The following is a 576,716-nucleotide window of genomic DNA, read 5'->3' as shown; positions in this document are numbered from 1 at the left end:
CAATGCCTGGTAGAACTTCAGATACCTTCTTCAGAGGTCAGGGAATGAGAGCTCCTATAACATCAACCTAGTAGGATCCCGTCCCCCTTCCATAGCTCCTCCCCTCCAGCTGCAAATTGTCTCTTACAGAAACAAGGAACTCTGGAGTGAGTCTGGTAGCTATGGTCACATGCTACAATTTAAATTCCCTTGCTTGCCTCTCATCTTTGCCCTTGTCCTTGGTAAATAACTTTACGTTTCCTTACTAATCAATTCTTATGCTGAAGGCCTCACCAGTCTCTTCTGTGCCTTTGTTTCCCAGCTGTTTAAACCCACATCCCTGCCCTTCCCTCCCCCTTTTTTGCCCAGGAATTTAAGTACAGAATAAATAACATCCAACTTGATTTCTTCTCTCCCTCTGCCCCCTTCTTCTTTCCACTTCTTCACCCTTCTTCCCTTCAAACTCTGAAGTCTCCTACTTTATGCCCCTGACCCTTCAGGCTGGCACCAAGATCCATCCAGAAGCTGGGAATGGGTGGCTGGGAATGGATCACTTGATTATTACCTGTTCTGTTCATTCCCTCTGGGGCACCTGGGATTGGCCACTGTCGGGAGACAGGATACTGGGCTAGATAGACCTTTTGATCTGACCCAGTATGGCCGTTCTTATGTTCTTATCCCTTTTCATCTCCAGTCATCCCTGGTTCCGTGTCTAGTTCCATTCTTTTCACTTATTAAGCACTCTTTTTTCCTCAGAATGACATCTCTGTGTCACCAGCTTCAAAGCATTGACCATACATAATTTTAACATCCATTCCCTTCTGTCAGATGAAAATACATTTTAGTACCTATTACTGTTTTGAGAATACTTTTTAGTGACAGACTTTCATAGCTCTTCTATCAAAATAATCATCTTGCTTCATGTGAGTTAAAATTCTTTTATACATTTTTGTTGAAACTAGATTAGTGTTTTAGAAACCTAAAATATTGTAGCTAGAATAGTGAGGGTTCCTTTATCAAGTGTTTCAGCCTGTTTCTCCTTTGTCTATTCAAACCTTATAGTAGCTCTATTGAAACTCTGAAAAAGGAAAAGGACAAAAAATCTTCTCTGGGAAATTAATAAAGCAACATATTTAAGTATTTTTTCCTTTTAAAAAAAATTCAAAACAAACAGAGCAATTTTGTGATGAATATTTTCCTTTTTGTAAATTCCAGTCCCTGGTGATATCATTGAAGAACAAGGTGAACTTTCAGTGAAAAACCCAGCTTGTTCCTGATGAGGGACAGTTGGGAAACCTGATAAAGACAGATGGCAAGCTATTTTGTTACACCTATAATCTGCAATAGCCTGAGCAAAAACTAAGTGAAGAATATTTTTATAATTGACCTTCCAGTGAACTTGCGTAAACATTTTTTTCACATACTCCGAGGATGGTGATGACCATATGATGTTATTTTGTTCACTGCTAGAATACTATGTATTGAAATATGTTATATTATCAATTATAGGGTTAATCCGTTTTAGACTGGCATAAACAGGATTTTTTTTTTCCATTTTTGACACTACGGTGAAGCATTTGGAATTGAAATAGTCCATAATGGTTTTTTTTTCACTTTTCCATAACAACGTGAACACTAAATTATAGCTGTGCAATTATGTAAACAATGGAAATGCTTCCAGAATGAATACTTCATTTTAGATTTTCATTTTGTGTAATTGTTGAAAGGTTTGGAGCCATAATAAACCAAAATTATTTTACACATTTATCCTTCTAAAGGTCAATTATGAAAGAAGTAAAGAAACAACACTGTACAAAATGAGTAAACCAATTTCTATTGCCATCACCGTATGTTTTTCTTATTGCTTGTGTTTTTCCAGTTACTGTGTACATAGCATTCAATTAAAGTGATTCATTTACTAGGCTGTAAGCTGCTGAATACAGTTTACTTTTATAGAACCGTGCTTGGAAGGGAAGGAAGCAACTTGCCTCTGTTTGAATTACCTGATTTTTGCAAGATCACGAATAAAGGACAGATGTTCTCACTTGGTTGCTTTCTCATAAATCTGAATCTTTTGATAAGCTGCAAACCTACTGTATTACTACATAAAATCTAGCTTTTATCACTAGATGTGTATAATGCACAAAAGTGTGTTAATCAGGAAATAAGAGATAAAATTTGACAAACTTTGTCATTAAACTTCTCATTTTTAAGGTTATATTATTTGTATTAATTTTAAGTAAAGCAGAAGCCTTTTTCCTATTTTTTTTTTCAGATTCTGATTTTATTTATAGTGGTATAAAACAGGATTAATGTTAAACAAGTCAATAGAACCATCATGGATTTATACTGGTATCACTGAGATCAGAATTTGACTGTGGAAACTGATATAAAGTCAAAGACTGAGTGTAAACTGACTTTTACTCAATTATACATCGATAACTTTGGTGCCAATAGCTGTGAGCCTGCCACGTCACCCAGTAGCATGACGTGTGTAAAATTGCAAATCCTGAGTGTGAATAGTGAAAAAGAGAAGCTGAGGGTCACTCCACTGTAATAGCAGTCTTTTCAAAACAATTTTATAGAAGTTTTCTGACTTACTTCAGGGGAAAAAATCTTTTTTTTTAAATTTGTAAAAGATACTTTACTATGGTTCTTCAGCAGCAAATGTGGCATCTGTAACTAAATTCTTGCATTGTTTAGAAAAATGCAGTGTAAAAACATATCTGGTGCTAAAGTTGCATCATCTTGTTTTATATTGCAACTGTATTCTCACTCCTACAGCTTTGTCTTCCATTTATATTCGTTTCTTCCTTTGCTTATTTACAGAAGGTGATGTAAAAAGGATGAAAGTTAAAGCTTCATAATCATGTGTGCAGTGCTGTCTTAACCTAATCAACACCGTGCTAGCAGTAGACATTAGTAAAGGGTGATCGTCCTAAAGGTTCAGGTTCAGCTTGGATAAATACCCAAAAGACTGGGTGTTTATTGAATCTTTGAAGCCTCGTCAGGAGGCTCACAGACCTTTTGTCTATACAGAGCCCTGCCCTCTGTAGTTTCCACAGCCAACTTTTGAAGATTTCAAAACAAAAATTGAAGATTTGGTTTAATATCTAACTTGACAGATGGAATTAATGAAAGCAGGACGAAGTTAATGCAGTTGTTTGTGGTGTTCATCATCAAATATGCTACATTCTCCCACCTTTTAAGCCAGGTTTGCATGCATTTTTTTTATTGTAGCATATGTCAGCAGAAGTGTACTCCCATCTGCTGCTGTATAGTGTGATGCCTGATATTCAGAGCACAGTACAATACCTACCTCTGTTAGTAATTACAGGTGTGTTGTGAGGAGCCCAATGCATTAATCAGCTCCTTAATTATGAAAAAAAGGGTGGATCTTTTGTTCTGCCCTCAGAGCATGAATTTACCACCCACTTTATGAGCTGCAACATCCATCTGCTCAGTCTTTTAGAATGTTTGCATTGACTGATATTGACTTTTAAAATGTATCAAAGGAAGTGATTAAAACTAGTTTAAACATTAACTTGAGTGGCATTGTGGTCATTCAGAGAGGTGAAAACACTATCTTCTGCAATGCCAAAATTAAAAATTATCTCTTAATTTTATAATAGACAAGCTGGTTTATCATTTCACAGTATGCTAATGTAAATATTTTAGAGGAGAAATAATAAGTAGTTTTTGCTCAGACTTCTATGTTTTACAAATTACTGATGTAATTTAAAAGAATGGTCTGCAAGTTGGAAAAAGACTGAGTTTATGCTTTTTTGCTTATTTATGATGTGTATGAAGAAGACTTGCTTTTTTAACGACCAGTTTTCTCAGAAATGTCAAATCTGGTCTTCATTGTTGAGGATAACTGGAGGTTTCAGAATTAATGTAGATTGATAACTTTCTCAGATCTTAATTGAAAGGATGGAAATGTTGAATCCTTAACAAAGGGAGTTTTTCTCAGGTGTTTTTGTTTAAATAAGTGATTTTAAAAAAACAAACAAACAGTGTTTTAAGCCGTTTGAATAAAATTATTTGTATTATCAATCAAGTTTCACTGCCTTGATACCTGTGATGTCAAATTCTTGCTAATTTTTTAGCTACTGATGGACTATTCCAAGGTAGACAAATCTTTATTTCTAATTTAAAAATCAAGCAGGAAGAATATTTTGCGATTTAAAATAAGGTCAGGCCTTCTTTAGTGCATTAAAAAAGTTGTGGGGAAGGGAGGGAGCCTAATCATTTTCTTGAATAAGTTTTCTTTTTTAGTAGGAATGAGAATTTAAACCGAGGTTTTGAACTTCAATGGAAATCAACTACCTCATTCTTCTGAAAAAATAATAATTGCAGTCAGGGTTTATGCAAACTTTGTGTCTAATTTTGAACCCACTCAAGTTTTGTAGATGTGGAACTTCAACTCGGACATTGTTGGGATCATTTCTCGATAAGGACAGCCAGTGAAAAAATTGAGCAGAAGGCAAAGGAATGAAAAAATTCTCACTCCAAGAAAGTGTGTGCGCGCGCAATACGTATATGTGTGGCAGCAATGCTTTTGATGGTGTTCTACTCCTTAAAATTAATGCAGACTTCCTTTTAGCATATGAAATAATTAATGAAAAAATTATGTTTCCCCCTATCTAGTTTATTATGGTAATAGGTAGGTGTGACTTCTGGTAAAAGTTAAACAAAGATTTCTCGGTTACTGTCTTTCTCTTTGCTATGCCCAGGTACTTTTTGTGTTGACATTTGAGCGTTCCTATGAAGCAGTCATACTAAAGTTTTAATAATGGCTGTAAGTTATTGTCATGAATTACTCAGAAACAAGGACAGTAGCTAGTGTAATTTCATTAATGTTACATAGCCATGGAAGCCTGAATAAAATGATTTTGTGGCCCATTTCTGATGGTATATCAGTTTATCATAAACTTACAAACCAGCTGAATGTTTTAGTACATCTAATAAACATAAAACACATCATCTTATAAACAATTGTTTCCTTTTCAGTGTGTTTCTAAATAAAGAAATCTATGAATTTTTCTCAAAGGGAGTAAGAATTGGAAACCATTCTAGGAGGTGTGCACCTCGAGGACAGAATAGTAAACCATATCAATGTTTTGGGGTGCTCCATTATATGTATATTTATGTTTTATATTATCAAGTATTAGCACTTAATTTCTGTTACCAGTAACATCATTATAAAATACAACGATAAATATTCTCAAATATTTTTTTTCTATAAAAATTGAGAGAGCGTTTCCTTCTTTTCAGGATATTTTAAATACCGTCATAAAACACTGCCCATCTTGCTTTTTCTTCTTGGGTTTACCTGGTTTTACAATGCTGATAGGAGACTTCATCACAGCTGCAGCCAGAATCCTTAGTACAGACATGTTGGAGGTGAGTATGACAATGCTCAACATCCAAGTTCCCAGGAGAGTGCACAGTCGCTAACAAGGTTCAGATTTCTCTACTCTAACAGGTGTTGACTCATTAGTGCAATGTGAAACTGGGCTCTCAGGGCAGATACCATGGCAGCTGATGTGTGAAATTGTAGGATAAGGTGACACTAGTATTGCAAAGGTGTTTCATCAAAAGGCCAAAGTGTGAGAAATCATATCCTCACTAATATTGCAGCACATTTACACACTAAAAGCAAGACTTGGGTTTCAGAATCTCATTAGCTTTCTACAAGAAATGAATATTGAAAACACAAAGCTTTCTCATAACAAATGCAGATTTTCCTACATTTTATAAGGGTTAATAGCAATGTGAACCAGATACCATCAAATCTAATTTAAAAAATTTAATAAAATACAAAACTATTACTGGTAGGCTAAAATAAGTTTAAAGGTCTGACAAGCCTGCAAAAGCAAGGAGAACTTGTGCGTAAGAATGGGACATCAGAACAAGGGTGTTCTTTCTCTGTGTTTGTGAGTAGTGTAATTATTGATGTTTTTATGCACAGTAACTTTAGATTGTTGTGTAGAGGTATGTTAGCTGCATAGGCACAGAATATGAGTTAAGGAAGAAGAAAGATCACCTGCTCTTTTTTTCAGCAGAATTCAAATGGTGAAACATTTTGCCCCTAGCTATCCATAAACTGAGTTTTTTGGTGATCCTTGGATTTACAGCCATCAGTTTTAGTTTACTTTTTGTCAATTTTGTACAGTTCTCACAAAAATTAACCAACCTGATTATTGATCAAAAGCTTGCAGAGCTAGTAAGTACTGCAGAACACCTTGTAAATATGTAAAAGAATTTTTTTTAAAAAATCCTTCCTCTGACAAAACACTTGTAGGGCACAAACCATTTTATATTTGCTATGCGATATTTTTATTTGAAAGATTACTAAATATGCAGAATTAATTGATATACTTAAGGCACAAATATCTATTTGCCCTTCGTTTTCTTGGACAGTTTAATTGGAATAGAGCTTTACATAAGAAACATTTTGTGGTATACCTGGTCTATTTATATGGTCTACTCTAGTGTATGCTCTATGCTCTCCTTCTAGTGTCATGCTATCAGTGTTACTGTAAATGCTGAATTTCCATTCAAGACCCATGCACACCTCTTGTGTGAGTATGTGGGGAGGTTGGTTGGTTTGGTTGATTGGTTTTGCAGCCATAACTATGACACTTGGATATTGCAACAATGGGCATGTTATAAAAACACATAGCTCTTGGTGCTGAAAGCTCATATATGAGGTTGGAGCCATCTGCACATGGGTGCAGGATTATACCCACGCATATGAACTTTCTCGATCAGGCCACAGATGGAAATATTAGATTAGAGAGCAAAATTAATACCTAAAATGTAGGCTGACATTTTCCATGCTTGACCCTGACCTAAGAGCAATTTTTGTTAACCTGTACCAAATTTGATTTAAATTTGGTTCTGTAACACTGCAGTTCAAATGCAAAGAAAGTTTATGTAAAGAATATTTACATTAAATTATTTTGCATAAAAAACCCCATAACAAATAGAAGCATTACTGTTTTCTATATTATTAAAATTGTTTTATAGTGTGCCATAAATATCTACACTACTGTACAAAATACATTACACCAGAAACGCTGACTATCAAAGACATAGCAAAAATTGCGAATAAATTGAACAGAAGTGAGGATGGATGTGAAGAGGCTGGAGAGCAGAAACAAGATAGGAAGGATTTCTAGAAGAAACTGATTTTAAGGAAGCACTCGGAGGAGGAAGGGAGAGGATGCATTTGTTAGGCAAGACATTCCAAGCATGAAAGAGTGCAAAGCAGAGTGGAAAAATTAGGGGAGCATTTGGAGGACACTAGAGAGTAGAGATGGGGTGTAGAAAGAAACTTGGAGCAAGGTAGCACAGGCCCTTTCCAAGTAAAGTACTTAAATTTATAATAGTGGAGTGCTTCAGGGAGAATTTGGTTGGTCATAGGCGCATGAGAGTAACCTAAATTAAGCACCTGAAAAGGGAGGAATGCAGAGAGGTAGTAAGTGGGGAGTTGCTGGAGAAGAGAGAGGTTATAGTAACCAAAATAAGAGGTCCAAGGCACAGACTTCTTAATTAAGTTACAGTTAGGGCACTGAGATACCATGTTGATGAGAACTGCCTAAAAACTACAGTCAGATAGGTGGGTAGGTATAGCTAGATTTAGAGATTGTAAATATGTATCAATTTATAGGTTGAGCTCAAATTATAAACATCAGTAACTACCAACATATATGCCAAATGTGTCAGATAACTAGGTTAAGAGAAACGTTTAGTAAATAATTTTCCCCCCTTATCCTAGAGAGAGAGAAAATAAGAATATTTAAAAATTTCAAACTCAAATATTTAAAGATAAATCTGATATTTATCTTTCTCTGTTTACCTGGGCATTCCAAGTATATCAATAGGCTTCTAATTTTTAATTGTATAGTCACTTTTAGCATCCAGTGCATGTGAGTCTAATTTTCAAACATTGGATCCAAATTCTACAATTAGATGCTCAAATCGGCACATAGGCACATAAAACAGACATTTATATGTTTAGCTGTGTGTTTTAAGCTTCCAAATATGGGATTTGAACAGCCTATTTAGGCATTTATGTATGAAAATTAGGCTCCCCAAATCATAGAAAAGATCTCATTTGAGATCAGTATGTTAATGTCCATTTTTAAAAGGAGAGGCTCATGTTTTGGAGTTAATGGAGTAAAACTAAATGCAGTATTTTATTTGTAATGCATGCAGCGTAATAATTTATGCACAATTTGCTATTGATATGATACTGCATGAAAGTATCTAGCATTTTGAGCACTTCCATATCACTTGGTTGAGAGAAATAATTAAAGCTAGCAAAGGTTTTAATGACTCTATCGTTGGTTCAGCAAGCACAATACACATCTTGTAGTTTCTGATTACAGTGTAACCTCAGAGTTACGAACACCTCAGGAGTGGAGGTTGTTCGTAACTCTGAACAAAACATTCTAGTTCTTTCAAAAGTGTACCACTGAACATTGACTTCGTTCAGCTTTGAAATTTTACTATGCAGAAGAAAAATGCTGCTTTCTCTTTATTTTTTTAGTAGTTTACTTTTAACACAGTACTGTAATGTATTTGCTTTTTTTTGGCGGGGGGGGGGGGCTCTGCTGCTGCTTCATTGTGTATTTCCAGTTCCAAATGAGGTGTGTGGTTGTTGCCTGGTCAGTTCGTAACTCTGGTGTTCGTAACTCTGAGGTTCTACTGTATTACACGTATATTTGAATTGATTCCAAGTAGCACAGATAGCCCCAGAATGGTGAAGCTACAGAATTATCCAGAAGAGTTGGCAATAAAGCATTGTGCATGAACAACAGATGAGGATCAATGAAAATTTAACCCTGAGGTGGGATGTAATGGCCTAATTTCCAAGAGTGGTCAGTGCAGTCAGTTGGAGAGCTAGATCCTACAGAAGCAGTTGCTTGCCTCTTCTTGCCAAACTACTGACCCTAAAGACCATCTGAAAATGGAAATAGGAGGAAACAATGGGAGGAACAATATGTATCCTAATGAAACCAAAACTTTATGCTGAGTATGCAAAGGTAATGCCTGATTACTATTGAGGGTATAGTTTATTGTACAAATTCAGCAAAAAAAAGAGCAGAAGAGAAATGTGATCAAGTACAAAGAACTTTGAGTCTCTTTGATGATGTTACACAGTATCACCATTCTTTAAAATGTCCTTTTTATAGCTTATTGGAAAAAATAACATATATTATGTTTGTATTTTTTCATTTAGGCCCCTCGGTCAGAAGCTCATACCATTCTTGGTTCTCTTGTTTGCTTTCCAAATATCTACCAAGAAATCCCTCTATTACAACCCATCAGTGAAGCTGATGAAATCATCGCAGGAGCTGCAGATGTCAAAGTAAAGTAAAATTATATTAGTTAATTCTTATCTAATCTAGTGAAGTTTTACATTTGGTTAAATAATTTGATTATTTTTATCATGCATTAAAGAAATGATCATACATTAATTGATAAGTGGTACTTTCTTAATTTTACAGACCATTTTTAGCAATGAACTAAAAATATAGTGTAAATGTTTCAACTTGTGAAGTTAATTTTTTCATTTAAAGGAGAGAGAACTAGCTAAAATCAGGTGCTGTTCATTTGTGTCAGTCAAATCATTTAAATCTCAAATTATAAAAAAGCTATTTATTTTTATTATGATGTAGTGCATCTGTTCCTTAGATATAAATACATCATTGACAGACGGGGCTATGCACAATATTTGTTTTTCATGTTATATTAAAGTATGAAACAATGTACATTTACTGGAGAGAGAAATCAGTTTTGCTCTGATTTGTTTTCTTAGAGCATTAATTTCAATGGGACTCCATAGGAGAGTAACTGTACACATGGGTATAATGTTTTTCAGTATGGGGGCCTTGTTTTAAACAAGTGATAAAATGTTTAATTTACACTGAAGTCAGCCCTAGTGGTAAAGATTGCACAAAAGCCATGAGATACAGTGCCACAGTAATATACTGGGGAATTTGGGTAAAGATGTAGGAGAATCTTCAAATGCCAAGTAGGGAACTTCAGGTGGTGGGAAGAGGAGAAAGACCACCCTCCCACACACCCCCTCCTTGACACCTGGTATGATATTCTTGCATTCTCCACCGGATATGAATTGGGCTTGATAGAGTTATGAGAAATATTAAAATGAACCAAGTTAGGGTTCAGAGTAGCAGCCGTGTTAGTCTGTATTCGCAAAAAGAAAAGGAGTACTTGTGGCACCTGAGAGACTAACCAATTTATTTAAGCATAAGCTTTTGTGAGCTACAGCTCACTTCATCGGATGCATTCTGTGGAAAATACAGTGAGGAGATTTATATACACACAGAACATGAAAAAATGGGTGTTATCATACACACTGTAAGGAAAGTGATCACTTAAGATGAGCTATTACCCGCAGGAGAGTGGGGGGCTTGGGCGGGGAGAAGAAAACCTTTTGTAGTGATACTCAACGTGGGTCATTTCCAGCATCTACTTGCGCTATATTGATGACATCTTCATCATCTGGACCCATGGAAAAGAAGCCCTTGAGGAATTCCACCATGATTTGAACAGTTTCCATCCCACCATCAACCTCAGCCTGGGCCAGTCCACAAAAGAGATCCACTTCCTGGACACTACAGTGCTAATAAGTGATAGTCACATAAACACCACCCTATACCAGAAACCTACTGACCGCTGTTCCTACCTACATGCCTCCAGCTTTCACCCAGACCACACCACATGATCCATCGTCTACAGCCAAGCTCTACAATGCAACCGCGTTTGCTCCAACCCCTCAGACAGAGACAAACACCTACAAGATCTCTATCAGGCATTCTTACAACTACAGTTGAAGTGAAGAAACAAATTGACAGAGCCAGAAGAGTACCCAGAAGTCACCTACTACAGGACAGACCCAACAAAGAAAATAACAGAACGCCACTAGCAGTCACCTTCAGCCCCCAACTAAAACCTCTCCAACGCATCATCAAGGATCTACAACCTATCCTGAAGGACGACCAATCACTCTCACAAATCTTGGGAGACAGGCCAGTCCTTGCCTACAGACAGCCCCCCAACCTGAAGCAAATACTCACGAGCAACCACACACCACACAACAGAACCACTAACCCAGGAACGTATCCTTGTAACAAAGCCCGTTGCCAACTGTGTCCACATATCTATTCAGGGGACACCATCATAGGGCCTAATCACATCAGCCACACTATCAGAGGCTCCTTCACCTGCACATCTACCAATGTGATATATGCCATCATATGCCAGCAATGCCCCTCTGTCATGTACATTGGTCAAACTGGACAGTCTCTATGTAAAAGAATAAATGGACACAAATCAGACGTCAAGAATTATAACATTCATAAACCAATCGGAGAACACTTCAGTCTCTCTGGTCACTCGATTACAGACCTAAAAGTGGCAATTCTTGAACAAAAAGACTTCAAAAACAGACTCCAATGAGAGACTGCTGAATTGGAATTAATTTGCAAACTGGATACAATTAACTTAGGCTTGAATAGAGACTGGGAGTGGATGGGTCATTACACAAAGTAAAACTATTTCCCCATGTTTATTTCCCACCCCCAACTGTTCCTCAGAAGTTCTTGTGAACTGCTGGAAATGGCCCACCTTGGTTATCACTACAAAAGGTCCCCCCCCACACACACACACTCTCCTGCTGGTAATAGCTCATCTTAAGTGATCACTCTCCTTACAGTGTGTATGATAACACCCATTTTTTCATGTTCTGTGTGTATATAAATCTCCTCATTGTATTTTCCACAGAATGCATCCGATGAAGTGAGCTGTAGCTCACGAAAGCTTATGCTCAAATAAATTGGTTAGTCTCTCAGGTGCCACAAGTACTCCTTTTCTTTTTGCAAATTAGGGTTGAGTCCTTTTCTGAACTAAATAAAGTAGGCCAAAATTTTCAGACTTGTCTGCTTAGAACTGAGACACCCTAGGGCTGGATTCACAAAAGGGCTTAGGTGCCTAACTGCTAAGTCTGACAAAACTGGGTTTCACAAACCCCGCTGCTCAGCTGCCTCCGAACACTGTATAGACACCTAAACTCACTCTGCGCCTAAATTTTTTCAGCAAAAGTTCCTGTGCGCCTATAGAAAAGGAGTATTTGTGGCACCTTAGAGACTAACCAATTTATTTGAGCATGAGCTTTCGTGAGCTACAGCTCCGATGAAGTGAGCTGTAGCTCACGAAAGCTCATGCTCAAATAAATTGGTTAGTCTCTAAGGTGCCACAAATACTCCTTTTCTTTTTGCGAATACAGACTAACACGGCTGTTACTCTGAAACCTGTCATTGTGCACCTATGTTTCTGCCTCTGCTCATGCACACTGCCGCCCCATGCCAGGCATCTGGATGCCTAGTCCCAGAGCAATGTACCAACAGTGAGAAGATAGGCATTTCTCTGCCTAATTAACTTGCAAGGCCCAGTGCGGAAGGGGGTCTCTGAGCGTACTTACCAGAATGAGCCCCCATGGACAGACTTATACAAAGTGGCTGGGGGAGGGAGGACCCTCCTCATAACATTGAGCCCAGTGTTTAGAGTACTCACCTGTGTTGTGGGAGACCTCTGGTTCAAATCCCCTACATCTGAGGTAGAGAAGGGATTTAACAGGTACCTGTAACCTCTCAGGTGAGTGCTCTAGGCTATGGGATATTCTAATGTGGGGCTACCTCAGTCTTTCCTCTTGAAGATGTTCCACTGTGAATAAATAGTGAAAGAATAGTTGGGCCAGAGGGAGAGCGAGAGAAAATATGAGAATGACTCTGTAGCCTGGGGATTAGCAACCGGAGGTGGGAGACCCAGGATCTAGTACCCCTGCTCCAATGACTTCTTAAAATTATTTATCCACAGTGGAACAGCTCCAACAGGAGAGACTGAGGGAGCACCACATAAGAATATCCCAGATCTCTCGCCTGAGAGATGGCAGATCCCTGTTCAAATTCCATCTACTCTTCAGGTGGAGTGGGGCTTGAACCGGGATTACCCTAAGCACTGGGCTAAAAGTTAGGAGGGAGCGTCTCCTCTGAACCTCCCTTCATCCCCCTCTTATTGCAATAACAGCATAGGTGCCTAATGCCAAGAGAGGGTTTGCTTCTGATAATCCCAAGAAGATGGGAAGGTGCCTCCCTCCAGACTGGGTTTATGCACCAAACTCCCTCAGCAGGAGGGGCTTAGGACTCATCCCTCATCTTGGCATCTCCCATTGGGTAGCTTGGGTGGGGAACTGCCTAGCATGCTGGCTTTTGTGAACCCCATTCTGAGTCACCTGTCTCTCCCTATTCATTGTATAGGGAGTCTAGGCCTGAACTCAGGCTGTGTGAATCCCAGCAATTTTCTAGGCACCTAGAGGTTAGGCGTGGAGACGCTTAGCATCACCACATCTACATTTCTTTGTGTATCTATCCCATAAATCCCTAGTTAGGCTATTAAAAGTGACTTTGACTTTTCAGACATGCTGAGCACTCCCAATGAGACCAGTGGGTGCTCAGCAATTCTGAAAATCAGCTGACTTCAGTTTGGATGCCGATGTTTAATTGTAGGTACTTAGAGTCATCCACCCAATTTTATAAATGTTGGCTGTAACCAATATGGCTCTCACTTTTTCTAAGGGATATTTGTTTCATATCATATTTTGACAAGAGTGTACCGAGACTACTAAATTTATTTCACTTGTGACTCAGTCCAAATTAAATGTCTAACACACTTGAATTAATAGAGAAGTAATCTGTTTGTGGAAAAAAGTGTTTATTCTAATGAATTTTATTGTTTTAGTGTTACCTCATAAATATTCTGTTGAAGAATGCCACAGATGAGCCCAGTGAAACTGCAAGGTAAAATCCTGAATGAAAGAGAAAATACTGTGGAGTCTTAAGATGGCAAATTGAAACAGAAATAAGTTGATGTGAAAGGGCTGTACTTTTTGGAGACCATTCAACTTGAACAGTATTAAAAATAATAGGTTGGATGACAATGTTTTGGGGGATAGTTGAAACTGAGTGTGTTGTAAAGTTTTTTAAACGGATTAGACTGAAACTTCTTGTAAAAGAATATTATATTCTTGTGGGTGCTTTTTATTACTATTATTTCATCTATCTGTAAACAGGTAACTATGTCTATGGTTCCCTTTTTGAACTTTTGTTTTGTAGCACAGACAGTGGAGCCAAATTTTGCTCTCAGTCGCAGTGTAAGGAAGACCAGAATTTGGACTGTTAGCCCACATACATACCTTGAAGCTTTGTCTTTTTTGATTTTGTATTCATTCATAGATTCCAAGGCCAGAAGGGACCATTTTGATCATCTGGTCTGACCTCCTGTATAACATAGGCCATAGAACTTCCCCAAAATAATTCCTAGAGCATATCAGAAAAACATCCAATCTTGATTTTAAAATATCCACTGATGGAGAATCCCCTATGACACTTGATAAATTGTTCCGATCATTTAGTACTCTCACCGATAAAAATTTACTCCTTATTTCCACACTGAATGTGTCTGTCTAACTTCAACTTTCAGTTGTTGGATTGTGTTACTCCGTTCTGTACTAGATTTAAGAGTCCATTATTTAATATTTGTTCTGCATATAGATACATATAGACTGTAATCAAGTCACCCCTTAACCTTCTCGTTGTTAAGCTAAATAAATTGAGTCTATCACTACAACTCATGTTTTCAAATCCTTACTTTAAAAAAAAAACATATATGTAAAAGAAAACCAAAAGTTTCTTTTTAACCTTTATTTTCCCTTTTCAACTATTAGTTTTAATAAAATCTGTCCTATGCATTTTCTTACTAAAAAGGTTAATCTGATAGACAAAGCACATCATCCTGAATAATGTAAAAAGCAGGTAAACAGTATGGCATCCACTCTAAGATATTTTCATCGTCTCTTGCTGGATGTCAAATGTATTTACATGTGTCTTGACAACTTTGAAGGATACAAGGCAGGGGTAATCAATTGTTTTTTGTCAAGGTTCAGACTTCTTGCTCAAGGTATATTCAAGGTCTAGACTCCAGAGAAAATAATACAATAATAAAAACAATGATGATAATAATAAGTAAATAAAAAGGTTTTGTGGTCCATTCAAAAGTATTTGACCATCTGGATTTGGCCTGCGGTCCACCTGTTGACTGCCCATGTTACAAGGTATGCAGTTTTCAGAGTGGTAGCCGTGTTAGTCTGTATCAGCAAAAAGAACGAGGAGGACTTGTGGCACCTTAAAGACTAAATTGATTTGGGCATAAGCCTTTGTGGGCTAAAACCCACTTCATCAGATGCATGCAGTGGAAAATACAGTAGGAGGATATATATATTCGGAGAACATGAAAAAATGGGGGTTGCCGTACCAGCCCTAACGAGACTAATCAATTAAGGTGGACTATCATCAGGAGAGAAAACCTTTTGTAGTGATAATCAGGATGGCCCATTTCAAACAGTTGACAAAAAGGTGTGAGTAACAGTGGGGGGGAAAATAGCATGGGGAAGTAGGTTTTAGTTTGTGTAATGGCCCATCCATTCCCAGTCTTTATTCAAGCCTAATTTAATGGTGTCCAGTTACCCAGGTTATTAAAGAGACAAGGTGGGGGACCATTCAGGGTAAAATGGCCCGTTAACATCCGTCCAGTCATAGGGGGTAAAGGAAGGGGGTGAGGAAGTCAGTTGTGGGAGTGGTGGTGTTAGCTGCTTTCTTTCCCCCCTATGACTGGAAGGGTGTTCATGAGCCACTTCACCTTGAAGGTCCATTTGAAATATGTACTAACTACTTATGCTAAACAATCAGTGCCACCTTCTATTTAGCTGTGACACTGAATACCTTTCCCAGCCCTGAAGAAGAGCTCTGTGTAAGCTTGTCTCTCTCACCAACAGAAGTTGGTCCAACAAGAGATGTTACCTCACCCACTTTGTCTCTCTAATATCCTGGGACCAACATGGCTACAGCAACATTGTATACAGTTTTGAAGGAGGCATTTGAATCCATCAGATCTATTTCTAGATATTCAAAATCTGCATATTTTTAACATGCTATTAGTTACGTGCAACATTTAATTAAAAGTCAGAAAATACACGGAGTAGATCATAGCTATAAACAAGAGCTTGCCACCTGTTTTGGGAGAAGGTTCTTTTAAGGATTCTAAATTAAAAGAAATGCTAAACTTTACATTTAAACAATTAAAACTGTGATACCAGACAAAGAAAGAAGTTTAAAAAAAAATTCCTGTGGGTGCTGTTTTTTTGCCACTGAAGTCAATGGGAGTTTTATCCTGGACTTCAGTGGCAGCAGGATCAGACCTAATATATTTTAATGCAATATACAGTTCTTTTACAAATAATTTTTGTAATCACAAGGGCCCAATCTTGCAAGCATGAGCACACTACACCCTTGATGATTTGTCCTAAGAAGGCAAGGTTGAACATGGGGTGAGAGTTGGAAAGGTCTTTCTCACTCAATGTTGGGTTTTTCAAGAATGAGCTTTTTTCAGGTAAGTTGGCAGGGTTGCTATCTGAAGGGGAGACTTAGTCACCAAGATGAATAAAAAGATGTTTTCCATTGATGAAGACATCCTTTTAGGAGTTGATTTTTTTGAATGGGTGAGTCATATGCCATGATATAAATAGATCTATATTCACTATATAATAATGTGAAAGAGAAGTGTGTGTGTCTCATTTAGGAAATGTTTATTTGGTTAATGTATTACTAGGGTTTTATTGGAGGAGTCTTTACTGGAGCAATATTTCCATTATTAGTGAGAACATTGGTTTTCCCCAACCAGGAAGTTCGTGGATCAGTTTTGTAGACAGTGGTTTATATATTCCTAAGGGCTTCCAAAGGTTACTCTTGCACAGTCAGATGGGTTGGCTGGAAAGTTGGAAAAAATAGCAAACAACTTGATTTTAAAAATAAAACAACTCCAAGCCAACTCAAAGGTTCAATACTTAGCAATGTTAAAATAGTGCAACACAACTCATAATACTTTAGGAGGATCACCAGTTTAGAAAGTTGTGGATAAAAGTCTCACAGCATCTAACAAGCTTCTTGAGCCAAAGACAGTTAATCCTGGGGTAGTTACAGAAGAGCTATATTTCAAGAGGCTAGGGGCATGGCTACACTTGCAGATGTAGAGCACTTTGAGTTAAACCCGCCTTTGGAGAGTGCAGTAGGGAAAGCGCTGCAGTCTGTCCACACTGACAGGAACAAGCATACTGGCATGGCCACATCTGCGGCTCTTGCAGTGGCCTTGGGAGTGGTGCATTATGGGCAGCTATCCCACAGAGCACCTCTTCCCATTCTGGCGCTGTGGCTTATGGGAAGGGGGCGGGGGGGGGCGGGGCATTCTGTGTCCTGTCCCAACACCCCATGATGCATCGGTTCACATCCCAGCAATCTCTGTGCTTCTGTCCACATTTGGTGCCATCTTTCAACATTTTTTGTACTGCGTGCTCTGTCTTCCCTTTCGGTCTGCGGGAATGGAGCCCGAACTGCTGAGGAGTATGCTAACGAGTCTCGCTAGCACGTCACGTTTGGCAGTCGAGTTATTCCTTATGATCCAAAATGACAGTGAGGGATCCAATGATGATATTGACTTGAGTAATGCATATGACATGAGATTGCTTGTGGCATTCACAGACATGCTCACCGCTTTTGAGCTCGGGAAACAAGCACTGAGTGGTGGGATCACATCGTCATGCATGTCTGGGATGATGAGCAGTGGCTGCAGAACTTTCAGATGAGAAAAGCCACTTTCATGGGACTGTGTGAGGAACTCGCCCCCACCCTGCGGCACAAGGACATGAGATTGAGAGCTGCCCTGACGTTGGAGAAGCAGGTGGCTATTGCAATCTGGAAGCTGGCAACTCCAGACAGCTACCGATCGGTCGCTAACCAGTTTGGAGTGGGGAAGTTGACTGTTGGAATCGTGTTGATGCAAGTTTGCAGGGCCATTAATTGCATCCTGCTCAGAAGAACTGTGACTCTGGGTATCGTGCAGGACATTGTGGATGGCTTTGCACAAATGGGTTTCCCTAACTGCGGAGGGGCGATAGATGGCACACACATTCCAATTCTGGCACCAGCCCACCTAGCCTCCGAGTATGTTAATTGGAAGGGGTATTTCTCTATGGTTCTCTAGGTGCTTGTGGATCACCGTGGGCGTTTCATTGACATTAATGCAGGCTGGCCTGGAAAGGTGCATGACGCATGCATCTTTCGGAACACTGGCCTGTTCAGGAAGCTGCAAGCCAGGACTTTTTTCCCAGACCAGAAGATCACCGTAAGGGAAGTTGAAATGCCCATTGTGATCCTTGGAGACCCCGCTTACCCTTTAATGCCGTGGCTCATGAAACCCTACACAGAGAGCCTTGACAGCAGCAAGGAGTGGTTCAACAACAGGCTGAGCCGGTGCAAAATGACTGTGGAGTGTGCTTTTGGCCATTTAACGGACTGCTGGCGCTCTCTGTATGGGAAGCTGGACCCAGCCAATGACAGCATCCCCGCGGTTATATCCATGTGCTATACCCTCCATAATGTTTGTGAAGGGAAGGGTGAACAATTCACTCAGGCATGGAACTTGGAGGTTCAACACCTGGAGGCTGAATTTGAACAGGCAGAGAGCAGGGCTATTAGAGGGGCCCAGCGCGAGGCTGCAAGGATTAGGGATGCCTTGAGGGAACAATTTGAGGCTGAAAGCCACCAGTAATGTCTGGTGCCCTGCACGGGTGTGAAGTGCAATGGTTCCAATGTTAGTAGGAATCTGTGTTGGCTACGCTGACTTGCAGTGCCTGTTCCTTTCCTGGACTAAAGTATCTTTTACTTTATGCAATAATAAAGAATGTTTTCAAAGCCAAAAAATCCACTTATTGAAAAGAAAATTCATTTACTAAAAAGAAACACAACTGCCTGGGAAACAGAAAGGGCAAAGGGGTGGGGACTGGTACAATCACAGATTTGCATATGTCCTGTTATCGTACTCAGCCTTCCTGTCTGGAGTGCTGTGCAATGAGTGCTGCAGTTCAGGGTGGCTATACTGCATGGTGATGGGGGTTGAGTGCAGAGGGTGAGGGTCGTAGTTTTCAGGGCTGGGTGGTGAAGCTACAGGTGTTGGAGGCAGCTGGTGGCGGTGAGAACCCAGATGCTGGGGAAAGTGGGTTGGAGATGACATGGGGATACAAGGGAAAGAATTTTGGGACAAGGGCTGCAGGGGGGGTTGGGCACAGTAATGGCTACGAGCACCTGGATCGAGTCCGCTTGGTGCTCCATTATGCTTATCAGCTGATCCGTGCTTTGCTGCCGGAGCACCATGCTTTTGTGCCAATGCTTCTCATTCTGCTGGCGGATCTTCCTTTCACTGTCCCGCCACTCCTGCACTTTGTGATTTTCATTACTTGAATGCTGCATTACTTCACGCAACATATCTTCCTTGCTTCTACGTGGCCTCTTTCTGATTCTTTGGAGTCTTTCTGCTGGTGATAACACAGACGGCTGAGATCTCAAGGTTGCCTGTAAAGGGAAAATGCAACACTTAACAGAGGCAGCATTATTCACACCAGACAGAGCAATGATTCCCCCGTACTTAAGGGCAAGCACAGTCTACACAACAGCATAATTTGCCCGTCCCAAAGCGAGCGCACATAACCCACAGGAGCCCCAAAATGGTGAGTAAGCACAGGGTCAAGTGTGACTGATTGTTTGACGGCTGTACTGTTCTCTGGGTTTCTGTGCCTTGGGGAGAGCCAACAGCAGCAGGGAGCTCCTACACTGAACACTGTCCCCACATTTTCCACAGGAGTTCATCCTGGAAGATATCTCGCTGCTGAGGGTGACCTGGGAAGCAAGGGAGGGTCTTCTACTGCAATGCGAATTCCGCCCTGGCCCATATGCAGCTTGCCAGTGTGCAGCAATGGTCCCCGTGCCCCTCACAGCACAGTGGCGTGGACAAGTTAGCCTTACTCAGACAAGGAACACAGTGGCTCTCCTGAGAAACCTGTGCAAACGCATTGCCCAAGTTCTGGATGAGACCTTTGAAGAGATCACTGAGGCCGATTACCATGATGTGAGAGAGCACATCAACGCCCTATTCCGCATCTAGGCATGCATGCAGCCCTAACCCTTCCCCCCACCAAGAGCCTGCACTGAATAACTTCCTTCCCAAAATAAAAGCCACTTACCAGGAACCTCCTCTGTTTGTCCTTCCCGAAGCACCGGCCGCTGCGACTGGCTACCTTCCTCTTGGCTTGAGAACAGCTTCTGGCTGCATGCATCTGGGGATTCTGGGATGTCTTCCTCCGCCTCAGCACCCTTGCTCCTGCTTTGCTCCTCCTCCCGCCTTGTTGAACTGGGCTCTGAAGTGTCCATGGTGGTACTCGGAGTGGAGGTGGGGTCTGGCCCAAGTATCGCATCCAGCTCTTTGTAGAAACGGCAGGTCACGGGCAGCACCGGAGTGGCTGTTTGCCTCATGGGCTTTGTGGTAGGCATTCCGCAGCTCCTTCACTTAACCCTGTACTGCAGTGCATCCCGCTCATAGCCCCTTTCCATCATGTCCCTTGCTATCTGCATGAAGGTATCGTAATTCCTATGGTTGGAGCGCAGCTGGGACTGGACAGCTTCCTTTCCCCAGACACTGATGAGGTCCAGCACCTTGTCGCTGCTCCATACTGGGGATCGCCTGGTGCATGGAGGCATGGTCACCTGGAAAGATTCGCTGAGAGCACTCCACGCCTGGCTGAGCAAACAGTAAGGGGATTTTCAAAATTCCCAGAGAATTTAAAGGGCGGGGTCTGACGGTTGGTCACCTGAGGGCAGGGCAGTAGAGTTCAAAGTGATGACGAGAGTGGCTAGCACGGGCATTGTGGGACACTTCTGGAGGCCGATCAGAGCGCGCTATAGGACGAGGGCGTCCACACTGGTGCAATGGCTCTCCAGCAGGGGCACAGCAAACGTTATTCCGCTCACTGAGGTGGAGTACCAGCAGCGCTGTTGCTGCAGAGTCAGAGCGCTCTACGTGCCTTGCCAGTGTGGATGGATAGTGAGCTAGTGTGCCCAGGCTCCTTTATTGTGCTGTAACTCGCAAGTGTAGCCAAGCCCTAGAACTAGAGGAAGGCTACAACAAGAATGCCAAACAGTTATCTCCATTGTAAATGAGAGTGACTGTAAGGTTTCAAACATAAAGTGACTGTCAACTTGTAGAAGTAAGAGCAATACCTTCCTCACCAAGGTGTTACTTCTTAGTGACCCATGAAGTCCATTCTTACAGGAGGAACAGAAGACATTCAAACAAAACCAAGCACATGGTGTCTCTGTCTCTCAAGAGCATTTAGAATGCTACTGATCATGCTTGTGACCTTATGGATGTAAAGAATGCTCTCTCAGTCTCTGATGATGAAAAATACCAGGAGCAGCAAGCACAGGCTCCAGGAGGTGGAGACACCTCATGGTTGTATGGGTTATTGCAGAAGAATGGTTTTGAGTACTGAACAGACAGCTAAAGTTAAATTAACAGAGAAGAAGTGGCCATGTGGTCTGAAAAAAGGTTCAGAGACAGTAGTTAACAAATGATTGCTAAGAACCAGAATAGTTCTGCCATCTGTTGGAGGGGCTTATGGTTGTCTAGCCTGACCTCCATCCTAAATATCAGTTAGTTTGTTTGGATTTGGGTTTGTTTTCTTTCTTTTACTCTTGCATTAATTTGTTGTTTTGATGTTTTTGGCTGATGTTTTATTTACAGTTGATTATTTTTTAATGGGAAGATGGAGTAGCCATTGGAGTCCTGCCTTATGACAGGAGTATAGCCTTTTGTAACAAAACTGACCTCAGTTATGTGGATGGGGACAGAAAACAGAGCCCAGTCTGTTATCAACATTTATGTGTGTGCTGCACCTTTAATACACCATCTGTCATTTATAAAATAATAGAAAATCTATCGGGGCTTTTTGTTAGGAAGGGAATTTTCCTACCCACCCACAGTCATTAGAGGTTTCGCTGGCAGCTCTGTTGCTTGCAAGAATCATCCCTGAATGTTTAAGGAGCCTTCTTTCTTTCTTCCCTGTTCCAAAAATCATTGGTTTGTGCCAAGAGGTAGGAAAGAGAGATGTGGCTTGATGGGCCCTTTCTCTTCTCCTTGGCTGAAAGGGAAACTTAAGGTGGGTTTTTAGAAGTGCTCATCATTCCCTAATTCTGCTTCCTTTAAAGTTATTCCTGTTTACTTCAGTGGGGAGCAGAGTTAGGCCACTTCTGAGTACTTTTTTTAAAAAAATCACACCCTCAGGGTACAGACAGCCTGAATTTCATTTAAAATTTATCCCAGGTTGACTGACAATGTCAATGTCAAACTCTCTATTTGATTCTGTAGCTTTCTGTAATTAGCCGTAAAATCTTATGTCAGTAAAAAAGATCTGTACTGTGTCATTGAGAAATCATTATGAAATCTTCCAAAATATATTTTTCAGAAAGTGAGAAATATTGAGGAAGGAGGATATTCTTTTTAAGCTTATAACTGAATCATTGTTTCCCTTTTTTTTTTTTAAAAGGTGTATAGCTGTTTGCTGCCTTGGAGTTTGGATATGTGAAGAACTAGTACAGTGCACAAACCATCCTCAAGTGAGGGATGCAATAAATGTTATAGGTGTAACACTAAAGGTATTAGTATGAATTGTGTTTGTGTGATTAACAAAGGGAACATTTGTATGGACAAGGTATTCTAGATATTTGAAATATTCATCAAGCATATGTTTAAAGTTAAGCATGTGCTTAAATACTTTTCTGACTTAGGATCAAGGTGAGCTAGTGTGCCCGGGCTCCTTTGTGTATTCTGATTATTTGGTTCTTTATGCTTACAATATTATCTGCCTGCAAGCTTGTTTTTTGAATGCTTTGGGCATTATCAGGAATTTGCTGACCATGGAACTGCTCAGTGAATTTATTTTTTTGCTTGATTGAAATTTTCTTCAGGATCTTCCATATGTTCTCCAGCTGCTCCACAGACTTGGTGAACCTGGCTTGTCTTTCACTCAATGACTATCTAAAATAGCACTGTTAGCACAGGCACCGATTTTTCAAAGAACTCTAGAGCATCTAATTGGAGTACCAATGACCAGAGTGCCGGATCAGCCACAGTTTCCTAACACTCTGTCACAGGTTGCTTGATGCTGTCTTTAATATCAGTTGAGATGGAATGAATGAAACAGTTTTACTTTAATGTATTAGCAGGGGGAATGAAAGAATCATGTAAAGATTATCTTATTTTTGTGTGGTACAGTTGCTTTCTGGATACAGCCTCTTCAGCTGTATTGAAGACACGTAGTGGCAAAGAAGTAGAGTTTTGTTACAGGGTGATAAGTTCCTGCAGCTGTATAAATACTGTCTAAGACAAGGCATTCATTTGAAAATAAATTTTGATGAGAGGTGGGAGACACTTGCCTAGAGATGGTGTTAAATGACTTTTCTGTCAAATAAAATGATTGGTAATTTGGTTGATGCAGGGGAGTGACGGTTATTCATTGTATCAAACTTAGGTGCAGTTATTGGAAAGTTATATTTTCTTTCGGCTTATAGAGAACAGAATGAACCTGCAGTTCTTTTAAAATAGTAAATATTTTCATTTAGTAAATATTATTAATAATTTTTCAAAATCTAACAGGTAAGGCTCAGCCATCTAAGGAAGAAGTGGAAGAAATATATTTTATTTTTAATCTTCAAATAATTCACTCATTTTTATTCAACTAGTGAGCATTTTTGAAATAATCACAGTGTGATCATCTTTGTTAGCATGTGCCTTTAATTTTCATAAACATATGTGTGTTTGAAATTTCATTATGTGCGTAGAGATATATTGGTCAAACAACAGAAACTTGAAAGCCTCACACAAATATTGGCTCAGTGGTTTGAGCATTGGCCTGCTAAACCCAGGGTTGCGAGTTCAATCCTTGAGGGGCCATTTAGGGATCTGGGGCGAAAATCAGGGATTGGTCCTGCTTTGAGCAGGGGGTTGGACTAGATGATCTCCTGAGGGTCCGTTCCAGCCCTGATATTCTATGATTCTATGATTTAGTGCCTGTGCAGGAGACATTCTACCTGGTGTTTTCATTTTTGGGGCTACCTCCAAGAATAGGATGTTGTTACCAATCCTTGACAGTTTGCTGCAGCCTGCTAAGGCTGCTTGGTCCACTCCTGCCTCTTGCCAACCTATTTCCAAGAAAGCAGAGAAATTATATCAGCACAGGGGTTTTCATATTTGTATTCACACTTTGTACCAACTACACTGGTGGTGACTGCTGCCAGTAGTAGATTGAGGTTTGGACCCCTGTAGGTAGAGAAGGGAAAAAGATTGATTCCCTAGGGAGAACAATGTTCTCTTGGTAATAGGGTGGCAAATTACCAAACTGTTATAGCTCGATATCGGTTTCACCTGTGGGAAAAGAAGGCACTGTTTGTGCAGGATTTCCCAAATGACAAAAAGAGATTGGGAAATGCAATCCTAATGGAGGGTCAAAATGTAGCAAAGCACTCTCTCAAGACTTTATTTGATCCTTCAGATTCTTCTGCTGGATCACTGACTTCTGCAGTTACTTAGAAGAGACATGTTTGGCTTCTTTCCTCTTCTCTGACTCATCATACTACAATTAAAGTGGAGGATTTCCCCTTCAGAGGAGATGGTCTTTTCTGTGAAAAGACAGATGAGTTGCTGGAGAAGCTGAAGAAGACAAGATCTTTGTGCTTTATTACTTCTACTAGGAGACTGCCACGGGGCGACTACTCACCGCTGTGGTGCCTCCTGCTGGTTGTACAGGGAGTTAGCTCTTTTCAACCGGGAGTGCCCTCTGCCGGTCGGTGTCTCGCCTGCCACTGACCCCGTGCCCTTCCTGGACCCCGGTGCCCTTCTAGACTAGGGTTCTGCCCCCTGGCAGTATCCCCCACAGTCTGGGTCTCCCCTCCCAGGGGAACCCCGAACCCCCTATCCCTTCCTTGCCTCAGTGGCTACTGTCAGTCATCGTCTAGCCCCCGCTCCCTGGGGCAGACTGCAGTATTACTACTCATTATCGGCAAGGGGGATCGGACTAGCTGCCTCTGTCTAGGTCTGGGCTGCTCCTCTGCAGCCTATGTACCCTTTCGTGGGCCTTTACCTCGGCCTGCAGCCTGGGGCTCTGCTAGGCTGGAGCTCCCCAGCTCCCTCTGCCCTTCCCCAGCATTGCTTTGCCCTGGGTACCCTCCTCAGCTTCCTAGGCAGCCAGGTCCTCCTCTCTCCATGTAGATAGAGTGTCTGTCTCAGCTCCTGGCTAACAGCCCCCTTATAGGGCCAGCTGTGGCCTGATTGGGACGTGGCCCCACCTGTGGCTACTTCCCCCAATCAGCCTAGCTTTCCTCCGGCTACAGCCCTCTCTTAGGGCTGTTTTAAGCCCTTCAAGGCATGGTAGGGTGACCACCCTGCCACAGAGACCTTCTATTTTTTTATTTCCATTGTCAGAGACAGTATTATCCACAGTTATCTTCAGCTTATTTCTTATCAAATCAAAGACATTGACAACAGCACCAGAAGGCTATGTATTTCCAGAGCCACCTTAAGAAAAGGTCTTTTAAATCGAGGCCCAACTCTAAGCAATCTGCAACCTTTCTGTCATCTTCATTGCACATTAGCCCTGAAATTTGATATGAGGATTGAAAGTCTAGAACCAATCAGTGAGGACCCTTCCCTTCCTGTGTTTGGAGACGTGCTAGCCCATTTTATCGTCAGATGCAGGCTTATTACACCTAAACTACCCCTTTCAATTTCCCTTGCCTTTCTCTTTTTAGAGAACCTTCTCACAAGCTAGTCTACTTTCAGACATACAGAAATTTCTTCTCATGGGGGCTGTTAATGAGGTATCAGAGCACCTCCAAGATCAGGGATTTTATTCAAGGTACTTTCTGGTGCTGACAAATGATGAGGTGGAAGGAGGGTCATTCCATTTTAGATTTAAGAGGTATAACGAGTATATTCTGAAGTTTTGGTTTCATATGTTAACTCTGGCTTCCAGAATCCCTTTGCTTTCAATTATGGATTGGGTTTGTGACTCTTGATTTAAGAGACACATTTTCATATCTCTGTTTGACACAGTCATCGACAGTACCTTAATTTTGTGGTGGTGGGACACCATTTCCAATACAAAGGGCTGTTGTTTGACCTGTCTACAGCACCAAGGGTTCTTACAAAGTACTTCTCTGTCATAGAGGCTCAATTGAGAAAGCAGGGTATTTTTTTTTTTTTGCCCTATTCTGATTATTGTCTGTTAAAGGCTTTTTGTGATGATTTATTAAGCCCCATTGCTTTTTTTCAGACCTGGGATTTCTCCTGAATGTCAAAAAAGTCAAATCACTGTCCAACTCAGAAATTTTATTCATAGACTCCATATTGGATTTGGTAGTAGGGAAAGCCATTTTACCAGAGGACAGATTTTCAAAAATAGTTCAATATGTTTTATACATTCAAATATGTCAAAAAACAGAAAGTAACCACCTTTGTGGGTCTTATGGCAGCTACTACATATGTGACTCCATTTGCACAACTCACAATGAGGCCAATGCAGCTTTGGCTATCTCAGGTCTACAGACCAAATCTGGACAATCTCCAGATGTCAGTCAGCATGCCTCAAAACATTCTGGAATTATTGATGTGATGGTCAATCAGAGAAAACGTTCTCAGGGTGTCCAGTTCAATCCCCCTTCACTTTCATTGAAGATAACTTGAGATGTGTCAAACAGTGGTTTGGGTAGGGCAACATCTGAGTCATCCTATAGTTCAGGGTCCCTGGACTTTTCAGAAGAGAGCTTTGCACATCAGCATGTTCTCAATTTATTTTGGACTCTGTTCCCTCCTCCAGGTTATTTTCAGTACTGCTTATCAAACTACCAATAAGTGGCCATACGCAGAGCCATTCAAAAAAAGAAATGAAGGTTGATTACTTGTAACCAGAGTTCCTCAAGAGGGCTCTGCATATTCACACTTCCCACCCAGCTTCCCCTTTTTTTTCAGAGTTATTTTCGTTCTCTCCCTCTGGGTTGGCGAAAGGAACTGAGTTGGTAGAGGGCACTCCCCCTTATATAGTCTCACCTTCAGAACATTCGGTGGCACTAGGGAGTGGGCTAGGAGGGGGCACATGAGCACTTTAATAGACACAGCTTGGAGAAGGTTCTCTTGTTAAGCGCCACTAGGCAGTGCAAAACCCATAAATGTGAATATGCAGAGCCATCTCGAAGAACTCCAGTTGCAAGTAACCTTCATTTTCCTTTAATGTAGTTTTTATGGATGTAGTACCATTTAAAATAGTAGAAACTCTGACATTACTGTTTATTATATGTGAATATTTTTTTCTGGCATGATACTACCTTGTTTAATTTAATTTTTTCTCTTACAGTTTTCTAATAAACTGGTAGCCCAGATAGCCTGTGATGTTCTTCAACTACTAGTTTCTTATTGGGAAAAGCTTCAGAAGTATGAATCCTCTCTATCCAGGAAAATTACTGAGGTATGTCTTATCTCTTCAAATACTCATGTATGGGAATTGAAAATGACACATCTGATGTTCTGTGTTGATTGTTCGTAGAATTGAAAAAGCTTCAAAGTTAACAGAATGTCCAACTGATGCTATTTTTCACAATTGAAAGAATTGTTGCTTATCATAAATTACAGTCTTAGAATTCTAACTTTCTTTGCTTCCTTCTGCAATCATTATTAGGAGAGTTCTTTGCTTTAGTTTGCTGGAGCCAGTGTGATTTTTTTTCCAATTTGCTCTAATTTATTTCTAGAATCTGCTAACAATGTGGAACTCTCAGTTTGGTTCAGATGCTATTTACAAAAATGGCTGCTAACCGCTCTTTATAGTCTTCATCCAAAGCCTATTGAAGGTCAATGGTTCAGGCCTTGTGTTTATTAAAGATACAAAATGTCTTTTTGTAATTTTGTTTGCCTTGGGTTTGGTTTTTGCGCAGATTCTTGTGGCCACCATTGCATTTCTTTTGCCAAGTGCTGAATACTCCTCTGTAGAAACAGATAAAAAGGTATGTGGCATAAAACACAAACTCCATCATTGTTTTTGCTTCTTGAACTACATATTAAAGGAAATTTATTCCTAAATCTTATTTTAAAATATTAAGCTAATATTTAAACATTTTGATGAATTTGATGAGTATTGCTTATGTGTTCATTTGCATGTTTCTGTTTAGTTTATAGTTTCATTATTACTTTGCTTGTTGGATTGGTGCATGGCACTACCAATGAAAACCTTACTAGAGCCAGTATCTACTGTTCTGGAAGATCAACATTCCTCCAAAGCTCCCTTACTGGATTACGTATATAGGGTGAGTATGAAGAATCGATTCAGTATGAATTGTTTTTAACAAAGTTTTTAAATGTGTAAAGATGTGTCTATTCTGGATCATTGAGGCACAGATGCATTATGGAAGCATAACTGATGATTCCATCATTTGAATTACATTGAAGTTTTTCAGTTACTGTTGTTTAAATCCATGGGTTAGTTATGAAAACAAATTAAAATTTCACCCCTAACATTTAGGGGGTAGATTTGATTTTCTGGAAAGTTACAAGTAAGTCTGCTCAGTAGCTTTGGAGCTTAAAGGAGTTAAAATGGCTCCTTTTTGAAATTTCGGGGCTGGTTTGTAGTGTTTGGGGGATCATGTTGACTTACAAATGATTATTTAAATGCTTCAATCATTGGGTGGATAAATAACTAAACAAAATAGTATGTATAAGTTAGTTTAAAAAATTAAAAAGTACAACATATTCTGAGCATTGGTTGTCATGACTCTTTCTATTACATTATAAATACCAATTTTAAAAAAAAAAGTCATTTGATGCCAAGATCTGAAATGTTACACACACAAACTCTGGAGTATAAAATTTTAAACGTTGGCAGTTTTGAGAGAAAAAAGAAAGTGCCTTGGCCAATAGATCTTAAAACACTACAGAAGCAGAGTCCTGGCTCCCAAGGAGCTTAGGAGTCCTGTCAGGGGAAGCACCTACAGTAACTCCCCACTTAACGTCCTGTCGCTTAACGTTGTTTTGATGTTGCGTCCCTGCTCCATTACAGAACATGCTCCTTTAAAGTTGTGCAGTGCTCCCCTATAATGTCGTTTGGCCTCTTGCGTTGTCCATGGCTGGCAGCCCCCCCATCAGCTCCCCTGCGCCCCCCCCGAGCCTCCCGCCGGCCGGCAGACCCCACAAATCAACGCCTTCCCCCTACTCCCCCCGCCTCCTGCCTGCAGCAATCAGCTGTCTTGCGGTGTTCAAGAGGCTGGGGGGAGACGTGAGGAAGCAGCACGCCATGTCCTCGCTCCTCGCCCTGGCCTCCTAACGCCACAAACCAGCTGATTGCCGCAGGCTGGAGGTAGGGGAGGGAGGGGGGAGGAGCAAGGACGTGGTGTGCGGAGTAAGGGGGGGATGAGGTGGAGGGGGTGAAAAGAGGCAGGTTAAGGGTGGGGTTTGGCGGAAGGGGTGGAGTGGACGGGCTCAGGGTTGAGCCCCCCGCCCCTGGCAAAGTCTGTGCGTGTGCTTGCAAGAACAGCAAGAGGAGCAGCCGGACAATCCACCCTCTTCCACTCTCTAACTCTACCACATCAACTGAGCTTCATACTCAGCAATGATGATCGTAGTATTAAATTGTTTCTTTAAAATTGTTTAAAACTTATACCTGTATTAAATTTCTAGTTTAAAATTGTTTAAAATGTATATGATGCCTTTTGTCTGTCAAAAAAAAATGTCCCTGAAACCTAACCCCCTATTTACATTAATTCTTCTGGGGAAATTGGATTCGCTTAAAGTCGCATTTTTCAGGACTATAACTACAACATTAAGTGAGGAGTTACTGTATTCTAATGGCATGACTAGTAAACGTCACAAAGAAAGGAGTTCCTGTCCTGAGGACCTTAGGAGATCCATGGCAATGTTTATGTCTTTCTTTCACGCGTGTTTATGAGGACTGCTGGATCTGGATGAAAACTATATGCACCTCCTGCTGTCAAAGCTGTGACTGTTGAATGAGGTCCCCCTAGAGGAGGACTGTAGAATCACACACTTTTAATACTCAAGGCCAACACTGGGGAGATAGAAGTCTACAGTTGTGTAAAGCCAGTTTCAGCTTTGTGGCCATTTCCCAATGGACAAGCACCCACTCAAAATAAAGAGCAGTCTCCATGACTGCTCGTCCTAAGACATTTGTAGAACTTATTCATTTAATGCAAATGCTAATAATAATCAAATGAAGACAAGAAGTACAGTACAACTACATATAATTAGCAACATTTTCCATAAGTAAGTTAAACATGTTTTATGAAATATCAGTACATCTTTCAAGTAAATAAAATAATCTAGTTTATAACTGATGTAATACACTTTTGAATACGTCTGCAAATGCCTGAGGGATGATATTCTATAATGACATTCCAATTGATAACAATATACCACAATAGATCTTGTCCTAATTGTGAAATTGTACTTAACAAGCATGAAGTCAGTCTTCCTTTAAAATATGCATAAACACATTTTCCAAATATAAAAATAGCATGTTGATATTGCTTTTATTTAAAATCAAGATCTGTGATGATAAATAGTTTTGTTTTCATGGCTAATATAGTAGTTTACTGATAAAAAGATAATTTGATAAGAAAAAGCATTTTCTTTCATTCTTAAAGAATCGGTGAGAATTTAACAATGGGCATCATTATTATATCAATAATATATAGTATTATTATTAATAATAATTTGCATTGTACTAGCCCAGAGGAGCCCCAGTCTTGGATCAGGGTCCCATTGTGCTATGTGCTGTACAAACACCCAAAAATGATGGTCCATGCTCCACAGAACTTACAATCTAAATATAAGACGAGAGAACAGGTAGATTCAAGAGACCGATTGGGAGAGCACCAGGAGACAAAGAGACAATACTGGTCAGCATAATGGGCAGCATTCTCAGCACACCAGATGTATATGTGTTGTCAAGTTTTTAGTAGACATCACAGCAAAGAAGAGTTTTATGGAGAAGTTTACAATGTTTATGAAGGGCAGAAACACAAAGTTGCTTGTGTGAAAATTTAGCAAGTGGATGATAAAGGCGGGTGTCATTGTCATAGTGGAGGCAGGAGTTAACATTTTGATAGTTTGAGAGGTAGGATAAGGTTAAGCAATGAAGAACCTTAAAAGGGATGACAAGTAGAATAGTAATGGAGAAGCAAAAGCCAGTGGAGAAATGCAAAGAGAAGGGTGACTTAGTCAAAGCAATGAGCTGTGATGATAATCTTTGCAGCATTGATTTGAATTGATGCAAACAGGGTGAGATTTAATTGGTCAAGGCCAGATGGGAGAATGGTGTAAACAGAGGTTGTTGCGCTAGTTACGATACAAAATGGGGGCCTGGACTAGGGTTTTATTTTAGCAAAGTGGTGTAGGAAGAAGCAGCAAGATTTAGGGTGTGTCTAGACAGCCGACATTAAAGCTCATGGCTGTATGGTTGCAGCTCCAGCGGTGGGAGAGAGCTCTCCTAGTGTTGTAATAAAACCACCTCCACACGGGGAATAGCTACCGTCTACACTGCCACACCCCTGAGTGAAGAACGTTTCAGAACTGTAAGTGGCAGTGTAGACAAGGCCTTAGACATAGCCTATATTGTAGAATATACTACAATGTGTCAGAATTTAATAGCATAGTAAATTTATCTCATCACTTTGTCACTTGACTTGATTTTTTTTTGTACAATTTATTTCTAGTACAATTTTCATTTCTTTTCTTCTTGCAGGTGTTGCACTGTTGCGTTTATGGTTCAAGCACATATACGCAGCAAAGCCATTACATATTGAGCCTTGCAGATCTCTCATCTAATGACTATGATCCATTTTTGCCATTGGGAAATGTCAAGAATTCTGAGCCAGCACACTCCCATTCCACTCCAGATTTGGGAAATCTACTCACTGTTGTTGAAGGTAAGTAACTCCAGAGAAAATAACTTGAATATTGCTAGGATTTCAACATTAACAATATGAGGATTTAATAACCTACTAGGTGGCATTTCTTCGTTGAAAAACATGCTTGCACAGGTAACGCTGAATAATTCTACAGGTGTTTTACAGGGAAAGCCATGTGGTTCAACGCATTCATAGTCTGGAGTTCACTTACGTTAGCGTGTTCAGTATATTAGGAGAATACCAGTGAGGAACCAGAAAATTTCAGACACTTCTTGATGCTTACTAAAATGTGTCAAAACCAGAATTTCTTTGTAGAAAAGATAACAGACTTGCATAAATTATGACTGCAAATACGTCAAAAGAAAACATAAAGACATCTTCAATACGACTCCAAACGTTAAATGTTTACCTCAAGAGCCCTCTTTTGGAAGGGAAAACCATCAACTAGTTAACCACATAGGGAAGTTGATATACTGTTTTGAAAAGAGAGAGAGCTGGGAACTCCTAACACATTTGAGCTAGAATGGCAAGAGAGTAAATATTTGTCCCAGTTAAGAAGTCTAATTGAAATTCTCATTTGGAGTCTAGAAGGATAGTAGTATTGAGGTAACATATATAAAAAATGTTAATTGTGCATATGCTTTCTATGTTAATTTTAGTTGTTTAGTGATGTATGACAGAGAAGATGACCTTATCTATTGATTCAAATGTAATTTACATAAAAATTCTGAGTTTAGATTGAATTCAAATCCTCAGATATAAAAGAGTTCGTAATAATAAAAGCAGGGTTCTGATGTACAACAGTTTGGGGCTAAATTCAAGACAGCTCTGTTTCTGCTGCTTGTCAGAGCATCTTGAAAACTTCCCAAAGCCATTAATAGTCTGCAGATATGTGGTATGGAATTCTTAGGATCTCGCAACCTCACAAGATCATTGGAGGAGATGGTGTGATGGGATAGCATGATTTTGGTAATTAATTGATCTTTAAATATTCATGGTAAATAGGCCTAATGGCCTGTGATGGGATGTTAGATGGGGTGGGATCTGAGTTACTACAGAAAATTCTTTCCTGGGTATCTGGCTGGTGAATCTTGCCCATACGCTCAGGGTTTAGCTGATTGCCATATTTGGGGTCGGGAAGGAATTTTTCTCCAGGGCAGATTGGAAGAAGCCCTGGAGGTTTTTCGCCTTCCTCTGTAGCATGGGGCATGGGTCACTTGCTGGAGGATTCTCTGCACCTTGAAGTCGTTAAACCACGATTTGAGGACTTCAATAGCTCACACATAGGTGAGAGGTTTTTCGCGGGAGTGGGTAGGTGAGATTCTGTGGCCTGCGTTGTGCAGGAGGTCAGACTAGATGATCATAATGGTCCCTTCTGACCTTAGTATCTATGAACAAAGAAGAAAATGTCACTTCTCCCATGTGCCTTTTCTATAGTGAGAAAGTCATAGATATGATGGTATTGGGTAATCACTTTTGCTTGTGGTTACATATACAGAATTAAAACTATGAATAAAGTTAACTCCAAATCAAATCCTTTTGAGAACTGTGTGGCTAGTCCATTGTGTACCTTGTTTGAACACCTTTTTTGCTTTATGGGAAGCTAAACAAGTACGTAGTCATGAGTGATCTGATGTTGATGGAATAATATGAAAACTCTCCAAACAGCAGTGGCTCTTCACTTTTTACTAAGAATGACTTTAACTTTGTAAATATTGGTTTCAAGGAGAGTCTCACTAGGAACTTTTGAGAGCAGTACTTGGACCTTATCTGATTGGACCTGATCTGATTTATTGAAAACCAAAACATGTCATCCATAGACTCTGGCAGGCTCAATGGTATAAAATTCTAGTAAAAAACTGTAAACATGCAAAAACAACAAGGAGTCCTTGTGGCAACTTAAGAGACTAACAAATTTATTTGGGCATAAGCTTTCATGGGCTAAAACCCACTTCATCAGGTGCATAGAGTTGAAAATACAGTAAAGAGCTATAAATACACAGCATATGAAAAGATGGGAGTTGCCTTACCAAGTGAGGGGTCAGTGCTAATGAGCCAATTCAGTTAAGGTGGAAGTGGGCTATTCTCAACAGGAAGGGGTGGAAATCACTTTTGTCGTGCTAATGAGGCCAGTGTAATCAGGGTGGCCCATTTCAATCATGCAGTATTTCTTGGGGATTGTTGCAAGAAAAACTCCTGTGATTGTAATACATAAAATGGCCAAATAACATTTTGTAGATGAGAGAGAGAAAGACACATCTCTCACAATATTTTATAGTGAATTCAGTTCTATGTATGTCACATGATTTGATTCACCCATTACAAAAAAAATCAACTGCTAGAAGGATGTATTCACTAAGGGAAAACATCTATTTATGTATCTTGGTCAATATCATTAATTCAAGCATTAGATTAAGAATAACTTCCAGAGTACAATATTGTTCTAAAAACTTTATGTAAATCATTTCACAGAAATATTTTTTTACACAGGATTCAGAAACAGATGCAGTATAAGGATGAGCAAAATAATGCTAGACTTTCTATGCTACTTTGAAATACAGTTCTTTCTGTATTTCATGCTGGAACAAATTTTCATCACGACAGCATGTTTTCTTTTTACTTCCCTTGTACCTGCATTTTTAGTTTAACGAAAAGGTTAGAGGCATTAAAACCAATTGCTCTGCACACACTTCTTTCTGAGTGGGTACATTTTGTGAAGAGCAGAAAGATAAAAATAGACGTGAGAGAGATTTGTCATTTTAGGTAGAACAAAATGTTTTTCATCTTGGATATGTTTGTGCCTTGTACACTCTTCTATTTTACTGTCATGCTATTTTCAGACTAATGTTAAAAAAGGATTCTTCCTGCTTTTTTTATTTTTGTTATTTACATATGCCTTTTACCTATCACATTATTTATCACTCATTATAGCTAGCTACAACAATACAATAGGTTTAATCAGGTCAGAGAAAAGAGGAAACACATTACAGTAACAGGTTTCAGTAACAGCTGCTATAGTAGCAACAGGCATTGTAGAAGCAATACTGAGTGTGTATTTTAATTCAAAATATCATAATAGTGTAGGCAAAAAGCAGATTATTAATTTTGCAAGGTAACTATCCAGGATAATTAAAATAAGTTAAATAGAAAAAGTTAATTGTTACAAGATCAATTAAAATTAATAAAGCTTTCTGCTGTTTGCTTCTCCCACTTCTTTAATATTCTCAGCATCCACAAGAAAATTAGACATACTCCCCAACAATATGGAAATCTGACAGCTTGAAATCACTGTCACTATTTTTATATTAATGAAAACTTCAACATTAGGAATGTTAAACATATTTATTCTAAAAACCAAAGGTTATGCAGTAAACTGGACATTTTTTTCTCCCTTTTGATTGGATCTTCTGGGCGCTTTTTTGTGTTTGTTGTATAACCAGCAAGCACTGGAGTAATGCCCACCCCCTTCAGCTTTCTTCTGCTTGGCCCTTCAGCTTCTAACCTCGTGTTTACCCACTATAGCATAATGACAACACACCTCGCTGGGATAGAATACCTTTGTTCATACTCCTTGCCTGAGACTGAGAGGGGAGTGTGTAGGTTCCAGAGCCTCTTTACCCTTCAGCACTTCTTCTTGGAGGTGGTAAGGGTTTTCTTCTCTTTGAGGGCAGACTGCATGAAACTACCCATACAACAATAATCATAACAAAAACAAGGTTTATTAAAAACAGAGAGAAATAGAATTGCAGCAAGAGAAATAGTTTGCTTAACATATCTAGATTTTTAATTCTCATAAACTAGGTAAGGCATTTTCAGCTTAGTTACAGCTCGTGAAAGCAGTCCTCTGTATCTAACCACTTTGGTCCTTGTCTCAGCACTGCTCTGCTCACTGTCAGTACCAAGATCCTTGATCCAGGGCAGATATCTCCACTTTTCAAACCAGTTTTCTCTGCCTCAGTCACACACACAGTAGGGTACCAGATTCATGGTTCATCTTGCAGGAAGTAGCCCACTGAGGAGAGGATGACTATTGAACAATAAAAGCTTAATGACCTAGCTCAGATGCCAACTTTCACAGACCTGGTTGTATCTTGTTTTGGTTGGGGCCCTTAGACAAGTTTTTTGTTCTTTTGTCGTGAACTATGAATTATGGACAGAGGCCTGGACACTATTTCACAGCCTGATTCAGCTGACTTTTACAGACACTGATATCCTGTTGCAGTGTTGGGATGAACTTGAAGCCTGTTAGGTGATTGATTATGCCCCAGCGAAAGAAATGCTGAATATCTGAATAAGAAGTTGGAGATAGTCATCTTTCTTTGTAGAGAATGAGGGAGTTAAAAATACACTTAATGTCTTATGCACCTCAGTATATCAGTTTGATAGTATCCTGTTTGAATGCAAGTTAAATCAAAGGATGCTGTAAGGGCAAAACCAACGGGGAAACTGCAAGGAATAGCAAGGGTCCTTTGGGAAACTGTAGGGAAATGGGAAATAACCCCTGGCTTAGTGCCCACTAGGTTGGCAAAGTTTACTCTTCCAAGGCCAAACTTAGGATCAAAGCGTACACTAAAACCTTAAATATGCTGGCCTAGACTGGAAGGGGAGTGCAGGTTTGAGTGGGGTGTCCGTAGCAGCTGGAGTTATGTTCATGACACATACACATACACACAGAGAGAGAGAGAGAGTGAGCATGCTTCTGCAGCAATGCAGACTGTCTCTGCCAGCCCAGAGATGGGCGTAACTGGGCTGACTGGAACTTATTACAACCTGCAAGGAAAGATCAGGGTTTAGATAACGGGAAATATGCATATAGACCTTTATCATTTTAAACTTTGATTCTTGTTGCTAGGTACCTCTGGCTGAAAGAATAAATAATGCTTTGTTCTGAAGAAGCTATTTCTGTGTCACTTCAAACTTATTTTGTCACAGTTTTCCAGAGGAAATGGTCTTGCAGGTGCCAAACCCGCATGCCAAGTTGGGCCTGTCAGGTTAACACAGTTGGTAAGGGAGCTGTAACTCAGAATCTAGTCCAAGAATGCTAGGATGATGTGGTTCCACCCAAAGTGACTTGCAGGAATCCAGGCTGGTCACCTGGGAGATGCACTGAAGAGGGACTGAAAGGGGTCTAAATCACAGCTCGCCCTGTAATGGTGATGATGATGATCTAGATTATGAACTTGTTTGGACCATAAATTCATTCTAAAGAGTATGTAACACAGCTAAGAAGTCATGATAAGATGTCAAATAACATGAAAGTAAGCTGTTGCTAGTACGCTATGGCTGGGTTCATTGCTCTGTGACCCCCTTCTGACAACAAAAATCACGACACAACCCCAGGAGCGGGGACTGAAGCCAGAGCCCCCCCAAACCCCACCAAAGCCTGAGCCCCACCACCTCAGGCGGGAGGGACCAAAGCCCAAGGGCCCCAGCCCCAGGCTGGGGGTTGGGGCCTGTAACCTGAGCCCCACCACCGGGGGCTGAAGCCCTTGGGCTTGGGCCCTGGGCGGTGGGGCTCAGGCTTCAGCTTCTACCCCAGCAAGTCTAATGCCACCCCTGGCAACCCCATTAAAATGGGGTTGTGACCCACTTTGGGGTCCCAACCCACAGTTTGAGAACTATGGTATTCAAGATTTAATGAGACTTTAGACTGGAGTAGCAGCAAAGAACATCTGAAAACAATCATCTGTGTGTTGTGTGTCTGTCTTTGCAGATGTAAAGCACGGTATACATGTTAAGTATTGTTTATTAAGAGGCTTGTCAGTGCTCAGCCCGTAGGAAGGAGGAAACACCTGACAACACTTGTGTAACCTCTTTTTGCAGATGAATGGAATATCATTGATTAGGTCCAGAAAGAGCTGTTTCCAGCCCATTGTGACAGAATGCAGGCAGCTGTTTTCTGTCTTTGATGGTAGACAGGGGCAGTAAAATTAAGTGTTCTTGAAGATTCCACTCTTTCTTTCAAAAAAAAAAAAAAAAAAAAAAAAAAAGAGGAGGGGGAAATCAGGGGGTTTGTGAAATACAGCTTACACAGACATGAAGAAAAGCTGTGTGTAAGCTGAAAAGCTTGTCTCTCTCACCGAAAGAAGTTGGTCTAATAAAAGATATTTCCTCACCCACCTTGTCTCTCTAGTATCCTGGGACCAGCACGACCACACCAATATTTCATCAGTGTTGTTTTACATCAAATTTGGCAGTATACAGAGAGAATTCATGATTGCGACTCACCTAGCAAGGAAAACTAGTGCTGTCATGGCAAATAGACAAATGCCTTATGATTGATCAGGAAGTGATACAGCAGCTCTGCCTCATTAGATTACAACAATTATTATGTTATAACAATCCATATCCCACTAACCCCTCTTTTTGTCCAATGATAGTGGTGGTTATTAACAGGCCACTTTACCTTGAATGGGGCCTTAGAATATATGTTAACTGCTTATGTTAAACAATCTGTTTCACCTTCTATTCAGCTGTGACACTCTGAGTAACTTTCCAAGACCTGAAGAAGTGCTCTTTGTAGCTCGAAAGCTTCTCTCTCTCTCACCCACAGAAGTTGGTCCAATAATAAATGTAACCACTTTCACAGGATGTCATTGTAGTCTTATACCCAGATAACTACATTTTGAGGGAGATGTGAATTAGAATAACTGTAAAATACCCAAAAGAGAATTTTGAAATCTAAAGATTATTTGAAAAGGAATATAAAGTGGTTTTTTTATTATTATTATTATTATTTAAAAATGTTTCTTTAATGGAAAAATAGATGGCTTAAAAGAAAAAAAAATCAAAACAGCCTTATAACCTGCCATGGACTATATATTGATTGAAATGTGTGGGTGTTCATTTTAATTACTCTTTGCTGCTGTGGTTGATTATTATCTTTGTATTGATTGATTTTTAGAAAAAAAAAGAAGAAGCTTGGAATTAATACCTCTAACTGCACGGATGGTTATGACACATCTAGTAAACCACTTAAGTCACTATCCCCTCAGTGGAGGACCTGCCATTCTTCACAGCCTTATTAGTGAGAATCATGACAACTTTTATGTGGAATCTTCTGAGCTGTCTTCAGAAGTCTTCAGAAGTCCAAACTTGCAATTATTTGTATTTAATGACAGTACTCTTATATCTTACCTTCAAATTCCTGCAGAAATGACTGTGGATACTGAGCCAGCAGGAGTCCTCTCAGATGTAAGAGTAATTGTCAGAGATATCTCAGGGAAATATTCTTGGGATGGCACGATATTATACGGACCTTTGGAAGGCTGTCTAGCACGTCAGACTGGAAATAATTCATTTGTGGTTTTGGGCAGTCATGAAGGGCAATTTGAGGCCCAGACAGACTTTTCTCAAACAGAAGAAGGAGAGGATGCTCTTAACGAATTGCTAGAAAAGATTGGTAACACTAGTCCTGAATGCCTTTTACATCCACAGCTAAAATTAAATGAGCCATCACCACCACCATTTGGTATGAGCCATGTTCAAGAGAATGAGATCATAGAAGCCATAATAAGGCAGAGTGCCCAAGAAAAAGAGCATGTACGTAAATGCAGTTCTGATCTTGATATGAACATAGCGAGTGAAGAAGAACCAAGTTCTGCTGAACCACAAGCACCATTTTATTTCTGTAGGCTGTTGCTAAACGACTTAGGAATGAATTCTTGGGATAGAAGGTAAGCGTGTATCTATGAATATATGTTTGTAATGCTGCTGCTATCTCACAAAGCTGAAGAAGTCTTCAGTTTCCCTGTGCTATACTGCCACAATTGTGATTTACAAAGATGCTCATGCTGGTGTCCCCTTGTACTAATCAGATGGAGCCACTGGCATAGCATTCTCGAAGAGAAGGGTCCCTGGGTCTGAAATGGCCCACTTTGATTAGCTTCAGGATAGGCTGAAAAATACCTTTGTTTCCTCAAATATTGAAAAAAAAAGAGAGAACTGTAAGGTTGATTAGTAGTTGGGGAAAGAGCATTTTTCAGTGTTTTGCTGGTTGGGGGTATAAAGGACAGAACTGATGCAGTTTAGTCATAATGCATGGAATTTTTTAATGTATATTTTAAGTCATCCTTTTATTTAGCTGTGTGAATTATGAAACTCATGACATATATTCTATGATGCATTTTCCCTTAAATCTTTGTTTTATGTATCTATAGAAAAAGCTTTCATCTACTTAAGAAAAATTCTAAATTATTGAGAGAGTTGAAAAATCTGGACTCCCGTCAATGGTAAGTGAAACTTACTCAACAGTTCTAATGTTAAAGGCCACATTTTCAAGGGAGGGCACCACAACAGCATTCCCAAAACTAATCATTCCCAGAAGAAGTTGCCTGTGTTAGCAATGTAAATACCTGTTGTTGTGTATTCAATTCAATATATTGAGTTTTTGGTGAGAGAACCAGTAAATCAGCCTATTACTGTTTTCCCCATGCTTTCAGTCCATTTGGGTGACACCCTCTTCACAAGTGTGAAATGAAAAGGTTTCTTGGTTGTTGTTTTTTAGCTGGAGTGAGCAAATTACTTTTGGTGCCACTATGTATGAGACTGAATATAAGTAGCAGGATTTTTGTTTAAGGAGTCATATATATTTCTGTTTTCATGTCAGTGTCCATAATGACGTAGGTGAAAGTAGCTATTCTGAATGTATATTAACCAAGGAATATTTTCCCAAAGAAGAATTTTCTTCAAAATGATTCATATGACAATAGCAGTCCTCTAAAGAGCAAGCTCAAATCCATCTCTTTAGAACTAGGCAATGGCAGAATAGAGTTCTGAATGTTGTGTACTATTTGCCATTACTTAAAATGTGATTTTTTTCTTTGAAAAATGACTGTAAAGATAGCATTGTGGGGCATTATTGTGTCCCAATAATTTTCATAACAAATATGCTCAGTTTACCCCCCAAAAAACCCTTTTTTACACACCTGGGTTTGTCAGACTCAGCTTGGGTTCTGAAAGTCCATGAATGTTTTTTCCTTCTTCTACATCAGTAATTAAGATTCTACAGGCCAAATTATGCCCTCATTAATACCTGGGCAACTCTTCAGTGAGGTTGCACAGATGTGAGTGTTTAATCCTGTAATTGTAATTAGGTAATCAATTTTTTGCTGATGCACAAAAAGAATAGAATCCAGTTCACTCTCCCCTATGGTGTTGACTCTTTAGTGTAATCAGAAGTAAAACATGATAAAAATTAGTTTTTGTCACTTAAGTAGGACATGACTGTATTCCTACAAGGATCAGATCTGTTGCGTAAAATGGTGTGATTTTTATATAGTCACATTTCAGAGTACACTGCTCTTAATTTGAAGAAAAATTAATTGAACTAACAAGTTGTTCTTCAAGTTATGGTCCCTATGTATATTCCACATGTGGGGTACACATGCTTGCCATGCGCCCAAGTTCGGAAGTTCTTCAAAGCAGTGTCCATTGGTCCATACAAGTGCAGGAGCTCTCCTTGTGTTCTTGACCAGTGTTATAAAAGACAGTGAGGGTTGACGTCTCTCCAGTTCCCTCTTACCACCGCATGGCCTGAGTCGGACTCTTGTCCTCCTTCACTTCTTTGTATAATCTATTTGTATATAGTTATATTCTTAGGTTAGTAGTTAAAAAGTTATAATATAGTATCGAGTATTTCTTTTTCTCCAGTTGGGGATCCCCTCTGCCAGCTCTGGGACTGTGCCCCAAAGTCCTGCAATTCAAAAATCGTATCTCCTGCCCTTAATCCTTCTCCATCTGTTATGAACATCAACTATGCTTGTACTCTTTGGGTGAGGCGCATATCTCTGCAAAATGCAATATTTGCTGCTTCTTCCCACCCAGAACTCAAGAAGCCTGGGAGCTTCTCCTACAGAAGCACCTGATGGAGAAAGTTATGGGGCCCCTCTCCGATCCAGACCAGGGAGACCATCCTCACCTACCTAGCATGTGCCTTGGAGTGGTGCCGTCAACATCGAAACCCAAGGACGACTCTTCTCGGGCTCCTCATGAGCGTAGAGGGCACTCTCATGAGTGCAAGGACAGATCCCTGTTGAGGACTGTCTGTAAGAAACGCATTTCCTCACCAAGCCAGTCTGGGTTGTGTGAGATGTCGCAAACGGAACCTAAGGAGCCAGCTCCAATGAAGTCCCCCAGATCTGAGGGCAAGATACATAAAAAGAAAGGTCCGCCAATTCTGTCAGTCACCCTGGTACCAAAGCATAAGAACGGACACTTGCCAGTTCTGTCTGAGTTCTGCTCCAAATGCATCATTGGTACCACTTTGTCCATCTAAAGACTATCCAGTTGTTGTTGATGTGTTGGATCCATCAGACTTAACTGCAGGAACCCATCAGACATCGGGGCATACCAAGACTTATATAATATCAGAGGATATATTCCTCCTTATCCTCAGTCTCCACTTCTTTCTGGCCCAGCCCTCCTGAAGCAGGGGTTCTCAATCTTTTTCTTTCTGAGCGCCCCCCGCCACCAACATGCAATAAAAACTCCACAACCCACCAGTGCCACAACTGCTTTTCTGCATACAAAAGCCAGGGCCAGCCCGGCATTATGGGATAGCAAGCAGGGCAGTTGCCTGGGGCCCCATGCCACAGGGGCCCCAACAAAGCTACATTGCTCAGGCTTCAGCTTCAGCCCCGGGTGGCAGGGTTCAGGGCCCCAGGCTTCAGCCTCAGGTGGTGGGGCTTCGGCTTTCTGCCCTGGGCTCCAGCGAGTCTAATTCTGGCCCGGCTTCACAGACCCCCTGAAATCTGCTCACGGCCCCCTAGTTGAGAACCACTGTCCTAAAAGATATCCTTACTCGGGAGGAGGACCTTACATCGCTGTCCCAGGAGCTGTCTCACCTCCAACCATCAGGAATGCCCTGGTACTGATGGCACTGCCACTACCAATGCAGCTGTTCTTGGACTTGGATGAATCAGAGGAGATGGCCATACCATTGTCTCCATAGAGGCACTCAAGCCCGATAGACAGTCAAGAGGTTACACTCACCATTCTCCCTTGTACAACTTCCCCAGGGACTGCTGAAACTGATTTCCTTGGGGTCCCCTGCAACCAACTGATCCCTCTTTCTAGCCTCATTGGAGTCCATTGAATCTTTATGGAAGGTATCCTAGCCCCTCTCAGGAGTTGTACTGTTTCTCTCCCTCTCTCCAGCCAGTTCTGTCAGTGTAAGAGGAGGAAGAGGTGGAACCAAATCAGCAGGTACCAACAGTTCCAATGGGTACCTCTTCGTCATTCCCATATGAAGCAGTCACTCCTTCTCCGCCAAATGACGATTGCCATTACCAGGAGCTGTTACAAAGAGTGGCCAGTTACTACAAATCCCTTTAGAGGAGGTCCAGGACCCTCAACACCAAAAGACCTGTACTGCTCTTGGACATCTTAGAGTCTCAAGGACCAAGTAAGGTGACTTTACCCATCAATGAGGCCATATTAGAACCAGGTAGTGCAGCAGGTACTGCTGGATTGAAGTAAGAGGAGGAACTGGAGAAGCGTCAATATTCACTGCCTCACATCTTCCATTGGGAGCATGAGAGCTACTGTGCACGTGCAGGCCAACAGGCATTGCTCTGAGGAACTTCTAGACTTGGGCATATGGTGCACATGTGTGCCCCATGTGTGGACTATGGTTAGGGACCACACATCTCAAAGAACCTCCAGTTACAGTAAGTAACCTCCACATTTTAAAATGAACTTAGATTTCTTGTTACCTCTAATTGCAGCCGTGAAACTCACAAGATTGCAGTGTTTTACATTGCAGAAGGACAAGAGGACAAATGCTCAATATTGTCCAATGCAAGAGGAAGCCAACCATATGAAGATTTTGTTGCTGGATTGGGCTGGGAGGTAATAGTAGCAAACTTAAAATGTTTTTGTAGGGTTGTTGAAATCAACATTTTTAAAATGGGTAAATTGTATATTAGCTACGCATATTTTAATTTTCAAAACCAGAGAAATAATTTTAACTTACTGCATGATATTTGGTAGAAGTTCATTTAAAAAAATGCTGAGCAACATACAAAGCAGAATCCTGACAGTCCATATGTTAAGCACTCCCTGCCACATGTAAACTGTGAAATATTTTACAAAATAGTTTCTAAAAAAAGGAGGCTAAAAGTACTAATTTCAATTGTTTATTTTTATATATTTGTATTTTAATAGTTTATTCAATTGTGAAATATTTCTTACCATCAGGTGTTTCAGGGAGCTGCGCTCAGGGGAGCAACCTAAATGCAACTTTCCATTAACTTTTTTTTTTTTTTTTTAAAAAAGAGAGAGAAATTTGCTTTAAATTATTAGAGGAATTACTGTAGGAGCAGCTTGTGTTACATGTGACATGTTTCAGAACAAAACAAGTTTTCTCCTGTTTCCCGTAGGTCAGGCCAGACAGTGGTTTGTTGTTACAAAGCCCTAGAGTTTGGTCTTGCCATTGACCCCCAGATTTCCATCAAAGTGATGGTGATGTTAACTGTTACTCATTAGTGGGAGAACCTCTTTACACATCTTTCTGTGGAAGACCTACTCATCTGAGCCACATTCTGAGACCAGATATTCCAAGAGGTATTGTCCGATCCTTACTATAATCCCAGAGCAAAGTTATAGTCCAAGAAATCCTTTACCCCTACCCTGACTCAGTATTTACTGAGGCAAGCTGTTCTTCCTAGAGCCTTGAGTCACTAGGCTTTCAGGGATCAGATCTCTGCTCTTGCAGAGGCCTACCTCGAAGTTCATGTTGCTCTGCCTAGAAAGCTTGCATACTACAAAGACTAGCACTCAATAAACAACTTCAATAAATAGATCCATCTATTTATGGGCTCACTTCCACAAGTACTCTCTTCAGCTCTGACTCATGAGATTTCTGTACCCATTAGAGCTACTCTCTCTTTCACTAGACCTGAACTTATCCCTGGGCTGTTGACTGTGAAAGGATATTCTCTACTATGGGTCATCTGTAGCTTCTTGACCTGTACTGCTCACTTTTGTCACAAAGTAGCATAAGGCTGCTAGATTAAATCAGAGAGCTCCTAACTGCTTGGGAACTAAGGACCTGATTTTCAGAGGTGTTGAGAACCCACTGTTCCAGTGGAATTGAATGAGAGCTGTAGATGCTTAGCACCTCTGAAACTAAGGCCACTGGCCAGTGTAGTTTGTCCTTCATTTCAGCTGTGATCTAAAGGGCAAAGTGATGAAGATGAACTTAACCATGGTCACTTGCATAGTCAGCCTTCATGGCATTAAAAAAACCTGGAAAATAATGAAAAGCATGTTATGTCTTTCTGTGGGTAGAGAGAAATCTAATCACCCTCTTTGCCATTCACATAGTCTCAAAAAAGGAATTGCAGAACAGACTGGCCAATCCTCCATCAGATCCATTAAGGGGAACCACAGCTCTAGGTATTCTCCTTATATGACAGCTATGGGCATTTACCCCACAGGGACATAAACATTATACCAGGAAATGGGAAGGTACAGAAGCTCCTCTTCTGCTGTCCACCTTTTGAATGAGGATGATGCTCTTGAGGTTGATGCCTTGTACCACCTATACGCTAGAGGTAGTACATCTTTTCTCTTTCCCTGCTAATGGAAAAGTTACATTAGAAGGTATTGAGATCTTAAGCTAGTGGCATCCCAGTATTCTTCATTTGATCCAGGGCACCTTGGTGCAGTATATCACCTCATCCATTCAGGGTATGTGTCTGCTGCAGCTGGAAGTGTGCCTTCCAGCTCAAATAGACAGACGTGTGTTAGCACAGGTGAGCTAGAGTGCTAAAACTAGCAACGAGAAAGGCCAGTGGAATCTCAACCCAGAAGTGGCCCTATTCCAAAGAAAATTATGGTCAGAAAATGACTCCAAAAATGGAATCCTCTTCTTCAACAGAGCTGCTCCATGTCTTTCCTCTTACTCTCCTTGCGTCAGTGAGAAAAGTACATGTTTACAGCTGTTTACTCTTGTTAGCCCTGCAGAGCCACTGCAGCAAGGGGAAGAGTGAGCTGGATTCTGTTCTGGATCACATACCATCAAGAGGATTGTTAATTAAGGTCCAACTGCATGGCCATATTCTGTCCTCATGTACGCTGTGCAATCCTACTGAGGTGCAACTGAAGGCAGAATTTGACCTCGGGGATCCATAATGCTAGTGATAATGCATGAAACAGTAAAAAGAACCTAGTTTAGCTTTCAGCTCGGAGGCTGAGTCTGCATGGCTTACAGAAAAAAACAACTTTTGACATGTAAGGTAAGCAAATTTGAACCATTTCTTTTTCGGTCAGAACCAAAGGCAGTAAGGCAATAAACAAGCCAAGGCTCTGGTCCCTTCCCATCTGTTTATACTCCCTTTCGATCTGAACCTGGTCTCGTATGTCCTCCTGTGTTTTCTCTTCAAGCCTGTAAGACAAGTCTCCAAAAGATTCTCCACCCTTCAGACAATTTTTCTAGAGGCCATCAGTTCAGCTAAGAGAATGGAAGATTTTCAGGCCCTTCCCTTCAAAGATCTTTACTGAATCTTTAATCAAAATGCAATGATAACCAAATTGGCCGCTCACTAATTCCTTTCCCATGATCCTTTCCCTGACAGATTGGCTGAAGAGTCCTTCCTTTTCTCTGTTCCTCTCTAAATAATGAGAATTACTGCATACCTTTAATGTAAAGAAGAAACTGGGGGTCATGCTTAAAAAAGCCCTAGAAGCAGTCATCTGACATTTTGTTCATCTTACAGCAGTAGAGGGAGTTGAAGGACTTAATTGCCAGATACACCTATGAGTCATTCTCTCACCTCTGTGGTCTAAAGCAGATATCCCCTTCCAACCATCAGAGCCCACTTTAACAGGGTTTTAGCCATCTTACAGGCAGAAAGAGAGATGCCTTCCTTCTAGAACTCTGCAGGGCTGTAACCTAGGCATTCCTACATCATTTCTCTTGCCACTGCTACTTTGGCATGCCTGCAAGGAAGCCCTTTATAATGTGGTCTGTTGATTGTTGTTACAGTAATGCCTATAGTGATATTGCCATTAAAGTTCCCACTGTCTGCACTGATCCATAGGATATAAGAGAAAACAGATAGTTCTCTTGCTCTAATTTTAGCTTCTCTTACTTTTTAATGGGTCAGCCCAGATTGCTGAACTGTGGAGTGGAAACTTTGACTTCCCTTTGCCTAAAAGTGGGGTTTTACAGTTATAAAGGTTTTATAAGACTGAAGCAGTAGTGAGCATGTGTCCTTTTAGATATTCATATTTTTTACTGACTTGTAATGGTAACTGCACTTAGCGAGAGAGGCTCTTCATTTCACCTATGTTTCCCTGTTCGTGTTTTCTCTATATTTGACACTGATTTTTAATTAAGGGTGCATAGGTGTGGTTCGTTACTCTGAGGTTTCTTGAACTGATTTGCTCAAACAGAATTAGTCAGAATAAAGGAGCGTAGTGTTACAGAATTATTTTGATCCCTCTTGTCATTTGGTAGTAGAAACATAGAATACCACTTGTCTGTAATGACCCACTAAAGACTAAAAGAAACTATATTAACAGGTAAGCAAATCACCTTGTCTCCATTATGACTGTCTAGTTATTAGTTTTAGAGATATTTCTTTTTAGCAGCTTACAGAAACGGAAAGCTGGCGTATCCTAAAATGTTGTGCAAAGACCCCCCCCCCCCACACACACACACGCAGAAAATTAAAGCCTTAACACTTTAAATATACATACACACACAGAGTTGATTGTCTATGCTATAATATCCTTTAAATGTGGCTCAGTAAGGAGAAGGTTTTTTCCTTGTTGTTTCCCCTTTTATATCAATAAGGTTGATCTTTCAACACATTGTGGATTTATGGGTGGTCTGCAACGTAATGGCAGCACAGGACAAACAGCACCGTATTACGCTACCTCTACTGTGGAAGTCATTTTTCATGTGTCCACAAGAATGCCGTCAGATTCTGATGATTCACTGACCAAAAAGGTAACTCATTTATATCATTTACTATGATAGAAAGTTCTAAGATATTATTAGTACATTATTTTGAAATATAGGAGTTAATCTTCATATGCTCAAATCAAAATTTGTATGGAACATAAATTGTACTATGTATGCAAGCCCCTCTTTATTCTGCAGCACATGGGAGTTAAATTCTGCAGCTAGATTCCCCGAATGCAGTGCCTTGTGAACATTGGATTCTGCATTTCCATGGCAGCATCAAATACCATTATTAGTAATAATAATAACAATCATTTTATTTCATTTGCCTCACTGTCAAAACCTTCAGAGTTCAGTACAATAGAATAAAAACACATGCAATATAATGTGATAAAATATCATTCTCTTAAAGTACAAACATGGATGAATAAATGAGCAATTGAGTCTAATAAAGGAAAAGAAAGGGAGTGAAAGAAAAGTGATGAGTTATAGTAGCAAAAATCACCAACCGACTTCAATTTAAAACCATAATTTGATCATTCACAATCCTGACAAGTAGTCTCAGCTTCAAAGGATGGCCAGAACGCAGACGGAAACCAGCTCAGAATTTTGTTGATATCCAGCTACTTATTTGTTTAAGATTGAGCAGTAACTGGTGGGCACTCCAGAAGATCAGAGATATTTTGGACAGTTGGCAAACTTCTGCATGGTTTAAGGATGGTCAGCACCCTACCCTCGTAAAGTGAATTGTTAAGATCTATCAGTAATGGAACCATAGCTACCTCATTTGCTTTAAAATACGGTTGTACCCTGAGAAATAACTGTAAAATGTCATTGTGAGGTGCCATATTCATTGTCATGTTGATTTCCATATCACATTTGCTTAGTTAACATTAGAAAGATGGAATTTCTGACTACTCGCCCTGCAAACTCACCCTATTTTTTGATAGTCAAGCTGTGTCTTTTCCTTTTCCCATAATATTTGTAATAAAAATCCTGTGGGTGTTCATTCACACCTATGCAATCTCATTGCCTTCAGATCATATCTTCACTGGGGTCTGTGAGATTTGGTTCTAGCAATGATAATACATATGAAATAAGGTTCACAGTGAAACCAGTGAGCTGATGGTTTGAGCCTGAGTATTTGTGATATCCAAACCAGCTCCAAAGACAAGGATGAATATACAGCAAGCCCTATGGGAGCCTTCCTCATCCTTACAGTAAAATCCAAGATGTCCGTTTCTTCGAATCTTACTTGCTGATCCAAAAGAGCTGATATCAGTATAAATGTTGAAATCCCCAAAAACAATAATCCACTGGGACTCCAACAGCAGTATGCAGACCAGTTCAGAGAACTAAGCTGTGAAATCCCACGTTTAGAGGTCTATATACCAATAGAACCAGATAGGACTATGTGCTTGAATAAACATGTCCATGTGACTCTCCCGTGCAGCTCAATTTGAAGAAAAATGTCCTAGTTGCCCTCATGCACACCTTTTTTTTTTTTTTTTTGGCACATGAGTCAATACCTGACCAGAACAAGTCATGAAAAGATTGGGTTTGTCATGTCACTCGTCCAGGAGTGAGAAAGAGAGAGAGATGCGAGATCTTGGTGAGAGTATCTGCCATATTCACAACAGGACTGATGTTATTTGAGAGTATCAAATGTTCACGTAGGAGGAATCCATGTTTCCATCTTAAATCAGTGGAGAAGAATGTCAAGAGGAGTTTTCTACTCCTTCCCTTCCCTGTCATAACTTCCTAACAGGAGTAGAGAAAGAGAATTATATATTGTTGCATTAAAACCTCATGTTTTTGAGTAGTTTTCATTCATTTGCTGCTGCCACAGAAATATCCAATGCTATTTAAAAAAAAACAAACTTGTATTACTGAGAGGTGAGAATCCTAGTGTGCTGCCACTCAAGGATGGGAGAAGGGTAGCATTCTCTTCCTCTCTTTCCCTCTGCTTCCACCGGGCAGATTCTAAATAACACTTTATCCTGCGTGAAACCTGGTGGCTCCTAGGCCAGTAGCTCTATTTTCATATCTCTGTTCTTTGCTCTATCCTTTCTGCCTGTCTCCAGGCAGAAGAATCAGAGTGCTGATCATCTTACTGAGGTTGTAAACCCAAGAGTATAACAGAAAGTCTTACCTCTGCTAGCCAAGGAAGCATCCTGTAAATACTGCAGTTGTACAGCGGGCTATATATTCTATGGGTTGTGGAATTATAGTCTGATGCAGTAACTCCACCTAAATATTTTGTTATGGTGTTTTGTTTTGTTTTTTAGGCACAAGGGGATGCATTCACTTCTGGTTTAAAATTCACTAAAAGTAGTGCACATCCATGAGGGATGAATTTGGCCCAGTAATTCTGTAGACAACAACAATACAAATATTTTTTCCTTTACATATTTGAAAATCAGGTTTCCATATTAAAAATGTTGTTGCTCTTTTTAAAATAAATACTACAACTCCAAATAATATTAAAAGACTTGGCCCTGAACAAAAACTTTCCTACTGACATAATCAAAATTCAACTGGTACCTTTTCCAGCTGTAAGATTTAGCATCATTAGTGTTAAAACTTTTATCAGATATCTCACAGCTAGAATAAAAATCAATCTCAGTAACAGCATCCTACAGTTCCTTGTCTTAGTCTAACTAAATTATACCTAACAGTTTAAAAATGAGCTGCAAAATTTCAAAGTGATTTATTCCATCTTCTCCTTTGTCATAGTAGAACGTTTTCAATTCAGAAATCTGGTTGCAACCCTATACTGAACTCTTGCTCCTTCGCTTCAGAAATTTGTTAGCTATCGCTAGATTAGATTTTTAGCAGCTAATCTAACAGCTGTAGGGGTTTGCAAAGTGGGGACAGAGCTGTGCTATTGGATTTGTCCAATTCATTTGACTCCAGGACTATAATTGCACTTATGTCTTACAAGGCTTTTATAGCCTAAGGCTGGCCAGCAGCAGAAAAACAAATTGGCAGTGATACAGTAAGAGTGAAAGGGAATGAAAGGCACACATTATCAGTCTCCAGGCAGCGCTGTTCTGGCAGGAAGTTTCTTGGTTAATTTACAAATAAAACTTAGATTTTAGGATGGGCTCACTGTCAGACAAACAATGGGGATGTCAGGCCTCACTGTTACTTAGTAAAAGTAGCAGCCATGCCTACCCAAAAGCAGGAATTCTTCAATCAAACAGACGACTCCTTTCTGGAGCCAGCTGGCTAAGTAATGCAATTAGTAGGAAAAGGAGGTCAGACTATTAGGTGTGTACCATGACCAGTGTCAGCAGTGGCGTGTTGCCTGGCAGGCAGCATGCAGACTAGCTAAAGCAGAGTGCCTTTAAAACTATTTACTCAAGTGAGTGCGTGGAAGTGGCGCACGACTAGCCTCAGAACATGGAGTTGTTTTTGTAAGGCTTGAAAAATGAGCATTTGTGCTGTAACTGACAAGTACATTCTGAAGCACATATTCTAGCTGAGGGAGTGCAGCTGAGACATGATTAATGATGGCATAATTCAAATTAGAGGCTATAAATTGACCAAAGTTATATGTATATTCATGGTTTGATCTAATTGAGACATTAAGGAAACTACTGTACTTGAACAAATGTGTGGTTAAAAATGTGTGTAAATCTTATTCACATTATTAAAGTTGTCTTTATGTGCAGTTTATAAATTAATACTAATCTATTAAGTTTTGAGAAGGAAAATGCAAACAACTGCAAGAGCTTCCTTCCTTGAGTATTTGCTAATGTACATCTCCGGTATCTTTCAGAGCAGGGCTCAATTTAAAACGACAATCTACTTCTTTGTCTTATTTTCCAGTTTCATCCTTTTCGTGGTCAGTTGGTTGGTTTTTTCAAACTACGTATATTGGAGGAGAGAAAACTCATCACTTTTGCTCTGGATTATTCATTTATTTGCTTATTTGACTATAGCCAAAACTGTTCCTTTTGTGTTTAGTTTGTGCTCAGAAGCTTTAGATATATATCACACAAAATCCAAAACATTATTTTTTTTCAGTGATCCAAGTAAGAAGTCTACAGTTAGTGTGTTATGGTTTTACTGTTCTGTGTCACTGGCAATATAATGATGTTTTAGCAAAACACAAAAGCTGATAAGTACAGTATTATAACAATATAATCAATATTGTCAGAGTTAACTGAAAATTCAGTGAAATCTTTTCCTCCATTGGTTTACAAGACTAAGTCCTCTCCTGGTTCCCCTCCTAACTCTCTAAGCTCTCCTTCAGCATATCCTTCTTCATCTGCCCTCTAATTTTCTGTGGGGCTTCCACAGGCTTTTGTTCTAGGTCCCCTTCTCTTCTGCCTATACATTTAATCTCTGGGTAATCTCATCTGCGAACGCAAATTTAACAACCATGCCAGCAACTCACAGATTTATGTCTCTACACCATGTTGTCTTCTGTTCAAAGTAAAGCCTCAGTCTGCCTCTCTGACATCTTGTGAATTCTAGCTAAACATGGCTAAAACAGAGCTCCTAATCTTTCCCCTCCGACATCTTCCCTACTATCTCCTTTCTCTATTGCTGTGGACAGTGCCACCATCATGCCTGTCAGACAGGCCATAACCTGAGTGTCACCTTCAACTCCAGTATCTCTGGGTCCTCATAGCCAGGCTATATCTAAATCTCTAAGACATGGCCTTTGTACATCCACTAAAGCTCTCACCCAAGCTCTCATCATCTTGCGCCTTGATTAATGCAACATTCTTTTTTCTGGCCTTGAGAAATGCGATCTTTTGGCATTCATATCCATTCAGAATGCTACTGCTAAATTTTTCCTAGCCCATCACTTTGACAATGTCACCTCTCTCTTTGAATCCCACCGTAGGCTCCCCCTTCTCTGTTGAATCAAACATAAACTGCTTGTGTTCACTTTCAAGGCCCTTCATAGTAAATCCCCACCCTACTTATCTCTCATTCACTACTGAGCTGTCGATGTTTGCCTCTGTATGACCCATGATGCCAGCCTCTACTGCCCACTTGTTAAATTTTCAAACAGGCACCTTGTGCTATTGCCCTTGTTGCCCCATGTGTTTGGAAGGCATTTGGCATAAACATCCACAAAGCTACCTTATTACCCACCTTCAGATCCCCCCTCAAAATTCTCCTTTGCAATGATATCGACAAAAAACCTGACAATGGTTAAGCTGTTGGTGTGGAGAAACCACTGCCTGTCATGCTGACCAATATTGTCTCGTTGTTTCCTTGTACTCCCGTCTGTCTGTATCGATCGGTTGGTTTTCGTCTTGTACGCTAGACTGTAAGTTTCTGGAGGTAGGAACTGTCTTTTTGTTCTGTGTTTGTACAGTGCCTAACACAATGTGGTCTATGGCTAGGGCTCCTAGGCACTATTGTAGTACAAATAATAATAATACTGATCAAGGAGATATGTCCTTTTAGAAATATTATGATAAAATGGTCTTTTATGCTTTAAAGGCAATTATCATTCTAATATAAAGCAAATGAATGTTTCTGGCACATTACTTTGGGCTGTGATTGTGTTATATCTCATAGATGAAGCAGAATGTAGCCTTGCGAGTACTTGGATGGGTAACGTCTCAGAGAACCCTAGGAGCTATAGGAAGTAAGGGTCATGATTCAGTAGGTGTCTGTCTGTCTTCTAAGTGAGTATTAAACTGATGCCAGAAGTGTTGTACTAAGGAGCACTGTGCTGCTGAAGGGAGATATCTTTGAGAAAAGATAAAACCAAGGCACCAATCGTGTGATGATTAAGTATGTCATTGTGGTTTTTACAAGAGGTAGAGGCGTAAGCCATTGTTTCCTGGCTAAATGACAACTAGCGAAATTACATTCTTTTGGCCTAATTTCTTCCTATTTTGGATGTTTTCTTGCATCTAAGTCCTACTACAAAATATGGCGTTGCTGATTTAGAACGGCTGCTATGTTAACGCTCTAGACGTGGCTGTATTTCAGACATAGGTGGAGCAATCACTGTAATGTTTGTAAAGTATTTTGGGATTCTTCAGAATGAAAAGTGCTGATAAATTTAAGAAATCATTGGTTGAAGAATTCATATGATTAAAAAAGATGTTCCTTTTTTAAAAGGATTTGGTCCTATGTTTTGCTCACTGCTTTCTATACATCTGTATATATTAATCCTCATTTACATTGCATAGCACTTCCAAAAATAATCCCATTGAACTGTTTTCAAAAATTCTACTCAGTGAATACAGGTGGCCTGATTTGAGCCCTTACTGTTGTTCAGCTAGTAAACTAATATATTAACACACCACATTCCCTTCCACATTCCTTTTACCTTTTGTTAGATTAATACAGACTATTTCTGAATAGGTGAAATGTATGTATTAGTGTAGCCCAGGTAGTTTCTTTTTTCAGTAGCAAATTTGCTTCACATCTTGTTTGTGGTCACTCTTATGTTTTATAGTTGAATCTATTTGCTCACTATGGGTGAAATCGTGGGAGTTTTGCTATTCTTCAGTGGAACCAAGATTTCACCGTATATTCTCACAGTACCACCGCTTAATATTGCTAAATATATATATATATATACACACACACACACACACACACACACACACACAATATTCACACATTATGGTTATTTTATCTCAATCATCAGATATCATTACAAAATAATGAAATGCTCGTAGCCATGGTCATGATAGTGAGAAAGTTAATTTACGCTAATCTGTATTGGTCCAGGAAAAAAATACTTTGTGTAGTGTTTACACATTTCAAACTGAGGAATGAGGGACTGATGATTACTTGTTTTGTAGATAGGATTGAAATGGATTTTTCATTTGTACATATAAATCAGAGAAATAAATTCAGCAACTTTTCTGTGTCAAGTAAAATCAAATAAAGAGCTGTGAACTTGAGGTATTGTATGAACAGGTCTTATTTTGCTTTTCCCAAGTATAAATCCCAGGTATTATTAACCTATAATGTCCTAAGCAAAGGTACTGTTAGCATTCTGATCCTCGCAATGTTTTGCAACTTTGATAGAAATCCTTTACTGTTAAAAATTACCATCCAATTCTAGTAGAGTGAAATTCATCACTATACAGAAGGCCAGAACAAGGCCTATGCTTCACTTTAATCACCAGCTTTATCTATTTTAAGGTTTAAATGGAACTTAAGTATTGCACAGGTCTTGTGCTAGCCCACTGCATAGTGGTAAATTTCACCTTTAATAATAGATATAATGTCAAGGTAAAGTGTATAGCAGAAACAGTCTACTGTGGATGCTCAATATGTAATTTTCAAATGACTTTACCTTTGTTAAATCACAAACATTTTTTTCTTCACAAAGAAAAGGCACTACTACTTAATAAGGACTATTTCTATGCTACATTTCAACTTTAAACTTCAGACATATTTTACGTTTTTTTTAAAAAGGTACTTTTCTCCCATTCTGTCATAACTCAAAAACTACTTCAGAGATTTTGCTCACATTTTCAAAACACAGTTTGCCTTCTGACAGATATAGCACAGTAAGTGTCAGACCCAAAAGTGAATCTTTCAGGTGTCTGAGAAAATAGGATATGGGAAATCACAATGGAAAGTGTGTTTGCAACCTGAATCATAGTAATTACTATCACTGTGAAAACTATAATATTTTAATTAAATTAAAATGTTCTGCTAATAAACATTTTGATCTAGTAATCCAGATTAGCACAGAAATCTGTATATATACTGTGCATGTACACCTCATGCAAGTTGATAGTTTGATAATTACTTAATTAAACCATTAAATAACAATGTGTTTTGAATGAGGCAAGTTATTTATTTGCTTTTAATTCCAACAAGCAGAGAAAAAGCAATATTTTAACCTTTTCTGTAATGAAATATTTCTACTGTCAAGCATTGTAATTCAATTTGTAAGCCATGACCCCTCATAAACTGTTGTTATCACTCTGATTAATAAAGAGCCAATTTGCTGTTGCAGCTTCGTCACTTGGGAAATGATGAGGTTCACATCGTCTGGTCTGAGCACACCAGGAACTACCGCAGGGGTATTATACCAACAGATTTTGGAGATGTTTTAATTATTATTTATCCAATGAAGAATCGCATGTTTTTCGTAGAGATAATGAAGAAACCAGAGGTATGTTTTAAGCTACTTTTTTGTGTCCATCATAAACATTGTTCAAATGGCCAACAATTCTTGTGTAGCTTAAAGGAAACTTTATTCCGAGAATTTAATATGAGTAGAGATTTAAATGGTCAGATATGAAATGAAGAACATATTAATATTACATTAATGCTTAGCATTTGGGGCAACCTTTCAAATTTCTAAAACTGTGGGAGATGAAATATGAAAAAAGATATTTAAAACAATGGCAAAGATCTATTTAAACTAATAAAAGCAAGGGAATTTAGAGTTCAGGCTTTCACTAGGCATTAATTCACCCCATCATGCTTAGCTACTGCGGCACATATGGTATTGTATGTACCCTCAAACAATGTTTGAGACCGCTGCAATAATCTGACTCACTGGGATGATTTAAGGATTGAGTGTGATTCCTCTCACTCGGCATCCTTGTTTTTGTGTGAAATGTCAAACAATTTATATTTGTAAGACTTAATTTAATTTCTTTTCTGTTTTTGTCAACAATTTAAAATAGTATAACTTTTTTCAACTTCCTTATAAATGTGGGTTTAAATCTCAAAGCAAAAGCAACCAGTGTCTAAAAAGTTGTGTAGATAAAGATGGAATATTTATATTTGAAATGCAGAAATTGAGTGTGAGTGAGTGTGTGTGAGTGTAAATTTTGGTTCTAATATATTTGATATGTTAACTTTTCAAGGCAAAATTTATTTTATAAAAGTAATTATAGTCCACAATATCATCTCCTTCATACATAAAGGATGATATTTATCTTGGAGTACAGCCAAGTGCAGAAATGATGCATAAATCCAGTGACACATTTTTCAAGTTGAATATGATGCATCTTTCAGAACTGTGAAAGATACAAGAATTGTACAGTTTAACAATTAGTAATTTGTGAGTATACATTTACAAAAATAAACCTTAGAATTTGCAACTTTTTAAATTATGACCTTTTATTGCTGTTAAACTTTATTTTGGGTATATAAAGAATCTGCAATCCACTTGTCAGGGACTTAAAAGTAGTGAAAATGACATCTTAGAATGCTGAAGTATTATAAATCATATAGCCAACAGTATCTTGTCACGAGTTTCATAAACATTTTTTAGAATTTAGCATTATAAGCTGGTTTGAAAATTGTGTGAATCGATCCAAGAAAAGCTGTCTCTTTTACATATTACTTAAAAAACACCCAAAGGCATAAAGAATAATAGCCAAATGGAAATTTAGTGTTATCCCTACATTTAAAGTACAAACCATTACAATGTAATAAAATTAATCCAGACATTTCCAGGGCAAGTGTGGCTGACCTTTTGTTCACCAGCTACTGACCCCAGGGTGAATGAAAGAGGCTTGCAGAGAGAAATGTCTGTTGTTTGGCTTCAGTCCCTGGTATTTAAATTGCATTCCCTAATCAAATGAAAAGGCTGTCCTCTCTATCAGGTTACAGAATCCATGGTAACATTTGGCCTTTTATATACATAATGTTAGCCTTTTTGTTTGCATCTAAGTAGAGACACCTGGAGCAATGTTAACATTAACCGATTTAGCATTAATAGCTTCATTATATAAGAATTTCTGATCAGCTAGCTGTTACTTTTGTTATATTGCTTCAGCTTGTATTGTTTTCATTTTTATCTCCCTGCTTGGCAACCAGGCAATGATTTGCAAATTTTTTTTGTCTTGATTAATTAAGCAATATAATTATCAGGAACTGTGATGCAGTCTTTGCTCAACAAAGCTTCTGAGAGAAAACAATAGTAAGTCTGTTAGTATGAATGCATTCCACGCGTCACAGATGCATGAGGATATTCTAAACAATGAGACGAAAAGCCGCCTGCAAAAGAGGACAAAGAATGCCATGCAGACTCTACACACTACACATACCGCCAGGGACATACTGTGGGTTCCCTGGGACACAGATGCCTCGTTAGATTGCAGCTAGTCGTCAGAGATTAATTCTCAGCCATTTGGTACTATAATTTGCCCATTCCCGAGTCTTTTAACTAGTGCTGCTTACTATAGAACTGAGGTAGTTATACTCAAAAGGTTTCTTTAACCTTGCCTTCTTTTAGTGTGTACAACAACAAAAAAAAACCCTATTTTTTCTTAGGTTAGTGATTGTAACGAAGCAGGTGTTTGCAATGTGGGGAATATTAATTTTTGTGTTTCTTGGATAACTTACTTCAGAATTAGTAGTGGTCAAAGAAGGGGTACATTTCTCTCCACATCTGTAAATTTTATCCGACTATAGTTTATTTCTATTATTATATTTATCTTTCATCCCTCTGACACTTAGGATTCTTTAAGAGGTAATCTTGTTTTGGCTCCTTAAAATAATATCAACTCACATAAAGTACTGAACAGAGAACATTGTAATATATATTCAATTTACTTATTCAACCAAACTCCCTCATTAAGGCAAAAAGATCCACATGGGTGAAAGCTTATGACTGCATGGAGTCCCATTGATTTTAATGGGCCTCAGCATGGGCATTGCGAGTGCACAGAAATTGATAATTCTAGTCTTTTTCTTCATATGGATTTATGGCCCAGTCGTGTATTCCTTGTGCAGCTAACACTCCCATAGAATCAGAGTCCACAATTGGGGATTTATACACCAGTCCTGAAATGTACAGAACACCCTCAACATCCACTGAATTCAGATGGAATTAAGCATTCTCAACAATTCAGAGGTTTGGACCCTAAAACTGAAAGCACTTTATATTATGGATTTAACACATTTTGAGAAGTGCTATAAGTATACCTGGCAATCGATACATACATATTTTTATTAATAATAAAATACTATTAACTCCATATTTTACTGTTTGACCCAGTCTTCCTCACCAAGAAACTCCTCACTTTTGATGAGGCAGAGCGGTAACACAGGCTCACAGCTCTGGATGCCACAGCACCAGTTACACATTGGCATTCTGAATATTTGTCTTTCATAGCATGCATTCATTAACTGTCATGCAAAGTCAATTCTGTACCTCCCTGTGTTCACATTCTCTGAGTCCATACTGCATTGAAAAAGAGATGTGTGCATAAAGGGTGTTTGTGTATACATGTTGACAGCACCTGTCATCTTTTGTTTATTGTATAAAACCCAGGAATTAAATACTTTTCATACAAACCTTTGCCAGGAACTTCCCTTGACCTCGTCCAAAATTTGTCTACCCCCTTCTTTCTTCTTCAAGGTCCTCCTGAAAATATGCTTCTTTAAAGAGGCCTGTAAACCATAGGCCACCCTTCCACCTGATGTACTGAAAGATATTCAGATAAAAAGGAATCCATACAAAACTATGGAACTGACAGGACAACTTTTTGTTGCTCCCCTTCCTACCACATCCTTGTTTGCATATCATATGTTCATTGAGTGCTTGCTCATGTCGATTCCATTCTAGGTGTGTGCACGCTCAAGTGCACAGTTGTCGGAGACTTTTGCCTTAGCGGTATCCGTATGGCTGGCTGTGGCGCCCCCTTTAGTGCTACGCTCATGCCTCAGTATGTCAGGCGCTGCCAGCCCGACACCCTCTCAGTTCCTTCTCACCACTTGTGGTGGTTGGTCAGAGCACCTCTTTCCCTTGCTTCGCAAGTGATCCGTTTTCTTTTTTTGTCCCGACTCTTTGAACCTCATGTTCCAGCTTTAAATAGTTTGTTTTTTGTAGTAGATTAGTTAGTAAGTAGCTGTTAAGTACTATAGCTAGTCAGTTATGGTCCTGGCGGAGACTTTGCCCCAGGCAGGGCATATCTCAGTCTCCGGGTTTTAAGCCCTGCTCTGACTGCAACAGGCCTATGCCTGTTAGTGACCCGCATGTCAGCTGTCTGAAGTACCTGGTGGAATCCCACATTAAAGAAAAGTGTCACATCTGTAAGAACTTTCATCCCAGGACACAGAAAGAGTGTGACATTCGCTTGTGGCCCCCTTATGGAGGCCGCTCTTCGCCCAGCCTTGGAATGCCCAGCACTTCAGCCTCAGTGCGTAGCGCACCCCTGGCACTGGGCTCTTCCCAACTCCGATTCCCTTCGCCGTTACTCAAGAAGAAGACCAAGAAGAGGGACCCAGTACCGAGCAAGTCGGACCAAGACACATTGGGCAAAGGACCCTGCTTGGTCTGCCTGCCCACACGAGAGCCGCAAGCCACCACCGACTCCAGGGAGCGATAGGGGACCCAGACTGATGGCCCAGTGAACGCCTTCTCAGCTCCCAGCGCAAAGAGAGCAAAGAACTCTCCCACTGTGTGCTGCGATAGACCCAGCAAAGGCTCCCTACGAGGGCAAGCCAGCCGTGAAGGCCTCCCAGAAGGCGAGTGAGCGCCACCGGTCTCTGGAGCCAAGGCAGAGCCCTTTGTCATTGTGCCCTTGGTCTCTGCATCAGCCCAGGTCACCAGTTTGCCGCTACTGATCACTGGCACCACGCTCCGGGTCTCCACCTTCATGCCAGGCTTTGGCCCGAGGGAGGCACTGGTTACCTTACAGTTGGCACTGGTCAACTTTGCGCCGACACTAATCGTCACCGAGGTGTTGGAGATGCTCCCCAACATGGCGCCGCTCCCACTACTCCTGCTACCAGTCTGACTATTCAAGACACTGGTCACACAGGCCCTACCCTGGTCACCAGAGGAGGATTTCTCTGGCATGGAGAGGGAGTTTTATGGTGGGCCAGCGTCATTTCCAGTTCACGGTGCTCCCCGTTGGCTGTTGCGACTGGGCTCCAGAGGTTTCATCCACCGCAGTGATGCTGACCTGGCAGCAGGGCTACTGGCCAGCGCAGTGGCCTTACTGGAATAGCTGAGGCATGCTGGTTATGCCGATGCTCCCATCTCACCAGTCCTCGGTCGCCACATCGGACAAACGCCAATCGGCACTGACAGCACCAGTGGCACTATCATGGTGCAGGAAGTGCCAGCAGGAGCTGAGGTGGAAGGACAGATGCCCACCACGAGACCCACTTCCCAGTGGGAGATGATGCCCTGGGCCCTCCCTGGTGGTTCAGTCGTCATCGTCCTCTCCAGAGGAGGCGGTGGCGGGGCCCTCCTGTGCTAGCCCACCGGACGATTTTAAGGAGCACCAAGCCCTGCTCCGACGGGCGGCCACTAACTTAGATCTTGAGGCACAAGCGATGTCAGAGCAATCAGATACTTTGCTCAGCGTGCTCTCCACGTCCACCCCTGCATGTGTCATGCTCCCAGTGCACGAAGGGGTCTTGAACATTGCCAAAGCCGTCCTCCATCCCACCCACTTCCACGAGGGCTCAGAAAAAGTATTTTGTCCCTGACAAGGGGTTCGAATACTTAGGTTCCCACCCACCCCGGGGTTGTTGGTCGTGTTGGCGGCCAACAAAAAGGACAAGCAGGGGAATGCTAGTTCCACCCCCAAAAATAAGGAGGCCAAGAGACTAGACCTTTTTGGAAGAAAAATTTATTCCACAGCCAGTCTACAATTCTAGGTCGCAAATGACCAGGCACTTTTGGGACGTTATAATTTTAACCTGTGGGACTCTCTCCACAAGTTTAAGGACTCCATGCCTCAGGAGGTGGCCCAAGAGTTCAGGGCCCTTGTGGAATAAGGTACTGCAGCAGCTTTGTGCTCCCTGTAGATGGCCTGGGATGCGGCCGATTCGGCAGCCAGGGTGGTCACCTCAGCAGTTCTCATGAGGCGCAGATCCTGGCTTCAGACCACCGGCCTATCCCAGGAGATGAAGTCCTCCATTCAAGATCTCCCTTTTGAAGGAGTTAGGCTGTTTTCAGATCAGATGGGTGCAAGGCTGCACGATCTGAAGGACACTCGGGCCACCCTCCGCTCCCTGGGGATGCATACACCTCAGTCTGCAAGGAAGCCATTCCAGCCACCCCTGCCGCCAAGGCCTTGGCAGCCTTGGCAGGGATCTATGAGGGGAAGGGACACTGGGTTCAGTTGCCGCAGCCCTTCCTCCTCCTGTTCACCTGTGCAACCTGGCCTGGTGAAATACCATGGGGGCCAGAAGCAGGTGTTTTGAGGGTGCGCTTGAGAGCAACACCTCAGTCACCTCCCCAGATCTTCCTCACCCTTTCCTCAACGTCTCCATCCCTACCGTTTGGCCTGGTTGCTGGGCTACAGTTTTCAGCAACCCCCTTTCCCAGTCCCTCTTCAGGGACCCTTCTCACAAGCAATTCCTTGTTCAGGAGGTGAACCACCTCCTACAACTATGCGGGAGGAGGTCCCTCAGGAAATGAAGGGAAAGGGTTTCTACTCCCTCTATTTCCTGATCTCAAAAGCAAAAGGGGATCTCTGACCAATTCTGGGTCTGCGACAACTCAACAAGTACCTCAAGAAGTTGAAGTTTTGCATGGTATCCCTGGCCTCCAACATCCCCTCCCTGGATTCAGCAGACTGATATGCCGCTCTTGACTTGAAAGTCGTTTATTTCCATATCTCTATCTTCCAAGGATGCAGACGGTTCCTCTGTTTTATGGTGGGCCAGCACCATTTCCAGTTCACAGTGCTCCCCATTGGCTTCTCCTTGGCCCGCAGGCCTTTACAAAATGTATGGTCCCCCTAACCACTTACCTGAGGCATTGGGGGCAGAGCGTGGTCCAGATCTATCCTTATCTTGACAATTGGCTCATCAAGGGCAGATTGTGAGATCAAGTGCAGAGCAGTCTCAGTCTGGTGGGGTCCACATGCCGTGACCTGGGTCTGTTAGCGAACAAAAAGAAATCAACCCTCGTACCAGTGAAGCGGATAGAGTTTATCAGGGTGGTTCTCAATTCCACGCGGGCCAGGGCTTTCCTTCCGGAGACCTGTTTCTGAGCCATGTCCGATGTAATTTCCCGTGTGAGAGGCCTACCCGCTCACCACCGCCCGCACTTGCCTAAAACTGCTAGGCCACATGGTTGCTTGTATTTGTGGTCCGTCATGCCCAGCTTCACCTCCGGCCACTACAGGCATGGTTGGAGTCAGTCTACATCCCCAGAAAATTTCATCTTGGATCACTGCCTGCATCCAATTCTGCTATGATCAGGCAAAGGTGCCTCTACCAGCGATCGTAACCGCCCACTCATCTAGAGCACAAGCCTCGGCAGTGGCCTTCCTGGCCCATGTGCCAGTTTCTGATATCTGCAGGGCTGCCACCTGGTCATCCGTCCATACATTCATGCCTCACTATGCACTTACCCAGCAATCCTGAGACAACGCTGGCTTAGGTAGAGCAGTGCTGCAAGACTGTGAACTCTGAGCCCACCTCTGTTTCTTCTACTTGTGAGTCACCTAGAATGGAATCAACATGAGCAAGCACTTGAAGAAAAAAAAACACGGTTATCTACCTTTTGAGATGTGTTGCTCATGTCCATTGCATTACCCATCCTCCTGCCCCTCTGTCGGAGTTGCTGGCAAGAGGGAACTGAGAGGGTGTAGGGCCAGCGACGCCTGACATACGGATGCATGAGCATGGCACTCAGGAGGGTGCCGCAGTCAGCCCTATGGATGCCGCTAAGGCAAAAGTCTCTGACAACTGTGCACGTGGGTGCGCGCACACCTAGAATGGAATGGACATGAGCAACACATCTTGAAGAAAAACAGTTACAAAAAGTAGGTAACCGTTTTTTATGGAATCTATCCTTATGCAGATGAGTAGATTTATGGTAATACTTACATGAGTAAAATTACTTGCACATGTTGGCAGGATTGAGCCCTTACTTTGTAAGCTGTTCAGGGCAGGAACCTTATCCTCACATTTATCCATAAATATCTATGATACTGCTAGAGTTATACAAATAATAATAAAAATCTCTTCTGTGGTACAAAGTAAGAATAGTTGCGGTTTTCAGAATTCTGCTTTCCTTCTAAATTGTGTATTGTTCGGAAAAACATTTTACATTAGCTCAGAAGGTGATTTGATGGCATACTTCTCTTGAATACTAAGAAAATACAATCATGAATGGAAAAATACATGCTTTTTTCTCTTTAGGTATATAATATTGAAATAGATTTGTGTGTCAGAATCTAGCATTTCTGATGAAAATGGCTCAGTTTTGAAACATTTAATGTTTTGACATTTGTTAATGATTACCTATTGAATTTCAGAAAATGGCATGATAAATTTAGTAACTTGTTGTATGATGCTGCCTTAAGACAACCCAACACATTTCCAAGATTTTAAATCTTTTTCTTTAACCTTACCAGCAATGACTGATAGTCAATAAGAATATTTGACTATTACTTTCATTTTATAATTCCAGTGATTTACATTATGAACTTTTTTGTTTGTTTATGTGGATATTAAAACCTCTGTAAAATTAACTGTTAATACATTGACTAATACATATCAGTTTCTGGGCATTTACGTTCATAACTCACCAAAATATCAAATTGAAAATGTGTGTGTGGTCTACATATGTTGTTTATAAGTGTGTACCCTCGTTATTCACACCTGGCATACAAAATTAACAGGTCTGACTCGCTGCTCCCTGTCTCAGTACTTTTAAAAATGTTCTTCCTTTCATAGATCTTCAAATGAATTTATATTTACAAATGTTTTGGTCTTAGCAATTCTTAATTTAAAAACAAAGTCAGCACAAAACTTGATGCTGTAGAACGTCTGTGGCATAGATGGTTTGTTTTGTTTTTTCCAGCTGGGAATCTACTAAATCTTGCATATAGAAATAGATGAAGGCTCCAAATGTTAAACTGCATGTTCTGAAAATGATCCAAAATTAGTCAAATTATGGAAATATTTTATATTAATTTTTTTCTGGTTTTAATAATTATTTTAAGTAAAGGAATGACATTAACAAGAACTGTGTGAAAAGACAGCTGTCATTTGCAGATGTTATATTAAAATCAAATTTCTTCTGTGATTCATTGCCACTTCTAATTAGAGGGATTCCCCTGATGCAGGGGATTTATATTATTCCTTTTGTCCATTTATTGAATGACTGTCACAGTCACCCACAAAGCGGTTACAGAAGAATAATAGAGGGTATTTATTTATGTGATAAGCCCCAGTACAGATGGAAAAAATCCATAGATTAAATTTTGATAATTACTACTAGTTCCATTTAGTTTCTTTTTCATTTAGATTTTTGTGGTCGAGAAATTAGTTCATGGTTGACTTATTCTGAAAATCAGTATCTATTATACATTTTTAATATTCTTAAGATTTTTCATTTTTCTTTTAACCATCCATATTCATTTTACTTATGTGTATTTCCACACATTTTTCCACTTTATAAATAATTTGGGCTTCTCCGTGTGTTGTGCTTATTCTAGCATTTACTTGTGATGGTCAGAGGTACTGAGAGTACTGCAAGTTGTCGACCTACATTTACGTGATCAGTTCCTTAGGTAGAGATTCTAAACCAATGAGAGGTGTCGCAGTTCTAACTCATGTAACAGGGCAAGCCTGTCAGCATCTTGCCTAGATGTATCTATAAGATAATGTTTTTAAGATGGGGTTTTTTGGTTTGTTTTTGCTATTAACTGGCCCTTTGCTTAGAAGCTAATTACCTTGGGCCAGATCATTCTTTTCCCTTATTTAACTCCGAGGGGGGGGCTGTTCAGGGGAAGGGAACCCTATGTGGGATTCCACTTGTAAGATTCAGCATAGATAGATATCTAGCTTGAATATCATAAAGTAATATCTACCAGAAGCACACTGCCGCCTTCAAGTTCATAGGTGAACTCTGTAGTGATACAGAATATAAAAACTAAGCACATTTTAAGTCTTAAAAAGCTTATGAAAATATTTGTTTACATATTAGATTTGCTGAGGATAGCTATGTAGAGTTTAACTGCTAAGCTAAATGTATCTATCTTACATGCATTGAATTATATCTAATACTGTCTTGGTTTCTATATTGAAGCTATCACAGTAGTATCTGCATGGTGAGAATAGGGGCTAAGTTAGGGTCGGTTGGTTGGGTGCTCTTGATTGAATTTGTGGTGTCTATCTAGTGGCTGAGAGCTGGGGTGGTTGTTTGTTTGTTTTTTTTAAGATGTAAATTATTTTAAAGCATCTTTGAAGATACAGCTACATATTTTCAATATCATTCAGTTGTCATAGGCTTTTTAGTAATGTATTTTCCTTACATTTTTATGAATTAATTTAAAACAGCCCTGGCCTTGAAGAACTAACAATCATCACATCAGACTTTGCAGAGCTAATGTTTCTAAGCTTTGCAGAATTTAGAAGCTCTACAACAATGGCCATGTGGGTCTATGGCCCTTTCCTGATGTGGCTCGGTCTCTCTCCATTCATCTGCACACTAGACCCCCTTGGGGCTCCATGTCTCTCATTTTTCCTCTTCTGCCTTCCTGGACCCCTTGTCCCTACTCCATTCCTGAGCTTAGGAAGCCCACAACCTGTGGGCAACGAGCACCATGTTCCAGAGCTGGTAGACCTTGTAAGGACTTCAATGTTTATGAACACTGCATGCAATAACTAGGGTCCCAATGTGCAGTTGAGGGTGCAGGATTGTGGCCTAGATATGAACCCAGAAATCTACCCTAATGTATTTTTAAATACCAATCCTCATTTAGGCCAACAGAATAAAACAAATTTGGAGATTCTAGTTCAAATCATTTTTTTAAAAATAACAAGCCAGCCCCCCCTGCCCCCCACCTCCCAAACGGTAGAAAGTTTCCAAGTAGAAACTCAATTTCTAAGCTCTCATGACAACACTGTCTGGTTTGCCTGCTCCCCACTACACCCCACAGCTTTCCAGAAAATGTCTTGACTGGCATCAGATCATAGGTGGATAATATCTAATGAATTTATTCAGTTTTAATAAATGTAAGGACCTGTTAAAATTTGGCTTAATAGAAGCTAACTCCTACCTTATAGAAAAAATCATGTATATACTACCCTAAATAGCAGAGATGTTCCCTGCCATGAAGAATTTACAGTCTAAAAGAGACATAATATGTACAGTATTTATTATTAGTATATTGCCTTTGGAACCTGACCCTCCATCCATATCTTAAATCCCTAAATTAGACAGTAAGGCTCTTGAGGACATCGTCACCTAAAGTCTCCAGCACAAAACTCTTTAAGGAAGTAATTACAGTTATGTCTTTAGAATCCCTTTGAGAGATATACTGGATTACTTCACTTTTTATTAGGGCTGTTGATTAATTGCAGTTAACTCACGCAATTAACTCAAAAAATTAATCATGATTAATTGCACTGTTAAACAATAGAATACCAACTGAAATTTATTAAATATTTTGGATGTTTTTCTACATTTTCAAATATATCTATTTCAATTACAATACAGAATACAAAGTGTACAGTGCTCACTTTATATTATTTTTTATTACAAAAATTTGCACTGTAAAAATGATAAAAAGAAATAGTATTTTTCAATTCACCTCATATAAGTACTGTAGTGCAATCTCTTTATCAGGAAAGTGCAACTTACATATGGAGGGTTTTTTTGTTACATAACTGCACTCAAAAACAAAACAACGTAAAACTTTAGAGCATACAAGTCCACTCAGTCCTACTTCTTGTTCAGCCAATTGGTAAGAGAAATAAGTTTGTTTACATTTACGGGAGATAATGCTGCCTACTTCTTAATTACAATGTCACCTGAAAGTGAGAATAGGTGTTCGCATGGCATTGTTGTAGCTGATGTTTCAAGATATTTACATGCCGGATGTGCTAAAGATTCATATGCCTCTTCATGCTTTGGCCATCGTTCCAGAGGACATGCTTCCATGCTGATGATGCTTGTTAAAAAAATAATGCGTTAATTAAATTAGTGACTGAACTCCTTGGGGGGAGAATTGCATGTCTCCTGCTCAGTTTTACCCACATTCTGCCATATATTTCATGTTATAGCAGTCTTGGATGATGACCAGCACATGTTGTTCGTTTTTAAGAATACTTTCACTGCAAATTTGACAAAATGCAAAGAAGATACCAATGTGAAATTTCTAAAGATAGCTACAGTGCTGGACCCAAGATTTAAGAATCTGAAGTGCCTTCCAAAATCTGAGAAGGATGAGGTGTGGAGCGTGCTTTCAGAAGTCTTAAAAGATCAACACTGTCATGCAGAAACTACAGAACCCAAACCACCAAAAAAAGAAAATCAACCTTCTGCTGGTGGCATTTGGCTCATGATGATGAAAATGAACATGCATCTTTCTACATTGCTTTGGATGGTTATCAAGCAGAACCTGTCTTCAGCATGGATGCATGTCCCCTGGAATGGTGGTTGAAGCATGAACGGACATATGAATCTTTAGTGCATCTGGCATGTAAATATCTTGTGACACTAACTACAACAGTGTCATGCAAACACCTGTTCTCACTTTCAGGTGACATTGTAAACAAGAAGTAGGCAGCATTATCTTTTGCAAATGTAAACAAACTTGTATGAGTAATTGGCTGAACAAGAAGTAGGACTGATTGGACTTGTAGGCTCTAAAGTTTTATGCTATTTTATTTTTAAATGCAGGGGTTTTTTTGTACATAATTCTACATTTGTAAGTTCAACTTTCATGATAAAGAGATTGCACTACAGTATTTGTATTAGGTAAATTGAAAAATACTATTTCTTTTGTTTTTTACAGTGCAAATATTTGTAATAAAAAATAAAGTGAGCACTGTACACTTTGTATTTTGTGTTGTAATTGAAATCATTATATTTGACAATGTGGAAAACGTCCAAAAGTATTTAAATAAACGGTGTTCTGTTATTGTTTAACAGTGCGATTAATCGTGTGATTAATCGTGATTAATTTTTTTAATCCCTTGACAGCCCTATTTTTTATACTTAGCTCAATCCAGTCTTTCACTCAAGTTTACCTACCACCGGTACCAGATTCTTGACCTCTTTGGGGATTTTCTCTTTTCTTGCATCCCATGGAGACTTCAGTTTTACTTGTTACCTTTTCGTTAAGCTATACTTTTCCTTGTGTGACTGTTCTTCAGGGTGCTAGACAGGAAGCCATTCCAAACTCATGACTACACCCCAATGCTATGGTTTATGAGAATACACCTAAAGACTCACTTTATTCAAAACAGGTTATGGATGTCTAAGTATCTAAGTTACTTCCACATTATATCTTAATGCTACTTTTATATATAAATGCAAATACTGACAGCTGCCAACAAATGTTTCTGTTCTTACTTTAATCTGTGCTACAGTTTAAGCTATAGCTTTGTGCTCAAGCAAAAATTACAATCTGAGGAGAAAAATCTGTGACCAAAAAACCTGCTTTGCAGTACTTACCAAAGCTAAATTCTACTGAGTATGATTGACTTACCTTTCTTCTGATTGTAGCCCAAGTGATGGGATGGAGGAGAGACTACATCCCTAATATGCATGCAGTAGGAGCTAATCAATTTTTTTATGTCTGCAATCAGCCTGTGAAAAACTATTTAGCAGTATCTTCCTGGTCTCCAAGAGAGATGGGAACTGATGGTATTTGTGAAGAATATCCAGTGGCAAAACTTTAAGTATACAAATATTTAGCTGAGAGCACAATGCCAGATCTGAACAAATGTATGTTTTCTTGAAAACAAAATATCGCCATGAATGTCTTACTAGAAGATTATTTGGTACATATAATAACATGCTTATTTTGTTTCTGTCAGAAATAGTGGAGCAGGCTCATTATAAAGAGATAATGTGTTGGATATTTTTCATTTTTGTAATCTTCCCTTCCAAAACCTCATTGATCCCTATTTGTGTATAGCAGAATTTAATATAATGTCCTCAGAATAGATTTTCAAAGGCACAAAGGTAAGTTAGGTGCCCTACTCCTTTGGAAAGTCAATGGGGATTGAGTACCTAGTTTCTATTTGTGCCTTTGAAAATCTCCCTCCACCCCCAGTTATACCATCAATTTAAGACTGGAGAATGCTGTATCTGAAAATACTATTACTTCTATTTTTTGGATTGCAGGTGCCATTTTTTGGTCCTCTGTTTGATGGAGCAATAGTGACTGCAAAACTGCTGCCAAGCCTTATATGTGCCACATGCATCAATGCCAGCAGGGCTGTGAAATCTCTCATACCCCTCTACCAGAGCTTGTATCCTTTCCTTCTGTGCATTTTATGCAATTTGAATGTAGGAATCATAAGTACAAATATTCTTCTGGTGGAGGTAAGTGCGAATGAGATCTCTTCACTTGGACTTATACTAAGAACTGTGCATCGGGAAAATGTCAAAGCTTTCTTCATATCAAGCAGCATGTTTTTAGACTCATTCTTGCTGAGCTTTAATCTGATATGGTATGCTTTAAAAATAAAGGATAACAGTACAAGCATTTTTGGACTTTCCTGTTAATTGCAGAGTCAACAGGTATACTGTTAGATGTAATGGTGCTTTAAAATTTAAGAGGGATTATTTGCAAATTTCTGAAGCACAGAGAAAATAGTTGTTTATATTAGCTTAATATTTACAAAAGGAGCCCAGTTCTACTCCCTTATGTAATAATGCAAGTAATTCCACAGTCTTCTTTGGGAATCTTCACATCACTAAGATAGGTAGCATTTGGCCAATGGTATTGATATTTATCAGTCTTTATCTCCATTTTTCATTTTACCCACATTGCATCATAGAATTTTGAGAACACATTCTTCCAGCAGTAGTTATAGGTAACTGGAAGGCATGCTTCAATATTGTAGAATTGTGTAGTGTGAATTATTATTCTTGCGTGGTATGCAGGCTAATCGCATAAAATCACTCATTACTTGACATTCTGGTTTTCTTTTCTCTTAATGCCACTAATGTTATAAAATTACTCTAGCGTGCTTCATTAACCACATTGCTAACAGTCCCATATGTTTCTATGGATCAGCACTCATCTTATTTCAGTTTATTTTGGAGGCTTTTAATTTGGGGGCTTTTGAATTATGTAATGAGAGATGCCTCGCTTGATTTTTCTGAGATGAAACAACTGGAATGCTCAATCTTTGTGATGAAGGAAAGATGGCTTTGTTAGAGTTTATCAGAGGCATGCACATTTTAGGTTCGATTTTTCTAGTTACTATGGCTATGTAAGAAATTGTAATTTTTGTAGAAGAGCTAAATTTGATTAATTGTGTTGGTGGAAAGCTTCAGAAATGAAGATTTGTATAAGAATCAAAGACACTAAATAACATTTTATTATCTTTTTTGTTTTTCCTCTTCAGTTTAAACCAGGTGAAGTTGTTTGGAGTTGCACAGGCAAGCCCACACGCTACCTTAGTTATAAGATTATGTCAGTACTTAAAAGCAGACTCAAAACTCGCTAGCTTTTTCACTTTTGTGTCATGAGTGGGTAATTCACCTAAGTACTACTGTCAAAGTAGTTCCCTCTGTCTGTAACCTTGACTGTATGAGCAGATGTGTTAAGCTGTGTTTGACAATAAAACAATCAGTCTAGTATTGCTGGTAACCGGAATACAGTAACAGAGATTATAAGAGTGAAAAACATGCCATTACCTCTAAGGGAAAAATGATCTTTGACACAGTAGGAAAACAGAAGATATGATTTGATGTAATGTTCATCCTTGCCCTTTGTTCCTCCTAGATTTTCCTGTAATAACTTCCTCAGCAGGCTAAGTAGAATCTGTCAAGTTTAGCCTTTATCTAGTGGTCACTGTTCTTTCTCAGTGGCGAGGGCTAGCTCAACTGCCATCTGCTTATTTTTTTCCCTAGTGGGCAATCAGTGGACTTTTTTCAACGTCTAGAGTGCTGAAAACTGGAAGTTTGCCACTTGCTATGGTTACAATTCCCAAGTTAACCAATGATTTTAAAATCAAATCATGGTCATTGGATATCAAGTCCAAAACCTATTTCTCTAAAGCTGAGCTCCTTCACCTAAAACAATGATACATAGCAAGTATAAATACTGTAGCATTTTCTAGCTTCAGAGCACTGTATACATATTAAAACACATATCTTAACAGTTTATGCTTGTGTGTCAGTCTGTGGCATAGGTAGTGATATACATATATGTGTGCATGCGTGCACCCAGAGGCTTGGATTAGTTTTAAAGAAAGAGCTCAGGTCTGATACAGTTACCTGATGAGAACCACTTGACTAATCCCTAGCACTCGAGCATATATATATTTGTGTGTGTATCTAACTGTGTGTGTGTGTGTGTGTGTAATAGCATTTGAGGGTGATATGCTGGAGCCTGAGGGTGACTGTGTTAAGAAGAAAAGTTTTATTTTATATAAATGAATATATCCATACAAGAATACTAGGGATAAATAAACTGGTTTTCATAAGGAACTATATCATTCAGATGTTTTCTCCAAAACAAACCATATTTAAGGTTCCTATTAAGGTAACAGTACCCCATAAACAGGTCCCCAGTTCCTTCACTGTCACAGCTCCATCCACTTAATGTACAGAGAGATCATAGTGACTTTCATCTCCCATAGGCCGTAAGGCTCTCTAGAGTCTCTCCACACACCATAGGCATTTGGTTTTCACCAGCCTGCTATGACCCAACATTCGCCAGGCCTCTTTCTCTCTCTACTTAAATGCAACACACACACAGACTAGGTATGATGCATGCCGCTGTACCCTTCTGGGGCCATTGTGAGGTCTAGCAGCATCATTACTTTGCACATGTGCACTTTGGCATCAAACCATACTGTGCATATGGTAATGTGATGTGAATGGAAAGTAGAAATACTGGAGCCTGACAAAGGCAGCTGGACCTCACAACAGGTAATGTAGTGGGGAGGTGACATCAGAGAAGGGAAAAAGCTGGAGTAGGGTGGAAAGTCCTAAGCAACTTTTATTGGATGTGAGAGAGAATAAAGATTCACCTTTAAGCACAAAGTAAAGGTTTGGTAACTTTCTTAAAGGGACAGAACATTTTGTTGGAAACCCCTGCCAGAGGGAGTTTGTTGAAGCAGGTGATTGCTGGTGGGGAAAACAAGATAGAACAGAGCACTCTAGGGACCTGAGGATCTGTCATGGGATGAGAAGGCAGGTGTTTGGCTTCAGCCTGTTAGGTGGAGGAATCTGTCAGGCTATTGTTTGGAAATAGGAAAGGAATGGAGGGGGATTGACAGGATAGGCTCAATAAGTTCATATATACAACTATAATTTTCCATGCACATATATGCTCATAAAATGCTTAAACCAAAAGGGAGAAACTTCAGGAAAAATTGGTTAGTCTCTAAGGTGCCACAAGTACTCCTTTTCTTTTTGCGAATACAGACTAACACGGCTGTTACTCTGAAACCTATGTTAAGAAGAAAATTTTTATTTGATTACTAACTAAACATGTTCCTTGAGCAGCGCCCTGTGATTTTTAAACAGAAGTACTTGAATAAGGTAGTGATTGAGTTATAAGATCTGAGAAGATCAATGTCCTCTTTTCTTCTAAAAAGGGAAAGGATAATTATCCTGGTAATTATCTCCCAGCGATTCCTTGTGAAAAAAGAATTGCTCCAAACCCCAGTAAAATAATAGGAGAAATACTGAGAAAAAGTTTCTAAGCATCTACAGGTTAATAGAATCATGAGTTAGTCATGAACACATCTTGCCAGGTACATTTATTTCCATTTTTGACAAAATTACAAAAAACAGTAGTTTCAATAAGTGTACAGTGTTAAAATATTATTGAAGCTTTTCTGAGGTCTCAGGAAAGCTTACTCTCAGCATTTAATGAGATTTTCCTAGGTATGGACAGCGCCACATAGACTGGAAATGAGCTGAAGAACCATAACCAAATTGTAATGATAAACAGAAATGTGTTGAGTTTCAGGGACGATGTCTAGCAGGTGCTGAAGTTTATGTCCCGTCTCACTTACATCCTTGTTTAGGGCCTGATTTTTACAATGCTTATGCATGCTGAGTAACTAGTCCCACTTAATGGGACTCCGATCATGAGTAAGTGCTACTTGGCGTGAGTTGCAGAATTAGGCCCTAAGATCATAAATTCTTAGGGGTTCAGTTTTTTAAAATGACAAAAAGAAAATGGGTTAGTTAGCATTTAATAAAATTTTTCAGATGATAAAAACTGCACAAGTTCTAAACTTAAATGAGGAAAAAGAAAACTGAAAAAACACTTGTTAGGAAATCTGGAGTGAACGTAGGCACGGAAAGAAGGGATGTAGGGGGTGCCTCAGCACCCCAGGTTCTGTGCCTGGCGTCCTGGCCACCAGCCCCGCTACAGCCTGGGGGGTCCACTGCAGGCCACAGGGTCCCATCTGACCGCCGATCCCATACCCGGGGGATCCACTGGCCGCCAGATTGCATGCAGGGTCTTGCCTTGCTGCCGGGGCTCTGCTGCCAGCCCTATGCCTGGGACTCTGACCTGCCCCCAGCTGTGGCCCCATCCCCCTTCCCAGAGCCATGGCCCTGCTCTAGGGGCTGGAGCTAGAGGGGTGCAGTTCAGCACTCCCACTCCAAAAACTGTTCCAGCGCCACTGGGAGTGAAATAATTAAAAAAGAAATATTCAATGGAAATGGTAAACCCAGAAAGCAATAACGCTGAAAGGATTAAGATTGAGACTGGACAGCAAAATAAACATGACTTTGCACTGGGGATATGATACCAAAAAAGTTGTTGCAGCTTTAGGGTACGTATGTATAAAAGAAGTGCATCTCACGGATAGGATTGCCAACCTTCTAATTTCTAAAAACTGAACACCGCAGCAGGAGAGCTGGAACCTCCTCTCGCCCTACCTCTTCCCCCGAGGCCCTGCCCTCATCCCGCCTGGCTCTCCCCCCCCAACCCCTTCCTCCTTACTTGGTCCTGTCCACTTATCTCCTCTCCCCCATCCACCACCACCACCAGCAGCGCTCCCTCTGCTTCGGGGCTAGGACTGGGCAGGCAGGCTCCCGAGCTGCAGGTAGGAGGCAGCCCCCACTGAGCAGGGGTTGGCATGGGTTGATGACCCAGAGCCTCGTCCCTTGGCCCCCCCACCCATGGCAACTGGACTTCTGGTATCCGGTCAGTACATGTGACTGGCCACTGTACAGGTCTCCTTTCAACCGGACTTTCCGGCTGAAAACCAGAGACCTGGCGTTCCCATTCTCTTTAAAGTACAAGCCATTAAAAAGTCAACATTTGTCAACCATTACCACAAAATTACCAAAGATACTTTTTATTCTGTGTATAGGTGGAAACTGGTAATCTGACACTATATGGTGTGGTAAACAATAGTGATGCAGAGCATTGTATCTCCGCTAAGTCCATACCTGGAATATTCCAGTTAGTTCTGGACATCTCAGTAGCAGTAAAATATTGACAAAGCAGAAGGCTTTCCAAGAACAGCAACAAAAACAATTAGGGGGCTTCAGAAATGTGTTTATGACCTAGACTTGAGAATAAAGTAAAAAACTGCATTACAGCAAATGATAGTGTAGTCAGAAACATGGTGCAAAGAGCAAAATAATTTTGGGGACAGTACAATAATTGTAAAACATTTATTTCAAATAGCAGAGTTTGCTTTCATTTTCACTTTAAATTTAAACAACATACAGTGAATAAAATGCTGGCACTGCCGAAGGGGAAGTGATCTACATCTCCTAGATAGTGGGCTGTAAAGTCCTGGCAGTCTCATGCAAATAATGGCAACTGAAGTCACTTGTTGGAAAGTCTGTAAACTCTGGTTACAGCTGCACTTATCAGTAGCTTTAAGGGAAGTTTCAGAGTAACAGCTGTGTTAGTCTGTATTTGCAAAAAGAAAAGGAGTACTTGTGGCACCTTAGAGACTAACCAATTTATTTGAGCATAAGCTTTTGTGAGCTACAGCTCACTTCAGCTCACGAAAGCTTATGCTCAAATAAATTGGTTAGTCTCTAAGGTGCCACAAGTACTCCTTTTCTTTTTAAGGGAAGTGTAATCAGCCACAGAGATTAATTTGCATCTCAATTAGAAAAGAGTCAGGAGGAAGCACTAGGGTCTGTTGCTAGAAGGTTGTGGAAGAAATCTCATCAGACACAAAAGCCTCCCAATACTTTGTACTCCAGCTGAGTGGAGGACAATATCTGAGGTTTAGTTACCATGGGGACCAGAAGCCTGCAGAGCCACAGAAGAATCTGGGGTTTGCACTGTAATCATTTGGCCACGATGACTCAAATTCCACTGTTGTACCGAAATATATTTTTTGCTATTAGAAAGCTGTTAAAAAGTGGAAAAGGTAAAAACTTCAGAGTGTATGAGTGTTTTTTCTTGTTCTTAAATACTTTTCATGTTGCTGCAGCGATTTCTGTGTGTTAAAGCATTTATTAGAGCACGGAAGGTATTCAAAAATGTGTCAGTTAACTGACGTATTCAAATTTTCTGTCAAGTATCGGAGTAGCTGCTGTCTTGTATCTCAAAGCCACTCGTGAAACTGGTTCATTTACACAATTCAGACCGAGTGAGATGGCATCATGCAAAATCAAAGTATACAGTTGTACTCAAGTTAAGTTTAAATAACAAAACAGAGAATAGAATAGTATTCTTTTGAAAGATCTGAACTCAACTTCTCTTGAAGTGTTATAGAGTTCACGTGCCAGGTATTAGCATACATTTAAATGTACTCCTGAAAATGAGAGGATTATTCGAAAAGCTTCTAGAAACGTCTGGACTCCTGGCTTTATCCCACGCTAAGGAGTGCTCTCACAAACATAAAGATGCTACTGAGTGCTAGCTGATATGCTTCAGGGAGTAGCCTCACTATCATGCTCTTTGAGGCAAGAATTTTATTTTATATGTGTTTTAATGACTAACCATAAGCATTCAGATGACATAACATCATAATAAGAATATAGCATACTAATATGCAAAGCTACTAGAAATTGCTGTATACTAACATAGTAAGTATTACATGCGAGTTTGAGGGTTTCAAAACCATCTTCTGTTTCCTGGAGAGCGGAAGGAACCAGTAATCTTCAAGAGATATCATTCTCTCTCAGACTAAAACAATTGACTGCAGATAAACAAAAGATCTTCCTAATCAAATGGCAATTAAATCTGAGGTTGCTAATTGTCAGTACCATCTTGAAAAGAACATAATGCTATAAGCAGCATGTCCTAGGCATTTATTAGGAGTAGGGTTGATAAACAATGTATGTGTAAAACTAGACTTTAAATCAGTTTAATTACACACAGAGAAAAAGGCAGGGCACAGCAAAGAGCACGTAAAAGCTATGATGCAATGAAAAAAGCATCCATGTGAAAAGAATCTTCCTTCTGTGTGGTCTCTTCTTCAGGGTTAGCCAATAGTTTTTTGGTCAATTTAGGATTCCCTAAGTGTATTTTCTTGATAAAATTTACTTATAAGCATTTTCTGTTGACAGTAATGCATATGTTTGCTAAATATTGTACACAGAGCTCAGCAAAATATGCTATATTTTATACTGTCAGATTCAGAGGATTCAAACTGCTTCTTGTTTTAGCACATGATGTAGCTTCTGACTAGAACAGCTACATAGACACAGTGTCAGATATAGATACATTCTTGTAATTCAAGACTGCAGGTCAAGTTGCTGCTGTACATCTAACTTGTCTTTGGTTCTATGTGAAGCAGGTGTGAAAGTAGCACATCTCCCAGGTTGGCCTGAACCTTCTAGATCAGGATTGAGGCAAATTGGTCATAGAGATTAAGGCCAGAAGGAACCAGCAGATTATCTAGTCTGACCTCTGTATCACAGGCCACCAACAGCACCGCCACACTGAAGCCAATAACTGAACTTAGACCAAAGTATTACAGCTCACAAGAGACTAAACTATTATGTGCCAGAGGCAGAGAACAAGAGGGACTGAGGTGCACCACTGCCAAATGCCCCTTGTATGGCAGGGAGTTGATTAAGTGAAATATATCCAGATAATCCCAGAAAGTGGCCTGCACCCTATAGAATCATAGAACAGGTAGGGATCTCGAGAGATTGTTTAGTCCAGTCCCCTGCACTCAAGACAGGACTAGGTATTATCTAGACCATTCCTGACAGGTGTTTGTCCAACCTGCTCTTAAAAATCCCCAATGATGGAGATTCCACAACCTCCCTTGGCAATTTATTCCAGTGCTTCACCACTTTGACAGGAAGTTTTTCCTAATGTCCAACCTAAACCGCTCTTGCGGCAGTTTAAGCCCATTGCTGCTTGTCTTGTCATCAGAGGTTAAGAACAACAGTTTTTCTCCCTCCTCCTTGTAACAACCTTTTATGTACTTTAAAATTGTTATCATGTCCCCTCTCAGTCTTCTCTTCTTCAGATTAAACAAACCCAGATTTTTCAATCTTCCCTCATCGGTCTTGTTTTCTAGATCTTTAATCATTTTTGTTGCTCTTCTCTGGATTTTCTCCAATTTGTCCACATCTTTCCTGAAATGTGGCGCCCAGAACTGGACACAATACTCCAGTTGAGGCCTAATCAATGTGGAGTAGAGCAGAAGAATTACTTCTCGTGTCTTGCTTACAATACTCCTGCTAATACATCCCAGAATTTTTTTGCAACAGGGTTACACTGTTGACTCATATTTAGCTTGTGATCCACTATGACCCCTAGATCCCTTTCTGCAGTACTCCTTCTTAGGCAGTCATTTCCCATTTTGTACGTGTGCAGCTGATTGTTCCTTCCTAAGTGGAGTACTTTGCATTTTCCCTTATTGAATTTCATCCTATTTACTTCAGACCATTTCTCCAGTTTGTCCAGACCATTTTGAATTTTAATCCTATCCTCCAAAGCACTTGCAACCCCTCCCAGCTTGGTATCATCTGCAAACTTTATAAGTGTACTCTCTATGCCATTATCTATGCTGAAGAAGAAGGCAAAAAACTCCCAACGTCACTGCCAATCTAACCTAGGGAAAAATTTCTTCCTGACCGCACAAATGGTGATCACTTTCCTGGGCATATGAGCAAGAACCAGTTAGCTAAGCATCTGAGAGAGAATGGTTGGTGCTTGGTGAAGTGGTATGTAGAATGGCCACCACATTAAATCATATATCTCACAAATCATGGTATAAACTTTCAAACTACTATTAAAATGACTTTATATTGTACTTGTGGACAGCAGTAAATTCCTCCCCTTTTTCTCCTCTTCTCCTTCCCTGCCCCAAATAACAATTGCATCAGTTATACTTTGGGGCAGAGGGAATGGAAGGGAGTCTAAAAATCTAATATAAACAAAATATGATCGTGTGGAGCTGTTGTAAAGTTTTCATAGACAACTGTTTGAGAAAGACCTTCATAAGTCACTCACAACTCCTCTGCATATGTGTGACTCAGCCATCCCAAACTCATGGCAGTAAAAATTTGAGACAGCAAGTCCTTCTCTAGATTTACCCTTGTGTAAGAAGATTGTTTTGGAGCCTAATCAAGTAATGTAATAAGAAAAAAAAACATGAATTTTTTTGATAGATAAGTACTTTATAATAAGCTATTGAGGCCTTATTTGGAATATTGTAAGATTAAATTGCTGTTTCTGCTAACTCTGCTTGGTTTCCTTGTGAGAAACCAGGCAATATCTAGATAAGCTACATGATCATATTCTTCACTACCAAGTCCTGTGTTCTTTGGATAGGAGTCCACCCCATGGAATAATTTGAGAAATGACTACCAAAAGTGGGGGAAAAAAAGATAAATAATGGTATTTTATGTTCAAGACAATTTCAAGAAGCTGGTTTTGTTGGTTAGAGAAATATCTGAGCATGTGGTAATGATACGAAGTGATGCTTGTGAGGATCAAGAATTGGTTCAGACAGATTGTATGAAGCTGCAAGTTTCTCAGTCCCTTGTATTATGGAAAATACTTATTTTTGGTATGTGTAGGAGAGACATCACCTAAAACAAAAGCAAGAGGTTCACTAGGGCTAATTGAAAACAATCAGAATGTCAGAAAAAAATATTATGGGCTACACTAGTGTTTGTATGTGTAAATTTAATAAAGCAATTAATAAAACCCAAACTGGCCTGTTGCTGACTTCAAGGCATATGCTGATGAAATTATGTAAGGTACTTTGAGAGATCAGGTTTGTTGGAACCCTGAGTGCATATAAAAATCTGATTTAGTCAACAATGGATTCTTCTGAGTTATTGATTGCTTGTATTTAGCCCAGTGAATTTCAGGCTGGTTCCTTTTGTTTTTTTTCTTAAACAATACATCTTCTGAATTATATATAAAAATACAATAACTGAAATATATAAAATTGGAATTTGCTGTTGCTGGAACACCTAGAAGAAATATATACCTTTAAAGTCCATAATGAAATATATTTATGTACTTCGCTTTTGATGGAATCCAGATCTCATACAGTATGGAGAAAGGTTAAACATGGTTATGTATTTGTAATTTAAGTAAGTATAACTTCTGACAATGGCACATGTACAATGTATTTTTGTGCTTTCCTCCAGATTCTCCTAAATGAAGTGTACATTAGGAAGGTATTTTTGAGTATCCAGGTACTGTTTCCTAAGTTGTCTTGCAGTCATTTACAATGCATCGAAAGCTCAGTTTATCTGTAAAGATTAAAAAAGAAACAAAACAAGGTTGTATCTTAACATGCACTCATACTGTTCTAAATCTAAATTGCTTTGTTCTTTTGAATCTTAGGTACTAGTTTTATCCTCTGGAGTTGAAGGTGCAATTCAGTCTGCAGGTTTCAGGGACTTAAGCAATATTTGTTTCATAATTTCACATTGACTGCCACAAGGATTTTGAAGTTTCAGTGACTTCACATTGTGCACATATTCTCAGAATGCAACTGAAAAATACTGCTTTGAGTTAGCATGACTTCAAATCCAATCTGTCTAAGTAGATTAATTTCCTAGCTTCCTAAATCTAAGTTAGTTCTGGTCGTCTATGGTTTACAATTGGGCCGCTCGGCAGGAAATTTTATACCCAGGATACTTTGTCCCTCCAGGAGCACATGTTACATGTCAGCATCCTAGAAATGGAACCATTCCTGGATTGTCTATGGATCACAAAAAGCTGGTGTTATGCAAAATTGTCTTTGTACAATCAGTCAGTGCTGCTTTACATTGATTAATGAGAAAGGATAAACTCAGCCCACTTGCGCTGGGAAACTCATACAGTTTGAAATAGGACAGAATCTATTAGGACAGTGAGGCCTTTCTGCCTGCTTCTAAACTTGAGAGAAGCGTATCTCATATCTTGCCTCTGAAGAATGGCCACACTGATCTATGGTGAACTGGATCTTTGAGGGAGATCACCTGCCTTAAGAGGTGCACATAGCTAATTGGAGCATTCACTTCTTTGATGGAAATGCCTGCATGCTTATCCTCTGATAGTTCTGGTGAGTACGGTCCTTTCTAACTTCAGAAGAGACTGTGGTGCTAAAATCTGCTAGTCTTCTATTGACTTTGGGTATTGACTAGGTGTCTTCATTGGGTGGATGTGACCATAGTAATTCCCATCCAATTTACTATTTCACTAACTCTCACTGCTTAGAACAATGTGAAGAAATCAAATGTTTGGGTACACATCTGAAGTTCTGTCCCAGGTTTTGAAAGGCATCCATTGAAGAGCATAAGATTTACAGTCTGTCTTCCTGGGACACACACTGCTTGATATGCTTTCTACGATCTATGATAATCTGACTCTGGTCTCCTAACTACTTCCTTAATAGTTTAACTACAGTTTCTGTTTTCAAGAACCATTAGATGTTAAATTAATATCTGCTCTGGATTAATAAATACATGGTCAATCTAAAGACATCTTTTTAAAAGCCTCATTTTAGAGGACTTGCTATTTTCTTTTATTTTCGAGCCCCTTGAGTCCTGCAAATTCAGATTCCTGCATATCTTTATCATTTCATTTTGTAAGATCTCCATTACTGTGCTGTACTGAGTTGTCTCCTGTCTTCAGCAGAAATGGAGATAGCCCAAGCACTAACTCTACCACACCTCTTCCTCTTGCTTGCTAGGCTCATTGCTTCTAGTAGCAGAGCAAAAAGGTTCCAAAAGTTTGAAAATATTAACTGTATCATTTATTGGTTTGTTTTTGTTTGTTTTTGTTTTTGTTTTCTCTTCTATAAATAAAAAGTAAAGCTGAACCACATTTCATTGGGTTAGCAAAAAAATCACTCCCAGTGTGACAGTTTGTGGTGTCCCACCCCAGGGTTCGGATTTTTTCGTCCAGTTATAAACCCCTCAAGTTTATCTTGAATTTTCATACTATTCCACTGCAAAATTATATGTTTGTGTATATGTCTGTATATACGTACATACACAATAAGAACACACACTTGATTTATGTAATAGCTGAGCATTGAATGTCATCATTTCTCTCCTCAGATATGTTAGAGAGAGTTGGTAATCCTGCAGATTAGTAGGAAAGTGTGATAATTAATCATAGAAGATTAGGGTTGGAAGAGACCTCAGGAAGTCATCTAGTCCAACCCCCTGCTCAAAGCAGGACCAACCCCAACTCATTCATCCCAGCCAGGTCTTTGTCAAGCCGAGCCTTAAAAACTTTGAAGGATGGAGATTCAACCACCTCCCTAAGTAACCCATTCTAGTGCTTCACCACCCTCCTAGTGAAATAGTGTTTCCTAATAACCAACCTAGACCGCTCCCACTAGCAACTTGAGACCATTGCTCCTTGTTCTGTCATAGAATCATAGAATATCAGGGTTGGAAGGGACCTCAGGAGGTCATCTAGTCCAACCCCCTGCTCAAAGCAGGACCAATCCCCAACTAAATCATCCCAGCCAGGCCTTTGTCAAGCCTGACCTTAAAAATATCTAAGGAAGGAGATTCCACCACCTCCCTAGGTAACGCATTCCAGTGTTTCACCACCCTCGTAGTGAAAAAGTTTTTCCTAATATCCAACCTAAACCTCCCCCACTGCAACTTGAGACCATTACTCCTTGTTCTGTCATCAGCTACCACTGAGAACAGTCTAGATCCATCCTCTTTAGAACCCCCTTTCAGGTAGTTGAAAGCAGCTATCAAATCCCCCCTCATGCTTCTCTTCCGCAGACTAAACAATCCCAGGTCCCTCAGCCTCTCCTCATAAATCATGTGTTCCAGTCCCCTAATCCTTTTTGTTGCCCTCCACAGGACTCTTTCCAATTTTTCGACATCCTTCTTGTAGTGTGGGGCCCAAAACTGGACACAGTACTTCAGATGAGGCCTCACCAATGTCAAATAGAGGGGAACGATCACGTCCCTCGATCTGCTGGCAATGCCCCTACTTATACATCCCAAAATGCCATTGGCCTTCTTGGCAACAAGGGCACACTGTTGACTCATATTCAGCTTCTCGTCCATTGTGACCCCTAGGTCCTTTTCTGCAGAACTGCTGCCAAGCCATTCAGTCCCTAGTCTATAGCGGTGCAGGACTCTGCACTTGTCCTTGTTGAACCTCATCAGATTTCTTTTGGCCCAATCCTCTAATTTGTCTAGGTCCCTCTGTATTCTATCCCTACCCTCCAGCGTATCTACCTCTCCTCCCAATTTAGTGTCATCTGCAAACTTGCTGAGGGTGCAATCCACACCATCCTCCAGATCATTTATGAAGATATTGAATGAAACCGGCCCCAGGACCGACCCTTGGGGCACTCCACTTGATACGGGTTGCCAACTAGACATGGAGCCATTGATCACTACCCGTTGAGCCCGACAATCTAGCCAACTTTCTATCCACCTTATAGTCCATTCATCCAGCCCATACTTCTTTAACTTGCTGGCAAGAATACTGTGGGAGACCATGTCAAAAGCTTTGCTAAAGTCAAGGAACAACACGTCCACCGCTTTCCCCTCATCCACAGAGCCAGTTATCTCATCATAGAAGGCAATTAGATTAGTCAGGCATGGCTTGCCCTTGGTGAATCCATGCTGACTGTTCCTGATCACTTTCCTCTCCTCTAAGTGCTTCAGAATTGATTCCTTGAGGACCTGCTCCATGATTTTTCCAGGGACTGAGGTGAGGCTGACTGGCCTGTAGTTCCCAGGATCCTCCTTCTTCCCTTTTTTAAAGATGGACACTACATTAGCCTTTTTCCAGTCGTCCTGGACTTCCCCCAATCGCCATGAGTTTTCAAAGATAATGGCCAATGGCTCTGCAATCACATCCGCCAACTCCTTTAGCACTCTTGGATGCAGCGCATCCGGCCCCATGGACTTGTGCTCGTCCAGCTTCTAAGTAGTCCCGAACCACTTCTTTCTCCACAGAGGGCTGGTCACCTCCTCCCCATGCTGTGCTGCCCAGTGCAGTAGTCTGGGAGCTGACCTTGTTTGTGAAGACAGAGGCAAAAAAAGCATTGAGTACATTAGCTTTTTCCACATCCTCTGTCACTAGGTTGCCTCCTTCATTCAGTAAGGGGCCCACACTTTCCTTGACTTTCTTCTTGTTGCCAACATACCTGAAGAAACCCTTCTTGTTACTCTTAACATCTCTTGCTAGCTGCAACTCCAGTTGTGATTTGGCCTTCCTGATTTCACTCCTGCATGCCCGAGCAATATTTTTATACTCTTCCCTGGTCATTTGTCCAATCTTCCACTTCTTGTAAGCTTTTTTTTTTGTGTTTTAAGATCAGGAAGGATTTCACTTAAGCCAAGCTGGTCGCCTGCCATATTTACTATTCTTTCTATGCATCGGGATGGTTTGTCCCTGTAACCTCAATAAGGATTCTTTAAAATACAGCCAGCTCTCCTGGACTCCTTTCCCCCTCATGTTATTCTCCCAGGGGATCCTGCCTATCTGTTCCCTGAGGGAGTCAAAGTCTGTTTTTCTGAAGTGGTCATCTGCCGCCACTGAGAACAGCCTAGCTCCATCCTCTTTGGAAACCCACCTTCAGGTAGTTGAAGGCTGCGATCAAATCCCCCCTCACTCTTCTCTTCTCCAGATTAAATAAGCCCAGTTTCCTTAGCCTCCCCTCGTAAATTGTATGCCCCAGTCCCCTAATCATTTTTGTTGCCCTCCACTGGGCTCGCTCCAATTTGTCCACATCCTTCTTGTAGTGGGGGGCCCAAAACTGGATACAGTACTCCAGATGTGGCCTCACCAGTGCCAAATAGAGGGGAATAATCACTTCCCTTGATCTGCTGGCAGTGTTCCTACTAATGCATCCCAATGTGCTGTTAGCCTTCTTGTCAACAAGGGCACACTGTTGACTCATATCCAGCTTCTTGTCCACTGTAATCCCCTTCTTTCCTTACTTCCAGTACAGTAGTTGGGCACATGAGGAATTCTTAAAGATTTATGTGCTATAGTGAATACAGTACATAGAACCTCAGAGTGACGAACATCAAAGTTATGAACTGACCGGTCAACCACACACGTCATTTGGAACCAGAAGTATGCAATCAGGCAGCAGGAGAGGCCAAATAAAAAAAAAGAAAATGCAGTAGAGTACTGTGTTAAACATAAACTACTAAAAAAATAAAGGGAAGGTTTCAAAAGGAAAGATTTGACAAGGTAAGAAAACTGTTACTATGCTTGTTTCATTTAAACTAGAGATAGTTAAAAGCAGAATTTTTCTTCTGCATAGTAAAGTTTCAAAGCTGTATTAAGTCTACGTTCAGTTGTAATCTTTTGAAAGAACAACCATAATGTTTTGTTCAACATTTCATAGTTACAAACAACCTCCATTCCTGAGGTGTTCGTAACTCTGAGGTTCTACTGTACATGTACTTAGCTATATTAAAACAGGTAGCTACGTTAGCTTAAGTATAAAAGTCTAACCTATAGAACCACAAAAGCAAGGATGTTCAAAGTCTTCAGCTCACCATATTGTGCTAAGATATTGAAGTATCTACCTTATATGATGTCCAGAATAGGGTAGGTTAAGAACAGATTTTCAACTTTAATTCTGAATAAATTTCCTTCTGTTGGTTTAGGTCAAGCCCTTAATATTAATTTTTCATACAATGATTAATTCTGATTACACCTCCTTATTTTTAATAGTTTTCCTTAGAGAGTAAATAGTCACTGTGCTTGATTTAAACATTTGTGTGTAAAATATATTTCTAAGTACATAGATTATCTGGTGGATTAAAACATTTTTTGTATGCCAGATGCAGTTTTTTGAAATGTGTGTTACTTGCTTTGTTGGTCTGTAAGAAGAATACCATTCTGATCCATTTGATTCTGATGGTGATTTGAAAATCAAGGAAGAAGTCTAAGGATCTTTTCAGAAAAGGTTTGTTTTTTTTTAATCCAGTGAAGCTTGTGCCTTCAAGTTATATAGATCATGTTAGAAATTAGTATGAAATTCTTAAGAATGTATCGCTGTAGCTTTGGCAATTTATTTGACATGGCACCTGACAGTTTTCTGTTGAAATGATCAGTTCTGACTCTCAGGAGTATCTATAGTCAGTCTCTGATACCTTATCTACAGGAAAGCAACAGATTTAACTTGCCATGTTTAGCTTCTCTGCCAGCTATCACAAGACAGGTTGGAGTTTGAGTCCGGAGTAGTGGTCCAGTCACACCAATTTCTGAAGTATCCTGATGAACGCTACAGTTGCTCCAATAGGTGGTGTAAAGGAGTACTGACCTTCATTTTGAAGTGCAGTTTCCCTGCTGAAGTAGATCAATAGTTTAGCTGTCTGTCTCTGCTGTTTGCCTTCCGTTCTCACAGTGAGAACCTTCTCCAGGCAGCAATCGATAGCTCTAATCTGTTCCAGCCTGTAATAAGTCACGCGAGGCAAAGCGTTTAGGTGGCATTACATGGGATTGTAGAGGCAGCTCTTCAGCTCTTATTCATAGTGTACTACTTAGACTTGGAGAGAAATACATTGCATTCCAGTGGTACTGTATAGTTCTATATATATTCGCTTCCACAGATTCACACTGAAGTATTCATAAAAATCTAAACCTTTACATTTCAGATAAATTTTTGCTTCCTCTCATGTACTAATGACTGCTCATCTTCTCTCTTCACATTATCTTGGATGTAAATTCCTTTTCACTTCTGAGGGTGATCAACATCCCAAAAAACCGATGCCATTTCTACCTTTCTGTATCTCATGTATACAGTGTTAAAGAGGATTAAGAACAGAATTGAGAACCAGAGCAATAGCCCTGGAAAGCAAAGTCCTCTTTATTCATAGAACAGGTACAACAATTATAGTTCACACTTTCAACATCTCTCAGCCTTGTGATAGGAGGGATTGTCTCTGGTAGTGAATAGTGTAGTCCTCCTGCCAATTCATTCTTGTTTTAATTTGAAATCTCTCATCATAACAGGAGCATTGCTCCTCTTCATTGATTTCAAGACTCCATTCGAGTCCTTAAAATCATTGCTGACACTATAGTCAGGGTTACCGAATAAAGACTTGCAGGTTATATATATCCAGCTTGCACTGTGAGTGTACCACCCTGAAGAAGGTTATTGGCACAGAGGCCTTTGTTGTTGTCCCCCTCCCCCCAGTTTTCATATGCCTTATAACACGGGGTTGGGGGGACTTGTTGGCCTACATCTGGGAATAGAAATTGTATGGCGGGCCATGAATGCTCACAAAATTGGGCTTGGGGGTGCAGAAGGGGGTGAGGGCTCTGGTTGGGGGTGCAGGCTCTGGGGTGGGGCCAGAAATGAGGAGTTCAGGGTGCGGGAGCGGGGCTCTGGGATGGGGCAGGGGGATGCAGTACGGCAGTGGTGAGGGCTCCGGCTGGGGGTGCAGGCTCTGGGGTAGGGCTGGGGATGAGGAGTTTGGGGTGTAGGAAGGTGCTCCGGGCTGGGACCGAGGGGTTCGGAGAGTAGGAGGGGGATCAGGGCTGGGGCAGAGGGTTGGGGCACGGGGGGAGGCTCAGGGGTGCAGGCTCTGGGCTGTGCATACCTCAAGTGGCTCCTGGAAGCAGCGGTTCAGCGTGCTGCCCCACCTGCAGGTGCCACACCTGCAGCTCCCAGAAGCAGCAGCATGCCCCCATACAGCTCCTAGCAAGAGGCATGGCACGAGCCATGCAGCTCTGCACACCATCCCATCCGCAGGCACCGCCCGCACAGCTCCTGTTGGTCACGGTTCCCAGCCAGTGGGAGCTGCGGGGGCGGCACTTGGGGTGGGAGCAGCGAGCACAGTGGAGCCCTCTGTCCGCCCCTATGCATAGGAGCCAGAGGAGGGCCATGCCGCTGCTTCCAGGAGCTGCGTGGAGCAGCCCCCGACCCTGCTCTCCGACTGGAGCGCCGGAGCAAGGCAAGCCACAGACCTCACTCCCAGCAGGAACTCAAGGGCCAGATTAAAACAGCTGACCTGCCGGATCCAGCCCATGGGCTGTAGTTTACCCACCCCTGCCTTAGAATTAGCCCAAAACAATCTAGTTAATCTTTCCACCCTGACTTTGAACTTCATTACCCTTCACCCCATTTAGGTGATGTGAGCTTTGCCAGATAACTGAGCCCGGTCCCTTTATTGGTATAGGCCATAGTCTCAGTATGAGAGTGCTTATTTTTTGCATCTCCATGTTTTTGATGTAGTTATTAGTGATGTGACTCTTAACAGTGATGTCACTGATATAGTTCCAATCCACTGGTAGAAGTTTCAACTGCTCTGACTGCCTCCTCTCTTGATGATGATCACCATACATGCAAAAACCGTAGTCTCTCCAGTAAATAAAAGCAATTTTAAAAATGTGGTTATTTGTTATATTGGTTTAGTAACACAGTTCATAAAACAGAATTTGTGGTTAAATAATGTCCTAGGGTAAATAATTTTAAAAACCAATAATAAAGTAACTGTGTGAGATACCAAGTCATTCTGTGAAACTGGTATACATGTGGAGTAATTCCACTAAATTAAAACTTTTGGCCTAAATATACAGTAAAACCTCTATCATTCACACTGAGGACTGGAAGGTCCATTGTGATTTTAGAAGCAGTATAGTCTACAGAAGTGAGCACAGGGTTTGGATTTTGGAATTATGAATTCTAATCCTAGCTCTGTCATGGAAAACGCTGTTGTTTTATACAGATCACTTTCCCTTCCTGACTTTTTTTCCCACCTGTAACGATTTTATTTATACAGCACCATTCACTTTGCAGGATTTTGTTAGTTGTTGTGTGTATAGTTCTTTGAACACGCAGGTCCTAGTCCTTGGATCAGATTGAGTTGCACGTAAGTGACAGTACACCACCTTTGTTCTCCTTGGGTTGCTTGAGATTGGTTTAACCAATAACCGAGTAAAGGGAACTTCACTGTACTCTAATTTTTACTTGCTGGTAATAGCACTCCTGGGGTAATTATAACATGGGATTGTCAGAGCTCAAAGGTGACCTATCCCCTATCCCAGCCATAGCCTGCAAAGGGGGATTGTGTAAGGCCCACCACGAGAATATCCTCAGTTGCATTTAAGGTAGCTTTATAGTCTTCACGACTCAGGCCAGGATCCAGTCTGTAAAGAGCTATAGAAATACTGAACAGTAATCCTGAATTTTGAAATGTCCATTGCTCATTCAGAGCCACTCGCTGTTTGTTGAGTAGTGATTTCTTCGGTGAGTAATTACACTGATTTCAGTAGTGTTACTCACAGAGCACAATGTTACTCCGTGTAAATTACAGTAGCAAAATTGGGCACTCTTCAAGAGAAATATAGTTTTATTTTTAACATTAATTTCATACTACATAGTAAATGTACTGCAATATATTTTCTTAAAATAATGAAATATTTATATTATGAGCCCTCACTACACATAGTTCTTAGTATTAGATCTGTGTTTGAAACTATGGTGAAACACCAGAAGTGTGTTTACAATATCAGGTTTGCCGATTAGCAAACAGAGAATTAGGTTCCATCATAAACAGATTTTTAAAACAAAATGGTTGATAGTCACTTCCTCCCTTGAGTGTAGGGCTCTTTCCTCTCCAAGAAAGAGCTGAATACAGCTCCCTACACCTGGGTTATCAGGAAAAACAAAGAACCTCTAACTCAGATACTCCCAGGTAAAATATATTTTAAAGTTATGACATAAAAGAAAATTAACCATCGTTGCCTATGTTTGGACTAACACTGAATTGATAGCTCTAAACAGTTGTGGCTTTTTTTTTTAAACCCCGCACTAGCACAAAGTAAGGACCTTACTCTGACATTTCCAAAGCAATCCTTAGGGAATTTGTTGTGCAGCTCCTCTGTAATCCCTTCTAAGACAAAACATTCATTGGCTTTACCACAAGTTTTGCCTGACTAAAGATTGCCAAGTTGGCCATTTACTATGTTATTGGCCTGAAATAAAGATCATTGTTTTAAAAATAATAAAATTAAATAGCAAAATCCAAAAGCCCTTACTCAGATTTTACTCAGACCTTACTCAGGCAAATTCCCATACTTTAGTGGGAGTTTGCCTAAATAAAGATCACAGGATTCAGCCTTAAGATCTCAAAAATGAATTAAAATTTACACATTTTGAGATGCAGAAACTGACAAAATTCAAATTGATATTTTCTCTTTTGAGGTTTGTGCTGTGAGCTCATGCAGTCTCATTAACATTCTAGGTCTGTATTGCCGTTGCTTCTTGCTTGCTTACCAGCTGTTCCTGCTGCTAGTTACAATGTCTGATGTGTTCAGATCACTGGGTTCCTGTACTCACCACGGAGAGGAGACAGCCTTTCCACTGGGGATACCCACGTGTCTGCCTGTCAGCAATGGCACCGAATAAAGTAATAGGTCCTCGCATGGCATATGGTGTCTGGATTCATACAAGATGCAAAACTATTCTGCCACTAATGCACAATGACTCATAGCATTGCTAATTTTTCAAACAAAAGCCCACTTCCACACCCACACTTTTAACCCCTCAGGCTAAAAAGCTTCTTCTTTAGTTTCAAAGCTTTGGAAATGTAAGTAGGTGGCTTCTGGATCAATATATGAAACCTTATATTTATTAATGCAAGTTCTTGTCTTTTTTTAAAACTAAGAATAATAGAAAAATTCCAGCTTCATTTTCTAACAAGTTAAACCAGACATTTTTCTATTCTAAATCTGAGGTTTCTAATTTTCCCAATAGTTCTGTTTCAGAAAGCTAATCAGTCACCCTGTACAAACACAGAACATTTTAAATTGTACTTCAGAAGGAAGAGAACTAGTCAATATATTAATATAACTACTGGGTGTGCAACTATCATATTTGAATGTCATAGTATTCAGAGGCCACCAATTTATAATGGGAAGGTTGAAACGTCTATTTATCTCCCCAGAATACCATGTTCTTCTTAGTGGGGGGCGGGGGGGGACAAAAACAAATTTTCCAACTAGAGGGAGCTACTGATGTTGCTTATAGTATTCTCAAACCATCCAATATAATCACAATCTGCAGAACATACAGTGATCACTTCTGTATTTTAACTACGTTAAATTACTTTGAGTACTTAATTTAATTTATATTTAAGAGGATGTAACCAAATTTTTACAATGTAACGTGGGCAATTTAAATTGCACAAATCAAAGAGATTCAGAGTAAAAACAATAAAACAAAGAGATTGGAAAATGAGTGTGTGGGTACAAGAATGGTATTGGACATGAAAAAACTCAAGAAGAGAGATTAGGATTGCTTACTTTAGAGACAAGTCAAAGAAGAGAGGGCATGAGATAAGTATATAAAATAAGAAATAGAATAGGGAAGATAGATCAGGAGTTCCTATTCTCCCTATTACATAAGAACAAAGGGACAGTCAATGAGACTAAAAGAAAATACTTTTTCACACATCTTATCATTGGACTGTGGAACTCATTGTCACAGGATATCCCTGAGGCCAAGAGTTTAGCAAGATTCAAGAATATACAGAGTTCTTATCATTAATGCTAACAGTTTGGAAGAGAAATAAAATGCCATGCTTCAGGGTTAAAGCCTATCTCTAAGTATCAAGGAGTTGAATGAGATCTTTTCAGGATAATCTGCCCCAAACTCTGCCGACTGCTAGGTTCTTGCACCTTCCTCTGAAGGATAATGGCCATACTGGCTCAGACCAAAGGTCCATCCAGCCCAGTATCCTGTCTACCGACAGTGGCCAATGCTAGGTGCCCCAGAGGGAGTGAACCTAACAGGCCCTGACAGGCCGGGAGCCAAAGTTTGCTGACCCATTTATTGATGTCAATACTGCAGCCTTTTAAAGTTGCAAAGGCTTTGTTTAGTGGACTAGATTGGCTTGAAAGGAATACTAAAAGAGCAGTGCTGCAGATCTTCATGACATTTGACCCATGCATTTCACAAAATGCTCTGCCTTACAAGCCAATCAGAAAAATACAATGAACGATAGTACTATAGCACTGGTGTCAGTCCGCTACTGTGTAATTTGATCTCTTCATGCATTTCTACCAATGGACCTCATAAATCTCAAGCCAATATGAAAATATAATGTGCATAATCAATAGAATCTCTAATAAAATTGAAATAGCCCGTTATCCCCACAGACACGTCAATCTACAGGGCTGCTTTGAAATAACCAAAGAACAATAATAATTTGACAGTGATAAAGCAGGTGACATTCCTATATAAAATCCTACAAAATCTATAATTACAATAATAATCTATTTTCATACTAGTATTTAAAATGAACAACAGTGAAATCAAAAGAAAAAGGTCTGCTTATCACGCAGCGTTCAGACTTAAAGTTGTTGGATATGCAGAAGCAAACAATAATTGTGCCACTGCTCGTGAATTCTGTATCAATGAGACGCAAGTAAGAGAATGGTGAAAAAATAAAATAACACTAAAAGACCGGCCAAGAAGCAAGAAAAAATGTCCAACGAGGTGCGCTTCATTTCCTGAGCTGGAGAAAGATCTCAATAATTGGGTTGTTGAATGTCGACAAAATGGGTACATTGTTACTAGAACTGGAATTCGTCTGCATGCTCTGCAAATGTCGAAAGATGACAAATTCAAGTCAGTAAAGCCATCAATGTTTGTCGCATCAGTAGGTTGGTGTACTCGCTTCATGAACCGTCATAGTCTCTGTCTTCCTCAGCGAACAAAGCGCAAAAACTGCCGAGAGATCTGGAAGAAAAAATCCAATCTTTCCAAAGTTTTATTATAAAATATCAAAAGGAATATGCATTTGAACAGTCACAAATAGGAAATATGGACAAAACACCGATGACATTCGATCTCCTCAACAACAGAACAGTAACCGGTGTTGGTGAAAAAACAGTTTTAATTAAAACCACTGGCCACGAAAAAATCCATTTTATGGTGGTTTTATCGCGTTTGGCAAATGGATCAAAGCTCCCTCCTGTTATTTTTAAAAGAAAAACCTTGCCTAAAAACATGAAATTTCTTGCTGGTGTCATCGTGCATGCACACGAAAAGGAATGGATGGATGAAAGTGGAAATATTGAGTGGATGGAAAAAGTGTGGAATAAGAGACCAGGAGCACTTTTCAAGAAACTTGCTATACTCGTTTGGGACATGTTCAGGGCACACAAGACGGATGAGGTGAAAAATGTGGCCAAAAATATGAAAACTACTTTGACTGTAATACCTGGAGGCTTAACTTCAGTTCTACAACCGCTTGATGTCTGCCTGAACAAACCTTTTAAAGACAGGCTACGCAAAATGTGGTCTGAATGGATGTGCTCAGTTATGGCGAAGTTGACAAAAGGTGGGAATCTTATGAAGCCCGAAATCAATCTAGTTTCCCAGTGGATCAAGGACATGTGGGTGTCCATTCTCTCGGAAGTGATAGAAAAATCATTTAGGAAATGTGGTATCAGCAATGCACTCGACGGGTCAGAAGATGATGCCATATTTGATGATGACACAAAAGAAGCTGATGAGAAGGAATCTGAGTGTGAAGACGACACTGCCGACATCTACAATGACATTGCAGGTGCAGCTGTGACTGAAGCGGAGTTTAATGAACTGTTTGGTGAATCAGAAACTGATTCAGACTTTGAAGGATTTTAAGACTGTTTAAAGTCTCATATTGTTCTAAATTACTTGTTTTAAATATCCATTTACTGATTTTAAATATTGACTGTAATTTTGAAGGTGAATACATATTTGTTCAGTTATTATAACAACAACAACAGGTTTTTCGTTAGATTACATAATTCTAGCAAAACTTTTGAGTGTTTCTTGTGACGCCAGCTTTTAAAATATAGCAGAGGTTGGCAAACTTTGGCTTCCGGCCTGTCAGGGTAAGCCGCTGGCGGGTCGGGACGTTTTGTTTATTTGGAGCATCTGCAGGCACTGTAAACACTCCAGGGAAACAAAATGTCCCGACCCGCCAGTGGCTTACCCTGACAGGCCAGGAGCCAAAGTCTGCCAACCCCTGAAATATAGGGTCAGCTTATGAAAGGGTCATACAGTTTTTACTATTTTTACCCATCCATCTTGGGGGGGGGGGTCAACTTATAAACGAACAGGCTAATGAATGAGGATATACGGTAATTATTTAGGGCTTTTATACTACACGTCATTATGGTTTTTTTGTCTCCGCTCTTAAGCACATCATGACATTTTTCTCTATAAGCTCTTGAAAAAGGCAACTTTCAGCTTATTTATCTGATAGGGCTTCTGTAGAAGGTTGAAGCTATGGTCTTGGAGACAGTAGTAATGAGGGCTGATGGAAAGGTACTTTTCCGCAACTGATTTCCTGCCTGCTGACTTGAGTTAATTTCTGTGTAAATGTTTATTTTTTAATGCTTGTGGGTGTGTTACACTGTTGCAAGATGACTGTCAGAGTGGCTAGAGCTCTTGTTTCAGTGGTCCTTTTTTATGATTACTTAAATCTAAACATAAATAAGATTCCAATGGATAAGTAATGTTTTCTTATAATTACTAACTTGGAAAACCTTTTTCAGTTTCCCCGATACACTATGATGGCTCCTTTTGAAGACCTGGTAGGTAAATATTATTTTACTTGTTTATTTGAAAAAATATAATTTTCCTCAGAATCCATAATGGTATCTTCTGGAAAGTTATGGGCTGTGTTATAAATCTGGTAGGTTGTACACCTAAGCAGTAACAGTTACTAGGGAGATGATCTTATAACGATTCTTAGGGCAGGTCTATGTTTAAAATGCCGCATCGGCACAGCTGCACTGATTCAGCTGCGCCTCTGTAGTGCTTTAATGAAGATACTTTTAGCCAACTGGAGAGAGCTCTCCCGTCGGCATAGTTAATCCACCTTCCCAAGAGGCGGTAGCTATGTGGATTTTTCTCACCGCTGAGCAACGTAGTTATACCAATATAGGTCTGTAGTGTAGTCCAGACCTTAGCTTGCAAATCGCTAACTTCATGAAGCAAAATGGATCAGTCACTCATACACATCTTAGCTGGATTAGATAGTATGTCTCTCCATTTTAAATCAAAAGTCATGACTCCACCATGCAAACATAGTCATAGCTCGTACTGCAAAGTACTGACATCAAAAATGCTGAATTATGAAACTGAGGTTGTAGAAAACTATACATGTGACCTTGAGATTCCTTTCTTTTTCTCCTCTTATTTTTGGAGGTTCACATTTTGGCTCATTGCAGGGGTGTAAGCGGGCCGGTACAGTGTACCGGTAAGAAGTGGCTGCCGGTACAGGAACACACGCAGCTGACATTAAAGCGCTGCTGCAGCAGCGCTTGAATGTCGCTGCCCCTTCCTCCCCCACTACCGCTGACATGAGGGTGTGTGTGTAAAAGGGGCAGCTTGCCCCGGGGCCCCTGTGATTTGCAGCAGCCGGAGCCCCAAGCCCTTTTAAATCGCCACCGGAGCCCTGGGAGGCACAGGCCAGGCAGCACGGATGGGCTAGCTGGGGGAGGCCGACCCCACAGCCCCTCCCCTTCCACCCAAGGCCCTGCCCCTTCTGGGGGCCTAGAGCCAGACCCCCATACCGGTAAGTTATCTGGGTTACTTTCACCTCTGACTCATTGCTACATATTTTAGGACCCTATTTAGTCTTCATTATATAGAATGTTGATTTCTGGAGTACATAAGCAGTCTGTGCACCAGAACATCTTCCAAAGCAGATAGGTACAGAAGCCAAACTCACCCAGTGCCCAGGGCACAGCACTGAAACTGCTTGGAATGCTAAGAACTCGAACTGTAAATAAGCCCAGCCCCTCCACGAGTAGCCCTACTACTTATTTCCATTCCCCACTGTGAGCGTCCTCTCCATTTTTCTGGAGCTACTGAGTTTTACTACTGGCCTAAAAATTCTGGGCTCTAATAAAACCTTTCCCACTAAGCAGTTCCAATGTCAGAGAGAGGAAGGGACTGAAACTAAGTTCTTGTCCTTTTATTTAAAGAAAACAAACCAACATGTTAACTTGAGGGTTGGGGATGATGTGAATCACTCTCATACTGACTGGTGGTATGTCAGGCTGAGGGAGTTTCTGCCTCTGATAAGGGGCAGGTCTTCTGTATCTCTGAGTTGTGACTGTGGCCCCTTTCACCTTCACTTAATTGCAGTGAGGGTGATCTCCTTCCTCACCTCCAATTGCCAGAGGGCCCCCCAACCTATCTTCTCATTGGCCAAGTTCATGTTCTTTGCTGTCACTCAGAGAAAAATTCCACCTGTTGAGCATACCCACTGCCTGCTTGTACTTCATTCCCTGGAACCCAGTGCCATATATGACAAAAAGGGCTAGGCAATAAGTCACAGATTCCACCCCAGGAAGGCGACAGGACTTGCATGGCTGCTTTAGCTTTACATAGAGAGTGCTTCCCATTTAGAATATGGACAGTACTCCATGGATGCAGAGTCCTGGCACAGCAAATATATGTCCTAAAGTTGAATTTTATATTGATAACCATATAAATATATGAAAATTTTTATGCTAAATTAAATTTTCAATGGATTAAAATTTTGCATGCTATGTTTAACCTCAGTGCATGTTGATTTTTCATCCAAGTTGTAAATGCCTTTAAAATAAACAATAATATAGAGAGTCTGACAGAATTTCAGTTAAAGTGATTTAAATAGATTACTTTTAAATTTTATAATTTTAGTTTTAAAATGTCACTTTTACCAGTTAAGTACAAATGTGTCTAAAGTATTTTACAGGATTGTAATTGATTTGTGATGATTGTATTGTTGTACATTCTTCTAAGCATTTTCTCTGTACTTAATGCAGCCACCTTTAATTACATCATCATAACTGGTCTTCTAAATGGGCAACAGTGACAATTTATGCTGATGAAATATGTGCTTGATTCATAAAAACATTAAGAAAAATGTTCTATTAAAGTGAAAACATAGTCAAAGGTTTTCATCAAATTGCTTTTACTGTATTTAATGAATAAAATATTTTCTCATCCTTCATGACAACTGTCTCCTCAGTATTACATGAAACAAAAATCAGCTATGAAATAAATAAGGTTAAGGACTTATTATATCTATATAAGTAAGGGTCTAATTAGAGCTACTGAAAAAAACATAAATTTTAAGTAATCTTAATAATCCAATTTTCTGGATAGCTGCATTTACTAATCATACTGGTTTAAACAGCCTCAGTGCCTGACATATTACATCTCCATTTTCCTGTAAAGATAAAAGGAAACTTCAGTGTCTCATTTTCAATAATGTATTTAATGTGTGACAAAAAGATTCCTGTTCTGTTCATTTCTGTAGCTAGTTATTTTTCAGATCATTGCCCTGTTGGCTTTCATTTGGTTAACCCTTTAGGTGCTACATTTCCTGGATACTTTGCTACAACTAATTGATTCTACAACATGTATAAAGATGGTAAACAGTTACTTTAAATCCTGATGATTTTTTCCATGGAGTTGGATGTGAGAATGTATTGTTTGAATCCAAAAGCATTTTCTTTATTAGGTTTTGGAGTGCCTTTTGGTCTTTGTGTTACCATGTTTTATGACTTGTTGTCATGATAATTCAGCTCATCTTGCAGGTTTCTGTAATTGTGACTAATGTGTAATTATTCATTTTATTGAACCTCGTTAAGGTCTGCAAACCTCTGTACCAACGTACAGTAATTAGAGTCCAGATAGCCATTCCATCTGTTCCACAAGCACTGTTTAATTAATGAACTTTTAATGTGTTCTTTGCCTTGTAAAAGCTCTTAGTATTCTCAAGCTGTTGAATAGGATATGCATGCCAGCATTTCCACCTTATTTTTTAAAAAAAACCTACAGTAGTGTTAATTATGAAATTCCAAAAGTCACATTCAAAGTATTCATAATTCTTGATCCAAATTGGAGAGATTTAACTTGTATAAAGACTACTTGATTAATTAAAATTTGTGTAAGATGGGGCTACAAATAAAATTCTCACATGAATTTTATTACTGTTTTTGATGTCTAAAGGTTTTAGCATTTTTTTAAATCTTTCTGATCTTTTTTCCTGTGTATGCCAGTGTCACCGTGCTTCAGTGGTTCATAGATGAGAATACCAGATTTCAGACAAACTGCTGAGAAATAGGGTAGACTCACCCCAAACTGGTGGTTATTCTGTCATGAGATATACCAAGTCAGTAACAAACTGTCTCACCACTTTGGATATCAAGAAGTCAAAAATGCAGTCTCCTTAGGCATTCCAGTCCTTATTTCAGCACCCAGACACTAGACTTTATGATGAGGGGTTACTGAAAACCAGTTTAATCAAACAAAGTGTTTTGCGGAGCTCAAGCGATCAGCCACGTAGCCAGGTCAGTGTATAACTCAGATTTTACCCAATAATCACACTGCTGCCAATCCTTTAATAACTAAAATCTAAAGGTTTATTTGTAAGAAAGAAGAAGAGAGTTAAATTGGTTAATAAATCATATACATACAATCATTGCAAAGTTCTTATATCAGGTTTGTAGCGGTGAACTGCTGGCTTGTAAAGTCTCTGGTAACTTCCAAAAGACTGGAAGGTCCTCAGTTCTGTGTGCTCCTTTTATTTGTAAATCCCCAATCCAGAGAATTGGAGCAGGAAAGAGGCAACATGGAGATTTTCAAGGGTCTTTTATACCCTCTGCCAGGTCCAAACACAGGTCACAGCCCCTGTCTGTGGAAAGTTACTGGCATAAGATGGAGTCCAGGGTCACATGAGCATGTCACATGTCCTTACATGGCTTGCTGATTCAAAGTGGCAGCCGTAGGCTGTGATAAGGTGTCCACAGGTAGACTTGCTGGGCGGAAAGAGTCTCTTCTGTGGCCCATTGTGAGAGTTAAATGTCTTTAATAGGCCATGAACACCTACCTGTCTGGCTTCAATGTAGAGTTTAGTTAGTGTGTGTTACCCCAGGAACAAACACATTTGGGGTACAGATATATAGCCAATATTCATAACTTCAGATACATTTATTAATTTATTAATTCAGATGGATTTAAATGGGATAATCTTATTTAGCAAATCATAACTTTTTCCGTAATATGTTTTGTACAAGATTTGTTGCAATTGTCTAACGGTAGCAATATTAATGTTCTACATGGTCATATTTCAATCACACAGCATCACAGCTGGTGAGAAGGATATATGGATAATTGCAGTCAAAACATGTTTCAGTATGCGTGTCTTTAGTGTTTTCTGAAAGGAAGGCAATGAAAGTCAAGATATGGCAGATAAACCCATATTTTTTCCCCTTGTTTTTCATCTGCCTTAAAATGTAAGCTCCAGGATAGGGCCTGTCTTTTTACTCTGTATTTCTGTTTGAACCCAGCACAATGAGATTCCGATCCTGATTGAGGCTTTGGGATGCTATTGTAATATAAATAATAATAATGCTTTTACTTCTCTACCTTTTCTCTTTCTTTGTCCTCCCACGTTCTCAGGTGCACAGGGCATCCCTCAGTTTCCACCATTTATTTTGGTCTTGTGCTGGTTTGTTCCAGCTTCTTAATGTCATGTTGATGGATTTGGCTTCTTTTTCTGTTGTTCTGTGTAATGTTTCTAGATTTCCCTCTTTTTCTCTTTCCATGTGCTGTCCATAGTATCACTCGCCATGGAAGTTGTGTTGGTGGCATCCTGAAATTGTGTCCCAAATAAGTTCATTGTCATGTTATATTAGAGGCAAACAAATCTAAAGCATCAAATTAGAATTTCTGATGTTGAAAGAAACTCTTTCCAATAGACTCTGAAGATCTTCCACAGGCATTTATTTTGGAATGAGTTGATCTTCTTATCAATTTCTATTATAGGTTTCCGTAACTCTGTTCTATAAAGGAGAACAGACATGATGCCAGTGTTAGGCATTCAAAAATATGAATTTTTATCATGCCACTTTCCCAGATCTTCTCAAGTTTATGTCTGTTGTTTGCTGCTTTTCATATTTGTTGCTTAGCATATAGCATGTTGTCACCATCATTGCACAACTCACTCCGTGCATAGGTAAAACGATGTACTTCTTCTAGTGTTTCTTTGTCCTTTCTAATGGTTAGCTTTGGGACATTGATAGCCATACAGCTTATCTTCCCCTTGTGGATGAACAAACCAACTTATTTTTCTGTATGTGTCAAAAGCTGCGGGTTTTGTTCCTTTTAGCGATGTGTTGAACTAGGCAAGACAATATCATCAGCAAAACCAGGTTATCCAATTGGACTTCATACTTTGTCCATAAAATTACTCGTTGTCTTCTGCAATTACTTTCCTCGGGACATAGTCAGTGACCAATGTAAACAACAAGTGGGGACATAATACATCCTTGTCTCTCCAGTTGTCAGTGCAAACCATTAGCCAATGTTATCACTATCTCCGACTGCACATTTGGCATTATGATACAGATTATTTTAATTGTTTTTGCAGTTTTCCATAGTTTGCTATAATTTTCATAGATTCCAAGGCCAGAAGGGACTACTGTGATCATCTAATCTGATTTCCTGTATAGCAGGCCATAGAGCTTCCTCAAAATAATTCCTAGAGTGTATCTTTTAGAAAAACATACAGTATTGATTTTAAAATTGTCAATGTTGGAGAGTTCACCATGACCCTTGGTGAATTGTTACAGTGGTTAATTATTCTAACCATTAAAATATTATGCCACATTTCGAATCTGAATGTGTCTAGCTTCAATTTCCAGCAGTTGGATCGCGGTATACTTTTTCTGCTAGACTGAAGAGCCTACTATTAAATATTTGTTCCCCCATTTGTACACTGTAATCGGGTCTCCCCTTAACAGTCTCTTTGTTAAATTAAATAGATTAAGCTCTTTAAGGCATGTTTTCTAATCCTTTAATCATTCTTGTGGCTCTTCTCTGATCCCTGTATAATTTATCAACATCCTTCTGAAATTATGGCACCAGAAGTGGACACAGTCACTGTTCCCTCTAAGCTGTGAGCATGTGCGCGCGAACACAGATCTTAAATCCTGTGCACACGGCGAAATACCACACGCACTCTGGCTTTGGCGGTGGCTTTTTTTTTTTTTGCTTCGGTGGCAGCACAGAAGAAATGTTTTGCGCACACAGCCTGTTAAAAATTAGAGGGAACATTGGACGCAGTATTCCAACAGCAGTCAAACCAGTGCCAAATATAGAGGTAAAATAACCTCTCTACTCTTGCTCGATATTCCCCTGTTTATAGGTCCAAGGATAGCAATAGCTCTTTTGGCCACAGTGTTGCACTGGAAGTGCATGTTCAGCTGATTATCCACCACAACCCTCAAATCTTTTTCGCAGTCACTGCTTCCTAGGATAGAGTCCCCCATCCTGTAAGTATGGCCTAAATTCTTTGTTCCTAGATGTACACACTTAATTTAGCTGTATTAAAAAGCCTGTTGTTTACTAGCATCCAGTTTACTACATGATGGGGGGGGGAGGGATAGCTCAGTGGTTTGAGCATTGGCCTGCTAAACCCAGGGTTATGAGTTCAATCCTTGAGGGGGCTATTTAGGGATCGGGCAAAAATTGGGGATTGGTCCTGCTTTGAGCAGGGGGTTGGACTAGATGACCTCCTGAGGTCCCTTCCAACCCTGATATTCTATGATTCTATGATCCAGGTCACTCTCAATTAGTGACCTGTCCTCTTCATTGTTTACCACTCCCCAATCTTTGTGTCGTCTGCAAACTTTATCATCTGGTTGATTTTAAATTTTCTTCCAGGTCATTGATAAAAGTGTTAGTTACTGTAGGGCCAAGAATGATCCCTGCAAGACGCCCCTGGAAACATACCCACTCAGTGACTATTCCCCATTTGCAATTACATGTTGAGATCTATCACTTAGCCAGTTTTTCATCAGCTTAATGTGTGCCGTGTTAATCTTCTATCATTCTGTTTTTTTAATCAAAATGTCATGTGGTACCAACTAAAACACGTTGTAGTCTATTATGTCATACACTGTTACCTTTATCAACCAAACTTGTAATCTCATCAAAAAAAGATATCAAGTTAATTTGATGGGATCTATTTTCCATAAAACTGTGTTGATTTGCATTAATTATATTACCCTCCTTTAATTCTTAATCGAGTCCCATATCAGCTGCTCTGTTTTCTTGCCCGGGATCACAGTCAGGCTGACAGGCCTATAATGACTTAATTGGCATCACAGAGACTTGATGGGATAAGTGTCATGACTGAAATGTTTGTTTAGCTTGTTCAGGAAAGACAGGCAGGGTAAAAGGGAGGAATTGTTGCATTATATATCAGGAATATATACACTTTTTCTGAGATCCAGAATGAGGTGGGAGGCAGACCAACTGAGAGTCTTGAGGTAAAAATATGGATGACATCATATGAGGGGCCAAATCAGGAAGAGAAGGTAGATGAGGAATTTCTAGACCAAATAACAGAAATGTCCAGCATACAAGACCTGGTAGTTATGGGGCACGTTTACTACCCAGACATCGCTTGGAAAAGAAGTATGGCAAAACACAAAATTTCCAGTAAATCCTGGGAATGTATTGGGTCGACATTTTGTCCCAGAAAGTGGAGGATGTATACAGGGAGACAGTCATTTTAGACTTGATTCTGATCAACAGGGAGGAATTAGTAGAGAATCTGTGGAAGGCAATTTGGGTGAAAGTGATCATGAAATGATAGATTTTGTGATTCTAAGGAAAGGAAGGAATGAAAGCAGCAGAGAAAGGACAATGGAGTTCAAAAAAGCATACAATACTTTAACAACTCAGAAAACTGGTAAGCAAGATCCCAGGGGAATAAAATCTAAGGGAAAAGGGAGTTCAGGAGAGTTGGCATTTTCTCAAGGAGACAGTATTAAAGGCACTACTGCAGACTATCCCGATTCAAAGGAAAGATTGGAAGAGTAATAAGAGGTCAATCAGGAACTCTTTAATAACCTGAAAATCAAGAAGGAATCCTAAAAAAAAAAGTGGAAACATGGACAGATTGCTGTAGAAGAGTGCAAAACCATAACACAAGCATATAGGGACAAAAACAAAAAGGTGAAGTCACAAAATGAGGTACACCTTGCAAGGGACATAAAAGGCAATAAGAAGAGGTTCTTTAAATACATTTAGGAGCAAGAGAAAGATGAAGGGAAGTTTATGTCCTCTATTTATCAGGGAAGGACAGCTAAGAACTGATGACATCAAGAAAAGTGAGATGTTTAAATGTCACTTTTGCTTCAGTCTTTACTACAACAATTAATGGTGACCAGATACTCAATGCAATTAATATTAACAAGGGGGAAGGAATGCAAGCCAAATAGGGAAAGAACCGGCTAAGGGATATTTAGATAAGTTAGATATATTCGAGTTAGCAGGGCCTGATGAAATTCATTCTAGAGTACTTAAGGAATTAGCTGAAGCAGTTATTTTCAAGACGAGAGAAGGGCAAACATAGTACTTATCTTTTAAAAGGGGAACAAAGAGTGCCCAGGAAATTATAGACCAGTCAGCCTAACTTGGATACCTGTATGGAAACAAATTATAAACAATCAATTTGTAAGCACCTGAAGGATAATAGGGTTATAAGGAATAGCCAGAATGGATTTATCAATAACAAATCATTCCAAACCAGCCTGATTTCATTCTTTGACAGGTTACTGGCCTAGTAGATAGGGGAGAAGCAGAAGAGGTGATATACCTGGATGTCAGTAAGGCTTTTGACACAGTCCCATGTGACATTCTCATAAGCAAAGTAGGGAAATGTGGTCTAGATGCAATTACTATAAGGTGGGTGCACAATTTGTTGAAATACTATATTCAAAGAGTAGTTATCAAGGGTCTGCAGTGAAACTGGAAGGGCATATCTATTAGGGTCTCACAGGGGTCAATTCTGGGTCCACTGCTAGTCAATAGCTTCATTAATGACATGGATAATGGAGTGGGGGGAGTATGCTTATAAAATTTGCAGATGACACCAAGCTCTGAGGGATTACAAGCACTTTGGAAGGCAGGATTAACTCAAGGATGGTTGGTTTCAGAGTAACAGCCATGTTAGTCTGTATTCGCAAAAAGAAAAGGAGTACTTGTGGCATCTTAGAGACTAACCAATTTATTTGAGCATGAGCTTTCATGAGCTCATCCGATGAAGTGAGCTGTAGCTCATGAAAGCTCATGCTCAAATAAATTGGTTAGTCTCTAAGGTGCCACAAGTACTCCTTTTCTTTTTTCAAGGATGGTTATCAATTGTTCTCCATGCCCACTGAAGATAGCACAAGAAATAATGGTCTTAATTTACAGCAAGGGAGATTTGTTAGCTTTTAGGAAAACATTTCTTTCTCATATTTTATTTCTCTGTACATATGTTTTAACCGATAGTCCAATAACTTTGAGTACCTGATTTCTTAGGAGTGGATGAGTAGTTTATATTTTGTTTTAATCCAAGTAAACTGTTGTTTCTTACCAATATAGAGAGGACAAAATTTCAAGAGTGACAGGATTTCAGAATTAGAGCCAGTTGAATTTGGACCCTACGATAACTCTACAGTCAGATACAGCCTTTATCATTTCTGTAATTATCAAGACAGGATTTCAAACCACTGACATTTTTGTAATAACTCCTGCATTCAGGAAGACTTCATATTATGAAATTGATATGTCAAATCCATATATCAAATTGCTGTCACTAGTGGTTTCAGGGCTAAAGAGGCTAGTAGAGTAGAGAAAGGTCATGCTTTCCTGGTGTCCTACTTTGGGTTTGTGATCTGCAGATAATTCGTTTATACTGAGGTAGTGTGGCTGTAGCATGGTGTTATTTTATTTACCTTACTATGACATTTTTTTCAAAAATCCAAATATATATATTTAGGACAAAATCCCACTCAACCCTGTCAAATTACTTTTCAGCATCCAAAGTTAGGACAGCTGGGTGGGTTCGGGTATGTCTTTTTTCCCTAGGTCAGGGAGATTGGAATGCATTTTGGTGGCAGGTGTGCAGAACTACTAACTCTGGTATGTAACCCTAGCATTTAAATCAGTTTCTGTACCATAGGACTGGAGGATCGCTAATGTGACGCCAATTTTTTTAAAAGGCTCCAGAGTCAATCCTGACAATTACAAGGACAGTAATTCTAACTTCAGTACCCAGTTGAAATTGGTTGAAACTATAGTAAAGAGCAGAATTATCCGACACATAGATGAACACAAGTTGTCAGAGAAGAGTCAACGTGGCTTTTGTAAAGAGAAATCTTGCCTCACCAATCTACTAAAATTCTTTGATGGGTTCAATAAGTATGTGGACAAGGGTGACCCTGTGGATGTAGTGTAATTAGATTTTCAGGAAGCCTTTGACAAGGTCCCTCATCAAAGGCTCTTAAGCAAAGTAAGCAGTCATGGGATAAGAGGGAAGGTCCTCTCATTGATCAGTAACTGGTTAAAAGATAGGAAACAAAGGGTAGGAATAAATGGTCAATTTTCAGAATGGAGAGAGCTAAATAGTGGAGTACCCCTGGGGTCTATACCAGGACCTGTTCTGTTTAACATATTCATAATGATCTGGGAAAGGGGGAAAACAGTGAGGTGGAATAACTCAAGATAGTTAACTCCAAACCAGACTACAAAAAGTTATAAAGGGATCTCACAAAACTGGGTGACAGGGCAACAAAATGGCAGATGAAATTCAATGTTGATAAATGCAAAGTAATGCACGTTGGAAAACATAATCCCAACTATACATGATGGGGTCCAAATTAGCTTTTACCACTCAAGAGATCTTGAAGTCATTGTGGATAGTTCTGAAAACATCCACTCAGTGTGCAGCAGCAGCCAAAAAAAAGCTAACAATGTTAGAAACCATTAGGAAAGGGATCAATAAGAAGACAGAAAATATCATAATGCCTCTATATAAATCCATGATATGCCCACATCTTGAATACTGCATGCAGATCTGGTCTTCCCATCTCAAAAATGATATATTAGAATTAGAAAAGGTACAGAGAAGGACAACAAAAATAATTTGGGATATAGAACAGCTTCTGTATGAGGCGATATTAATAAGATTTAAACTTTTCAACTTGGAAAAGAGACAACTAAGAGGGAATATGATAGTGTCTATAAAATCTTGCTTGGTGTGGAGAAAATGAATAAGGAAATGTTATTCACTCCTTCACATAATACAAGAACTAAGGATTTATAACTCATTGCCAAGGGATGTTGTGAAGGCCAAAACTATAACAGGGTTCAAAAAAGAACTAGATAAGTTCATAGAGCATAGGTCCGTCAATGGATTTTAGCCAAGATGGTCAGGAATGCCACCACATGCTAAGTGTCCTTAGCCTCCGTTTGCCAGAAGCTCGGCGTGAACGACACAGGACGGATCACTCGATGACTGCCTGTTCTGTTCATTCTCTCTGAAGCACCTGGCATTGGCCACTGTTGGAAAGATACTGGGCTAGATAATCCATTGTTCTGACCCAGTATGGTAATTCTTATGTTAATAGGGATTGGACTGCATCCAGGATAAGGGAGGAATCTTGATTCCTTGGTATAGAGGTTGGGTCAAAACTTTGATGCTTATGATTCCTTTCAAGAGTGAAGCACAGGAGCCTGTCTTTCAAATTTTCAGAGGCTGTGTGCGAATTGTTTAGAGGGAGCACCAGTTATCTGCCTTTATTCCATCATGAGTCTCCTTCCAGCACCATGACTGCCCCAATTCTAACTGACTCAAGCCTCTTTCTAAGGTATTAGTATCTCCCAGCAGTATCCGTTCTCCTTCTCATGAGGCTTCCTGGCCCCCCATCTCCCTCCAAAGTTATAATTATGGGAATGCATTTTCATTTCAATGGAAGTACACACTAATAGATTCCCTATTTCCCTCATCCCTGCTCTCTGAAGGCATGTCAGCCCACAGTGCACAGGGTTTAACATAGTGTAACGGGGAAGGTTTGAGTGGAAGCCCCTGATAAAATGTTGGCAGCACATCACTGGAGCAGCTGGAGCATCCTTGTGGGGGAATGGGAAGAGAAGTGTTGAAGAATCTGACACCCTTCACCCCAAGCTATTCTTGCCTTTCCTCTCAAAATATACAATTCTGACCCCATCTGTCAGAATATTTGTGGCTAGGGGTTGATCTGCGTGCATGACCCTTAATGAAAAACAGTTTGTAATAGTTCTGGGACTCAGAAAGCACTGTACACTATTGCGGCAATATAGTTAGAATATTCTAGTTACTGATAAATAATCTTCCTTTAACTTCCCCTACTCAAAATAAATAAATAGAATGGAACATGAGGTTTTACTCATCAAGGCAAAACAGGGGTTAATCGAAGTTGTTAATAAGTATTGTACTGTAAGAAATAATCATTCGATCTAGGGTAGATAGAGAAACTAATCAACTACACATCCCAGAAGTAATAAATACTTTTGGCTTACAGGCATGTCATTTTATTTTCTGAAAGTATCTGCTCTCCAGATCTGGTTGAGAAAGAGTTCTCCAAGTCCAAGGATTTAGCTCTTTAAAATGTATTTTTCTCAGAATTGTTATGAAGAATGATTAGTGCAAAATTAGAAGATCAAAACAGGTAAGCCAGTTAGGCCTACAAAGCCATGCGTTGAGATATAAATTTCAAATTTATTTTTAACATTGTTCCTTTAAAACTGAGTCTGAGCCCAGTTTGTCTCTTACCCAGGTGAAAGTTCAATTGATATCTATGAAACTTCAGACTGTTATATTAAGAATAGTTAGTTTAATGGAGTAAAAAGATATACTTTAATACTTCGCATGTTGGCTCTCCTCTAATCATGATTTAACAGATTTTTAAACCATTGTCAGTTGATCAAAGGTACTAAAAAGGGTTTGTTTGTGTTTTTACTTTAAGGTTATAATATCTGTTTAGAAGCTTTCCTTATATTACATGTAATCATTATTTTGTTTTTCTAATGAAACAACCGAAAATTGTATATTACTAATCACTAGTTAAATATTATTGTCTAATGATAAAGATTTTAAAAGTTCAAAGGCTGCACTAGCTTATCTTTTTGTGTTCTTTTTTACTTTTGGTAAAGATGTCCTTGTTACCAAGCATTCACATTTGTATGAAAAATGGACTTCAATTCAATCCATGCATAGATTGTCAGAAAGATTAAAGTGTGCATCATGCAATTTTTTTTCTTTACAGAAAGGGCCTTTTGATGTGCTAATGTTCACTTTCTCTGTATTTATTCAGAAGTGCTGGTTATTGTTTTGAGCTGTAGAAGAGTATCTGCTTCAAATAGGCACATTCTAATACCTTTGTAGTCAAACCTTGTCCAAGGTAGGGTAATAGAAAACAAACAACAACGTTAATGGCATTATACATTGGCACCAGATAGTAGTCTGCCCCAGAAGATAAATGCCATCGAATTTATTGAAAATACATGTTAAAGAAAAACTGAAACATTTATTTTCAAAGAATCTGATCGTGGTCTAGTAACTACATGTAGTTCCATTAGCATTACTGCTATTACACCAAATAATGTAATTCATTTTTAAAATAAAAAGAATGTGAGATGATATAGAAGGCGATTACACTAGCCTTTTACGGGTTTCAGAGTAGCAGCCATGTTAGTCTGTATCCGCAAAAAGAAAAGGTGTACTTGTGGCACCTCAGAGACTAACAAATTCAACAAATTTGTTAGTCTCTGAGGTGCCACAAGTACGCCTTTTCTTTTAGCCTTTTACAGTAACTCTTGAGAACTGGTTTGTAATCTATTTGAAAAGTTAATTAGGAAGTTAAATTAATTGGGCAGCCTCATTTTAGCCCCTGGTGGATGTTTTCTGGAAAACAGACGCAGTTTTGCAGTTTCTGCACCCAGGACTTGAATAGCAGGGGATTGATGCCTGTCAAGAGTAAAATTGGGAAATCTGCACAGGTAAATTTTTCACAATGTTTATTTATAGATCTAGCCAATGCTAGGTGTTCCTTTTATTTGTTAGCACCAAGCAATAGTTGTCTGAATTCATAATAAATAAAGATAAAAATTGAAAATGTCAGGATGATAGGATATGAGTAACCCCGCAATATTTAAGTCTACTCAACCCTAATAGTATTCTGTGGAGGACAAAGTAATTTACAATGAACTTAGACTTTTCCTTTAGAAAGCAATGTTTGTTTACCAAAAAAAAAAAAAAAAAGGAAGAAAAGACAAGAGCAACATTTGGAGGGTTAATCACTCAGTTATAAACCAGCTTATTATGGTAGATACTGTAAGGATTTCCTCCTTGGCACCCTGAGTTCCAAACAAGGGATGTGAGGCAGAATTGGGTTGACTGGCAGGATTGCATGTACCACCTTGAATGCCTGGGCCATATTGGCCAACTCCTACTTACCACTATCACTCCAGGAAGCATGACTCCTCAGTGCCATTACCCCTTTCACCGGAACAAATAGATCCGAAGGGTCAAAATCTAAGGGTTGCAGATCCGACATCTAGAGACTGTTCCCCCATCTTTACCAGAGGACACATCAGAGAACATCTCCATTACAGGAATTTCAACAAGAAGTTATGGAGCAGGACAGAGGCTCATCTCCTGGTGAAAATGTGGGTGCAGCTACAGCATTGTCTCCTTTTAAGGATGCAATTCAGTTTCATGAGCTAGTGGATAGGATGGCATCAAATTTAAAATTACCATCAGTCACTTTAGAAGAATCCACACCTTCAGTTTTTGACATTTTGGTTCTTCCACATTCAGTTAGGTCTTTTTTTTGTTCATGTTGGAAGGTCTCTGGCAACAGCAAAATCTCTGTACTCCAATCCATCTTCATGTCAATCAATTACAAAAAGGCAGAAAAATTAGATCAGGTCCCGCATGAAAGGTTCTCCTATTTTCATGTGCACCCTCAACCTAATACTCTTGTCGCAGCAATAATAATTTAGAGATCCAGGTCAGGTCTTAAGCACTCAACTTATGACAAAGAGGGGGAAAAAATGGGCTCTCTAGGAAAAAGATTATTCTTGCTGGCTTTAAATATGTGTGTGGACAATTATCAAACAATAATGACAAGATATTAATTTCACTTGCAGGAGAAGATCTCATTCTTAACCAAGAACCTCCCAGACAATCAGAGGAAATTAACAACAGCTCTTATTACAGAGGGCCAGAATGTGGCAAAACATGACTTTCGGGCTTCATTCAACATTTCTGAAACTGCATTAAGATCTGTGGCATCACTCATGTTTTCCACAGACATAACGACTACGATCAGCATCATTGCCTTTGGAAACAAAGACAAATTAGAGGATTTACTTTTTGAGGAGATTTACCTTTTGAAAACTGATGAAGTGCTGGAGAAAGTGAAGGACATACACTACACTGTGAGATCTTTGGGGTTACTACTTCCTCATTGTAGAAAAACATCTGCATCTGTGGGCACGTCTTCACTACGGAGCTAAATCAGCACTGCTGCAATCAATGCAGCATCGATTTAGCGTGTCTGGTGAAGATGTGCTAAATTGACAGGAGAGCGCTCTCCCGTCAATTTCTGTAGTTCATCTCCCCAAGAAGCATAAGGTAAGTCAGTGGGAGAGCATCTCCCCTCAACACCTTGCGGGGTAGACACAGCGGTAATTGGATCTAGCTACGTTGACTTCAGTTACGTTATTCACATAATGGAAGTAGCATAGCCTGGATTGATTTACTGCTGTAGTGTAGACCAGGCCTATGTCCTGATTTCACAGACAAAACTTTTATTTTCTTCTTCTTATACCCAGAAGAGGCAGCCTTATTGTGAACACCACCAACTGACATACTCTCAAATGCAAAGAGGAAAAAAAGTTCTACTAGCCCAGGATGAGGACAAAGAACTCCTTGACTACATCTTCCTTGCCTAATGTCAGATTGTAGGTCTGAGGTGACATCTACAGCTTTTAATAAACACATTCCCCTGCTTGAAATATGCAAAGCCACTATGGAGAAGTCTCTTCTCACTTTCCTGAAGCATTATGCATTGGATATGGCATCTAAGTTGGATACCCAACTGAGTAGAACAGTACTTCAATCTTTGTTTAATTAGAACTCCACAGCTCTCCAATTTACTCAACTGCTTGCCATGCTTTCCCAAGAGTAGGAATATGCAGAGGACACTTGAAGAAGAAATGAAGTTTACTTACTTGTAACTGGAGTTCTTTTGAGATGGACTCTGCATATTCACACTTCCTGCCCACCTTCCCCGCTCCTGCAGAGTCCAAATTAAAATCTCTGTGTTTTTTCCATTTTGGTGGTGGAAGGAACTGAGATGGCAACGATGCCATGCCCCCTTTTATTCACACCCTCAGAACATACTCAAGTACTCAACAGGGAGGGTGGGAAAGCATGAGTGCTTAATAGACACTACTTCTAGAAGGTTCCACCATCCTGCTGCATCGGTCCTTGCACGTCCCCAAGAGTGTGAATATGCAGAGTCCATCTCAAAGAACTCAGTTTACAGGTAAATAACTCTCATTTCAGAAAATTTATGAATGTTCTTCTTCAGGCTATAGGAAAGGAGATGATTCATAAAAGTCAAGTTTAAAAAGAAAATGTATTGTAAATTAAACAGCGAACAAAAGAAAAGACTCGTGAATTTAACTGGTATCACATTATTTGATTATTTTTCATTCTTGTGCCAATAAAAAAAGATGATGGTCTAGCAAACTGATGGGTTGACACACCTAATTAATATAGTATTACTGATATTTAAAGGAAATCCTACTAAACTTTAGTGTAGAAAGAAGCACATACAAATTAGAATAATAAATCTTTATTTTTATCATTGTTAAATATGCACATAAAATAATTTGTGATTGAGGTGTAGTAGCACCTAGGACCACTGCTCTGTAGAATTCCAAAAAACATTTTTTCTTGATATCCGCTTCTTTCTATACCTTCTATCCTCTATTCACCAACATCCAGTTGGACAAATCATTTCAAAATTCAACTCCAGCAATCCCTCAGTCATCTCACTGTTTCATTCATTTTCCTTCTCAAATCTGATCTCATTTTCACCTCATGTTGTCGTTAAACCTTGAGCTGTCTTTTCACAAGTCAGTCTAATATCACAACAGCAATAGCATACTCCACAGCAGCCCAGATACTGCAGTGATGAGCAGCAATATAAAACCCTTAGCCCCTGCAGCCCAGATCCACATACAAATTTAGGTACCTAAACTCCTCCTCCTTTAGGTGCCACCTAACTCTGTAGGTGCCTAAAATCCCTCAGTGCCTAAACTTTCACTGTAAAAGTCCCCTATGTGCTTAAGTTTCTGCCTCTGGGCATGCACCTCTTTCACCCCTAAGCTCCAACATGATACTCAAACCAGGTGAAAATGTGTGTTCCCCATCTCCTGCAGGGCCCAGTCTAGTAGGCATGCTGCAAGCTCACGTAACTCCACACAAAATGGCCAGCTGGGGTGTGGAAAAGGAGGAGGCCTCCCTTTACATCCTCTAGCCCAGTCGATGGAATATTTACATGGGATATGGGAGACCCAGGCTCAATTTCCCCTTCTGTGGCGAAAATGGGATTTGAGCTTGGGTTTCCCACTTCTCCGGTGAGTGCCTTAACCTCTGAACTATGGGATACTCTTTCTCAGTCTCTCCTGTTGAAGCTGTTCCACTGCATATAAAGAATTAAAAAACTAAATATGCATTTGGCCAGAGAGTATGAGTGACCCTGTAGTCAAGTGGTTAGGGCACTCACTGACACGTTGGAAGCCTATGTTCAAATCTCTTCTTATTAGGTCGGCGTGGGGGGAATTAAACAAGGGTCTCCCACTTCCCAGATGAGTTCCCTAACCACTAAGCCTCCTCCTTCTCCTGACCCCCACAAGTCATTTTGTGTGCAGTTAGGCAGGCACTGCTGCTATTATCAAGAAACGGCGAAGGTGCCTGACTCCAGGAGAAGGTTCCTGGTTGTGGATCCCAAGCAAAGATAGGCATCTTGCTCCAGCCCAGATATAGACACCTAAATGCAAGAGAGAGACAGGGCTTAGGACACACTCTTCTCATTGCCTCCCTAGCATGTTGGCTTTTGTAGTTCTAGCACCTTCTCAGGCACCTATTTTTCCGCATGCATTTTTTAGGAAGTCTAGGCAGCTAATCCAGGATTTATGGATTCCATTAGGTGGGTAGAAGCAACATCTAAGTGCCATTATGAATTTGAACTTATCTCACCACTTACACTACAGAAGTTCTCACTGATGCTTTCTATCCGTCTTTCTAGCTAAATACTTGTGTAGCCTCATCACCATTGTATTTGAATGGTTTTTGCTTCACACATTGATTATTACAACTCTTTTCTTCAGATGTCTGTCAGTCTTTTATATCCAGACTCCACCTTGTATGCAATGTAGTTGTAACTGTATCAGTCCCAGACTATTAGAGAGACAAGGTGGGTGAGGATTACCAACTTCTATTGGTGAGAGAGACAAACTTTCGTGCCACACTCAGCTATTCAGATGGTCTCTCTCACTAACAAAAGTTGGTCTAGTAAAAGATATTACCTCACCCACCTTGTCTCCCCAAACTCGACTTTGTTTATTATGCTGCAGCATGCCTTCAAATGTTTATACAGAAACACATTACCATCACCATTATCTTTAACAAACTCCACTGGTTTTCCATCTTCTTCTCTATCCATTACAAAATCCTATTCTTCAAAACCCTTCATGGCCACCCACTTCAAGGTATTTCTCTAAACTAATCTCTTCCTATATACACTGATATATTCTTCTCTGCCATCTCTGGCCCTCTTCTCTGCTCTGTAGTCTCCATTCTTGTCTGTCAGAAGTCACATCATCTACCTGGAACAGCCTGTTGCCTTCATGTGTCGTAGCCTTACATCCCTTTTATAGATGTAGCTCAAAACTGATGTGTTCTCTGCTCCCTTCAGTGACCTGTCAATCAGTTCTGCACACCAGGACTATTACCAGCCTTTTACACCCATCCCTGCACTTCTGTGTCTCGTGTCGCCACCCATTCTCCCACCTTCTTACTGTGACCATTACTTTGGTATAGTACTGAGAGAGTTCTTCGTGTGAACAGCATGTTCTAAACCTGTACTGAATCATTCCCTCTACTTCATACTCCACGATTCAGTGCATGATTGTAAGACCATACAGCAAACCTGTGCCTCTTTCTTACCCACCCCCCTTAGAACTAAACAAAATTCTTCCTTTTTCAAATTTTTAAATGTCATTGCTTTGAAAAAAAATCATGATATAGGAACAAAGCTTAGAAGAAATCAACAAAAGTGGGCAAACTTTCACATATAACTTTGTTGCAAAGGAGTTGCTAACACTTTCAGTTTTGCGTCATTACCATACTTCCGAAGTGAAAACCAGAGGTTTCACCAAGGTGCACTAGTGTTTTAATTTACTCCTTTGGGGAAACTGAAAAACATCAATACATGTATTTTGGGTTGAGATGGATAGTGAGAGGGAATTTCCTCTACCTATGGACAGGTCACATCAAGAAAAATTGCTGTTTCAAATTTTGACCTAATCATTTATCTTTGGGGATTAAATCATCATGAAACTGGTAGGAACCATTACAATACTTTGCGAACTGAACACATTGGAAACTTATTGCTGTACTTATACCACTACAATCTGCATGTTTGCAATATTTTAATTTAATGGATTTTAAGCAACATTGTTCAGTGATCAACAAAGGATGCTGTGTTATATGAATAAAAGGTTGCCATTTGGTACTTGTTAACCCTACAATGACTAGCTAATTTAATTGAAGTGCAACCACCTGCTAGGGAGATTTTGCTTGCAACTGCCAAGGAAGGCCAAATATTGAGAGTACCAGGTGTTCTGCTCTGTCTGTCTGATTGTTACAATGGAATAAACAGCATGATTTCACAGTATGGCTGGGAGGCTAGAATCTGCAGATTGTTGCCAACTATCTTTTTAGTTTTTGACGCTGGAGTATGCAAGTGTTTCTGATGAGCTCAGGTAGAGCTAATGCTGAATCTGTTTGCTGAAATTAGACTCTTCTGCACCAAATAAAAGGAAACAACACTGGAATATCTGCTTTGATATTAGTCAAAGCTGAGGCTTTCCAAGGGATGCAACATGGAAAGCTGAAAAACTGTGTTTCAGAAGGTGATATTCATATTACAGAGAGCTCTGTGTCCAAGAGGCTAGCCAGCGTGATATATGGCTGGAAATTGAAGCTAGGCAAATTCAGACAGGAAGTAAGGTGCAGATTTTTAAGTGAGAGTAATTAATCATTTGAACCATTTACCAAGGATTATGGAGGATTCTCCATCACTGGGCATTTTTAAATCAAGGTTGGGTGCTTTTTAAAAGATATGCTCCAGATCAAACAGGAATTAATTCAGGGAAGTGTTATGCAGAAGGCTGAACTTGATCATAATGGCCCCTTCTGGCCTTACTTTATGAAGATAGGAATTCCAAGTTCCAGTATAGTTTTGGTTACTGATAGCAGTTGTGAGTATTTGTCAGATTCTGATTTTCATCTGTTTTTTAATGCAAGTTAGGACAGCATGTTTTTGAGTGTTCGTTTGTTCTTCCTCCATAAGCTGTACTGTAGAACTTTGTTTGGGGCAACAATTCCCTGTGGTCTAGTACCACAACAGTAAAATACATTTAGTATCCAGCATCTGTAGAGGGTACCACTGGCAAGGTACTAAGTGATAAGCCCCCTGGTAACGTATCTCTGTTTTGCAATTAAATTATCAACTGTAATAGACCTAAAACTTTGGTATTTAGTATTTTTCTCAAAATAATTAAAAGCTCTGTAATAAATTATCTGGGGATTATTTTGTATAGTTACATTTTGTTCTGATTACAGCTGCCTGAGCATCATTTTCTGTTATCAACTGGCAGTTATGGTATATCTTCAATAGGGAAAAATATACTGATTTTGAAATACAGTTGAAAAAGCCATCCCTGCAAAGAGATGTATTGTTAAATAGACATTGGCAGGGAACAAATTTTGTCAGGTTACAAATTTTGGTCCAAATTTCCAAGTGTGGACTTCATTTGTGTGTGTGGAAACCCCTTTACCTATGCTTTTGGAGTATTTACAAATGTGCAGATGTGTGGTAGAACATGTACATACAAATCACATGTGTAGGTGTGTTAGTGCTCAAAAGTCTATCTCAATGTTGTGAAAGCCACTTTGAGGCCCTTTGGAAATAAGGCTCCATACACTTTTAGAAACTCATTTCCTTATATTGATTTCCGATAAAACCTCAGATTATTAAGACTGAAGGAAATTTTATGTACTTTTCACTATTAAACTGTTTACTTTTTGCTGTTCTCTTATCTTGAACAGAAATGTTGAATGCATGCAAATATTTCTGTATATTTTAGGTTTTTTTAAAACTGACTTTTACAAAACATACATTCTCATTCAAATTAAATCCTCTTCTTTAGGCCTACTCAAATGTTATTCAGATGTAAATAGGTGTTAACTGTGAATAACTAAAAGCTCCATTATAGAACATCAGAAATCAAATAGGGTTTTGTTCAAATGATAGAGTGAGCATTGCAGTCTCAATTACATTAGATTAGTTCATTTGTTACTTCGTAGCTACCTTGTAATGCTTCTTACTCCTCAGTATATTAAGGACCAGATTCTCTGGTCTAGCTAAGGAATGCTTGGTGCAACCCTAGGGAGTAGGGTTCGAAGGTGGCTTTTAGCCTTCATCTTTTCCCCAGGCTCTGGAAGGAAGTAGGCTGATTTTTGAGCCAATTTGAAAAGACAATTTTTGTTTCAAATCACATTTTGAAGCAAAACATTTTAAGTCAAAACTAAATAAAAATTGTTACTTCAACTAAACATTTGGACATACAATGTCATTTCACTTATTTTTTCAACTAAAAGCCAAAACAAAATGATACTTTTTCCCAGGCACACTTTCTATGCTGTTTGTCAGTGGAGTAACATAAGATCTAGGAATACTCTGAAAATTTTCCAGTGGCCAGGTACACCAGCTGTAGGACTCCTTTGTGCCCCTGGAATGGCACAGAGCTGCCCTAATCAAGGGAAGAATTGGGGCATAAATATGGGTAGAACCAAATCTTTTGTCATCTTGTCTACTGTATATATTTCAATAGGCTGGGGACAAAATGCATTATTTAAGACCCTACTGCATTCTAAAATGGCATATCTTATTTAACTGTGAAGACAAATGCACCATGATACCAATAATATACCTGAGATACATCAATGATATTTTCATCCTCTGGACAGGTGATCTAAAATCTCTCATAAACTTCCATCACAACTTCAGCAATCACCACCCATCCGTTAAACTTTCTCTAGAACACTCCCATGCTAGCATCAACATCCTGGATACAATGACCAGCTTCAACAATGGAACCCTACAGACACTATATACAAGAAACCCACCAATCACTACACTTACCTTCACAGATCCAGATACCACCCCAAACACACCAAGAAATCTGTTATCTACAGCCAGGCACTCAGATACCACAGAATATGCGTTGAGGAGAAAGTTCATGATATACACCTTAACACACTTAAAACCGACTTCACTAAACAAGGATGCTCCACCAGAGAAGTAGATTGCATCATGGAATGGGCCATCCAAATATCCCGAGAGAACCTGCTTCAATACAGAAATAAAACCACCTCTAGTTGTCCCCTATCACCCCACACTGGAACCCAAACAAGGTATCTTCAGTTTCAACCCATACTCAATGGGGACCACATCCTGAAAGAAATCTTTCCTGAACTCCCTCTTCTGGCCTTCAGACAACCTTCCAACCTGCTCCTCAGCAAGCTCCCCCAAAACCAGGTCCCACCAACTCAAAGCAGCACCAGTCCCTGAGATGGAAAACCTCTTGACATATTCCCACTGCTACAGTAATCAACACCCTCCCCCACAACACCTTTCAAGATCAATGGATCCTTCATGTGCCTATCACAACATGTGGTGTACCTCGTCCACTAAATGCACCAATAACAACCAGTCAATCACTACACTCTCAAATGAACTCACACTCAGAAAAATGATAAAAGATAAAAACACTATATCACCAGTGGGTGAACACTTTTTTTTCACAAAGTTATCGCTCTGTATCTCACTTCTGAGTCCCCATTCTCAAATGAAACCTGCCACAACACTTTCAAAAGATGAACTGGGGAGTGTAAATTCATAACTTTGCTAGATACTAAATTTCATGGACTGAATAGAGACACTGATTAGAGACATTTATGACTTATTACAACAATCTGTAGCCCACTTACCCCTCCCACCCAGCTTTCCCCTCCTGTCCCTTGAAATATCTGTGAACTACTTATGCTAAACAATATGTTCCACTTTGTACCTAGCTAAGACATTCTGAGTACATTTCCAGACCTGAAGAGCGCTGTGTATGCTTGAAAGCTTGTCTCTTTCACCAGCAGAAGTTGGTCCAATAACATATATTACCTCATCCGCTTTGTCTAAGTGGAACAGTATGTCAGATAAGGTAGCTTTTCCTCCATCATTAGATGTCTTCAAGGAAAGGTTAGATAAGTTTATGGGGGAAGGTATAGGTTATTTTCTGTTTCAAGAAAAGGTTTTGGACTACATTATTCAAGAAATCATTTCAAATTGCATCATAGTTGTGATTTTTAGCAATTATAAAACTATTTATGCAGTTTTTGAACCCATAATGCTATTTTTCTTTCTGAGAAAACCACAGGGAGCTGTTTTCAGCACCCAGCAGGAAAAAAACCCTGTCATCTACTGTTGTCTTGTTACTATGGATAATTTTTGTCTGTACAAGTTTATAGATTAAGGAATCTGCTGTGCTTTAAAAATGTAAAGTAGCATGTAAGTGCTAAGTATTATGTTCTTAGATAGAGCTATATATCAAAGTAGACAGGATTATTTATTTCATTATTTACAGATGTAGGTACAGACTTTTTATTTTGCTGCTGAATTGTTCCAAACATATCTAGTGTATCAAGTTGGGTGAAATCACATCCTGAGTTTCCTAAGTACCAAAGTTACCATAAGTCTAAAATATACATGGAAAAATATTTTTGATAGTTTTATGTTTGGTTTCCTTGAAATTTGGATACAGTGTTCAGACAATCAAAGATTTAAAATTAATCTTTACTTTAAAATATTGAATTATTCTATCATAATTACTTGATAATTACATTCATAATTACAAAGACAGTCTTTGGGAAATTATGACATACTATGGAGTGCCAGCCAAATAGAATTAGAATCATCAAGGATCTATATGATAATGCTGAATATGCAGTCAGAAATGGTGACAATATCCGCCAAAGGTTTGCAGTGACTACTGGAGTAAGATATGGGTGTATTATGTCCCCGCTATTGTTTGCCACTATGTCATGAGGAAAGTAACCACAGAAGGCAACTGAGGAATTGTATGGACAAATGATAAAGCAAACTTGGATTACCTCATTTTTGCTGATGACATTGTCCTACTTAGTTCTGTACATTGCTTAATGGAAGAAAAGACACAGCTTTTGGCACATATAGCAAAACAAGTTGGTTTGTTCATCAACATGGGGAAGATAAACTATATGGCTATCAATGTCCCAAATGTTAACCATTAGAAAGGACAAAGAAACACTAGAAAAAGTCATTTTACCTACCTGGGGAATGAGATGTGCAGTGATGGTGACACCACGCTAGATACTAATTAACAAATTTTGAAAGCAGCAGACAACTTTCATAAACTTGAAAATATTTGGAGAAGTAGCAAGATTGGCATTAACACAAAAATATTAATTTTTAATGCCAGCATAATGACTGTGCTCCTCTATGGAGCAGAGTCACAAAAACCTACAACAGAAATTGATCAGATCAACTCATTCCAAAGTAAATGTCGATGGAACATCTTCAGATCCATTGGAAACAGTTTCTTGCAGCATCAGAATTTCTAAGTGGAGTAAAACAATCTAAAGCATCAAATATGGTAAGAAGACGATGGACATATTTAGGACACACTTTAAGGTTGCCACCATCATGATTTCCATGGCAAGTGATAATATGAACAGCCCATGGAAAGAGAAAAAATGAGCCTTTAGAGAAACTATGCAAAATAGAGAAAACCAAAACCATGAACATGACTCAGAAACCTAAACAGACAAACACAAGATCAAAATAAATGTCGGAAACTGGTAAATGATGAAGATGCAGGAGGATAAAGAAAAAAATGAAAGAATTACTTACTTAAATAGTATTCCAGTTAGTTTGTGGGTGGAGTTCCCAAAGCATTGGTTTTAAACTATGAAGCTCTATTGTTTAGGTCCTGTTTATCTTAGCAGTACCCTTATCTCTCTCCCCCTCTCCATTTGTTCCATCCCTAAAGTTAAAGACAGCTGTGATCATTGCCAGCTGCAAGATTTGTATGGCTGCAAGGCAAGTCATTCTCAGTAGAGGGCCCTCTTCTTTGGTACTCATTTCCATATTGATTTGATAGACCTTTGGGGTATGCTGCAAGGCCTGGTCGTGGGCAGAGGGGCAGAGTGTGAGTTTCTTTTGCTGTAGAATTTGAGTTCTCTAACTGACATTGTGCTGATTTTGTTAAGTGTTTACGTATTTAATTTTAATAATATGCCTATGCTTGGAAAATGTGATAGGCACATATATAAATTAAATAATAAATATATAACATATATATATATGTGGACACATGTCCAGATGTGATAACATTTGTTTACATCTATAAAGACCTGTATAAGCCCCCATCTTATGGTCTGGGGCCCCAATACACAATACTGCTCATCCCACTCTATGAGGGTAATATAATACACCCTAACCTTTGCAGCCCTGAGCCTATAACTTCTACAAAAGCCTTGGGAAAAGATGGACATTAGCAGTGTGCCATGAAGTTTAAGAAATTTGGGTTCTGGCATACCAAGTGGGGGAACAATTTCTAAAGTCTCAGACACAATGCAGTGCTAGCAGCTCCTTTGGGTTTATAGCAAGGGAGCTCCAGTTCAGATGTCTCCACTGATCTGAACTGTCTCAATAAGTCCCAGGGAGGAAGATGATCTCCTCAGTGACCATGTCACAAACCAATTTGTAGGTTAACACCATCAGTTCGAACTCCACCTGGAAACATTTTGGGAGCCAATGCAGATCCTGACAGTCTGGCGTAATGTGTTCCTAATATGTAATTCTGTTTAATCATTGGACTGCTACATTCTATACTAGCTTTACTGTCTGAGTGGCCTGAGGATGTAGGCCCATGTATAGCACATCACAGCAATGTAATCAGGAGGTGACTAAGGCATAGAGCATGGAGGCACTGACCACATCAAAGAGAAAAGATCATGCTCTTCTTCCATGGGCGCATGAAACAAGTGATCTTGGTCACAGACCCTATATGGACATCCGAAAGTTTCCCTGGATCAAATAATAAACATAAATTTGGCATTTGTGTTAGCACTGCTGCACTTTTTCAATCAGGAGGACAAAATATAAATTCCACCACCTCTTTTGAGTGCCTATCATGACCAAGCCATATTATCAATCTTGTCTAGGTGAAGTTGCATCCATGTAACAGAGCCATGTGTTAAACTGCATTTATCATTCATCTTTGGCTTACTCACCTGTATGGTGCCCTTTAATCCATCTTCATAAGAATGACTACGAATGTTCCGACCAGCAGCTTCCAACAGCTGTCAATGAAGATAACAACAATAATAATAAACTACCAGAAAAATGTTTTCAACTCTGCTCTATTAGCAGAATTGTCCTCTTCCTCTGAGACCTATGCTTTTGGATTCCTGGTAAATCGGGGAGCCTGGTTTTGCAGAGTGACAGAAATGAAAATAGTACCAGTTACATTTGTAAAACTCATCAAAACAGCTCTGAAATAGATTTTTCTCTATAATACACATTACATGCTAGTGTGGTATGGTACAAATGTTTTATTTTGAAGGAGAAGATATTCTTGTGGTTAAGGGACTGTATTGTAACTCAGGAGTTCAACGGTTGTCTTCTCCCCAAATATACTATGTGACCTCTCTGGGCTTCAGTTCTCTGGGATAATAATGGGGGATAATATTACTTTACTTTATCTGTTTTGTCTGTTTAGATTGTCCCTGTCAGAATATTTTACAGTCTCTGACTATATGTTCTTACATTGCCTTTTATAATGGAGCCCCTTTCTTAGCTGAAACCTCTGGCACTGCTGTAATTCAATAATTAATACCACTTATTTGGGATGATGTGCATAACACTCATCTGGCTTCACCATTTGTCCATAAGGTTAAGATTTTGGCATGGGGATTTTTATTAAAATTCACAGGTAGGACACAGGCAATAAACCATAAATTGTGGATGCTTGTCCCCAGTGATGCGGGGCTGAAGTCGAAGCCCTATACGGAGGGAGGGAGGGCTGACTGCCCAGGGCCGAAGCTGAAGTGGAAGTCACGGAGGTCTGTTAAAGTCACGGAATCTGTGAGGTAATCATATCCTTACTCATAAGTAATGCAGCCAGGACTTAAATTCTCATAGATTATTTCCTGAAGCCATCCATACACCCCATTTGGCGCTCCTGGCTTTAGCTGCGGTGGGGGGGTTCTCGGGGCTTTAGCCCATGGTGCGGGTGTCTGTGGGGGGGCACCTTGCGGCTTTTGCGCATGCAGGGTGGTAGGTGCCATGAGGCTTGGGGCCAAGGGTTTGAAAATATTTGCTGGAGCTCCGCTCTGGACAGCTTCAGCTGAATTTAAGCCCCAAATGCAACTATCCTAGAGTCATGCAGATAATATCTTTGTCACACCTTCATGTATTTTGTGTTGTGAGAGTATGGATTAGGTTTTGAGTTTAATTGAATATGCAGTCCCGAAATACTGTACAAATAAATGAATTAAGAATTTCCTTTCAATCTGACAACCAGGATGCAACTTGCACATGCTGAGAAATCAAGCATACTAAGCAGAAGGCTGGCACAGTATGCGTATGCTCAGCTAGAGTGCTCTTTTTTGACAGTCAGACTCTTTTATAACTCAAAAGAAATATTTTCGCTTTTAAAATTTACATCTGGCAGTTGAATGGTCTCTTAGGTGGTACAGCTGTTTAGTGTTTAATCACTTTCGCTAAATTGAAAAAAATGAAAGGCAATGAAAATATTTGTGTGTCACCTAATGTGACTGTACAGTGTTTTTTCCATCAACTTTTTAAAGGTTCTTAGCTTGCTTCATTGTCTAAACCAAGGCCTTGATCCTGCAAACATTTAAACATGCAAATAGGCCCATGTCAAGTAAATACACATATGGGAATGACATAGGTTCAAAATGTCACGTCTTATGTCCGTTTGAATTATTATATGAGCAATAGCGCAGATGTGCAATTGATGTAGGGTTGGGATTTTTCAAAAGAGCGCTCAGGGTTAGCCCACCTTGTGTCCAGTTGAGGCCAATGGGTGTTTTGGGATTGACTACAATGGGAGCTGAGTTGGGCATTGCTGAGCACTTTTGGAAAACCCCCTGTAGTTTTTACAAATAAATAAATGGCTTAGAATGTTGTTGTAAGGGGGAAAAAAATCTCATTCTTGGAAAAGAAATATCTCATCCTCCCTAAGCATATATATAAAGTAGCAGAGACAATCCTGACACAACGTTGGCTTTTCACTTTCAGTTTTATCAGCTCTTCAATAATTAGCTGTATGTAAAAAGAAAAGGAGTACTTGTGGCACCTTAGAGACTAACCAATTTATTTGAGCATAAGCTTTCGTGAGCTACAGCTCACTTCATCGGATGCATACTGTGGAAACTGCAGAAGACATTATATACACAGAGACCATGAAACAATATCTCCTCCCACCCCACTCTCCTGCTGGTAATAGCTTATCTAAAGTGATCACTCTCCTTACAATGTGTATGATAATCAAGTTGGGCCATTTCCAGCACAAATCCAGGTTTTCTCACCCTCCGCCCCCCCCCCCCCCACACACACACAAACTCACTCTCCTGCTGGTAATAGCCCATCCAAAGTGACCACTCTCTTTACAATGTGTATGATAATCAAGGTGGGCCATTTCCAGCACAAATCCAGGTTTTCTCACACCCCCCCTTCCAAAAACCACACACACAAACTCACTCTCCTGCTGGTAATAGCTTATCCAAAGCGACCACTCTCCTTACAATGTGTATGATAATCAAGGTGGGCCATTTCCAGCATAAATCCAAGTTTAACCAGAACGTCTGTGGGGGGGATAGGCTACCTTGCATAATGACTTAGCCACTCCCAGTCTCTATTTAAGCCTAAATTAATACTATCGAATTTGCAAATGAATTCCAATTCAGCAGTTTCTCGCTGGAGTCTGGATTTGAAGTTTTTTTGTTGTAAGATAGCGACCTTTATGTCTGTAATTGCGTGACCAGAGAGATTGAAGTGTTCTCGGACTGGTTTATGAATGTTATAATTCTTGACATCTGAAACCTAGCTGTATGTAGTTCTTGATAGTAGCCCACTAAAGATGGCATGCCATTTCTGTCAGTTAGAATGTCCTAGTTCAGGGAACTGGAAGGGCTTAGTAAATGACTAATAAATAAAAAGTAGGTTTCAATTAACGTTGTCCCCTTTCTTAAAGTCCAAAAGTAACAGCTCATTAGTGGACTTGTTGAAATGGGTGTATTTTGCCAGTATTTTGAATAAGATTAACACGTTAACAAAGCACTGGGGAAGCATTGCTTAGGAACATGTGACCTTTCCTCCAGTTATTTATCCCTCTATGATCACCTAGTTTGTGGAACAAGCTAGATAATTAGAGAACATGACCATCGGCAGCTGTACATACATCGATAAAATGGTACAGTCACATTGTTATAATGATCTCTGTAGAAAAATGACATAGGGATTTGTCTTCTGTAATCATCAGGCTTCTTTCATCCTGGATCTTTGCAGTGAAATGAGTGTTGCATAAAGCCTCTGCATGACAACAGGTCCCTTTCACACTTGCCTAAGAATCAACACCTGCTGTCTGCACTGGCAAAGATCACAGGTGCCCAAGTCCTGTTTGTAATTAGGTTTCTCTGAATATACCTTCTCACTCCTGGGTTTTGTGCTCCCTTAAGTGAGACAGGCAGTTCACTTCAAGCTCTCAGCTTTTTGGTTCTTGAGGGCAGCAGTACTGTGTTGATATGAGCCACCATCACCGCTCTGCCCAACTGGTAATTCTTTAGATATAAAGGTCTTGAGCATTATAAACCTGACCTAACAACCATACTGAACAAAAAGCCCTCTGATGGAAGCAGCCAGCACAGGGTCTTTCAGATTGCACTGGTGATAAATGATCTCTGGCCCAGTGGCAGTCCATAGACAATCTTCAGTGAGGACAGGGCCTTCATTATGCCCCCTATTCAAACTGCAGTCACTACAGATATGTCCATCCTGGGATGAGGAGCCTCTGCGTAGGAACTCGATACCCAAGCAGCTTGGTCTCTCCAGGAATAACTTCTGCATCATCAGTATTCTGGATATTAGTGGCCTTGAACTCCCTAAGGATCTTTAAGGTATATCTATACTGCAATTAAGAACCCATGGCTGGCCTGTACCAGCTGACTCAGGCTAGCATGGCTCAAGCTGCAGGGCATGCCTTCCCTTAGTTGAGAAGCTTTTTCCCATGCAGTTATAGAACTTTGCTCCTCATTTGCAATGGTGTGTGCTTTATTTTGGAATCAAACACATTTTAAAAACAAAATCTCCAACCTCCTTTTCATTCTGGTTATTCAATATTGGACTTGATTTGAAAGCTCTGTAATGATATAAGACCCTTCTCAGTTTTGATTCATGCATAATATCTTTTTAAATGACTCAGAACAATTTGCATAGACATTTTATATGTACAAAGGTAAGTTGTCCACTGTTTTCACTGATGTAAACAGTAGCAGAGATCCCTGGTAGTGGAAGGTGCCGGGGCCAGATTGCAGCCATGCAAAGCAGCACCAACGTCTGTTTTGGGGGTTCAGCAGAGTTGAATCTTCTGGGAGTGCAGTGAGTTACGCTAGTGTAGGCAAGTGTATTTACACCTCCCTGAGCAAGCTTTGCTGAATATGGTTCATTTATTATAGTGGTGTGTGTCATTTCATCATACAATATTGTAATAAACATTTTCTGTCAGGTAACCAGAATTTTAGCACTATAGTTTCATCAGTTTTTTCCACTGTGTTCTCTCCCATTAAAAAAAAAGCACAAGATCAAATCCGCACAGACACACCCCTGGAACCCCGACCTGGGATATTCTATCTACTACCCAAGATCCATAAACCTGGAAATCCTGGGCACCCCATCATTTCAGGCATTGGCACCCTGACAGCAGGATTGTCTGGCTATGTAGACTCCCTCCTCAGGCCCTACGCTACCAGCACTCCCAGCTACCTTTGAGACACCACTGACTTCCTGAGGAAACTTCAATCCATCGGTGATCTTCCTGATAATACCATCCTGGCCACTATGGATGTAGAAGCCCTCTACACCAACATTCCACACAAAGATGGACTACAAGCCGTCAGGAACACTATCCCCGATAATGTCACGGCTAACCTGGTGGCTGAACTTTGTGACTTTGTCCTTACCCATAACTATTTCACATTTGGGGACAATGTATACCTTCAGATCAGCGGCACTGCTATGGGTACCCGCATGGCCCCACAGTATGCCAACATTTTTATGGCTGATTTAGAACAACGCTTCCTCAGCTCTCGTCCCCTAAAGCCCCTACTCTACTTGTGCTATATTGATGACATCTTCATCATCTGGACCCATGGAAAAGAAGCCCTTGAGGAATTCCACCATGATTTCAACAATTTCCATCCCACCACCAACCTCAGCCTGGTCCAGTCCACACAAGAGATCCACTTCCTGGACACTACAGTGCTAATAAACAATGGTCACATAAACACCACCCTATACCGGAAACCTACCGACCGCTATTCCTACCTGCATGCCTCCAGCTTTCACCCTGACCACACCACACGATCCATCGTCTACAGCCAAGCTCTGCAATACAACCGCATTTGCTCCAACCCCTCAGACAGAGACAAACACCTACAAGATCTCTGTCAAGCTTTGTTACAACTACAATACCCACCTGCAGAAGTAAAGAAACAGATTGATAGAGCCAGAAGAGTTCCCAGAAGTTACCTACTACAGGACAGGCCTAACAAAGAAAAGAACAGAACGCCACTAGCCGTCACCTTCAGCCCCCAACTAAAACCTCTCCAACGCATTATTAAGGATCTACAACCTATCCTAAAGGATGACCCAACACTCTCACAAATCTTGGGAGACAGGCCAGTCCTTGCCTACAGACAGCCCCGCAACCTGAAGCAAATACTCACCAACAACCACATACCACACAACAGAACCACTAACCCAGGAACTTATCCTTGCAACAAAGCCCGTTGCCAATTGTGCCCACATATCTATTCAGGGGACACCATCACAGGGCCTAATAACATCAGCCACACTATCAGAGGCTCGTTCACCTGCACATCCACCAATGTGATATATGCCATCATGTGCCAGCAATGCCCCTCTGCCATGTACATTGGTCAAACTGGACAGTCTCTACGTAAAAGAATAAATGGACACAAATCAGATGTCAAGAATTATAACATTCATAAACCAGTCGGAGAACACTTCAATCTCTCTGGTCACGCAATCACAGACATGAAGGTCGCTATCTTAAAACAAAAAACCTTCAAATCCAGACTCCAGCGAGAAACTGCTGAATTGGAATTCATTTGCAAACTGGATACTATTAATTTATGCTTAAATAGAGACTGGGAGTGGCTAAGTCATTATGCAAGGTAGCCTATTTCCTCTTGTTTTTTCCTACCCCCCCCCCCCCAGATGTTCTGGTTTAACTTGGATTTAAACTTGGAGAGTGGTCAGTTTGGATGAGCTATTACCAGCAGGAGAGTGAGTCTGTGTGTGTATGGGGGTGGGTTTTTGGAGGGGGGTGAGGGAGTGAGAGAACCTGGATTTGTGCAGGAAATGGCCTAACTTGATTATCATGCACATTGTGTAAAGAGTTGTCACTTTGGATGGGCTATCACCAGCAGGAGAGTGAATTTGTGTGGGGGGGTGGAGGGTGAGAAAACCTGGATTTGTGCTGGAAATGGCCTAACCTGTTGATCACTTTAGATAAGCTATTACCAGCAGGACAGTGGGGTGGGAGGAGGTATTGTTTCATGGTCTCTGTGTATATAATGTCTTCCTCAGTTTCCACAGTATTCATCCGATGAAGTGAGCTGTAGCTCACGAAAGCTCATGCTCAAATAAATTGGTTAGTCTCTAAGGTGCCACAAGTACTCCTTTTCTTTTTGCGAATACAGACTAACACGGCTGTTACTCTGAAATCTCCCATTAAGGTTGGTTTAAATTGATCATTTATACCTTACAAGTGGCTGAAGTGAGATGGTTTCAGGATTGAATAATTGGGAAATGCTGGGCCATCCTCCATTCAAGATGCATGAGTGTCTTGATTATGTTTGACACTTTTGATTGTTTGTTCACAAGTTCTTTATTTTGAATCCTTTATTTTCTGCAACGGAAAAGTCATACTTTCTCAAACAGGTGATGAACTCATTTTTTTTAAAGCAAACAGGACAACTCATTAAATTTTTAAGATTATTTATGTTGATAGATATCAAAATATAGTGAAGAAAGTATGTCCTTTAGTGGAATGTAACAACAGTTTCTTATGCATAACAGCAAGCTTAGTTGTCTGAATTATTGTTCTCAAAGTAGGTATCAAGTATCTTATAACCATGTGAGGCTGAAATATGGAAAGTCCCCTAGGCATGAATGAATTGGTCTGGACTTCTTTATTTTAATTCTAGAGTTCCTAGTCCTTTTTGCTGTTACTATGACATTTATCTGTCAGAATGAGAAATGGTGGCTTTAGTCTCTCAACATCATATGACTAGACATAAAATATTAAACCAGAGGGTATCCATATTCTGAAATATACATGGGGTGAAATCATGGCACCACTTAAGTCAATGACAGAACTCCTGTTGATTTCAGTGGGGCCAGGATTTCACCCCGGAGTAGAGAGCTCTTTTGAAAGTACATATCTATGCCTTAGCATTTGAACGCTTTGATGTTCTGAGAACTTAGCTAGTATTAAAGACATTTGTAGGACTGCTGTGCATGGTACATAGTTATTTCATTAGCTTAGTAGGAGTGTTTATGGTTTAAAAATGAATTTACAAGTGAGAGGCATTGAACATCTTTTAATTTTAGGATTCTGCTTTGCATTCCATTATAGAACTCTTCTTTAGTTATCAGTGTAAATGTTTGTGTTTTATTCAGATTTGTCAAATTTAGAGGCAAAATAGGGTTTTTTGGGTCTACGTAACAGAATTATAAAGGCACACAGAAGCCAGGAGGGGAAACCCAGGACAAAAATGCACTGGCAGTCACTAAGGCACAGGAGACTGTGGAGGTCAGCGCCCACAGTTTCCACTGACTTCTGTTGAAATTTTGCATCAGACTCTGTGAACTTAAGTCTCCTACACTGCAACTAAATGCATTGCCAACAAGCCGCAGCACTTGTGTTTTGTCAAGCTTGCTTTTTAATATACTAGCTTTGTACACTGATAAATACTGAAATCTTTAGAAAAGCACATAATATGCCTATAATAGGGGCTAACTTTATTCCTTAGGCAGATTTGGCTTCTTAACTATGGTGATTAAAAGCTCACCAGTGGGGTGCAGAGGGACCATAGTACTAAGTGGAATATGGAGCTTGTAGAGGACTGAGTCTGCCATTTGCAATGCCTTGTGTGAACAAATTCCCTCTTTATAGCTCAGGTGTAAAAGTTCCATTTTGTTGTGCAGCTTTTGGCTTGTTTTCTTAATGCATTATCTTTATGTAGCACAGGTATTATTATGATTTGTCTATCTGTCTTGTGCACAGCTACAATTATGTATTTTTCTTTCTGATGCATTAGCATGGGATTTCTTTAAAGTTTTCCTTTCTTCTCATAAGACTGCCATTCTTAGACCGCTGACAACCAGGTTGATGGCCCTGACAGAAAGGGTCCAAATAGCTACCACCACACAGCTCTCAGGTGGGTGGGAGCGATCTCTCAACTGCATAGTGGTTGGAAGACTGGGGATATATTACTTTTTCTGTAACGTCGTCCAGATCACTTAAATTGATGGGGGTTCAACTGTTTTGTGGTGGACTCCATTTCTTGAAGTGAGGGGTAGGTAACATTACTGGTGCCTTGATCACATACAGTTTTTGACCATCTGATGAGACTGGGAAGAATCTGACCAAGGACTTTGTCCCTGTGAGCAAACCAGGCACTCGCCCATTCCCCACCTACAGCACTTCCAGCCCTTAGTTTCAAAAAGTTTTCTTGTCTTTAATTGAGTAAGATATTGTTGCCTTTTTCCAGCTGCTTCCATTCTGTTTCATCACCTAGTGCCTTTGACAATTAGCAATCTCTATTCAGCAAAGCTCAGGCCTGGAGAAGAGATGTATTGGGTTATGAGCTCTGCTTTTGAATAGCAGGGGGAAATCAGTGGGACAGAAGCGCATTTGGTGTAAATTGTCAGAGCCCATTGAAGTCCTTGGAGCAATGACAATATTTTGGTGTGCCAGTTTATATGGGAGTGTATTTGTAGGTACGGGTTGTTAGCTAGGATTGTTCCATATTATTCTTTCTGATTTTTAATAGTACAAGTTATTTGAATAAGCTTTTTATTTGTCAAATTGACAAATACTTTTTGTATGGAGAATTATACAGAGAAGTTAAAAGTAAGGAATTAGTATCTTTTTCTCAGAATTACAGTATTTTATTCTTGTCTGTCACACAGCTTGACAACTTTGTATTAGAGGTCTGAATATAAAATCATAAGTATTAATAGTTTGGATTTCTTTCTACTGTTTCCTACATAATATTTTTAAAATGAAAAATACAGTCTATCTAACATATAGTTTTCTTGTTAAGGTAAATTTAATGAGTCTCATGAGATCTCAGTCTTTTTATTCCTTAGATTTGTTGATTTGACCACAATTTTTTTTGACAGATTTTTTTCTTTTTTCAATCCTTCTAAATGCTGCAGTGGAAAATCGTTTCCAAAGTATGTGGGAGTTTTATATTAAGAATGATCTGTAATAAGAGAAGTAACTTATAATGAAGATAAATTGCATTTGTGATGGTTTTCTGCAGAACAGATAGCAGTACAAATAAAAGTGGCCTATTACAAAGGCAATTAAAAGAACGAGAACAAAAACCACACCTAAAGGTGGTGGATATGCGTCAATGCAATGAAAATGCAGAACTGTTGGATGGTACCAGGAAAGTAACCCATTGCTCTTTCAATGCTATCATGAAATGAATCATCTAGATGATATCATGCATCTGCTCCCAGGAGGTCTCCTTCAAGGAAGGAATAGTAGTAAACAAATTATAACGCTTTACTCCCTTTTTCATAACAAATGAAACATTTCCCCCCGAAGCACTTGAGACGACTAATTTATCACATATTCTTGACATCCTAGAGAAGGGCAGAAGCATCCCCTACTAAACTGGTAGTCCTTAGCACATCTTGGGCTACCACAGATTGAACCAGAGCCAGGAGCAGATGGCACAGAGCATTTCAGCACATAAGCGCAGACCCCTTAGTTTTTCACCTAAGGGCAGCCACGATATGTTTTTGTTATTACATTATTCCTTTTCCAAGGTGTTAGACTTCTAATATAAAATTGTCTTATTTTCATTTTAAAGCCAGTGTAATTAATCATCATTGAGAAACATGCAGTATCCCTTCAGGTTACATTTTACAGACTACTGCTGAACAGTTCAACACATTCCCATATATAATTACTTTTATTATTTATATTATGATAGTGTCTGGAGACCCCAGTTGGGCATGGGGTCCCATTGTATTTAGGGGTTGTATAGATATATAGGAATTTACAGTTGAAAAGGTACAGCAGAGTTCTCACTGTTCACAGCATTATCTACAGGTACAACAGACAAATGGTTCAGGTGTTAGCTGCTGAAAATATTAAAGGGGAGATTTCCAAAGGCACAAAGTTTCCTAACTCCCATTGAAAGCCCATGTGTGCTGGACACCTGACTGCCCTTTGTGCCTTTGAAAACCTCCTTCTAAGTTTGCTGCTTTGTCTAGTTTTTCTAAAGCATGTGCTCCTCATGGGCAGGAGAAACATAGTATGGAGTGGCAGCACAAGGCCCTCTGTCCAACGTAAGTCCGTGTGTGGGGGGCGGGGGTGTGCAGTCAAGGTGGCTGCACCTCCCAATTTCTGCAGAGGAGGACTCTGTGCTTGCTCTGAATAAGGGAAAGACTAGGGAGGAGCAACAGTATTTGTTCTAAGCCAGTCCAATTCCACTGTGGACAGCAGCAACTATTACATCCCAAAGGCTGGAGTAGCTGCCACAGAGGGGCTGCATTACATTCTTGTGGCCTGGCTGTGGGTTGAAGCAGTGCGTTTCATCCTCAGCTCCCACCTAGTCCCTCACATAAAGCCATTGACTCAGGGAGTTGTGCAGGGCTGATAGGATGTTTAAGAATATGGGGTGAAATTCAATCAGTGAGAAACTCTTGTTCATTTTACAAGGTCTAGCATCTGATATTTTTATAATATGGAAAGCATTGCTTTATTTACCCAAAATATAATTTTAAAAATGTGTAACTGTTAACAAATGTGGTTTAATTGCACCTGTTCTGTGAAGGGTGTATGCAAGCAGAATTCCCCCAAAAGTTTTCAGTTAAATTTATGCAGTAGTGGCAGTAACTGGACCATAACTGATAGCAAGCCTATCAAGCGTATTGAGTTTCAGACATAAATCGACCATCAGACATTGTATTTTAAAGTATGACATGATATGTTTTTACAGTGCTTAGAGCAGTAGGCTGATTAGGTATATAAGGGTTGTGTACTAACACTTTATGTTGAAATATTTTTTTATAGTCCCTACATTGTTCCCTTTTGGTAACCCCCTAACATTTATATCCATATTAGTTTTCCTACATTAATTTGGTGTTATGGTTAATAGCTCTTCAGAGAACCATTTCTGCCATTTGCAAGACAGTGTAAGGTGGTTGTTGAATAAAATGTAAAGCTACATTCATATTTCGGACCTGCAATTCCGAAGTGTTCCAGTCCCCATTTTTTTAATAAGGTACCATATTTGCTCGTATTTTATTTTTATTGTGCAATTTCTTTATTTAATAAGGATGTTTTAGCTTCACAATATTCAATGAAAAGGACAACTAAAATACACATCCATATTCCAGCTCTTGGGTGGGACTTAACTGGCTGTTAACCGCATTTTTATCTAGTGCATATTTTAGATATGAGTGTGGTGATTCCCCTTCTGGTGATTTTACATGGGAACTGAGGCTGAACACTTCAGAGTATTCAGGAACAAAGGGTCAGCTTCCTTTAGCATATGTGGCTTGATTCTGCACTACTAGAGTCAATGGGAGTTTTGCCATTGATTTTATTGAGAACAGGATCACAGTGCCTAGGATGGAAATTGGATGGCAAAACTTTAACAAACCATGTTTGTCCTGCTGTTGCTATTTCCAGTAATATAAGAACTTGCCTCTTTTATTTTTACCACGACTAATTCTAAAGCTGCACATCAAGAGGCATGTTGTGGACACTCCTACACTTAACTGAGAAAGTAAATTTAATGCCCAAAAGATATAATTGTTAATGTGGATGGGTGGTAGATATTACCAGTCAGTTGTTCTTTGGCACTGGAGTCTTGAAGGAGCAATCAACAAAACAAATAAAAGCTCAGTAAGCTCTCGTACTCTTTCTGTATCCTGTAAACTGAAAAACCGACAGAAGGAAATCTGTCATCACGAACGAGAGTTTCCCTGGTCTTGTCTACAATAATTGTTGGCCAGATAATCAACTGTGTGGGTTATTCCTATGTCGGAAGCTGGAAACTCCAAGTTTGGACTGTTGAAATGTCCTCCTAATTTCTTGCAGTTGGCAAAGCTTGCCTGCTCACTGAATGAATAAGAGTGAGTTAAACAAATTGGCTTATCCCCTAGAGAGCACGGCCATCTACGTGAGGGGAGCCCTCTGCCTCCACATTACCTCTCAGCTTGTCCACTTGCCACATACTCGGAAGTCCCCTCTCAGGGTGGAATTCATACCAGTGATGGGAACCCTAATAGGTTAATACTAATAGTTAGCATTAGCTTGCTTGGCAAAGCCCACAGGGCTGGTTGGAGAACAGTCTTTTGTTTTGTGTTTGGACTGAGTCCAGCACAATAAGGTCCTCGTCCGTCACTGGGGCTCCTGCGCACTACCCCAGTACAAATAATTATATTGTGGTCAGTCAGTCCCTCCTCTCCCTATGCACAGACCTTCATAGAGTTTAACTCTGTTTTCCTAAAAATAATGGCATGTCAGCTATATGCATGTGTGATGGTGTTCACGCTCCATATGTTGGTGAAAGTATTTAAATGTTACCCTGAACTGCTGTCTAGAATCCCTTTATTTCTAAGATGAGACTTAAAAGTATGATGATCTCCAAATGTAAGGAATGCAGAGCCAATGGGAGTTTGTGAGAGCAGAATGTTCAGCTTCTGCTTTGGGCAACTATGTTCTGCCTACCTCAGTTCCCACAGCAGTTTCATTTCTAATTACAGTAGAATCTCCATTTTCTGAATGCCAGTCTTACAAATGACCAGTTATACGAATCGTTTTTCCTGACCGGGGGAAGGGGGAAATCATACAACAAAAGTGCTGTTGAGGAAGAACAAGTCAACATCTCTTCACATCCAATAACTTTAGTGCATTGGAAATCGCTTTGCAGTGGTTTGAACGACAGGAAGATAGCAGTGCAGTACATCCTACCGAAGTTTATGCACCAGATCTACTATAATTTTGAGATAAGAACAACAGAATTTACAGTGATGAGAAGGTATCGATACACCAGAAGGATTCATCTGGTCCTCCACATGATGGTTCTTTATATGATGAAGCTTTCTCATCCACTTAGTTCTTCACCCAAATCCAGCATTGCTACATCTCACAGCTTGGATGGATTCTGTATGTCTACATTAGACACAGAATGTTCTTCAGAAGAACAGAATATCTTACTTTAGAGCAGGAAATTTTCTAAAGGAATTATGCATTCTGCAAAATAAAAGTATTTCTTATTATGGACAGTATCAAAGGGTCACATTTCTTCTTAGTGGTTTATTTCAATAATCTTGGATTATTTATTATATTTAAAGTACTCGAGTCTATCTGTTGCTTTAACTAAGGTTTATTTGGCCGTGATATCAGCATTTCATCTGCCTGTAAAAGGAGGTTCTGTTTTCTCTCATCAATCAGTGAGCAGACTTCTGGGAGGCTTGATTTGAGTTTTTCCTCGTGTAAGAAAGAATACTCAAACATGGGATTTAAATCTAGTGCTTTCTCCTCTAATGGAACCCCCCTTTGAAACCTTACCAAGCTGTCCAGTTCACCTTTTATCATTGATAAATGAGTCAGACCAAAGGTCCATCTAGCCCAGTATCCTGTCTTCTGATAGTGAGCAGTGCCAGATGCTTCAGAGGGAATAAACAGAACAGGACAATTTATCAAGTGATACATCACCTGTTGTCCAGTCCCAGCTTCTGGCAATCAGAGGATTAGGGATACTGAAAGAATGGGTGCATCTCTGATCATCTTGGCTAATTGCCATTGGTGGGCCTATCCTCCATGAACTTATCTAATACTTTTTGAACCCAGTTATACCTTTGGCCTTCATGATATCCCTTGGCAACGAGTTCCACAGGTTGACTCTGTGGTGCGTGAAGAAGTACTCCCTTATGTTTGTTTAAAACCTGTTGCCTATTAATTTCATTGGGTGATTCCTGGTTCTTGTGTTATGCGAAGGGGTAAATAATATTTCCCTATTCACTTTCTCCACACCATTTATGATTGTATAGACCTCTATCTTATCCCCCCCCTCCCCTTTGTTGTCTCTTTTCTAAAATGAACAATCTGTCTTTTTAATCTCTGCTCATATGGAAGCTGTTCCATACCCCTAATCATTTTTCTTGCCCTTTTCTATACCTCTTTCAGTTCCCACACATCTTTTCTGAGAGGGGATGACTGGAACTGCATGCAGTATTCAAGGTGTGGGACTACCATGGATTTATATAGTGGCATTAAGATATTTTCTGTTTTATAACCTAGCCAGTTCCTAACATTCTGTTGACATTTTTGACTACTGGTGCACATTGAGCAGATGTTTTCAGAGACCTATCCACCATGACATCAAGATCTCTTTCTTGAGTGGTAACAGCTAACATAGATTCCATCATTTTTTATGTTCACTTAAGATTGTGTTTTCCAGTGTGCTTTTTTTCACTTTGCACTTATCATTGAATTTCATTTACTATTTTGTTGCCCAGACACCCAGTTTTTTTGAGATCCCATTGTAACACTTCACAGTCAGCTTTGGACTTAACTATCTTGAGTAATTTTGTATCATCTGCAAACTTTGTCACCTCATTGTTGACCCCCCACTTTTCCCCATCATTTATGAATATGTTGAACAGCATAGGTCCCAGTACAGATCGCTGGGGGATCCCACTATTTACCTCTTTCCATTGGTAAAACTGACCATTTATTTCTATCCTTTATTTCCTGTCTTTTAACTAGTTACAGATCCATGAGAAGACTTTCCCTCTTATCCCATGAGTGCTTACTTTGCTTAAGAGCTTTTGGTGAGGGACCTTATCAAAGGCTTTCTGAAAGGCCAAGTACCCTATATCAACTGGATCACCCTTGTCTACATTTTTGTTGACACCCTCAAGAATTCCAGTGGATTGGTGAGGTGTGATTTCCCTGTCTCAAAGCCATGTTGATTCTTCCCCAACATATTCATCTATGTGTCTGATAGTTCTATTCCGTACTATTTTTTCAACCAATTTGCCTGGTACTGAAGTTAGGCTCACTGTCCTGTAATTGCCAGGATCACCTCTGGAGCCTTTTTTAAAAGTCTTACATAAACTTTCCTCCATGTGTCATACACAAAGAAGAAAGAGTGGTTACTGTCTTAGAGTAACTGTGCACATGTGGATCCCACAACCTGCCCTCCTTCCCCACAACTCAGAGTCTTATATATTTTGGGGATGTCATGCTTTTTTGCCTTCGGTAGGGGAGCACAAGAGAATGAAGAGTGCAAGCATGACCCCTACAGGACACTGTCAGTGAAACTATTCCAAGCTATTGTGCTGGGGTGCCCATACACCATGAGTAGGATCCACATGTGCAGACATCTCGAAAAACTACACTTACCATAAGGTAAATAATGGCTCTGTCTACTGTATATGTTTCTATTTTACAGTTATTTTTGTGTGCCGCTCTTGCATACACATTATATATATAATATGTATGCAAGAGCGGTACACCAAAATAACTGTAAAATAGAAACATACACATATACCTATGTATGTGTGTATATATATAATATAAATAAAATATTGGAGAGGGGTCTGCATCCAAGTTCTCTACAACTAGCCTAATCCAAGTACTAAAACCAAACGTTCAGGACTTTTGGAAAGTTCAGGCCTGGTTTTTAAATGTCCAAGTTTAGAAATGTCTATCAGGGAGTCTGTTTCTGTCTGTTGCAGCAGTTCAATCTAGAGCTGAGGTATGGAGTTAATGCTCATTTCGTGTATGTGTGTGAGAGAGAGAGAGAGATTATTTATTATTTGTATTATTGTGCTGCCTTAATAACCTTAGTCATGGACCAGGAACCATTGTGCCAGGTGCTGTACACACAGAACAAAAAATACAGTCCCTACCCCCAAAGAGTGTACTCTGTGTGTGTGTGTGTGTGTGTGTGTGTGTGTGTGTGTGTAAATAGAATGTATGTGTTTATATAGATAAAGTATATGTATAAAAATGTGTGTGTATGAGTTGATAAGGCACTCCAAAATCATTTGGGATGAAACACACTATATATAAATATGAACTGCTGTTGATATCAACTATTTTCTAAAGGAAATAGTCTGAAAGCTTTAATAATATTCCCCATTCCTGCAGGCAGGTGTTAACAGTAGATAGTAAACCTTCCAATCTGTGGAGTTAAGTGAACACATTTTTCATTGTGATACTCAAGTCTCTCCCTAGATTCCTTTATTTGCCACTTGTATCATGTTTTGGAATACCTTCTATCTTCAGGCCTCAGGTTGCTGCAGTATATAGCCATCTAGCTGTTGTCTGCTTTTCATCACTCCTATTATTCGCAGAGTATTCTTTTTTTCTCATCATGTTGTATCCCATTCTGAACTGATCTTTCATTACTAGTGAAGTAGACCTGTTGATTTTTTTCTGTGCTGGCTTTCTGAATGATTGTTCCATGTCTCCACCCTTTCTAGTCCCACATAACCCAAACATATCTGCAGAGGGACTTTCAGGTGGAGAGGGGAGCACGCCTTGTAGCTACTTTCCCCTTCTCTCCAGCTCCACCTGACATTGTTCCCTTTACCAACAGAAACAATCCTGATAAGCGTGTGGTTATGACAAGGGAGCTATGACAGATTACTCCAGCTGATAAATTAAACAGTAGTAAATCACCAGAGTACCTGTAGCAGTACAAAAGTTCTTGAAATGATCCTTCCGTTCTCCTTTTTTCCTTTGGTAAATACTCATTTGGACAATTATAGGTCTTTTTAAGGACAGGTCTACTCTACAAACTTTTGCTGGCATAGCATTACCAGTGAGATATATGAGGAGGTGTGATCCCTGACTGACAACGCTGTGCCAGCAAAAACCCCTAGTGTCGACTCAGAGTGGCAAAACTGTGCTTTTGCCGGCATAACTTATTTTTCTGGGAGGGCTGAAATAAGCTATGCCAGAAAAAATATAGCCAACCTGTGTAGTTTTGCCAGTACAAACTGTGTCCACGGTTGGAGCACTTTGCCAGCGTAGTATATACCAATATAGCTCTTCCGGCAAAGCTCTCCTTGTGTAGACCTGGCCTGAGTGATTAACAGGCATTCAGGATGAAGTCATGCTGTTTGTTGTTTAAATTCAATGGGATTTGGACACCTGATTCCATTAGGCACCTTTTAAAAATCCTAGCCTACGTGCTTAGATATTTAGCTTTGGAGAAAATTTCTCTGAAAATGGCCCATTTATATATTTGTTAGGATTACCTTTATTTAAAAAATATATTACTGTCAAAGGGCTCTATTTATTACTGTACTATACTATATACTATAATTAATAATCCTTCTATAGTCTCCCTGAAAATAATTAGGGTTTTTACCTCCCATCTAAGCTATCATTTTTACGTGTCCTTGATAAAACCGTTTTTTGTTCTTAGACTGCCTTTACAAATATTTTTGCACATTTAAAATAGGTAACAGTGAATTTAGTTCATTTTCATTTAATCATTTAATATTTCCTGGCTTAGGCTACAAGTGAAAATGAGTTTGATCACTGTCTAGTCCCTAGTGGATTTCTGCCTACAACACAAAAATCACTGCAACTTGGCCCTCTTGGGAGTCTTAAACTGGAATAAAAAATATGTTAAATTCAAGAATAAAATGCATGAGAACAGTCGTGTGGGGAAATTTGCACAAAACCTGCCCACGCTGTGCATGCATTGAGCTACAGGTAGTGTTTTTAATCTTTCACACGCAAGAAATTCAAGTGCAAATTGTTTGGTTTTGGTTTTTTGAACTGAAATATTCTTTTAGGCCGTTCAAGCATGTTAAATCTTTGTAGATTTCTGAATGTTTGCTTAGCCTGCATATATGTATTATTTTGTTAATGTTATTGTAAGATAATGGACATATTTCCTCTGCCTTTTTCTATATTAGGGACATCTTCAGCATCCTAAATAAGAATTCATTTTTTTATGAATTAACATAGCAAGGGCCCCATCTTGCTATCTTTCCATGCAATATTTAGGAAAATACATAGGAACTTCTGTTTTGTTAGCAGTGGTTTATTGCATTGTATGCTTATGTGTTAGATGTGCAAGGCCTTTCATTAAACAGCAGGATATTATTAGGCATAGCATGAAAAGCCTTTATAGTGTATCTGCCTTGTTTAAACTTGGCCCACAAGCATACTGCAGACTAAAAGGGTGAGCAATGAATTGAGAGTTGATGGCAGGCCCATAGAGGTCCTAAGGCTCAGGTGGTTGTCAGCCATAAGTTTAGCTTGGCTCTTTCAGTAATTTGTCACGCCTTGGTCTGCTCCTGCTGCGCCAGCACGTGCCAGCTTAGTGTCAGAGTGCCTGTTCGCCAGACGGCCACTCAGGCCTAACATCCTGCTGTTAATAGGACCAGCGGCTTGCTGTGGCAGTATGGAATACAGAGCCTTGGCAACAGCCAAGTGCTGTGCAGAATAAGCATGTTCATAATGAGATGTGAATGGCATCAGTCAGTCCCTTTAGAATAGCGTCTAGGCGTGTGCCTCCTCTCTTAGGAAGTTTGGCAGCCTATTCATTAACAAGAGTCATCAGGAGTTCAGCCTATAATAGTGAAGCAGCCCCAAATACACTCAGCCTAATACTTGTGCTATCAGGAATGTGTTCTGCTGGGCTTTAAAAGAAAATAAGTAAATAAAATTGTCAGCAGGTGCAATCTCTGAAATGCTTAGTATTCATTTTCTTTCTTCGGTTTCCCAAAGGAAGTTTATAGAAGGATTTATCATATGTGTATCTGTCTCCATTAGCATGAAAATCTTCCTAAAATGTCTTTTAACCCCAGTGACTACATTAACTTGCATATGATTAAGACATAAACACATTGATTATCCCCTCTGAGATGGAGCACTAGAAATCTAATGCTGCATTATTTTACTCTGAATTGAAAAGAATGTTCAGTCATTTTTAAAGTATCATATTAATGTAGCGGAAACTACAAACTTGCACCTTGGAATAATTCTAATGAGTAATGTAGGCTTTTCAATTAAAAAAAATCCAATCACCTACATTATATTGAGTCACTGGTGTTATTTCATCTTCTCATAATTTGGTAATTATGAATTGGCACTTTCTCCTACTTAATGCGATGTCGTAGAATTAGAATGCTTTTCCACATGACAAAAACGCAATGAAGATCTGAAAACTTTTTTTTTTTAAATGAGGAAATGGGGAATGAGATGTCATACTGGCTTCTTCAAGTGTTAATTCATAAAGTCATATGTGAGGTTCTTCAGTCCATTGTAGATTTGTTTCAGACGTTATCCTGTTATTGGAAATGCATGATTCACCTTCTGAGAAAACAGAAGCTGCACACAAAAGGAAAAGATTTGCTTTCTCCACTGTGGAAAGCTGCCGCAAGCAGGGGTCCTATTAAGACAGCTGGAAAGTTGCTTCAGCTTGTTACGCTTGTAAGTTTTATTGGTGACTGGTTTTTGATTACACATTTGAATGCTGCATGTTCCAGGTTGCCGAATTTTAATTAAAAGACAATAGTCTTGGTTTAGATTGCTTTGTTGTCTGTATTATGTAGACTGTACTGAATACAAGGTCTTATTTTATTAATATGTATAATTTATTAGTACATCCAATGATATCTTCTACAGTATAACTTTAATGTAAACTTCGTATGCTGAGGAATCTTATTCAATGCTGTATACTTCCTTATTTTAAGTAGCACAATGATCAGTTGCATCTATTCTTTTCCTTTGCCTATAACCTGTACTCCCAATTCAATTATTTTTGGTAGGATGAAAAGAATAATTGTAATGCAAATATTATCTATCAGGAGCGTGCTAAACATGAAATACATTTCTGTAGACATTATGGTTTTTCACCTTAAAAATATAACATTTTTTTTCCCCAGGAATATACTTCTAGGGTCTTTGTTTTCATCCCCACTAACTTCAGAGATCTCTTGGATTCAGTCACTAAGCCATGCCTTTTTCAATAATATTTGTGTTGAAGGTAAAAAAAAGTATTGATATTATAAATAATTTCAAAAAGTACAGTGTTATTACAGTTCAGTGCTTATGTTTAGAAATCTTAAATATTTTAAAGAAATTTTGAAAGGCATATTTTTCACACCAGTGATGTAGTTCTCTAAATGTGTTTGTATGGATTGAACTGTTAGCATTCTAGGACATTGTGTAACAGCATTTAATTTTGCATGTGCATTTCCTTAACCTGAGTATTGCAGTTATGAGGAAAGAGCTCTGTATCTTGAAGCAATAATCCAGAATCACAAAGAAGTAATGACATTTGAGGATTTTGCAGCTCAGGTCTTTTCTCCCTCTCCTAGCTACTCTCTCAGTGGAACTGGTGAGTCTCTGTACGTTATTCTTCTGTTTAGCACTAAGAAGCACTTGAGCAGCAGATGTACACCTGTTTTTCGTAGATAAATGCTTGCAAATTTAAGAAGAGCATTCTCCCTCTGAATCAACTAATGAATATCAAAAGGAATGATGACATTCATTTTAATTTGTTTTGCATCAGAGCTATTCACTCAGTTCCTTTCTTCAGCTATCCTGTTAACCCCCGAATCTAGCAAGGTTAATGAACTTTCTCTCAGTAATGTGCTCTGGTTCATTCAGGAGTGTGGGTTTCTTGCTGAGCTGGGAATATGCTGTTCAAAAGCAATGCCTGAATCAGTGCTTACTTATCGAAAAATAGTTCCTCACAGTAGAAGCCGTTGCTACTAATGCTAAATGGGGATTATGCTGCTGAGATACCAGGGTCAGGGATTAATGCAAAAGAAATGTAAGGATAGCATTCGGTTAGAATATTATAACAGTAATACAGTATGCTAACATTTTCCTTTTAATATTTGATATATGGATGGACAAATTTCAAACTTCCTACCAGTGCCTGGATAGGAATCTCATTTTTAAACTCTATTTCAACAATTATTTCATTAATCTTGTTGAAAGATGGAAATCTATGTAAAACTCAGTGAATATATTCTTAACATCATAACAAGATTTTAAGTTAACTTCTAAGGTCAGTAAGATACCAGTTGCTACTTTGTCATTTTAATAATTCTTGATAAATCGGTTTTAAAAGGAAACATTAATTCTGAAGAGTAGGTTTCTAGTACCCTAAGGATTAATTTTCCTCTCTTGCAGAAAAGTATACAGTCAGTGCCTGATGAATTCCTTAATCCCTTCTTTGCACCCATTGGGTGTACACTTTCTAATTATTTCAACCCTGTATAAATGTTTCAACACATCTGCTTTATTCCCTATATTCTGACATCTAAACTGAAAAATTGAAGGAAGAAATTACGTTTACTGAAATAAATCACTTACAAATAAAATCAGCCATGCATCATTGTTTAACATTACTGGCTCCAATCCTTGAGCTTTCAGAGCTTTGTTAGGAGATAAGAGGTATATGCATGTACTTGTATTGGTCGCCAGTAGCAGCAGGCAGAAGGCTTTGGAGATAAGCAAGCTGGCAGAAGTAAAGGGGAACCAGTGCTATTTACATAATCGCGCCTCTGCTTCCTGGAGAGGCGTCAAGAAACACAGGGATGGCCTCTATTGATCTTTGTTGAACTGGAATACTAAACAACATTAGAAAAGCTTATAACTTAAAGCTTTGATTAATGTTTTCTACATTAAAAAAGTAGAACAGCTGTGAATTAAATTCTTTTATATACCCTGCCAAAACTCTGAGACAAAAAAATTATCAATTTCATTAGAAGTGTAGATTTCATACCCAGTTTTGTTAGAAACTTTGAGTCATGTATCTGTTTAGATATCAGCAAATAAAAATACAGGCATCTTGGCAGAATTTTAAAATACTTTAAGCATATTTTATTGTCTTCATCAGTCTTCCATACTTCTGTTCCACCACATTTGCATATGTTATTTGGTCATCTTATTCTGATCAAATTAAGCATAATTAGAAAAGACATTATTTTCTAAATTCTATAATATCTGTTATGCAAAAAAAATACTTAGTTAAGATCTATTTAAATGGTTCAGAAGAACTGTTAAATAATCATTAAGTACTAGAATAATTTTTTATGTGATTTAATTTTTCTTGATCAGAACTTGTCACAAAATTCAGATCCTGGTTTTCAGCCTTCCAAAGTTTGGGTATGTTTGGAAGCATATTTTTAGTTCAGCCTGTTATAATACTAGGGCCAGTCATGAGTCAGATACCAAAACTCAAGTCTCCAAAGTTCAGGGGTGTTCAGATGTGGGATTTCAGTTTGCCCAGCTATAGTCAGAGGCACAAAATCCAGATCCAGGCTTGAATTTAGAAGCATCCCCTGCCAGTCTCCCTTATTCCCCTCCAAGGTTTCAAGTTGTTCTGACTGAGCAAATCCTTAGTCTACTCAGTGTTATAAGACAGCTAATACCTGATTTAAAAGATCTGTTGTAATTAGAGAATGTTGGAAGAACAACACAGCAAACTATATACTCGAGAAATTCATTTCATTTATGGGCTTTAGAAAATTCTATATCGTAAGGTTTCAAGCTGTGTATTAGAAGAGAATAATTTATTTATTATTTTTAAAATAGAATTTTCTAGATTAGACAACTCCCTAAATCATGAAAATTACTTGTCATATTAGCCTTTACAAAGACATGTAAATCCGTGACTCAAGACAGGTTTCAGAGTAGCAGCCGTGTTAGTCTGTATTCGCAAAAAGAAAAGGAGGACTTGTGGCACCTTAGAGATTAACCAATTTATTTGAGCATAAGCTTTCGTGAGCTACAGCTCACTTCATCGGATGCATGCATCCGATAAAGTGAGCTGTAGCTCACAAAAGCTTATGCTCAAATAAATTGGTTAGTCTCTAAGGTGCCACAAGTCCTCCTTTTCTTTTCGTGACTCAAGAATTTCCCTATTCCAGGATTAAAAGAAAATCTATCCATACTTTTACCTGTTACTGCTTAGTTGCTAAATTGTTTAGTGTCAGGATTACTGAGTCCTATTATAATCAGATTTCAGGATTGTGAACTCTTAGGCTCTAAATCAATACTGAAACCAGATATAACTGATGTAATTCCACAATCGTTGTTAATGCTGAATAGTCCCAGGGCTTAAGCACTAATATAGGCCCTGATGCTGCAAAAAGAGCCAACAGAGCCCCATTGAAGTGAGTGGAGCTCAGGATGGGCACAGTGGTCTGCCCACACACATCCACCTGTAAGATCAGGGACATCTGTATTCATATAATATTTCCATTATCATCACATTTTAGGTTAGTACTTTGCAGTAGATCTTCCATTTACTAACTCAATATATAAAACTATGAATCAGGACATTGTGTATTTGTATCTCTATGAGCAGATATGGAATATTGTGATCCTTCATGAGACGGTAATGCGATTCCTTTAAAATAAAAAGCAAGCTACTGTTAAATTCATTTTAATTAGGTCACATCCATTTATTTATTCACATCAATGCCCAGAAAAGGGGGGTGGGTTTATTTTGAAGTGAACTATTCCCAGAGCAAGTTTGAGTGCAAGCAAACACAAATTGTGATAATTTCAGCTAGTAAGTATTACCAGTGCTGTATTTGTAGATACACATTATATCATCCATCATGTCTCATGTAGTTCAGAATTTTACCTTATTTACATGTGTATGTAGCACAGGTTGGCTGTGCAATTTGTGTGGAAGTGGCATTCTTCCATTTAAGAAATTTGACACATGTTGGTAAGATCTCAGGTTACTCCAAGGGGAATGCTCATCCCAAAACAGAGAAATGAAACCTGCAAAGAAAAGTGGAACTGCCCAAGGCAGGCCCATCTATCTATGTTTTTATCCTCTTCCAAGTAGCAAACCAACTGAAAAAATTGACCCTGAACAGCTTAAGCCTTCATGGTGAAATTAGGGCCCATTCTTCCACCCATGCTATCCTCAACATCACCTCATCGTAATCCATGATCACTGCATATACAGATACACAATCCCAGGGATCAATTTGCCCTGTACACAATCCCAGTAGTACAGTTTTATTTTATCTAGGATTTTTTAAGCAGTTAATGCAACATAGGATTCAAAAAGCATCCTGTGATATACTATAAATTAGTGCAGTGAAAATATAGCCATTAACATATGCAATTTGTATATTATTATTAATTACCTTTTCTATGCTTTTATGTTCTGTTACACAACCTCAGACTACTAGCAAATAACAAGATGCTACAGAATGGATGTTGCCCCCAGACTCGCATGTGACATGGATTATAAAGTGTGCACTGATTTAGGCTCCCATTCTGCAGACGTTTATGTAGGTGCTTACCTTTATGCATGGGAGTAGTCCAATTGTTTTTGTGTAACTCTTTATAGGACCAGGGCCTTTAACTCTTTATATGTAGTGTTAGATCTCCATGCATCTTAGACATTGAAAATACAGAATACTAGGCAGAATGAACACCCCATAACTCATTTATGGGAAGTGCAGATTTAGGATCAAAAGATCAGAATAAGATCCTTTGTTGCTAAACTGGTAGGTTACATGCCTTATTTTAATTAGGCTGTGTATAATAGTCAACCCAAGAAGTCCTTAGTAGTCCTATAGTATTTAATTATTCTCATCCTGTCCCTCTGCAGATTTTCCTACTTTAAAGGGTGTTCTTAGCTACAATCCTTTCCTCTTCTTCGTCCTGCCTCCCCTGGTCAAAAAACCAAAAACAACTTTATTGGACAAAATACTGGTACTCCACACAAACTTCAGAAAGTGCAACTTGATGGTGCATTCTTTCAAAAAAGCAATCCTAAACGGTCAATACATATGTACAAACAGGTGCATAAAATATGTTTCCAAGTCTAATTGCCCTTATTGATGAAACAGAGTAGCAGTATAAGATTAGAAGCCCGACAGTGGTTTTAACTGCTAAGAGATGTAAACACTTGAAAGTTCTAGAAAAGGGAATCAATATTCAGACTTTAAATAACAGTTCCTTCAGAAAGAGCTTTGTGCTGCACATTTGGATACTCCGTCATGGTCGCTTTCTGCTGACCATGAGAATCCAGAAATTGTATCTGCAAGCATTCTTTTAATATTGTAGACTTGCAGTTGATTCTTCAAAGGGTTAATTGGAACGGGCACACTTGACTGCTGAGAGGACTGATCTAATCACTGCCATATCCAAGTGCATCTGTTCACCATGAGGTCATTCTTGTGCATGCTAATGATTTGGAAAATAAAGCATAATGCTTGACATTATCAGAAAGCATATAAATAGTGTAAATCTTTACTTTTTAGTAGCCGATGGCTATTGCAGAATGAAAAGAAAGCCAAATGAATCTCAGATTGCACTTTTTTTTTTCTTTTAGGCAGCCTTTATTTATTGTCACTGGACTAACAGGAAAACTATATAGGAAAACTGTGGCACCCAATAATATATGTTGATAAAGGGATTCTTTAATGAGTATTGTAGCATTGCCCAGGAGCAACACTTCAGTTAAGGAACTGTAGCTGTTTCCAGCATTCCCAGGTTTTTAAGGCTGTGGAAATCTTGCATGCTCATTTACATAAGATTGAAACTTAGCAGCCTCGTTGCTCCATTTTTTGTTTTGTTTGTTTTGCTTTTGTTTTAAAAAAAATATATAAAGAATTAATCTCTTTTATTTCTAGAATGTATAATAAAAATGTTTTCTCTGCCCAAGACATATTTACTATTTTTTAAAATACCTTTTGCTGAGTGTTTAGCTTTCATTGATCCCTTTTGCTATTTAAAGGGAAAGAAACATTCAGTGCAGCCATGTTATTTAAAAAGACACTTTTCCTAGTTTTGATTTTCTTTGTACTCCTCGCTGTTCATTGTGAACACGTTAAAAACCCGCAGCTGGCCTGGGTCAGGTGATTCAGACTCGCGGTGCTCAGGCTGTGGGGCTGTAAAATTGCAGTGTAGACGTTTGGGTTCAGGCTGGTTCCTGGGCTCTGGGACCCTCCCCCCTCCCGGGGTGATGGTGGCTTCCTATTCTGCGGAGGAGATAGGTCCATTTCACAACACCAGGTGGCAGTTTGACATTTTCTGATCAGGAAAGAGGCAAAACTAGAATTGCCTCGGGGGTGTTGCATGTCCAGCCTGGAGTGCTGTAGCTGAAGAATCATATATAGCCCATGCCTGCATTGTGCTTGGATCGCTCCTGTTATCAATTCTTCCATTTCAAAAACAATTTTTATCTCCAAATGTAGAGGAAACGTAATAGATTATGATTAGCACGGAGTCTGTTGCAAAGTCTGATTGAACTCAATATGACTTTGCATTCTAAAAATTGTTAGGTGCCAGGAGATAGATCAGTGATAGGAGGGAGATTCACAAGACCCTCAGGATAGATTCTTGAAGCCTTGATAATAGATAAGAGAAAGTTACTGTCTAAGCCCAGACAGAGTTTTCCAAATTCACGTAGATATTTAAAAGTTAATCGCTGAGTCCTGTAAGAAACCTTATGTCATGCTTAGCCTTAGGTAAGGCTAAGCATAACTTTTATAGATTACCAAAAAGGTGTGTCATCTTCTGGGATACTCTGCCCTGTATAGACCCTCCAGTTGCATCCTCAGTAAAGTCATCGTCTCTCACTATGTAAGGTACTGCATGCCTAAAGGACCCTTTTGACTCCAAATTTGGATTCAATAACTAGAAACCACAATTTAGTAACTATCTCCATTGCTGCTAGTTCCATTGTGTCTTCATACCTCTCCCTTCAAGTGTGTAGTGTTGGGACCCTTATTTTGGCTCAATAAAAGTGACCTTCCTGTTAGCCATTTCCTTCCCGTGGAGAGTGGGTGAGCTGGCAGCCCTCTTCTGCAATGCCAGTTCCTCTTTCAGGTATCCCATAAAGTAAACCTTCATCTGCTTCCCAGATCTATTCACAAGATTAATTCTGAGCTCCATGGGGATCTGGACATTGATTTTCTTACCATTTTGTCCTCAGATGACTCTGTGTAGGGAAACCGATGAAGTGAGCTGTAGCTCAGGAAAGCCTATGCTCAAATAAATTGGTTAGTCTCTAAGGTGCCACAAGTCCTCCTTTTCTTTCTGTGTAGGGAAAGGGTTTGGCATTCTGTAGGTGGTGGTGGGGCCTTGAAGTTTTACCTACAGGGAATTTAGGGTTTCTTCTGTTTCCTTGCCCTCCCTCCCTCCCTCCCACAAAAGAGGAAGATCATTCCCATTCAGATTCAATCATTGCTACATGGGTTTGTGTATGTATTAAGGAAGCATACACAGCAGTCTCCCTATTCCATAGGCATTAGAGCTCCCTCCTCTGATAATGTAGTCTCCTCCTAGGCCAAGAGAGAATCTGTGTCAGTACAGGAAACCTGTCAAATGGACTCTTGGCATTCCATCCATGCCATTACCATCTGCATCAAAGCTTCCACTGATGCAGCTTTTGGGCCTGTGATCCTGAGTGTTGTAGTACAAGGAACCTATGGAAAATTCCCTAGATAAGTCCTCCCAGTCTGGGTTTGGGTTTTGCTAGGCCAGGCCCAGCAACCCAGTTGTCAGAGCCTCCTAAGCAGAGAGGGAGATTTTGGTCCTTCCATCTTGGGAAGCTATCAACAGGCCAGAGAGTGTGCTTTGGTAGCTGAGGATGAAGAAGTGCCAAAGTTTCTGTCAGCTGGTTGGTGGAGCTAACTGATTTAACAAAAGAGGAAAAGTTCTGTAGTTTTCAGATTGTTGGAGTCCCCCATAGAAACACATTTTACAGGGAGGAGCAAAATTTACCCTTTCATCTTGGGGAAATCTTAGATCTGACTGAAACATAAATCCATTTCACATTTTCCATAATTTTGTGTGGCTCATTATAGTAAATTTAGAATCAATGTGTTCAGACAACATAGCACAGAAATTCTGGTCCATCTTCTGGATGCTAAATAGTGAATTTGTGAGATCAGAGCCATTTCCTTGGCAACAAACTGATATAAGCAAAATTGTAACTTCACTGAAGAAGCTTGGCAGTAATGAAGAAATCTCATTCAAACACAAATGCCTGCCATGGTCACAGGGACAACACTGAAAATTACAGCCAAAGTCATTTCTCCTTTTCCAGTAATGAAATTTCTTCTTTCAGGCTGCTGTACCCTCGTTAATTCAGTGATCTGCTAATGGGTATGATGAGTCTCAGAATTCTGAGACTCCTCCACTAGCTATGTGCAATGGAATGTGAGAAGAAGACACTCACGCTAAACTCACTGTTTTCTCCTGATTTTTGTAGGTTGATCACACGCTTAACATTTTAAAAATTATTTAATATTGCGTATGTTGGCAGATGATTTGCATATTTTTCAGGAAAAAGAAATACTGGAGTTAAGTAGTAAAATGTGTAAGTTGTGTCAGGAATGTTCTATTAAATCAGTGACTAAAAAGCTGTAGTAAATGCCAATGGCCAGATCCTGAGATAGTGTCAATCAGTGTAGGTTGGTGAACTCCACTGAAGGCATGCTGATTCACACCAACTGAGGATCTAGGCCCTGCTCTTTTAGGGATCTAGGCAGGCAAAATTGTGAGGCTTAAGAAGGTTGCATACAATAGCTATGCAGCAGGCTTGACCTGCCATGTGGAAAGGCCGTCCTGCTCTACAAAGGGAAGAAAAAACAGTGCATGGCTGGAAGTTGTTTAGGGGATCAGGGCGGGAGTTCTCCCTGCCCGTTGCATACCATTGCTCACAATTTGTATCTGTCCCCCTAGGGCTGCTTAGGCTACAGAGCTACTCCCGGCCTCAACTGTTGTAACTACTATGCGTGGAGTGGCTATGATCTGCAAAGAGCAATCAGTCTCTCTGCCTGGTCCCATTTCTTTAAATTGTTGGTTGGGTTGGGGAAACTCTCCCCTCCATGATCTCTGGAAGAGACAATAGATTGGTGGGGGGAGCGTCCTCCCTAGCAATCAATTTGTAGAGGAAGAAATATTAACTTGATGGGCCTCTCTCTTGTTTAGAGCTGACAGCTCCAGCTGCTTGACCTGTCAGCCAGCAAGAGCACTCCAGGCAGTATGGCCCCTTTAAAATTTCTTCCCTGGCTGACAAATGCCAGCCAGCCAGCCAGCCATGAGCTAGCCCCCCGTGTGATGGTGTCATTCCCATTCACCAACTCCACCCCGAGAAGGAGGCAGGGTTGGCTGACATTTTAAGGTGATCTCCAGCATTCTATGGCCTCATTCAAGAGGGACATACCTCCTTGAGATCGATTGTAGCTCCTCTGACTGTGGAGCTTAGGAAGCTTGTGGAGTTTTTGATGGCTGGGGAGAAATTGCAGAAGTGATGTCAGGCTAATCAGAGCCCTCTCTGCTTTAATTATTTCTTTACTGCAGAGCATTGCTTTTGATTTTAACTTCTCTAATATAACAAAGGGCCTGATACTGAGGGGTGTTGAGCACCCATTGCCATCAGTGGGAGTCATGGGTGATTAGCTTCTCTTAGGATAAGTTCACATCCCTGGAAATATTTCAAGGGGCTCTTAGCATCAGGTGATTGTCTTTTTCTGAACCACAGATGGCCCAGAGGTTAGGGCACTAGTCTAGACCCCTGTTTGGTTTCCTGCTCCGCCACAGACTTCCTGTGTGACCTTGGCAAGTCGCTTAGCCCCTCTGTCGCTCAGATCCCCTTCTGTACATTGAGGAGAGTAACACAGCCCTACCTCACAGGGGCGTTGTGAGGGTAAATGCATTTAAAGACTGAAGCACTTTGATATCTACTGATGAAACGCTCTGTATAAAAGCTAGGTATTATTACCTTAACCCTTCTTGTACAGTAGTTTTACATCCTCCTCTGGACATTTTATCAATGGCCTGATCCAAAGCCAACTGAAGTCACTGGAAAGAGTCCCATTGACTTCAGTCGGCTTTGCATCTGAACCTAAAAATAAAGGCTGGGTCCTATCGTATTTCAGTCTCCAGCAGAGTCAGGGCTGAGCTGGCCTTTGCATTGACATCCTCCATATGCTTTGTGTGTTCTGCGGGCCCAAAGAAATGTGCTGCATAACAGCTGTCATAGCTATGGCATGGGGAACGGTAGATCACATGCAGCATTTTCATGTACATTCTTTTCAGTTTAAATTCAACTATTGTAAAAAAAGAATCTCCAAATATAACTAAAAGTTAGATTATGTAGTGAATGTGGTTTAAAAAAATTTTTGAGCAAAAAGATACAAATGAGAGAGATCCACATAAAGATTGAAATAAGTGGTTATGTATAAACAAAGATTATCAAATCCTTTAATAGATTACACCAGACACGACATTCTTAACACATTGTGCAAATGGAATTCTAGTGTTTTCCTTTCCCACACTCCTGGAGCTTGTTACTGTAGATCTTCATTTCTGATCATAATGTGTTTAAAACATGTTTATTTCTGAGTGAATGTAGCCACAATTGTCTGTTAAATTGATGGTTTCTTCAAAATATACTGAATTGAACACGTAGGCTAAAGGTTTCCAGTTACATTGTGATTATAACTGCAGTAACCAGTGTCCATGCAGGTTTAGAAATAGAGGATATGGAAGTGCTAAGCAGAGTTACTAGGGAGTTTCTTTGTGGCTGTTTGTTTGAAGAGTAGACATGACAGTAATATCCTGAAACCAAAGACTTTCATAGACCTGCCATGGCTTATAGGTTAATTACCTGTTGTTTTGTGCACACCAGGGCCAGCACTAAAACTCTAGGAATTCATATCTAGGCTATAGCTAATTCATGCCAATTCTTTCTGTATAAGATCTTTAAGATACAGTCTTTCCTGTGTATTCACACAGTAAAACTCTCATCTGCTACTTGTCTTCACTCTCAAGGCCCCTCACAGTCAATCCCCACTCTACTTATCATCTCTCATTTGCTATCAAACTATTTATACTCACCTCTGATCGGTCCATGATGCTGGACTCCTTTGTCCACCTGTTAAAATTTCAAACAAGCACCTTTGTGCTTTCTCTCATGCTGCCCAAAGCACATGGGAGGCACTTCCCATAAAAATCTGCAAAGTTACCTCATTATCCACCTTCAGATCCTTCCTTAGCACTCTCCTTTGCCCTGATATCCTACAAAAAACTAGACAATGGTTAAGCTCTTGATGTGCAGAGACCACTGACTGCCACCCAGACCAGTGTTCTCACATTGTTTACTTGTACTCCCCTGTCTGTCTGTATCAATCTGTTGTCTCTTATCTTATACTTAGATTGGAAGCTACTTGGGCCAGGGACTGGCTTTTTGTACAGCACCTAGCACAGTGATGTCCTGGTCCGTGACGACGGTAACACAAATAATGGGTAATAGAATAGTTTAAGGTTCTTTCTCATAGTCTAAGGCTTTAAACTCTTTAGTAACTGCTGTAGCAAATTGCCGGCATTACTCACACTTTCACTTTTTGGGAAGGGTTCAGGGCACCGTTTCTCGCCCCTGAACTGGGGTATTAACTGCCCCACTAGTGTCCTAGAGGAGGGGAGTGGAGAGGGAGGGACCCGGGCCAGCCCTCTACTCCGGGTCCCAGCCCAGGGGCCCTAGGGATAGCGGTAAACCGCTTGAACTAGTGGTTCCTTCTCCTGGACTACTTCCCTCTCCTGCCCTTCAGCTTGTGGGGCTTCCTACCCTCCCTCTGCACAAACCAGGCATCCCTTTACCTAGGGTCTTGGTCTTCTTACCCCCCCGCAGCACTTCTCCAAACTCTCCTCTGCTTCCCTCCAACCCACTCTGCTTCAACTCCTTCCCCTGTCTGAATGAAGCAGGAAGGTTTTATCAGGTGACTGGCTTCAGGTGCTTTAATTGGCTTCAGGTGTTTTAATTAATCTATAGCAAACTTTCTTCCCTCTACAGGGAATAAGGCTTCCTGCTGCCCTCTGGCCATGTTGTATCACACCGCCCCGATGCTAATCCTTGTGTCTTTATTTACTTAAGCATTGCATGTTATAAACCCAGCTTTTCTTTCTCAATCTTTTCATTAAATGAAGGAAATGTTTACCCAGTTACAACCAAAACACTCTGATGTTAGTTTTGCCAATCAGTTTCCCCAGCCAAACTTGGACAACAGAGAAAGGAAAAGGAAAACATTTAAATATGTACTCCTTTTTATGGTCCAGCTGAAGTAGATAAGTAGTGACTGTTGTCAAGTTCAGGTAGGAGTTGTGCTTTTCTCTGGCAGGCAGGCTCCCTGGTACATCTTAGGTCAATCTGGATGGCTGGATTGGAGGCAAAGTCCAGTTGTTAGAGTAAGTTTTCTCCTCTTTCCCAGTAGCAGGATACAGTGGGGATGGTGTCAGATAAGCAGATAAAGACCAAATCCAGAACTCTCTAGGATCCATTCTTAAACCTACAAGACATCATGGCCTCAGGTTCATTGGACATGACAACCATTAGACTGATAGCTTGAGAGAAGGAAATAAAGGAAGGCAAAGAAAAGGAAAGACAGAATCGATACAGATCCCAACTATGGGTTATTCCTGATTTACACTCTCTTAGGCACTAGTCCATAGCAGTCTTTTTTCCAGAGATTTTTCAGTATTCTTGTTACCCAAGCAATCTTACCTCATAAACAATGCAGCTTTGATCAATCTTAGAACCTATTGACAAAAGGCCAGCTCTCAAAACAAAGTGCACTGGAGTCTCCTTAGCATAGTTTCGGGTAAGTGATTTTAGTTCTTTCCCAGAGTACCAGGGAATAGTTCATAGGCCTTAAATATCTTAGGCCATTTATATGTTAGTGGCTTTTGTTGGCACAGCTATGTCAGTTATATCACACATCATCACCTCTGACTAACATAGCTAATACTGCAAAAGTCTGTAGTTTAGACCTGGCCCTAGTCTTTCTCCTGTAGAGAAAGCAGATATCTCAGTTCCATTGTCCCAATATACTCTATAATTAGAAGTGTCAGAATCATTATAACAATTTTATTTGTAAACGTTTGAATCACTGGATAAATCTGATCATCATAAAAAATGTTTATATTCTTGCATAATTCCAATCTCAAATGGAAATTAAAGCAAGGCACATTTACAACTGTATTTTAATAATTACCCCAGATATGTGACAGATTACATTTAAACTGTGAATAATCCATATTTGGTTAGAATTAAATGTTGAGACAGATAAGAATTCTATGAGCTTTGTCTCTCTAAACTTTAGATGTAAGACAGACAGTATGCTGGGATTAGGTTAACAGGTCCAGCAAGGACAATCATCATGTGAAATCATGGTTATTGGTCCAGAAGAAAGACCAGAAGGCCCTTGGAGGGAGGGACACCTTTTTGGGTAATAAGGTGAGAGGGTCAACTGAGAAACAATTACAGCGCAGAAACTCCTACAAAGAAACTTCAATTTATGAACAGGCTTGTCTACAAAACATTTAGTATGTGGCAGTTGGGGTGTCAGTCTGCCCTACACTAGCGTGCCGTGCAGTATGTGCCTCTGGACCCTGCTGCTGTGCGCTAACCATTCCCTAGTGTGCTTTGATCTCCTCCCATTTCAAAGTGGGGTATATCAAAGCACACTAGTGAACGGTTAGCATGTGGCAGCAGGGTCCATACTGACCCTTACTGCTTGGCAGGCTAGTGCAGGGTATATTTGCACCCCAGCTTGCCGCAAACACAGTGTTTTTGTAGGCAAGCCCAAAGATGTTCTGAAAAATAGGAACCTAAATTGTTAATCCCTTACATTACGGAGAGACTAAAATCTCCCTCTTTAGAGATACCATAAGCCAGTACAATTAGGGGAAGAGGGTGTCAAGTCTGAAAAGTCAGGCATATCAAAGAATCCTGAACAGTGTAACAGAGCTGTGAGTCAGGGAGGGAGGGGGCCATGACACAAGACATCTGAAAGGAGAAGATCTGCCTGACATGCCACATGTTGAAAGGGTCAGAAGGGAAAAAAGATACACACACTGGAAATATATGGTGTATATAAGGGCTATTCATCTTAGAAAAGGAACAACTAAGGGGGTGGGTATTATAGTGATTTATAAAATCATGAATGATGTGGAAAAAGTGAATAGAGAACTGATACTTACCATTTCATGCAATACAAAAAGCAGGGGCACTTGGCTAAATTTATAGGCAGCAGGTTTAATACAAACAAGAGCAAGTACTTTATCACAAATCGTACAACTAAACTGTGGAACTCATTGCTATGGCATGTTGTGAAGGCCAAAAGTATAACTTGGGTTCTAAAAAGAACTGGGTAAGTTCATGGAGGATAGGTCCATCAATGGCTATCAGCCAAGATGGTCAGGAATGCAACCCCCTCCTCAGAATGACCTAAAACTCTGACTACCAGAAGCCAGGAGTGAAAGACAGGTGGATTGCTTCATAATTGCCCTGTTTTGCACACTCCCCTGAAGGTTGGGTACAAGCTACTGTCCGAGATAGGATACTGGGCTAGATAAATCGTGGTCTGACCCAGTCTGGCAGCTGTTATATTCTTATGAGTCTTGAATTGTTTTGAGTTAAAGTCACTGCATTATAACCTTGAAGGGAAGACAATCTTCTTCTAATCTGGGCAGGGATATTTGGGTAGATAACCGTTCCTAACCTGGAACACACTTCTGAGGCAGCCACCTATGAAATACCACCACCATGGAATAACTTATGAGGAAGGCTAGCCCAGTGGTCAGGGTGTTTGTCTCAGACTTCGGAGTCCTCGGTTCAGTTTTCTGCTCTGCTATGGGTTTCCTGTGTGACCTTGGGTGGGTCACTTAGTCTCTCTGTGCCTCAGCGCCCCCTCCCCCGTGTTTACATAGAGGTAATAGTATTTTCCTACTTCACAGGAGTGTTGTGATTATTAATGTGTTAAGGGTGGATACCACAGTAATGGGAGCCATATAAGTATGATGGAAAGTGAGGAGTGGCAGGAATAAGGGACTAAGGTTGAATTTACAGATGAGATATTGTTGTTCTCTATCTTTTTGTTCATTCTTAACACACACACAGCCACACTCCAAACTCCCTCAGATGCTGCTGTGAAAAGGGACAGACAGACAGAGAGAGAACATGTCCGCAGCTTATTCCTTTCAGTACCAAACACACGTGCCTGTTGTTTCCCAGCGATGAACCCTTTTGGGAAACTCCTGCCTTCCCTCCCCAAGGAAATGTATCTTCAATACTTTTAGCATTTAATATTTTAAAACTAAGGTTTTCAATGTCAAGTGAAAGAGGTTTGAGGCAAAGTTGCAGTCCATCTATATTCTTAGAGCATTCTTTCCTTGGTTACTGTATTTTTTTCTTTGATTCAGGCATTGCGCCTATAAAATGACGTGCTTTATTTCAAGCATGTGTTTGATTTAAAAATTATTTGGGGGAAGAGACACTATCATGCACTAAATGGACAGATGATAATGTCAGTATTATTGGTATAAGAAGAATCCTTTTACCCCCCAAAATCACACACTTATACCAAAGTGAGAAAAGAGAAGGAAAGAAGAGTTCACAAGAAAGTTTCAGAACCAAGACTCAAGAGTCGGTTGAGAATGGCAGATAGCTAACCTATTTCTATTGGTTTGACGTGAATAAAGATGTAATAAAATGAAAAAAGATGACTTGGGGTATGTCTTCATTCCAAACAATGAGTGTTTAACTCAGGTTAGCTAACTCAGGTTAAAATAGCAGTGAAGACAACGGCAGCTGGCTTTTAAACTTGGGTTAACAGTTTGAATTGAAGCCTATAGAGGAGCCTGGATTGAACTAGAGCTGCTAATCCGAGTTGAAAGCAGAGTTGCCTTGTCTTCACTGTTATTGTAACCCAAGTTAAGAACACACTTTTTGCACTGAAGAGAGACTCTACGGATATATCTACACTGCAGTTAGACACCCTATGGCTGGCTGGTGCCAGCTGGCTCAGGATTGGTCTACGGGGCTATTTAATTGTGGAGTAGACATTCAGGCTCAGACTACAGCCTGAGGTCTGGGACCCTCCCACCTCACAGGGTCATAGAGCCCGAGCTCCAACCTGAGCCCAAACATCTACACCACAGTTAAACAGCCCCTTAGTCTGAGTCAGCTGGCATAGGCAAGCCATGGGTTTTTAATTGCAGTATAGACATACCCTTAGATACCTAAACATCAGGTGCAAAATACTGCAACACCGTGGAACTACTGGTTTGCAGGACTAGAGTTAGACAATCAAGGATCCTAGGCACTTCCCTAAATGAGGCCCCCTCATGGCTCTGGCCTTCCTTGGAACGGGGCAAGAGCAATCCAATAAACTTATGTGATGGGGAGCTCTCCACCACTTCTCTTCAGGTAGGCCTGGCCCTGCTCTCACCACCTGTCCCTATGTTGGCAGGTTGAGTTCCATCCGAGAGCTAGGGAGAATTCAACCGCTACCCACCAAAGCAGAGACTGCTTTGCCAACACCACCTCAGCAGAGCTATGATCAAGTAACTGCTGAGAGGGTGTTGTCAGGGCTGCCCACAGCGCAACAGGTGTCAGAGTTAACAACCCATTAGACACCTGAACTATTGTTCCAGGCTTTCCGCAGACTCAGGCAGGTATTGCTCTATCAGTTACACTCAGATGAAGTCTGCAAGCTTTTCTTGTGAAAAAAGAGATTTGTCAACTTGGTCAAAATTTCCCCATTTTGTACTGTGCTGTCTGATTGTCCATCTTCTGCTTCCTTTTACCCTCCCACCCGTGAGATATTAGTGATAAAGCAATTGCCAGTTTTGCCAAACACCCCTCCCCCCTGTGTTCAAACATAATGAGTCAGGCCTCAAAAAATCTTGAGATTTGCTTAAAAATCAGAATTTTTTAAAATAAAAATGTGGGGGTTCTCTTCATTTGTTTTTCTGGTATTTGAGCCTTTAGGGTTCACATTTTCCAAGTTTTCTTAGCACCAATGAGGGCTAGAAACTATTTTTAAATGAAAGATGAGATTCTCATCTAATAACATGAGATGAGTTGGGGCTTTCAGAAAAAACACCAAATACTGCAAGACTCATGATAAAAATGTTGATGGTTGGCAGCACTGAATTTCTTGTGTGTATACCATTTATCAAACTCTTTGAGATGACATGCACTATATTCATCTAAAATGTAGTTGTTGAAGATACTATTAAAAGGATGCTATCAACTTGAAAACCACATTTTTCCACTGAATAACATGCATCTGTTTTTACACTAACACCTAAAATTATTGGAATGGAGAGAGATCACAGAGAAAACAGTATTTTTCAGTTTATTTATTTTGTACGTTTAACATCCCTTCCAGTCAGTTTCACTGTTCTGGTGTTGGTCAGTTGCACTTCCTGTCTCATATTCTAGGGGGATGAAATCACCTTCATGAACTAGGAGAGCTCATATGTATGTTCTTCCACAGCAAATGCAAGAGGGTGTTAGCAGAAAAGCTGAAACTGAGGCAGCAGGCCGTCATATAGACAGGAGGGAGAGGGGTAAAAAGGAATGGGACAGAGCGTATTTATTGGTATTGCTTTCAGGACTGCCCTTCCTCCCCAGATGGAAAGAGCCTTATAAATATCAGCAGAGAAGAAAAATCTCTTATTTTTTTTTTAAGGATTTAAAAAAAAATCTACATGCAGTTTAAAGGGTGCTCTATCAGAAACTTGAATTATTTTAAACTGACTTCCTTTAATTTTCCAGGGATCACAAACCATTCATTAGAAGTATAATTTTCCTCTTTATTACAAACTGATTGTTGTAATCCCCTTTTAGACATAAAGCAACAGAAATATAAAGCCTGAGATCCATGCACAAAAACTATGTGCAATTGCACAATACAATTATCATAATTTTTCACACAAATCAAGTATTTGCTTATGCAAATGATCACAGAATCATCTGAATCATCATTTGTTCATGCAAATATCTTATTGTCCATGTGGTTGTACAAATTGTATGCACACCCATGCACACAATTGTACATGCATTTTTGCATGCACAAGTGGGCTTCTACATTATAAAAATGTAGTCCAAAGAGCTTAACATTATATAATCACTTGCTGATTTTAACTTGACCAGCAGGTAAAAGCTATTTAAATCTTCATGAAACTTCAGAGTTTACCACTCTTGGAAATTATACAGCCACTAATTGACTGACAGGAACAGAGCACTAGAATGTCTATAATTTCATAGTAATGTGCATGTAATATGTCCTTAAACTGGGTGGAAATAATTGTGTGCTCAAATTTTTTCTCCATATTTCAACCGATATTGGAGAGAAGTGTGGGTCCGCTCCTCCCACTTACACCTCGCCAGATAACAGCACTAATGTGAACTTTAAAGAATATCATTATTTTCCACTTATGAATGATATCTTAGTTACTTTCTGAATGTTTAGTTTGCTTTAAGATGCACAGTGTTCTTGCACAACTAAATGGGTGTAAGCAATGTCTATGAGCCTCATAACAGAGCAGTAGGTGTGCTGTTCCTTTATTTATATGATTTTGTTTTTTCCCTTTAGATTAAAATATGTAAAGGTCTCATTACGGTAATTGACAAAGGTAAGAGTGACACCTCGAGCAGGCTACCGCACTGGCATCACGCTAGATTTACTAACCAGCTTCCTTCCTTCCTTCCTTCTGTTGCTAATATAAAGCTGAAACAACTCTTGGTTTGTGTGGTTCATTCTCTCTCTCTCTCTCTCTCTCTCTCACTGCAGTCCCACCTCATCTTCAGGCCGGGTCTCTTTTTCTTCCCCCAAAACATGAGTTCCAAGCTCTGTGCTGGAAAAGAGCGACCCTGACTATGCTCACCTCTGAGTAACAGCTCTAAGAGCCCGGCTGCCTGCCCTGTTAGCATCCCCCTGCATGTCTGAGAAGCGCATACTTTTTTTTCATTCTTTCTTCTGCTCCTGTTTGCTGCAGGCGGAATCTGACACCAACACCTGCCATAGTGGAAAATGTCTTTGTTGCTTTGCACTTTTGTTTGAATTGCTGCAGGGGAGCCAATGGGAGTTAAGTCCATTTACTTTTTTGTTGGCTAAGCACCATGGAATAGGATCTTGAGATGGGGCCGATAAGGAGTGGCACGTGCTGTGCTGGCCCTTTGAGTTAGCTCAGCTTAATAAGGGCCTCCCTTTCTGGGGAGGGCAGATTGCTGAACTTGGGCCTCTGAATGGAACAGCTGGGGGAGGAAAAGAAAACAAAAGAGGGGAAACACAGAGTGCCCTGAACCTGGTGATTGGGGGTGCGGTTTAGGACCCGGAGAGCAGGCAGGCCGGCCGGCCACACGCCAGGTGTGACCTTTGCAGGCTCCTCGGTTCTGTTTGTTTGTCTGGGCAATTTCCAATGCACTGATCGAATGGAAGGAAGCAGCCTGACAGCAGCATGCTGGCTGGATACGCTCAGCGGTAGCCTGGGTTTAGGCAAAGAGGGCTTGAAACACTGAATTAACTCCTTGAATCCTGATTCACAGATGGATGCAACCCCAGAGCCTTTAAATAATAACCTGTCAAACTAGAAGCTCAGTGGATTGATGAATGGTTATTTATAACCCACATTGTATCATCTAAAAAGTGTTCCATGCTTATAAATGATTGATTGTTTTACATTACCTGAAATGAGGATTTTAGGCTTAGAGTATCTTTTAGTAGGTGTTTGTGTTTGAATTGTGTATTTCAGAGGGCGAAAATGGAGCCATCTATGAATCAGAATCTCAGACGCTAATGTTCATTATTTAGTGATGGACTTTTTTACTAGGCCATTTTTATAATTGCTTTGATGAGTTAGAACTTTTGTGCTGCCTATTCCCCCCCCCAAAAAATTAGAATATAAATTTAGATAAACCTCCTTTGGACTGTTGGAAAATCTTGAAATCTCATTGTAACCTTTACATTAATGTATTGTTTATTTTTACATATGTGGGTATTGTCCTGTTTCCTGTCACTAAACTGGTGCATAGTTAAGTGGGCTAGAGTGTGTTATCTGAATAAAGTTCCAAGCTTCCATTGCTAGAAGAAGGCCAAGTAATTTGAGTTCATGCCAGACAGCTTGCAAGTGGAATTACAATATTTGTATGAAAGCCTTTATCTTTTGTGGTTATTACTTGCTCATTCTGCAGCTGCTGTCTACCTATCAATCAAGATGGTTTAGAGGGACCTTCAAGGTTGATTGCATAGTTAAGGACTTGCCAGAAGAAAGTTTTGACTGATGGAATGTACAAACTCCAAAGGCTAAAGGAATGTTGGGGATGATTCTAAATACTTAGGTGTGGCTATGCCTTCTTACACACTGTTTGAACTGCCCTGCTTTTCATATGTGCAGGACCTGTATTGTTGAGAGCTTGCATGACTATTGCTTCAGCTTGCCCGTTTGGTGAAAATTGTATTATTTTGACCATCTGCCATTCTGCTTAGCTGTAGGAATGTAAAATACAGCACATCCCCCCATCCCATCCTCCCCACCCACACACACACTTTCTTTCTTAGGGAAAACACAGCAATTTTCCAGTTCTAAGCCAAAACTAATAGGTCCACATTTTTCATAGAAAATGTCTTTGCATATTAAATCACATTTTTCACTTATTTGGAAGTGCTTTTTTTCTGCTCGAAATAGTTAACTGACTTTTTACTTACCAGTTTTATATTTTATCATATGAAATGTGAGTATCGGGTTTGTTAATTAGTTTAAGAATTTCAAATGACCAGTAAATGCTTTCAGATTAACAGCAACTGAATTGTCCTCTCTTTTGTTTTTTCATGCATTAGAATGATATTTAGTAACATAGTTGCATTTAATGATTACAAGCTTCACTCTTGTCATAAGTGCTGTGTTTTAAACCTTACAGTAAGGAAACAAACTGAGACACTGACTGTGCTGTTGCATTTCCAGACTTTGCTTCTGAGAGGAAGTAAGATTAATACAGGCATCTAGCTCACAGTGGTGCAGCTGAATTTCTAGAAGCACTCAGAAGACAACCCAGGATTGCTTGCAGCTACACCACTGGGAGTTGCTTTTTGTGTAATTGATTTGTGAGAATCTGTCTGCTAAACTTATAATTTATGAAATATTCTTTCTGTAAAATATCTTAACCCCTTCAGGGAGAAATTAAAGCCATGGAGTCATGGTTAAAATGCTAGCTGCAATCATTAGAATGGGTCCCTTCTGTCAAGCATAAGGAAAGAATGATTCAAATGAAAATGCTTTAGTTTAGAAACATACTGGGCTAGGTTCACCAGTGCGCTGAGGCTGCTTTCCACTGCTTCAGCAAAGCAAAACACCCGTTAGACTGGGTTTACAGCTCCTTTACACATCCATAGTATGCAAGGGAGTCTGGCTCATTAGTTTTATGGTCACTACAAGAAGGGATGGGATGAGGTAGTTTAGTGGCCCTTAGCATCAGGTTTAAAATACCTAGAACCATATGTTCAAATCCCAGCAGACTCAAGTTAGTCCTTTGTCTTTCCAAGGTAAATGGAATATCATGCAGTTTAGTACAGGGGTATCTTTCAGTTAAGACCTTACAAACTGATGTCCTGTCATCTTTTCTTGGACATGAAGGATTTCCTGATAGCTTTCATAAGGGCATGATTTACCCTATGGTTTCTGGGCCAATTATTTCCCTCCTCCCGCTGTTGTATAGTGTGCTATTCAACCAGTTGGTTGCCAACTTCCACTGCAGATGTAATTCAGTAGCAGATGCATTTCAGTGGTGGGGTTTGTGCACAGTATCTGCAACATTTTGGGATCATTCGGGATGCAAGGTTCTATAAACATGTAAAACGTTATCTTAACACAAGTAAATTAAATCCAGGTACAGGAGCAATCTGAAAATATAAAATGTAGATAAATTAGAGATGGGCTTACGCTGAAAAATGTAGCTCTAGGTCTGAAGTTTGTGGATGCTTAGCCCTTTATAGACATAGAGGCCAACTGTGAAGTTTAGATCCAGATTTGAGTTTGGATTCTGACTCTTCCTCCTCCATCCCCAGAGGTTTGGAGGTGTTTGGATAAGGGGCTTTGCTTCAGTCCCATCTCTAATAAAAATATTTGTATTGAGGATTTACAGGGAGAACTATACCATTGTTTAAAAATATTGCACCAGGAGAGAGCTGATGAAATGGCATTCACGCTTACAGAAATGTCCTGGGACAAGTCAAAACGACAGTAGCAACAACAGAACTGTGTTGCAGCATGCATTTTTGTATTCCTCAGAGCATGATTATAATTGCACTGGGGAAAGACAAGAGTTGCACACATGCTTTAATATTATTCATTTACTTTTGAGTTTAATGGCTGTGTCCTCATCTGTTCTCATTCAGACAAGCTATTTGGTCCTGACCTCTAGTTGTAATCACCTTTTGGGAATGAATGAGTTGTAACTTAAATGTGTAAAATAACAATGTGTAAATACATGTGGACTATATGGTAGCCAACAGAGATTTGCTAAGCTTTGCATAAAGTTCTTAAATAGCCTTCTTGAATACAACAGAAATTATGGTGATTTCGTTTACGGCTTCCTTAATGGAATTGTTTAAAAATACGTTGCTTTTTTCTCTTCAGCATTAGCAGTTAAGGCACCTTACTGTTGTAGTATGATCAGAAATAGTAATAGTAAGGAAACTAATTTTCAGTCCTCAGAAACAGAGAAATTAAATACTGCAGAGCCATTCAGTGAAACACAAAACAAAAACTAGCACTTTTAATAATACGTGTGCAAGAGGGAGATTTAGTGCTATATTGTACCTTGAAGCACCAACCTAGGAGTAGACCCGAGAGACACTGTGACCCAGAAACACTCCTCTGAGTCCCACACAATTCCTTCCTTGCTTCAGGGGGCAGCAGTAAATTATATAGCCTCTGTGCCAGCTCAGCTGAACTGGCCAGCGCTTTGAGAGAGTGGAGCCAAGACTCTACCCACTCCTCCACCCGTCCCCACACACCTGCTCTGGGGTGGGGGAGGAGCTGGCGCAGGCAGCATCTGCTCATTCCTGCACTCTCAGTCTCAAGGTCTGGGTAGCCAGCAGAGGGGTGTAAAGAAGGTTCAACCTCCCCTGCCTGGGCACTTAGTTCAAGTCACAACCTAGTCTTTTGTTACCTTCTCTGGAAGCAGCCAATACTAGCCTCCTTACCATGTATGAGAAGCTCATTCTTCTTAACCGTTAGGTTCCTTGGGCCAAACATATTCCTAGTGCAACTCTGGTCAATTCAGTGGAGTCATACGGGATGAATTTTGGTTTCTTTTTTGTATCTTAGGAAGCACTTTTGTCATTGGACACATTCTATTGTTCTAATAATACTTTTTTATTTTCTTTGCCCACTTGCTTTTCAGGCTGTCTCACTATGAGTGCAAGTGCTGATCTTACTGTAACCACAGGAATAGAGTTAGCAGAGCAGACCTCTCCAACACTACCCAATGCCACGAAAAACAAAGCCTCTGGGAAACTTCGGCGCTCTGCTAGTGCTCTCAGCAAATCTTCAAATTAAAGCACTTTGGAAAGGGAAGCCTATTCAAGGGAATTTGAAAAAAAAATCGGAATAAAATAATTTACTGTATCACTAGAACATTGCTACATGCTTTGGATGAGCATATAAGGAAGTGTACAGTTCCCTTATGTGGCAAAACTTAAATTATTGATGGACAGCTATCACTTGATTTACCTGTCATGCATTACACTTGATTATTGTTGTCACCAAAATAACTATGTCAAAACTGGATCTTTTTCAGTGTGTGAGGCATTTAACTGATGTGGGGTAACTCACTTATTTTCCCTTAGAATCTGTAGATGCAAGTACAGCTGTCACAGGAAGAGGATGCAAAGCAAGTATTGAAACCAGTTATTTAATTTACTTTCATTGTGTTGATCGTTTAATCATTCCAATGATAGTTTAACACCTGTGTGTATATTAGCAAATTTTGTCTAAATGGAAAACAAGTTTTCATTTAATTAAACATGATGGACTTTTTCCCTTAAGTGTGGGTGAATGACTTGGGTGCTTTTCAGTATGTCATCAAGTGCTCCCTTCCTTTTCTGTTTTGAATTGATACCCCAGTACAGTTTTTGTGCATAAAAACCATAAGTATCAGATAGCTGTTTTAAGTAATTTATTTGTAATCTAGGAAAGTGCTGCTAATTGCATAAATCACCAGACCTGGATTAAAGTCACTTGGCTTAATCTTGCCCTTTTATTCAAGGGTGCATGTCCCCATTCATTTAGTAAAATCCTGAAATTGAGCTTGCGCTGACCCTCGCAGGATTGGGCCCTTTGTGGGATGCTGCATATTAACATACCAGAGAGCAGAATTAGGACCCCTGCATTCTCTCTCTTATTGTTGGTTATAACCATCACATGCCAATGCTGGTAAATTTAAGGGTTTGCGGTTTTGGCTTTTTTGGTATCTTAACAAAGATTCATACTTATACCGTAAAATGTAATACAGGTTAGAGATGTTAACCTGTACAGTTTGGTTCAGACCATTTAGTTTATGTCTGTCCATTTATTTTTTGATAGAAATCTTCTTTTGCAGCACTATCTTTGGACATAGGGTCATTTTGTCATATGAAATGTTGCATGTGATTAATGCATAATGTGAGCTAATCACTTTTTTCTGTTTGTGTGAAAAAAATAAAATGACCAGTGATTTCATTTAGAAAAGCAAATATTGCACATTTGCAATAACTACTTTTCAACCAGATTTGTGCAACTGGGAGCCAGTACACATCCTCAGTAGCCACACTGACATAGCACATCAACAGCGCAATAATCTGCAAATTAAAGTATCCCTAGTTAGTCCTAGATATTGTAATAACCTTCCCAGGATACATTACATTGTGTTCTTTTGGTGATCTGCATATTGTGCAAATGTTTTGGATATAAAAAAACCTCAGTACAATTTCAGTGAATAGTGGTTTTGAGGAGTTAAGGGGAAATTTTTGTACTTTTAGAAAATTAATATTACCATAAAAGCAAGGAAAATAAGAGACACACACTGTAACCACTTAAACACTTAATAGAAGGTAGGGAATTCAGATTTAAGGCTGAAATTCTGTCATCCATTATGACTTTGTATTGCAAAGGTCTCTAAACAGAAGTTGATTTTCCATATAATAATGCTGTAATACCTAGGAACAACAGGGTATGAAATGGCGGAGTTTCAAAACTGAATTTCCTGACCCTTTTTTTGTTTGATGGAGAGACAGGGGGCAGTTGTCAGACACCTAACGTTACCGTAAGTTTGTTTTTTGACATTTTGGCTACTAGTGTTAGTATATATGTCTGATTTTTGTGTCATACCCCTGTAATCTTCCTAATCTTCCTCAGGTCTAGTTAACATAGTCTCTGTTTGTTTGTGTTTATTAAGCTGGATGCACACCTGAAAAACTTAATGTGACTTCTTACCTGAACTGAAGGGGAGCTACTTTAAGTAAAGCTAAATGCACCATTGGGTCGCCATTTTTATTTGGGCTTTTTGTTTTTGCACTCAGTTTCTGTGTATACATTAAGTGAATGTTTATTTTCACGTTCACAGTGATCTGTGCTTATTCTCTGTAAATAATGAATGCTATTTGATAAATCTTTACAGTAATAAGTTATAGCTTGGCATTTTGTTATTGACTTTTTGTATTAGTTTATTTGGTTCTAGTGGTAACCAGTTTATCAGGAAAAATTAAAATGGGATGCACTCATTATCCAGAGCAGAAACTAGAAATTGTTACTTGTGATGTTAGTACATAGTCTACACTAGCTAGCATGTACAGGTAAATGCAGCCAGCCTCCTGGCACAGAGCATAATTGAATTGCTGACATTTCTGATTGCCATTTGACTTTCTGTTCAAACCTTGTTCTTTGCAACTTTCTGATTGTGTGTCTATAAAATAAGTTAGAAAAAAATGTGTACTGCATTATCTAATGTGTTTTCATTTTAATCATTGTTGGGTAAGGAGTTACTGTGCTTAGTTACCCAGTAAAATGTGTGTCAAATACACACCAGGTGGAGTAGCTCAAAGAGCATTTTTCTGAATGAGACAAAATATTTCCTTCTAAAACGACACCAATCTCTAATGCAAGGAAGAATGAAAGCGCAGAATTATTATTTCCCTGTTATAAAAAAGTGTATTTTCTTCTTTAAAAAATGAAAATTAGAATCCGAGGGTTTTGGTAGTATAAAACAAACAAGTACACCCTTTTCTTAACTCCTCAGAAATCTATTAAATCTCAGTTCACTGCATAATTCTGATTTAAAATATGTTAAATGTAAAAAATGTATCTTTGTGATATATACAGCTACTCTGGTCCTTTGTTTAGATGCCAAGTTAAAACAAGGTACATTGATCCTGTGGCAATGGATTTTATTTCCAGTATTGCAGTAATAAATGTAGATTTGAATGCATTGGATGAATATGGATACAATAGAGTGTCATTTGCTTACCTGCACCATTTTTGACCACCTGCATTTTGGCTAAGAGAACAGAGCTATTGGCCAAAATTCAGACTTGGTATAAATAAATGCAATTCTCATGGAAAGCTCCGAACAATTTCATTAGTGACTTCCATGGTGAAATAAGTTACATATCTGGTGTAAGTGGTAAAACAATGTAACTGATGCAGATCTGGCATTCCTGTAACTGAAGCTGAGTAGCAGAATGGGCTGTATAGCAGGAAGAACTGCTAACATGAGGATGTTAGGTAGGATGTGGGAGGGTAAATTGGACTCCTGCTGAATACCAAAGAGTTGTACCTTTTTTCTGTCCTGCTTACACCATTCTTAAGCCACTGGTGAATTTGGCCTATTGTAGACTTGACAGACAGACAAGTACACTGCTAATCCATAAAAGTACAGGGGACCAGACTGTTCCATCACATCTGCACATGCAGGTCCTTGAGAAGTCACCTGACAGGATGATCAGACCCATTTTGTAAGAGTGTATTATACTTTACAAATGAGCTGGCTTCTGACAGATGGAAGTTTTTGTTTAGCTTTTATCAGTGAAAACTGTTCAGCTACCCGGCAACATACTTGCCTAGTCCAGGTTCCATTTGGCATAATTAAACACCAACAACTAGATTTCATGTAATCTAAGGACAGTTCACTCCCTGCCCCCATCATAACAATATTTGTATTTCCATAAGGTTTCCTAGAAATTTGAAAACTAATATTACAAATATGCTCATTTCAATATTCAAGGGAAATCTCCAGAACATCTTCAGTATCTGATGACATGAGAAGACCTCCAATTAACCCTTGCATACAGTGACAATAATACTAGTGTCTAAAAATAGTTGGTAAAACTTTGGGGTGAGGGGGTCACCTTTTATAAATCATGAGACTAAAGATATTTTTCAGTTTGTGTTGGACCAAACTCTACAACAGCTGTGGCTGAAAATTCTCTCCAACTCCAGTTCTCTTGACAGTTTGCTTCATAGTACCCTTAACTGGGGAAATAAAACACTCCAGAAGTGTGTGCTGTTGTGATGCAAGACCTTATTACCATAGTGCAACTCCATTTGTCATTTGGCTAAGGTGCTGTAGTGGATATATTTTTACCATTCAGTTGTCAGTAAGATAATTTACAAAAACAAGACATCCAGGAATTTTATATATAACCTAGATATACCTTCATGTGTGTTGGGTAGATACCTTTCCCAAAGTGTAAGGGTAGTCATATAATATAAGTGAATTGTGCTTATGCAATATTTCTTTTGTAAATGCTTGTATTCTAACAACGGAGGGAACAATCATGGTATCTTTAGAAAACTCAGGAAGCTTCCCTCCTTCAAAATGCCGCAATCTTCAGCGTGAAGGGGCAATTTTGCATCCTCTAGTAAAGCAGGAGAATTGTGAGTCTTTTAAAAATGCCTCCAGGAACCAATAAGATACAACACTTGAACGTCTCCGCTCATTAGGAAGGGAGTCTGTTTTCCTAATATACAACTGGTTACATGGATATTTCCACAACAGTGGCTTTGCTTTTATCACAAGTTATAAAGTCAGGGCTCCTGTTGCTTTTACTAGAAAAGGATGCTTGAAGAGCCTCAATCTTTTATATGTTCTCCTATTGGGCCCATTTGTAATGTCCAGTATATGGAACTGTGCAGAAGCAGGTGAAGTGGAAATGGCTGTGCTTTGTAATTTTCTTGTCTCTGAACATACCAAACAATCTTCCCAGTTCATTATCCTCACGAAAGTCAAACAGTGGAATTTCAGAAAATAAACTGTCCCCTCTGAGACTGGATTCCAACGTGTCACGTACCACACTAATCCTTTACTAGTCTACGGTCTAGGTGATGATCAGACCTAAGGGCCAGTGCCCAAAGATGCCCAAAGATGTGATGATGCAGAGAGCCTTGCCTTCCCTTACACTCCTGGGCAGGGGCCAAGAACAATCCCAGTGGAGAGCATAGGCACTGTGCCCAGCTCATGCTGACAGCAATACTAACTTCCCAAAAGGGTGAAGGGTAAGAGCATCCCACTCCCGGCAACCATGCTGGCCTGGCATGGAGCACAGTACATGCTGCACCTTTAAACAGAGTGGCAATGTGTCATTGCAGCATGTGCTTCTCCAGAGCCCCAGTTGAATTTCCATCTGGGGTTCGTGCTATGCTGGAGCCTTTCCTCAGTCCCCCAGTGTGGCTAATGGCTTAGAAAGCACAGTCCAGCCCTTAAAAGGCTTTGAAATGTTATCACATCTGCATTTGTGCTTTTAGTTTGAGATTGAATGAAAGAAGAAGGTACAAACTCCACAATGCACACTTGTGTAATCCCGTGCACAAATGATGCACTCATGTCGCATCCTGTGATTGTTCAGAAACCATGTCCCAGATTATTTAGCTTCTTAGGCACTGCCTTGCTTGAAGCCATTTAATACGTGCTAGGATGATTTCTGGGAGAAAGTGAAAACAGCCCTATTGGTGACTTTCACTGGATAGGGCAGTTACAACTTTTGCTCCTCTTAGAACTTGATTGAGAAAGTTGGTTTCTCAGATTGTTTTGGGCCTGAGTCATGCAACTCTCACACAAGGAAGGTCAGAGTCATCCCTCGTGTGACCGTATCAAAATCAAAGAGAGTCCCCAGGGGTGAATTCACCCTATCAGACTTGATAAGAACTCCTCATGGGAGCAAGGTGTATTCACTAGGAATACAGGGTCTGATCCTTATCATCAACTAATAATGTTTGACATAATGCTTTAAAGTCCAAAATGCAATCTGCTGCAATTAGCAAAGCCTCTCTCCCCTTTTGGGCAAAGCTGTATAGCTCTTGGATTGCCTTCAAGTGAAATGTTCAGCAAGGCCCCTAACCATCCATATGTCAGAGAGAGATTTGCCTGAGTGAGGAGTTCCAAACTGGGCCCAGACAGGGTACTCAAGGTAATCAAAATGATTCTTCATTGGAATGTTACATATTTTATTCACACAGATGGCTGTCCTTGATGCACATAGGCAATTCAGACTGAAATTTGCTCCTTTTTCATCCCCTGCCCCTCCCCCCGCTGTCTGTAAGCCTCGCCTCCTCCAAAGGATCTTTGACTACTGAACTTAGAGCCAGCATTGCCACTGATACCCTTTCTCTGGATGATATTTAGGAGCATTCATTGCAGCACTCAGCTGCCAGTAGTAAGTACATTTGATCAATATTTTCAAAGAAATGGCCCTTTGGATAAGTGCAGAAGTGAGGCCCTCATGAGAGCACTCTCACTGTATTGAACCTGGCAAGCATTCTCAGCCGTAGCCTCTGGCATGGTTTGAACCAGCAGAGGCTGTGCAACAATGGCATTATCTTCAGCTTCCTCTGAAGGGGGTTTTGCAGCATTTTGCTAATAATAATTACAGACCATTACCAACCCCCAAAGACGTTATTTATGTACCATTCAGTGTAAGAAATGCTTAATGAGAGTTCCTCCTCTTCTAAGCCTCATAACACCTTGTTGCAGAGTGATTTACATGAACATTCAAAATGATCTCTTTCTACTGTTGATTTTTTACTCTACAGAGAGTTTACATAGGAAAATGAAGGGGATCAGTTCTCTCAGTCATAATGGGAATGCTATGGGGGTATTTGTTTGTTGGTGGGGAAAAGGACCCCCTAGTGTCTATATTGGAGAGATTAGGGGGTGAGAGAGTTCTCTTTTAAATAGCCTTTGGGTGAACTTTTGATACTGAAATGGAAAGTTAATCCTACACAGCAGGAGATGAATTCTAAAGTCATTTTGTTTGTAAAATTGTTAGTGAGACTGTGTAAAACATTTGTTTTCTCCAGTACTGATGGGGATGAAGGCCCTGATGCTGTGCACACTTTTTTCACATGTGAGTGACTACACACGAGTAGTCCCACTGAGTTCAGTGGGGCTATTCACACACGAGTGTTTGCAGGTCAGGGACCTTAATTTGTTTAAAAAAAATATTTGATATGTTTTAAGAAATAAGAGGGAAATTTTCAAAGGGCAGTTAGCAAACCACCTCCTCAATGGAATTTGAGCATTTAAGTTCTCTTTGTGCTTTTGAAAATCTCACCTTTCCTTTCCCTATATACATGTAACATGCATGAGATTTAGTTGATCAAAAGGGAGAGACCCCCCAGCCCTACAAAAACTTGCACACCTGTTTAAGTCAAAAGTTAGCACCTATTAAGTCTTTGCAGGATCAGGGTCTTAACATTGTTACTACTGTCTTGGTATATGTCAACGTTCCCATCAGAAACACGCCTATTATCAGGAGGTTGTTGCCCGCCATTCATTCAGGAGTATCTTGCTCTTGTATGGCTCCAAAATATCTTTGATGTTTACATTTGGGTGGGTTAATGTTAGATATATAAGAATTGGCAAAAGTACAGCGAAGGGCAGCAAAAATGATTAGGTGTACAAAAAAGATTCCATATGAGGAGAGATTAAAAAGACTGAGACTATTCATCTTAGAAAAGAAACAACTGAGGGGGAATATGGTAGAGGTTTATAAAATTATGAATAATATGGAGAAAGTGAATAAGGAAGTGTTATTTATTCCTTCACAAAACACAAGAACCAGGGGTCACCCAATGAAATTAATAGGCAGCAGGTTTAAAACAAACATAAGGAAATACATCTTCACACAATGTCCAGTCAACTTGTGGAACTCATTGCCAGGGAATGTTGTGAAGGCCAAAATTATAATTGGGTTCAAAAAAGAATTAGATAAGTTCCTGGAGGATAGGTCCATCAATGGCTATTAGCCAAGATCCAGGACACAATGCCATGCTCTGGGTGTCCCTAAACCTCTGACTGCCAGAAGCTGGGACTGGATAGCAGGGGATAGATAACTCGAAATTGCCCTTTTCTGTTCATTCCCTCTGAAGCATTTTGCAACCGTCACTGGAAGACAGGATACAGGGCTAGATGGACCATTGGTTTGACCCACTATGGCCATTCTTAACTAATCCATTTGAGTAGTCAAAAGACATGAACAGCTGAAGAATGGTTTCAGATACTCTAGTCCACATTGCCATATGCCTGAGCTAGTGCACTTGCACAGAGGTGAGCAGTCGCTAATTCTGTAAGATGAACAGTACTGTAATGTGAATGCAGTGCTGGCTAATTTACAGGGCATTAATTGTATGTTCCAATTGAAACTGTATCATTATTTGATCCATAACAAGTCTCTCCACCCATGAGATTTTTCTTTTCTTTTTCAGCATGCAAAATAGCAATAAGTTTGATGCTCAGGTTTAATGATCACCTAGGGTCTCTTAACTGTCCTTCAGGCCATTAACTTCTCCCATTTACATCACTCCCTGAGAAATGACCCACATCATGATCCTTATTGCTTAAACGATCACCCAGATAGTGAAGATCAGTACTGAGTCCTCTAATGATTATGGACCTGATCCTACAAACACTTGCCACCAGACAGAGGACCTGAGCTAAAGCCCATTCAAGTTGATGCAGATTCTTTCCATAGACTTGAATTGGCTTTGGATCGGGCATGTGAAGTTCCGTTGAAGTCAGTGGGGCTACTTGTGCTTTAAATGTTTCACAGAGTAAAGGTGAACATAAGCACTTAAGTATGTGCTTGTCTTGAACATTTGTGTACCCTGAATCAGGGCCTGTATGATTAATGATAATAGCATAAATGTCCCTAAATAGAAATGTATACAATAGACCAAACCTCTTAAGTCTGCCAAGTAAATAGCATTGTTAAAAAGAATCTCAGTACCCACCAGATGGAGGTGCCAGACATTTTGAGGTTTTTTTTCTTTTGAACTAATATTTAATTTACAAATGAAAAACTATAGAAAAGGGCAGTAAAATGCTGGCTTAACCCAACAACGTATGAACTGTCGCTGATGTATGCCGTTAACCTACTCTGCTATACCTTGGTGTTACAGCAGATATGTCATCAGTTACTACAGTGATCCAAACTTCTAGTGGACTTTCAGCTTTAAACTGACAAAAGCCAGGCAATTAAGAGATAGGAGAGAAGCTTTGCTTTGCTTTGAAATAGTTTTGTGTGTAGATTAAGGAAAAAGAAGTCAACTTTCTAACTTAAGAAGAAAGGTGATGTAAAATTAACATTTTGCACTAATCCATTTAAATTCCCAGGGCATTGTGAAAAATATTGAATATGTGTTTATTTATACTAGACTATGCTAGCTTCAAAGTAGTTTTCTCTTTTCTAGAAATAGTAACTGATCCTTTTCTAAAAGTAATGTTAGGCAAAGGTGTATTACGCTGGAGAGTAGGCACTTACTGTTACAGGAGAACCATTTAAAATCAAGTTTCATAACTGAAGGGTGCATTCTGAAAACTTTTCCAATGTTACCTTACCTCACCTGACATGTCACTAGGCAAAATGTATTGATTATGAGAGTGCTGTATTCTGCAGTGGGGTTACATGGAAGATGTGGAACTCCTTTCTGCATGGTTTTAGTCTTGACTTGGCTTCAATGCTGAACAATAATGGAAAAATCAGAATCCAGAAGTACAGTCACATTGGGATGTCTATACATATCTTAGACTGCATAAGATCATCTGTTCAGTTATAAAAAGCAGGTGCTACAATGTCCTGTTTTGGTGCATTTACCTGTATTATAACATCTGTAAGATGAAAACCCATGCTTGAAGTGCCCATCCTTCTTGTTAACATATCAAAAATTTTTATGATGCAAATCTGAAATCTTTGTTATGTGAGTTTTACAGTGAACTAAGTTTCATTAAAATTATTTAAAACTGTAATCTGACTTTGTGTGTGTGTGTAGGTTTGAGATGCTTGGATGAAATGCGCTAGATGCATCAAGTCCAAATGTGCTGATACTTTACCAAAACTAGCCTTAAGAAAACCAGTGATATTCCAAGTAATGAAATACAATTTAAATTATACTGTAAACTCTATAGTAAAACACTTAAGTCTTAATTCTCAGTTACCCTAAGGCCCCTTTACACTGTTCTGGCGCACTAACTAATTTATTGGTCCCATTTGACTGCAGTGGAAGCAAAGTTAGGACACCACTGAGCACTTCTGAAAATCCCACCCTTGGATTTTTTTTTTAAACCTGTACATAGTACCTGAGAGAGAGGATGCTGCAGAAGACTGTACTTTATCAGTGGATATGTGCCTAAATATCATCCTGGTGTGCATTCTCACTAGACCAGATTGGCTTGTCACCATGGGCACGTGCACCTAACAACAAGGAAAGGCAGTTACTGATAGGTTGCATGGAAATCTCAATAATCAAACAACACTATGTACAAATCATAAAACAAGAAGATGCATGTCAACACTCACCCTCAGGCCCATCTGCTCACCATTTATAGATGCCAGAAGAAAACATTTATGGCTTGAATATGCAATTTTCCAGATGCAACAGATCACGCCCCCAAAATGCTATCTGAGACTGATTACAATGTGGCAATAGAAGCATGGAGATGAGAAAAGCACTTTCTAGGGGCGTGTGTTAGGGTTGCCAAGTGTCTGGTTTTCTACCAGAATGCCCCCTCACTCCCTGCCTGCCATGGCTCTGCACAGCTCCCAGAAGTGGAAACATGTCCCTGCAGTCCCTCATCCCCAACCCCACCCCAGAGCCTGCACCCCCAGCAACTGAGGTCTGGTCTACCTTACTATGGAAGTGTCTACACTTAGATTTGGTTCTTGCCGACATAACTGCCCTGCTATGTATAACTTCACCTCCATGAGCAACATACGGTTGAAGTAGTTACAGCGACTCAGTGTCAGTGTAGACACTGTCCTGCTTACTGGCTTTCAGAAGTCAGCCTACAATGCCCATACTGACAGTGTAATCCAGGGGTGGGCAAAGTTTTTGGGCCGAGAAATTGTATGCAGGGCTGGGGCAGGGGGTTGGGAGTACGTGTGCAATCTAGGCTGCTCTGCGCCAGGGCTAGTCTGTGAATGCAGCTCCCCTGGAGGGTGGGTCTCCACTGCAAGGCCCCTTGCAGATCAGGACTCAAGGCGGTCGCCTTTGTGGGGGTGATGCTATTTTCTCCGTGCTTCACTCCTGGGTGTTTGAATCCGCTTGGGGGGGGGGCGCTAGGTTAATGGCAGGTGGGCGAGCCGCGAAAAGGGACATGAAGGAGGGAGCCGCGTGTTTGCTTGTGGTGCGCTCTGGACTGTAACAGAAACGCAGCTAAAAGGACTAGCCCTGACGAGAATCAATTCCAGCCAGGGTTAAGGGCAGTCGCTCTGCTGGTGGCGGGGGAAAACAAAACAAGTGAGATTTACCCTGAGAGTGTCTCCACCGTGATTTCCCGCTGTTTCTGTTCGGCTCCAAACCCTTCGGCCAGTGGTTTCAAGGTGGTGGGCAGTGCATGTATCTAGCTCCCCCCGCCCCCCGCGAGGCGAGAATAGGAAGTGCTTTAGAGTAAACTTTCTCACCTGGGGCCCCGAAGCCGAGCGGGTGAAGGTTCCTGCAATGGGGCTATGCTGGTGGTTAGACCCTGGCACTAGTGAAATGAAAGTTGAGATGGCTGAAGTCTGGAGCGCTCACTTTCACCTTCGCCACGGATCAGCTGAGCGCGCTCACAAGCCATATGCTAGCGCTGATCGTTACAACAGAGGGCTGTTGGTTTTTTTAATAAAAAAACATTAGCTCTACTGTGTTTGTGATTTGGGGCTGGAGCTAACGTATTGGTTGATTCAGGCCCAGGCCATGAGGCAGCCCTCGGTGAGGAACTGTCAATTAGCAAGAGAAAGGGGATCAGCCAGCCTGACCTCATCTTTAGCCCTTCCCCTTTGTAAGGCGTTGGTTTACAGTAATTTGCTTCCTGGTAATTTTACCAAACGATAGACAAACTCCTCTGGTCTCCCAAGCTGCGCGCTCAAAGAAATAATGATTTAGCAAATGCCTAAAGAGCTTCGTTCTTCTTGGTGGGTTTAAAGCTGTAGGGGAAGGTGTAACTAGGCTGCCTAGGTTTTAGCTTGCTAAGTCACTCAGAGCGCCTTCAAAGGAGGGTGTGTGAAAAATAATCACCAGAGTGATATTTTATATACCACAGCGGGCTCTGTTAAGCTCTTCCTTCTTTTAAGCTTAAATGAATAGATTAGTCTTCGTTAAAGAAAAGTAGGAAGGCTTTGATTAATGAGAAATATGAGACGTGAAAGGATGTGTACTTGAATTTGAAAATATTTTATTTGAATAGTAAATAGTTATACAGTTGAAACAGTTCTATTGAAGCATTCTATAAATAGCTAACAGTTAAGAAAATAATGTGTGTAGAAAAGAGATTGCATCTAAAAGTAAGAGCTGTCGGTTGCACAAGAGCTGTCTGCGCCCTTGGAGCAGGATAAAATGGTCAAGATTGTGTGTTATTCTAGGTAGAAAAGTTAAAACCTTTTAGCAGATCCCTTTAGAACAAGATCTTCTTCTAAAATGCACAGTGAAATGGCAGGACGGGGAAGGGGAAAAGCGCATCAAAATATTCACGATCAAATAATATCAATCTTCATAATATAAATAAATAAAGAATAAATAACAATTACTCAAATCAACATATACATATAGTCAGCTCGTGATTCTACCTCGCTAAGGACAAACAATCGAAAAAAGAAAGTTGGCAGGTAATATTTAAGGCAGTTTCTACAGCATATTCTGGAGACCATCAACAGTAGAGTCAAGGCATTTGTGGCTATACTAAAGAAAACAAAATGAAGCAGTTTTATTTGTTCACATAAAAGGGGGTGGGGGTGTAAAGCCAGCTTCCAGCAGTTCACAAGCCATAATAAAGCTAATCATGTGGTAAATTCAGTTTACAGCCTGTGAAATATAAAGGCATTATTCTTCGAGATTGACTTTAAAAAATAAAAATAAAACCAACAACCAACCCAACCCCTAGGCTACGTACACAGAGAGATGGGGGCAGAGGAAAACCAGAGAGACTTCCTAAGGGGACCTGGATCCCGCTAGCGATCAAAGAGGGGCTGCTTTTCAGAGACTGAGCTACAGTAGCAAGGACGGAGGAATCACCACCAAGGAGACACTGGCACAAGTGGATTTTATTATTACTCCCCCCCCCCCAGCCCCTTTGTTTTCATCTATAAATAAACCAGGCGCTGGAGGAGGGGCGGGGGGATCAGCCGGGGTCCTGGAGAGCTCGGCTCTGCAGGGCGAAGCCGGTCCGAGGCAGCTGCCAGGCTGCAGCCCGGGGGCAGGAGGGGCGAAGGCACGGCCTAGCAGGCGGGGCGCACGGGCAGCTGCAGGAGGATGACCTGCCGGTTCTCCGAGGGGTGGCACTTGTTGATGTGGCGGGTGAGGCCGGGCGAGCTGTAGAAGGTGGCCGGGCAGTACTTGCAGGGGAAGACCTGCGCCGAGTGCAGCAGGCGCAGGTGCCGCTCCTGGCCGCCCTTGCTGGGGAAGGTTTCCCCGCACACCGGGCACAGGTGGCACTCGCTGGCAGCCGGCGCGCCGGGGCCGGCGCCGGGGCCGGGGCTGGGGCTTTCCTCCGGGCCGGGCCTCTCCGGGCCGGGCCCCGGCTCGTGGCCCAGCAGGTGCTTGCGGAGGTAGGCCTGGCGGCGGAACCGGCGGGCGCAGGTGGGGCACTCGTACAGCCCCTCCTCGGAGCCGGACTCCGAGCCGCCGCCGCCGCCGCCGCTCCCGGGGCTGGGCGTGTCCCGCTCGCTGCCGCTGCCTCCGGCCTCCTTGGGCGGCGGCCGCTCCTCGGGCGCCTTGGCGGCCGGCGGCGGCGGCGGCGGCGGGGCGCTGGGGGCCGGCCGCGGCTTGTGCCAGCGGCGGTGCGAGGCCAGGTTGGCCGGGCAGCTGAAGACCTTGTCGCACTCCGGGCAGCGGTACTCCACGCGCACGATGCGCGAGCACTTGTGCTGCGCCAGGGCGAAGGGGTCGGCGTACTCCTCCTTGCACAGCTGGCAGATGAACTCGCCCAGCGGCCGCGGGCCCGGCCCGCCCGCCCCCCGCGCCCGGGGCGGCTCCACCGGCCCCTCCTTGATCTTCAGCCCCAGCACCGGCGACGTGGTCACCTCGTCCTCGAAGTTCAGCTTGCGGATGGCTTTGGCTTTCTTAGCGGCCGGGGGCTTGTGCTTGCCGGGCTCCGAGCCGGCGGGGGGCCGCTTGGGCTGGGGGCGGCCCGAGGAGGCGGAGGGGGGCAGCAGGGCGGACAGGCTGCGGGTGCCGGCGCTCGCCTGGCCGTTGCAGTGGGTGTCACTGTGGGTGCTGCTGGGCATGCCCTGGGCGCTGCAGTGGGTGTCCCTGTGGGGGTCGCTCGGGGTGCTGCGCTGGGGGCCGCTGGTCTCCGCGGGGCTGGAGGAGGAGACCCACAGTTTGAGCTCGGCCGGGGCGAAGAGCAGCGAGTCCATGGTGCTGGGCACCGCCGGGGCCGGGAAGGACTCTGCGGAGACCGGCGAGCCCAGGTTGAAGCTGCGCTCCAAGGATTTCTTCTCGTGCTCCTTGCTGACCGGCCGGGTGGGGCTGTACAGCGCCTGGCACGCGGCCTCGGGGGTGCCGAACTGCACGGGTTTCGGGGGCGGCGGCGGCTCCCGGGGCGCTGCGGGGGCCGCCGGATCCAGGCCGGCGCAGGGGAGGGGCTGGGAGCAGCGCTGCTGGCCGCCGGCGAACAGCAGCAGCTCAGGCTCACCCTCCTGGCCGCAACGGACCCGGTAGGAGATCGGCGTGGCCCTCCGGTTCCTTTTCACCAGGAACCCCCGGGGCATCTTTGGCGGTTGGGCCGGCGGGGAAGGCACTTGAGGCGACGGCGACAGGGGCGCGGATCTGCAGCAAAAGGCTTGTGCGTCTGGCTCCAGCCGGCTGCCTCGCTCAGGCTTTGCTGCCTGCTCCTGCCATCCAGTCCGGGCTCAGCAGCAGAGGGACAGACCCCCGACGTGCCGCTGCTGCTGGTCCCCCTTTGCACTTGTTGTCTGGTGGGCGCCCCGCAAATGGGTCCCGTCTGCCCTTGCCCGGATCGCTGCACTCTTTTTAAGGGGAGAGGATGCCATTGTTCGAGCCTCCTGCTCCATCCCCGAGCCAATCAGCGCTTCCTGCGGCTCCTATGGATTGGAGGAGTGTGGGAGGGTGCAGGCTCGCAGAAAGGGGCAGGGACAGCGGGGTCGCTTGCTAGGTACAGCAGATGTACCTGAGGGGTTTCTCTCGTTCGCTTTCCTTTCTCTCCCCCCCTCCTCCTTTCCCCCCATTTACTTCTGGCCCCTCCCGGCTAAAGGCACACGCCTGGCCCCTCCTCTTTTCACGGTCTGATGGTTTTCTATAGGAAGGCACACGTGCCTGGCCTTTGTGTGTCTCCTCCGGGGGGCACAGATCTGCCAAATGGAAATGTCCATCAGCATGACAATGAGCAGCATCTCAAATCGGGGGGATTACCCGCGGTTCTGGAGCAAAATAGCAACAAAGGAGAAGAATGGTCAGAAATATGTCAGGAGGGTTCAATATGCAAACTGGAGAAGTGGGGGAGAAGAGAAAGAAAATGTAGGTTCTGAATTGTTTAAAAGCTCTCACCCCTAAGGAAATGCTGGGATGGGGGGGGGCGTATAATTGCAAACAACACATTTTAGGAGATTGCCACTGGAGTCTGAAAATCAGGACGTTAAATATACTGGCAAGGAAGTGTCCTCAGGAACTGATGGGAAGCCATTTCGAGAAGAAACATACATGCTGGTATACTGGTTATTCTAGTCTGAAGCGCTCATAAAATCCAGCACTGCTGTTCCTGTCCAGAATCTCTTCGAAAAGTTCTGACCGTAAATAAACACTTTATCAGCAAAGCAAATTGTTGAATTGGTACACTTTGGAGTTGAAGAGATTGGGCGCTGGTGAGGGGGGGGGGTGTAAGACTTGCGGGGAGGCTTTAATTACAAAAGAAAAAAAACTTTTGTTAAATTACTGAAAATTCAATTACTCATTCTGGTAAATGAAGCCTCTACCACTTAGCACAGTGTGTCAACCTCAGTGTTATTTATTATTACAATGCATCTCTAGTTTATCATTATATATATCTGACAAACTTCTTGTACACGATCCTCTGCGGCCTCATGCATTTTAATTCAGTTGGTGCATTTTGTCTGCTGTTTGACATCAGATGCTAAATCAAGGGGTCTAATCAAGTAGCTAAAAAATAAAGAAAGGGTCTGTCTGTCTCTGCACAGTAGCTTCCCAAAGCCTCACCCCCTTCACCTTTGTGAAGGAAATTAACCTCTTTCTATTGAATGCGACCCGCGGCCAATCTGGACGAGAAAGAGACGCGTGCTGCTGGGCTGGGGCAGGGGGAGAAAGACGGGAGGGCGGTGGGGAGAAGAGAAATCTGTCCACCAAGACAAGGCAGCGGCTGCAATAGCACAAGACACACACACACACACAGCCGCCAGCCAGCAGAAGTCATAAGAGCGAAAAAACAAACAAAACCCCAATACCCCGCCTCCCTCCCTGCTACATTTGGGACGCAAAAGGCGTTATCCTTCTAAAGGCTCTCTCTGTCACTCCACAGATTGCTCAAGGAAAAGCATGGACAAAAGTCTCAGGCAATAATACCTGTTACACGGGTATGGGATAAAACCTTCCCAGAGCTGCTTGTCCTATAATCTTGTCTAGAGAAAGAAGTAGGAGAGGGATAAGAAAAAGTGGCAATGATTTTCTCTGTTCCTGTCCCCCCCAGCCCTTAGAAGAACTGGATCGAAAGCCAGCTAGCCTGCTCAGGCTTCCCGTGTGAGTCTTGTGTCTGCTCCTAATCGAAGGGAATGTATTAGCCCCCCCTCCCCCCCACCCCAGTGCCCTAACGCTGAAGTTTGCTAGCTGAGCTACATGGTGGTATTTTTTGCTTGTAGGTTACTCATTGCCCTTAGTTGCGCAGTGCCAGGGTTGGGCATGGACCACCAAAATAAATGGTCTGATGTTGAGGATGCTTGAACGCTTTTGCCAAAGCTTTATTGTCACGGCAATAAAGTTAAGTGAAGCACGTGCGTGTCTGCAGGATTGGGAATTTCAGGTAGCTCTCAGATAATAATCATGTAAGCTAGACCCTAGTGTAATAATTCATATGTTGCCTGCCATTCGTTATCGGGCAAATAGTCAGTTAATGACAGACCATTGGGGAAAACGAGAAAAATGTTTATGTGCCCATAGCTCTCGTTCCCTTCCCCACCACATCAGCCTCGTACTGGATCTCATCAAACATTTCTTTTTCCTGCCTATATTGCAAACATCCAGAAATGCCTGCTAATCCAAATGCAACTGATGTTAGCCGTTTTAATCCTGATTTATATTGCGTCTATAACGACAGAGAAGAAGCGGTACTGCCCCCGCCCCAATTACTTTCTCCCATTTTTATTACTCTGTAGGTTCCAGTTTGGCTAGTTTTGTAGTTGCTCAGACTCTTCTCCTGCTCTATAATATGTGAGGAATATAGGAACTCTTTTTCATTAAAAGAGAGAAGTCAAAATACCTAACCTTAAAAAGCTGAATGCAAAGAAAAAAACCGACAAAAACCCGTTGCAGCACAGCGAATTCAAACAGTGCTATGAATTAACCAAAGGGAATCTATTGAAACCTATTGAGATACTTCGAGTCAAAGGATCCGTTTCTTTTTGTTGTTTTGCTAGCCCCAGCCAGCTGAAAAAAAAAAACAAAACAAAACAAAAAAACCCCTCCTTGCTTTCAGTCGTGTACTACGGTAAAGATTAATTGCAACTTGAAAGGTACAAGTATTCTAAACTAATTTTCACAACAACAGAGTGGAAAAAATGTTGGGGAGGGGGAGACACCCGTCTTCAAAAGCAGGTGCAGCAGTGTGCATCATCTGACAGTTGGAGCTGCTGCTGGGCTGTGCAGTACTTCTCGCACGGCCGCTATGGCTCACCAGACAACACGGCTTGCGTTGAACCCTAAAGCCGTTTTTGATTGGGGAGTCTTCGGGGCAAGGACTGGGCCTTCCTTTCCATTTGGGCAGCTTCCGACCTGAGCACCCGGCGGGCACTACTGCACGCTGCATGAAGCGGCACAACATACCAGTAATAATGACTTTAGCACCGATCTGGGGAAAGGCGCTGTCCAGTCAGTTGTAATAAACAGAGCCTTTTAAAAAATCAAATAGTATCAGTGTCTGAAACTCAAGACGTGACTGTTATTTTTGAAGCGTTTGAACTGAATGAGTCCCTCTAAAACTACAAAGCAGCTTCTCTTCCAACCCTATTTAACTCTTTGTCTTCAGCAGAAAACTTCCACGTTTCCCCCAGGGGATTCCCAGCTGAGTCCACCCCGCCCCCTTCCCTTACAAACCACTTTGTTTGCGCCAAGTTCCCTTCACAAGCAAGACGAGACCAACGGCATATGTGGGAATTTGCACAGGGAATATTTCATAGCTCCTCAGGCCAGGAGAGACCGCTGTCATCTTCTAGTCTGACCTCCTGTGTGACACAGGCCATAGGCCTCCTCTGAATGAATTCCTGTTCGAAACAGAGCCCAGCTTTCACAAAGAGATCCAGTCTTGAGTCAGTTCAGCGCCACGTTTTGCAACTTTTTTTTTTTTAAGGGAATAAGGCATGTTGTGTTTTTCTCGCTCGGTTTCGTTTGTATTCTGCCAAGATGGAAAATCAGTGGCAGCAAAGCTCAATTGCATGGCGTTTTCCTTTTGGCGAGGCTTGCTGGGGAGACGCGTTTCTACAAGATCCCCTATTACCCTGTCCTGTGACAACTCATTGCGGGGGCGGGGGGGGGGGAGCACAGCCAGTTTGGGTCAAGGAGTTTGCTATTTTGAATGTTCCTGCAAGCGCATCGGAGCGAGCGGCTAAACGGTTTGTCCACCCCTCAGCTTTATTGATTTGCCTACTTTACTCCAGATTTTAAGCATGCCTCCCTGTATCAGCCGACAGGCGCAGAGCGGTTTTGATTACTCAACATAGCACCAGCCTCATGCGTTTGGCGGAACAAACCCAGAATTGGGCTGAAGTGTGACCTGCAAAGAGCAGAGCCCTGCCTCCGATTAGATGTTTTTTTAAATCGACCTTTCCCCCTTCCTGGTGTAAGTATCAAGTGGATTACAGATTTTTACTTCCACACACCCACACCCCCTTTGTCAGACCGTTTCATCAGATCCACAAACCCCATTTTTGTACGTATCAAGCTGACCAGAGATTGTTTTACACACACACACCTTGTAGGTTGCAATCAGAAAGGTTCATCAGGTTTCTAACCCCCATTGTTGCATGACGCATAAACAATTGCTGGGTTGCTACTGTTTGACCTAGGGCTCGGGAGCGAGCGCAGCGCGTTTGCAGGAATTAGCGATTGTTGTGTCTGTCTGCGGGCCACGCGAGAGACACGCGAATCCCTCAACCGCTCCCTCCCCCCCGCGCCTTCTATTCACCTTCCCCTCTCCCCCGCCCCGCTCCCTTTGTTCAGCAGATTAGCATAAAGCTGCTATGGATCTCCCGTTTAAATAATTACACACAAAAGAATACTACATGAAAGCGAGAGAAAACAAGAGAGAGCCCACGAGTCTGTTCCATTTCACCCAGCTACCAGAAGAAAAAGACCTGAAGTATTTTCTACTGCTTAAGTTTCAAGTATCCCCCAATGGCAATCTGCTCTGCTCCCATTATTCAGCTTGGGGGGGGGGGAGGCTGTATGTGGGGGAAGAGAGCAGTTCTTTTATTACGCAAAGTATACTGGGTAGAGGAGCTTTCTCTTTAAGTGGCGTATTTATGGCGATTTGTTTATGCTATTCAGGCATAGCTGCCCAAAGGCCTAAATGAACTGAAAGTTTTGTTTTTTTTCAGCCCAGGATGGGTAAATTGATCACCGTTTCTGGAAAGAGAGGGAAAAAGTAAATACCCGAGTGTGAGAGAACAGGACTCGATGGCATTTGTTGCAGGACCAGCATGACAAACACCCTAAAGACTGTTACCTTTCAGTCGTGTCACACAGCAATCCAGCATTGATTTCCTTAGCCTCCCCAATAAGCATGTCCTAAAACTGAGTGATCAGGCAATACCCTGTAAAGAGAAGTAGGAGAGAATAACTGAGATTCACATCGAGCCACATGCTGGTGAGTGGGTTGCCCCTTTCTTGTTTCTTTCTCTCTTGGTTTTGGTGTGTGTGTATGTGTATTTTATTTGTCTAGTGCGAGTGTATTTGTTCAGTGATGTGTGCGTCCCTGCCTCCTCGCTGTTTAATGGGGGAGGCAGCGGATTTGTTTCTATTATCATTAGCATACAGCTGCAGGTTACACGAGCAATCCCCACACGAGCAACGTACACTTTAGCCCAGGCTTATCATCACTTCTCTCAACCAGAAAACAATCAACAGCTACTCACACATGGCTTCGTCCCCCCCGCCCCGGTTCCTAGCCCCTCCCCCCCCGCTATGTCTGAATAGTGATAGACGTGTTCTACATCTTCCGCTGCAAAGAATATTTTAACTTTTTCATCTCCCTTTTTGGGGCTGTATTCGTTGTACAGAGAAAACCAGGCGTGCTGGGATTACGGCAGCATCTTTTTTTCACTTACATTCGTCAATCATTGTTGCGATGCAAAAGCTCATTTAGCGTCACGCTTTTTAAGATTGGAAACATGGGACAGCAGAGCGACTAGTTTCATGTGCCGCATAGGATTTTTTTTTTTTTTAATTAATCCGTGTAGCTGTCTCCCTGTGCTGCCAGAGTTTATGCCGCTTGGGGGGGGGGGGGGGAGTTTCAACAGCTCTGTGTATGGGGCAGAAACACGCTTGTCCTCTGCGGGTGCTGGGAGGCTACTGCCCCTGCCCAAAGGAGCGTATGCCCCACGCAGCAGCGTCCATGGGCAGTAGCTGGCCCGCTCCTTGACGGCCGGGGCCTCCTCTTTGTTCCTGCGGCTGCACTTCGGTCCAGGTTGTGCTCGCGGCCGCTCGGCCCTCTGCAGCGTGGGTGCATTTTAAACAACGGCCGGGAAGCGAGTCCCTCCAAGCCCACCCTGCCAGCTCCCTTTCGGGGGTGCCTGGTGACTCTCGCCCGAAATCAGCATCCGCTAGGGCCCGCTCCCTGCGTAACTCGCAACGGGCGCCGGCCCCGTGCTCGCCCAGGCGCGGACATGTTTTTTCCTGAGGAGTGACGCAGTGAGGCGGTGACAGCGGACAAGCACCCCGCTGAGAAGGGCGTCGCGGCGGCTGCCCCGGCTCGTTAAACAGGCCCGGGGGGCGGCGTGTGAAGAAGGGATGCCGCTGAGCGGCGAGAGGAGCGCCGCCCGCGGTCACGGTTCCCCTTCTCGCCCCCCCGCGGCCATCGCAGGATGCCGGGCAGCGCCCGCGAGCCCGGCGCCGGCCCGTCCCAGGCCCGGGCGCGAGACGACACCTGGCCGGAGCGCCTCAGCCCGGCTCCGTGCCTGGCTTCAGCTTTCCCGCCTTGGGCGCTCGCCTGCCGATTGGCTGGCTGCGCAGCCCAGCGCCGGCGGCCATTGGTCAGCTGGTTGCCGAGGCGCCTCCAGCCAGGGAGTTAACCCCGCAGCTGCTGGGTCACGAGGCTGCCCACTGGCGCGCCCCCCTCCCCCCGCCACAATGCACCTTCTGGCCGGCCGCGCGGGCCATGAACAATTCAGCAGCCACACGGCGATCTCCAGCCCCCACCGGCCATCTGCCAGCGGGGCGGGGGCTGCCGGCCCAGCCCCCCCGGCCCGCAAGGGAGCCGGCCTCCAACCCCTGCCCCCGCGCAACCAAACTGCGGCTGCTCCTGGCGAAGCCACCAGGAGCCCGGCCAGGCCCGGATCAAATCAACACGAACTAGGCATGGCTGATAGGAGCGGGCTTTTATTGTTGAAAAGCCAGGCCAGCTTTGCATAGGAATGGCTGGGCCTGGACCTGATGGTTCCTACTGAATGGAGAATCCGAGGCCCGCTCCACCTACTGGAGAACTGAAAGAGAACATTTCATGGTGCTTGCTGAATGCAGCCTCAGGCTAGAAGCCATCTCAGTGCTCCCTAAGAGAGGGGCTGGGAGTCAGGGGCCCTATGGATCAAGAGTGAAAAGCAAGCCTCATTTAGCCAATCATAACTAAACAATCCCTGGCCATGCATACATAGGCAGGTGGTAATTATTGTAGTTCAGATAACTGAGGATGCTTCCCTCCACCAGTCTCTTGTAGATATTTTGCTGAAAGAACCTTTTGAGGTATTGCTTTGGTTTTTCAGAAAGAATGAGTTCGCCATCCACTATCTGGTGAACAAGCTGGTCCAGTGATGGAAGGCCATCCAGCTGTAAAAGACAGGAATAAGCTGAAAAAGCAGCATTGACTTGACAAAACATTGTGGGCAGGTATAGCTACACTAGCTTCTACTACAATAAAACAGGCAGGCTGGATATGCACACACATTTCCAAACAGCACTAGAGAAACAAATACATGTAACAGAACTCAATGGTTTGTACAACTGGATGGACTTAGTTCAGCAACAGTCTTCAAGGCTCAGGCACCAGATACATTAGGATTTGTTGATATTAGGCCGCTCGTTTGAGGCAGACATTGAAGCCTGCCTTTCACCCTTCATTCTCCCTGGCAACAAATATAGAGACAGCTGGTCGCCACATTCCTTGGATGAGGAAGGGGGTGTTTGGTGGCAATAGCTATCAGGAATGCAGTGGAAGGATTATCACACTGTGGCAGTGCGGTGACACTAATGGCTCAAAGGACACTTTGATAAGACCATAAATTTAGGTGTTAATTTAATCTTTTGGTCTGAAAATTCTCACCTATTTACAGTTCAAAAGGCTTCTGTGTGTGTATAGACAGATATACATATAATGTGTGTACGAAGACTGAAAAATGTCTTGAGCAAGAAACAACAATTTCAGTATTTGAACTTCTTAGAAATTGAATTTCCAGACACAGTTCTGGTGCTCAGATAGTTCAGAACGGTTTATGTTTTTAAATGTCGAATTTGCAAGCAACGTGTGGCCTGATTTTCCAATCAACCCCAGCTGCCATGTGAAAACCAGGTTAGTGGTTCTTATTGAAGACAAGTGCCTTTGCTTGGAAAGCTCATACTGCACATGTGTACTATACCATTTTCTATTAATACTTTAACAGCTGGGGCTAGATTCACAAAAGGACTCAGGTACCTAGCTGCCACTTTAGGTGCCTAAAACCCAGAATATGGCCTGAGTGGGATTCACAAAATCCCTGCTCAACTACCACTGCACCTTGTAGGAGCCTAAACTCACTTGGCACCTAAAGTTTCGTGATAAACATTCCTAGGCACCTATTTTGCTCCGTCTGTGCATGCACACTACAGCTCTGCTCTAGATGTCTGGACGCTTCAGCCCCAAAGCAACGCATGAATTGGGGGGAAGGTAAGTGTTCCTCTGCTTACCTCCTCTGTGGGACCCCATCTGTAAAGCAGACTAAGAACTTGCCTACCAGATCAGGCCTCTATATGCGAGCTTACATAAAATGGCTTGGGGAGGACCTCCCTCATAACTTTTAGCCCCATGGCTGAAGTACTCATCTGGGAGTTGACTCTTCGTCTAAGGGGGAAAGATGGCATTTGAACAGGTATCCACAACCTCTTAGGTGAGTACCCTAACTATGGGGCTAGAGGATATTGTGATGTGAGACTCCCTGAGTCTCTCCTGTTGAAGTTGTTCTTATGGAGAAATAATAAAAGAATCACTGGACCAGAGCGAGAGCGTATACAAGAACGAAGAATAACTCTGGAGCCTGGTGGTCAGAGCACACACCTGACAGCTGGAAGACTTAGGATCAAGTCTCCCACCTCCAATTACTTTTAAAATTATTTATTCACAGTGCAGCAGCTTCAACAGGAGAGACTGAGGGAACCCAACACCAGAATATCCCATAACCCAGTGGTAAGGGCTTGCACCTGAGATGTGGGGAATCCCTTTGAAGTGGGAGATTTACACATCTCAGGTGAGTACCCTGACCTCTGGGCTTAAAGTTATGAGAGATGTTCTCTATTCTCCCGTCCCCTTCCAGCTTCTTGTACAATCAGCATAGGTGCCTAACTCCAGGACAGGGTGTGTAGCTGAGAAACCCAAGCAGAAGGAGGTGCCTCTTTAGATTTAGGTGCCAAATTTGCTGAGAAGGGAGGGGCTGAGGACACACCCCTCTCCCTGGCATCTCCCATTGGCTAGTTTAGGCAAGAGACACCCAGCATGCTGGCTTTTGTGAATCCATTCTGAGGCACCTTCTCCCTCCTTTCACGGGAAGCCTAGGTGCCAAACCCAGGTTTGTGAATCCCAGCAATTTTCTAGCTGCCCTTCAGGTTAAATGTGGTAATACTCAGCATCACCATGCCTCAGTTTTTTTGTGAATCTAGCCCTGGATGGAGGTGCAAAACCTCAGCTCTATCATCTGCAAGTCTATGTAGCTGGAGCCCTGCATGTTGAAATAAATACATGTTTGGGATCCTACAAAATGGGTAAATATTCAAAGCATGATTGGCTTTTGAGGATGAAGAACATCCTGTGCAAGACACTCAAATAAATACAATGTTATGGTTGAGAATTTAAACACGCAAGTTCACAGACATGGTCCACACAATGATTCTAACTTGGCTCTTATGCATGTCTTAGTTTCTCTTACTGTATGTCTTGTTACATTTTAATTGAGTTCCATTTCCTATGGTAATCAGAACTTAAAATTCCTGACTTTTGTAGTTTACAATCTCAACTATAACAATGCTAGTTAAACATTTTTACTTATTATGTTACTTATTTTTGCATTTGACTGAACATTTATTTGAATGCCTTGGTCAACTGGAATATGAGCAACAGGTAGTAAAGGTCCTGGTCCTCCTGCTCCCAAATTATATAATGACAATTTAAAAGACACTTGATATATTCCAACGGTGCAGTATGTATTTATTAAGCACTTGACAGCGTGCTCAGTATTGTACAAACAGACATAGGAGATACATATTTACTAAACTTAGTGTTTCTAAATATCAGAATCTGTGTGAAGGGAATTAGAATAAAAACAGACAAAGGGAATGACAAATGTGCATTCACCCTGTCAGATATAGGACCTGATCTTGTAAACCCTCTCTCATGTGAGTAATCCTGATTCATAGGAGTAGTCCCAGTGATCTCAACAGGACTACTTGCGTGTGTGTGTCATGACTAACTCACAAGAGACAGTTTGCATGACGGATTCAGTAATCCTGAAATACGTAAGACACCATTTCCAGGCTGTCCATAGACAATAAAACAGATAGCACATAAGAGATAAGCTGTTCACATTACAATACAGGAAGCACTGCTGAAACAGGGCAGAAAATCACTACCTTCAGGCACAATTTTTTCCTTAGAATTTAATTTTCTGTTCTTTGTAAGTTGTTTTCAAGAAAATCTAAAAATAGTACTTCACTTAAGTACTCTTCATATTATGACAACAGAAGAGACAATACTATCTAGCACCTTTGTATTTTATTTTAACCTTTCCTAGAGACTAGTGTGATGTTACCTCAATACACAGTTAACAATTTTGTATGGTAATTGCAGCAATCCATTAAAAAGTAGTGCAGGAATATAGAATTTCGATATGTAAAACAGAAGCGAAGGGGGTATGTGGAGGGATACGGTAGAATGGCACTAAACCACCCACTAGGCAGCAGCAAGCTTTAGATTGTAGAGAAAAAATTCTGTTTAGAGACAATTATATGTTTACAACTTTGTCTTTAGGGACTGATCCAAAGTCCACTGAATCAAGTGGCAGCCTGTCCATTGGCTTCAATGGGTTTTGAGTCAGACACTTGGAGAGGAAAAAATGGAGAAATTACTATGAATTTATGCTCAGGTCAACAGTGCAAATGACATTAGCAAATGTCTTAATTTCTCCCCATCCCTATATTTGGGAATTTCATCTATCACTGACAAGCCATTCTGTGTTACTTTATCAGCTACGTAGCTTGTGGCCATAGGTACTTATAGAAAGATTTACATCTCACAGGATCTGAAATTTTAGGATGGTTCGTACGGTGCTTTTATATCATTATGCAAAAAAATGAACAAAACTGTATGGAAAGCAGTGTTAACTAAAGAAATGGGAATTCCAAGTCTCAGTGGCAAGTTTGCAGTAGAAAACATATAAGGGGTATAAAAATGCTGCATAAGAAAATGGAGCAAGGTAAACGATGAAAAAAACATTACCAGCAACTTTGAGATTTGTAAAAATAATTAAAATGAGCAATTTCCAGTATTTACTGAATCTTCCTTATGCTGCATAGACTATGTCTATTTAGGCTTTCCAAAGTGAGTAATTAAACAGAAAAAAGTGAAATTTAAGGCAGAATATGGGAGCAAAAAAAAAAAAAAAAAGAAGTGCTCAACAATAACGAATTACTCCAATAATAAAATGCAATTGCTAGTCATTTTTCTTACCTGGCTGGATATTAGGATTTGGCGCAGTTCTTTCTTAAGATCAATAAACCGATCGTGATAGATGGCCATGGACCAAGGTTCCCTGAAATAGCTGGTTGAAAAAGAAGAAATTTAGTTATCCAGTGAACCTCTCATTAACCACTAATAAAGTATTTACCTGCTTTTTTGCTTTTATAAATTACAGTTCTGGACCCATCATGATCGTTTGTTCATAAAATGCCTCCCGTAACAGCATGGTCAATCAATTCTTTTAATGGATGTTCCTGATGTACAGCCAGCTTCAGTAATTACATTTAAAGTGGCTTAATTCAGAGCTGTGGCAAGACCCAGTGAAGAATCCTGATTTTATCAGAATTTAAAAGCCTGAAGACCTGTAAAGAACGGTGTCTCCATTATCTGTCCTCATTTGAGAAAAGCAGATTGCAGGATTAACTGAACTCCTGCATAAACAAATTAAATTTGTGTAGACAATGACACAAATGTTGTTCATCATTAAGGTTTCTGGATTAATAAAGGCCAGAAAAACAGGCCACCACAGTGTTGCAATATGTTCTTTCCACTAGTGCACTAAAGCTAAATTGAATCTATCTTAAGAGGAACTATCTTAACATTTATATTATATCTATTGACAGAAAGCATTCATTACACTTTTTCTGTGAAAAGTTAGAAAACTGTAAGTATTTATTTATCGTTAAGGCCATAACAAGATATATAAGTAGATACTGTAAATGCAGCTAGAGGCAACTGGATGACACAGAAAATGGCTGTTTATTTCTATTTCCTATATAACGAAAAATAATTGTGGTGGTGTCAATAATCTGTAGATTACATGAGGTATATTCTCTGCTTGATGTGTGCATGCAATTCTCATTAATGTTAATGGAAGTTAAAAGGACCCACTGAAGAAAGAATAGGACCAAAAGAATCAGTGTAACTTATTATTAAACTGGGTACCAGATAAATAGGGCCTGATCCTGCAAACACTTACGCAAATCCTTAACTTTGCTCATTTCAGTCATCTCACTGATGTTAAGCATGTGCATGTTTGCAAAATTATGACCACAGTCCTTAGACGTGAACAGTGTCATTGGAAGCGTGTAGTCTATTCACATCAGTGGGATTGCTCTCATGAATAAGCAATATTGCATGTGTAACTCTGATGGGATTTGGCCTAATGTCCTTACAATAAATATATTAATTTCTAAAATAAAAACTCAAATTACATAATTTTAATGACAATTTCCACAGAAAACCAGCATTCAGTTGCTTTCTAAAAGGAAGCCAACCTTTTATAAATGTTGAATTGTGATATTTCCTATCAGCAACTTTTCTATAAATAAAAGCTTCATTGGACTTCAGATATTAATGACTCAATCAACACCACAGTATGTAACTAACAGGGCTGTTCTAATTCTTCACCACACCCATCCACTTGGGTGTTATACCCCCATCTCCTTCCCTCCGGGTGTTTCTTTAGATGGTAAGCCCTCTGGATAAGGGCTTGTCTCTTTTCTGTGTTTGTACAGCACCCAGCACAATAGGGCCTCAAACAGAATGAAGGACATTTCCACAGTATAAATATTTACTGCCACTGCTATTCATCTTTACCTTTCCATTTTGACGGACATAGGAGCATCTTGCAGCACACTGCTAGCACATTACCAAGACTGATTTCATCTCTGTATTTGGGGCTGAAATCTTACAAAAGCTGAACTCAGCTCTAAGAGCCGCTTTTAAAAATGTACTTTAAAATGTATTTATCATATCTCTATAAGATACATACATAGACATGAAGAGTTTCCCAAAACATTTAAACAACTAACTCATCTCAAAACATTTTCCATTTAATGTCAACAGTTAGATGGCAAAGCAAGATAGGAGGGGCACAAGAAAAGATATACCAAGATAATTAAAGATGCTCACATTACACTGGCATGCATGGCCCTGTAGCCAAATATTTTTCCTGTATTTTCACCTGGCATCTTAGTTTTAGTTATGCAATTATTACTGGTAAATCTGTTTTAACAGAGAAATAGCCATTGAGCAGGAAATAGTGATCTGAGCACAGACCTGGGAGCCTGGAATTCCCACGTTTTAATTCTGGCCCTGACATGGATTTCATCTTGTGATTGAGGCTAGTCTTTTAAACACCCTGCCTTTATGAAACTGCTTACATACCTCACTGAGATGTTATGAGGATTAAATGATGTGTGTACAATGCTTTGAGGATACTGAGTATTATTGTTCTTACCAGTTCAGGTGATAACTACATCTTCAGGTACTCATACTTGTACAGTTCATCACAGCATTTCCAAATTTCGGAGCTTAAGGCCTGAAATTTTTCACCAACCTGCAGTATTTGGCTCAAATAAAAATGTGTTTACTCTGGAAGTGGACAATTTCTTGTCTATGTTTTCAAGCCTGGTTGTACAGGGGTTACTAATAGCCAGCTATTTAATACAAAATTTCCTTTACCTTATTTCAAATGGAGAAATGCAACCATTACAGAGTGTTTTAATATATAAGCAATTCTCTTCCTTTTCTGGCAGTGCATATTTATCCTTAAGACAGAATCACCTTTCTAACAACCATATTTAGATTTACTCTCTCAGAATACAACACATGTTCCATTAAATTGAAGTTTAATAATGAAAACGATTCACTTGAAGCCAAACCAACAAGTTGACTTTCTTTGGCTCATTTTAAATTTTATTACCACTTCAACAGTAGTCCCTAAGGGCAAGCTGTAGAAAGCTTGAAAGTATAATGCTCTTCAGTGTACAAGATGAACCTGGCATGCTACCAACAGAAGCTCAGAGGCTCCTCAACTATCATGAGAACAGCATCTGCCACATGTGTTTGCACCATTTAGTCTTTCATAACCTGCCAAAATGATCAAGCTAAATATGTACAAGATGACTGTTTGCCAGGGGCATAACCGATTTTAAAACATGGTCACTTCTTAAGAGGGGATCCCCTGCTGGTAGGCTTTTATATCTATAGAAGCTATCATTGGAAGGCATTTGTAACTAGATGGGGTGAAATGGTCTCCTTTTGAAGACAATATGTGACATCCTTTTTGTTGCTAGGAAGCTGTTCTCTCCTTTCATTGACAAACAATACATAAAGTCTGTTCTGCCTCATCTGTGATGTGTAACCTATATTAGATGAAGGGGAGAAAAAAGAAAATTATCTACTGGCATCCTATGCAATAGGAGTTGAATCTTTTTAATTTAAAGGGAGGGGGGACACATGATAAAAACGAGCAGATAAAGTTGGCCAATCTTGGGAAATAAAAATGTGGTATTTCTGAAATCTGCATGTAAATGGATTCCCTTCCAAAACCCATCTATTTTTAGTCTCCAGACTCTTATTTAATGTACTGCTATACACCACTTTCATATGACAATGTTTTTTTCAAGAATTCTGAAGCAGCAGTAGCTCTCTGATGCTTACTGGTACTTTAAAAAAAAAGAAATGAGGACAGCACACTGACCCTTGTCCGCACTTGCACCACTTAAGTCATCCACACCATCCAAGACATTAGATCTTTCCTTGGATGTGAACATGTAAAAAAAAAAAATATCTAAAGACTTTGAAAGTTGTGAGGTACTTTTACACTGAGAATGCCAAGCTCAGCATCCACAACAAGAAACCATGACAGAAATAATTAAAGGGTTAATAAGAACTTTATCACATCAAAAAAGTCCCATGACATCTGAGTAATGGGCAACTGTAGTGAATGATAAAAAAAGAGAATAGGAACTACAGATCTCTCAACAGAGCCCATACTCTGCCAGGCACAGGTTATTAGCCATTTAGGCATACTCTGAAAAAGGAATATAGACATGACACTCATTTTTACCACCCACTGCTGCACTGAAAGATGAGCCCCTCTTTCAGGAAAATTAAACCAATCACATCCCCACCTCAAACCCACCATAAGTTGTTAAAGATCTGTCCAAAATGAGCAATCATGCAGAGTAGATAGTATAATGTTGTGAAGTCTTGTGATTTTCACCATGAATTTTGTGATAGTTTGTGTTTCTCTTCGTCTCAGCTGCTGGACTTCCATGAGTGTGGAAGAATTTTAGCTTTCATTAAATAAGTAAATAAAAAAAGGAAAATAGCCATCATAGTTGTAGAGAAAAGCTTGAAAATATGACTCAAGTGTATTATAAAGACACACACACACAAAAGGTAAATAAAAAGAACCCAATATTCATTACATTTTAAAATCTCATGATTTTTAAGCCAGTCTGTGTGTGTGTGTATGTGTCTGTGTCCCAACTTATAGTTTTTTAACACTGATGTTGTAAGGCTATGTAGATTTTCTTAATATGATATAGCCCCTCCTTTTTCACATACTTCAATGAACAGTAGTATATTTAACAATGTTGGCATTTAAAGTGTCATCAGTGGCATCTGAGTTAGCACCAACTGTAATGAATATGGCAGTTCGTACTTCAGCGCTATAGTTTCAGACTCCCTGGCAAACACTGCTGCACACTTAGGTCATGCTTTCAAGGTTTTCTTCACAACCAGAACAGACAAAAATGTACCTAAAAAAAAGCAAGCAAGCAAGCAGGGATTCTGGAGGACAGCTGAGGGACCCTTTTGTCCCCCAAGCTGGCTTGTCTTTCAGGTACACCCTACACTTTGGGAATGGCTGACTTACTGACCCATTAAACTACCCAGGAAAAACCTCTTCCTTCTGGTGAGTTTATTAAATGATCTGAATTTTGTGTCTGTTGAGACAGTTTTTTTTCTAGAATAGAATCATGTTAATATAATTTAAACAAATGTAGAAAACAACCTGTATAGATAAATACTATAAGATTTCTACCATTGCTGTATTGCCTTATGCTACCAATTTTTTGGCTCTGCTCTCAGATGAGACCAAGGAGAGTGTGTGGTGATGGCTGGTGGCTTTTCAAAGGCACAAAGGGTAGTTAGGCACCCAGTTCCTGCCAAGAATCAATTGGATCTGGGTACGTAACTGCCGTTTGAAAATATTGGCACAAGTTACCACTATGCTTGCAGCTAGAGTTATTTATCCATGGTGACAGAGAGTCCCCGCTTGGTGTTCAGTTGTCCACTTAAAAAAACCTTTTATAATAGCAGCAATAATAAAACCAAATTAAAGTAAAAAGCAAGGGTCTGTTATTTTCTTATTCCTACTCCCGCTCTCCCCACTCTTCCCTCCAGCTTCCACACACCCAATTCTCTTTATTTCAGAATCCTAACAAATTTATCACTCAGGACAAATTTGTCTGGGTGTGTTTGGGTGTCATAATTCACTGTCTAAAACAGCAGGATTAGTTTGGATTTCTTGACGTTGACTTTCATATCTTTATAAAAGGCAGTCTCATTGGAAGAATCTCATGTTTAAGCTGTGAATCGACCATTAATACAATAAAATGCCCCCCTTTTAGGGTCAGCCACAACAGTATGGTTCACTAAGGACCTGACCAAACTCCACTGAACTCTATGGGAGTCTTTCCACTGATTTCAGTGGGATGTGGATCAGGCCCTAAATATTCTCAACTTCCTCACTTAGCACTCCAAGTATGCCAATAGATGACTGGCACATCAGAGCCCCAAACTCTGAGGTTGTTAATGTACTTAGGAGTACTTTTCCTCTGTTTTAAATTGGGATTAAGGAGGAACACGGAAAAATCCATATTTCAACCAACTCAGGTGTTGCTCTTCAAAGGAGCCATACTAGATTTGCACTTTAGATCAGCTCAGCTTCCAGGCTGCTATAGTTTACATCAGCCACTCACACCAACTTTATGCAGTTAGTCAGATAGAGAGTACGTGCAGGGTAGACTGTTGTTCCGTTTTGGAGCATAACACTCAGCTCACAGAACCAGCTAGCATAACTGAAATAGAAGTTTATAGTGGGTGTAGTTCCTGGGTGGTAAAGTTTAACGCCCACACCACTGGGCATGGCTGCCTATACAGAGTGCAATTCAGTGGACAGCCAAGCAAGATTTTTTTAAAAAGTTTTAACCATATTTTTGACAAAAATTGGATTTTTAAAATACAGTAAATATGCAAAACCTGGCTGATCAGGTACATCTTGGAGATACTATATCAGTTCTCAAATGTTCAGAATTTGAAATAACCCAAAATATTCCAAGCAATTTTCCTCACCTGTTTATACGCCGTAAGCCTATAATTATGCGGTACCATTTATGGAAACCATCGTTGTTCTGACATGCAGCCTTTCAAGATTGGCAAGGCTTGATCTAGGAGGTGGGATGTAGCCAGGTGAATAGTAGTGGGTCTGCCAGACCCTTCTCACTGGTGGAAAGTAAAACCCCACAAATGTTGGAGTGTGCCATCACTCTTATACACTCTGCTTCCCCCACTTCCCAGTGTTATCACTGGACATTTGGTATGACAAACACCTGTGCTGTTGCAACAAATCGTGGCCTGAATTGACTGACACATGTGGCCGTTATTCATATAGGCTGGCCAGCTCATATTGGCTCAAATGTAATTTGTGATTATTCAGTAAAAAATAGCTCGACTTGCACATGGAAATAGCAAATTTCACTTGAGAGCACTGCAGGGGAAATTTTATTGTGTTCAAAATCATTTGGTTGCCTTTGTAGTGAATGATATTTTCCATTTTTTTATGCTAGTGACCACTCAAAGTATTCATCACTACTGCAATGTGTTTAAAGATAACAAGCACATTTCGAGCTACCGCAGGTGCTACAGCAATTTGTACAGTGGGGGTGCTGAGAGCTGTTGAACCAAACTGTAAACCCTGTATATGATGAAAACCACTTCCAGCCAGGGGGTGTGGTAGCACCCCCAGCACTTCTAGTTTCAGCACCTATGGAAGCTACGTGGTAAACTTTTGCATGGGGGCTTTTGTTAGTCTCATCAAGACATTACTTAGAACATCTACAGTTGAGCTATAGGGTTGGCAAAGTTTTAGGCTTGGGAGTCATTGGCACTTAGCTGAAGAACAGCTGCATGGAAAGATGGAAGTTAGCTGGTGCAGAGAAGGAAGTGTTTCAAAGCACTCACAATGTCCATAACTTCGCCCTTTATCAAGGTGACTGCCTTACAATCATCAAGATGGATCATAATCATAGTGTCTTTCTGCATTCCTTGTAGTTATCCAAATAGCTACAGCTGCTAAAAATGCCCACCTAGAGCTGGTCAGAAGACTGTGTCCTATCCCATCAGACTCTAGGCTTAAATATTGTAGCTGATTTCTAGGAAGGACATTTCTGACCCTTCAAGAATTTCAAGTTTAGAATGCAGCAGCTCAGCTATTCAGCAACACACCACTGGTTATTATCTTTTGGATGACATATACAGCTCTATTTAATCTGAAGCATTCATTGTATTAGACCCATAGGTTATCATTAGGTTGCCCCCCAGCTATGTATGTTTTCGCATTGACACTAAGTGCCATATTTAAATAGTTAAAGCCTTTGCTCAGTTGCAAGGACATTTAAGAAGCACAAGAGGAAAATTCTTATTCTGTCACAGAAAACATGGGCAAGTTTTATATGACATTTAGGCATGTACAACTATGTGCCTAACTTGAACATGTAATTGCCATAACTGCAGATGCACACAGAACATATGTGTATGCAAATGGCCATTTCTGGTAATTTCTGCACACAACTGTGTGTTATGAAGGTGCAGACACATTCATTAAGAGTGCAGGATATGTGTGCAATTTTGAAAATCTGGTCCTATAAATCTACTGAAAATCACATCTTCAGCAGCCGGTGCTGATCAGAATTATGGAAATGGGGTTACAACAAGTAGTGACATCAAAGATGGCTGAAAATAAAAAACTCTGATCAAGATCTAGACTCAGAGACAGTCTGCATGAATAGAAAATAATGGAAGCTTGTAATGGTGACACATTAGATAACGATTTTTGATCTGTGAAAAATGACAAGTGACAATCACGAAAAAAATTCACGTTCCCTATATGCTGAGAACCAGCCTCTCCACACAGTAAAGGTTGGTTAAGTCTATGGTAGAGTATTATTTATGACTATACAAACAAAGAATTTAGCAACTACCTTCCAAAAGATGTCTTATTTTCAATGGAAGACGACTTTTTAAAAAACTTGCTAACAAACACCACATCCCGAAAAGTAAAAAAAGACAATTGTAAAAAGTACTCAAAAAGTCAACCCTGCTGGAAATAAATAGCAGGGTTACTGACCCCGATGTTGCTGGGCTTGTGGCATTGCGACTACAATTTAATTGACTGAAACTGAAGTTATTCAGTGAATCATATATGTGGAAGAAAGAGAGAGAGACTGACTTGTGAGATGCTGAATTACAATGAGATTATGATGAGACCAGAAAATGAAATTTACAGTGAAGAAAATAATACTGAAAATTTGCTACCAACCCCACCTGATTTAAATGAGATAAAAAGCTATATTGCATGGCTAAGCAAACAATAATATTAAATTGTCTATATACAAATTTTTAACTGGTTTTGTAATTTTTTTTTTTACAGGGCTTGTAACTTATTTACAATCGTGGAACAAGAAAACAGAAGTACATTACAGCAGAACTACTGCAGGAGTACTGTTTAATTCCTTGCACAAAAACACTACTCATTGAACATTTATTTATCCATGTATTTCAGGTATTCCGTGGATAATTCAGAGATTTGGGACTCTGCTAGGGTGACCAGGTGTCCGGTTTTGGCATTGCTGAGCAGGCCCTGTCCGTTTTGTGGCGCTGTGCAGTAGGGCTGGCAGGCTCTCTGCTAGCCACCGTGACGTGCGGCTCCCGGGTCAGGAAGCAGACAGCATGTCCAGCTCCGAGCCTTAGGGGCTGCCACGGTGGGTGTGCATGCTGCCCGGCGCAGCTCCCATTGGCTGGGTCACGAGCAGGGGAGGAACTGTTGTGAGCGCTCAGCAGACAGCTGTTGAGGGGTCGCCTGGTGTGTGCCTCTCCCGCAGCTGCCCAGCCCTCTTCTCCTCGCGCTCCTCTTGTGGCTGGGCTTGAGCTGCAGCACGTGCTCTGCAGCAAACCACGGTTTGTCACCCCATCACCAGCCCCCGGGAATTGGAGGTATGTGTATCCCTGTCTCCGAGTGCTGGGAATGGGGCTGCACCCCAATCCCCACCGACTGCATCCCTCCCCGTCCCAATCCCACCGCACCCGCATCCCCCGTCGCTGCATCCCTCCTGTCCCACCCCGACACACACACCCATCAAGGCATCCCTCCCTGTCCCAACCCCCCATCCCGTCCTGCTCCCCACACCTACCCATCCCAGCACCCCTTTCCCACCCATCCTCTCCACCTCCCAGAGCCGCCCTCACCTCCCACAGCCCTGCACCTCATTCACCTCCATACACTGCTGCACTCCCATTATGTCCCTATACACCCCTGTGTCCCCCACATCCTCATGCACCTGTATCCTTCTGCCTCCGTCTGCATCCCCACTCACCCCACATACCCCCCCACACCCACTCATCTCTCCTTCACTGCCTCCTCTCACCCCACCCTGCTCTCGTCTTTTGCCTCTTTCCCTCCCCATCCTCTTCTCTCCTCTCCCCCACCAACATCTTTTCCTCTCCAGTCCACCCTCCTCCCTTCCTGGCTGAGTGATTTAGGCAGCCCCTGGAAAAGTGTATGAAAAAGCATCACTGTGTAAGCAAGCGTATGCATGCATGCATTGTATGTGTGTAAGAGATGGTCTCTGTGTAGGGAGGTGTGTGTATTGCCGCATGTGTGTATACCTGCGTGAATAAAACTTGCAGCCTAACTCTTTGACTTTTATTCCTTTTGCTGGCTTGCACACAAAAAAATTGATGACATAAAATATGTGTGTATTCATTTCATAACACGTTTTTAAAAGAGAAGGGAAATCTAAAAGAAATGTATTATTTCTTAAAAACTGAATGTTGTTGACTAGTAATTGCAGAAGAGCCAATGTATCGTACTTTTCTCCCCATCTTTGTCTAGCTACATTATAAACTCTTTGTTGCAGACTCTCTCTTTTTATGTCCAGCACCTGCCACACTGGAGCCCTGATTTTAGTTGGGGTCTCTAGGCATTAAACAATCATTGTAATAATAAATAATGTGGAAGTACATGTGTTAGTGCATGCTAGATGTGTACATATGAACGCATGTGTATATCTGCATGTAGGTGGGGGAGTCAGTTTCTACAGATTTATTTATATAGGTATCTGGACAGGTGTCCATTTCTGTGGTTGTGCTCTATGGGGGCCAATCAGGGCAGGGGTATCACATAGGGAGGGGGGAGAACCAGTCTGGAGGCAGGACAGGGAACCAAGGGGCTAACTGCAGAGGCAAGGGCGGGGCAAACAAAGGGTGCAGAGGGAAAAGGGCAGGGCAGGCAAACAAGCTGAAGCCAGCGAGGTGCTGGGGTAAGGAGGAGGGCAAAAAGGCTGCAAGGGGCAAAATGGGGCAGGGAGCCAGGGACAAAGCTGGGGGTTGCTGAAGGGGGTCAGTCCAGGATGGGGCGGGGGGGGGGCACATGCGCCCACGTGCGCTCGCAGAAGAGTCAGTGCGGGCTGGCTGCTGCTGCAGGCCCAAAAGGTGGTGAAAGGGCGCGTCAGGCCAAGCGAGCAGCAGAGTCCCAGAAGCAGGAGCTTGAGGCAGCTGGTAAGTGTCCACTGGAGGTGGTGGAGGGGGCAGCGCCGACAGTGGTAGTGGTGGGGGTTGGGGGGGACACACTGATGAACTAGGGGGCAGGCTCCACGCCACACCCCTTGTGTCCCCACAAACACAGTCAGAACCCCCACCACAAGAGCACAGTCCAAAAGTTACTCAGCCTTCAGGCCCCCTCCATAGTGGTCTGCAGAGTCCCTGTGTGCTCCCCTAGCAGCAGATGGCCTTGTCCCCTCCTCCTTCGGGGTCCAGCAGCTCCCAGGCAGCCCCAGGCGGCAGCCCGGTGGCTGGGCAGGCAGAGAGGACCCCTCACAGGTAGTGGTGGTGGTGTCTACAGCAGTAGCAATGGCTGGGGTCCCTCACCCCCCCACTCTGGGGAGCGGGCAAGCAGCCGCCCCCCCCCAGTGGCTGAAGTTGGAGCAGTAACAGCAGCACCCAAGGGCAGGTGGGGGAGTCCAGCAGCCGGCCAGCTACCAGGTAGCAGAGAAATAGAAAGTTGGCTACATTGTCGGGCTCAACGGGTAGTGATCAATGGCTCCATGTCTAGTTGGCAGCCGGTGTCAAGTGGAGTGCCCCAGGGGTCGGTTCTGGGGCCGGTTTTGTTCAATATCTTCATAAATGATCTGGAGGATGGTGTGGATTGCACTCTCAGCAAATCTGCGGATGATACTAAACTGGGAGGAGTGGTAGATACGCTGGAGGACAGGGATAGGATACCGAGGGACCTAGACAAATTGGAGGATTGGGCCAAAAGAAATCTGATGAGGTTCAATAAGGATAAGTGCAGGGTCCTGCACTTAGGACGGAAGAACCCAATGCACAGTTACAGACTAGGGACCGAATGGCTAGGCAGCAGTTCTGCGGAAAAGGACCTAGGGGTGACAGTGGATGAGAAGCTGGATATGAGTCAGCAGTGTGCCCTTGTTGCCAAGAAGGCCAATGGCATTTTGGGATGTATAATGCGAGCAGAGGGGCATAGCGAGCAGATCGAGGGATGTGGTCGTTCCCCTCTATTAGACATTGGTGAGGCCTCATCTGGAGAACTGTGTCCAGTTTTGGGTCCCACACCACAAGAAGGATGTGGATAAATTGGAGAGAGCCCAGCGAAGGGCAACAAAAATGATTAGGGGTCTAGAACACATGACTTATGAGGAGAGGCTGAGGGAACTGGGATTGTTTAGTCTGCAGAAGAGAAGAACGAGGGGGGATTTGATAGCTGCTTTCAACTACCTGAGAGGTGGTTCCAGAGAGGATGGTTCTAGACTATTCTCAGTGGGAGAAGAGGACAGGACAAGGAGTAATGGTCTCAAGTTGCAGTGGGGGAGATTTAGGATGGATATTAGGAAAAACTTTTTCACTAGGAGGGTGGTGAAACACTGGAATGCGTTATCTAGGGAGGTGGTAGAACCTCCTTCCTTAGAAGTTTTTAAGGTCAGGCTTGACAAAGCCCTGGCTGGGATGATTTAATTGGGGATTGGTCCTGCTGTGAGCAGGGGGTTGGACTAGATGACCTCCTGAGGTCCCTTCCAACCCTGATACTCTATGATTTGTATTTGGGCTTCAGGAGTGGGCCACCCATTGCTGCTGTGATAATGTGTGGTCCTAATTCCACACATACAATTACAATAACTTTAGTGAAAAAAAACCATGGAGCTGGTTATGAAAAATGGGAAGAGGGGAGGGAAAGAATCATGAAAATCTTTGTGAAATTTCATTTTTTAAAAAATTATCCTTTTTGACTATTTTGCTGACAGCTCTGGTGTCCTTTAACAAATAAAACCTGAAATTAGCATAATATATCTGTCAAAACAATAAATATGTCTGTTTGGGCCTTGCAGTGAAAATGACCCTGTGAGCGAGGGTGGGGGAGAGCAAGCGACGGGGGGGGGGGGGGAATGGAGTGAGTGGGCGGCGGTGCCTCTGGAAGAGGTGGGGCCTCGGGGAAGGGGCGGAGCAGTGTGCGGGGGAAGGGGCAGGGCAGTGCAATGGTGTTCAGTTTTCTGGAATTAGAAAATTGACAACCCTACATTCTGCTACTGTTGTCCTGATCCAAAGCCTAGTGAAATCAACAGAGATTACAATTGACTTCAAGGGATATTCAACCAGGCCCTATGATTTACTTTATTGAAGCAGGATTACAAAATGATACAATTCACCAGTTGAGAGGAAGACATTTATTTCAAGCTTCTTTCAATGGGAATATAAAAATCAGAGAAGGAAATTTGCAGATATTTATAATTTTTTAAAAGAACACTGGGATTATTGTTAAACTGGCAATAATTCTGCTAAGAAATAGTTAAACATTTGATTTCAAATCCAACATGGATTTATTCGCATTTAAAATACTGTTATAATTTAATAATAGTACATAAGTACACTGCACTATAAGCCCAATCTTGTGATCCTCATTCAGGAAAAACAACCATTGAATTGGATAGGGGTTTTTCCTATTGATCAAAATAACACTCCCAATGGATGTGATCAAAACCCCACGGCAGTCAATGAAGAGACCGTCACTGTCTTCAATGGGCTTTGAATCAGGGGTTATACTTGTACCTATTTATGTTTGCCAGCATCTTCACATTGTAAAAAATATTCATCCATCTCATACTGATTTCTCATTTTTATTTTCTGTATTTTTAATATCAAAGGAATATTATGTTATATTATCATAGACAGTGGTCACCATTAAAAAGTAAACATTTACTAACAATTACTTCACCCCAGTAACTGGGGTACTGCAGTTATTTCCTATTCTAAGTACACTATACAGATATTCTGTATTACCTCAGTACTACAGATTGAACTGTTAGTAAATGTTCACTTTTTAATGGTGGCTACTGCACAATAGAGCCTTGCTAAACTGCAGTGTGCTAAACCAAACATATTACAGCTGGCAACCAAAATGGCAGTCTCTCCCCTATTCTCTCTCTCAAAAAAAATTAATAGCAGATGTTTTAAGGTTTTGTGTATTTCTACACAACATAATGCATGATGTATATTCAATATATTATGAAAAATAATTAAAAGGAAACTAAACTGTCAAACCAAATCAATAAAATACACTTTGTGGTGCAGTATGATTACTTATCTAAAATTATTTGTTCATTTACAGAGTCAGAACATTCAGTAATTCACAATGGTCTGTCTAATTATTAATATGAATTAGCAAGGTTCTACCATAAGTAAACTATGTTAAGATTATGTGACTAGCCTTTCCCTATTAATTCTGGCCTTGGAGTTTCTTAGTAACCTAGCTGTTCATTAGAAGCTTAGTTGCTCATTAAAAATAATATTAATTAAATATATAAAATAAATTTAAGCCACCTAAAGATGTCAGGCTATTTATATTGATTTGTTATGTAAGTACAGCTTTAATAGTGTGAATCATGGCTAGCATTTAATTCCAGTAAAAAAGAAAAGCTGTTAGGGCTTCAGTATCCATCCCTCATGAGCTCCTCTTATTCTGGTTCTCTCTTCATAAAAAGCACACCTATTTACCTCTAATTAGACTGGAAAGGGTACTGAGTAGCATTAGTCCCACTCAACCATGCTCACAGCCTTTCCCATTTCCGTTCGTTCTTTTTTTTCCCTGCAGGGAAAAAATATCTCATACAGGTCTGCGGAGTTAACAAAAGAGTAAGGTGGAATCCCTTTTATGTAACTGAGGCACACTAATGCGACAGGATCCAGTGAATTCCAGAAAGCAATGCATTCTAATATTTCTTTTAATAAACAAATGCTCTTAACTTTTTGAAAGGCTGATCTAAATCTTTATATGCAGCGCCTATACCATGTTTAATATAATTCCTGATGTGCAATGATTATCCTGTCCACAAGTCCTTTTTAATGAATATCTTTCACCAGTCCTATTAAAGATAAAATTAAAAACATTAAATATTTTTCTCCTCGCTAATGTCTCTATTATGTTTTGAGATTTATTAGAATTGGGCCATTAAACATTCTATTGTAGTGTTTCTGCTCAGAAATCTCATAAAAATTACACTAATTCATTAATTCTAGCCTACTGCAAAACATATTGTGTGCAAAGTGAATCTGAGAAGAGAAGGCCAAATGGTTACATTTTGTAAATGTCAGTATAATTTATATCATTTTGAAATATTTTTGAACATTTAGGATCATAGACTTGGGGACAAGTAGACAAGACTGAAGAGAACAGCTACCGGAACATCCAGTGATGTTCTCCACTTGTTTGGTCTTTGCAACCTTAATGTCATTTTATTGTAGCTTTTTAGGATGGAATTATAGCATTATTTCTGATAGCAAATGTTACAAAAATACAAAATCGTTCCCATTATAACTTCCTGTTTTCACATGGCTATAACATTACCTTTGGGGCTGAAAATTTGCATGCTTTGTCTTTGGAAAAGACTTGTGTCATGGCATGTCATGAAAGTCACCACTGCTCTGCAGAACAAAGCGGGGACAGTGGATTCCAAAGTCAAGGGCACATCATCAAGAATCCCCTAACTCCTATCCCGCTTCCATTTAAACCAGGAGGATGTTCGTCGGAGCACTTGAGCTGAACACAACTGCCACTGTACAACACAGAGAGGTCTCTAAAATAACCAAGGCTTTATAGGTCAAAAACAACATTTTAAATTTCACCTAGAAAGGAATCGATAGCCAGTGCACATCTTAATACGCAAACAGAGCATTCTGAACTGTCTACTATTTCTAATTTCTACAGAGGGGGTAACTTAAGAGATTAAAGAAAAGGAGTACTTGTGGCACCTTAGAGACTAACCAATTTATTTGAGCATGAGCTTTCGTGAGCTACAGCTCACTTCATCGGATGCATACCGTGGAAACTGCAGCAGACTTTATATATACACACAGAGAATATGAAACAATACCTCCTCCCACCCCACTGTCCTGCTGGTAATAGCTTATCTAAAGTGATCATCAGGTTAGGCCATTTCCAGCACAAATCCAGGTTTTCTCACCCTCCACCCCCCCACACAAATTCACTCTCCTGCTGGTGATAGCCCATCCAAAGTGACAACTCTTTACACAATGTGCATGATAATCAAGTTGGGCCATTTCCTGCACAAATCCAGGTTCTCTCACTCCCTCACCCCCCTCCAAAAACCCACTCCCATACACACACAAACTCACTCTCCTGCTGGTAATAGCTCATCCAAACTGACCACTCTCCAAGTTTAAATCCAAGTTAAACCAGAACATCTGGGGGGGGGGGGAGGGGTAGGAAAAAACAAGAGGAAATAGGCTACCTTGCATAATGACTTAGCCACTCCCAGTCTCTATTTAAGCCTAAATTAATAGTATCCAATTTGCAAATGAATTCCAATTCAGCAGTTTCTCGCTGGAGTCTGGATTTGAAGTTTTTTTGTTTTAAGATAGCGACCTTCATGTCTGTGATTGCGTGACCAGAGAGATTGAAGTGTTCTCCGACTGGTTTATGAATGTTATAATTCTTGACATCTGATTTGTGTCCATTTATTCTTTTACGTAGAGACTGTCCAGTTTGACCAATGTACATGGCAGAGGGGCATTGCTGGCACATGATGGCATATATCACATTGGTGGATGTGCAGGTGAACGAGCCTCTGATAGTGTGGCTGATGTCATTAGGCCCTGTGATGGTGTCCCCTGAATAGATATGTGGGCACAATTGGCAACGGGCTTTGTTGCAAGGATAAGTTCCTGGGTTAGTGGTTCTGTTGTGTGGTATGTGGTTGTTGGTGAGTATTTGCTTCAGGTTGCGGGGCTGTCTGTAGGCAAGGACTGGCCTGTCTCCCAAGATTTGTGAGAGTGTTGGGTCATCCTTTAGGATAGGTTGTAGATCCTTAATAATGCACAGCAATGGTTCCCTCAACCCACCTAGCAATATTGTTAACCTATCCAACTATACTCTCAGCCCAGCAGAAGCAGCTGTTCTATCTCGGGGCCTCTCCTTCTGCCCCTCCACCCCCACGAACATGATACAGTTCTGTGGTGACCTAGAATCCTATTTTCAACGTCTCCGACTCAAGGAATATTTCCAAAATACCTCTGAACAACATACTAATCCACAGAGGTCTCCCTACCAACACTACAGAAAGAAGGATTCTAGGTGGACTCCTCCTGAAGGTCGAAACAGCAGACTGGACTTCTACATAGAGTGCTTCCGCCGACGTGCACGGGCTGAAATTGTGGAAAAGCAGCATCACTTGCCCCATAACCTCAGCCATGCGGAACGCAATGCCATCCACAGCCTCAGAAACAACTCTGACATCATAATCAAAAAGGCTGACAAAGGAGGTGCTGTTGTCATCATGAATAGGTCGGAATATGAACAAGAGGCTGCTCGGCAGCTCTCCAACACGAGTTTCTACAAGCCATTACCCTATGATCCCACTGAGAGTTACCAAAAGCAACTACAGCATTTGCTCAAGAAACTTCCTGAAAAAGCACAAGATCAAATCCGCACAGACACACCCCTGGAACCCCGACCTGGGATATTCTATCTACTACCCAAGATCCATAAACCTGGAAATCCTGGGCGCCCCATCATTTCAGGCATTGGCACCCTGACAGCAGGATTGTCTGGCTATGTAGACTCCCTCCTCAGGCCCTACGCTACCAGCACCCGCAGCTACCTTCGAGACACCACTGACTTCCTGAGGAAACTTCAATCCATCGGTGATCTTCCTGATAACACCATCCTGGCCACTATGGATGTAGAAGCCCTCTACACCAACATTCCACACAAAGATGGACTACAAGCCGTCAGGAACACTATCCCCGATAATGTCACGGCTAACCTGGTGGCTGAACTTTGTGACTTTGTCCTTACCCATAACTATTTCACATTTGGGGACAATGTATACCTTCAGATCAGCGGCACTGCTATGGGTACCCGCATGGCCCCACAGTATGCCAACATTTTTATGGCTGATTTAGAACAACGCTTCCTCAGTAGCTCACGAAAGCTCATGCTCAAATAAATTGGTTAGTCTCTAAGGTGCCACAAGTACTCCTTTTCTTTTTGCGAATACAGACTAACACGGCTGTTACTCTGAAACCTGTCATTAAGAGATTAAGTGACTTGGCAATAGTTGCACAGAAAGTCTGTGGAAGGACTAGGATTTAAACTCAAATCTCAGATCTGCTCAAAGGCTTCCTAATCCACTAGAGTCCTACACAAACTTTAAACTAAACAGTAGTAATGTACAAAAAGAGGTTGGTGGCAGGAATACAGTGTAATGTGACCACCTTCAAAGTATGAAAGTCAATATTATAAGAAGACGCAGGAATTCACCCTTAACCTTGATGACTGTAAACACTAAAAATAAGGGTAATAAACATTGTCTGTTGTCATTACATTTTTAAAAAAACCCTCCATTTTGGCTTTTGAAGAAAGACTGGCATGATGCAGCTTCCCACACAGTATTTCCAGTAACATCACCCCCTAGATATGTTCTTTTATAATGTAACATGGACATGGAGAACAAAGGCAGTCACACTTCTCATCGTTGTCCTATGTTATCTTATTCTTTCCACTTATGACATATACACTGGTACTTAGGCTGAATCTCAGGAGCAGTCGTGCCTTGCCTTGGCATCAACATTACTGCATCATATCATGGTAATCAACTTCTACATAGTATGATTGAAAGCAAACTCACTCATCTGATACTTTACAGATTTCACGTATGAAAACGGCTCACACATAATTCATTAAATAAGCAACTTAAGTATTTTAGAAACTAGCTGGTAAGGAGAGATTTTGTGCATTGTATTAACAAATGTGATTTTCATTAATGCAAAATGAAGCTTATCTGAATCACTTTCATATCAGATTAATGCCCTGATACCACAGAATATCCAATTGGTTGCCAGGTTATCAGGAGGATCCTCTAATTATCTATTTTGTACTTAAGATGCAGCAGCGGGAGATGCCAATGAACATAAGAACTGACATACTGGGTCAAACCAAAGGTCCATCTAGCCCAGTATCCTGTCTTCTGACAGTGGCCAGTGCCAGGTGCTCCAGAAGGAATTAACAGAACAGGTAATTATCACGTGATCCATCCCCTGTTGCCCATTCCCAGCTTCTGGCAAACAGAGGCCAGGGAAACCATCCCTGCCCATCCTGGCTAATAGCCATTGCTCTAAGGTTATGGTCCATAATTTGGCCACGGTCTCTTATGGCTTCCACAGTGGTTGTTTTATTGCAGGAGAACAAAGGGGAGGAACTAAGGAACAAGTGATTTAATTTGCCAGTCAAAACTCACCCCACTCCTCTTTTGGGAATTATTGTAAATATCTAGGGCTTGAGTCACAAAGGACCTTAGATGGGGTGACTCACAGCATTGCCACACCCAACTTTTTGGCACCTAGAAAATCACTGGGATTCACAAACCTGAGCTAGGCATCTAGGCTCCCTATACAATGAATGGGGAGAGATAGGTGCCTCAGAATGGGATTCACAAAGCCAGCATGCTGGGTGGCTCCTTGCCTAAACTAGCCAATGTGAGGTATTTGGCCAAGGGGTGTGTCCTAATCCCTACCACTCTCACTGAGATAGGCGCCCTCTGCTCATAACTTTTAGCCCAGTGGTTACGGTACTCATCTGGGATGTGGGAGACCTCTGGTTCAAGTCCCCTCACCAACTGAGGGGCAGATGGGATCTGAACAAGTAATCTGCCCCCTCAATAGTGAGGACCCTCTTGCTACTGGGCTACGGTATATTCTGCTGTAGGGCTTCCTCAGCCTCTCCTCGTGAAGCTGTTCCACTGTGGATAAATAAAAAAGTAATTGGAGCATGGGGGACTGGATCCTGGGTTTCTCACCTACCAGGTGAGTGCTCTCTCTGGCCCAATGACTTTTACAATTATTTATCCTCAGTGGAGCAGCTTCAACCCATTAAGGCTGAGCAGCGAAAAATAATTAAATAAAGACTGCAGCACCTCCTTCCTGACATGGGCATCAGACCTAGCCCATACATTAAGAAACTAATTTTGTAAAAATATGAATAAATCTCCAAGTAGAAGCCCTATACGTTTCTCTGCCTGCTTATACCTTGTGAAGTGTGTCCTTAGACCCTGGGGTACAGCAGTATAACAGGTTTGTATACAAAGTCTTCAGCTTCAGTGTTTCCTCTTCTGGGTTCTCCAGCTCTTCACTGCCCTGATATTATGCAAGCCTGTTAGACCCATTTCCACTTGTGCCACAGAATATAGGGGGTTTTGCAACCGAATTTAGGGCATCTGATAGAGCCTATCATCTCTTTTACAACTGGAGGGAATGAGACGGGTTAGCGACCGACCTGGAGGCCAGAGAGGAAAAAAAAAATCCTCCAAAAAATTTCAGTTCAAAAAAACGAAAACTGTTTTTTAATTTTTTTTTTCACCACATCAAAGCAACCAACATTTTTTGGGGTTGACCGGAAACTTTTTGGTCAACCCAAAACTAAACAATTTTTTTTCCAAGTTTTTTGGTTTGGTTTGGTTGTTTTTAGGTATTTTTCACCCTTGTTTTGTTTAAATTGGCCAAATTCAAAACAAAATGCTGTTTCAAAACAAAAGGTCAAAACAAAATGTTTCAAAATGAAAATGTTGAAACCAAACATTTCCAAATGGTCAAAACATTTAATTCTCCCCCCACAAACAGGTTGTGAAATTAACGAATAGTTCTGGTACCCCCAAAACGTATTTTTCAGCAAAATCACTATAATGTCACCCAGCTCTACTTGAGCTGGATTAAGTAAACCATCTTTGACGGGAACCATTACTTTTCTTTTTAGAGAGAGCACAGTAACAGATCTGCAATTTCCCCCCAGTAGATTTTGGAATTTTCTAAAACCATCAGGAGGAGAAGGTGATGAGACTGTCACTGCTGACTAGTTATAAAAGGGGCAGCAGTCTGATCATGGGGGCACTCATCTTCTACCTTAATAGTATGCTCCCCCAAGAATTTGTACCATGACTGGTTTTACAGCCAAAAGTCAAAAATGGGCTTTATACTCATATTTAGGTACTGACTAAATGGGCTCACTAAGGTGCTACACTCAAGTCAAAGGAGCTGCTGGATGCTCAGTACTTTTGAAAACTGGCCTTTTATTCAGGTGCTCCAATATGGATTTAGGAGCCTAATTTTAGGCAGCCACTTTTGAAAACCTTGGCCAGACCATGTAATATTGATTATAACCTTTCCACATGTCTCATGCACCCTCTTAGAGCTGTGCCCAAACCCTAGATCTCATTGCCATCGGGGGAGCAGTGTGGATGCAGCAAGCTCTTGTGGCCAGCCACCGGAATAAAGATCTTTTTGTGGACATTGTTAAGCAGATGTCCATGAGAGGCCACAACCGGGACGCCTACCAGTGCAGGATAAAGAGCAAACAGCTCAGGAGAATGTACACAAACCAATGATGCCAGGAAAAGGTCTGGCAGCAGAAATGTGACCTGTCCATTTTTTGAGGAACTGGGCAAGATTTTGATCAGTTACTCCACTACTGAACCCAAGAAGGTTGTGGACCCTGCTGCTGCCTCTGCTGCCCCCCTCCTCTCCCGTCCCATGCCCAAGACCGAGCAGCAAGAGACATCTGAGGATGAACACGGGGTGGCCAGTGAAGAGCTGTTCCCGGAAAGCCATGGTCTCTTCAGGCTCAGGACCCTGATGCCCTCTCAGCCAGAAACCCATGCCAGGACTGAGGAGGCAGATCCTATTGCAGGCAGCTCGTTTAAATCTATCTTTAAAATTTGTTATGCTAATTGGCATGCTAGCTTCTATTCCTGATGCCTCATGCCTGTGGTCATTTTAGGCAGATGTTAGCTAGGTGCCCTTCTGAGTCTCCAGCCCTGCCCCATCCCTCGGCCCACAGTGTTCCTTTGCCCCTCCCGCAAACACATTTTCAAAATGTGGCTGCTCCAGCTCGGCAATTGGCTCTCATGCTAAAGCCTCGATTATCGAACGTTCTCAAGACCGCACCACGGCAGGCGCATGCCTACCTCCCTATTTTCCCTCCCAGTATCTGTTCTGCCTGCTCAGAATCCATCCAACCTGCACCAGGGATTAACAGCTGAATATACAACTGCACATTTTCAAGCCTGAGACTCAAAGTAAGAGCTATAAGCATCTCTGAGAGTATTGCCTTTGTGGTTTCCATTTTCTATTGGATGCCTTGCTGGCTGCTCAAACCACTGATCAAGTGTCTGCACCTCAGCCCCCCTTACTCTCACAAATATTGTGCAAAGTACAACATGCAGCTATAATTGTGGGCACATTTTTTTTCTGCAGCTTCCAACCTATTCCACAACCTTCCTTTCAAATGGCCAAATACACACTCCACTCTCTCACATATGGTATCTGCACAGCAACATCCTATAGATGCAGTTGAAGGTCCATAAGCTATTTCAAGGCCTCCTTTGTGACGCCGTGGATATCACCCAGTTCACCTTTGAATCCATTTTTGGGACACTGCATTATGCTGTGTTTGATGATTCAGATGTTATCACTGCAAGTTGGGGGGATCTTTGATTTTCCACTCGTTATCAAGTAGCTGCATCTTACATGGTTTGTTCTGATGTGGTTCACTGTGGTCCAAAGTCTGCACGGCAGGTTGAAACCGGGAGGACAGTTTGTTGGGTCAGTAATAATGTGCTTCTTTGGAATGGAAGAGAAGGTCCAGACATTTTGCCATTCTATGGCTGGATCCAGAGACAAGAGGTGGTCACATGTGGTCCACAGTGGCTTTGGCAATTTCTGGAATTGTTGGGGTATATTATTCATAATCTGCCAGAGGGGAAGTTCTGGGTAGTCTTCAGTGCGTTTAAGTTCTCATGCTATGGTTATATCTTGGACAGCTGTAGGGTCAATATTTGCTAATACAGAAAGTCACAGTACAGGCGTTGATTTTAAAGTTCCAGTGATGAGTTATATGGCCTGATTTAGCGGTCTATCCACAAATTGGGTATGGCAGCTTCTTGTCCACACTGCTGCACAGTACTCTGCAACTGAGTACACCAGGGCCAAGCCCAATGTTCATAGCACCAGGGCAGTTGATCCCCAGCTTGTTCCCACTAACTTTTGAATAATGGGAACATGAGTCTTCGCGTTAGAGGCTACTTTTTTGAGGTGGTCATTAAAAGTCAGAGTGTGGTCAGGAATGACACTGAGATATGTTGTATTTGGGTCATAATGCACAGTTTCACCACAAAACTCATAAGTTAAAGTGTTTTGTGCGATTCTATTGTCAATGTGAAAAGTAGAGACTACTGATTTGCTCAGATTTGGCTTCACCTGCCACTTTTGAAAGTCCTCCTCCATGATCTTAAGGTCAGGTGTAAGGGTCACTTCAAGTTTGTTAAAGCTACAGGCCTGAGTTGTGAGTGCCAAATCATCAGGATACACAAACTTCTGCACTATCGTTTCATGCATGTCACTCGTGTATACATTGAAGAGTGTTGGAGCAAGTACAGAGCCTGTGACAGCCCATTATTCAAAATGCACAGCTTGCTGGTTTGATCTCCAAAGTATATGCACATCCTTCGGTTGCTAAGCATGGGGTTCAGCCACCTGAGGATCAGCACACAGGAATCATTTTGCTCATTTTCAGTAGCAAACCATCCTTCCAAACTATGTCATATTGATGAAAGTGGTACTGGTCTTGAGTTTTCGTTGGAATCCAGCCTCAACGTTTGTAGTGAGGGCCAGGACCTGGTTGCAGCCACTTCTGTGCAGTCGAAAACCAGTTTGTTCCTTGGACAGGCTGATGTCCACAGTGGGCTTGATTCAGTTCAGAATCATGTGCTTCCTCACCTGGTAGGTGGTGCTCAAGAGGGAGGGAGACCTATAACTAGAAGAGTGAGCTGCAGATTTTCCAGGCTTTTGGAGTGCAAAGACCTTGGCTTCTCTCCATACGCAGGGGATTTCACTGGTCTCCAGGATGCTGGTGAGAAGCTGCATCATCCATTTACATGCCAGAAGACACAGCTTATATAGGAACTCAGGATAGATACCATCTTTTCCCACTGTTTTCCCCAATTTTGTGGCTGCATCAATTTTCTTCCTTGTGAATGCTCCAGACCATAGAGATGATGGAGGGCATCTGGACGTCACCTGCCAAAGCTGATACTGGACTTGTCTGTGATGCTGTTTGTCCACTGGCTGTTCTGATGTCCCTAAAATTTAGAAACAAGGCTATCTACTTTCACCTGCAGCCTAATGGCATGTGTGGGATTTGCAGCCCCCAGGTATCTCTGCAGGTTCTAGAATCTGCTTGAGAGTGTGAAGTTTAGACCTGTTTCCGCCTTGCTGCATCCAGTGATACCAAGAAGGCTTTTCCAATTTCTGGGTCTCTACACCCATCATATTTGTGGAGGAGCTCTTGGCTCTCTGCAGTCCAGCAAGGAGTGTACGATGACCTGAATCCCCAGGGGATATTCTTCTTTGTGGTGGAGATTAGGAGCACAGTAAAGTAGTCAGAAGTCTTCAGCATTGGGAGAATATTATCCCCAGTCATGGAGAAAGTGGCCCAGTCTGCTTTTTTGAAGTTTCAGTGCAGTGCCAGTTTTGAATAGAAAACTGGGATTTAAACGCCAATATGCGGCAGTACTGGTCTCTGCTGGCTGTTCAGGAAATCATCGAGGTATCGGTATGCTGGTATCCTCTTTAGAGATGAGTGTCAGGTCATGGCAGTATTCTCCGCTCCGTTTCGCAGAGTGGAAAGTGGCATGCCAATTCACATCAAAAAGGAGTAGCATATCATTTTCTAATGCCTACTGTGTCAGTTCTTTGCCTGCAATGTTGTTTGCTGCATAGTTTCATTGTTTGTGGTGATTATTAAGGTCACCCACAAATACAGCAGGGTCCTGTGCATTCTGCAGAGCTGGCTGAAGCCACTGTGCACACGGTGGTTTGTATACATTAATGATGTTTAGCTTGCCGATGTGCATGGAGGCTATAGTTGTTTCTTTGTGCGCTATAGGAGGAAGGACCACATATTTGTTGATTTGCCACTTTATGTAAATTGCAAGCCCATATTTTGGGTGGTAATTGCTGGCTATGAATTTATAGCCATTGATTTTGTACAATATGCTTTTTCTTCATTTGCAACACGGGTCTCCTGGAGGGTGAGAGCAGTGATGTTGGTCGTCTTTTGCTAGGTAGTCACATTTGGACTGTGAGAGGCCTTCAACATTCAACGGGCAGATCTTTACCCCAAGTCCGATCTGCCTAGTATGTTGGCCCTGAAAGGGGAGGCTTATCCTGTGGTTCTTTCGACTGGGAGGTCCACAGTTGACATTCGGTCAATGGTTTGATGACATTAGTCATGGTTTCAAACTTAACAGGGTGGACTGTGTGAAGGTTGTTATCTTCCACCCCGTCATCTTCCACATTCCACTGAGGTGACACTGAATTGATAAACAGTTCCTTTCTTCTGTCCAAATGGCCCGTGAATAGCTTCATGTCTCCCAGGACAACTGGAGCAATCTCCAGACCATTAATGTCCGTAGTGCTCTTCAAGGCAAACCATCCTTTATCCAATAAGATAACTAGAGCTGAATTCTCTAAGATCCAAGCATCATAGACCTTTCCAGACCACCCTTGCATTGTCCACCACATATGTCTGTAAACCTGTCATGGTGGTTGGCAAGCCCTTGGCGAACCATGGAGAAATACCCCTTGTGGTTTATACATTCTGAGTCCTGGTTGGGGGGGAAATAATGGGCACATGGTCCCATCAGTTGCCCCCACACAGTTTGGAAACCCCATATGTACAGAGATTTCAATAATCTTCTGAGCATTAGTAACTTTATAACCTAGTGCAACAAGACCTTATGCATGGTATCACACATCTGTATGACAATGGCTCCAACAGTCAATCTCCCTACATCGAATTGGTTGGCTGTGGACCAGTAGCATTAGGGGGTGGCTAGCTTCCAAATGGCAATGGCGACCAGCTTCTCCACAGTTATGGGGCACCATATGTTGGCACGCTGCCTTTGTAGCTCTGGGGCTAATTCAGCACATATCTCAAAAAAGGCTGCCGTTGCCATCCTCAAATTCTCACACCACTGCTGCTCATTCCAGGTCTGCAGAATGATCCTTTCTCACCAGTCGAAACTGGTTTCCCAATTCCAGAAATGGTGCTGCACACTCTGAAGCTGCTCAAGGAATAGCTCCTGTAAGATCAGTTGCTTGGTGATGTCCTCTTCTTCCTCCTCCTTGTCCCACTTTCTCTGTCACCACCACTAAAACTCCTGCTGCTGCTGGAGGAACTGGTTGTTGTTGCCAGATCATCTGGTTGGTGGTGTGGTGGGCAAAGTCCAAAAAGGCACATCAGAAAAAAATAATTCCAACTATACATATAAAATGATGGGGTCTAAATTAGCTGTTACCACTCAAGAAAGATCTGGGAGCCATGGTGGATAGTTCCCTGAAAATATCCAGTCAATATGCAGCAGCAGTCAAAAAAGCTAACAGAATGTTAGGAACCATTAGGAAAGGGATAGATAATAAAACAGAAAATATCCTAATGCCAGTATACAGATCCATGGTACGCCCAAACACTGAATACTTCATGCAGTTCTGGTCACTCCATCTCAAAAAAAGATATATTAGAATTGGAATAAGTGAAGAGAAGGGCAACAAAAATGAGTATGGAACAGCTTCCATATGAGAAAAGATTAAAAAGACTGGGACTGTTCAGCTTAGGAAAGAGACGACTAAGGAGGGATATAAGAGAGGTCTATAAAATCATGACTGGTGCGGAGACAGTGAATAGAGAAGTGTTATTTACCCTTTCACGTGACAAGAGCTAGGGGGTCACCCAATGAAATTAATAAGCAGCAGGTTTAAAACAAACAAAAGGAAATACTTCTTCATACAATGCAGTCAACCTACAATTGAACTCATTGTCAGGGGATGCTGTGAAGGCCAAAATTATAACTGGGTTAAAAAAAAAGAATTAGATAAGTTCATGGAGGACAGGTCCATCAATGGCCATTAGACAAGATGATCAAGGGTGCAACCCCATGCTCCGGGTGTCTCTAAACCTCCAACTGCCAGAAGCTGGGACTGGTCGACAGGGGATGGATCACCCGATAATTGCCCTGTTCTGTTCATTCCCTCTGAAGCATCTAGTGCTGGCCACTGTCAGAAACAGGATACTGGCCTACATGGACCATTAGTCTGTCCCAATATGTCCGTAGTTATGGTCTTATGTGCATCTACCACACTACGCTGATGCACCCTTGCAAAACATCCATACTAGCTGTCTGTTAATAGAAAGAAAAAAGGAAAAAATCTTAAACTCTGAAACTGCATAGCTCTGTCAGATCTAGTGCTGGCTGGTTTAACCATGAAAACTAAAAGCATTATTCCCTTGAAAAAAATGTAGTTCAAAGGTATTGGAAGCTTTTACTGAGCTGTGGAAGTACTATACCCTACAGTATCTTTAATTCAATAAAAGTTTCCAGTGCTTTTAACCTACAGTATTCTAAAGCAGCTTCTAATCAAGTGACTATGGAAATGCAGCCAGATGATCGTATGCTGTTTTGCAATTACTGCTTAGACAGTTCATGAATTTAAAGTCTTAAGAACATCAGTCTTTTAATACATACAGCCAATACCAGAAGAGAAATTGCAAGAAATATTTGCTACTTCTCTGTCATTTAGCTGTGCAAATCCACTGGGCCAGGCAACTCAGATCTGGGGACTGATTCAAAGCCCACTGAAATCAATGGAAAGACTCCCGTATATTTCAGTAGGCTTTGGTTGTGGAAGGGATAGACAACCACCTTACCAGAATAGGGTATGTAGCCCCTCAAAGACTGGCGGACAGATCTCAAGTCAATGGCAAGGCTCCACGCTCAAGCATGTCTTCATTGCTCATCAGGCCCATCTTTACCCATGCAAGAGCCACTGGGGCTTGAGTCTCTTCTTGGCTGACAACTCTGAAACAGTTAGTTGTCACTCAGGGAGACTGATGTAGCCCCTTTAGGGTCCCCCAGACTGCCTGCAATCAGGAGAACCAACCCCACCATCTGGACTTTGAAGAGACACTGCACATGTTCAGGGCCTCCCTAACACCACTCCGAAGTGCCCAGTAGGGAAAGAGTCCATGACTTCCCGTGCAGAACAGGCCAATATGGACAGCCAGAGCCAGACTACACAGCATGGATGAGAAGTGTCACAACTCTCAGGAACTGTAGAGGCTTCTGTGGGCGCAGGGCCATGAGCTTTGCCTGCTCTGTGTTGTGGAAGCTGCTAGGTTCAAGATTTAACCAAATTTACTTAGGTTTGACATGGTAAATAAACTTAAGAGATCAGAATTCTTAGTAGATTGTAAAGCCACAAAAGAGTTCTTTTGGGATGAAATGCATCTGCCAGTGAAAGGCCACACAAGCCCTCTGTGCTGATCCAGAGCTGTCATGCCTGTTCGGGAAAGGGGATGTGGATACAGCAGCTATACAAAGGAGACCTCTCTCCCCGTCTTCACTGAGGAAGTGGGCTCCGTGTTAGCGCTGAATAGGCCAGCATGGAGGGAAGTGTTGGGTGTGGGGTAGTTTTGTAGTCCTGGATTGCTGAATCTGTTGATCTAGTGCTGGAAACCCCATCTGGGGCTTGGAGGGACAGCAGCTGCTTTTCCAGTCTCTAGATTGGAAGAGCATTCATGGAAACGCTGCACTTGGTGTCCCATGACCTGCCCCTGGGCTAAAGGATGGACTCACCACAACCCCACTTAGTTTCCTGCACAAAGCAAATTTACTCATGCTTGTGTGTGTGTGGAGGGGGGATTTCATCCTTGATTTGTATGTGCAACTGTCAGTTGTCACTCAGGCAGAACTCCTGTTGAAATCAATTGGAGTCTTGCCTGGATGCAGAGTACAAGATTTATCCTGTTATTAGCATTAGTGGCAGTTTCATGCACACATCAGAAAGAGGCTACTTCTTAGAGCTAGCAGGATCCTGAGGGCCTGTTGTTAATGTTAATTTGAAAACCGCGCTGGCACATTATGTTCAGGAAATCCAGTACCACAGGGTTAACCATCCGCCTTTTTACTGAATGCGAGGCAGTGAGGAAATTCATTGCTAGGTGCTGCCTCTAATTATTTAAAAGATCATTTGCATGTTACACAGAGACAAATTATCTCCCAGGTGACAGCTGTTTCACTGTGTCCATTCCTGGCAATGGATGTCATGCCGGGAAAATCTGAATAGACACAAAGGGATTAAAACAGAGCTAGGATTTTCTTGCCTTACAGTAAGGGACTTCCCCAAGTCAGAGCTGTCATGAAAAAACAGAGAGAGAAAATACATATTGCAAAATTACAGTAAGTATGAGAAATGTAACTGATTAGACTGTGAGCACTTCTGTAGGCCTACTTCTCATCCACTAGGGTCCCTTTACACCACTCTGACCATGTAAAGGGGCCTTAAAATGGGTGTAAATGTAATTTACTCAATGAAAATGAGACTCTTGTGCTTTCTGACTGCAGTAACGTAAAGTTATTATTTTTTCCTCTCTCTCTCTCACACACACACACAGAATTTTTTCTTTGGATCAAAGCCTCAAGACTTGAGAATCTCACAAGAGATGCAGAAACATAACGTTTTATGTTTTATTTCTTTCTAATGGGTAGGTTTTAAAAAGATATATATTAAGGAATACTTTCAGAGTTCTATGCAAGTGACGTACTCTAAGGGAAGATGCGTGACAGGGATATCGGGGACAGTTGCAGATTGCCCTGTCTCAACAGAATGATTTATTATAGGCAAAGCAGGTAGCACCAGCTATTACTGAAGTTGCCCGACACTTCCCATTGTAAGATCCTCTTTTTAGTTGCTTATAATTTTGCCAAACTTTCAACATTTGTGCTGAATTCTTCTATATCCGTTGTCGGTTAGGACTGAAGTTTTTGGAAAATTTCAGCCAAAACAGTTCAGCCATTTCCTAGAATGAGACGAAGGAAAAATACTTGTTTTGCCCATGTTAAACATTTCTGGCAACCTTTTCTTGAGACGCTTCAGTGCCTCATGCTTTGGGGCAGAGCCTTGAAATTTGGCAGAGGCGTGATGCCGAGGATAATACTACCACCACCCGCACTGGGGTGTTGTAAAAATAAATTAATGTTTATGAAGCACTCCGATACTCTAGTGATGAGTACCACAGAAAAGCCCATGACAAAATTAATAATTCTGTCTTCAGAGCAAGGTTTGAACAGTGTGAAGTAAATAAGGCCTGGGGCCACACAATGAACAATGAGGGGAAAACAAAATATTGAAAAGCTGCTCATTAAGGGAGCAATGTCTATCCTTTCCATGGAATGAGGTGGGGTCCTGTGGAAAAAATAGTAAGTCATCATGTGTTTAAAGACTGTACCATAATGCTTACACAAGAGGCTGAATTAAGGTTGCACAAGGAACCTGAATACGGCATATTCTAATTCTGGAGTTCTTAACTTTGCAACCTTAATGATGTTCTTCGAATGAAATTTTTTATGTGAGCGTGTATGGTGTGATTTATAAAATATCTAAAAGAATATAATTATGGAGACTTTGTGCTCCTAATTTTGTCCTCATTCACTAAGTGTCATCAGGCATGAATTCACTGGTACATGTATAGATTAGGAAAGTGAACTACCACCACCAATTACTTCTCCTCTTGATTAAACTTTATGTTCACCTTCTGCAACAAGTCAACAGCACTGAACTTGATAGAAGATTAAGATATTTTCAAACTTTTCAAAAAATAAACAAAAGGATTACTCAGAAGATGTAGCAGTACTTCCTGGAACAAAAGTGACCTTAGACTGTGTTCTGTGGCTGGATAGCTCCGTTATAAAATGTCAATAGTATATCATAATCTATGTTATACATTCTCATACACAAGGAATCCACCAATATGGAAACAGGCTACTGGATAACCATGCCCAGCAGCACTTATGTAGGCAACTCACCAAATAGAAATTTTGGCACCTAAGAGTTCCCGCTATATATAGCCAGGATCTGCCCTGCAAGACGGTTGTTCTACCTCCATCTGACAGAAGTAGCTGCCTGTGCCATATTGCTTTGAGGAAGGCCTGCCACTTTGGTTTTTGCAGACAATTTGTTTCCATCTTTTTCTCTCTTGTTATATCTTCTCTATTGCCTCAGACCTCCCTCTTCCCTGGCAGGCCGTACAGGAATAGACTACAGTGGGAGGAGGCAAGAGCAGCTGAGTTCTGTCTGCTAGTGTCTCATTCCCCCTGCTGCAGTAGACTGTCTTGCCCTTGGCTCCTCAACAAGTAATTTGAGCATGTGGCTTAGATCCTGGTGTGAATGAGTTTCAGCCACCAGATAATCCATGGTTACATGGAGAAAGGCAAGACCTGTGGGACATGTAGCCAAACCTTGACTGAAGCTGGGGATTCTTCCTGCATGTGTGACTCTCCTGGGATAAGATAAGGTAACCTTGTCTGATCCAGTCACCCCTGTTACCTCTATGATACTGGCTGCCCCAAATCCTCCCATTAATGTGTCCACTCAAGGGGTCTTCATCTATCCAGCAATTGAAAATGTATGTCTTATGAAATGTTTGTGCCTTGTCCTTATTTGCAACCCTGACAACCGGCTTGTGGTTTCTATGGAGATTCTTTCTGGAGGGATCCCAGCATGAAGATAAGGACACAGGTGCTTTATAAGCAAGGGAGACCTATAGGTTGGTGGGTGTAATTACAAAGAAATGACCTACATATTCAGAAAGTTAATGTCTCATCTACCCCAACTATATCTGGAATACTGTGTGCAATGTTGTTTGCACAGTATGTTCAAGGGTTTGCCAAACTGTGGAGTAAGACAGCAAAGTTAATTGGATGGAGCAGGGGGAGGATCTGCCTTCTGGGCATAGACTTCAAGAGTCAAATTTGTTAAGCCTTGAAAAAGGGTGATTGAGAGGGGACTTAAGCCTTGTGTAGAAGTACTTGATGTGCTTGTACAAAGAATCTAGGGCAAGACCTGTTCACACTACAGGCTAAAGGTACAATACAAGACCAAGAATTAAAGCTCAAAGAAGTTTAGACCAGATACCCATTAAGGCTTATTTCAAAAGGTTATTAGCGTGTGCCTGTGGGTGTGGGGGTGGGGAAGGCTGCCAGGGTGATCTGTGCAAGAACAAAGTAAACAATGCTGTTCTCTGATGACAGTTGAGAGCCTTTGCTATGATGAATAATTAGCCATCTCTTGCTCTCTCTCTCTCACTTCCTTTTACTGGTAATTCCTTCTAAGCAGTAGGCTACAATTACTGTTTTTCTCAGTCACAGATTTTCCTAAGTGAAGTTTCAACCACTGCATTTTGGACCAGGGGTAGGAAGCCCTGACTGGAGCATGCTGGGCCAGTGCCATCTTCTTCCTGTTACTACTTTTACATTCATAGAATGCCTCCATCACCCCCAAAGGATTCAACAGTGCTGAGATACCTGGGGGGTGGAGACACAAAGGTACGCAATAAGGACGCCTTTACTTCAACAAAGGCAAACACCAGCCCCTATGTCATTCCCCTGGGCTTCCCAATGTGAAATCCTGATGCTATGTACAGTGAGAATCCTTTAATTTTTAGGAAGCAAAAACAATTCAACTGGCGTTAGCTGTTGGAATCTATCATAGTGATTTCATTTTGCCCAGCTGTCTGAACACAAGTATACTGTAAACAGTAAGTGTATAGAGACTAGAGCTGGTTGAAAATTTTCTGCTGGAAAAATTTTCTTCTGGAAAATGCTGATTCACTGGAACTGAAATGTGCCACAGGAACATGTTGATGCTTGCCAAAAGCTTTGATGGAAACCAGGCAGGAAGTCCAGCGGCCTGGGTTCCCTAGTTAACCAGGCTCCCCAGTTTGCTGGCTGGCTACCTGGCAAGCCTGGATACACAAGCAAGGTGGGCAGCCGGAGAGCCTGCCCTTCCACAAGGTGAGCAGGAGTTGTTCAGGGACTGGGCAGCAGGCAAGCCTGCCAGATTTCCAGCTGCCCGGTTGCGGTCTGCCTGGCTGCCTTCCTGGATCCTGGTTGGTGACTGGGCTCCCTGGCCAGCTTGCTGAGAAGCTGGCTAGCAGACAAGCTTTCCAGGTCACCTAATGGTTAAACAATTTTGATCTTATCAAAAGTAAACATTTTGATGAGGTCAAAACAAAATTTAATTTTTTTAAAAAATGAAATTTTGGAATTTTGTTCAGTGGAAAAACATCACAATTTTGAAGTTTTGACATTTTGGAATTTCGCATGGAATGGGAATTCTGGGATCTGAACAGCTCTAATTGAGACATTTTATTGCTTTGTTTTGTTTTTTGATACATGGTGAGAGTTCTCTCCCTCACATGTCCCAGAGTAAATCCAAAAATATGCAGTCAGGAGTGATTCATGCGCTCAATACAGTACGATTTATTCATCTGGTTGTGGATTTTGGCATCCAGAAGATGACATGTCCTTGGAAAGCTCATCAGTAGCAATTACAAGTTTGATAAAAACTGTAGGTGTAGCATTTCTGCCACTAATATAAATGCTGCTGAACCTGTTGTCTGCCTCCTCTCATACAGAAAGCCTGAGCGACCATGTTGCTATTGAAATCATGATTCTGCCATCCACTGCCACTTCTGAGATTACTGCCTTATGATCTCAGCATCACCACTAATACTGCTCGATCTTTACAAGAGAGAGAATGAATCAGTGGATGGAGAAACAGAGGAACCAGAAGGGGTCCTGAACTTGGTTGAGTGGTATATATGAAACCATGTCTAACATGAAAGAATGAAAGACAATAAAACAAGCTAACGATCAGTCCTGAATTGCGGCAGAGCTGTATAGGCACTTTAGACAGCAGCAGAGGAAAAGGGAACAACTGTTGCTTTTGCCAAGGTCAATTGCTAACCATTCATCTTTCCGTTTGCTGCCACTGGTGTGAACCTTGCTAGCATGTCTAACAACAAGCGACACTGTAACCATGTCTGGGCCATAACAAAGGCAAAAGTGTCGGGAACAATTCGTGGTTCATGATAAAGATGTGGCCACAGACGCGTGCACACACACTAACACAAATATAAGCAATTAAAAAAAGACGGATGACATCTAACTACAACCAGATTATGGAGTCATTTTCATGGTAAATCTAAAAATGTATTAACTGAGCAGTATCAGTGAAAATGTAAAGAAACGTTGCCATCTTAGTCCATCCCTACTATAGTGATCTTATTCTCCCTCAGTATCTTATTCTTTAGCTGCTATTGGTAATGCACTCTTTATTTTAACTTCACATTTTCTATGTGCCATACCTTTTCCGTAAATCAAAATTAACCTTTCCTGTAAATCAAAACCAATCTCTGATATATTAATAAATCAGAAACTTCACAATCCTCTATGTAGATTGCCATAGGAAAGACTTACCTAGAGAAAAATGTGTCGTACTTGGAACATAGAAACATTGACCTGGAAACTTAAAAAATGTACGAGTTCAAGTAATACATTACTGAGGGGTTTTTTCATCTGGTTCAACCCTATCTTCCTGCACAGGATAGGGAGAATAGACCAGCCAAATAGATAAATGCCAGAATATTTACATGGAAGAGAGATATCAGGAGGAGAAATCAAACGCCACACAACTGAGGGTCCTTGACAAGATGTAGGTCCAGTCCTTGCTAAGGGAGTGTGAATCCTTTTCAAAGGACTTCACTATTTAAGGAGACACTTAGTAACATGTTCCTCCCCAAAATGAACACAAAAAAACCTTCCACCATTAACTGAAGAGGATGATGTATGCCAGCTAACAAATGTACATGGCATTATGTGGCTCAGTATTCTCATGCAAAACAGCACCTAGCACGGTGGGGTTCTATTCCGTGACTAGACCTTCTAGCCACTACAGTAATACAAATAACAACAACATTAATTGTAATAATAATAAAGCGGGCTGGTATCAGACAGCTTGGGAAAAACAACATACTGCCTGAACAAGAGGCAAAAACCTGACTACTGGCAGACATGAAACTGCCCTGACTGCTTGTAGAAATGTAACTTCAAGACCCACAGGGTGGCAATACCAGATTAGTTCACTGGTCCATCTAATCTGATTCTGCCCCTGAAGTGGCCAGTATCTAACGTTTAATAGGCAGGATAGCCTTGTCCTTAATGCATCTCCGCAACTGTGCAATGCTTAATATGTGCAATAAAGTACTTCCTGAAAGAGGGAATCAGTCTTACGCTCTGAAGTATCTGATCTGGTTACTCTCTTATCATTGTTTCAGGCTGCACAACTGAAATTATTATCCATCTTCAAAGACAACATATTTTCTTAAAATAATTTAAGGCTGTAAATGCTCATTTGTTCTTTAGTAAAAAGCCTTATTGGAACCTTGCAATTATATTAAAAACAAATAAAACAAAACAAAACTGGAAGCCAGGAAATTCTAAGTGAGGGTTATATTTACATTTTTGAAAGTCTGGTTCCTGTGATTTTCAGGAAGCATTCCCACATCCCCATGTTTATCTGTGCACAACTGCTTTGGTACATTAAGGAAGAGGGCTTTCAAAGTCTTTGAAATCAGCTGGAGTGCAGAAGTTGGGAAATACACATGATGATTGCGAAATTTCTAAAATTTGTAAAGAGCTCACAAGTGTCTGAGAAGTTCAAAAGATTTTGAGTATCTCCAACATGAACCATGCAACAATCCAAAAATAAGCACACAGAACCATATGAATTACCAGACTGGATCAGACATGCGGTCCTTCTAGACTAGTGACTCAGACAGTGGCCAGCACCAGATGCTTCAGAGGAATATGTAAAAATCTGGAATAACCTGCCCATAGGGAAAGTTTCTTCCTAACCCTCAATAGTCAGGATTTGTTTCTGCCCTGAAACAGGGAGGTTTATATCCCTTCCAAACTCTTGGTTTTTAATTCTTATTATTGTATCTCTGGATATTCTTGCTATCAATATAAATGTCCAATTCTTTTTTGAATCTTGCTAAGCTTTTGGCCTCAGTGTTATCTTGTGGCAGTGATTTCTACAAGTGAATTGTGTGCAGTGTGAAAAAATATTTCCTTTTTCACTTTTCAATTTCATTGAACACCCCCTTTGTTCTTGTGTTTGGAGAAAAGGCGAACAGAAGTTTCCAATCAACTTTCTAAATACCATTTTTTATATCTTTATCCCTCTTATTCATCTCCTCTCCAAAGTACACAGTTCCAGTCTTTTCACTCTCCCTTTGTAAGAATTTTCCCATGCCTCTAATGATTTTCCCTGCCCATATCCGAAGCCCTCCCTTTCTGACAGATACTGAAGATTGAAGATATTGAATCAGGGTGACTAGAACTGAATACAGCTATCCTGATAAGGGCTCACCTTTGATTTACATAATGGCATTGTAATATATACAGTATCATGCTTTATCCCATTTTGCTTTTTCAACTGCTACTGCATATTGAGTGGAGATTTTTCACTGAACAGTCTTCTGTCAAGACCTGGTCTTTTTCTTGAGTTGTTGCAGCTAATTTAGCATCCGTTAAGGTGTATGAGTAGTTCAGATTATTCTTTCCTATGTTAATTATTTTACAGTTGTCAACATTAAATTTCATCTGCCACCATACTGCCAGTTCACAAGCTTGGATACATCCTGTGAAATTACTCTCTGTCTTGTCTAGTCTTGACTCACCTAAATAATTTTATCTGCAAATTTTGCCACCATCTGCAAATCATTTATAAATATACTAAACAAGACCGGATCGACTTTGGAACCTGTTGGCACCCCACTGTTAACCTTTTACCATAATGAAAATTTATCATCCACTCCTACTCTTTCTTTTTTGTCTCTTACTCAGTTTCTGTTCCAGGACAGTATTTGGTGCCTCTCATTCCATGACTACTTAGGTTCTTTAGTAGACTTGTGAGGCATTTTATCAAAGACTTTTAAAAAGTCCAAATAAATGATGTCAACTAGTTCTCTTTTATCCACTATTTTATTGACATCATCAAAGAATTCTAATAAAGTCCTGATGCATAACTTTCCTTTGCAGAAGCTGTCTTCAAAAGCACTGGCTCTGACTGAGGACTGCTAAATAAAATAAATTTGCAGTGTCTGTAGGCCAAGGCACTTCTGAAATATGACACTGCAAAAAAGCATCAGAAGACTTCAAAAACACTTTCTCTCATTTTTCAGACACTCATATCCCTGAAATACCTTGTTCAATAAAAGAAAAATTTCCAAAAGCCACACAAAATTCTCTGGAAGAAGACATAAGAAACGGAAATAACCAGGCCTCTTTTCCAAAACAGGGTTTACTGTCTTTTATCATTTGAGAGAAGAATTTTGGAACTGGGCTCTGCCTCAAATTCTTAGTCCAAACGACTTCCTCATACCTAACCACAGATGGCACAAGCAGATCAGCTTTATAGAGAATCTCTATAACCATCCCCCTGCTGAGAACTGGTACGGGAATCTCTGTTGTGCGTCCAGGTAGAGTCCAGGCACAGTTTGCCACACAGGACATGGAAAGTCTAGAGGGGAAAGTCCAGAGAGTCTGTTACATTGCCAGGTAAGCAGCCACAAACTAATCAGCGCAGGAATGTCATGACTAGACCCAATTCCACACATAACACATTACTTCAAATATTTGTAATGACATATGACTAAAAACTGTTTCATGAAATTCAACCACACTTTACATAAACATTCTCCTTTGCCTTCCAAGTAAGTTAGGTAATTTTGAGGCCAAATTAATTTTCCAAGTCCAGGTTTCAGGGGTGCTAAAATTAGGCTTTTTAAATAAAAGCTGGTTGCAACCTTCATAACACAGCGGCTATCACTCATCTATAATAAAATTTTGGGAGCAGAAAGAAAGTCTCTGAAATACTTTTGCTGTTAGACAGCAATGAATGACTTAGCCAACTTACTGAAAGATTTATATACATACATGTGTGTTAAAGAGCCTTAGTTTTCCAGGTATTCCAGGGCAGCAAATAGAGTAGTTAGGCATAGAATGCATACTGTGATAAAAGGAAACAATTTTATTCAGAAAGCAGAATTTGCTCTCATCTTACCTATAAAGATCTTTGATCAATCCCTCCTTCCAGCGAGAACAAAGATTGTTAAGGACCCGCTCATGCTGGCCAAACAAACAAATGTAGTTGGAGACAGGGAAGGGCTCCTTTGAAAGGCAGGTAATGGTTTCTACCATACTGTACTGGTTCACATGTATCCTGAAGTAATTCCCCTTTGTTGCATCTCCTGTTATGATTTCCATCCCCTGGAACAAAAATAGTATGAATATTAAGAAAACTATTTAGACTGAGGGGACATTCTAATTGGCACATGTATCGCATCAGCTAACACTGTTGTTACACATCCTGATAGTTACACTAGCTCTTTCTGAAACTAAGAAGATTTTAGTAGCAAATAGCAGCTATAGGAAATGTAGTTTATAAAGCAAGGTGCCTTAGTAAAGCTGATGGCACAATAATAGAAATATACGACTGGAAGGGATCTTGAGAGGTCATCTAGTCCAGCCCCCTGATCTGAGGCAAGACCAAGTAAACGAAGACCATTTCTGACAGATGTTTGTGTAATCTATTCTTAAAAACTTCTGACAGAGATTCCTTTGGAAGCCTATTCCAGTGCTAAACTACCCTTATAATTAGAAAGTTTTTTCCTAATATCTAATTTTAATCTCCTTTACTGCAGCTTAAGTCCACTACTTCTTGTTCTACCTTCAGTAGACATGGAGAACAATTGATCACTATCCTCTTTAGAGCAGCCCTTACCATATTTGGACACTGTTATCAGATCTCCATTACGCCTTCTTTTCTCAAGACTAAACATGCCCAGGTTTTTTAACCTTTCCTCATTGGTCAGGTTTTTTAAACCTTTGATCATTTTTGTTTTCCTCCGCACTCTCTCCAGTTTGTTAATATCTTTCTTAAAGTGCGGAGACTAGACCTCGACACAATGCTCCAGCTGAGGACTCACCAGTGTCCAGCAGAGTGGGACAATTACCTCCCAGATCTTACATTCAACACTCATGTTATTACACTCCAGAAAGATATTAGCCTTTTTGCAACTGCATCACATTGTTCACTCATATTCAATTTGAGATCCACTATAACCCCTAGACCATTTTTCAGCAGTACTATTGCCTAGCCTGTTATTCCCTATTTTGTAGTTGTGCATTTCATTTTTCCTTCCTGAGTGTAGTACTTTGCACCTGTCTTTACTGAATTTCATCTTGTTGATTCAGACCAATTCTCCAAATTATCAAGGTCATTTTGAATTCTAATCCTGTCCTCCAAAGTGCTAGCAACCCCTCCAAACATGGTGTCAGTCATAAATTTTATAACCACTCTCTCTAATTCATTATCCATGTCATTAAAAAATATTGACTGTATTAGACCTCAAGACAGACCACTGCAAGATCCAATAGACACATTCCCCCAGATTGACAGCACCCACTGATAACTACTCTTTGAGTATGTGCTTTCAATCAGTTATGCATCCACTTTATAATAATTTCATCTAGACCACGTTTCCCTAATTTGCTTATGAGAAAGTCATGTGGGAATGAGTCAATCATCATGATATATCACGTCTGTAGCTTCCCATCTATCCACTAGGCCAGTATCCCTGTCAAAGAAGGGAATTAGGCTGGTTTGGCATGATTTGTTCTTGACAAATCCATGTTGCCTATTACTTACACCCTATTATCCCTTAAGTACGTACAAACTGATTGTTTAATAATTTGTTCCAGAAACTTTCCATTATTGAAGTTAGTCTATAATTTCCCAGGCTCTCTTTGTTGGTACTATATTTTCCCTTCTCCAGTTCTCTGGGATCTCAACCATTCTCTATGAGTTCTCAAAGATAATCCAAAGTTGCTTCAGCTAGTTCCTTAAGTATCCTAAGATCAATGTCATTAGGCCCTGTTGACTTGAATACCTCTAACCTATCTAAATGTTCTTTAACCTGTTCTTTCCCTATTTTGGCTTTTGTTCCTTCCCCCTTGTTAATATGAATTGTGTTGAATATTTGGTCACTATTAACCTTTTTAGTGAAGACTGGAGCAAAATAGGCATTAAACAATGTAGCCTGCTTGATGGCATCAATTATTAGCTCTCCTTCCCCACGAAGCAGAGTACTTACACTTTCCTTCATCTTTTTCTTGCTCCTAATGTATTAATAGAATGTCATCTTATTACCTTTTATATGCCTCTTGCTAGGTGTACCTGAGGCCTTCTGATTTCGTGAATTAGCCTTTTTGATTTTGTCCCTGCTAATCCTTTGTACTCCTCTTCAGCAGTCTATCCATGTTTCCACTTTTTGTAGGACTCCCTTTTGATTTTCAGGTCATTAAAGACTTCCTGATGGAGCCACGCTGGCTTCTGACTACTCATCCTATCTTTCCTTTGCCTCAAGATAGCTTGCTGTTGCTTCTTTAATATTGTTGCTTTAAGAAACTACCAGCTCTTCTGAACTCCTTTCTCCCTTAGATTTTCTTTCCATGGGACCTCACCTACCAGGTCTCTGAATCTGTTAAAGTCTGCTTTTTGATGCCCATTGTCCTTAATCTGCTGCACTCACTTCTTCCTTTCCTTAATATCATGAGATCTATCATTTCATGCTCACTTTCACCGAAACTGCCTTCAACTTTTCAGACTCTCAACCATTTCCTCCCTGTTAGTCAGAATGAAGTCTAAAAATGGCCATTTGCCTGCTGTGGCACCTCTTTGAAGTCAGTGGGGACCTATATGGTATAGAAGTCTGCCTGCATGCGATCAATCGGAAGATCCGGACTTAAGCTCTTTTATTTACTTTTATTATCAAAAATAGCTTACAGTAACAAGGGACAGTGGATTAAAAAAACTACTATTATGATGCAAGAATAGCCAAGTCAGTAACCAGACAGAAATAAAAGGAAACTCATTTAGCATTGCTAACAGTATAAGAAAAGACACAAAGTCCAGTATTTTAGCATAATTAAATTGCACAAAAATTTAGTGAATTACAAAAGAATGTAAAGGTTAAAACAGGTGCATTGAGCAAATATCTCTTAACCAAGCATTTTGGTTTTCTGCAGCGATTTTGTTGAGCAAGGACCTTTTTTTTCCTGGAGTTGATTTGGAATTGCTATTATCCAAAGATAACAGTGACCTCACATAGATGTTAAACCACATTAGTAAATATTCTCTTTGGTAAATCACTGTTTATTATTACTTTAATATAGTTGTACTAACTTTAGAAATGCATATTACACTTTTAGCCATCCCAGCCTTTAGGGTAAACTGTATTTATCAACTACAGTATCTAAAAATGATACTTTCGTCTTGACAAGCTGCAAGAGCAGTTATCATCTAGTCATGCAATTCTTTCACCATATTCATCTGTTCAGGTGCTACATCTATGTAGGTTTTCTATGACCTCCATCACTGCAGTACTAGAGCACCTCCTAAAATTACAGAGCCAAATCCTCAACTTGTGTAAATCAACATAGTTCTGTCGAAAATAATGATGCTATGTAGATTTACACCAGCTGAGGATCTGGCCCAAAAAGCGTACAAATGAAGGTATACTTATTGAACTCGCTTTTCCTTCTACTCAGCAGAGGATGCTTATTGTTTCTATTTTGCTTGAATTTTGTGAGAAATAACCCCGCAGAGCAGCCTTTTAAACTGCCAAAAGGTAGTGTGGTCTAGTGGATGGGGCACTATATTGGGACTAGGAAACCTGGTTCTACTCCCAGTTCTACCGTAGACATGCCACGTGACCTTGGATAAATCACTTACCCACTCTCTTTCGGAGATGCAGTCTGTTTGATCTATTTAAATGGTAAATTCTTCATAGCAGGGACTGTTTCTTACTATATTTTTCTAAAATTCCCAGCACTATGTGACCCCAATCCTCGCTGGAGACTCTAGGCTTTACTGTAAGACCACTACAACTGAAATACTAATGGTGTTGGAGGTTAATTCTGGTGTGACTGTGCTTTCTTTCACTTAGCCAAAATCAATCAGCTACCGAATGAATGGACAAAAGATAATCATGCATTTTAAACCTCATATATCAGTGTTGTGGCCAAATATTTCACAGGTATATTTTGAGCTGTGCTCATGTTCTAGTTTTGTAAAATTAGTTGCTAGGTTACAGCAAGCTCTCTTACTCCCACAGCGTTTTGCTAGTTCTTCTCATTTCTTTCTGCAGTATGTTCTTTGATGATGTACATGAAGTGTTTGGAATGTTTTAAAAGATGTTATCTGTTAAGAGGACTGTGAACAAGTCAAAAGGTGCAGTGAAAGAGTTCTAATAATGCTTTTGGTATTTAGAGTAGAGGAGACACTCCTTGTGAGGCCTCCCCCAAAAGGGCTGTTGTAAGGTTCCTTCTGGATCCATGACACAGAACCCAAAAGAGAGGGGGACCAATGATTTGATTTTCATAGCTTCTTCTAAGTCAGTGGCTCCCAAACTTTAACAGCCTGCGAACCCCTTTCACTAAATTATGAAATCTCGTGAACCCCCTCCTAAAAATGAACATTTCCAGAGATTTAAGTTTAAATTTCTTCCGCATTCCGTGTGGCTCCTGCTGCTGGACCCCACTGACCGCCCTGGTCAACTGAGCTCAACTGAGCTCGGGCTGCAGGTCCCGCTGACCACCGGGGCTTGGGCTGCCAGCCCTGCATGGAACGCTGGGGTTCAGGCTGCCGACTCCCCCACTCACGGGGGCAGGGCTCAGGCTGCCAGCCCCAACTGCCCGTCCCCACTCTCCCTGGGGTTCGGGCTGCCAGCTCCGCCACTGACGGGGGCAGGGCTCGGGCTGCCAGCCCCAACTGCCCAACCCCGCTCTTTCTGGGGCTTGGGCTGCCAGCCCTGTGCGGAGCGCTGGGGTTCGGGCTGCCAGCTCCCCCGCTGACAGGGGCAGGGCTCGGGCTGCCAGCCCCAACTGCCCAGCCCTGCTCTTTCTGGGGCTCGGGCTGCTAGCCCCGCGCTGAGCTCTGGGGCTTAGGCTGCCAGCCCCAACTGCCCTGCCCCGCTCTCCCTGGGGCTCGGGCTGTCTGCCCTGCAACTGGATCTCACCTGTTGCCTCCAATGCCTGGGGTCCTCTGGCCGCCATTAGTGAAATTTTTCTGGCAAACCCCCCTGTAACGTTCTGCAAACCCCAGTTTGGGAACCACCGTTCTAAGTCTATCTCTCCCCTTTAAACTCTCTGTTCTTACTAAGGATCTCTGAACTTAGGGAACCAAAAACCCCTGAAAAGCTATGACGGTTCTGTTGGCCTCATGCCATGAGTGAAGGTGTTGCAAAGATGGTATCTTAGAGAATCAGTCCTTTTAGGTTGTTTGTGTGTATATTGTATTTGTAGTATGCCTGTGAATTTAGGTTTCTGGTAAATGAAAAGCTAAAAATGCTTTAAAGACACTGGTAATAAAGAATCACAGTTCATGGATCTATTGATAAAAGCCCTGATTCAGGAAAGCTTTTAAGCATATACTTAAGTCCATCATTATTCAGGCCATTACTCAAGCACATGGTACTTAAGTAATGTCCTGAATAAGAATGCGTTCCTGAATCAAGGGCAAAGCAAAGAAAAAATCCGTAATAATACTTACATAATTAGGCTGTGCAATTTGTACATCCAAGCGTGTAGGGATTCCTGGTTTGGAAATATGCAAGTAATTATAACCTCCGGGAAGAACACCTCCTACCACAGAGGAAACAGCTAAGATTAATATCTTTGTTAATGTTGTAAATCACAATTTATTTATTCAGCCATAAAACAAAACAAGCAAGTTTGACCCAAGACATATGTTATTTACTAAAGAACTCCTCAGAGAAAAGGAAAATGTTGCTTTTTGATGGCATTCATATTGTGTATGTTTTTGTATTTTTGTGTATTTCAGTGCAATAGTCACACTGGGCCAGATTCTGATCCCAGTTATATTGGTGTTAAAATGGAATATAGCCACTGATTTCAGTGGAATTATTCCAGATTTACAACTGTGTAAATGACATCATAATCTGGTCCATTATTAGTAAATAATATATTATTTATATTTCTTTTGGTAACTGGTAATATGTAGTACGCAACTAAAGACAAACTACGGACAGTGCATCTCAAAGGACACATTTTCAAAGATATGTGCAGCATGTAACTCTTGCAAATAACATACACAGTTATGCACAAATATACATCAACAAAGCAATGGATTTGTGCATATATATTGCGATATCCTGTCCCTTTAAATGTTTGGACACACTACACTTCCCCCTTCCCAGTGGCCTCACTTTTGTGTTGGTTTTAGTTTTGCTGCCAGAATGATAAAGCTACCATTATAGCAGACAGCTGTGTTTCTATCCGTGCCTTCTGTGTCTATCTCCTTCTCTGCTGGGTCCAAATATAACATATTGGTTATAAGGACCTTCTATCCCACGAGTGTCCAGTGCTGCCATTTTCTTAACAAGAAGAAGAAAAAGTAAACAGATAATATTTTAAGAAAGGAAAAAACTTCTAGAAACAAGGTGGCAGACTGCTGCTGCATTGTGCTTCAGGCATAGCTGGAACCAGCCAGCTAGAGAGGAGGAAGTAGGCAATTAGAAGTAGAACAAAGGAAGAGGTTTCTGCCATTGCTGCTGAGCTGCCAGAATTGTTTAAACAGAGCAGTGATGAGTAGGGTTGCCAACCCTCCAGGATTGGTCTGGAGTCTCTGGGATTAAAGATGAATCTGTAATTAAAGATTATGCCATGTGATGAAATCTCCAGGAATACATCCAACCAACACTGGCAACCCTAGTGATGGGGAAACAAGCAGCCATCTTGGCTGAACCATATGCAAGCAGGCAGGGAGACAGATTTATCCTGTACTGAGGGCTTCACCCAGCAGAGGGTGCCCAACTGCAGCCAAAGGAAGAATTCTGCATTCTGCAGTGTAGGCACTCAGCAAGCAGAAGTTGATCAAGCACAGATAGCACTCTCGTCAACCCAAAGAAACTTCCAATGAAGTGTTTTATCTCAGTTTGATGTATTGGTTACCCATTACTAGCACAGACTTCAACAAAGAAAGTGCTAAGGTTGATGCTTTCTCTTGTGAAGGGAATGTTAATAAAAGGTACAGTGTTAGGACATAAGAATCCCCAGTTTACACAGTTCGTGTCAGGTCAATGTGAATTATCTGTGAATCATGGTTGCATCTTACGGGGAATGCGAGTGATCTTTCCAGAATCACTTCAACCTCTGGTTTTAGAAGGTCATCACAAAGATCATTGTGGCATTGTTTGGATGAAGACAATAGCCTAGAGTCATGTCTGCTGGCCAAGGATCAACAAAGACGTTGAGAGGAAGATCAAGTGCTATGCTATGTGTTAGCAAATTCAGCATGATCCTGGCCCAGTTCATCTATATCCTTGGTCTTGGCCTCAGACTCCTTGGACACGTATTCACATGGACTTTGCTGGACCATGAGAAGGTTACATGCTTTTGGTTGTAGTTGATGCCCATTTGAAATGGCCATAAGTTTTCAGAATGACTTCTACTACAGCTACCAAGACCATTGGACACCTTTGTACCTTGTTTAATCAATTTGGTTTATTGTTACAGTTGGTGAGTGACAACTGACCTCAACTGTGTTCTGGAGAATTTCAGAGGTCCCTAGCTTCAAATGGAATGATCATATATGCTCTGTTCCATACCATCCTGCAACAAATGGACTACCAGAACATTTTGTACAGACACTTAACCATGCCTTAAGAGCTAACAAATGTATTTTGAGTCATCAGCAGAAATTAGACAATTTCTTGCTTGTCTACAGAAATGCCCCACATGCCACTATCCAGGAGTCACCTGCAACTCTTTTCTTGAAGCGATCTTTGCATACCTGTTGGGACCTGCTACATCCTGATGGTGCCTCTGGTGCAGCCAAATCCCAAGCTGTGCATATTGATCAATGATGTGAGATTTGTCAGAATTCTTTTGAAGCAGGAGACTTAGTGTGGACTTGCAAATATGGTTGTGGAATTAAATGGGTACCTGGAGATCTTGTAAAATTCATGGGATCTGTTTTGTCTGTGGTGAAACTATCCAGTGGTACTCTATGGATTGACATATGGATCAATTGCAGTCTCAGCAAGTACCAAAATCCAAGGATGTTCCAGTAGGATTTTCTGTTCCTCTGATTGAATCATCTCCAGTTAAAACTACTAATTTTGATGGCTTGGTGAAAAAAACTTTGGTATCTGGTCTAGTTGATTCCTTACCAGGTCCAACTGATTCCTTATCATCAGCTGTTCCTGTTGTTCAGCACACTGCCCCACCACCATCACCATGTTATCACAAAAGAGTGTGAACATCGGTGGTGCATATGAATTTATAAATTGTTTAGTTAGTGATTTGCTATTCCAGGGCAGAATAATCCCATGCAATTTAAGAATCTGCGGTAGGCCACCTGTAACCTCTAACTGGGTTATAGAGTGTTTTTTGTTAGTCATGTAAATGATAATGTATATATGTTTGTGAAGTTCTTTAAAGTAGGGTGGAGGAATGTGATGTCCTGTCCCTTTAAACATTTGGGTGCTCTGCAGTCCCCTTGCCTCACTTTCCCATTGGTTTCAGTTTTGCTGCCAGAACAATAAATCTACCACCACAGCAGACAGCTGTTTTTCTATCTGCTCCCTCTGTGACTATCTCCTTCTCTGCCGGTCCAATTATAACATATATCAGACATACTACATGTGCAAATAGATCAGAGGACACATTTTACTTGCAGTTACCCCATTTGCATACACTACTGTGATTTTTAAGGGGCCCAAAGGCCTGCATGCATTGGCTGAAATCATACCTGCACACAGGGCCAACTCCACAGGCTCTGTGAACCAGTCAACTCAGCCTTGAGCACTAGTGTTGGCTCTCTGTGTAGGGGTGAATTTCACACAATGTGGTTGATCCATTGCAAAGGATTTTGAAAGTTTGGCCCCCAAAATGTCAGCTACCCAGTTTGTTTCAGATTAACTATATTTTGGAAATCTCACAAGTCTAAGCGTTTTTTTACAAAATTTCTGTTACCACCAGGATTTGGCTCGATGTGAAATAACAAGAGAATAGAATTTCTTGGTATATTCTGAACCTTCTGTTTTGGGACTAAACCAGGAAGTGCAGAGACACACTAAAATGTAACCTTCTATGTGTTACTAGGAATCATTTACCAGCAGATTTCAGCATCAAAACTGATTCCTTTGGGGCAAGATTAGAGAAAAAGTTATTTTATTGAACTTGTTGGCTCAGTCCCTAATAAGAACAAGGATAAATCACAGATAGAAAGAAACTGAGTTGTTTCATAAGAGTTTGTTGCTGACAATTAGATCATGAATATGAAATTCTCAGAAAATTCAATCAGTCAAAGGCAGTGGTGAGCTGGAGCCGGTTTGCACCGGTTCGCTAGAACCGGTTGTTAAATTTAGAAGGCCTTTTAGAACCGGTTGTTCTGCGAGGGACAACCGGTTCTAAAAGGGCTTCTAAATTTAACTTGGCAAAAGTGGCACCTTAGGTGCCGACTCCATGGGTGCTCCACACCTGGAGCCCCCACGGGGAAAATTTGGTGGGTGCAGAGCACCCACCGGCAGCTCCCCACCCCACCTCACCTCTGCTGTGCCTCTGCCTCCTCCCCTGAATGCGCCGCCCCACTCTGCTTCCCCGCCCCCCCCGGCTTCCCGCGAATCAGCTGTTCATGCAGGAAGCCGGGGCAGGCTGAGAAGCAAGCTGCAGCTTCCCGCTCAGGCCCAGGGAGGCAGATCAGAGGTGAGCTCGGGCGGGGGTGGGGGCGCGAGGAAGGCCGTCCGCGCCACAGCAGGTAAGCTGGGGCGGGGGGGGGGGGCGCAGGGGAACCGCTCCCCACCCCAGCTCACCTCCACCACCCTCGGCCTGAAGAGGAAGCCGCGGCCTGCTTCTCAGCCCTCCCTGGCTTCCCGCCGAACAGCTGATTCGCGGGAAGCTGGGGGGGGGATGCCGCGGAGAAGCAGAGCAGGGTGGTGGGTTCAGGGGAGGAGGCGGAGCGGAGGTGAGGTGGGGCTGGGTGCGGGGTGGGGAGCTGCCAGTGGGTGCTCTGCACCCACCAATTTTTCCCCGTGTGTGCTCCAGCCCCAGAGCACCCAGGGAGTCGGCGCCTAAGGCGCCACTTTTGATGTGATCAGTAGGGGGAGTGGCTGCTCCCCCTGCTCCCCCCCAGCTACGCTCCCCCACTCCTAGGAGCCAGAGGGACCTGCCGGATGCTTCCTGGGAGCTGCCCCAGGTAAGCACCGCCGGGACTCCCCACCTTGCCCACCGGCAGGTGCCTCTGGCTCTTAGGGGTGGGGTGGGCACCCACTACGGTGGCCCACGAGACCCTCCTGCCTGGTTCTGGGGGCAGTCAGGGGACAGGGGTTGATGGGGCAGGGGCGTCAAGGAATGTGGGGGGGTTGGATGGGGCAGGAGTCCCGGGGGCAGGGGTGGGCAACGACTCCCTCGTGGGGTGAGGAGGGAACCCGTTGTTAAGATTTTGGCAGCTCATCACTGGTCAAAGGTGTAAACTGCAAGGTTGGGAGAGGCAAATCTGAAAGATTTCAAGTACTGTAGGCTAAAAACTTGTAGGTGTTGTTACAAGCTAAGTATAAGTGGTCTAATTAGCTGCACTACATGTTCTCATCAAACAGTGTTAAGCTAGACACACCTTTATCATCAAGAAGTGAGTCTAAGGATAGAGATGAAGAATTAACAGCAAACAAATGGAACAGAGAACTAGTTTGATGGTAGTAAAAGTGTGAGGACATGGAGTCTTCCTTCACTAGCATGGTTAACTATAAATAAAGTAACATTACTCCTGCTGCAGGTACCCATCAGCTCAGGTGTACAGCATAAAATTTACTACAGTTCAACAATTTGTTACTTAATATTTACTTATACAAAAATACCAACAATAATAATATAATTCATGCCATACTATGGCATTTTGTACTACAGAAGAAAGTACTGAAGAAAACATAGAAGTGTAACAGACTGAAGAATTTGTTTTTGACACACCTTGAATTTTACATCCCTTGTACATAGGGATGAGTCTATCCAGATCTTCTGGTGGCTCAGAAACTGGCTCAAGAGTTGGATCAAAGAGATTCAGCATAGCTGCAGCAAGCTGGAAACCGATCTCTTTCGAACTGAAATTGCTGTGTGTCCATTCATTTGCATAATATATATTGGAGAACTTGGTTAAAGGACCTGCTGCTCTGATACTAACGTCATTAGTATGGAAGTTGGCATCAATAACAAGTCTTCCATCATAAACAAGGCATGCGTCATTAATCGCCTTGAAGGTTTCATAATCCACTCCCTTGTTGGAAAAGTTAAAGAATGCCTAAAAAGATGTAATAAGTGTAGGTCATACTACATTAGTCATTGTCTCATACAATAAATGAGGTTGTGTGACTCATTATTTCATGTGATTTATTTATTTTACAAACTACAGCACAAAATACAACATGACTTTGTATACCCTAATGTGGCCTATTGACCAAATTTTGAGATTAATTAAAAGTAAAAGGGACGCAAAGAGCTGAGATTTATTGAGCTAAGAGTATTCATAATTTCTTAGTTTCCGGTTAAAGAGATGTACTGTATTTTAATAGCTATATATTATTTAGTACTTTAAATATCCTGAACTTAAGTACTTATTTTATCTTTGTCATTACAAGTATATGATAAAGAACACAAGGCTTTACAAAACTCTCCCCCACACAACATACAAGCCAAATTTAAAAACAGTGTACTTGAAAATAACACAATTTCATGTCTTTGAAAAGGTATTTGTTCATTACACATATTTTTGTACGCTAAAGCTATAATATTTATGAGAAACCAAAACTATCATGTTTGTCAGATTAGTTTGTATACTCTGTAGAGATATGATGATATTCTATTTTTCAACTAACAAATGTTTGGGTTAATTTCAAACATTTATTAGTACATGAAGATGAATGATAAAATATAAACTAGTTAAGTAAAAGATTTTTCCATCAGAATTATGAGGTGCTAGCTTTCTATTTAAGTTTTCTTGATTATATGTCATGTTCTTTCTTCAACAAGGTTTGCATCTCTTTCTAACTTAACATTTTTTTTACTATTATTTACAGCACAAAAACAAAAGGGATACAATGAAAAAAACAGTTACCTACCTTTCATAACTGTTGTTTTTTGAGATGTGTCACTCATGTCCATTCCATTCTAGGTGGGTGCACTGTCATGTGCACAGTCATTGGAGATTTTTGTCTTAGCAGTATCCGTAGGTTCGGCTGTGGCACCCTCTGGAGTGCCGCACTCATGTGTCGCTATATTAGGCACCACCAGCCCTATGCCCTTTCAGGTCCTTCTTGCCAGCAACTCCGACAGAGGGGCAGGAGGGCAGGTAATGGAATGGACATGAGCAACACATCTTGAAGAACAACAGTCACAAAAGGTAGGTAACTGTTTTTTCTTCGAGTGCTCGCTCGTGTCGATTCCATTCTAGGTGACTCACAAACAGTATCCCTAGAGGCAGGCTCAGAGTTCATGGCCGTGCAGCTTGCAACACTGCTCTACCAAAGCCAGCATCGTCTTGGGCCTGCTGGGTAAATGCGTATTGAGCCGTAAATGTCTGGAAGCTTTGTTGTGTAGACATAGCCTAACTTACTAACTACACTACTTAACAGGTACTTACTAACTAACTACTGTGAACAAACTGTTTACAAGACGCTAAGAGCTGGAAGAAAGAAGAGAACCGCTAACCACTTGCTAGGCAAGGGAAAGGCCTCCAACCAACCGCCACAGGTGGTAAGAAGGTACGGAGAGGGCGTAGGGCCAGCAGCGCCTAATATACCAACGCATGAGCGCAGCACTCCCAAGGGTGCCACAGCTGACCCTACGGATACCATTAAGGCAAACATCTCTGACAACTGTGTACTTGGGCGCGTACACATCTAGAATGGAATCGACATGAGCAAGCACTTGAAGAAGAATAAAAAGTTAGTAAATTCAAAACTGATAAAAGGAAATGTTATAACACAATGTCTACTTAGACTGTTTTCAGAGTGGTAGTCATGTTAGTCTGTATCAGCAAAAAAAAAAAAAAAACGAGGAGTACTTGTGGCACCTTAGAGACTAACAAATTTATTTGGGCATAAGCTTTCGTGGGCTAAAATCAGATGCATCTAATGAAGTGGGTTTTAGCCCACAAAAGCTTATGCCCAAATAAATTTGTTAGTCTCTAAGGTGCCACAAGTACTCCTCGTTTTTTTTCTTTTACTTAGACTGTGGAACTCATAGCCACTGAAAGCTATTGAGGCCAAGAATTTAGCAAGATTGATAGAGGTATTAGATATTTATATGCATAGCAAGAATATCCAGATTATAATTAATTATGATGAAAATTTTGGAAGGGTTATTAAACCTCATGCTTCAAAGCTTAAGAAAATCTCTAATAATTAGGGATCAGGATGAGACCTACGAGGGGTGTCAGATTATCCCACATCTGCCAACTGTGGGGTTCTTGCTCCTTCCTTTGAAGCATCTGGTGGAATATAACACCCCTGGTGTCAAGCTGCAGGATTTTTCTAGTCAGCAGTCCCATTGGGGCCAATTGCCCCCAGGGCCCTGCGGAGAATTTTAAGGGTATAAAAGGGATGTGTGTGGCCCCATCTGCCCTTCAGTTCCTTCCCTAATTTTGAAATTCTTTATCTGAGACTGTGAAGAAAGGGGAGGCTGGGCAGGTAGTATGACTATTCAGAGAATACTCTCAAGGAACAAGTTACTGGTAAGCAACCTCTCTTCTTCAAGTGCCCTCTGCATATGCCCCACTTTTGGGGAAATTAGTAAGCAGTTCAGCTCCCTAGGAGACATTCTAGGCAAATGAGGACTTTAAACCTGCCCAAACTAGCATCAGCTGTAGATGGCAGTCCAAGAGCGTATTGGAAGTGGCCACTGTTTCACACTCCCACATCAGACTGCAGTGAGGGACATTTCCCTCCCTGCAAAATATGTACATTTACAGCTTCAAGCAAGAACTTAACAAATTCTACAAAAAATAGGAGAGCTGCAATGGATGCTGTCTTCAAATTAGTTGAATACTTTTGATATAACTGGGTGAATGAACTCTTGGCATATTTTAATAGGGATGTAAAAGAGACTTTGGGAAATGCAGACAGATTAGAGGCCTATTCGCGGTAGAAATGGAGATGACTTTAGACTGACAATGGGAATTTGAGGGTACCAACTGTCACAATCACATTTCACATATAGACTACAGTTTCCAGAGGACTGGTCATGTGGTTTGTGCCTCAGTAAGTCTGGTCAGTAGCTATGACTATGAGTAAAAGTCTTTTCCTCAAGTGCATGGTGCGAACAATACTCTGACAACTAGCAGAGCAAGAGCTTCGACACACAAGGCTTCATCCCAAATCAAATGAGACACTGGCACAAGAGGACATATCCCCTGGGCAGGTAAATGTATTCATCCACCTTGGGGTACTCACAACACAAGAATCCTGCTACAAAGAAATCCAGAGTCATTTGGAGCAGCCATGAAGGTAAGGCAGCTACCTCAAGTAACCCCTGTGGTACATGGACCAATCCTTCCAAAACCTAGGATATTGCCAAGTGAGTGAGGACCTGTTGACCCAAGCATATGAGCGTAAAAGCTGAAATCACAACCCATGCAGTCTGGATGAACTCATATCACAGTTCTGAATGTTTGAAGTGCAATAGATTGTTTGGTCAAAAATTACTTTTTTGATAAAAAGAAAAAAGAAAAACCACACTAGACATCTGAAAAATGCTCTCATCAATCATGTCAGCAATCTAGATCTCAGGGTGTTCACCCAAGATGATTCAGGATCAGTGGAAATTTGGATCAGGCCTTGAATGCAAACATATTACAAGTAGACTTGGAAGGATTAGATTTTTTTTTTTATCAGTAAATGCTGATTAATGTCCATTTCACCAGACACACACAAACAGAGAAAAAAATTTCCATCAATAATAAAAATTTACTGATAGTCAAAGAAAGAACATTTTTGCTAGAGAGCTTATTAGAGTTTAAATCTAAAAACTTTACATTGATGTTGATGGTTTGTGTATTAATGATTAAAAAGCTTTATCTTTTTGAATCTTAGTCTCTGCTGTCATTAAATAATTATTGTCTGACTCCAAACCCCATTGTCTGACCTCCCATAATTTTCCACAACTGTGAAATTTAAAAGTGATAAAAAAAAGTGATAAAAATCAGATAAAAATAAAAACCAGGGAAGAGTATAAAAATATTGCTCGGGCATGTAGGAATGAAATCAGGAGGGCCAAATCGCACCTGGAGCTGCAGCTAGCGAGAGATGTCAAGAGTAACAAGAAGGGTTTCTTCAGGTATGTTGGCAACAAGAAGAAAGCCAAGGAAAGTTTGGGCCCCTTACTGAATGAGGGAGGCAACCTAGTGACAGAGGATGTGGAAAAAGCTAATGTACTCAATGCTTTTTTTGCCTCTGTTTTCACTAACAAGGTCAGCTCCCAGACTGCTGCGCTGGGCATCACAAAATGGGGAAGAGATGGCCAGCCCTCTGTGGAGATAGAGGTGGTTAGGGACTATTTAGAAAAGCTGGACGTGCACAAGTCCATGGGGCCGGACGAGTTGCATCCGAGAGTGCTGAAGGAATTGGCGGCTGTGATTGCAGAGCCATTGGCCATTATCTTTGAAAACTCGTGGCGAACCGGGGAAGTCCCGGATGACTGGAAAAAGGCTAATGTAGTGCCAATCTTTAAAAAAGGGAAGAAGGAGGATCCTGGGAACTACAGGCCAGTCAGCCTCACCTCAGTCCCTGGAAAAATCATGGAGCAGGTCCTCAAAGAATCAATCTTGAAGTACTTGCATGAGAGGAAAGTGATCAGGAACAGCCAGCATGGATTCACCAAGGGAAGGTCATGCCTGACTAATCTAATCGCCTTTTATGATGAGATTACTGGTTCTGTGGATGAAGGGAAAGCAGTGGATGTATTGTTTCTTGACTTTAGCAAAGCTTTTGACACGGTCTCCCACAGTATTCTTGTCAGCAAGTTAAGGAAGTATGGGCTGGATGAATGCACTATAAGGTGGGTAGAAAGCTGGCTAGATTGTCGGGCTCAACGGGTAGTGATCAATGGCTCCATGTCTAGTTGGCAGCCGGTATCAAGTGGAGTGCCCCAAGGGTCGGTCCTGGGGCCGGTTTTGTTCAATATCTTCATAAATGATCTGGAGGATGCTGTGGATTGCACTCTCAGCAAATTTGCGGACGATACTAAACTGGGAGGAGTGGTAGATACGCTGGAGGGGAGGGATAGGATACAGAAGGACCTAGACAAATTGGAGGATTGGGCCAAAAGAAATCTGATGAGGTTCAATAAGGATAAGTGCAGAGTCCTGCACTTAGGACGGAAGAATCCAATGCACCGCTACAGACTAGGGACCGAATGGCTAGGCAGCAGTTCTGCGGAAAAGGACCTAGGGATGACAGTGGACGAGAAGCTGGATATGAGTCAGCAGTGTGCCCTTGTTGCCAAGAAGGCCAATGGCATTTTGGGATGTATAAGTAGGGGCATAGCGAGCAGATCGAGGGACGTGATCGTCCCCCTCTATTCGACATTGGTGAGGCCTCATCTGGAGTACTGTGTCCAGTTTTGGGCCCCACACTACAAGAAGGATGTGGATAAATTGGAGAGAGTCCAGTGAAGGGCAACAAAAATGATTAGGGGTCTAGAACACATGACTTATGAGGAGAGGCTGAGGGAACTGGGATTGTTTAGCCTGCAGAAGAGAAGAATGAGGGGGGATTTGATAGCTGCTTTCAACTACCTGAAAGGGGGCTCCAAAGAGGATGGCTCTAGACTGTTCTCAATGGTAGCAGATGACAGAACGAGGAGTAATGGTCTCAAGTTGCAGTGGGGGAGGTTTAGATTGGATATTAGGAAAAACTTTTTCACTAAGAGGGTGGTGAAACACTGGAATGCGTTACCTAGGGAGGTGGTAGAATCTCCTTCCTTAGAGGTTTTTAAGGTCAGGCTTGACAAAGCCCTGGCTGGGATGATTTAACTGGGAATTGGTCCTGCTTCGAGCAGGGGGTTGGACTAGATGACCTTCAGGGGTCCCTTCCAACCCTGATATTCTATGATTCTATGATTCTATGATCAGCAAAAAAATTCTTAACCCATAATTTTGCACAACCATGAAAATTTAAATTGATAAAAATAGTAAAAAATGCTTAAAAATAAGCTTTGACATTATCCATCAAAATTATTTAAACAAATCAAATGCTGCCAAGTCTAATAATAAGTGAGGAAAAGAAACAAATTAAAAAAGGCATGGAAGGGGCTGGGTGAAACAAGGATTGATCAATAATGAGAGCAGTTACACAGTTAAGATATGAACATGCCTTGATTGTCCCACAGAGTTTTTAACGTAGGTGACATGGCAGAAGCGAGACTTTTGGAAGAATGTTATTGAGGAGAGACTTGTGACTTGGCATTAAGATTTGGAGAAAGCATTCCATCCACATGGGGCGGCATGGAAGAGAACATAGAGGCTGCAATGGGAGAGGGAAACGAAGGGCGCATGGAGTTTGGCACCCCGGCATAGCAGAGGCACTGCAGAAGGAGATAAGCGTTCCTATGATGTATGTATGCTTCTTCATACATTAAAACATTTAATCAATACAGTATTATTAAAGGAATACTAACAATGGTAGGTCTAAAATTAGACTTACCAGCTGTATAATATCCGTCAAGAGGGGACAAGAAAATTGTACGTTTTGGTATGCTGCCTGCTACCATGCATGACACTCTATGAGCCACTTTGTCCCCTGGCTGGGAAGGCAGGCGGTTGCAATGAGACAGTTCTCTGGAACAGGCTCTGATTCTCAGTGTCTGGGCTTCTCTCACCCAGATGACTGAGTGCAGAGCAGAGCAGAGCAGAGCCTCGCCAAACAGGGATGGGGCGGGGCCAGGAGGAGAGGAGATACAGTCCCTGACATCAGCAGCAACTAAAGCAGTACTCTTTCTCCCATCTTTGGGGTGAGAAAAGCATGGAGTTGGGAAGTGACTATGGCAGACTCATCACAGGGGGAGAGCTGGGAAAGGCAATAAAGTTGGAGGGGCAAACAGAAAGGGAGAGACAAAAGAGTAGGTGAGAGGGGCGAATGATGGAACAATAGGGGCACTTTGAGGAGACGAAGGGGGAAAGAATGAGGGAGTGTGGGGGAGATGGAGGGGAAATGAGGGAGTTGGTGGCAGAGCAGACTAATGGTTCTGTGTGGGAGGGAGGGAGAAGGATAGGTTGAAGGGAGGGAGGAAGGAAGGGAGGGATGGGGTAAGGGAAGGAAAAATGAAGTGTTTATAGGGAGGAGGAGGAGGAGGAGAAACTGGAAAGTTGCTAAGAGGAGGGAGGAAGGGCGAGACGAGAGGAAATGTTTGGGGAGAAGAAAGGGTTTATAGATTCCAGGAGTAGAGAATTGGGAGGGAACTTTATTGCTGGGAGTCTCATGAGAGGAATTCCCCTCCAACTTGGTGGGCAAACTTACTACACAAATGGGGAATGCATGCAAAGCAAAGACATGTCAAGATGGTCATGTGGGTGCCTGAAACTTAGATTCATACAAACAGTTCTTAGTCAGACAACTAAGCCAACTGATGTTAAGTGTTAAAGGATTGGCCCAAATAGTGCAGTGCCGATATTGTATTTTAATTGCAATCCTGAATTTAGAGGGCTGATACATATTTCCTTCTGGTAAAGAAAATCTATTTAAAATAGTTAGAATAAGTGTAGGTTAAATTTCATGCATATCAGTATCAACATTGTGATCTTACAATTTGACTTGAATTCAGTTCCCTAAACAAATTTAGATCACTATAGGTAGGAGTACTGTAAGTAAATATTTTAAGAATGATTTTGAAAAAATAATTAAAACTACCTGTCATTCAACAGTGAATAGCAATTTGTATGTCCGTTGATTTAAACACTTCTTTAATCCAGATCTGTTTGGAAATCTAAAATGGTTTTATTTTTTTAAAAAAATCCCTCAGATTAATAAATGAATGTTAAATCTTCCAGATACACTGAAACCTAGATAAACCAACCAGGATTAGCTTGGTCTGATTATCTTTGCAGGCTGAACAAAAGGAATACAAAGCATATACTTACTGTACATTGCAGTTTAAATGGTCTTGTATTAGTTGTGAAAGAAGCACATTTTATAGGATCTGGGTGGTCACCTTCATTCCACTGTGCCAGTATACTGTCATAATAGACACACACATCATTCTTTGACAATGCCTCTTTAACAGCTTTTTCGATTGCATTGTTGTTAAGGCAAGTTACATTTGAGCTAAGTGGTGGCTGCACGAGGTGTATGCGAGAACCATGAATTCCAAGAGATAGGAGGGTTTGTGCTGTGGAGTAAATGTCAATGGTATTCCCATAGACAATGACATTCCCTGAGGGAAAAGGGAAAAAAATTCTAAGACACACAACAACAACTCTATCAGTGTAACTCAGACGATGATAATACAGAATTGCTCTCTTTGACCTTATTGCTCTGATGCGATGAAGCAAACAATGCTACATAGCAACAGTAACTAAGATAATTTAGTGAAGAATTTGTGCAAAACATCCTACAAAGTAGGCAAATACTTACTGCAGAAGTATGACATGGATTATGACCCCAGAACTTGAAACTATGTTGATGGAAAACCTCTAAAATAAAAATTTTGTTCCTTACCCTTCCTTCCCCCTCTGTCCCCTTCCCCCATTTTGCTTAGTTAAAGCACGTATTAGAGACACAGGATAGAAATCACAACATATGTTTTTTCTCTACGAAATATAGAAATATCACCTTAACAGGAAAACACTTTTTTTTTTTTTAAGTTTTGAAAATTACATAGAAATGGATCTGGATTGTCCCCTCTTGCAGTAAGACAGCTGCAGCGGCACAGGAGACAGCAAACAGAGCTGTAAACAGGACTGAGGTGGGAAGGCGATGACAGATACAGAGGCAGCAGTAGTAGTAACCCAAGCAGTGGAAGACACAATGAAGATGACTGGATATAGAAGCTGCGGCATGTACATGGTCATGGAGGGGGGACCTGAAAAGAGTTTTGTCTGCATGAAGTGCCGCCTGATAGAGCTGAAGGAAGAAAAGATCTGAGGATTGGAGATGCAGGTGGAGACTCTGCTTGAGTTTAGAAGGGGGCTCGAGCGGATGATGGAGCAAAGACATGAGGTGGCTGAAGAGAAAAGCTCAGACTTGCAGATGGAAGCAGAACCAAAGAACTCTGAGGGGATACTGCTGGGTGAGGAAAGTGGACAGTAGAAGCATGTGACTAAGAGAACCAGCCAGAGGAAAAGGTGAGCTAGTGAAGGAGAAACAGAGCTCAGGACCAGGTTTGCGGAGTTCAAAAATGAAGAAGGGGCACAGCAGGTGGTCACTGAAGGTGAGAGGGCAAGGAAGAAGAGAAGAGCAGATAGTCCTATAGGAAGAGGTTAAGAGTCAATGGAGCCAAATATGGAACCAAATATGGAACCAAATATGAGCCCCAAGAGAATACGGGATGGGTTGCAGAGGACAATAAGAATCGAGAGGACTTGCAGGCAGAGGGAACAGGGGATAGACTGCAGAATCGCACCATCACCAGGAAAAGGCAGGTCTATGTGACTGAGAAGAATAGACAGGCCTGTAACAAAAGCTGATCCAGAGAACAGAAGGGTGTGCTGTCTGCCGGGTGGATAGAGGATCCTAACAGGAGCGGGAAAGAATCCATTGATTATCCTTCATGTGGGAACAAATGATACGGCTACATTCTCATTGGAACATATCAAGGGAGACTATTCCAGACTGGGGAAGACGCTTAAGGAAATCGAGACTCAAGTGATCTTCCGTGGGATTCTGCCTGTTCCTAGAGAAGGGCAACAAAGGTGTGACAAGATTATGATGCTCAACAGATGGCTCAGGCAGTGGTGCTATAAGGAGGGCTTTGGGATGTATGGTCACTGGGAAGCATTCATGGACAGAGGACTGTTCTCTCGGGATGGCCTTCACCTGAGTAAGGAGGGAAATAGACTTCTAGGATGGAGGATGGCACAACTGATCAAGAGAGCTTTAAACTAGAAATCTGGGGGAGATGGTTGGGAGATGTCCAGATAATCTCCATGGCGGATTTTAACATTGAGCAAGAAGAAAACAAAGTAAGAAAGGATACAGCTGTGGGTAGGAGAATGGACATAAGGAGGAAGGGTAGTGTACATACCAGTCTAATAGGTGATACTGGTGGTAGAATATCTGTGCCCAATTGGGTAAAGAATGTGAGCGGGCCAAACAGCAAAAATTAAGATGTTTGTACACTAATGCGAGGAGCCTAGGTAACAAAATGGAGGAACTAGAGCTACTGGTGCAGGAAGTGAAACCAGATATTATCGGGATAACAGAAACATGGTGGAATAGCAGTCATGACTGGACTACAGGTATTGAAGGGTATGTGCTGTTTAGGAAAGACAGAAATAAAGGCAAAAGGTGGTGGAGTAGCACCGTATATCAATGATGACGTAGACTGTAAAGAAATAAGAAGTGATGGAATGGATAAGACAGAGTCTGTCTGGGCAAAATTCACACTGAGGAAGAAAGCTACTAGAGCCTCCCCTGGGATAATGCTTGGGGAGTGCTATAGACCGCCGGGATCCAATCTGGATATGGATAGAGACCTCTTTAATGTTTTTAATGAAGTAAATACTAATGGGAATTGTGTGATCATAGGAGACTTTAACTTCCCAGATATAGACTGGAGGAGAAGTGCTCAGATTTTCCTGGATACGATAGCTGATGGATTCCTTCACCAAGTAGTTGCTGAACCGATAAGAGGGGATGCCATTTTAGATTTGGTTTTGGTGAGCAGTGAGGACCTCATAAAAGAAATGGTTGTAGGGGTCAACCTTGGTTTGAGCGATCGTGAGTTAATTCAGTTCAAACTGAATGGAAGGATAAACAAAAATAGATTTGTGACTAGGGTTTTTGATTTTAAAAGAGCTAATTTAAAAAAATTAAGGAAATTAGTTATGGAAGTGGATTGGACTGAAGAACTTGTGGATCTAAAGGCAGAGGAGGCCTGGAATTACTTCAAGTCAAAGTTACAGAAACAATCAGAAGCCTGCATCCCAAGAAAGGGGAAAAAATTCATAGGCAGGAGTTGTAGACCAAAATGGACAAGCAAGCATCTCAGAGAGGTGATTAAGAAAAAGCAGAAAGCCTACAAGGAGTGGAAGATGGGAGGGATTAGCAAGGAAAACTACCTTATTGAGGTCAGAACATGAGGGAAAAAGTGAGAAAGGCCAAAAGCCATGTAGAGTTGGACCTTGCAAAGGGAATTAAAACCAATAGTAAAAGGTTTTATAGCCATATAAATAAGAAGAAAACAAAGAAAGAAGAAGGGGGACTGCTAAACATTGAGGATGGAGTGGAGGTTAAGGATAATCTAGGCATGGCCCAGTATCGAAACAAATCCTTTGCCTCAGTCTTTAATGAGGCTAATGAGGAGCTTAGGGCTAATGGTAGGACAGCAAACGGGAAGGAAGATATGGAAGTAGATATAACCACATCCGAGGTAGAAGCCAAACTCCAACAGTTTAATGGGACTAAATCTGGAGGCCTAGATAATCTTCATCCAAGAATATTAAAGGAACTGGCACATGAAATTGCAAGCCCATTAACAAAAATTTTTAATGAATCTGTAAACTCAGGGGTTGTACCGTATGACTGGAGAATTGCTAACATAGTTCCTATTTTAAGAAAGGAAAAAAAGTGATCTGGGTAACTACCGGCCTGTTAGTTGACATCTGTAGTTAGCAAGGTCTTGGAAAATTTTTTGAAGGAGACAGTAGTTAAGGACATTGAGGTCAATAGTAATTGGGACAAAATACAACATGGTTTTACAGAAGGTAGATCGTGTCAAACCAACCTGATCTCCTTCTTTGAGAAGGTAACAGATTTTTTAGACAAAGAAAATGTAGTGGATCTAATTTACCTCAATTTCAGTAGGCATTTGATACGGTTCCACATGGGGAATTATTAGCTAAATTGGAAAAGATGGGGATTAATATGAAAATGGAAAGGTGGATAAGGAACTGGTTAAAGGGGAAACTACAACAGGTCACACTGAAAGGTAAACTGTCAGGCTGGAAGGAGGTTACTAGTGGAGTTCCTCAGGGATCGGTTTTGGGACCAATCTTATTTCATCTTTTTATTACTGACCTTGGCACAAAAAGCAGGAATATCCTAATAAAGTTTGCGGATGACACAAAGCTGGGAGGTATTGTCAATACAGAGAAGGACCGGGATATCATACAGGAAGATCTGGATGACCTTGTAAACTGGAGTAATAGTAATAGGATGAAATTTAATAGTGAAAAGTGCAACGTCATACATTTAGGGATTAATAACAAGAATTTTTAGTTATAAACTGGGGACGCATCACTTGGAAGTAACAGAGGAGGAGAAGGACCTCGGAGTGTTGGTTGATCACAGGGTGACTATGAGCCGCCAAAGTGATATGGCCATGAAAAAAACTAATGCGGTCTTGGGATGCATCAGGTGAGGTATTTCCAGTAGAGATAAGGAGGTGTTAGTACCGTTATACAAGGCATTGGTGAGACCTCATCTGGAATACTGTGTGCAGTTCTGGTCTCCCATGTTTAGGAAAGATGAATTCAAACTGGAACAAGTACAGAGAAGGGCTACCAGGATGATCCGAGGAATGGAAAACCTGTCTTATGAAAGGAGACTCAAAGAGCTTGGCTTGTTTAGCCTAACCAAAAGAAAGCTGAAGGGAGATAGGTTTGCTCTCTATAAATATATCAGAGGGATAAATACTACGGAGGGAGAAGAATTATTTAAGCTCAGTACCAACGTGGACACAAGAACAAATGGATATAAACTGGCCATCAGGAAGTTTAGATTTGAAATTAGACAAAGATTTCTAACCATCTGAGGAGTGAAGTTCTGGAACAGCCTTCAAGGGAAACAGTGAGGGCAATAGACATATATGGCTTCAAGACTAAGCTTGATAAGTTTATGGAAGGGATGATATGTGGGACAGCCTAATTTTGGTAATTAATTGATCTTCAACTATTAGTGGTAGATATGCCCAATGGCCTGTGATGGTATGTTTGATGGGGTGGGATCTGAGTTACTACAGAGAATTATTTCCTGGGTATCTGGCTGGTGAACCTTGCCCACATGCTCAGGGTTTAGCTGATTGCCATATTTGGGGTCGGGAAGGAATTTTCCTCCAGGACAGATTGGCAGAGGCCCTGGGGGGGTTTCGCCTTCCTCTGCAACGTGGGGTACGCGTCACTTGCTGGAGGATTCTCTGCACCTTGAAGTCTTTAAACCACAATTTGAGGACTTCAATAGCTCAGACATAGGTTAGAGGTTTGTTACAGGAGTGGGTGGGTGAGATTCTGTGGCCTACGTTGTGCAGGAGATCAGACTAGACGATCATAATGGTCCCTTCTGACCTTAAAGTCTAGGATTCTATGATTCTAAGAGCCGCAGGAGTGGACTTCAGGGGAAAAAATCATCATGCGTAATCCTTCACAGAGATTTCCCCTCATTGTCCCATCAGTGGGAGAAGGGTGGAGGCCTCTTCCCTTGTGGGAAAGGGTGTATGACCCACCTCCAAATCTGGCAGATCTCTGGTGAGCTGCAAGAGGTCTGGGCAATCATTGGGAGGTCCTGAGCCTCTGTACCAGCTCTGGCTCCTGGTGCCTATCCCTTTGCCAGCTCTCTGACAGCACAGCTCCATTTGAGCCATGCTAACAGAGGGAACCAATGGGTTGCAGGGGACCTCAGAAGCTCCAGAACAGCAATTTGAAGAGAAGGTACTATAGCTTGAGGATGTAATTTTTCAGGTACGGTTCATAGAACTGGAATGAGTAGGATGTGCACACTGCAGCCTTCCACAGCATGTCCAGTCTCCATGTCTTCCCTCAGAGTGAGGATTCCGGACACCATAGTGGGGGTTCTGCCTGATATGGGAAGAGGGGGAATGGTGTGGCAGAGGAGTCTTGAGTCCTCCCTGCACACACAGAACTGGCCCATGGTTTGGTGTTCAACAAAAATCTGTCGGGAAAACATGTGCTTCAAAGGATATCAGAGGGTTGAAACAGTGCAGCCACTCCAACAAGGCAGTGGTTTTCAACCTTTTTCATTCTCAGCCCCCTAAAACATTTCAAATGGAGGTGCGGACCCCTTCAGAAATCTTGGACATAGTCTACAGGCCCCCCAGAAGTCTGTGGACCACAGGTTGAAAACCACTGTTATATGGTAATGACAACTTTTTGTGGACACCTTACACATAGTCTGCGGACCTCCAGAGGTCCGTATACCACAGGTTAAAAACCACTGCAATAAGGGATGATATTTGAAATATACAGAGAGGATGGAATTGGCTATATTGGAGTTGCATAGCTGTGAGAATAGAGTTTGGCCCCATAACTTTATTTTCTATACACAGTTGGCTAGACATTACTTTCTGGTAGGATTTATTTTTTTGCATTTCAGTGCATTGGCCAGTGCGCTGGTTTTGCACTGAGCACTGTGCTCATGTGAAGAGGTGAGTGAATGACTGGAACAGACAAACTCTCTCCTGTACAGGTAACTGGTACATTCATATTGACATTTAGGTATCACTGCAAGCAAGAAAATCCCTACAACCTAAATCTTATTATTCCATAAACTAAACTGTTTTTACTGGAAGCATGTGATGCTGACACTTCCACAGTGCTGTAGTGGAGGCTAAGAAGGTGTTATTATACAAAGCCCTAGCTCTGAAGAATGCTGATGTCAAAATGGCTAACGAATAATGGATTTTAATGTTATCTTACATTGTTTATATTAGTTTCTTGTCGATGCCAAATAAACATATTTCTTCATAGTTTTATGAGAATGCAAAAGTATTTCACCATCAATATAGATTCTCATGAGTGGTGGGAAACATTTTTTGCTGATCACATGAATGACGACTGGAAAGGAACAAGTTTATTTGCCATTCTGGGATTATGACAATAACTGGCAATAGACTGTTACCTTTCTAAGTTTAACATAGAACCTTAATTTGCCCACTACAGATAATGGGAAATTTTACTCCTGGTGTACATTGTAAAATACTCTTGTTGAGCCATGATAGCACTTTTATTTTCTCATCTTTTTTGCCATAACACCTAGTCGTGGACCTGACACAGCAATATTGTGCTAGTATACAAGACCCGGAATGGGAAATTAAGAAGTGAGACTGAACCATCTTTTTCACTGTCCAAGCTAAGTGCCATGGAAAACGAAAATAAAGAACAATGATGAAATGTGAGTTTTGATATTTTCGTTTCTAATAAATCTGAAGCATTATTAGTAATGCAGGTAAAGAATGTGGGTTTGCTGACGCTGACAGTGTCTCACATTTCATTTAGAAATTTTTTAATTTGTGGGGTGGTGAAAAAAGCTGATGAGGATGCAGTGACTATAAAACAAGAGTGAGCAATACTCACTGACGACCAATCCAGCAAAATATTCATTCTCGCTATAAGGCATACAAGTCTGAGAAACCCACAGATCCTAGGAATTTGGTAGGCCAACATTTTCAGTGGAAAGGTCAGCTGCTGTAATATATGTTGGCATTTCTATATATGCAAGATCAGAATTAAGCACTGAGTTACTCAAGGAAAATTAAAAAGCTGTTTTATATAGTAACATTAAATGCAATACATTTGATTAAGGAAAATATTGTTCCTTTACTGACCTCTGTTAAATCAACAATTTATGGTTTCTGCTTATTACAATATTAGTGAATTTAGATTACAGTGCTTGTACTGTAGGAACTACAGATATTCATTATAGACTAAAATTATGTCCATCAGACAGACAGTAATTCCTCAAGATGTTTTTATTATTTAACTGCATGAAAATGCATCTGTGAGTAAACATAATAATATTCAGCGGAAAAACAGGAATCATAAATAAAGACCATCACAGTACTTTATCATTTAATATTACATGACCATGTTCCACGACAGAGCATTCTCATCATTTCCTATAAGTGGAAACACAAGATTTCTATGACCCCAGCATGACCTAAATCCTTTCAGCTTGGAAAAATAAAGACCCAACCACATTAGACAGAACAACAGAAGCTCTGCTCGGTAATTCGTGCACTGGAATTTTAATGCTACAGCATTTCTACAAACATGCTTTTAATAAGGCAGTAAACTGTCTTTACCTAAAGAGGAAAATAATTGATCCATTTTGGGTCATTAGAGAAGTTTTGTTCTTTACTTTACAACCATCCCACCTTTTTATTTTCATGGAAAATGGAGAGGTAATAGCAGATAAATTTCAATTAGTTTCAATTAGAGTTATAATAGGCTACAGTGCATTAGGTTGCTGGATTTTATCACAGAAAGAACGTTTACTTACTTTATAGTAACTGTGATTCTTCAAGATGTTCTGCACATGTGGATCCTACTTATGTAGATGTGGTAGATGTGGTATATCCAGACTTTGGTAAAGCTTTTGATACTGTCTTGCATGACCTTCTCATAAACAAACTAGGGAAATGCAACCTAGATGGAGCTACTATAAGGTGAGTGAATACTAGTTGGAAAACCATTCTTAGAGAGTAGTCATCAGTAGTTCACAGTCATGCTGAAAGGGCTTAATGAGTGGGGTCCCGTAGGGATCAGTTCTGTGTCCAGTTGTGTTCAATATCTTCATCAATGATTTAGATAATGGCATAGAAAGTACACTTATAAAGTTTGCGGATGATACCAAGCTGGGAGGGGTTGCAAGTGCTTTGGAGGGTAGGATTAAAATTCAAAATGATCTGGACAAACTGGAGAAATGGTCTGAAGTGTGTGTGTGTAGTCCGTCAGTTCAACGACATTTTCATGCTCTCTCTTTTTGTGGATTCTGGAGTGACTCTGAAGTCCAAAGCGTAACTCTCATGCTCGTGAACAGATTGGGCAGACAAAGTCATTGGTGAGCATCTTGGTAGCTATAGCAGTAGTATGACACTTTTCCCTTGCAGCTAACCACTGATTATTTCTGTCCTCTTCAAAGGCTTGGAAAGCTCTGAGTATTGTGTGTCACCAGGCTGATCTATTTAACACAGCCTTCTTAAGATCATCCAGTTTTATTGTACCAAAGTGTGTGCTACTCTTGATGCTGTCCTTGTAGCGCTTTCTGGGGAGGCCTTGATTCTGATGTCCTTGTGCCAATTCTCCATAGAAAATTTTTCTGGGGAGTCAATATTCTGGCATCCTAATGATGTGTCCAACCCAGCGTAGTTGGGCTTTTATCAGCATGGCCTCGATGCTTATGGCATTTGACTTTTGGAGAACCTACAGGTTGGTAATTTTGTTCTGCCAGTGGATCCTCATAATGGTGTGCAGACACTGCATATTGAAGGCCTCTAGCTGTTTCATATGCCATTTGTATGGTATCTAGGTCTCACAGCCATAGCAGAGAGATGTGAGCACAAAAGCATTATAAAGTTTTAACTTTTGTTGAGAGGGTTATGTTGTGGGATTTCAGGACTTTGCTACATAATTTTCCTAATAACTGAGAAGTTTCTGGTTTCAGAGTGGTAGCCGTGTCAGTCTGTATCAGCAAAAACAATGAGGAGTCCTTTAGGCACTTTAGAGACTAACAAATATATTTTGGCAAAAGCTTTCATGGGCTAAAACCCACTTCATCAGATGCATGGAGTAGAAAATACAGTAGCAGGTATATATACACAGCGTATGAACAGATGGGAGTTGCCTTACCAAGTGGGAGGTCAGTGCTAAAGAGCCAATTCAATTAAGGTGACAGTGGGCTATTCTCAACAGTTGACAAGAAGGGAGGAAAAAGCACTTTTGTAGTGCTAATGAATTCAATGTAACCAAAGTGGCCCATTTCAAACAGTTGACAAGAAGGTGTGAGTATCAGCAGAGGAAAAATTAGTTTTTGTAGTGACCCATCCACTCCCAGTCTTTATTCAGGCCTAATTTGATGGTGTCCAGTTTGCAAATTAATTCCAGTTCTGCAGTTTCTCGCTGGAGTCTGTTTCTGAAGTTTTGTTGTTGAAGAATTGCCACTTTTAAGTCTGTTATTGAGTGTCCAGGGAGACTGAAATGTTCTCCTACTGGTTTTTGAATGTTACAGTTCTTGATGTCAGATGTGTGTCCATTTATTCTTTTGCGTAGAGATTGTCCAGTTTGGTCAATGTACATGGCAGAGGGGCACTACTGGCACATGATGGCATATATCTCATTGGTAGATGTGCAGGTGAACAAGCCCCTGATGGTGTGGCTGATGTGGTTAGGTCCTATGATGGTGTCCCTTGAATAGATATGTGGACAGAGTTGGCACCGGGGATTTTTGCAGGGTTTGGTTCCTGGGTTAGTGTTTTTGTTGTGTGGTGTGTAGTTGCTGATGAGTATTTGCTTCAGGTTGGGGAGCTTTCTGTTAGCAAGGAGACAGGCCAGTACTTTTTCAAACAGCACTATATTAAAGCACACCAGTAGGGTCTACATAGACCAAAAAGACTTCTTCGCTCCTGGCTCGTCCTTCCAGCGCTCCAGTCACTAGAGACATGATATTGAGCTCAGGACCAATAAAGAAATAGAAAGAGACTCTACAAAAATCCATCAGAGCAGTCAGGGATTCCTGCTGTCTGAGAACTGAGAAATTTAGACTCCAAGCTGGCTTCTCAACGCCAAGCTTGTCCCCACTGCCAGGTAAGAGGAGGGGCTCCTCAAAGGAGCCACTGCTATCAGCACAGGAAAAAGTGGGACTGGAACTCTCAGTGCTGCACCGTAATAAAAAGTCAGCACTGAGATCTTCATCAATAACGAGGGCTCTAGGGCATAGGCATGCAAAGATACATTTATTACACCGCACCATGGCACCAGGTTTATTGGCACTGTCCCCCATTGTACCAGAGTGCTCAGCATGATCTATTCCTCTTCTTTGTTGGCATCCTCATTATTCATTTAATCCAGCTTGGCACCAGTGGTCCCAGCCTCTGAAGATTCTTCAACAGAAAGGAAGACAGCACTAGCACCCTCAGCACAGATGTCTCTTCCAAACAATTTCTCAGCAGGGAGAGAAACATTAGCTTTCTTCTAGTCTTCTTGAACTTCCTCAGTGTTCCAAGACTTATTGAAAATCAACATTAACGGTCCAGTGAGCTCCACAGCCAACTTTCTGAAAAATCTTGGGTGCAAGTTACATGGACCTGCTGATTTAAAAATGTCTGACTTTAGCAGGTGCTGTTTAGAATCCTTCTGAGATACTAGTGGAATGCAAAGAGTGTTGTTATCATTGTCACATGGTATGACTACATTATCTGTTTTGTCCCAAATATAAAACAGAAATATTTATTGAATACTTCTGGCTTTTCTGCATTATTACTGATAATTCTACCATTTCCATCTCATAATGGATGATTTAAAAACCTTTCAAGAATTATTGAAATGCATGATGAAAATACTGGAAGTTCCATTGGAGACTGTTCAGAAAAAGCTTATAAGCTGTTTGATATTTTACAACCAACTTCTCAAAGCAGAGTTGCACTACTTATTAATGAAGGGATATTGAATCTGATGAAAGGTCTTTGACTAACTCACCTTGATTTCAATTATCCCACCTTGATTTTAGCTACTTCAAAGCCTGTCGATCATAGATATTAAGTACCATCGGAAAGTTTCAATTTTTTTATACTCATCCGGCTCCATCTTAACTGGTTGTTGCTGCTGCCAATGAGAAGTTAAAACATTCAGGGAAATCAGCTTCCAAGGAGAAAGAACCCAAAAGACAATCTCTTTGGGAAGAAAATCTACTCATTGGCCTGTTTACAGGTCAGGATAGCTAGCTATCAGGCCGTGCTATGTAAATATGATTATATCTTATGGGATAGACTGTCAGACTTCAAGGACAGATTACCTTCAAAATTTAGAGATAAGTTGAAATTGATCTGTGAAGAAGGCCAACTGATTTCTAAAACTTCACTTCAAGCTGCTGTAACCCTTCTACCCGTCAGAGTTGGCAGCAACAAGGGCCGGGTTCAGTATCTAGGGGTTCCATTCCAATAACACAATGCAAAACCAGCTCGAGCCCCCACCCAGTGACCTGGAACAAATATATACTACCCCCGCTGGGCACCTCCAAGAGGCAATACTTCCCTTCTCGCAAGCACAGAGTCTGAGTGTAGTAAAAGCCTTTTAATAACAGAGAGAAACAATGTGGCATTATGTTGGGGAAACACCACCAACAGGATTCATAACACAACCCATGAGCAAAAACCCACCCCAAGCAAATCAGGGCGTGTCCTTTCCCTTTGGTTCTTTAGTCCAGCAACCCAAAGTCACCCAAAGTCCCAAAAGTCCAACAACCCAAAAGTCTCTGTCCCTGGTCAGTGCAGTGTCAGAGTTCAAAAGTTTATCTGCAGTTTTACCTCCCAACCTGGGTGGAGGGGGGGAGGTTAAGGGGGCACCTTACGTGGTTCAAAGCCGATTGCCCCGCCTCTCCATGGGGCTCCGCTCCGCCAGCCATCCCACGAATCGCTCCGCTCTGCCAGGCACCCCCATGAGCCGCTCCAGCTGTCCCACGAACTGCTCCGCAATATATCTTCAGGCCCCCCCACTACTTAACACAACACTCAGTGATTTCAGCTCTTAGTAAGTTTAGCTCTTCTGTGATTTCAGCTTGTAGTAGGGGAGTCTCAGTGCTGGTGCGCCATTGGCCCAAAGTGAATTCAGCTCAACAGCGTGTAACTAGACTCCTAATGGAATCAAAATTAGCTCTGATATTCCACAGTGGAGAGAGGAGTCAGTGCAAATAGCATGTAAGGCCCTCACCAGGGGGCCCATACCACCAGGTATTAATACCTGTCCCCAGCCTCTCTCAATTCACTGAGTTTTGGAACCCATGTCCCTTGCTTAGCGAGTGCTACTTAGTTGATGGCGAGTCCCTCCATCATAACAAAAGGCCAAGTACAGTTCCACTGTCCTTGATTCACATAATCAGGATAACAACAATTTATTCTTCCTGCCCGAATAACAGAGAAACTGGGGATCCCACAGCAGCCAAAGTGACCATTTGGGCAGCTATGGGCTCATGCTAGGTGGGCTGGGTGTGCCTACACAAATGAGATCAGCCCCTGAAGTTCTTTTCCACAACTTGCCACAACTCACCACCAGATCTCAGGGTGGAGCTCATCCTGACTCTGCTTACATCCTCCCCTAGCTGAGAATCTGTCGTCCCGACAAATCACACTCCCTTTATACCAACTCATTGGTTTCCTCCAAAGGGCCTCAGGAAGCCCACTTTAGCTTCCACAAGCCTGTGTGCTAAATGTATTGGCTCCTCACTAGTCACCCCAGGTGCATCATAAGTTAACCGTTTTACTGGTCTTATCACCCTGTCTTGTCTATTGAGAAACTCTGTTGCCATGGTGGGGGGACATCCTCTTGAGCAACAGATGGAGAGGTTTCCTTTGAGGGTCCCTCGGCTACTGGCGTAGGCCCCTGCACTTCTAGTTCTAACATTCGGGGGGTCCAAGGTGCCCAGGACATCCTCTATCTGTGTGTTTCCACTATCCAATAACCTGTCTGTGTCGTCACACGGCGGTCCCATCAGCAGCACAGGGGTGTCAGAAATGGGCCTAAATAATTCCGCCATGGGGTTTAGGGTGGAAGAGGGGGAACTCTCTTTTGGTTCAGCTGATCGAGACTGAAATCCTGTCTCCATTCCAGGATTCACCATGGTTGTGTCTTCCTCCTCAGACTCACTCACAGATGTGCTGCATAGGGGTACGTTAGCTGCAGGGGCCTGGCTATCCATGTTGGATGGTGGCTTTGGTCTAGCGCCTTTATCCTGCCCGGTTGCGGCCCATCTCGTAAGGGGTGCCTACCAATTCCCCCACAGGGAGCAAAAGGTTTCTATGCACTGTCTTTATTTGACCTGGACCCTCTTCAGGTTTGATCCTGTAGACCGGCAGGTCTCCCAGCTTTTCCATCACCAAGTAAGGTATTGCCTTCCATCTGTCAGCTATCTTGTGTTTGCCAGCAATACCCAAATTTTGCAGCAGAACTCTGTCCCCCTACTGGAGCTCCTGCAAACGTACCCTAGCATCATATCGATGTTTGTTGCAGTCTGCGTTCTTCCGAGTGCAGATGAAGCTAAGTGATAAGCATCCCGCAGCTTTTCCCTTAGTCGGGATACATATTGCTGATGAGTTTCATAGCTATCTCCATCCTCTGATACACCAAAGCACAAGTCTATAGGTAATCTTGGTTCTCGCCCAAACATCAAGAGATATGGGGTGACTCCTGTAGCATTGTTCTTTGTGGCGTTGTAGGTATGCACCAGAAATGCGACATGTTGGCTCCAGGTTGCCTTCTGCTCCGGTCGCAAAGTCCCCAACATATCTAATAGGGTTCGGTTGAACCTCTCTGGCTGAGGATCACCTTGTGGGTGATAAGGCGTTGTCCTAGACTTTTTAATTCCTGCTATCCTCAGCACCTCCTTCAGAAGGTGACTCTCAAAGTCCCGCCCCTGATCCGAGTGTATCCGGGCTGGGAATCCATAGACTGAGAAATATTTGTCCCACAATACTCGAGCGACGGTGGTGGCCCTCTCATCATGTGTGGGATATGCCTGTGCATAACTCTGTAAAATGGTCAGTCACTACTAGAATGTTCCCAACATTCCTCCTGTCTACCTCTAAAGACAAGAAATCAATGCATACCAGTTCCAAAGGTTTGTTGCTGGTGATGTTCTTGAGATATGCAGCCCCCGTGGGCAGAGTTTTCCTTTGAACACATCGAGCGCAAGTCTCACAATTCTTGCGAACATCTTCAGCCATCCGGGGCCAATAGAACCTACTACGAATAAGTTCCAAGGTCCTCTCCATCCCTAAATGTCCAAAGTCATCATGCAGGGCCCTCATGGCCAGCGCTCTGTACTCTTTTGGCAACACTAGTTGTGCTCGTTGCTTTTGTAAAGGGTCGGTGGTCATTCGGTGTAGTACTCCCTGAATCAGTTTTAGTTTGGCCCATTCTCTCAATAGTAGTTTACCCTCCGGGTTAGGTGGGAAAACCGCAGCTGGGCTTCGCCCCTCCCTTTTGGCAAGTAGTGTATCACGAATGTCAATATCTTGCAGCTGGGCTTCTTGCCAGTCAGCCGCATTGAGCATGGGCAAGGGAGATTGGTCTAATGCAATATAGTTCACTGAAGCAGAATGCATGCATTCAGGGGGCAGGCCCAAAGCTTCTGCAACACATCCATGAAGGCTCTCAGGGGCCTCTGACTCTCGGCGACTCACACTGCAAATAGCTCTCACTCCATCCGTGGGTATCACAGCAACTTCTGGTGCCTGACGTCTGGACAATGCATCTGCATCTACATCGCTTCTCCCTGATCGGTACTGAATGCTGAACTCATAGCTAGCCAAGGCAGCCACCCATCTCAGCCCTGTAGCATCCAGCTTAGCACTTGTTAACACATAAGTCAGTGGATTGTTGTCTGTCCACACCTGGGACTGAGCACCATATAAATAGTCTCGAAATTTCTCAGTGATGGCCCATTTCAAGGCCAAGAATTCCAGCTTGTGGGTGGGAAAGCAAGTTTCACTATCAGACAGTCCTCTCTCCTTGATCCCAAATAGACTAGACTGGTTGACCTTCAGGACACATTGCAAAAGCCATCTATTTTCTCAAGTGTTTTCTTAGGAGTACTGGAGGATGATGTGCTTGAAGGTAAGATGAGGGATTGATTTCCTCTGTTGTCCTGCTTACAAGGGATAATTTGTATTATGGGGAAGGGATGCGTTTCTCTATTTGTTGTGGTGTGTTTAATAAAGTAATTGTGATCTTTTAGCTGATGAGGAGCAAAGAGCACCATGAGTAAATGTTCTTTGTAACTGCTAACTGAAATATATTTTTTGTTATTATTTTTTGGGTTACTAGAATCTCTTAAGATCCAGCAATAAATTATGGGAATAGATTCAGACCCAGTTAAAGCTAACAATTACTAATTCATAGGGCTAATCACTTGAGAGACACAACACACTAGCAATTTGATATGGTCCTGTTACCATATATACATTGTCAGCCTCACAACACCCCTCTGAAATAGCAAGTATTATCCCCATTTTACACATGGGGAACTGAGCCACAGAGAAACTAAGTGAATTGCACAGTTATGTAGCACAGCCAGGAACTGAACCTGGGAAGCACAAGTTGCTGGCTAGAACCCTAGACTACGGGCTATCTTTCCTTTCCTACTACACTGAATAGTACTACACCAAACATCCACAACTGATAGTTACCATCGGAGGAAGTTTGATAAAGAGGTGTGTGAAGGAGGCTGCGTTGAGGGGGAAAAAGTTAAGGCTGTGGTACATGGTCTGTGATATGAAGTTGTGGTACTAGTAAGGTGTGTGATTGTGAGAAAAGGAGGAGTAGTTACTAGATGGCTGAACTTTTTATTTCCTTGCTTTTGTGGGTTTGTGTCAGGTATGTTGTGTGTGCTGGAATCCTAACTGCATAAGAACAAAGCTCTTTGTATATTAGCTACAATTATAATTGTGACAAAATTCTTGTCATAAATATAAAGGGAAGGCTAACCACCTTTAAATCCCTCCTGGCCAGAGGAAAAACCCTTTCACCTGTAAAGGGTTAAGAAGCTAAGATAACCTCACTGGCACCTGACCAGAATGACCTATGAGGAGACAAGATACTTTCAAAGCTGGGGTGGGGAGGGGACAAAGGGTCTCTCTGCCTGTGTGTTGCTTTTGCCGGGACCAGAGCAGGAATGCAGGTCAGAACTCCTGTAAAGCAGCATCATTTGCCCCATAACCTCAGCCGTGCGGAACACAATGTCATCCACAGCCTCAGAAACAACTCTGACATCATAATCAAAAAGGCTGACAAAGGAGGTGCTGTCGTCATCATGAATAGGTCTCCAACACCACTTTCTACAAGCCATTACCCTCTGATCCCACTGAGGGTTACCAAAAAAAACCTACACCATTTGCTCAAGAAACTCCCTGAAAAAGCACAAGAACAAATCCGCACAGACACACCCCTGGAACGCCGACCTGGGGAATTCTATCTGCTACCCAAGATCCATAAACCTGGAAATCCTGGACGCCCCATCATCTCAGGCATTGGCACCCTGACAACAGGACTGTCTGGCTATGTAGACGCCCTCCTCAGGCCCTACACTACCAGCACTACCAGCTATCTTCGAGACACCACTGACTTCCTGAGGAAACTACAATCCATCAGTGATCTTCCTGAAAACACCATCCTGGCCACTATGGATGTAGAAGCCCTCTACACCAACATTCCACACAAAGATGGACTACAAGCCGTCAGGAACAGTATCCCCGATAATGTCATGGCAAACCTGGTGGCTGAACTTTGTGACTTTGTCCTCACCCATAACTATTTCACATTTGAGGACAATGTATACCTTCAAATCAGCGGCACTGCTATGGGTACCCGCATGGCCCCACAGTATGCCAACATTTTTATGGCTGACTTAGAACAACGCTTCCTCAGCTCTCGTCCCCTAATGCCCCTACTCTACTTGCGCTACACTGATGACATCTTCATCATCTGGATCCATGGAAAAGAAGCCCTTGAGGAATTCCACCATGATTTCAACAATTTCCATCCCACCATCAACCTCAGCCTGGACCAGTCCACACAAGAGATCCACTTCCTGGACACTACGGTGCTAATAAGCGATGGTCACATAAACACCACCCTATACCGGAAACCTACTGACCGCTATTCCTACCTACTTGCCTCCAGCTTTCATCCAGACCACACCTTACGATCCATTGTCTACAGCCAAGCTCTACGATACAACCGCATTTGCTCCTACCCCTCAGACAGAGACAAACACCTACAAGATCTCTATCAAGCATTCTTACAACTACAATACCCACCTGCTGAAGTGAAGAAACAGATTGACAGAACCAGAAGAGTACCCAGAAGTCACCTACTACAGGACAGGCCCAACAAAGAAAATAACAGAACGCCACTAGCCGTCACCTTCAGCCCCCAACTAAAACCTCTCCAACGCATCATCAAGGATCTACAACCTATCCTAAAGGATGACCCCTCGCTCTCACAGATCTTGGGAGACAGACCAGTCCTTGCTTACAGACAGCCCCCCAACCTGAAGCAAATACTCACCAGCAGCCACACAACAGAACCACTAATTCAGGAACCTATCCTTGCAACAAAGCCCGTTGCCAACTGTGTCCACATATCTATCCAGGGGACACCATCATAGGGCCTAATCACATCAGCCACACTATCAGAGGCTCGTTCACCTGCATATCTACCAATGTGATATATGCCATCATGTGCCAGCAATGCCCTTCTGCCATGTACATTGGTCAAACTGGACAGTCTCTACGTAAAAGAATAAATGGACACAAATCAGACGTCAAGAATTATAACATTCAAAAACCAGTTGGAGAACACTTCAATCTCTTTGGCCACTTGATTACAGACCTAAAAGTTGCAATTCTTCAACAAAAAAACTTCAAAAACAGACTCCAACAAGAGACTGCTGAATTGGAATTAATTTGAAAACTGGATACAATTAACTTAGGCTTGAATAGAGACTGGGAGTGGATAGGTCATTACACAAAGTAAAACTATTTCCCCATGTTTATTCCCCTACCCCCCACTGTTCCTCAGACGTTCTTGTGAACTGCTGGAAATGGCCCACCTTGATTATCACTACAAAAGTCCCCCCCACCCCGCCACTCTTCTGCTGGTAATAGCTCACCTTAAGTGATCACTCTGGTTACAGTGTGTATGATAACACCCACTGTTTCATGTTCTCTATGTATATTAATCTCCTCACTGTATTTTCCATTGAATGCATCCGATGAAGTGAGCTGTAGCTCACGAAAGCTTATGCTCAAATAAATTTGTTAGTCTCTAAGGTGCCACAAAGTACTCCTTTTCTTTTTGTGAATACAGACTAACACGGCTGCTACTCTGAAACCTGTAAAGAGTTAGTAAGCAATCTAGTTAGATATGCGTTAGATTCTGTTTTGTTTAAATGGCTGATAAAATAAGTTGTGCTGAATGGGATGTATATTCCTGTTTTTGTGTCTTTTTGTAACTTAAGGTTTTGCTTAGAGGGATTCTCTATGTTTTGAATCTGATTACCCTGTAAGGTATTTACCATCCTGATTTTACAGAGGTGATTCTTTTACTTTTTCTTTAATTAAAATTCTCTTTTAAGAACCTGATTACTTTTTCATTGTTCGTAAGATCCAAGGGTTTGGGTCTGTGTTCACCTATGCAAATTGGTGAGGATTTTTATCAAGCCTTCCCCAGGAAAGGGGGTGTAGTGCTTGGGGGATATTTTGGGTGGGGAGACATTTCCAAGTGGGCACTTCCCCTGTTATTTTTGTTAGACACTTTGGTGGTGGCAGCATAAAGGTTCAAGGACAAAAGGTAAAAGTTTGTACCTTGGGGAAGTTTTAACCTAAGCTGGTAAGAATAAGCTTAGGGGGTCTTTCATGCAGGTCCCCACATCTGTACCCTAGAGTTCAGAGTGGGGAAGGAACCTTGACAATTCTAAAGTGAGGTTCTACAGTAAAAAGTTACATATTTATTGCATCTCCCTGGGCTCTATAGCAAACTGAGAATATTTGAAAGTACAAGGATGTTTCCCCACTCCACAAATTGCCAGTCCTGCAAACTCAGAATGCATCTGAGAGTCAATATGGGCTTTTTTTCATCACCAATAATAGGGGAATGGAAGGGCAAAATTAGTTCCTCTCATAAAGTTGTATAACCTCACTACATACCCTCTATAAGGGTGAGTTAATATCTTATGCTTTCAAATGAAGCATATTTGATAATAGAAACCAGAGGGATGCAATGAATATAGAATTCCACACTGGCATTATTACAAAGCTACCTGTTAGGATAGAAACACACTTTAAAGCAGAATGGAACTTGATGACAGTCTTCCGTTGTGCTCTTATAATGTTAATATTATGGATGGTACCATTTTGTGAATAAGACAAAGCCCCCCATCAGTAACAGGTTCAGAGAGAGACAACTGTGGGCCACACTTGCAAAAGTATTTAGGCACCTAAAGGTGCAGATAGGTGCCTAGAATGATTTTCTCAAAAGACACGAGTCTAAATCCCATTAATTTAAATTGGAGTTGGTGTCTGACATGGTTAGGAACTTTCAAATGTCCCATGAGGCATGTATCTGATTTTTAGGCACCTAAATGCCTTTTAAATCTGTCCCCCATGACCTCACATACTCTTAAAGGAAAACTATTCATTTTGCTCAACCTAGCAGTCTAAGAGTTCAAAAAATAAGAAGCAATTTTCTTCATGAACCAAGAATGGAATTTATTTGAAAACAAAACTTTTTGTTATATTTGGTTAGTAATTTCATAATCACTGCCAGTGCAACCTACTGTGAAGTCACAAGCTGAAGATCTGGGGCTCAATCCTCCAACTCCCACTTCTAGTTATAGGATCGAGGCCTGGGATTTTAAGTCAGGAACAAATGTCAGCTGGTTTAGATTCTCATCTAATGTAAATTGGCATAGCATTGATTTCGGTGGAGCTACAATGATTTACTCCAGATGAGAAGCAACAAAGCATCTGTCTGGTACAGTAGGCTGGAAACCACAAAAGGAACCTCATTAGATGAAGTTAGTGGACAGCTAAAATATGAGTAGTACAATGCATTAGTTAGAAAGAAGCATGAAAATAACTGGAATTAGAAGGATGCATCATATAATTTGTATAATACAAAGAAATAAGAATCATTTTTCTGAACTGGAAAAATGAAGTGCATATGCTATAGGTTGGAAATAAAAATCAGTGTAGCATGTCACTGGTAATCCATTTTTCCCCACTGTAGTATCTTAATACGAATTTTTTTTAACTTCCAGCATTATCTGAAAAGCTCTGAATTCCAAAAAAAGTTTAAAATGAATTAATGGTTTCGATTGGAAATCTGATGAAGAACAGTTTATAGTAATCAAGTCTGAATAAAGGAAATGTATCACCTACTGTATTACTCTCTCTTAAAGATGACAAAGTTCTAGAAAGGTTCCCAAGTTGAAAAGTAAAAGTTAAAAATAAGATTAAACTAGAGGTGCCCACAAGCTGCAGTCAGCCAGGTGGAAGTGACAGTATGGCCTGAAGACAGCTGATAAATGTCCAAATCAATTGCTGAATCTTTGCAAGCTCTCTGCTCCCAAATCTACCCTGACCCAGTCACTTACCAGACTGTCTCCCAAATAGGTTAGCTGGTGAAAAATTGATTTTTTTTCCCCAGAGAGCAGGTATCTTGTATACTGCTGAGATGAGGTATGAAACAAGATCTATAAGGAATATAAATGGAGAGGGGACAGAACAAGGGCAGTGAAAGGGAGATGGCAGAGGGGACAGGAACATAGGGGAAGTATATGTAGAAGCAAGAAGAGGGACACAAAACAAAGGAGGAAGATGGAAGATGGAGAAAGGGAAGGAGGAGCCAAAGAGGTAGTGTGAGGGGAAAAAGCACCATGTGTCCTGCTCACTATGGCTCTGCTAAGAAAGAAACTTTAACTGATGTAACTGTGCACTTTTGGATTAAACTTATAATTAAAGATGAGATCAGTATCTCATTAAGATATCCATCCTGTCATCAGAACAAAACACCACAGCCATCAAACTAAAATAAAAGGCAGGAGTAATCACAAAATAAATCAGCACTCAAACTTACCTGATATAAAATTTTATACTTAAGAAGCATATATTGTCAAGGTATTTAAACCCAAATATCCTAAAGCCTTCAGTTGGTGTATACACAACATTACTGCGCCATTTACACATTTACTGTATGGGTAAATTCAGCAACTGTGTGTATGCATAGTGTGTAGACAGAAAGCTAACACCCCAATTTACATACAAATGCAGGTGTGTATATCAACTGGAAACCAGACAAAAACGTGTACCTTAGGGTTTAGTATTGACGAAACATAGATGCAAAGATATTTTATTTACACATTTTGGGCCAAGCTGCTGCGAGTGGAAAATTTATTTGTGAGACTATATGAATGATAGCATAGATCAGATCCAGGACCTACACTTTTAGATCATAGGGCAGGAGTTGGAGGAGGAATAAAAAGTTCTAGCACTCTGACAATCTCCTTAAAGGCCTATTAAGTAGGACGTGCACTTTTGTAGACCATACACTGTCACCATCATTTTTTAATTATGCTCTCAATTGAAAGTGAGTAGATGAACGCTAGACCAGGCGTTCGCGACCTTTTTCTTTCTGAGGCCCCCCAGCATGCTATAAAGCCTCCACGGCCCACCTGTGCCACAATAACTGATTTTCTGCATATAAAAGCCAGGGTCGGCATTAGGAGGTAGCAAACAGGGCAATTGCTTGGGGCCACAAGTCACAGGGAGCCCCATGAAGCTAAGCTGCTCAAGCTTTGGCTTCAGCCCCGGGTGGTGGGGCTTCAGCTTTCTGCCCTGGGTCCCAGTGCGTCTGATGCTGGCCCTGCTTGATGGACCCCCTGAAACCTTTTGATGGCCCCCTAGGGCCCCCCGAACCTCTCGTTGAGAACCACTGGGCTAGACTACACCTTTATGGAAATCCAGTTGTAACCATCAGCTAGAATACCTATCTCTAAAGATACATTTCCTCCTCCTAGCTCTATATTAGTTCTGATCAGAAACTCGGAAGAGCTATAATGTGAGCCCATTTTATTTCTTTTTCTGTAGAGTAAGGTGTGAGGATCCCATATATTTTCTGTTGCATACACAAACTGAACTCAGCACCATGTATGTGAAATGTAAGAGGCTCTCAAAGAAGATATAAGGTGTATTTTAGTCTAATTTTAATAGCTTGTGAGCAGTAAATGGAGGATCTACTGAAGATAGTTTGAGACAACAGAAATATGATGATGGATATAGAGATTCACACAAATGTGTGACTTGTATAGTTTAACAGAAAATATAGTACACAGGCAATTCTGTCTGAGGGGCTGTAACTAACAATGATATTCAACACAGAGACAATAGTGTTTGAAAAAATATCCATGCTAATTTTTTTCTCTATAGCGCTTTCCAGATCTACATATTTTCCTATATAATTGCAAAACATGTTTACTAATTAAATTATTCTTTAATTAGTTAATTATTCTAGCCAGGCTTTGCTTTTAGGACATTCATTTTGTGTCATATAATAATTATAGATAATTAAGTAATCTCAAGCCATTTTTCCTAGGAAAATATGCTGGATACCCAAAAATAACAACAAATTGTAAATTAATATGGAAAACAAAGCGTGGCAGATGAAAGATTTTGTTAGAATTAATTAGGCACTAATTATACATTGGAAAAGGAGAAACAATAAGCCTAAATTCATTTCTGAAAATGTACATGTTTACACTAAAATCCTTACCGTGTGAATTGATAAAGTTTTCTTTTAACCAATGCCCTGCCTTTAAGCACTCTTGATCATCAGAGAGATTAAAGAGATTGGTCGGAACTTCACCAGTATATCTTTGTTTACAGCGGTGTATGATTTCCTTGTTAGTCCAAAGTTTACTGATCTCTGCTCCAGTGGGACATGGAACCTGACATAAATATAATGCACATATAACTGTTAACTGAGACTTTGAATAGCAATGACACAAAGTATCTGACCATATAAAAAATGCTAGCCCTGTAAAAGTTTGATTCTTTTTGGACATATAATTTGTAATCAACAAGTCACTGGTCATAAAGAGAACAGATGAGTGTTACTATATCTAATTTTCTGTTCCTTGCAGGATCTGTGAAGCAATGCAGGATTTTGAAGAACCTACAAGGATTAACCATTTTTTTTGCTATGTGTATATGCAAGTGCACACACAAAATGCAGCACACATCATATGCTTAAATTTATCTTCAAACAGTCAATTAAAAACGGAAATGACAAAAACCCCTCAATTCTCCATTTTACAGGAATTGTCCTTTACCACAATTGTTATTGGCTCCCATCTCGGGGCATGCTCTTCATGCTTTGCCCTGCTCTGGCTGTGCAGAGTAGCTGGACAGCCTGTGAGTTCAGCTATCAGAGGATTCTCCCACTGTAGGAGAAAACTGGGGTGGCAGAGGAATATTAGTTCCACGCCACCACTCCTGATCTCCAGCATAGGGAGTGTAGCTGAAAGAAGATGTATCTTGGATTTTCTCTATAACCTGATTATCCCAGAATGCCAAAACACCCTCTTGACACTGAGGACAGCAGGGCATAAATTAGAACCAGAGTCTAGGTCAGTCCCAGTATGAAGAATGCTAAAAGCTACCTTTGATCCCCCTTCCTTTGCTCTTGTACAAGAACAGCTCGGGTAAACAACAGGATCTGGGCCATTGTTTATAACAATATTTTCAAAAATACCTCTTGAAACACTGAAAGGGTTTCACCAAAAAAATGACATGAATTATTTATGACTATCACTTTTGTGGAAACATTCTGCTAAACAGCAAAATTGCTGGCAATGGTATTAAACTATGTTCCATTTCATGGTTATTGCTTTTTGTAATGAGTTATATACAATGATCAGTATGCAAAGCATCACAGCCAGTTTTCATAAATGAGAGGAAGATGAATGTTAAAAAGTTCCACAAGAATCTTGCAATTGCAACTGAACAGCCTTAGGGGTTTAAAAGTAAAGAAGATGATCAAGAATGGCATGGGAAAAAATAGAATTTGAATCTCATGTCACCCTGTTCAAGCCAGGTGTGCTCTGATGATCCAGAAACAGATACTGACAGGAACTGGCTGTAGGGGAAATCCATAGTTGTTGAACTCCCGCAACTCTTAATAAGCCCTGGTCTACACTAGGACTTTAGGTCGAATTTAGCAGCTTTAAATCGATGTAAACCTGCACCTGTCCACATGATGAAGCCCTTTATTTCGACTTAAAGGGCTCTTAAAATCGATTTCCTTACTCCACCCCTGACAAGTGGATTAGCGCTTAAATCGGCCTTGCCGGGTCGAATTTGGGGTACTGTGGACACAATTGGACGGTATTGGCCTCTGGGAGCTATCCCAGAGTGCTCCATTGTGACTGTTCTGGACAGCACTCTCAACTAAGATGCACGATTGTTTGCCGTTGCTCTGACGCAGGGAGGGGCGACTGACGACACGGCTTACAGGGTTGGCTTACAGGGAGCTAAAATCAGCAAAGGGGGTGGCTTTACATCAAGGAGTATTTCAGGCAGGACTTCATGGAGGGTTCCAATAAGAAATGGTGCACCTAAGTTATTCTTCTTATTGGAACAAGGAGGTTAGTCTGGCCTCTGATTGATACATGGCTAGATTTACCTTGCTGCACCTTCTCTGTGAGTGACTGAAGTGTGACCTAGAGGAATGAGTCCCCTAGACAGGGGGGCAGAGGGGGGGTTTGCAAATGAGTACAAAACAAATCTGATCTATTTCTTGTTTTGATACACTCCATCTATCTTTTACATCTTTGGCTGGCAGCAGACGGTGCAGAAGGACTGCATGCCATCCACATCTCATGGCTGCTGGGCAGAAGATGGTACAATAGGACTGCTAGCCTCCTCATCTCTTGCCTGCCCAGCAGAAGATGATGCAATAGGACTGCTAGCAATCCGTATCACCTGCCTGCTCACCATAAGATGGTTCAATAGGACTGACTGCAGGACTAAAGAGAATGACTTGATCAAGTCACTCCAAATTTAGTCCCTGCGCCCATGTCTGCCCAGGCGCTCCTGATCGACCTCACACAGGTGACCAGGAGCACCTCGGACATGACGATGACAGCTACCAGTCCTATTGCACCGTCTGCTGCCACAAGGCAATGGGTTGCTGCTGCTGTGTAGCAATGCAGTACCGCGTCTGCCAGCACCCAGGAGACATACGGTGACAGTGAGCTGAGCGGGCTCCATGCTTGCCGTGGTATGGCATCTGCACAGGTAACTCAGGAAAAAAGGCGCGAAACGATTGTCTGCCCTTGCTTTCACGGAGGGAGGGAGGGAACGGGGGCCTGATGATATGTACCCAGAACCACCCGCGACAATGTTTTAGCCCCATCAGGCATTGGGAGCTCAACCCAGAATTCCAATGAGCAGCGGAGACTGCGGGAACTGTGGGATAGCTACCCACAGTGCAATGCTCCGGAAGTCGACTCTAGCCTCGGTACTGTGGAAGCACTCCGCCGAGTTAATGCACTTAATGCACTTAGAGCATTTTCTGTGGGGACACACACACTCCAATATATAAAACCGATTTCTAAAAAACCGACTTCTATAAATTCGACCTAATTTCGTAGTGTAGACATACCCTAAGTGTCCATTTAAAATAGTGGTGTTAAGAAGTGAACATAAGAAAAATGAACAACAAAAATGTGAATAATGTACAGACTAAAAGGGACTTCACAACAATTGGCTACCAGAATTGTATAAATATGCAGATAAAGCATCTTGGTAACTATTTGTTTAACGTACAGTTAGCAATTTTAACATGCAAAATTTTAACTACAACGAGCTCTTTTTTCCTTTTCATAACAAAACTAAAATTTCTAAAATTGGAGCAATTCTGTGTGAGAGAGGAGGCTATAATTTTTTTGAATGTGTAAGATAAAAATTACATGAACATTTGAATGGTTTAACATTACTAGTACAGTAAGCAATTAAACCATGATTTTATTGAAGAATCAACTATGATTTTGAAGCATTGGGCAAGAACTGTTCAGAGCAATGCTCTCATTGGCCACTGGGCTTCATGTGATCTACCCACATGAAACACCGATGTGGCATCTCCATATCTTATTTATCTAATAAGGAAACATTCTGCCACTCCCATTCATAGTGAATAGGATCTTAAGTCAGCAGACCTATTGAAATCAATGCCACTACTTGCCAAGGTACAACTCGCAAGTGTGGCAAAAGCTAGCCCTACGTAAATAAAATAGAAATTGGATGATAAAATACTTCTTCCTAGCATCTGAACTTTTAAAAAATCTTGCGCTTTTTAACAGCAAAGGCAGATAAATTCTGCATTTCCCCTTCCCCTCCTTATTTTTCTCTCTCTCTCTCCTCCAGCTTAGCTACTGTCCCCAACACGTTTGCAGGTGGTAGGGTGCTTCCAAAAGATTTCTTTCACGCTGTAGAAGCTATATAGGGAGATCCAAACAAGTTCAGGATGCATTTTGGTTTAACTTTTTAGTCCATCTGTCGAACTGTGAACATATTTAGCTGTTCAAAGCGACGTTCTACTCTGAAAAGCAACTATGTAAAAATGGTACTTTTTTACTTAAGAGCTCTGTTCGTGGTGTCCATTCCTGACCTCACTTGGGGGCTGAAGATTAACATTAAAGTTTGTGACTACGGGGACAAGTGCTATAAAAAAGGCTAAAAAACATATTCAGTCACATCTGCTGATTTTAGTGACAAAAATAGGTTTTTGATGGGTTTTACATAAAAGCCAATTAGTTACTGGTGTAAACTCATTGAAGGCAATGCAGCTGCACATGTGTCACAGAGGACACAACTTGGTTTTAGAATCTTATTGCCCTGTGATGATACACAAGAAAAAGAACCCAATGTGGCTGTCTGAGTCCAAGCTGTGTATGCAGGGCTGACAGATAGCATCATTTTATTTATATCTGAGCACATTTAATATGGAAGTCATAGGCACAATAAACATGGAACTCCACAATGCCCTTTCTAGAGTCACTGTTGAGAGCAGAACCCCACTAACGGTACAAAACTGAAAGCAGCCCAGCCACCCACAAAGTGGCATGTGTCAGGGAGAGAGCAGAGCTCAGCCTCATTCTGCAATTCTCCCCATTAGGGACCACAGCCAGGTGTAGTAATTTAGAGCTGCCCCAGCACTGCTTCAGCTTACACTGAGGCCAAAACCACTGCAGCTTGAGAAATGGCCCCGGACGGCTCCCCTTCTCTCCTATGCTAAGGCTCTGGCCAGTAAAGTAAATGCTGTATGACTTCACTGCATAACAAACAGAATCTACATTTCCAATAGAAATATATTTCATTTTATGCTTAAAGAAAATATTTGTTACTGTAATATATGCCTGTGTGGATTTAGGAATATTATTATGTTCAGCTGAAATTCTCTCAAGCCTTGTGTATGCTGGTGGTTTTTACAAAAAAATTCCTACCAGCGCTACCAGGGGTTTAGCGGGGCATAGCCCTAATACAGATAAGGTTTCCATGGCTGGACCTACTTTTACTGTTGTATTAACTACACCTGCTTTGCAGCAGGCTTGATTGTCACGGTAGCAAAAAGGCTGCGAGCTGCCAGAACCTTGTTCATCTGACTGTTCCCACTCATGCGATCACTGGTGGAAGGTTTTGGTAATATTGATACAATTTTTTGCTGTAGGCAAGACACTTTAACTATATTGGTACAGTTAAAGCAATACAACCCCCCAGTGATGATGCAGTTACATGGATATAAATGTGCTTATACCAGTATAGCTTATTCCCATGCAGGAGGTGGAATAAACTATACTGGAATAAAGTACCTTTATAGCTATGTAAATATGTCCCCATTAGAGGTTGTATCAATTTAACTATTTTAGTCAAAAATCTTACCCCTTACCAAAAGTCATGGTAGTAATACCTAATTCTGCAGGCCTTATTCAAGCACAATTCCCAGGGAATTCAACAACAGTTTTCCATTAAGGACTGTTGGATGAAACCTAAGTCCTTTTATAGGGTGACAGACCTGCAGCTGTTGGCCTTTGGTAACAGACTTGCTGTGGACTTCTCTGCTCCTGTCCTCACTGTGACAGATAAGACAATTTCCTGCATTACCCTGTGATAAACCTTCCTGAATAAAGTTTAACCATCTTTGGAGTCTATTGTACTAAATGCAAAGGCTATGTATCATTGCAGGGCCTGGATGACCAAAGGATTATATTGGACAATGCAGCAAACAAGAATGATCTTTTGGGACAATATATGTAAAGTGGATTTCCTGGGAGATATCTAGGGGGAAATGCAAATTCCATCCTCACCCCCACCTCCAGTTTTGCAAAAGCCCAGCCCATTGAAGGTATACCACGAGGACAAGGCAGTTGTCTGCTGATTACCTGTTCCCAGGATCCCAAGATCAAAGGCCCAAACTGTATAAAGGAGGAACTCACAGACTCATGAGGGTGATTGTTCCGAGCTGAAGCTGTTATGAATTTGTAACCACTGCTTTGTGGGGTTTAATGGACTGATCATCTGCCAGAGCCCTTGTTGGTGTTGGAGGTGATCTGATGTAAGCTTAGTAGCGTGCCTGTAGGTTGTTTTATTATTTTAATATGTTTTCTCTGTAATGCTTTCCTCATAAGAATAAATGTCCTTGCTTAGAAAGAGCTGGGTGATACCTGACAGTGGGCAATTATGCTGTTTATAGTCCCTCAGGAGAAAGCAACATAGAGACACTGGCCGTTTAAACCACCTGGCTTGCAACTCACAGTGTAGCCAGGGAACTATGCAGCCTGGAAAAACCCCAGACAAGGAGAGAGATGTGGGTCCCCACACAAGAGAGGTGACTGCTGAAAAGCTGAGAGTCTAAAGCGACCATCCTTGCTGAACCATCAGGGGGGAAAATACGGGTGCAGCTGCCCTGAACTGTGACGCTCTCCACAAACATATTAATTGTTAATCACTGTAAACATCAAATGTTCATTTATTCACTATGTGCACAATCTTACCTGGCATTGCTGCCCAGTACAGAGAACAAGGTGGTCGTATGGCACTTTTTTTCCTTTGGAAACCACTACATGTTTGGCAGCTCGGTCTATGCCAGTCATTTTATCAACCACAACATTAACCCAGGAACAAAGTGACATCAATGCATAATCTTTATCATTAAAACAGTGGCTGTGAAGAAAGAATATCTATAAGTGACATTTTAGCAGCTGACAGCAGGCATTAATTAGACATCTGGTGAGTTGGTTGAAGTCCCCTAGTGGTTCAAGTGGTTGTCTTGCTGTGAGCTTACTAAGGCCTATAGTGAGAGATTATTCATTATGAAACTCTCAGGTACAAACTGACAAGTTCCTGTTAAAACCAAATAATTTCTCCCAATGTCAGGCCATACTACAATAGAGTTTAAAAACAAGTCAAATATATACTTTACCATGGTTCAAATTTGCAGTCTGATGCACAGTGCAGTTTTGCACCTGTAAAAGAAACTGTTTTTCTTACCTGATAATTTCCTCTCTTTGGCTCTCTCTACGAAATGCTCTTTTGCTAAAATAGTCCCACTTCTGCTACCACTAGTTCAGCTCCACCAGTAATAGCTATGGTGAGACCACTAACCACTAGTATAACTACTGTCTTACCGAGCCCTGCTCGGAAAGTGTTTACAACTACAAAGACGGCTACAACAGCAGAAATGCCAGTAAAGGGCAGAGATATCATCAGATCTGCTCTTCTGCTTTCCCTCTCCAGATGAGCTCCTACAAAACGGTAAGGATGAAAAACATTGTAATGACATTAAAGAAACCTTCAAAATGCTGTATGAAGCAAGCAAAGAGATGCCATTCACAGGAGGGAGAGGGAGATTATCATATGCACTAAGAGGAAGAAATTAGCAGGCAAATGAAAATCTCTCTCTCTCTCTCGTAAGGGTATGTCTGATAATCCTCATAAACACAGGGACTGACTGACAAGCAATTCATTCCCAACCCTTAAGGAGAGAGGAATTTTGAAACCAATTAATTTATATACAGTGCAACAAAGAACAGTTTATGTGCAATTCTTCTATAAACAAAGCCCTCTTCCAATTAGCAATTGCAGCCACAGAGCCGTTTTTTACCCTGGCATGTTTGGTGGTAAGTGAGGAAAGAGGCCTCGGATTACTCAGTTGTTTTGTTCAGACAGACTCACTTCTTCTATCCTAACTCTTAGCAAGTGTCATATTTATTAATTTTGTTCAAGGTTTTCATAAAGACTGATGGCCCAATTACACTGTGAATGCTAAAACCTATGCTTTAGATACAATTTTTAAAAGTACCAGTTATGTAGGAGCCTTAATCCCATTTTCAAAAGTGAATGAGGCACTCAGGGACAGATTTTTAAAGGTGTGTAGGCAGCTAAAGATGTAGATAAATGCCTAATGGGATTTTCAATAGCACCTAAGCAGGTTAGGCACCTAATTCCCTTTGAAAATCTGGCCCTTAGGAGCCTAAGTCTCAATGAAAGTGAATGCGACAACCTCCTGAAACTCTTTTGGAAACAGGACTTTGGTGCCACAGATGACATTTGTATATAGAAATTCATCTATTTTGGAAGATGGGAGACTACCAACAGACATTCATCTTAGTGCTGAGATCTTAAAAGGTGGTTCTCCTCTCGGGATGCCCCATTTATTTTGTCTCAATGACTCCATATCAAATTTGCTAATTTTACTATTCCCCCACCCCTAACAGTCAGGCACGCAAACTCAGTCTGGATTCTGAAAGCAAAGCTGGTTCTTTCTGGCTCACACACTATCTCAGTAATTAAAATTTTGTAGGTCAACTTCTGCCCTCAGTTAAACCTGTGTAACACCATTGCCTTTAGTACTGTTACAAAAGTCTGACGGAAGGTATAAACTGAAGATAATGGTGATAAGCTTGATCAAGATATTCAAAAGTGACCAGTGATTTTCATTGCCTCAATTTTTGATGTCCAGCTGAGACATCTTAAAGGATTCTGATTTTCAGTGAGTGGGTGCTGTGTATTTTCTGAAAATAAGACCTTTTTAAGGTGTTTCAAGGTAGGCACCCCAAATCACTGGTTGCTTTTGAAAATATTGGCCAAGATCTATTTTTGCTGCACCAAAGTCCATGGGGGAGGGGGATTATTGCCTGTTTTAAATCTAGCCTCCTTAAATAGGTATGTGATTGTCCAGTATTTTCTAGAGAGGGTATCAAAAATTTAGAAGCTGTTGTTTACAAAGGGATCTTTCTAGCAAAACCAGAAAGAAACAGAGCCTCTTTAGCACCCTTATGCATTCAAATTATAAGCAATCCCAAAATTCATTTAAAACTCAACTATATTACACTAACAGTGTGCTCACCGCTTTACAGACTGGTGTGAAGAAAAACACTCTGCCCCAAATTGTTTTTCTCTCTCATATATGACGATAAAATACCTAAACAACAGATAATCTATAGACCTATTCCCACAAAATATCTAGGAGACCAGGGAGAAAGCATTTTAAACCTGGAAACTATAATAATCTGAATTATTGCACAGAGCTGAGTCTTTGCAATAGTGCTTTGTGGAAGTATGTAGAGAACTCCACATGGCTGGCTGCTCTTCAAATCCTCTGAGTCTTGATACTTCCCTTACAAAAACCCAGATGTGACCCTAAGAGCACCACAATGCCAGTTGTCATGATATTTACTCAAAAGGTGGCATGTAATACATAATTGGAAAACTAATAACTCTCTGATTATTCGCAAAAAGAAAAGGAGTACTTGTGGCACCTTAGAGACTAACAAATTTATTTGAGCATAAGCTTTCGTGAGCTACAGCTCACTTCACTGGATGCATTCAGTGGATTATTTATATTCTTGTGTGAGGTCTGTATGGTTAACCCACAAAAAACTTTACAGATATGCTGGAAATATGTGACTAAAATGTGTTTAAACCAGGCATGTTAGCAGGAGTTCATAAACAGGTTTTCTCCAGACAAAGGAAAGAGGTCAACACTTCAAACCAGGCATGGTCAAATTCAGTGGGCTATTCATTTGTATCGGAAGTTGCAGGAAGAGATCATTTGCATTGTAAAAATCAACAGGGGGAGGAACCAGCATGGAGTCTGCATCAGACAGCATGGCGTCCACACCCAGCAGGGGAAAGGAACTTTATATGGGGAGACGCTATAGAAGAATACATTTCAGAGGTTTGCGGGACTACAAAGAGAGGGAGATTGAACCTCTAAGTTATCCATCTCTAGGGAACAAAGAAGCCAGCTCTTTGAATCTGTAAGGGTTGATCCTGGCTGGAAAAACCAGTCATGCTGGAGAATTTCCTTTAAGTAGGGAAAGTATCTTGAACAAGAACTATAACGAATTAAGTTAAGTTTCAGTCTTAAAAATGCATTTTACTTTGTTGATAACTATTTTTATCGTTATTCTTTCTGCTTGGTATCACTTAAACCTATGTCGTTTTGTTAATAAACTTGTTTTACTTTACCTATAAACCAACTCAGTGCTTTGTTTGAAGTGGAAAGTTTGTCAAACCCAGGTAAGTTAATAAACTGCGGTGTACTGTCTCTTTAAAGGAGCAGTGAACTTGTTAAGATTTTGTGAGTGCTACAGTCAGAGAGGCTGAGCACTGTAGAGAAAGACGTTGTTTGGGGAGAACTTGGGACTGGAAGGGTGTTGGTGTTACCATGCAAGGAGCAACCAAGTTGGTGGAAGCCAGGGTGAGATCAGTGTGGTAATGATCAGACTGTTGGTATCAGGGCTCTGAACCAAAGCTGTACGGTACAAAGGCACCCAGGGCTACAGGTCAGGTGGTGACAGAACACCTTACTGGTCTGGATTGAACCCAGATCCTCACACCAGAAGAGGGAAAATCATCTATTAAAAACTCCACAAGGTTCTTCTAGAGGTTTGTGCTACTCGTAAAGACAAGCTGTTTACAGGTCCATGGAGGGACGGACCCTGAAGATTCAAATTACAGTGGCTTTTGAATGAAACAGAAAGCTGAATAGATGTTCTAGATAGAAGTCATAGACCTTTTACCATCAAGTTTGTGAAGTAAGGTCTTTATGGGGAAATATACATCAGAAAATGTTGGCAAGGTAACTGACTGATTAAGATGGAATGCAGATGCCACATTTAAAAAGAATCTAGGACCAATCTGCAGCACTCCTTTATCCTTGTAAAGCAATATGCAAAGCCTGGAACTCACTCATTCTGTGAGCTGGAGTCACTGCCGCCAGGAATAAAATATTCCATTTAGCAAACCAAGCTCATCAGCAGTGAGTGGCTCAAGCACCACTTTATTTCTTATTTGGTGGATAGTGGTAAGAGGCCCAATATAAATCCAATGAGAGTTATTCCACTGCAGTGAGCTATGGAGCACGTCCCAAACACAGCTTGACTAAAAAATATGGGATCCTGATCAAGTTTGAACCCCTAAGTTCTTTGGCATTATAAACAATAACAGAGAAAATTGAAAAGGAACAAAGTAGTAACAATGATTATTGTTTGTACCAATACTGTCATATTTTATATTCATATTAAAGATGAATATTAAATATAAACATTCATATTTATAAATATTCATATTCAAAACACAGGGCTGATTGCTAATGATTATTAATTATTATTGTTATTAGAGTACCCAGAAATGGGATACATGCTTCACAGAAACAAGTAAAAGTGCTTCCATGCCCTGACAAGCTCTGTGATCCAACGTCCAGATTTTCAGAGATGCTCAGCATCCACATCTGCCATTTACTTTGATGAGAGTTTTGGACAATCAATGCTCTTGAAAATCTGGCCATAAGTTCAGACAGGACACAAATAAGAGACAGAAATAAACAAACAGGATGAAGGGAAGAGGAAGGACTTTCCATAAAGTGAATAATAAAGAGAAGTAGGATTTGGAAAAGCACATGTGTGATTTAGAAGCACAAATATCATTGGCAGTCAGTGAGACTTGTGTTCCAAAATCACTTAGAAGCTTCTGAAAATCCCACCAAAGATCGTTTTAATTTTCAGCTGCTCCTTAATTAAATTAATTCATATCCATTATCTATCTATTTTCAAATTAAACAACTAGCTCTGGTTAGACAGTTATGAACTACAATTTTCTATAAATGTAGGTATTTTGTAAATGTCACTGGAAATATTTGTTTACGTATGAAACATATATATAGGGATGTGGTTTATCTATTAAATTCAAATCTTCTTTGCCTTTGTCTTGTCCTATTAGTTGGGCTGGCACCTAGCATTAGACTGACATACTCCCTGAAGACAAAGACCTAAAGTGTTGCCTACACTTATGGGGGTGTGTAGGGTACATGTAGCCACATGCCCTAGTGAAAGGTAGGCTGCGTCCACACTGCAGTGTGTCACTATACATGGCACTGAAAGGCTCTGGCAGTGGGTGGTAGCAGGGAAAGGCTCTGGCAGTGGAATTTCTTCTGGCAAGAGGTAAAAATGATCAATACTTCATGATGTTCTGAACTCCATGCAAAATTAATCTCTGTGACATGGCTTTCCATCATTTGTAGGTACAGATACATACATCCACAAGGCGTGGTTGCTCGGGAGACAGGAGACGTGGAGAATGCCTTTGAGAAAGCACATCTAGATTGAGACTCATAACAGAACAGGACCTGGACCTGGAGAGTTTTTCTGATTATGTTTGTATTTTAGTTTCTTATTATGAGCACTAAGACTTGAGGAAAATACACATTTCTGTACATATGTATGCTGAATTGTACTACAAATTCACAAAAAAAAATCACGTTTTATATTTTCCTTTGAAACTATCACAAATATTTAGAAATTAAATCAAACCTGTCAATTAAAAATCCTCTGTTCGTAGAGCCTGGTGGATTTTTTCCTGGAAGCCCATGAGTTGAAATCAGGGTCAGATTGTTAAATTTCAGGTGCGGACTAAAGAAGTAAAAACAAAATGCAAAACATAGATCAACATGAGTTTGCTGAAGTTCAGTTAGGTATACTTGTAATTTGATTTTGCTAAAACATACTGTTATAATTAGTGTTTACATTCAACAGGGTTTCCCAGTCTATTCCTGAGAAGTTTGGTTTAGCTGTACAGAATCCAGCACAATGGGGCCCTGAATCTGATTGGGAATCTCTGGGCTACATGATAATACAGATAAGAAATAAAATAAAAATCATTATGATCTGTCCCCGTAGAGCTATATGGCATAAATTACCTCAGTCACCACTTAACTTGAAAGTCATCCTAGAGCTAGACTGAGCCTTTGCTCAATTACTTGAGTATCAAGAAGTATGGCAGGAATTGACTCAGGCCTTGCCTTCACTTGCAAATTAGGTTGTGTTAGAAAATGGCCTTGAGGAGTCATAGTAATGAACAGTGTTAAACATGACTTAGCACTCTGAGTAGAGAAGGACTGTTGTGTTAATAGCAGTGTGTTAAATGTTCATAGCAGGCCAGTCGCTGCAGCTTCTCTAGTTAGTGCTCCCACCCCCATCACCTAATTTTCTGGGGAAAACAAAGCTCTGTAGAGTTAGAATTCCTTCTCTGATCCTCCCTTCCCTTGGAAAGTTATACATGTCACTAGGTGCAGATTGCTTTCACTCATGCCAGTTCAGCTTTACCTGCTGGCACTGTGGAGGGGATGGAGCTGTGTCCACTCCCTGCTCCTCTCCACCCCTTCCTTGCCCACCTTCTCAGGGGTGCAGTTCCTGTTCTTCCCCTCACATCTGAACCCAAGTTTTGGGGAGGCCATGTTGGTAAGTGAAGATGATCTTACTCCCCCTTTAATCCCTGCAGAGCTGCATTAGTGCCAGCCACAATCTGGATCGCTAATTCAAATTCTTTGATAAGGTTAAGATTCAGCAGATGTTTTCGTAAGCAGGGCCTGGCTGACATTCCTGCATCAGACCCTCAAGTGGAACCCAGTAGCGTAGCTATGGGTCAGGCGGCGCTCCGGGTCCTTCACTCTCTCCGGTCTTCGGCAGCTTTTCGGCATTTCGACCTGCCCCTGAAGACCCAGAGCGCCGCTGCGTGAGTACAAGCGGGTGGCGCCTTTTTTTTTATCTCCGCTCCCCCTGTTTTCTCCACCTGGCTATGCCACTGGTGGAACCCTTCAGAGGCTTCACTTCTGGGAATAACACGAAAAATAAAGTTGTTCATTGCTGACAGACAGCAACAGTAGAAGGAAGACCCTTGTGTTATCTTCATGTGGGAGTTTAAACATGGCTATATCTTTCTGTCTCTCTAGTAAACATATGGCTCACCACATCCATGCAAAGTTAAGATAATGAAAGTGAAGAGAAGGCAAAGCAGAAATAAAGCCTTTGTTTAAGCAAAGCAACGTTAACTTTAAGCACACATTCGACTTCCATTGATTTCAAATGCTTTGCTGAATAGGAATGGATTTAGACATGTGCTTCAGTGGTTTGCAGAATTGGGGCCAAAGCGCATGTTCAGACAGACACAATGCATGCTGGAAATGTGCAGTTATTCAGACAGCTGATGAATATCAGTGGACAGCTACAATTACTGCTTTCACTTGGCTTGTTGGGTACATGCTAGGAAAATGACAGAGCCTTAGCAACAGTGTGCAGGTTATGCTTAGACCAGAGTCACATGCCTGCTGAGCACTGCCCAAAGCAGGATATAGTGTTTTCCTGAGTAACCGGTTCCTCCCAACGTGCCATCACATGACATGTGACAAAGGTAGGAAGCAGTCCTGCTGGTGGGACCGTTGAAATAAGGCTATAGCCCGACTTTGTCAGTGCTGTTTGTGGCTCAGCCACCAAAGGAAGATAGCTGGACAGTGAGGCCACTGTGGCATGAGAGAGCCCCGTGGCCTGCAATACTCTAGCCACTTCCTGTAATGGATTCCTGACAACAAGGAGACTATATCCACTGCCTGTAATGGATTTCTTGGAACTAGGAGGGTTCGTCAATGGAACAGCAGATTTTTCAATGCCATCCGCAGCAGGTTCCACAGAGCAATTCATTTGAGTGGGCCAGAATCTAAGCACCAGGAGATTCTGCCATTTTCTCAATTGCATGTGCTTTTTGGCACATATCAAGAGAACTTGTCCAACTGCATTTTAATTAACAACGTGGGCTCTGACAATATATTAAAGTAACCTAGATCTGACATTTAAAAACAAATAAATATTATGAATGATTAAGCCTTATAATCTTCAAGGCTTTGTACAACTTAAATATGGATAGATATAAGTGCTACAAGGAAATGGTATGCTTTTTATCTACTAATGTTAATTTGTTATTCATACATTTAAAAAAATATATTCAAACAAAGTGAAAGGTCATACTTAAACCAAAGAATTTCAAGGTTATGGCTGCCACTCTATAAATGCATATTAATAGTTTAATTCTGGATTATGGATCATCTACTATAAATCTCCATGCATACTTTGGGCACAATGTAATAAATAACCTGAATGTAACAGAGTGCATATATTTATACAGATTATAGACCTGATTTTCATTTACACAAAAGTAATTTTACACAGAAGTGCAAAAGATCCTTAAAGTGGGTATAAATGTAATTTTCTCCCACTTTAAGGCCGCTTTATACTCACAGTGTGTTCTAAAGTGGCTTTAGTGTAAATGAAAATCAGACCCAATCCATTCATCTGCATTTTAAAACATACAGTACGCCATATGCATTTGGAGCTGCTACTGTGGGTGTGAGTGTGAATGAATACCATTAATCGTAAAGATCCATAATATTCAGATACTTAACAATTTACATACAGTTATCAGGACAATAACTGGAAACTGATATACAAATTTCTGATGTTTCAGTGTATAAATCTGTCCCTCTGCCCCCTTCATACATCACTTGTTATCTCTGATTGTAAGCACTTTGGGGGAGGGACCATTTCTTCATGGATGCTGTACAGCACCTAGCACAATAGGGGCTCCAATCTTGAGTGCTACTCAATGTACATACTAAATTACACTAAAAGAAGTCAGGCACTCAATAGTCAGGAAATGACAATTTTAAGGTTGCTTGTGAAACTTAACTTTCCCTCTCACTCTGATACAGTCTTTAATTACATGATCCCATATTATTTTTTCTACAGGAAACCCAGCTCATCAGTAAATGCGTAGTTATTTAATATTTCTTTTTATCCTCACTGTGTGGCCCAAGGCCTTATTATCCATTCCAACACGGCACTGAATAAAATATTATTAATTTCCTCCTCAACATTTCTAGGATGTTCTAACCATAACATCCAAGTGCTTCACAAACATTACATAATTTATCTTTACAACACCTTTGTAAGATTGGGTGGTATTTTTATCCCCATTTTAGAGACTGGGAACTGAAGCAGAGAGAGATTAAAGCCGAAATTGTCAAAAAAGTTCACCAATTTTGGTGCCCAATTGGAGATACTTGGGACCTGAATTTTCAGAATACTTTTACACCATTTTTATAGCACTTAATATGTTAAAAGCACAGTTCTAATTGAGTCTGGCTGCAGGTGTCAGAGCTCAGCACTTCTGCAAATCTTCCCCCAGCTGTCTAATGTTGGGCAACTTTGAACATTTCGGTTTAAGTGACTTGCCTAGCATCACACAGGAACTCTGTGGCAGAGGTCAAGATAGTATCCAATTCTCCAGGGTAGCATTCAACTTAATCATGAAATCGTCATCTTCGTCCTATAGTTGGGGCCCTACCAAATTCATGGCCCTGAAAAATGCATCATGGATCGTGAAATCTGGTTTCTCCCCTGTGAAATCTGGTCTTTTGTGTGCTTTTACTCTATACTATACAGATTTCACAGGGGGGAAACCATGCGTTTCTCAAATTGGGAGTCCTGACCCAAAAGGGAATTGCAGGGGGGTTGCAAGGTTATTTTAGGGGGTTTGCAGTATTGCCATCCTTACTTCTGAGCTGCCTTCAGAGCTGGGTGGCCGGAGAGTGGCAGCTGTCTGCTGGGAGCCCAGCTCTGAAGGCAGCACCCTGCCAGCAGCAGCGCAGAAGTGAGGGTGCTAATACTATACCATGCCACCCTTACTTCTGCGCTGCTGCCTTCAGAGCTGGGTGGCTGGAGAGTGGTGGCTGCTGACTGAGGGCTCAACTTTGCAGGCAGCAGCACAGAACTAAGGGTGCCAGTACCATACCGTGCCATCCTTACTTCTGCGCTACTGTTGGCAGCGACCGGGGATCCCGACCAGCAGCCGTCGCTCTCCAGCTGCCCAGCTCTGAAGGCAGCACCACTGCCAGCAGCAGCTCAGAAGTAAGGGTAGCCGTACTACAACACTGCCCCACCCAATAACCTTGCGACCCCCCCCCCCAACTCCTTTTTGGGTCAGGACCCTACAATTACAACGCTGTGAAACTTCAGATTGAAATAGCTGAAATCATGAAACTTACGATTTTTTAAATCCTATGACCATGAAATTGACCAGAATGGACCATACTATAGTCCAGTCACACTTAGAAGATATGAAGGGCTGGAGCATGCTCAGTACAGATGGAAACTTCAGAGATTCTAGCCTCCATATTCTAACAAGCATGTGCAAACTGAGATTTTACAAAGCCTGATAATCTGGTCAAATTTGGGCATTTTTTCTCAAGAACAATGAAAGGCACATCCCTGACACTAGGAAGGCTCCCTGCCAAATTGGAAAACCCTTCTCCCAGGCATGAAGACACTAGAGGATCTACAATAATTTCTTACAACTACTTCATTAACATGAGAAAACAAAGTATTTTTCTATAACCTCGTACTAAGAAAAGGTTGAACTCTTTTTGTAGAAACTTTCTAGAACAATTCAGCCTGAGGCAGAGAAAATGAACAAAAAATCTCAACACAGATGGTTAAAGTTTTGCAAAGTTATAAGTAAGGCTACAATTTAGTCATGGGTATTTTAAATAAAAGATATGGACAGGTCATGGGCAATAAACAAAAAATCACGGCCTGAGACCTGCCCATGATTTGTACTATAAATACCCCAGAGTAAATTTTAGCCAGGAGGCTGTTGTTCTGGGGACCCTCTGCTGGGGGAAGACCCGGTGGGGGCCACTGCTCTGGGGGATTGCCCCAGGGAGCGGGGCCAATGGCACCAGCTGCCGGGGGCCATCCTAGCAGCGGTTGCACCGCCCGCCTCCCCGCTGCTGCTCCGGCCGTCCATGGGACCGCTGCCGGGGGCCACCAAGCTGTGACTGCTCCCTCCATCCCTGGGGCCAGCCACACCGGCAGCTGCTTGTACAGTCCCTGCCCAGGGACCGCCCGAGTAGCAGCCAGTGCGGCTGCTGTCAGAGCAGCTCCAGCACTGTCCGGTGCGGTCAGCTGTGGGGCTCCCCGAGCAGCCGGCTGTGGAGCCACTCCAGTAGCAGCCGGTGTGGCTGTAACCAAGCCGCTGGAGTAGCTGGCCCCGGGGCTAGCTGCTTGGGCGGCCCTGGGGTCAGCCATGCTGGTTACTGCAGATGTCACGCTGCAGAATCCGTGACTTCCGCAACCTCCATGACAGACACGGAGCCCTAATTATAAGCAACAGAAAACCAGGTCTTATGATGGGGTGTGTTGGGCAGTCTTAATGTTAGGTGTCGCTTCCTGTGCATATAATAAAACATAATTGCACAGTGAAAGCCCTTACAATAAGTAGTTGACATGTTGTCCCATGTTTAGAACTTCATATTCTTTGATATTTTAATTATTTTTTAAATACAAAAATAGGAATTGGAGACCAGTCAGCGTTACCCCATTATCAGATAATTTGGTTGAAAGAATAATTACAAGTAGAATTCTAAAACACCTAGAAAAAGAAGATACAACAAGGGGTAAAGCAGCCTGCATTCTGTAAAGGAAAATTGTGCCTCTTGAATTTATTAGAAATTTTTGAGCATGTCAGCAAAAAGATAAGGGAGAACCACTTGAAATTATTTTGGTTGGCATTTTCAAAAGTGCTCAAGCATTGGCTTAACTCTGCTCTCATTTATGTCAATGTACTCCACTGACTTTCATGGGAGCAAAGTTAATGCTGAGTGCTTTTGAAAATACCACCCTTAGTTTATCAAAACAACTTTTTACAAAATCCCTCACAAACAGAAATCAAAGGAAGTATTCATAGCGGTAAGGTACTTCCTTAGATGAGAAACTGGCTAAGAGACAGAAAACAGAGTAGAAATTAATGGCCAGTTTTCAACATGTTAAAGGGTTAGCAGTGGAGTGTCACAAGATTCACTACTAGGACTGGTGTAGTTTAACATATTCATAATTATCTCAAAAAGGAGGTGAAGAATGAGATATCAAAATTAGCAGAAGACACAAAAACATTTAAGTTGGGCAATACTAGAGAAGACGGTGAGGAACATCACAGGGGTGTAACTGTTACACTGGCAGACCAGATGCCAGCTCTTGTCCACGCTGCAGGCATTAGCTAAGAACTGACAAATTCATAGCTGGAGACCAGACCAGGAGGTCGGACTAGACTGACCGCTACAGAGATCCAACATGGCAATTTCTGTGTTCCAAAAGGAGTTTATTTATCACACTAATAATATGAACAATGCCATTTTAAATAGAAGGCTATTTTTAAATTATAGGGTCATATAGAAAGCATGAAAACTCAGTGAACATTTTTGTACTACTTGCCCTTCTTTAACACTGAATAGTAAAATACATCTTTTTAAATATCTAAAATAAGATTTTGTATGTCAAGAGTCCAAAGTATCTCTTCTAGCCAAATTATGAACCCCCCCAATAATGGAAATTATGTCATTTTCATAAATTTAGTGGCCAAAATGTTCAAGTCTGTGGGTGACATTTCCAAAAGAGCCAAAGGGCCAGATTTTTAAAGGTATTTAGGCACCTAAAGATGCAGATAGATGTTTGTGAAAATCCTGTTAGGCCCTTATTTGCAGCTATAAGGACCTAAATAGCGTTAAAAAACTGGCTCTCAGTAACGTAGGTGCATAAATCCCATTTTCAAAAATGCCTAAGTGACAAAGGTGCTTTGGAAAATTTTACCCAGTGCACCAAAAGTTGGGCTCTTAAATCCATATATAGGCACCTAAATATAATTAGCCTGACAAGTCAATGCAGGCTGCAGGTGCTCAACATCTATGAAAATCAGGAGCTTGGATACAGATTTATGCATAAGCAGCCAGGTTTGAAAATTCTGGCCAATGACACTGCTGAGTATCATTATACTTTCCATCAATACATTTGGGGTTCTTTTTATATAGTTTTATTTATATGCCGATAAAAGAATGGTTCATACATTCTGGCTCTAGTTCCTCACTGCCGGTCTAAAAGCAAGCTCCTGATAACTGAAAAACAATAGACACTGACAAACAGTTACCGTATATTAGGAAACAGAGTGGCTTATATGCTTTTAATGTATATAAAAAATGCCCAACATCAAGTGCTGTAAAAGGAGAGGTCACCATTTTGTGAAAAAGTCTTCAAAAGCTGAAACCAATGAAACATTACACAAGTGCACCTGCAATTTAGAAGCAAATAATTCCTGTGGGGATTCATGTTGCTGTGGATACAAAAGGGAAGAACAGCCAAAGATACTCGTAAAGCGGGGAGGGATTAGAGTATCTAGGGAAATAAGTAAAAGGTATTGAGTTTCATTGCACGGTTCTAGAGGACATCTACAAAAGAAGGCCTAAACATCCTTGTTCTTGAAATAAAAAAGGCTCCCATTGCCAATTTATTGTCAGCATAATAAAAGCAGCAAGCAAAAAAAAATTAGTATATTACTTACAGGGATCTTGGCAAGAGCCATTTGCAAATCTACCAGATTATTCTTCTTTAGCTTTTGCTGTTTTTAGCAAAAATCTGTCTAAGCAAGCCGTTTAATTAACTGCTTTCATTAAACCTCTCATTTGAACACATAAATAGCCAAATAGTCTTTTAACACAAAGTAAAGAGCAGTAGCCCACATGGATCTAAATGTTTCCATTTCATTTACTTGAACCTAAATATTACACACCTGTGCATCTTTTCCAGTAGTTTAAAGTAAATGACAAAATTGTATGAGGAAGTAATACAGTCTCTGAATAACAAAAAAAGGTTATCCGATATGCTGGTCTCCTGTAAGCACAGTATTTAAATAACCATGTTAATATTTGGTGTTATATGATGTACTAAGTCAAAGGCACAGACAACTTGAATTCCATTGTACTCTAACCTTGTCACATAAAAGTGCTTCTAAATATGAAAGCTCAAGATAGTTCTAAAAAAATTGTAACAAATTGCCAGTTTTGAGCAGTAAATCAAACTAGAGAAGCAAATGCTACACAGCTACATTATAACAAGGGTAGCTGATAATAATCATAGAACCACAGAACTGGAAGGGACCTCAAAAGGTCACCTAGTCCAGCCCCCTGCACTCAAGGCAGGACTAAGTATTATCTAGACCAGTGGTTCTCAAAGCCAAGTCCGCTGCTTGTTCAGGGAAAGCCCCTCTTGGGGCGGGCCAGTTTGTTTACCTGCTGCATCCACAGGTTCAGCTGATCGCAGCTCCCACTGGCCACGGTTTGCCACTCCAGGCCAATGGGGGCTGTGGGAAGCGGTGCGGGCCGAGGGATGTGCTGGCCGCCCTTCCCGCAGCCCACATTGGCCTGGAGCGGTGAACCGCAGCCAGTGGGAGCCACGATCGGCCAAACCTGCAGATGCGGCAGATAAACAAACTGGCCCAGCCCACCAGGGGCTTTCCCTGAACAAGCAGAAGACCGGCTTTGAGAACCACTGATCTAGACCACCCCTGACAGGTGTTTGTCCAACCTGCTCTTAAAAATCCCCAGTGATGGAGATTCCATAACCTCCCTAGGTTGGGGAAATGGGGAAAATCAAATTAGTACATACATTATATGACAGATAAATGAAATCACTTTAATTTTCAATTAAAGTCTGGCACAGTGGCCTTCATTCAGTGCACCTTTCTCAACATGTTAACTATGTTATGATACTATAAATGATTTTAACCACTTTCTTGGCCACTTGCTGCCTTGTGACTTGTTGCTTTGCCAGCCAGAGCTGAAGTCAGTTACACGCCTTTCTTTTTCCCCCATTGTTCAAGGTACCAGCATTCTTTTCTGGCATATAAGAATCAACATAAGATCGTGTTCTCATTACCAGAACATTGGTATACAGGGGATCAGGAAGGATGGACAGGGGAAAAAGTGAGGAAGTATCGCAGTATACATCAAGAATATATGCACTTGTTCTGAGGTCCAGAAGGAGGTGAGAGGCAGACCAGTTGAAAGTCTTTGGGTAAAGATAAAAGGGGAAAAATTGGATTGATGTCATGATATGGGTCTATTTCAGATCAATAAATCAGGAAGAGAAGGTGGATGAGGCATTTCTAGATCAAACAATAGAAATATACCAAACACAAGAGTGGTAGTAATGGGGGACTTTCATGACTCAGACATCTGTTGGAAAAGTAATATGGCAGAATGCAAAATTTCTTAGAATATATAGAGGACAACTTCTTTTTTCTTCTTCTTCTTCTTCCAGAATATGGAGGAAGGAACCAGGGGGACAGCCATTTTAGACTTCATTCTGACAAACAGGGAGGAATTGGTTGCAAATCTGATGGTGAAAAGCAATTTGTGTGAAAATGATCATGATATGATAGATGTCATGATTCTAAGGAAAGGAAGGAAGGAATAAGAGCAGCAGAATAAGACAAAGGACTTGAAAAAGCAGACTTTAACAAATTCAGAGAACAGGTAAATAAGGTCTTATGGGAAGAAAATCTGAGAGACAAAGGAGTTCAGGAGACCTGGTGGTTTCTCAAGGAGACAATATTAAAGGCACAGTGTAAAACTATCCAGATGCAAAGGAAAGCTATTAAGAGGACAATATGGCTTCATCAGAAGCTCTTTAATAGCCTGATAAATCAAAAGGGAATCCTAAAAAAAGTGGAAACATGGACAAATTGTTAGGAAGGAGAACAAAAGAATAACACAAGCATGTGGGGACAAAATCAGAAAGCCTAAGTCACAAAATGAGTTACACCTGGCAAGGGACATAAAAGGCAAGAAGAAGTAGTTCTTTAAATTCATTAGGAACAAAAAAAGGATGAAGAAAAGTGTCGGTCCACTACTTATAGGGGAAGGAGAGGTAATAACTGATCACATCAAGAAGGCTGAGGTGTTTAATGCCAGTTTTGCTTCAGTCTTTACTAAAAATGTTAATGATGACCAGACATACAACACAAATAATATTAACAACATGGGGAAAGAAATGAAAGCCAAATAGGGTAAGAACAGGTTAAAGACTATTTGGATAAGTTAGATGTATTCAAGTCAGCAGGGCCTGATGAAGTTCATCCTAGGACTAGTTGAACCAATCTCTGAACTGTTAGCAATTATCTTTGAGAACTCATGGAGGACAGCTGAGGCCTCAGAGGAGTGAAGAAGGGAAAAAATAGTACCTACCTTTAAAAAAGGGGACAAAGAGGACCAGAGAAATTATAGATCAGTCAGCCTAACTTCAGTAAATGTTACTGGAACAAATTAAACCATCAACTCGTAAGCACCTAGATGATAATAGGGTTATAAGGAATAGCCAACACGGATTTGTCAAGAACAAATCATGACAAACAACCTAATTTTCTTCTTTGACAGGGTTCCTGGCCTAGTGGATAGGGAGGGAATCAACAGATGTGACATATCTCAATTTTTGTAAGGCTTTTGACACAATCCCACTTGATATTGTCACAAGCAAATTACAGAAACGTGGGCTAGATGAAATTACTATAAGGTGAGTACAAAACTGACTGAAAGACCCATACTCACAGAATAGTTACCAGTGCTTCGTAGTCAAGCTGGGAGAGCACATATAGTGGGGTCCCGCAGGGGTCAGTCCTGGGTACCTGCTACTATTCCATATTTTCATTAATGACTTGGATAATTAAGTGCAGAGTGTGCTTATAAAATTTGTAGATGACAACAAGCTGTGAGGGATTACAAGCACTTTGAAGAACAGGATAAGAACTCAAAATAACCTTGACAAATTTGAGAATTGATTTGAAATCAACAAGATGAAATTCATTAAAGATAATCTCAAAGTATTTAGGAAGGAAACATCAAATGCACAACTACAAAATGTGATAGTACGGCTGAAAAGGATCTGGAAGTTCTAGTGGATCTAGTTCTAGTTGAATATGAGTCAACAATGTGATGCAGTAGCGAAAAAGGCTAATATCATTCTGGTTTGTGCGTAAGACATGAGAGGTAACTGTCCCACTCTACTCGGCACAGGTGAAGCTTCAGCTGGATTACTGTATCCAATTCTGGGTACCACACTTAGGTAAGATGTGGATAAACTGGGGAGAGTATAGAGGAGAGAAACAAAAGTAATAAAGAAGTTTAGAAAATCTGACCTATGAGGAAAGGTTAAAAAACTGGGCATATTTAGTCTTGAGAAAGGAAGATTGATGGGGCATCTGATAACAATCTTCAAATATGTTAAGGGCGGTTATAAAGAGTGATCAACTGTTCTCCATGTCCACTGAAGGTAGGACAAGAAGGAATGGGTTTATTCTGCAGCAAGGGAGATTTAAGTTAGATATTAGGAAAAAAATTTCTTGCTATAAGAGTAGTTAAGCTCTGGAATAGGCTTCCAAGGGAGGCTGTGGAATACTTACCATTGGAGGTTCTTAAGAACAGGTTAGACAAACACCTATCAGGGATGGTCTAAGCTTGCTTGGTCCTGCCTCAGCGCAGTGGGATGTACTTGATGACCTCTTGAAGTCCTTTCCAACCCTATATTTCTATGATTTTATAAGTATGAGTCATTATGGGAAAACAAAGCAGCAATATTATCGCTCTGTGGAAAGGATGTCATACCAAACATCATGAAGGCCCCACACCTGGGGTCATACTTTCTTGTTTACTATGCTATAAGTGACAGTGCCAACCAAGAAGGAAGCAGAAGAGATCATTGTGTGAACAATGACTTCCAAAGAATGTATTGGCAGACAAGAAACTACCTATGTGCATCAGCTTAAGGATTCAAAACAGGATTCCTACTTAAGAACTGATACACAGATATTCATCAAAAAGTTATACAGTTTTAATTAAGAGTTCTCCAAGATAAACCAGTTCTCCATGGGACCAACACTGGAGAAAAAATGCCAAGGCATTTGAAATGGCTTTGGTGAAGAGAGGCATTGTAGTGGAGTTTTTATCAGGACCCTTTCAAGACAGGACTCCAGGAAGTGACCTTAAATACTTTTTTTTGTCCTAGTGGAATTTTTAATTAATAGGATTCCCGGGTATAGAATTATGCTTCATTGGGTCAAGCATACAGAATGGTTCTCAAAGATTTTGTCTGAATAATTCAAAACCAGAATTTGCTGCATTCTCTGTAAAACTTCTCAGCAATCATTAGTGGCTTTTCCTCGACAGTCCCTTCTCCATCTGAGTTGCAGCACCAGAGCTAAAAATGACTCTAGTTGTCAGTTGCTCCATAGGGCTTCTCAGTAGCAGACACTTTAGATAAAATCCTGGCCCCACTGACATCAACGAGAGTTTCAGTGGGGCTAGGTTTTCACCCCTTATCTTTCCCAGGCTTCCCAAAACCATCATCCAATGTAGGCTCTCTCAGCACAGGAACATACCTTCCCAGCTCTGGTGGCTAGAGGTGGTCAAAACTTTTTCTGTTCTGTGAGAAAATCCAACATTTCAAAATTTGTTTTTGTTCCAAATTGAACCAAATTTTCAAAATTTCCGACAAAACGATATTTTTAAAAATTTCATTTTGAGTTGGTCGAACTTTTGTTCCAATTCTGACTTAAAAATCTTTTATAACAAAGTCTTTTGAAACAAAAAATAAAAATGTTTTGTTCCAACAACACCAAAATGGATCAAACATCAAAACAAAATTTAATCAAAAAAGTGGCATTTACGGACAGAAAAACTTTAAGTTGGAAAATTTTCACACCAGCTCTACTAATGACATTCTTCCTCAACCCTCTGGCAGTGCTATACCTCACAGACAGAATAAGGAAAGCACCATGCAGCACCAGCCCATTAAGCAGTCACTGTCTCCTTTATCTTATTGGCAATTCTTCCAAAAAGTCAAGGAATTTTTACTTTGACCTATGACTGACTCTCCTCAAGGAAGCTACAAGGGTTCCTCTCTCTCCCTGTCTTGCAGCTTTGCCTCCCTGAATGCCAGTGGAGCAATAGAATGACCCCTCACTCCAGACTTCATACATGCCCCACAGATTCTCTCTCTGCTAGGATTATTCCTATAATCTGTGCTCCCCTTCTCTCCTCCTGATACCCCTGGAACTCCTGCTACATCTCCAGTAAATTCATTTTGACCCACAAATTATTTCCTGCTTCCTTTCCTGGATTTCTTCACACACACTCTGCTCCAATCTCCATCTTTGACTATCTTCCCCATAATTAAATTAATTCTCTTTTTATTCTGTTTTGTCTTCTTCATTTCCAAACATGACATCTAACCCCTGATCAACCCACGTGTCTTCAACCCCCAACCCTTCTGCCCCTTGGCTCTCCTGAAACCCTCTTCTCAACATCATCATTTTGCCTAGCATCTTGTTGGTATTGTTTCTCCATGCATACCAATAAAACCCCCACAGCATACGTATAAAGTGAAAAACACAGTCAACAGTAGAGGCAAGCTGAGGGACCACACATTACTAAAACCAACTTACACACTAATCTTGACTAACAGCACTTTCTCTTCCTTTATAGATTCATAGATTCATAGATATTTAGGTCAGAAGGGACCATTATGATCATCTAGTCTGACCTCCTGCACAACGCAGGCCACAGAATTTCACCCACCACTCCTACAAAAAAAACCTCACACCTATATCTGTGCTATTGAAGTCCTCAAATTGTAGTTTAAAGACCTCAAGGAGCAGAGAATCCTCCAGCAAGTGACCCGTGCCCCATGCTACAGAGGAAGGCGAAAAACCTCCAGGGCCTCTTCCAATCTGCCCTGGAGGAAAATTCCTTCCCGACCCCAAATATGGCGATCAGCTAAACCCTGAGCATATGGGCAAGATTCATCAGCCAGATACTACAGAAAATTCTTTCCCAGGTAACTTGGATCTTACCCCATCTAAAACCCATCACAGGCCATTGGGCCTATTTACCATGAATATTTAATTACCAAAACCATGTTATCCCATCATACCATCTCCTCCATAAACTTATCGAGTTTAATCTTAAAGCAAGATAGATCTTTTGCCCCCACTACTTCCCTCGGAAGGCTATTCCAAAACTTCACTCCTTTACCCAAGCTCCACTTTAGGCTCAAGTATGAGCTGGGTTACCTGCCTGTGCAGGGGAGTAATGTGGTATAAGATGCCTCCTTATACCAGCTACCTGAATTCCTGGTCTGTGTGTGGGATGGGGAAAGTATAGCTAATGCAGGGTCCTGTATAGGTAAATGGGCAGGGGGAGAGGATGTTTGGAGCCTTGTCTCTGCTCCTAAACACACTGGCCAGCACAGCTCAATTGGCACAGAAGCAGAAGTAAGCTACACCCATTATAGGTCTGATCCAGTTTACCCCACGCCTGGAACAAGGAGTAAGTAGGGACCAAATTATAATTCTGAGGCATAATTTGGTCCTTGGTCTCCTCCTGGCCAGCACAGGTATAGACCACGCCTCACTTAGTGTTTGTGGTATTTCCAAGATCTTCTAGTCCATAACAATCCACAGGAGAGAACTTGTAAGCTTATCTGACAGAGCAGAGTACCTTACAAAAGCTCTTGTCTCAGCTCATGCATGGAAGATGTGCAGCTAAATTATTCAGGCAGACACACACTTTATGAACCTCCTTAGCTGCACAGTTTACAAGAGAAATACTCTCATGCAGAATTTACTGAACAAGTACAAAATGCAATTTTCAAAGGTTTAGAATTTGATCAAAACCTATCTTCACCAGAACACACAAAATGACTTCTCCTTTCTGAGGGGCTATTTTGGTGTCAGAATTTCAAACTTCCTTTCCCCAGATGTTTCAGTACTAGAGCTGGTCAAAAATGTTGCAAGGTTATTCATTTATTAATACTTTTAAAAATAGAATGGTTTTTGCTCATACTTTGAAATAAATTCACCATCTGGCATGGTGCTATGCTATCTAACCTCAAACCATAATCAGAACCTGTGAGCTATTCGGCCCAGCCGTTCTACCCTTGCTGAATGTATATGACCACCTTGGGAATAGTATACTTGATTTTGTTAAATATAACCACCTGGAACTTAGCAAAGTTAAAATCACCGATGAGGTAGACTCTTACAATGCTTACTAATACTGGCTTCTGCAAATAAGGCACTGAGAAGCTGCAGATTAGGAAAGGACACCAGGAGTGTGTTTGAGTTTCCTGTCTGCTACTATTCTGTTGTTGCTGTATGAATGTGGCAAAAGAATGGCTCCCAATGTTTCAGTGAGTAACATCCAGTGAAAATTCTAGCTCTTTAACATGGCATTTTTAATACTATGGTCTATTTCCTTATGCCACAAGTCAATTTTTGAAACCTTAATGCTTAACCTGAATCCTTTTCAGTGTTGTTACAAGACAGGACCTAATATTTTGAAATGCTCCCTATTGCTTGGCACAAATATTGAATGTATTGCTCTTGACTGAGAGAAAAAGTACGGGCCTGATCCAAAGCATGAAGTCAGTAGAAAGACTCCCATTGGCTTTAGATTCAGTCCTACATGCTTGTTCTCCCTCTTGACTCAGGGCCAGAAGTTCCCCAGACATCTTCCACATAGAAAGAGAGCATTTCTCACAAAGTTGTACGATTTTTTGCAGCCAGCAGGGTGCTATCTTGTCCTGTTGGAAAGTGGGCAGTTGTGTAAGGGGAGGGGCCATGGGTAGCTGAAGATCCAAAGAAAAACTAGGCCCCAAACCGCTGATCTCAGAACATCCACATTGTAGCCAATGATTTTAGTTTATTGTCCATTTATTGTGTGATTTTATGATTAATCAACGTTATATTATATATATTCATTGTATGTTAATTAGAGTTACTTTGTAGGATTATAAAAGCATAAGATTGATCAGTATTTACAGGAACCAAGTATTAAACATGAGTAAGACAATCTGAAACACAACAACCTGTAGGTTGAGGCCTGCAAGACTTTAGCTTAGCTATTTTAGGCCTTGGAGGCAAGAAATGATGACTTAAGCCAATGAGCAAGAAATAACCCAGTGCCCTAAGATTACGGGAAAAGAGGTACCAAGTGGTAATACTGTGAAAAATTACCCGGAAGATTAATATTAGATCATAAAGATACTGTAAAGGCACATCTATCTCAGACATGTGTCTTAACCATGGGATACAGGTTGTGCGTCAATGCTAATGAGAATAAAGGGAACTTACATACCCTATAGAAAATTATGGTCCCTTAAGTTTCCAGGGGACACAGACCAATAAGAGAAAAGAGGGTTGACACTTTTATGGACATGCGCAGAATATAGGTATAGACAGAATCACTTTATAAAAAGGGGATGCCCAGAATGGGAAAATTGAGCTCCCTATAGGAGACTCCTGCAAGAACCATCCCTCTACTGATGATCAAGCCATGGGAGACCTATCAGACCCTAATACTATTGTTAAGGATGCGAGTAGAACTATATTTGTAACTTGTTCATAGGTCTGTATAGAATTTCTATATGCTTGGGTAATCATAACTTTAATAATTTTTGTAACTTTACTAAAACTTACAAAATAGACTTTGTACTGGTGAATGTATGTGTGGTCACTACCCTTGGTCTTTGTATGTTCCTAGAGATTCTAAGTCTGAAGCAAGTAGCAGAGGTGACTTTCACTCTGTTAAGCTTGAAACTGTAACCACCAGAGCCGAACCCACGGTGGTGTAATACCACATTACAAAATTCACTTTAAATAAAATAAAAGGCAATAACATGTAGCAGCTGCCCTTTTGGTTCTCCCAACATCCCAAACACAGTTGCTTGGCTGGCATTGGCTTCCCTGGAGGCAGAGGAGCTCTGCCATGGAGAGTAACATTAAGTCATGGTACACCCACCTCTTTTAAAGGAGAACATACTGAAAACAAAGGCTGTTCTCCAACTCCTCCCCGTCCAGCAGGTCATGCCTTCTGTTTCGCATACTACTGAAATCACACATCTGGTTGGTGTATAGATGCTGTTCACAGTTATGTTGCTGTGGGAACATACTACGCAGTTACATTACCATTCTTTGCGCATCCCCCAAATCCCATTTCAACATAAATTGCACTCACTGTATTCCTCTTTGCGCTGCAGAAACATAGGGTGCCGGAGGTAATTATGCCAAAAGTGATCTCTAAAAGGCATTGCAAAAAGGCATCCAAAAATAAAAGAAGAAATAAGCAAATACCTTCAAACAAATGTCTTAATTTGTCATACAAAGTCTACACATTAATATTAAAAAATGAATAAGCAAGAATCAAATCCTATGTTACACCAGAGAGCAGAGTTACTAGCACAACAAGCCAGCTATCTCACATTTCAACTGGCAAATTCCACTGTACTTCAAAAAACAAAACAAACAAACAATCAAGCAGAAAAAAAACACACCCAATGGGCGCCTGACAGCCTGTTTTGAAGATCCCAATAGTCACATCTCAATTATGGATAGAAAAATCTCTTTTCCAAAGCATGCATCTTTAAACAAGGAAAAATAACCATGAATAGAACTGAAAAGCAATGATTTCCAGTGCCACTTAAGGAAATGGAAAACATAAATGGATTGTGGTGCAGTTTGAATGCTCCTTTTTTATTCTCAACTGCATTGTCCAGATTACGACAAACTCCAAGGCACTCAGATACAAAGCTCCATAATGAGCTGATCGTGCTATTATCATGCTTAGTCACCCAGTTTTTTTTTTCAGAATTAAAATATCAACTTTTCTTCTCATTGATTACTTTGAACATTACAACAGGCCCTTTGTGAGGTATAATATTCTTTGCCCTAAATATAGGGGTTTTTTTTTAAATAAAAAGCAACACCTACAAATATATACAAATACAAGGCATGCCAGAATGCTTGGTCCCAGCCTGGTGTTTGCACAATATGTTTAAAATGGCAAATGCTTAAAACAGAAATAGTCTTGGTTTTGAGTTGAAAATATACTCTAAAAGAAGCCATTTCATTATAAAATAATAATATGGCTGTAATAATTCAGAATTATTTTTGGCAGAATAAAGTCAAATGATTGCTAGGAAAGATGATCTTGACTCATAGCCTTCCCCATAGGTTATGCTAGTATCAGTCACTGACAGTATCCATTGTGACATTGATTTAACAACAAGGCAAGATATGACCTATCCTATTTATCTCTGTCACAACTTGATCTCTATTCACTAGAAATGATGGAAGGCAACAATGTCTGAATGATGCAGGCCCAGTGACACTGAACACATGGTAGACTACAACATTGTTTTGCATTTGCCTTGGTATGAAAAAAAAGCAGTCAAAAGGAACCATACATATATCAACTCATGTGGCAAAGACCGATAGAATAAAACAATAAAGATCACTAAACCCTTCATTACATGTTAGCTCTGTGATCAGCAAGTAAGCACTAACTATTTAATTAGTCAACTAATTAGTGACAGGCAACATGGAAAGCTTCAGATGTTCTCAGACAAATGTAAAGATAAAAAGCCTAATTAAACAGCAAGCATTATGCTCGCTATTGCCAAACAGGACAGATGTGCAGGATATTATGCAATAGCGTGCTGCCAGATAACAGAAGTTGTAGTTGGTCTGTTGCAAATAGAGCTTTAAAAAAAACCCTAGTATTTCTAAGCTATTCTTAGATACCTTCAGAGGGAAGCTGATTTCTTGACAGGAAATCGGGGATTTAGCAAATTAATGAGACCATCTAATTTTAAGACCAGATTCAATGTCTTACTGAAATAAACTTTAAGACTATGATCCTTTAAGTGCCAAAATATGTTCTATTCTGTGTCATCGTTTTACATTTTGTGATCTCAGCAACCTCTTATCTGTTATGTGTACAGTACATTTATGTATATAGAGTTCAGAGAATAAGTCATTGTTTATACCACAGGTTGGATTAACAAGGTTTTAAAATCATGGATTAAAAGGAACTTTTTCCATAATGAGGACACAATAACACTTCCCCCACCTAAATGCAAAGAGATGAATAAAAAGCTAATTGGTTCATTGTACTGGAACCAATGACAAGATACTGCCGTGAGGAAACTTTCTGGGATCTTGCAGCCAAACTCCAATCAACTGTTGGCAGAGCGTGCTAGTTAGCATGATGTATAGTGAATCATATGCTGGAATAAACTAAAAATGACATAACATGAATTATTTTCTTCCCTGGCCTAACTTTACTATTGTAACTGCCATTCTTAAATACTGTCTGACACTAAATGTTTGTGGAAAACTAGAATAAATTAAAAACAACAAATCAGGTACTCCAAGGGATGGGGGGCTAGGATATTTTTTCAGAGTATGTCAATATGTAAGAAAATGCATAAAATATAATGCTATAAACTATGTTCAAGTGGAAATGTTGTTGAGGCAACAGTGATTAAAATGAGATGTCTTTTTCATTCTATACTCAGTTTCCAGTTGCTCATAATTTTCTCAAATTAAATATTTAACTCAGGTTGGCATTTCTCTTGCTTGATCTCAGCTTCAGGGTCTTTTTTTTAAACTCTGAACTAAGTACTTACTTTTAAAAACAGAATTCACACTTGAAAAATACTTTCAGATGCTGTTTTTGCTGCTGAACAATTCAAATATGGCTTTGTTTTATAACTTTAAATTTAGCATGTATATGCCAGTATATCTCAGTAAGGAATGCATATTTTACCAAGTTTGAAATGAGGAAGTTAAGAGCAATTTAAAATTTTATAATGCACATGATCAGTACATTAAGTTCACTGCAGTGATTATTTTAATAATTACAGTAGATATTTCAATATCCAGTGACATAAGTGGAAGCATGTATATTTATTCCAATATGACTATAGCTCCATAATAGGAAACATTTCAAGGATCACACACTAAAATAGATTCAGGTAGAACCAGATCTTGCATTCCGTATACCCCAAACTTCCAAAAAAATCCATTGTTGCCAACTGTCCAGGTTTAGTCACAAGTTTCATGGTATTTGGTATTTTTCTTAAAACCTCAGCTCCTGGAATTGTGTAATCAGAATCTCAGCTTTAAAAAAAGAACATTTCTAGAACTCATAGTTGTAGACAAAAGCTTAAAAACATAAGCCCTAAAAGCTCAAAAACCAGAAGGCAAATAAAAATAACCCAATACTTAGTTCAAAAATCTCATTACTTTTAAGCCAATCGCATGGTTTTGGGGGGTCCTGACATGATTTTTTTTTTTATATCTTGGTGTTCACAACACTGAGGATGTAAGATTGTATATTTTTACTTGATGTCTGATCAAACTCTCAGACTAAGTATTTCAATGCAAAAAAAAAAAAAAAAAGTCCATCTTTTAAAAATCTGTCCCTGGTACTTCTTTAGTTTGAGTCAATCCAAAATCATCTTTTCTTCTGACATTCTACAACAAACGGTAGGCAAGAGCACCAATGCGACAGTTTGGAGTGGGGACAACAACAGGGACTGACATGTTGCTGGGTTGAACTGCTTCTCCACAAAAAGAGCATTGTTAGGCTGCTGCCTCTGCTTTAGGGCTGGTGTACATGCAAACATTGTGCTGGTTTAACAAAAGGTGTGATGTTGCACTACCTTGTCTGAATCCTAGACAGTGCCCTAACTCCCGTCTTTGTGTGAGGAGAAGCATATAATTGCATTGGCCAGGAGGAGCCCTGGGTATGAATTGTGGGAGTCACAATTCCTTCCCTGCTTGCCCTTGCTCCTGCAGGGAAGCTAATTACTGTAGCAATTTATGGTGCTACTCATTCCCCCCCTACTAGTTCAGCTCTGCTGGCTGATGAACTTACGGGGCAGAACCAAGGCTCTGCTTGCTTCCTCTCTTTTGCCCCTTCCCACACATTTGATTAGGGCTGGGGTGTAGTGGCTGCCTGAAGCCTGCTTTCACACCTGTATCTGGACTCACAATCGGGGAAGGCAATGCAGCTGATGAAGGTGGGTCTTCACTCTCCTGTGTAACTGCCTAGGAATGATTGACAGTTGTGCCCTTTTTGGTCAATTCTCGAAGAAAAAATTCTCACTCTTGTGTGGACTAAACTAAAATTACTTTTGAGCTAAAACTAACATCTCAAGCAGGAGCCTGAACTCAGGAAAAAGGAGCGGGAGTCATTTATTTGGATAATGGCACATGGAAAATAAGAACCACTGCACTCACATTCACTGGGGTAAAACATTAGGGCTATAAACCCTCATATTTCAGGGCATGAACCAACCACTTGCTGAAGGAAGGGGTGTTAGAAAGAAGCTTCCCTGGAGGGCATAATAGTCCACTACAGGATTCTCTGAAGCAGCTGGTACTGCCCCCCGTCAGACAGAACACAGAATTAGCCATTGGTCTGATTCAGTATGGCAATTACGGGTGTTCCTACAACCTCCTGATATTCACTCTGTGAGTGAAAATGAGGGACTTAAGAAGCATTTTCTAATAAAATAATATAATACAAAATATACTTCAGCATTTTGGAGGATGGACCTCAAAGCACATTTTTACATTCGGATGATAAGAACCGATGCTAGAATCTGCCTTATTCAAACAGTGAAAGCACTGAATGTCCTAGAAAAATAACTGGAGCACTCTGCCTCAAATGGATTTTCCACAAACTACAGTGTTACTGCCACATTTTATACTACAATGCAATATAGCACCAAGAAGCAGTTTTCTACATCTTTGAAACAAGTAGATATAATTCAGTATTTAATGAAAAATATATTTCCTCAGTCTCAAACAGGTTGAAATCACTTCTAAAATCTAGTTGTAATGACTGTATGCAGGTAAGTGAATTATATTTGTGTGTTTCTATGGTGACTACTAATGTAAAATAATTAAGTAGGAAGAAAAATGAGGAGAAAACTACTTCCTCTTTTAAGGATTAGGGGGTTTATAAATTGATTCAATCTAGTTATTTTTAGTACATGTAACCTTTGCAAACAATGGTAGAAAATTGTGAATATATTAAATTAAATTGTATTAAAAGGTCTCTGCATTGACCAGGAGACTTTCTTTATCAACTGCTGATATGAAAATTAAAACTTAGCTTGTTAAACTTATACTACATTAATATAAAAATATGTAAAAATCTGATGCTGAATACTAGCTCCTTTGATTCTTTGAGTTCTTAATGGTTCTTATGTGGCAGCACTCAAGTTTCATGAATGTGAAAGTTCCAATTATATTGTCTTCAAGACCAGCACTCCTAAATATCACACAAACAGATCTTGTGAGAACTCTTAATTAGAACACAGCTGGAATAAGGCTTACTGCTGAAAAGTCTTGTCTGTGGAACTCTCTCAGAGCTGTAAAAGTAAATTGTCAAGGATACAATTGATTTTTGTATGAAAAATGCTGTACAAATGGGAAGGATACTCTAGTGGTTAAGGTGTTGGACTGGAACTCATAAGATGTGGGTTCAACTCCCAGCTTTGTCACAGGCCTCTTGTGTGACCTTGGGCAAGTCACTTAATCTCACTGTACCTCAGTTCTTCATTTGTAAAATGGGGATACTACTACTTTTCTCCCACCCTTTGTCTGTCTTGTCTATTTACACTGTAAGCTTGTCAGGGACTGTGTCTTCCTTTTGTGTGCAGTGCCTAGCATAATGGGGCACTGGAAACAGCTAGGCTCACTGGATGGTACTATAATATAAATTAGTAACAACATTGCAAGAGTCATATACATAACACAGTTACAGAGTTTAGTAAGTAACAGCACATGGTGAGAAACAGAAAAAAGAGTAACAGCTAAAAAACGCATTGGGATAGAGAGCCTAAGGTGCAGTGGGCAGAAGCACCAGAGGAGAAGGGCCTTACACCAACGGGGGATACACTGGGTCGAATATTAGAAAGAAAGGCATTGGCAGCCCGGAAGAGGGAGTGGGAAAGGGAGCTATTCTGTCAATTGCTTATAACAGTGCAATACCATTCATAAAGGGCTTTATCCCCCCCCCCGCAATGCTATACAGATATTTCTAATTGTAATATCAACAACAGTGGTAGTAGAAACAGCCCTGAACTCAGCTCTTAGCAGGCACAGAGTCATTAAACTGGCAATATTTTTTTCCATTATTTTGTTTCTGTAACAAATACTTTGCTGTGTGGATTCTACTCAGAATCACAGAATCACAGAATATCAGGGTTGGAAGGGACCCCTGAAGGTCATCTAGTCCAACCCCCTGCTCGAAGCAGGACCAATTCCCAGTTAAATCATCCCAGCCAGGGCTTTGTCAAGCCTGACCTTAAAAACCTCCAAGGAAGGAGATTCTACCACCTCACTAGGTAACGCATTCCAGTGTTTCACCACCCTCTTAGTGAAAAAGTTTTTCCTAATATCCAATCTAAACCTCCCCCACTGCAACTTGAGACCATTACTCCTCGTTCTGTCATCTGCTACCATTGAGAACAGTCTAGAGCCATCCTCTTTGGAACCCCCTTTCAGGTAGTTGAAAGCAGCTATCAAATCCCCCCTCATTCTTCTCTTCTGCAGGCTAAACAATCCCAGCTCCCTCAGCCTCTCCTCATAAGTCATGTGTTCTAGACCCCTAATCATTTTTGTTGCCCTTCGCTGGACTCTCTCCAATTTATCCACATCCTTCTTGTAGTGTGGGGCCCAAAACTGGACACAGTACTCCAGATGAGGCCTCACCAATGTCGAATAGAGGGGAACGATCACGTCCCTCGATCTGCTCGCTATGCCCCTACTTATACATCCCAAAATGCCATTGGCCTTCTTGGCAACAAGGGCACACTGCTGACTCATATCCAGCTTCTCGTCCACTGTCATCCCTAGGTCCTTTTCCGCAGAACTGCTGCCTAGCCATTCGGTCCCTAGTCTGTAGCGGTGCATTGGATTCTTCTGTCCTAAGTGCAGGACCCTGCACTTATCCTTATTGAACCTCATCAGATTTCTTTTGGCCCAATCCTCCAATTTGTCTAGGTCCTTCTGTATGCTATCCCTCCCCTCCAGCGTATCTACCACTCCTCCCAGTTTAGTATCATCCGCAAATTTGCTGAGAGTGCAATCCACACCATCCTCCAGATCATTTATGAAGATATTGAACAAAACCGGCCCCAGGACCGACCCTTGGGGCACTCCACTTGATACCGGCTGCCAACTAGACATGGAGCCATTGATCACTACCCGTTGAGCCCGACAATCTAGCCAGCTTTCTACCCACCTTATAGTGCATTCATCCAGCCCATACTTCCTTAACTTGCTGACAAGAATACTGTGGGAGACCGTGTCAAAAGCTTTGCTAAAGTCAAGAAACAATACATCCACTGCTTTCCCTTCATCCACAGAACCAGTAATCTCATCATAAAAGGCGATTAGATTAGTCAGGCATGACCTTCCCTTGGTGAATCCATGCTGGCTGTTCCTGATCACTTTCCTCTCATGCAAGTGCATCAGGATTGATTCTTTGAGGACCTGCTCCATGATTTTTCCAGGGACTGAGGTGAGGCTGACTGGCCTGTAGTTCCCAGGATCCTCCTTCTTCCCTTTTTTAAAGATTGGCACTACATTAGCCTTTTTCCAGTCATCCGGGACTTCCCCGGTTCGCCACGAGTTTTCAAAGATAATGGCCAATGGCTCTGCAATCACAGCCGCCAATTCCTTCAGCACTCTCGGATGCAACTCGTCCGGCCCCATGGACTTGTGCACGTCCAGCTTTTCTAAATAGTCCCTAACCACCTCTATCTCCACAGAGGGCTGGCCATCTCTTCCCCATTTTGTGATGCCCAGCGCAGCAGTCTGGGAGCTGACCTTGTTAGTGAAAACAGAGGCAAAAAAAGCATTGAGTACATTAGCTTTTTCCACATCCTCTGTCACTAGGTTGCCTCCCTCATTCAGTAAGGGGCCCACACTTTCTTTGGCTTTCTTTTTGTTGCCAACATACCTGAAAAAACCCTTCTTGTTACTCTTGACATCTCTCGCTAGCTGCAGCTCCAGGTGCGATTTGGCCCTCCTGATTTCATTCCTACATGCCCGAGCAATATTTTTATACTCTTCCCTGGTCATATGTCCAACCTTCCACTTCTTGTAAGCTTCTTTTTTATGTTTAAGATCCGCTAGGATTTCACCATTAAGCCAAGCTGGTCGCCTGCCATATTTACTATTCTTTCGACTCATTGGGATGGTTTGTCCCTGTAACCTCAACAGGGATTCCTTGAAATACAGCCAGCTCTCCTGGACTCCTTTCCCCTTCAAGTTAGTCCCCCAGGGGATCCTGGCCATCCATTCCCTGAGGGAGTCGAAGTCTGCTTTCCTGAAGTCCAGGGTCCGTATCCTGCTGCTTACCTTTCTTCCCTGCGTCAGGATCCTGAACTCAACCAACTCATGGTCACTGCCTCCCAGATTCCCATCCACTTTTGCTTCCCCCACTAATTCTACCCAGTTTGTGAGCAGCAGGTCAAGAAAAGCGCCCCCCCTAGTTGGCTCCTCTAGCACTTGCGCCAGGAAATTGTCCCCTATGCGTTCCAAAAACTTCCTGGATTGTCTATGCACCGCAGTATTGGTCTCCCAGCAGATATCAGGAAAATTAAAGTCACCCATGAGAATCAGGGCATGCGATCTAGTAGCTTCCGTGAGCTGCCGGAAGAAAGCCTCATCTACCGCATCCCCCTGGTCCGGTGGTCTATAGCAGACTCCCACCACTACATCACTCTTGTTGCACACACTTCTAAACTTAATCCAGAGACACTCAGGTTTTTCTACAGTTTCGTACCGGAGCTCTGAGCAGTCATACTAAAATCTGGCATCTAAAACTTTATACTGGTTTTTAAAAAGTTTTTCAACACAAATTTAAGCATTTTAAATCTGCTTGAAAATGCACTCATATGGAAAAGACATTCATATCACAAGATATGAAAATTATACAAACATTTTCTTTAAGAAGAGTGCTCCAAGAACAATGACAATAAGGAGGGTAGACATAAAATTAGACCTCTTTTACTTTAATAGATTGTATGTGCTGTAGGAGAACGGGATTCTTGTTTTGATGTGTATGAGATCATGATAATCATGGAATAAACTTGTTTATTTCTCCATCCATCGAATAAACATAGTTTATTATGAATCTTTGCTCTTCTCTCCTGAATTCTGCTCATCCACGTCATCATTACACGAGGACTGCTACTAATCCTGTCAAGTAATTTTAACACAGCCAAAATTTTGTTTAGGAAAATATCCTATCACAAAAAACATTTATTTGTCCCCATTTATGGCAGCTAAGAACAGATGAGTGCAAGGACCAAAAATGACCTTGGTCTCTGGTCCAAACCTTGCAATATTTGGTCCTGGAGCAGTGACGGTTTTAAATTCTGAGCCATTAGGATTTCATGAGCCATAAGGATTAGAAATGAGTGTGGAGAACTATAAATTAACCAGACCGGAAGCAGCATTTGTATTTAGCCTTGGCAGGTCACAAGATAATGGTCATTAAAATCTCAACAGTCTAAGTCAAGGTTAGAAAGTACTAGCTATTAAAAATATTAGTACTTGTTCCCTGACTCTGCCTGCACAGTTGATTTGCTTTTGTTTGGACAACTTATAATAACCATGGCAATTTGGTTTGCAGCTTTCTGATCTACAGTGACTGACTATGCCCCTAGTGGGACCTCTGGGAGGCAGGGATTACTGGAGTGCAGCACACTCTCCCCACCCCCATCTCAGGGGCTGCAAGGGAAATGGTGTAGGGGCTAGATATGGCATCTCTGTGCTTCCTGAAGACTCCCAAATGCCAGGATAATCCTCAGCAGGAAAGATCTGATGGCTTCTATGGAAGCTGAGTGGGGCTCTGGTTTGAGCCCATTATGTATGTTCCAACTTAGCTCTGAAAATAATGCCATAATGAAGTGAAATGAAAGGGGAAGTGTTCATCTCTCTTTCTGGTACTATACAGATAGTACTGAGAAGGAAAGGTGCTAAATGTATTGCCAGCCAGGGTGGAAAACGTTCAGTACCACTCTTCTGGACTAGCTGATAAAAAAAAACCAACCCAAATACAAAAAACGCCAACAACCCTCCCACCCTGCCTGCCCCCACCCCCCTACCCCAAAACCCAACAAAAACCACAGGACCAGCCAATCAGTGAAGAAAAAACAAACAACCAAAAAATGGCCAAGCGACACAGCAGTATGACACCCCGCCCGTCCGCCCCCCTCCCCCCCATAACCAGCCCTGGTATTGTGCAAAGCTAGCTCCAAAGGTCAACAGTACACTGGTTTATATAGAAATGGCTAGAATATTAAGCCACATCTATATTGTCTTTGCAACCAAGTCAAACAACGAATGTTCAAAGAGGACTTAGACTCAGTTGAAGCTAAAGAGTGTTCTAATATGACTGGCTGCCCAATGTTGACAGACCCAAAACATGTTCTAGAATAGGCTCTAGGCTTTTAATTTACCTCACCAAGCTTCTAACTTCAAATCCATTTGGAATGTACAAGACACACACCCTACAACATTACTGCCAAGATTCTGCAGGTAGAATACAATGTAGTTTTGCACTCTCGTTGTTCAGTCCTCCTGTGAGACCTTCAGTGGCTGATATACAGGATGTCCTTTCATTCTAAAATTTGTATTTTTAGTTCTCTCCATTGCTAGTGAGGACCTGATTTTCAGAGATGACCTTCATTTTTGTGGGCAGTTTTGCACTTGCAAACAATTACATTAGTACTTTTGAACTGCTGAATCAATTAATAGGGAGAAATTTACCTCTTTACCTCCACATATCAGACAGTCATAGATCTGACTACTAATTTTGCATCCATAATTCAAATGCAGGTGCAATTATTTGTGGGTGCAGAACTGCACCAAAAGAAATAGAAGCTGAGTTGAAGCTTCATTGCCGAATCAAGACCTCTAAAATTAAAAAAGTAGCTTAGCCCCCTCACTGTAGGAAAGTTAAAAAACTTACCAAAAAATCAGTGTTTCTAGAAAGGAGATTCCAACATTTGATGCACCAACCACCACAATTCTAGCATTGACAGACACTTTAGGCTCTAGCATCAGCTTTCGATTTATGTGGTTCAAAGCATAGCTTAACTGTAAAAGAAACCAAAAACAAGACATACTGTATAGACATGTGTACAAACCCAGGAGAAACCAGCTAAGAATCATTAGAATGTTAGTAATGCATTATCTTCCATTTTTCTAAAACTATTGTTATGGCTTATCAACATGACCAACATTATGAATTGCCCCAGACATACCACAAATCAACCTAGTGGCTAAACATTTCTGAGTAAGTATACATGTTTAACATGCTACAGAAAAGTACTAGAACTTAATGTTCCAACTTCTCTTGGAGAAGAGGTTATGAAGTATTTGTTGGTGGCTAGAGACTGAACTTGGAGAGTTTTCTATGATTTATTAACATTCACCTGGCACCTAGGAGCATATGTTCATATAATCTTTTGATTATTTTTATGCTTTCTGGAGCAATTGTTTTAGATTTTACCTTTTTTTAATTCATGGGAATATCTTTACCTGAAGCATAAATTTAACATAGTTTTAATATTTTGGATTTTTCTGTGTTCAAGCAGCACACTGAGAAATGGCTTCTAAAATCATTTTTCCAAATAAAGAAAAGTTAGACTGAGGGCCAGATCCTCAGCTGGTATAAATCAGCTCATCTTCATTGATTTCAATGGAGCTATGCCAATTTACACCAACTGAAGATCTGGTCAGCAGACTTTAAATAATTAATTCATAGTTTCTCATGTTCACTTCTTCCTAAAGTATACACTGGTTGAAACAGTAAAACTTGGTATAGTCATCTTTACTGGTGTCCTTTGGTTTCGCTAACCAACAGAGGGTGCCAGAAAATATGTGAGAGAGGGGTCAAGAGATAATAGTGCACTTGACAGAAAATCTCTGCAGTGTGCTATATATAGTTTTCAGTTTTCTCATGGAAAGCAGAGAGGCTTTTTCCATTTTGAAGCATTACACACTTTGCATTTTAGTTATTGCTTTGGGTTGCACAAACTTCACATGCCATAGAATGTATAATTGTAAATTCACATGTGCGTTGAAGGGAGAAATAGGAAACAGAACTACTTTTATTATTCATGAGACACTCTTCTCTTGCTCTACATTTCTGCAGACACACTTATTCAGGATACAATCTAAAACTTCTAACAGGTTTTCCTCTATTACCTTTAGGAGACAAGAGGGGGAAAACAACATTTATTCTTCCAAATAAATTATTCTTACAAAGATTTCTATGTATTTAGATTAGAGAATATTTCTCTTCATATAAATTAGTTGACACAATTGCTTGATGTGTTAAAAATCAAGCGTCAACAAACAAGGTGACTTTAAAGAGGTTGGCCATGCCAGGAACTACAAATGTGAAAGGTTTGGAGAAGCCTTTTTGTACCAGACAAGGTATTTTATAATCTTTGAAATCCAGAGATAAATGTATGTTAAATGCATGTTTTTGCCCTTCCACTTTTGTTTTCTTTTTTTTTTTTTTTTACTGCCAGATAAATGTTCCTCCAACTGTATTTTTGTATGGTACAATGATGACATCCAGTGGCCAGTTACTTTAATCTCAGTTATGGGATTTCCCTAAGAATATTCCAGAAGATATTCTAGGAAGTTTACCATTCCGATTAGGATTCACGCAATCACCACAGATGTCAAACATATCAAATCTAGCACATCTTCGTATGATTCCGAACTGTTCAGCTGCTACCCATGTTTAGAGAAATGGTTTGATCATGAAGAAGACTGCAACACTGTCAGAACTTTTGCTTTACTGAGTATTTCACAAATTTCTGCTAACCATTTTAAACAATTTAACTCAAAAACAGTAGTATTTCACCTACTTAGACATTTGTTTTAGCAAGATTTGTTATAATAAACTCCATGTTTAAGGAAAATGATTTTATGAACATGAAAATATAAAATGTTTCAACATTTCAGAAGTTTGAATGCATTTATAATGTAACAAAAAGTGAAAATCTTTTGAAACGAAATTCAAGAAATCAGGAAACAAAGTTCAAATTATTAATGGATTGTCTTTACAGCAGAGTTTTGTTTAAAAAATAAAACGTGCATATTTATACCTTTATGCAATATGATAAATGTAATATTTTGGGGGCCAACCCTGCAAGTGCTCTACATGGAACTCCCACTGGACTTCCGTTGTTCTACACATGGGCGACTGCAGTCAGGGCCTTGAACTTTAAATTTCAGCTGCTAGGATTCCTGATCAGGAACCCCTTGACTCTTTAAATATACTTTAAGCAACACTATGAACTTGAAATCTGGTCAGTTTAAAAAAAAAATAATTAAAGGTAGCTTCAGGTATTACATCTATCCATGACAGGTTTCAGAGTAGCAGCCGTGTTAGTCTGTATTTGCAAAAAGAAAAGGAATACTTGTGGCACCTTAGAGACTAACAAATTTATTTGAGCATAAGCCACTGAATGCATCAGCTGTAGCTCACAAAAGCTTATGCTCAAATAAATTTGTAAATCTATCCATGAGTCACTCTGACAATTTTTATGGTTGTACAATCACATTTCTGATAACAGTTTCCTCTCACCTTTTGCTCTGTGAAAGACCCAGACAAACAACGGAAAGTCAGTAAGGTCCTACTACCAGATAGGGGCAGATCCTCAGCAGCTGTAACTGTCAGAGCTCCATTGAAGTCAATGGAGCCACGACAATTATGAGCTATGACAATCTGATGATCTGCCCCATGGTAAGTAGCCCCTTTTATTTTGATGGGAATGCTCACATATTTAAAGTTAAGTGCATATTAAGGTATTTGTAGGGATTGAGGCCTAATTAATAACAGAGGCAGGAATCAGCTGAACTACCTATTCAGAACATGCTGTCAGATGCACAAAGTAAACAAATTGAAAAAATAGAGAAAAACATTCTTCTAATTTCATTCAGCTGTTATTTTAGGTGTTATTTTTACTAATGGGGGCGGGGGGAGTTTCAGGCAGAACTATGAATTTTAAGTTGGTGGTGTTCCTTTAGTTATTTGAACCAACAGCTGCACTATATAGCAGTGTGGCCTAGTGAATAGAGCACTGGACTGGGATTCAGGAGACCTGGGTTCTATTTCCAGCTCTACAACTGGCCTGCTGGGTGACCTTGGGCAGGCCACAGTGCCACTCTGTGCCTCAGTTTCCCTTTCTGTAAGATGGGGATAATGATTCTGAACCCCTTTGTAATGTGCTTGAGAGCTACTGATGAAAAGCATTATTTGAGAGCTAGGTATTATCGCAACAAAAAGTTTAAACAACAAACATACAAATCACGATTAAAACTGCTTTTCAATGTTCATCATCTACATTTTTCACCCAAAATACTGTTTGGATGTTCTAATACACATGCTTCTATTCTCACATTTAAAGCACTTTGTCCCATATCTTCAAAGGCATTTAGGCACCTACTCCCATGGGAGTTAGGTTCAATGAGCTAGATCTTTCTGACTGGCAGACAATGTTAGAGAGCAGGGGTGAAATCCTGGCTCCAATGAAATCAGTAGCTTTGTCATTTACTTCAACGTGACCAATATTTCACCCCAGTTTGGGAGGGCTTGGATGTTACACACCATTGTACTTCCTGTTATATTGCAGACAGCTGCAGGGGCACAGGAGCCAGCAAACACAGCTGTAAACAGGGGAGTTTGAGGGGGCGTTTGAGGGGGCAGAGGAACAGACAGGCTAGTGAAGGGAGTGTGTGGTGGTCTGGCAGTGTTTTGGTGCTCGCTGGGGGTTTGTGTTGCTCTGCGTGGTGGTGTTTTGGTTTGGTTTGTGTTTCCCAGACTAACAGGACTTAGGTGGGAAGGCTATGACAGACCAGAGGCAGAAGTGATAGTGACCCAAGCAGTGGAAGACACAATGAAGATGACTGGATGTAGAAGCTGCGGCATGTACATGATCCTGGAGGGGGGACCTGAAAAGAGTTTTGTCTGCATGAAGTGCCACCTGATAGAGCTGATGGAAAAGAAGATCTGAGGATAAGAGATGCAGGTGGAGACTCTGGTTGAGTTTAGAAGGGGGCTTGAGCAGATGATGGAGCAAAGACATGAGGCGGCTGAAGGGAAAAGCTCAGACTTGCGGATTGAAGCAGGACCAAAGAACTCTGAGGGGATACTGCTGGGTGAGGAAAGTGGACAGTGGAAGCATGTGACTAAGAGAACCACGCAGAGGAAAAGATGGGGCAGTGAAGGAAAAATAGTGCTCAGGAACAGGTTTCCAGAGTTGGAAAATGAAGAAGGGGCACAGCAGGTGGTCACTGAAGGTGAGAGGGCAAGGAAGAAGAGAAGAGCAGATAGTCCTATAGGAAGAGGGCAAGAGTCAATGGAGATAACACAAAATATGAGCCCCAGGAGGATACGGGATGGGCTGCAGAGGATTGTAAGGGACAATAGGAATCGAGAGGACTTGCAACCAGATGGAACAGGGGATAGACTGGAGAATCGCACCATCACCAGGAAAAGGCAGATCTACGTGATTGGGGACTCATTACTGAGAAGAATAGACAGGACTGTAACAAGAGCTGATCCAGAGAACAGAAGGGTGTGCTGCCTGCCGGGTACTAAGATACAGGGTGTGGACCTGAGGCTGAAGGGGATCCTAACGGGAGCGGGAAAGAATCCACTGATTTTTCTTCATGTGGGAACAAATGATATGGCTAGATTCTCGCTGGAACGTATCAACCGAGACTATGCCAGACTTGGGAAGTCGCTTAAGGAAATCTAGGCTCAGGTGATCTTCCATGGGATTCTGCCTGTTCCTAGAGAAGGGCAACAAAGGTGTGACAAGATTATGATGCTCAACAGATGGCTCAGGCAGTGGTGCTATAAGGAGGGCTTTGGGATGTATGGTCACTGGGAAGCATTCATGAACAGAGGACTGTTCTCTCGGGATGGCCTTCACCTGAGTAAGGAGGGAAATAAACTTCTAGGATGGAGGATGGCACAACAGATCAAGAGAGCTTTAAACTAGGAATTCGGGGGAGATGGTTGGGAGATGCCCAGGTAATCTCCAAGCCAGATTTTCTCTGTCAGAGGGAAGAAAACAAAGTAAGAAAGGATACAGCTATGGGTAGGAGAATGGACATAAGGCGGAAGGGCAGCATACATACCAATCTAATAGGTAATATTGGCGGTAGAATGTCTGTGCCCAATTGGGTAAAGAATGTGAGCGAAGCCAAACAGCAAAAATTAAGATGTTTGTATACTAATGCGAGGAGCCTAGGTAACAAAATGGAGGAACTAGATCTACCGGTGCAGAAAGTGAAACCAGATATTATCGGGATAACAGAAACATGGTGGAATAGTAATAATGACTGGAGTATGGGTATTGAAGGGTATGTGCTGTTTAGGAAAGACAGAAATAAAGGCAAAGGTGGTGGAGTAGCATTGTATATCAATGATGACGTAGACTGTAAAGAAATAAGAAGTGATGGAATGGCTAAGACAGAGTCTGTCTGGGCAAAAATCACATTGGGGAAGAAAGCTATTAGAGCCTCCCCTGGGATAATGCTTGGGGAGTGCTATAGACCGCCGGGATCCAGTCTGGATATGGATAGAGACCTCTTTAATGTTTTTAATGAAGTAAATACTAATGGGAATTGTGCGATCATGGGAGATTTTAACTTCCCAGATATAGACTGGAGGAGAAGTGCTCAGATTTTCCTGGATACAATAGCTGATGGATTCCTTCACCAAGTAGTTGCTGAACCAACAAGAGGGGATGCCAGTTTAGATTTGGTTTTGGTGAGCAGTGAGGACCTCATAGAAGAACAACAACCTTGGTTCGAGCGATCATGAGCTAATTCAGTTCAAACTGAATGGAAGGATAAAGAAAAATAGATTTGTGACTAGGGTTTTTGATTTTAAAAGAGCTAATTTAAAAAAATTAAGGAAATTAGTTATGGAAGTGGATTGGACTGAAGAACTTGTGGATCTAAAGGCAGAGGAGGCCTGGAATTACTTCAAGTCAAAGTTACAGAAACAATCAGAAGCCTGCATCCCAAGAAAGGGGAAAAAATTCATAGGCAGGAGTTGTAGACCAAAATGGACAAGCAAGCATCTCAGAGAGGTGATTAAGAAAAAGCAGAAAGCCTACAAGGAGTGGAAGATGGGAGGGATTAGCAAGGAAAGCTACCTTACTGAAGTCAAAACACGTAGGGATAAAGTGAGAAAGGCCAAAAGCCATGTAGATTTGGACCTTGCAAAGGGAATTAAAACCAATACTAAAAGGTTCTATAGCCATATAAATAAGAAGAAAACAAAGAAAGAAGAAGTGGGACTGCTAAACATTGAGGATGGAGTGGAGGTTAAGGATAATCTAGGCATGGCCCAATATCGAAACAAATCCTTTGCCTCAGTCTTTAATGAGGCTAATGAGGATCTTACGGCTAATGGTAGGATGACAAATGGGAATGAGGATATGGAAGTAGATATTACCACATCCAAGGTAGAAGCCAAACTCCAACAGCTTAATGGGACTAAATCAGGGGGACTGGATAATCTTCATCCAAGAATATTAAAGGAACTGGCACATGAAATTGCAAGTCCATTAGCAAGAATTTTTAATGAATCTGTAAACTCAGGGGTTGTACTGTATGACTGGAGAATTGCAAACATAGTTCCTATTTTTAAAAAAGGAAAAAAAAGGTGATCTGGGTAACTACAGGCCTGTTAGTTTCACATCTGTAGAAAGCAAGGTCTTGGAAAAATTTTGAAGGAGAAAATAGTTAAGGACATTGAGGTCAATGGTAATTGGGACAAAATACAACATGGCTCTACAAAACGTAGATTGTGTCAAATCAACCTGATCTCCTTCTTTGAGAAGGTAACAGTTTTTTTAGACAAAGGAAATGCGGTGGATCTAATTTACCTCAGTTTCAGTAGGCATTTGATACAGTTCCACATGGGGAATTATTAGCTAAATTGGAAAAGATGGGGATCAATATGAAAATTGAAAGGTGGATAAGGAACTGGTTAAAGGGGAGACTACAATAGGACACACTGAAAGGTGAACTGTCAGGCTGGAAGGAGGTTACTAGTGGAGTTCCTCAGGGATCGGTTTTGGGACCAATCTTATTTCATCTTTTTATTACTGACCTTGGCACAAAAAGCGGGAATATGCTAATAAAGTTTGCGGATGACACAAAGCTGGGAGGTATTGCCAATACAGGGAAGGACCGGGATATCATACAGGAAGATCTGGATGACCTTGTAAACTGGAGTAATAGTAATAGGATAAAATTTAATAGTGAAAAGTGCAACATCATACATTTAGGGATTAATAACAAGAATTTTAGTTATAAACTGGGGACGCATCACTTGGAAGTAACAGAGGAGGAGAAGGACCTCGGAATATTGGTTGATCACAGGATGACTATGAGCCGCCAATGTGATGTGGCCGTGAAAAAAGCTAATGTGGTCTTGGGATGCATCAGGCGAGGTATTTCCAGTAGAGATAAGGAGGTGTTAGTACCGTTATATAAGGCACTGGTGAGACCTCATCTGGAATATTGTGTGCAATTTTGGTCTCCCATGTTTAAGAAGGATGAATTCAAACTGGAATAGGTACAGAGAAGGGCTACCAGGATGATCCGAGGAATGGAAAACCTGTCTTATGAAAGGAGACTCAAAGAGCTTGGCTTGTTTAGCCTAACCAAAAGAAGGTTGAGGGGAGATAGGTTTGCTCTCTATAAATATATCAGAGGGATAAATACTACAGAGGGAGAAGAATTATTTAAGCTCAGTACCAATGTGGACACAAGAACAAATGGATATAAACTGGCCATCAGGAAGTTTAAATCTGAAAATAGACAAAGATTTCTAATCATCAGAGGAGTGAAGTTCTGGAACAGTCTTCCAAGGGAAGCAGTGGGGGCAAAAGACATATCTGGCTTCAAGACTAAGCTCGATAAGTTTATGGAGGAGATGATATGATGGGATAGCCTAATTTTGGTAATTAACTGATCTTCAACTGTTAGTGGTAGATATGCCCAAAGCCTGTGATGGTATGTTTGATGGGGTGGTATCTCGGTTACTACAGAGAATTCTTTCCTGGGTGTCTGGCTGGTGAGTCTTGCCCACATGCTCAAGGATTAGCTGATCGCCATATTTGGGGTCGGGAAGGAATTTCCCCCCAGGGCAGATTGGCAGAGGCCCTGAGGGGTTTTCGCCTTCCTCTGCAGCGTGGGAATGGGTCACTTGCTGGAGGATTCTCTGCACCTTGAAGACCACGATTTGAGGACTTCAGTAGCTCAGACATAAACTAGGGGTTTGTTACAGGAGTGGATGGGTGCGATTCCATGGCCTGCATTGTGCAGGAGGTCAGAGTAGACAATCATAATGGTCCCTTCTGACCTTAAAGTCTATGATTCTATGAAATTAAAAATGTCAGGCCTAAGAATGGTCTATGCAGGACTGTACTATTTTTGAATAATTCCATCGTCCGCAGAACTTTGGGAATAAGCTAGGCACGCTTGTGTGTGCAGTGAGTTATCTGTGCTTTGCAAGCATGGACTGTGGAAGGCTTTCTCCAATGTGAGTCACTGATCGCTGATTGAGCAGCAGTTTTCTAAAAAGCAGTGCCTTCTGGGGGGAAATGATTAGAAATGTATTTACTGAAATGTGGCTTTTAAACAAAACTATTAAGGTAGTAAAAAGCATATGAGGACATGAGAAACTTCTGCAAATGTAGCCAATCAACCAACAAAACTAGATAGGAATGCCAGCAGCTAATGAGATCAAAACCCAACATGCCTTACAGCAAGGCCTAAATTCAACTGTTCCCTTCCACTACAGTGCTGTTATTTTCAAAAAATGTAGCCCAACAATGAAATATAAAGCAGTAATGCAATTTGCTGGGGAAGAGTTGTACCTAATTTGTGAAATGGCTCCTGTATCAATGATACAAAGGCAACATATGAACACAATATTATGGTTTTTGTTCACCACACAATAGACCGAACACCAGCATCTGTTATGCTTCAGAAACACCTTTCTAACGCTAAGCTAATGGCCCCAGGGAGTTAGGAATTAGGTGAATTGGTCCCAGAATACCACCCTGTTTTAACAAAATGTCAGGACAAATGGCTACATATGTTCCTGTACTAGGGTCTAGAAATCCCATACTGAGCATAGATAGAGGGGGAAGGAGAGCTTCTCCTGTTTACAAGCAAACAGCTTGATCAAACCCCCGTGCAGCTGTCAGAGCTGCCAATCATGGAGGCAGGCACCCACAGCTGGAGCCAATAGAGAAAACAAGACCTGCTATAAAGGGGAGAGTCCAGTGCAGGAGGAGACAGAAAGACACGGGACAGTAAAGGGGTGACAGCTCTGTATGAGGCTGCTTCCAAGAAAACAGACAGGAGCCCAAAGCAGACTGCCAGCCCTAAAATGGAAGTGCTGCTAGATGTATTTAGAGGTCAGGGTCCACGAACTGCCCTGACAGAACAAACTCAGTCAGGAGAAGCAGAGACCCCTTGAAAGATCTACAGTGATTGCCTATGCCCCTCTGAGAGGCAGGGATTACTGCAGTGCAGCACACACCAGTCAGCCCCTCTCCCCTTGGTTGCAGTTAACCATTCATGCAGAAATGGGAAACCAAAAAAACCAAAACTGAACAGAACAAAACTTCCCTCCTTTTCCCCCCGCCTATATATACACACAAGAGAACTATGGAGGTGAATCAGCGACTGCAATGGCTCACTGACTCACAAACACAACAACAAGCGAGACAACAACAGCTGTTTGAACAAACGGAAGCTCATCAGTAACAGCAGTTGCAAAGGGTGGTAGATCTAGTGCTGGCTGCTACCCCTCAGAGTTCGTATCCTACAGGGTCTGCATCCCCCACAACTCAGGTAACCACTCCGACCCTGCTGCTCCCCAAGATGATGACAGATGATGACCAGAATCATTCCTGGTAACCTGTGAGAAGGTAGCCATGGCTTCCCACTGGCCTCCATCCCAGCCAGAAATCCAGCTCGTCCCACTCCTCATCAGGAAAGCCCAGGCAGCATTCTGGAGGCTTGATGACATGGTGGCCCAGGACTACAAGCAAGTCAAGGCAGCCATATTGGACAGGTTAGACGTAGATGAAGAGACCTAGCGCCAATGTTTTTGCCACAAGCGCTACCCCCGCCTCCAAGGCATGACTATGGACGATCGTCCAAAGACTTGAGGACTTCTGCTGGTGCTTGCTAAAGCCAGAGTCTTGGACCCAACCCCAGATAGGGGAACTCATAGTTATGGAACAGTTCATACAGATTCCTCCATCTGCTGGCCGAGACTGGGTTTGTAGATCCCTACGGGTAACCCTAGTGGAGGCAATCTAATTCATGGAGGACTATATGGCTGCTCAAGCCATTTGGGGACCCTCATCGGAGGAAATAACTGCTCCAGACAAAGTGGAGAAGGAAATGGGCTGAGAATCCAAGAGTGGTGGCTCCTCTTGGGTAAAAACCAAGAAAACACAGATAGCTGACTAGTTGATGGACAGGATGGGGGCAGGCAAACACCTCAAGGTCCATAGGTAAGACTTCCCTACAAGAGTAGGCCCACACCTTTAAGTGTTCCACCAGCGCTTTGCCCCATGCCTTTACAGAAATGAGGGCCCAGTGAAACTCAAAGGCGGTAACCCAGCCACTAGAAAATAAGGAAGACACAATAACCTGTTACTCCTGTAAACAACAGAACACAGATTTCATGACTGTCCACACATGGAGTGTAACTTTGGACAGGTCTTGACTGGAGAGAATAGGGCCTGGAAGAAAAGCCCAGAGAAACTCACAATCCCAGTGAAAGTGGAGGGTCAAAAGACACTGGCCCTTGTGGACTCGGGCTATGATCACATATTTATCCAGGAATGGATAGCTGAAGAGGTAGGGAGACTTGAGAAATGGGAAATCCCCATTAAATGTATCCATGGAGATATTTTACGGTATCCCAGCATGACAGTAAGACTGACTGTTGATGAGACTATGCATGGCTCCAGACCTCTCCACCCTGTGATATTAGGTCAAGACTGGTTGTATTTCCCAGAGCTCTTGCAGAGGCTTCCCTTAACACAGGAGCCTGAGAAAGATACCCCAGAAGAGATGTTAGGGGTTTTGTTTTAACCTTTTAAGGGCACTGACCTTCTTACCTCATGGCCGAAGGAAAAAAAATCCTGGAAAGAGTAATGGATAGCAAGGAAAGAGTGGAGAGAGGTAAGAGAAACAATCCCTTCCATAGCATCAGAGAACACAGACACTGGAGCTGATGCCCGTGGGACAAGGGCCAGCCATGGGCCCAAACACAACACCCCCTCCACAACTAAACCTGGAGAAGCTAACCAGACTCATGGATTTCTGTGTGGAGCAAAGGAATGACAAGACTTTGAGCCAAGCCTTTGAACAAGTAGTCATGATAGCTGATGAAGAGGTGGATGCCCTCCATTTTGCCCTTAAGGCAGACTTCTTGCTATATCTCATAGACCAAGACAAGCAGACACAAGAGATCAGAACAACTGCTACTACCTTGGGTATATCACTGAGAATTGCTGCATCTGGCATATGCAACCCAATGTGTGGGACATCTTGGGAAGGACAAGACACAGTCTAGGATCCTGGCCTGGGACTTTTGGCCAAGGGTCTTTAAGGAAGTCAAAAATTTCTGTGCATCATGTCCTGAATGCCAATTAACAGCCCCTAAGGAAATCCTACAGGCGCCACTAGTACTCCTCCCCTTGGTGGGGACTCCCTTTGAAAGAAAAGGAATTGACTTGATAGAGCCCCTAGAGAAGAGCATCTCTGGACACCATCATATACTTGTCACTGTAGATCATGCCACCAGATAGCTGCAAACCATGCCACTCTGCTTTACAAATGCCAAGACTATTGCTAATGAGCTGCTGAAGGTCTTCGTGGGGGTAGGAGTTCCCAAAGACAAATTTCACATCCTGACTGATGAAAGAAGTATGGGAATTATTAAAGCATTACACACATCTGTGTACCAACCGCAGACAGACAGCCTTGTAGATTCAATCATACACATACAAGAAGATGCTCAACAAATTCATTGCCCAGGATCCTCAACATGGGACTAACAATTCCCAGCCTTCCTCTTCAACATTAGAAAAATGCCCCAAGCCTCAACACTGAGAGCTGAATTGTAAAGTTAAGTGACAGGTTGGCTGCTATGGGAACATACGCTAGAGAAAATTGGCGACAGAATCTTGTTGCTTCTTCCAAGCTCAGAAGTTAATGGCCAAGTGCCAAGGCTCTTGTGAGGTAATAAAGAATGCAGGGCCCTAGAAAGCTAGGGAAAATCTTTTCTTCATACCATATCCTGAGGAACTAGACTAAGTTAATGACTACCTAAAGAAAGCTCAGTACCCCTCCCAAAGAACCTAAACCATAAGCAAAAGGAACAGGTGCTCCAATGGTGACTGCTTTCCGACAGGTAGTCTCAGCTCTCCCCAGGGAGATGTTCCCGGCACAACACTGCATTAATACAAAATCCAGTACAGTAACACAGGAAGGGCTCTGACCAATTCCCAACAAATTAAGGGGGGCCATTGAGAAAGAGATCAGAATCATGTTTGAACTTGGGGTGATAGAAGAATCCCAGAATGACTAGAAGAGACCGATTTTTGCTGGTCCCAGAGGCAGATGGCTTGTTACGTTTTTGTATAACTTTCAGAAAAGTGAACACAGTTTCTAAATTTGATGCCTACCCCATGCCATGAGTGGATGAACTCTTATACCAACTGGGAGAAGCCCGCTTTGGATTTGACAGAGGTATTGGTAGATCCCCTTAGCGCCAGATTCCCAGGAGAAGGTGGCTTTTTCTGTGCTGCTTAACCTATTTCATTTTAGGCCACACCCCTTGGGTTACTTGGGGTGGTGACCACTTTTTAACATTTGATGGACCAATTACTCCAACTGCAGAGTCAATATGTGGTGGCATACTTGGACGACTTAGTTATCTATACAAAGGATTGGGACTCTCATCTGGACAAAGTAGCCACCATTCTCCAATCACAGAGAAGCTGGGTTAGCGGCAAATCCTGCTAAATATACAATAGGAAAGGAAGAAGCCTGTTACCTGGAACACCGAGTCAGCGGAGGACAATTCCGCCCCTTGATGGCTAAAGATCATGCCTTACAGGCATACAAGACCTACAGGACCAAAAGGCAAATGTTTGCCTTCCTAGGCTCATCTGGCTACTACCGCCGCCAGTTCATACCCTATTCCACCACCACAGCAGTCCTGCTAATTGACAGTGCTGCCCCAAGACAGATGCTATGGACACCAACTTGCAGAAGTGCCTTTCAAAAACTCAAGACCATGCTCTGCAGACACCCAGTGCCTTATAGCCTGAACTTTGAAAAAGAACTTGTACTACAAACAGGTGCATTGGAGGTAGAACTGGGGCGGTCTTTTCTCAAGATGAAAATGGAGACCACCACCCAATAGTATACATCAGCTGGAAACTCTTCCACTGTGAAAAATTATACTCTGTGATAGAAAAAGAGTGTTTGGCTGCCAGCTGGGCAATAGAGAACTTGTAGTACTACATCCTAGGAAACGAGTTGGCACTAATTACTGATCATGCTCCCTTATACTGGCTAACTATGATGAAAGAGACAAAGCTGAGGATCATGAGATGGTACCTGTCACTACAACCATACTCCTTTGAGGTACAGCACCAGGCAGGAAGTTTCTATCGTAATGCCAATTCTCTGTCCAGGGAAGTAGCCTACATCAGCCAAGGCCAGGCCTTGGCCTTGCAGGGGCAGATATGTAATGGGGTCCACAAACCCCATACTGAGCATAGATAGACGGGGGAGGAGAGCCTCTCCTGTTTACAAGCAAACAGCTTGATCACACCCCCACGCAGCTGCCATAGCTGCCAATGATGGAGGCAGGCACTCACAGCTGCAACCAACAGAGAAAAGAAGGCCTGCTATAAAGGGGAGAGTAGAGAGGAGGAGGAGGCAGAAAGGCCTAGGACAGAAAGGGGTGACAGCCCTTCATCAGGCTGCTTCCAAGAAAACAGACAGGAGCCCGAAGCAGACTGCCAGCCCTAAAATTGAAGGGCTGCTAGATGTAATTGTAGGTGAAGTTCCAGGAACTGCTATGACCAAGAGCAAACTAAGGAGGATCAGTCAGAAGAAGCAGAGACCCCTGGAAAGATTATACCATGAGACGGTAACAGTTCCCCAGAGGAGCAACCAGACATCACCTTAGATAGGTCAATAGTGAGCTCCAACTTATTTATTTTTGTATCCATTTGTTAAATAAAACAGCAACCATTAACTACAGTAAGGCACAGAACAAGTATTACTACTATTAGAAAAGGAATATGCAGCTCAGAAGTAATATTTTCTTTTATTAGGATGGGTTTTTATATTTTTTCTCCTACTCTTGTCCCTGAAAGCACCTACTACTGTACCATCTGTCACGTTGCTTCCACCTGGAAGGGCAGAGTGCCTATCTGCTGCTTCAATTGCAACTGCTGACAAAGGTGACTTTTCTTGATTGAACTGTGGGGGTTGTTTTTGCATGTGGACAGCCAATTCCATCCACTTAGAAGACTGCATACTTCACTGCAATTAAAAATGCTTGCTCAGTTTGCACTGTACTTGAGTGAAAATGCAAATCCTGTCTGTAAATCATGTCTCAGGCTCATGGTCTCACAGCACAACATATGCCTGAGCAGGCAACTTCTACAGTATTAACCCTTTTCCCCCTCTCACGGAGACACCATCAATGCAAATAAAGAAATGCTTTGCCTTCTGCTTTTCTGACATAACCTGATATACTTTTGGGGCCATATTTTCAAAGCAGGGTGTGATAAGTGCACCAGCAAACATCACCCCATTTTGTGTGTGCCAAATCCAATGCTTGTGCAAATAGAGTAGATAGGTATGCTTGTGATCATGACGGGCTTTGGAAGCAGACTCTGGGGGAAGTGTTTTAACAGGTGCACTGTCTATTGGCCCGGCTTTTAAAATTTGACCCACGGTTTATTTAGAATATGCCTAAAAACATTTTTCCTGAAAGAACATTTATTTGGGACCACATTACATCTTAAACAGATAAACAATGAAAAACATGTTAAAATTTAGACAAAGCATATGAACCGGCCCAAAAATGAAAAGGTGAGGTGTAAACATTGGGATAGATGATTTTGTTGCTTTGTTGTAAAAGGAAATTGTGGGGCTTTTTGAACCAGATACTAAGAAACATATCCTAATAAACATTGAAATATCGTATCAAGGGATGGTGTTATGGCACAGTCACTAGACTTGTCCAAGAGCAGACTAGATACAACAAAACTTAAGCATTTAAGGTTTGATCCGTAAGGTGCTAAGCACTCTGGCCTGATCCAGCAAAAAGCATTTTAGCATTTGCTTAATTTTAAGCATGTGAGTAGCCCCATTGAATCCAGTGATATTGCTCAGGTACTTACAGTTAACATGTTTGAATGCTTTCTTGGATTAGGGCTAAAGGGCTCAGTATCTTGCTGGATTGAGTCCTAAGTGTGAAGTAAAAATCTGCATTATTAAAAGAGGCTGCAGTAGATGGCCTATGAGGATTTCCCCAGCCCAATGATCTATGGCTCTATGCATGTCCACTAGACTCTACATGCTTTTTCTTTTAATTTGCCATTTATTACTGAGAAATCTGGGGGGGGAAATCCACTGATTATACAGAATTTAAAACTCTCAACTCTGCTATATGGACTCTGCTATTGTAAAACGAAAATGGGAGTACAAAGTGATGAACAAATCTATTCCTAGAATTGTGCTGAGGTCAACAATGGTGGTGCATGAACAAGGAAATGAACAAACAGAGCTATTTTAATTTCAAGCTCCATTTGAAACACAAGAAATGGAAAACAAAAATTAATGTTTGCCAAGGAGCTATGCACAAACACTACTGTGAGAGGCAAGTTTTTAAGAAAACATATCAATGGAGATTTTTTTAAAAAAAATAACATTATTAAAAGTAACATTAGAAAGTATATGTAAGTGTTCCTTTCAAAGCTGTGTCCAAGCAAACATAGTTCTATATGTACCTTTAAAACATGAAGCTGAAAATAAAGCCATTTGGAGATGGAGAAAATAGCACAAACAATTGTTTTATTCTTTATAAAAGAACAGTTATTTACCATAGTAACTGGGTTCTTTGAGACAATTTCCTGCGTGGATAATAACACCTGTAAAGCCTGCACAAGCTGGAAGCTTTAAAAAAAAGGGAGCAGGGCAGTTCAGAGGCAGGCAGTGAAAGGGAGCAGATGGCTGCCCTGAGTGGGAAGTACTGCCCAGGAGCTCACTGCGTAGATCCTGACAATACAGACCTGTGAAAACCCACAAAGGAGAGGCAGGTGACAGAGTGTGCAGGTAAGAGACTTGATTGGAGTAATCTACTCTGGGAAGCTGAAGGAGACTGGAGAAGGAAGTGGTCCAGGGGGACAGTGGCTTAGAACCTGAAGGTGTTGGGTACTGCTGCCCACCACTGGGCCCTGGACAGGAGCCCAGTGCAGAGGGAAGGCCGGGGCTCCCCTGTCCACTCCGAGAGGACAATACAACACCAAGAATCATAGAATAGAATCATAGAATATCAGGGTTGGAAGGGACCTCAGGAGGTCATCTAGTCCAATCCCCTGCTCAAAGCAGGACCAATCCCCAATTTTTGCCCCAGATTCCTAAATGGCCCCCTCAAGGATTGAACTCACAACCCTGGGTTTAGCAGGCCAATGCTCTAACCACTGAGCTATCCCTCCCCCCATCACTTAGGGTGAGGGGCCAGTTGGAAAAGACTGTTTATTCAGGGACCCAGTCCCAAAATCCCCTCTGCTAAAGAGGAGGACTGGAAACCCTGAGGGTGAAGACACTGAAGGACAGGACTGTGCTTCAATGAGAACCAATCTGCCAACCCCCACCTGACCACTAGTTAGCACTGTTTGCAGTTGCGGACCTTCTACAAGATCTTTTCAACCATAAACCTCAACGTACTTTCAAATGATGTAAGTATTATCCCCATTTTACAGATGAGAAAAGTAGAGCCCCACTTTAAGTGAAGCCTGGGTCCTCAGAATTTACTACAAACGTTGTCCACTGGGACCACATACACACCCTGCTTATGTCTTCATGCCCCATTTGCCCTCAATTGCTATTCACTGTGGATTTGTTGGGAGAGTCCAACAGAGTAGGGAAGGAGGGCAGGTGTGGATCATCCTGAAAAAACACAGTTACTAGGGCAATTAACTGTTCTGCCTTCTCAGAGCATGAACGAACAGTCCCCAAGCCCAAAGGAGGAGGGTCTGATGAGTCTTTGAATAAAGATGGCAAGACTGTTCTCCCAGACAGAGCATCTGAAGACGAGGCTAGACCCTATTAGTAATGCAGAGTGAAGGTATGGATGGAACACTAGGATACAGCTTACATATATCAAAATCTATTTGACAGGCAGTTGAGGCTGCCTTAGCTCCAGTGGATGGGCTCTGATGCCTGCTGGTATCAGAATAACTACTAATCCATAGCAAAAGAGTATTCTAAAATAACAACTAGCTCTTCTATAGTGCTTTTCAGCGGTAGATCTCAAAGCACTTTACAAAGGGGTCAGTATCATTATCCCCATTTTATATATGGGGAAACTGAGGCACAGGAAAGTTAAGTAACTTGCCCAGGAACACCCAGCAGGCCAGTGATAGTCCATGGAATAGCACCCGGGTCTCCTGAGTCCCAGTCTAGTGCTTTATCCACAGTCTGATTCTTTTGGACAGTCTTCTAGATTGGGATTGATTGGCCCCCAGTGCCCCATTCACTTCAAGCTATCTAGCTGTTAGCTATGGAATGGCATAGTCCTGTTCAGATAGTAGTTCAGAGCTTTCTTAATACCTAGAGGGTGTCACTTAACCTCTCCTGGAAATGAATAGGGCCGTGGGATCAAAGAACACAGTATAGTCCTGTAACAGAGGATGAAAGACCAAATTTGTAAGCCGGGGGAGTTCTCATTGGTCTGAGGGAGAGGCCAGATCATCTGAGGTGAAGCAAGTAGTTCAGAAGGAGTGTGATGAAAGACTGATGAAGAGCAGGTCCTTTTTGCCTTGCCCAGATAGAAAAACCATTTCCATCTCATACAGATTTCTGGTGGAAAGTTTCCTGTTTCCCAGCAGAATTTTCTGAACCCCCCTACAGAGCAATCACAGTCCAAGTTGCTCAGCCAGAAGTATCCAGAATGCCCAATTCAAAGACCTCAGAATCTGGCTGTACTACTGAGACAGAAGTTCACTAGATCAGGCAGAGGGACCGGAGGATGCACTGCCAATTCCAGTATGTTGGGTAGCAAAACTGATGGGCCCAACTTGATGCTATGAGGACCATCTTGTCTTTGTCTTGTCTGATCTCCCACAGGACCCTAAGGATGAGAAGAATCAGAGGGAACTTGAATAGGCAGATATGTTTCCAGTCCAAGAGAAATGTGTCTGGCTGAGACCCTGAGCTCTTCCCACCTCTGGGGCAGGACTGGTTGCAGTTGGTACCATGTTCTGCAGCAAAAAGGGTAAGCTGAGGAGATCCCCACCTCAAGAACAAGTTGCTGGCTATTGCCTCTTTGACAGACCACAAGTGCCAGGCACTTTACTTCTTGCTGAGGTCATCTGCTAAGATTTTCTTTTCCTAGAATATTGCTGTAGGTGAAAGCCTATGATGGACCCCCGATTTCCAAAGTTTCACTGCCTCCCAAGACAGAGGTCTCTAATATGCCCCCACCCTATCAGCAGATATAATAAATGGTGGTGATACTGTCCATTCAAATCTAAACGTGCCTTTCAGTCAAGGAAGGAATTCCTGGCAGGCCAGGTTGAGTACTCTCAATTCCAAGACATTTATGTGAAGCTTAGTCTGTGTCCAGAGGCCACAGATTGTGAGCTGATGCAGGTATGTTTCCCAGCCTAGTCTTGAAGCATCTATCATCAACACAATTGCCAGTGGAGTCAGAATGAAGGGTCGACTCTGTAAAAAGGTCCTGGTTTCGACCATCACAAAAGGGAGAACATAAACGCAGCACGAACAGTGATGAGTTGGTCACCACCTAGGTGAAGGCAATGAAACATTCTCCACTAGCAATGCAATGGTCTCAGCTGGACAGATATACAAAAGGCCTACTAGTCTGAAACAAAATCTTAGAGTTTTAAAACTGATTTACACTAGCTGTGGATCTGATCCACTAATAAAGGGCTCCCTCAACTTCCAAATTCTGACAGAGCACACCTTGATCCAATCCGAAGGAGAAACAGCCATTTACTATTTTGCAGTGGGTAGGTCTTTTAATCTAGGAGTCCCAAAAGCCTGGCCAATGGATCCACTGGTAATTTCATTTTTGTTACAAGATTTAAAATCTTTATGCTTTGGAGACATTCCCACCAAATATGAAAAAGGTACCTTTCATTCCACACTCTCCAACAGCCAGCTGATACTCTATTAGCAGTACCCCCATTTAAAGAAAATCTGCAGATGTAACTTATGATTTTCTTTTTCCCTCACACATATGGAAGACAAAGCAGCCTTATGCCAAATAAGGGCCCAGTGCTGAAGGGGAATTTCCTTATCTTTTCCCAAATATTCATGAAATTACACATTTGCCTTCCATATCTAGTTTGATAAAGTCACTATGTCGCTTTTAAATGATGCCTTTTGAGACTCTACAGTTGATTATCACCTTTTCTATGTGTGGTGTCTTGAAGACTGGCCTTTCTTGGGGGTTTCAAATACAGTGTGCCCACTGTACACAATTAAATATTGCTATCTTCTCTAAATTAAAAGTTTTTTGTAATGTGGCTGGGCCCAACATTTCCCCCTCTCCCCACATAAATTAATGGTCCTACTCTTTGCAGGCCCACTTTTAAAAAGTGGTTTCTAGTGTCTCCTGAAAGGAAACTTGGGTTTGAGCTAATCATCTTAGAGCAGCACGGCAAGGCTGGCTTTTGCTCTGTGTTGCCCCCAGATTTTAAGGTAAGGGAAACTTCTGAATGGGAGCCCTTTTTTCATCAGGTCTCAACTGTTTTTGTAAGAAAGCCATTGACCGTACAGAGATAGTGAACTCTTTCTGCTCCATCTTTATCCATTGTTTATTGCTACCCCAATTTACACCATACTACAAGTATTTTTTAAAAGATTTTTTTCTGCTAAGATTCAAGGACCTTCTAAAATGGTAACAATGAAGAATTTTAACTTGTATGAGATACCCTCAAAGATGGGATTGGTGGATGGGTCTTGTTTAGCAGGGCTCTTTCAGAGTCCAAGTGTAGGTGGGGAAAAATCTGGGATGCTGGGTTTGGTGAATCCAGGTTTTGAAACCCAAAAAGTTATGTGGATCATGAACTGAAAGGAAGGCTCAAAGAATAGCCATGCCTGGTTGTGCTTTTTTGTATTACAAGGGCCAGATCCTTAGCTTGTGTAAATTAACACAGCTCTCTTATAACCTGACTTCGGTAGAATTATAGTGATTTACTCCAGTTGAGGATCTGGTCCCAAATATGCAACAGTAAAGCTGGGACTTGCAGGTAATTACTATGGGCTCTACTGTTTGTAGCATCTCTGCAGCACTGCTGAACGGCTTCCTAACTCTCCCCTCCACAATCCTTTTCAAGGAGCTGACTTTAATATGCTGAAAGTGTACACAGTGGGGGAGAAACATGCACTTCCCTTCTGTACAGCATGGACTCCTATAAGAACACTCTGAGTTCTGCACAGCTTGGACCAAAAAGAGACTAATTTCAGTTACTCCCTAAAAAAATAACAGTTGGCATGAACATCCCATTTCCTTGCAGGGACAAATAAGCCAGTGCTGATATTGCTTACTAGTGGCACTGACTGATCCTGGGATCCAATCCAAGATGTTGCCTTTGATTAATCAGTCATCTGAGGAGGAGAGAAACATCTTCCATCTTGTGTAGAAATGCAGGTAAGGCTGCTAAGCATTTATAAACACACACAATGCTGACTGTAGTCCAAAGGGCAATTATTGCTAATTGTCAGGGCTTTTCTCCTAGCAGAAATGCAAATTGTGTTACACATGCAGAGGCTAAACTGTACCTTAGGAGTGTGTAATTGTCCATAACATCCAGAGAGCATCGCTGTCACATTCCTCTAGTAGAGGCATGTATCAGAGACACTGTGCTCTGGCAGTGTCATTCCTGCTGTCATTGCTTGGCTGCAGGCCACTCAGAGGTAGCCCCGCAGATTGGTAGGCTGCTCAGATGGCATGCTATTATGCACCAAGCTGCTCTGGGGGGAGTGCTGCATGGTGCGTGGTTTCTCTCAGGCAGTGAGCACATGATGCTAGATTGTTCCAAGAGGACAGCTAGAGATGTGGCCTATCTGAGGAGGCAAAGTATGGCATTGAGCCTTTCAGAGTTGTGCTGCTTCATGCCAGCCCACCTGGAGATAGCAGCAGGAGGTTGGTCTGCTGTACAGAGAAAGCATGCTTCAGATATGTTGCCATGGACACCATTAAACTGGGGTATTCTTCGGTGCTCCTCTCTGCTTTGGGCAGTGTAGTGGTGACGAGCACTGGACAGACATACATCTCTGTGCTTCAGGTGGTGGCCTTAATGACAGCCTCATAAGTAACTTTCCTCAGCACAGTGAATGTTTACTATAGCAACCCTTCATCTGCTGCTTCTCCATGGCTCCTAAGTGCTTGGTGGGGGTGGTAACCACCCATCTTCCTCTCAATGTCAGCTACACTGTGCTCCATTTACTCATCAGTGCTGGCCCTCCATGTGCCAGCAGTTCAAACAAGACCAGCTCTCCTGACCCTTTCACCAAGTGAATCTAGTTCACTACTGGTATTAGTTTTCCTGACTTGTCCTATATTCAAAGAAGAGCAACAACAGTGCCTCTGTACTTCCATCATTTGCTGGATCAGCTCCTCAAGGCAGAGCTGCATCAAAGTCATAGAGACAATAGCAGCTGTATCACTTTAGCTGGAGCAGAATGCACTGTCTGCAGGTGTGCAGGCATTTCCTGACTAGTCACACTCCTGGAACACGGATCCAAGAGTGAAGCTCTACTATGAATAGGTCAAACAGGAAGAACCCTGGGGACTCTTGGGGGACCTTCCTATAAGCATAAAATAGATAGGGTAAAATTTCATCCTAGTCCTGGGCCCTCGTGTTTGCATACATCCCCAGCATAGATTTCAGTGTTGCATTGAATGACTTGACCAAACCAATTGTCTCTGGATGATATGGGGCATCCTTCTGCTGTTTCACGCCACACAATTTCCATAATTCTCAATATAGCTGGGATATGAAATTTGACCTATGATCTGATAAAATCTCTTTAGGGAAACCCACTCTGCTGAAAATAATGAAAAGGGCTTTTGACACAGCGTCAGCCTCTATGTTAGACAGAGCCACTGCTTCTGGTATCTCATGGCAAAATCCATTGAAACCATATTTCTTCCTCCTTTGGCTAGGACAAGGCACAGGGCCCACACTGTCCACTGCTACCCAGAAAAATGCCTCATGTATCCCAGGGAGGGGGTGTAGGGTAACTTTTTAGGGTCATACTGGTCTCTCTCTCTTCTGACATAAGTCACAAGTTCTGCAATAGTCTCTCACATTATTCTGTATCCCTGGCCAGTAAAAATTCCTTTTTAACCTATCATAGGTCCTCTGAGTTCTTAAGTGACCAGGAAAAAGGCAGTCATGGTCCAGGAATATTAACTCCCCATGGTGCTAAGCATGCACAACTAATTGCTTGTAAGATTTCCCAGGGCTTTTATCTTTCCCCATGGGAGCTTTCCTGTAAAATCTGCTTCCTCTTCAAAAAACCTTGCCCCATTTCCCTTCCCCTTGCACTTTCTAGAGTAGGGTCTGCCCTCTGCTCATCTGCAAAATGCTGGCAAGATGGGGTTTAACTCCTCCACATCAGCCCTGAGGGCATTCTACTTTCCTCTACTACGCAAGAGTTGGTTTCTTTGTCTGTACCATTCCTTTTTGGAATTACAGAACAATATTCCTTTTTACTATGGGTTACAATTTTAACAGCTTTAGTCATAGTTAATACATCATTTCCCACAATCCTTGTATTTCCCAGAATACAATCCAACAACCAGTCCTCCACACTCCAAATGCACTTTAGCTAAAGACACAAGAGTTTTATACTGTATTTTCCCAATGCCAGGAGTTCCACACTTCATTCCTGAAGCAAGTCAGACTCCCTGACGATACTTTCAATGACCAGAGAAATCTGGTCTCTCCACCCTAGGCAATCTTTGCCATTCACCTGGGCAACTATAATAAATTCCATGTCCACCTCCAATCAGACGGACATCACAGAATTAATCTGGTGCCCCTCTAAGCAATCTCATCAAAAAAAGATATCAAATTAGTTTGACAGGATTTATTTTCCATAAACCCACACTGATTTGCATTAATTACATTACCCTCCTTTAATCAAGTCCCATATTAGCCACTCCATAATCTTGCCTAGGATCTATGTTGGCCTGACAGACCAATAATTACCCAGGTCATCCCATTTACCCTTTTAAAAAATTGCCACAACATTAGCTTTCTTCCTGTTTTCTGGAACATCCCCAGTGCTTCACAACTTTTTGAAAATCAACATTAACAGTCCAGTGAGCTTCTCAGCCAGCTCTTTTAAAATTCTTGGATTCAAGTTATCTGGACCTGCTGATTTTAAAATGTTTAACTTTAGTAGCTTCTGTTTCACATCCTCCAGAATGGAGGAATGGAAAGTGCTATCACCACCATAAGATGAGACCATATCATCTGTTTATATCCCAAAAACAGAACAGGAGCACTTATCAAACACTTCTGCCTCTTCTGTATTATTATTGATAAATCTACCATTTCCACCTAGAAGTGGACCAATAGCTCTGTCAGGATTCTTTTGGTTCCTAATATATGTTAAAAATTCCTTCTTATTGTTCTAAGGTGCACTGAGGACCTGTAGCTCCACTTGAAGTCAACAGGTGAGGAATATTAATTGAGACAACGGTAGAATGTTAACTGAGACGGAAAGGTGGCAGTATCTGCAGAGGAAAAGATATGGGCCCTGATCCTGCAGGCTGCGACCTGCAGGTTGACCCCTATGCCCATGGAGAGCCTCAGTGAAGTCAACAGTACTCTAGATGGGCATAGGATTCTGCCTGCAAGGAAAAGCTCACAGAATCAAGGCCTGCATGAGGCTATGACTGTTACCAAGATGTCAGAAAGCACAATGAAAGAAGGAAGAGATAAGCTCTCTGTACTATTGAAGCCCTGTTCTTAGTATTAATTTATACAGCCACTAGTTAAGTAGCTGAGCTGAAAATGCATTTTTTAAACCAAAGCTTGTCCTTTATTGGCAGCCTCCCAAGTCTAAAAGCCTGATCCAAAACTCAATGAAATGGAAAGATTCCCACTGACTTCAGTGGGCTTTGGATCAGGCCTTACATGAGCATGGAGAATAACATTCCATGGCAGAGCCAGGGTCTATGCAGCTGGAGAGAAATGTCACAGATGACCTAGACTGGGCTACAAAAAATATCTCTAGTGTTTCACATTGTTATTGTGCAACCAAAACAGCACACACAGGGAATCAGTCTTTGGCCACATTCCCTTCATGCAGCTTAAAACCTTTAAATAAAACTAAATAAGGATCAGCTATAAATACAAAATAATATAAACAGAGCAGATTCTCTCTCTAGAGCTCTGTATCCTGGCTTCTAGAGAGCAAACTAGAAAGAAACCCCTGAAAGAAACCCAGATTCTTTAAGGTTCTGAGACTAACCTGGCTCAGCTGCACCTTACTGCCTCAGCTCAGAGAGGCACTTAATAGATGGGACTGTAAAAATACCTGCTGGGCTTTAATTCAGAAAATTCCACAGTGCTGTCTGACTCAGCAAGGTCTCCCCGTAGGGGCTGCTTTGGAGATGGATACATCATCGTTGCTGGGCATTAATGCCTCCAGGAGGCACCTAAAGATACCTACCATGTCACAACTACCTTCTCACCCCTTTCAAAACGGGGTTGCTGCACGTTAGCAGGGCAGAATGAAAGCCTTCAGCACCCTACCTATTGTACCTATTCTGTAGATAAACACATAACAACATGTTCCAAAGTTATCAAAATGGCATCTTGCCTGAGAACAAAATACATTGACAAACTCAGAACAGGCCTAAACCTGTAACCTTTAAAAATAAACCTCAATAAAAATAAAACCAGCAACATCAAATTTTACACTGACAATAATTAGCACAGCAAGGCTAAATAGAAATAATGTGATACAAGGGGAGATTTATTTGTTGCTTACTGGAACAGAGTTACATTTTAGTGACAGCAGCTGTGGCTTTTCATTTTGTAATATTGAACAGCAAGTTTCTTTGGGAAAAACGTCTATTCCCTCTTTGCAAACTGCTCTTACATTTAGCATGGGTCCAATCTACAAGCTGTTTTCAAAAAGCTAAAAAAAACCATCCTATTTTGTAGGCAGGAATGAATATTCTAGCTCACTGCAAATGTCATTAACACCTGTATACTACTGACATCATGTTTTCAAAGTAAGGATAGGTCATCTTACTTTTAATTACACACATGCACATAAGTGGTAAACATTCAGAGCATTCCTGTTAATGATGCCATCTGGTGCCTCCCATAATTGTGTAATATTCAGCCTTCCAAACAAGATGTAATGGCAGCAACACACAAAACCCACTGACATTTACAGTAAGGAAATTTATTATCAGCCACCAGTTCAAAATAAATGTGTTTGCATGACTGCTGGTGCTATAAAAGCAGCACCTTTACTAGACAAGTGAAGGTACAATAAATAATGGATTTTAATCCATGCATGTACAAGAAAATCATTAAAAATTTATTACTCATGCACAACAGCATCTTAAGCAACAGTTACCTCTTAAAAATTAATACCTCTCTTTTGGTAAATGAAAACCATACACCCTGAGCCTTTCTTTGCAATTTCAACATGATCCCAAACATACACTATAAGATACAGAATTGTTTTCATTTAATTTTAACTTTAATGTAACTATATATTAACCTTTATGTTTAGATCAGGGAATCAGCTCTTTACCATGTCTTGGGCCACAAGTATTTTTCAATGTTAAAAACAATACACGACAGTACTATAACTAAGGAATAGCTCCACATTGCAAGATATTTAAGAGAAAAGCCACAACACAAAATCATAAAACTGAAAATCTACATCTTCCTTATGACAGAGGGCAGCGACTATATAAAGGTTGCCAAACTCTTTCTATTAAAAACATTGTCCAACTTTTTTAAGACCTCTAATACTTACATTGTTTACAGCAGTTCTTGAAGTACGGCAGGGAGCTAGTCCTGGGGCCAGGAAGGTGCCTTTTTCTGTACCTATGAAAATCTGTTCAGACTTGACTCAGTCACATGCTATCAAAATTTACCATCTGCAGCCTGTGTTAGGCTTAGTAGAGATTGTTAGAGACTTGTTGCCACATGGAATGTGTGTGATGGTGCCCCCCATAAGGCTTTAGAGAAATATGCTTTTATATATATATATAACATAACTGGAATATGTTTTATGCTATATATGCCTTATAACATATCTATGTAAAGGTTATGATCTACTGAATCTATTAATCCTATTTGTATGCATGTATCAATTTTGTATTTCAAGTTATGAATATTGATTGATTTTTAAGTAACCTTTGTAAAGCGTTTGCTCAGTTCCTTGAGAAAGGAATGTGCAAATTAGGTACCCAGTCAAGAAACACTTAAAGGACAATGAATCTTGGAATGCTCCAATCCACATAAGAAGTCTACCTGAGGATGTTCAAGGAAGCATGTGAACCATGGCTGCCACCTGTAAGTTCTGAGGCATGCATGGACGTGTGACTTGCCCATGTGACTCCAAAACTCCATCTTGGAGCTGGACTTTGCATAGGAGAGAGGAGGGGGTCTCCACCCACAAGAATGAAGTCTATTTAAAGCCCTGGGATTTTTGTCTTCAGCTGGCTAAGGAGATAGCCTCTCCACCCCCAAGGATACCTGAAAGAAACTGGAAAAAGGACAGTAACTACATGGGGTGTGAGTGACTGCTGGACCCAGACTAGAAGGAGACTAGTCTGTAAAAGGAAGCTTACTGGGTGAGGTTTTATCTGTATTCAGTTTTCTTAGACATAGACTTGTATGTTCTATTTTATTTTGCTTGGTAATTCACTTTGTTCTGTCTGTCACAACTTAGAACCACTTAAATCCTACTTTCTGTATTTAATAAAATCACTTTTTACTTATTAATTAACCCAGAGTATGTATTAATACCGGGGGGGAAGACAAACAGCTGTGCATATCTCTCTATCAGTGTTATAAGGGGTGAACAATTTATGAGTTTACCCGGTATAAGCTTTATACAGGGTAAAACGGATTTATTTGGGGTTTGCACCCCATTGGGAGTTGGGCAGCTGAGTGTTAAAGACAGGAACACTTCTTAAATTGCTTTCAGTTAAGTCTGCAGCTTTGAGGCATGTGGTTCAGACCCTGTGTCTGTGTTGGAGTAGACTGGAGTGTCTGGCTCAGCAAGACAGGGTGCTGGAGTCCAAAGCTGGCAGGGAAAGCAGGGGCAGAAGTAGTCTTGGCACATCAGTTGGCAGCCCCAAGGGGGTTTCTGTGATCCAACCTGTCACAATGTGCTCCACAGTTTGTCACTTCAGAATGCCACACAGAACTAAATCTCTGATGAAATGCAGGCAAATTGGATCTTCTTTCCACTGCTGATTCCTGAAAATCAAAATATCCTTTGACCTAAGGGAAAGTGCACTGGAGAGTGGGAAGTGTCCCAGCAGACCACAGGTTATAGACCACCCCTTTTTTCTAACTGATGTTACTAATTTAGGTTTATTACTTTATTACTGAGGGGGATGAAAGATGTCAGCTGCAAGGAGTGAACATTCCCGCTTGATTACACCAACAAAGAGCCCTGCCAGTGCAACATGCCTGGGATGAGGGGTCCTGTCTATGCTGACCTTGTCCAGCCATTATTCAGTACATTAAAGATCCGCACCTGATTTTTTCCACAGGTAAAAAGTGGTGGTTGGGGGACCTGTGGTCAGGAATAGTGTGTCCCAAGTCGACTGGGATATTAATAAGGTACTTCTGGCATATTTCAATTCGCCAGTTTAACAATAAGAGCACTGGAGCAATACATAAGGTTAATGGTTTGCTTTGCAAGAGTCATTTAACAATTAACTTGCAGCCACAGCTTTCTAGTTCAAATACTGGTGGGAGGAATCAACTTCTGCACATGCTTCCTGAGATAGAAGTGGCATATAAATGTTTCAGTCATCAGTTTGAAAAAGTTTAAGATTTTTTGCAGTTGAATATGATATATGGTGTTTAGATAACATGCCAAATACTCTAGGCAGATTTGCCTTCTCTTCCTGTACTAAACTTGTATAGCACAAAGCAGTGCTATACAACAGCTGCCAACTTCAAATCCAGAAATGTCTACATTTTAGTGGAGGATAAATTGACTCCCATACAGTTTGTGTGTGTTTGTAAAACACTTAAGGATCTTTCTGAATGAAAGGAATTAGAAAGAAAAAGGATAAGGAATAAGATTCCGTTATTAATAATTTTTCCTGTTCAACAAAAACTATTTTATAGATCTCAAACCAGTATTTCTCATTTCACACTATTCTGATGATGTCTCTGAATTTTCTTTTATGGGGGGGGATTTCCCCCTGCCCCAGTAATTGCCATGAGTACCAGTCTGGAATCAATTAAATGCACACACATGCTGTGATATAGCACTAAACACCATGGTGGTAATGCAGTGTACACAGCTTATTTCCCCTCCCATCAAGCAGTACCAGTGCTTGTGCTAGCGTTTACCACCTCTATCATCATGAACAAGCTTCCGGTTTTTCCTGATTTCATCCTCTAGAGGGACAGGAGTACTAACAGCGCTGCAGTTCCAGAGGATGGTGCAAGAAGAGTTTGTAGAAAGATGGGGAGTTTAAAAAATTTGCCCAAAGTGGGGTCAAAGAATCCTTTCTTGGAGGAGAGGGTAATACGCTTCACTTTGGTAACGTATTGAATTAAAAGAATAACTGACAGAAAAAGTAAACCTCCCCTAAACTTATAAAGGGAATAGTTTGTCTCAGCTGGGGATCAAACTCACAACCTCTGTAATATAGTGTAATATAGTGCAGGTCTGATGGATAGTGCAATGCAGCTGGGCATTGCTGACTGCAGAATGTCCAGGAGCTTGTGTTCCAAGTCTTTGAACTCCTCAAGAGGTATCTGAAGGGTGTCGGCCACCCTTTTCTCAAGGTCCTGGAACTGGCAAAAATCGTTGGCCATTGATGGTGGTGGAGGCACGACTGCCTTGTCCGGAGACGAATATGTAACAGAAGTTATTGGGGTGGCCTCCTTATCCGCCCAAGTCTACTGTTATTTGAAGGTCTCCCCGTGTTGCGGGTTTGGAAGAAAGGGGGCTGTGTAATGCTAAATTCTCAGTGCAATGGAGCTGAGGTCTGGCAAACTGCTGCTGACAGGCAGCCCAAGAATCCCAGTATGGTCTTTTGCAGGCCCATAAGGGCTGATTCACACCATCTGCCATAGAGGAGGATCTTTGTTGAACTATGGATTCCTGTATGGACGTGGAGGGAAATACTGGACTAGTACAGGAGACTGACTGAATGTTGCTTCATCCTCCTCAACATCCTCCAGTGGAGAGGCCCCAGTAAAGAAACAAACAAACAAACAAAAACAGCAGAGAATCTTATGGTATCAAGAAGCAATGGTAATCCAGAGACCAGGGTGTCAGTAACAAGAGTCGGCTGGTACCCATAAGTACTGGGGACTCCAGCTCATCTAAGACTGAGAAGTCTCTGGAGTACCGGAATTCCTGCAGTACCCAGTGGGTCAGTACCAATGCAGCAGCTGAGGTGAATGGTACCATCAATCTGCAGCGTGTTGACAAATGGGCCAAAATTGTCTGTCACTTTGATTTGCCCAGTACCAAAGGTGCCGAGTGAGAAGTCACCGATAGTAAGCCTGATATAAATAGTGCCGCTGTAGAGGAGTGTATGTCCTGGGCCTCCTGATCCTTCACAGATGGTACTGGGGACCTGCTGGGACTGTGCTTCTATGAAATGCTCTGAGATCTCCCATGCCATTGGTACTGGAAGAAGAGTCTTTTGCCTCTGTGGTACCAAGCTGAGAGATCGAGGCCTCTGACACTGTAGATGTAGTGGGAGACCAGAGCCTTTTGGGAGCCAGATCCTTGTGATAGGAGACTGAGCTCCTCTTTTTCTGAGCTTTCCCTGACTCCTCCAAAGTCCTCCCATTCTTAGGAGAGACCTGGGCCGAGGCCATGGGGCACTGGATCAGTTCAAAGACAGATGTACTGGGGTGGGTCTCCTGACTTGACTCAAAAGCAGGTTGAAGGGAGCGCTCTATCATCAGAAACCTCAATTTATTCTCCCAATTCTTCTGTGCTCTAGATTTGAGAGCTAGGCAGAATTACACTTTTGGGAGATATGGGACTCTCCCAAGCAATGGACACACACACAGTGGCCATAGCTGACCGGGATACCCTCCCAACAGAGGCAGCATTTGAAGCCAGGCATGCCCAGCCAGGCTGATAGGTCTCCCTAGAAAAAAAACAGGGGGGTGGGAAGGAGAGGGAAAAAGCCAATTCCCACATTACTATCTAATTCATTCTAAACTAAATAACAACTAACACTAACACTAAACTTACTTAAATAAACACTAAACTAACTAAACTAAAAGAACAACTGTAGAAAATACTGAGGTATACACAAGGTGGACAAGCTAGAGCTCCCTCTCAGGTCGAGGCATTAGAGAAGGAACTTAGTGAGGTTCACCCGTGCAGCCCTGCATACCCTCAGTGTATGGCACAAGGTTGTACAGAGTGGATGCACAGGCTGAATGGACACTGCTAACGGAAACTCTCTGATCAAGGACTCTAGAGGCACATGCGTACTTTAAGTGGAGCACCAATAGGAACACTACTCAAAGAACCACCAGTACTGTAGAGGAATTCCTGTATCCAAATTAAGCAATTCAGTCCAAAGCCAGATATTCAGCTGGTGTAAAATGGCATAGCTCCAATGAAGTCAATGGAACTATGCTGATTTACATCAAGTGAGGATATGGACCCCTATGTTTTAATGACTTCACTCCATCATATCCCATTTGATTTTAAGGTTTTCTGTAGCTTTACCTGTAGTGTATTTAGAGCAGTACAGAATTATCTGAGTAATACAAAGATGCCCTTTATTAATCCACACACAGCTGTGTGGGATTCCTTAATACTTTAATAATTGCTCTGCCTTCTTTTTGTGAGTTGTTGCAGAAACAACAATCCTGAAGTGTGCAATAAAACCTAACAGCTTGAATGCAACCATGCAATAAAAATCCAACAGAACAATAACGAAGGGACAAACAAAAAAGAATTCAACAGACGTGATATTTTCATTTGGGGTCAGTTATTCTCATAAATTATATCAAACTATTCTTTTCTTATATTGATAATTCCATGGGGCAGATGGTGAGAAAGTAAACAAAAATGTATAAATTGTTTATTTATGAAGATATCATTATAAAATTATTTAATTATCTATAGTTTTCTACTCTCCAGTTAATTATAAGCACTTTACAAACAAGTAGCACTTTATGACAATAGATTTTTTATTCCCATTATTTTAATTTTTTTCATATAACAGGACTAAAAATGACTGACAGGTGGTCAGGACTCCTGTACAATATTATCAAACCTGTTTCAATAATGTGGAAATTAAAATTTTGAGTCTTTTCCTCTTATGAAAGTTGACTGTTCAACTCAGGTTACTGATTCAGAATACATGGACTGGATATTTAATTTTTTTTATTTCTATGCGAAAGAGTAGAGACTATGCTCCTTCTTGCCTGTTGCTGTAATATATGTCCATGCTGTTGTCTGTCACGCCTGTATTACATGATGATGAAATGAGGGTAGGAATACTTTGAAGGTCAGCATACCACTCTGAGCTTTGGGACGTTGATATGGAGCCTCAAGTCCCACAAGTTCCATAGTCCATGCACCTCCTGAGCTTGGTAATGCATTCCTCACAACCCAAAGTAGAGGCATCACGGTTATCATGGCTGTGGGAACAGGAGATCTGAAGGCATCCCTGGGTGGACACTGGGGCAGGATTGACAGCCTTCTGTGCAGGTTGTCTACATTTGGGGTTTAATACTGCACTACCCACTGAAGAGGTCTCATGAGTACTCTAGTGTGAGCAGTCATGTAGGTTGATGATTCCATGAAAACCATGAGCCTCAGAAAGAGATGAGCAGACAGCTCTCTCTGAGCCCTTAATGTGACTTGGGCTTGCTGAATGGCAGTGAATCTTTCCTCCACAAGGAATGCACTGACTGGTACCAAGCCCAGTACTGCATCACTCAAAAAATCCTTTGCTAGGAGAAGTCATCAATGACTCTCTTGTTTATTTGAAGTCCTGGGTAGTGGCACAGGGTGCAAGTAGTGGCAATGACTCTTCTCAAGTCCTGTTTTGATTTGGCTTTTATCAGTCAATCATCCAAATATGGGGATACATGTACTCCTGGGTGAGGAGATAAACTTCCATCTAGGCATTCGGTAAAAATCCATGAGGCTGCTGACAGGCCAAAAGGAAAAATCTTAATTGGGAGTCTGTTTCCTAGAAACTAGGGCAACTGTAATGGTTCTTCCTAATAGTCATGTGGAAGTACCCATCCTTCAAAGAGAGAGCTGCACCACTTTCCTTGGTAAGCAAAGGAATAATCTCCTCCAAGGCGAGCATCCTGAATTTTGATGTCTGGACATACCTGTTCAGGTTCTTAAAGCTCAAAATAGTTCTTACACCATCCACCTTCTTTTATTCCTGGTATTTCCTCATCCCCAAGCTCTTCCCTTGATAGATTATGGGGGTGGGGGAAGAGGGGCAGGAATTTCCTTCCATTACCCTTTCTGATAGCAGAGTCCACTTTCTATAGGAGTATGTTCTCATGGGAACTGTGCCTAGGGAGGGAGGGAGGATGAGGGAAGCCTAGTGCAGAACTGGATGGAATATCTGCTGAGGATGGTCTCTAAGACCCAGGGATCAGAAGTGATTATGCACCAGCTGGTGTAAAATAAGGACAGACAAGGACTGAAGGGAGGGAATGGAGAAAGGTGAGGGAAAATAGTACTGGAGACAATAACTTGATTCTCAGGTGGCCTATCAGTCTGCTACTTAGAAGCAGAGTCAGTGGACTAGTATGTGAACACCAGTGTTCTTAGTCTTATATTGTTGCTGAGGCCTCCTTCCATAATTTGGCTCTGGGGGAAAATGGAACATCCTTTGAGAAGAGCAGCTTTGAGAACATGCTGTCTCTTGCCTCTGGAATTTGGAGGCTGGACAGGAGGAGGATCATCTGCGAAGAAATGGAAGTCTGGGAAAGGCCAAGAGATCTAGCTGTGGTTCTAGAAGGCTTCATTTTTTCCAGCATCATGTCAGTCTCATCACTAAAAAGGGTATGCCTTTCAAAAGGAACTTCTGTGATCCCCTGAGTTTCAGAGGGGATCACCCTTATATAGACTAGGGCATCTGACATAAGTTGCCATGCGAGGGTGCTCACGTGCTCCACAATGGACCTGGCTTCAAAAGATGGTTCCATGTGCTTGCAACCAGGAAATGCAATCCCACAAGTGAGATCACAAACAGCAGCCCTCGAAGAAAAACAATTTTTACACACACAGTGCTGTCACGCTTTTAAGGTTCAATATAATATGATTTATTGGATCTGGAAGCAAATTATTTACACCATAAGAAAGTGGAGATTCATAGGTCTCTTGGGGTATAAAACACATGCTCTGGCCCTCATGAGATGGGTTATCATGAGATGGACACAGCATAGGGATTGGGGCAATTCAGAGGCAGTGGTGTCAGTTAAAACAGCCCCTTGGCCGCTCTGATACAGGGGCCAGGCACCAGAGCTCAAAGCAACAAAGAACTGAGACCGTGGATTCAGTCTTTCCTCAGAGCCATAATCATTATGACCATAAGCAAAGGGATACTGAGAATCCAGAGGCCAGGGCCATACTAGAAGTGATACTAACCTAGGCAGATATGAAGGATCCTGGAGAACAGGGTGTATGGATGGGTGTATGGGTGTATGTAGGGTGGAGAACAGGGTGTATGGACATACAGGGGTAATGGTCCACCAAAGACAGGCAATCATATTACAGATCTCCTGGATCTGAAGAGTCACTGTCTCAACCCTGAGTATGGTTCTCCATATAACGGGATTGAGGGGAGACAGATCCATGGTGTCTTGGACACTATAAAACAGAGCTCTTTCTCTCTGAGCGTGGCACAGAGTGAACTGCCCTAATGCTCAGCAGGTTGTGAATCTTCTGCAGGAGGATAGGTTTCTTTTCAAGCCATGGAAGGAGAGCAGAAAAAGCTGATGGAGGGGGCAGATAGAAAAATTAGCACATAACGAGAAGAGATAACAACTAACGCTCATTTGTATGTGACAGAACCGGTCCAGGCTCGCAGGGAAACTGCCTCCTCCCAACAAGGCCGAGTTCAGTCTGGACTGGCAATCTCATGCACTGTGAATTAAGTGAGGCAAAGGTCTTCTGGTTTACATCTCTGATCTGATCTTTGGAGGAATGAAAGGGGTGAAGTGGGTCCTTGTAGACCCTATCAGAATTATCCCAAGTGGAACAATAGTTAGGAGTGAATCTCTTCATGCTCACAAGGCGGCTGGAACATGTTGAAGTGGCTGCACAAGTCACTAGTGCCCCAGGGCTTCCAATGTGCGAAGTTCCCTAAGATACTAAGCTATTAACGGTCCACGGGGTGTGTGTGTGCGCATGCAAGTGCATGCAAATCAAAGGTTGTCCTTAGCGAGGGAACTTCTGAGCTGCTCAGCCTGAAGCTGTTACTCCAGGAGACAGACATGGGCAAGTCCCAGCAGCTGGAGTGAGAGGAGGGCAGGCAACAGGGAGGCAGAAAGCAGGTCTGAAGCTGCAGAGGCAGCAGAGTGGAGGCAGATGGGCATTAAGGAGCAGGGTATGGGCACCAAAGCAAGAATGTTAGTAAAATTGTTTCCATAGCAAAAATGTACAGAGAAACTCAGTAGTGGGTCATAATGGACATTCAAATGAAAAAATGTCACATTTCCCGAATTATGATTGTTTGACACTACAGCTTTTGTGCTGTGTTTAATAGGGAAAAGATTTGCAGTTACACAAGTTAAGATGAAAATTACAAGGAATCTCAGTCCTTATGCATCAAGGCACAAAGTGATCACCAGCACTGGTCAAGAAGAAATACTTCTCACAATCAGGAGAAAGGCTCCCCCACTGAACAGATGCTGGGAACACAAGAACACAGATGTGTGGGTGAAGCGAAACTGGGACCCTCCAGCTAGTTTGGATCTAGAAGTGTGACCCCACCCCTCCGGGACACCACGACCCACTGCGACCCCTTTTCCCATCCATGTGGCTAGGAGCATATCCTGCTTCAGAACCCCTGGATGCAAGGGATATAATCATCAGACTCTGCTTTAAGTTTGAACACTGGGTATTTTTATTTCTTTGCTGATCAGTTGCTTGCTTCCTCTCTTTTCCCTCATCAATATACTCTTTCCCTTTTTCTTACTCTGGGCTCCTATTAGCTCATTTCTTTCACTAACCCTACTTACCTTAACCTAGTCCCCACATTGCAGACTTCTTTTAACATGTGGAAACAAAATGACATTTTTCAACCTGACCACCTCCTTCTCTGCACTTTTGTCTGGTCTAGATTTTAAGCTCTTCAGGGCAGAGACCGTCTTTCTGTCTGTACTGCGCCTGACTGGGACCTTCGAGTTCTACCATATTATAAAAATTTAATAATCACATCCATGTCAGTTGATTGTATTAGTTCTAGCTGTAGCCTCCAGTTCCCTTCATCACAATACATTGTTGACTTGGTTGTGGGATTCTGTGGGGTGAACAGGATTATTCATGGGTACAGTTCTTCCTTCCTGAGAGAGCTGAGTGCAAGGAGGGCAAGTGACTTGATCAAGGCCACAAAGGGAATCGGTGAAAGAGACAGGATCAGAAAGCAGAGGCTGCCTCCTATTTTCAGTACTGCAATCAGCCTACCTCACTAAGTTATTAAAATGACACAATTCTTTGTAGTCAAAGGCCACGGTAGTTGCTTAGCAGAAGAGCCAATTCAGTCTTGTTAGTTTCATGCTGCTACTACTTCAAAAAGTTATGAGCAGTGGTAGTGGACTAGAGTAACCCTCAAGTTGCTGGGGACTCAGCAGACCAAGACCTCCAGTTTAGATAGAAAATAGCCCTTTGAAAATCATTTATGAATGTTAGTGCATATGTGAAGACCCTAGCGAAGCAGCTGGGCTCCATTTCTCTTTCAGCAAAAGGCTAGTGGTGACCTGAAAAGTCCACACCTTTTCATATAAAAGGAATCAGTTAAGTTTGGGAGGCTTCAAGCAATTCTCACTAGTCTTACCCAAAATCCTCAGGAAGGACCTTTGCATAGTGTTTTATGAACCCCATAAACACAAAACTCTCAAAAATGACAAGTGAGGGTCGTGTTTTGTGGCTCCAGCAAAAATGGTAATGGGTTCTGCCATTAAGGCAACTTGAGTGTAATTTGAAGACACATAGGAAGCAGTTTAAAGGAAAAGGATAGGCAGCCAATGAGGCAGAGGATAGGCAGGCAGGAGAAATGTTTTGCATATGAAGGGGAAGATTAATTAGAGACTTTTATGGATTGTGTGTTGCTCCAAAAAGCAACACACAATCCAACTGGCTGAGACAGGTTCTGGGATTCTGCTTTGTCAACTGTTACCTAATTAAGAGTTTCCAATGCCATAAACTATCTACCAACTACGGAGGGGACAGTGCTAAAGGATATTATACATTATCCTGTCTCAGTGAACTGGAATCAGCATTAAAGAGATGTAAAATTCTCTAATTATGTTTCCCCAAGTAAATTACATCCACTTACAGAAAATATCCATCACTGATGTGTTTTTTCCCCTGACATTTTAACTGCATTGGTTACTTCAGAAAAAACATCTTTGTAGATTTTAGTCATTTAAAAAAATCTATCCACAAAAGTGTAACAAATTTAACTTTAACAAGCTTCCAGTTTAGCATCTTCAAGCTGTATGAGAGTTCTATAAATATATACTTTTGACTAAGGGGATCTACTTTGCTATTAAATCATTCCTGACACTTTGCAGTGGTTTTTGAAGGGGTTCTGGAGCATTAAAGAAGCCTGGCTGCGGGTCTGAAGAATAAATTGATTTAAAATACATCAAACAGTATTTCTACACAAGTTGTCCGAAGAGTATCATTGTACTTTTTGTCTTGAAAGCAGACCACCAACATAAAGGATAAAATCATCAGTACAAAGAGCTATCTGTGTTTTAATTAAAATAATTTAAAATCTATGAGTTTCAAAGTAATTTAATAGGAAATACAGCAAATCTGAAAATATTTACTAATAGGGAAACACTGTAGAGTTCAGTGGCTGTGCTTTATAATCGTCAGTTTGAAATATATGCTTAGAAAGATACAGTATGGCATAAGCAAAGCTTAGACTGTAAGGGTATGAACACCACATTCAATGTAATTAAGAAGCAGCCTATCAACACTAAGACAGTAATGTCATCCCATCTGCCAAACCCTGCATTAGCTGGCACTATGCCTCCTGCCTGCTGCTGCTTCTGTTACCCACCTGATCCTTGGAGACCTGCTTTGATGGAGCGTTTATGCCAAGCTTTTCCAGAGGATAGACAATCTGTCGTCTTGGTCGCACGGGAACCATGTAATGAAGGGCAGATGTCAGGGAATGGGCATAGGGATTCTGAAACTGAAAGAGAGCAATCTATATTTTAGCACAGAGAATGTCAGAACAGTGCATCACAGATGTCTGTTGTATGGCTTTGCAAATACAAAATTCTTAATTCTGTTGGCTAAATCTGAGAGAAAAATCAGTAAACAAACAAACATACTCAGAGCAGAGGAATGAATTGCAGATAATTCCTGACACTAATGAAGATAATTATGAGAGTAATTACGTTACTATCTCTGTGGGAATGACAGATAAACAAGTGGTTTGGTTTATGGGATTTTTCAGCACAAGTATTTTCCCCAGGAGGATATTTTTCTCCACAGTGATCATGAATCAGCTTGATTTGACCTCATTAAGCTGTATTATCTGCTTACTGTTAACCTTTGCTTGTTTGGCAAACGATGGTATAAGAATTTATATAGTAAATCTATACTGACTGAAATGTCAATTTCACCCAAGTGATAAATGTTAATAAACTGGAAAAAATTTGAACTGAACAAAACCTCCAAATGTTAACTTGTATAGGGCAGGTCATTAGAAGCAGCTTTATTCCAGCATGACTGGCCCAATTATACATCACATGAAAAGACAAAACAGGAGAATTATAAGAAACAGAGTGGACATTAATGGAAAGCAAATTACACTGAAGAGCCTTTGAAGTCTATATCATAGCCACAACACCAAAAAAATAAATCATGATTAATGTTACTACAATGCAAGCTGAACAAAATAATATTTTACCACTTATTAGAATTGCATTGCTGAGTTAAAGCTAAATTGTTTTAACCTGTAAATAGACCAAGGAGAAAATACTACCAAGATTTAACTCATCTTCTCCACCCATTCCTGTTTACCTTCATTTCTGTGAATGACAATTAGCCAAATGTTACTCAGTGATATTAGTTCCTCAAGGAGGCAATTACTAAACCTCCACAGAGCGGTAATCTGTATAGAAGAACACACGCTGGAGAAGCAAAAAGATTCTTCTGAAAATTTGTGTATTTATCTTATCAAGATTCCTATATGGGCTTGTCTAGACAGAATTAGTGCATGGCAAGCTGGGATGTATGTTGACAGTGCACTAGCATGCTGTGCACTAACTGGCAGTGTGGAACTTGCTCCAGTGCACTAAGAGTGTCCTAGTGTGCTTTGATTTACCCTGCTTTGAAATGGGAATAGGTCAATGTGAACTAGGGAACTTTGAGTGCATACTAGAAGGGTCTACATAGCCATGAACAGCATGCTAGTGTGCTACAGATTTACACCCTAGTTTGCTATGTACTAGCTTTCTATCTAGACAGGCCCTGTGTTAGAAAAGAAAAGCAGATTGAAGGTAAAATTTTCAAATGTGTCTAAGTGACTTAGGAGCCTAAGTCCCATTTTCAAAAGTGACTGAGATGCCAAAGGCCCCACTGACTTTTAGTGACACGGAGGCTATATCTACACTGCCCTCCAGTTATGACTACTGAGATGTGAATAGCAGTATGCATCAAAGTGCTGCGAGGTAACTCCTCTGTGTAGATGCTGCAGGTGTGAACTAAAAAGTTCCTAGTTCACATTAGTGTAGTCTTGTTTGTTGTCCAAACTGAAGGGCAGTGTAGACAAGCCCTTAGATTCCTAAGTGGAGAGAGGAATGGAGAAACACGAATACTGGTGTCCCCCAAGGATCTGTACTGGGCCCAGTACTATTCAACGTATTCATAAATGATCTGGGAAAAGGGGTAAACAGTGAGGTGGCAAAATTTGCAGATGATACAAAACTACTCGAGATAGTTAAGTCCCAGGAAGACTGCAAAGAGCTACAAAAGGATCTCTCAAAATTGGGTGACTGGGCAACAAAATGGCAGATGAAATTCAAGGTTGATAAATGCAAAGTAATGCGCATTGGAAAACATAATCTCAACTATACGTAAATGATTGGGTCTAAATTTGCTGTTACCACTCAAGAAAGAGAGACAGTGTGGATAGTTGGAGCCAGTGTGGATAGTTCTCTGAAAACATCCACTCAATGTGCAGCAGCAGTCAAAAAAGCAGACAGGATGTTGGGAATCATTAAGAAAGGGATAGATAATAAAACAGAAAATATCATATTGCCTCTATATAAATCCATGGTATACCCACATCTTAAATGCTGTGTGTAGATGTGGTTGCCCCATCTCAAAAAAGATATATTGGAATTGGAAAAGGTTCAGAAAAGGGCAACAAAAATGATTAGGGGTATGGAATGGCTTCCGTATGAGGAGAGATAAATAAGACTGGGATTTTTCAGCTTGGAAAAGAGACGAATAAGGGCCGGATATGATAGAGATCTATAAAATCATGACTGGTGTGGAGAAAGTAAATAATGAAGTGTTATTTTCTCCTTCTCATAACACAAGAACTAGGGGCCACCAAATGAAATTAATAGGCAACAGGTTTAAAACAAACAAAAAGAAGTATTTTTTCACACAATGCAGTCAGTCAGTCTGTGGAACTCCTTGCCGGAGGATGTTATGAAGGGCAAGACTATAACAGGGCTCAAAAAAGAACTAGATAGGTTAATGGAGGATAGGTCTATCAATGGCTATTAGCCAGGATGGGCAGGAACGGTGTCCCCAGCCTCTGTTTGCCAGAAGCTGGGAATGGGCAACAGGGGATGGATCACTTGATGATTACCTGTTCTGTTCATTCCTTCTGGGGCACCTGGCATTGGCCACTGTTGGAAGACAGGATACTGGGCTAGATGGGCCTTTGGTCTGACCCAGTATGGCCGTTCTTATAAGTGTATAAGTCACTTCTGAAAATAGGGCTCCTAAGACACTTAGGCAAATTTAAAATTTTTATCCTTAATCTATTCTCATCATGTTGTAGTCAGTGACCTCCTTCCTCCCCCTTCTCCTCTTCCCACTATCCCACCCTAAATCTCTAAATAAAAAGTGAGCATCTGTACATCTCAAAACCCACTATGCAACTGAGTTGCAATGTCTGAGAAACATGTGGTGGGAGAACACGACTGATCAGAAAAGTTTGGTTAAAAAGTAACAGAAAATAGAACTACAAGGTGAAGACAAAGAAGCTATGAATGCTTTATATCTTGACATTTTAAAATATGTCATGTAACTGATCTGCAAGTCATATAAGGGTACACAAGCTGCATCAGCATCTTAAACAATTCAATGAAAATATCATGGAGTATTCCCCAGTTAATACACAGTATGAGCAGGACTGTTCCTTCAACTATGCATCCATAGAGGGGCAAAAGGTAGAGGAAAAACTGCTCCCATTTGGCTATTTGAACATTGTGTCCAGATGTGCCAGTGGTACGGGGTATTACTAATCTGTCCTAGAGCAGATATATTGGGAGTGGGCAGGGAATATTTTGGCTACAGTCCCCACAATGCACTGGTCAGCAGAGGGGAAAGTAATGGTATGGACAAAAACCAAACTACTGCCAACACTGAAGCAAGCGGGGAAGTAGAGAGCAAATCATTCCTCTCTGAGGCATGATTCCCACACTGAGGGATGACACTAAATGTGTTGCCCCAAACACAGAGCTTGTAGCAAACCCACAGTCTAGCTCTACCATGTGTCACCCATCAACACAAATGGAGACTGTGTGATCTGAGAGGAGAACAAAGTGTTGTTTGCAACATTTCTGAAGAAATTTCTCTATACCAATCACCTGCCATATATGCAGTCATAGAAAAACAAACAAACAAAACAAAAAACCTAAGGAAAATAAAGGTCAGGACGTATGATATTTAATAAAATCACTGCCAATTTTTTCTTTTACCTCGCCGTCCACAGACTGTGGATAAATAGAGTAGTAGAGACAAGACTTGTAGGCTAAGCGAAGGATCTCTTTCAGAAAATATTTGGTATAGTGATGGAATATGGGATTTAGAGCAAAGTGGTACAGATGGCCATGTTCCTCCTGCTGGTGGTGATTGAAGTAAATAAAATCTTCAATGTTGTAATGTGAACGGATATATTCAATATCCTATGAAATAAGACATTTTAAATCAGTGATGATGAAAGAGCTGTGTTTTTGTGATAAAGATGTCAGAGCAAACTGCCTTTATATTTATTAATGATGAAATTTGAACATTGAAACAAGACTACCTTGAGAACTATTCACTAGCAAAGCACATTAGCTAAACAAATGGTTTCTTCATAATCTTTCCTTTGTATCAAAATCAATTTGTATAACTCATCATGCTTTATTTACTATAAGAAATGTATATCTGACCCCAGCAGTAAAGCATATGAGTGCCTGACATTTTCTGACAGATATTTACAAAGAAATTTTGCAAGGTATCAGACAGAGGCCAGATTGTCTCTCTCACAGTAAAAGCTGAGCAGGAGACTTTTGGAAAGAAAATCTCTGTGAGGAGCCCCATGCATGGATTCCTTCATCATCCTGTTAGGGATTTGCGCTAGTTTAGCCACCTTACAGACAGTAACCCCTGATTTCAATGCATTTGGAAAAATTAAAAACCATCTCTGAAAACAGAGATGGTTGTTCCTTACCTTGCTTGATATGGTTTTAAAACTGAATATTACAAATCTTTCAAGAAAGATTTTGCCTTTTTAGTGCCAACAAAATGCCAGGAAAGTTTTAAATTTGCAGCAACTAACGTAAAACAGAACTGGAAATATTCATTCTCTTCACCTCCCAATTACAGTTAACAGCTTTTCTGTCTGCTTCTACCCTCCAGCCCTCCCACTCCATCATCTATTTTTAAAACAATATTAATTTCTTTGAAATTAAATGTGTATGACGCACTTTACTCAGAAGCTATTGTAAAAAAAGGCAATTTGAGAGGAGTGGAAGTGCCATTTTCAATATGCTGGGACAAACTGCTGATTTTCTGTTTGGAAAATATGGGCCAAAATACAGGTTTGCAGTAACAGATTTAAAGGAGTATCAAGTCACAGAGAGAAAGAAAGAATGGTTTTGTGGTTAGGGCTTCAGATTGGAATGCAGGAGATTTGGGTTCCATTTTCTGCTTCACCTCAGACTCCCTGTGTGACTTTGGACAAGTCACAATCTCTCTCTGTGCCTCAGGTCCCCATCTGTAAAAAGGGATAATAATCCTTCCTTTCCCCTAGCCTTTGTCTATCTTTGTGTAGACTGCAAACTCTTTGGAGAAGGGACTTCTATGGTGTGTGTGTACAGTGCTTAGCACAAGGCCAAGATCTTGGCTGGGACAATGTAATACAAATAATAATGAAGTCAGCATTACACTGTGCAAACTCAGGGCACACATCTTAAACGGGGGAAAGGAAAAAAATACAACGAGATTTACCATTTCATTTTTAATAACAGAAATGCCAACTATCTGATCCAAAACTTCTGCTACAAATGCCTGGACTGGTGTCCCATCCTGAAAGACAAATGATAATATGATCACTGATTTACACACAATATTAGAATTCTAAGTTTGCTATTTGATCTTAACTGTAAATTCCAATAACATACTAAATTTAAAATACTTTGCTCTCTGTACATTCTGTGCACTGTTCTATTACAGTCATCTTTCCCTAACATAGGGACCAATCCTGCAATAAGCTCCAGATGGATGGACCCCTGTGCCGAAACAGAGTCCCATTGATGTAAGGTATATTGTCCTAATCTTGCTCCTCTGGAAGCTAATGGCCACTTTCCCATTGACTTCAATGGAATAGGTTTGGACCCTAAGAAAGATTGTTTAGTATATGGTAGGTTTAACATTGGACAATGCAATGGACAATGACTGGTATGTCTGCAACAAGTACTCACTGGATCTCTGCGAGCTTGAGTGAAGACCTTTAAGTCATCCAGTATACTTTCATTCAAGTCAAGAGTTTTGATGAGCATTTCAACAGCAGGTGTATCACTGGTTGTTGCTGCTCTGACCTGAAATGACCTAATAAAGGAGATAAAAATGACAAGTTTGCCCTGCTGATCAACAGAAGACTTCATTCGCCAGTTCAATCAAGTCAATGCCTTTCGCTAGCACTACCTCCACACAGTTATTTAAACATGAAATGTACTGTTCTATGCAAATTATTTTCAAACCTGTAAATTATCTCATTACATAATTTACATAAAATGTCCCACATGGATCTGCACAATACTTGGCCAATGTTAAAGTACATACGGCCCACCCCATCATCACCACTCCCAAGCAGCATGTAGCCATCTAGTGAATGAGGATGGAGCCACCATAAGAAGGAACCCAAAAAATCTTGTAAAATAGAAATCAACCAAAAAAGAAAAATACACAGAGAGACACTATCAGACCAAACTAGGAAAAAAGGACAGAGACAGAAAAGAATAATGAGAGAGAAAACAGATTAAAGAAGCCATGCTGGAACACTGAGCAAGAGGACATTGGGGACATCAAGGACACACCAAAAAGTTTCCAACAAATAAAGGCTAGGAACCATTGTGTTAGGCCCTTATCCTGCAAAACACCTTCTCACTTGCTTCACTTTAAGCATGTGGGTAGGCTTACTGAAGTCAAAAGAAAAGGAGTACTTGTGGCACCTTAGAGACTAACAAATATATTTGAGCATAAGCTTTTGTGAGCTATAGCTTACTTCATCGGATACATCCAATGAAGTGAGCTGTAGCTCACAAAGGTTATATTCATATATATTTGTTAGTCTCCAAGGTGCCACAAGTACTCCTTTTCTTTTTGCGAATACAGACTAACACGGCTGCTACTCTGAAACCTGAAGTCAAAAGGTCTACCTGTATGTTTAAAGTTAAGCACACGTGTTTGCTGGACTGGGACCTTAGACTGTCAGCAAAAATGGCACAGACTAAATGAAATTACATGGCCCCAAAAAAAGGAAAAGTTTACTGCAGTCCAAGGAGGGAAAAAAAAACTGTTGCAGGGTTAGTTTTCCTTTCACTAAATGTTAAAATAGCAGGCCTTAAATCTAAATTTGTAAAACTGAATTTAGAGTTAAAATAGATTCAGCTGGAACATTAAATCAAACACTTAATGTGCAAAAGAGATGAAGGCCTAGCAGATGGGAAGCAAGGAGAGTCACTTGTGGGGTATAATAAAGTAAAAGAGAGCAGAAAATAGGTTTTGAATTGGGCTTTAAATTAAACCAGAAAGTAATGCTGTAGTCTTGCTGATAGCAACCATTATGACTAAGGGTTCAGAACGTTTTCCATTCCATCCTTCCGTTTTCATATGCTACTCTCTCTTAAATAGTGGTGAAATACAGTAAAATTATAGGGGCATAAAACAAAAAGCAATGGTGAGTTCCACTCTTGCCTTCCTAGGGTGTCATCACTTGTACTCAAAATTATTATTTTGTTTAATCACTGTCATGGCATCTGTTATCGATAGTAGGCTTTGGTGCAGAGGTGAGTTTTACAACACAGGCCAGAATATGGCCAGAAAAAAGTCATATTCTGATCTTCTTTGCTAGCATGTTCCACAGCCGCCCAGCACTGAAAATACCTCCAACTCCTGACAGCTTCCCTTTGGACCCTTCCACTACTGTGTTCCTGATAAGCACAGCAGTCTTGGAGAGCTAGGGATGAAGAGGCAGGTGCTACAGAAGCCTTGTCCCAGCCCAAGAAGATGTTTAAAGATGGAGACTATGAAATGAACCCTAAAATGAAAAGGGAGACGGGGGGTTGGAGATCTATTATTATGTGTTCACTGCAGTTTAGTCCCACACAGGCTGTTGTGTCTTGGAAAGGTGGAGTTTGACTGGCTTTGACTGATAGCTCTGGGTAAAGGGAATGACAGTAACCCATTCTTGACATGCTGAATGTATGGATCATGGTTGCCATGCCCTTGAGGAAGAAGAGGAAGACATGAAGACTTATCTGAAGGTGGAAAAAAGTATTCTTGGCTGCTATTGCTACCATGTTCTCAAGGAAATTGGGACAAGTGTGAGTAATTTTCTGAAATCTTTTACTATTTTAATAATCAGTGAGAAGAAGGGATAGGTATGGCATACATGTGTGCACAGCGAGTTAACTAAATGTGCAGCGATTTGGTTAGGGGAATTTGCTGATGAAGCAGAGGGGACTGAAGACTCAAGAGGCTTAACAGCTTGGTATGTTGGAAGCTCAGTAGCTCTCCATTTTGGAGAAGACTAGCTCCAGATGAAGGAACTGACAGGGCCCACCGGGTAAGATGACAGGTTGCTATGTGTGCAAGCCCAGCAAGAGGTGTAGCTGTTCAGTGGAAAGCTTGTCTATAGTCCAGAGCTGTTCAGCTTGCACAAAGGCTACAGTGAACATGCCAGAATTGACATCCTCTCCAACTCCAGTCAAAGACCCGGGGACAGATCTTCAGCTTGTGTAATTTGTCATAGCTCGCATAAAGTGAATATAGAGCTATCAAAATTTACACCAGCTAAGGATCTGCCTCCTGTTGCACATTACATGAGCTTCTGCAGACATCAACGGGAGGATGTCAGACCTGACCTTCACAAAACCAAGTATTTCCATTAAGCAGGGTTCAAAAATATAAAATTTAACAATTGCTATAACACCAGGAAAAGACAGTTACCTTTTTCCATAACTGGTGTTCTTCGAGATATGTTGCTCATGTCCATTCAACTTAGGTGTGTTTGCTTGCCACATGCACTTGTGCCGGAAGTTTTTCTCTGAGCAGGATCTGTAGGGGACCAGGTCTGGCACCCCCTGGAGTGGTGTGCGTGTGCTGCGGCATATAGGATGCCACCGGCCCCCTCCACCCTCAGTTCCTTCTTGCCAGAAACTCCGACAGTAGGAAAGGAGGGCAGGATGTGGAATGGACATGAGCAACACATCTCGAAGAACACCAGTTATGGAATACGGTAACTGTCTTTTCTTCTTTGAGTGATTGCTCATGTTCATTCAACTTAGGTGACTTCAAGCAGTACCCATGGAGGTGAGTAAGGAGTTCCCATACATTGCAACATACATTGCAACACAGCTCTGCCGAACCCAGCATCGTCCCTGGCCTGCTGAGTATGCATAGTGGGCCATGAACATGTGCACCGAGGACCACGTCAAAGCTTTACAGATGTCTTGGATCAGGAAGTGTGCCAGGAAGGTCGCTGAGGATGCCTGCACTCTAGTCGAGTGGGCTCTGACAACTGGCGGTGGGACCCCTGCCAGCTCGTAACAAGCCCTTATGCAAGAGGTAATCCCGTTAGAAATCCTCTGCATGGACACCGGGAGGTCCTGCATCCTTTCAGCTGTAGAGATGAAAAAATGAGTCGAACTACAGAAAGGCTTTGTCCGATCTAGGTAGAAAGCCAGGGCCCTTCTTATGTCCAAAGCATGGAGGTGCCTCTCTTCACTAGTCTCACGGGGCTTAGGGCAGAAGACCAGCAGAAAGATGTCCTGGCACATGTGAAAAGCGGACACCACCTTGGGAAGAAAGGCCGGGAGGGCCAGAGCTGGACCATGTCCTTATAGAAGACTGCGTATGGCGGTTCCAAGGTCAGGGTATGCAACTCGGATACTTGCCTCGACAACGTCACCGCCACCAGGAAAGCTACCTTCCATGATAGGTGAGACAGGGAGCATGAGGCCAAAGGCTCAAAGGGCGGGCCCGTGAGCCTGGACAGAACCAAACTGAGATCCCACTGAGGGACCGGGGACCGAACTTGAGCAAAAAGTCTTTCAAGACCTCTGAGGAACCTGACAGTCAAAGTCATGGGAGAACACCATCTGCCCCTGGACGGGCGGATGAAAGGTGGAGATGGCTGCCAGATGCACCTTGGTAGAGGAGGGTGCCAGGCCCTGATTCCTCAAATGAAGCAGGTAGTCTAAGATCAACTGCACCAAAGAATGCGAAGGGGAGATGCCCCGCTCAGCCACCCAGTGGGACCCCTTGTCCATTTTGCCAGGTAGGTCTGTCTAGTTGAGGGTTCCTAGGAGGACCTGCTGGACCCCCTCCAAACAAGTCCGTTCTTCAGGGTTCAGCCACAACATCCACGCCGTGAGGTGGAGAGACGTGAGGTTGGGGTGCAAGCGTCGACCGTGGTCCTGTGACAGCAGGTCTGGTCAATTCGGCAGAGGCCACGGCGGGGACAGCTGCCAAGCTCAACAGCATGCTGAACCAATGTTGGCGCAGCCATGCTGGTGCGATCATGATAACTTGGGCCCTGTCTCTCTTGACTTTCGACATGACCCTGCTGACGAGCGGGATCGGGGGGACGTGTACGTCAGGCTTCCTGCCCAGGACAGGAGGAAGGCATTGGAGAGGGAGCCCTTGCCCAGACCCCGTCTGGAGCAGAAGCAATGGCACTTCCTGTTGTGCCTGGTGGCAAACAGATCCACTTGGGGAGATCCCCACCTCTGAAATATCGCGCAGGCTACCTCTGGTTGGAGTGCCCACTTGTGATGAGAGAAGTCCCTGCTTAGGTGATCTGCTAACGTGTTCTTGACCACTGGGAGGTGACACCCTTCTAGATGGATTCCGTGGTCGATGCAGAAATCCCAAAGATGGAGTGCCTCTTAGCATAGGGCAGAGGATCAAGCTCCCCCGCTGTTGATACAGACGAGTCTCATCTTACAAGCATTTAACGTGCGCAAATTCAGCTTTGCGCAGTCTGCAAAAATTAAAAAAAATTAAAAAGGAGAGAAAAATAACAATTTAAATACTGTACCTGGCCTGGCATGGCACACAACATACATGCATGCTGCCACATGATCTAGGAAGCGCAGGCATACCCTGGCTGTGGTCAGGGGAAATGCATAGACTTCTGCAATGAGGTCCGGTAATGCCCTGAACCTCTCAAGCAGCAGGAACGCTTTGGCATAGGTTGAGTCAAGCACCACTCCAATGAACTCTAGTCTCTGTACCAGAACTTCCTGGCTCCCTAGCTCCTCTGTTGAATCTTGCTTCTTGGCTTCTTTTACCTCTAGATACTCGATTTGCACTAGCATATTTGTTTAAGCAAATTAAATAATTAGATGTCCAAGAGGTCATGTTTGTACCCACAGTTAACTGGAGGAAGCAATTTTTTAGCATGAATAAAATAGCACCTGCAAAAAAAGGAGGCTGCATTCAACAAGAAAGTCGGGTCCATTGTCATTACGATAGATTAGGAAACACTGTCCTGGGTCTGTGTATTCTCATCTCTCTCCCAGTATGGAATAAACCCATTCTAGAGGTCCAGTTCCTCTGACTGCTCAAAAAGGCAGGAAACTATTATTATTATTATGCTTTTTAGTGAAAATCGAAGGAAAGTATCCATTAAGCATTTCAGCCTTTGCTTTGTCATCTATTATTTGTTCTCCTTCTCTGTTAAGTAGCAGAGCTACACTTCCATTTGCCATCCTCTTTCTTTTTGTGTACTTGATACTTTTTCTTATTCTTTTTACTGTCTTTGCTAATCAGTACCTCATTTTGTGCCTGTGCCATTCTTTTTCTGATTTTGCCCTTTCATGTCTATACTTTGCCCCTTAAGTCAACCCTGTGATTTCTCTTTTAATCCATTTTATGCAACTCCCTTTCTAGTCACCAGTATTTTTAAAGCTCATGGTACCTCTAGAATATATTGATCTTTTACTTTACATATTTTGCTTTAAGTGACAGCGAGTTTGCTGCTGCACATTGAGTTTATTCTTCAGAATCTTCCCACTACCCTGAACCATTTTCCCCTTTAGATTTTCTGATCATGGAACTTCACTCACAAGCTAATTTTGAAGTCTGACTTCAGAGACTCTTCAGAAGGAAAGTCCTCCAGAACTGCAAGCAGTCGGAGGAAAGGTCACTGATGCCCTAACCCTTGTGCTTTCATGGAAGCATGCATACCACTTGGAACGCAACGCACGTGATTTATGCGGAACTATAGAGACTTTTACAAAACCTTGAAGACCAGTTTAAATTTTGATCACAAATATCAAAAGGACACATGGCTACCATTCTCACTGATGAATTACTCAACAGCTGTGCCTGAGATAACCAGTAATTACTTCAATGACTTCCTATGTGGCCAAGTGGAAGATGAAATAGGTTCTTTACATAATACACAGGTTTCAGAGTAACAGCCATGTTAGTCTGTATTCACAAAAAGAAAAGGAGTACTTGTGGCACCTTAGAGACTAACCAATTTATTTGAGCATAAGCTTTCGTGAGCTACAGCTCACTTCATCGGATGCATACTGTGGAAAGTGTAGAAGATCTTTTTATATACACACAAAGCATGAAAAAATACCTCCTCCCACCCCACTCTCCTGCTGCTAATAGCTTATCTAAGGAGATCACTCGCCTTACCATGTGTGTGATAATCAAGTTGGGCCATTTTCAGCACAAATCCAGGTTTTCTCACCCCCCCCCCCACACAAACCCACTCTCCTGCTGGTAATAGCTTATCTAAAGTGACCACTCTCCTTACAATGTGTATGATAATCAAGGTGGGCCATTTCCAGCATAAATCCAGGGTTTAACAAGAATGTCGGGGGGGGGGGGGAGTAGGAAAAAACAAGGGGAAATAGGTTACCTTGCATAATGACTTAGCCACTCCCAGTCTCTATTCAAGCCTAAGTTAGTTGTATCAAATGGGCAAATGAATTCCAATTCAACAGTTTCTCGCTGGAGTCTGGATTTGAAGTTTTTTTGTTGTAATATCACAACTTTCATGTCTGTTGTGATATTACAACAAAAAAACTTCAAATCCAGACTCCAGCGAGAAACTGTTGAATTGGAATTCATTTGCCCATTTGATACAATTAACTTAGGCTTGAATAGAGACTGGGAGTGGCTAAGTCATTATGCAAGGTAACCTATTTCCCCTTGTTTTTTCCTATCCCCCCCTCCCCGACGTTCTTGTTAAACCCTGGATTTATGCTGGAAATGGTCCATCTTGATTATCATACACATTGTAAGGAGAGTGGTCACTTTAGATAAGCTATTACCAGCAGGAGAGTGGGTTTGTCTGGGGGGGGTGTGTGAGAAAACCTGGATTTGTGCTGGAAATGGCCCAACTTGATCATCACACACATTGTAAGGAGAGTGATCACTTTAGATAAGCTATTAGCAGCAGGAGAGTGGGGTGGGAGGAGGTATTTTTTCATGCTTTGTGTGTATATAAAAAGATCTTCTACACTTTCCACAGTATGCATCCGATGAAGTGAGCTGTAGCTCATGAAAGCTTATGCTCAAATAAACTGTTTAGTCTCTAAGGTGCCACAAGTACTCCTTTTGTTTTTACATAATACACAGAAGCCCAGTTTCCTTGTCCGGAAATAAGCTTTGCTTAGGCCCATGAGTAACTGTCGCTACTGCATGAATTATTGGTATAATTCATGAGGTGACTAATTACAAGTTCAAAATGGAAGTGTTGCTGAGCAATTATTCAATGAACAACTGAATTTACAAGACCATGGGATGGACACTTGTCATAAATATAAAGGGAGGGGTAAACCCCTTTAAAATCCCTCCTGGCCAGAGGAAAAATCCTCTCACCTGTAAAGGGTTAAGAAGCTAAAGGTAACCTCGCTGGCACCTGACCAAAATGACCAATGAGGAGACAAGATACTTTCAAAAGCTGGGAGGAGGGAGAGAAACAAAGGGTCTGTGTCTGTCGGTATGCTGCTTTTGCCGGGGATAGACCAGGAATGGAGTCTTAGAACTTTAGTAAGTAATCTAGCTAGGTATGTGTTAGATTATGATTTCTTTAAATGGCTGAGAAAAGAATTGTGCTGAATAGAATGACTATTTCTGTCTGTGTGTCTTTTTTATAACTTAAGGTTTTGCCTAGAGGGATTCTCTATGTTTTGAATCTAATTACCCTGTAAGGTATTTACCATCCTGATTTTACAGAGGTGATTTCTTTACTTCTATTTACTTCTTTTAAAAGTCTTCTTGTAAGAAAACTGAATGCTTTTTCATTGTTCTCAGATCCAAGGGTTTGGGTCTGTGGTCACCTATGCAAATTGGTGAGGATTTTTACCAAACCTTACCCAGAAAGTGGGGTGCAAGGGTTGGGAGGATTTTGGGGGGAAAGACATGTCCAAACTACATTTCCCAGTAAACCCAGTTAGAGTTTGGTGGTGGCAGTGGATATTCCAAGGACAAAGGATAAAATTAATTTGTACCTTGGGGAAGTTTTAACCTAAGCTGGTAAAAGTAAGCTTTGGAGGTTTTCATGCAGGTCCCCACATCTGTACCCTAGAGTTCAGAGTGTGGGAGGAACCTTGACAACACTATATAATTGTAACAGGGTGCACTAGGCCCTTTAAGGCAGGCTACAGGCCCAGCACGGCTACTACACTACGAAAGAGGTGGAAGACATGAATCTCATAGCAAGAAACTTTATCATGCTAAACAGCATAAGAGTTATAATAAACTATTCATTTCATGACATAAGACCATGGCCAATCTCCCAGCAAACAGCAATGTTCAGAGTATTTCAAAACTCAAAAGATACAAAGTACATGCACTACAAGAGAAAACTAAGAGGTAAATAAAGTGATGAAATGACTTTCCCAATGAAGTTATCATTGTGTTCTGTGTGTTTCAGAAATGCATTGCTTCGAAGGTAAGGCAGACTTTGATTAAAATGGTAATGATCCAGTAGGCAGAAAACAGTGAACAGGAAGGTGCAACAAGGACCTTACAGTTCAGGCAATCTGCAGCATGTCTTTCTTAAAGTGTGGTGCCCAAAACCAGACACAGTACTCCAGCTGAGGTCTCACCAGAGCTGAGCGGAACAATTACCTCCCATGTCTTACATACAGCACTCCTGTTAATACACCCTAGAATGGTGTCTGCCCTTAGTGCAACAGCATCACACCATTGACTCATTTTCAATTTGTGATTTACTGTAACCCCCAAATCCTTTTCTTCAGTACTATCACCTAGCCAGTTGTTCCCCATTTTGTATTTATGCATTTGAGTTTTCTTTCTTAAGTGCAGTACTTTTGCACTTTATTCGCAAAAAGAAAAGGAGTACTTCTGGCACCTTAAAGACTAACCAATTTATTTGAGCATAAGCTTTCATGAGCTACAGCTCACTTCATCGGATGCATACTGTGGAAAGTACGCAAGAGGTGCCACAAGTACTCCTTTTCTTTTTGCGAATACAGACTAACACGGCTGTTACTCTGAAACTTTGCACTTTATTGAATTTCATCGGATTGATTTCAGACCAATTCTCCAATTTATAAATGTCATTTTGAACTTAACCCTGTCCTCCAAAGGGCTTGCAACCTCTCCCAGCTTGGTGTTAGCCACAAATTTTATAAGCGCACTCTCTACTCCATCATTTAAGTCATTAATTAAAATCTTGAGTAGAATTGGACCCAGGACAGACCACTGCAAGCCCCAACTTGATATGTCCTTCCCCTCCCAGCTTCACAGCAAACATAGCTAACTACTCTGAGTATGGTCTTTCAAATAGTTGTATACCCATCATATAGAAATTTCATCTAGACCCCATTTCCCTAGTTTGCTTGTGAGAATGTCATGTGAACCTATGTCTAAAGCCTTACTAATGTCCAGCTATATCATGTCTATTGCTTCCCCATTATCCACTAGGCCAGTTATCTGTCAAAGAAAGATATAAGATGGGACAGATAAAGAACAAACAAATGTTTATTACATGCTCTTAGTCTACAATTAGATAATTCAGAGAATTTAATCCCTTTATACCACTTTGCATCTATAACTAATCTGAATCTGTTAATGTAACATTTTAATGAAGCATTTTACTGTGCTTATTACTTTATAAGACATTTAATATGAATTTTTGCAAGCCAGTGAAGCTTGTTTGCTTTTGCATTTGTAGCCATCTCCCTATTTGTAACGTCACTGAAGGAAAGTAATTAATTAATTAATTTTAAATAAAAATATAATGTACTTTAGCCACTGTCTATACAGTCCCTTTATGTTAATATAATTTGTTATAGCAAAGCGTTTACTTGAGCAGGCCTGCACGGTGAAACACATAGAGCTCATGATCAAGAGTGGAGTTGCTGGAAGGATTAACTCGAACAAAATTCTGGATCAGAAGGAATTCCGGCACAAGATGTGGCACTGTGATGATGCAAAAGTCTTTGTCCTGAAAAGATTTACAAAGAATACTCTATATCGGTCAATAAACAACAAATAGGTTATTAGTGATTTTAGAAACAAATTTTAAAAAGGTTCCCACTGAGACTTAAGAAAAAACTGACACATAAACGTAGATCAACATTTAAAATGGACACAGTGCTGCAAGTATAATTCACACCTACACTCTGTGGCACTCTGTCCCCCTCTAGTGGTGATTGGACCACATACAGATGTTGATGAGTTTTGGCTACAAGTCCAACCAGACTTTTTAACTGAACCTCATGCTTTAAGATCCGAGGTCCCCTAAATACAACTTTTATCTTAGAGGGGACCCAATCTGACAGTTTCTCTTACTGTAGCCATATGCCACTTCCCCACAGTGCTCCATACCATCTGGAAGGATAGAGTGCTATGAGGTCTGTCAGGACCACGTTGAGGCATCATTCAGAGGGCAGAGTTAAGGTTGTGGGATGGAGGATTGTCTCTGTAGATTTTAGAGCAGTTTGAAATATCAGCTGTCAAACCAGAAATTTACTTGTTAGTGCAAAACTTCCTGAGGATCCACGGCAGAATGTAGGCAGAGAGCAACTAATATGTACAACGCACATTCTCAGAAATGGCCTCAGTGCCAGGACTCAAACTCAGAGTACGTGTGCACTTCCCAGGTTAAATAGCCACAGGCTGTAACCTTGAGTTAGCCCCCTACTCTGACATCAGGCTGGCTGCAAATACTTTGACTTGCAACAGAGCCCCAGTTCTGCTGCACGTACACAAATTACTTTCTCTGACTCATCAACCTAGCTCAACCCACCTTGTAGATCCGACTTTGAGCTTGAATAACTTTTAAAATATTGCTTCTTATAGGGGTAGTGGGTGCTGATCTCTAGCTGAGATCAATCCCAAGAGGGTGAAATCAGTTTGTGGTGGATCTGAGCCAAAGTTTGAATCCTTGTTGTACACAACGAAGTATAGGAATTCTAAAACATTGATGTTACGTGATTTTTTTTTTTGGGGGGGGGGGCTGTATCTTGACAACTCCTTGACCAAAGAGCATCAAATTTGGATAATTAACCCTATCCCAGATCCCCATGAAGTACAGCAATTTTCAAGACAATCAGAGTAAGCATGTGAATTTCAGAGCACTTTGAAAAAAAAATAACAGCCGTTAAACTGTAAACTAATCTCAACTTTATCCATTGCGGTGCTACCACCCCACAATAACAAGTGACTCCTCACAGAGATTTCCTTCCCACAGGCCCCTAACGCTGGTGTGGGGGGGTCCCCCCAAAAAGAGGGGGGAATCTAGCAATGTACAAGTTACAAGTGATTTTATTTCTTATCATACCATTTTCATTCACTTTCAAAGAAAAGACTTGTTTCACCTTAAGATTTCATTTATACGTACTGGAAAGAGGTTGAAAACATATTGCAAGAAATCCAGTGACCTGCAACCAAGAGCAAACACTTTTATGTGAATAAACAAACTCATATTCAATATATACTGTATATTTCAAAAGATTTCTCTCCCCCATCCATCCAGGCAGCACTTACTCATACTTTCTAATCGAAAATTTAGTTCAGCACTAATCAATTGCAGAAGTTGTACGCTGTATGTCAGTTGTCATTTTCTAGGACCTAAGGCAGCAATGGAAGCAACAGTAAACCTAGAGATTTGAGCTTGTTAATTCAAGAGAAGTCTCCTCTGCGCGAGAAAGAAATAAAAGTAAGATGATGTTTACTCAGAATAATCCTGCAGGAGACTTTTAGAAATTTTGCCTGAGTAGCATTAGTGCCCAGTAAGTCTGATCACCAGGGGGTACAAACAGTTGTAGCTAAGGACTAAGGTATTTCCATCATGCACCAAAAGACTTACTGTTCCACTAATACCCATTTAGTAGACCTATCCAATACCTATAAAACTAAAAGGAACATCTATACTTTAAAGTCTAACATTTATTTGGGCATAAGCTTTCGTGGGTAAAAGCTTTCAGTGCATGCATCTGAAGAAGTGGGTTTTTTACCCATGAAAGCTTATGCCCAAATAAATCTGTTCATCTTTAAGGTGCCACCGGACTCCTCATTGTTTTTGTGGATACAGACTAACAGGCCTACCCCTCTGATAGGTATACTTTGAAAATTGTTCCTGTACATTTCCCTTCTTTTCACTTTTCACCTATCGTTTTAGAATAAATCCCCTTTCTTTTCCCTGGTGAAAGTGAAATGTAATGTTCAAGTTGAGTAAGACAATAGAAACTTAATTATTTTATCCGGTTTCTGCTACATAAAAGAACATGAAACTGTTCTAAACCCAGCAAGAGTTATGTGGAAGTTTTATTTCTACGCTCTCAAAAGAGAAAAAAGTATGTATTTTATATGCATCCAACACACACAGAGTTATTTCAAAAGACTAACCATGATGGCAGTAAACAATTAACGTAAATAACCTTCCTGTGGTTTCAGTCCCAATAAGAATGGAAAGAGTAATCATTTTTAACTCAGGTGTTTATAATTGAGTGGATAAAAGTGAAACTTTATGAAAATACAATAGGGTGACCAGATGTCCCGATTTTATAGGGACAGTCCTGATATTTGGGGCTCTGTTTTATACAGGCACCTATTACCCTCCACCCCCGATCCAATTTTTCACATTTGCTGTCTGGTCATGCTAAAATACAATGACTCCACATGTTGGGACTGAGATTGTAGAATCAAAATAATGCAGTAAAACATTCGCCTATCCTGTACAATATATATGTAAAGCTATGCTTCATTGAGATGAGTCTTTTCCCCCCCCGCACATATAGTAAATCCATGACAATGCAATTTCCCTTTCTCCAACACTCAGTATCTTCTCAACAGAAATGGGCTCACGAATGGGGGGAAACACCAGAGGAATCAAACTTTTTTCTGTCACTAGCAAAGGATCAAAGAATCTCATTGCAGATCAATTGGAAGTTTAGTTCATTCATATATCACTTCCAGTCCACATTCTGGCTCTAGATTTAAAGAGATGAAAACATTTGATAACCTAATGGATAGTACAAATTCTTCACTACTAAATTCCCCTTGAGGGGTAAAAGATAGTTACTTCTCAGTAACTGTTACATTTCTGCAAATTACTGCTCTTGGATCTGTGCTTCTGCATGCAAGTTCAGCAGGAACTCCTTCAGTACAAATTCTAAGATACCACTCCCAGTCTAGGTTATCTCATGCCATCCACTCAGATACCTATGCTACCCCCAGTGCTCTAATGGCCTGTTTCTTTCCCAGAAAAAGGTAAACATACACTCAAGTAAAGTGAATTAAAGAGAGAAAGATATATATTTTATATTATTATTATTATAATATATATTTAAGTCACAAGATTTACAGACAACTCAACTCCATGGAGAGGAGGCTGTTTGAGTGTTAAACTTAGAGAAAAATAGTTACAGGTAAGTAATGATCTCTTTCCTAAAGATATCCATCTTGGAGTCTGAACAATTCCAAAGATGTCTCTAAGAAAAAAATTAAAGGAGACTGCAATCTGTAGTGTATAATGATAAGCAAGGTGAACATACCTTGAGCATTATTAACAATGGTGTGTGAGAAGGGGGAAATGTCAAGAGAAAAATATAAAGGTGGACAAATAAATTAAAGATACATCCCCCAGCAAAACAAAACTGCTAGAGGACAGGAGAGCTGGATGTTCTTAACCCACAAATAGGTCTTGTATACATGGTGGAAATTTCCCAGCACAGTTATAGCAGAATAACGATTCCACTATAGCTATTCCATTACATTGGGAGCTATTCCAGAATAACTGTCCCATATGGATACACTGTCACAAAATAAAAGTGATCTTATTATGGAATGATCACTCCACTTCTCTTATTTTAGATTAGAGTGTCCACATGGGGAAATTATTCCAGAATAGGTATCGTGGAATTCAGTGGTAGCTGTGCCATCAATTTCCCTTGGTATACAAACCCATAGATTTGTAAAACTGATAGCACAAAGTGGGATTTCTCTCTCGATGCTGAATCTAGGCAAGATTGCTTGGTAAAAAACATACAGAAGATTATGTGGCTGCTTTGCATCTCTCCTGAATGCAAACATAATGGATACTTGCACATGTAGCACATATACCTCTCGATACAACCTTTCCTTTTTCTTCCAGGTACGCAACAAGGGAATGTCTTGTGGGACACTGCCCAATCTTACACTTAACAGGGTTTCCTGACCTAAGAGGCATGATCCTGGCCCTCCTTGCTTGTTTATAAAAACCTGATTGTCTTTTTGAAACATAGCCACCTGTTGGGATTCTAAAATATCACAAGGTTCTTAGAACAATTAGGACTGCCATCATATCCAGAAAATAGACATACAGTTGCGGATACACAATGGGGTGCATAACACCTTGGGGGAGTGGAGGGGGCTGCCCATTCCAAGCAGGATGCATCTTTGGTGAATCCAGTTGGTATTGAAGGAATTTTGAAGTCCACTGCTAATTGTACTTTGTTTCTCGACTACCACTAAGTGAAGCTTAGATTTTGTCAGTCACTGAGGGTCTCCTGAGGCTGTCTCATGTGGAAATGTGCCACATGAAATTGTAGTTAAACTGGTGTAAACTCATTGTGTGCACTCTCTTATTTACAAATAATGAGTGTAGATGCAGAAATTACGCTGATATAACTACAGCGGCATAACTGTGCCTGTTCATTTCCCCATGTAGACAAGCTCCAAGTGAGTAAACTACCTCATCCTTGGAGACTTTTTAGAGTGTTTTCTGATAAACCAATCATCTAGATCAAGGGCATCACTCATTTGAAAGAGAGGGTCAAATTCTATGTTTATGGTCTGTGGCCTGGGGTATAAATTCAGGACTATATGCTTCACATAGTGCACAGTGTCAGTGAGAGATATGCACAGAGATCAAAGGGACAATAAGACCTATAAATAATAATGAAACATTTTGTTATTTTGGTGCTTATTGTTGCATTCATCAATCAGTGAGAAAATCTGTTCCCATTAGGACCACTGCTATTTCTGCTCTTTGTTTCTCTTTCTTCAACAGCCTCCTCTCTCCCACCACTTTCTCGGCCTTTGTGAATCTCCTCTATTCTTTCCCCTACATTTCCTTCCCTGCAGCAACTCTCAGTTTCAATCCCCTACTTCCAATTCAGTGTGTTTCACTGCCATCCTCTTACCCATGTTTACTGCTGAGTGATCAGTGACCGAATAGTTACAGTTGACACCCAAGTGTCATCATGGGACTGTAAAACTGACATTCCAATCAGATTAACAGAGGAGTTGACTCCTCTGGGTCATTGTTCCAAGACATCTGCAGACTCAGGCATACATCACTAGCAGGCAAATATTGTGTACACACAGTTCATATTTAGAAGACTACACTCTGCAGTCGCCCGGGCTACAAATTTACTTTAAAAATATTAGATTCTGGAGCATCCAAATAGGTCATGTGGGCTACATAAATATCTTATGAAGGCTGGATCTGGCCTGCAGGTTGTATATCTGACATCTTTCATCTAGATAAGGAAGGACATTCACTCATCTATTAAGGCTCACGGTCACGATCACCAAGCATTTGATGGAAACATGCAACACTGATACCAATCCAACAGGCAATGCACAGTATTGTTGCTGTTTCCATATGAAATCTGAAATACATTCCGTGCTTCAGATGTATCCTTATGGAAATATCAACATGATCCAGAGCAAACACATATTATTGTTATTTATTATTTGTATTAAGGTGTAGAGCTTCTCACAGCTTTCTCTCCCTGGAGTTTAGCATTCTGACTCTGGCTTCCTTCTTTTGCCACTGTCTCCCCTGTTCTGAAAGAGAGGGCAGTCTATATACTGTCCTCCTCCAGAGAGCTCCTCCTGATTGACTGGAAGAGAGGAGAGCCTGGCACATCCTACCCACAGGGCTCCTGATCCCAGGCCCTTAAAGGAATAGAATCCTGGAGTCCCTCCCCCCACCTCCCGCCATCCAATTCCGTATTCCCTGGCACTGCTTTCTCTTTTCCTCTACCAGGCCATTTCCTGGGTCTTTGTTCATTCCAGCTCCCTGGCATGGGATCTTCTGGCCCCTTCCACTCTAAAAAGGCAGATATACCCCATTACAGGATATGTGAGCCTTGTTCCACAGCTGCAATTAGTATTTGTCCCAAAAGGATGGCTGTTTGTATTGCAACCTGGTAACTTTTCTGTCATAGGACACCCCATCAGAGGAGATGTGTGAAAAATTTTAAGTGGAAGGTGAATGCTTCATAAAGTTACGAGTGAATGCAAGCAAGCAGTTAGATGGAAATTAATTCAACCTTAACTGCAGCAGATGGAGTCACTCCCCCAACTGCCTTAATAAATCAGGTTTCTGTTAAATTATTAGAAACCGAATACCTATATGTCTATACTTGCCTTGTTTCATGTTTCTCATCAATACAGAATAGCTGAATACAGAAAGCAGTTACAGCTCCTCTGTACACAGGATGAAAGGAATCTCTCTCATCAGTCTCTAAGGTAGGTGTCCCAGCGGCTTTCAAATCGGTGTCTATGACATCATCTATTGGCAATTCAGCTCTGGAAACAGTGTTTACACTCTCCTTCTGCAGCAAGAAGAGACAAGGGACCAAACTGAAACCACATTTCCTTTTTTGTGTGTTTGTTTAATGAGTCTTTTGTTGCATCATTCTTATTTTACATCATTCCCAGCTGAAATACAGGGTTGTACTTCATCCAGCACAATACATTCTGCCCCATCTAGAAGTTTAGGGGTGCATTTTTAATGAAATTTCTGCATGGCTATAAATTGATTAATGCCTGCAGTAAGAGGTTTGAAATAAAGACAACAATATGTTTGGGAACAGATATTTCTCATTACTGTCCCTATGTGGAACAGTAACAGAAATTTAATCTCAGGAAATATTTTCGAATGTAAAAATTTGGATTCCATCCAAAGTTTAAAAAAATTTGAAAGAACAAAAATGAGAGCAATTCAGAAAATGTCATCTTGGAGATTAACAACTGCGATATTTGAAGAACAAGAGACTAGTTTTGAAAATATACTGAAAGGAAGAATAGAAGACAGATACAATTGTTTAAAATTCTATGGGCCAAATTCTCTGCTAACTTTGACCCCATACAAAATCAAATTACTTCAGTGGGGTAGCATGGGGTATAAATCATGACATAGTTTGGCATAGTAAGGGAACCTGAGTCATCTCACTTAAAGAAATGATGATTTCCTACGTATGAGTAGTTGCACTTCATAAATATTATTCTTTGTTGCTTAAAAAAAATTTCCTTTTAGATCTGCATGGAAGAATTCAGATTTGGTATAGTGGTCTCCCTGAGATCCAATACCAAATCTAACAATATACTAAAATTGATTACTATTGTATAGGTCTCAAAGCAGAACTTTGCACAAAATATCCGTACCTTATATGTATTTAAAATAATCAATCCACTCAATGTGCATCGTGTCAATTGATTTATTATAACCTGCTATATCACGTAAATGCTAATATTGAATAAAGATTTTATTAAAAAAATTATTTCACTTTAAAGAGTGGAAGCAAATCACAGTGTCAATACAGTTGAGAAACAGCCAATTATTGACATTTACTTTCAAATTCACTGTTCATTCCAAGTGAATTTAACATGTCCCCAAAAAAGGCCCAAATAAATAGGATTTGGGTGGGAAATCTAGCAGGTTTTTGCCAGAGGAGGAAATTTAGAATCTGTCTTTCTCTAGTCAGGGTGTACAATGCAATGTGGCCCTTCTGCGAGGATTCTTGGTTACTGGAGTCACATAACTATGGATTACCTGACCCCAGCTGGGCCCCATGCGGTCTCCTAGTGCTGTCCCGTTATGAGCTAGAGAGCCCACCTTTCTATATGCACAGGTAGACATGCATGGGAAACAGTTTTGCCAGCTCCAAGTGTTCAGAAGTCTTGAGCCAGGCCACAAAAATTAATGATTTGAAAAAGTAACAACTGCATCTTTTTTCTTTGTCCTCTGGTTATTCAGCATTTAGGTAACACATTTTCAAATTTTTCTCTGGAACCACAAGGGCTAGAATCTTTCACTTAAAACAAAAACAAAAAAAGGTAAGCTGAGATTCTGTTGTAATAACATGGCTCCAGGAACTGAAGCGTTAAAAAAAATACCAAGTATTGCAAAAGTTGGCAACAATGGGAAAGCCTTGGGTGCCCACGTGTCAAAAAATAGATTTCATTCAAAAATGCACTGATGATGAGTATTTTGATAAACTCTTGATTGTACCTGGCCCTCACCTCTGAAACATTACAACCGAAAGTGTTCAGACTAGAATGTGAGGCGACAATATCCAAGGCTTGGAGAAGGACATCTTCAGTTTTAGTGTCCATCTGAAGAGAAAGCAATCAGTAACACATACAAATTAACATTCATGAATCATTTGTTTTCCTATGGATCACTAATTCTGGACATATTAAGCTCTCATTGATAACTCTGATCCCTTTTAAATCAATGTAAAAACTCGCACGCTTTTGAAAGTCCCCTCTATGAAGCACTACATAGTATAACTGGCTCATAACTCTTGCCATTTAGTCCTTTTAAAACCAATTATGTCTGCAGACAAAGGCAGCTTATTGCAACACCAAGGACAATAAAAACACATACAAAAACATTCCAGAGTATTCCATTTGGTTTCTTCATCCCAGATTCCTTTGGAAGATAGGGATTCATTTAGTCAGGCTGTTACTGCAACTAAACTGGAATCTGGCAATCCTAACTCCACCTTCCTTGCCATCTGCCTTACCAGATTTACGTTGGCTTGTAAAGGCTGCATCTGAACTAGTAAATGTCATAGTTATGATTCACCATCCCTGGAGCTTCACCAGTGATAGCAACAATGGAGCATAGACAGGACGTGGGGATTTTTACCACTTCACTTAATTCTACAGCATAGTGGCAAAAATTCCAAAGCTTGGTCTACACTAGTGCTTCTCCCACAGCGGAGCTTCTCTGGAGTTCAGTTACAGCTATGGTGTTTATTAATGTAGACAAGGCCAAAGTGCCCAGCTCCCATAGCGCTACAGAATGCAAGCATATTCATACTTAGTCAGCCAGTCGATGGGCAGTGCCTTCCCCAAAGCGGCACCAGGGCCAACTTCATTCTAGCTATTTCCTCCTCTGTTTTCCAGAGGCTTCAAGACAATTCAGATGCCAATGGTTTCCAACTAATCCTAATGACTACTTCATAACTTCCCCGAGCCTTACTGCACAGGTGAGTATGAATTCTCGTAAAGTACTGCAAAAGAGCTGGAAATAGAGGGACCCTAATAGGACCTCTTCAAAATTACAGGAGACCCTGGCAATTAGAACAGTTTTGACAAGCAGGTTTATAGTTAAGTACTTACCCAGCTCCAGCGGATGTTGCTAGATACTTAGGCTACTTTGGCTATATCTACACTACACACCATTGGAGGCGGGGTATAGTGTGCATATGGCTAACATGCCACAGTGAAAAGCATGCCGTGTCCACCCTGCAGTGTGTAGCTATATGTGTCAGTGAAAGGCTCTGGCAGAGGGGAGGCAGCGGGAAAAGGTTTAAACAGCTCCCCACTGCTGGAGCCTTTCACTGCAGCGAGGAAAGACTATGGCAGTGGGGAAGCGTTCCCTCCACCAGAGCCTTTCCGCATACCTGGAATCTTTCCCTGCTGCAGGGAAGGGATCCAAGCAGCAGAGAGCTGGCAGAGCCTTTCCCCGCTACCTCCCAGTTGCCAGATCCCTTCCCCACTGCCAGTCTTTTCCTGCAGGGAGGCAATGGGACACTACACTGCTAAAAAGAGCAGTGTAAACAGGGAGGCATGACTTGGGTGAGTAAAGAGACATATAGTGAGACTAAATGTAGTCTGGACTCCTCTTTTGCATGTAGTTTTTAAACAAACAACAACAAATCTCAATTTTTATCCTTCTGAATTTATGACTATGTTTCTAGTGTTTTATTTAAAAGGCATCCTGCATTTGATAGTTATGGCATTTATTTAAATGTCCAGTGAATTATGTTTAGTAATATTACCTGAATATCCATGTCATGGGCACTAATACACTCAGAGTTTTGAGATAAAACAGATTCTGCTTCTTGACTTGTTTGGCTGCTTTTTTCTTCATCTGAATAATGAAAAGGAATAAATGCATCAAAGCAGCTTACAAAATGGATCCATAAACATCAGCATCACAGCAGTACATGAAGTATAACTCTCAGCAGCACACCACCATTAAGATGTTTCTTATGATCATGGTTAAGATTGAGCCATTACATTCACTTTACTAAGACTTCAGCATATCTGAATATTTACTCTGAAGACAAAACTGTAGAGGTCATTTTAAAACAGAGGATTTGAACAAAAGATAACCTGGAAACATTCCTGACTAATACTGTGTTTAGATGTAAAATTATATTTGGACTCTAACTGAAGGGGGACAATGTGGTCAATGGTTGAACTACCGATTGGATAGTCTGTCTCCTACCATTCAGTACCCATCTCTGCTGCTAACTTGTTATATGACCTTTGTAAATCACTTAACCTGTCTCCCATCAGCCTCTCCATCTGTAAAATGGAGATAATATTTCACAGAGATGCTGTGAGGCTTAATTCATTAATGTTCGTGAAGAAGTGTGACATCCTCAGATGGTAGGTGCCAGAGCAATCTGAAGTATTATGATTATCATCTATAAAATTAAAATAGTTAATTCCCTACCTCAAAGGGACTATAGTTACATTTTATAGAATTTGCCCTTTGAGAGCCTGTGATTATAGATGCTATATAAGTACAATGTGTATTTTAATGGGAAATTATCACACAGTGCTTGAAAAATTGTCGGACAAATTTGACATCTCAAAAGGCAAAAATGAAGATACTAGTCTACTAATAGTCTCATTCTTTTTTTAAATCCAAGGGTCACTAGTTTTCACTATAAACTAGTTACTCCAACTGCTATATACATCCCTTACTAAAAAAAAACCCTGGTGAAATAAGAAAATTTCCCTTCTCTCCTCTCCCACTACTACTTTTATTCCAGTTGGTTTTTTAAAACGGATTCTTAACCTTTTGGAAACTAAAGGCCATATTTTATGGGAGTGATGCTGAGCAATTTTTAAACTCTGGCCCTAGGCAATAGTTTGGCTGGCAGTCTAAAAGGGTTAATGGTGCCTCTCCTATCTTGTTACTTCCCTGTCTCCTCCATTGCAGCTAGTGCTTGCCTTTAGGGCTCAGACCAGACATATTCCAGGATCCTTTTACACAACTGCTGCAGCTCCTTTGAAGCACTGCAGCATCTGCATATGGATCTGGGAGCACATTTGAGCCCCAGAGGAGCTGCTGGGTGGGCAATGGGTTTCACCTTCTTAGTATGAACCAGGGTTTTGGTTACCTATGATTTTCAGTACCAGCCAGGAGTCTCTCCACGGGATGCTGAAGTAACTACTTTAAAGCACTGTGACAACTAGTTAGAAAGGATCTTTGTTGTATTTTTCAGTCCCAAAAGGCAGACACTGGCTAATCTCCTTAATGAACACCCATTTTAGCAGAGGCGGCAGATAAATACAAAGAAACCAGTTTTTAAACTATGTTAAGTGAAGAAGGGATGAAAGGGCTCTATAAACAAGAAAGGAAAGGACAACACACATTTAAATTTATTGAGACCAGATTTTAAAGTCTACACAGCACTGAGCACACTGACTGAGCTCAATTCCTAGTAATGAAAGCAATGATGATGGGATTCTGTTTTAGTCTATTGCTAACAGGTTAATGGTATTTTTGGTGTCAAAAGTGATGACTAAAGCAATAGGATTCAATTAATTTTAGTCACTTGCCTATCCACTTATACTTAGCCATTGAAAGACATGATATTTGTATTATTTATACAGAGAGAGAGAGAATATTGTGTAAATAGAGTTTCTGGATTACAGTTTAAACGAGTAAAATCCAATTAAAGCATACATTTGAACAATAGAGTTAATTTTGTTAATACTGATAAACACCAGATTTCACAATTTTCACCATGTCCAACATTTTATTCACATGGACCAAATCCACAGCTGGTGTAAACTGGCATAGCTTCACTGAAATCAATGCTACGCCAATTTACATCAGATGATGATCTGGCCCATGGTTGTTTCCTGACATTTAAAATGCTAAATGGCAGGAAAATCCAGATAAAAATGTCCAAAATCAATTTCAGAATGTTTATGATGCATTATTGCATTTGATTTGTAATGGCTTAACTACTATGTACATATGACTTACCTATTTTACACTCATGTACAATTTGTGCAATAGGACATGACTGAAATCTGACATCAATGCAGCAGAAGTTGACTGCTGTGTTACTTTCATTCCATCCATGTGCCTGGCAGCCTTTGGGTAGCTGCTTGACAGCAATTACACAATTTTGGGAAAAAACAGTCTCTAACCCAGCTCTGCCAGGTAATGAACACTATATTCCCTTTGAAGTCAATGAGAGGCGAGATTACTCAACATCTTGCAGGAACGGTCCCTTAGTTTACAGTAGAATATCAAGGTGAGTTACTTTAAATAATTTGAAATCCTGCTGCAATTGCCAAATTTATATTCAATATGTGGAACCAAATATTAACTGATTATAGTTCATTAAAGTGAGAAACAGTTAAAAACACTGATGGAGTCAATAAATGAAAGCAAATAACCACGAAAACCCCACAACAATAAAATCTGGGATCCCTATATGTAAGCCATTTCATATATGTTAATTAGCTATCAAAATTCCTTAAAAGTCACTTTCCAAATCCTAAAGACATATTCCTAGTTCATTTTTTCATATACTTAAAATGAAGTCTCTGAAGAAAAGCTTTAATTAACAAAAGCTCTTTGAGATTTTAAGATAAAGTATGCCAAAACAGTAACCTATGAATCTGAAGACTTCTGAGCCCTGGGAGGGGGCTTCAAAAAACTCTATGTATGCTTTGTGTTGAGAAACCTAACTAACTTACAGTTCAATTCCCTTAGGTAAGTAGTTTTTGGGACAATCTCAGGCAATTAAATTTTTTAAATAATGAGTTTAAAGGCCTAAAATAATTCAGCATGATATTTTTTTAAAAAGCTATAATCACTGTCAGAAGAAATAAACATTGATGCAATGTGCAGGCAAACACAAGTGCATATACTATATATAATATGTGGTTTCTCTAGGGGTATCACCGATGGGCACCTTTATAGAAATGATCAAATGTCATCCTGATTAATCCAACAGTATTTCTTATTATAAACAGGCTTGCAGGTGTCAGAACTTAACTAATACATGCCTCTACTTTACATATAAATATTGATATGTTGTTTCTGATTTTATACTAAAATGAAACCCTTAATGGCTCCTCTATCCAACACAGTCAAATATAGTTGCATCACTGTTATTTGTATATGTACCATAAACGTGTGATCTGGAAGAACATTATCTACTGTAACTGAAGTAAGAAAGACTTCAACCACAAGAAAATTAAAAGATTCTGTTTGCTGGGTTGATGGTAGATGTAAAAGTCAGCAGGATCAAAAAGCCAGTTCAATAAGAAGCCTGATGAAAACCTCTTGAATCATTCCCACAGTATCATAGTGTGTTCTAGCTACCAATTCCTGACTCCATATAGAGTAACAGCCAAATTACTATAATTATAATGAAATGCAAGTGGCATATCAACATTACGTTAAACATAGATGTTGTATACTCTTTCATTTTTATTGCCCAGTATTAGATTTTGAAAGGAAAAACAACAACCACCTGCAGTCTCCATGTACAAGGGCCAAAGCAAGTTAAACAGCTTGGAAATTCTTTATTACAGCTATTTATATCTGAACAAAGCTTTTCTTGTACTGCTCACATTTTAAATATTCAGACTTTGAATTCATTAAAGATATAATGGCCCATATTTTCTGGTAGTGTAAATTAACACAGCTTCATTCTCTTTACACCAGCAGACAATTTGGTTCCATATTTTCAAAGCAGTGCACAAATGGTGTACCCATACACACACAAAAAAAAGATACTGATCCTGCAAGATATATCTATGCACTTAACTTTAGCCACATGAATAATTCTGTTGATTTCAAGCATGTACGTAAACCCTGATTCTGCAAAGACTCATCCATGGAATAGCAAGATGCAATTGCTATAAATGGACTCTATTTCTACCATAATCAAGCTATAACATATAACATTACTTTTTAAAAAATATACTTTTAAAGATGACAGAAAGGAGGGGGGGAATTAGATTTATGCCTTTTTTTCCTGAATACTTCATTAAAAAAAAAAAAGCTTGAAAATTTTTGTTTGGTTGGTTGGTTTTAAATATGCTGTTTTTTACATTAAAATTTTTGCGTCACCGCTGTTTTTCCTGACATTCTTTATGAATGAGTGGAGATCGACAAGATTTATAACATCACATATGCCACATAAGTGAAACTTGATTAACTGAGAGCAGAAGTGGGTTTTATACAGACTGTTTAAAACACCAGCTTTCTGTTAACAGACATTAAACTCTAATACCTAACAAACAATAGGAAGAAATGCTCTTATTAAGATAATCAACTGAGGTGCAGATTTTGGAAAATTTACCAAATAAAGAGCAAATTTTCAATAAAGAAACCATGCAAAATGACAACAAATAAAGGGCATACAAATTTTTGTAACCTCCAAGCAGCTAGTATATCAACTAATTTGGTAATAGATGTTATACCGTATTAATAAATGTAAGCTAGCTTAATTTTTTTACTTTGATTTTAAAAACAACAAGAACCATTTTCCTCTTGCCCGTTTTGGCCAGATACAATAGACTAACTCTTTAAAGCGTACATGCAATACCTACTAAGAATTTACTGGTGCAGCTTATTGTTTTAAAGGTGTTTCTTAAAGTTATGAAGATTAAGTTATTTAGTGTCTTTTGGTAAATATTCATTTGGCCTTTTAAAGACCCAATCCTGACCCTAATTTACATGGCTTTATAAGACCCATTCAGCTGACTGTGTACCTGGCCAACTGATCCTGAAGAAGGCTGACCCAGCATGCAAGGTTAGGAAAGAGAGGACCCACATACACACTACAGTCAAGAGGTTGGAGCTTCCCAACAAACAGTGGACTTGTACTAATGATTTTTCCTCCTCCCACAGCCCTATTTGTATTCCCAACACTGTCCTTCACCTAGGTCTGCAGTAACACTCCAGCAGCTCCAGGGGCAAGGAGGTGAGATAGAATAAAATGGTGGAGTTCCTTTATTAACATGGTGGTTCTTTGCAGGGGAGGGAAAGGAAAGTTGATAGGATAGCTAGGAGTGTGTTCTTTCCTCCATCTTCTTCCCTGAGGCTGACAGTTCTAGGATATCTGTGGGTGACTGGTTTTAGGCTGCTCAGTGGCCCTCTTTTTGGTCTGAGACAAGGCATTAGAAGCATTCAATGAAACAGATAATTGTGGTAACTTATTAGTGCTCATTCTTATTCTATTATTGATTATTAACAAATAGCAAAATGTAGTTGTCTATGCAAAAAAACAAACACAAGCAAAAAAACTCTTCAGTGCTTCTTAAGAAAGAGAGGCCAGAGGATGACAGTGCATCATTTAGAGAACTTTTCTACTCTTCAAGCAATTCATATACCAACTTTATTATTATCATTATCATTTATTTGTATTATGGTAGCCCTTAAAGGGCAGGGCCCCATTGCGCTAGACACTGTACAAACACATAACAAAGAGATTTATTATAAACTCTTCAAGTCAGAGACTAGGTACAAGACTATAAGCAGAACAGACAGAGCACAAGGAAACAATGAGATGATACTGGTCAGCTGCCTAACTATTCTCAGATATTAGAATCAGCTTCAAAATGAGACCTTAACTTAACAGACCAGTTGCAGATGACATCTGGGGGACATGTCTAATGCTTTAACTTTCCAAGATTTGAACTTTGTTTATATAATGCTACTGATCCTGAAAGATCCTCCAATCTCCTCAACAGTGACAAGCATTTAATAACCAGAGACAACAGCTGTCAAACCTTCTCAGACCTCCCTGCCTAGTGTTGAGCTAGACCATTCCAAAAGGTTCCCTTCCAACCCCATGAAATAATTATATATTTGGAAGTTAAAAATAAATGTAGCCTAGCTGATTTTGAATCTATATATTTTACTCTGTTTTTACCTGTTTCAATACTTGGCTCCTGAGGTAGTTTGAGAATATCATCAGGATGTGGTTTGCAGAGACCATGGAAAGGCCCCAGGTCAAAACAGTCATGCAGCAGTTGTATATTCACTTCCGAGCACACACTCATGAAACCTACTGCAGTGCCATCATCCTGAAATATCAAAATAACATTATCACACTCTTAAAAGCTGCAAGTCTATATAAAGACATGAATTTGGGGCACAAGAAAAGGCCACACAATCCAATATACTTCATACTTTTTATCTTAAATCCCACCTAACAAAGCTACTTTGTTCCAGGGTTTGAAAGATTTAAATAGGAATAGCCAGACTGGATCAGCTTGAAGGTCCAGCTAGCTCAGTATCCAGTCTCTAACAGTGGCTAATACCAGATACTTCAGAGGAGGGTAAAAGAAAATGTAATAATCTTGATTTAAATATGCACAGGGGAAGAATAAAAAAATATTGTTAGCTATGGTCTGTAAGGTGTTTTGTATCTCAACAATTATTTATAAATGAACACAAAACATATATAATTACAAAGCGCCATCTTTAGCTATTTCAGAACAGATTCTTGCTTAATCTAAAACTGTTAAGTAAAATCTGGATCTAGCTAAACACAATGGTTGCCTAATTACTAAACACTAGTGTAAAAATTTCTTTGTGCTCTTAAATGGAAGAAAATACTTTATTTCCCTGTGACATGGTTTAATTCAGGGACAGAAAGCACAGTAATTATAAGCACTAGATAATTTCAAGTTCAAGACATATCAAGCAACAAATGCCTTAATAACTGCACAGGCAGATATGACAGCGATAAGGACCTTGCATTGATGAAATAGCATGTGACATTGGTTTAATGCACGGAATTGGAGCTTTCCTGGAAGTTACAATAGTAAACAAGAAACAGACACTGACAATAAGAATCATCACTGATTTTTCACTAAAATAAGGCAGGTAGAAGATAACTTAATTTTTAGTATTATATGCAACCTACTGATAAAACATATAACCACTATATGTATTTTTTCCTCCTATACTTAATAAAATCTTGTGATAAAAGGCTGAATTTGTCCAGCTGTCTTATCAAGCCATCAACATTTCAATAAAAATAAAAAAAAAGTTTATTTTTTTCCCCAAACAACAAGTGATTGTTTGCTTGTCTTGTTTGCGTAACTGAACAAAAGATGGGTCTCTGCAGTTGTCTGGCTGCTGTGTAATTTTAGGCCCAAGGCTCAGCAGAGGCTGATTAACCAATCCATCTACCATATGTGCAAAAAGAGGTTGCCAGCTTCATTCTCTGCAGGGAAAATTGGCATCTATCTTGGTTCATATGGAGGTATCTTTCCAATCTGCAGCAGCATTGGTGAGTCTATACTATGAAGACCTGAAGCACGTTTTGCAGGTTTCATATTGAGCCATAAATGTATGATAGAAATATATTATTTATAAGATTATAAAATAACTGTTTGTAATGTGTTATTACACTAATGGCTTATTGTTTACCGCTTGGTTTCAAACTGCAGTGATTACATTTTAAGGATTTTTTTTTTTTAACTGTTTTGCTCAAGGAAGCAGATTTCTGGAGTTAAAGTAGGTTATAGCTCCTATCTGCCTACAATACTTCATAGAATTACAAAGTATGGCAATTACATATTGTAAAATAGAATGTTCTTTTAGAAATGCATGCCTCTGAGACAATGTAAAATACCAAGGTTTTTAAAATCTCTTTCATGCTGGCCACTCTCATTTCTCTTTTAATTAAGAAACTAATTCCTGATTTTTGGAGATAGCATACATTTTTCTGCATTGATCAGGAGATGGAAACAAACTACAATATTCACTCATCTTGTCCATCTCTAGCATCTCTAATTCTACCTTTTGGAGATATTTTTGACTATGTATCCTTGGTTACCAGTCATCACATGCAGTATTAATGTTGCTAGTGGATGTAATTTGGTTATTTATAAAGCAAAGTGTCTAAAATAACAATAACTGATTTAAGATCACCTCTTTCAATTATCTCAGAAAAAGCTACCAAATTATAGCTTCATTTATATTACGATAAGAAACAAAATATACAAACGAATCACACTGGGTTAGACGGTGGCATTTAGCCACAGTCCTCCATTGGAGGCATAGCTTCAGAAGCGTACAGGCTGCCCCAGGGGGAGCATCGAAAGGCAGTGCCTGCCTGCGCATTCCAGTTGTGCTAGGGTGAATACAAACTGCTACAGCCCTTTAAAGGGTTTAAACATATTGCTCACGTTTCAGAGTGGTAGCCGTGTTAGTCTGTATCAGCAAAAAGAACGAGGAGTACTTGTGGCACCTTAGAGACTAACAAATTTATTTGACCATAAGCTTTCCTGGGCTAAAACCCACTTCATTGGATGCATCACTGTATGCATCACCGATCACGGTATGTCCAGCCAACTCTGCTGGCCTCTGCATAGGAGGGGCAGAACCATGACTCCCTGTCCCTTTTCAGTGAGTTGTTCCTGGTGGAAACATCGCAGCAGTAATCTCTACGCTTCCTTGACCAGAGGGGCTGCTATTCTGGTTAGCTCTTTTACTAGCTACACAAGGGCAGGGACAGGGATGCTCCTGACTGCCTCCCACAGAAGAGCTGCCCAAGGTCGAGCTCTCAGTCAAGAGTAAATTAATACATTTCCATTCTTTTCTGAAAAAAGTTCTCAGGTGACATACAATTATGATTTTGTTGTCACTTAAGGCCCAAGTCTGCAAAGGGGTGAGCACTTGCTGTGAGCAGCCTCAAAGCGTAATGAGGTCACCATGAGTTAAAGTCATATGGATCCTCACAGACAATCAGAATCCCACAGAAATGGGCCCTTAATTTGCTTATTCTCAGTTTCCTCATCTGTAGAATGGGTGACCCTGTCATCCTCTTAAGAATATTGTGAGGTACAAATGAGATTTGTAAAGTAACTGGGGATCTTCTGATGGAAAGGCATTTTAGAAATGCCAAGTATTGTTACTATTTATTACTGATTCACTTGTCATGTTCCATCCTTAAAGGAGATACCCACTGCAAAGGGGCAATCATTTTCCTGAAAGAACTGAAAGCTTACTAAGAAAAGGGCTGAATTTCTCAAGTGTCAAATGGCCATCAAAATTATGATTTTTGCTTTCTAAGGCATAGTTAGTCCTACTTAATTCATTTTTATTCAAGAAGCCAGTGTACCAGCTGTTACCAAATACAGCATAATGAATGTTAAGGATACCCAAGCCTACTGCATGTCAAGGATCTACCTCACAAACAACAGCATGGTTTTTTTCATCCTGAGCTTCTATCAGCTCTGCAAGGAAGTATTCTCCATAGGTTTCTCTCAGAATTTCATTCTGATGCATGAAGATAGGCATGAGATCATCATGGTCTTCCACCCTGTAAAACAGAATCAATGATGTCTTAAAACTTTCTAATTCTAGAATACTGATCCTTCACTCCCTAATTTGTTTTTCAGAGTGTAGACAAATGATAACTTCTATACAAAGTCAACTATTTATTTGATTTCAATTACACGGTCATTTTTAGAATGTTGTAAAACAAACATGACTGATCGTTTCAGTGTATATTGTTAAATATTTTTTAAAACTCTTTATTAATTTACTCTGATGCACTACAGAGAATGAAAGAACAGATGTCTTCCTGGGCATACCAGAGGTAACTGAAAAGGGAAATTTGGATAGCTGTTATTTCTTACAACACTGACACTCTTTACAACACTTTAAACAAGAGATCTTATGAATGCAGCTGAAGCTGTGACTGTAAACATCGACTACCTCTTTCCTTACTGGAGGTGTGGCCCCTGCTGAAGCAGAAACCAAGGATCCATAAGGAAACCTAACCCCAGGCATCTTCAAACAGCCAGGCCTAGTTATACACCTCTGTGAACTTCCCAGACCCACTATTCCAGTATTGGCAATATAGTGGACTCTTTGCTGTGATATTTCCACTGGCAGATGCAAATGGCGCCTCTGATAACAGGATAAGTTACTGCAGGCCAAAAATAATGTATACTACACAAATTCCACACTGCTGTTAAAAAGGGGCTGCCATTCACTCTGAGATGGGGAATGAACATATTGAATAACCCTCTTCGCTGTAGTGCATCCAATGGCATTTACCACAAACTCTCTGTGATTTTGCTATGCAACAGAGGGGAGTATACTGACCCATGACAGTAACATAGGAATTAAACAAATACTGTTCACAAACCAGTAGCCTTGTCAGGTTCATCATCATGTACTTGTCAGTGGTCCATAACTACTACCATGACAAAATATAAACAAAAAATGGGAGAATGATTGAGGTAGGAGGATGCTTACTTACCTGAAGATAAGAAATAAAAACTTGTCATAGAATCATAGAATATCAGGGTTGGAAGGGACCTCAGGAGGTCATCTAGTCCAACCCCCTGCTCAAAGCAGGACCAATCCCCAATTTTTACCCCAGATCCCTAAATGGCACCCTCAAGGATTGAACTCACAACCCTGGGTTTAGCAGGCCAATGCTCAAACCACTGAGCTATCCCTCCTCATTTTAATATTCTGCTGTATTGCTGGCAGTGATTGCTAATTTACAAAGCAAGCCTACATACTCAAACAGTTCATCTAAAATCCCCAGGTGCAAAAAAACAACAACACAGGGCTGTCAAAAATCTACATTCAATTGGCCAGATCCTCAGCCAGTGGAAATCTCTTAAAGGAGCCATACCAAAGATGGTGCAAACATGGGCAGGGAGGAGCTCCCTGTGCCTTTACTATCCCCCCAGCACACCTGTGCAGAATCTGCCGTAACTGTGTGCTTTTGTGTGAAAGAGACCATTAAATTATATAATTTCACTCAAAAGAATTAAATGTGCTTACTCGCTAGTTGGTGTTCTGTGACTTGGTGAGCTAGCGTGAGCAATGGGGGCATTTCCTCACCTCTGGTGTCAGTCAGCAAATGACCAATCAAAAGGGAGATTTAGCATCAAACTGTTCCCATTCCAGAAATTGCCTCTAAAACGCCCAGTAAGTTACTTCTGAACGTTAGCCTATGCTACACTCCCTTCCTCTTTTTTCTCTGTGCTCTGGTAGGGGAGCTCTGAAATGAGGTCACTTTGTTCAGATCTGCACCCACTGGCAGCCATCTGGGCAGGGGAACCACTTCATGGCTGGATGTTTCAGCACGTCAGCCCTGCAGCAAAGAACTGGAAGGAGCTCCTCGGTGGAGCTCCTTCTGTGTGGAGAGCCCGTGCTGTCTTCCATGGCTCCTGTGGCAGATGTCTGAAGATGGCACCACAGTGTGAGGCACTTGCTGCCTTCTTCATGAAGGCTGGGGAGCCTGGAGGCATAGCCTGAAAAGGTGGTCAAAATCTCCTCTCCCTTCTCTGCCTAACTCACTCCTGCCAATCAACTTTTCAACATAAATCACGTACAACTAAAGAGGGCCAGTAAAGACTTAGGCTCCAATCCTGCAACTTACTGCAAAGACAGACCCCTGAGTCCACATGGATTCCCACTGAAGTCAAAATGAGGCTCCAGCACAGGTATAATGTTGCAGTTTGCAGGATGCAGATCTTATCTACTTCTACTGTACCTTCTACATTCAACTTGCTGTCAGTGTGAAAGCTACCTCAACCTGTCTCCACTTGGCCTGACATACACTGTTGGCAGTAAAAGTCTTACAGTACTCAAAGTGTATAGATAGATTCTCATTGAAATACCTGAAGAGATTAACACACTTACTGATACTTAATGTTTTCTCATTTAAAATCCAATATTAAGCTTTTGAAATCCTAGTTCTTAATCAGAAGCACAAGACTAAAAGAGAATTTTAATGCATGTTGAATAATGTAGATAAAAAGTACAGTCAGGGAACGCAGTACCTATTGATTGTTTTATTTGCTGGTTTTTTAATGTGCCTATCACCATGGGCCTGTCACAAAATAAATATATCTAACATTAAACTATCCATAATAAACACGATAAACTGTCCCAATCCTGTACTACCCAAACCATTCAGTTCATCAATGGTCCAACAAATACATGCTTTACTAAAATGATGCATCTTGCACTATCCCCTAAGAGTCAGGAAACTCAGGCTGTGATGGACCACAAGAAGGAATAAGTTCTACAGCTAGGGACTCCCCATTGAAAACACCTCCAAATCTCCATGACTGAACTTCTATAAAATGTGCATTTGCTAATCTCTGCTGTCACAGAATGCACAGGGAGAGAGATGGTCCCTAAAGGGCCAAGAAGCAAACTCAGGCAAGCTTTAGACATTTGAGCCAACATGATGAATTGCCCTGAGAGAAGATGGGCATCAAGTGAAGTTCACTGAGCATGTGGGTGATATGTTCCCACCAACCCCCTGCACTAAAACAAGTAGGCCAGCACATTCTTCACTTGTTAAAACTTATAGGCCATCTTTAAAGGTACCTTGCAAGTATAATGCACGGCAGATAACTAGAGCATGACGACTAGCAATATCTAACAACCTCTTAGCTAACCACAGATTTTAAAAAGTAGAATGAACCACTATTGCTACCTTGAAATCTAAAAGGAGCTGGAGATCCAAAAGTACCCCAAGACTGTTAACATTTTTGGCAAAGAGTGGTCACACTACACCCACAGGTGGTGCAGTCATAATCTTTATCACACTGTCATCATGTCAACCTGTCAAGTATTATACAGATATGAAGTAATAAAGGGCTGGGGCGGATACAATTAGGCCTGTCTGTTGGTTCAATTCAGATAATAAAAACAAAACTAGGACATGTATTGCCATCTGGAAGCAATGTAAGTGATTATTTCGTTGCAAGGTCTCTAGTGACCTCTAGTGGTCAACTATCAACACATTTCTTATAAATTGTTCATCGAAGCACTCACACAGTGCTACAACACATTTGAAAATGTTCTGTAACTTAGTAAATTAATTACTCAGAAAACTTTTTATAAGGCTAGGGCCATGTAACTTCCAAATCCCTCAGAAGATTAATGGTCTTAAATCTCTTAGTTGTTAGTTCAGCAACTTCCTTCATTACTTGGGGCCAATCCTTTTATTAAACAGCCTTTGAAAACCACCAGAAAATATCATTACATGCTGTACTTCTAGCAATTGAAAAGTCAGAGATTACAAGGATTGCCTGATATACTATAGTAGCTTCCCTTTTCCTCAAGTTTTTGTTTCTTTTATAAACAGAGGTCACAAAACAGGATCAGTGCTCAAAATTGGCACCATCCTGCAATTAAAAAAATAACTTCTTTTTTTCAAAATGATTTAGAAAATAAAAATAAAAATATCAATACATGAATCAATGCAATATTTTCCATTATAAAAGCCTTAGTTAATTTACACTTCTTTCTTGTTTATTACGTATTGTTTTGTTTTTAGTCCATTAATTATTACATAACATTTATATTGTGGTAGCTCCCAGAAGTCAGCTGGGTCAGGGCCCTAATTTGCTAAGTGTTGTATAATAAAACCAGTCTTAAGTCTATTTTCTTTCTTCTTTTCTCCAGGAAGGGCAGCTGCACATGTGTATTTCTTGCAATTGTTGAGAGCCCTCTACACTGGCGATTTTCACAATCAACCGCTCATTTAAAACGCAGAGTGTTTAACTGTGTCAGTTTTACAGCGAGTGGCTGTTTCTGGTATGAAAATCCAATAGAAGAAAGGTGGGAAGCTAGGTATTTGTTAGTTTTTTGTCTCCTTTATTGTGTTTTAATTTAACGCATCCATTTCTCCATTTCCACTATGTCCTAAAACTCTAATGAATCAAAATATTAACAAAAGCTTTTTCCAATCCCTGGCTAATAAGAGCCATAGTGCTACTAAAAAATCTTGAAGAATTATGCTCACTGAAGGCCATGATATTAATTGTGAGACCTAAAAGGATTATTACTGGTCCCTTAAAACAGACCACATACAGTTGTTGACCCAATCTGACTAGTAATCTCACCCCAATAATATTCTACCTGTGAGCAATCCCACTAAATATGAGTAAAGCTTCCAATATTTCCACAACCTCATCACCATTAGTTACCAGTTGCTTTATAATTTTTGTTAAGCTTTTCTGGAATAAGGTGCCATTGAAACAATATCTAAAAATAATTTTCCTTTAGAACAGTACATACTTGATAAGCTTTTTTCTGAAGATCATACTGATAACCATTCTTCAATGGCTATTTTTCTGTTAACTCCTTTCTCCAACTTTTCAGGAAACCAACATAACATCCTTTATGTTCCTATTGATCAAGTATGTAAAATGAAACCCTTAGTACCAAGTTTTACTGCAGCCAGTGATTAAAAAACAAATAAATATAGGCCCTGATTCCCACTTAGACCACTCTGGCAGTTTAAAGAGGCCTTAAAGTGGATGTAAATGTTTCAAAAGTTCTGTTTATTAATTTTTATGACAAATACTGTGTCTGAATTTGTAAATATTGGTAGAATGGTATAACTGAACATAGGGTTTAAGTGTGGCTTAAGTGGTGCATAGATGATATGTGCTGACCTCATGTACAGGACTGAATTTGACCCTTAGAGAAGACTACCCTTCTCCCCATCATCAATGATTCCTTTTATTCTTACATTGTTCCTTCTTTTATAATTCTCTGTACCATTAGTTTTAAAGATCCCACCGTGTCCCTCTCTCTCTATTTGCTTGATTCTGGTGGGCATATTCAGTGTCTCCTCTGCAGTCTCTACTACACTGGATTCAGTAGTGCTGACCTTCTCATCCAGGTCTGCCAAGTGGGGTTTTTTGGGGGGAGGCGGGGTTGTTTTGTTAATATCTAGTAGTTTGGAGTGAATATCAGCAATGCCTGCCTTGATCTCTCTTAGTAACTCATTCGTATCCATTTTTGTAGCAGGAAGGGTGGGTGCCTGCATGCCATCTTGTCTCCATCAGTGAGTCAAGACAAATACACCCAAGCAGTCAGACTATTGTTTCATTCTGCATATAGGTTTAGAGATCTCGTTCCTTTTCTGCTAGTAGTGACTGGATTCTTTCACATGACTTTTAAGTTTGGATGACAATCTTGGGGACCCTATACAGGTGGATTCTGCAGCTGCCCACTCCAAACTGGGAGCACAAACTACCATCAGTGACAAAAATTTCCCACCCAACATTCCACCTCCATCCCTTACTGCAGTTTTTGGATAGGTGGAATCCTAATTTGAATGGGCTTATATAAGCAAGAAGGAACTATGGGTAAACATAATACACTATAAATTGTGACTCTAGTTATTCACCTGATTAAACCTCTACCTAAAATGACTCCATTAGTACAGCAGACCCTGGCTAAAACTAATAATCTACACACTTCATAATTCACACTCAGAAATGGTGGTCTCTCCGTTCTTCTCAGGGAAGATTTCATGGCTGGAATCCTCTAGTGGGGTCTATTACTGTGTCTTCATTACTTTAACTGAATTTATATAGTGTGTTTACTATGAAATTTCAAATAATCAAAACTAGACTTTCTGTTCAATTCAATCAGATTGTACTGTAATTTAAACTTGCTGTTTTATTGTGCCAACCAGTGAAAGGTAGAAAGTGATAAGAACCACAATTTTTTTCAGTTAAACTCAAGAGTTAAACCTATATATTTACCACTATGACATTTCATTATACTGCTGCCACTGGCCCTTTTAAAGCAGTGCAATACTGAAATTACACTCTCCCTCCTAAAACGTGAGTTTGCCTCAGATCACATGTCAGGATTTTGGGCCCTGATCCCACAAGCCTGTAGCATGATGAGATCATTTTGGCATGCATGCAAATCTCCACTGAAGTCAGTGGGGCTCCCCGTGAGTGCAACAGCCTCCCCACATGCTACGTGTTGCAGAATGGGAACCACAATGTTTACCTCTACAAACCACCCCCTTCCTTCTTTATTTTATAAGAGGCAATGGCTTTTCACTCATATGGATACTATTCTACTGTCTTCCCAGATTGAAACAAACAAAACACCACTGTAAAGGCAGATTTGTGATCTATTGTACACAGCTGTAAAGTACAGAGAAGTACAAACAATGATAATTAGATCAAATGGCAAAGTACAGGCAAGGGACTTCAATATGAAAGCTCATTGGTTTGTGTTCTAGGATGCTACAGCTTTATTTCCCATTTTAAAGGTCAGATAAAGAATAACTTCAATATACAGGGGTTAAGCAAAGGATCAATTTACAGCATATTTTTTCCTGTGGGTAAGGGGGAGAGGGAACAGAGATTACTCTAATCTCATATCATTGACCCAGAACGTGTTGCTAGGCAGGTGGCTGGGGACTGCGTCAAAACCCTTTCATGGATAAGTCTCTAAAGAGTTTCCACTGAATGTCACTACGGGTGCTAGTGATGTATAAATGCAAATACAGAGGAAAAGGGAAAGGAAAAGCATCAGTAGTAAACATAATTTAGCTTACTTGAAGAATCCACGACAAACTATACTAAACTATGAATTTTACAGGACAAGTAGTTACATTATTTAAAAGGAGTAAACCGTTTGTTGGTTAGTTTTCTACCCTGCTTTTCATTAAAGTGAACCATTCCATTATTACCCTATATGTATTACAAAAATTCAGGCAAGATGGTATCCCCTCAGTATAATACTGGAATGGCTTTCTTAACATTTTCAATCATGTCAAAAATGTTATTTCCCAAACTGCATTGTTTGACAGCCCCAAAGGTAAAAATGTACTTCAGATTAATAAAAGACAAACATAATGGACAGAATCAAGGGGCATGGATACCTTTCAAGGCCCAGGAGTGAGTTTACCTTGCACTATTACTTCAACACTAAGATCCCTGCACTACTAATCAATAGTGTGTGTGGAGTACAAAATATAAAAAAAGACAGAATGTGGACTCAGAGAAACTCGAAACAGTCTACACACCAATGCTGGCATGTTGAAATATGTGTTAAATGGTTTTGCATTTGGGGCTCTGCTGTGGTGGATGCTCTTTGGAGAAAAGTGTAGGTTTCAGACCTGTAAAGAACATCCTAGAGCAGCAATTCACAGTACGTAAACACACAGAATGATTAAAGAAACATATTCCTCCAACTTGCTAGTTAAAATAAACTTATTTTTTTCTTTAAAAAAGGAAATGCAATGGAATACCTTTTCTGAGAGGAGAAAACACGTGCAGGTATTTTGTGAATAACACCTCTTGGTTATAAGGACCTAGACTACAGAACAACCGTACTGAAAATGTTATAGAGAATAATAAAACGGAGAGCAAAGAACTAGGGATGAATTTTGTAGGGATATCCTTGACCACCTAAGGCTTCAGTGTGACAGAAACTCTACACTTCCAATGAGCTGGAGGACTGAGAAGCAGACAGCCACACAGCTGGATTCTGGGCTATTTAATTATTTAACTATTTGTGGTTATTAATTATTATTATTATACTAGTGCCTCAAAGCCCAAACCAAGTTCTGGGCTCCACTGTGGAAGGTACTGTACAAACACATAGTAAGATAGAGTTCCTGCTCCAAACTGATTACAATCTAAATAAATAAGACAGACAAAGGGTGGGAGAAAAGTAGGATTATTCTCCCTGTTTTCTTCTTGCACCCCCTCAGCAGCATGGAGGAGGCCTGCCCAGGCAGACAGTGAGTAGATATTGCTAAGGGGTTCCCCAGTGGGTTTGTACACAGAGTAAATTCACAAGTGCCAAACAATGTTTAGGAAGGCAGGTATTAGCATGTTTGAAGGATTGTTTGGCCTAAGGCCTCCTTACTCAGTTTTATTATGCAAATGCAATTCCTTTACAGCAAAATCTACTTAGCCAGACTTTGCCCAGTTGGTCAGAATTTGGCCTAATAAGAGAAAACAGGAACTACACAGCAAGATACTCCAAGAGGCAATGTGGAAGTTACAAAAGTTCTGTAGCCAGTAAAATATGTAGCAACATGACATGGGGAAATAAACAAATGCATAGAAGAAACATCAAAATCTGGAAACTATATTACTGCTATAAAACACTCAGTTTAATCATATGGAAATAAGGCCACCTATCTACAAAAAATACAACTAGTCTTGTGACAAATTAGAATAAAAGTAATTATGCAGTTTTGTCGTATATGTGTCGGTCCTAAGATATTAGAGGGAGAAGATGGGGTGAGGTAGTATCCTGGTGCAGTAAAAGTATTACCTCACCCATCTTGTCTCTTTAATAAAAGTAGCTGTCATGAGTCAACATTGGGTCATCAAGAAAATTGGAAAATGGGAGGAGGAGACATTTAGGTGATTTAATGAAAACTACACTTTCTCGATTCGTAGTCATAGGAGTCCTTCAATTGATCCAGACAAACTCATACAGACAAAGCAGACGAAGGCATATTACCTTGCTTTGCGAATGTACAGCTGGGGACAATGTTGGTCCCTGTGGCACACAAACAAAGTAAAGTCCACATCAACTATCGAACTTGGAACACTCATCATCCGCTCAAAAAAAGTTCCTAAGCCTGGGCCTAAGAATGACAAAAACAAGTTAAAAACTATCAAGGAATTTCACCAAGAAATTTTTTAACCCATTAGAAGAACTGTTGGAGCAAAATATGGTTTCAAATTTAGGCCATGATACTGCACTATGATCTACTGCCATGGCAAATCAGGACCATACACTGTTAGCCTTTTTATGTAATGTTAAGCAATATAGCTGAGATTATGCTATTTGAAGTATAAAATGGTATGGTAGGATTGGTTCTTCCACAGGTCTATAGGACAATCACTTCCGTTAATATGCTGAAAACCACACAATTGTATTAATCATAATGATACTTAAGACTACAGTGGTTGTTTAATGATTAAAATAATATTAAATAAACTCTTACCTAAATCCACATGACTTGGTACAAAAAGAAGAATAAAGTGCACTTCTGGTACTGCATTAAAAACTGTCCTGGACAAACAATATAACTTTATTTAGTCTCAGTAACTACACATCAAATTTAGCAGCAAATCTCTTAATGAAAGAAACTTTGCTCTCCAGTGCCTATATCTTCCCTCATAAATGCACATGGCTAAAAAATAAAATGTGATTTCTCAAAAAAGATTATATGAAAATTATTAAGGCCTTTTCACTGTTTTTTCAACCCCATTTCTCTCTTTAATCTCCTAATCCTTTGATTTCATATAGCTTTCTTTTTATATCAGTTCCCCAGTGGTGAAAAATTAAAGATGGCAGATCTCTGCTGGCAGATATTTGACCCGGCATCTGGATGAGCTGGCTTTTACAGTTACTCTGTAAAACTGTAAAACTGACAGCAACAGCACCAAATGCAATTTACTCTGTTTATGTAGGGATGCTGTGCGCTGAACCACATTAATTTAAGCAGCACTTTCTTGTTTGTGATTTGAGCTAGCACTCTGCTGTATTGTATTATTTCTGCTGCATAGTCTGTACCTAACAAACATTTCAAAGAATAACCTGCAGACAATGATTTTTCAGAAATAGCCACAGCTTTTAGGCTTCCTGCACAACTGTGCACCATGAACCTTCTCCCTCCACTCAAAAAAATCAATTTGTCCCAATCACTGCATGATATTTATGTCAAGAATAATAGCAAAAGATATAGCAAGAGATTACACTGTTAGGAAAATATGTTCAGAACTGTAAGAGTCTAGCTTTGAAATCTAGAATGTATATCAGGCTACACACAGTTGTGTCATGTCGTGTCACATACTGAAATTAAGAAATTCAGTTAATTTTTTTTAATATTTACCGTTAAGCTTTTTTTGTTACATGACCATCTTTTAATTCTACAGATGAGAGTTAGCAGGAAACTGTACATGCTTCCCTATGCATCAATTTACACATCAACTCACCTAATGATTTCTTGGGCACATCCAACCGCATATTCATCGTTTGCCACAAAAAGATGCATAAACAGTGTATTCAGAGGCTATAGTAAAAAGAAACGAATGAATTAAATAAAATAAGATAATGCATGTAGTGTTTTTTTTAATTAATTAAAATATTAATTTACAAATTTAATTGCCGATCCTGTCAGTACATACTTATGTGAGTAACTCGACACACATAAGTAGCTTCATTGACTAAATGGGACTAACTGCATGGGTAAATTTACTCATGTGTATAAGTGTTTGCAGGAGCGGGGTCTTAATGATTGGATTTGTGTCTCTCTCTATGCAGTAAATTAACCAAAAAAAAAAACGAGAAAACTTGACTTACACTCAAGTTTAATATTACAGTTATAAATTTTAAGCACCAGAGCTACATTTTTAATTTAACAAAACTTGATTGAAAAAAGTTTGTAATTTCTTTATACTAAGAGCAAATGCCATCCACAGCCTCAGAAACAACTCTGACATCATAATCAAAAAGGCTGACAAAGGAGGTGCTGTTGTCATCATGAATAGGTCGGAACATGAACAAGAGGCTGCTCGGCAGCTCTCCAACACCACTTTCTACAAGCCATTACCTTCTGATCCCACTGAGGGTTACCAAAAGAAACTACAGCATTTGCTCAAGAAACTCCCTGAAAAAGCACAAGAACAAATCCGCACAGACACACCCCTGGAACCCCGACCTGGGATATTCTATCTGCTACCCAAGATCCATAAACCTGGAAATCCCGGGCGCCCCATCATCTCAGGCATTGGCACCCTGACAGCAGGATTGTCTGGCTATGTAGACTCCCTCCTCAGGCCCTACACTACCAGCACTACCAGCTATCTTCGAGACACCACTGACTTCCTGAGGAAACTACAATCCATCGGTGATCTTCCTGATAACATCATCCTGGCCACTATGGATGTAGAAGCCCTCTACACCAACATTCCACACAAAGATGGACTACAAGCCGTCAGGAACACTATCCCCGATAATGTCACGGCTAACCTGGGTAGCTGAACTTTGTGACTTTGTCCTTACCCATAACTATTTCACATTTGAGGACAATGTATACCTTCAAATCAGCGGCACTGCTACGGGTACCCGCATGGCCCCACCGTATGCCAACATTTTTATGGCTGACTTAGAACAACGCTTCCTCAGCTCTTGTCCCCTAATGCCCCTACTCTACTTGCGCTACATTGATGACATCTTCATCATCTGGATCCATGGAAAAGAAGCCCTTGAGGAATTCCACCATGATTTCAACAATTTCCATCCCACCATCAACCTCAGCCTGGACCAGTCCACACAAGAGATCCACTTCCTGGACACTACGGTGCTAATAAGTGATGGTCACATAAACACCACCCTATACTGGAAACCTACTGACCACTATTCCTACCTACATGCCTCCAGCTTTCACGCAGACCACATCACACGATCCATTGTCTACAGCCAAGCTCTACGATACAACCGCATTTGCTCCTACCCCTCAGACAGAGACAAATGCCTACAAGATTTCTATCAAGCATTCTTACAACTACAATACCCACCTGCTGAAGTGAAGAAACAAATTGACAGAGCCAGAAGAGGACCCCGAAGTCACCTACTACAGAACAGGCCCAACAAAGAAAATAACAGAACGCCACTAGCCGTCATCTTCAGCCCCCAACTAAAACCTCTCCAATGCATCATCAAGGATCTACAACCTATCCTGAAGGACGACCCATCGCTCTCCCAAATCTTGGGAGACAGGCCAGTCCTTGCCTACAGACAGCCCCCCAGCCTGAAGCAAATACTCATCAGCAACCACACACCACACAACAGAACCACTAACCCAGGAACCTATCCTTGCAACAAAGCCCGTTGCCAACTGTGTCTACATATTTATTCAGGGGACACCATCATAGGGCCTAATCACATCAGCCACACTATCAGAGGCTCATTCATCTGCACATCTACCAATGTGATATATGCCATCATGTGCCAGCAATGCCCCTCTGCCATGTACATTGATCAAACTGGACAGTCTCTACGTAAAAGAATAAATGGACACAAATCAGATGTCAAGAATTATAACATTCATAAACCAGTCGGAGAACACTTGAATCTCTCTGGTCACTCGATTTCTCACCTAAAAGTGGCTATTCTTCAACAAAAAGACTTCAGAAACAGACTCCAACGAGAAACTGCTGAATTGGAATTAATTTGCAAATTGGATACAATTAACTTAGGCTTGAATAGAGACTGGGAGTGGTCGAGTCATTACACAAAGTAAAACTATTTCCCCTTGTTTATTCCCCGCCCTCTCCCCCCCCAACACTGTTCCTCAGACGTTCTTGTTAACTGCTGGAAATGGCCCACCTTGATTATCACTACAAAGGGTTTTCTCCCCCCCACCCATCCCACTCTCCTGCTAGTAATAGCTCATCTTAAGTGATCACTCTCCTTACAGTGTGCATGATAAACACCCATTTTTTCATGTTCTGTGTGTATATAAATCTCCTCACTGTATTTTCCACTGAATGCATCCGATGAAGTGAGCTGTAGCTCATGAAAGCTTATGCTCAAATAAATTTGTTAGTTTCTAAGGTGCCACAAGTACTCCTTTTCTTTTTGCGAATACAGACTAACACGGCTGCTATTCTGAAACATTTCTAAAACAGTTATTCTGTAAAATGAGTACCAAAAACAATGCTACCATATGAAGATGTACGAATTGCCTGAATAATTCACATGTTGCTTGGCTATTCTTTACGTAATGCAGCCATCCCAAATTCATGCCAATCAAACCTTTACACTATATCAACATATATTATCTAGATGCATGTTTACCTCTCCATCTAAAGTAGGGTCAGTCTAAAGATTCATATTTGGCATATAGAGCTCTGCAGAGCTAACCTCACAAATGTCAACCAGAGGAGTACTCCTGAAGTGGAGAGGAAAACTACAATTCGCTCAGGAGTGTTGTCCTTTCATCCTTATTTCTGGATCAGGACCATAAAGCACTTTTTAAATGACATATCCTCAATTTCAAAAAATCCTCTTTTTAAAAATATACGGGTTCTTCTGTTTTTTGCCCATGTTCAGAAAGGACTTCAGGGCAGGCATGGGAGCAATAACATCACACATGCTCAAGCTTTCTCTTTTCCACCTTTTCTCTGGACACACTTCTGCCAGCTGTCTCTTCAGGTTCAGTTACAGCTTTGTTGATGATAATATTGGTAAGCACCCCATGCACAGCCTGGGGAAAAGCATGCACCATCAACAATACAGTGGGATCAACTATATTCAAAATACTGTCAAGTGTACAAAGAAAAACTGAAAAAACATAGTATTTTTCCCTTTAGCGTCTTCAGTTATAATAACATTAAGAGTTTCTTTTAATAACAGTATACACTACAATTTCAGATGGCAATACTGGAGTTGATAGTTTCTTTAAAACAGTTGCCTAACATCCCTAGTGGATAACATTATTGCAAGGCAGTTTGCCTATCACTTGGATAATTTCACTGTTGCCAATCCCAGATGTTCAAAAATCATGAGACTGGCTTAACAATAATAAATTTTGGTTTGTCTATTTGCCTTCTGGGGTTTGAGCCTTTAGAATTCAAATTTTTCAGCTTTTCTCCACAACCAAAAAGGACTAGAAATTTCCTTTTCTGAAAAAAGGAAAGTAGAGATTCTCGCATAATGATTTGACTCCAGGAACTAGGGCTTTCAGAAAAATGCCAAACATAGTGAGACTCTCAATAAAATTCTAAGAGCTGGCAATACCGTAAAAACGTACAGTGCTCTAGAATGAGATGTAATGTTATAAAATCTAATATGTTATAATTTTCTAGTGTTGAGAATGTTTAGGACCCCAAGTGATGTGTCTTCAGTGAGTCAGAACATTTGTGTAGAAAAACCCATTAGCCAACTTAGTCAAACAACAAAGAAATCACTTGGAATGGAAAACAAAACAAAAATCTCCAGTAAAAGGAATACCATTTTCTACACTGATCTTCCCAAATCCCAGGGAATAGCAATACATGTAACAAGGGCAATACATCTCTTAACATCTGTTGCAATTTAATTGTTTTCCCCCCATATTATACCAAAAATTGAACACATACAGTATTCAAAAGGAACAAAATTAAACCAAGTTGATGTCCCTCAAGTGAAAACACATCTGAAAAAATAATTACTTACTGTGCACTTTTTGTCACTGTAGTTTTCATGTAAGAATGATTCCCAATCAGCTTGATCAACAATATTCCAATTTGGATAGTCCAGAAATGCAGCATGGGCAATAACCTCATTCTTCTTATTGCTGAGTGTCACGGCAAGGTTAGCTTTTTCTCTGTGGAAACAATTTTGATTTGCAAAGGTTAAAGAAATGACAAAAAGAAGATTCAGAAAGTGATTTTACATTTCTTAGTCTTCAAGTTAACAACTGTTCAACAGCATCAAAAGGGAACCAGAGGATAGGGTTGCCGATACGCACTATACAAACACTTCCTGCCAGTAAATCCATCTTCTCTGTGGGACCAACAGAGTTTAACAATCACATTTTCAAAATTGGCCACTGATCTGGGGTCCTCTGATTTTAGACGCCCAACTTCACAGCATCACAGAAATGTAAGGCTGGAAGTGACCTGAAGAGGTCATGTAGTCCATCCGCCCAGGCTGAGGCAGGATTAAGTATACCTAGAGCATACATTTGAGACATATTGGACCCAGTTTTCCAGAGGTACAACTGCAACTCCCACTGACTTCAGCTGGAGCTGTGGGTACTTGCCACTTCTGAAAATCAAGCCCAAGAGATCTTAAGCTGGGCACAGAAACCGAGTCACCCAAAATCAGTGGCCACTTTTGAAAATATGGACCATAAAGCTGTCTCTGATTTATTACTGGGTATTTACTGACTACTCTGTTAGCCTACACATGACACAACTAGTATGTTACCCATCACTCAGGGAACAAAGGGGACAGCACCTTCTGATTCTGTGAACCTTGGATCCTCTTGCTGTAAGGCTGGAGGTGCTGGTAACTTGATGTAAGTGAGAAAGCTGTTTAGACAAAGATTGTAGCTTTTTAAAGTTAAGAATTGGACATCAGAAAGTGTGTTTTATTTTGTTTTGTTTGTAACCACAACTACTGTACCTCGTTTACTCTTGCTTAGTATCACACAGTGGCACCGGAATGGGGGGGGAGGGCCAGGGCCCTCCCACTTTTTGGCAGGGGCCCAACCTCCGCTCCTCTTCTTCCCCCTGAGGCCCTGTACCCCCAACCAGGCTGGCACGGCAGCTGGAGCCAAGCCGGGTCCTAGGCAGCTGTGGGGAGTCATGCCATGGACCTTCTACCTGCCCGGGTTAGGGGGACCCAAGAGCAGCCCCCAGCCCATGTCCCTGCCTCATCGGCCCCGCACCCAGGGCAGAAGGGTCCGTGGCTCCCCACAGCTGTCCCCATGTGGCTCTTACCAGGACCTGGCTCCGGCTGGGGGGCCACAGCCCAGCCATGGTAAGAGCCGCGAGTGCAACTGTGGGGATCCACACTGTGGACCCTCCACCTGCCCTGGGCGGGGGCCAGCGGAGCAGGAACACAGGCCGGGGGCTGCTCTCGACCCCGACCCCACCCCAGGCAACTGAAGAATCTGTGGCTCCCGGCCGGCTCCGACTTGGGACAGGGCCTTGGGCAGAAGACTAGAGGTAGGGGGCCCTGGCCCCTGGCCCCCCAACTTTTGGGTAGGCTCTGCCACCATTGGTATCACTTAAATCTATATTCTTTATTAAGAAACATATTCTTAGTTTTACTATGAATTATCTCAGTGCTGTTATACTGAAATAAAGTGAGAATAACAGGATATTGAGAGGTTTCAGAGTAGCAGCTGTGTTAGTCTGTATTCGCAAAAAGAAAAGGAGTACTTGTGGCACCTTAGAGACTAACAAATTTATTTGAGCATAAGCTTTCATGAGCTATAGCTCACTTCGTCGGATGCTGCATCCGATGAAGTGAGCTATAGCTCATGAAAGCTTATGCTCAAATAAATTTGTTAGTCTCTAAGGTGCCACAAGTACTCCTTTTCTTTTTGCGGATACTGAGAGAGACCTCCTTGGGGAACTTGAGAACTGGGGTTCACTGATTGTTACCTGCAAGACAAGGTTAAGACTGGCAGAGTTGCAAGGCATTTGCTGATGAGAAGGACAGACAGGTGTGGCAGGGATCTGATACACAATCTAAGTTCCAGCAAAGCTCTCTCTTGCAGAGGCAGAGAGTTAACACAGTGGCTTATGATTCTGGGTACCTTGAGAAGAATGTCATGTATGTTCTTAAAATGTTGCTACTTACAAAAGATAGACGACATTAATCCTTCCAAAAGTTTTTTCAGTAAAATATCTGATGAGACTGATAATACCAGAAACATCATGTGATTCCGTTCTTCTGGCATTGACCACTTCTGTACGTCCTCTTGCAGAAGTTATTGCAGTCATTTTATACACTGTAGCAAAAACAAAGAAAACACTAATGTTATCTAATGAGACTGGCTTCTGCAGTGATTTCAGCCTTGAAGTTAGTATTTCTAGATGAGATTTTCAAAGGAAGGAAGGGAGTTAGGCAGTTAAATCCTAATGAAAATCAATGGGATCTGAGTGCCTAACTCCCCCAGGCTCCTCTGAAAACCACAGTCTCAAATTGGATGTAGTATAATGGTTACCACCTAAAATATTACTGAACAGTGAGGGAATGTTTTTAATGGCCTACAACTGCATGAAATGGTTTCACATTTAGTTGTAGACATTTCTATAATGCTCATCATCATAGTATCTGATGGTTTCAAACTATTTGTCCAAAAGCCAAGTTTTTAAATCAATAAGATTATTTATACTTCAGGAGGAGTGGAAGGCTTTTCTGAATAGCCCTAACCCTGGATGCAAATAAAAATCTATTTTGCAGTGCCATGTGCAGTGTGTTTGTAGTGTCCTCATAACCCATGTTGTCCTTTGTATACCTAACAGTTTCATAATAGATAATGTGATATGAATTCAGTCCAACTGTGATTAACCAACAAAAACTTAGTTACTTTTCAATTCTGTTGCCACCTAACATTAAAGTTTAAATGTATATATACCAAATAATGTCACAATTTAAAATAAAAAGCCTAAGCATTAAAGTATGAAAATGAACAGTTCAAATACCATCACAGTTTATACAATAACTCACATACAAGATTATATGTAAAATATAACACTGCCCATTCAAAAAAAAAAAAAAAAACTTCACTATGCTCCCAATCCCCACCCAGACTCTAGCTGTAAACTAGAACAGTGGTTTTCAAACTTTTTTCTAGTGACCCAGTTGAAGAAAACTGTCGATGCCCGCGACCCAACGGAGCTGGGGATGAGGGGTTTGGGGTGTGGGAGGGGCTCAGGGGTGGGGCAGAAGGTTGGGGTGCGGGGGTGAGGGTTGCACAGTGGAGTGCAGGCTCTGGGGTTGATCAGGGGATGAGGGATTTGGGGTGGGCTCAGGGCTGGGGCAGGGGGTTCGAGTGCGGGAAGGGGTCAGGGCTCTGGGCTGGGGGTGCAGGCTCTGGGGTGAGGCCAGGGATGAGGCATTTGGGTGCAGGAAGGGGCACCAGGTTTGGGGGGATCAGGGCTGGCCCAGGGGATTGGGACACGGGGTTAGGGCACGGGGTTACCTCGGGCAGCTTCCAGTCAGCAGTGCAGTGGGGGTGCTAAGGCAGGCTTCCTGCCTGTCCTGGCACCGCGGACCACGCTGTGCCCCGAAAGCAGCCAGCAGCAGGTCCGGCTCCTAGGCAGAGGCACGCAAGCCTGGTTGGTGGTGCTGAGCCGCCGCGACCCACCAGAGCCGCCGCGACGCAGTGCCTTACATTCCATGACCCAGTACTGGGTCATGACTCACAGTTTGAAAAACACTGGACTAGAAAAACTTTTATACTCATCCACCCTACATCATATATATTTCCAATATCAGTTGCAACCCCAGGCAAACCACCACCAGGGTTGCAAACCACCACCATCCCAAGTATGGCCCACATCATCTCAGAACATCTACCAGCACACCTGTGTAATGTGTGCCAGAGACACCAACATCTCATATCTTCCCTTTATAGAATAGAGATGTGAGCCCACCCCAACTTCCGATTATGGTCAAGAGACCAAACCGTATAGTATCATAGGTTCCAGTCCTGCAAGTTTATATTTGCGGATCTCTGTGCTCGCACTGAGACCAGTTTGTTTGAATGGGATTATATTGATGTGGTTCTCTGAGCAGAATTGAGCCTTACTGCCTGTATACATTCCAGAATCAACATCTTCCCATCCGCCAGTCCAGTATTGGGCAAAAGACCCCATCCATTGTCCCTACAGGAACTGGGAATCTCACTTTACCCTCCACATCCACCATCCTGATGAGTCAGAGACCTCACTTTCCAGATACAGACTTCGCATCCACCAATACTCATTCCATGCTACACATACATTAGAGTAGAACTAACACAGGGAAGATTAAGGGCAAAGAAGGAAGTTGGGGAGTGGAGAAGAGCTGAGACAGGGAACACTGTTTAGGAGCAGAGAACCTGGAGAACATTGGAGATAAATAGAGGACTCTGCTCCCTGCCTGCTCCAATTCTTCCAGTAATTGCCTCACTGGTTTATCAACATTAAAAAAACACTCTTTTTAAACACAACAGAAATTTCCCATCCTAACCATTTTTTCTTTTTAAGTGAGCTGATGCTTAAATCCAAGTCAGATCAAACATGTCATATATGTACTTGTGGTAAGACTATGTAGGAAAAGGTTAGTACAGCCCCAACTTTCTGACTGTGGAAGAGTGATGGGATGCACAAACTCGACACTGGATCAGGTTAAGAAGGGGTTAATTAACTGTCCTGGAGACAAGGACTGTGGGCAGCTCCTCCCACACAACCACCATCAAGACTGGAAGGAATAAAATTGGACACATCAAGCTTCAGAGTAGGGCTACCCCTGAGGTTTTCAAACTGTGGGGAACACTCCTCTATGGGGGCACAGTGCAATGTTCAGGGGGAGGATGAACAGCCACGCCAGGCAGGGCTCGGGGAGGGAGTATCACTTCCACTCCCTAACTCACCATAGTGGGCCACCCAGCCTGTGGGTCAGTGTCAACATCCACTGTGGCCGCACCGATTTCTGCTCCCAGCAGCCTCCACACCCAGCACTGGCTCTGGTCGCAAACGCCTTCGCCAATCCTGAAAACCTGAGGGCTATTGTGTCTATTTTTGTTTAGGGTGGGGAGGTGCGACCAAGAATTGTAACTCAAGGGGGAGCTAGCTCAAAAAGTTTGAAAACCGCTGGGCTATTCTGACAGTGGACTATTGAGTTTGAGGGAGAGAGGACTCTGGGGCTGGGCTGAGGTTTGGACTGGACGGGGGTTAGTTTTGGCCCTCTGCCGTCAGTCTGGGCTGCATTTTAGAGCAAGTGGGAAATTCATTAGCTCACAGGAAGTCTTCCCTTTGGCTCTCTAGCAGAGATCTGCTGCCTGGAGACAATTCTGTGGTGGTAACCCTGTTGCACTTACTGTAAATGCTACACTGCTGCGGGAATCTGACCCTTCGACTACAGGGAACAACTGTCCTTTGACAGGCCAGCTTGCCACTGGCACGTGGGTCTGCAGGTGCCAACAGCAGGAGGACATGGGGCTGCAAGGACAAGGGACAAGCCAGGTGGCAGCTACCCAGCCTGTTTTCTCCATTGCAACCCCTTTCCCCGACCCTTCCCACCTAGCAATATAGGGAAGAGTAGGATGGCCGCAATCCCCAACACCTGGGTGCCCGTGACCCCGCTGGGGGAGCTCGGGCAGCTGCAGTTCTCGGGCGGGCGGTTAGGGGGCAGCACAGAGCAGGCTCCAGAAGGAGTTCCTGGGGGAGAGAAGGAGGGGAATGGGACGCGCTGCGTGCTGGGAGTTGTAGTCTTCGTGGGGGGGAGAGAGAACGCGCATTGCATGCTGGGCGGTGTAGTCCCAAACTGAGGGGAGTTGTGCGATATGGGACACCTGTTTGGGGCGTCGCAGTCCTGGGAGCGCCTCCTCCCAGCACTCCCAGAGCGTCGCCTCTGTTCCGTCGGGCGCGGCGCGTCCCGCAGTCCCCACCGGGTCAGGGCTCAGAGGAACTGGCGACGACTCACCTAGGACGCAGCGGTTCTGCGGCAACTGCCGAGAGACGCGCGGCCGCCGTTACTGTGGCAACGACCCGGGCGACGCTGCGCGGGGTGAGAGGTGAAAGAGCAGGGCAGGGTCGACGGAGCTCGGGCTCACAGCGGCGGCAACATGGCGTCTACGGCGGCCGGGAAGCAGCGAATCCCCAAAGTGGCGAAGGTGCGGGGGGTGGTGGTCCGTGCTGGGCGGGTGGGGGAATTACCCTGCCCCCAGGGGCCCGGGCATGGGTGTCACCGAGCCCCGCGGGGCGACCCGGCGGTGAGGGGGGAGTAGGATGTGGGGGTGCCCAGGCGAAGGAGGCGGGGTGCCTGGAGGGGGAGGCAGAGTGGAGGGAACGGGGGGGGGGGTGAAAGTTCTCGGGGGCCGGGGTGTCTGTGGGAGGGGAACTAGGAAGAAGGGGCAAAGCGGGGGACGGAGGGAATTGGGGGAACCTGTGACCACGGCGTGGGGGACCTTGGGGGTGCCGGGGAATTGGGGGGGACCCGTGACGGGGAAGCTCAGGGGTGCTGAGGAATTGGGGGTCAGGGGATGGGGGGCTCAGGGGAGCTGGGGACTTGGGGGACCTGGGACTGGGGGGTGCCCAGTTGGACCAGAGTGGGGGAAGCGGGAGAAAGGGCAGTGGGGAGAGGGGGAGGGGAGTCGCTGGTGCGAGCCCTGCTGGAAATACAGCAGCTTTTACATAGTATTCTGCTGCGAGTCGTCTGTAACATGGAGCATGAGCCCAGCTATCGGGGGGGCTCCGTTTTAGAAACAGCCTCACTCGCTCGCTTTTTTTTTTTTTTGTTACAACACAGTCATGTGTTTTCCCCCACTCCGTAATGGTTCTCATGATTGGTGCTTGAAAACTAACTTTTATCTGATCAAACACATACCGGTGGACCACAATGGGATGGGACATTTCTTAGAATGGTGGCCCATCCTTGTTCAATGGAGAAAAAAAAAAAGTTTGTTATGCTGCCCCTTTTCCTCATCCCATGGTACCAAAGAAGTTGGAAACTTCTGCTAAAATGACCAGAACTTAAATGATTAACAGTTGTAGGTATCGAAGATACAAAAGGTCAGTTTGTCCATCTCCGACCTACGGGGCAAAATTCAGCCCTGCTGCACTGACTTACATCCGGATCTGAATGTGGCCCATTGTTGTGCGTGGCCCCCCAGGGAAAGTTTTCTCAACAATTAAAAAAGCCAAAAAACACTTTTTTCAAATAAAATCTTAAATATTAAGGAAACAGAGGAGACCACCAGAAAAGTCCTGGTATGGAGTTAACACAAAGCACTATTTCCGTTCAACCAATCTATGATGTTTCTTTTAAAAAGCCAAGTCCGGATTCCATGTACTCACAATTTCAAAGCCATTTTTAGTTTAAAGATTGTGAAAATAACCCAACCCGGGGATGGGGGGGGGGGGAACAAAGCTGAACTCAAGGTTACAGATAAGTTATCCCAGCTGTTTACTCTTGGAAAAATGGCACCTGGGAACCACTGATGTGGCTACAGCACAAGTAGCAAGGGGGGAGACTGCAGTGTACAGAGGGAGGGTATTTAACTGCCATCATAATCCCCATGTTTTAATGGGGAGACTGTTTTGTGGATCATTTCCACTCCCCTTTCCTATCCCATCACCTCCCTGTAAAATTAGGAAAGTATCAAATGTATTTTTTAAGCTATATTTTAATCATACTTAGTAGCTGGCAATGAAGAGCACTGTATGATCAGCCAACCCTCTCAGTTTGATGGGTTGTATGGCACCATGTTAAAAATACCTGAGCTATGTCTATGCTGCAGCTGCCAATGTTGCTACCACTGGTGGAGAATTGTGTGTCCTTAAATGTAGTCAAGTTATGGTGATTTTCAGTCTTTATGGTTCAGAAAGGTCATCTGAATTAATGTATCAAAATAAATAGTCTTGGAAGGATTAGATTTTAATAATGTTAGCAATCATCAGTTTTCCCAACAAGTAACAAGCAGTTCCCAACATTAAGAAAGTCATAGAGAAGGAAGGTTAAACATGTTGCAATCTTTTGCTCTCAATTGGGTAATAATTCATGAACAGAGATGCAGATTTACCATGGCATTTTTAAAAATCAAGTCAGCGTAGTCATGGTAAATGTAATAATCACAGATCACTAAATTTACTGTGACTGCTCCCTAAATTTGATTAACAAAATAATGCCCCTCTCCTCACCCTGCAGCAGCACCCTCTGCTTCCAGCACCGCAACCCTAATCCCAGTCTAGTGTGGAGGGGAGGCTGGGGAGCAAGCTCACCTCTCTGTTGCGGCCCCTGGTCACGCCAGGCTGGGCCCATGATCCTGCTCCAGGCATTGAAACCCGGCATGTGCGGTTGCAAAGCTGTTCAGGATTCTTCTTTCCGCCCCCCCCCCCCCCCTTTGTTCAGGTGGGCCAAACCTGAGCAGCACTGCAGCCCTGTGCACCAGATCACAATGCCACTCAGTGAAGTTTGTGCCTCACCCCCCCATCATGACCAGGGTGGTCAAACCTGAATAGGGCTGTGTCCCAGTGCGCCAGGTCACAATACCCAGGGCAGGGAGCCAGGCTCAGCCACAGGAGCTGCTACTGCAGGGTGAGTCATGGATATGGAAGGAAGTCGCAGGCTGAGGGCGAAATCATGCTATCTGTGACTTTTTCCCCTCACCGTGACAAACGTAATCCTGGAGTACTGACTGATGATATACGATTCTGAATCTCTGCTTCTGTGGTCATTATTTTGACTAAACACAGATATAGGCAATGACCATACACTGAGTTAAACCATGGCAGACACTTCACCTCCTTGGTGCCCCATTGACATTGCTAGCGCTCCAAGGCCTGCATATTTCCCCATTGACTGCAGTAGAACTTTATGTACACACAAGGGCTACCGCCATGAAGCTCTGGGCCAGTTAAGGGCCTTACTAGATTTTTAATTTCCTGCTAGTGCAAACTCATCCACGTTAATTTTTTAAAAATACTTAAAAAGAGAAGGAGGACTTGTGGCACCTTAGAGATTAACAAATTTATTTGAGCATAAGCTTTCCGACGAAGTGAGCTGTAGCTCACGAAAGCTCATGCTCAAATAAATTTGTTAATCTCTAAGGTGCCACAAGTCCTCCTTCTCTTTTGTGGATACAGACTAATACAGCTGCTACTCTAAAAAATACTTGTAATTCAAAAGTAACAAAAATGGAATCCTCCAATAATTATTGCTAGGTGTAGCATTGCTACCATAACATCAGTTATTTATTAGGCCATGATCCTGGACTCGGTCCCCACATGGGTGCCTTCTCCACCCACACGGAGCCCCATTGACCCAAACAGACCATTCTTTGCAAGCTAATCTGACTTTCAGCAGGCTGACGAGAATTGTGAATGTCTAAAACTCTGGTCCTGCAAACACGTGTGCTTTAGGGGAGACCAGAAAGTAAGAATTCCATTTCATGAAAAAAAATTTGTTTCAATATTTGGAAAAAACCCTGAGCATTCAAAAGTGAGTGTGTGTGAGCAAAAGCAAGCACCCCTCTTTGAGTAGCCAGTTGCCCAGTGGGTAGGGCACTCACCTGGGATGTGGGACGACCCAGGTTCAGGTCCAGGTCCCGGTCCCTGCTTGCCTGATTTAGTGCTTTGTCTACCACACTGTAGAGCAGTGGTATTCAATTACATTTTCTGGTGGGCTGAATAAGGCAGTGTCTAAATCTTGCCAGGTCAAAGGGCTCTTCTGGTGTTTGCTCTGTAGTAAACCTGCCATTGGCCAGGGGTCGCACCTTTAAAGAGTGGTGTGACGGATATTATTTATTAATCTCAAAGTAAAAGGTTAAGCATGCCAGTGGACAGTAGTACAACAAAATCTTGCAAACAAATTATTATACAAATACACTAATGCTATTAAAACATCGTGCTATTAATGTTAATTCTATTACAACTATGACATTAAAATTAGAAGTTAAACCTCACAGGAAATTAATGGACATCTAATTTCCCCTTCTTAGTGCAAGAGTGTCAACATTTCAAGCAGTGTTTCCTCCTTCCCCCTGCACACCTTCCCAAAAAAGTACTGCACAGTCAGTTTAACTTATGAAAGTACATCAATTACTGATCACTTTATGTTGCATAAGCATTTGATTAAGTGCCTGATTAAAAGCGTATCACCATAAGTTGAAATGTATCAACACAGTCTAGTTCCACTTGTTTAAATGTAAATGAAAAATTTCTAAATTAAATACATGACATGATGGTAAACATAGGGAAAATAAACGGAAGTGCATCTGCCCAGTTCCCATCAGTTCTGACCTGTTGCCTTCCGCCATCCGCCCAGCGGTTCTCAACCTATTTACCATTGTAGGTCCCGTCCACACAATATATATATATATACACACATACACACGTATATACACACACACTCTACCTGTGCGGCCCTAAGGATGTCACATAGGCCACAGTTGTGCGCTGATTGGGCCATGGCTTGAGAACCACGGGCCCAGCCCATCCTGCTTCCAGCCTCACTTCTGCTCCTACTGGGTTCTTCACACACCGTTCTAGGCCAAGGGGAGCGTGGCTGCAGTGCTATCCCTCTGACTCCTCCTTCCAGGCAACTCCAGGGCTTCTTCCCCCTCCCGCCCTGCTCTTCTGGTTGGGTGTTATAGGGAGGGAGGAGGGTAGAAAGGAGTGGAACTACCTTGAGCTGCAGGGCTCTTTCTGAACCCTTCTTCTCCACCCTTCCTGTGAGCAGGGGTAGTTCCCCCAACCCTTCCTGTGAGGATAGGCTGGGCTCCTGAGGGGTGGGGGAGTGAGCGCTACTGTTTCCCGAGGAGCTCTAATTGGCTGCTTCTGAGGGTATGAAGGAACAGCTAATGCCAGCAGTGGGCCAATCAGAAATCCCTGGTGGCAGGATCTAGCCTGCGGGCTGCCAATTGAAGACCAGTGCCATAGAGTCATTCTCTCTCACTCTGGCTCAATGGATATTTAATTTATATAAAGTGGAACAGCTCCAACAGGAGATACTGAGAAAGACCCATCTAAGAATAGACAATACTCTGGTGGTTTGGGCAATCAGCTGGGATGTGGGCAACCCAGGTTTAGTTCCTGCTCTGAATCAGGCAGAGTGGGAATTTGGGTGTTTTACATTCCAAGTGAGTGCTCTGATCATCGGGCTATTGGCTATTCTGGTTGAGTGTTTTTTCTGATTTTGACCAGAAATTCCATCTGGGACCTGAAAAAACTTCAGTGAAAGTATATATTTCCGTGAAACGTTCTAGTTTTGACAAATCAGCATTTTCCAGCAAAAATGTATCCTAACAAAATTCCCACGTCGTTCTGACATGTATGTCCTTAGCTTTATGGGTGTGAATAATCCTGTTATTCAGTGAAACTACTCACATGCATAAAATTAAGTGTATGCGTGTTTTCAGGATTGGAGCCTCACTCTATATTCCAAAAAATGTAGAAACGCCTGGCTTTATACTTTACTTTTTCTCTCAGAGGATATCTATGCTTTTTGTAGTTGTGGTATCTCTAATCCAATCAATAGCTTTTATGACATTTTTTCAGAGGTACGAGATCAGCCTGAATTTGTCCCCAGTTTAAACTTTCTACTGCTATTACAGGTTTTATAAACGCTTGGGTTTAGAATGTTTACACCTTTTTTTGAAAAGCAAACAGTTTTTAAAACAAATGATTATTGCTCTTCAGTTTTAAAACACAGTACAGTACTGAAAATGTGAAACCAAAGTTAAACAACCAACATTGGTTTTCATTGTCCAAGCTGAGAGGAATGCTAAAAGTAAAGAAAGAACATAAATAGTCAAGTTGGATTTTAAAAATTCTTTTATGCTTAATATCAAGGAGTTATCAGTAACCTAGGTAAAAAGTAAAATTGTCTGTGATATGATTTTTTTACTTTACAGTATTTTTAAAAAAATGAGGATATCATATTCCCAACTTTACATGTCATCTGATAAACAAACTAAGGTTTCCAAATCTATTTTCGTATTTAAATTTTTTCCAAGGTAGTTGGTTACCTCTGTCCCAGAAATACTTGCATGAATACATGCCTAGGATTTGTTCCAACTTTTTCCATCTTTTTGCACTCCAGGTAGGGTTATAGCTTCTGAGTTTGACATTTTTATGGGGTGAAATGGACACAGTAACAAGTATATGATATTTGGCGTTGCTATTTCCTGTCTGTTTGTAAACTCAGTTCTGTTTATTTCTTAGCCAGTCACCAAATCCTACTTCTTTGTATATTTCACATATTAAGTCATTGGGTCAACTCAACTTTTTGGGTTTTTTTTTGTTTTTTATGGCCATAAAAAAATATAAGATGACCACAAAAAATTTTTTTTCTTCCAAAGGTGAAAAACAAAGCGCCAGCAGAAGTACAGATCACAGCAGAACAGCTGTTAAGAGAAGCAAAGGAGAGAGAACTTGAACTTCTTCCACCACCTCCGCAACAAAAGATCACAGATGAAGAAGAACTAAATGACTACAAGCTTCGAAAAAGGAAGGTAAGTGCACAAGTGACTTGATGCTCCTGTACAGTACTAAGAAGCTAGCATATTTTAAAACTTTGCTGAACGTTTTCATTCATTCTTCATGAACTTCAAAGAGAAAACAAAAAGAAAAGGAGTACTTGTGGTACCTTAGAGACTAACCAATTTATTTGAGCTTGAGCTTTCATGAGCTACAGCTCACTTCATTGGATGCATACTGTGGAAAGAGAGAAAACAGATATTCTGTGATTTTTTACCTTAAAACCACAAGTGGCTGTTTAAGGGTACTTAACCTGTTCCCTTTAAACAATTAAATGCATAATTTTTTAGAATTTGGATTGAGTAGCAAATTAACAGTACAACTTATGATTTTGTATTGGAAACTATATTTATACTATTAATGAGTCTATTCATACGTGCTAGAATCTTGAGAGGTAGGCTATAGAAAAAGGGAAGAAGAGTAAAAATCAGCCAGAGGGAGGGAATAGGGATGTGCTGGCCGCCGCTTCCCGCAGCTCCCAATGGCTGGGAACAGCAAACCGCAGCCACTGGGAGCTGCAGGGGGCCATGCCTGTGGACGGTCAACGTAAACAAAATGTCTTGTGGCCTGCCACTGGATTACCCTGACGGGTCGCATGCCGAAGGTTGTTGACCCCTGGTGTCTTGTGTCTGAACGCTTATTGAAGCTAGTCTCCAAAGGGATCTGAATTTAGATTAGCGTGTAGAGCCCCTAAATGAGGATTAGGGCCCTGTTGTGCTGAGGGCTATACAAAGGGTTCTCTCCATTCATACCTATCTGTTAGATAAGAATGATACTGTGATGTTAGTTGGACATAGGTTGGGGGCAACCTATAACACTGAATGTGCCATCTCTGGTGCATCAAGTTGTGGAAATGCTTTGTTATGGAACTGAAAACTTGCCTCCTGACATTTGGTCACATAAACATGAGTCATAACATATTAGTCAAGAAGAGGTAGAGTTCCTAGGCGTCTCTTATGGCCTATAAACTCTAATAAAGTATGTACATGTTATAGAGGTTTGGACCATTGGGAAGTACTAAGTGATGGCATATCTGATATATGATACTTGCACCAAGTGATCAGTTTATAGCCACAAAAGAATGAATATGGCGTGTCCAAATTAATATATTTTCAGTCTCGTGTGCAAAAAGTGAGCCTCATAACTTCAATTAATGTTACTATTAAAATATCTCAACATAGGGTTTTTTAATAAGAATTTTGAATGTTGTTATAATTGTTAGTCCATCGGTGTTACAGAGGGACACAGGCTCTTACAGGCTTACAGCTCTCCTATGATCTACACTTATCACAACTCTAGCTATATTTTTAACTGCTCAAGTACGTGACTTAGGAAACCTCTTATTCATTTTGATCTCAGAGTTAAGTTATTGTAACTTCTGTTTAAACTAATTGTAATATGTTTGGGATTTTTAGTCCAATCTATTGATATCTTGTTTTTGAGTTATCAGTACGTCACTCTTGGTTTATAATTGGATCTTTTTGCACAGAGAAACATTTTACTTTTAAAAATAAATTATAACTTTCTTCTCAGACCTTTGAAGATAATATAAGAAAAAACAGGACTGTTATCAGTAACTGGATAAAGTACGCACAATGGGAGGAAAGCCTAAAAGAAATACAAAGGTAATTATGAAGATGGGCATTTTGCACTTCAAGAATATGTGCAACTAATACTGTCAGAATCCTTGAACTGCATCATACATGCATTTACTTCAACAATGTTTGCTTTCCAGAGCTCGTTCCATCTACGAGCGTGCTTTAGACGTGGACTACAGAAATGTCACTCTCTGGCTGAAGTATGCAGAAATGGAAATGAAGAACCGCCAGGTTAACCATGCCCGCAATATCTGGGATCGAGCCATCACTACCCTCCCCAGGGTCAACCAGTTCTGGTGAGTTTTCAGATAGTAAAACTCACTATTTCACCTCTAATAATAAAAACAATTGATCTTTCACTTAGTGAAAAAGTGAAATGTCTGCGTGTGCAAATAAAGTCTTCAACATCTCTAGTGTTGCAGTTTTTTTTGAGACTCTGCAAGCTAATATTAAAAAGAAGACTCATATTATTGGAAAGTTACCCTCCTCTTTTCCCCCCGCCCCCTTGGATTGTAGTCTCACCAGGGTAGGGGTTTGGCACAACGGTACTTGTGGACAATTCTGTGATGCAAATAATGAATACTGCCAAAAGAGAGTTACCTATAAATAATAATTTTGTTAAGTACGTTTCTAAATAGTTGTGTCAATGATAACTCTTGTTTGCCTTTTTTAAAGGTATAAGTATACTTATATGGAAGAGATGTTGGGGAATGTTGCTGGAGCACGTCAGGTGTTTGAACGCTGGATGGAGTGGCAACCGGAGGAACAAGCTTGGCATTCTTATATTAACTTTGAACTGAGATACAAGGAGGTGGAGAGGGCACGCACCATTTATGAGAGATATATCCTTTTTAGAACAGTGAGACTTGCACTTAGATCCACATTTTACACTTCATTGTTATCCATCTTAAATGCCCATGAATTTGTATGTGACTTTTCTCCACTTTAGTTGTATTGTGGGCAACAAACACTGCTGATACCTAGGAGTACACATGGATGGAAATTTTTCTTTACCACAGTGAAATTCAGTTAAATGAGTATAAGTGTCCTGGAAGAGCTTGTAATTTAACTGTGCCACAACAGGTGTATATTTTTGGCTTGAAAGATGCTGACAGTTTAAGCACTGTAACCAACAACAACAACACAACACAGACAAAAACAGTAAATGTTACAAAGCACTGCAATAAAATTTGGTGGGTCACATATGAGAGAGCTTTGGAAGTTTGCATTTAAAAATTGCTGAGAGGTAGAGGGTCACTTATCTCTTCTTAGATGATTGCCCCTCCTTACTGTCAGAGCTACTAAAAGTTTTTCCTCCTCTTCTCATCTTGTATTTTCTCCTTTTTTATTCACTATTTTTTCTTCCTAAAAACTAAAGGGCCTGAGTCTAAAACCCCCTGTGTGTGGATCACCCCTTGACCCTCCTCTTCTACCTCTTGGCCATGTTCTTTGCATGGTTCATCTTTAACTATTGTTCTCACATGATCCATGGTCATGTGATCCCTGGGAAGAATGGAATTTGAAATGGAGAACTGTTGCCATTTTCTTAACATTTCTGTACTTGTCATTGTGCACCCTGATGTTAAGAATTGGATCAAGTACGCCCGCTTTGAAGAGAAACACAGTTACTTTGCCCATGCAAGAAAAGTGTATGAGAGAGCAGTGGAGTTCTTTGGAGAAGAACATATGAATGAGCATTTGTTTGTGGCCTTTGCAAAATTTGAGGAGAACCAGAAAGAAGTAAGGACTTGAAGTGTATTGAGCGAATATAAAAATGCAGATTTCTTGTTGAATGTTGTCCTCTGCGCCATTTAGAATTCTCTTTGGCTGTAGTTTCTCGGTGTCTTAACTGAGTTCTTCGTACTAGTGTTCAGAATGTAGTAACAAGGAGGCTGGTTTTTTATATTTGCTTTTTGTTGCTATCAAGGAAAACTTATTCTCTGCAAGATACTATTGCTTGCCATCAAGAGACTCGGGCCCTGATCCAGCAAACACTTATGCACATGAACTAATGGGATTAACTCAATGGGAACGCTCACATGGGTAAGTTTCTGCAGGATCATGGCAGGAACCCTGCAAATTTGTGGATATCTGCAGCCCATGTTTGTGGATTGGATGTGGATACAAATTTTGTATCTGCACAGGGCTCTAATCATGGCCTAAATTTGTCTTTTTACCCAATATATGAGAAACTTACAGGGATAAAAATGTGTCCCACCTGGAGCGTTAGTAACAATACGCTAAACGCATCCTAAAAGTTAATAAATAAATAAATAAAAAATCCACCCACTAAAGAATTAGCCTGAAACTTTAAACGAGAGGAGAGTGTGTGGGACCAACACAGGGAAAAAATAGGACCCCAAGTTAACAACATTTTATAGCTGGTATGAGCTGGATCTTCAGCTGGTGTATCAGCATGGTTTTATACTCACTGACTCCAGCTGAGAGTCTGGCTCAGTACCTACTTTTCTGCACAGATTTGTGTACAGTACCTCATACCATGTTCCTCATTCTAACTCTTAATGTTTTCTAATTCTGGTGTACACCAAACACTGCCCACTTGTAGAGCTTTTGTGATAAGCTAGGAGGCTAGGGAGCCTAAAGAACCCTGTAAAGATACGCTGTGTCTCATTGCTCTTGGTTTAAATGTCAGATTTTTATAAAGCGTGGATTCAGTCTAAAAGTATAAACTGGAGAGAAGTTTCATTAGGAAAAACAGTACTTAGAGCCAATGGTATATTACATTATGTCTTAGTGTACAATTTTCTCTTGTTGATTTGATATGTTTTAGATTCCTTCTGTGTGAACCCTGCTTGCCATAAAACATTTCCCCATCAAAGCATCCTTTTATCTCCTACCAATGACCCTTGCTTTGTTTGTCAGATTTCCAGCCCCTTAGATGTTACCATATAGGTGCTTGTTGTAGGTTTTTATTTGTGGCGCAAGGCAAGGATTGTGGCTTATCGTTATGTTTTTTTAACATTGTCATATCATGATTGTTGACTTAACAGCAATATGAAAAACAAGTTTTGCATGTTACTATTAATTAAAATTGTGGTAGCATCTAGAGGCCAATCAGGTTATGACCTCATGGTGCTAGATGCTCTACAAACAAAGTCCCTGCCCTAGAGAGCATCTTGATATGTTTTTAAAACTTATACACTTACTGCGCAACAAAGTAGTCCAGAGTGTGTTTCTGCTGTATTCCCCATTTCATTTTCTCTCTGTAGTAACCCACTGAGGCATCTGCATCTCTGGTTTTCCTGTATATTAGGTAAAAGGCTTTTTTCTCTCTTCCTCTCCTTGGGCCTGCTCCTGCTCCCATTTAAATTAGTGGGGAAACTCCCAGTTACTTCTGTGATACAGGATCAGATATTTGGTGCCTATTTTTCAATATGCTAGTGGCTTTTGATTTTGCTCCTTTCTTTGATAGCAATGCCATACTTTGCAGTGTTGAAAGTAAGTAATATATCAGCTTAATTGATGGTAGTAATACAATTATTCCAAGTTTTACTCCTCACAGAGCTCATGAAAGAATGCATGTTTGCCCTGTGATTAAAAAAACCACATTTATATTTGAAAGTTGCTGTGTACTCAGTGAGCGATTGAAATAGCCTTTACCTAACTAATCTACCACTAGCTATGGATTACGGAGACCGGAAGAAAGGAGATGTTTTATAAAATGTAGTACAAATCACTTTGATTTGTCATGTATTCATGTTTTCAGTTTGAGAGGGTGAGAGTGATCTACAAATATGCCCTGGATAGAATTCCGAAACAGGAGGCCCAAGAACTCTTCAAAAATTACACCGTCTTTGAAAAGAAGTATGGAGACAGAAGAGGCATTGAAGACATTATTGTCAGTAAAAGGAGATTCCAGTACGAAGAGGAAGTGAAGGTAAGTGTTAATCTAGAGGCTTACAGATGTGTAAACATGCTTGGGTACACTTTCCAATCTGCAATGCTGAACGAGGTTCTCGTGTGTCTCATGGTATTGAGGCACTGCTTTTAAAGGACATGTGTTGGTCATATGAAACCATTGAATTTTTAATTTAATCGTAACTTATCTGCAAGTGATATGACAGTTTATCTGGAGCTCCTCATACCGCATTTAAAACGTCTAGCTGTTGGATTTAATGGGAATTGGGCTACAGGGGATACATGTCAGTTGAGTGGGATAGATTCAGTTCCACTACATTAACTATAGAAAGTGTAACAAAAACTAGCTAATCTTGGGTTTGTTTGGTTTTGGGTTTTTATTAAATGGTTAGAACTGCATACTGGCTTTAAATATTTAATGTGTCTCACTGATGGTTATACCTGACAACTTTCCCTCTCATCTAGAAACTTAAACATTCTGGGTATTTATCAGCTTTGGGGTCTATGCTTCAAAATCAGTGTTTTGGCCCTTAACTTGATATATTCCAAAATTACCTGCTAGGATATGAATTAAATTTTTTCTTTATCCACCAGGATGTTGCCAAGAAACTGATGCAATGGAGGAGTTATATTTTCAAATTTTTAAGTGGAAAGATTGAGGGAAGGAATGAAATTAGTTTTTGATTGTCTTCCTCACTTCCCTTAGTACTTGTAATATCACATAGACTGACACCTGCCTGACAACCCAGTTAGTCAAATATAAATCAAAACCAGGATTTTGTTCCTTTTGGAACATAGTTACTATATTTTCAAATAGCACTATTGCTGATAGTCAGTTATTAGATTTAAGTTTGGTTCGTATACTTGTCCACAGACATTTACAAAACATCTTAGTTCTGTCTAAATATGTTTGGGTGGTGGGGGAAAATCTGGCATGCCCACTTTCTATTAAATGTGGGTGTTGAATTGCTGAAGCTATACAATGGTGACAATTCTTCTTCCACTCTAGTTTGTTCATTTAACCCTCATGAATCTGAGTAAAATCTGCAAAAATGCCTACATGACTTAGACACACACATTTTTACCTTTCATTAATATATTAATTTAAAAAACCTAGATGTACAAGTTTACAGATTTACACAGTTCTGCTTTAAACTATAGGGAGAGTTACCTGTGTTATAATTGCATTAATGAAATGGTCTCCTATCCCTTTCCGGAAGGCTAATCCCCACAATTACGATGCATGGTTTGATTACTTGCGGTTGGTTGAAAGTGATGCAGATCCTGATACCGTACGTGAAGTTTATGAAAGAGCCATTGCCAATGTTCCACCAATTCAAGAGAAGAGACATTGGAAGAGATACATATATCTCTGGATCAACTATGCATTGTATGAAGAACTGGAGGCAAAGGTAAAAACATGAGTCTCCTCTTTTTCCACATCTGTCTGCGACCTACTAAGTTGCTGTCTGGTTCTGAGTTTTTCTTATTAAATAAGCAAAATATACTGGCTCATTTGATTTCAAAACTGAAATGGGGTTTGACTTTCTAGGTAGAGTTGTTGTTCGTTTTTCTCTGAAAAATTAACCTTTGTACTTAGAATAGACATTTAAAATTATATGCCTATCTCTGGTAATCTGCCATGAATTGAACAGTCATTTTGCAGAAGTACACTGTGAAGTTGCTAATGGTACATCCTTCAACATTTTCCCCAATCCATACTGATAACCTATTGGTATAGAAAAGGTAGAACCAAGCCACCTCAGGCTTAGCTAAATTACCCATGGCAGGCTGTTGTCTGAATTCACGTTTTGTGGTAGCATTTTCAAATTCAGTAAAAGAACTCTTTTAAAAATGACTCTCTTGCAGGGAATATCTGAAATCCTTCTTACTCTGGTCTCAGACATTGAGTAAATGATATAAATTACTATTGGAAATAGAACCTCCTTTTCCATGTTTATAATCAATCATTTTGTAGTTGCTTTAAAGTTTTGTTTAATATGATTACATAGCATCTTAGCTATTCTTCTACAAAAATATTCCCACTATGAGGGTAAAAGGTCTGTAACCCTTACCATAATACTTTGGTCTAAAAAGTGGTCTGTACTCTTGAATCTAATATTAAATCTTGAAGGGCCAGCTTTTTAGATTTGTGCACACAAATGGGTGGGCGAGTTGTGTGCATAAAAAAAAGTTTAGTTTGCACAGTTCTAAACATTTAGCCTTAAACCTACTCCTCCACAAATTCCTTAGTTTCGGTAATGTTTATGTTGCATAGAATATTTAACCCAGCTTGCTTGTCCTTTCAGGATCCAGAACGAACCAGACAAGTATATCAAGCATGTGTGGAACTCATTCCCCACAAAAAGGTATGACTTTTCTAATGGGTCCAGTGCAAAACCCAGAATAGTTCAAAACACACTATTCAAAATCCTGGAGATTACCTACCCCTATACTGCCCAGGTCTACATGCTCCTCCCTGGTAACAAGAGATCAATTGAACTGTTCCCTTGTCAGTCAGCAGGGGATGCAGGACTCAGACCCGCAGAAGTGGGTATGTTGGTGATTCTGTGCACAGGTCATGTAGTCTTTGTTCTGGAATATGAGTGAGAGGGTTACTCTGGATTTGGATTAGGTTCCTTTCCAGCATCGTGTTAGATATAAAAACACTACTTTTTCCTTCTCTGCATTTTGTTTCTGCCTCTTATGAAATGGATTCTAGTCCCTTATTTAAAAAAGGAGATCTTTTAATCAGTAAATGCTGCCTACGTTGGCCTAATAGAAATCTGGTAGGCGTTTATGGTGTATGAGTAACAGCAGGCCAAATGTGTTACTTGTATTTCCTAATATAGGAATTGTAGTCGTTGGGGTATTTTTCACTTCTTTTCTCAGAACATTAAGTTAACACATTATTTCACCTTGTTACAGCAATCAAAGTACAGTCTAGCATATTAATGACTTGCTTAATATTGTCCCCATACAAGCCCTGTTTCCTCGTTTAATGGGAAAAAAATTTTTAAAGCTGCTACTAGTGAAATAGAGAGAAGATGCTATTCTGCTTCACAAAATGGAACTTGTGTCTTAGTGAAAATGTGGATGTACATTTTGTTTTGCTTTTAAATTAAAAAAGTTTAATGTTACAGTTAAAGAAGAACCTTCCATATATTAGCCTGGTCTATTTGGACTCAAGACTTTACATTTTTGATTTTCTTTTTTCCTAGTATAGATAGTATGAACTTGATTTGTTTTGTAAGAAGAAATTAATTTTAGTTTGTGTGTATATGGCTGTTGGAAACAGTTGTGTGTCAGTTCCTCTTCCCTTGTGGCATTGTCCTAATCTATGCATTCTATTAGTTCTTAAAGATATATCTCAAAAGCCTTAATTTGCAAACTATAGCTTTTATTCTTCCTATGGGAGAACAATTTCTGCCAGTCACTGTCATGGATTCACTCACCAGCGCAGCACCTCCTGCTGGCCATCACAGGGATTAGCTCTGCTACCCAGTGTACCCTCTCCTGGTGGTGCCCTGCCCATTGTCATCACCACCTGCTAACTGGCTTCAGTCCAAGTACTACAGTGTCCTCTTCATGACTCGGCCCTCTGGCCATGTCACTGTCCTCATTTCCCCCCCTTCTGGGAGTGGTATCTCAGTTCTATAGTCTAGCCACTTCCCCAGTGGCAACAGGGGCTGGACCCAGGCCCACCCACTATTCTGGGTCCCAGCCCTCTTATTCCTCCCACTGCTGCTGTGTCTCCCTGGCACCAGTACCTTCTTTAACCTTCCTCAGGACACTCAGCTGCTCAGTCCTGGAAGCTAACAAGGAGCTCCTCTTGCTCCATGGTCTCTGCCAGCAGTTGCTCTGTCCAAGGTCTCAGCCTGCTAAAGATGCAGTATTCACTCCTTGTACTTCCAACGCCAGTTGAATCTGCTCTGCTGCCCTGCATCTCCCTTTTATGTGAGCCTGCTGGGCCCTGATAGGCTGACCCATATAGCTTCCCTCTAATTGGCTGCTTCCTACACAGCCTCCCTAGACTCTATTGACCTCTTCTCTGCCAGTGTGGGGTGAACACCTTATCAGAGTCATGAATAAATTGTTTTTGTCATGATAAATTGTTTTGGATTGTGTAACATTCACCTGTTCATCAAAATAATAATGTTAATTCAAATAAGACTATCCATGTAGTTACAGTAATATTACTTGACTCTACACAATCAGTAAAAAACTGAAATAATTTCTGAAACTACATAAGTAGCATTATTTGCTAAGAATCTATCTAAGCCAAATGTGTCTTGATTTTTGTTTCTTCCAGTTTACATTTGCCAAAATGTGGCTGTTGTATGCACAGTTTGAAATAAGACAGAAAAATCTTCCATTTGCCAGAAGAGCTTTGGTAAGTAAAGGAAGACAAGAGGGTAATTACTGAATTGTGTTTTAGGAAATTAAGAATTTTAGGGGTAACAAGAGTTGAAAGAATTTTGAAAAAGTCTCTTCTTTACAACTCATCTAAGCAAATCAAAATGCCTACGCCTATTGGAGACCTGCATGTATCCCATATATGTTGTTGTGCGTATTGTAAAGGCAGGCATGGCTTTGTTTAGAGGTTTGGATAATAGCTGGAAGTAATGGAGCTCCATTTGTTTCAGCTGGAAAGCATTCGGCTGAGAAGCCAGAGAATCAGTTTTCTGTGCTTAAAGAGTATTAATTGGTATAGAAATTGAAAACATTTAAAAACCACCCTTGATCTGTGAGAACTCTGAGCATCCATGTAACAGGCCTTGTTTCCTGGGAGTTTTGAGTGCAACATCCAGAATATTAGCTAAAGCGATACTAGGGACTTTGGACAGTCTCTTAAGAAACTGCAGCAAGCCCTTTTGCCAAATATAGTAACACACTAGTGCCTTTCCAAAGATGGAGTTGGCTTTGATAGAAGACCCTTTTAAATGAAAATCTCTCCCTTTCCTTCCACTCTTAGTTTTCCAGTAGTCTTGGTTAAAAACTGAGGCATTTTACTTGTGACTGAGGGAAAACTAGTCTGGTAATGACTGAGTCACTCTTCTTGGTGTGAAGAGACATCTGTTTCTTTGCAGATAAAACAGATCAGGTTTGTTGTGTTTTACAGTGGCAGAGCAGGCTTGGAGTAAATATGAATGTCTTCTTTGGCTGAGTGTGCTAGCTTGATCACTGAAATGCTGGGGGAGCTTTGCCTGTTGAGCTGGACTCTTGCCCTTGGCTGGTAAAATGAAGTAGAGGGTTAAGTCCATTGTGAAGTTGTTAATGCCTCCCTGCAGGAGGACAGTCTGCCATCTGTCCTGTGCTGCTGTTAGGGCTTTGCTCAAGATGCCATCTCTTCACATTGGGAGTCTCACCAATTATCACTGTCTCTAACCTTCCCATTTGGGGGTAGATAATTTAGTAGGTTCTAAAGAGGTAGTTGTGATCCCATTTAGAAATCTTAGATTTCCTTGATCCTTTCAAAGACCTGTTTTTTATTTGGGTATGTTAGGGAAACTGTGCCTGTTTTCGATTGAAGATTTTACACACACACACACACACACACCCCCCCACATGTGGAGAGATAGGCTTTTGAGTTGTCATCAGTATGCAGATAACACACTGTTCTGCCTCATTTTCATTGGACCCATATGGTGTGGGGTCTTTGCTTTTCCAGTATTTGTGTGAAATTAGGACTTGGTTGACAGCAAATTGGAGCTTCATATGGATAAAACAAAAGTACTGGTAGGAGAAATGGAGGAAAGAACTGGGTGGGTGCAGCATGGGTAGTCATTTGTTGGAACTGATGACTTGATTGGTAATACATGTGACTTGAATGCTAATGCTAGCTTGACTTATGGCTTCCTTGATTTGTAGTGAGTATATTGATAGAAAATGCACAAGAGTCACACCCCAAGTAGAAAACCCCCAAGTGTAAGGAAGGTTTTGTGGGGGACTATATTGAGGGAGTGTGTGGACTTTGGTGTAAAAAGTCAGTTACGTTAGCTCATGGGCAGAGATTAAGCTACTGGGTGCATTTTATGAATATTTGAATATTCTTGCCTTCATTGCCTCCCTCAAAAGTGATTGGGGAGGGGCGTGAGTTTTGTTCTTCCAATATAACAGTCCGATAATGCAGGAGGCACGTAGCTTGCCCTTTCTTCCCTGTCCTCAAGCACTCCTATCTGAACCTGTTTAATCTGAGAGGTTCTCAAACTATGAATCACAGAATGCTACCTGTTGGTTTGCCATCATGGCTGGGCACATGGTGGTGGTGGTGGTTCTACTTGTTTTCAGCTCCTAAAGTGAATTAAAAGGAGCTAAAATACATTCAGTACTTTTCTAAGCTTACCTCTCCTGGTAGTTATTACTGTAGGCACCCAACGGCGGTTGTGCAAGTGTGAGTAGGAGGGGAGGTGGTCCCTGAGACCATATTTATTAAGATGTGGTTCACACTCTGAATATATTTATGGACCCCTTACCTGGAGGATTAGAGGCTGGAGCCATCCTTTGTCTGTATGGTAACAGTCTCAAGACTCAGAAGATGAAGCACTCATTTGCGTAAGCTCAGTTTTGAGTGACGTCGTCTCATGAAGAAACATTATACACATGAACACTGTCTGCAACAAGTTATACTTTTTCTGTCTTCAGAGCACTTAGATACTTTATGCACATGTTAGTTTTGTAATGATCTGGCTGAATCATTACTAGTTAGATTTCACACTAGTCCTGATTGGAGTAGTCAACAGAAATTGTAGTTAAACAAAGATTAATTTAAACGCTAGTACTGAACAGTAAATGGACATTGAAAAAAGCATTTCTTCAGAGAGATGGCATAAGCAGTTATTGTTTTTTTCATTTTACAGGGAACGTCCATAGGTAAATGCCCAAAGAACAAACTATTTAAAGGCTACATTGAACTGGAGCTGCAACTGCGGGAGTTCGATCGCTGCCGGAAACTGTATGAAAAATTCCTAGAGTTCACACCTGAAAACTGCACATCATGGATTAAATTTGCTGAGTTAGAAACCATTCTTGGTGATACTGACAGAGCCCGGGCAATATACGAATTGGCTATTGGTCAACCTCGGTTAGACATGCCAGAGGTAAGGGGGTATATGAAGAACTCTGAAGTAACCTATTCCTCAACACACTGGATGGTTGGGGGGGAAAAAAATCAACTAACCTGCTAATACAGGGGTGGGCAAACATTTTGGCCTGAGGGCCACATCTCGGTATAGAAATTGTATGGCAGACCATGAATGCTCACGAAATTGGGGTTGGGGTGCGGGACGAGGTGAGGGCTCTGGCTGGGGGTGCAGGCTCCGGGGTGGGGCCAGAAATCAGTTCAAGATGTGGGAGAGGGCTCCAGGCTGGGGCAGGGAGGGTGAGGTGCGGGGGGGGTCAGGGCTCCGACTGCAGGCTTTGGGGGGTTTGAGGTGTAGGAGGGTGCTCTGGGCTGGGACTGAGGGGTTTGGAGGGTGGGAGGAGGATCAGGGCGGGGGTTGGGGCACAGGGGGTGGCTCAGGGGTGCAGGCTCCGGGTGACACTTACCTCAAGCAGTTTCCAGAAGCAGCGGCATGTTCCTGCTCCAGCTCCTCCGCAGAGGCGTGGCCAGGCGGCTCTGTTTCATGTTGCCCCATCCGCAGGTGCCACCCCTGCAGCTCCCATTGTATGCGGTTCCTGACCAATGGGAGCCGCATGGGCGGTGCTTGGGGCAGCGCGCAGCGCAGAGCCCCCTGGCTGCCCCTACACATAGGGGCCGGAGGCGGGACATGCTGCTGCTTCCAGGAGATGCACAGAGCAGCCCCAGACCTTGCTCCCCAGGGGGAGCTTGAGGGCTTGGACCCACGGGCCATACTTTGCCCACCCCTGTGCTAATTGAAACATAGGACTTGTCCTGGTGTATCAGACCAGTGGTCCATCTAATCCAGCATCCAATTTCTGACAGTGCTCAGCTACATTTTCAGCAGGTGGTATATAAGTCCACAATAAACAAGTGTGGTGTAACATGCCTAAGGGAATAATTTTCTAATGTAAGCAGTTTGTGATTGGCTTGTGTCTGTAGCATGAGAGTTGACACTACTTATATCTCATCCTAGCTAGTATAACTGGGTATTCTATATGTGTCTAATTCTTTTCTGGATTCTTTGCCTCAATATCTTGTGGCCATGAGTTCCAAAGATTATTCATTTATTTATTTTTGAAATTATTGCCGTAGTATTCGATATGAGGATGCTAGAGTCAGGGTTGCATAGTATCAAGTTTGCTTTTTATATATATATATATATATATACACACACACACACACACACACACACACACACAAATAAATGGTGCAATACATATATTTGTAAAATAAAATAGCTCACACTTCTGTTCTTACCAATTTAGATGCTTTGGACACTACAGCTTACCTATTTCTGTTGCTTAGCACATAATGGCTTTTCTAAGGCTGCACTCCAGTGTTTTGTAGTTTAATCCTTATATAGCTGGTCAGTCTTCTAGGGTATCTTCAAATAATTTGTTACTTATAGGATGTCTGTTCAAGTTCTCCATATTCTCTCCTCATGGGCCTAAGCCGTCATTTATAAGCTAATTATATACAACTACATCCCTCCTTTTCATACCTGGAATGTTGTCGCTCTCCAGTTCCTATTGCCTCAAGTTAAGTACCGCAATGGCAAATTAATGTCTCCCCCACTTATTTCTACTGCTCACCTTTCAATTTGGACAATGCTCCCATTATTGAGATAGTGTCTGTTGAGCAATTTATAATCCACCACATTTCTCATTATATTAAATGTTCCATATAAGTGTAAGCAGCTCACAAAGCCACAAGTTTTGCCTTAGAACAAAAATCCCGACCCCCACATTTGTGATCTTGTGCTTCTGTGTCTGAAATATCAAGGGTGGTCTTCCAGCATCCTCTCTTCAATCAGTCCAAAAGCAAGCAGAGCATCAAATGGTTTACTTTGCCTCATTGTTCACGTTTTTCCGACTCTTTGCCTCTTAAATCTCTTTTCAGCCTCTTTCCTCCCTCTATATTCTAATGATTTGATGTAGTCACTTTCTCTTGGAACCCCAATGTTTCATTCAGCCCAGAACCAGTTATTGATTCCCTTGTTTGTGATAGTGGTTTTTGGCCTTTGTCCTGTTACCCTTACCTCTAGAGCTATAGATTAGAGGTGATATTATGTGTGACAGTAATACCTAGTACTGCCTTAATGTTGAAAATTATTTGGCTACCTTTCTGTTTGGTGATCTCTATAACTTCTTAAGGCTTGTATTATGAAGTGCATTGAACAATCATAACTTCAAGAGTTTTGATCTAAGACTGACCCATTCTCTCTCAGGTTCTTTGGAAATCCTACATTGACTTTGAAATTGAGCAAGAAGAGTATGAGAAAACAAGAAACCTTTACCGCAGATTGCTTCAGCGGACACAGCATGTCAAGGTAATGTTTGTGTAGTCACAACTGATCATACATAAGAACAGCCATACGGGATCAGACCAAAGGTCCATCTAGCCCAGTATCCTGTCTTCCGGCAGTGGCCAATGCCAGGTGCCCCAGAGGGAATGAACAGAACAGGTAATCATCAAGTGATCCATCCCCTGTCGCCCATTCCCAGCTTCTGGCAAACAGAGGCTAGAGACACAGTCCCTGTCCATCCTGGCTAATAGCCATTGATAGACCTATCCTCCATGAATTTATCTAGGTTTTTTTTTTTTTTGAACCCTGTTATGGTCTTGGCCTTCACAACATCCTCCGGCAAGGAATTCCAGATTGACTGTGTGTTGTGTGAAAAAATATTTCCTTTTGTTTGTTTTAAACCTGCTGTGTATTATTTTCATTTGGTGGCCCCTAGTTCTTGTGTTATGAGGAGTAAATAACACTTCCTTATTTACTTTCTCCACACCAGTCATGATTTTATAGACCTCTACCATATCCCCCCTTAGTCATCTCTTTTCCAAGATGAAAAGTCCCAGTCTTATTAATCTCTCCTCATACGGCAGCCATTCCATACCCCTAATCATTTTTGTTGCCCTTTTCTGAACCTTTTCCAAGTCCAATATATCTTTTTTGAGATGTGGCAACCACCTCTGCACACAGTATTCAGGATGCGGGCGTACCATGGATTTATACAGAGGCAGTATATTTTGTCTTATTATTTATCCCTTTCTTAATGATTCCCAATATTTTGTGTGCCAGAGTCAGAATCCTACATTGGGGAAGGAATATCAGTTAATTTTAAAATGCCATACCACTGAAGTAGCTATCAACATTATTCTGTGGGGACTTTCGTGACTCAGGGCATTGGGAATAAGTAAGGGAAAAGGTTAGTATTGTGAAATGACTCGTTTAGAGATAAGAGATGTCTTTATAGCTTTCTATTTAAAAAAAGGATCACTCTGCAGAAGCCCTGGGTTACTAGGACTTAGAGGTAGCACTGCTTCTTTTGCCAGGTTTCCTAGGCTTCCCACATTTGAACGATTATCTTGACAACCCCACAATGGCTATATAATTAATTTTAAAAAAGAGAAAAAACTAAATCAGTTCTGCAGAAGCTCATCTGTTCTTCTGAGCAGCCACGGCCTCTTTTTTAACTGCTCAAAAAATTGCAGACGCTGTGACAAACGACCAGCCTTAGCAATGTGATTTAGATCTATAATTTGACTAAATTCAGCCAGGTTTATTATGACCAAAAATAATTGCCACCAACTAACTAAGTGGCTTACAGAAAATGAATTGGGAGTGTTAATCCAGTTTCTTATGGTCAGGCTACAAAAACTGGCAGAAAATTGAGTAGAAAGCCCAAAGATGGAATGAATCAAAACACTAGTCTTACCCCTCTTATAATTATGTGGAGTCTCTAAGATAGGATTTGATACAAGATTTCTGCAAAGATGACCTTCAGCCTTGTTGAAATCACTTCCCTCTTTTAAAAAAAAAAACATTGACAATGGTACTCTGCTGTAAAATCAGAATATTCTTCAGTACTAAAATGGGGCCTTAACCAAATCTTACTCTGACATGAGTTTTGTCTAGCTGGTTGTTTACAAAGCTTGAAAAAGTGCTGAAACTAACAAATGGTTTCCAGCTTGGCCACATCCTCCTGGTTTTTATTTTAATGACGTTTTCACAGCGAAATTTCCATTAGATTTTGCTCTGCTTTTCCCCTAGGTATGGATCAGTTTTGCTCAGTTTGAACTTTCTGCAGGAAAAGAGGAGAGCTTGATAAGATGCAGACAGGTATATGAAGAGGCTAATAAAACAATGCGAAACTGTGAAGAGAAGGAGGAGAGACTCATGCTTCTGGAATCCTGGAGAAACTTTGAAGAGGAGTTTGGAACAGATTGTAATAGAGAGAGAGTAGATAAACTTATGCCAGACAAAGTCAAGAAGAGAAGAAAATTAAAGGCTGAAGATGGGGTAAGAGTAAAGGGTGGGAAAATAAAATGCCACCTCCAATCACAGAAAGTTGTTTGTGTACAATACATTATAATAATGCATCTATGAGACTAAACTTAATGTAGTTGAACTATATGCATGGTGTTATTTCTGAGAATAAAGCTAAGGAAGTATATTCAAATCTCTGTTCTGTATGCATTCTCCCTTTTAGTTACATGTAAGAGAAGCAGCAACATTAATGGGCAGTGGACTCCATGCCCCACTGATTCTTTAGTTTTAGCAGTCATTTAATGAATGAAGAATAAAAACCTCAGTTCTGATTTAGTCCTTATTGCCATGCTTGTTAGAGAGGAGTATTCGGAGTACTCCAGCAACGTACTGTGAAAGCATGCGTTCAGACTAAATAAACTAACCTGGGGCTTGTACTTTTCTTTTCTAGTCCGACGCTGGCTGGGAGGAATACTATGATTATATCTTTCCAGAAGATGCTGCCAACCAGCCCAACCTCAAACTGCTTGCTATGGCTAAACTTTGGAAGAAACAGCAACAAGAAAATGAGGCTGAAGAGATGGCTCCAGACAATGACATTGATGAGAGTGAATCCTAATGCTGCATTTCTCCGCTGCTGCCTCCCCTCTGTGCATTTGATTTTTGTACAATATTTCATCTGTGATTGACTGAATAAATGTATTTGAGTAACTTTTTAATACTGCTAAGTTGTTAGAAAAGCTCCAAGCAGGTGACCTCTTTCCTAGGAGACTGAGGATGAACCTCATTTAACACTTTCTAAATTCTCCCTAAATTCCTTTTCACATTCGCTAATCCCAGTAGCTGGAAATGGAACACATACAGTCCAGTTGTTTTCTAAGCCTTCTGAAAGGGGGCTTAAAACCCTTTCATTACATGCCAGTGTGCAGATATTTAACTCACTGAAAAAAATTAACATTTGTCCACCCTCTCTCTAAAGGTCAATTTGAGTTTAATATTCCATTCAGCTAGAAGTTCCCAGGGAGGTATTGGACTGGGGCCATGTCTACACCATGGGGGTAAGTCAACCTAATTTACGCAACTCATGAATAACTTAGCTGGAGTCGACGTAGCTTAGGTTGACTTACTGCAGTGTCTACGTTACGCTAGGTGGATGGGAGACGTTCTCCCGTCGACTTACATTATGCTTCTCGTTCCAGTGTAGTACCAGAGAGCAATCTGTGGTCGATTTAGAGGGTCTTTACTGGACCTGCTAAATTGACCCCCAGTGCATTGATCGCCACAGACATGCCCTGGGACTCAAAAGCTGGATTCTATTCCCAACTGTTGCTTTGTAGCCCTGCGGGAAAGTCATTTCACCTCTCTGTAAAACAGGGGTGATACCTTCAGGTGGAAACTGTTAAGCTAGCTTATGTCAAATGCATCACATTATATTCTAAAAATTGGCTTTTTAAAACTTCTCTGCCTCACTCTTTGCCTTAACAAAGACAAAGCTCTTGGACATCTTTGTAGATTTTAACTATATACTACATTATCTTCTAATGTAAGACTTTAATATGCAACAGTAGGCTGCAGGACGCCTGGAGCTCCGCATGTTAAAACACAGCTGATTCTGTTCTCTTCCAACAGTTTGATCTTCTCTACAGTTAACACTAGCAGTGAATGAACATCACTTCTTTTGAACTGTTACATACAATGTAACGCCCAAAGCGACCAATATGTTTTGTAACTTTTGTAGAGGCAACTTGGAGGGAAGTTGAGGAGTTACTGACCCTTCTGTGCCTCAAGAAGCCAATCTCCCCTTTGTTCCCTACTTCTGAGGAAAGAGGCTTATTTCAATGATCAGACTAAATTCCATGTATTACTCAAATCTTTCTGTGGAAAAAGTCTAGGAACACGACTTAGCTGCTCCTGCTCACTTCTTATTCCCGCCTCTCACTAAACAGCAAAGCACAGCTACATAGTATGGGAATCCTCATCTTAGAACAAATCACTCCTGCAGCACACCAGCCAAAAACACTTTGTGAGGTTCATATGATTAAGATTTTAGCCAAGGCCTGCATCTGCCTCCCACTTCAGCAACAGAAACTGCCAAACACATATTGCCCTACTGCTCTGCTTTCCACTAGCTTCCTATGGCATGCAAGCCTTTGGACCTAGCTAAAATTACCTGAGGAATCCCAACTGATCATGACTATCCACAGCAAGCTGTGTTCTGATGGAACCACAGACCTGTTAACCACATGAGGGAGATGTTCTAGAGCTTTCAACTGAAACTCAGTCCCTGAAAACATTAGAGCACCCACACAAAGCTTCTGTCAGTTGTTTAACTTTCCATCAATTACAAATCTGTAAGGAGGAACTGTTAAAAGTACTGCTCCGCCGCTGAGCACAGTATTAAAATAACAACTAGACTGTAGCCTGAAGTTTTCGTTTTTGAGTAAAGGACTTGCTACTCTAGCTTGGTAACAAATGGCGCCACCTTTTCTGATCTCAGGACTTCTACAGGCCAAGAGAATCTGTTTTCTGTAAAGAGCGAATACATTGCTGACTTACCTCCAATAATACTGTACAGTACACACACAGAACTGAATTGGCCTAATCAATAACTGATGCACAATATCCCACTTTCTGCCAAAGCTGATTTTTAAATGAGAAAACTAATTAAGGAAGGCTACAACAAAACATGTGAACATGACATAAAATAGTGTGAGAGAAAGCCATGGATCAACTTTACACAAACCAGTATCACACTGAATTTGTATTTTATTATGCACTTCATCTTTTTCATATCTACCCTTAGAGCTTCAACTGTTAGAACAAAAAAGAACATTTGCAGCTGTGATTCTCAGGCCCAGTAGGAGGAAGTAGTGATATTTTCCATCACTGAGTTTTAATATGTGGTATAAAACATGATGGTGGAATGTTTAAACTTGTCTGCTTTTTTATAAACAACAAGGGGAAATCAAAATATAAACAATTAACTGTACACTTCCTACTGTTTCTTTTGGGGCTTTATGAAAAGTAAAAACTGAGCCTAAACTCCTTTTTTTAAGACTGTGCCTTCTTCCTCCTCATCTATCCGAGATCTTTTCTGTTACCTTAAAAAAAAGAAAAACATTTGATGCTCTTTGCGCTCTAAATTGTCCATAAACATTATTTTTGGTAAATTGCCTGAGAACCACAGCTTAGAGTTATTCAATGTCTTCAGGTCTCACAGGATGAGGTAATGGTATAATTGATTTCTTCTCTGAATCTCTGGAAAGCGCTTTCCTCATATCTGTTGACAAACACAAATGTTACTACTACAAGACAGACAACATTACACAAGCCCATGTTAAGTGAATGTTCTTGTAGATTAGAATAAAAAAGCTCATCTTTTATGAGAAATTCCAATACTATAAGACTGCTACAAAAAAATACAATTAGATGCAAAAATATTAGCTTTAATGCAATATTAAAGTCAAAATAGTAAACACTGGATGTAAGGTTGCTCCAAGAATGTGAGCCGCCACCTCCTTTGTATTTTACGGTATACTTTAATAAAATCATTACCTATATTTACATGTAACAAAGCAGGAACAAAAACAACATGTGCAAAGCAGCCAAGTAAAACTTCCGGGAGCAAACAAAGATAATATTCAAACTGAGTGCTTGCATCACTATACTTGAGCTATCATCAATGTGGGTTTTTGTTTTTTAATAGAAAAGAATATCCAGGGCTCCATTGCCTGAGGAACCGACAAGCATCAGCAGCAGAATACATCATTAACAGGTGCATTCACAGAACCGTTCCAAGGCACGCATTTATCGTTGCCTGACTTTAAACATTCACAATTTTAAGATCAGGGTGTCTGCGAAAAGCAAGGCTTCAAAGGGTTACCAGCATCTGCTAGTGAGAGGCCAAACAAAATATGAATGGCTGGCTTAGCCCCCACCCCCCGAATAGAACTAGTAAAAAGCCCAGCCCTCTCCATTCCCAGCTGGAAAGGAGCTGGTTCCCAGGTTCAGGGCTTTCATATCAGCTACTGGGTGTTTGAAAGTTGGGAGTGTCAGGTGCTCTCCTGTCCCAACTTCTTTTGGGTCCTCTTCCCCTGTGAATTGCTATTCCTTACATCTGTTGCTCATTACAGCTTTCCCAAGCAGAGTGAAATTAACACAAGTTCTGGTCAGCTTCAGCAGCTGTCCATATGTTTCTGAATAGTAACCCTAAAAAGGACAGGGATCATGTCAATATCACGCTTCAGCTGCTTGGAAAAGCTGTAAGTGGCATTAGCAGTGCTCAGGCAGCATGTGTCTGTCTCAGGAAGACAGCACCGCATTCATTTACATTTGGAAGGTTATCTTCACAACCACTTGACACAACAAGTTCACATTCTGCAGAAACTGAAGACTAAGGACTCATCCTGAACCAGGGAAAGCGTTCTGCTTGTCACTGATGATTAAGTGAATGGATTTTTCAATCCCCGCAGAAATACTCAACCAATTTTGCTGCTGTTTATAAAATAAATTCACTTTTGCGGTGAGGCAAAGTGTCAATAATTTCAGCCCAAGATGAATTTGCTAGATAAAGTTCTGTGCATATGAAAAGAGAGATTAGAACAGGAACTGCATTTTAACCATCGTTATAGAAGGCACTGCTTGTACTTGTTATAATGGCAAAATCGTTTTGGTAGTTTAAACAAGTTATCTATTGGAATAAAGGAGTAAGTATCAATTAATAATGAGGACCATTCAAAACAGAAGTATTGTTAATACAATAAATAGCACAAAGTATAACTTGCTGAAAATCAAATTCTGTAATTGAAGTGTAATTTCCAGTCCAATTTGTTCTTTAAAGAGCTATCCAAAGGTATATATGTGTGTACTTGATAAGCAACTGTCTGAGTTTTCTTTACTTTTTCGAAAATAAAGCTAACAACCCTGGAGCTTTCCACGTATGTGGTGATTTGCTCTTACGGAACCAAGTACTTACCATAGGCATCTTCGTCAGGCTCCCCATTGCTAGCTGAGTAGTACTCTAGTACTGTCCTGTAGACACTGTAGCCCAGTTGCTTGTACATATTTACTGCAACCTGATTCGACACTCTTACAAAGAGATCCACAAAAAACCCACCCTTTCTTTGTGAAGGGGAAAAAAAAAAAAAAAAAACAATGAGGAAGAGCAAAAGAATACATTTCATAATATGATGAATCTACTGCCAATAATCAAAGAGAAGAGAAACAAATTCTTTCAAAGATTCTGCACAGAATACATCCTATTCAGTGATGATAAAAGGTGTGTTTTTTATTTGTATTACAGGCAGATGTATTTTTCTGAGGTACAACTGAGGAGTCTAGCCACACGAACAATCTCAGGCTTTCACACAATGCACAACTCTGCAGAGTTGAGTTGTGTACAAGTGACCAAAGAAACACTGGGTGAGTTATTTGATATATTTTGCACTCCAGAAGGAGAGAGGGAGCAGATTTTTTTATCCATTCATTTAAAGACCTACATAAATAACTTTCCCTGCTAGCCTCATCTCTCAAACAAGAAAGGGGAGAGTCCTGTACACTAGAAATGAGCCTTAGTCATCCATGTAATTATTTTCTGTATTTCTATTGCCGACTGCAGCTCTGCAAAAAAATGTAGTTTTACCTTTCCCCTTGCATTATGTATATTTATCCTAGACAGTGGTTATCTGATCTATCGCTAAGCTGTGTCGTGATCATTTTGTAGAGATTTTAAGCGAAAGATCACACTATCTGCTCTTAAAAAAAGACTCCAGTGTTTTCAGATCACATCAGTGGGAAACAATCTCATTCCCAATACACACGCAAAACAAAACTGTGAGCAGTAAACTCAGCAGCCTCACAGATTTCATCTGTTTCTCTACTTCTCTCATATAGTCAGCTCTTTGAGGCAGGGACAGTTCCCACCCTGTCTGCACACAGTGTTGTGGGCACCACAGGAAAAAGAGTTGACTCTTTGTGAAAGGAATCTTCTCTCTGCCCCAGACAAGAAATTTTTACAGGGACCTGGAGTTTCTTCCCTCTCATCCCCACAAATAGGCTTTCACAACAGCTAAGAGAAAAGGAGTACTTAGAGACTAACCAATTTATTTGAGCATAAGCTTTCATGAGCTACAGCTCACTTCATCAGATGCATGCATCTGATGAAGTGATCTGTAGCTCACGAAAGCTTATGCTCAAATAAATTGGTTAGTCTCTAAGGTGCCACAAGTACTCCTTTTCTTTTTGCGAATACAGACTAACACGGCTGCCACTCGGAAACAACAGCTAAGAAATGTCTTAATATTTGCCAGCTATCATTTAAACCTCGCGCTTTGTAACCACTGGGAATTATAATCAGAACATCACATGTTCAGTGGACAAGCAAGGTCAGTTTTCTGGGACACAAGAAAAAGTTACTTAGAATTTGTACATGGTGCTCACCTTTCTGAAATTTCCTCCAGTAACTCCATCAACTTAGCGGCCAAACCCAGCCGGCGGAACTCGGGCGCAACAGAGAGAGCAGTGACATGCCCATGCCACTCCTCCCTGGCCACGGAGCCTTCAGCTTTACCCATTACTGCAAATGGAAGGAGCACTTAACTAGCACGCTGGAATTAACGTACCCCATCCCCACAGCGATGTCCCCGCAAAGGAAAGCCTCAGATTTATTTCAAACTGCTTTCTAAGCCAAAATGTTTTAGTGATCCTGTGAAGACTGCAGTAGTGGTGTTTCACAATGATAGAATGAAATGGTTTTACTATAGTTAACTGCACAAGCCTCATTTGGACGGTACAGGGGACAGGCAACGTAAAAAAAAACAAAAAACAATCACATTTCCATTGGAAAATTGTGTACTTCTGACTGTTACTAGTAACCCTAATCACCAAGGCCCTGGTCCTTCACATTGTCTGTGGGTAGAGCTCCTCGCAAGATCAGGTCGTTAGAACACTAGAACTGAAAGACATTAGAGAAATTGGGAAAACTGCTTTCCTGTAACTCTGCTCCTCTCCAGATACCATCCTGCAAGACTCTCATGCTTGACTTTCAGCTAAGCTTATTGCTTCTGTCTTTGAAGCATAAATTTCAAGTGATACATTTTATGGTGAGACTTTGATAAGTGTTCAATCAGTCCTCTGGACTGTTATAGTCAAGGGACAGTAGTTGGAAGCCCAAAGACCCCCTGAAGCGGAGACTAGCCAGTCATGTCCCTGGCCAATATTGCTGCTGTTAGGGGTCAAAAACCTTTAGAGCATGGGGAATTTTGCCAGTCTGACACCAGAAAGCCAAGACTCCAGGAGAGTGAATTCTGCACAGATGGGGTCATTAGAGAAAAATGTGTCTCTCTGTTTTTTTCAATGTCTTTACTTAATGTGATTGACAGCACTTTGTGCCTGACCAGCTTTGCTTTACGAAGGGTCATTTCTGCTTCCTGTCTCATGCACTACCATAATGACATTACTCACTCTCACTGCTATGTAAGGAACTGAATAAAGTGAAGCAGAAGCAGGTGGGCATGTATACAGGAAAAGGGAGGGGCGGAAGAGGCAGGCCTGAGCATGTTAGGTAGTGTTGCTCTCAGACCCTCCCACAAGCCTCTTATAAATGCAGTAGGGGAGCAGAAAAACAGTTTTAAGGAACTAACCAAAAAAACCCCAACTCTTTCTATTAGGAGGGCGCTCTGAGAAATCTGAATGTGCTGAAATTAGTTAATTTAAAAAAATAAATCCAGTTGACTGTGTCCTCTTAAAGGCAAGAGTGTGAACAAAAGGCTAACATTTCCCCTCACATGCAAGCAGAAGGATGGTAGGCCAAGGTCCAGTGCAATGACAAAGGCCCTGATATTGCAAAGACTTACACAAATGAAACATTAAGCATGTGTCTTGCTAGAGCTCAGCATTAGTCCTGCGTCACTGCCACACAAGGACCACCACCACAAAACATGACTGCATAATTTATGAAATGCCCTTCAACATCTCTGAGGTGGTGTTAGCAGTAAATGCTCCAGTTTGGTGTGAATATTAAAAAACAGGAAGTGAACTGAAATCTGATTTATAGCCCCTAAGTATTAAAATGCAATAGAATCTTAAATGGTTAAAAATTATAAGCTGTCACACTAAGTGTACAATACTCCACTTACTGTAACCCATTAGCTCTCCACCTGGTGCTTCTGCAACAATAAAATACTCTGGCCAGTGAGCCAGATACTGTAGGTAAAAAGGTATCCCATACTACAGAGTTCTTGTTAAGAAGTATACAACTAATTGACAATACTACTTTCTTCAGTACACAATGCTGGACTGAATATGGCTTGCCACAGAACAGCACTAAAATGACATGCACTGAACAGCACGTGCTGTCTGCTGAGTCTCTTAACTCCACCGGTTGCATTTATACCTTCCTTTTATCAATATATTGGATGGCCAGCTTTCTACTCAGACAAAGTAGATTCCTATGTCTGGGTCTCCCCCCCAGGATTTTAAGAGAAGAGTAGGGATAAGCCAGCAAATAGTCTACGTGAGAGCAACATAAAACAAAATGGTTTTAAATATGGTTTTAAAGGTTAGGCTGGCTTGCAGGAGGGAAATGTAAGGCTCTGAGGAACGCCTACATATTATTGTAAATTAATTTACCTAATTTGGATAAATTTAGTAAAGACCATATTACAGTTTTGGGTACATTAGATGTGTGTAGTAACAAGAACTATAATAATGGGAAGAAACAAAGCTGCTGATACCAACATTGTATGTACAGTAAAATGAAAACTTTAATAAGGATACAGTCTCTGTAAGTGGATCCAAATTACTGTAAAAAAATAAAAACAGATTAAACTTTAAAAAGGTTTACAAAGTATATTTCTCGTGGAATATTTATCTGGTTAGGTTTTACTTCCAAACAACACACTTCCAAGAGAAAAGGAGGACTTGTGGCACCTTAGAGACGAACCCATTTATTTGAGCATGAGCTTTCCTGAGCTATAGCCCACTTCATCCGATGTAGTGAGCTGTAGCTCAGGAAAGCTGATGCTCAAATAAATGGGTTCGTCTCTAAGGTGCCACAAGTCCTCCTGCTCTTTTTTCTTCTGTGGACTGTCCCTTCTCGTACAGGCCAGTGTCCACCAGCCTCACTCCGGGAGCCAGCTCATAAAGGGACATGTCGGCGGCTCACTCTCTGTTCTGCAGACAGATTTCCCACGGCGGCTGGGAAACCCACCTCTGGCGGCGGCGGGGGCTCTGCCGGGACCGAGCGGCTCGGCACGGAGCCGGGGGAGGCGGCAGGCTCAGAACCGCGAGTGCGCTGCCGCGGGTGAGGAAGGGTCGGGCCCGGCGGAGTCCCACCGGGCAGGGGCAGCTCCCATCCCCCCCTCTACCAACACCGAACCCGCTCCCGCGCCGGACCAAGGCCCCCCCGAGCGCGCGGCCGGGGCGGGAGCCGCTCACATGTTGTTGAAACGGAAGAGGTCGTCGCAGGTGAAGGCCCGGAGCGAGGTCATGGTACCGCCCCACCCGGCCAGGCGCCGACCCGGAACTGCTGCCTCTGACCCCGCCCGGGCGGGCTCACTTCCGTCCTCCTGGGGTTGCTTAGCAACACCCTGTGCCTGCGAGCCGCTGAGAAGCCGGCGCCCCATTGGCCGAGATAGACCCCGCCCCCCTCTGAAATTTCAGCGCCTGGCGCCGCGCGCGCGGGGTAGGGGGCCGCGCCCTCCCCTCCGAGGCGCCGGCCAGCGCCCTGGACAGGGCGGGGTCACAGCCCCCCTCCGCGCCGGCCCGGCAGCCGGACCTCGCGCGGGCAGCCCGGGGGCGGGGGCGGGGGCGGGCTGCGAACCCCGGCAGCGCGAGGAAGGTTAAAACGGTCACGCTGAGACCGGAGAAAGGAGGGAGGGATAGCTCAGGGGTTTGAGCATGGGCCTGCTAAACCCAGGCTTGTGAGCTCAAGCCTTGAGGGGGCCATTTAGGGAGCTGGGGCAAAAATTGGGGATTGGCCCTGCTGTGAGCAGGGGCTTGGACTCGGTGACCTCCTGAGGTCCCTTCCAAGCCCGATAGTCCATGGTCCTCAGGGCACAGATAAAACATTAAATGAAAGCACCTCGCCGTGTGGTGCCAGCGTCGAGCCCTTGTGGCTGAAGTCAGAGGCGGTGGGCGGAGGCGTGAGCTCCAGCACTCGGCCTGAACGGTTGCCGGTTGGGGGCTGTGCTTTTTTTGTAGCACGAGGCTCCACCAAGGAATTACAGACCCGAGCGGGCTGGAAGGGACCTTGGGAAGGGAGCGATCTCTCGCCCTCCTGCGCCAAGGCAGGACCAAGTAAACCAAGACCGGCCCTGGCAGGCGTTTGTCCCACCTGCTCTTAACTCTTCCCCCTCAAGGCAGCAATTCCATAAACGCCGTTGGAAGCCTATTCCAAAGCTTAACGACCCTTATAGGTAAAAAGGGTTTCCGGATATCTAAATTTCCATTCCCTTGATGCAGATTAAGCCCATTACTTTTTGTCCTACTTCCAGTGGAGTTAGAGAACAACGGATCACGGCCCTCAAGGTATTTGAAGACTGGTATTAGGACCCCCTGCTCCCTCTGTCTTTTCTTCTCCGGCCTAAACATGCCCAGTAGCTATTTTTAAAAACCCTTTCCTGATAGATCAGGTTTTCTAAACCTTTTATCACTTTTGTTGTTCTCCTCTGGACACACTCCAATTTGTCCACATCCTTCCTGAAATGTGGTGCCCAGAACTGCACACCGTACTCCAGCTGGGGCCTCACCTGTGCCGAGTAGAGCAGGACAGTTATCTCACATACTACAGACCCGTTAATACACCCCAGAATATTAGCCTTTTCTGCAACCGCATCACATTGTTGACTCATATTCAATTTGAAGCGGTCTTCTAAGGTGTTTAGCTTTATTCACACCTAGGCCCTGGTCGCTTCTCCAACTCAGAAAGGAAAATTGATAGGGACGGCGCTTTCAAAAAATAAGTTATATAACTTCCAAATAATACGTAGTTTAAAACCTTTCCCTGGTTTCATAATATTTCATGGCATGCTCTTTTGTTCCTCCCACAAGACGTGAGCAATTTATTTTTTCTGTAATGTACCCTTTCCAAACCTTTACTAGCATCTGTTTCCTGGCTTTATGAGAAGTGAGAAATGTTTGCCCAGTGAAGAAAATTAGTTAAAAAACATTGTGTTCTAATTGCGTAAGTGTACAGAAGAGTCATCTTGAGGTGGTTAATGCACGTGTCTCCCCCCTCCCACCCCGGCTCCTTTTTTGCCTTCCTGCATTTCACATTTGGAGTTCTGAAGTTATTCAACAGTTTTTCTCTTTTCCTCCCTCCCATATCGTAGCCGTGGAGCCAGTGTCACTCCTGACTTAGCAAGAAATGGTTGAGCAATGAAGTTAGCAGCCCGTTTCACTTGCCTTTTTTTTAAAAATAAGTCACAGCCTCAGACAGGAGGATGGACTAGATCAGGGGTTCTTAACCTTTTTCTTTCAGAGCCCCCCCCATGATATAAAAACTCCATGGCCCACCTGTGCCACAACAACTGCTTTTCTGCATGTAAAAGCCAGAGCCAGCATTAGGGGGCAGCAAACAGGGAAATTGTCTGGGGCCCCATGCCACAGGACCCCGCCGCGAAGCTAAGTTGCTCAGGCTTTGGCTTCAGCCCCATGTGGCAGAGCTCAGAGCCCTGAGCTTCAGCCCTATGCGGTGGGGCTTTGGCTTTCTGCCCTGGGCCACAGCAAGTCTAACACTGGTCCTACTTGGAGGACCCCCTGAAACCTGCTCATAGCCCCCCAGAGGGCCCCGGACCCTTGGTTGAGAACCAATGGACTAGATCAGTGGTCTCCAAACTATTTTGATCACGCACCCCTATAAGTAAAAAATTTTTGAGCATGCACCCCCAATATATGTATAAATTATACTATTATACTATATATTATACTATTATAGTACTATTGTACTAATGTATTATGAAAATTATAAAACATACACAAAAAAAATTAAAAAACGATGAGATAAAGATGAAAAACAATATTAAAATTATTTTATTTTATTTATTAACAGTACAAAAAACCTTTTTGCTCTCACTACAAAAAATTATTATTTTTAGTGAGAGCAATGTGATTGAACATGCTTTATTATTTTTGAAAATCTTGGTTTAACACTTTGTGATACAGCGGGTGCTCAGGGTGGGGTGCGGGGTCTGGGAGGGAGTTAGGGTGTGGGAGGGCACTCAGGGTGGGGGTGCGGGAGGAGGCTCAGGGCTGGGGCAGGCAGGAGGTGCAGAGCACTTACCTGGGGCAGCTCCTGTTTGGTGCAGGGGGTGTGCAGGTGGCTCTACACAGCGCAGCCCCTCCCCCATGGCCACGATTCTGGGAGCCGCAATTCTGGGAGGTGCCCCCCCCTCCCCCCAATGGCAGGCAGGGCCACCCGGAACGCAGGGGCTTTAGGGGCTTCAGGGCCCTGGGCTAAGGGGGCCCCGGGGCCCTGGCCTGCAGCTGTAAAGCCCCTTTTGAAATGTGGCCCTGAGAGCACGGGCTGGAGGACTCAGGAGGAGCAGGGGTAGCCACGCAGCCAGCGGCTGGAGAGAAGCGGCACTTTCCCCTTCAAAGTGCCGCTTCTCTCCGGCCAGCTTTGAAGGGGAAAGTGCCACTTCTTTCCGGCCGCTGGCTGCGCAGCTGCCCCTGCTCCTCCACAGGCCGGAGGACCCCCCTCCTTTTTTTTTTTTCCCCTCCAGTGGTGCTCCTCCTGCTGCACCCCCCAATTGTTCGTCTCGCACACCCCACTTTGGAGACCACTGGACTAGATGACCGCTCGAGGTCCCTTCCAGCCCTGCATTTCTAGGATTTTATCATGGAGTATGACTGACTGGTTCTAGTCCATGGCACCAAGAATTTCAGGTGTTACCTTCAATGTGCATGGTCCTCAAAAGTCAGTGCAGGGCTAAGGCCTAACAAAATGTGCACTGACATTTTATAAATAAGCACTGCTTCCAGTTTATGGAGGAAGACACTGGATGGGGGAATCTAACTTTAGGCTCCTTCATATTGCTGCTGCCTTCCTGTACCATCCAACTCAATCATTTTCTTTGTATTAATTATTCCTAATTTCAATAAAAATGAAAAGCTGCTTTCCTTTAATGAAATCATTCAGCTTCTCCTCACAACTATATTTTATACAGACTAGCAAATACTTCCTGAGCCTTCTCTTACAGCTGGGCTACACACGGATAAACACTATGAGATCTGTATCATAAAATTCTATTGATGAACAAAAATTCAACACGTGGACTGTCTTCAAAATAATCACACAACGCCTGTGGTTATAATATAGTATTACAATGTATTATGTGCAAAACTCATTTATCATTTACAAAATGAAATAAAAACACAAACATGTGCCAACGATTTCAGATATGTGGCAAACCAACATGAAAAAAGGTACAGATCTTATATATACACATCCATACAAGTCCAAGGTCTATGTTCTTGTGACCACCTGTCTTCAATTACACTACTACAAGAATTTAGGGAGAAATCCTGGCTCCGTTAAAGTCAATGGTAAAACGGTCATTGACTTCAATGGTGGCCAGAATTTCAACCACAATATTCAGTATTTTGAACAGGTTTTATAGAACATACACATTCATTTCATTGTACCTTTCTATGTTTAAGGCTTTGACTTTCAGATGTCTTTACAGTTTCTCTCTTGTCTAAAGACAATCTCAGATTCATCAAAAGCTACAACAATCTTTGTTTCAATCAAAAACATGTTTGAGGTTGCTAGTATCAATCTATATAAAATGGTTAGTGTTCTCATCCATTTTATTGGTGCTTTTAATCCTTTGCTAACACAACTAATATGTGGGAGAGTTACCCATCAGCATATCTACAGTACTTTAAACATACAATTGTTCCTTATCAATCTCCTTCACCCATTTTTTGCAAGGAGCCTGAACCAGCAGACTAAACACATTTGATTCCTAGATTAGTTTCTCTACATTCTCTACCTCTTCTCTACATCCATTTATTTCATATCCCCATTCCACACTCTTGTATCTGCTTTTCTAAAACTGCTGTATATAAACAATAGTCTGGATAACAGTACATCAGGTTCATATAAAGGCATCTATGTGGCCAGTGTCAACAATACAAATGGCTTACAGAAACACAACAATCTCAAAACAAAAGTTGCATAAAACCCTCCAGTAACGAGGAAGAGAAAAACCACAGACATTTAATGCGATACTCTAAAACCAGCAAGAGATTTATTTTTGTATATTAAATGTTAAAGTCACATGCATAATTATAGAATACTTTATAGTTAAAAAAATATTTTAAAAACCCACCCTTACAGTTTACCTGCAACTGCTATAAAATTTCTATGAAATACATAAAAACATGGAGTCTTTCTGTAAAAAAAAAAAAAAAAAAAAAATTAGTTTTAGATAGAAAAGGATGCAACCATCCACAAAATTGGGAATTAATTGATGCCCTGCATCGGACAGTCTTGTCACACTTATGCTGGTGAAACTGAGAGTGTACCAGCCAGTGCACCCAAAAGTTTGTCTAGAATACATGTTTAAATCAAAACAACATTTGGCTGAAGGATAAGTATGAGAAACTTAATCTCAACATGCTTACATGGATAGACCTGCAGAGGGCCACAGTGTAACAACTTCTGTGTACCAAGAAACTCAGCTGCATGGGTTGTTCACTCAGACACAGTGGTAGCACACACTGCACAATTGGCCGTAAGTACTGTACGTATACTTTCTATAGGCAGTGCTAAAAGCTGCTGCTTGTGTTCTTACTAGGCATTTAATCTATAGACTTTTGCCTCCTAAAGAAGAAGGCAGCCACGCAAGAGATGTTTTCAACAACGTAACAAGGAACCCGAACAACAAGCATCTGTTCTATAAAGTGGAGTTGTCATCATTGTTCTGGAAAATGGCACCATAAGGATCACTGTTAATGCGCTTGTAGACAAAATGAAAAACCTGGGGTTGGGGACGGCTGTGCAGCTCTGCCTTAATCTTCTGAGGGTAAGTATCTTCTGTTAGCTGCTGCCAGGTATCATCGATAAAAAGAAACAGGCTATAATCTTCTGGGTTGTCCACTTTAAATTTTTCAGCACAGAGCTGACACACATCTTCTGTGGTGATATAAGGTCTTACTAATAAGGTCTTTCCTGTACAGCCACTGTTAACCTCCTGAAATGCAACTCGAAGGTAGTTCTGTAAAGTGAGAAAACAGATAGAAACCAAAAGTCAAATTAAACACCTAAAAAGAAATGTGAAACTGTTCTGCTCAGCCCAGCAGCAGACTGAAAGGTCAACAAGTAAGCAGCAAGCCTCACCACACATTAATTGTGAGAAATATCACACTACATTTCCAAGCTTCCCTGTAAGTGGGGACCATCTTGCTACAAAACTGGTATCCCTTGTGATGAACAATGTGATCTGTAATGTTGGGAAGCAACACACATACACCCGGGGCAGTATGTCCAAAAAATGCTTCTGCTGTGCTAGACTGCAGGATAGAGACTTTCGGAAAGCACCAGAACTGGCTTAACAAATCAGATGAAAACTGAACTCTCCGCCTATTTTAAAAGAAGGAACATTTTTACTTTTCTTTAAGAGGCACAGAAAGACGGTACATGAAGACAATCCACCATGCAATATTTGAATGCATCGATATAATTTTAAGGCAGGAATTCGATCTTTTTTCTCTTTGCAAAGCGACACCCTCTCCCCCAGGCACTACATATAAATGCTAAATACTACAACATAAGAAGAAATAATATTACCTTTTTGCTTTCCAATAAGCATTAGAAAAGTAAAATATGGAAACTGAGAAATAACATCCAAATTTTTAACGCAAGAAAAAATAAGTCTGCTGCAGAGAGTTTCTACAGGAAAAAATGTATCTGGGAGGGGAATTGGAGGAAAGGAAAAAGTCAGAAAGGAGGGGGTAGTATCGAGGAAGAAGAGGTTAGCATTGAGTGAGAACTGCAGATGGGACTTGTGTTTGTGTGAGACTAAATGGAATGAGTCATTAAAGGGGCCAACTCACATGCGAGTTGTGCATTTACATTTTGTAAATGCAAGCTGTTGAAAGCTAAGACAACAATAACACCTGTATAATTTTTAAAAATTCCAATGGAAATACTTTTTCTTAATAATTAAATATTCCCCTGTGGGGTTTGTAGCCCAAACCTTTCAGGCTAGTGACAGTGAATGAGATGACTAGAGTGAACATGACTGTAAATAAAAGCAAAACTATTCTATTTTCATTATCCTATCTGAGTGAATGCAAAAAGTAAATAGCATAAATAGGGAAAAGTAAATTAGCTTTAATTTCTCCTCCAGTTTTTTAATGATTTAATGTGTTACTAACGTGAGTACAGAGAAGTTTTAAACATGCACGATTTGAACCCTGACAGGGTTGCTTTAAGGAGAAGTTAAAACTTGGAAAAGTTCCCCCATAACTCATAACTATCAAGATCACATATATGAGGAGGGTGATTATTTATCCAACATCAACTTAAGGGCTAGTTTGCTTTTCAACTCAGATGAGGGGTGTGTATACCCCAGAATGTGATCAAGCTAACTGGAACCATATTATGTGCAATCAGCCACCATGAATTAATAAAATAGACCACATAGTTAAGGGTTAATTTGAAGCAGGCTTCTAGATACAAGGTCAAAAACTAGCTGGCAGTTTCTGCTAATCAGAATGTTAGGAGGGGACAGACAAGTCAACAGAGACTGAAAACCTTGGTGATTTGAAGACCTTGAGTCTGGGCTACTCTGATATTAGAAGTTTATTGAGAGTTAGGAAAAGTGATGATTTAGTAGGTGTCACTATGATCTGTGTGTTTTGTAGAAGTTAGTTGTAAAAAATTAGCTAATAGAGTACTCTGGAGCATTCCTCTGAAGACATCTTGAACGATGTTTTTCCTGACAACTTTTCTCCCTGGCGGGTGAGCAACGGATCACTGCGATTCTGCTGTTAATTACTCAATACCATTCCAGATGTTAGGTAAATATTTGGGATGTTCTAAACCTATTGCTTATGTCTGTGTGTGCTTAAATCTAATAAACTGCAATGTTAGACAAGGGCACGCTTACTTGCATTTAATTCTTGATCAGACAGAATTGCTGTGTTCCTATTGATTTATTCCTGACACAACCTAGAGCGAAATAGTTAAGTTACCACTGTTGGGGGTTCTGAAAACCCTGGGTAACAGAATCTTTCCAGTGTCCAAAGAGGAACTTTTTGATTAGCGTCAAGGCTGTTGCTGTGCAATGTAAAAATGATGGTGATGAAACTGGCATGTCTTCCTCCAGAAATAGCTGGACCAAGAAAGTATGCAGCAATTCAAATCATCTGGGTCTGGCTTTGCACATCTGTCCATATGGGGATATTTTATTTCAGGAACACAGGATGTGTGAGAAAGGATCTGAAGAATTCTGGCATCTCTAGCAGCTAGCTGAGTGCATGAATTTTGCCAAGCATAGTCTGTCTGGGGTATAATCTTGATGATTCAAGATTCTGTTTTGGAAGAAGCACCCAGAAAGGGAAGCTGTGGTCTCTCTTACACAGTACCAAATCTGTTCTCCAGGCATCCTCACTCAGCACGATTCTCAGTCATGTGACACACCTTGACTCTGAAATCTGGGTGCACAGGAAGAAGGGGTGGCACAGAGTATAGAATTTAGCCCACAGCAGAAGCATTCTGAGATGAAGTCCTCCATGAAAGATGTATTAAGATTAGGACATTTCTTTAGCAAAGCTGCTACAAAAAGTTTGCAATACTCTGGTAGATGGGGAGGGTAGACTCAGGTAGATTGAGATGTCATATAAGCACAGGAAAATTGAGATGTATTTATAAAATGGTTCTCAGCGAGACACGACTATCTCCGTGCAGTGGTCATGGTTAACTGCCTAAGTTAATTAATCCTCCTCCTAAAAAGAGACATCATGCAAGTCTGCTCTTTTCCCCAACTCCCTCATGTTCAACCTCAATCTTTAATTCTTTGCAAGAAAACCACCAGGCAGGCAGAGAGAACATCATAGTTGCCTTGAATGAAATAAGTTTTCACTATCGACTGATGACCTCCTCAGACCTTGATTGTGCAATTCCCACTGGAGAGTCATCATGAACTAGTATGGAAACTTTGGAGACTATGATGTGAATTGTAAATAACTGAAACCAAAGAGTTTTCTATGGATCCACCCTCCACCCACATATTTTAGTCCAGCAGTTGACTTATCTGAGTTGTCTAACTCTGGACTTGAAAAACAATCCTCCCTTAATACAGATGTTGTCCCCAGCTCACCCTTTCTTAGCTGTGTTCGAAGGAAGTAAAACACTTCCTTGTCACTGACAGCTGATAGGATTCTGAATACACCCAGAACACAGGTCTGTACAGACACTTTTCAGAGCAGAACCACACTAAGGTCTTTTATAATGTTTAAACTTTGCACAAGGATTATGGTGTGTTTACAGCCTCTTATACTAGGTTCTCAATACTGCCAATGTCATTACTGCAGTCAGTCTGTTAGCAAGATAGCCTAGAAATTCCAACTGTAATTACAATTTTTATCAATATTTTCAAAACCACTGTACTCAGCAGGAGCTAAGGGTGTGCAATACTTTTGAGTCAAATTTATTTAACAGACTAACTTTAGGCACTCATTTTTTAATTCTTGGCCTTTATTTTCAAATGCAAGAAACATTCAGAGAGAGATGGAACTTTCAGACTTTGAGCAAAATTATTGAAGTTGGGCTTTTATATACAAGGAGAAAAGCAAAATAATGATTGTGTGTTAGTTTTAAACGGATAGACAGACTCAGCCTGGAGAGGAAGGTAGAAAGAAATACCAGTGTAGTTTCTGAGTTTATAGGAATTTGAATAAGTGGCTCACAAATTATAATATAATAAAATTTCCATAAAACACAATTTTAGGCAGGAAATACCTAGTGAAGAGAGGGGATGGAACTGAGAAAGAAACAGCTTTTCTTATTAAAGCTGATCTGAAAGGACAAGTTGTTACTGTAAAACATTCACAAGAAGTTGCAGGATGAGTCCGTCCCAGGCAATAAGTGTGTCTAAGCAACTAAACAAATGATTTTAAAAGTCACTTTGTGACAGAGAGAAATTAGATTTTTACTTAATCTAGCCAACTATTCTGAAGTAACTTGCAAGAATAGTCTGTCTAGACAGTATTTGGGTATACCACGATTTCTGTGAACAACTCTCAGCTCTGCTCTAAAGGGGTGACACAATCCTAATGCTAATATCAGTTATCTTTAGAGGAATCTATTGCCCTACACTTAAAGGGTAGCAAGGAAAGGCAGAAAGACTACTAAATGTCTGCAATTCAGCTCACTATTATAGGCTTCTCAGAAATATAGTGCGCCAGATCCCCAGCTGGCATAAATTGGATTGGCTCCATTATCTTACAGTGAAGCAAACAGAGAAGTGAAACCAAATGAAGATGACGCAGGTTAGCACACTTGTGAGCCTTTATATTGTACAAAGGGGAGGGAAAAATTAAGTTCCTTCACTTAATATGTTTTCTCCAGGCCATTCAGTAATTCAACTTTACAATACGATCCAAGGACTCTCAAAGAAACTAAGTGAGACATTTTGGGTCAGATTCTGGAGTGAAAACTAACATCTCCTCTCTAGCTGGGGATTCTCCCAGCATGGGGTTGTCTCCAGTAGGCATACAGCTTGTGTAACAGGTTCCCGTACTACTCCTTTATACTGGGGAATATGGTGGGGAATGACAGAGGAGGTGGCCTGAAGGGCTACTGCCCGCTGCTGTAGGTTAGAGCAACCTCTAGGCTGCTCTAAGCTGTGCCACGGCCAAGGCAGAGCTGGACAAGAATCAGGGAGCCATAACCATTTTCCTCATGGCCAAATTAACTGTTGCACCGAAGAGATCATAGCTGCAACAGAGAATCTGGCCCTTTATTTCTCTCACAAGCCATATGCAGTACCTGAAAATCATCAACTGAAGGAATTGTTCGGTTAGTTGTCCTCCTCTTATGCCACTGCCGAAGAGTATCTCTGGCTTCTGAACTCAGCAATCGGGCTGCTTGTTCTTCCTGGAAATTCTTGATCAAAGAAAGTGCTCCATACGCGCTTGTCAAGTAATAGCCTCCTGTGAAGTAGTGCAAGAGAAGAGATTTTCAGAATATTCAGGAATATGAAATCAGTCAGCCCTGCTGATATAGCAGGGGAAAAACTATAATCAGAATACCATAAAATTCTTTATACTATTTCCAAAGTAGTCATATTCTGGTTAAAGAAAAAAAAACAAACCGCAGTGGGCCTGTTATCCTATATGAACATTCTTAACAATGTAACCAGATAACACTTTTATTAACACTAGTGGAAAACACAAATTCATCTGTTGAAATCAGTCTATCCACCCATCCATCCATGTAGTCTGCAGTAATGGATTTGGTTAATGTGTTGGCTGATTAGAATTGCTCTGTACCGGGGTGGCCAAACCATGGCTTGTGAGCTACATGCCCCTCTTTTACAGTTCAAGTCCAGCTCGCAGAGCTCCCTACACCCCCCTGCCACACACACACATTCTCCACCTACCAGACTGGGACGGGGGGAGGTTGGGACCTCTGCCTTGTAGCACAGTGGTGGGGTAGGGGCTTCTGCCAAGCAAGGAGGGGGGGTTTCGGGGCTTCAGCCCCATGGGGCACACCTTCCAGGGCAGGAGTGGGGCTGAAGCCCCAAGCCCCGGCAGGCGTGCCTCGGTTCTCAAAACTTCTGAAGATTGTCATATGTGGCTTGGGGGGTCAGTAAGTTTGGCCACCCCTGCTCTTTACCCGTGTTTCTCAGTTTTATAGACACTGCATGTTATGAAGTGATGGGACATTTATATCACTAGGCGCAGCAGTACTGTGCATAGTTACTTTTAAAAAAAAAAAACCCGACACATAAGCAATGCTCCTTTTTTTCTGAGCATTTGCACTATGCTCTTTGAAGTTGGATATTATTTTCCCTTAATCTGAACACCCCATTTTCAAATAGTGTTTTTTTTCCCCTCCTGAGTTTTGGGTAGAGGTAAAATTAACAGGCTGGTTTTTAAAACAAAAATCTGCAGTTTACAGTACACAGATCTTATGTCAAATTATTGTAATTGCCCTCAAGCAACAGCTGAGAATTTAATTTGTTACACCCAGGAAATATTCCAGAGAGTCTGCTACAATTTGGAGGCTGAGACACAATCCATTCTGTTGGCCAGAAGGCTGGCCCTAGTTTGTGTTTTTTTAAAAGGAATCTCCCATGGCCTCTTTATCTCCTCCGCATCCTCTTGTTTCTGTCTAGCTCAGGAGGTGGTCTCTGGAATCCTCTCTTGCTATTTACTTCATCTTTATTAGGGATTTAAATGAAGCCAAGACAGAATTACAGCAGAAAATGCAAGCCCGAAGTAGTAAAAGTCCCAGAGTGAAGTTGATGGGACTGAGCTCTCTGCAAGTGGGGGACACAGGCACGCCCTGTTTTGTTTTTTTTAAACAAGGCAGTCAAATAGGAGATTTCCACTGAGCTGAAGCTCTAGCCATTCACTGCCATTTAGGGCAACTACTGCCGGCGGCAGTAGTTTCAGGATTATAGTTAGTGTCCTCTTGGCTTTTAGTCTCCAAACAAGTTTCATACATAAAATGTGACAAAACCACTAACCCCACCAAAGTGAACAGTACATTCCTTTTGAACCGCAGAGTCCCAAATCACTAGACGGTTCTTCCTACAAATTATCAGAGCATCTGGTGTTAAAGACAAGAGCCAATCAACTGTGGACTTCTCCTTTTATTGAACTAAAAACAAAACTTCCTGTTAGTTCAGCAGATGTTTCTGCGTTTCAAGCATGTTAATGTTCTCCAGCTTCATACATCAAATGTTTTCCATGATGAGATTTCTAAACAACGTGCTAGAGGAGCTCTATACTCCAACGCAGGGAACAGACAACTGGAGGATCGGAGGAGGCCTGACATAATCCTCTCAAACATGCCAACATCCAACGGGATACAGCAGTTTTGTTCAGTCTAATGAGAGTAGGAAGTCGAATTTTCTTGATGGCAAAAATACATAAATTTAGACTCAAAAGTGACCTTGACCACAGGAGTTAAAAACCATCTTCCTAGCTACAGATAGCGAGGGGCAGTTCTCAGGAGCACCTTGTTAAATATCGCTATGAAACAGGAGAGGGCTGGGGTTATTTTCCTGCCTCTGATGACATTTAGCCCTCTCTGTCATCCCCGCCACAGATGACTTGTTTCAGGGACTCAAAAAAATACTTCCCAAGAAGCAAATATTTTGCCTTTGGAATGGGCCAGAGTGTATCACGTGGGAGGTATTCTCAAAGTATTTCCCAGGAGAGAATCCCCCAGGCATTCACCCCAGCCTCCATTCCAAATTACATGTGAATTGAAAGCTGCTGCACTATAAATAGACTCAGAATATTTTTCAGGACTTGAAGTATAAACACATCCAGCATGTGCACGTAATATAAGCTTGTTTGCCAAGTCATGCCACGTCCCTCCCAGGTTATTGAAATCCTAGTCACGGAAATGAGAACCGACACAAACAGATTCTCCAGTCCATCACCTCTACACGCTGCAACCACATGCACCCTTGGGACTCAGGTTATATCACAACCGAACAAGGACAGTTTCGGGAGTCTCTTGATAATGTACTGGCAGCACACCATTAGCTTTGGGGCTCCTTTAAATACTTTTGGTTAAAATTATGTTATGAGGGAACTCCCCTCCACTTCCCGCCACGCACACTTCCACCTGGTTTTAATAAAAACAAAAACAAACATTTACCTTCTCCATGTAGTAAAGACGGATCCAACAGTTCCATCATGTATTCAATTTCAGTATCAAGCTCCAGCATGTCACACTGGGCCACTACATAGGTCAGCACTGGCAAGAAGTCATCCGCCCCATACATCCTCCCTGGAGCAAAAGGAACACAGACACTGATACAATGGCCAAACCCTTTTGCTGTTTTCAGCTGGTCAAAGCTTACGTTCTGTTGCTGTTTTCACGATACTGCACAATTACACTATTTTACAGAATGGTGTTTATTGGTGTGTGGCAAGGTGGGAGTCTCTGGAAATCGGCTATCGCAATATACCAACTCGGAGTTTGATCTTGTATTGCTGACATGCCCAAAACTGAGTTTTGGCTGCACAAGGAATTTAGGAGCAAGGCCTATGTTGGTATCCATTGCTGATGGCCGCAGCTAACTGACTCACTGAGGCTAAGCTTGCCATACAATTCCGATGTTTTCCGCATAGATTTCTACGAGCAGATTAACAGAAAACAACAATTTTCTCTCTCTTATATTTAAGAATAAAATTCTATTTCTAGGAAGACCTTACTGGAAATCCTAGAGCCTGCATTTGAACCAGATAGCCCAGCATAGAAGACTGAACTTACAGGAGCATTAGACTCCTGAGCTCCATTGTTGCTATTATTAAGAATAATAAAAATAATGGTACTTTGCACTTGCATAGCAGCAACGCCACCTCTGCAGCCGTGGCCACACGGCTATTTTTAGCACACTCGCTGAAGCAGAGCTAGCGCATGTCTGACTATCCACGCTGTGAAACACATTCCCAGCTGCTGAGTAGACAGACCCTACGTTACACCAGCTAAATGGCCCCCTAGAGAGCCCTCTGCTGGCTGGATATATAGCAGAGATTCTTAAGCCACTCCTAACCCCTGAACCAGCCCTCCCACCCCACCCCTCATGATTTATATTACCATAACACTTAGGAGCACCAATGTGCTTGCTAGCAACAGAGCACAACTCAGGAACATTCACCCGCTCCCAGCCCCATCACACAGTGCAGTAACTTACTGATACTGCCTTCTTAGACAGTCAATATTTTTATTATCCATGCAAGAAACACTTCACCCAACACTGTAACGTAACAGCCATTTAAATATCATGAAGTAACAACCTGCAGCAGTTTAGGGCCAGGAAGTAAACACTACTAAATCAGACTAAAACTGCAAGAGGAATTCAGACAGGCAGAATATAAGCTGGGCAGAATACCGGACCTGACTCGTGCAGAAGTGCCATCCATAGGATGGAAAGATGGCACCTCCAAGAGCACTGGGCCCTTAGCACCATCCTGGAGTAGGGTGACCAGATGTCCCAATTTTACAGGGACAGTCCCGATTTTTTGGTCTTTTTCTTATATAGGCTCCTATTACCCCCCCATCCACTGTCCCGATCTTTCACATTTGCTGTCTGGTCACCCTATCCTGGGGTCCAGATTCAGTGCGTCTTTAGAGGGGGAAAATGCACCTACCAACATCACTTCCTGCAACATCTTGTATTTGCCTTGGGAACTCTCCCAACACAAGCTTCACCCAGCTTCGCTCGTGACACCCCATAAGGCCACAGCCTGGGAACAGGGTGACACCCCTGCATTCTCACCACCTAGCAGCATATTTTAGCTGGATGCCTCCTGTTGACTCTGCACAAGTATTTTAAAAATGCCTCTTATCGGTATGTAACTCCATTTCATTACCTAGCTTTCAAGGTCTGGGGTTGTATTTTAGATACTTGTTGCAGTGTAGAAGTGGTAATGTTATTTTTGATCTAAAACATAAAAGATAGTGCTCGGAGTAGAACATCCAAGGCACTGCTAGCCAGAAGTATAGGCTTTGTTTGCCACCTTCCAGTTACAAAGTATTTTTCACGCTGCAGTACTGTTTCTACCTTATTAGACTCCATTACTGAAATACACAGAATGTGTTTAACTGAATCTACTATGGTTTCCAGAAAGCATTCAGACTTAGGCCATGTCTACACGTACAGCACTGCAGCGCATCTGGTGAAGATGCTCTATGCTGATGGGAGGGAGCTTTCCCGTCGGCATAAAAAAACCCCACCGAGTGGCAGAAGCTATGTCGGCAGGAGAAGTTCTTCCTCCGGCATACCGCTGTGCACATGAGCGCTTATGTCAGCGTAACTTATGTTGCTCAGAGGCATGGTTTATTCACACCCATGAGTAACATAAAAGTTTTGCCGATATAAGCTGTAGTATAGATACAGCCTAAGAATTTCAAATTCAGGCTCCAAAGAACAGCTATGGAAAGCCTTGCTCATAGCTTCAATGTCTCCTTCAAACGCCAGTAGTTAACCAGAGCTGTTCTTCCAAGGGCTGTTCCTGCAGTTCATAAATCTGCGTATCTTAATTGATCCGCTGCCAGGAGCGGCGCAGCACTCTAGAAAGAAACTGAGCAGCAGAGTCTATCAGAGACTCCGGGGAACAGAGAGGCAGATGACAAGAGATCAAAGCTAAGTGAAGAAAGGGGAACTCCAATCAGCAGGGAGAAAAAGGATTTACTCCCCCCTCCTAACTGTTTCAAAGCAGGGAGCTCTAACCTGAAGAGAGCATTACCTGAGTTATTCTCCATGACAGTGTAAATCAGTTTGCACACTCTCAGCAGCAGCATGACTTTCTTTTCAGGTGAATACATTTTCTGCATGGTCATGAACTTGACTTTAATCTTTTCAACGTCCACAAAGTCTGGTGTTGGGACATATACACCCAGTTCCTGAGGATTCCTCTGCCGCACCAGCTGCAGGTTTTCTTTTAACTGTTTCCAAGAGCCATCCACAGTATGGAACTCTTTCAGCATTGCTTCAATGTGGCCTTTCAAGGGCTTCAGGATACACTTGTGCATGGCCTTCTCCAGCACAACATCTGCAAAGGGAAACACAAGTTCATTTGATTTCATCGCCTGGAGTAGAATCAGTATTAACGTATCCACTCCCAAAGGAGAAATTAGAGTAGACGCTATTCACTCAAGTCTATGTATTAATGCAGTTGAGTTTCCAGACGTTTGCTAAGAAGGAATCAAAAGGCAAAACAGAATCTGTATTCCATTTGAATTCACAGTAGTCTGGCAAATATGGAAAACAAAATAAAAACAGACTATTTAGGTGTATGGAACATAGTGGCTTGAGTTCACAGGAGTTCAGGCAAACCTATCCTCTTGGATTTGATGGACAAGGATTTAGGGACTCTGAGTTTTGCTTTGAGTTTCAGTTTCAAACAAATCCCAACTCCATACAGTTCAGTCAAAAACCATAACTTTTCTCTGGTTTGGGGTTGAAACCATCCAGTTTTGCATAGTTTTCACCAGAAGCCATAAATCAATCCAGATTTGCTAAAACTTAGCCCAGCTTTGCCAAAAGGTTTGTGAACTTTGGCCTGTTTATAGGTTTTTCAACCGAAATGAAAATCAAACTGTTTTTGTCCAGTTCAGATTTCATTATGGAAGTTATGCACAACTCTGTCATTAATCCTAATGGTCTTTGTTTAGCTACTGGGTGCACATGGTATAGCAACCACTTGGCTTTTATTCCTACTTCACCTAGGTTTAACAACAGATTCTCTGATTTTTTTAGTGTGGACCCCATCTCTGTGCATCACCTCCTTTCCAAACCATGGGTGCACAGGTCTCCTCTTCTATCCTTCGCAGTCACACAGACCACATCACCTCTCATTCACAATCATCTAGCATCCTTATGGCAATGACAACAGTGGATCATATGGAAAAACAACTTAAGGAAAGTATATGGTCACTACATGATTAATTGTACTGCAGTAGCTCCCAAAGGCTTCAATCAGGACTGAGGCCCTATTATTCTGGGCACTGTACCAATACATAGAAAGAATCTATACCCTGCAGAGCTTTCAATCTCAGACCTCAATCCTGCAATATAACCCACCAGAGCCAGACCCCTGCCAAGTCCCACCAACTGCATTGCAGGAATGGAGCCTAAATTAGGAGATCTAACAAGTGAGGGCAAAAACCAATAGGAAGGAAGGGAGGGAGGGAGGATGAGGGTAACAATTAGGGATGTAAAAAAGTTAACCATTTAAACGATTAAAATTATATCATTTAATCGGTTAACCGCTGGGGCCGCTTCGGCCAGCACGGGTGGAGCTGAGGCTGAGGTCAGTAATGCTTACCCATTTCTCCACCACATGACCCCATCTCCTCTTTCCCTGCACATATTTTCCAAAATACCAACTCCTATTCCCCCCACACAGGCAGCTCCAGTCCTATAGGCAGCTCCTGCCTCCTCTAGCATGCTCCAGTCCTGCTGGTGGCTCCAATCTCCTGTTGCCACTCCTCCTCTTAGGTAGCAACCCCTCATGGAGGTAGGAAGCTGGTTCTGCCTCATTTCCATCTGCTTTTATAGGCATCCAGGCGCTTGGCAACGGAGCCTGTAGAAGCAACTACCATGTGACCCGCCAGCTGTCCACAGACCAGGCACACTGATGGTCTGTCCAGGTCAAAGTATACAAGATACAACATGAAGGGTGGATTCAGCTAACTTACCCGTAAGTCTCCATTATGCCATAGCTGCCAATTGTGACAAGATGTGACGTTTCAAATGAGTTGCATCTTATCTACAGCATTAGAGAGTGACCCAGCCAATCCCCTCCTGACCCATCCATTGAGATCAACTGCCCACCCAGCCAGAAGAAGAGCATAAAGGAATACCAGGAAGGAACAGAGGTGTAAATGGTGGATTCCAGAATAGAGTGAGAATCTTTAGACCCCATTTGGACTAACATAAGAACGGCCATAGTGGGTCAAACCAAAGGTCCATCTAGCCAGGTATCCTGTCTTCCGACAGTGGCCAATGCCAGGTGCCCCAGAGGGAATGAACAGAACAGGTCAAATGATCTGTCCCCAACAGGTGCATACGAACTGGTGCTTAACTTGAGTTGACTGAATGTAGAGATGGAATCAATAAAACGTTCAACATAATTTCAAATATCATGCTTTCTTCTCGAAACAAGTAGCTACACTGAATATGACTATTCAGAATGCTGCTTCCAATACACCAGCAACAGAGTGGGAAGCAGGAACACAAAGCTAGTTTTTCCAGGTAATTTTGTTTTGTTTATACAGAACCTTTAAACCAAAGTGTCTACATTTTGGGTTGCAGGAAGTGGTTGTAAATGAATTAGGGGGCTGAGGGGCCCTAAAACAGCTAGAATTTCAGTTTGGACAAATTCTCCAAGCCTTCTGAATTTTCAAAGTTTACACCTCACCATCCTTCCCCTAACAACCCCCACTAATCCTCCTCATAGCCATCTGAGACACTGCTGGGCTCACGCCCATGCTAACACAAGTTCTACTTGCCTAACCAGAGAGAAAAAGATTAACATGATCCCCCTGTTGGCATCCAGTAACCCCAGCCTATGTAAATGAAAATAACCCAAGACTGCTCCCCACACATCCATCCATGCAGAGCACATGGATCACAACAGCATCTAGAGACCTGCCCCCAGTTCTCTCATCCAACACCCGCTGGATGCAGCTCCTCCAGCCACACAGCCATCCCTCCATCCCACAGCTCCTGTCTTTCCCCTATGCCATCCCATTTCCTTTGCCACTTCCTGGCTCCAGCCACCTTCTCATTACTTCCCTGACTCTCCTGCTTACCCCCTGGTCCCATAGCTCCGGCCTCCCCCCTGCAATCATCTTCTGGCTCCCCATCTCTCACCTCAACCCCTACCTCCAGCCCCCTTGGCTCCCCAAGGTCATCTCCTCTCCAGGGCTCCTGGCTCCACCCCCATCATCTCCTGGCTCCCAGCCCTCTTTCCACTGACTCCCTTAAGCCATCTCCCATCTTTTAGCCTCCCAGAGCCACTTCTTATGCTTCTACCACTCAACCAGCTCCACCCATATGTCTCCCACTCCAGCGCCCCCCCCCCCCGTCCCACTCCCTGGTTCCAGCCTCCCCCATCAACCCCTGGCTCCTCAGAGCCTCTCATCCCCCGCCCCCCAAACCTCTACCTCCAGAGACCATGGGTCCCTCCCCAGCCTACCCCAGATCCCCAGAACCCCTGCCCGACCTCCACCCCACCCCCCAGAACCCTCCCCTATAACCCCCTCTCCCCCGGACCCTTCCCAGACCGCCCCCATCGCCCCCCCGGGCTCCCCAACCCCCCAACTCCAGAGAACACACCCCCGCATATCTCCCTTCCCACCACCAGCCCCACCCTCAGCCCCCGGACCCTGCAGCCCTCACCTCTCCACGGGTGAGGGCTGCAGGCATTCACTCAAGATCAGGTTTGATAAGAAAGTACTTACATTCATACTTGGTAGAAGAGAGATTTGTTCCCATCCAGGAAATATACACCCTCATCCTCAATGTAAATGAACTAGGATAACCCTATTTCAATATGCCACATACTATTCCTTGCTAACATCATTAATGCCCGATTTTTTAATTTATTTATGTATTTATTGGCAGTTTACCTTTAAAAAAAAACTTTACCAACTGACTCTTTAAATATCAAAAGCTCTGTGTAATTTGTGTGCTTTTAAGTGAGACACTTCTGTAGCCAGCATTTCATCTGCTGGAATTTGTTGAAGTCAAAATCAAAGGCTATTTTTTAAGTGCTGCCAAACATTACATTGAGGACCTGAACTTTCCATTCCCTGTGAATCAAAACTCCCATTGACTGACTTCAACTGGAGTTCCTTACATAGAGAGCTAGCAGGATCTGACCCTTAACAAAGACCATGATCTAAACAAATTGTGTTAAAATCATGTTTGGTGATACCAAGGCCACTGAAATGTAACAGGTACAGTTTAGATTCCCTACATCTCCTGGTTCTAATGGCAGTTGGATGTCTGTGATAACTGTCTTTATTTGAAGCACGCATATAAGGGAGTACCTGGGCTAGGATCTGAGAATAGAACACTTGCCCACATCTTGGATTAATCACTACCTCCTGTAGTTTGAAGCTGGTGCACTTGTTTCCTATTGGGGCACGGGCCTGTTATGTTGGCCAGTTTTCAGAGGCTAACAGATCCTGAGCAGTCTCAAAGGGCTGAGAGGGAGAATACTGCCAGCAGACTCACTCTACCAATAAGTTAGTGAGGACAAAAGATTATGATGAAGCTCTAACCTTTGTATGGGTGGTACTCTCTTCCCTGACTTCAGTCTCACGGGTCACCCTGCTTTATGGATAAAAAACAGGTAAGGTTAAGATTCTGTCACGGGTATTTTTAGTCAAAGTCAGGGACAGGTCGTGGGCAATAAACAAAAATTAATGGAAGCCCGCACCCTGTCCCTGACTATTACTAAAAATAACTGCGGAGAGGGAGGACAAACAGAGCACTGCCTGGGCTTGCAGCTGTCCCAACCCCAGCTGCTGCTCTGGCGGGCCCAGGGCTGGCCACCCATCAGCTGTATGGGGGCCCTGAGACTGACCAGCCCTGATCAGCTGTTCTAGTAACATACACACACACACATCTCCCAGCCGCTACTCCAGCACCCAGCCGTCAGCTGTTCGGGGGCCCTGGGGCTGGCCAGTGGCTAGCTGTTCCGGGGGCCACTGCTCTGGCGGGCCCGGGGCTAGCTGCCAGTTAGCTGCTTGGCGGCCCCAGGGCTGACCACTGGTCAAGTTGTTCAGGCGCCCACCCCCATTCCCTGGCTGCTGCTCCAGCAGCCCCGAGGCTGGCCCTTGGCCAGCTGTTCCAGGGGCTGCTGCTCCAGCCCCAGAAGAAGTCGTGGAGGTCCTGGAAGGTCACAGAATCTGTGACCTCTGTGATCACCATGTTAGAATCGTATCCTTAATGCGTCACTGAGATTTTTTTTAATTCTCATACTGCAGCTGTGCAGGAAGGCAAAGAGGCAAAGGTCTTTGCCTCTGCCATCACATCTGCAATTTGTCATAGTGATTCCTAACAATCCTGAGTTATCCGCAGGCATGGCCTTTGGAGCCAGCGATACCCAATGAATCAGGTTTCCCAATTTTTCAGGGAACTTAGCCTATCTTGAACTGTACATAGAGAGAGGCTGAACTGCCAAGTGCAACTGCTGACAGTGCTATGCATCGCAAGCTCCCACACAACCACTAGCCAGCTGCCTGTAGATGAGACAGCTCCTCTGCTAAGCAGTCAAGACAATCTTGCCATAAGGAAGGCAGCATAGCAGCATGAGCAGCAGCATGGTCTAGTGCAGAAGTCTCCTAACTGGGATTCACAGAATAATTGCTCGTGATTCATGAATGTTGACAGTACCTGTTCTCATCCTTTCTGCACAGAGTGAAAAGTTTAATACAAGTCTGTTCCTAATGTCTTCTATTACATTACAAATCAGAGTATCTGGGAGATATTCATAAGTGTGTGTGTGGAAAGGAGTAGGGTGAGGGTGGGAATCCTTCCATATGGCTCAATTACTTCACGACACATAATAAGAAAGATGAAAATTAAATAAAGGAAAACCACATTTTGAGAAAGAAAATGTATACACTATTCAAGAGACACTGATCACGCCTAGACTTGACTAGACAAATTGAGGCTAATGGCCCTTTTTTAATATAGTGGTTTTGCACAGAGATAATCAATGACCAAGGAAGTCATTTACTTTTTCACTGCCAAAGAGAATATAACTGACAACTTGACTGCACTGGCATTTGCTTTATTTCCCATTGGTTAATTATTGTAAACAGCTGCTTTTCTTTTAATCTCAGTCTCTATTGCAAAAATCCTTCTTCCTCCCTCCCAAACTATCAGAATAAACTCAAGAACAAAAGAACATTCAATTAAATTAATAGGTGGCAAATTCAAAACTGATAAAAGGAAATATTTTTTCACACCACGTGAAGTTAGACTGTGGAACTCATTGCCACAGGAAGTTGTTGAGGCCAAGAATTTAGCTAGATTCAAAAAGGGATTGGACCTCTATATGGATAAACAAGAATATCCAGAGTGATCACAATGAATTACAAAAACTTGGGAAAGCTATTAAACCTCATGCTTCATATCATAAAGCAATTTCCAGCTATTAGAGACCCACTAATGTTCTTAATGTAGGGTTCTTACATCTTTCTCTGAAACACCTGGTGCCGGCCAGAGTCAGAGACAGGATACTGTGTTAGAGAGCCCTCAGTCTGGCAATTACTATCTTCCTAATGGGCTGCGTTGGTGACCAGTGGAAATCTGGGAACTGAAAACATGGCATTTCATGAATATTTTGTAGGATATATTGCACCGACAGCCTTAGTTCCCTGTGTTTTTCTAAGGTATTGAGGGTGGGATTTTTTAAAGCACTCAGCATTGGCCTGACTCAACTGCCACTGGAACCAGTGATATAGCTCCGAATGATTTAAACAAGAGCAGAGTTTGGTCAGTGCTCAGCATTCTTGAAAATTATAGCGAGAGCGTTCGGTGGATGTTATAAAAAAAATACATATACTTCACATTTTTAAGTGCTGATGTGAGGGCCACCATCTTGGCCAATGCATTGGAGATCAAACCAGGAACCTCCAGAGCTAAAAGCATGAGCTGCTACAGCTTGAGTTTAAGTCCCAAGCCCCCCTAGCCGGGGGCTGTAACAACTCATCTTCTCAGTGGATCAGCACAAAGGGGGACCTATAACACACACTCACTGAGGGGTTCCACGTACATAATTTTAAATTAAGTCTTGTTAAGCCTTCTTTACTCAATATTTACTATTAGTCATTAGCCACAAATTGGGAACTGGAAGTGCTTTGATAAATGAAACGAAAGGCTAGCGAGTTTCGCTGTGGCTTGTAGAAATACATCTGTATCCTGTGTTGACCTGCTGTTGTGTAACTCTGCAAAGGAGCAACAAAGGACAAGTTTAAATCTGGGATGTTTGATATACTGGTCATAGCAAGTGTCTTTGCAGTCCTCCCTGCACTGAGAATACCACGGTCTTCCACCTTCCCCTGCCTTTCTCCAAGGTCCCAATTTTAAAACTTCTCTGCACTCAGTTTCCAACTACTGCTCCTCCACTGAGATTATCTTCCCCCCTTCAGCCTCCAGGCTCACACACACGCCTTATTTCCCTCTATTATGACTGCATGCACTGTTCTATTCAGCACTTTGGTAATTTAAGACTGACAGTGTTGAGGGGAGATGTGCCCAGTCTGGGCAATGTCACAGCAAGATGCAGCCTGTAGGAACAGAATTTCTTGGAAGGCTGAAAACAAAAAGATCACCTAGGTACAGTGGAGATGGAAATGCGGGGGAACTGATTGCTACACACTATATACTCTGTTAGCCTAATTTGGGTTTTTCTCAACACCCCGCATACATCAGCAGGTTGGTATTACACCACATGGAGCTACGAGAGAGATACAGTTTAGTTCGGAAAGGCTGTGCCTCCTACGCTTGGTGGACTTCCTGGCATTTCTACAGTGCCTTTCATCAGAGTATGTTAAAGCTTCTACAGACATTAAACTAAATTGCACAGTTTGCCTGTGAGATAGGTATATCTCATTACACTCTTCTTTCTTCTTACAGAAAGAAGAAACTGAAGGACAGGTAATTAAATGATTGCTCAAAGTCCGATAGCAAGTCAGGAAAAGAAACTAGAAGTCACATCTCTCAGTTTTGATTTCTCCCCACAGGATAACATTGACTCCATTTCTCAACTGTGGAACTGCCTGTGACAAAGGATGTCCTGAATGAAGGGACTGGCCAATTCCACACTGATACTAATAGGCCCTGCATTAAAATACAAACCTTAAAAAGCATGCTGTGAACAGCTAAGAGTGCCAGAACAAACAAACAATCTAGTTTATATGTAGGTGCCTTTTTCCACCACTCAACGTTTTGTTACCGGTTTGTATTTAAACCAGGACTTTCTTGGGATAGACCTAGATTTTGGGGTCAGGAGATGTTGAGTTGTTTAGATCTTTTCTAGCCTCAACTGCCTTCAATAAGCATTCACATTAATCTTTTTCTGGCCAGAGACAGAAGAAGAATCAGGGTTGTTGTTACTGTTTTGTCAGGTGCCACAGAGATTAAACATAAATAAAGCATCCAATGTCTGCTATTCAAACATCAGTGAACTTTGAATTCAACCTGGGTTTTCCAAAACCAGTCTCAATCTCTATTTTGTGCTTATACAGCTAGACATGGATTCAACTCTTTACACGCAGTTTAGTTTCTATTGACTTAAATAATAAAATGGGTTAGGACTGGACTTTCAAAGCATCCTAAAATATTAAGTGCTCAAAATCCATGGGATTTAAGTAACCAAATCCCTTAAGCTCTTTGAAATCCCACCTTAGAGCTTTATTTTAAGTTTATTTTATTGATCAGCTTTAATTTACTGTCCATCAATGTAAAAACATACCCACACTTTTACTATCCTAGCAATACAGAATAAAAAGAACAAGTTCCCAGATTTAGAAGTGAGATTTTCAAAGGCACAAAGGGCAGATAGGCACCCAACTCCTATGCAATTGAGGCACCTAACTCCCCTTTATGCCTCCACAAATCTCCCCCATCATTTCCAAATTGGTGCAAAAGAGGAATACATGCATTCTCTGCCGAGTCCTAATGCACAGGAGCCTACTCTTTGTTCTTACCAGGGGAAGGTTGTTATTTCGTAAAGGGGTAGCAGTCTACAGCATTAACATTAGGTTGCATCTGTCAGGAATAATTAGAAAGGCTGGTGCATGTTCTTTTGACGGTTTGGCAGAAGTTAAACTATTTCATCTGCCTCTCTCTGGAAAACCTGGAAGATTTTCTCCAATATTTTTTGTTTTCAGGAGTCTGAGAAAAACTACACATGGTCACACAGATAATTAAATAGAACCCTCAGAAACTGGAGCTCTGATGCCTAAATACTTGGGGCTTGACTAAGCCCAGGGTTACACCAGCTTCCTGAAGCATAACCTAGGATATGGGGGAGCCTCTTGAAGAAAGTCTGACCGGCTGCAGTGGAACAAGCTGGCCAAAACACTTTGTTTGTTGGGGGGGAAAATGAGGCAGGAACTGGCTACTGCAGCTCTCAAAGTGTGCAGAACAGGCCAGGGAAGAGGAAACAGTCAAGATGCCCAAAGTGTCCTGTATCCAGCCTCCACCAGGCCTAGTGGCAACATAAAGCTGCCCTTCCCCACAGGAGGGCAGTCACCTCTCCTCCTCCTGAGCATTCTCAATGGGGTGCAGCTGCGCCTACTGGCTCTAAATCTATCCACTCTTTGTGGCATGGACCATGACTGCCTCTATGGGCTTGTCTTCACTATGGAGCTAAATCGGCGCTGCTGCAATCGATGCAGTGGCATCGATTTAGCGGGTGTAGTGAGGACACGCTCAATTGATGGAGAGTGCTCTCCCATCAATTTCTGTACTCCACCTCAACGAGAGGCAGAAGCAATGTCGGCAGGAGAGCATCTTCTGTCAACATAACGTAGTGTGGACCCCACAGTAACTAGATCTAAGCTACGTCGACTTGAGTTAGGCTACTAATGTAACCCAAACTGGGTCGCTTATATTGACCGGCAGCTGTAGTGTAGACCAGGCTTATGTCTGTAAATGGCCTAGCACAATGGGATCAGAGCAAGTGTATATAATCATAAAATAAACATTTATTAATAACCACCACCAACACCACGGCATACTCTATGAAGGATATTAAAAGGAAACATCTTCCAAACATGCCAGAAGGTGCGGCATATCTATAAGCAAGTTAGATGTACCTACAGTAAGAGCCTTTGGTTATGTCTACACTACAAATATAAGTCGACCTATATTAGTTCAACTTACAGCCACCGCAGTAATTACTGTGGTGGTGCATGTCCACACTGCCTTCCCTTGGGTCAGTGGTGCATGTCCTCACCAGGAGCACTTCCACCGACCTATGAGGGGCAGGTCCCTGTGGGCTGCCCCATGCCTGTTCCCCGCTGGGAATGGGGGGAAGCTGCCTGGGGCTCCTCGCCCCCACCCCATTCCCTGCTGGGAGCAGGGGGAAGCCGCCCGGGGATATTTGCCATCCGGGAGTGGAGTTCCACTGCCCCAGCTTCTCTCCCACCCCACCCCCGCCTGCTCCCCAGGACTCAGGCAGCTTTGTCAGTTTCACAGTTCACTGAGCTGTGAAACTGACAAAGCTGCCCAGTTCCAAACTGGGGTTGGGCGGGATCCAAAGCCACCCCGGCTTCCAGCTGGGAGTAGGGGTTCAAAGCCACCCCGGGTTTTGGCTCCCAACGAGGAGTGGGAGAAAGCCCCCTGGGTTTCTCACCCCAGCTCCCAGTTAGGAGCAGGGTCCAGCCACTCAGCTCTCTAGGGGAGCAGGGGCTTTTTTTTTGTCAATTTGAGGGCTCCTGCCATGAAATTGACAAGACAGGTGATGTAAGGGATGTGGTGTCTACACAGACGTAGTGTTGCCCTAACTACACTGACATAAACCTAATGCCTCTCGTGGAGGTGGAGTTATGATGTCAGTGTAGTAAGGCACTTAGATCAGTGGGAGGAAGGCTGTAGTGTAGACACTGACATAATTAGGCCAACATAAGGGGCCTTATGTCGACCTAACTGTGTAGTATAAACCAGCCCTTTGTCTCATAATGTAACTTTAATAGGAATCATAAATTAACGAACTATTTAGCTGTAGTCACAAGTCTGGTTGCAATTCAGTACCAAAACCATGAAATAAAACACTAGATGGGAGATTAGACTGGTCTTTGTTCTGTTGTAAAAGATTCTGCTATGTAGGACGACTAAGTCTGTCTGCCACATAGCTATCTGTTTAGGTCAGCAACATTTGATGTTCCTGCTCTGCTGTGGTGTTTTGCGGGCTCCAGGAGTGGTGAAAGCAACAGATTGTTCAAATGCAAGTTCCATGTTTGCTTGAACTTCCTCACTGTATAAATTATTTAGAAGAAGCTGCACAAAGAAAGTCAGACGCTCAATCGCTGAAGAAAACTAAGGCAGTTTAGTTACAGTGCTCAATAACTTCAGTCACTCTAATTTACCGAGACATTCAAAAGCAAGCATCATTTTAGCAAGCTATTATGAGACGCACCGGCTGGATTAAACCACACCCTTGCAAAGAACAGTGAAAGTTAAAATCAAACCTTGACCAAATCACAAAAAAGAAGCTCTATTTCTTTGTCAAATATCTAAGATTATGCAGAAACACAATAGAACCGATACTTGTATAGAGCAAAAGCCCAACACACAACGTCCACACAATACTTTTAATTTTCTAACTAAAGCAATCAGAATCTTTTAAATACTCTTGATTTACAGGAAACTTTTCAGAGCGTATTATTTGCCTGGCAGTACTTGTTAACCTCACTCCCTCATTGTTGAATAGCAATGTGACAAAAGCACCTCTTACTCAATACGTTCCAAAATTTCAAAACAAAAACACTAACCACTGCCAGTGAAAGAAATATCTGCCAATTTTAAAAGTCACTAAATTATTCACTGGCTAAACTGTTAGGACACTGAAGTGAGGGGGAAAACAAGCGAATTATGACTGAAATGAGCTCACGAGGAAAGTATTTCTCCTTCAAGGATGTTTACCTCGTCAATGTGGCTTACAAACTCTTTCACTAACACCGCTGAGAAACATCAAGACTAAGGGACAGTCAGAGTTTTTGTACAACCAGTTCACTTTGTACATACACAAGTCATTGTCTGTTAGTAGAATATGCGTATCCATCCAACTATTTCACTTTTGTGCATACACAAATCCCTGACTGTTATAAACATGTATATCCAACTATTTCACTTTTGTTCATACATAAATCCTTCTCTGTTAGTAAAATGTGAACCCAATCATCCAGTTCATTTTCAGACACTTATAAAACACTTACAAACAGAGGGGCACAGAAATCCAGAGATTAGCATCTCCCTCTCCTTTTTATAAAAATCTCTTGTGGAGACAGTGAAAGTTGCCAATAGTGAATGAGAGAGTATTTCGAAGTAAGTTATGAAATCTCTCCATGTCACCATCTGTTTTTCATTTCCAATGTATTTTAATTTTATGGTTGCCATATATGATTAACATATGGGGGGTGCACGTGTGTGTATGTACGCTGTTTTAATTAAATACTAAAAATATTTCCACATACTTCAGAGAAAAAACGCAGTGTAGAATCCGTCAATGTAACATTTCAGCACTTAAATTTTTAAAAGAAATTAGTCACTTGTAAATTAAGTCCAACATTCATCATTACAGTTTTAAGGCAACTTCTCAAAAACTCTTTTGATTCTAACATAGTTGTATGGAACTTTTGCATTTGAGCTTTAAAAAACACAAAAACAAAAACAAAAAAATCAGTGGTTTTGAATTTTGCTAGAAAAATCTATATCCCCAAATCTGGTTCAAAGACTCAGACCACGGATTCAGATTTTTTTTTTTTTTTTAAGTGCCCTGAAAATAGAGACACAATGGTTCTTACCTATTTGGTCTTCTGGAATCAGTGACTCAATGGGGGGGTCCAGTTCAGAGCTCTGTGACAAATAGTTCTTAACTTGTGTCATGAACTGCCGAATTGTCTGTAACATGTCAGTACTCGAAACGTGGCATTCCTTGTTTTCCTGGAGAAAGCTGACATAGTCCTGCACCAGGCACCCAAAATACGTGCGCTTGTCCTGGGACAGCTCTGCAATTTTCTTGATCATCCTCTTTTCGGGGGTCATGAAAGAACTGAACACCCCACTTACTTTCCTCAGCTGGGATTTCACAATCTTGGGAAGAACAAATGAACTATTCCGTTTCTTTTTGGGCTTCAAAGGGGGTGCCATGCTTTCCTGGTCACTTTCCCCTTCAAAGTCCTCCAGGCTGCTGTTAGTGTCCCCTTCGTAGCCAAACAACGGCATACTACGATCAAAATCCAGCGAGTCAGATGAGGAGGTGGAAATGCTCATGTCGCTCAGTCTCTGCCTGCCTCCATTCCACTGTACTAGTGACTCAGAGTTTGTAGCCAAGGTCTTTCTGCAAGCTGTTAAATTTTGCTCACACAGGGCTTCACCTGGATCGCAAGCAGTTTCTGACCCTCGCACTGAGTTATGACTAGATCGAATTACTGCCACAGTCTTTGCATTACCTTCCCCTTCTAAGCTAACAACCTGCTTCTTTAGACGAGGAGGCGGAACAGGGGTTGGTTTCTTCTGCAGCAAATCCAAGTTCCTATATTTGTTATGGTTGACTGTTCCTGGCATGCTCGCCTGCTTTATAGATGTGGAGAGCTGTGGACTTGTGAGAAGGCTATTAATAGAAGGTGGTGGAGGTCTGGGTGGGGGGGAGCGAGGCTTCTCTGTCCCATTCACATCTTGAGTTCTTGGGCTCTGTCTTTTCAAACTTCCACTAACATCCTGGCTGTGCACTTTTAAGAAGAGAGGATTAATAAAACACAAGGCTCCGTTGGTCTGGCTACACTCCAGCTCCGAAGGCGTTCTGGTTCTTATAGAATGCACTCCATTTATAAGGCAGAGCTGACGTGAGTCTTTGCAAGCATTGTCTGAGGGCAGAGGCCTACGGGGAGGTGAAGGATTTGGGGGGTTGTTGTTAGCCGGAGAGCTCCAAAAATCTGAAAATCATTATTGTGTTAACATAAGAATTTAGATATTATGCAGTTGGCTTTCAGAACATTAAACTCAATATAACAATGTTGAAGCATGGAAAACTTTAGGCAAACTTTTCTTTTTTAAAATTTTTTCTTAATAAACCTCATAAAACACTGCCAGACACAACTGAATGCTAAACCTTCAGGCTGCAGCTATTTGTCTACAGAGTTTATAAATATCTTGGCCAATGTGAATCTTCATAGCAAGTAAATTGGGATATACAGAAAAGAATGATTGCTATAAAGTATGCATTATTCCTGTTTTGAGACTCAAATAGACCCTGAGCTAATACCCCCGACCTTGATTAGAAAATAAGAGCCAGATTTTCAGCTTGTGTTAATCAGCGTAGCTCCACCATCATTAGCAGGACTATGCTGATTTACACAACCTGAAGGTTAAGACCTGGGAATTTGCAAATAAACTATATTTTTTGTTTGGAGTAAAAAATAAAACAAGTTAAGCATGACAAGATTGGAATCAGTTTTTCTCCCCTTGGCAGATACTATCTTTAGCCATGCTGATCAGGCGTTCATGTCTCTAAGTGTTTCAACCTGCAGCTGTGCATTTGTAATAATTACACAATTTGTTTGAGTTTTTTAAGATACTCAGCAGCATATAAATAGATTGAATATGCAGGGCCATCAGCAAAAACTGTACTAACACTAAAATCTGTACTAGCTTGACAAATTGTAACTGCAGTCTCCTCATAGCCCTCAGTAAAACATCTGTGAGAGTCTATGGAAATCAGACAACAGTTCCTTCAGCAACCCCATAGACTCCTGTGAACTATACTACAGGTGTTCAACATGCTTCAGCTTGACTCAAAAATGAAGAAACCAGACAGAAATAAATTCGGGCATTAACTGACAGCAATGTTCAAAACTATCTAGATGCTTATATGGCCCCTATTATCACAGCAACTGAGTGTGTCACACAAACAAATTTAACATAAGAACAGCCATACAGGGTCCATCTAGCCCAGTATCCTATCTTCTGACAGTGGCCAATGCCAGGTGCTTCAGAAGGAATTACAGAATAGACAGTCATCAAGTGATCCATCCCGTTGCCCATTCCCAGCTTCTGGCAAACACAGGCTAGGGACACCATCCTTGCCCTTTCTGGCTAATAGTCATTGATGGATCTATCATCCATGAATTTATCTAGTTCTTTTCTAGTGCTCAAGTCCTATTACAGTGCAAATCACTGTGCTAGGTAGTGCACACAAAAGTTTATTAGGCCAAATTCTGCTCTCAGTTAAATGAGTAAGAGGGCCAGATCCTGAAAGGTGCTGAGTGCCCGCAACTCCCACTGACTTCAAATATAATTCAGCATGTCCCCGAGGTGCTCAACCATATCTGTTTCAGGCCCATGTTCAAATTCTGCCAGGTTTCACTTCTGCTTTAGGCTCAAGGCACAGTTTGGGATGTGCCCATATTTGTTTTAGCAGTAGAACTAAGCATTTCCTAGGGACACTCCCCTGCATTTTCCCTCCCACTTGAAAATACTCATCATACCATTGTGAATACATATATTTGACATGTGTTTCTACTTGCGTTCAGATCAGCACACCTCTGAACAGTCAGTCCTAAATCGCTTTGCAAATGTAAGCATGTGCCAATCGGTGTACAGAATGCTGTTCATGATGAATTCCGTTCAAAACCTTCCAGCAATTACCAAACTAAGAGCTATGCTGTACGAGCCAATAACTGCCATTCCACTTTCAGCTGCATGTGCTCTAACCTACAATGCATGTGGGACTGCACCAAACCCTTGCTCTCGGGACTATGGGACTGTATTTGGATCAGTATGAGGTGTTCTGTTGGACAGAGTGCATATAGCTAGACAGAAAGTAGGGGGCAGCAGTATAGCAAACAAAATCACAGAAGCTTATCAGCAGGCTAGGAAGGCAATAGAGTGCCACTAAGTGGGAGAATTAAGCTACTTGCAACAAAAAAATCATCTTTAAAAAAACTAACTGGTCCATCGTTTACCAACGTTTTGTGAAAGGACTATTTGACTGATATGTTTACAATGACACAAGGCAATAAACCTATGTAAATAGTCACACTTACTCAGTCCCAGCTGAGCAATGTCTTCAAGTTCAGCTTCTGTCTTTGCTGCCGCAATAGCATGAGGCAATTTCAAGGTGAATGGCAGGACATCCCTTGTTTTAAAAGGAAGAACAGTATTGGTAATTTTTGCAATTATTTCCATATTTTAAATTTTTCATTATTTCCAGCATATGCAATGACTACAGGTCAGATTCTCATTTACAGCAAAGCTACTTTGAACTGCTCTGCCCGTTTAAAGGGGCCATAAAGTGAGTATGATGTAATTAACAATCTTTTAAGCCCCACTGGTGTAAAGAAACTTTAGTGTAAATGAGAATCAGTCCCCCAATGTTCCTTTCTTCTGGACTGACTCTCCCTGTCCCACCCACTTTTCCTCTTATTACAGCAGTAGCTTTTCCACTGCTCTTTTAGAGTATGTCAGTCTGATTATTGAAACATTCATCTGCCAAAATCAGCACTTTACCCAAAATTCCTATTTGTGCATAAAACTTGAGTTTTGTTCCAATTTAACCTCCAGTTTTCAAAAGGAACCTGAATGAAGACTTAACACAGAGAATACAGAAGTGCTTGTAAACTCTGTCAGTCTGAACATACCTTTAGTTTGAAAAATTTTTTACAATAAATACAACTACATTCATACTACTGTCACCATATCTGTTTTCTACTCAATACGTATTAAAATAATAAATGGATGTTTACATATGGGACTCCACAGATGGTACTTAACTACAAACCACATCGACTATATAAATCCTTTGAAACAAGAACTTAAGAATTACTTTGTCTAAGTACTTTGTGTAAGCATTTATTACATTGTATATTAAATCTCTTCTCTACCCACTTGTTTATACTTGGTACCAGTGCATTTTTAAACACCAGAGTCTGAAAAACTGCAAAATCTGTATTAGAAGTACCTGTGTACTGAGAGTAAGGAAATAAGAACTGGTCATGTAGCAAAAATGTCCTACACACTTTTATGTACATTCAGATACAACTGGTATCAATACAGGTGATTTATTTTCAGAACTGTAAGCACATTGAGCATCTGGTGTAATACAGACAACAGCTCTTTGATCAATGAATTGCCATATTTGATGTTTACACCCTCAAAAATCAGCAACAGCAAACTCCAAACCGATGAAAATCACAAACGTTTGCAGTGAGTTGACACACTTACTAACAAGTAATTGAAAGGACACTGTCAACATCTCCATGGGCCAAAATCTGAACTCCATTTTAATCTAGGGAGGAATGTCTCCAAATGCTAAATATACAGAGTAAAATTCTGATCCTCCTTAAGGCTATGGCAAAATTCCCATTGATCTCACCGGGGCACAGATTTCACCCATCAGCTGGGATTTTCAAAAGAGCCTAAAGAAATCAGGCACCCAAATCTTACTGAATTTCACTGTGACTTTGGTACCCAGCTCTCACAGGCTCCTTTGCAAACCCCAGCTGTATTTTTTTAAATTCTCCATTCTTGTCAAGAATCTATCCTGTTTTCTCTTTGGCCATGTCTACACTTATCGGGGATCGACACTGCTGTGACTGATGCAGTGGGGGTCGATTTAGCGGGGCTACTGAAGACCCGCTAAATCGACCGCAGAGCACTCTCTGGTCGACTCCGGTACTCCACTGGAACAAGAGGAGTAAGGTAAGTTAATGGGAGAGCGTCTCCCGTTGACGCCAGTGTGGTGTAGACACCACAGTAAATCAATCTAAGCTACGTCCACTCCAGCTCTGTTATTCACGTACCTGGAGTAGCATAACTTAGGTCTACTTACCCCGGTAGTGTGACAAGGCCTTAGATATACTAAGAGATGTCATGTACTCCCTCTGATGCTCTGTCACAGTCACTGACTACAGCTTCCCCCAGTACTTTGCATATTCCCACTTATATCCCACATGATGCCAAGACACAGTCTGAAAAGGATAGGAACGGGAATGTTTTCTGCTGCTTGAGAAAGAGCAAAATAAGATATTCAAAGAAAGACATTGGCAGGGAAATAAACCGCAAGCTTCTAGGAGCATCTTGATAATGTCGGAAGGTAAAAAAAAAAAAATAAAAATCAATCTATTAAAACCCCTGGATATGATTTCAGGTGCGGGTGTCTTTATGAATATCCAGGTGTAGCATTTTGGAATAGTTACAGCTATGTGTGGATATGCATCACCCTTCTATTTTCTCCTCACTTTTCTTTGTCTTTCTCTGTATGAGGGTGCAGCAAGAAAGGAAGCAGGGCTGCAAATTGGTGCACAGCTGCAGGGACGGTGCAGTCTTGCATCCACCCTTGCAATTCCTGATTTTCCCAGGCAGGATGATTCCATGCAACTGCTGGGCCTTAACTGGAAATTCAGGATCAACCTTGCCCTGAACAAAAATGAATGTAAAGCCCCATATGGAAAATTAAAAGCTATTTTGACAAAATGGAATTTTAAACAGAGTGTGAATGGGGATGAGATAGGGGACCTTTCACTGCTAGGTTACCAGTTTCAATCCAGTCTGGCTCAGTCACTCTCTGAGTGCTGTTAAGTTATTTATATGAATGAGCTTGTCTTCTACCATGTGCATCTATAGCAGGAGTGGGCAAACTACAGCCTGCGGGCTGGATCCAGCCCGTCAGGGCTTTGGATCCGGCCCGCAGGATTGCCCCCCCATGGTGCCGCAGGCCCCGCGCCGCTCTCAGAAGCAGCCAGCACCAAGTCCCTGCAGCCCCTGGGGAAGGGGAGGTAGAGGGCTCTGTACATTGCCCTTGCCTCCAGGCACCACCCCCCGCAGCTCCCATTCGCTGGCAACAGGGAACCACGGTCAATGGGAGCTTCGGGAGAGGTATCTGGAGGCACGGCAAGGGCAGCGTGCGGAGCTCTGTGCTCCCCCTCCCACAGGGGCTGCACAGGGATATGGTTCCGGCTGCTTCCCGGACTGGTGCGAGGCCAGGGCAGGCAGGCTGGGAGCCTGCCCTGGCCCCGGTGCGCGCTGCTGCCACATCGAAGCCACTTTAGGTAAGTGGCACCGGGCTGGAGCCCGAACCCCTCCTGCACCCCAACTCCCTGTCCTGAGCCCGCTGTTGCACCCCACACTCCTCCTGCACCCCAACCCCCTGCCCTGAGCTCCCTCCCACACCCTGCACTCCCTCCCGCACCCCAACCCACTGCCCCGGCCCTGCATACAATTTCTCCACCCAGATGTGGCCCTCTGCACAAAAAGTTTGCCGACCCCTGGTCTCTAGCATCTAGCACAATGGGGTCCTGATCTTGGGGGTTCTGTGTGCTCCATAACGTAAACAACAACAAGAAGGTTGGTGCTCTCAGTCTCCAGTGGGTAAATATTCACACTGCCATAAATCACCACCATAACCAACAATAATTGGCAACCTTGTTGGCAGTCTGAACCAAGGAGATCCAACTCCGCCTTTAGAACAGATTCCCCAAGATATGAAGTTTGGCCTTACTCTACCTGTTCTATGGCTAAACATAGGACTTGAGTCCCCGGAGCTATCAATCCAGGACTTGTGACAAGTACTGAATTCACAGTAAGATGAATTTAAGGGGCACATATCAGGCACTTCAACACACACGCAACAGGGAGAATCAGTGAGGCAACTGTTTAACAAGACCATCATAACACTGAAATCTGTCAAAACTTTCACATTTTTTCTTCAGTTTACAAATCTTTTGTTCTTAGCTTCAGTTCATACTCTCTTGTTATTTAGCCAGTTATCCTCTAAAACAGTCTACTAATATTTATAGATTAGTAATATTTATACTAGACTTAACGTAGCTAGCAGTCTAGGTACTTATCTAAGCCAAGAAACAAATGGAAGTCAACCCTACCCAACCTTGGCAAAAGGAGATGATGATGATGAATATTTATACCATATTTAATCAAGAAAATCCTTATGGACGGTTACTCATTTTTAAGGATGTCTAGCAAATGCTACTCAAAACATAACATGATACAATCTTACCTGCTAATACAGTAGAAAGCGATGAGCCTGAATAAATCAGCAAAACTTATTCCAGAGCCCTCCAAAGAAAAGGCTGCAAAGAAAGATTATGAAAAAAACAGATCAGTCTTTTAATGCACATTCCAAGAAACCAGGCTTAATATAAACACTCCTGGCTTTTGCACAGCGTAAGTAGTTTGCAGCATCAAACTGACTACTGTTTTGTTAATCAAAAACAATTGTGTGGAGGAGTATGTGTCTCAGTCAAAAACATTCTAGTAAACATACCGATAGTCTGGGCAGTGGGTTTGTTTTTTACATTCCAAACGTGTTCTAATCCTTGGGAAATGAATCAAAGAGATTAAAATTGCACAACTTCTAACAGAACAGCCAGTCAACACTGAGACCTTGTGTTATGCATAGTACTAATATAGACAAGTTAATTAAAAACCTCTTTCCTTCTCTTGGCACCCATCCTTTCCATTTTTTGCCTCAATTACATTAGCAGCAATATAGTAACCACTGGTAAGGATCGGTGGCAAATCTATGAATCATTCTCCTTTTAACAAAACTCTTCAATCAAGTCTCATTCATACTAATGCTTTGTGATAGCTATTACGAATTCTTTAGCTAAATATTTTTTTCTAATAAAGTTGCACTAGAACTTTTCTAAAAATTCAAACATTGTTATTTTAAATACACAGAAATAATAAAGATCTTTACCATGTAATTTCCACCACGGTTTTGTATTGATATCAATACATGTTTACAGATCATGGATAAATATTAATACAAGCTGGTACAAATCCATTAACTTCAAACACAGAGCTACCCATTCCCGTCAGTAGTAAATGTCACTCTGAGTAAATAAGCCATGTAAGTAAAGACTCAGGGGCATAGTAATGGATAAACATATGAAAGAAAAAAAGCTCAATCACATAAGGACACTATAAAAGGATAAAGGTCTTGATAGCTTTTCCTTCATAGATCATTCATGAAGAAGGCTGCTTAGCTGAAACTGTTGCTAAATTTCAGTCGCAGTTTCCAGCACATTGTTAAAATAACCCCCCTTTGTTCTATTTGCAGTTTCCAAACTGTGCTCCAATCTGAGGAAGATACAGCTTCCTCTTTTTATTTTCAGTTTTACCTAGAACTGTTTTTCACTCCCTCTTTTCACAGAGATCACTACAGCTTTGTTTTGAAACTTACTGGAACCCTGCCTATGTTTTATTTCTAGTAACTAACGGTATGTCTTCACTACTGATGCCAAAGCGCTGCCATGGCAGCACTTTAACCTGGCTATGTAGTCGCGGCACCAGCGCTGGGAGAGAGCTCTCCCCGTGCTGTAAAAAACCCACCCCCAAGAGGGGAGCAGCTAACAGCGCTGGGAGCCGCTCACTGTCTACACTGCCACTTTACAGTGCTGAAACTTGCATTGCTCAGGGAGGTGTGCTTTCACACCCCGAGTGAGAAAGTTTCAGCGCCGTAAAGTGGCAGCGTAGACAAGGCCTGAGACATGGAACAAATAATACTTGCATCATCATGAAAACCAAGGATTATTAGAAATGTTTCTCAATGGGGTTAAATTTCTGACCCCATGATTGGTGAAAATTGTTCTTAAATCTGAGAAACAAGTAAATGACTAAAAATAATACATAAACCCAGATTCTCCTTTGTGCCCAGGGCAAAGATGTGCCAGAAGAGAAGTCACCTGGTGGAGGGTGATGGTGGCATCATCATGGAAGGACAGTTTTAAATTCTGGTAGGGTTCTATGGAAGCCTCACAAGTGGAGACTGCCTATAACAAGCACTGAGGCCCCCATTCAGCATGGTACTTATGTGCATGCCTTAACTTTAAGCATATGAGTATTCTAATTGACTTCAGTGGGACTACTCACTTGCTTATGGCAAGTTAGGCATATATTTTTAAGTACCTTATTTAATCAAAGCCTTACTCTGCACATTGCCCAACCCCTCCAGGGCCAGCCTCACTCACGTGAAGGTCTGCCCAGATGGCTTAGGAACCCTCAGCAGAGTGGGGGTTGTAGGCAGCTTGCACTGTTATTCCTTTGACCCTGGTTGACTTTTTTTTTTTTTTTTTTGCTGCCTACAGTCTAGAGCCGGGTTTCATCGATGCAAAGTGAATCTGGCCCATACAGTATAGCAAATGACTCCCATAATACATGACTTACTATATGTGCTTTCTTTTATTGCAAATTCCTTGAGGCGAGATCCAAACTCATTGGGTAGACGGAGCGATAGGACTTTCTTCTGCATTCTTGTGGATTTCCTAACCAGAAAGATCTATCGAGGGGGGCGGAAAAATAAGATTTTAGAAATCTTTATTATAGATGCTTTTCATAGATTTTAAGGCCAGAAGGGACCATTAAAATAATCTAATCTGACCTCCTCCATAACACAGGCCAGAGAACTTTCCCAAAATTCCTAGAGCAGATCTTTTACAAAAACATCCAATCTTGATGTAAAAATGGTCAGTGATGGAGCATCCACCATGACCTTTAGTAAATTGTTCCATGGTTAATTACTCTCACCATTAAAAATTTATACCTCAGTTCCAGTCTACATTTATCTAGCTTCAACTTCCAGCCATGTGATCATGTTATATCTTTCTCTACAAGATTGAAGAGCCCATTATTAAATATTTGTTCCCCATATAGATACAAGGAGCTCCGTCTATTTAGCTCATCACTACAGGCATGTTTTCTAATCCTTTAATGATTCTTGTGGCTCTTCTCTGAACCCTCTCCCATTTATCAACATCCTTCTTGAATTGTGGGTATCTGGATACAGTATTCCACAAGTGGTCACACCAGTGACAAAAACAGAGGTAAAATAACTTGTTTACTCCTACTTGAGATTCCCCCATTTATGCTCCCCAGGATTGCATTAGTTCTTTCTGGCCACAGAGTCACACTAAGAGCTCATGTTCATCTGATTATCCACACACCACATCTTTCAGAGTCACTGCTTCCCAGGACACAGTCCCCCATCCTATAAGTGTGGCCTACATCTTTGTTCCCAGTGGTCTACATTTACATTCAGCTGTATTAAAATGCATATTGTTTGCTTATATCCAGTTTATTAAGTGATCTAGCTTGCTCTCCATTACTAACCTGTCTTCCTAAATCCAGTAATTTATGGTGGAATTAAACTACAGAAATCTTTTAGAAAGATCCCATTTTCATTTTAAAAGACAAAATGACAGAGTCTCCACTATATCCATCTGTATGCTGCTTCAATGGTTAAATTACCCTCACTATTAAAAAAAGGTGAGCTTTATTTCTAGTTTGAATTTCTCTAGCTTCAACTTCCAGGGTTATACATTTTGAAACACAACATGTAAATTTTGATTTGATTACAGGGATAATAGAGCTGAAAAAGTAAAATCTGGGATATTCAAAGGAATTTAAGTGAGTTAAGGTGCCCAATTCCCACTGAAATTCACTTCAGTTGAAGGTTTGCTTTTTTAAATGGCTTTATAAGCACTTTTCTGGTCCCCTCCCAATGTTTATAAGGGGCTTTTCATCAAGAAAGAAACTAACTTTGGTCCCAGTCTTGCAGGCTTCTTTTCACATATTTGAGGAATAATCCATATAAGTCAACAGGGCTCCACATGGACAGTGAAGTCCACCCACATGGAGCTCATTGAAGGACTGGAGCCTAACTGCAGAGGGGAAACAATGACAGTGACTGTACACAAATGCTGTCACTGGCACAAAGTAAACAAAAGGAGGAAAAAATGGTTTTCTACTAATTGCTTTCAGCTTAGGCACACTATTACTCATAATAATGGAAGATCAACATTTTCAGACAGAAATGAGCTATTTAAATTGATGATGGCCCTTTTAGGCCCGAAGCCAAGTGTGATGTGCTGATAGAAACAGATTTTTGTTTGCACTTGTAAGCCTAGCAGGTCAGATTCTTTCCTGCACAGAGATCTGCTGAGGGTACGAGAAAGAGGGGTACCATAAGAGAGCCAGATAAGGCTCCCCGAATTAACATGCTGCATCTAATCCAGCTCCGGCACAGGCTAGAGAGATCTGGAGTCTCAGAGTCCCCAAGGCTCATACACCAGCCAAGAACTAATGGAGTGCAGTTGCACCTCACGCTGCCCACTCCCACCTCTGACAAGTCCCCTGTGCCAGGACGTGGGGTGCACCTAGAGAAGAAACTGGCTACTCCAGCTTTACACTAGCCCAGAGCTCCCTCACCTTGGGAGAATTTTTAGCTGGGCCCAGGGTCCAGCCCAGCAAATCTAATAATAGTGTGACCCACTGGTCAGTGTGCTTTACAGGTCCCTCCTCTGTGCGTGATCCATAGAGAACATGAGTCATCTACAGCCCCAGCTAGAGAGGCAGGGCTCTGTAGCTATATCAGCTCATGTTTTTGGCCCTAGTTCAATCCACAAAGCGTCAGCCAAGATGGTGGCTATCACATAAGGGGGATGACTCATCCCAGACTTGAACTGCTGTGGCTTTAAGGGATGAGCTTCCTTTTATGCATGCAATCCACTGGTGAGTGTGTGCTACATTAGGAAGAGATACTTTAAATAAATTGAAAAGGAGTACTTGTGGCACCTTAGAGACTAACCAATTTATTTGAGCATAAGTTTTCGTGAGCTACAGCTCACTTCACTGGATGCATAAAGTGGAAAATGCAGTGAGGATGTTTTATACACACAGACCATGAAAAAATGGGTGTGTATCACTTCAAAAGGTTTCCTTCATTATCATACATATTGTAAGGAGAGTGATCACTTTAGATAAGCTATTACCAGCAGGAGAGTGGGGTGGGGGGGAGAGAAAACCTTTTGAAGTGATAAACACCCATTTTTTCATGGTCTGTGTGTATAAAACATCCTCACTGCATTTTCCACTTTATGCATCCGATGAAGTGAGCTGTAGCTCACAAAAGCTTATGCTCAAATAAATTGGTTAGTGTCTAAGGTGCCACAAGTACTCCTTTTCTTTTTGCGAATACAGACTAACACGGCTGCTACTCTGAAACCTTTAAATAAATTAAAACATTTTGAAGATTTGTCTCTTACTCCAGGAGGCTGGGACTGCAGAATTTCCACTGCTTCAGCATCATTCAGGCCAAGCTGTAGCCACACAGGATGGGTGTGGAGAAGTTTATCCAGTATGCTGAGTTTATTGGAAAGACTGTCATAGCCAGAGTCCCGGGGACAGCCTTTTAAGTCCTTTTTCTCAGTGCAGACATTATCCATGTCTTTTACCGGGCTATGAGGAAGAGAATTAAACAACAATTAAAATGTAGGCAGGTACATTACTCAAAGAACAAACAATTCTACAAACAGGGAATTCTCTTAAATGACAACACTGTGGGTATCCCCCTTACTAGGTATTTCTTCTGTTGAGATTTCACATCACTAGTATCATATCACAAATTCTCTTCAAGAGCAAGTTATAGTACATTACTGTGAGGTGGACAATAGCCTTTTGAAGTCCAGCAATTAACTACAAGGAGATACCATACACACCTATATGCATGCCTGTCTATATTAATTAAGTAGGGTATCAATTTTAATATCCATTCCTCTCTTATGTTCATGTTAAGAGAGTTTGTTTTATTATTATTCAGATATTTTTATTCCCATCTGGATCCCAAAAGTTAGCACCTACAGAAACCTTGCCCCACTCAAGTTCATTCAAAATGCTGCTCAGTGCTCTTACCATGGCACTCCCCTCTTTGCACCACTCAATTGGCACTCCCTTTTCCTCCACACGATACACCTGCTTCTTCTCTTTGCTGTTAAGGCTCTTCATGGCTTAGGCTCCCCCTAACTAGCCACTCTACTAATCTATCACAACACTGACTGCCACTTTTGCTCCACCAGTGCTCCGGTCACTCAGCTTCTCCTTCAAACACCTCTATGCCTTCTCCCTTGATGACCCTTGTGCATGGGAGAAACCCCTCCAAAAAAATTCAAACGATCCTCCTTAAGACTCACCTTAACTATGATGCCTACAATATGTTGCCAGCTGACCACAATGAGCTGTGACTATCACTTACAGTGCAAAACTGGCTTGTTTCACCAATCCCTCATCCTCCCATTTACCCATCTGTTGTGTTTTATCATAATCAAAGACTGTACGCTCTTTGGGACAGAGACTACTTTTGTCCTTCCTGTGTGAACAGCACCAAGCACAATGGGACTCTGATCCTGACCAGGGCCTGTAGGTACTAAAGTAATGCAAACAAACATGGCCTGCATTTTAAACCCACTTTCTTCCAGCTTCTCTATCAGACATTTTACTGTGTGTCAAAGTGAGGCCTTTCATCACTACCTTTTTTAAAATGTCCTTGCCTCGCAATTGAAAATAAACAGATAAACAGACGTATAAAGTTTAAAGTGCTTTGGTTTTGACACTTAATTCTTCCCAAGTAGGGAAAGAAGGCAGAAGCTGTCCCTAAAAGGGGAACTTGGCAAGCTAATCTGAGTTAAATTTATTTTGTGGCAGGGTAGCAAGTTATTAAAATACTTGTTTAACTGAATAATAACAACATGCGCTAGGGCTGCTGATACTACATACTAAAAACATGCGCTTGCAAAGAAACTAAATGAACCCAGCACTGTATGGTTGTTTTATTCAAATTTTCTTCTTCAATTCCAAACTTTTCAACACGCAGTATGGCTTGCGCATGAATGTCTGCAGTCCTTCCTTATTTCCCAACTAAAGAACATCCTGTGTTGTTCGAAACAATTACGGAACTGTTACTTTGGCAACTGATCTCCTGATGCAAAAACTAGAGCAGGCACAGGAAAACTCTGAGCACAAGTGCTGTATGCCCTAAAGATCAAGAGCAGAGATGTTGTCCCTCCTAATGAAAGAACGTGGCTCTCTGTCCTACCAGTCACACCAGACTACATTGTGCCTTTACGATCTGCCCTGAGTAAGAAGGGCTGGCATGTAGCTCCGCCAGACCAGGGACCAAACTGTAGGTCACATTTCCTCCATGCTCCCTGCTTGTTCTGAAGGGGGAGTAAGTTGCTTCACCCCTTTTCATGGATCAGCTCATTCTCCACTATGCACCCAGCCAGCCATTCTAGTCAGAATAGGATGGGCAGAGCCATGCCCCACACCCCATTGCTCCCCCACTCCCTGACTACTTGCTCACAGCCAGGACAGCTGGACAAACAGTCCCAGTTCTCCCCACTATGGTCAAAGTCTCAGAAGGAAAACTGGGGGAAGGGGGGCACGCCTTACTCACTCTTATTCCATGGCTAAGTAAGAGCCGCAACAGTCATTAAAATTTTATATGACCACGATGTGTCCAATCACCACCTGCCTGGCTTGCATTTCCCCATTCCCCTACCCTCCATCTCTGCTTGTTACATTAGAATACAAGCTATAAGTAGAGACAGTACCTTTTATATTTGCAAAACACCTAGGCTGCTGTTGGTGCTGCCAGAAACAAATGATAAGTTATAACCAGTTAGAGATTTTTTACTTCTGCAATCAGTCATGTTTTCTGAAGCTGTCACTCAAACAGTCTAACACATTTTCTACAGAAACTTTCTGCTTTTGCCTTCAGAGCAAGTTAGCAGTACTCAAGCCAAATGAATTTTCCAAGCCAGAGAGGTTTTTTTTTGGGGGGGGGGGGGGCGGCTAAAGAAGATCTTTTTAATAGAATCGGCTGCGAACTTAACCACGTCAAGACTATTGCCTTTTGCCTACTCAGGCGATGGAGACAGAGGGAGTAAGTTTTACTCATGTAAGAACATCAATGTTAACTGTAAGAGAAGCAGCATTACTGGCATCAGCAATGCACTGCTCGCTTAAATAACGATATTTAAAGAATGCCAAGGGATAACGTACGTGTACATGTGTCCTAGCTCCCCACTATTTACCAGTGGATTAAAAGCAACTCAGATCTTAATGCTTCCAAACACACAGTCATACACGCCCTTTATGCTATATGTAAGAAGATTAACCTTGACACCTACTTATTTAAGCCAGAGAGTGTTTATCAGAAGGTCTATCCACACAAACCATTCCACATGCCAGATACAGGAAGAAACATAGTACAGGTGTCCACACCTCCGTAACCTAGATACACAAAATTAAATTGCAGAAGCTCCTTGCAGCTGTGTGCGTTGGCCTCTCACATAGAGACAAAGGATTATGGACACATCAGTGTAAAGTGTCTTTCCACCCCTACCAAATGCTCTCTGATTCACATGAACTAATGCTTTAGAGCAGGATCAGCAGTGGCTCATCTTAGCAACCCCACACAAGTTGACTCGGAACAAATTGTCCTTTTTAAATATATAATATTCCCATTCCCTACAGGTTTTCTTCATAGTAGATGAAAGGAAGAGACACCAGTCTTGCATGAACCAGTCATGCGTGAACTAAAATTCCAGGAATACCAGTTGGCAAATGATTATATAACCTGCAAATCATTTATGCACAGCTAATTTAATAGACACCAGGGGACAAATCCAGCCAGCCATTTACACCACTAGAAGGGCACTTTTACACCACCATAGTGTAAATGAGAATCAAGCCCTTAGTCTTTGCATTTTCTTTAAGAAATGGTCCACAAACCAAAGGAATAAGGACTATTCCAGCGAGAAGGGGGTTACAGATATACAATCGAAACTGGAGAAGTGCTGAAAAACTCCTTGGGATCTTGTCATGTATTGTTTCTTTGAAAACAACAAAAAGAAAAGGAGTACTTGTGGCACCTTAGAGACAAGTCCTCCTTTTCTTTTTGCGAATACAGACTAACACGGCTGTTACTCTGAAACCTTTGAAAACAACAGTACCTTAACACTGAACAATAGAAAGTTAGAAGGGTATTTGATTGAGATAGTAGATACTAAAAAGTTGATACAACTTACATTGTGCAATAGCAGAAGAAGTTTAAAATGCATTTCATTTTATTATTTAATGACTCTCCCGGTGTTTTATCAGGATATCTTCTGTTGATATTCAAGACGAGTGGCAAGTAAACCAGAAAACCAAAGCAAACATATCTGCATGGAAGTTCTGTAGGTTTGAGATAAAACTGTTATAGATTCTGGTATGTTTTGCACTGATTATGTTCAAATCCCCCGAGAAAGATTTATATTCTCCCTAGGTTTCAGCGTAACTCACATGGGGACTAAAGAAAACCAGTCATTTTGCCTAGTTTGTTTATGTTCATGAAACCCCACAATTATGTGGGAAATACTTGGAAGGTAAGAGCTGAAATGAATAATTAGCTGTATCTTAACTACAATTAACTCAAGGTAATAAGTCCACAGCGCAGGTTGAAACTTGTAATCAGTATGATCTACTGCCTGTAAACAGAGGGCTGGAATGAGTGTCCACATCCATGCGCACACTTCTGCCACCTAACACGTCTGTTTCCCCTCGGATTGTCAGCTATAGTGGCTTTTTCATCAGTTTCTCAATCCCCTCTTGATCTCTTGCTTTGACCCTGTAACTTGTACTCCTGACTCTGTTTTTTTTCATTCTTAGTCCCCTATAATCAGTTCATTTCGGGCCTCAGCTGGCCCTTCTTTACCTGAAGGAGCAGGCCTTTAGTTGCTTTTGCTATCTCTACCCATCATTGCTTAAGTTCAGATGACTTGCTCAGGCATTATCAATACAGACCACCTCCATATACAGTATTTCTCTTTGTTAGTCCAGGAAGTGATACAAAAAAAACCGAAACCGATATAACAGGATTTTGTTGTGCTTAACAGCCATGTCCATTCTGGGCTTTGGAATCAAAACTACAGTTCTTCGGCAGTGAAGCCAAGAAAGCCCCACTGAAGCCCTCACCAAAACTGCAGAAACTGAAATCAACCAGTGTTGATTTTAAAACACCTGTAGTTAGAAATCTAATATGAAATCAGTGATATCTAAGGAAAAGATACCTTTTCAGGAGAGGGCACAAAAGAATAGCTGTTCTCGTATACAAATGGGGGATTATAGAATCTTTAAAGGTTTTTGCCCATTCCTAGGCCAAGTCTCTTCTTAATTCCTGCAAGCTTTACTGTGATAGTTTATCCCTTCCCGAGAGAAAATTATCTTCTCAGAGCAAAAGGGCAGGATAGACACACCCCAAAACACAGGAGATCTGGCTAGTCTGCTGTTCATATAACAATGAGTTTAACCCACAAAGGTTAGGAAATTCAAAGCTGAGTCCTTATTGTTTCCCGGGACTGTTGCAAACAGGATGGTGGGTCTGATTCCCATTTACACGAAGGCCCCTATATACCACCCAGGAAGCAGAAAAGAACCTTAAAGTGATCTTTAAATTTAATCTATGCTCACTGTAAAGTCTGTTGTAATAACTGGGCCTACAAATTTACCTTAATTGTGAGCTCAACTGTAAAAAGTAGGGCTGTCAATTAATCGCAGTTAACTCACGCGATTAACTCAAAAAAATTAATCGCGATTAATCGCTTATGCCAGATATGCGAAATATTCATATGCCCCTTCATGCTTCAGCCACCATTCCAGAGGACATGCTTCCATGCTGATAACGCTCGTTAAAAAAAATGCGTCCATTAAATTTGTGACTGTACTCCTTGGGGGGAGAACTGTATGTCTCCTGCTCCGTTTTACCCGCTTTCTGCATATATTTCATGTTATAGCAGTCTTAGATGATGACCCAGCACATGTTCGTTTTAAGAACACTTTCACAGCAAATTTGACAAAATGCAAAGAAGGTACCTGTGTGAGATTTCTAAAAATAGCTACAGCACTCGACCCAAGGTTTAAGAATCTGAAGTGCCATCCAAAATCAGAGAGACGAGGTGTGGAGCATGCTTTTAGAAGTCTTAAAAGAGCAAAAACAACAAGGAGTCCAGTGGCACCTTAAAGACTAAGAGATTTATTTAATCATAAGCTTTCGTGGGTAAAAACCCCACTTCTTCATGTTGCATCTGAAGAAGTGGGGTTTTTACCCACGAAAGCATATGCTCAAATAAATCTGTTAATCTTTAAGGTGCCACCGGACTTCTTGTTGTTTTTGTCGATACAGGCTAACACGGCTACCCCCTGATACTTAAAAGAGCAACACTGATGTGGAAACTATAGAACCCAAACCACCAAAAAAGAAAATCAACCTTCTGCTGGTGGCATCTGACTCAGATGATGAAAATGAACATGTGTCAGCCCACATTGCTTTGGACATTATCAAGCAGAACCCATCATCAGCATGGAAGCATGTCCTCTGGAATGGTGGTTGAAGCAGGAAGGGACATATGAAACTTTAGCGCATCTGGCACGTAAATATCTTGCAACGCCGGCAACAACAGTGTCATGCGAATGCCTGTGCTCACTTTCAGGTGACATTGTAAACAAGAAGCAGGCAGCATTATCTCCTGCAAATTGTAACCAACCTTGTTTGTTTGACTGATTGGCTGACCAAGAAGAGGGACTGAGTGGACTTGTAGGCACTAAAGTTTTACATTGTTTTATTTTTGAATGCAGTTTTTTTTGTACATAATTCTACATTTGTAAGTTCAACATTTATGATTAACAGATTGCACCACAGGAATTTTAAAGGGCCATTACTGATTGCACATATTTCAGAGACATGAATTATGCTGCTGTAGTTGTAGTAGCAATAACTGAGCTGCTGTCCCTTCCTGGAGTCTAAGGTCTTGTGTAAAGGCATATCTACACCGCTCTGTAATTCAGACTTTGGGGGTGTGAACAGCAGTGTGCACTAAAGGGCTGCGCTGTAACTCCCCTGTGTGGACCCTGCAGGTGTGAACTAAAAGGTTCCTTCTTTGCATTAACGTAGTTCTGTTTGAAGAGGACTGTTAAGGAGAACTAGGAACCTTTCAGATCATGCCTGCATCGTCCACATGGGGGAGTTCTAGCAAAGCAGTTTGGTGCTCACTGCTGTTCACACCCCTGTAGTCCAAACTATTAGGTAGTTTAGATGTGTCCTAAGTCTAAGGCCTTGTCTAAGGATTTGCTCCAATGACAGCTATCAGTGTAGCTACACTGGTCCACCCTGGAGTGTAAACAGATAGAGTAATTGTTTGCAGACTGTCTGACTATACTAGGGACTGTGCTGGTGCAGCTCGGATGACTGTCATTATAGCAAAGCCGCAGCCAAGACAAGCCCTGAGAGGATGGTGGAGCTTTCCCTCTTCATGCACACAAAACACATCGAGTCTTTTCCCTGCTCTGTAACTTCAGGTATGTCTTCACTGCAGAGAGAACTCAGTGCTCAGCACCTGGGTCTGAGCAGCAGGTTAGCCTAGCCCAGGTGTGAGCAAGCACACTGCAAATTCCTACCCAAGTTACTGTGTTCTCACAGGTGCTGTTCTCACCAGTGTGTTACTGGAACGTCTGTGGGCATATCCCATGGCTCTCCATGCTGCAATAAGCTGATCCACTCAATCATTTTTTCAGTAAACTGGGGGAGAACCTGTCTGTCCTTCTGGGCACAAGGGGGAACTCTGGGAAGGCACTGGAAGACTAGCAACCTGAGTGGTTTAGCTTGTGTCCTCAGCAATGTAGCTAGGTTACCAGCCCCAAGGTAGCGCTGTAGCCTACAGCTCCAGACAGGCCAGCCAGCCCACGTTCAAGACACCACCTCAACTGGTTTCCAGGCCACTTTTACTTTGTCTCCACTCCTCAGATACTAGGATGATGGGTATCATGGTCTCTAGACAGACAGACAAACAGAGGCCCTGTGTCTCGAATCTGACTCTGGGGTCCTCACACCTCCCTGACAGCGCAGCTTAATGAAGACTTGCTGCCAGCTCTTCCTTTAGTCATCAGAACCTCTGAGTCCCAGCTCCTCAAGGAAACTTCACTAGAGTGGAAGGGCTGCACAGCAGTCAAGGCAGCAACTAGCTGCATAACTTTCCAGTGTAGCGTATGACAGCAAGTTCCTCATACAACAGCGGTGATGTGCATTCTCCCACCTACAGGGGTCAGGGCAAGGTTGGGGGAGGAAGGAGGGGAGAGGGAACGGAGCTGCAGACATGGTTGTTTCCTCTCCTCCACTCAGGAAGGGGTAGCTCTGTGATGAATCTTCTCCATGCTGCTATGATTGGAAGGAAATGAATGGGTCACTGATTTAAAAAAAAAAGCCATCTCTGCCAGATGACATTAATATGAACAATATACCTTAGAATACCACACCATGAAAACTATTTAAATACGATATTAATTGGCCGGGAGAAATGTAAAACACAGACATAAGGGACATAAGGCTGCAAGTCTCACTTAATCAGTTAAAAAACAAAACAATACAACTACATGAGACTCCATTTGAAAGAGGCAGGGCCAAATTCTGGCCTTATCAGGACAATAGCCGGGGGTGGGGGAGGACACGGACAGACAGAATAGCAGCATCAAACAGAAGCCCCCTGAGCTATCCTGTAGGCACAAAGCAGGATGGCTCAGAAAGCATGGAGAGCAATGGGCTTTGCGGCGCTCCTTACTGCTACCCCAAAAAGTATGCCCTTCCCCCTCACGCCAGCTGATGAAGGGAGTCAACTCACAGAAGGTGGGGCAACACTAGCTACACTCCCCAAGATGCTGATTACATCTCTCTAAGATTTCTTTGTGCCACACAACTGCTGAAATGAATGGAATGGGAGAGGGATAGCTCAGTGGTTTGAGCATTGGCCTGCTAAACCCAGGGTTGTGAGTTCAATCCTTGAGGGGGCCATTTGGGATCTGGGGCAAAAATTGGGGATTGGTCCTGCTTTGAGCAGGGGGTTGGATTAGATGACCTCCTGAGGTCCCTTCCAACCCTAATAGTCTATGACTCTATGACTCACAGGAAGCTGAAACGTCACAATCTGAACGTTTCCTTAGAGCTGGTTTTAGAACACAACTACAGGTACTTGCAGCTGCTACAATTCTAAAATACTGGAGATTTGAAAAGCGGTTAAGATGATTTAAACCATTTTTAAAAGGAAACCCCACACACAGACCTCTACTGGCTCACAATTTGTATATTAAATTTTCTCTGGATTCAAATTCAAGTATCAAGTTATAGATGCCTGAATGAGCATCTGCAATGAAAATAGCAACTGAGCCCTAGCTACAGAGATATGAATAGGTACTGCAACAAGAAGTCATTTCACTGCCTTATAAAAGATCAGGTGAGTAAGGTTATATCTTTTATTGGTCCAATAAAAGAAACTGCCTCACCCACCTTGTCTCTCTAATAGCCTGGGGCCCACATAGCTACAACAAGGCTGCATATTATAAAAGATCAGTTACTTAGAAACCTGCGTATTTACTCAATACACTCAAAGGTCTGAATCTATTACTTTCCTTTCACAACTAATATTTCAACTTTTAGGAGGAATAAAAATCCCCTAAAATTCAACATAATGAATTGTCAAACATTTCTCCTATCAGTACTGCTAAAAAAGACATTAAAAAAGATAAAACCAAAGAGGTATGGCCCTAATATTTACCGTACACTATCTATTTCCCTAGCTTGACAACAGAAAGCAATAGATTTAGATTAACAGTTATAATAATCCACACCTGCACTCGGTGTTTCATTTTAAAAAAAGAGTCAGAACTTTATTTGTACTGTAACATCTTTCTTAGCCTTCCCAAAATTCATCAGTCTACTGTTCTTACATTTAAAGATGGTCTTAATTAAACTAACTTCACACATATCTCACAAATACTTTAATGAGGGTCACTTTATAGCAGTCGATACTTTACTATACTAACCATTTCACCAGGTGTTACTGTATGAAAGTTCTATTGAATCTTCACGAAGTTGACTGGAGCAATGAATATTTCTAGAACACTTTACAACGTAAAAGTTAGATTCATTTCCACAACCAGTAGTAATAATGTTAGCAGTTTCTGTGTTTAAAAGTGTATCTCCTTCCTAGGTTTCTGTTGTTTGTTATGAGGAACTGGGAGTGCACAAAGTTCAACTGCTTCTAAAAGAAATTAAAACAAATACACATACAACATAATCAGCAGACACTCCCACTGCTCAGAGGCAAACACCTTCATTACAGATCTACAAAGCACCTACAACGTTTTGTGTTCGCAGGAGGAAAGCTAAAGAATGTGACAGAAATGTCAGCTTCCCGAATAAAGTGGCACAGTGAAAATAGGCAGCAACTATTATATTATATTTTTAATCACCTTTGCAAATCAGTGGATCCATCTTCCAGCATGAGATCTGTCTGTACCATCTCCTGTTTCAGTTCTCCAATTTCTGAGGCAATTGTGTCAATGAGCTAGAGAGGGACAAAAATAGTATGACGTCAAGCAAGCGGAAGAGGCGTGGAAACCAAATGGACAAGGTTAGTCACTAGACATTACAAACCTTTTATCCCATTCTATTTGGACTTCCCTTACAATAGAAAAAATAAGGGTGAGGGACAGACTGTACTTGTTCTTGGAGGCAGGACAATTGAAGTTTAACTACACTATATAACATCCCAGGAAATTAGATCAGATTATTATTTTAATTAGATATATTAATACCGTAGTTTCAATAGGCACAAACATAGTAAGGTATTAATTTTAAAAAAACCACATGCTTTGACTATTGTAACATTCAATTCTGCAATTAAAAAAAAAGTTCCATAAAAACATTTTTAAAAAAACCACAAACTTCGAAAGTTCTTTCACAGGTACACAAAACCATATTTTCAACCTTCTTTGGTACAAAAATAAATATAAATATATTTGCACAAATAAAAGAGTAATTACTTTTTGCACTAACTCTTGGACTGCAGCTGAACAGACTGGTTCTTAGTTAAATGATGTCGTGTTCCCGTATTTTAACTGAGGGATCAGAACAAGGCTTCAGTTTAGGGTTACTGAGAATTCTCAGTGACTGAGCAACTATGGGAATTATGGCATATATGAATCAAAAGTTTGCAAATATTTTGATAGGAAATAGCAGAAATTGATTCTCCCATCAAGTTTACAAGTCATAATCATTCAGCCTCCTATACTTTCCACAGGGATAGCATCAAAGTGTGCTTGGTACATGATTCAAGTGAGATGGAATAAATACAGGAGTAGTCAGATTTTTAAAAATAAAATCGCCAAAAGTAAGCAAAGCTTTAAAAATAAATAAAAAACCAAACCCTTTCCAACCCAACTCAAAGCTATCTTCTTCATTACATAAGAGGCAATAACAAGATCTCAGTAATATCGGTAGCCTTACAAGAGCAGTGTTTTCAAAGTCCTGTACTATTTCCAAACAACAACATTTTTCCCCATTATGTCATAATCACACGGATACTTTCCTCCGACCTCAGACAGGCATGCCTTCTTTTATTGCACATGATTATTTTGATCAATCCAAAGGAAAGGTTTCAGTCTCCATTTAGATTACAGCTCTCCAGTCCTGTTATAGGCCCCAGGGTTTATATAATAAAATTACAGGAAATACAGTACATCCTTCTATCTTTTCATAGGCTTTTTTCCCTTTCAGGATCACTATCCCAGTAAGTAATATGAAGTACCAGTGTACCACTGTTTTGACAATTTACAAAAGACTTCCTTGTATTGAGTAGGGAAAATGTGCATAGTGCATCCTTTGAACCACTACAGCGAATTGGGAAAAAGCACGGTCAGTCTCAAAGCATCAGACGTAGCCTCATCGACAGTGAAATTGTACTGAAGTCGTTTTCTCACCCTAGACTAGAAGGCAACCCACCTCTTGTGCACTACACACCAATGGAAATGGCATCTTCACTGCCAAGAACCGAGCCGTGTATTCAGTTGGCTTTTACTACATGGGGCCAAATTCATTCCTTGTTTTACAGTAGGGATGAATCCAGCCCAGGCAGTCCTGTTTTATATGATTAAAATAAAGAGCCCTTGTTCCCATACTTGAAAATCTGAACTAAAAAGACATCGCTGGCCAAACCTAATCCAATTCTAGCACGTGGTCATGTATTTCTGAGGTTAGAAACCGTGAACAACAAGCCAATCAACCAACCAGCTACTGTGACGTACTAGGTAGGAGATGCTTCCTAGAAATAATTGGCAACCCTGTTGGTGGGAAAAAAGCAGGCTAGTCCTTGACAGACCTAGGCCACGAGGATGAATGATCCCTTTGAGGTATTATCTATTTTATGTGCCTCCCATTCTCACAGTATCTGAGCACATTATAATCTTTAATGCATTTATCTTCAAAGCATCCCTACAAAGCAGGGAAGTGCTATTATCCCCCATTTTACAGGTGGGGAACTGAGCCACAAAGAGATTAAGTGACTTGGCCAAGGTCACACACAAGTCTGTGACATAACAGGGAACTGAACCCAGATCACCAGGCTAGATTTAATCATAAGCTAAACTAGTCAAGAAATATATATGCCAAGTCCTACACAACCAGTACGACTTATTGCACTTTTCTGGCTTTTATGACCTTCTTGCTGTTCCTGACTCCACTCTAGTTTTTCCTCTCTCTTTCCTGTAATAAATCATAGTGTATCTTTTTTATGAATTGTCTTCAGGGTCTGCTTCCACTTTTCTCTCTCTTTTCTCCTTTTCCCTAAATTGTGCATGCTACCTCCTCCATTATATATTCCGTCTCTCTTTCTGTCACTTCTCTCCCCCACAATAAAATCTCACACGTATTTATACAGATATGCACAAAATACATACAGAGTGCTTCCCTCTCCCCTCACCCAAACTTATCCCATCATCTGCGCACTCAGACACAAGGCTGGGAAATTTTTCCAGAGAACTAACTCTTCTGGCTGCAGACAGAGACAAGAGATTCAGAATCTCACTGTTCAGCAAACGAGTTACAGTTGAACCTCAGAGCTATGAACACCAGAGTTACGAACCGACCAGTCAACACCACCCCTCATTTAGAATTGGAATTATGCAATCGGGCAGCAGCAGAGAGGAAAGGAAAGGAAAAGAAAAGCAAATACAGTACAGTACTGTGTTAAATGAACTACTAAAAAAAATAAAGGGAATGTGTAAAAAATAAGATTTGACATGGTAAGGAAACTGCTTATGTGCTTGTTTCATTTAAATTAAGATGGTTAAAAGCAGCATTTTTCCTTCTGCATAGTAAAGTTTCAAAGCTGTATTAAGTCAGTGTTCAGTTGTAAATTTTTGAAAGAACAACCATAACGTTTGTTCAGAGTTACGAACGTTTCTGAGTTAAGAACAAACTGCATTCCCAAGGTGTTCGTAACTTCAAAGTTCTACTGTACCATCCTTCCCCACCCCATCAAGATATAGGGAAAGGGTAATGTTCCAGGACTCTCCATTTTTCATATCAGCTTCCAGCTAGTAGGTGTTTGATAAATTGGAAAACTCATGCACCTTCTCTCTCCCTCTCCAACCTGCCTGACTTCTGGAAGAATGAAGGAGAATTCTCTCTCTCTCTCAAGGTTCCAGTACTTTATACCTCAGTTCTGTCTCCTGACTGCTGCAACAGAGAAGTGTGAGTCTACTACTCTACCTCTTCCCTCAGCTTTCTGGCTGAAATATGGGTGTTTCCACTACTCTACCCTTCCTACAGCCTTCATTTTTTGAGTCTCTCCTCACAGCAAATACCTCAACTGTCCATCTCTGCTGTTGCTAAGAGCTTTCCAAAGAGGCAGTAGAATGCAACTGAACTATTTTAGTCAGTTTCACTATCATTGCAGAGAACTGAAAACCTGAAAGATTGTGGCTTGTTTCCATTTTGCTCCTGTTCAAAACAGCAATGAGCAGCAGCAGAGGCACTGGAACAATCTGTCTGCACATTCAGAAAGGCAGCAGAGCAATGGATTAACCTTGGATTAGCAGGTTTTTTGCACAATAAGGGCTTGAAACGGTTATTTGGGGGGTTTGTTTGTGTTTGTTTTGGAAAAAAGAAGAAAGCTTCGGTTCTGCAGAAAGCGATGGCACTTGTCCTCAGAAGTTTCCTATTCACTGTGGGAAAATAGAGTTTTCAAACCCTGAGCATGCTAAGTGGCTGAAATGCTGGAAGGGATGAGTAACCACTTACTTCCAGGACATTTGCTGCTTCCTTATTTCTTCAATCCAAGTAATTTAAGAAAGAGACATCATCAGCTAATTATTAAAATGGAAGATTATGAGTTAGAAAACCTGGGTTCGAACTCTTGATTGCCAATGATGCACTGTGTGACCTGTAATTCTATTTACCTTTATAAAGTATGAGATCCTCCAATGAAAATCACTACACAGAAGCAGATTTTTAAAATATATTATTAATTAATTATTATTAAAGGATTATTTGGTTAATTCAGTATACCAACTCTAAAATTGACCTTTGCAATATGAAGTATTAAGATGACAGGGACATCTCTGAAATCAAGAGTGTGACATTTTGGATCTTTAGGAGCATCCTTAGACCTATGCTATGTACGTGGTGACACAGAGTCCCCGCTCCTCCTACTCAATCCTCCTGTTAGAGTGTCTCCAACACCACCACAGAGAATAGAGGGCCTGATCGCAAGGAGGGAGGAACTACAATAGTACCTCACTCTTCTTTGCACAAGGTCTCATAAGCCCTAAGGTCTGCCCTGCAAGCATCTTACATAATGCAAAGATTCAGAATAACTGTGTGGACTACTCTTAATTGGCTCATCAAAAGAGGGAGCCACAGTCTTTAAGAAGACATTATCAAATGAGGCAAAGGGGACAGAGATTACTTGAGCAGTGACTAGCAACCCATGTGACTTCCACGATAGGTCTCCCTTTTAATTTCAGTTGCTTTCTTAGGATTTAGCAGGAACAGAGGAAGGATTCTCCAGCTGCCCTCTGGCCGCCACAAAGGCAATTGGTACAGAGAAGTCTATCAGGAGTGGGGGAAGGAAAAAAGTCATTTCTCTAATTACCTGTATGACTTTGGCATCCCAGAGGTCTACCAACCTTGCCCACTCTTCAATTGTAGAGGTCTGCTCTGCTCTCCTCAGTAGCTACAGCGGAGGCAAAACTGGGTGTTTTAGATATCTCAGCCATGATCATGCATTACAGTTGAGAAGCTTGCCATATAAAACACAGAGAAGCTAGTCAGACCTGACTGTGCACTCTCATCATAATAGGAGCACTTGGTTGCTTTCCTCTTAGCCATGCCTAACTACACCAAAGAGGGGGGAAAAAACTAGCCAAAAGGAAATGTCTGAACAGCAGGAGAGAACATTAAAATCACGGCATTCTTCACTCCAAGGAAGCAACAGGAATCTAAAGACAACGTGGGTTGCCTCTCCAAAGTTCTGCTATTCAATTGTTTGCTCACGGCCTCTTAAGTTTGACTCACGCAAAATCTCATCTAGCTAGAGAACCATTTGTCCATCTGAGAAAAGGCCCTAGCTAGCCCACAGAAAGCTGGCCCTAAATTCTTTAGCAAAATCCCTGGAATCCATGGTGCATCAAACTGTCCCTGTTGCAGCAGCTTCACCTATTTTTGAAAATTTAAGGTTTTTAATTAATTAAATATTGGAATAAAGCAACCAAGTGATATAGTATCCCTGTGTTATTTTTCTATTGAAAGCAATTTTTTGTCACTGGATGACTGACCCCTTTAAGAGGGAGCAGGGGCCAGTGCTCCTGTGACGGATTACCTGCTACCCAACTGGGCTTAAGGAGAAGCTCCTGGGCATTATAAAGGGGAAGACAGCAACAGGGGAAGGCTGGCTACCTGCTGACTTCTCTCAATGCAGGGAGGTGAGGATGTTGCTAAAGAAAGTTGTGGCAGAGGCCGTAGAGAGCAAAAAGTTCCTGCAGGAGACCCTGAGTAACCAGGAGAAGGCCAGAAGAGCAGCAGAAGGGGCTATCCAGAGACAAGAGACAAAAAAGGCTCAGCTCCAGCTAGGAAGGCCTGGGAGTGGTTGCTTGGTGAAGAGCCTACTGGAACAAAAGAGCCTCAGGACTAGCTGAATGTTCCAGAGCAGAGTATGAATGTTTATGTTGTTGTGGTGATGGACTTTGTTTTATGACTTTGAGGATTGTTTTGAACGGTTTGTTATTAAATCTGCTCCAGACAAGACTGGTGTTAGCCATGAGAGAGTCTGTGTGGAGTTTATTCAGGGAGCGGTTCCCAAACGTTTTATGAAGGTGGCCCATAAACTGCATTTTCTCTTTTTTGGCAATCCACCCAAGGTCCACAATGGAGGGGTGGGCAGGCTAAAAATGAGTGGCATTGCGACCCCATGCTAGGGTTACTATATTTCAGGTTCCCAAAAAGAGGACATTGCCAGAGGGGCAGCCGAGGGGGTACCTGCAGCTGAGGTATTCACTGGAGGTGGGGAGCAACATCGCTCCCTGTCACAGTGGCAGGGAGCTGGCGCAAGCTCAGGATGCAATGATTTGTTAAGGGGAGGCTGTGCATCATGGGAGTCCTTTGACCACAATGCATCATGGGAGTTGAAGCCCAGCTGAGATGTACAAACCACAGAAGAGAATGGGGACATAAGTCAACTGAATTGCAGTTCCCAGAAGGCATTGTGGCAACATATCCAAATAAAAATATCTGGTTTTGGCCAAAATTTTTTTGTTTTCAGGTTTGTTTGTTTTCTGTTTTGACAAAAGAAAAATGAATTTTTCACAGAAAGCACAAGCAATTTTTTGCAAAACAAAAAAGTCAAAGCAAAAATAGTTGCCCTAGTCTTGAAAGAATTCCAAATGGAAATTGTTATAAGAATGTTTACATTTTTGCGGTTTACAGGCAGATATTGTTACAAGAGGTGCTAACAGCTAATGTACCAGCAGATGGAGCTCAAGAATGTGTAGCATGGTTCCTGGGTTTTCTAGGATCAATAAATGTATTTGTTGATGGGATAGATGCGGAAATTTTGATAATATGTTAATGATTAGTATGCGTGCCTGAACTTCCCTATGCACTTTGCACACTGATTGTAAAAGGGAAGGGATGAGATATTTGAATCACTTAACATTCTGGTTCAAGACCAGAATCATTAACATGAACTGAATAGAACCTACCCATATGAATGGATAATCTGAAACAGACAAGAGACAAGGCAAAAGGCTGCACATTCAAAACGGAGTTTGTATTTTGGTATATACAGAGTTCATAATCTCACACAGAATGCAGAGACTGTACAGCAGTGGTCTTCTACCTTTTTACGCACAAGATCACTTTTTGAATTTAAGTGCCACCCAGGATCTACTCTGAGGCCCCGCCCTGCTCGCTCCATTCCCCCATCCTTCTGTCATTCAATCTCCCGCACCTTCACTCACTTTCATGGGGTTGGGGCAGGAGGTTGGGGTGCAGGAAAGGAGTGCGGTCTCTGGGCTGCGGCCGAGGAGCTCGGAGTGTGGGAGGGGGCTCTGGGCTGAGCCTGGGGCAGGGTGTTGGGGTGCAGGAGAGGGTATGGGTTACAGGCTCCAGGAGGGGGCTCAGGGCTGGGGAAGGGGGTTGGGGTGTGGGAGGGGTATGGGCTCCCGCCGGGCGGCACTTACCTCTGGCGGCTCCTGGTTAGTGGCCGGAGATCATGATCGACAGTCAGAGGCTCCAGGATCGACTATTCGATCGCGATCTACCAGTTGGTGACCACGGCTGTACAGACAGATTCCCCAGTCCCTCACAGTTGTACACCACAAAGGGCAGCTTGTGTGCAGATCTTTATATGGAGCTCTTAAAAAACACACTTCTACCCAAAAGTACCAGCTAGAACGCTGAACATATGATGACAACAGTTATGATGGTGAGAGGTCAATGCAATTACTTGTTACCTCAAAAGGCCCTATATATTTGAATTCTTGAAATTCAGTTCTGCCTTCACAAAGGGCCTGTTTGAAATCTCATTGAACTCAATGGAAAAAGACCACTGACTTTCAAGGAGTTTTGAATCAGGCCCCAAAAGACTAATATTTTAAGGACATTTTCTTAAAAGATCAGATGGAAATACATTTCTGTCTGCAGGCTCTGTACCAAGCTCATAGCAATCATAAGCTTTAAGACCATGGAAGTGATCTGTAGAGATCTTGCAGGGATTATTCATGGCAATGAGATACTGATACCAAAGCCAATAATACAGAAATTACTGAAACTGGGACCATTGATGCACATATACAAAGAATAAAAACATTAAAAAACAAACAACACAGAGCAAACTCCTAGGTGAAAATAGAAAGTCTGGAAGCCAAAGTTTAAATTAAGTCAGTAACTTCTACATATATAACAACCAGTTTCACATCCACAATGCTTCCTCAGAAATAATCCAAAAAAGGAAAACCCTTTTCAAGGTCAAATTCTGTAATACCATCATTTTGCCATTCATCTTCATTTGAAGAAATACACAGCCATTATAAACCCAAATGATAATTACCGTGACACAGAGTACATGATGTCACATACTTGAATAACATCATAGTATACATCAGCAACCACAGAACTCTTCTCTGGCATGATATTGCCAGACATCCAAACATTACCTGAAATACCCAAGTACTAATTGTTTACATTCTCAAAATCCAGGAATGAAATTACAAAATACAAACATCTCAAAATCACACACATACAATGTTTTCTTTTGTACTGCAACCCATTATGCTTGATGTCAGCCAACAATATTCATCGCCATAGACCTGGCCTTTGAAGGCTTGTGCAGATGGTATACTGATTAGTATACATTGTCCACAAATGGAGTAGACCACTGCTATTCATGCACATCAGTTTCCTCTGCTACTGAGCTGATGAAATTGCTCTTCCACTCTGCTTTACATCTTCAGGACCTTATATCAGTAGTATAAGTCAGAGCAGCCTCTAAGCCAGGGGTTCTCAAACTTTTGCTGTCAGAAGGTGGTCGCGGTGCAATGAAATTACTACATGACCCAAGGGAGGGGGGAACGAAGCCTAAGCCTGCCTGAGCCCTGCCGCCTTGAGTGGGGGAAGGCCAAAGCCAAAGCCTGAACCCCACTGCCCCAGGTGGGGGGACCAAAGCCGAAACTCAAGGGCTTCAGCCTCAGGCAGGGGTCTTGTAACCTGAGCAATGCTGCCCAGGGCTGAAGTCCCCACGCTTTGGCTTCGGCCCTAGGAGGTGCAGCTCAGGCTTCTGCCTAAGGCCCCGGCACATAAGCCAGCCCTGGTGACCCCATTAAAATGGGGTTGCGACCCACTTTGGGGTCCCAACCCATAGTTTGAGACCTGCTGCTCTAAGCTATTCTAACAGAATTCAGGGCCAAGCAGCACAGAATCAGGGACCTATAACCATCTCCCAGAAGTCCCGCTCCCACCACCATACACTACTGCCCTGTGTCTAGAGGAGTGCAGCCACAATGGATAATCTAATCCACGGTCTCACATAGCCCTCGGAAAGATATCCATACCATTGATTTTTACAGGTGGATCTTTCTATTCGTTAGTCTGGAGCAAAAAGTCCCAGTGTTGCAGAACAGCTGCCTTTTGTCTAGACGGTTGTTGCAGGACAATTGTTAGAAAGAAAAACTATTCCTATCTTTGCATGGCAGATGCATTACAGTACCTGCTTCTGTACTGCAATGTAACTAAAAGTTCACTGTGAATTTATGAAACCTCCAAGTTGCTCATAATGCACTTCAAGGACCAAGTGTAGTGGCCACCACTGAATGTTTCCAAGGGATCAAACTCAGACCTTTAAAATAGCTAAGATGGAAAAAGGAGGATAAACATTTCTAACCTGGAAAGGGAGCACGGCCTAAAAACAAGGACCAATGCTGTACTTAATCAGGAAGCAACTCCCTGCTCTTGCGCCTTTTCCCCCCAGCTTTTCCATTTTTCATTCTTTCTGGAGCCTTGCATCCTCTTTGGCATCTGAGCTTTTTCCTTCCTGTTTTGATAAGTAGAGTGCAGCAATTCTCAAAGGGCGTTCTGTATAAGAGCCTGGCAAAAAGCCAATGATGGCCGAATGCTTGAGAGTTCCTATTTGTGGACTTTTCCCAATGTCTGTATAGAACTGAAGTATTTATATACTTCAGCAACTTGCAATTTGTGCTGTGAGCCAGGAATTTCTAATATCCCCCCCTTTGGCTGGTAACATTTAATTCTGTTATGGATTAAAATCTGGTTAAGTAATAAGCAAGTCTCAGAAACTGCTTATTTTCAGGGTAGACAGACAATAGATGGGTCCCTCTAAAATGTTTTAACGGTTGGGAAAGCCAACAGAGAGGAAGGATGACCTGCTGGTTAGGTACTAATCTGGGACTAGGAAGATGAAGATTCAATTCTCTGCTCTGCCAAAAAAAAAAAAAAAAAAAAAATCTTATGTGACCTTCAGGTGAGTGAGTCACTTAGGGCAGGTCTACACAGGGGGTAGGGAGGAGGGGGTGCGAAGGGGCAATTGCCCAGGGACCCGTGAGATTTAAAAGAGCCTGGAGGCCCCTGGCCACGACCACTGCTGCAGTAGGAGCGGTGGCAGCTAGGAGCCCCGGGCCCTTTTAAATCACCCAGGAGGCTTGCAGGGCTCCTACGGGCGCGAACGAGCTCTCCGGGCCCTGCACTTTGGGGGTCCCCACAGGCCAGCGCGGTCAGTCCCAGAAGTGATGAAACATCACTTCTGCCCCATGCCCTGCCCTCACCAGGGACAACCCTGGCCCTAGGGCCCAGAATTGTTCTCGGCAGGCCTGGATGTAGCTTAGGTCGACCTTTTGCGGTGTCTACACCGCACTGGGTCACCGGGAGAAACTCTCCCATTGACTTACCTTACGCTTATTGTTCTGGTGGAGTACCGTGCTGATCCCCAGTGCGCTTCTCGCTCCAGTGGAGTACAGGAGTCAACGGGAGAGCTATCTGCAGTCAATTTAGCGGGTCTTCACTAGACCTGTTAAATCAACCCCCAGCGGATCGATCACCACAGCACTGATCCCCACTAAGTGCAGACATGCTCTTAGTCTTTTTGTAAAATGGGAACAGTAATATTTCCCTACCTTTCTCTGTTGAGAATGAACACTAAAAATTGCAAGGTGCTCAGAAGCTATTACAATGGGGACCATTTCAATATTCTTGAGAAAGGACAACAAGTTCATGAAGTTTGCCATCAACACCTGCTAGGGGTTTTTTTTGTGTTGGTTTGTTGGTTAGTTTTTTTTAATAGTAAAAGGTACTGAGAATGGCAAGACAGTCCAGATAGATTTAAGTACATTCAGAAACTAGGCAGCAGATTAAATGAAACTTGAATAAATGTAAAATAAAATATATTAGCAAAATGTCCCTAAATTCTCCTTTGACGACAGGCTGTGAATTTGGGAGGACATTCTGAGAAATATATCTTCGGAGTCATAATGGATATGGAAATGTCTCTGATATGCTCTCCAAACACAAAGCAATGAAAGAGTAAGTAAAATATTTGGGTGAAGTAATACAAATTAAAAAAGATAAAATAATATAGCATTCTTTTTTAAATCTGAACTTGGAAGTGTTTTCTTGTCTAACCCATCCAGATGCAGCTAAGTTACTTAGCTGTGCTCTAATGACCTCACATATGGAGAAAGCGAAGGAAACACCCCTGTAGAGTGAAAGAAGTCACCAATACATCTGCTCTCCAACTGTACAATACAAAAGGAATGCAGTCAGCCTGAATACACAAATTGTTTGAAACTACCAAGATGTTCTAGCCTATATCCTGAGCTACAGCCAAAGTCTACTCAGCATAATTCTCCAGTGGGAATGAAAAGGTACTTTTGGGCCACATTTCCCTCCGTCCAATCCAAGGGCCAGCCACCTACTGGTCCCTGGCAAAAATTAGAGCAGCCTTGGGGCTGTTTTTTACATTGGCTGCTAATGCCATAAGGGGACATTCTGGTAGCTAGAGATTACTAGGGCACACATGCCCTAATCATACCCTTTTTTGTCTAGTTACCCACATACCAGTGGGCAAGGCTGGCGCGAGGTGCCTGTACCACCCAAAAATTCCCTTGCATGGGGAGGGAGGGGAAAGGAGGGTGGAAATCTTCAGTGACCAGTTAAATTTATGTTACGGCTGTTTATGTTGCTATAGTGTCAAAAAGAAGCCTTAGTAAGCTGGAGAATTTGGTCTCCTAATATAATTGTCTGACAATAAGGAGGCTTGAAATAAAGGAGATAAAATGGTCCATTTGTGTTTGTTTGTTTTAGTTACCATGAGGTCTTGCTTTTTTTGTTTCTTAGCTGAAAACAGCAATAGTTTTCAATAATTATACATAAACTAAGGAGAGCATCTCCCTTACCAAAAAAAACCAAACCCTTCATCAAGACCGATTCAGCAAAGCACAATGCTTGTGCTTAAGTCCCACTGAAGTCAATGTAGACAATACACAGAATAGGACTCCTCACTCCAACCTCCTAAACTCCCGGCCTCCACCATATCTGAAGTTAATCTCTGCATACTCCTGAGAAATTGAGATAGTTTGATCATATTAATGAATTGCCTGGCCATTCACTAGAAATGAAAAAGACTGTTGATTGCCACCAAATAAAGACAAAAAGAAAAGGAGTACTTGTGGCACCTTAGAGACTAACCAATTTATTTGAGCATGAGCTTTCGTGAGCTACAGCTCACTTGAGCTGTAGCTCACGAAAGCTCATGCTCAAATAAATTGGTTAGTCTCTAAGGTGCCACAAGTACTCCTTTTCTTTTTGCAAATACAGACTAACACGGCTGTTACTCTGAAACAAATAAAGACAATGGCTGGGTCTATACAAAGCAGGACATAACCAGAATGTGTTCCAAAAACTGAGAAGCTAATTCTGTCCCCAGATGAACCTGGTTATTTTTGATTGCATGAGGCTTTGCATAAGCTACCACAGGGGAAAAAGCTCTATCATTCCAATATAACTCATGCCTCATTTGTTTTCCAATGACTTGCCTAATAAGACTGTGTTAAAATAATAGACAAACAAAATCTGTGATGCATCAACTGAGCATTTCAGTGTGTAAGTATGTCATTGTAATTGTACTATGAGGCTGTCAAAGTGAAAATTAATGACACGATGTTTTGTCAACTAACATTATTAGCCCCTATGTTCTGGGGAGTCTAGGCACATCCACTGCCAGCAAAGGACTTAAAAGGAAGAATTACACTTTGGTTTTAAAACAGTTGGATAGATAAATATATATTTTAAAATGAATATGGCTGGGATTTTACAAGGAACTTAAGGTGTCCAAATCCCTTTGAAATTCAGAGGAAGATGGGCACCTAACTCCTTTAGGTTTTTTTCTTTTTAAACCCCAGGCTATAGCATTACAATTCAAACCCGACATACTAGCTACGAAATGCCTATAGAAGCTTTAACTTCTCCGCTGTAGTAGTTCTGATCCTATGCCATCTTGCAGGACAGATAGTGAGTAGGTTGTGTCTGACCTGCCATACCCATATGTCCCACTGCACTATTCTGGACAACCTCCACTTTCCAGCATACATATAGCGCAGTTCCCTGAAGCAGTGGCTTTTGGGAAATTTCAGAATGCCTTCTGGGAAGACTGTTTACAGTGGAGCTATTATATCAGCTATCCCCATTCATACGGACACTGGTGAGAGGCACACCATGGTTAGCTTTGCTGGAAGCAAGTCTAATCCAAACTGCTGTGTTTGTCTCTGCACCACTGGGAGCACGGAGGTTCATGGGCACGTGCAGTGTTGCTGGCATGCTAGGCATACCAAATGTCTCTTCTGTAGACCAGGCATTATGGTAGTTTCCTGGGAGGGATTCAGATTCAGACAGCAAGAGATGTTTTCAGCCTTGGTGTGGGAAGGGTCACAGCTGTGAAATGTCTGGAATGTAACCTGCTGGGTGTGACTAGAACAGATGGGGAAGGCTGGGCAACTAAGACTCAGGCATCCGTTACGTTTTAGCTTTTTATGTATGGTAGCAGCAATGCCAGGAGAAGAGAGTCAATACCATTATTTCTGAAAGATCCAGCTCTTCAGTGTCAAGTAGCCAAGTTTGCAGTAGTATGACAATATTCTGAGACAAAAACAATCCAAACATTAATTCAGCACCAACCAGCCCTCCTAGCATTTCAGTCGCTACTTACAGGCCCTGTCTACATTAGGGAAAACTGTCCTTTTTTCAGCAGTGGTGTTACCAACAGTGTAATGTGTAGCGCAGACTGGTCTGGGAGCAGAATGAAACAGAAATGCCTGTGTCTGGTCTGAACTACTGTTTATGCTGTCGGTAGAGCTGGGGCAGAATTACAGATTGTCCTAGTGGAGAGTCACTCTGTGCATACCTCTTCACTGCAGAGTTAACTCAGGCTTCTAAGCAGGTGTTGCTGCAATTCCTCTCCCATCCACACAAAATCCTCTCTCCCAAGTTTAGTGGGACTTTCAGTCCAAGCCAGCTGGCTCATCTGAGCCATTGGCCAAAACCCAAGTGTTGCTTTCATTTGGGTGGGTAATCCACCTACTTCGCACTAAGAATGCAGGCTAAACCACTCAGTGTCCTCCAGTTCCTTCCCACAATTCCCTACCATGTGCCCAAAATGACAAACAAGTTCTCCCACAAATCACTGGGAAAGAATCTGAGCAGTTGGCGTGCACAGCATCCTAGCAACACACATGGGGAAGCATAGCGCCAGTGTGGATGCAGTAAATGGGGTATGGCTTTGCAGCGTGGCTGCTCACACCCAGGCTGAGCTACCCAGGTTCTAATCACTTGGGTTGACTCGGCAATGAAAAGGGAGAACAGAAAAGGTCAAAAACTCAGCTAGGTCAAAAACTCAGCAGGATAGTTCCTGACACATGCTCCCTGGGGTGGTAAGAATTTGTAGCTGTGCACAAAGGGTGGGATTGGGGGTGGAGGGAGAGTGGGCGCAGTAGACTTTTCGTTCATGGGGAGCCTAAGGATCTGTGGAAAGCTCTGGCCCATTGGTTTGGGGAATCCACAGGGTGTGCCTTCCCCAAGCTGATGCTCATGATTAGCTTAGTGGGGGTAAAAAACACTGGATCTGAAGTTAATGCTGTTGAGGAATTCAGGCACTTCCAAGGTGTATTCAGTGGGATTCTGAGGAGACTATGATGCGTACAGCCGGGGCTGCACACCGTCACCCAGCTCTGAGCAGTTAGATCTCCCCTCCAAATCCACAGAACCCACAACAGGTGTCAGCGGTTCAGACAGTGTGCCAGGCTGTTGGTTCTTTTCCACTCTTCTATAAATGTCCTCCTGGCCCATTTCATGCAATTCTTACACTTTAGCTCTATTCTGCAGTGTAGAATGGAGGGGTTCATTGGCCCTTTTTATTGGAACACAGGATATCAGGACCTGTATGCCACCATGACAGCTAAAAACAGTATCCTAAGAATCAGAGTGTCACTGTATATTGTAACACTGTTTTCACTGTAATGTACAGGAGGATAATATGCAAAAGGACAAGTATCATCAAAACCTCAGACATACACACACACACACACACCCAGGAGTCAAATACATTTTCCACATCACAAACGAATGATTTTTATGTCAGCATGCAACCACCTTCTGTGTAAAAGCTTTCATTATATCCTTATCTTCAGGGGGGGGAAAAGGATTTCTTAAATAAAATGAAAATATTCATATAAAATGAAATGCACTCCAGCAATACATTGCTGGTGCAACAGTGAGTTAACTAACTTGGGGCATTCTCTGCACATTAAGTATACTTTTACCACACCAACTACAGTAGTAATAAAAACATATTCATAGATTCCACGGCCAGAAGGAACAATTGTGATAATTTAGTCTGACCTTGTGTATAATACAGAGGCCATAATTCCCTGAAATAGTTTCCGTTTGGACTACAGCATCTATTTTAGTAATAATCCAGTACTAATTTTAAAATTGCCAGTGACGGAGAATCCACCACAACCCTTGGCAAATTGTTCCAACAATTAATTATTCTCACTGTTAAAAATTTCCTCCTTATTTCTAGTCTGAGTTTGTCTAAGTTCAACTTCCAGCCACTAGATCTTGTTATATCTTTGTGCATCATGGGGGTAAATTAATGTTTCTGTGAGAATTTTAACTGTTCCAATTTTGTGACTGTTGTGTTGAAATTTGCTGTCTTAATGTCACATGAAAAATGGCTGTTGCATTTAATTTCCTTGTTTTTATTTACAAATATATAACTCAGGGGAGTGGAAGAAAGAAAAATCCTGATTGTAGGACTGTGGTGTTATACAATTATTCCATAGTGTTGCAGGTGAGCATGTAGTTTAAACTTAGTACATTATTTAACAGTAAATGCATGAACCCCACTTTTTCAGGTCACTTTTAACTGGGTGTTTTAAAATATGGTCTCAGAATGAACCATGAAGTGAGCTGTAGCTCACGAAAGCTCATGCTCAAATAAATTGGTTAGTCTCTAAGGTGCCACAAGTACTCCTTTTCTTTTTGAGAATGAACACAGCTATTCCTCACTGAGGACTAGCCATGTATGAAATCCAGAATTTTAAAAGTCCAGGCATTTGAGTTTATCAGTACATTAAAAAAAGTCTTAAATATCTGCTTAAAGTAGAAAAATACTACATTTTTTCATGCTCGGATAACTCAAAAACCATTAAAGAGTTTTTCTACGAGTTTTCATAAAATAATCTATGGACTGAAACTAAGCACAGAAAGATTCAACCAAAGGGAGAATTTTTTCAGAAAAATTATGAACAAAGCAAAATCAGGAGTTAGAATGAAAAAAGTCAAGGTTGTCTTGCAACTTTAACGACAGCAATACCTGCTGTACGAACTAACTATACGAACATGTGGGGGGGGCGGTGAGATGTATATTGTCAGTAGCAGCTGCAGGGAAAGCCACGAGAAACCTTTACACAGAATGTATCGTTATATACAGTATATAGCAAAAACATACAAATGAAAGGACTGGACTTTAAATCAGACCTCAAAACTTGTAAAAAGAGACACATAGTAAGATGCTTACCAATTTACAAATAAAGCTCTCTACATATCAATGGCTGTTTGGCATATTCTGCAGCATCAGTTTCACATAAAGCCATGTGATTTGTGTTTGTATTTGTCCGTTCAATTACAAAATCCTCAACTGCTGGAAGACAGGATAAACTTCCAACTGTGCTAAGGCAAGTTCTCGCAGCATAGCTTTGTAAAAGGACCAAGGTTCTCTGCAGCTGGTAGTGAGATTATAAACAGCCATACTTTTCAAAGCAAATGTGTCTTCCTAATTATTGAAGTAAATCAGATCCTCCTTTTACCTTAAAGAAACTTCCTCTCTTTTCCAGACAACGGGCTTCCATTGTCACAGACGACATCTACCCTGGGAAGACTCCACTGAACGTCTTGAACTCCTAAAAGTAGAGACATTTTTAATGGTTAGTCCAGTCTGTAGGAAATTCCTTTCTAAGCCACAGGAACAGTCACAACAACAGTGCTGCCAAGATCTTTTTCCGTCAACAACATAGTGCCATTGATTTCCCACCAAAGCCCTTACATATCCTTTTTGTCTATTATTTCCTATAAATTGCACGGCTTCAAAAGACAGCTACTAGGAGTTCCGTTTTCCCCCCCTTCCCCTTCACAACTGATCCTGTAATGCTCTCTGAGAGGATTTTAATGCACTCATTAAAAAAGAATGCTAAAACATAATGATTGCTTTGTTTGTTTGCTTGACCTCAGTCTGAAGTACAAATAGAACAAATGTTAGATGTCACCACAATCTGCTCCCAAAGATTACAGCTTTAATGTAGCTGATCAGAGAAAAAAAATATCACCAGCAAGGGACAGAGAACAAGTTACTGTAAATGTAAGAGGGGGGAAAATATCCTACTTTAAGACGGTGAAGTAATCATTAACCTTTCTGACCCTTGCATCAGCGAAATGTATATGGGGGGTGCAATTACAAAGATATCACTTTTTTCCACAGCTGAATAAAATGTGATTCACTATCCAGAAGAATATAATGATTGCACAAACATATCTATACTATATGCATGTATCCACAAATATATTTAGCTGATTAGCAATGTTTAAAAAACGTCTCAATTGACTCAAGTTTGTATTTCCTGCAAACATAGTCCTGAATTAAACAAAGGCCAAAATCTGCAGTCGTGAGTCATCATTTTTCACTGTAAGTTAAAAACTCGTTCTCCTCCCCCAGCCCACCCCTTCATTAAATTACATTAGTTTATTATGTTGGAGTTTTCACCTAATTATTGCACCAAATCTTGGATGTGCAAAATGTACCACAGAAAACATGACGCTTGTTTGGATTATTTTGATGCACTCAGTGAAAAACTGACTGCATCGAATAGCTGCAGTTTAAGTCTGAGTGAAAGTAGCAGCTGAGCCAAAAATGTCTACTTGAAAAAAAACAAAACAACAGACACTCTTGCTTTCCTTTATTGGCATTATTAGAAGGACCCAAAAAGGGCAAAGACCAAGGTCAAGGATGAAGGACGAGTTTAAAAAAAAATAATAAACGGGTGACGGAAAAGAGTGCAGAAGCAAAAGAAAAGGCCTACAAAAGAATGAGAGGTAAAACTATGAGCTAGAAGAGGAGAGAGGGATAAAACGGAAGATTTTCTTTCATTTTAGCATGTAGCAGGAAGCTTACCATTCGCCCTACTCTGAACCTGTGCCCATTACTAGAGCTAATCTGAAAGTGCAGAACATTAGAAAAGGTGACCATTTTTCACTTACAAGGTGCGTCCAGAAAGAAAAGTAGAAGGGCTGGGAAACTCATGAACAAGTCTGTTTTCAAGAGACTTTCAATCTGATTTTGCAGACTGCAGAGGTTCAGATACGAATCTGGAATTCTGTACGCTTAACCAAACTGAACACAAACTCCACTGGTTTACCAGGGTACTTTTACACTTCAAAGTGGAGGTGTAAATTCCAGCGGAAGGAGACATACCCATGTTAGCTCTGATCTATTTTTAGCACGGTAGCTTGAAGTATAGCCACAGCAGCATGAATACTGGGAGGGGCTAGCTGCCCTACTATGCGCCTAGTGTCTTGGATGGGGCGGTTGTCCCCTCCCACCACTTGTGCCACCATGGCTACACTTCTGTTTTTAGCATGCTAGCTCAATCAGAGCTGGCACGGACACATCTCCTTGAGCTGGAATTTACACTTCCAGCTTGCACTGTAGACATACCCCCAGGAGTAGCTAGAAGCAGGTACTCTCTTAAAGAGACGTGGTCAGCTTTTCTAATTTTAAGAGATTTAAGTTTCTGACAAGACCTCTCTTTAAATAGTAGGGCCTGATTTGTTTCAATTTATTTCTATTTCCTGGCTGATGCTAATAAGGGTCTTTTTCCGTAAGGAACTAAAGAGTGATACTTGGACTAATCACTTAATCTCTCTGTGCCTCAGTTCCCTATCTGTAAAATGGGAATAAAACCTCTTCCCTTCTCCCACCCTCTTCTCCATTTAGATAGTAAGAGACTGCCCCCAAAGAGTTTCCTATGTTCATGTACAGGTTTCAGAGTGGTAGCCGTGTTAGTCTGTATCAGCAAAAACAACGAGGAGTACTTGTGGCACCTTAGAGACTAACACATTTATTTGGGCATAAGCTTTTGTGGGCTAAAACCCACTTCATCATCTAACACAGGAGGGTTCTGGTCGCAGCTGGGGCTGCTAGGTGCTACTGTAATGCTAACACCACCACCACCCCACACACATACACATCCCAGAAGTGTTTAGGAGCTTTGGAGGAAAGATCAGCCCCCAAGGTTTTGGTCATGCTTTGTCTCCAAGCAGGAGTCTGGGAGCTCCATGAAGCACAGAAGGGAGTTCTCAACTCTCCCATCCACCCTTCAATGCCCCAGGACTCCACTTGCTCTCAAGCTCTGCGTAGGGATCCCAGTAAAGAGAGAGATTCTTTCAACCTCCAATTCAGGGGCTTGCCTTCACTAGTGAGTTAACACAAGATATAGTTCAAGTGTTCTCTCTAACTTGGCCCCTATGCACGCATGCAGACTCATCACTTGTGTGTACTGGCTGTAGTAAGACTAGTTGGTTGGCACGACCATGTGTGCAGACCTCAAGTCAGCTTCTTGTGAGAGCTGCTAACTTGATCTGTATGTAGTGTGGATGCAGGCTAGCACCACTACACAACCGTCAAGAGCTGTTCATCCTCCAATACCTTCCCACAACCACTAAGATCCCTTCCCTCTGTCCTTTTCTTGCAATCTACCTCTTTTCTGGTTTTCTGACAACATCCCCAAAGACAACAGCACCACAACTTGTAGCCAGCTCGCTAGAGGCAGACACCAAGGCTACCAGGGCCTATAAATTTGGGAGGAAGAACAGAAGTGGCAAGCTCTACAATGAGATTTCTAAGCAGCTCACTGAGCTGAGAATCTAACATATGGGACCACAGCACAGGAAGAATACCAAAGGGGTTTAGATGCTCTAGGAAAAGGCCACAGATCATATCCCAGGCTGGTAATTCCTGCTGATGTGCTCATATTATGAGGTGAACTGCACCATTACCAGTGCCCCAAGTACACACCCCAATTTCACTCCAAAGGGTTTTATGGGCTTCTGTCAGAAAGGTGGATCAAGGGGAAGAGCATGATCTGGGGCACGTATGCAAGTTCCACCTCAGTCAACCCCACAGCAGCGCGTTAGACAGGAAGTGTAAATGAGGACCAACTAACTGCAAAACTGACTAAGCATCAGATCCTCTGCTGGCACTGACTGCAATGGAGCTATACCCATTTACAGCGCTGAGGATTTGGCCCAAAGTACATAAACTGAAACAAAACAAATATTTATTTCCTCACTATCTTCCTTAAGTTACAGGCATCTTAGGCAGTTCTCTGTAACAAGCATAGGTAAAAAGAAATTAAGACAGAAATCCAATTTCCAAGTTGATGATGTCCCTTTAAAAGACAGCATCAAATTCATCCCCCATGCAACACCACAAACTTCAAGAGCTTACACTGGGGATTTATGAGCTATGTAATTTAATTACACATCCCTCTCCACACATTCACATAAAACCGTGTCAATAACAACTTCATTTGTAAGAAACAGCCCTTTCACAGGAAATCTAATCTTCAGTTTTACTGTACATGATGTATATCTGCATACAGCACTGGTACTACCAAATAAGATGAAGCCAAGATTTTTATTTTTAAATTAATTTTACTATTGCCACTTGTAGAAATGAAAAGTATGTTATAAGATTTCAAACACACACAAAACAAATACATTATGTTACAAATACTAAGAAAAAGAGCAACATTTACAGTGTGAAGATCTATAAACCATTAAGTCTAGCAGCGCAGGTGTTAGATTCAGCATCAATAATAAATAGCATCTGGAAAACTGCATCCTTTTCTTGTTGGGTATTTCAAGGCTGTATACGTTTGCATGGCTGCTATTGTTACTATTATTTGTATTAAAGTAACACAGAGGCCTCAACTGGGATCACGGTCCCATTGTGCTCAGCACTGTACAAACAGTACTCCAGAGATCTTACAGTCTAAACAGACAAGACAAAGGGTGGGAGGAAACAGAGGCAGGAAATGACTTACCTTACCCAGGGTCACACAGCAAGTGAATGACAGCACTGACAACAGAACCCAGCTCTCCCAACTGCCAGTCTAGTGCGCTATCTATTAGGCTGTTACTTCATCCCTGTAATATCCAAATTTTGTTGATTTACTTTATGATATGTATTTCAGGATTCAACTACTGAATTGCTACAGAGAGAGCCTCACTGCGGTAAACCAATATCAAAGAAATTGATCACCTTTGCTTTCAGAGACTTTATAATAAACAAATTCCCAGCAAGGTAGCCGATTTCTTAAAGTGTACAGGAAAACCCAAGATCAAACTCAGTTGACTCTTCAACATTTCCCCCAAAATCTGACTCAAAAACCTTCTGCTAAACCAATTACAGTACTCTTAATTCCTCTTCCACACCAGTCCCTTATCCTCTTTAGAAGATCTTTCTAAATAATAAATAATAATGTATATTTCCTTTTGTGCTTCACATTAAAACAGAACTTTTCAGCTCCAAATATGCCTCTCTGTTCAAGATCCAGCATGAAGTGCAACTTTATACGTCAGCCAAGCCCTAGTTTCTGTGAAAAACACAGACTACTTAAATTACATCCATTCCTCCTCTAAAATATCCTGTTTCATCTCCCCTGTTGCCAGAGAAAGAAACAGCTTAATCTGCCCAGAGTAAGCTCCATGCATACTCTAGCATTTCACAATGAACTGAGCCACACTTGATCACACACTCATTTACTCAAATAAAGGTGTAAAACAGGCTGAAGTAGGTAAAGAACAAAAGCCTTCAGTTTAGCAGTGGCAACTGCCTTTCTCCTAAAACAGCACATATGGAACCATATAACCAGGAGATTAGGAAAGAAGTCTCATGAATTCTGGAAATAAAGTTTTCAACAGACAGTAATTAATCATTGGAACAACTGCATAACAATTTTAAAATCAAAATTAGATGATTTTCTAAAAGATCTGCTCTAGGACTTATTTTTTGGGACGTTCCATGGCCTGTGTTATACAGGAGGTCAAACTACATGATCACAGTGATCCCTTCTGGCCTTGGAATCTATGAATCAATATTTTAGTGCCACACTCTGAAAACCCACAAGCAAGGTAACAGCCCTCTGGCTTTTCTTATCAACAGGTAAATGTAACAAGAGAAAAAGGTTCCCTCATTAAATCTAAGCCTCTTATTTTACGGTATGTCCACACTGCAATTAAAGGTATGATTTTGCAGCTCGTGCAGGCATACCCCCACTAGCTTTAGTCTAGCTAGCGTGGCTAAAAATAGCAGTGAAGGTGCAGTCTTCAGCCCTGGCTTGAAATGGAAGTATGTACCCATGGTTCCAGGTGGGCTTTTTCAGCAGACCCTGAAGCCCACCACTACCTCTTCAGTGCTATTTTTAGCCACATTAGTAGACTGTTGAGCCTATGCAAGCTGCAATCCCACCACCGATTTGCAGTGTAGACATAGCCTTAGAGACAGAGTGCAAAAAAAGATTTGGAAAGTTTCTTAACTAGTGAAAAATATTCACACCCATATCCTAAAAAACGGCTCAATGAATTTTAATGAAACTTAAAAAAAAAAAACGTAGTGCTAAAATGAAGCAAGAGAAATTTTGGCTAAAATGCTGATGTACAGAGAGAGTTGTAAGAACAGAAGTGCTATGGTGACCTAAGGCCCCAATTCAGCTAACCACTAACAGCTTAAGTCCCATTCACTTTAACGGGACTTAAACCCAGGCTTACACATTTTGCTGCTTTGGGGGCTGAGTGATAGCACTGCTACCACAATTCTACAACAACAATTCCATCCAGGAATTAGAGGACTTGCATCTCCACCCAGGAATCAGGTAAAATGTCAGTGATAACGTCTGCCTCTGTTTTTCAGGAACCAACAGCTCTATGAGTTACAATGCAGCTAATGCACTGCATACTTTCACAAACACGAAACCAGCAAGATTACCGATGCTACCTTCCAGCTGGGTAGACAAAAGGTATGGACACAGATAGTTCCCATTAGTTACAGTTACACACTAAATGCTGTTCTGCTGTGAAAAACGCCATTGTGCAATTCTGTTTATTGTATCTCTCTACTTTCCAGATTAAATGTACTCTGTTTGAAACACTCCGTTTTCTTCTCTTAATTGCCAACCTCATAAACTCACTCTGAGATCTGAAAGTCAAACTGGGATTTTCCCTGTGTGAGCATCATCCTCGGTAATAGAGATTCTGCTGGTCAAACCATCTCCTCAGTTACAACCTGTGCAATTCCTTTGTCTTCAAACATGCCCTGAGGAACATATGTGCAGATCCAGTCGTGGTTCAGCTGAATATGACACAGATGTAACAGGGGGCATAATTTGGCCTACAGAACCCGGATTCCTTGTGACAATCCATGAGAAGGAAAGAAAACAGTCTGGCTCTCAGATCCTGGGGTGAGATTACAGGACTAACAGTTAAAAACAAAACAAACTTTGCTAAGTAAATTGACTGGATCAGGAAGTTACTGAGAAAAACATTAAGTGTGGAAACTCATGTTTAGGTCACGAAAAGAGCCATAAAATCATATTGAAGCTATACAGTAAACAGAGATAAGGGTTTATATTTATTTTTTTAAAAGGCATTTATATGGACATTCATCTTTTTTTTTAAAAAAAAGAGACTCTGAAAAAACCTCATGAAAGGGTAAAACACAATTTACTCACATATTTGAGTATCATCTCTGCAGGCTTACTTTTGTGTTGGGTAGTAAGTAGCCAGAAGAAAAGGTCAGGCCTTTTAAAGAGAGTGGTTATAATGATCTGATTTGTTCTGGGGTTGGTATGCTATATACAATTAAGCATTTATTACATTATATGTAATGAATGCATATTTATTATATTTTTAAAATTGATTGTCAGTTAAATATGATTCTGCTGTCATACCAGTTTTTGCCCAAGGCAACTCCACTGATTTCAGTGAAGTTACCGCCATATAAAATTGGTGGAACGCAGCACAGAATCAGGCCCAGGATGTCTACAATTCCTCCTTTTCCTCACTCAAACAGGCACTTTACACATGCAGATCAGGTGTAAAGGCAGCCTGAGAGTAAAGAAGCCTGAAACTAGGTGCAACTATAATTCACTCCACCTTTCTGGCCCTTGTACATGGCTAAAGCAATGTCAAGAGATTCTTAGTGTAAATGAGAATTCAGGCCAAAAAATATTTTTGCTCATACTATGAAATGATTGCAAAACAGAAGTTTAAAAGCCAAGGCATGCAAATAAAAGTCAAGCACACGCTTGAATGTTTTACTGAATCAGTGCCTAAAACCAGATATTCCTAATTTCAGTGCAGAGTGAAAAGAAAAGGAGTACTTGTGGCACCTTAGAGACTAACCAACTTATTTGAGCATAAGTTTTCGTGAGCTACAGCTCACTTGAATTTTTCTACCTGAAGTGAGAGGACTGGTGCCCCTACCATCCATGCTGACTACAATCTCAAAGTGCTATCTAGGCCTTATCTACACCAGAAAATGTGGTTGTTTTAACTATGGTGGTCAGGGGTCTGAAAAATCCACACCCCTGATCAGCATAGTTAAGCCAATCTACAGCCCCATGTAGTCAGTGCTAGGCCAATGGAAGAATTCTTCTGTAGGCCTAGCTAGCGACTCTTGGGGAGATGGATATGTTGACTGGAGAACCCCTGCCATCAGCATAGGTTGGGTCTACACTGAAGTACTACAGGGGCTCAGCTGTGCTACTGTAGCACTTTAAGCGTATAGGAGCCCTTAGTTATGCAGGAATGTTGGAGGAGGAGGAGGAATAGCAGATTAGAATGTTCTACTTTAAGTCTTGTTCCAGGAATTCATGCAACACATTAATTATATAAAATATATTAATAAGGAATGCAACAAAAAGGTGGTGAGTTACTTTGTTAAAAAAAACTAATCTATTTATCCGTGTAAATGTGTTGTTTAAGAAATACACATTTAATCTTAATCTGAACATATCTGCATATCTTTTGAAAGCTACAAATACTAAAACTGGCTGTTAAGAGGTTTTTAAATTAAAAATGTAATATTAATAAAGGCAAAGTCCACTAAATTCAGAGATTTTTTTTTTTTTTTAAATTTAAAATGCTTCCAAAAACCAGTCAAATCCTTTGGTTCTCTTTTCCAACAACAATCAACAATGAAGCAGTTGTCACACTGCAGTTGTGAAATGGTGTTCAATTTAATAATCTTTTCAATGAAGAGTGTTAATGAAGACCAGTGGAAGCTCCCTTGGTGCCATGGAAACAATGACTATCAATAGGCTTGGAAGGATTAGATCTTTATTGATAAAGGTCAGTAAATATCCACTTCATTGTACATACACAAACCAGCAAAAAAATATTTCCATCAATAATACTTGAAATTTACAGATAGGCAAAGAAAGAAAAATGATGCTTCTGACTTCATGGAGCTATGCCATTTTATACCAGCTGAGGTTTTGGGCCCATTTTGTGGGACAGAGACACACCAGAACAACAGTATTGCATAAAGCTCTAATAATTTCAGTTAACAAATTACATACACATAAGCAGTATTATCTAATTATACTGAACATGTAGTTTATATTACCTGTGTCAACCTACCTAACTCTGGCTAGTTAGAAAATGTGTATTCTCCTGAGTAAGAGACCCACCTGTGAAAAATGTTAGCTTGCTAACGCCACACAGCTTCTGATCCAAAGCCCATTTAAAAATCACTAGAACCTACTGTGGTTAGGGTCGTGTAGAGAATCCCAGTGAGGAAAGCTCCAACATTTGTAGAATTCATTAACTCTGAGCAGTCTACTGAGTACTTTTTTTCTAGTATTCATACACTTATGGGGCCATATCATGCCTCAATCAGTGCATCCAACTCCCACTGACATCACTGGAAGCTACACACAAGAACAGAGGATAAAGGAGCCCTACCTAGTTTTCTGAGTCTAGACAGACCAGCCTGGAAAGCTACACAACCTAATCGAACAATAATCAAAGTCAGAGTAATCCCAAAGCACATTATCAGGGAAGAGTAGGTCCTGTACTTTTAGTTATCACTGTTGTTATTTATTAGGTCTCATTTAGCATCCCTCATGGGGAAAATAAACTCGTCTTTAGGACCATTTTCATTTTTGCCCTGTGCTCCTCTCCCTCCACATCCTCCTTCCTGTTTCTCTCCCCTTTTCTGTCTTTACATCTCTCCTCCTTTCTTCTCCCTTCCCTGCAGGAGCTACCAATTCCCGGAACCTGTGGGTTTACTGCAACCCAGTTCCCAATCCCATCTGATACAATGACCAGTGATGAAACAGTTAACAATAGCAAGTACAGTGCATGCACTGGATTTGGAGTTAAGACCCCAATCAGATTAATGGAGAAGCTGATGAGTTCACACCCTCGCAGTGCCCTTGTTTCAGGCTGTCTGCAGACTCAGGAAGACAGAACTGAATTAGATACATTCATTTCATATTTACAAGCTTTCCTTTGACACTATAAGTGCTAGAAACTTTAAAAAAAAATAAGCAGATTCCACAGAATCGAATATGCTACAGGGAATGCATAAATACATCAAGCAGCCCAGATCCAGCCCAAAAGCTAGGTATCTGAAAGCTCTGAACTGAAGCAATGGAGAAAAATTCAGTGCAATGCAGCATTTGATGCTGCAATTGCTTTTTCTGTTACAAAGTAACAATTTTACTGTCAAACTCAACTACTATCCCAACTGGCTCAAAAAGATCAGGGGTGGGATTTTCGGCAGTGCTCAGCACTGACCTAACTCTTCTACCACTGAAGACAACACTGAGTGCTTTTGAAAATCCCACTCTAGATCCCATTTTTGTTACTTAAAAGTTGTCAGGATAGAGACGGTCTTTTTTGTTGTTGTTGTTATGTTTGCATAGTGCCTAGCATAATGGAGCCTCTGATGCATGGCTGGGGCTACTAGGAGCTGCTGCACTGCAATTAATAGATAATTATTGTTACTCCCTGCCATGGAAGAATAGTACCAACTAGGGTGACCAGATAGCAACTGTGAAAAAATGGGTCGGGGGGAGAGGCGGTAATAGGCTCCCATAAAGAAAAAGTCCCAAAAAATGGGACTGTCCCTATAAAAACGGGACGTCTGGTCACCCTAGTACCAACTATAAGGCCAATCCTCAGCACGTGCAAACTGGCATAGCTCCATTGCGGCTGCTGGAGTTATAATCATTTACACATTTTAAAATCTGGCCCCTTGCCTTTCATTTATCCAGTGTCTGATTATGATATAGTAGCTGAAATATACTCTTCACCACCTCAGTACAGAAAGATATGCTAGTTGTCTGGAAGTATTATTTATGTACCTAGTAGGCCATTGTGAATCGCCACCACATATCACATCACAGCAATAATGTTACAGAAATAAAGAGTAAATATAGGGTTTTTTAACTTAAATTAACAAAATGCTAACAACAACCCCAGCAACAAAGCTGCACTCAATTTTTCAGTGAATCTTTTTTCTGGGGGTTATATTAAAAGCTCCCTAGCTTTAAGAAAATGTAGGCTACATATATTTTTCAAACTCTTTTTAATGAGAAGGAACATTTCTAAAAATCAGATTTGCTCTTCGGGGTAAATTAAAAGACAGACTCAAAACTTCAGATTGTAATCACATCATATGAGGCTCACACCTTTTATTTCCCATTTTCTTGGTGCAACTGCATTGCCCCATCAAAAGAATTGTATTTTATTTCTAATCCACAAAGCCCTAGGTTGTCTAATTCCGATGTCCTTATCTGGATGTTGGCAAACTTAAATTCTTCCCTTTGAAATTATTTCCTTTTGGAGGTCAGCTGAAGGCCTAGTTCAAGCACCACATTGATGCAACCAAACACAGTATCACTTTGAATATCTATCAATTAAGGGCCTCAGTATGAAAACTATCTTTGGTGCCAGGATTTTAACAGACCTCTTAACTCAAACGTTGCATTGTGTTAGTACAGCTGTATCCACAAGCAAAAGTAAGAGAATTATATTAAAAAGGATTCCAACTTCCGTCAGTTTTCTGACTGCAGAAAGAGATTATATTCATTCTTTCAAATTATGTAACTGTCTTATGCCCCTATGTAAGGTGCCCCTTTACTCCCCTGCATGGGGTACCTGCATCACAGATCAGACTATGGGGAGAAGGGGGAAAAGCAGCTCCCATGGGGCAACTACTCTCCTTCTTGGGCAGGTGGGCAGTTGGGGCAGGCATTGGGCATTGACTATAGTGATGTCACAGATAACTTCTCTCCCACCTCCTCCCAAACCATGGAGGAAGCAGGGACCAGAGCTGTTCCTAGAGCAGTGCAATTACAACCCACTGCTTACTTTGGTCTCACGGTAAATCCACAATCTAGCTTTAAGGGATTACATATACTTATACTATATAATACTATCCTAACACCGACAGTTTAACAGTTCCTATACTCTCTCTATGCACCTGTATATAATTGCTTACCCAACATTAAATTCAGCAATACACACACACTCAACAGTAATTTCCTATATCTATATTGTACACATATACACACATGAACTCCAAGGGACTGAGAAAAGAGAACATAAATAAAATCTACTCAATATAGTAAGTAACCTATAAAGTATAAAACCTATGGATGATTATATTTTTAAACCAATCTTTAAACCAAGTTTTTAAGTAACTTGCCAGAACTGACACAGACGTCCTCAGATTACAACGAAGTGGCATTTTTTGTCTAAACCTCCAAAGAGTCAGTTTCCTGTTGTCCCTAGACTGACCACAAAATGGCAACAACTGCAACCTAGTAAAATCAGGGACCAGAGAATAGAGGTGAAATGAAGCATACGTCCACAGAGCAGCAGCAGTGTCCTTACACAAGTGTTTGCCATCCAATGGCCACGGCATATTTGTCTGAAGAAAGGGGAGATTCAATACTGTGCTGAAGGTATGCTCTGTAAGTAATCCATTCTATTAATTTTGAGAGCAGGAATGGCCAGTATGTTACTCAAGCATAAAGGTCAAGATTCTAAGAAATAGCTAGTGATTTTTGGTGCCTCAGTTTCTAGGTGCCCAACCTGAGACATCTCAAAACGTGGCCTGATTTTCAGAAAGTCCAGGGCACCCACCACATGAAAAAATAAGGCCATTTTAAGATGTCTGACTGAGGTTGAAACTTCAAAAATTTAAGCCCTTGCAAATTGCTACTTTCTTTTGAAAATCTTAATCTAAAATTGCCATGCACTGTCTAATTAGCCTGAAAACACTTAACTATTTTCTTATATTCATGTCTTTTTTGCCCTCATGTCAGGAACCCAGTGGTTCAACTCAATCAAAGAGATGACTAAAAGCACTCCTTATATTTGGATACTGCTCTCACTCTTAAATCCATCCTGCTACACTGTATCTGTGATACGCAGACCACACTGAGAGGAGCTGAGTGCAGCAAGCCAGGTCTTAGGTCATAAATAAGCCAGCAATTCGGTCACGGAAGTCACGGATTCTATGACTTTCTGCGACCTTCGTGACTTTCGCAGCTGCAATGGCTGATGCAGCTGATCCCAGAGCTGCCCAAGCAGCTGGCCCCTGGGGAGCACCGTAGCAGCAGTCCCAGGGGCAGCCCTAAGGAGCACCTGAGCAGTGGGCCCAGGGCCTCAGAGAAGGGGTGGCTGGGGGCAGTCAGCCCCTGTGGTCAGTGCAGGGGATAACGGTCGGCCCCCGGACTCCCACAGCAGCAGCATCCGGGGCCCCCCAGAGCAGCAGCATCCGGGGCCCCAGGAGCTGCTAAGTTTTGTCATCAGGGCTATTTATATAGTAAAAGTCATGGACCGTTCACGGACCGTTAATTTTTATTTATTTCCCATGATCTGTCCATGACGTTTACTAAAAATACCGATGACTAAATCTTAGCCTTATTCATAAGCAGAAGACCTGTCATGGTTCCCACCAATCTGGTTAGCCCAAACAATAATAATTTGCATTTCTAGAGCACCTTCCATCCAGCCTACAAACAGTTTTACAAATACAAATGAACTAGTCCTCCAGCTCCCCTGTGAAGCAGGTATTCCTATTTTACAGTGTTTTCTCAAAGACTTGTAGGGTTTTTGCTGAAATGGAGCTCTTGCCTCATTCACGCCGCACTTAGACAGGAATTTTCAGAGGTCCTCGGTAACGGCTTTTGGCAGGTTCTCAATTAAGACAATTCCGATCCCAGTGTTAGGCCAATAGCAAATGGTTTGAAAATTCCAAATTCTGTATATGATTGACTTTCAGGATTCTGTTTGTTTACATTAAGTAGCGTGCAGTAAAAGATACTACTCTTATGCAGGACAGAGTTAAATAAGCAACCCTAACTTTGTATCTCCTGACTTTTTAGTGCTCAGAAATGCCACCTTGATATTTTCAGCACGCACACACACAAGATACCAAGGTAATTTGAAAAAGCTGCTTAGATGCTCTGTAGTATTTCAGTGAAAAGAAAACATGCATCTTTTTGCCATTTCAGTATTTTTAAGACTATTAAATATAATTGCATTCAAGTTCATAATTATCAAATGCTATTTGTCAAATTATAATACTGGAGCAGTTTATAGTTTTTACTAGTCTGCTATTCTAGATATATCAGTTCTGTTTAATAGATCATTTTATTTTAGAATTATAGTATCTATTATGTAAATACAAAATAATTAGTATTTAATTTTTTTCCGTTCTGCAAATTTATTATGATGAAAACATCCTGGAGGATATTTTTAGTGATTACTTTTCACTAAATTCTGGAGATTAAGAAAGTGAAAGATTTTTCCATTTAAAGTAGCTAATGCATTAGAGGCCAAATCCAATGCCTTTAAGGTCAACAGAAAGATTCGTATCGATTTCCACGGGCACTGGATTGGGACCCAAATTACAGTGCATGAAACAGCTTGCACAAAAAGCCAATGAAGTATTCAAGACAGTAAACCTGTCACTCCAAATTATATTTTAAAATAGAAGTAATTTATAGTACTCACCCGTTTTTGTTGCATGCAATTTCTTAGTGTATTTGCTACAATTAATTGTGTATCTGGACTTCAGCACAGCATTAGAAGTTGAGGTAACGATTTACTAGAAGGAAAAGTAAATTCTAATTGTGCTACTAACCTTGAACTGTCTTATGTAAGGTTTCAGAGTAGCAGCCATGTTAGTCTGTATCCGCAAAAAGAAAAGGAGTACTTGTGGCACCTTAGAGACTAACAAATTTATTTGAGCATAAGCTTTCATGAGCTACAGCATGCATCTGACGAAGTGAGCTGTAGCTCACGAAAGATTATGCTCAAATAAATTGGTTAGTCTCTAAGGTGCAACAAGTACTCCTTGTCTTATGTAAGACATTCTAAGAGCCTATCTTTTAGAATTTCAAATAATTTGGCTCCCATTACTCTAACATTTTACTTATGAACTGGGGTATCACCTGCTTGTCCTAAAAAACCCAGTACTTTCAGAATTTTTATTTTTTGAAGAACTCCCAGTATAGAGCTGGTTGCCCCTTTACAGCTGGCATGCTGCATGTCCTAGGAACACAAGTTAATGTTCTTGTTTTAACTCTCATATTGGTTAAAGTTTAATATTAGTTATCTTTGTCAGAGGATAGGGAACCATATGGTGGAAGAGGGGAAAGAAGATCCAGTGGGTAGGGCAGTAACCAAGACTTGGGAGACCTGGATTTGAGTGGTCTGCCACAGATTTCCTTTGTGAACTTGGGCAAGTCCCCAGTCCCTCTGTGTTAGTTCCCTATCTGTAAAAACAGGGATAATAGCACTGCCCTATCTCACAGGGGTGTTGTGAAAATAAATGCATCAAAGAACATAAGGCGCTCAGATACTATGGTGTTCTGGGGGCCCTGTAAGTACCAGCAGTAGATAGGCAAAATACAGGAAGGCAATAAGCAGGAGGGAAAACATAAGAACAGTGGGGTGAGGGCAGAGAGCAAAATCAGGAGAGGCCACAAGGGAGAAAGGAGAAAAGATGGTTGTGCATAACAGGGAACCCTGTTCCAGTAGGAACACTGGAGATGAGGATAAGGAGACAACACGTGACCACCATACACCACTAAAAGTCTGTGACTGCATAATAATAATTTAAAAATGGAAAGGTACCTTCCCCCCTCCCAACCAAGAGAGAGAACAGACTGAACATTTTGGACCAGCTGGTGTAAATCTTTTGAAATTCTTTGACTTCAGAAATATCATGGTTGAATTTTCATCATGTCTGTTGGGAAACATTATTGACTTTGAATTCTCACAAGCAGTTACAGTTTACTAACTTTACTGTTAGTAAATTATACATACAAATTACATAGTCTCCGACAGAGACGACTCTGGCCTGCCGATAGTGGGAGGGCAGTGGCTTCAGCAGATGTTACTGACCATGTTCAGTCCGTGTGAGCATGTTCAGTACAAGCGAAGCAGCAAATTGGGGAGGGCATGTGACCCCACACGACACCCCCCCTTTCCACACACACATAGCCTCCAGTCTCAGGGGGCTTTTTGTTCGTGAACAATTGTGCATGAAATACTTCTAACAAAGAGACCAGTTGTTTTTATGATATCAGAACCTTCACCTCCTGCCGAGAAAGTTAATGCATGGATATCCCACATTATATGAACCATAAATAAGGCCATCTATTATTCATCCCCACCACCATCCATGAGACAGGATTTACAGCCAGTTTTCACTTATTTTCTCACTGAACATTCACCTGTAAGATATTTTGCAAAAATACCATCAGCTCCTTTTAGTCCTCTCTTCTGCAGCACACTCTTCTAAGCTGCTGTCAATTCCTCTTGAAGATACACTGTATAAATACAGTGAGTCATTAAGTTTAGTACCAGGGAAAAGCACATTTATGACTCACTCATTGAAAGAAAAGGTTTTCATTGGAAAAAACCACAGACATGAAACGATGGTGGGTAAATGTCTCTATTTATTCATTTTCTGCCTTATCACACACAAAGACTGCCGCAGACAAATACTTTATCTAACGAAAACAGACTTTTATTATCCCACAGAATAACAAAAAACCCTCCAAGTAAATTTAATAGACATTAATGAGAGCAGGCCTAAAACAGAGCTCTAAACACACACAGCTTTGATTGTCCTATATTCAGTTAGGATGCATTGGTGATATGCTGGTATGAAACATTCTGTATCAGATAACTACTATTATTTAGCTTCACTTTGGAACAGGACCAGACTGGTGATGTGAGTAAGCCACACAGATGAATAAAATGATCATAATACCCCACTGCCCCTCCCCTTAAAGTGTACTGGTGGCAATAGGGTATTAAAATCCCTTTAGGGAAAATTACTGTCTTGCTCAGAACGTGTAATTTGTTCTTGAATCATACACTCTCAACTAAACTATGGAAATAAACAGGGACTGAGCCATGTACAGCATTGCACTGATTCACAGACAAGTGTGCCAACATGCCAAGCAGGATAATCCTCAAAGCACAACCATTTTCTTGTCTTTTCAGTGAGGCTAGCTACATATCACAGCGGATGAAACCTCTGGAAAAAAACATTTTATTGGCCCTTACTTCTCGTCTAATATGTTTGGTGCTCTAAGATTCTGAAGTTCTCCAGAATGCACTAAACACACCACTGTTCTGCTACGTTAAAGCAAACTTTACAGGTACCCAAGATTAATGCAAAATTTGGCTTTAAACAGAAACATAACTGCAACCTGGACGATAACACAGCAAGGCACTGCTCCATGTTATTGAGGTTACAGCAGTTTATATATCATAGGAAAACGGAAACAATTGTACCCTGTGGAATCTTTTTAGTAATGGTACCCTGTGGAATCTTTTTGATAGAGTGTTATTCTCACACTGTTAGGACCTCAGCTACCCTTCTTGAATAGTTCATAGCGAGTATTACAGCATCCCCTTGAGTTTTGCCATCCCTTCATGTTTCAGAGATGCCTATTCTGTCAAGGCTCTATTCCCTGTACTCAACACCTGCCCCTCCTGCAGTTTAATTTCTCTCCTAGCCTGTGCTGGAGACAGATACATTTGTATTCTTGAGATCCCTACCAGATGTCTTTGGCAAACGCCAGTGTCCCTTGGCACCTGCCAGCTTTCCTCCAGCTCCTAGTTTTAATAATCAACCCTGCAAAACGTAGTCAGCCAACCATCTGTGCCAGCAATCTGGTTCCACTTTGGTTAAGGGAGATCTTTCCCTTTTCTAAACAGTTCTTCAGTGCCTTATAAATGTAACTTACTCCACTTGATATCATCTCCACACACAGACATGCTGCAGTCCCTACTGTCTTGCTGTCCTTATCCACAGAACTGGAAAAAATCTAGCATAGGGGCTCTGGATGTGAGTCATTTTCTTAGTTTAGCACCAGGGAAATGTAGCATCCAGGTCCTCTCTCCTAAGCCTCTCTTTATTAGTAGTACCAATATGAACAACCACAGTGGGCTCTTCCCAAGCACTCACTAGAGAAGTGCCATAACAGTAGAGTTGTTAGAATCGCTGAGGGTGCTGGGAAATAGGTTTTAGTGCTCTTCTGGAAAAGAATAAGTTAGCTTGTTTGAGTAATGCAACTAACATCTGGGGGAAGTGATTAAATCCCATCTCTTTCCAGAGACCATAAAAAAGAAAACTGCCTGTGAGTAAAAATTGTTCTTTCAGTTGTATGCCATAATTTCAAGGCCTGTTTTTAATACGGCAATATTTAGACAACGTTTTGTTGCTACTGCCATTAGTGCCAGCCAATAGTATTTCTCTCGATAGATAACAACCCTGGCAAAATGGTCCAAAAATATATCTCACCATCCCTGATAGAAATCTGTTCACGTATCCTTAAACACCAATTCGTGCACTTCTCCCTGCACTGTGTAACATACATGCACACACTCATGGACACCGATACATGCAAACTTCATACCAATCTCTCACCCACACACACAAATCCTCTTTGTGTCTCAAACTACACAACCACACACCCCATCATTCACTCAGTTCTGAAGGCTACCTCATTCGGGCACATGCCTGCCATTCACCTCTCCATTCACCCTCAGCCTATCAATTCTCTACCCATACCCCAAATTCACCAGTTCTCTTCTCCGACCCACCTTTCAGTACCATCTATCCACAGTTGCACCAGCCATATAAGCCCTACCCTGGCTTCCTCATGATTGCAGCATCTTTCCCTCAGTTGAGCCTTGAGTCTTCCCCTAATGGAAGCCCTCTCACCTCTCCTGCTGGCTGCTCCCCTTCCCCAGTCCCCCCCAAAAAAGGCTGGAGGTCCTGCTCTGTCCCTTCTTCCACTTAAGGAGTTGCCACCAGGGCTGCTAGAATATTTTGGCCTCTCCCTAGAGGTGGGTAAGGAGCTGGGTATTATCTGTTCCTCTTACTAAGCCTGGGGAAGCAATCGCTGGAACTGGGCAAGAGGAGGAGCCAGCTAGACCCAGCCATGGGAGAAAGCCTCAGAGTGGTTAAGTAGGAGCGCCACTGGTATGGCATCTGGTGAGGAGGGAACCATCCTGACCCAGGAGAGGTAGAGCCCAGAAGGGCTGCTGATAATCCCTCCCCTTCCTCTTGGGACCAGAGGATTCAGCTGTTACACAACTGACCCTCCACATGTTCTGCTGCTGAAGGCAGAGCAAGGGACAGGCTTAAAAGTGTAACAGCAGCGCCAGCTCCTCTCCTACTGCCTGGCAGCTGGTTACACTCAGCTCATGTTTTTAAGGTTTTGTTCACAGCCTTAAGGGCGAGAACCTTTTTTAAAATTTATTTTAAATAAATTCAGTTTCTGCAGAACCTGACCACATTAGTCTCCCTTGCCCAAAGATACTATTACAAATCAGAGGCAGCGTGTCCTAGCGGACCGGGACTCAGAGGAGATGACCCGCATTCTAATCCCAGCTTTGCCACATTTGCCGTGTCCTTGGACAAGTCACTTTCCCCTCCCACCCACTGTCCACCTTGCTGATTGAGACTAAGTTCTTTGGGCCAGGGAATGGCTCCTACTATGCATTTGTGGAGTGCCTAGTGCAAGAGGCAGCATTCTACGTGCTGCCATAGTATAAAATATGATAATAAGCATACATCTAGTGGCAACATCCGTCTGATAAAATGAATTTACTGTAGACCTTTGACTGCCTCAGCCCATTAATCTCTCTTTGCCAGGATTACTAACATTCCAATCCTGTGAGCAGCTTCAAACAGCTGCCATTTCTTTAAGCAGCCTACCACAAGCATGCTTCCTTTCTTTCTTCCCCCCAATGCGGAATTTCACATGAACATACCCATCCCACACCCACATACAAGTTACACAGGTGGCACCTTTTCATAGTCACTCCTAAAACAGTGAGTTTAAGATCTGTGATCTCATGACTGCCAAGGCTAGATCTTGGGGAGTTTACCCCTGGAACATTGCTGCTTTCCATTAAGACAAAGCACATGCATCTAGTCCCGGGCTGTCTAGAGATATTAAATATTTAAAGATGATTCTTTTATGTCCAGAAAAGCTACTTTAGGTTATTTGCAGAAGTTCTACAAAACATATTAGTTATATTTCTTTCTCTCCCTCTGCTTCTAAGCACAGTTGGACACAATACATAAGGCACCTGGCTTTACAGACAGAGGTACACAAAAAATAATCAAAAAAATTTTAAGTACTCAAATACTTTTAAGTGGCTTCCTGTTATATGTAGCTTATTTTAGACTTTATTTTTATAACAGTGACATTCCAAATGTGGGTACTAGGTAATGTACAGACATGCAAGATGACTCTGTCCCTGCCCCAAAGAGCTCACAAAGTAAAACAATAAAAAGGTGAGGGAAAAAGATACAAGGTACAAGCAAAGTGGTCAGAGCGATCACGTGGAAGATCATATTTCTCCTGTCCTGTTGGTTTTACTTACAGAATACATGTTCATATAATAAGAGATGAAGTTTTCGGGGGAACTTGCAAGTTACTCAGTTCATCCCAAAACTTGTGGTTTCACTAGCAATCATGGGTAATACAGCCATAACAAACTCATGCCAAACAAAATTGTACAATGCCACCCACAGATTCTCGCTATATAATCCCACGCTTCAGAAATTCATTAATTTAAAAGTTAGGCTTCTCATGTGTATTTCCTCACAAAACACAGACACTAAAAAATAAGGAAGTAACAAGTCAAGACAACATTCTCATCCAATACAACAACCTCCAAGCATCAGCCTGCTACCATCATGACACCCAGCTCAGCACACTAAACACCTTCTCCAACACGTTGACATTCAATTAGATTGCCACCCTCAGTACTTGCATCAAAGAATGAGAAGTCTTGCTGTGATGCACAATATTCTCTCCAATCTTCTAACAACAAACACAATTTCAGAATTACAGTTCCCGACCAATAGGAGCTGCAGAGTTGGCGTTCGGGGCTGAGGCAGTGAACAGAGACCCCTCCCTCTCCTTCTCCCCCCTCCCCCGGGGCTGCAGGGACGTGCAGGCCACTTTCAGGAGCGGTGCAGAGTTTGCGTGCGGGCTCTGGGCTGGGGTGCAGGAGAAGGTGAGGGGCTCTGACCGGACGGCGCTTACCTCGGGCCACTCCCACATTCCTCTAACCAGCGACTGGCACATCCCTCTGGCAGCATCTCCTAGGTGGGGGGGGCCCGGAGATCTCTGCGCACTGCCCCCACAGCTCCCATTCGCAATAGTTCCCGGCCAACGGGAGCTGTGGAGCTGGCGCTCGGGGCGGAGGCAGCACACGGAGACCTCTTGCCCTGCCCTAGGGGCTGCAGGGATGTGCTGGCCACTTCCAGGAGCAACACAGAGCCAGGGCAGGTAGGAAGCCTGTTCCCCAGCATGTTGGGAGGGAGGGAGAGGAGTTGACGGGAGGGAGGGGGCCTGCGGACCCCCTGGAGTACCCTCCGAGGACCCGCAGGGGTCCATGCACTGCAGTTTGAATAACGGTGCTTTAATATAACGATACTACAAAACCATGCGCAGCACTAAACTCAGTCTGCTGGCAAAAAGGGAATTAGAAATGACAAGATAGATACAGTTAAACTAACAACTTCACAACAGACTCAGCTGGAAAGCAGCTGTGTTTCACTATCCCACGTGACAAAGAATGGTTCTGCAGACTATGCTTAGAATTTGAATCTTGGACTCTGCTTTGCGGTGCAAAATTTGATGGGTATAGATTATCTGCATCAATTTTAATGCAGAAAAGTGGAGGTTTGAAAGCTTTCAAGGGGGTAAACTATCTATGAAAGGTAAACCCCTAGCAGCCTGTCTGTCTTGTGAAGGTTATAAATAGCTCTATAAAGCTATCTTGTACATAACAGATGTCTGTCTTGCTTAGTATTTCCGTCTGCATTTTATTAAAGTTTCAAAATAAGATAAGTATGTTCAAAAAGGAATTATTGTGTATGGTGTGACAGAGGCCTAATATACTAAATGAGTTGGAAAAGCAGACAAGAGGTCTGATTCTCATTTACACTGTTGCTCCTTCTTCTGACACCAGTGTTACATTCCGATACAAACACTGCCCTTCTGTTAAGAGGTAGCAAATCAGCCTCAGTCACGGGAAAAAAATCACCGACACCCAGGATGAGTGTATTTGATGTGTAACTTCTTTTATTTATACATATGCACCAGTCCTGGAACAGAGATGTCAAACAGCATGCAAGGCAATCCATCCTTTCAGGAATCTCAGCCTAACTCCAGTGCCCAGTTCTCAGGAAACATCTCTGTCTCATGAACTGGCTCTAACCAGAGAGCAAACTCCCCTGTTGCTCACAGAGCTCATGCTCTAAGGGCCACTCACTGCTTCAACACAGAACCTGACACAACAAAAACTGACTACAACAAAGCATGATTTCCTAAAACTAAACATTTGCTCACATGGTGGATCTGTCTACACAGTTGCTAGGAGCAAGTCTTGCAGCCCAGGTCAACTAAAAAAGCAATATGGACATTTCAGCTCAGGCTCTGAAACTTACTCACCCACTTCTAAGGAAAGCTCCAGCTGAGCCCAAATGTCAAACCAATGTCTACATGGCTATTTTTAGCGCTCTAGCATGAGGTTGTTGACCTGGGCTGAGAGACTCATTCCCAGCAGCTGTGTATACATACCCTACATTTAAAAGAAACACCTGGTGACACCTGCCATAACAAGTGTGCCTCCTTGTGCTGGGTCACTGAGAAAACATCTGTCAGAAGAGGGAGTAGTTCAGAAGAAGAAAACATGTTTACTTTCTGTCTTGGAGAATCCTGAAGCAGCAGGTTCATCTTCAATGTTTGAGATGTTGAAGGAAGATCTGAACTGATATTTCTCTTGTTCAAGTGCAACTGTAATTTCACAGAGAAAGATACAGACTCTGTCCTGAAAAACATACAGTCTAAGTCCCCACTCCTGTCAAGACTTAAGTACGTGCCTAACTTTACACACTGGGAATAGTTTCATTATAGTCAATGGAACTATTGCCTGTGTGTAAAGTTAAGCACGTGCTTATGTATTTGCAGAATCAGGGCCTAAAACATAACCTTAATCCAATGCCAATTTATCAAAACAAAATAAAGAAATGATCCCACAAAACAGCAGGCAGGGTGATGCAAAACAAAATAAAGTACATATAACTGGATAAATTACAAATTTGTTAATTTGTTCATATTAGGCAAAAGAAGTATCGTGCAGTATACCTTGTAGATTAACAATGTTATAAAATTAACATTTCTTATAACCCTTGTGATTCATTCAAGCAGCCTTGCCAGTCCCAAAACTACACGAGGGAGAGGTTGGGATTCCAACATAAAAGGTAGGTTTTTGAAATAACATTTTAAGAGAGACATCTGTAATGCCAGCTAATAACATTTGTCAGCATACATGTAAATTAAACATCTCCACCATACAAGTCAGATCTATTCCAGAACTGCATGCTTGCCAATAGAGCCCAGCGGCTGCTGGAACATATCCGATATTTACTTCATTGTCATGGGTGTTACATTGACCTGATTTTTCACCGAGCCTCTGAAGCTTTGTGCACGTGTTTTGGATGCCAAGCATTCAACTGTTGAAAAACAACAAGCCAAAAAAAATTCTATTGTCCATCAGGTCAGGACAACCCAAAACTAGTTCCAGAAAAGTGACAATTAACTGCTGCCTCCCAGACAAGCTGCTCCTCTGCACTTAGCAATACTGAGAGCATGGACTGATGAGTGCAATCCATTTCAAGGCTGGAAACGAAAGCTCACCCTTACCTTAGGGTAATTTAAACGCCTCTGGATGCAAAAAGAAAGCTGATTTGCTCATTTGGCTCCCTACTTTTCCTAAACTCTTCTGTGACAGCTCAGTCAGACCCCATCCTGCACTTTGAGAAGACAAAATGACCAACTATACAGTATGTGCACTGTTCCCAAACTACAGTCTTGGGAGTAACTGCTATTTAGACGTGGGATCAAAAAGAAGACGAAAGAGTCCATTATCAAATATTTGTTCACCACGAAGGTACTTACAGAGTATAATAACCCCTTAACCTTCCCTTTGTTAAGCTAAACAGATTGAGATCCTTGAGTCTATCGCTGTAAGGTCTGTTTTCTAACTCTCTAATCATTCTCACGGCTCTTCTCTGAACCCTCTCCAATTTATCACCATCGTTCTTGAATTGTGGGCACCAGAACTGGACACAGATGTCCAGTACCAGTCGCAACCCTGCCAAACAGAGATAAAATAACCCCTCTACTCCTACTTGTATCCCTCGTTTACGCATTCAAGGATCGCATTAGCCCTTTTGGCTACAGTTGAGCTTTTGAGAACTCATGTTCTGCTGATTATCCACCACAACTCCCAAACCTTTTTCAGAGTCACTGCTTCCCAGGATAGAGTCCTCCATCCTGTAAGTATGGCCTGCATTCTTTATTTCTAGATGTACATATTTATATTTAGCCATATTAAAGTGCTTATTGTTTACTTGTGCCCAGTTTACCAAGAGATCCAGATCACTCTGTATCAATGACATTTCCTCCTCATTACTTACCAATTTGTGTCATCAGTAAACTTTATCAGTGATGATTTTATGTTTTCTTCCAAAATATTGATAAAAATGTTAAATAGTATAAGGCAAATAATCAATCCGTGCGGGATCCCACCACAAATGCACCAACTTGGTGATGATTCCCCATTTTAATCCATTTAACGTGTGCATTGCAACTAGTGAGGCCTCCGATGGAGCACTGTGTCCAATTCTGGACAGCACACTTTAGGAAAGATGTGGACAAATCTCAGAGTGTTCAATGGAGAGCAACAAAAATTATAAAAAGGTCTACAAAAGGAACGGTTAAAAAAATTGGGCATGTTTAGTTTTGAGAAAAGATGGCTGAGATGGAGACCCAGTAACAGTCTTCAAATATGTTAAAGGCTGCTACAAAGAGGATAGTGATTAATTGTTCTCCATGTCCACTACAGGTAGGACAAGAAACAATGGGCTTAATCTGCAGCAAGGGAGATTTAGGTTAAATATTAGAAAAATCTTTCTAATTATGAGCTCTGGAATAGGCTTCCAAGGGAGAAATGCCTATCATTGGAGGTTTTTAAAAACAGGTTGGACAAACACCTGTCAGGGATGGTCTAGGTTTATTTGGTCCTGCCACAGAGCACGGGGCTGAATTTGATGACTTCTCAAGGTCCCTTATAGCCTTGCATTTCTATGATTCTATGTTAATTGTATATTGTTCTAGTTTTTTAATCAAAATGTCATGTGGCACTAAGTCAAACATCTTACAGAAGTCTAAGTATACTACATCAATACTGTTAACTTTATCAACCAAACTTGCAACCTCATAAAAAAATGATATCAAGTTAGTTTGATATTATCTATTTCCCATAAACCCATGTTGACTGACAATTATAGTACCCTCCTTTACACAAAGGAACTCTATGGAGGAGCTGAGAATGGAACCCAGGTCTCCTAAGTCTCAGACTAGCACTCTGATCTCTGGGCCATCATTCCTCTAGATGCACTCAGCATCTTGCTCTTGAAGAAGGAACATTTTAAAAACCAAAACTATTAATTTTAAGAAAACCAGACATTTGGAATAATTATATTTTCTTCTCATACAACCAAATGTGAGAGTCAGGTTGTTCTTGAGTAAGTGACCGTCCAAATATATTTTCTATTCTGAAGACCAGAGTGAGATCCTAGTTAACGGATGCAGTGACAGGGATAAAGGGGACGTTTTGCAAATTTGAGTGCCCAAAATTAGGTGCTTAAATAGGTATTTAGGTACCTAAATAAAAGTGGCCTGATTTTCTGAGGTGCTGACTACTCTCAACTTCCACTGAAATCTATGAAAGCTTCACGGATCAGCACCTTTGGTAATCCGGACACTTTATATAGGTACCTACGGAGGGATTTAGGAGCCATAGTTAAAGAGGCAGATATTCAAAAGGCACAAAGGGCAGTTAGGCACCCAACTTTTATCCACAGTTAAAAGGAGTTGGATGCTTAACTGCCCTGTATGCCTTTGAAAAAATCTCGCCCTCCATAAAGAAGGGTGCACAAAGTTAGGCTCCTATGTCTTTATTTAGGCTGCTAAATAAGTGACCTGACTTTCAAAAGTGTTGTTCACCCAGAAGGTTCTATTGATGTCAATGTGAGCTACTGAGCAATCAAACACTCTTGCGAACATGGATTTGGAAGCCAAACTTTAGGTACCTATTTCTGAAAATTTGGACCAAAATCTTCCAGAGGAGATAAAGTCAGTAAACCTGCTATTTGGATTTGATTAATAGACTGTGTAGTAGCTACCTGGAACCAAAAAAGTCTGAGTTTGTTCACTGTCTGGGTTACTACAATACAGAGGAAAGTTTAGAGTGCAAGATAGTGGAAACATTTAATACGGTTGAAAGGAGTGATTTCTCACTGGCACAGAGTTTCACAGTATTAGACATTTAAATCCATCATCATGAATTAACCCCCAAACAACATTCATTGTATTGCATTTAGTAAAGTTCAATATTCTACATGTACTTGTGCTATTTAGTTATCAAGTAACAATATCTTGTATAATTTTAAAAGAACATCTGCTGAGTAATCAGGTCTGGTGCTCCCAAAAGTAAAATTAAAGTACTAACCTTAAACCTGTGATTATCTGGCCCCGAGTTTCACAATTCATAGGGAATAAATGCCTTTATAAAATTCATTAACGTATAGCTAAAGGTACCAACCATAATGAGACCTTTGCAATCTTACATTTAAATGAGCAACCACATTTTGAATATTGTATAGGTTTTAAAAACAATGGGGACTGGGTATACAACCTCTACACCACCAAGGCCAGTACGTACTAGGACCATTGTAGATACTCTAACAGTTACACTTAAGCAAAATCTCTTCTTGGCCTATGCCACGATAATGCTTACTTAAGAATGTGCATAACTTTAAACATGTGCATAGTCCCACCAAGGTCAGGTACCTCACTGCATCAGGGCACCACTGAGCAGGGCTGAGTTCCTTTCAGGTGCCTTTCTTAAATTCATCACACTTGTCCTATGAAATCCAGATTTCTGTCAGGAAGCTACTCCAAATCCAAATCAAGCTCTGCTAATGAAGTAAAGTTTTTTTCCTTCCGTACAATTTGACAGAATTCAAAGGAGTACACCAGGCTTGGTTACACACAGAGAAGAAAATAATTACTTACTTGTAATGTATTTTGTCGGTCTGCCTCTTCTCCCATCCCGGAAAGGAAACATCCCAGCAGACAGTATTATAGCTCGACCTATACCAGGAAGCAAGGAGGCAAAAAAATAAAATAGAAGTCTGCTAGTCACAACTGACACACAGTTTCCTGGTAGGTGGAGTTATAATGATGTCAATAAAGTTGTTTATTTGGAAGGAAGAGGTGGCTGTATGACAAAGTATATTAATTGGTCCTATGAGAGCAGCCCTCTCTAGTCACTAGCAGAAAATAAATGTGTTTTATGAGCACTTAGAATAGCACTTTCTGCTTTCTGTCTTCTATTAAACATATTAATGGTATATTCAAAGGATCCAAACTTTTCCACAATTCTACAGAGTAAACCTCTGTACTCCCACCTTATGACAGACAGCTCTGCAAAATACATGAGTAGCTAGTAATAAAGCTGTGGTTTTAGTAGCTGTAACTGTTAAAGAAGGTAACTGCTGCTGTGTTATTACTGTTTCTTACACAACCTGTAACATAACTTTCAGTGATTGGCAAAATACAATATATTATGAAAATTAAGTCACACAAAATCAAGAAACAGAATTGGCAGAATAGCATTGGCCTGCTAAACCCAGGGTTGTGAGTTCAATCCTTGAGGGGGCTATTTGGGATCTGGAGCACAAATTGGGGATTGGTCCTGCTTTGAGCAGGGGGTTGGACTAGATGACCTCCTGAGGTCCCTTCCAACCCTGATATTCTATGATTCTCTGATAAATTTGATCAGAATATTTTTGTGGATTGGTTGGCCTCAAAAGAAAGCTGAAGCAGAATAAGGCTTTAGTTTGACAGAACTGTCAAGGTGGGGTGTTTGGGGGCTATTTAATCTCCACTATATGCCACATCACAGAAACTGTAGGGATTTTCAGTCAGCACAACACATGGCAACTATAAAATTACCAATAAAAGGAAGGCAGTAAATGGGAAATGCCTAGTCTAGAAGAAAGGTGTATACATATCATTAAGCTATGTTTAGCAAGGAACAAGAGATGTGAAGTAGAGCCAAGTCACTTCTTTGGTTTCTAGAACCACTGTTAACCATATGGGAAACATATATTATAAATGATAGTTTACATGTGTGCAACAGTTGCTGAAATAATAAGGGATTAAATAATCCTTTTCTTCTGAACATAAAGAAAGTGAATCTGAAATCTAGTAAATCAAATATTTATCTTGGAAGTTTGCATGTCTTGGAAAAAGCCACACCAAACATGTATATTTTCAAAGACACATATAAAAAATGGTAAGTATATGTTTAATAATAATTCCTACTCAATTTGATATGTTATCCGCTTGCCTGAGCAAGACAGAAATTTGATTATAATTGCAAAATTTGATGAAAAAATTATGTGAAAACTTGAATTAACCTGAGTAAGGCTTATTACTCTCCAGATACTATGCCAATAATTCCAAGCACAGTAATTAGCAAAAAGCATCGTGGATAAGTAAACGGGAACTGAGACATGGTCAGGCTTGGTCTATATTATATACTTATTTCAGTATAACTACATCGCTCACTGGTGTGGAAGATTCACATCTCTGTGTGACGCAGTTATATCACCCAAACTCCTGTTGAGACAGCTTCTCCCATCAACATAGCTACTGACTCTCATGGAGGTGGGGTACCAATGAGAGAAGCTCTTCCATCAGCACAGGGAGCATCACCGCACCAGTGCCAATGCAGCACTGTATGTGTAGACCAGCCCTCAGACTTGAGACTGTGAAACCTTTAGTGATCATTGTTTATAATTTGCCAGATTTTGAAACATTTCTGTTATTTTTTTCAAAACTTTTACTTCACTTTAGTTCCTGGCTTTCAAACATTGGGGGGTTTGTTTTGTTTTTTATAATCACAACTTTACTTTTTTAAAGGGATTCTGTCAACTTTAGAAAAAACCTGTCTGAAAATGTCATACTTACCAATAAGAAAAGGAGGACTTGTGGCACCTTAGAGACTAACCAATTTATTTGAGCATAAGCTTTCGTGAGCTACAGCTCACTTCATTGGATGCACGAAAGCTTATGCTCAAATAAATTGGTTAGTCTCTAAGGTGCCACAAGTCCTCCTTTTCTTTTTGCGAATACAGACTAACACGGCTGTTACTCTGAAACCTGTCATACTTACCAATGACAGGCAAGAGTCAAGAGCCTATTCCTAAAAGCACTTACACACACACATAGTCCCAGGAAACTCAGTGGAACTAGTCACGGCCCCAATCCAGCAAACACTTGTGCACGTACACGTTTAACTTTAAGTACACGAGTAATCCCACTGACGTCAATGTGCTTAAGTCTTTCCGGGACTGGGTTCATGTTTGCAGGACCACAACCTAACATTACTATAATTGAAAGATCTAGGAAAATTAATTTTGTGCATCTGACTCTGTTTTGTACGTAGTCAATTCCACTATTTACTCTGCATAACCAATAAAATCTTGTTTTCTTTGCCTATGCGGGTCGTGTGGGGAGAGAAAAATATTTTAAACACATGGTAAAAGGAGAGGCTGTAAAATCACAAAACTTGGCAAAAGGACTAAAGAATACATGAAATACCTGAAGCTATTTTTATCACAAATTTAAAACCGACCAGGTTTCAATGGATGGTGTTTCTTTATGTAATACATAGGTATCTACAACCTTTGTGGTCTATTAACGATAACTTTTATAGGGAGTTTCCTTACATTTTTATATTTGCATCAAGGAAAAATAGAACTGCCACTACTAAATATAACTCTTGATAACCCTGATACCATCACAGAATTAGCATATTTTGGTTTCATGCCTGATAGCACTCCAAGTTCAGGCATGGGCATCACACACTTTTTACACTGGGAGGGAGAGGCATCATAGGATGCTGTGAGTCTCCTCGGATATTTCCTCCCACAGAGCCCCCTCCTATGGCTCTTAACACAGGATGGGGTAATGTGGCAATGGAATATATCTTCTACAGCCTGAATTTGCTCTGTGCCATGTGACTTTCACGAAACCTGTGCACTTGTCACTGCGACTGTAGGTAATTTTCTTGTAGCTCTTCCATTCTGAGCTCAGGGTTTGTTTCTCAGAAATTTGTAACTGAGTTTTCTATTCTTTTGCTTGCTGACACTTGGAAAAAATCAAGTGTCACCAAGGAACAATTTCCATCACTCCATTCCCTGATATTAAAACAGAGAACTCTCTGGGATTTCTTGAAATTATGAAAGGCAATAAAACCAAAGCCTTCTCTGGCAGATTTCTGTGCAAGTAAGGATCCTGATCCTGCAACTGTATCCATGCAGACAGATCCTTCCTACAAGTCCCAATGGGTTCTGCCTACATTTGATTTAATACAAAGCCAATCAAAGTCAACAGGAGTCTTTCCAGGATTGGTGCCTGTGCTCCTTTTGCAGGTCCTGGGCCTGTGTTTGCATTTTTGGCATTTGACTTACAAACTCCCACATCGATATTTATAGTTCAACAAATCTAACTAAAAGAGGAAAGGTTTGCTCATTGCTAAGACATTTTCCAAGTTTCAGTTTTTATAGCCAAGTTACAAAGCATTCAGCTCCCAGTTCCTAATGTACGTAATGAAAGATACTTGATCTTAGCTACAATAAACTGCTTCATATTTACAAAAATCAAGATTGAACGGCTCATATTATAAAAATTACAGGACCAAAAATATTACATCACCAAGTTACACTTTCCAAAACTGAAACTCACGTCAAATACTGAGGTTTTGATCAAATTCCAATTCCAAAGTAATCACAACTTATAAGGTTTTCTCTGGACCCTAATAACAGCCATGTACAACAGCAGTGCTCATGACTTGGCACTTGGACAGAGAAATTTTAAATGATATATGGTACTGTGGCGTTCCCCAAGCAGCCAAGCAGATGTGGGCCTTATGAACACACTAAGAATTTTGGCTTCCTTTTTGATAGCTATTTAAACTGTCTAAATCACAGTGTTTTTTCCATCTTGCATTAACTGCTCTGAACATTGCAAAACAGGTATTTTTTTAAATCCCCAACCATTGCTAGAACAGCTTATTATAAAAATTTTACTCCTTGTCTATGTCCCACAGTTGCCAACATCTAAACTTTTTCCCAAGAAATTATTGGCCAAATAAACTCAGGGTCAGGAATGTAGCAAGGGCCCAATCACCAAAAGCAGTGGGTGTTTATTCTCGTGAACTTGATGTTCTTCTTTATAATAATATGTTTATCCCAAACTGAATTCATTTGCTCAAACTGATGAGCTGTTCCATACACACAGACAGTCTAATTAATGCCAGTGGAAATATTCCTATCGCAATCTGGCCCTCGATCATTATCAGGTCAAACCTAATACATGACTCAATTATGGAGTGCCTGTGAATCCTCAGTAAAAGGCAGGACATAGCATAGTTATGTTTGCCCAGGAGCAGATATGAGGCTGAACTGGGACTCAAGAGAGGCACAATTTTGTTCTTTACTCCATGGGGGAATTTAATCCATGCCAGTCCATTACATGACACAAATTACTTCCCCCTATGCACTGGCTCCGCTATGTTAGCTGGCTGAGTCCAGGCTCCATCCACTCATTACCCAATCTGCCATACCCTTCAGCTCCTAGAGGAACATAAAGCAGTCTCAGGTTGGCCAAGCTGGGATTTCTAAGTCTCTCCATATATTCGTCCTCCTAAGCATACAGTTGAATCTGCTATTTTAAGTCTGGCCAAGATGCAGCTTGGGTACTTTGGAACTTTTCTCTACCTGGGTATTTAAATATCTTATATGGCATATGCCCAGAGTCAATCATTAGCAGAACAAAGGAAGCAAGAGTTTAGCTGAAAGAAGATGTTAGGTTCAGGTAAAAAGAAAAGGAGTACTTGTGGCACCGTAGAGACTAACCAATTTATTTGAGCATTAGCTTTCGTGAGCTACAGCTCACTTCATCGGATGGGGAATGTCAGCAAATGTAATGTCATGCAGGTAGGGAAAGCCAATGAGACTATAGCTTATTTGCGTGTTGAAATGTATTTTGGCTCTAATACAGAATGAAAAGAACCCCAGAGTTAATTATTTGAACATAGGGACTCTGTGTTGACCAAAAACAAAGTAAAAGGAAAAAGAATACTTTAGAATGCAGAAGCAGGGGAACCATTTTACAAGTAAGGAAAGACAATTCTTCTCTGCAAAGCACTTGTGAGGTCACATTTAGCGTTGTGCTTAGTCCCAGGCGTTGAGCCAAAAGAGAGACATACACATTCCGGAGATGGTGCGAAGGGGAGCAAAAAGAGGTTCTTTGAGAAAAGGCTTTGAAAATTGAACAGGCCTCAAATTAGCATGTGCAGTGCAGGCCAAGTCCACAGCTGGTGTCAACTGGCATAGCTTCATTAATGTCAATGAAACTGGACTGATTTACATCTGAGGATCTGGCTCTCAGTATTTAAATAGCTTACAAAATTACACAGGGCAGACCTTTTCTGAATTCAGGGAGATAATCATCGCCCAAGGGCAAAATTGGATATTAAACCTGAACTGGGTATTTAAACACATGTTCTCCAAAGAATCTATTTGTAAAAAGAAAAGGAGTACTAGTGGCACCTTAGAGACTAACCAATTTAGTTGAGCATAAGCTTTCGTGAGCTACAGCTCACTTCATCGGATGCATAATGCATCCGATGAAGTGAGCTGTAGCTCACGAAAGCTTATGCTCAAATAAATTGGTTAATCTCTAAGGTGCCACTAGTACTCCTTTTCTTTTTGCGAATACAGACTAACAAGGCTGCTACTCTGAAAAGAATCTATTGTTGCAGGGAATTTTGCACTCACCTGTGTTCTGAGGTTTAAGGAAGGAGAGGATTAAGTTCCCTTTCATTACTGCTACCTTGTCCTCCTTCCCATCCCACCCACATTTTTGTCTCACCCACCTGTTATGTCTTGTATTTTAGACTGTAAGTACCTTGGGGCAGGAATTGTCATTTATTATATGTTGTACAGCACCCAGCACAATGGGGCCTCAACCTGGTTGAGGCTCTTTGGTGCCATCACAGTATGTATAAATAAATAATACATATCAGGAAAGGCTCAGTTAAAGGGTTATTTGAACTCTGGTACAATCTGTGGAAAAAAGTTGCAAAAGCATATAAACTACTGTGGGATTTTCAAAACCTCTGCTCCTATTTAATAGTAAAACTCCCATCGACTCCAAGGGGAGCAGAATTAGACCTATGCTGAATATTCTGGAAAATCCCATCCATATATCTGTTTTAGGATAGGAGACTGCTATTTCCAAGGATACCCACAGAGAATAGAGATCACCTACCAGAGGGAAAATAGGCTTGGTACTCCAAAAGTTCTTTTCCTCAAAATTTGATACATGTAAATTTTAGTCTTAAAAAGGAATAGGGAAAAGGAATGTCTCTCCTCTATCAAACCTGCTTGTTTTCACTGGACAAGTTTCTCTAGTTGATAAAATCCAGGCCCACAGGTCTTGATTTAACATTCTTCTTAGAAAGCTGCAAGATTAGAAGGACTCAGGGCGCGCACTTTAACGTTGCCAGTATGGAGCTCTCCCAGCGCTCTAAAAAAACCCCATCTCCACGAGGGGAATAGCACGGCTCCCAACACTGGTGCACTGTCTACACTGGCGCTTTACAGCGCTGGAACCTGCTGCACCCAGGGGGGTGTTTTTTCACATGCTTGAGCGAGAAATTGCAGCACTGTAAACTGCCAGTGTAGACAAGCCCCCAGTTTCAAACAGCATGTTGACACCTGGACCATGTTTCCAAACTGCACTCTCCGCATGAAGATCAAAGCAACAGTAAAGTCCATATAAACAGCATGCAGTCAAAAATGGAGGAATATGTTCCATATGTCAACAATAAATACTGAAGTGAATTTTGATTATGCTATTGTTTAAATGACTAGACACAGAATGCAAAATATTCCTAACCTGCTCCTTAATGGCTTTAGAAAGGGCTACATCACAAAAATCCATTCATGAAAATGCATTAAGAGGATATCACAATTGTTTGTCACTTTACTTAAAGCCACCCATTTTTGAAATAAGATTTAAATATCTTTTTCCCCATACTATTGGTTAGATTAAATGAGGGTATAGTTTCAGGGACTCTCTTTGCAAAATAAATGTTCAATTGTACTTAAAAGTACAGCATGTGCTCAATGTAAGACCACTGAATAATATATGCGCTTACATGCAAGTACAATGAGGCAACAGCAAGTTGAGAAGATCAACTACTTGGACCTGATTCAGCTCTCATTGACAATGGTGTAAATCAGAAGTAACTCCCTTTGAAGTGTAAATAAGTGTAAAAGGAGAATCCAACCCCTAACCTGGATCTAATAAAGGCTCTTTTCTGCTGTTGTTATTGTGCAAATACTGTAATAAGCTGTGAAACCTTGCAAAGTTCACACTGTTCCCTATTTTTGCTTTTATCCTGATTAATGTCTTTAAGCAGGGTGGATAAAAATCAATGATTTTTTTTAATCAAAAAATCATATTTTTTTTATAAAAATGCTTTTTGAGGAAAAAACCTATCTAAAGATAGTTTTAATTATGATACATTAAGGCTCCAAGATGTCTCATCATGGAATAGGGATTATAAATTCTAATTCTACAGTATGAGACAATATATTTATGTAATGTTTAAGAAAAGTTTTGTAAATAAGTTCCAATAGTTCATGGATTAGGGACGCAATTTTATGGGGTTCCAGGGGCTTCTGTATAGATTACATAGTTTAATCTTTCTATCTACCCAATGGGGCTCAGTGCTCAGTCCAGAAGATACCATCAGAGATGCTTAGTTTTGCAATTCTCAAACTATGGATTTGTGTCCCCAGAGATAAAATGCTTGCTAACAGCAAAAGTGTTTTTAAATTAATAAATAGAGGTGAGAAACAACAGACCTCACTCTATTGTCCCTCTGCAAATTTGTGTACACAGAGTCAATCCCTTACCTCTCTCTGAAAGTGCAAAGTTTCAAAAAATTCAATGAATAGAAGATTGGTGGGGGCGGAATAGATCTGGACAAGGAGAAGATGTCTGGAGATAAATGTGAGAAGGGAGGGACAGGCAGTAGAAACAATAGTGAAACTGTTTGAGCAGCATATTCCAGAATGCACTTTTATGTAGAAATCCATGATTAAATCTAGTCTTCCCGACTTGTGATTTAAATCAAATCCACCCTGTCTTTAAGAAACAACAACATTTAATAGTTGAAAGGCTACCTACCAGCACCCTGTCTATACTAGCCTTCTTTTCATATGGCCTTCTCATTTTTGCACTAACTGGTTCGGGTCCGTGGATGGATCGAAGAGTGGGAGAATCAGCATAGGTAGACAACTTGTATTTTAACCACTGTTTTGTCTAGAACTGCTGTGTGGGGGATTAGATTACATGGTAGTTGTAACAGAAGGCACTAGTGGCTGCATTAGTGCTCCCACCATTGCTACCACTGATACAGATGACTCAGTGGCAGAAAGAATAGGAACTTTTAAGAATAAGAGGTCTAGGGTAGACACAACCTTAGAGCGAGATTCACTTTTGATGCAAACTAGGACCCTTCAACCCATTTCAGCTCTGTGGTCGGGCTACAAAGGGCGTGGGGGCGCAGAAGGGGAAGAGGCTATGCATCTTGGCGAGATCCCTCTGTGCCAGCCCATAACAGGCTGCAGTACAAGAGAAGTTTCAGGTCCAGGCTGAAAGAAGGGTCACAACATCAGAGACACTTCAATCCAGTAACAGAGGTATGAAGCAATAGCAGCCACTATTCCAGCATAAAGGCCAGACTAGTACTCATAGATGAACTGCACTGCAGCCTCACAGCCTGCTTATACACTGAAGGAGAGATTTCCATTCCCCCCTCAACCCTCATTCAGACTCTGTGCAGCAGGGGCAGAACTCATTCACACTGAAACTCAGCTCTTTAGATAGGACTGTGTAATTACAGCAAGGTAAGAACTGGATGTATAAACAGTCTCTTTCAGCACTGATATTCTGTTGCATACAAAAGCACAGTTTCAATAGCAACTGTATTGCTTAAAGTGTTTTACCTTATTATCTACCATCTGTGAGCACAGAGGCATTTGTTTTCAGTGAACTAAACTCAGACAAATATTGGATAGATACTCCCCCTGCCCTCAAAACAAAAACAAAACGAACAAACCACATATCCATCACACTGCTACTATGTCATATTAAGTTATTTTATATCAATTTGTTTCCTTAGCAAATTACCTAATCTTACCACCTCTAGGAGGTGAGGCAACAGTTCAGTTTCCATGCCAGTCAGGTCCTGATACAAAGCCCACTGGAAAAAAAAAAATCAATGGAAAGTGTCCCATGACTTTAATAGGCTTTAGATAGGGCCTTATCCCTCTGCAGAGACTGCCAATAAAGGTACCAATTAGTGGTAATTATGGCACTGGTTTTGTGATGTGCCCTAAGAGTTGGACTGAGACCACCAAACTCATTTCACATAGTCAAGTCAGTCCACTAATTCTCATGTTCAAAGATATGACCAATATGAAATTTTCAATGTTTTTTGCTTGGACTTGAATATTTACTCTGCCATTCCAAACTCTTGATCAATCAGTAACTTTGGTTTGTTTTATACAAGCACTTTTAGAGGCTATTTTTAAATGCTAGATTACTTTGCTCCACAACATATGTGGGTTACTGACTCACTGACCTATCAGGGATACTTGCCATTTCCAGGCAAGACATACTAGCTGGGTTCCCGTTTCCATCCTTATCATCTGGGTCAGGAGGCACAAAAAATGCTGCAGAAAGATCACAGTTAGGCCCTAGAGAAGGAACTACCTTCTCTCCCTCAACAATGATCCTCAGAACAATACATTCTATAGAATACCAATACCAGTCCAATTCTCCTCATCCTGAAAGACTACAGCTGCAACCCAGGGCCTGAAGGGATGTTAAAAATAATAGTTTCAGAGTAACAGCCGTGTTAGTCTGTATTCGCAAAAAGAAAAGGAGTACTTGTGGCACCTTAGAGACTAACCAATTTATTTGAGCATGAGCTTTCGTGAGCTACAGCTCACTTCATCAGATGCATACCATGGAAACTAGTTGATAGATTTCCACTCCATACGGCTAAATGCAGTGCCTTGCATAATGACAGGTTTCAGAGTAATAGCCGTGTTAGTCTGTATTCGCAAAAAGAAAAGGAGTACTTGTGGCACCTTAGAGACTAACCAATTTATTTGAGCATGAGCTTTCGTGAGCTACAGCTCACTTCATCAGATGCATACCGTGGAAACTAGTTGATAGATTTCCACTCCATACGGCTAAATGCAGTGCCTTGCATAATGACAGGTTTCAGAGTAACAGCCGTGTTAGTCTGTATTCGCAAAAAGAAAAGGAGTACTTGTGGCACCTTAGAGACTAACCAATTTATTTGAGCATGAGCTTTCGTGAGCTACAGCTCACTTCATCAGATGCATACCGTGGAAACTAGTTGATAGATTTCCACTCCATACGGCTAAATGCAGTGCCTTGCATAATGACAGGTTTCAGAGTAACAGCCGTGTTAGTATGTATTCGCAAAAAGAAAAGGAGTACTTGTGGCATGTGTGTGGGGAATCCTCAGAACCCCACCACCATGGGACATGGAAGGTCCTTGGGGAAAAGGAGGTGGGTATTTAGCTGTACAAATCCACCAGTTCATTTCACAATGATCATATCAAAAGCTAGTTGCAATTTTTTCATCTAAACATTTTTAGATGACAAATGGCTGTATCACCAAAGCAAAACTTTTCACAGAAAAAGTTTGTTTTTTCTTCAAGTTTTCCAATGAAAAGCCAGAAATTGATTTTCTTTTGGTAACAGTATATGGTGTTCAGTTCTTAAAAGAGTTGGGTTGTTTTAAATTGAACAATTTTGAGTTTTTATTTCAGTTTTTGATAAAACCAGAAAACTTCCTTGGGAAATTTGGGGGGGAAAAATTAATTGACATTTTTGACCAGCTCTCCTCACAACCTCATAAATAATCTCTTATTAGTTTATTAAATGTGAACAAGTTGCCAGATAGATTCCCAACAAAATTATGATGAGAGCACTGAAAGCTATAAACAGAATCTTCGATGAGTGGATTCAGGGAAAGTTGCAAGATTAAGGATTTTGATCTACATAACTATTCCTCCATATTTTGAGGAAAGTCAAGATTCATTTCTCTCCCCCCCCCCATGCTAACGTTGGTAAGCATTTTGTTTTATTTTTAAGTAATATAAAAAGATAAATCAATGCATTTAGCAACACCTTTTGTTAGTGATATCAAATGCATTCTGTATTTAATATTGTACAGCTAAAGAGGACTACTCCAAATCAGAAATTCAATTCAGAAAGAAACATGACCCATTTTTCTTGCTTAGTTATGTGATTGAGAGAGAGACACAGTAGAGAGGTAATATATTTTTACTGGACCAACAAATGGTTACCTCACCTACCTTGTCTCTCTTGTATGCTGGGACCAACAGGGCTGCTATAATGACAACACTACAAACAACATGTTATTAATAGACATTTCTAGCTAGTACTGTCCTACCTGCCCATATAATCAAGTAGCAGTCAAAAAAATCTGTCCCAAATAGAGTCTACTATTTAGGAAATAATTAAATTATCTCCAACATAAACAGATCCTACATATTAAAGAAGTGGTTGCCTTTTCTCAGTCCAGGTTTACACAAGGAGCACTTTCCTGGCATAGCGATGCCAGTATATATTTGTCCCCTGTTAAGGAGCAATTGTTTTTTAGGCACTCAGACAGTACAGTGATATGTGCAGTATACAAAACCTAGAACAGACTTGAATAGTACTGGCAAAGTGCCCCTAGCGTGGATGAAGCTTATACTAGCAAAATGTGTTTTTGCTGGCATAGCTTATTCCAGTGCCCTACCCCTAATTACCAAGTGAAATAAATTATACCAGTATAACTCTACACCAGGGGCTTTTGCCTGCACAGCTACATTGGCCAGGGATCATCCTTACTAACATAGCTATGCTGGCAAAAGTTTGTACTGTAGGCCTGGAATTCCCCCACTCAATGATCAGAGCCCCATTGTGCTACACGCCATATACTAGAAGATGGTCCCTGCCCAAGGAACTCATAATCTACACCTCAGACAGGATGCAACAGGTGGGCAAAACAGATAAGTGGAGGCTGGCTGTGTTGGGAGGATGAGGTAACAATAAAAAACAAAATTTTGCAGAAAATCGGAAGTCAAAGTTCTCCACCTGCTTGCCAATCCCAGATGGGAGCAATCTGTAAATATCATAGTATAGGCAGGTTTTAAGGAAAGATTTAAAAGATGGTAAATTGGTGATATTGTGTGTGTGTCACTTCCTTTTGAAGACGGGAACACCCATTCCATTTTGAAAGAGACTAACAGTCACTGGAACAGACTACTGGACCAAGTAATCTTACACTACCTTTGATCAATCTGTTTATCATGTGTATTGCTGCAGCTTCAAAAGACCCAGTTAGGATCAGGACTCCATTGTGCTAGGCACTGTACAAACACACAGTAAGACACAGGCCCTGCCCCAAAGAGTTTATGATTTAAGTTAAGACAAAGTGACAAGTATGCATGACCAACAACAGAAGGCAAACTAAGGTGAGATCATGTGATAATCAATGTCAGTTACATGTGCGACCTGGTCATTGTGAATCATTTTAAAGTTGTGTGTTTTTTGGGGAGGATCTACCTCTTAAAACTACTAAAGAGAAAATCAACCAAGAAGTTTTCCTCATGCTGATACAGACTAACATGGCTACCACTGAAACCAGCCAATAAAGGAAAGTGATAAGATAATTTAAAGGGTGGTTAAAAATAGGACTTCATAAGAATGCTAATATTTTTGTTAAAACAAGGAGGAGTACTTGTGGCACCTTAAAGTGGGTTTTAGCCCACGAACGCTTGTGCCCAAATAAATGTGTTAAGTCTCTACGGTGCCACAAGGACTCCTCCTTGTTTTTGCTGATACAGACTAACACAGCTACCACTCCGAAACATATTTTTGCTTGGCAGTGCTCATAAGAACAACTTCCTATTCAGTTTTTCGAGTTACCAGAGGTTAGGAGTCTTACTGATCACCATATATTGGGGTCAGGAAAGAATCCCCCCCCCCTCCCAGGTCAGTGCCCCCACAGCAGTGCCCTTCCTCAGCAGCGTATGGGTGCGGGCCACTCGCCAGGACCAGCGAGGTGTAGCTCAGCCATGCCCTTGCCATTTTGGGGGAGGGGGGCCTTGAATACCAGGCATCGGGCTCGGCCCTGTTGCCTGCGGCACAGGACAGCCTAGTCTCGGGCAGGCTGCAAGCCTTTGGTCTCACGCCTCACGGTGGCTGAGGTTACCTGCGACACGCAGGGGCTCAGAAGAGCTGGTGGCTCCCTGGGCCAAAGGGGGGGGATTTCAAACGCAGCGGAGCCACGTACGCGCTCCAGAGCGGCTCCTCACTCACGGCGAGGGGTGTGAACATCCCCCCCAACACAGGCCCAGATCCTGCCCCCCAAGCCACCGAGAGGAGCCGGCCCCAGCCCAGCGCGGTGACGTGCCCCGGAAGCGAGGCGGGGGAGTCCCCTCAGGGCAAGGGGGAGCGCTGGGGACCGTCGCTCGGCTCGGCCCGGCCCGGGCCCCCTCCCCTCACGCGCGTCCGCACAGCCCGCGGGGCGGCGCCGCGCCAGGCCCTTACCTTGCTCGGCCTCCTGCCCACCGCGGCGGGAGCGGCCCGGCGCTGCCCGCCTCGCCGAGCGGCCGGGCGGGGAGGGAGGAGCCGGGGCTTTGTGTGGCCGCCGCCGGCCAGGCTCCCTCGCCTCACCCCCTCCCCACTCCCGAGGGCCGGCCGGCCGGCCGGCGAACCCCCTGGGGCAGGGCGCCTGCGCCGAGCCCCCTCAACTGCCCCCCGTGGGGAGGGCGGGGCGGAAAGGTCCGGCGGGGGGCAGGGGCTGGGCTGGGCTGGGCTGGGCTGCGGCCATTTGCCGTCCCGCCTGCTGGGGGGAGCTGGGGGAGGGACAGTCCTGACCGCGAGGGGACCGGGGTAGAGTTGGGGGGCGGGGAGCAGCGCAGCTGGGCAGAGATTGGGGGCGGGGAGGGAGTTGGGGGGTAGGGATGGGGCGGGGAGCTGCACGGGGTGGGGGCGAGGCCAGGGAGGGATTGGGGGGATTTGGGGGGTAGGGATGGGGCGGGGAGCAGCGCAGGTGGGCAGAGATTGCAGGCGGGGAGGGACTGGGGGAAGTTGGGGGGCGGGGAGCAGCACAGGAGGGCAGAGATTGAGGGCGGGGAGGGATTGGGGGGAGTTGGGGGTAGGGGTTGGGCAGGGAGCAGCGCAGGAGGGCAGAGATTGGGGGCAGGGAGGGACTGGAGGGTGTTGGAGGAACAGAGGCAATCAGGACTCTGCAGCAGCAGGAAAGTTGAGGGGCAGGAGTAGCTGGGTTGGGAGGTGCGCTAGGGGCTGGAGCCATGAGGAAGTTGGGGGGCTGGAAGTGGGAGGGGGGCTGGGGTAGTGGGGGGGAGCAAGAATGATAGGGACCCCTCTGTGTCCTTAAAGGGCCAGCCCCATTTCCCTTCAGCACCTGGCTCTCCCCTGAGCAGTAAGGGAGATCACAGCTATGGAGGAAAATGGGACAAAGGGAAATGTGAGAGTCTCACCTGAGGCCTGGAAGGGAGTGGGGAGAGAATGGAGCTGGAGCTGGACAACGGAACAGCAGGAGAAGGAAGAGGATGTGAAGCCTGCTAAACACTAACATAGGAAGCTAGAGAGCTGCATACTTAAAGGGCTACATTCCAAAGGCATCTGTTGAATCCCTTTACTCTGAATACTTGCCTGGTTAGCTGTTTGTGCGCTTGAAACCCCAGCCTTGTGTGGGCAGAGAGACACACATCATAGTGCTTAGTGCTATAAGCACTTTGCATCCAAGGTCTCCAAGTGGCTTTCACACAGTAACTAACTAAACCTCCTGTGTCTCAGAGGCAGGAGAGGGTTAATGGAATAAGTGCAATAAAACCCCATAAGCCCAGACTTGCTGAAGATTGTGTGTAACTCCAAGATAATGTCTGTGGTTGGGTGTCTTAACACACTTCTTTCACTGTTGGGGATTAGGAACAAACTTTCCGTGGGGCAAATTATTCCATAACTGCCTGCTGCAGGGTTTTTTGGACCTTCATCCAAAACAGATACCACTGGCTTCAAGGGGAGACAGGATACTGGATTGATTACTCATCTGAAACCTGTCATCTGAGACTGTATGGCAGTTACCATGTTCCCTCCTGCACTTTTTTGGTCTGCCAAATTTTTCCACATCCAGTCTCATTGACTTCAACTAATGCAATGGAGACATTGAAAATGACCTACAGCACCCAATGCAATTTGAATATAAGGATTGCGTAGTTCAGACAAAGTGTGTTTCTTAGTTCATTCTAAGATCCACACATGCAATATTTCACAAACATATCCAACTTATTGCATTTTGCTTCATTAGCAAAACGTTAAGAACAAGCCTTTCCATACAGTTTGGCTTTCTCCATAAATAGGGCACTCTTAAGAGAGCCATGTTGGGGTATTAATGCAACCAAATACCATGTTGTTGTTTACACTTCAAACACTGGTAGGGCTTGATTCAAGCAAAAGCCCTGGGCATTGGAAAATACAGAGAGGGAGGTTGTGGTGGCACAAAGTACCTTCAGTTCCCTCACATATACTGCGTGTAAAGGGTCACAAGAATCCAGGGATGCTCCAAAAGGGCATTGATACCCGGGGGGGGGGGGGGAAAGGTGTGGCCAGAATAGTCTGCAGGAGGCACAAGAACAACCATACTGGGTCAGACTAAAGGTCCATATAGCTCAGTATCCTGTCTTCCGACAGTGGCCAGTACCAAGTGCTTCAGAGGGGATGAACAGAACAGGTCATCATCAAGTACAACTGAGCAGCTTCTGCTAATGGGGCTGGGCTCCAATGTAGCCCCAGCTGTAAATTACAGCTACCTCCTGATGATATGATGTAAAGGTTTTATTGGTATGTCTGCATTATTCACATGTGGTACAGCAAAGTGGGTTCTGTAGGCCATCTTCAATAAGTGTCAATAAAGCCTTTATATTTCACTAAACCAGCGTCAGACTGGAAATAAGGCATCATTTTAAAATGGTGAGTGTAAGTACCTATTGGAACAATTTACCAAGAACAGTGATGGACTCTCCAGCACTGACAATTTTAAATCAAGATTGGATGCTTTCCTTGAAGAGCTGCTCTAGGAAGTATTTTGGGGAAGTTCTCTGGCCTGTGCTATACAGGAGGTCAGACTAGATGATCACAATGGTCCCTTCTGGACTTGGAATGTATGAGTCTATTCTGTGCATGCTACCTGTTACTTTATTTCAGAAATGTTTTAGGGAGTTTATAAACGGAAATATTAATATGACTTACTTTTCTATTCCTCATCTCTGAAGTCAGGTGCCTTAGTTCAGGGGTTCTCAAACTGAGGGTCAGGACCCCTCAGGGGGTTGCGAGGGTATTACTTGGGGGGGGGGTCACGAGCTGTCAGCCTCCACCCCAAACCCTGCTTTGTCTCCAGCATTTATAATGGTGTTAAAATGTATAAAAAAGTGTTTTTAATTTATGGAGCAGGGGGTCGCACTCAGAGGCTTCCTATGTGAAAGGGGTACAAAAGCTTGAGAATTACTGCCTTAGTTGGACTGGACTGTGGCTTGGACTACATGCCCCAACAGGAAGATGTTGAGCCAGGATGAGAAGTGCCTGCTTATTCCTCACTCGGGCAAGGGAGCAGGGAGAGACAGGGAAGCCATGTTACATCGTTAAAAGCAAACCCTGCTCTTCGCGAGGCAGTGAAGTGAGTTATTTAGTTTTCAGAAGAGAAGAGTGAGGGCGGATTTGATAGCAGCCTTCAACTACCTGAAGGGGGGTTCCAAAGAAGATGGAGCTAGGCTGTTCTCAGTGGTGGCAGATGACAGAACAAGCAGCAATGGTCTCAAGTTGCATTGGGGGAGATCTAGGTTGGATTTTAGGAAACACTATTTCACGAGGAGGGTGGTGAAGCACTGGAATGGGTTACCTAGGGAGGTGGTGGAATCTCCATCCTTAGAGGTTTTTAAGGCCCGGCTTGACAAAGCTCTGGCTGGGATGATTTGGTTGGTGTTGGTCCTGCTTTGAGCAGGGGGTTGGACAAGATGAGCTCCTGAGGTCTCTTCCAACACTAATCTTCTATGATAGATGTGATCCCTTAGTTTGCACAGATTGGATGAATTATTGTAGACAGCTCAAATTTGTTTTATGTTTGTTTTTCATTCTAAATCATAAGTTACTGGTTTTTCTATCCTGGTGCTGCCTTAGTCAATGTCAACCACATGCCAGTCCTTAGAATAGGGTTCTGTATTGAGAGTGCATTTGTGATGCTCAGCAGTCACTATGAAATGCTGCTACTGATGAAAGTTGCAGTTTCTTGCTTTTCTTTGATCACACTCAGTGCCATTGTTCAGGAAATGGGTGAGGAGCATGCAGTATGATTGCATTACCCTAAAGCTTACTAAAGTCTTTCATCTTCCTTATATTTAATTAATTCTATTTTCCCATACAATACTTCTGAAGTAAAATTCAGAGTGTGAATCTAAGAGTAGCTTGAAATATCAGCTTTTAAAACCAGAAGCTTTACTGTCAGGGCAAGACTTCCAGAGGACCCCTTGCGAAAGGACACTAATATGCAGAACACATGCTTTTAGAAAGCTGCCAAGGGCCCAATTTGAACTCACATTTCAACAGGGCACTCCAATTCAGTGGCCACAGCATGTCACCCTGAGCCATCCAGTTATTCTGTGATGGGGGCTACATGGAAACACTCTGGCATACAGTGGAACCCAATCCCACTGCACGCGTCCAAGTGACTTTCTCTGTGTAACAGAGTGCTTTAGCTAAAGGACAACAAAAGCAAAAAATAAAGGAATTTTCAGCCCAGCCCCCTTGCAGCCAACAGCTGCAACAGTCTATCTCAACACCCACCAACAGATACCTGGGCTCTGAGTTCATTCAACAATCCATTCCAGGCCCACCCTGAGGTGAATTGGGGTTATGTCTGTACAGTTTCTGAATTCTGATTGATATTGTGAAGTTGTATTATGAAGAACTGCGGTACTATGAGTGCCTGTATGTATGTGACTCCACTGTTGCTGACAAGCCCTGGAGCAGGCTACACCAGACAGATACACCAGAAGGTGTTCCGGACATAACCGCCCTATTCGGGTGCAAACACCTGGGTTAGTGGGTAAACTGCTGCCTTAGAAAAGCTGTTTATCTGATTCCTCCGAAAGGAGGGGAGAACGTAAGAGCAGTAGAAACTTACTAGGAGTAGAACAAGAGACCAGGAGCGATTTAAATAAAGAAACACACATGAACAGAGGAGTAAGGCAGGAAGAGGCAAGAGAGAGCAAGGTCACAGAAACTGAGTAAGGGATTCCAGGAGGGAGAGGTCACATGGCATGTAGCACCCTGATGGAGTGGAGGGTTGGGGGGGTCTTTCCTGAGCCCAGATGATCCCAAGGACATTGGACAACATAAGGGACTCAGACACCAGTCCAAGGAATGCCTTGGAGTAGTGAAGCAGGGACATGCATTTAGTATGATCTGTAATCTCCTATGCTAGACATGATTAAGTATAACAGGGCATAAGGTGTGTGTTGACTGGTTCACAGTGACTGCGTGCCCCTAAGAGAGTTAAACTGTAACCAGAAGCTCCACATCTTTGGGGTGGAGTTCTGGGAGACGGGTGGGTTTAAGTAATGGAGGTATCTCAGGGCTCAGCACTGGACCTGGAGGCTTAGGGCAGGTGGCCTGAGAAGCCCCAGTTCCATCAAGGGGTAGCAGACAAAAATCAGCACCCAAGAAATGCATCAGAGATGCCAAGGGAGGAACTAGTGCTGCAACCTGCTGAGGCCGCAGAAACTTCACCCCCAGCCCCCACCAGGGGACCCAGAGCAGCAAAGGCATGGGTTCCCCTCACAGCAGTCCTACTCATAGTACACCTCATCAGGGCAGGTATGAGACAAACCCAGCCCAGCCTCACAGGAACAAAGGACGCTGGCCTAGGCAGCAACAAAAGGACCTGTTTGAATGAGTCACCCCCGTTCCTTTGGTCAGTATGGAACTGTGATAAGGTAATGCTCACCTGACTCTGAAGGGGGGGGGGCTAAAGCCAAGAGGGAAGAAAGAACATGATAAAAGGGAGAGATGTTTGCCATGCTCTCTCTGTCTCTTCCACCCACATCTACAGACACCACACCAAGCAACTGAAGCGCTGATCAAAGGGGAGAGCCTGGCTGAAGAGCAACCAGCCAGCCTGTGGTGAGAAGCATCTACGTTTGTAAGGGCACTGAAAGTGTTACGGTCAGCTTAGAATGCGTTTTGCTTTTATTTCATTCGACCAAATCTGAGTTGTTACGTTTTGACTTATAATCACTTAAAATCTACCTTTATAATTAAAAAATCTGTTTATTTATTCTATTTGGAGCAGTGCGTTTGGTTTGAAGCATGTCAGAGACTCCCCTTGGGAGAACAAGCCTGGTACATATCAATGTTTTTGTTAAATTGACGAACTCATATAACCTTGCAGCGTCCAGCAGACATAACTGGACACTGCAAGACGGAGGTTCCTAGGGTTGCATCTGGGACCAGAGATATTGGCTAGTGTCATTCGATTGCACAATCCAAGTTGCAACTTACATGCCAGAGGCTGTGTGTGAACAGTCCAGGAGCGTGGGTTCTCATAGCAAAGCAAGATAAGGCTGGCTCCCAGAGTCAAGGATTAGAGTGAGCTAGCAGATCACACCAGAGGAGAACATCACACCTCCTACAAAAGGACCCTGGCCTTCCACAGTCCTCCTGGCCCTCAAACCAGGCTTCTTACCTTGAGGTAAGATCAGCCTGTCAACTCTCCTCCCTAGTCACCCCACAGCTGCTAGACTTTCCTCTTAAGTCCAGTATGCCAGGACAGGTGTAGCAGAGTAGAATCACTGGCCCCAGGTCTCCTGGCCCTGAACGCAGGTTGCCCTGTTACAGGGGGGCTGTATGTATCTCAGAAACCCTTGATTAAACAATTTCAAGCTTGGACCACTAACCCCATCTCAGACCCTCACAAAGCACAATAATTTTCAAGACAGAGTATGCCAGGATTTAGAGTGCTTAGAAAAGAGTTAAACAGAAAGCTAGTCCCAGATTCTCAGTGGTATTTAGGCACCTGACTCCCAAGGCTTAGTCTCAACCTTAATTATCATGATGGAGTAGCACCATTATATTATTATACATCTTCACTCCAGGGATCTCATTCAGCCTCTTTGCCTCCATCCCCAAACCAGATGCTGGCCTTTCCAGGCATCAGGAGTCAGGACAGTCTTAACTTGCAGACCACTAACGAATATGAGTCTTGCTTTCATCTTTAAAACTTTAAGAAACAAAACACAAGAAAATGGCCATGTTTCAGGTTGTGAGATCGGGCCGTAAAACTATTCCATTAAAGGCAAATGAGAGTGATTTAAAACCTCCAGTTAAAAGAGGAAAAACAATACACGGTCTGTTAATTTAAAGGAAAACAAATCACTAGAGAGAACAACATTTAACTAATTATCTGTCACCTTGACATATACCTCTTAACACAAATTGCTTTTTAACTGAACCTAACAAAGATGTGTTAATCAGATTCACATTTAATTAGTGCAGCTAACATTTGCTCATTGCTCTCCAGGACTTCCATTACTATGCTCTTCTGGTATTGTGGTGTGATGCTAAATGTGCTATTTTCAAGGCAACAAAAGCGTTTAAATTATTCTGTTGGTGTTCTCTTAAATATGGGCTTGTCCTGTGTGCAGCTGGGGATCTAGTCTCTGGAGACCAGATCAACCCTTTTAAATACAAAAGTAATTTCTTGTGACTGGAGTGAAAGAAATAGGAAGAGAACTCTGTGTTGGTGTAAACCAGCATAGCTCTGTCAAGCAGGGAATGGACTGGCACTTCCAGGACTGGGTCATTGGAATTTTTACTGTATGGTTACACTGGGTTAGTTCACTGTATGCATATGGTAGCTTCAGAAAGCCTTTGAGCAGGTCCCGCACCAAAGACTCTTATGCAAAGTAAGTAGCCATGGAATAGGAGGGAAGATTCTGCTATGGATCAGTAACTAGTTAAAAGACAGGAAACAAAGGATAGAAATAAATGGTCAGTTTTCACAACAGAGAGAGGGGTAAATAGCAGTGCCCCCCCCCCAGAATCCGTATTGGGACCTGTGCTGTGCAACATATTCATAAATGAATTGGGAAAAAAAGGGCAAACAGTGAGGTGGCAAAATCTGAAGTTGATACAAAACTACATAAGATAGTAAAGTCTAAAGCTGACCATGAAGAGTTACAAAGAGCTCTCACAAATCTGTGTTACTGGGCAACAAAATGGCAGATGAAATTCAATGGTGATAAGTGCAAAGTAACGCACATTGGAAAAAATAATCCCAACTGTACATACAAAATACTGGGGTCTGAATTAGCTGTTACCATTCAAGAAAGATCTTGGAGTCATCATGATAGTTCCCTGAAAATATCTGCTCAATGTGCAGCAGCAGTCAAAGAAAGCTAACAATTTTAGGAACCATGAGGAAAGGGAAAGACAAGACAGAAAATATAATACCACTATATAAATCCATGGTATGTTCACACCTTTAATATTGCATGCAGGTCTGTCTCCCCATCTCAAAAAAAGATATATTAGAATTGGAAAAGGTGCAGAGAAGGGGAACAAAAATTAGCTTCCATACAAGGAGATTAAAAAGACTGGAACTGTTCAGTTTACAAAAGAGACAGCTAAGGCGTGGCTATGACAGACGTCCATAAAATCATGAATGGTGAGGAGGAAGTGAACAGGAAAGAGTTATTTACCCCATCACATAACACAAGAACTTGGCGTAACCCAATGAAGTTAATAGACAGCAGATTTAAAACAAATATAAGGAAGTACTTCTTCGCACAATGCACAGTCAGCCTGTGTAACTCATTGCCAGGAGATATTGTGAAAGCCAAAAGTATAACTGGGTTCAACAGAGAATTTGACACATTAATGGAGAATAGGTCCATCAATGACTACTAGCCAAGGTGGCTAGGGATGCAACCCCATGCTCTAGATGTCCCTAAACCTCTGATTGCCAGAATCTGGGACTGGACAACAGGGGATGGATCACTTAAAATTGCCCTGTTCTATTCATGCCCTCTGAAGCATTTGGCATTGGCCACTGTCACAGACAGGATACTGGGCTAGGTGGACCATTAGTCTGACCCAGTGTGGCCATTGTAATGTTTTAGTTTAATAACAGAATTGTTAGGAAACGAGCAGGAAGGTAACACTATGGATCCAGATAAAGCACCTCCGGGTAAACTTGTCAGGAGGTTAAGCAATGATACCTAAGCTATTAACTGTGAAGATGCTACTTGCAGGCTCCAGTCAAAGCTATACAGCTGTTTTGCCAAGCCTGGGAACAAACAGATCAAAAAGGACCATAAACAGTTCACAGACTCTCTCTGTGTCCAAAGGTGGTGGCAGTTGTCAGGGACTGTTCATGAGGAACACACACACTGGCTTGGTTTCCTGAAGTCATTGGACCTTCCTAAACTTCCAGAGAAATGGTAACCTTTAGGTAAGATAGACATGAATGTAGACTCTTTTATTGTTCTAAAGTCCAATTTTATGTTTTGTGGCGCTCCTGCTGTTAAGATTAAACAGTGCTTTGCTAAAAGAAAGCTCTCTACTCCCTGTATTAACCATTACTCTTAGCTCCTGAAGGGAAGACTTGCAGGCTCTGAACCCAGTCAAACCAAATCACTGTTGGTACACAGGGGGCTGTATCCTAGGGGCCGGTCTGCGAGTGGAAGAATCATGGGATTACACCCCCGAGAAGGAAAGGCTGGAGGCCTAAACAGAGAAACCTCAGAGAGATTCAGGATGAGTCAAACATACATACAAACAACATTTACAAACAACGTCTAAAATCTTGTAGCCATGATACCCAACCACCAGGTTGTGTGCATATAATGCAAGCTGTAACATGGTAAGAGAGCACTGAAAAAAAAAGGCTTTAACAGAGTGTGACTCACTGGCCAATGTGCCTCCTCATGGCCAGGCGTGGTGCAATGGGCTCTCCTCTGGTACCCTCTGCTGACAGCCACACCAGTGGTCTCCCACTTCTTGTGAGTCAGCTGTCAGGAGGAGTTTCACATCACCATCCTTGGGGGCCAGTTGAGGTGTCCAGGCCCACCTTCTTTTCTGAGTCCCAGACTCCTTCCGGTCTCTGGGGATATCTTCCTACCTTGGCCTGCCTCTAGGCCCTTTTCTGGGATCTGCAGAGTTCTTTGTGGCTTCTTGGACCCAGGTATGTCTCCTAGAGCAGCGGCTCTCAAACTTTAGCAACTGGAGGCCCCCATTTTGATTTTAAAATTTTCAGGGACCCCCTCCCCTCGACAGCTGTTTCCCAGCATGCAGAAGGCACTGGGAGGGAGGAAGAGGAGTTGATCAGTGGGGCCTGGAGTGTCTGGGGTCCGCAGACCCCAGTTTGAGAAACACTGTCCTAGAGCTTTCTCCCTGGAGGTCCACTTCCTGCTTTTTTTTATCAGGACTTACTACAGGGACTTGCTCACGCCACCCTATGGCTTCTCAGTGTCCCTCTTGGCCTTTGGCCAGAGTTCCCATCTCAGGAAAGGACCCCTGAGGTTCTGTTCTCCTCCCTTTATGAAGAAGACACAGCAGGGTCTGATAACACATTGATTTGCCACACCCTCCAGGTGACACCATGTGGGCTGGCTCAGGCCTCAGGCTCTTGTTAAGCCTTTTGCTGCCAGTGTGGGGTGATCCATCAGACAGGGGTCTCCAGAGTCTTTCCCTGGCACGATGCTCTATATTGGTGTAACCTCCCAGCCACGCCATGCACTGAACTCCTAGAGAAGCAGATAGGCGTGCCACACACAAACCAGGCACAAGATCGGGTCCTAACCTTGCTGGTACAGCGATGTGCCTAGCGTTTCAGTAGCCAGGAAAGAAATGAGAGCAGCTGTGTTAAGCACTCTTGTGCTTTTTTTATTAGCAACTGAACTGCGGACGTTTCCCCAGGTGCTTTTGCGTTATAACAACAAAGGGCTGTGCCTGTTGCTGCGAGAGGGGCTCCTCCACAGCTTTGCTTCACCTTCCCTTCAAAGGTATCAGTGCCCTGCTGGGGAGGGCGCTTGGGGTTTGGGATCTGCCAAGGGGGAGGTGGCACAGAGACCACATCTAACCTCAGCTTGTGAAAACAATGAGCCTCAGTGGATCTCAGGTGATCTGCTGACTTGGTGGGGGCAAACCCAGGTCCCTGGCATAAACCTGTGTAGGAAATCTCTTATGAAGGTGATGCCCTCCTAAAACCTAGCCGAATGTTGGTGTCATTCATCAGCAAGGCTGAGCCAAAAGATACCCAGTTCCTGCCCTTTTATCAAGGCTCACCACAGGGCTCTCTCTACCAGCGTCTTCTCCATGACCCTCCTGGCCGTTGGCCACAGTTCCCACCACAGAAGAGGATTCCAAGACACACTCTCCCCCAGGCCTCTCAGCTCCTCATCAGTGTGCTGAGCTCCTCCCCTTACAAAGAAGACCCAGCTGAATTTAATTATGACAAATGAGAGGATGCAACTGGAGTGAAAGTATAGGACTGTACGCCTAAGCCTTGTCTACACTGGCAGCGGCATGCAGGGTACATGTAGCTACATACCGCAGTGAAAAGTAGGCTGTGTTCACACTTATTCACACTAAACAGCACCTTACTCTACATGTAGCCATGTTGATTTCAATGGGATTATTCAAGTAGTGTTACTCACTATGAGTATGGGTGCCAAAATGTGGCCCATAATACATACATGTTTCAGTTGTCATCCAAGGATACAAGATGGTAATTACCACATAGAGCTTTTCTACCTACACACTGCACTAATCATTGCCAGCAGTAGCAGTTTCCAATGATTGATGATTAGTAAGAATATCAATAAAGTGGCTATACCACACAGATTACATTATTAAGTGGACCAGAGGTGGTGTGTGTGTGTGTATATATACAAACACACACACAAAAGCTCAGTTAGTTTCCAACTCTTTTTCACCAAGAAAAAGCTGTCATTTACTATCTGACAAAGAACGTATCCTGGAAAATGAAAAGCAGCTACCAATAATAAGTATGACATGAGCAAATTCTAATTGCATTAAAAGAAGTTTTATAGATGCTCAGGAATGTTCGACAAAATGTTTTGCTGTCAAAAAAAAAAAGTCCCATTTGTCAAAAATTTTCTGGGAAAGAGACCATTTCAGTGAATTTGCCCTTTCAAAAAAAATTAGAAAAAAGTTGTTCAATTCTCAAAGTGTCCTGTTTTCACATTTTCTAAACAAAGTACCATATTTGGGTTTGAAAGGACTTTTAGGTTTGAAATTTTAAGTTAATTTATAGAAAAAATGGTAACAAAAATAAAAAGTTGAAAGCAAATCAAAACAATTTTGAAATTACTGAAATTAAACATTTAAATCGACCTGACTGAATTTTTTCCTCAGATTATTGGGATGCAAATTTTTTTGAGATTTCATCTTTTTGTCCCGATTTGGGATTGGAAAAGGGTTGAAATCTCAAATTTTTCCAGTACAGAAAAACTGTTTCCCACCCAGATCTAATATATATTATTATCCAATTTAAGGGTGAAAATTCTCACCAGTATATGTGTGTGCACCAGATGGCATTGCTCTGCAACGTTAGGAAATATAATGCTGAATACCAGCTTTCTCTGCAACCAAAGCAAATGATTCTATGAGCAGACAAAGCTTTGATTTAAGAAATATAACTGAGTTTCTTTTCAATGTTATTTGCTTGACACATTTGCACCACAGCTGATACTTTAATTATGCTGCATTATTTTCATGCATTCTCTAAAAAGGATCGCTTGTAAAATCTTCTTGTGTGAGAGGCATAGAGTGACTACTTAGTTCTGAAGTGGTTTCTCTGCACCTGCTCTCAACGCTGTGCTATTTGCTTGTTTTAAATATTCAGTGCTGCTCATCTCTAGTGATTTGGTTGGCCCTATAGAGAGGGTCACACCAATTTCAGGGCACTGCTTGGCCATGACGGACAGGCGGTTTAAGATGCACTTCTCACTGAACGCTAACTGCCTTGCAACTAGAGCAGATGTAAGGGAAATGGGGCAGATATTGAGCTGGTCTGAGGAGGGATGATTACTGAAGCGACAGCCACAAAAAACAGTACCCGTGGTTTCCCCTGAGTCTTCCTTCTGCATAATCCCACTTGGGAGATGTGGCCACTCATTTGCTAATGAACTTCTGGAACTTTCTAGACTGCCTGTTAGGACTGCATGAGAGCCCCTACCTCACAGCACCAAATGGTAGGAGCTGCGGTTACAAAGGGCTGACCGGTCTCCAACTGCCTCAGTTTCTTCAGCTAAAAATCACATAGTCCCAGAGAGCAGAAACCTGAGGAAGTGGGCAGGGCGTGTGAATGTAAAAGTTCAACACTCTCCAAGAGCCACCGTTACTGGTATGTAATAATTCTTTCTTCTGCAAGGTGGCCTTTGTCTATTCCCACTTGTGGGAGTCTAGCTGCCAGTACAACCCCCAGGAAGGTGGGCTGAGGTGTTCTAACTAAACCAGTATTGTAGATTTCCCCTCCCAAAACAAGCACCAGCTCTGGCTGCCAAGTTGAGAGAGCAGAGCTGCGTGCAGAACACCAGGTAGTAGCCCTTCATGTATCTGGAATTGGAACACTAGTGACAGGCCGTCAATGCTGCTTTAGTCCTGGTCAAATGACTCCTAAAACCCGCAGATACCGATGCTCTTGCCAGGGGAGAACAAGGATCAGTGCCAAGCCTACTCCACTTTGATAGGCAGTGGGTGGAAAGTTTAGGTGATTGCCTAAAGGCCTTAGTCCTACCCAAATAAACAAACATGTAAGTCTTGTTGAGGATTGGTCCTGCTTGAGCAGGGGTTTGGACTAGATGACCTCCTGAGGTCCCTTCCAACCCTGATATTCTATGATTCTTCTTTCTGGTGAGGGTTCAGAGCCTAGTTTCCTCCGGGTGAGAATGAGGGTTTGGAAGGAAAACCAGATTGACATTCTGGTCCGGGTGCATCCAGACTCTAAATTTTGGATGTGAATATAGGGCAACTTTGTCCCTGTAGAATAAAGAGATTGGAGGACCAACCATCAAAACCTGCATCTAACACTTTTTGCAGATTTTTTTTCAGTGAAAAAAAAAGGCAACAGAGGAAATAATTAACTAGCCCTTTGAGGTGCTCCAGGATGTTGAGATGGCTGAAGACCGTATCAGCTGGAGAGCTGTATGATGAGGCTGCAGACAGGTGAAATTTGATCCATGACAAGCAGAGGCAGAGATACTTCAGGTGTAATAAATAGCTCCAAATGAACGTGGCAGAGCATGGAGAGAGGATGTTGTCTGCTACCCCTAGAGACAAGCCTTTTATTTTCTGGGAGTAACATTCCAAAGCAGATGGCAAAAATGCAGGTGTAACCTCCACAGAGTAGGCTAAAGGTGACCTTCAAAGAGACAAATAAAATGGGTTTTTGCCCTAGTTTTTCCTTCTTGTATGTGGGTGTGAGTGTGTAACACTAGAAATTCAGGTCCTGTCAAGGCTGAAAGACTTTTACTGGAGAATAAGTGCAACGGTAACATGACAAAAGTTAAGCGGCTGGGTGAGGAAGGTATTTTTGAGTGAGAATGCTTAAAACTTTGTTTGTAGTTTGTGTTTTATTTACACCTATGAAACTTCAGCGACTGATTAATATTTTGGCTGAAGAAAGTTCTGTTACAGATTCAACACTCCTTCAGTTAAAGTTTTAGAACATACAATAAACATCCCTGAGAGAGACACCTCCCAAAGGTTCTCCAGCAAAACCAGGAAAGACCAGTCTGGATGTTCCTGATATTTCTAAGGTTAAAAAAGCAGCAGTAATAAATACCGTGTCCCCAAACGTCCAGGCTTTTATACATCATACAGAATAAAATAACAGCCCAATCCCAGGTTTTGTTTAAAGTCCTTTGCAGAGCACCTTTAAGATAGAGTCCGTTAACGTCCCATGAGCTAAGCAGCCAGGGGGAGTGGCTCCAAATGAGGATGTGAACCTAGATTTTCCTGAGTCAAAAGGTCTAGTGATAGTGAAAAACGACATGGGGTGTCCCAACAGATCTGTGTACCAATATAGTCTGGCCTAAGACAGAGCCATCAGACTGGCCTGAGCCCTCTGCCAACCACCTTCTGAAATACCAACAGACTGACTGGAAATGCATACATCAGTTCTTTTCCCAGTCTGTGCTTGTCTTGAATTGATGAAGAACATCAAGGCAGATTATTCTCCACTTATTCATGGACATAATGACAGAAACAGACAGTTTGTCCTTGCCAGGGACTTCTCAAAGGGTGGGCTTGTGTAAGCTTGAATCAGCCAGCAAGCTGTCCATGTATGGGTATACGGGTCCTTCCTGATACAAGAGATATACAGCCACTACCGGTGGGAACAGCTGTGATGCTTCAGAATGGCCAAAGGAAAGACTTTGTTGTGGTAGTGGCTGTCACCAACACACACAAAAGTGTCTGAGACGAGCTAGCCCAATTGGTGAAGAGCCCTAAACCGACCTCTTAGGAAAAGGATACATGATAAGAGAAGCCAAAGTCAGCATGTGGAGCCTGACATTTCTGATGAGACCATTCAGCTCACTGGAATACTACTACCTAGCTCTGATACAGTGCTTTTCATCTGTAGCTCTCAAAGCACTTTACAAAGGGGGTCAGTGACATTATCCTCATTTTACATACGGGGAAACTGAGGCACAGGCAGGGGAGGTGACTTGTCCAAAGTCACCTAGCAGGTCAGTAGAAGAGCTGGGCATAGAACCCAGCTGTCCTGAACCTCTGGCCACTGCACGATCCAGTAGGCCACACTGCTGCCCATGAATAAGGAATGATATTGCGTAGAAGCCACAAAGAACCTGTCACCCAAGCAGGGAGAGCTGACAGAGTCCTAGGCATTGTTATTACTGTAAGGGCTGGAGGTGCCCTTGGAACAGAAACTTTTGATCTATTCTTGAGCTCCCTGGCTGCAGGTGCTGTTCCTCCTTTGTGATAACACCCAGTCCCATGCTGTGGAGACCATCCCTGAGCTCTGCTTATTCTTATCCTGGTGCTTGAGGGCAGAGGAGAGTCAGATCTCATATCCAAGGAGATCTTGGCACTGAGAAGTGTGTGCTTATAACTATGGCTCTGAATCCCCGGTGCTGCAAAGGGAGAGCTTGTGCATTCCCAATGACCAATGCTTTCCAAGAAGGTCCACAGAGATCAGCATCACCAGAGAGACAAATTCCACAAGTTGGGAGATGCAGAGATCATGTGAAAGATTAGCAGTTTTGTGGTCCTTGTATGGATGGGACAGTTCAGGTGCGGCAAATGTAGATGCCAATGTTTTGTGTGATCCAAGTAACATTTTGAATAGGGACAAGGAGAAATCTAACCTTTATCCAAGTTCTTTTTGGTGCAGGGCAGAATGTACACTGAATAAATCCCATCTGATCGAAGGGCTACATAATAACATTGTCATCACCATATTTTTTTTATACCTGAAGAAATTACTGTCTGACTCATTCACTGAAGACAAAAATTGCTCCTCTTCAAGTTACTTCCAGGTACTTCCCTATTCCAGAAGCATGTATAACCCTTCCTATCTATAATATTCCTTTTCACAGGGTACCTGAAGCTTGGCTCCCAACAAAAGTTGATTACAACAAGTCTTGCTGTACTAACAGCACCTCCTAAGTTTTGTCTTCTAAGGCTGGCTCCATGGGGCCTGAATCTGCACCAGTGAAGTCAATGAAAGCTTTGCCATCAACTTCAATGGTGCAAGACTGGTCCCAAAACAAAGATATTGGACTAGATTCAGTTCCAGGTTAAACCAGCGTAAATCTGGAGCAACTCTATTAACTTCGGTGGAGTGACTGCAGATTTAGATGGATGTAAAAGAGCAGAATCTGGCCATCTATCTATTAGGCAAATAAAATTCCTCAATGTCTCTTTTCTGTATGGGAGTCAGATACATACAATCTAGCAACCTCCTTCTGCACTATGTCCAAGAGAGCTTCTGAAGTCCCAGAGGGTGAAAATTTAATAGTGAAGGGCATGTAAAGTATAAACACTACTAAATGGATTTCTTTTCCCTGTTTTTTTTTTATTCAAATGTTCAGATCAAAACAATGGTACTGGATGTCCTTAGAAGAATAAGTCAGAAAATTAAAAAGTAGGATATTGACCCACAGTTGATATTCTACTTGTTTGTCACAATGTGACCTAAAGCGTTAAGTTAGTACCAAGAGAAGATTTTTTTTATTGATAAAACGTATTGTTTTAGTGTAGATATCTGACACAGTATCAAATCAAATGACAAAACATTTAAAGTAATTCAATCTATTAAAACGTTCTGATATTCCTTAGACAACAGTGATGTGAATTTTTGTTTATAGCTATAACACTTGAAAAACACGGAAAATACAAGTTTTTAATTCATAGGTTACCAGCAAATAGAGAAATGCATGCTCTCATTTCTGTTGAATTTCTAACTGACACAGGCAAGTGGAACAACGAGGCATACAAGTAGTACTCTATAACAAATTGCAAAACAAACGTACAGAAAGACAGACAATAACACTTGTACAAGTATGACAAAATTATTGTAACTTATCTGAAAAGGTAACAAATGTTTTGTCTGTGGCATCGCCATTTTGACATTTCAAAAGCACGTTAATAAGAAGCTATTTGGAATAGAACTTTATTACTATAAACAGTTGAATTTTCTCCTTGCTGGTGAGCCCCGGCTGCTAAAAGTGAACTATACGTTGTGTGCATTTCAGATTTACACTCAGTTGCACCTACATTCTCTTCATTATGGTTAGAAGCATCATGGAGTCTTCAAACTCAATGGGAAAGAACCCAGATAACGTTATTTGAATAAAAGATGTTCAGATCAGTCACTTTTATTGCTGTGCTTCTGATGCACCATTAAGTAGAAAAATAAGCATGCCCACAGTAGTTTAAGGAGAGCTATACAGTTTGATCACTGTTTAGCTTAGCTTAGAACAAACCCCACCAGAGACTGCGTTTAGTGGTCTGGAGACTTTAGCAAGGTTCGCAAAACAAAAACGTTTTCCGTAAGGGTTCCAGGGAATACACCACATTCGTCTTTCTCTCTTACAACAGTGTAATTGTAAACTCATTCTAGCCATAACATGTGCTGTCAAGCCAGTGCCACTAAAAAAAAGATAATCAAAAATCAAAGGGCTCACACTCAGCAGCACCCGTTTCTTTCACTGAGAGCCACTGGGTGCTCAGCATTTTTAATTTTTTTTTTAAAATCCATCCATTTATTTAGTGCCTAAATGGGAGCTGTTGGGATGCTGAGCTCTAAGGAACATATGGCCCCAAAAGCCCTGCTCCTTACGATGGCTGAAATTCACCTCTCTGCAGAGGGTTAGCACTAGGCTTCTGTGGCACGTAAGTCCAACTTAAATCCTATTTATGGGTTTAAATGTCTCGTCAGCCTTGTACTGCCTTTCTGCACAGGGGTGAAGTTCACCCCATAGGACTGTTTATCCTGTGCCTATTTCTGGATACATAACAATGCACTAAAAAAAGCACCAGTCCTGTTTTCCTGTGTGCACGCCCGCTTTTGAATTTTTGCTCGTGCTTTCTAATCATGAGAACGCTTCCGTGGTTTCACCATTTTACTGGGGAATTTGACACTGCACAGGACATTGTCAGAGAGGGGAATATGTCTCTTCGAGCTTATTCTCCCTCTTGTATATTCAGTGTGGGGATTAAAGTAGCTCTTAACATTTATTTAACCAGCTAACTATGGAGTTAGGTTTCATAGATTCATAGATATTAAGGTCAGAAGGGACCATTATGATCATCTAGTCTGACCTCCTGCACAACGCAGGTCACAGAATCTCACCCACCCACTGCTGCGATAAACCTCTCACCTATGTCTGAGCTATTGAAGTCCTCAAATCATGGTTTAAAGACTTCAAGGTGCAGAGAATCCTCCAGCAAGTGACCCATGCCCCATGCTACAGAGGAAGACGAAAACCCCCCAGGGCCTCTTCCAATCTGCCCTGGAGGAAAATTCCTTCATGATATTAGATACCTAATATCATTGAGGATCTAGGCCTAAGAGCCTAATTGTGACTTCCTTGTTCATGAGAGTAGATGTTGAACTCAGTGAGGCCACTCTTATGAGGAAGTTGATCACAATGTGCCCCTGAGAATTCAGTAATTACAAGGGTGCAATTAGTCTCTAAGGTATATAGGTCTACACTGACACATGTGCACAGGAGATTTTCATGATCAGTGATACACACTTATTTACCTAAAGTAAGAATCAAGTCTGACTCATGCAATACTTTGGACTCATCTTCCCCATTTTCCCTGATAAGGAAATACAGTACTTGTTGCTGGAAAAAACAAAACAAAACCCCTTTTCAGAACCAGTAAGTGAACTGTAAAGATCAAATATTATTTGCACAACATAAATGCAATCCTTGAAAAACTTGCCAACATTCTCATTACACAAGAATCTGTGTTTCATAATGCAGTTTTACTTTCATTTGCATTTGCTCTCCGCTTGTGCTGTATAAAACATGTATTTATCTGCTGTGCCCTTTTGATATGCCATTCATTTTTAAAATTAGAAAGCTTTAATGACCAAGATATCAAGAATTTATTTTTGTCTTTTTTCAAGATCTCAACAAATTCAATACGTTAGCTGGAGTTTTAGTTTATCTAGGAATGAATGTTCTGATTTCATATCCCAATTTAGATACAAAGAAATGTATGTTGTACGTGAAGATTTAGACTCACTGTGGAGAGCTACCAGGAAAAGATGTTTTCTGTGAGAACTTAAGAAGAAGAATTCAGTTGAGTCATGAACTCTACAATAAACGGAGGTTCAATTTTATGCAACACTTGCTTCATAATCAGCCTTTATCCTTTTGATTTGCCAGCTTTTTTTTCTAAAATGAAAAATACCTAAGTGTCTAAGAGCTTGCTCAAGCATAAAATTCTGACCTTTCCTCTCCACTGTTCCATTCTTACGAAGACGCCTGCACTGTTTCTTGCCTCCTCCATATTGAGCTCTATCATAATTCACCTTGACAGCAATGCCAAGTGATACATCCTCCGAGAATGGAGATGCACTGACCTACATTTATTGAAATGGGGGTACCCACTCGCCTGTTTGCAAGTAGTGAGAGCATTTTATTGCAAGAGTTCAAGGGGCTGATCCACTGCTCTGTCAATGTTGCCATGACAATTTACACCGGCTTGAGGATCTGCACCCAAACATTTACTTCCATGTTACACCTGTTTTCAAAAATGCAGGTCATCACATGTAACCTAGACTTTTTTTAAAAACAGTTTTCGGAAGAAATTGATTCAAACTTGGGAAAGGAAGATCTCTTATGAAATACCTGTTGGCACCTCATGAAATGTAAATTTTAATGACTGTAAATGGTGCTCAGAAAAAACAGGGATGGTTGCCCTCAAAATATGATAGATTGACAGACAGAGGAGAAGGTTTGATATTTACGCATTTCTACTCCAGCGATCAGTACTAGTAACCAGCACAGAGACATTTTTCAGGTTCTCTCAATGTTCGATAACTACCCTGGCCATATAGGTTGCAGGAAGGGGACTAGCAAGCTGATAAAAAATCACAGTAAATTAAATGTCTCACCACTTTTCACGGAACTTCAAAAGGATGGTACTAATGTGTTTAAACAGCTCCAACTTTAGGTCCTGATTCAGGAAAGCACCTATGCCTGCACTTAAATTTAAGCATGGGCTTAAATTCCATTGACTGCCCTGGGTTTTAACTGCTCTTCCTTAACAAGGTAATGCTTTCCTGATTCAGGGGCGGAATTCTTCATGTAAGAGAAATAAATAAATAAGTGTATAAATATTTCAGTGCACAATTTCCTGACCTCTTTGATCATTTTTTAAAAACTTTCTTACATTCAGGAAAGGGAACTGGAATTTAGCATAGTGGTAGTAACAATAATTGGAAATACTACTGAATTTACAAAGATATGCTGTTTCGACTTGTCCCGTTATATTTCTTATATACATATATGATTGGCATGCAAAACTAATATTTACTTGCTGATACAAACATGGAAACAAGTTAAAAACAAGTAACCATCTTTTGCACTTACAAAAAAGGTGTGTGTGTCTGTCAGTATCTTAAATACTGACATCAGTTTCTGTCTTCTCAACAGCCATAATTGATTTATTTTCCTATTCATATGGCAGCCAGCTACCACAAGGCTTTGTTTTAATAACAGCGAACATACAGGGTTAAAGTACATAATGTACACACTTGAATATAAATCTTCGTTTAAAATTTAAAAAAAATAAGGCCCAAAATCTGTCATATTCACGATCAAATCCTTTAATGAAAATAGTTAAATATGGGATGGCCTGGCTTCAGGAAGTTTAAAATACCCACGTCAAAATTATACTCATTCAGTTGGATCAGTAACACTCATAGTGAAATCATTGTCTTTTGTCTATAAAAAAAGCCAGGATCCTGTCTACTTCACTTGCTTACAGTGGACAGAACGTGTTATCTGTTTATAAATGAACAAAACAGGGATGCCCAGGAAGAGGATCAGATATAAAATACCTGCGTAATGTGCAAATTTCACTTTGAAGAGACACTGATTTCTCTTTGGGAAAAGATTTTTGGGAGAGGATTCCAATGGCCTGTGTAATGAGCTGATGTTTCAATGAACATGTGCAGCGTAAGGGTACACCGTGAGTTACACCCGCGAGGTATCGAGACAGGTACTTGAAGCAATAGGTCCACTCTGCATTTTCTCCCACCTATTCTTGGGCCCAAAACTGCCTCCTATTTCTGTTAGTCCAATGCATGAATTCTGTCTTAGGTAGTGAACTTGTAAACATTTAAATCCACAGGCTGACCATATACTTAATAAAGGGATTATGGTAGCACAATCTCACATCCTTATGATACAAGGAAACCAATAATATACCCATCTACAAGCAACCAACCAAACTCAGAAGGGAAGCTGCTTTTGAAACAGAATCCACAGCATTGGGCCAACATTATTTTACATCTGCTAATTTTTCAAATTCTTTACCTCTCAAACTATGTCAGAAGTCTTCCTATATAAAGGCCTATGGACCCACCAGCCATCACTCATGTTGTTGTGTCCTAAAAATGTGGTGAGACATGCAGACAGTCATATATTTGTAGGGAAATTTGATCCCTCACCTTTCAAATCTTCAAGAGCATCCCTGCTATGAAATGTATTTCTCCCCATCCACACACCACACACACATATTTTTGTTCCGTTATTATGATCATTTTCTACAAATATTATGACACGGAGTTATAGTCATCCTGGGTATAACTCTATTATTCTTACAACAGGGATGAAATTGGCGTGTGCTATAGACCTCCTTTTATAGCTTTGAGACTGGTGGATGGATTCTGTACCACCCATCCCATAAGGACCTTCATAAATAAATTGCAAGATGCCTTCCCCATCCGACTAAAGGAAACTAACCTCAGTTGACAAAGACTGTCTTGAACAACATCGCAGACAATGAGACTTGTACTGACAAAGGACTCATTCTGCAAACCCTCAACCACAAGAGTAGTCCTTCCTGCAGTAATCCTATGGATTCAAATGGGTCTGTATGTGTAAGTAATGACTGGACTCAGAATTTGGGTGAACTCTCACCTTATAGCAGAATGTTATTGTAAGAGTGCTTTCAACATTTGGTGCTAAATCCTGGCTCCTTTGAAATCAATGGCAAAATTCCCATTGACTTCAGTGGGGCCAGGATTCTGCGCTTATGTCATATCTTAGCCTCCACACCTACAGATGCAGCCATGTACACAGAAGGAGAAAAGGGGTAACTATTGCTGCAGTACCTGAGCCCAAAATTTGTCAGCCATACTAGAAGTCTATTTTCTCCTTCAAACTAGGCTATAAACACTAAAAAAAAAAAAGCATTTGTTCTCGAGAAATGCAACAAAGAGCTTCAAGTCAGTCAACGAACATTTGGAATACACAGAAACTGCCAAGCTTACGCAACGTACAGTATGTGGCATCTCACACCCTTTCATGTGTTTATGAATTACTCAGAATCAAATGAACAGTGACACACAAACTTTGCTAATCAGACCAGCTGAATTGTGATCTATCTGTAGGAGAAAACAGTAATACGCATTCTTGATTTTCCTGACTGTGGGCCTGACCGAAAGCTCATCGAATTCAATTGACTTCAGTGGGCTTAAAATCAGGCCATGTTTGCTAAAAACATTCTGACATGCTGCCTCATTTGTGTAGCAAAATCCAGGAATGTGATATGCCAACTCATGGCAAAACTTAACAGGGAAAATCTACTTTCCTAAAGAATATTATAAAGAGTAAAAAGCTTGCTCAGTAGTTCACTCGTAGTTAAAATCTATAAAGCCTTTCAAAGTCACTTCTTTCTTTTCAGTCAAAGGCACATTCAGTAAAGTCTCTCCTTGCTGGAGTCTTGTATTCTGGTCATTCATCATTGAAGGACTTTTTTCTATAGCACTGCTTGGAGTGGGTATATTTTACTGCATCCGCTGTTTATAAAATCCACACGACTATGGTGCAGACACTGTATTCGTTGAAACGCTTTAAAAAAATCACCGATACCAATGGGTTAGATTCACTGAACCTGACCTTTAGACCCCAATTCAGCAACGCACATAAGCATATGCTTAGCTTTCAGTGCATGCTTAAGCTCCATTGACTTATTTGAGACTTAAGCACATGCTTAAATGCTTTGCTGAATCGGGGCTTTAAGGCCTGATGCAATTCTCATTATAGCACATGGGACTCCTGTCATGGCCTGTAACGGGAGTTGGATCAAGCCCATAGGGAGGTGTAAATGGCACCACATTGTGTCAGCCTGGCCCCCTATATCTTTGTGGGCATTTACCCCAATGAAGTGCATATGGTGGTACCACCATGGCCTCCCTCAGGGTCTTGGGCGGAGAGAGAACTTTAAGTTATAGTTGGACCTCCACAGGAGTGCTGCTGATAGAGGTTGCTGGGGGAGGGGCAGGGTATGCGTGCTACACAAAATCAGCATATTCCTAGCTATACTGGTCATGCCCCAGCCCTGTTCAATGCTACACATTTTTTGGGTTTCACTGTGTCTTTGCAGGTTCCTAAACACGCTTTCCTGATGCGCTGTCTGCCTCAGAAGCCCTGTGTGTGGTGTTAAGACCGTAAATACCATCATGACACTGGGCTGCATTTTGTCCACTGCACAACCCCTCTCCCGCAATACTTTAAGCCTATCTAATTTCAGAAACCAACAACAATGGAACATTAAGCACATTTTTCTTTTCCATAATGTCATGGCTAACTGAAAGGAAATATAGTCTCAGAAACTCTATTCTGATTGTAGTTATCTCCCTGCTAACACTCTGCTGAACAGCAAAGTAACTGCAGCCTGGCCCCCGTCAAAATGAAACTGTATTGTACACATCTGCCTGAGTTTAACTGCAACTCTTCATAGGAATCAAAACATTTGGTTCATTGTCAAAGATGGTGTTAAAATTCAGGTAATGTATATTAAATGTGAAGGATGAAATCTAAAACTATGGAAGTACTAAAACTTCAGAACAGCTACTCTGTTCAAAATACTCCTGATGTTATTAACTTAATGTCATTGGCAGTTGCATTCTTTTATTGCCTCTTCTGTTAATAGTGAAGATAAAGGAGTGTTCTTTCCTAAGGCTCTCACCTAGTGTAATGGCTCAAAAATTTGGCATGAATCCTTATAATCTTGCCATGCTGTACATAGAGACAACCAGCTATACAATGGTTTGTAAACAGATCATCTGTCCAAAGAATTCTTTTACCAAAACCATCCAGTATCAGTTACTTATGTTCAAATATAAATCTATCTGTATGTAGAATTTTATCTGGACACTTCTTGTAACATCGTAACTAAGATTAGCTTTCTTATCGCTGATGAAGCCCGTTTATGTTGACTGGCATTTTTTCTTTGCAAGAAGAGGTAAGAAAGAAACAGATACAATTTGTAACAACCTTACAGCTGGTTCTATTTATGAAATCTGTACACTGTTCTACAGGATCCAATAACAGAGACCTCCTAAACTACAGATGAAAATTACCTGCTTTACCTGTCACAGATATGCTGACCTGAAACCACAAGGCTAACGGGAAAATATTCAGCATTTGGGCAAACTTCTGTGCCTATCATGATTGTCCATATAGGTTCAAGTATTTAACACTGAACCTCATTTCTCCAACTTGCTACAAAAAGTCACATTTATTATTAAAAACATTCCATGTTAATTTTAGCACATTCAAGTACTACTCAATTGAAAAGGACAAAATAGACAGGGGGTCGAGATTTTTTGTATGGAAGTTTTAAAACTTGTTTTACTGATAATTTGAAAATTACAATTAAAAACTATTAAAATATTTGGAACCTTATAAGACCTGTGCTTCTTTTACTAAAAGCTTTCATGAAATTAGCTGGCTCCACCCACGCTTCAAAGACTTGGCGTAGTTAGTGGGCTGTTGAAGTGGATAGAGTTAGATTCACAGCCATATGTTACAAATTATACCACTGGAAATGTGATCAAAGAAACAAAACAAAAAAGTGTTTTTCTTCCATGCTTGCCTCGTTGGGCATACCTTGCTTTTCCCCCCATGGCATAAATTTGGCTACAACTCCACTTTTGGAAACTTAAAAACTTTTCATTGTCTGTCCAATGAGTCAGCAGAGCTGGGGATAAAGTAAATGAATTTTCTCCAAGTGAAATACGCTCCAAGTTCCAGGCTCCTACAGTTCCTAACGCCTATAGCACTTTCATGTGCAATCTCCTTACTTGTGCCAAGCTGTATTAGTAAGAACTAGCTTGTTGATTTGGCTTAAAAAAAGAGTTCTGTGTCTGATTCACTTATTCATATCTTTAAATAACTGTTTTTAAGACCAACAGGATGTGCTGTTGTAAAGACATATAGGAAGAAATCTTGGCCCTACTGAAGCAATGAGATTTTTGCCATTGATTTCAACAGCGCCAAGGTTTCACGCATAGTCTTAGGGCACTGGAAACCTTTCTTTCAGCGTAGTGCCTCACAATATACCCAATGCATTTGTATAGCATGTTCAAACTACACGCATTACCAGGCATGTGATTCCTTATGTTTGGAGCAAAGCTGCCAAGGCCATGTCTGTATTCAAACTCGCATCCCTTCAACCTAAACGTGTGATTTTAAACTGATTTAGTTAAATTTGTGCAAATCCCTGTGTGGATGCTCTTAATTGGATTTAAAGTTACCTTATATTGATTTAGCTTAAGCCAACGCTTTACCAGATGAAGTTTCATTGCTATAAGGCAGGTTTAAATCCAATTAAGAATGTCTGTCCACATTGAGTTTGCACTGATTTAACGATATCATTTTAAAGTTAAACTGGTGTGTTATACGCAAAAAGAAAAGGAGTACTAGTGGCACCTTAGAGACTAACCAATTTATTTGAGCATAAGCTTTCGTGAGCTACAGCTCACTTCATCGGATGCATAATCCGATGAAGTGAGCTGTAGCTCACAAAAGCTCATGCTCAAATAAATTGGTTAGTCTCTAAGGTGCCACAAGTCCTCCTTTTCTTTTTGCGAATACAGACTAACACGGCTGCTACTCTGAAACTGGTGTGTTATAGTGTCCATCTTTGACAAGTGAGGATTTGTTCCCTGGACCAGCTTTTAAGGGGCACAATTCTTTATAGACAGTCCCATACTCATTTCTGGCTGATGCAGCTTTTATCAACTGAGCCTTATTTGCCCCAAATGTCCTGCTTTAAAGCTGTGTTATGCAAGGCATTGAGGCATTGGTATTCTTGGTTGTTCCCATTTTAGCAAGCCACATGGCAATTTTCTTTGCTGTCCAGGGTCTGTTCCACTGTTCTCTCAAAGCTGTGCACGTGTGCGCACGCATACAGATCCTAAACCGTGCGCACACGGCGAAACACCGCACACACAAAAATGTGCACAGAAGCACAACAATCTCCCCAGAAGAAATTTGTTGTGCACACGGCCTGTCAAAAATTTGAACAGAAAAAATTTGTTGTGCACACGGCCTGTCAAAAATTAGAGGGAACATTGGTCTGTTCACTGGTCCATTTATGTTTAGGCCCGGGGTGCCTTTTCCCCAGCACTTTGTTGATGGCATCCATAACAGAAGACTGGAAAGAGTCTCACAAATTGTTGATTTGCTCCTGTTCAAGGCTTTCGTCTGCAAGGGCTAGCGCATCAAATCAGTTGCAGATTTCAGCTGGCATTCCATTTTGACAGCAGCAGTCAATCAATTTCAGTAAGTCTAAATGACTAATGGAAGGCTTGGTTTGAGTTGCCTTCAACCTCAGTTCCACCATGGCCACAAGCAACCTGTGATCGATATTGACCACTTCAGCACACCCGAACACCCAATAGTGGTGCACACAACTTCTCCACCAATTAAATATGAGAACGTGATCTTGTGCTTTGTGGGTTTGTCCCCCATCGGAATACCAAGTCCATGTGTGTATGTTCTTCCATTGGAAATTGGTATCAGAAACATGGAGTCCAGTTGCAGCACAAAGTTCAAGCAGTTGCTCACCAATGCCATTCACAACTGCATCCACAGCAAAACACTCAATGCTTTCTGGCCAAGCTTTCCTAGTATTGGCCCACAGTGGAGTGCTGGCTCGCATAGCGCAATGATAATGTCAGGATGGTGTCTTCTGATGACATAACGCAGGGCTCATGGGTATTGTTCCTTGTCCTCCTGACTGGCAAGGGCAGGGGGTGCATAAGTACCAATGACAGTGATGTTGCCATGGCTACAAGAAAGTCCTTGCCACAGGATACATTTGGAGAGGGGAGGTCAGCTTATGAGGGCTTTACAAGCATTCCTTGACAAGGCCAAGGCGACACTGCTGAGGCCGACGTGGCTGACAAGTTCATCACTGGGGCCTGACCATACGTAATGACTGCTGTTAATAATTGTCTTGCTGGGGCTGCTCCAACCGGTCTCAGTGAGTCCTGCAACAGAAACGTGGAATTCAGTGATGGGAGGGTAGGAGCATCAATGGTGTTCAAGGCATGCTCCAAACAGCAAATCTACATTGTGTGCAAAGGTCCAAACATTTTGGTTCCATCAGCCAGTGGGGGAGAGGGGTTCCGGTTTGAGTAATGTGTTGTGTGTACTGGCAGAATGTCTGAGTAGATGGAAAAAAACATTTTCCGGTGCTTCTTAACCACCTTATCAGAGCTGCAGCTCCACAACTCTGGGAGGATGTGACGAGCCCAATGAGAGACCCTCCATGTAATGCAGAGGATGTCACTCTCAAGGAGGTTTGAAGCAGTCTGTAAGCTCAAGAATGGCCATACTGCCGATATTTGTGGTACAGCTGCTGAGCTGATCAAAAATGGCCAGGATTCTGTCTTGGGACGGCTTACCCATATTATCAACTAAGTATGGATTCATGAGAAACTACCTGATGACTGGAGCCATGGGATTATTCTACCATTTTAGAAAGGGAAAGGCAATAGTCTGGTTGTTCCAACCACTGCAACATGACTTTGCTTTCCACTGCAAGTAAACTGTTCATGCTGGTTCTTCTTGAGCATGCTAACCCCCCGATAAAGAATCTATGCTGTCTACAGCAAGCTGATCAATCACAGAGCAGATTTTTACCATTAGACAAATTATTGGAAAAGGTCAAGAGTTTTGGCACAGACAATAAGAGGTGTATACAGCTTTTACTGATCTAACCGCTGCCTCCAACTTTGTTGATCATTGTTCCCTGTGGCCCTGTCTACAAGCCACTGGTGTGCCTGGTAAGCTCTTCCACAGTCTCATAGAAATACACTACCGAAGTGAGAGCTGTGTCCACTTAGGTACCAGGATGTCCAGCTGGTTTGAGTACAATAGCAGTGTTCATCAAGGATGCTTGGCTGCCCTGATATGCGCAATACTGTTATTGACTGAATGATGGAAGCTGTCACTAGTCACATTCCAGGGGTGGTATCGCATGACTCCTGCATAGCAGAGCTGGAATATGCAGATACCACAGCTAGATTCTCATCTTCAAATGCTAATCTCATTAATACCCTGAATATATTTACAGAAGAAGCAAGT

General features: G+C 41.4%; 6 protein-coding genes across 11 annotated transcripts in view; 2 read left to right on the top strand and 4 right to left on the bottom strand.

The window, feature by feature from the left end:
• The window catches only part of RALGAPA2 (Ral GTPase activating protein catalytic subunit alpha 2), a 304,928-nt gene extending 129,877 nt beyond the window's left edge, over positions 1-175,051 (top strand). For both annotated transcript variants that reach the window (XM_077814154.1, XM_077814153.1), the window contains exons 24-40: positions 5,257-5,385; positions 9,233-9,361; positions 13,813-13,871; positions 22,559-22,667; positions 27,419-27,529; positions 27,993-28,061; positions 28,227-28,361; positions 31,811-31,994; positions 38,881-39,652; positions 40,136-40,207; positions 43,703-43,826; positions 47,779-47,934; positions 55,853-56,011; positions 69,914-70,041; positions 142,209-142,330; positions 160,371-160,410; positions 165,179-175,051. In XM_077814154.1, coding sequence (XP_077670280.1) covers positions 5,257-5,385; positions 9,233-9,361; positions 13,813-13,871; positions 22,559-22,667; positions 27,419-27,529; positions 27,993-28,061; positions 28,227-28,361; positions 31,811-31,994; positions 38,881-39,652; positions 40,136-40,207; positions 43,703-43,826; positions 47,779-47,934; positions 55,853-56,011; positions 69,914-70,041; positions 142,209-142,330; positions 160,371-160,375 — 2,463 coding nt within the window. In that variant the 3' untranslated portion in view covers positions 160,376-160,410; positions 165,179-175,051. The remainder of the gene's footprint in view (positions 1-5,256; positions 5,386-9,232; positions 9,362-13,812; positions 13,872-22,558; positions 22,668-27,418; positions 27,530-27,992; positions 28,062-28,226; positions 28,362-31,810; positions 31,995-38,880; positions 39,653-40,135; positions 40,208-43,702; positions 43,827-47,778; positions 47,935-55,852; positions 56,012-69,913; positions 70,042-142,208; positions 142,331-160,370; positions 160,411-165,178) is intronic.
• A 3,445-nt stretch (positions 175,052-178,496) lies between these two features.
• INSM1 (INSM transcriptional repressor 1) lies at positions 178,497-179,990 on the bottom strand. Its single transcript, XM_077812072.1, has one exon. The coding sequence runs from the start codon at positions 179,988-179,990 to the stop codon at positions 178,497-178,499; it is 1,494 nt and encodes a 497-aa protein (XP_077668198.1).
• Positions 179,991-187,299: 7,309 nt separating this feature from the next.
• Positions 187,300-402,717, bottom strand: CFAP61 (cilia and flagella associated protein 61). The gene is made up of 26 exons (XM_077812071.1): positions 402,575-402,717; positions 400,436-400,586; positions 396,211-396,287; positions 395,217-395,284; positions 394,727-394,853; positions 385,634-385,766; positions 382,362-382,515; positions 376,218-376,309; positions 374,449-374,541; positions 372,571-372,758; positions 367,553-367,592; positions 366,015-366,154; positions 355,914-356,040; positions 355,441-355,518; positions 353,925-354,131; positions 350,036-350,170; positions 312,155-312,282; positions 283,917-284,015; positions 278,097-278,265; positions 271,817-271,991; positions 248,468-248,760; positions 240,310-240,637; positions 234,875-234,966; positions 229,325-229,530; positions 191,642-191,732; positions 187,300-187,500 (listed from the first exon to the last, which is right to left on the bottom strand). Exons 1-26 carry the CDS (start codon positions 402,715-402,717, stop codon positions 187,300-187,302), a joined length of 3,735 nt encoding a protein of 1,244 aa, XP_077668197.1.
• Positions 402,718-406,504: 3,787 nt separating this feature from the next.
• Positions 406,505-430,554, top strand: CRNKL1 (crooked neck pre-mRNA splicing factor 1). The gene is made up of 14 exons (XM_077814151.1): positions 406,505-406,598; positions 412,785-412,937; positions 414,496-414,587; positions 414,698-414,856; positions 415,236-415,402; positions 416,122-416,300; positions 418,288-418,458; positions 419,660-419,851; positions 420,749-420,808; positions 422,752-422,832; positions 425,300-425,539; positions 427,790-427,891; positions 429,620-429,868; positions 430,287-430,554. Exons 1-14 carry the CDS (start codon positions 406,551-406,553, stop codon positions 430,452-430,454), a joined length of 2,061 nt encoding a protein of 686 aa, XP_077670277.1. The 5' UTR covers positions 406,505-406,550; the 3' UTR covers positions 430,455-430,554.
• Positions 430,555-432,562: 2,008 nt separating this feature from the next.
• On the bottom strand, positions 432,563-439,393 carry NAA20 (N-alpha-acetyltransferase 20, NatB catalytic subunit). Its single transcript, XM_077814152.1, has 6 exons — positions 439,271-439,393; positions 438,611-438,635; positions 437,971-438,061; positions 436,274-436,409; positions 434,811-434,956; positions 432,563-433,115 (listed from the first exon to the last, which is right to left on the bottom strand). The coding sequence occupies exons 1-6, from the start codon at positions 439,321-439,323 to the stop codon at positions 433,030-433,032; spliced, it is 537 nt and encodes a 178-aa protein (XP_077670278.1). The 5' UTR covers positions 439,324-439,393; the 3' UTR covers positions 432,563-433,029.
• Positions 439,394-443,142: 3,749 nt separating this feature from the next.
• RIN2 (Ras and Rab interactor 2) lies at positions 443,143-548,218 on the bottom strand. Of its 5 annotated transcripts, XM_077814147.1 has the most exons (14): positions 548,071-548,218; positions 543,598-543,670; positions 534,334-534,411; positions 507,373-507,465; positions 490,417-490,511; positions 480,345-480,537; positions 477,469-477,580; positions 475,298-475,370; positions 471,330-471,421; positions 468,090-469,220; positions 455,282-455,587; positions 452,685-452,816; positions 449,835-449,998; positions 443,143-445,056 (listed from the first exon to the last, which is right to left on the bottom strand). In XM_077814147.1, the coding sequence occupies exons 4-14, from the start codon at positions 507,427-507,429 to the stop codon at positions 444,736-444,738; spliced, it is 2,676 nt and encodes an 891-aa protein (XP_077670273.1). In that variant the 5' UTR covers positions 507,430-507,465; positions 534,334-534,411; positions 543,598-543,670; positions 548,071-548,218; the 3' UTR covers positions 443,143-444,735. The 5 variants fall into 5 exon arrangements, with proteins under 5 accessions (XP_077670273.1, XP_077670271.1, XP_077670275.1 ...); XM_077814145.1 differs by lacking the exon at positions 543,598-543,670; XM_077814149.1 differs by lacking the exons at positions 534,334-534,411; positions 543,598-543,670.
• Positions 548,219-576,716: the final 28,498 nt, after the last annotated feature.

Source organism: Eretmochelys imbricata, chromosome 3 (assembly GCF_965152235.1).
Source record: "Eretmochelys imbricata isolate rEreImb1 chromosome 3, rEreImb1.hap1, whole genome shotgun sequence".
NCBI lineage: Eukaryota > Metazoa > Chordata > Testudines > Cheloniidae > Eretmochelys > Eretmochelys imbricata.
Note: the sequence above shows the minus strand (reverse complement) of the source record. Positions and strands in the feature narration are given on the sequence as shown.

Excerpts from the sequence above, each read along its gene's own strand:
- INSM1 (XM_077812072.1), bottom strand. The coding sequence starts at position 179,990 with ATGCCCCGGGGGTTCCTGGTGAAAAGGAACCGGAGGGCCACGCCGATC.
- CFAP61 (XM_077812071.1), bottom strand. The coding sequence starts at position 402,717 with ATGACTGCAATAACTTCTGCAAGAGGACGTACAGAAGTGGTCAATGCC. Across the intron at positions 376,310-382,361 it reads GGAGCCAAGTATTGAAACAG|ATGAAGAAAAAAGCAGCCAA; the intron begins GTAAAAACAGAG and ends TTCATTATTCAG. Across the intron at positions 372,759-374,448 it reads TCGGTTGTAATGTTTCAGAG|AAGGAGAGTGTAAACACTGT; the intron begins GTGAGGGCCAGG and ends TTCTTGCTGCAG.
- CRNKL1 (XM_077814151.1), top strand. The coding sequence starts at position 406,551 with ATGGCGTCTACGGCGGCCGGGAAGCAGCGAATCCCCAAAGTGGCGAAG. Across the intron at positions 415,403-416,121 it reads ACGCACCATTTATGAGAGAT|TTGTCATTGTGCACCCTGAT; the intron begins ATATCCTTTTTA and ends ACATTTCTGTAC. Across the intron at positions 420,809-422,751 it reads AACTCATTCCCCACAAAAAG|TTTACATTTGCCAAAATGTG; the intron begins GTATGACTTTTC and ends TGTTTCTTCCAG.
- NAA20 (XM_077814152.1), bottom strand. The coding sequence starts at position 439,323 with ATGACCTCGCTCCGGGCCTTCACCTGCGACGACCTCTTCCGTTTCAAC. Across the intron at positions 434,957-436,273 it reads CTGGAGGAAATTTCAGAAAG|AAAGGGTGGGTTTTTTGTGG; the intron begins GTGAGCACCATG and ends CCCTTCACAAAG. Across the intron at positions 433,116-434,810 it reads GCCTGACGAAGATGCCTATG|ATATGAGGAAAGCGCTTTCC; the intron begins GTAAGTACTTGG and ends GTTTGTCAACAG.
- RIN2 (XM_077814147.1), bottom strand. The coding sequence starts at position 507,429 with ATGTCGTCTGTGACAATGGAAGCCCGTTGTCTGGAAAAGAGAGGAAGT. Across the intron at positions 480,538-490,416 it reads GGATCCACTGATTTGCAAAG|CCCGGTAAAAGACATGGATA; the intron begins GTGATTAAAAAT and ends TCTTCCTCATAG. Across the intron at positions 475,371-477,468 it reads AATAAAAGAAAGCACATATA|CCTTTTCTTTGGAGGGCTCT; the intron begins GTAAGTCATGTA and ends CTTTCTTTGCAG.